The 564,835-nt window shown below is 48.6% G+C and overlaps 15 protein-coding genes, 5 long non-coding RNA genes, 4 other non-coding genes and 1 pseudogene across 68 annotated transcripts in view; 12 read left to right on the top strand and 13 right to left on the bottom strand.

The window, feature by feature from the left end:
- Nucleotides 1-27,730: 27,730 nt before the first annotated feature.
- On the bottom strand, nt 27,731-27,803 carry TRNAG-CCC (transfer RNA glycine (anticodon CCC)). Its single transcript has one exon. It is a non-coding gene; the product is annotated as a tRNA-Gly (tRNA).
- Nucleotides 27,804-35,429: 7,626 nt separating this feature from the next.
- LOC138423250 (uncharacterized) lies at nt 35,430-87,982 on the bottom strand. 2 transcript variants are annotated; one of them, XR_011250195.1, is made up of 3 exons: nt 87,709-87,982; nt 66,110-66,281; nt 35,430-35,512 (listed from the first exon to the last, which is right to left on the bottom strand). It is a non-coding gene; the product is annotated as an uncharacterized lncRNA (long non-coding RNA). The 2 variants fall into 2 exon arrangements; XR_011250194.1 differs by lacking the exon at nt 35,430-35,512 and adding an exon at nt 64,896-65,083.
- LOC138424055 (U6 spliceosomal RNA) lies at nt 47,084-47,190 on the top strand. The gene has a single exon (XR_011250625.1). It is a non-coding gene; the product is annotated as a U6 spliceosomal RNA (small nuclear RNA).
- Nucleotides 87,983-95,068: 7,086 nt separating the features above from the next.
- On the top strand, nt 95,069-168,276 carry ZNF710 (zinc finger protein 710). 7 transcript variants are annotated; one of them, XM_069560314.1, is made up of 5 exons: nt 95,460-95,621; nt 154,780-156,265; nt 159,453-159,644; nt 160,226-160,400; nt 165,428-168,276. In XM_069560314.1, exons 2-5 carry the CDS (start codon nt 154,808-154,810, stop codon nt 165,595-165,597), a joined length of 1,995 nt encoding a protein of 664 aa, XP_069416415.1. In that variant the 5' UTR covers nt 95,460-95,621; nt 154,780-154,807; the 3' UTR covers nt 165,598-168,276. The 7 variants fall into 7 exon arrangements, with proteins under 7 accessions (XP_069416409.1, XP_069416415.1, XP_069416410.1 ...); XM_069560308.1 differs by lacking the exon at nt 165,428-168,276 and having other exon boundaries at nt 95,069-95,621; nt 160,226-160,641; XM_069560309.1 differs by lacking the exons at nt 95,460-95,621; nt 165,428-168,276 and adding an exon at nt 96,430-96,593 and having other exon boundaries at nt 160,226-160,641.
- On the bottom strand, nt 99,873-99,945 carry TRNAG-CCC (transfer RNA glycine (anticodon CCC)). The gene has a single exon. It is a non-coding gene; the product is annotated as a tRNA-Gly (tRNA).
- A 1,720-nt stretch (nt 168,277-169,996) lies between the features above and the next one.
- On the bottom strand, nt 169,997-188,450 carry IDH2 (isocitrate dehydrogenase (NADP(+)) 2). The gene is made up of 11 exons (XM_069560315.1): nt 186,987-188,450; nt 178,752-178,843; nt 176,056-176,221; nt 175,426-175,586; nt 175,191-175,334; nt 174,206-174,342; nt 173,873-174,024; nt 171,440-171,552; nt 171,170-171,267; nt 171,003-171,095; nt 169,997-170,399 (listed from the first exon to the last, which is right to left on the bottom strand). The coding sequence occupies exons 1-11, from the start codon at nt 187,099-187,101 to the stop codon at nt 170,312-170,314; spliced, it is 1,359 nt and encodes a 452-aa protein (XP_069416416.1). The 5' UTR covers nt 187,102-188,450; the 3' UTR covers nt 169,997-170,311.
- Nucleotides 187,329-198,597, top strand: LOC138423905 (uncharacterized). The gene is made up of 4 exons (XR_011250513.1): nt 187,329-187,425; nt 189,073-189,163; nt 194,415-194,491; nt 197,378-198,597. It is a non-coding gene; the product is annotated as an uncharacterized lncRNA (long non-coding RNA).
- Nucleotides 198,598-210,712: 12,115 nt separating this feature from the next.
- On the top strand, nt 210,713-225,608 carry LOC138423904 (uncharacterized). Of its 12 annotated transcripts, none has more exons than XR_011250503.1 (4): nt 210,713-210,763; nt 211,178-211,469; nt 222,504-222,818; nt 223,394-225,608. It is a non-coding gene; the product is annotated as an uncharacterized lncRNA (long non-coding RNA). The 12 variants fall into 12 exon arrangements; XR_011250511.1 differs by having other exon boundaries at nt 222,678-222,818; XR_011250504.1 differs by lacking the exon at nt 210,713-210,763 and adding an exon at nt 220,487-220,564 and having other exon boundaries at nt 210,788-211,511; nt 222,678-222,818.
- Nucleotides 225,609-228,623: 3,015 nt separating this feature from the next.
- LOC138423745 (large ribosomal subunit protein eL30 pseudogene) lies at nt 228,624-229,404 on the bottom strand (annotated as a pseudogene).
- Nucleotides 229,405-250,891: 21,487 nt separating this feature from the next.
- Nucleotides 250,892-257,726, top strand: LOC138423906 (uncharacterized). The gene is made up of 4 exons (XR_011250514.1): nt 250,892-251,149; nt 251,551-251,716; nt 256,743-256,919; nt 257,361-257,726. It is a non-coding gene; the product is annotated as an uncharacterized lncRNA (long non-coding RNA).
- Nucleotides 257,727-261,557: 3,831 nt separating this feature from the next.
- On the top strand, nt 261,558-303,980 carry SEMA4B (semaphorin 4B). Of its 3 annotated transcripts, XM_069560326.1 has the most exons (15): nt 261,558-261,666; nt 276,890-277,150; nt 292,325-292,488; nt 292,691-292,753; nt 294,730-294,828; nt 295,494-295,605; nt 295,828-295,941; nt 296,085-296,236; nt 297,540-297,721; nt 297,830-297,980; nt 299,244-299,454; nt 299,541-299,656; nt 299,875-300,041; nt 301,942-302,021; nt 302,286-303,980. In XM_069560326.1, the coding sequence occupies exons 2-15, from the start codon at nt 277,030-277,032 to the stop codon at nt 303,026-303,028; spliced, it is 2,475 nt and encodes an 824-aa protein (XP_069416427.1). In that variant the 5' UTR covers nt 261,558-261,666; nt 276,890-277,029; the 3' UTR covers nt 303,029-303,980. The 3 variants fall into 3 exon arrangements, with proteins under 3 accessions (XP_069416427.1, XP_069416428.1, XP_069416429.1); XM_069560327.1 differs by lacking the exon at nt 261,558-261,666 and having other exon boundaries at nt 276,572-277,150; XM_069560328.1 differs by lacking the exon at nt 261,558-261,666 and having other exon boundaries at nt 276,775-277,150; nt 301,942-302,011; nt 302,249-303,980.
- A 1,100-nt stretch (nt 303,981-305,080) lies between these two features.
- Nucleotides 305,081-309,200, bottom strand: CIB1 (calcium and integrin binding 1). Its single transcript, XM_069560342.1, has 7 exons — nt 308,180-309,200; nt 308,006-308,040; nt 306,891-306,999; nt 305,989-306,139; nt 305,734-305,852; nt 305,564-305,652; nt 305,081-305,336 (listed from the first exon to the last, which is right to left on the bottom strand). Exons 1-7 carry the CDS (start codon nt 308,228-308,230, stop codon nt 305,315-305,317), a joined length of 576 nt encoding a protein of 191 aa, XP_069416443.1. The 5' UTR covers nt 308,231-309,200; the 3' UTR covers nt 305,081-305,314.
- On the top strand, nt 308,486-321,968 carry GDPGP1 (GDP-D-glucose phosphorylase 1). Of its 3 annotated transcripts, XR_011250518.1 has the most exons (5): nt 308,910-308,940; nt 314,937-314,993; nt 316,478-317,755; nt 320,109-320,358; nt 320,895-321,179. XR_011250518.1 is itself a non-coding variant. In XM_069560340.1 (3 exons), exon 3 carries the CDS (start codon nt 316,487-316,489, stop codon nt 317,642-317,644), a length of 1,158 nt encoding a protein of 385 aa, XP_069416441.1. In that variant the 5' UTR covers nt 308,486-308,940; nt 314,937-314,993; nt 316,478-316,486; the 3' UTR covers nt 317,645-317,808. The 3 variants fall into 3 exon arrangements, 1 of the variants encoding a protein (XP_069416441.1); XR_011250517.1 differs by lacking the exon at nt 320,109-320,358 and having other exon boundaries at nt 320,895-321,968; XM_069560340.1 differs by lacking the exons at nt 320,109-320,358; nt 320,895-321,179 and having other exon boundaries at nt 308,486-308,940; nt 316,478-317,808.
- NGRN (neugrin, neurite outgrowth associated) lies at nt 321,777-327,897 on the top strand. Its single transcript, XM_069560341.1, has 3 exons — nt 321,777-322,115; nt 322,490-322,600; nt 326,865-327,897. The coding sequence occupies exons 1-3, from the start codon at nt 321,952-321,954 to the stop codon at nt 327,451-327,453; spliced, it is 864 nt and encodes a 287-aa protein (XP_069416442.1). The 5' UTR covers nt 321,777-321,951; the 3' UTR covers nt 327,454-327,897.
- Nucleotides 327,898-330,667: 2,770 nt separating this feature from the next.
- VPS33B (VPS33B late endosome and lysosome associated) lies at nt 330,668-357,797 on the top strand. Its single transcript, XM_069560337.1, has 23 exons — nt 330,668-332,601; nt 334,603-334,683; nt 335,047-335,108; nt 336,900-336,949; nt 337,142-337,209; nt 347,494-347,539; nt 348,575-348,669; nt 348,964-349,068; nt 349,455-349,551; nt 349,778-349,855; nt 350,512-350,585; nt 350,876-350,962; nt 351,125-351,215; nt 351,621-351,695; nt 351,927-351,991; nt 352,100-352,154; nt 354,465-354,511; nt 355,110-355,242; nt 355,869-355,942; nt 356,587-356,688; nt 356,841-356,916; nt 357,032-357,148; nt 357,434-357,797. Exons 1-23 carry the CDS (start codon nt 332,506-332,508, stop codon nt 357,511-357,513), a joined length of 1,854 nt encoding a protein of 617 aa, XP_069416438.1. The 5' UTR covers nt 330,668-332,505; the 3' UTR covers nt 357,514-357,797.
- Nucleotides 357,798-361,026: 3,229 nt separating this feature from the next.
- On the top strand, nt 361,027-382,581 carry PRC1 (protein regulator of cytokinesis 1). Of its 7 annotated transcripts, none has more exons than XM_069560329.1 (15): nt 361,027-361,252; nt 366,697-366,829; nt 367,184-367,306; nt 368,852-369,085; nt 369,684-369,854; nt 370,316-370,465; nt 371,347-371,494; nt 372,284-372,420; nt 374,634-374,729; nt 376,324-376,470; nt 376,689-376,799; nt 378,047-378,157; nt 379,221-379,397; nt 379,723-379,764; nt 381,464-382,581. In XM_069560329.1, exons 1-15 carry the CDS (start codon nt 361,242-361,244, stop codon nt 381,533-381,535), a joined length of 1,863 nt encoding a protein of 620 aa, XP_069416430.1. In that variant the 5' UTR covers nt 361,027-361,241; the 3' UTR covers nt 381,536-382,581. The 7 variants fall into 7 exon arrangements, with proteins under 7 accessions (XP_069416430.1, XP_069416435.1, XP_069416431.1 ...); XM_069560334.1 differs by having other exon boundaries at nt 361,051-361,252; nt 379,221-379,320; XM_069560330.1 differs by lacking the exon at nt 379,723-379,764 and having other exon boundaries at nt 361,051-361,252.
- TRNAG-CCC (transfer RNA glycine (anticodon CCC)) lies at nt 370,841-370,913 on the bottom strand. Its single transcript has one exon. It is a non-coding gene; the product is annotated as a tRNA-Gly (tRNA).
- A 6,258-nt stretch (nt 382,582-388,839) lies between the features above and the next one.
- On the bottom strand, nt 388,840-397,182 carry RCCD1 (RCC1 domain containing 1). 2 transcript variants are annotated; one of them, XM_069560339.1, is made up of 8 exons: nt 396,809-397,182; nt 395,220-395,440; nt 394,752-395,136; nt 394,450-394,571; nt 391,904-392,002; nt 391,105-391,238; nt 390,407-390,436; nt 388,840-389,890 (listed from the first exon to the last, which is right to left on the bottom strand). In XM_069560339.1, exons 1-8 carry the CDS (start codon nt 397,135-397,137, stop codon nt 389,819-389,821), a joined length of 1,392 nt encoding a protein of 463 aa, XP_069416440.1. In that variant the 5' UTR covers nt 397,138-397,182; the 3' UTR covers nt 388,840-389,818. The 2 variants fall into 2 exon arrangements, with proteins under 2 accessions (XP_069416440.1, XP_069416439.1); XM_069560338.1 differs by having other exon boundaries at nt 391,068-391,238; nt 396,809-397,175.
- A 1,315-nt stretch (nt 397,183-398,497) lies between these two features.
- Nucleotides 398,498-413,394, bottom strand: UNC45A (unc-45 myosin chaperone A). Of its 2 annotated transcripts, none has more exons than XR_011250516.1 (20): nt 412,991-413,095; nt 412,600-412,761; nt 412,377-412,413; nt 411,943-412,118; nt 409,892-409,984; nt 409,101-409,268; nt 407,792-407,960; nt 407,364-407,534; nt 406,129-406,300; nt 404,865-405,165; nt 403,567-403,661; nt 403,191-403,332; nt 402,679-402,819; nt 402,062-402,189; nt 401,806-401,872; nt 401,280-401,393; nt 399,752-401,079; nt 399,555-399,672; nt 399,295-399,450; nt 398,498-399,122 (listed from the first exon to the last, which is right to left on the bottom strand). XR_011250516.1 is itself a non-coding variant. In XM_069560325.1 (20 exons), exons 1-20 carry the CDS (start codon nt 412,994-412,996, stop codon nt 398,865-398,867), a joined length of 2,790 nt encoding a protein of 929 aa, XP_069416426.1. In that variant the 5' UTR covers nt 412,997-413,394; the 3' UTR covers nt 398,498-398,864. The 2 variants fall into 2 exon arrangements, 1 of the variants encoding a protein (XP_069416426.1); XM_069560325.1 differs by having other exon boundaries at nt 400,964-401,079; nt 412,991-413,394.
- Nucleotides 412,513-418,107, top strand: HDDC3 (HD domain containing 3). Of its 2 annotated transcripts, none has more exons than XM_069560343.1 (5): nt 412,513-412,802; nt 416,271-416,627; nt 416,950-417,005; nt 417,113-417,353; nt 417,651-418,107. In XM_069560343.1, the coding sequence occupies exons 2-5, from the start codon at nt 416,516-416,518 to the stop codon at nt 417,779-417,781; spliced, it is 540 nt and encodes a 179-aa protein (XP_069416444.1). In that variant the 5' UTR covers nt 412,513-412,802; nt 416,271-416,515; the 3' UTR covers nt 417,782-418,107. The 2 variants fall into 2 exon arrangements, with proteins under 2 accessions (XP_069416444.1, XP_069416445.1); XM_069560344.1 differs by having other exon boundaries at nt 412,569-414,344.
- Nucleotides 418,108-423,084: 4,977 nt separating this feature from the next.
- On the bottom strand, nt 423,085-445,182 carry MAN2A2 (mannosidase alpha class 2A member 2). 8 transcript variants are annotated; one of them, XM_069560324.1, is made up of 25 exons: nt 444,603-444,921; nt 444,116-444,318; nt 442,769-442,918; nt 441,967-442,224; nt 441,748-441,892; nt 439,564-439,735; nt 438,614-438,741; nt 438,225-438,398; nt 437,694-437,880; nt 435,463-435,640; nt 434,961-435,163; nt 434,589-434,771; nt 434,302-434,416; nt 434,009-434,076; nt 433,718-433,883; nt 432,997-433,233; nt 432,647-432,769; nt 432,240-432,354; nt 431,882-432,015; nt 431,565-431,706; nt 429,947-430,080; nt 429,563-429,637; nt 427,969-428,163; nt 427,577-427,687; nt 423,085-426,859 (listed from the first exon to the last, which is right to left on the bottom strand). In XM_069560324.1, the coding sequence occupies exons 3-25, from the start codon at nt 442,898-442,900 to the stop codon at nt 426,707-426,709; spliced, it is 3,528 nt and encodes a 1,175-aa protein (XP_069416425.1). In that variant the 5' UTR covers nt 442,901-442,918; nt 444,116-444,318; nt 444,603-444,921; the 3' UTR covers nt 423,085-426,706. The 8 variants fall into 8 exon arrangements, with proteins under 8 accessions (XP_069416425.1, XP_069416422.1, XP_069416420.1 ...); XM_069560321.1 differs by lacking the exons at nt 429,563-429,637; nt 444,603-444,921 and adding an exon at nt 445,120-445,178 and having other exon boundaries at nt 434,961-435,037; nt 442,769-442,922; XM_069560319.1 differs by lacking the exons at nt 429,563-429,637; nt 444,603-444,921 and adding an exon at nt 445,120-445,178 and having other exon boundaries at nt 442,769-442,922.
- A 7,364-nt stretch (nt 445,183-452,546) lies between these two features.
- Nucleotides 452,547-463,873, bottom strand: FES (FES proto-oncogene, tyrosine kinase). Of its 2 annotated transcripts, none has more exons than XM_069560347.1 (19): nt 463,640-463,873; nt 462,921-463,142; nt 462,572-462,745; nt 460,868-460,964; nt 460,555-460,738; nt 458,565-458,702; nt 458,371-458,490; nt 458,107-458,229; nt 457,786-457,972; nt 457,571-457,654; nt 456,899-457,108; nt 456,413-456,535; nt 455,747-455,800; nt 454,932-455,050; nt 454,511-454,605; nt 454,268-454,391; nt 453,883-454,040; nt 453,645-453,767; nt 452,547-452,910 (listed from the first exon to the last, which is right to left on the bottom strand). In XM_069560347.1, exons 2-19 carry the CDS (start codon nt 463,131-463,133, stop codon nt 452,768-452,770), a joined length of 2,469 nt encoding a protein of 822 aa, XP_069416448.1. In that variant the 5' UTR covers nt 463,134-463,142; nt 463,640-463,873; the 3' UTR covers nt 452,547-452,767. The 2 variants fall into 2 exon arrangements, with proteins under 2 accessions (XP_069416448.1, XP_069416447.1); XM_069560346.1 differs by having other exon boundaries at nt 458,565-458,720; nt 463,640-463,863.
- On the top strand, nt 462,978-464,854 carry LOC138423924 (uncharacterized). Its single transcript, XR_011250524.1, has 3 exons — nt 462,978-463,176; nt 464,402-464,511; nt 464,671-464,854. It is a non-coding gene; the product is annotated as an uncharacterized lncRNA (long non-coding RNA).
- On the bottom strand, nt 464,741-477,848 carry FURIN (furin, paired basic amino acid cleaving enzyme). Of its 5 annotated transcripts, none has more exons than XM_069560351.1 (16): nt 477,812-477,848; nt 473,211-473,550; nt 472,765-472,863; nt 472,557-472,652; nt 472,134-472,262; nt 471,971-472,047; nt 471,602-471,690; nt 470,462-470,634; nt 469,716-469,928; nt 468,609-468,709; nt 468,396-468,499; nt 468,190-468,307; nt 467,913-468,092; nt 467,359-467,483; nt 467,136-467,246; nt 464,741-466,881 (listed from the first exon to the last, which is right to left on the bottom strand). In XM_069560351.1, exons 2-16 carry the CDS (start codon nt 473,385-473,387, stop codon nt 466,289-466,291), a joined length of 2,385 nt encoding a protein of 794 aa, XP_069416452.1. In that variant the 5' UTR covers nt 473,388-473,550; nt 477,812-477,848; the 3' UTR covers nt 464,741-466,288. The 5 variants fall into 5 exon arrangements, with proteins under 5 accessions (XP_069416452.1, XP_069416449.1, XP_069416450.1 ...); XM_069560348.1 differs by lacking the exon at nt 477,812-477,848 and adding an exon at nt 477,013-477,340; XM_069560349.1 differs by lacking the exon at nt 477,812-477,848 and adding an exon at nt 476,348-476,656.
- Nucleotides 477,849-524,683: 46,835 nt separating this feature from the next.
- The window catches only part of BLM (BLM RecQ like helicase), a 90,148-nt gene continuing 49,996 nt past the window's right edge, over nt 524,684-564,835 (bottom strand). The window contains exons 13-22 of one of the 2 annotated variants that reach the window (XR_011250520.1): nt 559,356-559,462; nt 557,679-557,839; nt 548,790-548,985; nt 545,244-545,434; nt 540,854-541,001; nt 534,670-534,869; nt 534,018-534,206; nt 531,153-531,275; nt 528,950-529,151; nt 524,684-525,025 (exon numbers count right to left, since the gene is read on the bottom strand). Coding sequence is in view for 1 of the 2 variants with exons in the window: in XM_069560345.1 (XP_069416446.1) it covers nt 524,848-525,025; nt 528,950-529,151; nt 531,153-531,275; nt 534,018-534,210; nt 534,670-534,869; nt 540,854-541,001; nt 545,244-545,434; nt 548,790-548,985; nt 557,679-557,839; nt 559,356-559,462 (1,699 nt within the window). In the remaining variant the exon portion in view is untranslated. Of the gene's footprint in view, nt 525,026-528,949; nt 529,152-531,152; nt 531,276-534,017; nt 534,211-534,669; nt 534,870-540,853; nt 541,002-545,243; nt 545,435-548,789; nt 548,986-557,678; nt 557,840-559,355; nt 559,463-564,835 lie in introns of both variants that reach the window. The other variant, XM_069560345.1, reaches the window with a different exon arrangement.

Consider the following 564,835-nt stretch of genomic DNA (forward strand, 5'->3'; position numbering starts at 1 on the left):
CAACGGATGCAAAACAAAGGGAGCACTCGAGAGAGGAAGGCGTAACGCCAAACAGGATGCCAGAATGAGAACTAAACCTATCCATCACATCAAATCAATACATGCAAATAGGGTAAACCTAGTTCGGAAAGAAAATCTATGCTGAGCCTTTGTAGCAGACATCTCTCAATGCCATATCAGAGCCTCTCAGCCTCCAGTGTCTTTGACCTGTCCTGTCCTAGCCCCTCTGTAGTGATCCAGCTCCACCTGGGCTCCAGCTGACTTCATGCAGAAACAATGCCCCATATGTCATCTCAAGGCCACACTGTGCCACTTGCCCCCAAAGACAGTTGGTCCTAAGGGTGATCCTGAAAGGAAGACTCAGGATAGGACTGTGAGGACTTCCCTGGTTGTCCGTGGCTAAGGCTCCGTGCTGCCAATGAGGGTTGGGTTCCTGGATAGGGAACTAAGATCCCACAAAAGGATAAGATTGTGACACTGGATTTCCTATTGTTCTGACTGCAGTAGGGACAATATTGATCACAGGTAAGTGGGTGGTGGTAATAACCTTTGGCATGAAGTGGTATCAGAATGACTAAGGTTTCCGTCTGGGGTTAATTGGGGGTGAGGTGCAAGTGGAAGGTGAGATTGAGCTGGAGAACAGGACACAGTATTTGATTGTATGTCGGCAATGATAATTATGAGAAATGTAGAATAGGCTGGCTTTTAGTAAGAGCGTAAGAAACCTTGCAAAAAAGAGAAAATGATAGGCTTCAAGTAGCTCACAGCCAACTTAAGATTGTGTAAAAGCCACTAGAGCTTTATGGCAGTTTTTAAGGAGACTCATCTCCTGCAGCTTCAGGGCCAACTGCTAAAAGTCAGGCTCAGTAGCTGATTGTAAAGGTGCCTGTGCTGCCAAAGGAGACTGAATGGGTAGCTTTGACAAATCTGTCAAAATCAGGCTTCGCTTGGAAAAGCATGGGACTCTGGGATGGTGGTGTTGTGGGGATGAGAAAGGAAACCTTGATCCCACAGATTCCCAGGAGCGTTCGTGACCAGCAGAAGCAGCCCCCTGTCACCAGAATCTGGAGACAGTGTGCAGACCTCACTGGAAGCAGATGCCTTGCAAGATGTCATTTGCTTTTCTTACGATCTGCCTCCATCACCACTCACTGTCTCTAGGCCCATAATGAGAATTAGGACTCACCACAACCTGAGCAGGAGTTTACACAGTCCTTCCTCCTAGAGGCTCAGCTGACTCACCCGAGGAGTCACAGGACCTGGTCCACACGCGCCATCTGGAACAAAGAGAAGCCGTGTAGCAGTGGATCCGAGGTGATCGACCAGGGGGAGTAAAACATGCAGCTGGGCTGGAGAGAACGTATGTACTTTTAGCTGCGCCATGCAGCATGCAGGATCTTAGTTCCCAGGAACCAAATCCATGCCCCCTTGCATTGGAAGTGCGGAGTCCTAACCCCTGGACTACCAGGGAAGTCTTGAGAGAATGTATTGCCGTGTGGTATTTGCCTGCGAGATGGCCTTCAATATTATAGTGAAGATGCCTGGAGCTGGTCTCTTTTTTTATATATATAATTTATGTGTTTGTTTTTCACTGTACCAGGACTTGGCTGCTGCGTGGGCTTTCTCTAGTTGTGGCGAGCAGGGGCTCCTCTCTAGTTGCGGTGTGCGGGCCTCTCATTGTGGTGGCCTCTCTTGTTGTGGAGCGTGGGCTCGCTCTTCAGTAGCTGGGCACGTGGGCTCTACAGCACAGGCTTGGTTGCTCCCTGGCATGTGGGATCTTCCCAACCCAGAGACTGAACTCACATCTCCTGCACTGGCAGACGGATTCTTTACCACTTAGCCACCAGGGAAGCCCTGGAGCTGGTCTTAATTGTATGTGAAGATGGCTACAAAACTTGTACATGACGATGCCAGAATCTCCTTGACACAGTATTGACAAGGTGATTACAAAGCTCAGGGGGAGGAGAATGTAAGAAGGAATTTACTATGTAAGACTGAGAACCCACTCTCTGACTAGGCCCAGGAAGGCCCAAGGACACTGAGGAAGAACACGGCCACCAGTCGGTATCTTTCTGAGGCCCCGTGGGGTTGATGGGAGTAGATACGTGGGCACCACCAGGAAACTAGACTCCCAGGTAAAAGTTTTTTCAGAGAGGTGTGGCTGGCCACCACCTTGAAGGCAGTTCTGAGACTAAGGAATCTTTTCTCATGTCTGGGACTTTCCTGGGCAGTTCCACTGCAGGGAGCATGGGTTCAATCCCTGGTCGGGAAACTAAGATCCCACATGCCACATGGTTTGGCTAAAAGAAAAACAAAAATGGAGCCCCCATGTTGCTGTCAAGGTGGGTGGGGGGCAGCCCGAGCAGATCTGGGTGTCCGTGTTAGGGTTGGACCTTCAGCCCCACCTGTCTCTGGGGGCTTTGGCCTCTTGTTCCGGTCCAGCTGTTGCTATAGCAACCAACCACGAGTGCTTCAACTCACTTCATGTGGGTACAGCCCAACAGTGCCTCAGATGCTCCTGCGTCACTTGTCCCCACTCTTATCCTGGGGCGTCCTTGTTGAGGCTGAAGCACGAGGCACCAGGGCCCTCTGGGCACCAGGGCTTGTATAACCTTTAAGTGCAGAGGGGTGAACACTGTGAAGAGAATCTTTGACCAATGGGGGACAGCAGCTGGCAGACAAATTCTTCCTCCTTTCTCTCCCTGTTCAGACTGTGATGAAACATAGTTCAAAGGGCCTCTTGGCCTCTTTCCAGTTGCGACATCTAGTTCCCCAACCAGGGATCGAACAGAGGCCTCCTGCATTGAGAGCTCAGAATCTTAGCCACTGGACCACCAGGGAAGTCCCTCTCATTGGCTTTTAAAAAGGAGAATATGGTTGTACATAAATGCATTTCTTCTTACTTGTGTGCTTGCTTCTGTACATTATATTTTGGGAAGGAGAAATAAGAAACTGGTCATGGTGGCTGTTCAGGGAGGGGACTGCAGTCCAAGGTGGGAAGGAGACTTATGTTTCATAGTGTATCTTTTTATGTTGTTCTATGTTTTTACCATGTACATGAATTACTTTTTCAATTAAAAACTAGGTAATTTTTTAAGCTATGGAAACATCTTAATATTCAATGTCAGTTGTAATCAGGGAATTGCAAATTAAAACTTCACGGAAATAACACTTTTTAGAAAGGATTTAAAAACTCATAAAGCTCAGAGTCAATGAGGATATGAGAAAATGGACTTGTGTAGTGTTTGTTTATTTTATTGGTGGGAATGAGTCTTGGTAAACTTTTCCAAAGGATCATGGAACTTTTTTTGATATTAAACTCCTTAAATTTTTCCCTGTATCTTTGCCTCAGCTATTTAATGTCTATGAATTTCCCCAGAGGAAAGAGTTAAGAACAGGTACAAAGAGAATTCCCTGTCAGTTCAGTGATTAGGACTCAGCACTTTCACTGCAGTGGCCTGGGTTCAATCCCTGGCTGGGGAACTAAAATGCCCCAAGCCAGTTGGTGTGGCCAAAAAGAAAAAAAATAAAAATCCAAAAAAAGAAAAAAGAAGTACAAAGATTAACCATCAGAATATTAAATCTAGCATGTTACTAATAGGGAAATTTTAGGAGCAACTTAAATTCTAACAATAGTGATTTATTTAAATAAACTATGGTATATCCATACAATGGAATTTTATGACTATATTTAAAATACTCTTAAAATATTTAATGACATGCAAACATGTTATCAATTTATCATTAGGTGAAACATTACAAAATGTTACAAAATGATACAAAAGAGAGTATTCCATTTTCTGGTGTTAGCACAAATATATGTATGTATCTACACACACACATATAGAAGGACTGCAAAAATATTCCAATAGTAAGTAGGAAGTGATTTACAGTCTCTTCTTTTTGCTTGAAGTGCATTTTAAAGATGATTTTTATTTTTTGGACCTCAAATGCATGTATTTAGATTTTAGTTCTTAGATAAGAACACACTATCATTGTTTACTCCATGCATGATCATTTTCATTTTATTTACTTTGATTTGTTTATGTGGGCATTTCTATAATGAACCCCCACAAATCCACCATGGAGCTAGAATATTACCAATAACTAGTTGGCTCCTCACCTTTCCCATCCCCATCCTTCCACAACCAAAAGTACACACCATCCTGAATTTCATGCTTACAATTGCTTTGCTTTTTTTCACTAAAAAAAAAATTGTGGTAAAATACATATCATATAAAATTTAATGTCTTAACCTTTTTAAAAATATTTATTTCTTTACTATTTATTTGACTGTGACAAGGTCTTAGTTGCAGCATGTGGGATCTAGTTCCCTGACCAGGAATTGAATCCAGGCCCCAGCAGTGAAAGCATGAAGTCCTAACCACTAACCTAACTACTGGACCTCCAGGCAATTCCCTTTTGCCCATGTTTTATTGGGTAGGTTTTTGTTGTTGTCTGTACTTCCGGTTTCATATACGTACAGTCCTTGCTTTATAAAAATGGTTTTATCATATATATGGCTGCCTACTTGTGGCTTAGCTGGTAAAGAATCCGCCTGCAGTGCAGGAGACCTGGCTTTAATCCATGGGTTGGGAAGATCCCTGGAGAAGGGAAAGGCTACCTACTCCAGTATTCTGGCCTGGAGAATTCCATGGACTGTATAGTCCATGGGGTTGCAGGGTCAGACACGACTGAGCGACTTTCACTTTCAAACAATGTATTGTTTTCTTTGTTTTAAAGTCTTATAAAATGTATATTGCATTCTATATGGTCATCTGATAAGTACTTTTTCCCCCCTCATCATTATGCTGTCCAGCTTCATACCTATTGTCTAACACCTAGAGCTATAGTTCATTTGTTTTCAGAGCTGTATAATATTCCATGGTGTAAATATACCAAAGTCTATTCATTCATTCTTCTACCAAAGGGCATTGCATCAATTCTACACTGCACAATACATGTGTGAACACTTCCTATGTGTCTCTTGGTGCATGTGTATAAAAGTCCTCTCAGCTATCCACCTAGGAGTCACTGGGCCATAGGATTTAAGAATGCTCAAATGTACACAATAATTCCAGATTCTTTCAAAGTAGTTAAATCAATTTATACACTCACCAGCAACATTTATGAGGTCACATTAATCCATATCTTCTTCAACACTGGGTATAGTCAGATTTCTTAATTTTTGTCATGGTTGTTAAAAGTTATCTCATTGTGGTCTTGATTTGCATTTCCCTGATTAATATGGAAATTAATGTTCTTATTGACCATATGTATTTTCTTTTTTGTAAAATGCCTGTTTGTGTCTTTTGCCTGTATTCTGATAAAGTTGTTTATTTTTTTCTTGATAGATCTGAAGACATTCTTTATGCACTCTTGGCAGCAGTTCTTTGTTTGGATACTCATGTTGTAAATATTTTCTCCCTTTTTTCCTCTCATTTTTTACAGTGTCTGTTGATGAATAAGTGCTCTTAATTTAAATGCAACATAAAAATCTTTTCTTTCAGAGTTAGAATTTTTTGGCATCTTGTCTAAGAAATCTTTCCCTACTCTAAAATTAGAAAGATATTCCCTATATTTTTAAACAATGTTTTTAAGTTTTATTTCAGGCATTCAGGTCTATAATAAACTGAGTTGATTTTTTGGTACTGATTTTAGGGAGGGATGCAATTTATTACTTATATAGATAATTCGTTTGTCCAGTTCCATTTATCAGAGTATCAGAGGCAGAATGTGTTGTTATTCCATCACTAAGTCATATCCAGCTCTTTGCAACCCCACAGACTGCAACACATCAGGCTCCTCTGTCCTCCACTATCTCCCAGAGTTTTTCAAATTCATGTCCATTGAGTCAGTGATGCCATCCAACCATCTCATCCTCTGTCATCCCCTTCTCCTCCTGCCCTCAATCTTCCCCAGCATCAGGGTCTTTTCCAGTGAGTTGGCTCTTTGCATCAGGTGGCCAAAATACTGGAGCTTCAGCTTCCCCATCAGTCCTTCCAGTGAATATTCAGGGTTGATTTTCTTTAGAATTGACTGGTTTAATCTCCTTGCCGGCAAAGGGACTACTGGAAAAACCATAGCCTTGACTAGACGGATCTTTGTTGGCAAAGTAATGTATCTGCTTTTTAATATGCTATTTAGGTTGGTCATAACTTTCCTTCCAAGGAGTAAGCGTCTTTTAATTTCATGGCTGCAATCACCATCCACAGTGATTTTTGGAGCCCCAAAAAGTAAAGTCAGCCACTGTTTCCACTGTTTCTCCATCTATTTGCCATGAAGTGATGGGACCGGATGCCATGGTCTTCGTTTTCTGAATGTTGAGCTTTAAGCCAACTTTTTCACTCTCCTCTTTCACTTGCATCAAGAGGCTTTTTTTAGTTCCTCTTCACTTTCTGCCATAAGGGTGGTATCATCTGCGTATCTGAGGTTATTGATATTTCTCCCGGCAATCTTGATTCCAGCTTATGCTTCATCCAGCCCAGCGTTTCTCATGATGTACTCTGCATATAAGTTAAATAAGCAGGGTGACAATATACAGCCTTGACGTACTCCTTTTCCTATTTGGAACCAGTCTGTTGTTCCATGTCCAGTTTTAACTGTTGCTTCCTGACCTGCATACATGTTTCTCAAGAGGTAGGTCAGGTGGTCTGGTATTCCCATCTCTTTCAGAATTTTCCACAATTTATTGTGATCCACACAGTCAAAGGCTGGCTTTGGCATAGTCAATAAAGCAGAAATAGATGTTTTTCTGGAACTCTCTTGCTTTCTCGATGATCCAGCGGATGTTGGCAATTTGATCTCTGATTCCTCTGCCTTTTCTAAAACCAGCTTGAACATCAGGAAGTTCACAGTTCACGTGCTGAAGCCTGGCTTGGAGAATTTAGAGCATTACTTTACTAGCATGTGATACGAGTGCAATTGTGCGGTAGTTTGAGCATTCTTTGGCATTGCCTTTCTTTGGGCTTGGAATGAAAACTGACCTTTTCCAGTCCTGTGGCCACTGCTGAGTTTTCCAAATTTGCTGACATATTGAGTGCAGCACTTTCATAACATCATCTTTTAGAATTTGAAATAGCTCAACTGGAATTCCATCGCCTCCACTAGCTTTGTTCATAGTGATGCTTCCTAAGGCCCACCTGACTTCACAGTGATTAAATGTGAGCTAATTCTTATGAATCTATAATAGCTCCTCCTGATTCAGAACTAAATACATCCCTGAGAGGTTATTTGAAATACCATCTTTGTCATATCAGTTTTCTTTTCATAATGTGGAAACTATGTGTAAATATTTCTTGCCTTTTTTATTCTGGTCCACTGATCTGTGTAGTACCAATACTGTTTTAATTTTTGTAGTTCTATGAAGTATTCCAAAAACAAGTAGGGCAAGTTCCCTTTTGTAATTCTTCTCAGGCTATCTGCTTGGGGATCTGGTCACATTTTGTTTGTGTTTCAATGTTTGTCTTAGATACCCCATGGTGATCAGTTCAGTTCAGTTCAGTCACTCAGTTGTGTCCGACTCTTTGCGACCCCATGAATTGCAGCATGCCAGGCCTCCCTGTTCATCACCATCTCCTGGAGTTCACTCAGACTCACTAGGACATGCCTGACTCTTGTGACTCCATGACTGTAGCCCACCAGGTTCCTCTGTCTATGGGATTTCCCAGGCAAGAACACTGGAGTGGGTTGCCATTTCCTTCTGCAGGTGATCTTCCCGACGCAGGGATAGAACCTAGGTCTCCTGGATTGCAGGCAGATTCTTTATCGACTGAGCCACCAGAGAAGCAGGTACCCCAGGCAGAAGTAAATCATCTCTGAGGGTCAGAATGCCAGAGTCAGGGGTTTTCCTAGACCTGCGGGAATGCATGCCAATCTGACTGGAAAACTGCTCACTAATGTGTTCATAAAGAAATGGGTGGTATTAAGCAACAATGTGTGACAATGATCTTTGAGAAACGTTATATTTCTGCTCTGAGGGATGGTGTTATAGAGATATCCTGTTGACTTTTCCTTGCAAACTGTCCTCCTTGGACTAGATATTGGGAAACAGGGAAGAGTGACCATTTCCCACAGCTACGTCACCCACATCCTGTTCCGGTTGGCGTATGTTGATTTGAGAAGAGCAAGGGGCTTTAGAAATCCATTTGTAACACTGCTCTGTAAGATTTTAAATTTTTATCTTTTTTTTTTTTCAGATCTACACAGTCATTATAGAAAATAACTTCTTTCAAAATAACTATTGTTGGGACTTCCCTGATGGTCCAGTGGCTAATCCTTGTGCCCCCAACGCAGGGGGGCTGGGTTCTATCCCTGAACTAGATCCCACATGCCACAACTAAGACCTCACATGTTGCAACTAAACAGATTTCTCAAATGAATGTTTTTTAAAATAAAATAACCCTTGTTAACATTTTTATGACTTTCCTCAAGTCTGTTTTTTATATATAACTGAGATCTTTCAGTATATACACATTGATTCCATGACATCAACTTATTGTATAATTAAAATAATCCACAAAGATAATTGTCATAGCCATGTAAAATGGTTATGAAATAATTTATTAAACCATTCTCCTATTGCAGTATATTTCAGTTCCAAGCTTTTATTTTTATAAATGTATCAGGGTCTTGACTTAGCTTATATGTGAAGAAAAAATATAGCTCTTTCATTTTCCCGTCTTCCTAAGTCCTATTTCCTGGCTGGTGTCAGTCTCCCAGCCTCTAAGGAAAAAAAAAAAGTTTACTTTACATGCAAGGTCAGGCTTTCTAAGAAAAATGGTCTGTCTTCCACTCCTGTCCAAGATGGTGACTGAGGAGCAGAAGGGGACGGGGTGTGGCTTCTGGGACCCCAGGACAGGGATGGAAGGGAGACTCGGGGGCCTTCGCCGTCATTGGCTCAGGTCCCTTCTGAATGTAGGGGATGTTGCATCACAGTCATTCTCTCCAGCAACTTCACCAGGCACTCTCAAATCAAATCAAGATGGCAAAGTAGAAGGACATGTGCCTATCTCCTCCTGCGAGAGCGCTGAAATCACAACTAGCTGCCGAACAACCATGGACAGGAGGATGCTGGAACCCACAAGGCCCTCTCGGCTAGGTCAGGATCCCATCGTCCCAGGTGTGTGCTGCAGTAGCCCCGGAGCTTTAACGGCCGGGCCCCTTCACCTGCCAAACTACACCTTAATTTGATGTGACTGTGTGTCACATTGATACAGGACGTTCTTTCTCTTTGATGTGGACCATTTTTTATAAGTTTTTATTGAATTTGTTTCCATTTTATGTTTTAGTCTTTTGGCCATGAAGCATGTGGGATCTTAGCTCCCCCACCAGAGATCGAACCCATACTCCCTGAATTGGAAGGGCGAGTCTTAACTATTGGACCACCAGGGAAGTCCCATAGGGCTTTCTTTGAGCGAGCCGCCACCAGGAGCTCCAAGCCAGAAGAGAGGCATAGCCCCTTTCATCATGGGTGTCACTGTGTTATTGACTTACCAAACTTGGGTCTCCTTTCAGCCTGTCTTGCTCTCCTCCTCTCCTCCTTCATCGCTTTCATCTCCTACTTTCCCCAGGGCCTGAGACAGATGACATTCCGCCCTGCTCTCCCTCACCTCCCTTCAGGGTGGGGCAGCAAGACTCCTGGCCTGCCTTCCAGATCCAGAAAGATTATCTTCTCCTCTTTGAGATAGAAGACCCCACAGGCTGAAACCTCTGGGCTTGGCTGTTGAAATGCTCATGTGCCTAGTATCAAAAGAAAAGAATTTAGAAGATCTTCTCTTAAGACAAACACTCATTTTGCAAGGCTAATATCTTGCTGCATAATTTTATTTTGAATGTCAGAAGCTGGATATTAATTTCTTCTCTCTTCAGTCTATCCACGATTTTGCATTTCACTGAAATGAATGACATCAGTTGAAAAATGCACTGTTATTTTAGCTACTCCTAAGGAAGAAAAACAAGCTGCTAATTATGTTATGAACAATGGTTTCTTATCATTTAGAATGTTGGTTTATATTTATCGGAAAAGCTCTTTTTAGACTTATTCAGACATACATTTTTATCATGGATCACTCTTGTGCATAGGTAGAAAGAAAAATATAAGCAAAGTAAATTGGAAAGTATTCCTGTAACTTCTTTACAGAAGAAGCTGATGCAGAGAATGTTTCTTCTGAATCCCTTTCAACTCAGAGTTAGTGATGATTATGTCTTTTTCCACAGTATTGTCTGTGCATCAAAAGTGTTGTTGACACAGGGTCTCAACCCAGAGCTAAGAGATCTGCTACGGCTTCTGGGATTTTCTTACAAACTGATGACACCGATCCTGCAAGTTTTTATGCTGCTCCTCCCCAGTCTTTAAAAAGATTTGTAGTGTCAGTCACTCAGTTTGTGTCCAACTCTTTGCACCCCCATGGACTGTAGCCCACCAGGCTCCTCTGTCCTTTGGATTTCCCAGGCAAGAATACTGGAGTGGATTGCCATTTCTTTCTCCACGGGATCTTCTTGACCCAGGGATCAAAGCACAGTCTCCTGCATTGCAGGCAGATTCTTTACCATTTAAGCCATCCCCCTAAAAAGGCTTGTAGAAGATATCAGTAGGTTTCCAGACCAAGTTTGGGTATGTTCAGACAATGACAATCATATTATGGCTATTGCCTAGCCAACAACTGTTGTCAGACAACACTGATTGTAGAACACACCCAAATTTCAAAGAAAGAAATTAAGTCTTTCCTCCTCCTCCCCTGGCTGCACTGTGAGGCACGTGGGATCTTAGTTCCCACCAGTTATCAAACCCATGCCCCTTGCAGTGGAAGTACAGTCTTAACCACTAACTGCCAGGGAAATCCCGACATGTCAGTCTTAGAAATTATGAATTACAATGAAATTTACTAGTACTGTTTCTCCTTTTCACACCTCCTCTTCCGCCTCTAGGCAGGTGAATGCTTCAAGCCAAATAGAAAGAAAGGCATGTACTTGGAAAGATGATTTGCTACTTTCTCAAGTATTAATTCTATTATGTAAGTACTGATACAAAGGAGATCTTTGAAATAAAACTGACTGCTATTCTGTTGTTTCTTCAGATAAAGTCCTAGAATAGGTTTAGATACTTAAAAATAAGACTGATTATTCTCTTCATGAGGGCTTCTCAGGTGGCTCAGTGGGTAAAGAATCCACCTACAATGTGGGAGACACAGGCTCAGTCCCTGGGTTGGGAAGATCCCCTGGAGGAGAGCATGGCAACCCACTCCAGTTTTCTTGCCTGGAAAATCCCGGGAACAGAGGAGCCTAGTGGTTATGGTCCATGGGGTTGCGAAGAATCGGACATGACTGAAGTGATTGAGCACACTTGCATTCTTTTCGTGAATATACATCACAGTTATTGGATCAGACAAGAGGTAGGCAGACACACACACACGGGCATGTGCTCACGTGTGTGTGTATGCGTACACACATGAACACTATGCAACACTGGAAAACAAGGAGTGTTCTGGACTTGACGAGGAACTGCTTGGAAGACAGAGGAGAATGAGGCTATACTGGAGGAGGAAACCACAACACCAACCACATGAAAGAGCAGATTGCTGTAGAGGCTCTAAGCTGAAATGTTAGGTACGGGAAACAGAAGAAAGCTCGGGGGTGCTTGAAGATGATCTGTTGAAGCATCACAGTAGGAATAGGAGACGAGTTCTCTGCTTTCTTCCCTTGTTTGTGCCAAAGAGAGGACAGCAGAGGCAGCTGCCTGTAGTCAGGAGTAGTAAGATGGACACTTGAGCTAAAAAAATCAGGACAGGGACTTCCCTGGCAGTCCAGTGGTTAAAACTCTGTGCTCCTACTGCAGGGGGCCCGGGTTCAATCCCTGGTCAGGGAACTAGATCCCACATGCCACAACTAAAGATCCTGCATGCCCCAGGTGAGACTCAGTGAAGCCAAAAGAAAACAAAAAACATCTCACGTAAAATGCCCCTAAAAACATAAAAACACACAAATGTTAAAGGTAAAAGGATGGATAATGACGTATCAGGCAAATATAAACTAAAAGAAAGATGGGTGTAATGATATTATTAGATGAAATGGTCCTTAAGATAAAGAATGCTATTAAGGGGGAGACATTCACCATATGATGACACATAATTCTCTAAGAAGTTATAGCAACTTTAAGCTTGTATGCAAGTAATAAAGTATATAAGACAAATGGATAAAGATATAGGGCGGAACTCTTTTTCTTTATTTGGCCATGCTATATAGCTGGTGAGATCTCAGTTCCCTGACCAGGGATTGAACCCTGGCCATAGAAGTGAAAGCACCAAATTCTAACCACTAGCCCACCAGGGAACTCCTGAAATTCATAAATGTATCATCAAAGTGGGAGATTTCAACATATCTCTCTTGAATATTGATGGGTCAAGCAGAAGAATATTTATCAAAGATATAGAAAGCATTAACATGATTAACAAATTTGATATAATAATAAATATGGAGAGTGTCCTGTATCTAACAGTGAGAGAAAGCAATTTCTTTTTTTCAGTCACCCAAAACACTTAACAAAAATTGATATAGAAAACCCCAATACATTTTTCAATGCATTGGTGTTATGTAGATCCGAATCTCTGCATAAAACTTCATTAAGTTAGAAGTTAATTACAAAAAGGTAAGTTTAAAATCCCTACTTACTTGGAAACCTTTAAACATACTACTAAATAGCATGTGTAAAATTAGTCATCTGGGCTTCCCTGCTGGCTCAGTGGTAAATAATATGCCTGCAGTGCAGGAGACCTGGGTCAGGAAGATCCCCTGGAGAAGGGAATGGCTACCCACTCCAGTTTTCTTGTCCGGAGAATTCCATGGAGAGAGGAGCCTGGTGGACTGCAGTCCATGGAGTCACACAGAGTTGGACACGACTGAGAGACTCACACACACACACACACACACACACACACACACACACACACAATTAGTCATCATGGAAATTTAAAATAACCAAAACAGAATGATAGAAAATATTGTACTCAATTGCATGTGGTACAGCAAATCTTTGCTTCAGGTTGTTTAAATATTTATATTGAGGTAGAGGAAAGGTTTAAAACTACTGAGCTAAGTGGTCTCATTAAGAAACTAGAAATAGAACAACAAAATAAAATGAAAAAGATAACAAAAGCAGAAACCAATAAAAGATTTTTTTTAAAAAAAAAAGGATTCAACAGAGTTGATCAAAAAGTGAATATTGGTTCTTTGAAAAAGAATAAAATTAGACTTCCCTGGTGGCTCAGTGGTAAAGAATCCACCTGTCAATGCAGGAGACACAGGTTCTATCCATGGTCTGGAAAGATCCCACATGCCCCAGAATAACTAAGCCCATGTACCACAGCGGTTGAGTCTGTGCTCTCGAGCCCAGTGCAGCAACTAGGGAAGCCTGTGGAGCCTAGAGTCTGTGCTCCACAGTAAGAGAAGCCCATGCACGGCGAGTAGAGAGTAGCACCCGTTCACCAAAAGTAGAGAAAAGCACATGTAGCAACAAACACCAAGTACAGGCAAAATAAATACATAGCAATAAAAGAAGAAGAAGAAAATTGACAGGACTTCCCTGGCACTCCAGGGGTTAAGACTCCGCACTTCCATGCAAGGGGTCCAGGTTCACTCCCTGGCAGGGAACTAAGATCCCAAATGTCGAACCAACCTGACAAAATGAATAAATAAAAGAATTTTTTTAAAAAGAATAAAATTGACAAGCTTCTAGCAATATTGATCACAAGAAAAGATACAGATAAGATGAAAACAAGTACTGTGAATGTAAATAGAGATAATCACAGATAAAGTGTAGGTTAAAAGGGCAAGAGGCTGTGATTAACAACTATTCACCAACAATTTTCAGAACTTGCACAAAATATTCAGATTTTCCAAAACAATATATTTAATCATAACTGACTCAAGAAGAAATGAAAAATTAGAGTAGTCTTATACTCTAGGTAGGAGATAGAGGGACCCCTGGGCTGAACATCTGGTGTTTGTCAAATGGAGTAAAACTGAAGCTCAGTTCTTACCCAGACACTCCAAGGACAAAGCTGGTGGCAGAAGCTGAGCTCTGTTAAAGCAGAGATAAAGTGACCGCTCCTGAGGTCAAGGAAGACTTCCCTGTTTGCACATGTGCAGGAAAACTCCTTGGGGGTCAAAAAGGAATGGGGCAGCACCCCATAAGAGTGGACATGCACCCACAGCCCTCTGCGGTGGGATCTGTCTTAGCAAAAAGATTCACACACATGTTGGGGAGTATCCTAGGACCATTCAGGTGTGAAGAAAGAAAAAAGGTAATTGGCTGAAGGTAAAAAAGACTCTGATGCTGGGAGGGATTGGGGGCAGTAGGAGAAAAGGACGACCAAGGATGACATGGCTGGATGGCATCACGGACTCGATGGACGTGAGTCTAAGTGAACTCCGGGAGATGGTGACGAACAGGGAGGCCTGGCGTGCTGCGATTCACGGGGTCGCAAAGAGTCGGACACGGCTGAGCGACTGAACTGAACTGAACTGAAACAAGACCCTGAAGAACTGTCCTGTATAAATGATTTACATCACCTCTTTACTGTTCTCCTGCTCATTAGAGAGTACACTCTTATCTCCGGGTGTGTTATCTCAGCCCTGCTTCTCTCTTAAACAAACAAACTGGTTCTCTGTGTGCGCTCTGATATGTTGTGCTTTGTCTCTGAAGATAAACTTTGTACCTGTTTTTATACTTCTTGCCTCCTTGAAACATTCTTGTTTCCAGTGGGGGTAAGAGCCAGGGGAACTTTGCTCTTTATCCAGAGATTCTAGTGACAAGGTGTTCTAGTGTTCACCCAGGCTATCCAGGTTCTCAAGCTGGAATCAAGACTGCCAGGAGAAATAACAATAATGTCAGATATGCAGATGACACCACCCTTATGGCAGAAAGTGAAGAACTAAAGAGCCTTTTGATGAAAGTGAAAGAGGAGAGTTAAAAAGTTGGCTTAAAGCTCAACATTCAGAAAATGAAGATCATGGCATCCGGTCCCATCATTTCATGGGAAATAGATGGGGAAACAGTGGAAACAGTAGCTGACAATATTTTTCTGGGCTCCAAAATCACTGCAGATGGTGACTGCAGCCATGAAATTAAAAGACACTTACTCTTTGGAAGGAAACTTATGATCAACTTAGACAGCATATTAAAAAGCAGAGACATCACTTTGACACCAAAGGTCCGTCTAGTCAAGGCTATGGTTTTTCCAGTAGTCATGTATGGATGTGAGAGTTGGACTATAAAGAAAGCTGAGCACCAAAGAATTGATGCTTTTGAACTATGGTGTTGGGAAGACTCTTGAGAGTTCCTTGGACTGCAAGGAGATCCAACCAGTCCATCCTAAAGGAGATCAGTCCTGGGTGTTCATTGGTAGGACTGATGTTGAAGCTGAAACTCCAATACTTTGGCCACCTGATGCGAAGAACTGACTCATTGGAAAAGACCCTGATGCTGGGAAAGATTGAAGGCCAGAGGAGAAGGGAACGACAGAGGATGAGATGGTTGGATGGCATCACCAACTCAATGGACATGGGTTTGGGTGGACACCAGGAGTTGGTGATGGACAAGGAGGCCTGGCGTGCTGCAGTTCATGGGGTCGCAGAGAGACATGACTGAGCCACTGAACTGAACTGATCCAGGTTCAATTCCTGGGCAGGGAACTAAGATCTCTCTCTGGGACCACTCATTGCTATCTTTCTAAGATCATTATTATGTTTTAAAATTAATCAGTGGTTGAAATCTTTCCATTAAGCAAATCCCAGGCACACAGTTTTGGTTTTCTCGTTTTTTTTTAGGCCCAAAGTTTTTAAGGAAAGGTCTATAAAAAAAAAAAAATGAAAGTCTATCAAACTTTCAAAGAACAGATCAACCCAAGTTAATACAAACTCTTTCACACTCACTTTACAGAGCCAACATAATTTTGATGCTAAAGACAAACTGAGATTATGAGAAAGGGCAATAAATATAGATGTAAGAATTCTAAATAAAATATTATCAAACCAAACCCAAAGTGTATAAAAAATATAATACACAATGACCAAGGTGCATTTATCCAAAGAATGAAAGAATGACTAGAAAATCTGCAAATGTAATTTATTAAGTTAAAAGATTCCGAAATCCATGTAAATACTTAATAGATACAGAAAAATTATTTGATAAAATTCAATATTCATACATTATTTTTTAACTCATAGTAAATTAGAAACAGAAAGAAACTTTCTAAATCTGCTTAAGTATGTCTATTTTAAAAAATGAGACTTTCCTGGTGGTCCAGTGGCTAAGAATCTGCACACCCAATGCCAGGTCCCTGGTTCAATTCCTGATCAGGAACTAGATCCAATGTACTGCAACGAAGAGTTCACACACTGCAATTAAAGATCCCACATGCCAAAACTAAGACCCAGCACAGCCAAATAAATATTAAAAATAATGATAACAGAGCAAACGTGATTCTAAGGGGATACTTTAAAAGTATTCCCTTTAAACTCAGAAACAAGATAAGAATGCCCACTATCATTATTTTTAATCAATATTGTATATGAGGTTTTAGTCAATGTAATAGTGTTAGAAAAATAAATTAAAGGCATAATGATTGGAAAAAAGAAATAAAGCTTTTATTATTTGTAAATAATAATATAGAAGCCCCCAAAGAATCTACAGATAAATCATTAGAAACAATGGGAGAGTTTAACAAAATGGAAATATATAAGATTAATACACAAAAGGTTAGTTGCATTTTTATACCCCAGCAGTAAACAGCTAGAAAATGTAATTAAAGAGAAAATAATAAAAGACTTCTAAGATAAAATAATAAATCTTTATTAGAACATACTTTAAAAAACCTAAAATAAGTAGAGAGATATATCACACTTATGGATAGAAAGGCATATTATTCTAAAATGTCAATCTTCCCCAAATTGATCTATAGTTGATGCAGTTTCAATCAATATCTCAATATGGTTTTCCATAGAACTTGTTAAGATTATTCCAAAAAGTACATGGAAAAGTAAAAGTCCAAAGATAGCCAGGACATTTCTAAAGACAGAGTGAATAGTTTTATGTGGTAGGTAAATGGAAAAGGAGCTGAAAAAAGTAATTATCTATGTAGGGAAAAATTGAACCCCTGCTCATATGATATGTAGAACTCAATTACAAAAAATCAAGACTTCAGGGACTTCCCTAGTGATCCAATGGTTTAAGATTCTGAGCTTCCAATGCAGGGGGCATGGGTTGGATTCCTGGCTGGGAAAGCAAGATCCCCCATGCCCTGTGGTGTGGCCAAAAAAAAGGACATAAAAAAAGAAAAAATTAAGAATTTAGATTCCAAAGCAAAATGGGAAAATTTTTAGCAGAGAGCTTAAAGACCTATCCTTTAGAACATGGAGGAGGGAAAATTTTCTCAAACAAGCTATGGAACACATTGACAATTGACAATTTGACTACATTAAGCTTTAGAATTTTTTTTTCAAAGGAAAACTTAAGAAAATAAAAGGCACACATTGACAAAGAATTCAGCTCAAAAATGGATAAAGAACTTTAATTAATTAATATGAAAGGGACACAAAGTCTGATAGAAAAATAGGCAAAAGATGTGGGAACCACATACATCAACAAAATATGAAGAGAGATTTCACAAATGATCCGATAAATGGAAATCAAGACTGCAAGGAGATACTCTTACAAACATTTGATTGGCAAAAGCAAAAAGGTTGATGCAATCAAGCATTAAAAAGGATCTAAACCCATAATATCTCCTAAACGTTGAAGATGGGAATGTAAGTTCAGGCAACAACCTTAGAAAACAATAAGATTACTATGACTCAGCAAGTCCACTCTTAGATATATACCTACGCTGTTAGACACGCACATCCAGAGACATGTAAGAATGTCCATAGCAGCGTTACTGAAAATATAAAAAATGTGGAAGTAGTTATTATAGGGGCTGTAGACTGGAAAAATGGAGAAGGCGATGGCACCCCACTCCAGTACTCTTGCCTGGAAAATCCCATGGAAGGAAAAGCCTGGTAGGCTACAGTCCATGGGGTCGAGAAGAGTCGGACACGACTGAGCGACCTCACTTTCACTTTTCATTTTCATGCATTGGAGAAGGAAATAGCAACCCACTCCAGTGTTCTTGCCTGGAGAATCCCAGGGACAGCGGAGCCTGGTGGGCTGTCGTCTATGGGGTCGCACAGAGTCGGACACGACTGAACTTAGCAGCAGCAGCAGCAGCAGCAGACTAGTAAAAATAAAAAGGGTCAAGTTGGAAAAGTCACACAGATGTTAGAAAATTTTCTGAGCAACAGAAAAAAGATTCACACACTGTCACATCCTGAAAAAGCTTTCAAATTCCAAGGAAATGACAAAACTATAAAACAAACAAAACCGAGACATAAACTAATTGCCCACCAATAGGGAAATGGATGAATTAACTATGGTAAATTCATACACTCAAATATATAGACCAGTCAAAAATCAACGAACTAGGGACTTTCCTGGTGGTCCAGTGTCTAAGATTTGCACTCCCAACATAGATGGCCCAAGTTCAATACCTGGTCAGGGAACTAGATCCCGGGTACCACATCTCAGAACTGACTCAGCCAAATAAACAAACAAACAAACAAACAGAAAATGAGTAAACTATAGTGAAACACACAATATAGATGAATCTTAGAAATAAAATACAAAGATAAAAAGTAAGGCCCCAAAGGTTACATACATCTGTGTCTTTTCTGTAAAGCTGAAAACAACATGAAAAATACATACTTTTTTCATGTACATATAAATGCAATAAAATTATACAAAGGAAATCAAGGGAATGATGAACATTGGATTCAGGGTGCTTCTTTTTCAGAGTAGTGATTTTCATCTCTATTAACCTTTATTTTAATACATTCCACTTTTAATTTTTTAAATTTTATTTTATGTATTTATTTAGGCTGCACCAGGTATTAGTTGTGGCTTGTGGACTCCAGTTCCCTAGTTCAGTTCAGTTCAGTTCAGTCGCTCAGTCGTGTCTGACTCTTTGTGACCCCATGAATCGCAGCACGCCAGGCCTCCCTGTCCATCACCAACTCCTGGAGTTCACTCAGACTCACATCCATCAAGCCTGTGATGCCATCCAGCCATCTCATCCTCTGTCGTCCCCTTCTCCTCCTGCCCCCAATCCCTCCCAGCATCAGAGTCTTTTCCAATGAGTCAACTCTTCGCATGAGGTGGCCAAAGTACTGGAGTTTCAACTTCACCATCATTCCCTCCAAAGAAAGTCCAGGGTTGATCTCCTTCAGAATGGACTGGTTGGATCTCCTTGCAGTCCAAGGGACTCTCAAGAGTCTTCTCCAACACCATAGTTCAAAAGCATCAATTCTGTGGAGCTCAGCTTTCTTCACAGTCCAACTCTCGAATCCATACATGACCACTGGAAAAACCATAGCCTTGACTAGATGGACCTTTGGTGTCAAAGTAATGTCTCTGCTTCTCGATATGCTATCTAGGTTGGTCATAACTTTTCTTCCAATGAGTAAGCATCTTTTAATTTCATGGATGCAGTCACCATCTGCAGTGATTTTGGAGCCCCCAAAAATAAAGTCTGAACCAGGGATCAAACCCAGGCCCTCTGTATTGGGAGTGAAGAGTCTTACCCACTGGACTGCCAGGGAAGTCCCTAAATTATTTTTTTAATTGAAGTATAGTTGATTAATATTGCAGGTGTACAGCAAAGTGATTCAGTTAAAAATATATTATAAATGTATAATATATATATATATGTTCTTTTTCAGATTCTTTTCCATTAAATGTTTCAACAAGATGCTGTATATAGTCCCCTGTGCTATGCAGTAGGACCTTGTTGTGTATCTATTTTACATATATATTCTATATATAGTAGTGTGTATCTGTTAATCTCAAATTCCGAATTTATCCCTCCAGCCCCAGGATATCTTGGTAGATATCTGGAAGGAGCGATATGAGGGGGAGGGGTATATGTTAGATATAAATTATTGTCATGATTCTCACTTTTGTTTAGGTGAGAGGTTAATGATATTTGTGTGCTGTGCTTGGTTGCTCAGTCGTGTCCGACTCTTTGCGAGAGGAGTCTCCACGAGGGAGTCAATGCACAGGGCAGGGTAAGAAGGGTGTCCCCACCGAGGGACGGCCTGGCGTGGGACATCAGAGTCTGAGCAGGGCTGAGAGGGCTGTGGAGCAGAGGTTCAACGTGGCATGAGATAAAGGATGAGACAGAGTTCTTGTGAGCAAGGTGATCCTTCAGGGGCTGACGGAGCCCAAGGGGAGTGGATGCCTGGGGGCATGGGGAGAAGTGGCGGTAGCAATAAGAGGCTAGCTACATCCAAGGGGATTCTGCCGGGGGCCAGCGTGAGGAACTCCGCCCATGGCAAAGGTCATGAGGAAGGAGGCTTGGCATACGCAACGGCGTGATCAAGCCTCAGGAAACCCCCTGTTCCCGAGCATCTACCCCAAAACCAGAGTCTGTTTTATGCTCTCCCCCATAACCATTTTTCTCAGAGAAGGAGTAAACGTGCAGCTCCAAGGCAATAAAAATTCCTGGGCATGACAAGAGTTGTTTCAGCTTACGGACTCCTCTGAATGTTATCTAGCCCACCTGTATAGGTTTGTCTGGCCACATGTGATTGTTTACAGCCTTCCAATCTGAGAGGCACAAGATGTTTTAGACTTACTAAAGGCAAATTCTTTTGGGGAGTTAGAAATTATTAGTATAATGGGTTGGTTAGGAATTATATTGGTGAAGGGTTTTTCATTTGTTGTGTCAATAATTGCTGCTAATTCCCTGCTCTGGGTGGGACAAGGATGTCTCAGGTCAAACCTCTCTGCTGACAGACTAGCTTGTGTGACAGGATTATCCATACTCCTGCCACTACCACATGATTGTTTACTACCTCTCAACCATAAACAGCACAGAGAGTTTTGGAGTATTTTGAAAGTCTTTTTTTTTTTTTTTGAAAGTCTTAATTAGCATAGGGCTTTTTCTTCTTGTTGAGTCAATGATTGCCGCCAGGCCTCCATATCCTTAGGCACCTGGGAGTATATTAATCAATGTATTTGGAATATAGAAAAGGAAATATAGTAGTTTTTAAGGTTAGCAATACTAGACTTTTGAGTTAATAAATTTTCTCTTTTGTAATAGATCACTGTACTTTGTTATAAATCACTGTGTCCTTGCTATGTAAAAATGTAACTTTATCACTATCTTAAGACTAAATAGATCTTAAGGGGAGCATTGGTGAAAGGATTTTCATTTGTTGGTCTGATGTTTGCTGCTAAATCTCCATGTTCCCTGCCCTTATAACGAATATAACTAACATATAGGAGAAATAAGCATTAACCTTTAAGCATATAGGAGAAATAAGTATTAACCTTTAAGATTAATCATGTTAACCTTGGGTTAAATAAATTCCTTTCTTGATTGTAACTCACTACACCCTCACCCTATAGAAATGCAACTTTATTTGGAGGGTGGTGCCTGGTTTAAGAAAAAACACCCTTGGGAAAAATAAGTTTTTTGGTTATCAGAAAGAAAGGATCATAAAATCCCTAAGACCTTTTTATGTAAAGCACCTGATTTTGATAAAGGTCAGGACTGTCGACCCCCACGTGACTCTGTATTCATCCCTATATGTAACAAAAGGTATATAAGCAAACCCAAAAATAAAGAAATCGGATCAGTTTCCGGAAAGACTGACTCCCCCATGTCGCTTCTTTCTTGCTCCCGTTTTTCTGGCTGAATTCCCATCTGGAGCATGGATGCTATTACACGTAATCCAAGTTATTCAGCCTCTTTTTCTACACTATCTCCTACTACATTATCCGTTTCTAATGTCTCTCTATATCTGTAATTAAATATGTATTTTTCCAAAGACGCCGACACCGTCCCCACCTTCGAATTCCCTGGATCCACCGGGGCTGGACCCTGGCAGGATTCACCATGTAATTTATTGTATCAAAGACAGTGGGAATCAAGTTTCTCACTGTCAGAGAAAGGACTTAAAAAATATGGTAAGGGAAAGGGAGAACACTTAAAAAAAGGGGAAGGGTACCTTGCAGGATGGGATTGGAATTGAAGGTACGGTGTGATTTATGGTTTTCAGTATAGATACATAAAGAAATAGACACAGATATGAGAATGTACACAGAGGGACTTCCCCGGTGGTCCAGCGGTTAAGACTTTGCCTTCCAGTGCAGGGTGTGCAGGTTCGATCCCTGGTTGGGGAGCTAAGAGTCCGCATGCCTCATGGCCAAAAGACCAAAACATAAAACAGTAGCAACATTCAATAAAGACTTTAAAAATGTCCACATTAAAAAAAAAAAATCTTGAAAAGAAATACACTAACAGATTCCTTAGCTCTCTCCACCCAGAAAGCCTGGGAGAAGTAACACCCTTAAAGCTATGCACACTCCTAGAGTCCTTTTTTGCAGAGCAGCGAAGGAACAACTATGAGAAGCTGTAAGCTGAACAATTCCCACAGCTCACTCAGTCTCAGAGATGGTTGGGTTCCAGCCAGCCTGGGTGGAGGAGCTGCACTGAACACCCAGCGTGTCCCTTGAAAAGCTACTGACAACCACAAATGACTGAAACTGGTATAAGAAGAAAATAGCAATCTGAATATTCTTGTATCTAGTAAAGACTTTGGGTTTATCATTCAAAAACAAAATCTTTGCAAACACATACACATAGGCAACATTCTTAGAGGCAAATTTATAGCTGTGTAAATATTTATATTATAAAGGAAAAAATGTCTAAAATCAAGCTTCCACCTTAAGGAACTAGAAAAAGAAGAGCAAATTAAACTCAACATAAGTAGAGGGAAAGAAATAAGAGTGGAAATCAATAAAATAGGAGACAGGCAAACTTAGAGAAAATCAATGAGGCCAAAAGCTGGTTCTCTGAGATGATCAATAAAACTGATCAACTTCTAGATAGACTGATCAAGAAAAAAGAAAGGAAGACACAAATTGCCAACGCATTTTGATTTAAGTTTGTTTTATTCTTATGTTAAACATCCACATAAGTCTAAAGTCCAATCTGCAAAACAAGTTATATTCAGACAAGTATAGCTTCTCCCCTTGTCTTCTCCACCCTGTTCCCTTCCTCTTCGATAGGTAGTCAGTTTATTTATACTCTAGCTTATCCAGACCATATTCTGGTGTAAAAAAAATCCATGGCATAAGGAAAATATATAAATATAGTGAATATATTTATAGTATTGTTTTGAGGAATGTTGTGTTTCACAGAGAGGCACATCTCAAGGGGTGGTTTAAGATTCTTGTGAATATAGTCATGTTCAAATATAATCAATACATCTGAACAAAAAACCTTCAGTGTGTTCAAAAATACAGGCAAGTGTGTGTTCAATAGATCAGTGAATATGATTGCATTAGATAAATATCTGTAGACAAGAGACGAGGGCTTTGCCTTGACTCTGCAGAGTGAGAGCCCTATCATTTTGTTGACTGTCAAGTGATAAAGCATTTCACCATGTGAATTAGATTTTTGCGCAAAACTTGTTCAGTTTATTTTCTAAAATCCTGTCTTAGATTCCAAGGTTTCCACTAATTCCAAGTGATGAAGATTCCCTTTATAATCTGGCTAGTAATGTTCATGGCCCTATACCATCTGTGGACAAGTGCATCCCAGCTGGGCGATGGGTCTTTCGAAAGTCTTTTGTTGTCAATGCTTAAATGTGTTGCTCTTTTCGTTTTATAAATTGATGAGCCTTCACTAAAAATCTTGACTCAAGCTATAATTGTTCATTTTCTCCTAAGATAAAATGTAATATCAGCACTGATAATAGAACTGTATTGTTCTCAGCGGCCGTATGGTGAACAGACTTGCCAGGTATGATAGGTACCGGTAATAATTCCTGATTCTGCTATGATTGTATAAACACTTGCATAACTTGATCCAGTTGTTTACAGGTGATAGTGTTCTAGTAACTTATCATTACTCTGAACTTATAGTTTATATCTGGTAGAGGCTTTCTGCTACTTATCCTTTTCTGGCAGATGTATTTATTGCTAACCTGAAGAGAAATCTTATTTAGGAGACAGGTGGAAAACAGGAGATATCAGGTACAAGAGTTTGGATCAGCCTCTCGTTGGTTCAACGCTCGTTACATGTACAAAAATGCCCTTAAGGACATATTAGGGAGAATACCAATTTGTTGGCAGAGTTTTATATGTATAATAAAGGCTGGAATATAGAGAAATACACTTTGAGTTGAGACAAAATTCTCCTTTTGTGTTTTAGGTTGTTGTATAGGCAGATACAACAGATTGGTTCCAAATAGGAAAAGGAGTACGTCAAGGCTATATATTGTCATCCTGCTTATTTAACTTATATGCAGAGTACATCATGAGAAACGCTGGACTGGAAGAAACACAACCTGGAATCAAGATTGCAGGGAGAAATATCAATAACCTCAGATATGCAGATGACACCACCCTTATGGCAGAAAGTGAAGAGGAACTAAAAAGCCTCTCGATGAAAGTGAAAGAGGAGAGTGAAAAAGTTGGCCTAAAGCTCAACAGTCAGAAAACGAAGATCATGGCATCCAGTCCCATCACTCCATGGGAAATAGATGGGGAAACAGTGGAAACAGTGTCAGACTTTATTTTGGGGGGCTCCAAAATCACTGCAGATGGTGACTGCAGCCATGAAATTAAAAGACGCTTACTCCTTGGAAGAAAAGTTATGACCAACCTAGATAGCATATTCAAAAGCAGAGACATTACTTTGCCGACTAAGGTCTGTCTAGTCAAGGCTACGGTTTTTCCTGTGGTCATGTATGGATGTGAGAGTTGGACTGTGAGGAAGGCTGAGTGCCAAAGAATTGATGCTTTTGAAGTGTGGTGTTGGAGAAGACTCTTGAGAGTCCCCTGGACTTCAAGGAGATCCAACCAGTCCATTCTGAAGGAGATCAACCCTGGGATTTCTTTGGAGGGAATGATGGTGAAGCTGAAATTCCAGTACTTTGGCCACCTCATGTGAAGAGTTGACTCATTGGGAAAGACTCTGATGCTGGGAGGGATTGGGGGCAGGAGGAGAAGGGGACGACAGAGGATGAGATGGCTGGATGGCATCACTGACTCGATGGACGTGAGTCTGAATGATCTCCGGGAGTTGGTGATGGACAGGGAGGCCTGGCGTGCTGCGATTCATGGGGTCGCAAAGAGTCGGACACGACTGAGCTACTGAACTGAACTGATAGGCAGATACAGACTCATTTTTAAAATTTAACATATACATATAATTATTTTTGTCCCAAATCTCCAAAGCATGAGTGTCAAAAAATAAAATCAAGTGAGTATTAAAATATAATGTATTTCTGTTTTTGTCTATAATAAATACAGAACTATTACACTTTGAAAATATTACCCAGAAAGTGTAAGTAGAAAATTTCAATCAGTTCAGTTCAGTCGCTCAGTCGTGTCCGACTCTTTGCGCCCCATGAATCGTAGCACACCAGGCCTCCCTGTCCATCACCAACTCCTGGGGTTCACTCAGACTTGCGTCCATCGAGTCCGTGATACCATCCAGCCATCTCATCCTCTGTCGTCCCCTTCTCTTCCTGCCCCCAATCCCTCCCAGCATCAAAGTCTTTTCCAATGAGTCAGCTCTTCGCATCAGGTGGCCCAAGTACTGGAGTTGTAGCTTCACCATCATTCCTTCCAAAGAAATCCCAGGGTTGATTTTCAGAATGGACTGGTTGGATCTCCTTGCAGTTCAAGGGACTCTCAAGAGTCTTCTCCAACACCACAGTTCAAAAGCATCAATTCTTTGGAGCTCAGCCTTCTTCACAGTCTAGCTCTCACATCCATACATGACTACTGGAAAAACCATAGCCTTGACTAGATGGACCTTTGTTGGCAAAGTAATGTCTCTGCTTTTCAATATGCTATCTAGGTTGGTCATAACTTTTCTTCCAAGGAGTAAGTGTCTTTTAATTTCATGGCTGCAGTCACCATCTGCAGTGATTTTGGAGTCCCCCAAAATAAAGTCTGACACTGTTTCCACTGTTTCCCCATCTATTTCCCATGGAGTGATGGGACTGGATGCCATGATCTTCGTTTTCTGACTGTTGAGCTTTAGGCCAACTTTTTCACTCTCCTCTTTCACTTTCATCGAGAGGCTTTTTAGTTCCTCTTCACTTTCTGCCATAAGGGTGGTGTCATCTGCATATCTGAGGTTATTGATATTTCTCCCTGCAATCTTGATTCCAGGTTGTGTTTCTTCCAGACCAGCATTTCTCATGATGTACTCTGCATATAAGTTAAATAAGCAGGGTGACAATATACAGTCTTGACGTACTCCTTTTCCTACTTGGAGCCAGTCTGTTGTTCCATGTCCAGTTCTAACTGTTGCTTCCTGGCCTGCATACAGATTTCTCAAGAGGCAGGTTAGGTGGTCTGGTATTCCCATCTCTCTTGGAATTTGCCACAGTTTACTGTGATCCACAGAAAATTTCAATAGATCTACAAATTTACAATACTATTTGAGTTTCATAAGGACCAATTTATTAAAGGTATGGTTGGCTTATAACACAGCCTAATTTTTATTTTATTTCATTAAAATTTAAAATACAATTTAAGCCCCTGTTTATTTAAAATCTTCATATGTTACAAATTTTATATGTTCTGCTGTAGGAGAACAATGATCTCACCTTTAAATAATTGTGTTTTAAAAAATTCAGTACATAGGATTGAGTTCACCATCTAAACACTACAGGAGTAGAATTCCATGGGATTGTGTACATTCATTTTGTTGTGCAACAGTCCCCACCATCCATCCCCAGAACTCCTTTTATCTTACAAAACTGAAACTCTTTACCCAATAAACAATAGTTCCCAGCTCTTCCTTCCCCCGGCCCCTGGCAACCACCCTTCTACTTCCTGTGTCCATGAATTTGATGACTCTAGGTACCTTATCTAAGTGGAATTGTACAGTATTTGTCTTTTTGAGACTGGCTTATTTCACTAAACATAGTGGCCTCAAGATTCACCCAAGCAGTAGCAGGTGGCAGGATTTCCTTCTTTTCTAAGACCATCATTTCCCATTGTGTTGATACGCCACGTTTTGTTTTCTACTCACCTATTGATTGGAAGGACTGATGTTGAAGCTGAAACTCCAATACTTTGGCCACCTGATGCGAAGAGCTGACTCATTGGAAAAGACATTGATGCTGAGAAAGATTGAAGGCAGGAGGAGAAGGGGTCGACAGAGGATGAGATGGTTGGATGGCATCACTGACTCAATGGACATGAATTTAGGTGGACTCCGGGAGTTGGTGATGGACAGAGAGGCCTGACGTGCTGCAGTCCATGGGGTCACAAAGAGTCAGACACGACTGAGCGACTGCACTGAACTGACTGATGGACGTTGAGTTGCTTCCACCTTTTGGCTATTGTAAATAATGCTGTTATAAATGTGGGTGTACAAATATCTCTTTGACAGTCTGATTTCAATTATTTTGAACTATATACTCAGGAGTGGAATTGATGGATCATATGGAAACTCTGTTTTTAATTTCTTTTTTAAAAAATATTTATTTATGCATTTGATTTGCGCCCGGTCTCAGTTGCAGCCTGTGGGATTTTCCATGCAGTATGTATGCGGGAAGATCTTTAGTTGCAGTGAGCAAACTGCTAGTTGCAGCAGGTGGGACCTAATTCCCTGGCCAGGGATGGAACCTGGGTTCCCTGCATTGGGAGTGCAGAGTCTTAGCCACTGGACCACTAGGGACGTCTCCTGTTTTTAATTTCTTGAGGGACCACCACGTTATTACACCATTTTATATTCCCAACAAGGATTCCAATTTCTCCACATCCTCATCAACATTCATTTTCTGTTTGTTTGTTTTTTTTCATGGTAGCCATCCTAGTGGACATGAGGTGGTATCTCATTGCAGGTTTGTTTTTAATATTTTTTCATTTGACTGCATCATGTTGGATCATTCACTGTGGTGCCCGGATTCTCTAGCGGTGGTGTGCAGTCCTAGCCGTTCCATGAATGTGGGATCCTAATTCCCCTATCAGGGATAGAAACCATTGCATTGCAAGGTGGATTCTTAACCAGTGGACCAGCAAGGAAGTCCTCTCTTATTGTGGTTTTGGTTTCATTTTCCTGATGGTTAGTGACGAACATCTTTTCTGTGGGCCATCTGTATGTCTTCTTTGGGAAAATGTCTATTCAGATCTTCTGCCCATCTTTTTAACTGTTTTTTTTTTTTTTTTCTGATGCTGAGTTGTACGAGTTCTTTATGTATTGGGTATATTAACCCCTCATTGGCTATATAATTTGCAAATATCTTCTTCCATTCAGTAGATTGCCTTTTTGTTTTGTTGATAGTTTCCTTCATTGTGGAAAAGCTTTTTAGCTTTTGGTGTGATCTCATTTGTTTATTTTTGCATTTGTTGCCCTCATCTGAAGAAATATATCTAAAAATATGGCTAACACCAATGTCAAGGAGCAGTCTGCTTATGATTTCTTCTAGGAGTTCTATGGTTTCAAGTCTTACATTTAAGTCTTTAACCCACTTTGATTTTATTTTTGTATATGATGTGAGAAAGTAGTCCAGTTTGATTCCTTTGTATGTAGCAATCCAGTTTTCCCAGCATCATTTGTTGAAGAAGCTTTCTTTTCTCCATTGTATAGTCTTGCCTCTTTAGTCATAAATTAATTTACCATATAAATGTGGATTTGTTTCTAGGCTCTCTATTCTATGATCTAGGTGTCTGTTTTTATGCCTTACTGTTTTGATTACTATAGTTTTGTGAACTTTTCTGTTGTGCTGGGGCTGACTACTGTGGGCATGCTGGTAGGCAGGATTAGCTCCTGGCCTGTTGGCTGCCAGGTCCTGCCTCATACTGCACAGTCTGAAGGGCCCCAGGGCTAGTGCCAGCCAACTTGTGGGCGGATAATGTCCTTGTGCTAATAAGCTTGAGAGAAGACTCCAACATGGCACTTGCCGATACCAGTGCCCTCATGGTAGAACACATTCCCCCAAATTGCTGCCACCAGCGTCTACCTCTCTAAGGGGACTTCTAGTTGCCTCCTGCCTCCTGCCCCTCTGGGGAGCTCTCCAAGATCAGCAAGTGTGTCTGATCCAGGCTTCTTTCAAATTACTGCCTCTGAGTTGAGACTTGGAGCATGTAGATTTTGTATGGGCCCTTTAAGCATGAAATGTCTCTTTTCTACAGCCCTCAGATTTTCCTATATGGAAGCCCTGCTGGCCTTCAAAGCCAATTGTTACTGGGTCTTGTCTTCCCAGTGTAGGGAAGGCTACAGTTAGGGCTTCTACAGTTAGCCCTTCTACAGTTAGGGCTCAGAACTCTCAGTCTCAGGGAAGAACCTCCACAATTATGGTTATTCTTCTGTTTGTGGGTCACCTCCCTAGGGATATGGGTTTTGACTATGCTGCGTTTATGCACTTCTTACCTGTCTCATTGTGGTTCCTCCTTTCTTTATTTGCAGAAAATCTTTTCTGCTAGTATTCATGTTGTCCTTATAAATAATTGTTCTGTAAATAGTTCTAATTTTGGTGTGCCCCTGGGAGGAGATAAGTTCAGGGTCTTCTTGGCAGTGTTGGCCACACCTGCTCAATTTTTTTTTTTTTTAATGCTTTGGGACATCCATTCTGGAGACCATCATCATTCATTCATTTCAGAATTATTTACTGAGTGCCTCTCATGTGACAAAACTGTTCTAGGTTCTGGGGATACAGCATGGAACAGAATAGAGAAGTAGGCTTTACTGAGCTTCCATTCAGGTGGAAGATAGGGAAGACAGGCAGCAAGCACATAATGAATAATTATGTTGGGAGATGAAATCCCATATGAAAAAGAGCAGAGTAAGGGAGATAGATGATGCTGGGAGAGGGGTCTTATATAGAATGATCAAGAAGGGCCTTTCTAAAGAGGAGACTTGAGGGACTTCTCTGGTGGTCCAATAGTTGAGAATCCACCTTCCAGTGCAGGGGACACAGATTCAACCACTGATCAGGGAACTAAGATCTCATAAGCCTGCATGGCACAACTAATTAACCCTAGTGCCACAACTAGAGAAAACCCATGTGCCATAATGAAGCCCCAACACAGCCAAAAGAAATTTCTTTGATTAAAAAAAACAAAAATAAGACAGATGAGATTTGGGCAGGGCCTTAAACTAAGTAGTGGAGTAAGACATTCACTATCTGGTGGAAGAACATTCCTCATGGAAGGAATAGTCAGTAAGAATGTTGAGATATGTGGTCATACATTAAAAGTGAGGCTTTTCAGCATGATCATGAATTTTCAGCAGTCAGTTCATGTACAACTACAGAGATAGAAGAAAGTTGGAAACAACCTGGGTTGGAGTCTTGCCAGAGGAGCTGAGAGTTCAAGGAAGTGGTTATCATGATGTGATACCTAGAGGCTAAACTGTGTAATGAGGGTTGCTGGTGGAAGGAGGCTGGAGACCAGATGGCAGAGGCACATGGAGAAAGTGGTGTCAGTGCATTGCAGGTTCCTGCAGGGATGAGATATTGATGGAGCAAGAAATATAGGAGGAAGTGGTCAGAGAGTATAGTGCTTAAGAATTGAAATGTTGAAAAAAATAAATAAAGAATTGAAATGTTGGGGGTAAAAAATGATAAAGGTGGGACTTCCCTGGTGGTCCAGTGGCTAAGATCCTGAGCTCCCAATGTAGGGTGCCTGAATTCAATCCCTGGTGATGGAACTAGATCCTTCATGCCCCAGTGGGAAGATCCCACATGCCACAAAGAAGATCCAGTCCAGTGAAATAAATAAATATTTTTTTTTAAAAATGACAAGGACTACAGTAAAACCACACTTTGTCCAGAAATGTGCCTTGCATGAGAGTGCCAGGCAAGAGGGCCACCAGGGAAAAAAAGTCCTATCCACACTCCCTTCACCACTCGGGTGCCTGGGCCTTTGTTACCCAGAAGTGATGCCTTTTTCTAATTTATCCCAGTGTGCTCTAGAGTCTAATCAGTAGCCTTTGGTTCAGCAGCATTCCTGGGGAGAGCTAGGATTCATTTAGAGAAAGAAGGTAAAGGCTAAGGGAACACTGAGAGGAAAGGTTCATGATGCCAGGGAGCTTGCTGATGAGAGACTCTGAGTCCCAGAGGTCTGGTGGCAGGTTCAGGGGTAAAAACTATTAGAAGGGAAAAAAAGAAGAAAAACTTTATAAGCTTGGGAAGGGTGGAACTCTTAAACAAGATTTTTTAAATTATAAAGGCAAAAAAAAAAGGGATTTGACCATTTAAAGGTTTGAGTTCCATAGAGTGCTCCAGAAACAAAGATTAATGATAGTCTCAGACTAATGACGGTCTGAGAAAAATCTGTGCAAAGCCAAGAGCAGAGTCATACCTAGAACATTCAAGAACTGTAGATCGGCAAGAAAAAGACAGGAAACTCAATTTTTAAAGTGGGCAAAGGATTTGCTAGATAATGCACTGAAGGGGAAACACACCAGTCTAGTAAACACAGGAAGGGATATTCCGTCTTACCAGTAACGAGAAAAATGCAAATCAAAACAACTGACACCGTTTTACAAAAGGAAGAAGTTAGATGTTATCAAGTTCTGGAGAATATGGGGGAATGAAGAGCCCTCGTGTCTTGCTGGTATGACATAAAGTGGTGCAACTGTCTGGAGAGCAGTCTGACAGTAGTCTGACAGTACTTAGTAAAATTAAGAATGCACACTCCCAATATTTCCCTAGTGGGCCAGTGGTTAAGATGGCTGTGCTTCGGCTGCAGGGGGAGTAGGTTCAATCCCTCGTTGGGGAACTAAGAGCCCACATTTGCATGGCATGGTAAAAAAAAAAAAAGGATGAAAGAAAAAAGGAATACACACTTCTGGGGGAAGGGATAGTTAAGGAGTTTGGGATTGACATGGTACCTTTCAATATGTATGCTGTTTTTAAAATGGATGACCAACAAGGACCTACTGTATAGCACAGGGAACTCTGCTCAATATTATGTAACAACCTAAATGGGGAAAGAATTTGAAACAGAATAGACATATATATGAACAACTGAATCACTTTGCTGTGCACTAGAAACTATCATAACAGTGTTAATCAGCTATACTCCAATCTAGAATAAAAAGTTTTTAAAAATGTGTTTGAACCACTGGGTGAGAAAATGCACACTCCCTATGCTGTGCTGTACTCAGATGCGTCCAGGTCTTTGCGACCCCATGGCCTGTAGCCCACAAAGCTCCTCTGGCCATGGGATTTTCCAGGCAAGAATACTGGAGTGGATTGCCATTTCCTTCTCCACAGGTTCCTCCCTCCCCAGGGATCGAACCTGCATCTCCTACATTGGCAGGCGGATTCTTTACCACTGAGCCACCTGAGAAGAAATATATATATATATATATGCTCTTTTTCAGATTATTTCCTCTTATAGGTTATTATGTCTAATTTAAAACAAAATTTTGGGGGGTGTATAAATCTTTGACTGTGTGGATCACAACAAACAGTGGAAAATTCTTAAAGAGATGGGAATACCAGACCACCTTATCTGCCACCTGAGAAATCTGTATGCAGGTCAAGAAGCAACAGTTAGAACTGGACACAGAACAACAGACTGGTTCCAAATAGGGAAAGGAGTACGTCAAGGTTGTATATTGTCATCCCGCTTATTTAACTTATATGCAGAGTACCTCATGAGAAACACTGGGCTGGATGAAGCACAAGCTGGAATCAAGATTGCTGGGAGAAATATCAATAACCTCAGATATGCAGATGACAGCACTCTTATGTCAGAAAGCGAAGAACTAAAGAGCCTCTTGATGAAAGTGAAAGAGGAGAGTGAAAAAGTTGGCTTAAAGCTCAACATTCAGAAAACTAAGATCATGGCATCCGGTCCCATCACTTCATGGCAAATAGATGGAGAAACAGTGGAAACAGTGTCAGACTTCATTTTCTTGGGCTCCAAAATCACTGCAGATGCTGACTGTCGTCTTGAAATTAAAAGATGCTTGCTCCTTGGAAGAAAAGTTATGACCAACCTAGATAGCATATTTAAAAGCAGAGACATTACTTTGCCAACAAAGGTCTGTCTAGTCAAGGCTATGGTTTTTCCAGTGATCATGTATGGATGTGAGAGTTGGACTGTGAGGAAAGCTGAGCACTGAAGAATTGATGCTTTTGAACTGTGCTGTTGGAGAAGACTCTTGAGAGTCCCTTGGACTGCAAGGAGATCCAACCAGTCCATTCTGAAGGAGATCAGTCCTGGGTGTTCATTGAAAGGACTGATGTTGAAGCTGAAACTAATACTTTGGCCACCTGATGCAAAGAGCTGAGTCATTTGAAAAGAGCCTGACGCTGGGAAAGATTGAGGGCAGGAGGCAAAGGGGAAGACAGAAGATGAGATGGTTGGATGGCATCACCGATTTGATGGACATGAGTTTGAGCAGGCTCCAGGAGTTGGTGATGGACAGGGAAGCTTGGCATGCTGCAGTCCATGGGGTCACAGAGAGTCGGACACGACTGAGCGCCTGAACTGAACTGACAGCTGATTTACAATGTAGTGCCAGTTTCAGGTGTACATGTACATACTTTTAAAGTTACACAATTGATGTCCTATTTTAAATGATGTCCTGGTTTTTACTTTTTTACACTCAACTTGTAAATTTCTGAGATCTTACCATGTTGCTTCATGGAATCTAGGTCTTTTTCCCTGATATCATTCAATCTAAAACCTAGCCCCTGTTCTCCCTCCTTTCTGCTAGTGTTGGATCTAGCTGGCTTCCAGGTCCTTTTTATGACACACAAGGTTGCTGTAAACCTTAGAAACCTTGGCAAGACAGTTTTGGGGCAGGTGAGGCGAGGAAAGGGTATACTCAAGAGAGAGATTGCTGTGTTGGGCTTCCCAGGTGGTACTAGTGGTGAAGAATCAGTATTCTTGCCCCGAAAATCCCATGGACAGAGGAGTCAGGCGGGCTACAGTCCTTGGGGCCATAAAGAGTCGGACATGACTGAGCTACTGAGCCCACACTATTATATATATATATATCCCTACACTTATATATACACACATACACACACACACACACACACACACACACACACACACACACATATATGGGCTTCCCTGGTAGCTCAGCTGGTAAAGAATCTACTTACCAGGAGACCTCAGCTTGATTCCTGGGTAGACCCCCTGGAGAAGGGATAGGTACCCACTCCAGTATTCTTGGGTTCCCTAGTGGCTCAGACAGTAAAGAATCTGTCTGCAATGTGAGACCTGGGTTCAGTCCTTGGGTTGGGAAGATCCTCTGGAGGAGGGCATGGCAACCCACTCTAGTATTCTTGCCTGGAGAATTCCCACGGACAGAGTAGCCTGCCGAGCAAAGAGGTAGACATGATTGAGCAACTAAGCACAGCACAGCACATATATTTATAAAACTGAATCACTGTGCTATACACCTGAAACTAACACAGTATTGTAAATCAACTATACTTCAATAAAAAATAAAAAAAAAAAAACACCTTGAAATAGATCTTAAAATATCTGGGTCAAGAATGTGGCCATGGCCCAGGTTCAATCCCTGGTCAGGAAACTAAAGTCTTTCAAGCCTCATAGTGCAGCCAAAAAAAAGAATTTGAGCAAGGCTGATTCTTCAGCTTTCACATGGCATTGGCAAGGTCACTAGGTGATATTCAGGTGGCAGCTGGGCTAGGCTGGAAGGTCCAAGAAAGTTTCATTCTCATGCCTCGTGCCTTGGGGGGAATAACTGCAAACCAAATTGGGCTCAGTTTGGTTTTTCTGCTTTTCTAGGTAGTCCCCAGTTTCCCTCACATTGTCTTCCCAGGTGGGCAGTCAGATTTTATACAGTCATATTTAATTTGGTGTCTAAGGGCTTCAGTAGAGCGTGTTTTAGAGAACAGGGCAGAAACTGCAAAGCTTCTTCTGACTCATCCTGGGAAACCCCACAGCTTCCCTGTTGCCTCAGTATATTGGTTACAAGGCTCAATAAGAATTTCTGAACCCTGGAGGGATCAGGGAGTATCTTAGTCTGTTCAGACTACTGTAAAAGAGTACTCTCGACTGGTGGTTTCATCACTAAGTCGTGTCTGACTCTGTGACCCCATGGATTGCAGCCTGCCCGGCTTCTCTGTCCATGGGATTTTCCAGGCAAGGTGGGTTGCCATTTCCTTCTCCAACTCTAGACTGGGTGGCTTACAAACAACAGAAATGTATTTCTCACCTTTCTGGAGGCTGGGAAGTCCAAGATCCAGTTGCCAGGAGGTTTAGTGCCTGGTGAGAACCTACTTCCTGGTTCACGGGTAGCTGTCTTCTCATTGTGTCCTCATGGTAGGAGTAGGGGAGCTCTCTGGAGTCTCTTTTGATAAAGGCACTAGTCCCGTTCCTGAGGGTTCAACCCTCATGATCCAATCACGTCCAAATACCATCACTCTGGGAGTTTGATTCCAACATACAAACCTGGGGGGGCACAAACATTCCCTAGTGGCTCAGACTGTAAAGAATCTTCCCCAAATGTGGGAGACCAGGGTTCAGTCCATGGATAGGGAAGATCCTCTGGAGAACGGAAAGGCTACCCACTCCATTATTCTTGCTTGGAGAATTCCATGGACATAGGAGCCTGGCAGGCTACAGTCCATGGGGGGGGTCACAAAGAGTCAGACACAACTCAGCAATTTTCACTCACTAAACAATTAGTCTGTAGTTAGCACTGAAGATCTGATTAGAGTTCATTATAATGCAAGTGATAAGGAAATTTTACTTCTGTTTATAATGGTATAATTTATTAATTGCTATAAGTTATAAATAACGTGAAAAAAGAAAAAAAATCCCTTATATCCAGAAAATAAAACATTAAAGAACTGTTGTTTTTGTTTTAGTCACTCAGCAGTGCCCGACTCTTTGTGACCCCACGGACTGTAGCCCACCAGGCTACTCTGTCCATGGAATTTCCCAGGCAAGAATAGTGAAATGGGTGGCCATTGCCTTCTCCCAGAGATCTTCCTGACCCAGGGATCAAAGCTGCATCTCCTGCACTGACAGCAGATTCTTTACCATTGAACCACCTGGGAAGAACTAGCAAAGTTTTAGACAGATCATAACAATTTTAGTCATCCTCATCAGTTTTTTCAGTCCTGTATAGTTAATTTTTGTTCTGCTTTATCTTGAGTTAACCAGCTTTATGAATCCATCAGTTTCTTTACTAGAGTTCTGGAAATTCTTACCCAGGCCAGTGATAAGATCTCAGAGTTATCAGAAACTTGTACTCCAGAGTACAAGTTTGGTGGCTACGTGGGTGCAGGAGGGCCTAGAGGAGCTATCCATTGTTGAAGGTCCTGAAGGATGCCAGTGAGGAGATACCCTTCCTCCAAGGTAAGGAGCAGCGGCTGCGCTTTGCTGGAGCAGCCATGAAGAGATACTCCATGCCCAAGGTAAGAGAAACCCAAGTAAGATGGTAGGTGCTGCAAGAGGGCATCAGAGGGCAGACACACTGAAACCATATTCACAGAAAACTAGTCAATCTAATCACACTAGGACCACAGCCTTGTCTTAACTCAATGAAACTAAGCCATGCCATGGGGCAACCCAAGACAGGTGGGTCATGGTGGAGAGGTCTGACAGAATGTGGTCCACTGGAGAAGGGAATGGCAAACCACTTCAGTATTCTTGCCTTGAGAACCCCATGAACAGTATGAAAAGGCAAAATGATAGGATACTGAAAGAGGAACTCCCCAGGTCAGTAGGTGCCAAACACGCTACTGGAGATCAATGGAGAAATAACTCCAGAAAGAATGAAGGGACGGAGCCAAAGCAAAAACAATACCCAGTTGTGGATGTGACTGGTGATAGAAGCAAGGTCCAGTGCTGTAAAGAGCAATATTGCATAGGAACCTGGAATGTCAGGTCCATGAATCAAGGCAAATTGGAAGTGGTCAAACAAGAGATGGCAAGAGTCAATGTTGACATTCTAGGAATCAGTGAACTAAAATGGACTGGAATGGGTGAATTTAACTCAGATGATCATTATATCTACTACTGTGGGCAGGAATCCCTCAGAAGAAATGGAGTAGCCATCATGGTCAACAAAAGAGTCTGAAATGCAGTACTTGGATGCAAGCGCAAAAACAACAGAATGATCTCTGTTCGTTTCCAAGGCAAACCATTCAATATCACAGTAATCCAAGCCTATGCCCCAACCACTAATGCTGAAGAAGCTGAAGTTGAACGGTTCTATGAAGACTTACAAGACCTTTTAGAACTAACACCCAAAACAGATGTCCTTTTCATTATAGGGGACTGGAATGCAAAAGTAGGAAGTCAAGAAACACCTGGAGTAACAGGCAAATTTGGCCTCGGAATGCGGAATGAAGCAGGGCAAAGACTAATAGAGTTTTGCCAAGAAAATGCACTGGTCATAGCAAACACCCTCTTCCAACAACACAAGAGAAGACTCTACACATGGACATCACCAGATGGTCAACACCGAAATCAGATTGATTATATTCTTTGCAGCCAAAGATGGAGAAGCTCTATACAGTCAACAAAAACAAGACCAGGAGCTGAGTGTGGCTCAGATCATGAGCTCCTTATTACCAAATTCAGACTCAAATTGAAGAAAGTAGGGAAAACCACTAGACCATTCAGGTATGACCTAAATCAAATCCCTTATGATTATACAGTGGAAGTGAAAAATAGATTTAAGGGCCTAGATCTGATAGACAGAGTGCCTGATGAACTATGGAATGAGGTTCATGACATTGTATAGGAGACAGGGATTAAGACCATACCCATGGAAAAGAAATGCAAAAAAGACAAATGGCTGTCTGGGGAGGCCTTACAAATAGCTGTGAAAAGAAGAGAGGAGAAAAGGAAAGATATAAGCATCTGAATGCAGAGTTCCAAAGAATAGCAAGAAGAGATAAGAAAGCCTTCTTCAGCGATCAATGCAAAGAAATAGAGGAAAACAACAGAACGGGAAAGACTAGAGATCTCTTCAAGAAAATTAGAGATACCAAGGGAACATTTCATGCAAAGATGGGTTCAATAAAGGACAGAAATGGTATGAACCTAACAGTAGCAGAAGATATTAAGAAGAGGTGGCAAGAATACACAGAAGAACTGTACAAAAAAGATCTTCACGACCCGGATAATCACGATGGTGTGATCACTCATCTAGAGCCAGACATCGTGGAATGTGAAGTCAAGTGGACCTTAGAAAGCATCACTATGAACAAAGCTAGTGGAGGTGATAAATTCCTATTGAGCGATTTCAAATCCTGAAAGATGATGCTGTGAAAGTGCTGCACTCAATATGCTAGCAAATTTGGAAAACTCAGCAGTGGCCACAGGACTGGAAAAGGTCAGTTTTCATTCCAAGCCCAAAGAAAGGCAATGCAAAAGAATGCTCAAACTACTGCACAATTGCATTCATCTCACATGCTAAAAGTAATGCTCAAAATTCTCCAAGCCAGGCTTCAGCAATACGTGAACCGTGAACTTCCAGATGTTCAAGCTGGTTTTAGGAAAGGCAGAGGAACCAGAGATCAAATTGCCAACATCCGCTGGATCATGGAAGAAGCAAGAGAGTTTCAGAAAAACATCTATTTCTGCTTTATTGACTATGCCAAAGCCTTTGACTGTGTGGATCACAATAAACTGTGGAAAATTCTGAAAGAGATGGGAATACCAGACCACCTGACCTGCCTCTTGAGAAACCTATATGCAGGTCAAGAAGCAACAGTTAGAACTGGACATGGAACAACAGACTGGTTTCAAATAGGAAATGTAGTCCGTCAAGGCTGTATATTGTCACTCTGCTTGTTTAACTTCTATGCAGAGTACATCATGGGAAATGCCTGGCTGGAAGAAACACAAGCTGGAATCAAGATTGCCAGGAGAAATATCAATAACCTCAGATATGCAGATGACACCACCCTTATGGCAGAAAGTGAAGAGGATCTAAAAAGCCTCTTGATGAAAGTGAAAGAAGAGACTTAAAAAGTTGGCTTAAAGCTCAACATTCAGAAAACAAAAATCATGGCATCCGGTCCCATCACTTCATGGCAAATAGATGGGGAAACAGTGGAAACAGTGTCAGACTTTATTTTGGGGGACTCCAAAATCACTGCAGATGGTGACTGCAGCCATGAAATTAAAAGACACTTACTCCTTGGAAGAAAAGTTATGACCAACCTAGATAGCATATTGAAAAGCAGAGACATTACTTTGCCAACAAAGGTCCATCTAGTCAAGGCTATGGTTTTTCCAGTGCTCATGTATGGATGTGAGAGTTGGACTGTGAAGAAGGCTGAGTGCCAAAGAATTGATGCTTTTGAACTGTGGTGTTGGAGAAGACTCTTGAGAGTCCCTTGGACTGTAAGGAGATCCAACCAGTCCATTCTGAAGGAGATCAGCCCTGGGATTTCTTTGGAAGGAATGATGCTAAAGCTGAAACTCCAGTACTTTGGCCACCTGATGCGAAGAGCTGACTCATTGGAAAAGACTTTGATGCTGGGAGGGATTGGGGGCAGGAGGAGAAGGGGACGACTGAGGATGAGATGGCTGGATGGCATCACTGACTCGATGGGTGTGAGTCTGAGAGAACTCCGGGACTTGGTGATGGACAGGGAGGCCTGGCGTGCTGCAATTCATGGGGTCGCCGATAGTCGGACATGACTGAGCGACTGAACTGAACTGAACTGTACTCCAGAGTATTTGTCAGAGTCTTTTCCATGAATCTCTTTGAGGATTAAGTACTTTTGGATTGTTCAGTTCAGTCACTCAGCCTTGTCCAACTCTTTGTGATCCCATGGACTGCAGCACGCCAGGCTTCCCTGTCCATCACCAACTCCCGGAACGTACCCAAATTCATGTCGTTTGAGTCGGTGATGCCATCCAACAATCTCATCCTCTGTTGTCCCCTTTTCCTCCCGCCTTCAATCTTTCCTAGCATCAGGGGCTTTTCAAATGACTCAGTCTTTGCATCAGGTGGCCAAACTACTGGAGTTTCAGCTTCAACATCAGTCCTTTCAATGAACAGTCAGGACTGATCTCCTTTAGAATGGACTGGTTGGGTCTCCTTGCAGTCCTAGGGACTCTCAAGAGTCTTCTCCAACACCACAGTTCAAACGCATCAATTCTTTGGAGCTCAGCTTTCTTTATAGTCCAACTCTCACATCCATACATGACCACTGGAAAAACCATAGCCTTGACTAGACGGACCTTGGTGTCAAAGTGATGTCTCTGCTTTTAATATGCTATCTAGGTTGGTCATAACTTTTCTACCAAGAAGTAAGTGTCTTTTAATTTCAAGGCTGCAGTCACCATCTGCAGTGATTTTGGAGCCCCCAAAACTGAAGTCTGTCACTGTTTCCACTGTTTCTCCATCTATTTGCCATGAAGTGATGGGACTGGATGCCATGATCTTAGTTTTCTGAATGTTGAGCTTAAACCAACTTTTTCACACTCTTCTTTCACGCTCCTCTTTCACTTTCATCAAGAGGATCTTCAGTTCCTCTTCACTTTCTGCCATAAGGGTGGTGTCATCTGCATATCTGAGGTTAATGAAGTTATTTCTCCTGGCAATCTTGACTCCAGCTTGTGCTTCATCTAGCCTGGCGTTTTTCATGATGTACTCTGCATAGAAGTTAAATAAGCAGGGTGACAATATACAGCCTTGATGTACTCTTTCTCCCGTTTGGAACCAGTCTGTTGTTCCGTGTCCAGTTCTAACTGTTGCTTCCTGATCAGCGTACAGGTTTCTCAAGAAGCAGGTCAGGTGGTCTGGTATTCCCATTTCTTTCAGAATTTTCCACAGATAGTAAGGACATTAACAAATACCTAGGAGTGTTACACAATTGCTGAAACATTTAAATATAGTTGAAAAAAAAATAAATATAGTTGAGAATGTTTATGAGTCTATTTATTTGGCTGTGTTGGGTCTTAGTGACAGGATCTCCATTGCATCATGCAGGATCTTTCATTGATGTACACCGACCCTCTAGTTGTAGCACACAGGCTCAATAGTTGCAGCTCAGGGGCTTATCTGCTCCAAGGTATGTGGGATCTTAATTCCCCGACCAGGGATAGAACCTGAGTCCCCTGAATTTCAAGGTGGTTTCTTAACCATTGGACCAGAGGAGTCCCTGAAAGATTTGTATTAATAACATAAATCCAACAAATATAATCTAAAGAAGGTTAAACATCTTTTTTTTTTAACAATGCTGCCCATGCAATTTAACGTAAAAAATAAATCTAATCAATTTAACATCTCTCTTTCTACCAGGTGAGTAAACAAATCCTTTGAGATTTTCTAGGAGCCTTCTGGGAAATCTCAAAGTTACTCTGAAGTCAAAAAGATTTTATTTAGAATTTTATTTTTTAAAGTTTGTCAAAATGCCAAAAGGTTTGAACACTTGATTAAATAGGATCATAGATCACGAAGTAACAATAGTTACATATTCATTTACCAAAGTGACAATAAAAAATATCAAAGGCAAATGCAGGAAGTAAAATACTTGAGACCAAAGAAAAAAAATACCTTAGCTCTTTTAATATTGAGAAGATTTGGTTTTATAACTAATCAAAGACCTAATGAAGTCAACAAGAAGCACAGGAAATTATATTTTGATAAGCCATCAAATCTGTATTTCCTAGGAAAATTATTCATCATACTTAAAAATACAAAAACAGCACCCTTTTTACAATCTCTCATTAACAGCAGACCAATAATCCAAGAAAATTGCATCCTTGTAACAGAAAGAAAACAAAAATCTACTTTTGCATTTGTACACTATTGATATAAAAGTTCATTTAATCCTTACAATAAAACTAGTCAGTTTAGCTGGCTTGACCCCCATGAGATTCTCCCTCTCCTTCTCCCTCTCTCCCTCCCTCCCTCCTTCTCTCTCTTTAGGCCACCAGCTAGGTATAAACACAGAAAATATATCTCACTAATTTTTATTAGTTGATTCTCATCCTTGCCTTATTTTATTTTTCTTAGTCTGAATTATGTTTCCAGCAAGTGGAACAGTTAAAATTACCTGCTCATGAGGGCTAAAGCTTTTTACCAATATTTCTGGAGAAGAATTGTAAGAATTTTTATTTGCCCTGATATATACTATTATGGAGAATGTGGACTAAATTTAGGGCCAGCAACTCTATAGAAAAAGCAAGTATCAGTTTGTTTCCAAAGAGCCTCTTTTCCCCCTTTTTATTCCTTTTAGTCTCAGATGGCTCTGTTAGCTGAGAGTTATCTCCTTGGATGTTTATATTTCAAAGATTCAGTAAGATGTATATCTCAAGGAGACAGAGAAGATGTAGATTTCCTCTAAAGAGGACTTCAAGGGGCCTATTTGCCTATTATCAGAAATCTAGGGCAATCACTATTAAATTCTCCCTTCCTTTTCTTCTTAATTATAGGACAATTATTTTCCCAATGTCCTGACATTTACAGAATCTGAAACTGTCCTGAAGTAAACAAGAATGATTCTGTGGTTGGTGAAGACACTGAGTCATTAAAAAAAAAATTTATGGACTTTATTCTTGGGGCAGTTTTCGATTCACAGCAAAATTCAGTGGAAAGTACAGAGGTTTTCAACATACCCCCTATACACACACAGGCATAGCTTCCTCCACTATCAACACCCCCACCTGAGTGATGCATCTGTTATAATTAATGGACCTACACATCATTGTCACCCAGCGTCCATGGTTTGCATTCAAATTCACTTTGGTTGTACATTCTATGCGTGGGGACACATGTATAATGACAGGTATCCACCACTACATCAGAATAGTTTCACTGCCCCCCAAAATCCTTTGTGTTCTACGCATTCGTTCCTCCTTCCAAATCCCTGGCAACCACTGATCTTTTTTCCGTCTCCATAGTTTTGCCTTTCCCAGAATGATATATAGTTGGAATCATTCAGTCTACAGCCTTTTCAGATTGGCTTCTTTCATTTAGAAGTACATATTTGTTGGGGAATAAAAGGTACTCCTCAACCCTCTTAGGGTCCCTGGCTGGATTTGAATATTAAACTGACAAAGACAGATTAACAAGAGGACTTCCCTCATGGTCCAGTGATTAAGACTCCAAGCTGCCAATGCAGGGGGCCCAGGTTTGATCCCTGGTAGGGCTTCCCTGATGGCTCAGATGGTAAAAAAATCTACCTGAAATGCAGGAGACCTGGATTTAATCCCTGGGTCAGGAAGATCCCCTGGAGAAGGGAATGACTGCCCACTTCAGTATTCTTGCCTGGAGAATCCCATGGACAGAGGAGCGTGGTGGGCTACACTCCATGGACTCAAAAAGAGTTGGACGCAGATGAGTGACTTATACTTCCACTTTGCTTTTCTAGCCATTATTTCTTTAAATAAGCTTTCTGCCCCTTTCTGTCTCTCTTTCTTTTTCCCTGGAGCTTCCATAGTGCGTGTTATCTCATTTGATGGTATCCTGGTAAGTCCTGAATGTATTCTTCACTTTTTGCATTCTTTAGTTTCCTTTTGTTTTCTCATGATTAACTGATTTTTTTTTTTTTTTTTTTGTGATACTTGTAGACTTACACTGGTGTCTGTGCATTTGAAGGAACAGATACCTCTCCTAGTCTCTACAGATTGGTTTTGGCAGGGCTTTCTTCTGGTTTTCTCCTGCTGGGTCCCTGGACAACAAGACTGCCTCCAGGGTGGTGGTAAAGCCAGGCTGGAGCTGGGTCATGGAATTGTTACTGGGTCTGCAACTGGGTCTGGTTAGAGGGCTTACTGGGCTTCCCCCAGTGGCTCAGAGGTAAAGGAGCCCGCCTGCAATGCAGGAGACACAGCAGGCTTGTGTTCCATCCCTAGGTCAGGAAGATTCCCTGGAGAAGGGCATGTCAACTCACTCCGGTATTCTTGCCTGGAGAATCCCATGCACAGAGTAGCCTGGTGGGCTACAGTCCATGAGGTCACAAAGAGCTGTACACAATGGAAACAACTGAGCATAAATGCATACATAGTGGGCTTATTACCAGCGGCCCAGGCAGGAGTGGTTCCTCGAAGATCCCAAGACTTAAGGGAGTGTCTCTGGGACCAGGGTTGAGGTGGACTGAGGCCAGGTCTCATGGGCACTCCCAGGTCCACAGTCAGGCCCGCAGGTGACAGGGGCATGAATGGGGTGAGCCTGGGAAGGCCCCTGCTAGACCCCTGGACTGGCACAACTACCTCTGGACTGTCACAGCACGGGGCCAGAGCTGGGTCGTGGGGCTACCCACAGTCAAGCCTGCAGTCGACACACCTGTTACCAAGGTGCCAAGTGGCATGGCTCACCCAGGGCCCCGGTGATCAGGACTGCTTCTAGGACTATGGGAGAGCAAAGCAGAAGGGCCTGCTTCCAGGTGTGCAGTTAGCTCTCCAGTCTGTGGGTCATTCCAGCAGCATGACAAGTGTGACACTTTAGTTCCCCTGCTGAGGCCATAACCATAGATAAGCAGGCCTGGAGCCGAGTCCACGGGGGTAGAGGGCTCTTCCGGGCCTGCCGCTGCGGCCATGGTCCATGGCCCGGCCACCGGGATGCAGGGTCTGCCTTCTCAAAGAGGCCCTCCTCAGTCTTGGGCTCACCTAGGGGTTTACAAACTCCTACCTGGATCCCAAAGCTCCCACAAAGGCACTGTTATCTGTGATGGCCACCAAATCGTTGGTTTGGGGCTTTTTTTGTTTTTTCAGCTGTGCTGGGTCTTTGTTGCTGCTCAGGCTTTTCTCTAGTTGCAGTGAGTGGGGGCTGCTCTCTGGTTGCAGTGAGTGGGGGCTGCTCTCTGGTTGCGGTTCACCAGCTTCTCATTGCAGTGGCTTCTCATGTTGCTGAGCACAGGCTCTTGAATGTTTGGGCTTCAGTAGTTGTAGCTCCCGGGCTGTAGAGTACAGGTTGTGTAGTTGTGGCACACGGGCTTAGCTGTCTGGCAGCATGTGGAATCTTCCCATACCAGGGATGGGAAGATGTCTTTGGCATTGGCAGGTGGATTCTTACCACTGAGCCACCAGAGAAGCCCTGAATCACAGTTTTTGTGGGAGGATGAGGGCTGGTAACTTCCTATTCTGCCAGCTTGCTGACATTATCTTCTAGAGGTTTCTATTGAGAGATCCTCAAGCGTAGAGATTGTTTCATCAGCTGTCTCTAGTTTACTAAGTCCATCAAGAGCATTCTTCATTTCTATCGCAGTGTTTTGGATCTCTAGCATTTCTTTTGATTCTTCCTTAGAATTTCCATCTCTCTGCTCATATTATTCATCTGTTCTTGCATGCTATCTACTCTATCCATTAGAGCCCTTAGCCTATTAATCATAGTGGTCTTAAATTTCCAGTCTGATCATTTCAACATCCCTGTCATATCTGAGCCTGGTTCTGAAGTTTGCCCTCTCTCTCTTCCAACTGTGTTTTTTGCTTTTTTTTTTTCTTGTGATTTTTTTCTTGGTAGCTGGGCAAGATATGTTAGTTAAAAATAACTGCTGTAATTAGGCCTTAAGTAATGTGGTTTAAATCCTGGGGGGAGGAGAAGCATTCTATAGTCTTATGATTAAGTCTGAGTGTTTTAGTGAGCCAGCGTGTCTGAACTATCAACTTCATACATAAGTGCTTCTTCATCTCCACACCAGCCTTACCTGGGACGGTATGGCTAGAGTGCACAGGAGTTAGGGATTTCTCTTCTCCCAGGTGGAAGGCTAGAGCCTGCAAGATTTGGGTATTTCCCTTCTCCTAGGTTAATTAGGCATGATAAAGGACTTTCCTGGTGGTCTAGAGGCTAAGATTCTGTGTTCCCAATGCAGGAAGCCCGGGTTCATTCCCTGGTCAGGGAACTAGATATCTCATATTCCACAACTTAGAGTTCACGGCTGCTGAGAGATTCCACATGCCACAACTAAGACCCAGTTCAGCCAAATAAATAAATACAAATAAATAACTATTTTAAAAAGTTGATGACTCACCACATAGTTCATCCAAACAGAGGACAGTCCAGTGAAAATTAAACTCACCTACTTTTGAGGCCAGCTCAGGTGGTAGGCTTATAGGACCTATGTTTATGTTTTATCTTATGATTCTTTTCATTATGACAAATAAGACCAAAGACAAAGACAAAAAAAAAATTAAATCCTCCCTTGGGAGAGAATTGGATTGATATCAAATAATCAAAGCTGCCCAAACCAAAAGAAGTAGTCTACACAAATGTTTTCTCCTATTAATCTACGTTTGGAGAGAAAGAAGACAAAGAAAAATTCTTGCCTTCCTTTCTCAACCAGACACCACAGATAGAAATGCAGAAGGCTGGCATGGTAAGAATTATTACCTTTTTGCCAGCTTTTACTTGTTGTCCCAGGATCTCATTAGTAGTTTCCAGAATGAGTAGGGTGTTGGGAGCCAGATTAGGCATTACTGACAAAATGGAGGCACGGCCCCAGCCCCCTCTCCTCATTCCGCAGGCACGGACCCGGATGAAGGGGTTAGCTCTTGTGATTCTGACTTTTTTCTTCCTTTCTTCGGTTGAGTTGGCTGGAAAGAATGTTAAGGTGCTTATTGTTCTTGAGAGAAGCATGAGAAAGCACAAAGCTTTCTGCAGTTGTGCCCAGAAAATAATCTATAAAGTAACCACTGACATTTGTTCAAGGATTTTTACAAAGAATGTCCTAGGATGAGCATGTAGGCCACAGCTTGAGGCCTTGGGAAGGATTGTTATCTGAGACCTGTTTGTGAGGAAAATGTTTATGGCAAAGGAAATTTTCTGAGTTTAGGGATTAGGAATAATTAAGAATAGTTAGAAACCCTTTTAGGAGATAATGAGCTTAGGATACTAGGGGCAAGCAGGATTTAGAAAGATGAGAAATAAACTGAGGAATGTGGTATACAGCCCAGACATCAGCATGAGTTACAATGTAATCACAAGTAAACACGACTCTGAGAGAATCGCTGAAGCAGGAACGCTGTTTGAAGGGCAACGATGAGACAATAATCTGGGTAAGGGGGAACTGAATATGTCAAACCTCTGACCTAATGCTTTAGAAAAAGTATGTGCTCGCTTCAGCAGCACATATACTAAAATTGGAACGATACAGAGAAGGTTAGCATGGGCCCTGTGCAAGGATGACATGCAAATTCATGAAGCGTTCCACATTTAAAAAAAAAAAAAAAGTATAGAAGAGAACCTGATGCTTGAAATAAACATGTAGTCCCGTACCTCGAGTCCAAGGCTACACCATTTCCCACCACCACCACTCATCCCTTCAGGCTGATTCCCTGGCGGCTGGAGCTGGACTCCAGCAGTAGGGTATCCCAAACTTTCATGGTCATCAAAACTTTAGGGGATGAAAAAAATATTTTTCCTCTTCCCACATTATAGTATGTGAGGTGATGGATAGGTTAATTAGCTTGACTGTGATGATCATTTCACGAAGTAAACATATTAAAACATCAAATCGTACACCTTAAATATATATACTTTGGATAAACTATACCTTAATAAAGCTGAAAAATTTTTAATTAAAAAACCTTAAAATCATAAAGCCACTACAATTCTCAGCTGATGGGAAGGTACACTCATTTGAAAAGCTGTTTCAGTAGGTAGGAAAGCTGTATGTATGTAAGTAACCCTGATGACTAGTTGTTCCACTCCCAGGTAAATAACCAACAGAAAAATGTACACACATACACCAAAAGGTATATGACACAAAAAATGACTGTAGCCCTGTTTGTAATAGTTCAAAACTTGGAGTGGTCCAAATTTGCATAGAAAGTAGAATTTATAAATAAATTGTCATACGGCTGTATAGCGGAATAGTATACATCTGTAGAAATGATTGAACTACTGCCACAACATGGAGGGCTACTACAAAAATAACACTGAGTGAAAGAAGCCAGTCACAAATGAGCTCACAGACCGCACACTTCCATTTCTATAGAGTCCAAAAATTAGCTAAGACTAAACTATATACTGGAGAATTCTCTGGCAGCCCAGTGGTTAGGACTGCAGGCAGCACAGGTTCAATCCCTGGTCAGGGAACTAAGAGCCCACAAACCACGCAGCCAAAAACAAACAAAAACAAAATGAAACTGTATTGTTTGGTGATTAACGTTCACATGGTAAAGTTCTGGGGGAAGAAAAGCCAGGAGGTTAGAAGTTATCTTTGTGAGGAAGGAAGCGGTGATTAAAAGCAAACAAGATGGGCTTCCAGGGTGCTGACATGTGTTTTTTAACTTGAATAGCAGTTACGTGAGTGTTTATTTCATGATAAATCACTGAGCTAAAAACATTCACTTTGCGTACTCTTTGTACAAATGTTATATTTTACAGAAAAAAAAAAATAGTTTTAAAAAGGGACTTCCCTGATGGTCCACTGGCTAAGACTCCAGGCTCCTGGGGGTGGGAGGGAGGCTCAAAGAGGGAGGAGATATATATATATATATATATTCTTCCAGCTAATTCACGTTGTTGTACAGCAGAAACCAAGACAATGTTGTAAAACAATTATCCACTAGGTAAAAAAAAACAAACTCCATACTCCCAATACAGGGGGCCTGGGTTCAACCCCTGGTCACGGAACTAGATTCCTTACACCACAGCTAAAGATCCTGCATGCTGTAATGAAGAGCTGGAATAGCCAAATAAATAAATGAATATATATATATTTAAGTTTAAAAAAGAAGAGTACCTGCTGGCAAAGAAACATTCCTGGAGCATCATAAACTGAAAAAGTTTACAAAACTGTGTATATGACATGGTCTTAAGTTTACTTTATCAATATATACTTATATAAATTAAATGCTTTGGAATGATAAACACCAAATAAAATGGTAGTTCCCTGGATACAGTCACAGGTGTTTTTTTGTGTTTTCGTGTCTGTGTATTTTCTGATCTTTCTGTAATAAGCCTTTATTGCTTTTCTAATAAGAAATAAAGTCATTTTGTAGTATTGGTTGGGGAATAGCAGATCAATAGAACAGAAGAGAAAACTGAAAAAGAGATTCAATAAATATAAGAACTGCATGTGTGATAAATGTGGAATTTCAAATCAATGGGGGAAAGATGGGTAATTCAATACAGTGAATTGGTTCCACTGGCTAACCGTTTGGAATCTAAAGTTGAGCTCTACCTCATACCAGATGCTAAATAAACCCTTACATGATTTAAATGTGAACAAAAACCTTTTAATCATACTAAGTAAAAGCATAATGGTTTGAAAGAAAATATAAGCAAACAGTTCCATAATCTTGGAGTGGAGAAGGCTTTTCTAAGACTAGTATCAAAGTAGGCAAGCACAAAGGAACAGGTTGACAGATTTGACAAGATAAAAACATTAAAGTGTAAGAACTATATTTTTAAACACCGTGAGCTCACAATGATAACAGCTGTAAAATACCTAGGCATAAATTTAACAGGAAATGTGGATGTGGAATGCATAATAACTTCATTGGAAGACACGAAAGACAGCCTGGGAAACGGAGAGCTTGGTGAGGGAGAGGAATTTAGGCGCTGCATCTTTGAAAGGAGACAGAAAGAGGAGAGAACCTAGATGCTCATGAATTACTCCTTCTGATTGCATGATGTGCCGTGGTCTAAAAGAATGTGCTTTCAGGAATTATCAAAAATGACATATAATTTCTAAAAGCAATCATAAAATGAGAATTCATTAGTTTACCACACAAATAAAGAAAGTATATTACTGACATTCACTGGAAGTTCCTTCTAATTCTCTCACTCACCACAATTATTTTCATTTCATGCTTTCCTAATACTTTTATGAATCTTTTATCAAGATAAATACACTTTTTTTCATAACTTATGTTGAATTTTGGATATGGTATCATATTGCATCATGTTTTCTCAGCTTAATATTAATTATCTGAGATTCAGCAACATTAATATGCAAAAGGTAGCTTTTGTTCCCTGCTATAAAATATTCCACTGTTTCTCTCCTCACTTCTTAACTCACCGTCTCTTTTCCATTTTTCATTGCTTTTATAACTAACATACCACATTAAGAATATATTAATTAATGTGTAGCTTTAAAATTTTTGTGTCTTCTACCAAAATATGTTCCAGTAAATCTAGCACTTTTGTTTTGTTGAATGATGTATTTGAGACATCTAGAATTTTGCTTGATATAGAGTTTGAGCTCAATGAGTATATTTTGAATGAATTAAAAAATAGATTCATTAGATAGATAAAAGAATAGTTGATCTTCTTCAGATCCCCTTACGCTTCAGATTCCCTTACTTTCCCTTTCAGATATCTGCCGCCGAGTCCCGAGAGACACTGTGACAAGCATGACCTGGCCTGCCAGTTCCAACTGTCCTCGGCCTCCTGACCCAGAAGGCAAATGAGATGCATGCTCACATGGTTACGGTGTGGCTGCGACAGACAGTATCCACACTAAACTGCTGCTGCTCAGTCTTTGTGACCCCATCGACTGCAGTCTGCCCATGTCGGCTCCTATGTCCTTGGGATTCTCCAGGCAAGAACACTGGAGTGGGTTGCCATTTCCTCCTCCAGGGCATCTTCCCGACTGTGGGATGGAATCCAAGTCTCTTAAGTCTCCTGCATTGGCAGGTGGGTTCTTCACTAGTGCCACCTGGGACGCCCAGGCAATGTTTAGTCGTCGCTGTATAACCAGAGGACACTGTAGCAATATGGTGTCCTGCCAAAGGAAGAAGTGATCCCGTGAACCCAGATGCTAGATCTGGACGATGTAAACAACCAGAAAGTGAAGTGAAAGTGTTAGCCCCTCAGTCGTGTCCGACTCTTTGTGACCCCCAAGGACTGTAGCCTGCCAGGTTCCTCTGTCCATGGGGTTCTCCAGACAAGAATACTAGAAAGTGAAAGTGAAAGTCGCTCAGTCATGTCCGAGACTCTTTTTGACCCTACGGACAATACAGTCCATGGAATTCTCCGGGCCAGAATACTGGAGTGGTTAGCCATTCCCTTCTGCAGGGAATCTTCCCAACCCAGGGATCAAACCCAGGTCTCCTGCATTGCAGGCAGATTCCTTTACCATCTGAGCCACCAGGGAAGTCTCAAATAACCAGAAGCCACTAGGAACTAGTAGGTGAAGTAGAGTAGCATATTAGTTAAGAACACAGGTTTTAGACTGCCTGCTTTCAAATCCAGGTTTGACATCTAGCCCTGTGACCTTCGACAAAGTTAGTTAACCACTCTGTGCCTCTGTTTTCTCCTCTGTAAAATATTATTATCCAAAAATAGTTCCTTGGACAGCAAGGAGATCAAGGCAGTCAATCCTAAAGGAAATCAACCCTGAATATTCATTGGAAGGACTGATGCTGAAGCTGAAGCTCCAATAGTTTGGCCATCTGATGTGAAGAGACGATTCATTGGAAAAGACCCTGATGCTGGGAAAGACTGGGGGCAAGAGAAGACAGCGACAGAGGATGAGATGGTTGGATGGCATCTCTGAGTCAATGGACATGAGTTTGAGCAAACTCAGAGAGACAGTGAAGAACAGGGAAGCCTGGTGTGCTGTAGCACATGGGGTCGCTAACAGCTGGAGATGACTTAGAATGCATGGAGAATAACCAAGTTTAGTATATGTGAAGCATACTTAGAACTCTGTTGGATGTTATTATCATTACAGTGGAATCCAAGAGATCCAGAAAACTTCTGCTCAGGCAGGCACAGCCCCACCCTCGACAGCTGCCTGCACTAGTACCTCTCTTGAGGAGGAACCAGGAGGCAGGGGAAGCCACCTTCTCAAAGCCCAGGTCATGGGGGTGAAACCTAGTCATGCTGGCTGAAAGGCACCTGCCATGTGCTAACTGCAGTACAAAAGAATTGCTTCACAAGACGGAAGCATCAGGACACACATTTTGTGCAGTTTCTCAGACCCAGCCCTCTCTGGTGTCAGGCACGTGCTCAGCTAACAGTGAAATGAATGGTACTTTGATCCTCATTCAGCTGCTGATTCTTGTGTGCAAACTACTTTGGGAACCTTTCAAGTGATTGGCAAGTACAGCCTTCCAGGGTCTCCTGGCTGTGGTCCCTTCAAAACCCCACCTCCACACTGCTCAGGGCTGATGTTGAAAGATGCCCTTCATGTGCCTTTGAGTGGAAAAGCAAAAGGCAGAACAGTATCTCTAGTACAAATATTGCACACAAGGGGCTTCCCTAATGGTCGAGGGGTTAAGCCTCCATGCTTTCACTGCAGTGGGCGCAGGTTCAGTCCTTGGTAAGAGAACTAAGATCCCATATGCCATAGTTGTTGTTTAGTCACTCAGTTGTGTCCAACTCTCTGCCACCCCATGAACTACAGCCCTCCAGGCTCCTCTGTCCATGGGGTTTCCCAGGCAAGAATACTGGAGTGAGTTAACAATTCCTCCGCTAGGGTATCTTCCTGACCCAGGGATGGAACCCTCAGTCTCCTGCTCGGCAGGCAGATTGTTTACCACTGAGCCACCAGGGAAGCCCCCATACGCCATGCAGCTTAGCGGAAAAAAAAAAAAAAGAGAAAAATACCTGAACATGAAAAGGCATTTTCAAAGTCTAGAAGGATGATTGCCTAACAGTTTCTTGGTGGTTGTCTCAGGCTGGTTTCCCAGAGATGGAGGGAGGAAGGTACTGCATTTTTGTTGCAGACGTATTAGTATTGTCTGATATTTTTACATCAAACATATGCCACTTTTACTGTTTAAAAAAATGAAGGCTTTTTTCAACAAACATCAAATAAGGAAAAATATTTACAACACATATCGTAGACACAGGGTTAAAGCAATGTCTATGTGTTTATGAACAGAAGAAGTAGTTGAAAAGAATAAAACAACAGTGGTTATCCCTAGAAAAGAGCTTAATGGGATATTTTAATTTTCTTCTTTATACCCTTTCCTATATTTTCCCAGCATTTAGCAATAAAAATACAAGATGCTTTTCGAGTCAGAAAAATATGATTTTTTAAATTGAAGGGAAATATAACAATAAACACAGATAATTAAAGAGAAGATCTGAAAGGAAACCAGAAGGCATAAAATGTTGAAAGGATGGAAGGTACAATGAGATCATTTAGAAAGGAAAAATAATGGGGGATAATACAAACCAAAACAATAAAGTATATACACTAAAGAATAAAAGAATTAAAATAGATATACACTAAAATAAGACAAAAGAACAGGCTAATATACTAAAAGTCAATATTGAAGGATTTCACTGGTGGTGCAGTGACCAGGACGCTGAGGTCCCAATGCAGGGGGCCCAGGTGTGATCCCTGGTCAGGTGGCACAGTGGTAAAGAATCCTCCTGCCAATGTAGGAGACCCAGGTTCGATCCCTGGGTCAGGAAGATCTCGTGGAGAAGGAAATGGCAACCCACTCCAGTATTCTTGCCTGGAGAATTCATGGACAGAGGAGCCTGGTGGGCTACAGTCCCTGGGGTCACAAAGAGCTGGACATGACTGAGCATGCACACAGGGAACTAGATCCCACGTGCCACAACTGAAGATCCCTCATGCTGCCACTAAGACCTGATGCGGCCAAATAAATAAATAAAAGATGAAAAATATGTAAAAATCAATAGCCAGAAACGTTGAAAAGAGCCACTATAAAGCAGATCAGGGGGGAGTCCTTACAGAGGTCTTGCAGGCCGGAGACCCGGGCTGAAGCCCAGGAGCATCCTTACAATGGCAAAACTTCCCTACTGGGAGATGACACAACCTTTGCCACCTCCATGGCCACCCCGCAGCCAGGCAAGGTTTCCAGACCTCCCAGCTTATCTCAGAGTCACATGGGCGTTTGTCTAGCACTCCCAGGACGGCCAGCTCCACGAGGGCCAGTGTTGAACGCCCACTGGCTTCAGTCCCCGCTAGATCCATCACACCCCTGTCGCTTGCTCCACATCACCCTGAGGGCTTCCAGGCCCTGGACCTTGGCATTCTCGGGTCAGGAGTGCAGGGCAGCCCTCTGTGAAGCATGGGCAAGTCATCTCACCCATCTGAGCCTCAGCTCCCAGCCCACGTAATAAAACATTGTGACACAGGTTAATCACAGTTTTTTTTTTTTTTTAAAGGCAATGTATGTGGGAATCACCTGGGATTTTGTGAAAATGTAAGTTCTGAATCAGTAGGCCTGGAGTGGGGCCTGAGATTCACATTTCTAATAAGTTCCGGACTGATGCTCCCAGTCCAGGAATCTCAGGATGAGTGGCAGCTGCTAGCCAGGTCTTCATGCCCATGAAATCATTAAACTGGGAAGAGACTCCAGAGACCATGATTTCCTGCTTCCTATTAAAGCCAGAAATCCTCCCTGCAGCATTTCTGATGGCAGGACAGTGCCTGGCATGTACTAGGTGCTAAATAGACCTTGCTGCTGCTGCTAAGTCGCTTCAGTTGTGTCCGACTCTTGCGACCCCATAGACGGCAGCCCACCAGGCTCCCCCGTCCCTGGGATTCTCCAGGCAAGAACACTGGAGTGGGTTGCCATTTCCTTCTCCAATGCATGAAAGTGAAAAGTCAAAGTGAAGTCGCTCAGTTGTGTCCGACTCTTCGCGACGCCATGGACTGCAGCCCACCAGGCTCCTCTGTCCATGGGATTTTCCAGGCAAGAGTACTGGAGTGGGGTGCCATTGCCTTCTCCGAAATAGACCTTAGTTGTCCTAAATGGAAATTATTTTCAGGAACAGGAAACTCTTTTGGTGGAGGCAGCTCTCTCATGGGTAGAGAGCTCCCTGTCCAGGCTCCTGAAACTGTCACTCGCTGGCCTTGACATGCCCCACGCTGCTGCACCCACCAGATCTTGTGGCACAGAGTTGAGGCCCAGTCAAATGTTTGCAACCTAAAACATGAACAACAAGCAAACAAAAAGGATGGACTTCAAAATCTAAAAAAGGTACAGTCACGAGTGATAAATGTTTAACTGTCTACAAAATGTAATATTTGTCCAGCAGACTCTTGCAATGCAATCCTTACACAGGGGTTAGACATAAATTATATTTAATTATGGATACAGATGCATTTTAATATGCTTCACGTGACCTGGGATGGGGCCTCCTGAAGTAAGCCTGTCTCTGGTTCTCAAAGATCTTACACTCCTTGTCCCATCTTCCTCAGCCGGCTTCTTCTGCCATCAGAAGTTGGTAATTGTGGCCTCCCCATGTCAGGTTTCTGCTAAGATAAATGAGTCCCACAGATCTCCAGGCTTTACCCCAGGAAACACACCTCAAAACAGTTCAGGATGCTCCCAATTTTTTTTCTGTCAAAAGTAACAGTGGACTTTAGATGTCAACATCTTTTTTGCATAAAGGCTTCTCTCTCTCCCCACACCCTTTTTTTTTTTAAAGGATAATGGGAAGTGCTATGGGGAGGGTTGTGATTTTATTTTATTCCGCTGTTATTTTGGTTGTGCTGGGCCTTCGTTAGGGGCTTGCCTGGTGGCGCTAGTGGTAAAGAATCTGCCTGCCAATGCAGAAGATACAAGAGACTTGGGTTCCATCCCTGGGTCTGGAAGATCCCCTGGAGGAGGAAATAGCAACCCGCTCCAGTATTCCTGCCTGGAAAATCCCATGAACAGAGGAGCCTGGCAGGCTACAGCCCACGGGGTCACAAAGAGTCAGACATGACTGGGCACACACGCACGCACAGGCTCTGGTTGCAATGCTAAGGCTCTTCATACAGGCTCTTGTTACGAAGTATCGGCTTAGTTGCCCTGTAGCAGGTGGCATCACAGTTCTCCAACCAGGGATCGAACCCAGGTCCCTTGCATTGCAAAGTGAATTCTTAACCGCTGGACCACCAGGGAAGTCTCTGTGTAGAGGCTTTTTAATAGGGATTGTTTCACTAGCATACAGACTGAACAACATACTAAGATGCCTCTCTTTCACTTTTTCATCAAACTGGTTACCAAGTTTCTAATGTCTCCTCTTTCATTTCTGTTTTCGGTTTTTTGAGTGTCCTCTCCCTTTTTTTCTTGTGAATCTAGCTAAGGGTTTGTTGATCTTTTCTAAAACCAACTCTTAATTATGTTGATTCTTTTCTATTGTTTTTCTTTTTGTAATTTCTTTTTATTATTTATTTTTATTTTGGCTGCACTGGATCTTCATTGCGGAATGCCGGCTTTCTCCAGTTCCATGGGCTCTGGAACACAGGCTCTAGAGCCCTCAGACTCAGTAGAAATAAAAATGATTATAAGAGAATATTATGAACAGTTGTGTACCAACAATTGGATAACCTAGAAAAAAGACAGATAAATTCCTAGAAATACACACTTGGGTCATGAAGAAATAGGAAATCTGAACAGACATATAACTAGTGTAAGGAGATTGAATTAGTAAACAAAACCTCCCAAGAAAAAAACCCAGGACCAGACGGCTTCACTGGAGAATTCCATCAGATATTTAGAGAACCAGAACCAATCCTCCTCAAACTCTTTGATACTATGCAGCGCCCTGTGGGGCTCCTGGGCACAAGGCCTTTCTCTGTCCCCCATGTCTTTGACTATAGGAAACAACATTCATTCATCCTCCATGACCTTTCCTGAGTTCCAATGGGCAGATTCAAGCAATTGTTAGTTAGGGAAGGGAGGGGATGTGAGACCAGGGAGAAACAGCCAAGAGCAGCCTTGGGGCAAAGTCCTGTTGCCCCATCAATAGATACACACAATATCTTTGAGCTATTCTGCAGATATTGAAATCTTCTCCAGGTGGAAGAAGTAACAATTAATTATAGTAGGCCATAATATGTAGACGCCAGACCAGTTGGACCTGATGGTTGATGACGTGGGCTCCTACTTACCTCGCCACCAATCCATCAGAAGAATGTCCATGAGCTGATCATGCCCTCTTTGAACAATGACTATAAAACCTGTCACTTCCCCAAGCTGGGATACTTGGTTTTGAGGGCCTTAGCCCACTATGATCCCCTTTGCCTGGCAAAGCTATAAAGCTACTCTTTTCTACTTTATCCAAAACTCTTGTCTCCAAGATTTGAATTGGCGCCAGCATACAGAGAAGTTGAGCTTTAGGCATCATCTTTCAACAGGATGTGAAGAGGAAGAAACACTCCCAAACTCATTCTATGAGGCCAGCATTACCCTCATATTAAAGCCGAAGACACTGCAATAAAAGAAAACCATGGATCAATACCCCAGATGAAGGCTGATGCAAAAATCCTCAACAAAATATCAGCAGACCGAATTCAGCAGCACATTAAAAAGATTCTGTACCAGACTTCCCTGATAGTGCAGCGGATAAGAACCTGCCTGCCAAAGCAGGGGACATGGGTTCGATCCCTGATCTGCTCATCTGTGTGCCACAACTACTGGGCCCGTCCGCTAGAGACTGTGCTCTGCAACAAGAGAAGCCACCGTGTTGAGAAGCCCGGGGACTGCTGTGGAGAGTAGCCCCATCTCACCACAACTAGAGAAAGCCCTCTTAAAGCAATGAGGACCCAGAGCAGCCAAAAAAAAAGAGATTATGTACCATGACCACTTAGAACCCGTTCCTGGGATGAAAGGATGATCCAACATACAAAGATCACACATCAACAGAACGAAGGGCAAAAACCACGTGACCATCTCAACTGATGCAGAGAAAGCTTTAGGCAAAATTTAACAAAATTTTATGATAAAAACTTTCAACAAACTAGGACTAGACAGAAATAACCTCAACATAACAAAGGTCATGTATGTCAAGCCCACAGCTAACATCATACTCAATGGTGGAAGACTGAAAACTTCTCCTCTAAGGTCAGGAACAAGACAAGAATGCCCACTCTCACGACTTCTATTTAACACAGCACTGGAAGTTCTAGCCAGAGCAATTATATAAGAAATAAAGAAATTAAATAGGTCCAAATTGGAAAGGAAGAAGTAAAATTATCTCTGTTCAGAGACGACATAATCTTCTATGTAGAAAACCCTAAAGACTCCAAACACCAAAAAAGTGTTGGAATAAACAAATTCAGCAAAGTTGAAAGATACAAAATGAATACATAAAAATCAGTTGCATTTCTACACACTAACAGAACAATGAAAAAAAAAAGACTTGTACAATGAAAACTACAAAACACTGCTGAAAGAAATTAAAGAAGACACAAATAAATGGAAATACATGCCATGTTAACGGACTGAAAGACTTAATATTGTTAAGATGTCATTATTACCCAAAGTGATCGACAAATTCAACACAGTTTCTATCAAAATTCCAATGACTTTTTGCAGAAATTAAGGAAAAAAACTTATCCTAAAATTCGCATGGAACCTCAAAGGAATCTGAACTGAAAAAACAAAAAAAGTCTTGAAAAAGAAGAAGAAAGTTGAAAGTCTCACATGTCTCAATTTCTATACATTTTACAAAGATACGGCAATCAAAATGTTGTGATACTATAGACACAAACCAGTGGAATAGAGAGCCCAGAAATGAACCCCTACAAATATAATCAAATGATAGCTGCCAAGGCCACTCCGTGGGGAAAGAACCGTTCTTTAACAAATGCTGCTGGGAAAATTGGATATCCACGTGCGAAATAATAAAATTGGACCCTTACTTTAGAGCATATGCAAAAATTAATTCAAAACGGATTCAGATCTAAACATAAGGCCCCAAACTTGAAGAAAACACAGAAGAAATGCTCCATGACACTGGATTGTGCAATAAATTCTTGGATGTGACACCCAAAGCACCGGCGTGAGTCCTCAGTGGCGTCTGACTCTTTCCGAGACCCCGTGGACTGTAGCCCACCAGGCTTCTCTGTCCGTGGATTTCCTAGGCAAGAATACTGGAGTGGGTTGCCACTTCCCTAAGAGTTCGAATGCTGCTAACTAAATATCCCACATGCGACAACTAAGCCCCAGTGCAGCCAAATATATAAATAAATTTTTTAAAACCCACAATTATCATCATCACAAACATTTATGCTAAGTATCCATCATGTGCCAGGCATGTGATTCACATGTGTTCTCTCACTTAATCCTCACAACAGCCACTATGAAGTGGGCCCTGCTAGTGCCATTTTGCAAAAGGGAAAGTGGATGGCAGTTTGGGGCAGCCGTCCAGGGGACCAGTCTGCCTGAAGCAAACAGCATACGTAGAGATGAGGCAGACTGGAAGACAGGAGGCAGATAGTGAAAGGCCTTGCCAACGGGCAGGGACATTCACATGATACCATGGAAGGGGGAGCTTTTACATGATATATTCCAGTGGCGCTTTCAGCAGGTGAGGAAGCAGTGCGTGGGGAGGTCCTGGAGGACCGCCTGTGCTCTGCGCCAGGGTGGAAAGCCTGTTCAGTACCAAATGGGTGACAAATTGATGTGCAATTTGGAGGTCAAAGGAAATCAACCCTGATGCGTGTTCTCCATCTCCCGCCTCCCCCGACACTCCAAGGCGTCCTCTCTGAATGACTCATATCCCCTGGGGCCTCAGGTCTCCTGGTACCTGCCCTGCTCTGGCTGAGCAGAACTAGGTGGGGCAGGGCTCCATTCTCCTGCACTTTGGGTGGTTGGCATGAGGACACCTCGGTCCCTGTGAACGCCCTCTGCTGGAGGCTTCTGGGCTGGCAATGGTTGCACGCTTTGGGCGTTGGGCCCAGCAGCTTTCATGTTTTATTAGAAAGATAGGATGTCTTTTCGGAGCCTCGGTGGTATTAATTACAGCCTTTGTATAACAACATGAGGTTTCATAGAGGACAGAGTTCTCTGTCCCAGAGGCACCTGGCCTTCCGGATCACATCTCCCCCCAAAAGGACTGGCTTCTCCAGAATTCTGGACTCCTTCCTCTTTCTGCTCCTCAACAGGAGGCTTCAGCCCTCCAGCCTGTCCTCAGGAGGACCAATCAGGCAGAGGCCTGGGGCTCCTAGTGGGTTATGCTGGAAGCTGCTTCTTAACGATAGAGAATTCTAGAACTCTGATCTAAAAGCTGGACACAGGGAATTGCCTGGCAGTCCAGTGGTTAGAACTCCATGCTTTCACTGCTCAGGTTGCTGTTCAATTGCTAAGTTGTGTCTGACTCTTTGCAACCCTTTGCAGCACACCAGGCTTCTCTGTCACCGCCAAGGGTGTGGGTTCAATTCCTTGTCGGGGAACTGAGATCCCTGCCAGATGCATGGCACAGACAAATAAATAAATAAAAAGAAAAGCTGGACACAGATGGCCATGAGAGGACAGTCAATTCTCCAGGAAAGAGAGAGAGTGAATTCTACTGCTATAGAATTATTCCTTAGCCTCACACTGAAAGAACATCATAGTGGATCCAGGCATTGGACTATGGGGTTTTCACATTTGTTTTAGCCACCAAGTCCTGGAACCCTGCCTGCAGGCCTTCCTGACTCTGAGGCAGCTCTGCAGAGCCCAGGATTCCTAGGGCCACAGCTATTAAGCCCTGACTAATATCCCTTCCAACCATAAAAGTCCACACTTCACCATTCTAAGTCAATCAAATAGTATTAAATGAAGGAAGCCAAGTATATTTGAAAATCCCAGACTCACCTTGAAACAGAAGGGGGGAGGGGATGGCACAACCCTTAAGGAATGATATAGCCCCTGAGGATACAACAGAAACTGGTTAGAAGTGATTAGCCCAAGAGGGCAGAAGATTCGACTTCCAGTAGACCTTGAGCCTCATTGTGATACATTAGCCTATCCAAAACGATAGGCCCATAGGCACTACGGCAGTTCTGCTGCTGCTGCTGCTGCTGCTTAGTCGCTTTAGTCGTGTCTGACCCTGTGCGACCCCATAGACGGCCGCCCACCCGGCTCCCCCGTCCCTAGGATTCTCCAGGCAAGAACACTGGAGTAGGTTGCCATCTCCTTCTCCAATGCATGAAAGTGAAAAGTGAAAGTGAAGTTGCTCAGTCGTGTCCGACTCTTTGCGACCCCATGGACTGCAGCCTAACAGGCTCCTCCATCCATGGGATTTTCCAGGCAAGACTACTGGAGTGGGGTGCCATCGCCTTCTCCGATGGCAGTTCTAACTCTGACCAAAAACCGCCAAAAATTGGGTGGGTGAAACAGTTCCTAGAAACGCCGTCCCTTTTCCAAGATTGTTGGAATAATCCTCCTACTTGTTAGCCTATGAAATTACCCAGTCTATAAAAACGAACCACTCTGTATTTTGGGTCTGCTCTAACTTTCTGAAATGGACCACATTCTGCTTATGGAATGTGCGTCTCTCTGAATAAACCTACTTTCCCACTTAGTTCCCCAGGTAGAGCCCTCCTTGATTACCTACTCATATTCCTCAGAAGCATCCTATATTAATAAATCTACTTCTTACCTATCACTTTGCCTCCTGATGAATTCTTTCTGTGCTGACATACAGTACCTGATTATCAGTAAGTCGAGTGGGTTTAAGTTCCAACCCATGGGTTTAAGTTCCAGCCCATGGGTTTAAGTTCCAGCCCATGAGTTCAAGTCCCAGTCTGAGTTTTAGCTGGGTTCAAACGCCATCTGAGGTGCAATTGAGTTAGAGTCCCAATCTGTCTGTGTGGTTTCAACCCTGGGAGGCTTTGTTTCTGAATTAATGGAGACCAAAAAACTGGTGTGCTGAGGTCCATGGGGTTACAAAGAGTCCCTGGTGGCTCAGACAGTAAAGAATCCACCTGCAATGCAGGAGACCTACGTTTGATCCCTGAGTTGGGAAGATCCCTTGAAGGAGGGCATGGCAACCCACTCCAGTATTCTTGCCTGAAGAATCCTGTGGACAGAGGAGCCTTGTGGGCTACAGTCCATGGGGTTGCAAAGAGTCAGACACGACTGAGTGACTAAGCACAAAAACTGTGTAGTTGGAGAAGACTCTTGAGAGTTCCTTGGGCTGCAAGGAGATCAAACCAGTCAATCCTAAGGGAAATCAACCCTGAATATTCATTGGAAGGACTGATGCTTAAGCTGAAGCTACAACATTTTGGCCACCCGATGTGAAGAGCCAACTCATTGGAAAAGACCCTGATGCTAGGAAAGATTGAGGGTAAGAGGAGAAGGGGGTGACGGAGGATAAGATGGTTGGATGGCATCACTGACTCAATAGACATGAGTTTGAGTAAACTCTGGGAGATAGTGAAGGACAGGGAAGCCTGGCGTGCTGCAGTTCATGGGGTTACAAAGAGTCAGACACAACTGAGCGACTCATCAACAAAAACAAAAACAAGCAGGGGATCATACTAAGTGCTGCAACCATGTTTCTCTTTTAGTCCTCACAATTAGCTCTCTCATCCCCATGAACAGAGGGAAACCGGAAAGTTCGTAAGTGATCTGCCCAAGGTCTCAAGCTGGGGGCCACAATTCAGATTCATGTCTGTCTGACACCTAAGTGGATTAGCCTGACTCCATTCCACCCCTTCAGCCACTGCCCTCTTTAACAGCCCCACCCTAACCACCTCCTCCATCAGGGAGCCCGCATTCTTTGTTGCTGCCCCACCCAGGTCCCCACCGTGTCCATCCTCCAAGGCATGAAACAGATATAGAAAAAGTATGAGTGTTTTTGTACTTGGTCTTTTTGGCTGCTGCCACATGGCATGCGGGATGCTTAATTCCCAGACCCGCGACCCTTGCTGTGGAAGCAGAGACTCTTAACCACTGGATGCCCAAGGAAGTCCCGAAAAGGTGTGTTTTTACAGTGTGTGACATACACTGGGAAATGGCAGAACCTAAACCATAGAATATGAGGGCCACTGGGGGCAGTAAGAGGATTCTGGAGTTTTAAAAGTGTTTCCACATTTCATTCAACGCCCACAGCCATCCTGTGAAAGAGACCAGTGTTCACAGCCCCATCTTATTAATAGGACAAGAGGCTCAGAGAGGCTGTGCCCTTCCAAGGTCACACAGTTAAGGAAGGCACCTCGGCCAGGACTGAAGGGGTCTGAGTACCTGGCTGGAGAGGCACTGGCTAGAACCCAGGTCTCAGGAAACCTGGATCAGCACTCCTGCCATCAGCTCCAGGAACAGCAGTCTGCATAATGGTCTCATGACAACATCTCTCCACCGAGCTCTTCATCCCCAGCACAGGCTGTTCTCTCCTCTTCTTTTTTCTTCTCTTCCTCTTCTCTCATCATAAATCACAGCCCTTGTCTAAGGAATAATTAATGCTGCTTGAATAAAGTAACAGCAGCCTCACTCCTCTCTTCATGTAAATAAGGATCATCGCTTGCATAGCCTGCCCATAGACATAGCTGAGGTATACCCACCGTTACGGAGGTTTGAACAATGCACCAAACAGGTGCTCATGACATCCTCACCACAAGTTTCTGAAGTAGGTTTTCATTTGCCTATTTTACAGATGAAGCAGTGGAGGCTCAGAATGGTCACTCATGACTTGTTCAAGGTCACACAATTGTATGTGACAGAGCCCGACTTGAACCTATGTCTACCCAAAGCTAAAGTCCATGTTCTTCGTCCCATGGTTCCTATTGAGAGGTAACCAAACTGTAGCCAGATTTGGCCTTTCCTATATTTTTAAAATCTTTTTTAAAAATTATTTATTTATTTGGCTGTACTAGGTCTTAGCTGCAGCATGCCAAATCTTAAATCTTCCTTGTGGCATGTGGGATCTAGTTCCCTGACCAGAGATCGAACCTGGGCACCCTGCATTGGCAGCTTGGAGTCTTAGCCATTGGACCACCAGGGAAGTCCTTTTTTCTGTCTTTTGAACTCTTCCAGTTAACAGAATGTTTTAGTGTGCTTAGAGGTTAGACCAAGCTTGGAGATGAAAATAATAAATATTTTTTCCCATATAGTGGGTATTGCCTTCAGGCTCTGTCTTTTATTGTCAGCCAGTTCCCGTCAATACTTTTGAAGTGGATACTGTTTTTGTTGCTGTTGTAGTTTAGTAGCTAAGTGTCCAACTCTTTGTGACTCCATGGACTGCAGACCTCCAGACTCCACTGTCCATGGAATTCTCCAGGCAAGAATACTGGAGTGGATTGCCATTTCTTTCTCCAGGGGATCTTTCTGACCCAGAGATTGAACCCATATATCCTGCTTGGCAGGCAGATTCTTCACCACTGAGCCACCTAGGAAGCCCTCAGTTCAGTTCAGTCGCTGTCGTGTCCTACTCTTTGCGATGAATCGCAGCACGCCAGGCCTCCCTGTCCATCACCAACTCCCGGAGTTCACTCAGACTCACGTCCATCGAGTCGGTGATACCATCCAGCCATCTCATCCTCTGTCGTCCCCTTCTCCTCCTGCCCCCAATCTCTCCCAGCATCAGGGTCTTTTCAAATAAGTCAACTCTTCACATGAGGTGGCCAAAGTATTGGAGTTTCAGCTTTAGCATTACTATTATCCCTATTTTACAGATGAGAACACTGAGGCTCAGGGGCTCAGTAGTTACTTACCACTGGCACACAGCTTGTGTGTCCTAAGATAAGGATTTGGACCCAGACCTGGCTGATGCCTGAGCCCTTGCCTTTAACCACCTCTCCTTACCTTGCCCACCAGATTGACAGTTCTTCCAAACACCGCATGAATTCTGTCTGCCTCTGGAGATGGGCCAGGAAGAGGTAAACCTGTTTAGTTAGCCTATGAGGAGACTCAGAGCGCCCTGAGCTCCTTGTCACCTTATTTGTGCCTGAGGCTGGCTGTCTCTCCCTGCAGGAAAACTGCTCTGGGTTTCAGGACCGCTGCCAGATATCAACCAGAGTGTCTGCTGGAGCCCTAGGAACATATGTGACTTGCCTATTTGGAGGTACGGAGGAGATTGGAGCTCACACTGTTTAAAAATTGTTCCCGTTCTTTCAGCAAGACGTGTATGCAGTGCTGAGCCTCCAAAGACAGGGAGAGGAGTGGGATGTTTGAATCAACAGTGCAGGATCCCAGAGTCTGCCTTGGAGTTCACTAATGCAGAAGCAAACGGGTATTAGAAAGAGGACTCTTGGTTCCCAAGTGACAGAAGACCTACCCAAACTGATTTAACCAAAGTGTATTTATTGATGCATAGAACTAAAACCTCAGTGTAGGTGGAGCTTCAGGTGCCGCTGATCAGAGGATCAAAGGACGATTAATTCCAAGTCCCGTTTCTCAGCTCTGCCCTCCTTCACGTTGGCCTCACTTTCCTGAAACAGCAAGATGGCAGCCATGGCACCCATCCTTAACAGCCTCTCAGAAAAAAGGAAAAGGAAACCCAACAAGTCAAATAACTAGTTGAGTTTCACTGACTCTAGCAGGCCTGACTTGGCTCAACACTGACGCACAGAAATAGGATGTGTTGATTGGCTGGGCCTTCGGGGGTGGAGTCAACACCCACCCAATAGCACGGACTTCGGGATTGTGGGCAGGAGGAGAAGGGGGCGACCGAGGATGCGATGGCTGGATGGCATCACCGACTCGATGCACGTGAGTCTGAGTGAACTCCGGGAGTTGGTGATGGACAGGGGGCCTGGCGTGCTGTGATTCATGGGGTCGCAAAGAGTCGGACACGACTGCGCGACTGAACTGAACTGAACTGAGAGTGCCTTGGGGTCGAGCCCTCGAAGCCATATTGGGATACATTTTAAGAAGCAGGAGAGGTGGGTGTTAGATGTCAGAAAGATCGAGAAAGAGTAAGGTGAAAGTCCACCTGGGGTGACCAAATGCACAAGCAAATACACAATTATATGGTTAGGGAAAAGTGCCTCAGAGCTCCCAGATAGGTTTTTGTGGAAAAGGTCTTTTGTAAGTCAGTTTCACACTCCACAACAGACACATTTTTACTCAGGTGAAGAGAGGAGAGGAGAGATTTGTAATTGTCAAGTTCCCAGGCTAGCCTGAAAATTTTTATTTAATCCATTATATAGAGGAAGTGCTTGGATATTTGCAGTAAAAATTAGAAAGCAAAACTTACAACCGCGGATGACATATAAAAAAGATTTTGGATCTGAAACCTGGACTTGATTTATTAGAAGAGCTGGTGCTTGAGAAAAAGCAAGCTTAATTAATGAGAATCATCTAGCAGATGGAGATTCCAGTGGGGAACTGAAGGGGCTTCTGAGCGTTTCCAAGGGCTCAGGGGGTTGACGGCAGGGCTTTCTGTTAGGCTGAATGTCTCTTCATATATTATGGGTTTTGTTTTTTTTTTCTTGATAGAGGTGTGTCAAGGAGAATGTTCTTACATCTGATTTTTACAGGTGTACAAGGAAGACTGACCTGAGTCTGCAGCTCCACCGCAACTTAGGCCATTTTGGACTCACACATGGAATCCAAGGGAGGAGAGGCGAGCAGGATGGTCCCACTGCAGCTGGGCAGGAAGTGTCCAGGGGTGGAGGCGGGAGGCGGGGAGGGCCTGAGAGGCTGGACAGTGAACGTGAGAGGCCCCGGCCTGCAGAGGAAGTATGTAGAGGAGAAAGCCGCCAGGCTCCCCTTATTTATCACAGACAACCAGATGCCCTGAAACCCATCTCTCTCTAGCACTCAGCATTTCCTATGTCAGACCCTCTAGATGTATGGAGACAGCAACCAAGCCAAGCCTAAGCCCAGTGCTCCCTGTGTCGGTGGGTGAAATCAATTCTCTGACAGGCATGTGAGCCTCTGTTTTCATGAAGCTGGTGGATGGTATATTTGCCTTCTTCTCCTTTTCCCTGTGCTTCTTCCCCCACTGGCAACTGGGCCACAGAATTTCTTGGCCTCAAACATAAATCTGGGGACTTCCCGGTGGTTGTGACTAAGACTCTGCGCTCCCAAAGCTGGGGACCCGGGTTCACCCTGATCAGGGAACTAGATCCCACATGTCATAGCCAAAAAAACCCCATGAACCGCAGCTAAGACCCGGCACAGCCAACTGAGTAATTAATTATTTAAGAAATCAGAAAACATAAATCTGACCCCATTGCTTTATACCCCTCAAAACCTTTCAGGGTTGCCCAGTGCCTACAGCAGTATTTCTCCAAGTATCTTCCTTAGAACCTTCATTCTTTGATCAAATAAGTTTAAGAAATTCTCTATAGCATACCCATGTTAGAGAATCCAAACACAAAATGACAAATTAAGGGGCCCAAGTAGTCTTTCGGTAAAGAGCTGCTTCATTTTTTTACCCTGCCTTTTTCTTTTTAGTTGGAAATGGTTGTTTGTTGTAGTTGTTCTATTTTGTTCTTTCGGTGGTGCCGAACACAGCCTATGGGATCCTAGTTCTCTGACCAGGGATAGAATCTGGGCCCAGTGAAAGCACGGAATCCCAACCAGCGGACCACCAGGGAAGTCCTTATTGATGTATAGTTGATGTACAATGTTATGTGTTACAAGTGTACAGTAGAGTGAGTCCCAGTTCCTAAAGGTTATACTCCATTTATACTTATTATAAAATATTCCCTCTATTCCCTGCACTATACAGTATATCCTTGCAGCTTATTTTATACTCCACAGTTTGTACCTCTTAATCCTCTAACCCTATGTCACTGTCCCCCTTCCCTCTCCCCACTGGGACCACTAGTTTGTTCTCTATATCCCTGAGTCTGCTTTGCTTTTTTTTTTTTTTTAATATTTATTCCTTTGTTGTATTTTTTATTCCACATACAGTAAGTCCCCTATGTATGAACCTTCAAGCTTCTTTGAACTTTCAAAGATTTGAATGTGCCATGTCCGATCACATAAGATAGTTCACATGTCCAATAGTTCACGTACCTGGCCTACATTGTCACCTGCCTGCGTCCTTTAGAAAGTGACTGTGCTTTTGTGCCCTTTACTGAACAGTACTGTATGGCATGTAGTAGTACGGCATCATTATTTCAAGCCCAGGATGTCCAAAAAGAGCGGCAGTGCTACTGATGTAGCTGGTACTCTACTCTCAAGGTTGCTTTCTTGTACTGTAAGGTTACTTACTATACTGTAAGATTAAAAATGCTTTCTTAGACTTCTCTGGTGGTCCAGTGGTGAAGAGTCGGCCTGCCAATGCAGGGGACTCGAGTTCAGTCCCTGGTCTAGGAAGACCCCACAACTCTCGGGGCAACTAAGCCTCTGCACCACAACTACTGACTCTCTGCTCTAGAACCTGTGATCCGCAACAAAGAAGCCACTTCAATGAGAAGCCGGGCCATTGCAACTGGAGAAAGCCTGCCCACCGCAGTGAGCACTGGGTACGGACAAAATTAAACATTTTTTTAAAATAAAAAACAAACAAAAATGTTTTCCTTATCTTTTGAGTTTGTTTTCTATGTTCAGTCACTCAGCTGTGTCCAACTCTTTGAAACTCCATGGACTGCAGCATGCCAGGCTTCCCTGTCCTTCATTATCTCCCTAGAGTTTGCTCAAAATCATGTCTGTTGAGTCGGTGATGCCATCGATCCATCTCATTCTCTGCCAACGCCTTCTCCTCCTGCCCTCAATCTTTCCCAGGATCAGGGTCTTTTCAGATAAGTCAGTTCTTCTCATCACGTGGCCAAAGTATTGCAGTTTCAGCTTTGGCATCAGTCCTTCCAATGAATATTCAGGGTTGATTTCCTTTAGGATGGACTGGTTTGATCTTGCAGTCCAAGGGACTCTTAAGAGTCTTCTCCAACACCACAGTTCAAAAGCATCGATTCTTCGGTGCTCAGCGTTCTTCACAGTCCAACTCTCACATCCATACATGACCACTGGAAAAACCATAGGCTTGACAAGACGAACCTTTGTCGGCAAAGTAATGTCTCTGCTTTTGAATATACTATCTAGGTTGGTCATAACTTTTCTTCCAAGGAGTAAGCGTCTTTTAATTTCATGGCTGCAGTCACCATCTGCAGTGATTCTGGAGCCCCCCAAAATAAAGTCTGACACTGTTTCCCCATCTATTTGCCATGAAGTGATGGGACTGGATGCCATGATCTTAGCTTTCTGAATGTTGACCTTTAAGCCAACTTTTTCACTCTCCTCTTTCACTTTCATCAAGAGGCTCTTTAGTTCTTCTTCACTTTCTGCCATAAGAGTGGTGTCATCTGCATATCTGAGGTTAATGATATTTCTCCCAGCAATCTTGATTCCAGCTTGTGCTTCTTCCAGCCCAGCATTTCTCATGATGTACTCTGCATAGAAGTTAAATAAGCAGGGTGACAATATACAGCCTTGATGTACTCTTGCTCCTATTTGGAACGAGTCTGTTGTTCCATGTCCAGTTCTAACTGTTGCTTCCTGACCTGCATATAGGTTTCTCAAGAGGCAGGTCAGGTGGTCTGGTATTCCCACCTCTTTCAGAATTTTCCACAGTTTGTGATGATCCACACAGTCAAAGGCTTTGGCATAGTCAATAAAGCAGAAATAGATGTTTTTCTGGAACTCTCTTGCTTTTTCCATGATCCAGCAGATGTTGGCAATTTGATCTCTGGTTCCTCTGCCTTTTCTAAAACCAGCTTGAACATCTGGAAGTTCATGGTTCACGTATTGCTGAAGCCTGGCTTGGACAATTTAGAGCATTACTTTACTAGCATGTGAGATGAGTGCAATTGTGCAGTAGTTTGAGCATTCTTTGGCATTGCCTTTCTTTGGGCTTGGAATGAAAACTGACATTTTCCAGTCCTGTGGCCACTGCTGAGTTTTCCAAATTTGCTGGCATATTGAGTGGAGCACTTTCACAGCATTGTCTTTCAGGATTCGAAGTAGCTCAACTGGAATTCCATCACCTCCACTAGCTTTGTCTGTAGTGATGCTTCCTAAGGCCCACTTGACTTCACTTTCCAGGATGTCTGGCTCTAGGTGAGTGATCACACCGTCATGATTATCTGGGTCGTGAAGATCTTTTTTGTATAATTCTGTGTATTCTTGCCACCTCTTCTTAATATTTTCTGCTTCTGTTAGGTCCATACCATTTCTGTCCTTTATCAAGCCTATCTTTGCATGAAATGTTCCCTTGGTATCTCTAATTTTCTTGAAGAGATCTCTAGTCTTTCCCATTCTGTTGTTTTCCTCTATTTCTTTGCATTGATCGCTGAAGAAGGCTTTCTTATCTCTCCTTGCTATTCTTTGGAACTCTGCATTCAGATGCTTATATCTTTCCTTTTCTCCTTTGCTTTTCGCTTCTCTTCTTTTCACAGCTATTTGTAAGGCCTCCTCAGACAGCCATTTTGCTTTTTTGCATTTCTGTTTCTTGGGGATGGTCTTGATCCCTGTCTCCTGTACAATGTCAAGAACCTCCATCCATAGCTCATCAGGCACACTGTCTACCAAATCTAGTCCCTTAAATCTATTTCTCACTTCCACTGTATAATCATAAGGGATTTGATTTAGGTCATACCTGAATGGTCTAGTGGTTTTCCCTACTTTCTTCAATTTAAGTCTGAATTTGGCAATAAGGAGCTCGTGATTTGAGCCACAGTCAGCTCCCGGTCTTGTTTTTGCTGACTGTATAGAGCTTGGCTCAAAGAATATAATCAGTCTCATTTCATTGTTGACCATCTGGTGATGTCCATGTGTAGAGTCTTCTCTTGTGTTGTTGGAAGAGGGTGTTTGCTGTGATCAGTGTGTTCTCTTGGCAAAAACTCTATTATCCTTTGCCCTGCTTCATTCTGTACTCCAAGGCCAAATTTGCCTGTTACTCCAGGTGTTTCTTGACTTCCCACTTTTGCATTCCAGTCCCCTATAATGAAAAGGACATCTTTCTTGGGTATTAGTTTTAGAAGGTCTTGTAGGTCTTCATAGAACCATTCAACTTCAGCATTACTGGTTGGGGCATAGAGTTGGATTACCGTGATATTGAATGGTTTGCCTTGGAAATGAACAGAGATCATTCTGTCATTTTTGAGATTGCATCAAGTACTGCATTTTGGACTCTCTTGTTAACTATGATGGCTACTCCATTTCTTCTGAGGAATTCCTGCCCACAGTAGTAGATATAATGGTCATCTGAGTTAAATTCACCCCTTCCAGTCCATTTTAGTTCGCTGATTCCTAAAATGTCGACATTCACTCTTGCCCTCTCCTGTTTGACCACTTCCAATTTGCCTTGATTCATGGACCTAACATTCCAGGTTCCTATGCAATATTGCTCTTTACAGCATCGGACCTTGTTTCCATCACCATTCACATCCACAACTGAGTGTTGTTTTTGACTCTGTCTCTTCATTCTTTCTGGAGCTATTTCTCCACTGATCTCCAGTAGTAATATTGGGTACTTACTGACCTGGGGAGTTCATCTTTCAGTGTCCTATCTATTTGCCTTTTCATACTGTTCATGGGGCTCTCAAGGCAAGAATACTGAAGTGGTTTGCCATTCCCTTCTCCAGTGGACCACGTTTTGTCAGGACTCTCCACCATGACCTGTCCATCTTGGGTGGCCATACATGGAGTGGCGCATAGTTTCATTGAGTTAGACAAGCCTGTACATTCTTAAGAACTGTACAAAAAAGATCTTCACGACCCAGATAATCATGATGATGTGATCACTAATCTAGAGCCAGACATCTTGGAATGTGAAGTCAAGTGGGCCTTAGGAAGCATTACTACAAACAAAGCTAGCGGAGGAGATGGAATTCCAGTTGAGCTACTTCGAATCCTGAAAGATGATGCTGTGAAAGTGCTCCACTCAATATGCCAGCAAGTTTGGAAAACTCAGCAGTGGCCACAGGACTGGAAAATGTCAGTTTTCATTCCAAGCCCAAAGAAAGGCAATGCAAAAGAATGCTCAAACTACTGCACAATTGCACTCATCTCACATGCTAGTAAAGTAATGCTCTAAATTCTCCAAGCCAGACTTCAGCAATACGTGAACCGTGAACTCCCTGATGTTCAAGCTGGTTTTAGAAAAGGCAGAGGAACCACAGATCAAATTGCCAGCATCCGCTGGATCATGGAAAAAGCAAGAGAGTTCCAGAAAAACATCTATTTCTGCTTTATTGACTATGCCAAAGCCTTTGACTGTGTGGATCATCACAAACTGTGGAAAATTCTGAAAGAGATGGGAATACCAGACCACCTAACCTGCCTCTTGAGAAATCTGTATGCAGGTCAGGAAGCAACAGTTAGAACTGGACATGGAACAACAGACTGGTTCCAAATAGGAAAAGGAGTACATCAAGGCTGTATATTGTCACCCTGCTTATTTAACTTCTATGCAGAGTACATCATGGGAAACGCTGGGCTGGAAGAAACACAAGCTGGAATCAAGATTGCAGGGAGAAATATCAATAACCTCAGATATGCAGATGACACCACCCTTATGGCAGAAAGTGAAGAGGATCTAAAGAGCCTCTTGATGAAAGTGAAAGAGGAGAGTGAAAAAGCTGGCTTGAAGCTCAACATTCAGAAAACAAAGATCATGGCATCTGGTCCCATCACTTCATGGGAAATAGATGGGGAAACAGTGGAAACACTGTCAGACTTTATTTTTGGGGGCTCCAAAATCACTGCAGATGGTGACTGCAGCCATGAAATTAAAAGACGCTTACTCCTTGGAAGAAAAGTTATGACCAACCTAGACAGTATATTCAAAAGCAGAGACATTACTTTGCCAACTAAGGTCTGTCTAGTCAAGGCTATGGTTTTTCCAGTGCTCATGTATGGATGTGAGAGTTGGTCTGTGAAGAAGGCTGACTGCTGAAGAATTGATGCGTTTGAAATGTGGTGTTGGAGAAGACTTTTGAGAGTCCCTTGGACTGCAAGGAGATCCAACCAGTCCATTCTGAAGGAGATCAGCCCTGGGATTTCTTTGGAAGGAATGATGCTGAAGCTGAAACTCCAGTACTTTGGCCACCTCATGCGAAGAGTTGACTCATTGGAAGACTCCGATGCTGGGAGGGATTGGGGGCTAGGAGGAGAAGGGGATGACAGAGGATGAGATGGCTGGATGGCATCACTGACTTGATGGATGTGAGTCTGAGTGAACTCTGGGAGTTGGTGATGGACAGGGAGGCCTGGAGTGCTGTGATTCATGGGGTCGCAAAGAGTCGGACATGACTGAGCGACTGAACTGAACTGAACTGAGACAAGGCTGTGGTCCATGTGATTAGATTGCTTAGTTTTCTGTGACTGTGGTTTTCAGTTTGTGGGCTCTCTGATGGAGAAGGATAAGAGGCTTATGGAAGCTTCCTGATAGGAGAGACTGACTGAGGGGGAAACTGGCTCTGGTTCTGATGGGCAGGGCCATGCTCAGTAAATCTTTAATCCAATTTCCTGCTGATGGGTGGGGCTGTGTTCCCTCCCTGCTGTTTACCTGGGGCCAAACTATAGAGAAGGTAATGAAGATAATGGCAACCTCCTTCAAAAGATCCCATGCATGCACTGCTACACTCACTGCCCCCAGCCCTGCAGCAGGCCTCCACAGACCCAAGCCTCTGCTGGAGACTCCTGGACACGCATGGGCAAGTCTGGGTCAATCTCTTGTGGGGTCACAGCTCCTTTCTCCTGGGTCCTGGTGCGCACAAGGTTCTGTGTGTGCCCTCCAGGAGTCTTTTCCCAGTCCTTTGTAAGGTCTGTGAAAATTGTTATAACCCTATTAAAGTACAGTACTATATAGCTGGTCAACAAAAGAGTTCAAAATGCAGTACTTGGATGCAATCTCAAAAAAGACAGAATGATCTCTGTTCATTTCCAAGGCAAACCATTCAGTATCATGGTAATCCAAGTCTATGCCCCAACCAGTAACACTAAAGAAGCTGAAGTTGAATGGTTCTATGAAGACCTACAAGACCTTTTAGAACTAACACCCAAAAAAGATGTCCTTTTCATTATAGGGGACTGGAATGCAAAAGTAGGAAGCCAAGAAACACCTGGAGTAACAGGCAAATTTGGCCTTGGAGTACAGAATGGAGCAGGGCAAAGGCTAATAGACTTTTGCCAAGAGAACACACTGGTCATAGCAAACACCCTCTTCCAACAACACAAGAGAAGACTCTACACATGGACATCACCAGATGGTCAACAATGAAATGAGACTGATTATATTCTTTGAGCCAAGCTCTATACAGTCAGCAAAAACAAGACCAGGAGCTGACTGTGGCTCAGATCACGAGCTCCTTATTGCCAAATTCAGACTTAAATTGAAGAAAGTAGGGAAAACCACTAGACCATTCAGGTATGACCTAAATCAAATCCCTTATGATTATACAGTGGAAGTGAGAAATAGATTTAAGGGACTAGATTTGGTAGACAGTGTGCCTGATGAGCTATGGATGGAGGTTCTTGACATTGTACAGGAGACAGGGATCAAGACCATCCCCAAGAAACAGAAATGCAAAAAAGCAAAATGGTTGTCTGAGGAGGCCTTACAAATAGCTGTGAAAAGAAGAGAAGCGAAAAGCAAAGGAGGAAAGGAAAGATATAAGCATCTGAATGCAGAGTTCCAAAGAATAGCAAGGAGAGATAAGAAAGCCTTCTTCAGCGATCAATGCAAAGAAATAGAGGAAAACAACAGAATGGGAAAGACTAGAGATCTCTTCAAGAAAATTAGAGATACCAAGGGAACATTTCATGCAAAGATGGGCTCAATAAAGGACAGAAATGGTTTGGACCTAACAGAAGCAGAAGATATTTAGAAGAGGTGGCAAGAATACACAGAAGAACTGTACAAAAAAGATCTTCACGACCTGGATAATCACGATGGTGTGATCACTCACCTAGAGCCAGACATCCTGGAAAGTGAAGTCAAGTGGGCCTTAGGAAGCATCACTACAGACAAAGCTAGTGGAGGTGATGGAATTCCAGTTGAGCTACTTCGAATCCTGAAAGACAATGCTGTGAAAGTGCTCCACTCAATATGCCAGCAAATTTGGAAAACTCAGCAGTGGCCACAGGACTGGAAAATGTCAGTTTTCATTCCAAGCCCAAAGAAAGGCAATGCCAAAGAATGCTCAAACTACTGCACAATTGCACTCATCTCACATGCTAGTAAAGTAATGCTCTAAATTGTCCAAGCCAGGCTTCAGCAATACGTGAACCATGAACTTCCAGATGTTCAAGCTGGTTTTAGAAAAGGCAGAGGAACCAGAGATCAAATTGCCAACATCTGCTGGATCATGGAAAAAGCAAGAGAGTTCCAGAAAAACATCTATTTCTGCTTTATTGACTATGCCAAAGCCTTTGACTGTGTGGATCATCACAAACTGTGGAAAATTCTGAAAGAGGTGGGAATACCAGACCACCTGACCTGCCTCTTGAGAAACCTATATGCAGGTCAGGAAGCAACAGTTAGAACTGGACATGGAACAACAGACTCGTTCCAAATAGGAGAAAGAGTATGTCAAGACTGTATATTGTCACCCTGTTTATTTAACATATACAGAGTACATCATGAGAAATGCTGGGCTGGAAGAAGCACAAGCTGGAATCAAGATTGCCGGGAGAAATATCAATAACCTCAGATATGCAGATGACACCACTCTTATGGCAGAAAGTGAAGAGGAACTAAAAAGCCTCTTGATGAAAGTGAAAGAGGAGAGTGAAAAAGTTGGCTTAAAGGTCAACATTCAGAAAACTAAGATCATGGCATCCGGTCTCATCACTTCATGGCAAATAGATGGGGAAATAGTGGAAACAATGTCAGACTTTATCTTTTGGGGCTCAAAATCACTGCAGATGGTGACTGCAGCCATGAAATTAAAAGACCCTTACTCCTTGGAAGTAAAGTTATGACCAACCTATATAGCATATTCAAAAGCAGAGACATTACTTTGCCGACAAAGGTTCGTCTTGTCAAGCCTATGGTTTTTCCAGTGGTCATGTATGGATGTGAGAGTTGGACTGTGAAGAACGCTGAGCACCGAAGAATCGATGCTTTTGAACTGTGGTGTTGGAGAAGACTCTTGAGAGTCCCTTGGACTGCAAGGAGATCCAACCAGTCCATTTTAAAGATCAGTCGTGGGTGTTCATTGGAAGGACTGATGCCAAAGCTGAAACTCCAGTACTTTGGCCACCTCATGCGAAGAGTTGACTCACTGGAAAAGACCCTGATGCTGGGAGAGATTGGGCGCAGGAGGAGAAGGGGATGACAGAGGATGAGATGGCCGGATGGCATCACCGCCTCGATGGACATGAGTTTGGATGAACTCCAGGTATTGGTGATGGACAAGGAGGCCTGGTGTGCTGTGATTCATGGGGTCGCAAAGAGTCAGACGCAACTGAGAAATTGAACTGAACTGAGCAATATAGCTGACAGTGTTAGTTGGGTACCAAGGCTAACTTTGTTGGTCTTACAGACAAATTGGACTTATGAACATGCTCTCCTCTTGGAACAGAACTTGTTAGTATGCAGGGGACTTACTGTATAAGTGATATCATGTAGTATTTGTTGTAACGTTATTTGACCCTGGGCCTCCCTGATAGCTCAGTTGGTAAAGAATATGCCTGCAATGCAGGAGACCCTGATCCAATTCCTAGGTCGGGAAGATCTGCTGGAGAAGGGATAGGCTATCCACTCCAGTATTCCTGGGCTTTCCTTGTGGCTCAGCTGGTAAAGAATCCACCTGCAATGCAGGAGACCTGGGTTTGATTCCTGGGTTGGGAAGATCCCCTGGAGAAGGGAAAGGCTATACACTCCAGTATTCTGGCCTGGGGAATTCCATGGACTGCAGAGTCTGTGGGGTCACAAGGAGTTGAACACAACTGAGCGACTTTCACTTTCACTTATTTGACACTGAAGCCCTTCTTATCCAATGTCATTTAACAAACGCATTTGGGGGATCACTAATTTACAAGATAAAGCCCAGATACCTCAACACAGCATCCAAGAGCATTCCATTCTGGCCACAACCTCCCTTTCCAGACTCAGCACCCAGAATTTTTCCATGGTTACACCCTAGTTCCCACCACTCTGACCATACACAAATGCTTTGCACTGTCTCTATATTTTGGTTCATGTTACTCCCCTTTTCTTCCCTTTTCATTTTTCTAAATAAAACAACCGTTCTCAGGAGCTCCATGCAGATTATTATTTTATTAAAGGAATGGCCCCCATTTTAGGGGCACTTATCATGTGCCAGACCCTCTCCAGTCAGCTTTCCCCACTCAGGCCCCTGGCTTTGGCACTGGAGCAAGATGCTGACCATGACTTTGTTGCCTTCTATGCTTTGATACCTCTTTCCACTTGGCCCCCGCAGTCCCTTGTACCAATGAGCCCCCTCTCCCTTGTCCTAGACCTCTCCCTGGCTTGGGTCTTTAATCAAATTTCCCCTCATTGCCAACGTCCCTCTTAGAAAAGAGCTTTGCAGCATCTACTTGACAAGGATGATTGAGATCTCTGGGGTTCATTCATTCATTCTATAAGTACTGATTAAACACTGGAGGTTTTAAGATAGACATGGTCCCACCCTCACCGCAAGCCAGGGAAGACAGACAGGAAACACAGTGTAATGATCAATTCAATAACTGCTAATGTGCAAAGTGTTGCCAAGAAGTGGGGGGGAATGGGCCGATGAGAGGGACAGAATGAGACAGGAAGGGGACAGGGCACAACCTTTGAGAGAATGGCATAGCCCAAGGACATGACATAAGCTGATTAGAACCAGCTAAGTCCCAGATGGTGCTCAGTATATGTTCATTGTAACACATCAAAACATTAAATGACACACCCACAGATGCCAGGACCATAAAGGCCAAAAAGCGGGCTGTGGCCCAATGCCTGAAAATCCCCACCCCTTCCCCAAAATAGCTGGAACACTCCTCCCACTCATTGTTGTTCAGTCACTAGGTGCTGTCCAACTCTTTGCAACCCCATGGACTGCAGCAAGCCAGGCTCCTCTGTCCTCCACTATCTCCTGGCATTTGCTCAGATTCATGTCTATCGAGTTGATGATGCTATCTAACCATCTCATCCTCTGCCACCCCGTTCTCCTTTTGCCTTCACTTTCCCAGCATCAGGGTCTTTTCCAATGAGTCGGCTCTTCACATCTGGTGGCCAAAATATTGGAGCTTCAGCTCCTATTCATTAGCCTATGAACTAACCCACCCCTATAAACACTGACAACCCCATACCCAGAGGTCTCTTGCCATTCTTGCCTTCCAAGATGGCCCACACTCTGTCTAGGGAGTGTGTTTTCTCCCTGAATAAACCTTTTTTCACTCTTCTGTAGCTCCTTCTTAAATTCTTTCCTGCAGGAAGCCAAGAACCGATACTTGGCAGCCGTTCCCAGACACTGGGATGTGACCAACCTCTTGGGCCCCATTATCTTTCCTGCAATAATACGTGCACGCTCAGTCATGTCTGACTTTTTGCAACCCCATGGACTGTAGCCCACCAGGCTCCTCTGTCCGTGGCATTTCCCAGGCAAGGATACTGGAGTGGGTTGTCATTTCCTTCTCCAAGAGATCTTCCTGACCCAGGGATTAAACCCACATCTCCTGCACCTCCTGCGTTGGCCAGCAGATTCTTTTACCACTGAGCCACCTAGGAAGCCTAGAAGAAGAAAAGAAACACCGCTGGGCCAGCACACCCCATCCCTTGAAGGCGAGGAGGGTCTGCCTACACGCTCTGGCAGTCGCCACTATAGCCACTGCACATTTAGGAGGAGCAATAGCTGAAGGTACCCTTGCCTGGGAAATTCCATGGGCAGAGGAGCCTGGTGAGCTGCAGTCCATGGTCATAAAGCATCAGACATGACTGAGTGACTGAGCATGCACACCTGCAACAACCTGATCTGGTGTCCAGGGAGGGCCTCCTGGAGGAGACAAAGGCCCACAAGAGACAGGACAGCATGTGAAGGACACAGGTGCGGAATTGAGGAGCATTTAGGGGCTGCAGGGAGTACAGCAGGCGGGGGGACTTTGGAAGAGGACAGTGAGTAACAGGAAATGGGCTGTGAGTCTCCTCAAAGACTCAGCTCAGGGATGGGCCTCAAGAGGCTTGGGTATGAATCCTGATGGGGTCGTTTACTCTCTGTGGGGCCTTGGGTGAATATCTTTTCTTTTGTTTTTAATACTTATTTATTTGGCTGCACTGAGTCTTAGTCACAGCACTCACGATCTTCAATGTTTGTTGGAGGATGCAGGATCTTTAGCTGCAGCATGTGGAATGTAGTTCCCTGACTAGGGATCGAACCCAGGGCCCTGCATTGAAAGCACGGAGTCTTAGCCACTGGACCACCTGGAAGTCCCTTGGGTGAGTTTCTTAACCTCTCTGTTTCCGTTTTCATAGCTGCAAATGGGGCATCTTCTCCAACACCTAGCTGAATTTAATAAGTACTTAATACAAGCCAGGCATTTTTTCCAAGAACTTTACAGGACATAACAAATTTAATCCTTACAATATTCCTAAGAGATAAGGTATTACCACTTAGCAGATAATGAAACTGAGTCACTAAATTAACTTGTTGAAGGTGATCTGGCATGCTGTTAGGTATCTACCTGGCAGGGTTTCCAGGGTTTCAAGAGATAAATAAAGTGTAACATTTAACACAGTGCCTGGCACACAACACAGTCAGCCTTCCATATCTCCAGGTTCAGCATTCCCAGATTCAATCCACCTTGGATATTTGAAAAAAAAAAAAAAAAAAAACCAGAAAGTTCCAAAAAACAAAACTTGAATTTGTCAACCCAGTGACTATTTACGTAGCTTTTACATTATATTGATAACTATTTGCATAGATTCCACATTTTCTTAGATATTACAAGTAATCTACAATTGACTTAAAGTACAGAGGCGAATGTGCTTGTGTTATATGCAACGTGTTAGTCTCTCAGTCGTGTCTAACTCTTTGTGACCCCCATGGACTATGGCCCACCAGGCTCCTCTGTCCGTGGGATTCTCCAGGCAAGAATACTGGAGTGGGATGCCAGTTCCTTCTCCAGCGGATCTTCCCGACCCAGGGATTGAACCTGGGTCTCCTACCTTGCAGGCAAACTCTTTACCGATTGACCCACCAGGGAAGCTGGTTATATGCAAAGACTATGCCATTTTGTATATGAGACTTGAGCATCGTGGACACAAATCCCCACAGACAGTGAGGGAACAATGTGACTGCACAATAATTTTTACTATTTATTTTGATTTATCCTAAGGCCAGTGGGAAGCCATTAAAAGGCTGTAAGCCATCAAGAGGATGTTTTTTTTTTTAAAGAATGGCTCTGAGGAGTCCAGGGTAGATGCAGAGAGAGTAATTAGAAGGCTGTTACAACTAAGAGTTCGCATGCCAGGCTAAGGATCCCACATCCTGCCACTAAAAGATCTTGTGTGCCACAACTAGGACCTGGTGCAGCCAAATAAGTAAGTAAATAAAAATACTAAAAAGAATAAGAAGACTGTTACAGAGGAGGGAAATACTAGCAGCCAAATCAGACTTGTGCGAGTAGGGTAATGAACCCCTGAAAGGTATTTCCACGGTGGAATCCATGCGTCTTGGGCATTGAGGGGCACTGAGGTTTAAAGAGGAGTGCCAGGTTTCTGGGCTTCCCAGGTGGCACTAGTGGTAAAGAACCCGCCTGCTAATGCAGGAGAAATGCAGATTCCATCCCTGGGTTGGGAAGATTCCCTGGAGGAGGAAATGGAAACCCACTCCAGGATTCTTGCCTGGGAAATCCCATGGACAGAAGAGCCTGGTGAGCTACAGTCCATGGGGTGGCAAAGAGTCAGACTCAACTGAAGAGACAGAGCACAAAAGCCAGGTTTCTGGCTGGTCTTGGATGCAGTGCCATTGACAGGAGCCCAGTGCGTGGGACAGGTTAGGCGTGGAGACTTGTCTATTGCGGACAAGTGACACGTAAAGAGCACATGTAAGTAGAGACGGGCAGCAGCCAGGACATGCACAAGTTCAAATCCACGACCTGCGTTGTGCTGTAAGAGGCCAGGCCTGTAGCCAACAATGGACCACCTATCATTTGCTAGCCCTTTACTCTGCCTGACCCGGTTCTGATGCTTCACGGTCTCATTCAACCCTCCGCACACCCTAAGCAGAGCTCTGCTCTGGCCTTTCATTTAGAAAAGTGGGGGACTTCCCTAGTGGTCCAGAAGTTAAGAATCTGCCTTCCAATGCAGGGGACACAAGTTTGATCCCTGGTTGAGGAACTAAGATCCCAGAGGCTGCAGGGCAACTAGGCCCACACACTACAGCTAGAGACACCCACAAGCTGCAACAAAATATCCCACATGCCACAAGGAGGATCCCACGTGCCAAAACTGAAACTTGACAGAGCCAAATAACTCATAAACTAAATCATAATAATAATGAATAAAGAATGCTTTTTAAAAAGTGAAAAATGAGTTCAGGAAGGTTAGGTTACTTTCCCAGTGTCAAGTAGGTAGCAGGCAGAGCTGGGTTTCAACCCAGGTTGTGTTGTTGTTCAGTTGCTAAGTCACGTCTAACTCTTTGCGGCTCCATGGACTTCAGCACATCAGGCTTCCCTGTCCTTCACTATCTCCTGGAATTTGCTCAAACTCCTGTCCATTGAGTTGGTGATGCCATGCAACCATCTCGTCTTCTGTTGCCCCTTCTCCTGCCTTCAATCTTTCCCAAAATCAGGGTCTTTACAAATGAGTCAGCTCTTCACATCAGGGGGCCAAAGTATTGCAGTTTCAGCTTCAATTTCAGTCTTTTCAATGAATATTCAGGGTTGATTTTCTTTAGGATGGACTGGTTTGATCTCTTTGCAGTCCAAGGGACTCTCAAGAGTCTTCTTCAACACCACAGTCCAAAAGCATCAATTCTTCAGCGTTCAGCCTTCTTTATGGTCCAGCTCTCACATCCATACATGACTACTGGAAAAACCATAGCTTTGACTAGATGGACCTGTGTTGGCAAAGTAACGTCTCTGCTTTTTAATACACTGCCTAAGTTTGTCATAGCTTTTCTTCCAAGGAGAAACCCAGGTTATACTGATGTAGCAAAAGAGGTCACCGTGGGCAGGTCCAAAAGCAGCTCCAGTGTGCACGGGCCCACACAGTGTAGACTTGTGGGGCTCAAGAGTGGAACCAGCGCTGAGGATCTAAACAGCAAAAGAGAAGGTCCCAAGGGGTAAAAGTGAGGGTTTCCACTCTACCCCAAGTGCTTCAAAATCCCTTTGTGTTCATCAGTCCTGCTCACCTCTTCCCATGGTTTCTTCTCAGCTTAAGGAAGTCCTAAAGCTAACCTTTCCCCCATGCTCTGGAGCTCAGTCCCCAAGAAGGGCACCTACACGAGGGCACTAGACCAAATATCCCCAGTTTTGTCTGCAGACTAGGCCATGCCACCAGTTCTCTGCTTCCTTTCCCCTGAATCGCACTCTCTTGCAGAAAAGGCAAGGAGGTAAAGTAGGACCAGCCACCCCAGAGGAAAGGGTTAGCATCCAACACCAACAAAATGTCCAGTTGAGAGAATGTAAGTTGGGTCTCCCATTCTCCCCTCTGCTGCAGATTCCCCTAAGCTGCCTGTTTCCCAAAAAAATGAGCAGGTCCTTGGTCCAGAAAAGAAGTTGGAATCCTAATCTTCAGTGCCAGGTTTCACTCTGGATTTATTTAAATGACATGAGTGCAAACATTTTCTTCTAGTTTTGTTTCTGGTATTTTCTGTTCAGTGACCTGACTCATGTAACTTTTAATGATTTATCTATTGGGATTTAACAGTTTAAAAAATCATTTACCTAAAAATATCTTTATGTAATTTTTTAAGGTATTAAACATATTCAACACTGTCTGTTTAGTTTTGTCATCACTTTTTCTTTTAAAACTATACAAGTGATTTATGAGTATGAGGAGGAGAAGGGGGCGATAGAGGATGAGATAGTTGGATGGTAGCACCAACTCAATGGACGTGAGTTAGTGCAAACTCAGGGAGATGCTGAAGGACAGGGAAGCCTGGCGTGCTGCAATCCCTGGGGTGGCTAAGAGTCAGACATGACTTAGCAACTGGACAACAACAAAGTGGGTGTGCTCTTATTGTATGATATTAAAACCCTTACAGTTCAAATAAATCAAATGTGCCGTTCAGTTCAGTCGCTTAGTTGTGTCCAACTCTTTGCGATCCCATGAATCACAGCACACCAGGCCTCCCTGTCTATCACCAGCTCCCGGAGTTCACCCAAACTCATGTCCATCGAGTCGGTGATGCCATCCAGGCATCTCATCCTGGGTCGTCCCGTTCTCCTCCTGCCCCAATCCCTCCCAGCATCAGAGTCTTTTCCAATGTGTCAACTCTTTGAATCAGGTGGCCAAAATATTGGAGTTTCAGCTCAGCATCAGTCCTTCCAATGAACACCCAGGACTGATCTCCTTTAGAATGGATTGGTTGGATCTCCTTGCAGTTCAAGGGACCCTCAAGAGTCTTCTCCAACACCGCAGTTCAAAAGCATCATTTCTTTGGCATTCAGCTTTCTTCACAGTCCAACTCTCACATCCATACATGACCACTGGAAAAACCATAGCCTTGACTAGATGGACCTTTGTTAGCAAAGTAATGTCTCTGCTTTTTAATATGCTATCTAGGTTGGTCATAACTTTTCTTCCAAGGAGTAAGCGTCTTTTAATTTCATGGCTGCAATCAACATCTGCAGTGATTTTGGAGCCCCCAAAATAAAGTCTGTCACGGTTTCCACTGTTTCCCCAGCTATTTGCCATGAAGTGATGGGACCGGATGCCATGATCTTCATTTTCTGAATGTTGAGCTTTAAGCCAACTTTTTCACTCTCCTCTTTCACTTTCATCAAGAGGCTTTTTAGTTCCTCTTCACTTTCTGCCATAAGGGTGGTGTCATCTGCATATCTGAGGTTATTGATATTTCTCAGGGCAATCTTGATTTCAGCTTGTGCTTCTTCCAGCCCAGCGTTTCTCATGATGTACTCTGCATGTAAGTTAAATAAGCAGGGTGACAATATACAGCCTTGACATACTCCTTTCCCTATTTGGAACCAGTCTGTTGTTCCATGTCCAGTTCTAACTGTTGCTTCCTGACCTGCATACAGATTCCTCAAGAGGCAGGTTAGGTGGTCTGGTATTCCCATCTCCTTCAGAATTTTCCACAGTTTATTGTGATCCACACAGTCAAAGGCTTTGGCATAGTCAATAAAGCAGAAATAGATGTTTTTCTGGAACTCTCTTGCTTTTTTGATGATCCAGTGGATGTTGGCAATTTGATCTCTGGTTCCTCTGCCTTTTCTAAAACCAGCTTGAACATCTGGAAGTTCACAGTTCACATATTGCTGAAGCCTGGCTTGGAGAATTTAGAGCATTACTTTACTAGCATGTGAGATGAGTGCAATTGTACGGTAGTTTGAGCATTCTTTGGCATTGCCTTTTTTTGGGACTGGAATGAAAACTGACCTTTTCCAGTCCTGTGGGCACTGCTAGCCCACTCCAAATGTATCAGTTTGTGTACATTCATCCTGACCACCTTCTAGGTATTTACACACCTAATACATTTGCAAAAATACAGTTTTGTTTTGTGTACATTTTTCTTCTTTATGTGAACATCATACTAACGGCAACTTGCCTTCTTTGCTTAACGATACATCTTAGAGGGACTTCCCCGGTGGTCTACTGGTTAAGAATCTGCCTCCCAATGCAGGGGACAGTGTCTGGGTCGATCCCTGACCAGGGAACTAAGATCCCAGATACCTCAGAGCAGCTAACCTACAACTACAAGCAGAGTCCGCGTGCTGCAGGAGGATTCCGCGTGACATAACGAAGATCCTGCATGCTGCAACTGGGCCTGACGCGGATAAATAAATACGTCTTTTTCAAAAACAAACAAGAAACCCCCAATATATCATTTAGAGATAATTTTTGTTTTCTTACCATGTAAAGTTTGACTTATTGATACAACCAAAAATGTTCTCTTTTTCCTTGATTTCTCCCTTTGGTTCTAAGCTTAGGGAGTCATTTCTTCTCCAGGTGTTTGAAACTGTCTATTTTCTTTCCCTCACAACATTTTTACCTTTGGTCTTTATTATTATTGCTATTATTATGTCCAAATAAAATGCATTTGTTGTATTATGTGAGATGAGGATACTATTTTTTTCCCAAATGGCCAGCTAGTTAGCTCAAAATAATTTTCTAAATTACCCTTTCTTTTCCTGCATTGTCTCATTCTAAAAGTCCTATTTTAAACTACTAAGACAACTACAAATTTTTGTCCTCATACCACACAATTTTAAACAGCACAATTTCCTAATATGTTTTGTGGCTAGAAGTTCTATTCCCTCATCCTTACTCTCATTTTACAAAACTTTCGTTGAAATTCTACTTCTTTATTCTGCTAAATGATTTAATGAATTTTATAATCTTTTCCTTTTTTTTGAAAAGTTAAAAATCACATTTGGATTTTCATTAAGCCTGTAAATTAAACTGACCTTTCCATCTTTACCTCATTTAGCCTTTGCACTAGGCATAAAAAATGTCTCTCCCTAGTCATCTTTTCTTTTAACCTTAGGAAAAAAAATTATAGATTTCTTCATAGAGAAAATGCTATATTCTGGATTAGTTTATATATCCCATGCTTCAAACCTTTAGAAGATAAACCCTCTTCCCCAGTAAAATCACTTGAACTCACAACTTTGGGGCATAGCATTCTTGATATCTGCCTTAAATTCCTCCTCAACTTGTTTATTCATTAAACTAGTATTTATTTCAAGTGCCTGATATGCTTCAGGCCCAGGTTTGTGCATAGGGATACAGCAGCAAGTAAAATAGCTTTCTTTTTTTTTTTTCCTTTTGACAGCTCCTCTCGCCTTGTGGGATCTTAGTTCCTCCACCAGGAACTGAACTCCAGCCACTCCAGTGAAAGGGCAGAGTCCTAACCACTAGCCTGCCAGGGAATTCCCAGATAGTTTTCATATAATCATCTCAAAATATAATGCTTATTTTTAAAAAAATCATGATTATCTCAAAATAAAAAGTTTAATTAAAAACACTAAAGTTTTCTCTTCTTAGGAAGCTGGTATTCTAGTGGGAAGAGAAGAAGGGAAACAAGTAAGCAATTAGGCATATGTCATATCAGATGGTGCGAAATGCTGCCGAGAAAAAGTGCAGTTTCGGAAAGCTGGTCAGGGGCAGACGCTCTGTCCGCTGATTTCGAACAGAAGCTGAAGGAGGTGGCTTAAAATTTCTGCTTCTGCTTCTGTCAGAGAAACATCTCTATTTTTTCCCCCAGAAAATTATCTCAGAAGTATTCAAATTTGTCTACAATCTCACATATTCTTTTATATTTTTTAAGTCTATTTTTTGTCATTTCTACAATTTCACCCTAAGTTTTATTTCTGTTTTTTTCCCTTCATTATATTTGTCCATTGTATTATTTAGATCTCGTTTTTTACATAAAGAATCAACTCAAGGATGTACATGTTATGTACTGTTTTTCTATTTTTTAAATTTTTTTTGTTTCTTTTCTGATCTCTTCCTTCCTCATGTTTATTTGGGGTTTTGTTTTCATGTATTTCTAAAGTATTTAATGAGTATTTTGCTTGTTTAAATTTCTCTGGATTTAATATTAAAATCACTTTAAAAACTAAGATTTTTGAGTAAAGATTTGTGTACATATTGTTGGTTTTCCTAGGTGTGACTCTTTATCTTTCTTTCTAAATTAACACAACTCCTAGTATATATAACTGAATCATTGTGTGGTATACCTGGAACACCATATTGTAAATCAACTACACTTCAAAAAAAAAGAGTTAGACACACACACGCCCCCCCAAAGAAAACTGTTCACGCAAAAATAAAAAATAAAAATAAAGGCAGTGAAGCTCACACACACAAACTCCACTTCATTCCTGATTTTCTTCTTTATCCAAAAGCTTATTTGGGAGAATTTTAAATAGTCAATTTCTAACAATAATTTCTAGTGTTAGCATATTGTGAACAAAGGATATGATCCACATGACATTTGTACTTTGAATTCATTGGGCTTTTCTTTGTGATCCACTTTTAAAGTTATTTTCTGGATCCTGGGAAACAGGCTGAGTAACTTACAGCCCAAGCCAAAAGTCAGTATATCTTCAGGAACTGGGAAAAAGAACAAAATGTGAACAGGAAGTAAGCTTCAAAAAGGAAGTGATTTTGATACAGAGGAGACAAAGGACTGACTTTTTTCAGTACCCACTAAAGGCCAGGCACTGTGCTGGGTGCCTTGAATGTATTGTCTCATTCTGAGGCCACGCAGGATTCTTCAGAGCAGGAAATGGTGCCCCGGGGAGGTTAAGTAACTTCCTAAAGTCTGTTCCTTGCTCACCGTCCTGTCCCCCTCGCTGTGCTGAGCAGCTTCCCACTTTCAAGACTCAGTTTAAACATCACCTTTTTTCTCAAAGAGAAAAGTTGGCCCCCCCTCTTCTATTTGTGCAGAAGTCGTCGCTAGTCACATCAGCCACCCTTGGTTACCTGGAAGACCTGTAAGGATAGCCAGCACATTGTGGGTTCTCAATAAATATTTGCTATGAAGTGAAGAATACAGGCAAAAGGACCAAAATAAAGGACCAAAAAAGAGTTCCTGTATGAAGAAAGAACACAGCAAAGCCGTCAGCCAAGCCATTAGCCTAAGGTACCCTTCTCCAACCCCTGCCAAATGGCGATGCCTCGGGGTTTACAAGTAATAATATTGGCATTAATAGCTTGATCTGTTTGCAAAGTGTTTGCTGCCTACACAGCATTATCCTATCTGCACTAGCTTATTTGGTCTCCAAGAATGGGTTGTCCTAAGCCCCATTTTCTAGGTATAATAGTGAAGCATTTAGGAACTGAGTCTGGCCAAGGTCAGGCAGGGAAGCCTGGCATGCTGCAGTTCACGGGGTCGCAGAGTTGGACCTGACTCAGCAACTGAACAACAGGGTCATACAGCTTGCAATTCGCCATAACCAAGAGCTCCTCAGACTCCACTTAATGCCACATTCAAACTTGAACCCAGGTCCCTCCTGATGCTAAAGCAGACCTGCAGACACGCGTGCAGGCTCACGCACAAACATACCTTGCTGCCTTGGTGGAGGAGACGTTCAATTCCCCTCCGGCCTCACTCATCATTGTGGTTTCACAATGGAGTCTTTCTTCTTCAAACAACATGTTTAATTAATGCCTTAAAGGAAATTCATGAGGCTGATCCCTGATGTTACATGCTCATTCATTCATCTGTTCTTATGGACGATAAACACTGACAGAGCATTAAGAGCCCCTGTTAAGAATGCAAAGCCAGGTAATCTGCTAGCCCTGGACACTGGGACCCAGGTTAAGGTGGGGAGGATGACTTAGGGGGACCTTCAGGACAGCTCTGCTCACAGTCCACTCACCCTGCTTCCAGGCCTGCTTCCTCCTCCCCCACCCTCCCAGTTCCCACCCCACACCCTCTTTATCTCCCTTCACAAAAAGCCCCATTCTCTTTTTGCACAATACACTTTCACAATAGATAGTCTATTCAACCCAGAGCCCAAATCATCAGCAACCAAAATGCTTGGTTCCTCTTTCCTCCTAGGTCTTCAAAAGTTTCCAGGGGAGGAGGAATAATTGCATTCTGTAGCATAACTTCCTGTCCCTATTTGCTTGGCTGTTTCTCCTGCAAACTGGAAAGTCCTCGAAGGCCTGGCCCGGGTCTTTTCACTATTGACTATAGAATAAATGAGAAACCCAGGTCTTGCTCTCTAAATTTTTGGCCACACTGTGTGGCATGCAGAATCTTAGTTCCCCAACCACAGATCAAACCCATGGTCCCTGCAACAGAAGTTTTAACCACTAGACTACCAGGGAAGTCCTACAAGTAACTTTTAAACTTGTTTGTATTTCCTTCCAAGTTTTTATATGTATTTTTCAGGATAAATATTCAATATATATGTATATACAAAACTGGGCAAGACTACAATTGCATATGCAATTCTGTATCTCACTACATCAGAAACATTTTTCAGGTCATTAAATATTCTTCAAAAACATGGCTTTTAATAGCAATGCAGTTACATCAAACATGCATGCCGTAACTTCTTTAAACACTTCCTCACTGTTGAATACTTGGGTTATTTCCTTTCTTCCTTCTGTCCTTTTCCTTTTTATTGGCTGTAATTTTTGCCAACATAAATAATATTTTGATAAACATCCTTAACTCACATCTTTGTCCACACTGATGACTCCCCCTCTAATAGATTTCTAGAACTAAAGTTATTAATCAAAAGACATAAACTTTTTCAACTTCTCTTGACTTACAATATCAAATTATTTTCCAGGCTTTGATCCATCAGCCTTCTCATAGCAATACATGTCATCATTGTGGTTTTTATGTATTTATGTGTTTTTAACTGTTTAGTGAAGCTAGCAGTTTCCTGTTTATGGTAGGTGGCCCATGTTTCTTCTAGCTTATTTTTAGTCTTATATTTATGCAAATAAGGCCAGTTAATTTACTGGTCCAAACAATGATGGGAATAAAGCCACACAACTATGCACCCTTGGTCATAAGGGGAATGGGAAGTTTCACACAAAGGTCAGACGCTTACCCCATCTATCTAGCTACAAAGACTTGCTTTCTTTGGGTTTTTCTTACAAACCCTGAGAGCTGTTTAGCCGTGTAGCCGTGTCCGACTCTTTGAGACCTCATGAACTATACAGTCCATGGAATTCTCCAAGCCAGAATACTGCAGTGGGTATAGCCTATCCGTTCTTCATGGGATCTTCCTAACCCAGGAATTGAACCAGGGTCTCCTGCATTGCAGAAGGATTCTTTACCAGCTGAGCTACCAGGGAGGTCCCCCCTGAGTCTCCCTAAATTGCCACTACACTTCTGGGAATTTTGAGCTGCTGCCCAATACAACTTCTGTAGGACTCTGGTCCCTGACTTGGTTCTCAGTGACTCTCCAGCTCTGGTCCTCCTGCCATCTCCTACATCCCACTCTTTCAGGAATTCAAGGTTTGCTTCTGCTCTCTGAAACCCCTTGAAGATCCGTCCTCAGGGTCCTGCATCTTCTATTGACTGGAATCCATCCAGTGGCGAGGTTTGATTCTCAAAACCGAATATTAGACATTGCAAAGTCACTGATATATACATATGTATATACACATATATATTATTCAGCTGCTCAGTTGTGACCAACTCTTTGTGATCCCATGAGCTGTAGCACACCAGGCTTCCCTGTTCTTCACCATTTCCCAGAGCTGGCTCAAACTCACGTCCATTGAGTCAGTGATGTCATCCAACCATCTCATCCTCTCTCATCCCCTTCTCTTCCTGCCTTTCAGTCTTTCCCAGCATCAGGGTCTTTTCAGCGTCAGTCCTTCCAATGAATATTCAAGGTTGATTTCCTTAAGACTGACGGCTTTGATCTCCTTTCGGTCCAAGGGACTGGTCATGGTGGAGAGAGTTCTGACAAAACGTGGTCCACTGGAGAAGAGAATGGCAAACCACTTCAGCATTCTTGCTTGAGAACCCCATGAACAGTATGAAAAGGCAAAAAGATATATAGTATTTATAAAAATATTTCTTTATCTGGCTGTACGGGTCTTAGTGGCAGCATGCAGGATCTTTTAGTTGCGGCATGCAGGATCTTTTAGTCGCGGCATGTGGTATCATCCTCGGTGGACAGGGATGGAATCCAGGCCCCCTTTATTAGGAGCACGAAGCTTTAGCCACTGGACCACCAGGGAAGTCCTTGATATAAATTTTTAATGTTTGTTTGGTTCTGCCAATGAAACAACAAATTTTAATAATCATCTGCTGATCTCCCAGCAGTTACTCTGGTGAATATGTCAATTGGAACACTGAAGAGCTGTGTTTCATCCCTTTATTTGGCTTACTAGATTCCTCAGATTTTCAGAGATTTCAGAGATGGTTATGAACATTCTTGAAGGTCTGTGACATGACTGCATCCTCCCAATAATAAACCTTATACTAACAAATATTCCCTCCCATTCCAGCCATGGGGCTCCTGAAAAGCCCAGGGGAGGCTTCCTTTACTGCTTCTGCATCGGAACAGCTGATTTCTTTCTCTCTCGTGTGAGTGAATCTGAAGGCTTCCTTTCTGGGTTTGAGAGGATCAGGGGACTAAAGGTGATGCTGTCTGTGAGTGTAGGCCCTTGCGAGTACTTTCCTCATGGTCATTCACACAGGCTTCACCGTTTACCAAATGAAGTATCACGCGTCACGCGTCATGCATCACCTGCTTTCATGCCTGCCCACAATCTCAGGAGATGGCCATTACCGAAGCTACTCAGGTGTCAAAGAAGGAAGTGGGTCACTGCCCGGACAGGTTCTTGCAGGGAGGTGATCTGGGAGAGAAAAGGGGGAAGTATCAGGGGCGGATGGGCTTCCCTGGCAGCTCAGACAGTAAAAGAATCCACCTGCAATGCAGGAGACGCTGCTTTGATCCCTGGGTCGGGAAGATCCCCTGGAGAAGGGAATGGCTACCCACTCCAGAGAATCCTGAAGAATCCCATGGACAGAAGAGCCTGATGGGCTACAGTCCATGGGGTCACAGAGTCAGGCATGACTGAGAGACTAACACGCACATACACACACATGAGGAGGGGATATGCGAAAGAAAAGAAGAAAACAGAGATGTTGAAAGGAACTCCCACCTAGAAACTCTGGCTGCAAATTCTGACTCAGTCACTCCATAGCTGTGACCTTGGAAAGGTTTTTTTCTTGGAAAGCTTTTAAACTTTTCTGTGCCTCGGTCTCCTCAGCTATAAAATGATGACCAGAATATGACATTTATCTGGCACACAGGTGACTGCCTGTATAGTATGTTTATCACAGCAGGTCCATAAAAGTGGAAAGTTGGGAATATCCCGCCAGTCCAGTGCTTTATTTTTAAACAAGTAATATAAACACATGCTATGGGACGATGCCATTTGTTAAGAATGACAATGGATGTTTACAGACAGGGGGAGATATCTGTGACATATTATCAAGTAAAAGTGGTTGCTATTGGTAGGAATAACATTATGTCATTTTTGTTAATTTTCCTAAAATAATATGTTTACATGTATAGTCATTCATCTGGTTAACAATATTTACTTTACATAGTTTTATTACTATGCATTTATGTGCAGATGTGTGCCTATAAAATGTCCAAGGTTATATACCAAACTGTAATGTCTCTACAGGAGTTCTTTTTCAGGTTTGCTTAGCTGGTTATCAAATTCTCTCACAATGAACTTGTGTCATAAAGAAACAGTAGAAGTGCAAAAGGTTTACGACGCAGGAACTGGAACCCTGGTGTCTGCCTGGATCCAGGGGGCAGGCTGCTGATGCCAAGTTCATTTGCAGGTTGCCTGGAGAATGAGGAACACAAGCAAAGGACTAAGAGGTTTCAAGAGACTTAATGTGGGCTCTAGAGGAGTCAAAAATCGCTCTCTCCCCCTCCCTTCTCCCCAGTGTGAACTTCTCAGTCCACTTTTCTCCACTGAGCAGACAGCCAGGCACCTACTCCTAGGGGCTCGCTGGGATTTTACAAGGCCCACTCTCCTCTGTTCCTATTTGCTCTTCAGGCAGGCGACATCTCCACCCATCAGGCCAGGCCTTGGTAATCACAAGTTGTCACATTCTGGTCTCATTCCTGAGTTGACACCCTGGCCATCCTGGTTGGCTGTAGGTGATCCCCATTCCCAGCCACCCATGAGGACACAGGGCATCTCTGAAGGAATGCTCTCTCCACAGCCAGTTCATCACATTTCAGGTATGGTGACTCACTCAAGTTTCAACCCTTAACATAAATCTTCAGTTAGTAAGAGCACCTCCCGTCACTCCCTAACACATAATGACAATGAATAAAAGCTATCATGTATTGGAGCTTATGTCCCAGATGCTGAGCTGGGCACAGGCTTTTTTAAGCCTCACAGAAACCCTGTGAGTCAGTTGTTTTTACCCCATTTTACAGATGAGAAAATTTACATTCAGAGAGGTCAATTGACCCAGGAATATGCAGCAAGTCAACCTGGACCCTTAAACATAAAACACTGTTTCTGCGGCCCATAGGTCTTCTTGGTGGTTTAATCGCTCAGTTGTGTTCAACTTTTCAGACCCCATGGACTGAAGCCCACCAGCCTCCTTCGTTCCATGGGATTTCCCAGGCAAGAATACTGGAGTGGATTGCCATTTCCTTCTCCAGGGGATCTTCCCAACCCAGGGATCGAACCCAGACAGTCCCCTGCATTGCAGGAGGATTCTGATTGAGCCACCAGGGAAGCCCATAGGTCTTCTTACCCTCATCTTACAAAGATGGGAACTAAGGCTATTAACCCCCCAAGTTCATGGTGAGCAAGTGGGAGAGGCGAAAGTTTTAAAATCTCCCTGCTATCCTGCCCCTGCCCAACTCGTGCTCCGACACCCGTGTGTCCCTGCTCTGCCACTGTACTCTCCACTGCAGCCAGTATTTGTGGAGGCTCCAAGAATCCAGAAGAATGTGCTCTCTTGCCTTGGCATCTTCAGACAGGCTGTGCCATCACATGCGTTTACCTAGACATCTGGACATAACTTCCTCCAGGAGCCATTCCTGACCATCCTAGTCCAAGCACCCCTTTCCTAGGTGCTTCCTTGGTTCATCCTTATGTGTAACATGCAGCACTGTGGTTGCCTGTCTTCTGGTTTCTTCCCCTGCCAGTCTAAAGCCTAAGTGACGACCACAGGCACGGATGGTTGTTAGGTCCTTAGCACCCAGCATGGAGTGGGCAGACTAGGTATTCAGTCAGCATGGGTTACCCAAATGCTCCACTGTCAGTGCTGTTTGTTTTATTTGGAGGAAATAATTTAGGTGCACTAAGCAGATTTTAAGATGACAGAAATGTGGCTCCCTGGACACCCCATTAAGAAGGCAGAATGGGTGGGGGATGGATGCTCTGGGGTCATCCAGGGCTCAGTTGCCGTGATATTAAAAACCACGCAGTCCTCCTTGCTAAAGCAAGTCCCAGGCTACTGTTTTCTCACTCCCAGTCAGAAACAAATCATGTTCTGAGTGACTGGAGTCATTGCTCACAGCACCGGGAGCTGGTTTAGGGTGGGGTGAGGGGCAGTGGCCTTGGGGCTCCAGTGTCTAAAGGCCCAGGCCTGCCGGCTGGGGGGAGGGGTGCAGAGTGGCAGGTCCTGTGTGTGAGTGGGGGGCGGGGGGGGGGAGACAATGGGGCTCAGCATCTGCTCCTCGCTGGGAGAAGGGACCCTCCAGTGAAAAGCCAGGGAGAGCAGGGAAGTGTGGGAGGAATTGATGAGGAGAAGGGGTGGAGCCAAGGAGACGCAGCCGGGAGGAAGGAAGAGAAGGGGAAGGAAGAGCGGAGGGAGGGGAGAGGATCCAGGCTCTCCTTCCTCCCGGTGACCTGGTCCGGAGCCGCAGCCTTCTCTCGCATTGTTTCCTGCGGAAACGTGGGGGGCCCATGGAGACTCACGCTTCTCCCCAGCCCCTGGCAGCAGCCCCCAGTCCAAGGGCCAGGCATCCAGCAGGTGCTCAACACTTAGTTGGGCAAAAGAGACATGTGGCCCAAGTTTGCTCTGGGAACTTTTCCCCTTCCTTTTCCCCACTTCTCTGGAGAAGAAGGCAGAGCAGGTTCTTAGGAACACGCCCAGGCGCCCCATGAATAATTGACCCTTCGTGGGGTCTCTGCCGCGTTCGGTCCGAGGGCTCAGAGTGGAGAAGCGGCTGGATGTTAGAGGCCGGTCAGGAGCCGGGGGAAGGCAAAGCTGCGCCAAGCCCCGCGGCCCTGCAGGGAGGAGCCGGGGGCCCGACCCCCGCACGGCCAACGGCCACGCCTCGGCGCCCCCCAGCAGCGCGCCGGGGGGCGGAGGCCCAGGTTCTGCGATGGGCGAGCCTGCGGGGGCCGGATCCCAGCGGCTCTTCCGAGCCCCTACCCCACCCCGGCTCAGGCGCTCGCAGTACTCCCCGCTCCCTCGAGTCTGGACGTCCAGGGCTCTGCAAACAGCTGTTCAAAGGCTTTTTACAGTTCAGTGCTCTGCGGGGATGTTTGTTCCAAGCCCATCTGCCTACTTTAAAAATACATAAGTGAAGAACACACCCAACCTTCCACCTCTGGCTGGGGAGGGGCGGACTCGGCGGCCCCCGCCCGCACTTCGGAAGGAACCCGCACCCAGCACCCGCGGCTGCGTCCCCCCAACCCCCACCGACTCCTCTCGGGAGGACGTCCCATGCTTCCCACGGGGGAGGGGGCGTCCCCTGGCCCCCTTTGTGCCAGGCAGGACCGGGCCCCCCATTTCCATGCGAGGTTCTTATGCTCCCCCTCTCCCCGCTTCAGTTAATCTTTGTTCCCCTTTTCTGCTGAGGAGAAAAAAAAAAAGAGAGAAAGAAAAGGAGGAAAAAAGGCGTGACTTGATTCTCAAACGAAACTCCCACAGCAAACAAAACCCTTTTAGAGAAATAAGGAGGAAGAAGGAAGAAAAGAGGGAAGGGGAAAAAAAAGAAAGAGAGAAACCCCTCCAGGCTTTCAATTTGAGTGGGAGAGTTGAACCGAAAGAAAGAGAAAGAAAGGAAGAAAAACCCTCTCTGCGGTAGAAAGAGAAAAGAAAACTTGGGCTGACAAGAGGGGGGTGTTGGGGGGGTGGAAGGAAGTGAGAAAACAAAAGAGAGATAAAAGGGCTGCTTTTCTGTCTTTCTCTTCCTCCGCGAGCTGGGTTAGGAGGAGCTGTTTTGCATCCCTTCACGTCAGCCCTGCCTCATTCCCTTCTTCCAGGGAGGGAGAGAGAGCGAGCGAGCGAGAGAGAGAGAGAGAGAGAGGAGAGGGAGAGAGAGGGGGAGAGAGAGAGAGAAAGAGAGGAGCCGGAGGGAGGGCGGCAGGAGCAGGCGGCGGGCGCGCGTGGAGGCGGGCGGCGGGCGCGCAGCAGCAGCCCGGGCGGTGGGCAGCCAGGAGCCCCCCCGGCCCCGGCCCGCCACGGGCCCCAGCGCAGGAGCCGCGCCCGGACCCAGGGTGAGTGTCCCGCGCGGCCCCCGGCCCCCAGCCCCGCAGCCCCGGGCGGCGCGCCGGCGGGGGCGCGGGGGGCGCGGGGGTGGGTCGCTGCGGCCGCGGCCGACCCGCCCCCCGCCTCTCCCCGGGGACGGCGGCGCGCAGGCCCTCGCCGCGCTGCAAACATGTCGTCTTTTCCTTTCACTTCCACATTCCCTCATGCCGGAGAGCTGAAGGGAGAGAGGGAGAGCCGGGGAAAGAGAGAGAGATGGCGTCTGGAGGGAGGGAGGGAGGGGGGTGTAGAGGGGGAAGGGAATGAGGGAGCGGGCGAGCGAAAGCGGGCGAGAGCGAGGAGAGCGCGCGAATGAGAGAGAGAGAGGAAGAGAGAGAAAGGGAGGGGAGAGAGAGAAGCAAAAATGAAAGGAAAGCGCGGCGGCGGTGGCGGCGGGGCGGGAGGCCCGGCGGCGGCGGCGGCGGCTCGCGGGCCCGCACGTGGGTGTCCCGGCGCCCGGTGCGCTCCCCCCGCCGCCCGCCCGGGACTCAAAGTTTCACCCCCTCGCCGCGCCGCCCCGCCCCGCCGCTGCCCACAAACTTTATTCTCCGGGCGAGTGGGGTGGCTGCGCGTCCCCGCTGTCCGGGGTGGGGGAGGGCCGGGCGCGCCGCCGGGGGGCGCCCCCCCGGGGCCGCCACGCGCCCCCCCACCTCGGGGCCGGGGACCTGTTGAAAGCGCTCGCCGTCCGGCCGGGTCCCCACGGCCCTCCTTGGTCGGTCTCGGTTCCCCTTCCTCGTCGCCCACCCTTCTCCGTCTCCTCGCGGTCATTTTCCTAATTGGACAGAGCTGTGGGGTGTGATCGCTGGCGTCAGATTGGGGGCCCCCCGAGGCTGCCAGGTGGGCGCTGGGGACTTGGGGACCGACGGGACAGCCCCAGCCAGCGTGCAGAGCCCACAGATCCGGCCCTGGTGCCACCGCCCCCCTAACCACGGACTTGCTAACTAGTGCGTATCGGGTTTTTTTTTTTCCAACTTGCCTTTTAAGATGACTTTTATGGTCGCTGCAACTGCTTCCCTTCAGTCTGTGCTGTAGTTTGGGAAGATTTAAGAGGCCAGGGAGGTGCTTGCGTGGGTTTTAACTAACCCGAAACGATCATTAATGTATCTCTTAGTTCTGCGAGGGATCGGGCAAGGCGTACTCGGAGCCCGGATGCGTTTTCACAGGGTCACTACGAGGTGCTGGTCCTTTCCCGGTCTGAGCGGTCCAATGAGGGACCCGCCTGGAAGCCCACCCTAGAGCTGCGGGCCGGTCTCCCTAAGTGCTAAGGGCACCCAGAACGCCTTGATTTCTGTGCAAAATGGAAACTCCCAGCCGGCGTAGACCTGGAGGGGATATAGCCAGTTACGGAGGGCGCCGGGGAAGCTCACAAGATTACCCCACAGGTGTGTGGAGAGGGACTTTGAACTGTGGGGGTCACCCAGCCAACTTCGAAGCTGGTCTTTCAGTGCTGCCTTTGTACACGTGTAAGTAAAACAGTCAAAGTTCATTTCTGCCAAGCAGAGGGCCTGGGGCCTGCATCCCTGGTTTTGCCCGGAGACCAGGGGCCTTCAAGGGACCCGCCGGGCCAGGTGGGGGAGGGGAGGTGAGCCGCTCCTAATTGTCTTTAGACTTTAGAAAAGGCATTCTTAGTATTTGTGATCAAAGCCATGGGCCTGTCTGGTTTTGATTTTTGAGACTATGGTAGTATGGTAGTCCCTTTCTCGTTTAAAGCAAATATTAGTCTTTAGAACTTTCGTGGTGGTTTTGTCAGCTGACCCTCCAGCCACGTCACTGTGTGCCAGGCACCTGCCAGTCTGGGAACAGGACCTCTAATTGGTCACCTGTAGCTCTAGTGGTGCTAGTGTTCTGGTAACCTGCAGGAGTCTGCCTTCTTGCTTGACAGCAGTGGGGGTACAGCTGCTCTCTTTGAGGTAGGGTGAGTTGGCCATGTGGGTCATGGTTTTCTTTTCTCCAGGCTCACCTGGTTGCCTGTATGCCCATGGAGGGAGAGGCAGTGAGTTGAAGTGGGAACAGAGGTTCCCGCTTCTCACAGAAGATTTCTGGGTGAGTCCTTGACCTGTGGTGTGTGGCCATCGGGCCATTTCTTCTGAACTTGAGGCACTTCCATTCCAACCAGGCATTTTCTACCAGGGAGACTTATTTTAGGCTCTCTGTCTGGAGACAAGGAGACGGACAAGGTCTGGCATGGTTTTTGAGTTGGAGGAAGGGAGACTAATGGGCCCACCAGAGATTTTGCATACCTTCTATTTTAGGTTTGCCTTGTGGCCCAGGGATATTTCTACCAGAGTTGTGCTTGGAAATCTCAGGTTTGAAGTTGGAAGGGAGTAAATAAATAAAGGAGGAGTCAGCGCATCTCAGGATGCTGTTTACAGCTCCTCATCTGACTTGCTCAGCCAAGAATCTGAGGGCGGGGGCTCACCTTGTTGAATTAAGGAATCTGCCGAGTCTCGTGTTAATGGTGGTGGATCCTAGCCCTTAGACTGCAAAACTGGAAGAGGACCTTAGAGCTTGTCTGAAAGATAGAGACAAGAGAAAAACTTTATGCTTGAAATCACTCAGTGATTGACAGAGCCAGCACTCAAACACAGGCTTTCAGAGTCCATTTCCAGTGATCTCTCTCTCTCTTTTAATATGTATCTATTAATTGGGCTGCACCCAGTCTTAGTTGTGGCATCTGATGTCTAGTTTCCTGACCAGGGATTGAACCCGGGTCCCCTGCATTGAGAGTGTGGAGTCAGTCACTGGACCACCAGGGAAGTAAGTCCCCCAAGGGCTCTTAGCACAAAGCTGCTGCCTGTATGCCTGCTGGAGCACCTGAGTTACGCTCCATCCAAAAACTGTGGCAGTGAGAACATGAAAACCTGAGATATGCTCAGGACATAAGTAAATGAAGGACCTTATTTTCCGGTTGTGTTCCGCATACTGTTCTGGAGGATTTGATGGCCAGTGTGACTACATGGGGAAACCGCGTGTTTCAGGGTGTTTTAACACTTACTTCTTCAAAGTCTGCCAGTTCAGCGGGGCAGCAGTTTTAGTCATCGGCTTGTGCCTAAGTCCCACTGAGTATTTTTTTTTATCTAGAATGCTTTCTTCCTGCTTTGTACCTGTGTGTGATTTATTTAGATATGGTCCGGGAGAAGAATGGGGATGGAAAGGAAAGGCCAGAGACCCAAACTGGTATCTCTTCCTGGGTTACATCTCTTACTACCTTCCGTTCATGAGGTCTTCCATTGTTAATTGCTAATGATCACCTGTGCCTACAACAGGGCCCGGCACATAGTGGGCCCTCCATAAATTCTTGTTGAATAAATATACTGGGGGTTAGGAAAAAGAGTTCCCTCCCAGAAGGGACCGACAAATGACAGACGGAGGCAGAGACAGGGAGGTAATTGATGGGAGCTGCAGAGTTTTGCTGTGAGTCAGGGCTTAGAACAAGCTCCAGACAGGTAAGGCAGGAGGGGCTGGGAAGAGCTAGTCTCACGAGGGGTGGAGCCACTGGGTGGAGACTTGTGAAACAATAGATGTGGAATTGGACTGGTTATGGGGAGGATAATAATAACCATGGGTCTTGGGCCAGGCTTGTGTAAGCGCTCTATGTGTATCCTCTCCCTTAAGAGTCCTCACAGGTGCCAGTTGTTGCCTTCAGGCTGAGTTGTTCAGTCGTGTCTGACTCTTGGCCATCCTATGGACCGTAGCCCACCAGGCCCCTCTGTCCATGGGATTCTCCAGGCAAGAATACTGGAGTGGATTACCATTTCCTCCTCCAGGGGATCTTCCTGACCCAGGGATTGAACTGCCTGAATTGGCAGGCGCATTCTTTACCACTGCCTGGTTTTTCCCATTTAGCAGATTGGGGAACTGAAGCACAGAGGAGTCAGTAACTCATTCAAGGGCACAAAGCTGGTGGTGTCTGAACTCAAGCAGACTGACTTCAGACTTGGCTGCCCTAGAATGATGATGAGTGCAGGTATTTCTGCCCTTGTCAAGGAGCTGGGCATTCAGAGCTTTGGGATTGCTAGAAAGGATAGCAACGGAAATATTGAAAAAGAAATTGCTGGTCTGCAATGCAGTGAGGCTGGTCAGGGAGATGGCCCTCTGCTTCCTTTGCCAAGGCCCTCAAGGTATCTGAAGACTATAAAAGTTTTTTTTTTTTTTAATTTATTTGGCTGCTTTGGGTCTTAGTTGTGGCATGTGAATGCTTTCTTGCTGCTTGTGGGATCTAGTTCCCTGACCAGGGATCGAACCCTGGCCCTCTGCATTGGGGGTGCAGAGTCTTAGCCACTGAACCACCAGGGAAGTCCCCTGTAAGGGAATATTTATTTGGGGGACCTAACTATTTCCCAGGCATAGTGGCTAGTACCAGATTGGGTCTGTTTTGCGCTTGATAAAAAGATTTAGGAGACTTTCTTTTTTAAGGTTGCTTTTCAAGTTACGTTTTAGTCCACATGTATTTGAAACTGGTGGGAATTTTAAAGCCAGAAGTGTCACCTTTGTCCATGAGGCCTCTAGAAAGTGTTTCCCACCTGCTCAAGCCTTCCCTTCCTACTCCAAGTATGCTGGTCCAGGCTACTCAGCCCACATCTGCTGCCCTTTAAACAAAATTATTTATTTTCGGCTATGCTGGGTCTTCATTGCTGCTCTGGCTTTTCTCTAGTTGCAGCAAGTGGGGACTGCTCTACACTTGCAGTATGCAGGCTTCTTACCGTGGTGTCTTCTGTTGAGGCGCACAGGCGTCAGCAGCTGCAGCACATGGGCTCAGCAGTTGCAGCTCCCGGACTCTGTAGTTACGGCGCACGGGCTTAGTTGGTCCGAGGCTTGTGGGATCTTCCCTGATCAAGGACTGAACCTGAGTCTCCTATGTTGGCAGGCAGATTCTTTGCCACTGAGCCACCAGGAAAGCCCACAACAGCTGCCCTTTTATTGACAGTCTGCCAGTCCCGTCCTCGTGGAGTTTGCAGTCTCCCTGGGAGACAGACATTAAACTAATAATTACACCAATACTCTTTAATTACAATTGTTACAAATGCTTCAAAGGAAAAAGTACAGAGACCACGGGAGCTGATAATCAGGGAGAACGGGGGAAGGGAGGCTTTCCTGAAGAAAAGGAATTTAAACAGCCACACCGAGGATGGGCAAAGAGGCTTTAACCAGGTGGGACAGTCCGTTAGCCTTGAGGTAAGCCTTTGCTGCTCTGTATGTGGTCCAGGCACCAGCAGCAGCAGCATTACCTGAGAGCTTGTTGGAAATGCAGGATCTCAGGCCTGCCCCAGACCTGCTGAATCTGCATCTTAAGATTCCCGTGTGTGGTAGAGTCTAAGAAATGCTGATGGAATCAAAGTACCGAACTGGGAGGTTCCCAGCTTTGCTGCAAGTGAGTTGGGTGACCTCAGGCAAGTCACCCACCTTGAAGTGACTTGAAGGAGTAATAACAAGAGAATTAGATCATCCCATAAGTTCTTTCCCAGGTGGCTCAGTGGTCAAGAATCCGCCTGTCAGTGCAAGAGACACAAGAGAGGCGGTTCGATCCCTGAGTCTGGAAGATCCCCTGGGGGAAGAAACGGCAACCCACTCCGGTATTCTTGCCTGGAGAATCCCATGGACAGAGAAGCCCGGTGTGCTAAACGAAGAGTCGGGCACAACTGAGCACACAGCACATACACACACAGCTTCCTTCTGGCTTCTCAGATCTTTGGCTTTTGCTGGTGGGTGCTGTCTCCAAGCTTCTGGAGGGAGAGGACCTGGGCTTACACAGCAGCCACCTGTGCCATGCTCGTGGTCGGAGGGCCAGCAGTGGATACTAGTCCATGCTCTAGTCTGACTTCAGTGAGCACTAAAGAGGGGCCAGACCATTCTTAGGGGAGAGATGAGAATAATTCACAAAAAGCATGTGGAGTTTCGTGGCACATACAATACTGTCTTTTTATTTTTAATATTTATATATGTATGTATCTATTTGACTGCACTGGGTCTTAGTTGCAGCACAAGGGGGGTCTTCAGTTGTGGCATATGCATGCTTAGTTGCAGCATGTGCAGTCCAGGTCCCCTGACCAGGGACAGAACGCAGGCCCCCTGCACTGGGAGCATGCAGTCTTAACCGCTGGACCACCAGGAAAGTCTTGGGAGACTGTCTTAAGGTGACCCAGGGATGAGTTGACCTGAAGCAAGAGAAAAATGAGCAGGGTCAAAGGGACTTTGAGGAAGAAAGGTGTAACGTTTCTTACCTAAACTGAGGGCAGGAGGGACCTGCTTCGCTGCTGTGCATGTGAACATAATAACTTCAAGAACTGCCATGGTGTTTTGACCCTGAGATCTTCACATCACTGTAGAGAGAACCAGAGGGCTGGAACCAGACCTTCTTGACCTTCACAGCCATGGGGGGGCTTCAGTTACATCTGCAGCTGTACAGAGGGTTACATTCTAGGGGTAGGGGCTATAGCTTTCACCAGCCTCAAAGGGGTTTGTAGCCTCCCAGAACTAGGGACAAAGGGCTTTCTTGACTAATGCCTCCCAGCTCTTTTATTATGCGGCACTGGCTATGTCCCAGGCACTATTCTCATATATGTATTAGCACTTTCCATATATGTATTAGCCCATTTATGTTGAATACTAGGTCACACACCTAGTAAGTTTCAGAACCAGGATTGGCACCCAGGTAGTCAGGCCCCAGAGTCCCTGCAAGCAAAGCCTACCTTAGAAACAGGGCAGGTGAAACCAGGGGCTTGCCGTTTTCAGTAGGAATAGAAATTGAGATTATGGAAGCCTCCACTTTACAAGTAAGCGTCTCCCAATTGTTCATGCATAAAACTGCAAGGATTTTCCCAAGGAAACGTGTTACAAATAGCACAGAGTTGCCAGGCTAGCCAGTGAGAGCCTGTGTCACTATTGGACTCAACTCATGATAGTTTGCAAAAAAACAAACAAACAAAATTAGAAAACAAGACTGCGGCAGTACTTCAAGGAAAATTAGGAATTCTAGAGTCCAGGGCCTTCCCTGGTGGTCCAGTGGTTTAGTCATCGCCTTCCAGTGCAGGCCATGCACTTTTGATCCCTGGTTGGGAAGCTAAGAACCTACATGCCTTGTGGATCCAAAAAAAAAAAAAATCCAGAACATAAAACAGAAGCAACATTGTAACAAACTCAAAACTTTAACTAAAATGGTCTCTATCAAAAAAAAAAAAAAACCTTAAAAAATACAATTAATACTGTGTTTTTAAAAAATTCTAGAATTGGATAGAAGGTGCTTGAACACAGTCAAATAAGGGAGGTGAAATGGTTGCAGGAAATTGGGGTAGATTCTGAAAGGGGGGATCAAAGAATGCTAGAGGTCAAAGTGGGGCTAAATGTATGTTGAATCAGCAGCTTCAAAAGGTGAAATAACTGGCTTTTATTACCTACTAATTAATGTATATAGCTCCCAGACCAGACCCTTCCTGCATCCCTAGGCCCCTAAGTACAGAGGCCTTTTGTCTTCTCTCTTACTCATTTCTGTCCCATTTGAATATTTATTGCTATGTATTATCTTTATAATCTGTATATTTGTAATGGAGTAAAAGGACTATTAGAAGCAGGTTGATCTCTAGAGGGGGTTTTGGTTCTGTTTTCTGCCACCATCATGGTAAAGGAGTTTCAGCTATTAAATCCTATGCTCTATCATGTGTGGGTTTCCCGGATAGCTCAGTGGGTAAAGAATCCACCTGCAGTGCAGGAGTTGTGAGTTTGATCCCTGGTCTGGGAAGATCCCCTGGAGAAGGAAATGGCAACCCACCACAGTATTCTTGCCTGGAGAATCCTGTGGACAGAGGAGCTACAGTCCATAGGGTCACAAAGCTGAGCACGCAAACATCATGTGTATATTTTGGGAGTACCAAGAGAACCGTTGGAAACGTGAGGGTTTTCGGTGTAGTCAGAAGCTGAGAATAGAAGATCACATTGTGGCCCACCTGCGTTCTCTGCCTCCCAGGTTATAACAAATAGGGAATCAAAATCAGGTAAAAATGATCACTGCAGAAAACATGAATGGGGACTTCCCTGGTGGTCCAGTGGTTAAGACTTCGCCTTCCAGTACCAGGGGTGTGTGTTCGATTCTTGGTCGGGGGGCTAAATCCCACATGCCTCGTGGCCAAAAAAAACAAAACATGAAACAGAAGTAATATTGTAATAAATCCAGTATATATTTTTAAATACTAAAATCACCTTAAAAATAATTTTCTAAAACTTAAAGAAAGTAGGAATGCCCACCCTGCAGATTTATGTGGGAGACTATAACTTCTGTGATGACTCTTAGTTCTGTGTGGTTTGTCTTTTGAGTGGTACCTAAACACCATCTTCAACCCCATCTTATACCCACTGGGGCTGCAGTGGGATGCAGTTTTGAAAGGGGAAGATTGTCCAGTACATGTTTGGTGTTAAAAAAAAAATCATACAGACTTTAATAATGGTTGTTTTATGTACCATGTCAGAATGTCCTCATGAGGACAGGCCCAAGCTGGCCTCTCAGTAAGGCTCAGGGAGGCTTCAGAGGCTGGCAGTGCTGGTTGGTTATGCCCACCCTGTGATGGACTGCAGCACACCACACTTCCCATCTTTCAGTGTCTCCCAGAGTGTGCTCAAACTCATGTCCGTTGAGTCTGTGATGCCATCCAACTAGCTCATCCTCTGTTGCTCCCTTCTCCTTTTTGCCTTCAATCTTTCTCAGCATCATGGTCTTTTCCAATGAGTTGGCTCTTTTCATCAGGTGGCCGAAGTATTGGTGCTTCAGCATCAGTCCTTCCAGTGAATATTCCGGGATGATTTCCTTCAGGATTGACTGGTTTGATCTTGCCGTCCAAGGACCTCTCAAGAGTCTTTTCCAGCATCACAGTTGGAAGGCATCAAGTTTCTTGTTTTCCTCATTCTTTCTTCTCCGTTTTATGTTTGTTTTTTTCCTGTTTATTGCTTTGGAACTTATACAGTCTATTTCTGTTCTTTTGATGCATGAAGACTGTATAAGGTTTAAAGTTAGTTGGTATTTGTATCTTTTTTCCAAGCAATTCAAGGCTCTTAGGATGCTTTATATAAAGTCACCATTGCCCCTGCTTACGTTCAGTTGTCTTGCAGTGGTTTAGCCCTGTCTTGTTTCACTGTTTCATACCGAGAATTGGACCTTCTTTTCATTGTTCTATATGGTTGGTTAACTCTTGAGTCCCACATAGTTACCATTTTGTTTACTCATAATTCTTCCCACATCTCAGGCTTTCTTTCTGAAATCAGAACATCTGTGGTGGAAGTGTTTTAATGATTAACTTCCAGCTCCTATTTGATTAGAGTGTTTTACTGGGTATAAAACTTTATCTTGACAATTATTTTATCTTAGTATTTAAAGATGGTATTCTGCAGTCTTTCGGCTTTCCTTATTGATATTGAGAAGCCCAGTTATTGATTTCAGGCAATTTCTTCTCTGGTGGTTGTTTTGTTATTGTGGTGGTGTATGTTCACACACGTGCACATGAGTCTGTGGGGGTTTTTTTTGTTGTTGTTTTTGTTTGTTTGTTTTCAGCTTAATGTGTTTAGGAGTGGATTATATTTTGTTTGGCTAAGAATTCATAAGACTTCCCGAAACCAAAGATTAGTGACTTTTATCAGTTCTAGAAAATTTTTATCCTTTATCTCTTTGACTGTTACCTATAATTCTCTCTATGGTTTCTCTTTTAGAACTCAGATTCGATATATGCTAGATCTGGTTCTGTCCTTTTCATCTCTTAACTTATCTTTAATTTCAACACTTTTATAGTGTTTTCTGGGTAATTTCTTATTTGTCTTCCAGTTCACTAATTCTCTCTTCAGTTATCTCTGATTTTCTGTTCAGCCCTTCTACTGATGTATTTTTAATATCAGTATTCACTCACAGGTTTTAATATACTTTTTGTGTTTTAATCCATTGCAGTTATTTTCTTTGATGTTCATTTTTAAGTTTATAATCTGGATGAGCATCGTGTTTCTTGTTTTATCATTTTTTCAAATATGTGTGACTTTTAAAAATCTCTTACTCTTTACCTGGGTTTTGAAATCCTCATTTCCTTGATCATGTTATACACACCATTCTTTTTTTTGTATCCAGTGATTCTAGTATCTGCAGTATTTGCAGGTATGGTTCTGTTGTTTGATGGTTCTGCTCACTCCCACTCATAAAGGCTTATTTCCTTATGTGTGATTTTCTGTTGTGAGCTTATGTTTGTTAGAATTCCATCTGTGAGAATTCTTTAAGGTGTGGGATGAGAGTACGTTCTTCCTGGGAGAATATGTGTTGCCTTCTGCCAGACACCTTAAAGTCTTACAGATAAGTCATTATTTACATTTCTTAGCTTATAGTTTGGGGACCAGAGCCCAAACCCACATGCAGGCTGGCTAATGACCATGGATTGTCAGAGGAGCCTTTTCATTGAAAATTCTGCCCACCACTAACACTAAGCCAGATGACTTCCTTCTTGACTGTGTACCACCAGACACCCCACTTTGTCCTGTTGTTCCTATATTGCCAAATGCCTTTTCTCCATATTTGGACCAAGGCCTAATTATGTCAGGCATAGTTGAAGACTGCACATCTTCTGAGCCTTCCTCATGCCGTCCCTCGCAAAATTAACCCGTCCTTGTACATTCATTCGTCCTTGTCACCTTACCTGTTAGGCTGTGGGGATGTGTGTTCAGACCCCACGCTGGACTCTGAACTTCTTAAAAGTGCAGAGCTGTGTCATTTATTTCTGGAGCCCTAGTGCCTGGCTCACTGTTGGGCAGAGTAGTTACTTAATAGATATCTATTGATTGAATGGAATTTATGGCAAAATCAATATTTCTGTTCTTCTTGAATAGTAATCAGATCCCAAGCATTAAGCATTAACCTACCCTGTGCTCTTGGACAAGTCCAGTTTACCTCTTTGTTTTTTTGTTTCAGTTTATTTATGTTTTGGCTGTGCAGGGTCTCTGTTGCTATGCATGGAGCAGGAGCTGCTCTCTAGTTGTGGTACTCGAGCTGCTCATTGCAGTGGCTTCTCTTGCTGTGGAGCACAAGCTTTAGAGGACGTGGGCTTCAGCAGTCATGGCACGCAGGCTCTAGAGCGCAGGCTCAGTAATTGAGGCACATGGGCTGAATTGCTCTGTGGCATGTGGGATCTTCCCAGATCCGGGGTTGAACCTGTTTCTCCTGCATTAGGAGGTAGATTCTTTACCACTGAGCCACCAGGGAAGCCCAGTTTACCCAGTGACTGAGCTTTAAAATAAAAGGATGCTTCTGAAATCTCTGCCTACTCTAAGATACTGGCATTCAGCATAACTTGTATCACTGTCAAGCATGATAACATGGATCAGCACTTGGCTCACAAATGGAATGAAGGGATGGGAGGGCCTTGGAGAGAAAGAGTATGATTCTGAGAAAATGGGCATGATATGGAAGAGAAGGAAGAGAAGGGACTCAAAAGTAAGTTAATATGAAAGGTGACATTTTAAAATTTGTGACTTGAGGCAACCTACTGCTGCTGCTGCTGCTAAGTCGCTTCAGTCGTGTCCGACTCTGTGCGACCCCATAGACGACAGCCCACCAGGCTCCCCCGTCCCTGGGATTCTCCAGGCAAGAACACTGGAGTAAGTTGCCATTTCCTTCTCCAATGCATGCAACTGAAAAGTGAAAGTGAAGTCACTCAGTCTTGTCTGACTCTTGACAGCCGCATGGACTGCAGCCTACCAGGCTCCTTCGTCCATGGGATTCTCCAGACAAGAGTACTGGAGTGGGGTGCCATTGCCTTCTCCGTGAGGCAACCTGAGGGCTACGTTAAAAAAAAAAAGAACACTCTATAACAAAATAAATTCAGATGGATTAGAGATGTTAGATATTAAAAACGAACTCAGAGAAAATAGTTTCTAAGTACGACTTAAAACCCAGGAGCCATAGAAGAAAAGCTGATTATACTTGACCCTACACAAGTAAATTTCTACGAGGCAAAAATCATCATAAACAGTCAAAAGAGTGTCCTACTTCTCAAAACTGGGAAAACAGTTTTCATGACGTATATCAGAGATAGAGCTAATTTTCTTAATATCTGAAGAGGAAATCAGTAAGAAAAAGACCATCAATCATATTTGTTTAAAAAACACTTACTTCTTTGTCTGTGCCAGCTCTTAGTTGTGGCGTGTGGGATCTAGTTCCCTGACCAGAAATGAAACCTGGGCCCCTGCATTGGGAGTGTGGGGACTTAGCCACTGGATCACCAGGAAAGTCCCATGAACCCAATTTTTTAAATGGGTTAATGGACCAGTCACAGAAAAGGAAACACAAATGGTTCTTAACCATATGAAGTGTTCTTTCAGCCCACCAGTATTAAGAAAAGTGTTAACTCTGCTATGAAGAAGTGACAGTGGGAACAGATACTCTCCAAATTATTAAAAGAGTATAAGTTTGTACAACCTGTATAGAGAGTGTTTTGACAATATTTATTAAAATTGCACAAGCAACTCCACTTCTGGGGATTCCTTTCACAGGTATGAGTATACATGCGAAATGATGCATTTATCAAGATAGTTCATTGCTTCATTGCTTGTAAAAGCAAAAAAAAAAAAAAAAAAGGCAAGGGGAACAACCTTATTGTCCATCAGTTGAAAACTGTTAAATAAATTATCCTATGTCCATGCACTGAAAATTCAGTTCAGCGGTAAAAAGGAATGTGAAGCTCCCTATATGTGGATGTGGCTGCTGAGCTATTAAGTAAGAAAGTAAGAGACAGAATGACTGCTGTGTGGCATGGTGCAAGGATACTTAGGCGACTGGTAATAGTGGGCTTAAAGCTCAACATTCAGAAAATGAAGATCATGGCATCCGGTCCCATCACTTCATGGCAAATAGATGGGGAAACAGTGGAAACAATGTCAGACTTTATATTTTTGGGCTCAAAATCACTGCAGATGGTGACTGCAGCCATGAAATTAAAAGACGCTTACTCCTTGGAAGGAAAGTTATGACCAACCTAGATAGCATTTTCAAAAGCAGAGACATTACTTTGGCAACAAAGGTCTGTCTTGTCAAGGCTATGGTTTTTCCAGTGGTTGTGTATGGATGTGAGAGTTGGACTGTGAAGAAAGCTGAGCGCCGAAGAATCAGTGCTTTTGAACTGTGGTGTTGGAGAAGACTCTTGAGAGTCCCTTGGACTGTAAGGAGATCCAACCAGTCCATTCTAAAGGAGATCAGCCCTGGGTGTTCTTTGGAAGGAATGATGCTAAAGCTGAAACTCTAGTACTTTGGCCACCTCATGTGAAGAGTTGACTCATTGGAAAAGACCCTGACGCTGGGAAGGACTGGGGGCAGGAGGAGAAGGGGACGACAGAGGATGAGATGGCTGGATGGCATCACCAACTCGATGGACGTGAGTTTGAGTAGACTCCAGGAGTTGGTGATGAACAGGGAGGCCTGGCATACTGCGATTCATGGGGTCTTGAAGAGTCGGACACGACTGAACGACTGAACTGAGCGACTGACCGCAGGTGCGGACTTTTTAGTGTGTTCCTTCTTCTTCTTGAATTTTGCACTTTGTGTATATCCCACCTAACTTATTCATTTGGCCATGCCATGTGGCTTGCAGCAACTTACTTCCCCGACCAGGGATCAAACCTGTGCCCCCTGCGGCGAAAGTGAAGAGTTGTAACCACTGGTGGTGGTGGTGGTTCAGTCTCTAAATCACATCCAACTCTTTCTGACCCCATGGACTGAAGCACATCAGGTTTCCCTGTCCTTCACCATCTCCCAGAGTTTGCTCAAATTCATGTCCCTTGAGGTGGTGATGCCATCCAGTCATATCATTCTGTCACCCCCTTCTGCTACCTTCAATCTTTCACAGCATCAGGGTGTTTTCCAATGAGTCAACTCTTTGCATCACATGGCCAGAGTGTTGGAGCTTCAGCATCAGTCCTTCCAGTGAAAATTCAGGGTTGATTTCCTTGCTTATTGAACCACCAGAGAAAATATATATATATATATATATTTTTTTTTTTTCAAAGAAGGGGTTAGGGTGGGAAGGAGGAAGAGAAGGAGGATCTCACCGTTGCTCTGCTTTTTCACATAGGTTATTTTAGTTATTCAGCTCAACAGCCCCTAAGGAGGCTACCATTTTATAGACCAAGAAACTGAAGCTTGAAAGTCTGCAGTGACTTGCCCAAGTTCACGGAGAGAGCCCTGGAAGCTAGCATTGAGTCCAGCTTTCACTGCAGAATCGTTGGGCTCATATCTGTAGATCAGTACTTTCTTGCTTCCTTCCTTTTTTTTAACCAGCCTCTCATAGGTCAAGGACCAATAGGCTGTGCATCATGGCCTAGACAGCCCTCCTCTCCCCTGACCCCCCCAGGGCAGAGGAGTGAGTATAAAGTTCCATCCTGGGAATTCCCTGGTGGTCCAGTGGTTAAGATTCCATGCTTCCAATGCAAGGAATTCGGGTTTGATCCCTGGTCGAGGAGCTAGGATCACTCATGCAGCACGGACAAGAAAATATTTTAAAAGTAAATTTTATCGATTTTACTCTGCAACAGTGCAAATCAGTCATAATTATATGTATACATCCCCTCCTTCTATGTATCCCCTCCTTCTTCAGGGCTTCCCTGGTGGCTCAGATGGTAAAAAATCTGCCTGCAATGCAGGAGACCCAGGTTCAGTTCCTGGGTGGGGGAGATCCCCAGGAGGAGGGAATGGCACCCCACTCCAGTATTGCCTGGAGAATCCCGTGGACAGAGGAACCTGGGAGGCTACAGTCCCTGGGGTCACAAAGCATCGAGCAAGACTGAGCAACTACCACTTTCACTTTTTCCTCCTCCTTGGGCCTCCCTCCCCCACCCCATCTCACCCCTCTAGGTTGTCACGGAACACCAAGCTGGGCGCCTTGTGTTACGTATAGGCTTCCTACTAGCTGTCTGTTTTACCAACACAACATTGTAATGTAGTTATCCTCCAATTAAAAAATAAAAATGTAATTAAAAGAACAGCCCTAAAAGTTTTTTTTTTTTTTTTTTAAAGTGAGGTTCCACCCTACTTCCTGGCTGGCTGGCTCACAGGTCCTATTGGGCAAAGCTTGGGCAGTAGGTGGTGGAGTCAGACCAGAACCCAGCCCTCCACATCAGACACAATGAGGAGGATGAGGGATGGGCTCTGCAGTCCTACCTTTGAAGTTCCTGGCTTTTATCAGAATGTCTGAAGCTTTACGTTATTTCAAGGAAGCTTTTATTATTGTCTGTGTGAACTGGCCTTGGGTAGGTCCCAGCTGCCAGGTGCCAAGGGAGCGCTTCCTGGTCCCTTCATTTTGTTTTACAGTGGGGAGGTTTTCAGGGCTGATGGTACCTGGAACACGGAACATTCTGGAAGCACAACTTTTCCTATCTTTCTTTACACAGGTGCAATTGGATGGCATCTCTTTAATTAAAAGGAAGGGTAGGTGGTTTTTTGATTTGGGGTTTTGGTTTTTGTCTGGCAGAAAACACCTGTGCTGTTTTCAAAGTAGGGTATTGACTGCTTCCTCTTTGCTGAAGAGAAATTCTCTACGGAGAACAAAGCTAAAGGTATCGGCCGTATATAATACGAGGCTGTCATCTGTAGGCTACAGCTTCACCTGGGGGGAGAATTTGATGTCTTTAAGAGACACAGAATCATCTAGCACCAGCTGTCCTCATGGGCAGCGCCATATTGATTATCCAAGTTGGAATCATCATTTCTGAAGGAGGAGGCAGGGTCCACTGGGGCTGAGGAATGTTTGTGGCGGTCTTTGGAATCCATGGGCTGGAGCTGGCATGTCCAGCCCCTGGTCACTGTGCTACTCGGCATCTTTACAAAGGATGCGTCCTAGTGGTTCATGCTGTCTGTTTTTGTTTGTTAGGCCAGTGGAAGCACCTTGAGCATTACAGAGTGGTACCCACATTAAGTTCGTTCTGGGCTGTTTGCTGAATGCATGCATGGATAGGAGGCACCCCATAAACGTTTCCCCAATGGACAGATTGTGATCTTTGAGATAGATTTTAAAGCTTTCAATCAGAAAGAGGAATGGAGAAATTCAGACAGCTCCCATTGCTCCTCAAGTTTTCCTGATGCTTGAATAATTAAGTCCATGGCGGGTGAGCTTTTCCCTTTCTTGGGCTCTGGCTCATCTTACACAAAGGCCAACTTCTGTAAATGGTGCACGTGGTCCTCTCATGCCTTCCCGACAGTTCCCGATTCTGTTGTCCTCTTGTGTCCTAGCTCATTATCTGGAAAATTTCTGTGTAACATCAGCTAAGTTCTTTATTTTTTTTTTTTAAGGATTTTTATAGTCTGTTTATTTATTTGGCCTCACTGTGTGGTGTGTGAGATCTTAGTTCCCTGACCGGGAATCAAACCCACGTCCCCTGCATTGCAAGGCAGTTTCTTAACCACTGAACCACCAGGGAAGTCTCAGACTGGCCATTTTGTAATTCCCCCGGTTGAATTCGCTGTCAGAGGAGTTGGTCATTGTTCTTTCCTTGATCAAGGACGAAAGGAACACTTGCATTGTTTTTTCACCCATCAGCCGCTCTGCCTGCTCTCATCCCCACCTCCTGTTCTCCCCGTGGCCGTCACTCTAGGGACAGAAAATTGGGGTCCTGACTTAGCTCCCTGCTCTTGGCTTGCCTTCCCTGCTCTCACTTGGGCTTTTTGGTGGATTTGGTTTTTTTTTTTTTGAGAGTCATTTGTGGCTGTCCTGGTCTTCACTACTCCCTGGGTTTTCTCTAGTTGCAGCGACTGGGGGCTACTCTGTAGTTGCAGTACGTGGGCTTCTCGCTGTAGGGGTTTCCCTTGTTGTGGAGCACAGACTTCAGTAGTTTTGGAGCTTGGGCTCAGTAGTTGTGGCACACGGGCTTAGTTGCTCTGTGGCATGTGGGGTCTTCCTGGACCAGGGATCGAACCTGTGACCCCTTCATTTGCAGGTGGATTCTTATCCACCGAGCCACGGAGGATTTTAATTCCTCTTCAGTGGAAAACAGCTCTTAGTCCTTAAAAATATTCTTAGTTGGTTTTAAGTGTCTGTCCAGTTTTGTTTTGTTCCAATCCAGTTCAGGTTCGAATGTCCAAGGAATGCAGTCTCTTGGATCTCTGCCTTTTGTTTTTTAGAAAATAGCTTTTATTGATTTTTTTTTTCTTGTTACAAAGAGATTTACGGTTGTTGCAAGAAATTTAGGAAATAGAAACAAGCAAAAAGAAGAAAATTAAAATGCCTGTAATTATTAATATTTCAGTGTATGATATACTCTTCCATATATTTAAGCAGTCTCCTAAATTTAAACTTTTTTCCTCTTTTTCTCTTGTAAAGAATGCTGTGGTGAACAACCTTGGGTATTTTTTGATTAAATCTTTGGCATACATTTCTAGCAGGAAATTACAGGGCCCAGGACACATTGTAATGGCCCCGGATTTAGATGGTTAAATTGGCCTCCAGAAATGTTATGTAGTATTTTTGGTTCCTTTTAGGTGAATACTAAGTCTTACTCTTTTATTAATAGAACTTGGTTGTGCGTTTTTAAGATACTGCTTTTCAGCTGTTTCACGCACATTGATTAAGAGGGACTGGCCTGGGCACAGCCTGATTGGCCCCGGGCACGGCCTGATTGACCCCGGGCACAGCTGACCTTGAAAGAGAACCCGCGGATCCTTGCCCCTGTGTTCACAGTGGGCCTTGAGCACCGAGACTAGAGCCTTTCCTGTTTTCTCTGAGTGCAGGCCTGTGGCTCCCCAGGGAGTCCTCAAGAAGCCCACCCTCAGGGTGCCCGGGGCAGCGCTGGCTTTGAGGATTCCAGACTTAGGCTGGTCTGTCTTCGGAGATGATGCTTGTGAAACAAACATCCTGTTTTGACTCCGGAGACCCGAAGCCGGTCCTGCCCGGCTGGGTTAGTGTTTGTGGGGCTGGCGTGGAGGATGCTGTATGCAGGCTTCAGGCCCTGCCCTACAGGTCCTGCCCCAGGGGAGTGCCTCTTTCCAGACCTTCAGCCCTTGCAGCCCCATTCCCCAATCATCACCTTGAGGTTGGGTGGGGGAGGTTTGATGGAATTAGAGAGGAAGTAACACGTGCTTGGGCTAAATTGGGCCTTCCTGCTCCAGCTCGGGGCTTGCTCTTCCTCCTTTTCTGTTCCCTTCCTCCTCCACACCAGCACAGTCTTTATGGCAGTTGGCGAGGCCTCTCAGGACCTTCCCTACATCTTAGTTTCTTCCCTCCTCTTGGCTCCTGGTGACATCTCTGCTGCTGCCCACCATCTGGACCTGGCACTGCCAGCTCTTTTCTTGTACCCACCCTGCTCTGGTTTCCAGCCCCCTCGTTGCTCCCCCTTCCAAGCAGGGCTGTCCCAGCTGAAGCTGCTTCTAGCCTGCCCTCCTTTCTCAGGCCTGGTGGGAAGACCCCGGGGGCTCAGGGAGGCCCAAGTCTCCCCACCCCCCAGAGACACAGTGACAAAACAAAACCCAACCCCTTAGAGATGAGGGATGTTTCGGTTTCTGTGAACTTGGTGACTTGTGAGCTGGAGATGGGAGGCACAGGTTGGGAGACAAGGCTGGAGGTTCCCCCGGGGTGGGCTTTGTTTAAAATTTAATATGCTCTTTCTTTTTCTCAATGCGCCAGCACAGCTTCCAGCTCCTTTGTCATTGTAGTCCCGTTATCTCTCTGGTGGATGCGATCTCTTATCTGCCCGGCCCTGCCTCTCATCCCTCAATGGCCCATCCTTCCCACAGTCTCTATCCCCCTCCCCCAGTTGAGACACAGTGTTGCAGGCCTCATTCTGCAACCTTAGATTCCAGTGAAACTCCTCACCTTGCTTCTTAGCTCATTGATTTGGAGAAAACCAGGGTCCACTTTTGGTGATGGTGGACCCAGCAAAGGCATGAGAAGTGGGCAGCTTTGGTGTCCAGTGAGAGATGGTATGTGGCACCCACCCTTAGCAGGATGGGAGAGTTGGGTCCAAGGGTGAGGGTCTTGGCTCTGGGTCCGCCTAAGACGCAGTTGATGGTTTGCTCCCATGTGTGCTGCTACTTCTTTTTATAAAAAATTAATTGTTAATTTAATTTAGAAACTATTTATTTGGCTGCATCAGGTCTTAGTTGCAGCATGCAGGATCTTTCACTGCAGCTCATGGGCTCCACAGGATTTGGGCTCAGTAGTTGCAGCACATGAGCTTGGTCACCCAAGATCTCACCCAATGTGAGATCTTAGTTTCCTGACCAGTCCCCAACCAGGAATTGAACCCGTGTCCCTTGCACTGGAAGGCAGATTCTTAACCACTGGGCAACCAGGGAAGTCCCTGTGTTATAACTTCTGACCTGGCACCTTCTTGGCCTTGGGAAGCCCTGCAGGGGCTTAATCACTGAAACACAGAATTGTTCTTCTCCCCACAGGCAGGGATGAATCTAAAGGGTTGTCTGCCACAGAAGTAAGATCACAGGGCAAGTGCAGGACCTACTCAAGCCATGGGACTCAGGATCCAAGGAGCCACGGCCTTTTGTCCTGGCTTGCCATCTCCCAGCCCTGACAAGCCACAGCCTTCCCCAGCAAGCCTTGATTTCATGGCCTGCGAAGTGGGTTCACGTACCTACTTTTTAATAGGTGTGCTTTATGCTGTATGTTGTTCAGTCACTAACTTGTGTCCCATTCGACCCCATGGACTACCGCATGCCAGGCTCCCCTGTCCTGCACTATCTCCCAGAGTTTGCTCAAACTCATGTCTGTAGAGTCAGTGATGCTATCCAGCCATCTCATCCTCTGCTGCTGCCTCCTCCTCCTAACTTCAATATTTCCTGGCATCAGTGTCTTTTCCAGTGAGTCAGATCTTTGCATCATGTGGCCAAAGTATTGGCACTTCAACTTCAACATCAGTCCTTCCAGTGAATATTCAGGGTTGGTTTCCTTTAGGATTGACTGGTTTGATCTTGTAGTCCAAGGGATTCTCAAGAGTATTCTCCAGCACCACAGTTTGAAAGCATCGATTCTTTTTGGTGCTCAGCCTTCTTTATGGTCTCACATCTGTACATGACTACTGGAAAAACCATAGCTTTGACTATACAGACCTTGTCTGTGCTGTGTGATATGTGGTAATCATTGTTACCTGTGGACTGCAGGCATGTGAAGTCAGGGAGAGTCCTCTTTTCTCTTACAAACCTCCATCATTTTCTTTATTCCTTTGTTCAGTCAGTAAACACCAAACACCTAGTAAACTCTGATATAAAGGGGAAACAAAGTGGTCTTTGTCCCCAGCAGGCCCTCAAACTGGAGGGATATGGGATATGCAGATGTGGTGAAGCTGGGGAGCAGTTCAGGGAAGACTTCCTGGTGGAGGTGGTGTTTAGCTGAGTCTTAGCAGGTGAGGGAAGCAGAGGCATTCCACTGGGGGACTAGAATATACCAAGTCAGAAAGAACAGGGGCATTCAAAGAGTCAGAGGTGGTTTGTTGCGGATGGGAGATAGGGTGTCGAGGTGGGATGGCAGAAGATGGGGCTGGAGAGGCCGATTGGGAATGTGTCCAAAGACTTGAACTTCATTCAGAGACCTGGGGGAGCCACCAGTGGGTTCTGAGCAAAGAAGCCATTAATAGATCACTCTGGTATAAGCCACGGGACTTGGGGTTTACATTGTTATTCCCTGTGGGAAAATCCCCTTTGAAAAAGTTGATTTGAGGGTTGAAAAACCCTTCAGAGGCATAAATATAGTATTTTTGCTTGAATTCCTTTTCATTTAACCTGAAATATCTGCTCTGTATGAGCCATTTACAGATCATTTATAAAATCATGTTTTCTATGCTTGACTGTGTTTCTTAAAACTGACCAGGAAATAATCCCAAGTAAAATTTTTCCACTGAGTTGCATTCTTTTTTTTTTTTAAACATTTTTTACTGGAGTATAGTTGCTTTCTTTTTGGCCATGCTGCATGGCATGTGGAATCTTAGTTCCCGGACCAGGGATAGAACCTGCGCTCCTCGCAGTGGAAGCACAGAATCTTAACCACTGGACCACCAGGGAAGTTCCCACTGAGACATATTATTAATATATGTTTATAGTTACTGAGGGGCTTCCCTGATAGCTCAGTTGGTAGAGAATCTGCCTGCAACACAGGAGACCCCAGTTCAATTCCTGGGTTGGGAAGATCTGTATTTTTGGACTTATACCTTGTGGCTCAGCTGGTAAAGAATCCGCCCGCAATGTGGGAGACCTGGATTCAGTCCCTGGGTTGGGAAGATCCCATGGAGAAGGGAAAGGCTACCCACTCCAGTATTTTGGCCTGGAGACTTCCATGGACTGTATAGTCCACAAGGTCACAGAGAGTCAGACACGACTGAGCGACTTTCACTTTCATAGTTACTGAATGGGATTCCCAGTGGCTCAGTGCTAAAGAATCTGCCTGCATTACAGGAGCTGCAGAAGATGCAGGTTTGATCCCTGGGTCAGAAAGATCCCCTGGAGTAGGGCATAGCAACCCACTCCAGTATTACCTGGAGAGTACCATGGACAGAGGAGCCTGGTGGGCCTCTGGGGTCCATGGGGTCGAACAGAGCTGGACACAGTTAACTAAGTGACTAACACTAACACTTTTCCCCAATCCCAGCAAGGGAAGGATAAGGAGGACCAATGTTTGTTGAGTACCTGCTCTGGGCCAGGCACTTTTAATTCAGTGACTCTGTAAGAAATAGCATTCTTGACCCATTTTAGAGGCAGAAAAACTGAGGTTCATGAAGGCAGCTACTTTCCCAGGGCCTGTAAGAGATGGCAGTGGGATTTGAACCAGGTATGAGTGAATCCCAAATTCACACTCCATTCATCGAACCACTCTGCCACCTAATTTCCAAGACAGTAGAAAAGTAAAGTGGGGGACCTCCCTGGTGGTCCAGTGGTTAAGAATCTGCCTTGCAATGCAAAGGACAGGGGTTCAGTCCCTGGTCAGGGCGCTGAGATCCCACATGCTGTGGGACTACTGAGCCTGCGGGCTCTAGAGCCCATTCTCTGCAACAGGAGAACGCTAATGTGCCACAGCGAGGACCCAGTACAGCCAAAGGAAAACAAAAACAGGAGGTGCAGAGATGAGCCGATGGAGAGCCTCTTGATTTCCAGATAAAAGTCAGAGCTGAAACACTTCCTTGAGGACCATTCTTCCAAAGGGTAGTGGCTGCATTCTGGTTTGGGTGACTCAGTCCACTGTGGAGACACTGCACAGAGCAGGGGGCACGAAGTTGTTACCCGTAAGTGACATCAGTTTGAAACAGAGACATGCTTGAAGGTCACTGCCCAGAACGGTCAGGGTGGTGGGCAGACCTGCCTGGATATAGGAAGCCACTGTGGGTTGGGGGCAAAGCTTTATGGAGAAAGAGACAAGAGACATTCCCAGGAGACAGGCCACCCCTGTGGGGTGCTCGGCACACGCCCGCATCTCCTTCTGTGTTGCTGCACTTCCTCTGGCCCTTGCTCTCTTTGCTTAGCTGTCTTATTACGTTCTCTGTGGGTCAGGATTCTCTTCCCTGACTTTCTAAGAGTGTCCCCAGACTCCCCGGGGCGGGGGGCGGGGGGCTCAGTGGAAGCCAGCTGAGACATCTTATCTTCTAGCACAGGACAGGGCTGAGCAAGGATGAGGACAGAGAAACAGCAGAAAAGACCCCAGTGTAAAATGACTCTCTCTTTGGGGTTTTTATTTTTTTGAGGTGGGGCGGGTATTTTGGCCACATCGAGTAGCATGTGGGAATCTTAGTTCCTGAACCAGGGATTGAACCTGTGCCACCCACAGTGAAAATGTGGATTCTTGACCACTGGACCTCCAGGCAAGTCCAGTGACTCCTTGTTAGGAGTGCCAGGGCTTCGCCAGTCATGTGCTTGTGAAATGCTTCTGAAACCATGGGTCTCCCAGGAACCGCCCGGAACCACCACTCCACTCCCCTAACGCTTGCTGTCACTCACACCTCTTCTCTCTCACCCTCTCTCATCCCTGCCACCTCTCCCTTACCTTCCGTCCCTGTTTCTTCCCCCATCACGGAGCAGGCTTCTCGACCTCTCTGGAGTTTTCGATCCCACTCCATGAGTGGGCAGCTCGTGGGAACTCGGCTATTCTCTCACCAGAGTTGCTGGTGTTGGGCTGCGATGGCATGAGCTGGAGGCACAGCCACCTTGTCCGTTTCCAGGGCCCAGAGCTTCCCTGAATTTACAAGGGCTCTGCAGTTGATTTTGGGTTGAAAATGCAGCTTTTGGAGTGGGCCTTAGAGATCGTGTAGAGGTAGAAGGGAAGTAAAAGCCTGCATTCGTCAGTTGCAGAAGTTGGATTTCATTGTTTTTCCCTTTGAGGGAAAACTCCTCGGTGACAGTAATGGGGGCTCATCCTTAAGCATGAGGAGCATGGAGAGATGAGGAGGGGGCCCTGGGGAGTGAGTCTCCTCCAGCAAGGGGGCCTCCATGGCCTGAGTGACTGTGAGCTCCTCGCAGGGCCACTGTCTTCAGGTGTAGGCACTGTTTGGGGTCCGAATCCAATTATTCCTCAAGTTCTTCTGGTGACTTCTTAACTATCTGGCCAGAGGGAGCTTGCAAAGATAAAGCTTGAAACAAGCATTTTTGTTTCCAAACACTGAAAGGAATCTTATTAAAAGAGTAAATCTTATGCAGAGAATTGTAAAGAAAGTGAAACTTGCCCATACTCTCCATCCATTAGAAATTACCAACATAGAGACTTCCCTGGTGGCCCAGTGGTTGAGACTGCCAGTGCAGGGGCTGCAGGTTCCCACAGGGAACCCAGAGTGGGTGCATGAGATCCCACATGCCTCATGGCCAAAAAAAGCCAAAACATGAAACAGAAACAACGTTGTAACAAATTCAGTAAAGTCTTTTAAAATGGTCCGCATTAAAAAAAAAACTAAACAAACAAAAAAAACTAAAAAAAGAAAAAAATTTCCAGCACTGTTTCATTTCAGTTCAGTTGCTCCAGTTCAGTTGCTCAGTCCTGTCCAACTCTTTGCGACCCCATGAACTGCAGTACGCCAGGCCTCCTTGTCCATCACCAACTCCTGGAGTCTACCAAAACCCATGTCCATTGAGCCTGTGATGCCATCCAACCATCTCATCCTCTGTCGTCCCCTTCTCCTCCTGCCCTCAATCTTTCCCAGCATCAGGGTCTTTTCAAATGAGTCAGCTCTTCGCATCAGGTGGCCAAAGCACTGATTAGTACCTTTATATATTTTTTCAGTCTTTTTCCATCCACATAGGTAAATATTCTTTTAAACTGGTTACAAGCACACTGAACTTTATACCCTCTTTGATTTGACATAACATTATGGCAAGCAGAAACTTTTCAAAAGCACTTGGGCTTTCCTAGCGAGCATATGCTCCGCAAATATTTGTCAGCCACCAGTAACCGAATGTAAGAGCTCACAGTCTACCCAAAACAGAAGTTGTGCCAGTCGGAGAGTCCTTTGATCACCATGCAGTTAAACCTCGACAAAATAGTGTAAATTTATACAGACTAAAACCGAACTGCTTGAAAAACATTTAAAACGCTTTCCTAGATTGCTGTTGGGTCAAGGAAGAAATAAAGAGCACAGTAACAAATATGTAGAAAGCATTGAAAACCGGAGTGCCACATAAGCACACCTATGGGAGACAGCTGGCACTGTTCTCATAGCCTTAAATATTTTTATTATTAAAAAGGGAAAGAGAAAAAAGAGACTTAAGTATTCAGCCTGAGATCTTAGGGGAGGAAAAAAAGAATAAAAAACAGCCCCTAAGGAAAATGGGAGGGGGAAAAAAGTAAAAGGCAGAAATAAGTGAATTAGAAAATAGAAATGCAGTGAAATTAGCAAGTATATTCAAGAGCTGATTCTGTGTTTGAACCAACAGTAAAGTGGCTTAACCTTCGGCAAATCTATTTGAAAAATAAAAGAGAAAAGAAAAGAAAATAACAGTAGAAATGAGAAAGGGGACATTGCAGTAACTAGAAAGGTTTTAAAAAATGAAAATCTGTGCACACTAGGCTTAAATTTGAAAATCTCAATTAAATGAATGCTTTTCTGGAAATGGATGTGTTAATTGAGAACAAATTTGCAATTGTTATCAAAGTGCTGCCCTCTCTACCTAAAGAAGACACCAGTCCCAAGTGTTTTTGCTAGGTAATTGTTTCAAATTTGATAATATTGTTAATGTTAAGCTATTCCACGTCTTAGCAGAAAAGATGGAGAGCTCTCCAATTCATTCCACAAAGCAAAATCAGCCTGATATTAAACATGGCAAAGAGACCATGTTAAAGAATGAAAATGCTAAGAAGAAATAGAATTCAATAATATATTAAAGAAGTCATCCACCAAAACCCAATGGGGCAAGTAGGGGGAAATTGTCAATACTAGAGAAGCTTAATATAGTAACTGCCTCATGCTAATGGTTTAAGGAAATAAAACCAGATTGATTCCAATATATGCAGGGAGATAATTGATTAAAATTGAACAACCATTTCTAACTAATCAATACACCAAAAAAGGAGTAGAAAGGTGTATTTTTAGCTTGGTTAAGGATATCTCTTTCAAACCAATAGCCAAAGTTATAGTTAACTGAGAAAGACTAGAGGCATTCCTGTTAAAACTTGTAACAAAATAAGGGCTTGCCATCACCATCATGGATTAATATGGCTTTTAAAATGCTAATCATCACGATAATACTGAAACAAATACATTGTAAAGAGTAAGCATAGCAGTATGTACAGTTTATACCAAATCTTGGTCTGGAGTTTGATTTCCAAAGTTTAGAAATAAAAAAGGTCATCAACAAAATTCAACAGATTTGACTACATTTTACAAATTTTAACTTCTGTGTCAATTCTGCAAAACACTTGAGAGCTAGAGGGAAAAGATCATCTCCTAAGACACTTAAGGGGTTAATATTTTAATTCCACCAAGAACCTATACATACCGGTTTTAAAAATCAAGATTTAAACTAAAAGGCAAAGTGAACAAACTATATATAATTAGCAAATAAAAACCCAACCCAAAGAAATGCCAGATGGTATGTTCTATGAGGTTGGATCAACTCACTGCATGACAGACACAGTATTGAATTAATATTTGTTGAACAAATAAATGGATATAATGCAAGTTTTTAAAGCATGATACCATTTTTTTTAACCTTTTGAATTAGCAAGAGGTTTTCCCTGAAGGTTTTATTATGAAAAATCTCAAATACATAGAAAAGTTGAAAGAATAGTGCAGGAAATACTCATACACCTAAGACAGGATGTAACAGATGTGGACATTTGGCATATTTGCTTCATCTGTACATGTATGGGAGGGATTGGGGGCAGGAGGAGAAGGGGACGACAGAGGATGAGATGGCTGGATGGCATCACTGACTCGATGGACATGAGTCTGAGTGAACTCCAGGAGTTGGTGTGCTGGGAGGCCTGGCGTGCTGCTATTCGTGGGGTCACAAAGAGTCGGACACGACTGAGCAACTGAACTGAACTGTACATGTATATGTTTTTTTTTTTTAACCCCTGAACCATTTTTTAAGTAAGTTGCAGAGTACTTATCACTTCCCTCCTGGATACCTCAGCTTGCAAATGCTTCATCTCCCAGGATTTGGCGATCTGTATGGAAGGTGGGGGAAGTTGGCACTCTGTGCTCTGAGGGTGTCTGCTGATCACCCCAGTCCTTGAGAAGGCACCAAGGAGTCAGTCAGGACCTTGTGATGTTTAGGAAAAGAGAAGGCACATAATTATTGAGCATTAGGCTCCTTGCGAGTTGTTCTACTGATGGTCTCCTGTTAAATCCTCTTCACAACTGTGTGATGGAAGTATTACGCTCATTTGGGGGGAAATTGAAGTCCAAAGAGGTTAGTTCAGTAACTTGCCCAAGTTCATAGTGTGGCAGTATTTGACCCAGGCCTGTCTGACACCATCACATTACACGCCAGTTGCTGCTTCCCTCTATCTTTCTGCATGAATGCATGAAGGCGTTGAATGGGCAGGGTGGACAAGTTGGAAACACCCTGAGTGTCCTTCACTGTGAGAATGGGCAGGCAAGCGGTGATCTGTGCACTCCTGCACATGTTCTGTGTTTATGAGTACGGATCATTGGTTCTGAACACGCAACATGGAAACTTGCTAGTGTCCAATCCAGGGAAAATAAGCAGGACACCAGGCTTATACACTCCATGATTAAAACCGTGAGAAAACCATATGCTTGAAGAGGACCAGAAAGAAATAACAAGAATGGTTGAGTTAGGATGAGGAGTATTAATTTTTTGTTCACTTCCATAACTCTTTGCAGGGGGTGGTTTTATGAATTTTATAATGGAAAATTTTAATCAAAACCAATTTATTCCCACTTGAAAGTTTTGTAAGCTTATGGCAGGGGAAGACTCTGCTTCATTTATTGCAGTTCCTTTATTTTCCAGTGCCCAGCCCCATGCCTGGCATATTATGGACATAATAAATGTTCTGGATGAGTGCCCACTGTGAAACCTCTCAGAGGGGCTCAGCCTAGGAACATGTTTGCAGGGAACTTCCGCCAGCCAGCTGGTCTCCCCGAGAACAAGTGCAGGCCAGGTGTGTGTCCAGGGTGGGGTATTTGCCGGGTGCTTGGCCCTCCTGGCCCAAATGGAAAGTCTCCACCAAGGTGCAAGGATAATTCTAGCCAATCAGCATCTCCAGGGTATTTAGTGCTAACAAGAACCATCTGGGATAAGTAAATTCCAGCGATGGAAACAGATTTTATGTCATCTCAGACTTTCAAAATTCATCATGACTATCTGAACAGCTACCAGGCCAAGTGCACTTACAAAGACATTCCCTCATTTAATTTTCACAACAACCATGAGAATTGGCGAGTATTATCCCCATTGTATGGATGAAGAAACTGAGGCACAGAGGAAAAGAGGCATGAGCCCCCGGGGCAAGTCTTGGTTTTTCTAAGAACTTGACTTTCGGCAAACGATAAGCCTTCTGGGCTTTGATTTCCTGGTCTGTGGACAACAGCTGACGCTAGTTGACACTGCTCTGTGTTGGGCCCAGCTAAGTGGAGAATATGAGACCACCTTCAATAAACAAGCAAATTGGATTCATTCCACGGGTCTCTCTGTGCCAGGGCTTTGTAGCGCTAGCACTTGCTCCAGTGGAATAAACCCAGTTGGTTTTATTTGGACCCATTTTACTTTACCGAGACCAAATCTTTTTAGCCACTGGTTCTTTGGCAGAAGGGCAGGTTCAGTGGCCACACCATTTGTTATTCCCTGCTGGAGGAAACTGGTTAAAATGCAGTTCCCTGGGGACTTCCCTGGTGGTCCTGTGGCCAAGACTCCACACTCCCAAAGCAGGGCACCTGGGTTTGATCCCCAGTCAGGAAACTAGATTCCACATGCTGCAACTAAGAGATCTCACATGTTGCAATTAAGACTCAGCACAGCCAAATAATTATTAAAAAATAAAATGCAGTTCTCTGTGTCCAGCCCCGAGTCTGCAGGATCTGGGCGGGACTCAAAAGTCTGTATCTTACAATGCCTTCGGGTGGTTCCCAGTTACCAGTCTTGTTAGAGCCAACGTGGGCCAACTATGAACTACTGCAGCAGCCTTTCTCTTCTGAGATTTAACCTACAGAGATGCTTGGGCTGATCTAAACCCAAGCCTGTTTTCATCTGCAGGAATCCAATGGCGCTGTGACCCTGTCTAAGAACTGCAAATTTTGTGCTCTGTTCTGAGCACTTAGGAATTTCTCATTGACAGAACATTCTCTTCACATCTCAGCTTCATGGAGCTCAGTGCGTCACGTGTTGCTGAATGTAAATTCCAAGAACACTTAAGAAACTTTAATGTATTATTTTCTGTTTTTAAGAGAGAGGAGAGGCAGGAGAGATGACTGGAAAATCAACCACCCTTAAACAGTGGTGACTACGAACACATGTTTGAAATATTAAGGGCAGATTTGAGGCTCTATTACCTATGAGTAGAATTTTCGCCTAAGAAAGATATCCCTCTGCATTTAAAATTCTTGAATTTATAAACATTCTCATGCATTCTGAGGCCAGCGCCATGTAAAAGGACTGGCCATGGACTATTGCTGGTCTGCGCAGCGTTACCCAGCTCAGAAATATTGAAAATGAGGCTTAGAAACTTACATAGTTTCATGTTGCCATGATGACATCCAAGTGGATGATTGACAGCTGCATCTTGATCAGAGTGGACTGAGATGGGCATCACTGACTTCATGTGACAGGTGGTGGGACCAGGAGCTGCTTGTTAGTGTTAATTCTTCCAGGGATTCAAATAAAACAGCTCTTCAACTGCAGGAAGTTTGAGAAACACATGCATGTATATGCTCAGTTGCTCAGTTGTGTCCGACTCTTTGCAACCCCGTGGCCTATAGCCTGCCAGGCTCCTCCATCCGTAGTGGTATGTTTAAAAGTGTACTCTTAAGCTGAAGAAGTGGAAAGCAAGAGAGTCAGGGGAGAAGTGGAAGACTGCTCGCCCCCACCCTCCAAATCTCAATGGGTCAGTTCATGCAGAAGGGCGTCCCCTGCCGCACTAGCTGGTTCCTCACTTTTGAGCCCTTCCTCTCATGCCGTCGGAGTCCTTTATTTTTTACTTAATGTTTATTTGACTGCACTGGATCTTAGTTGCGGCTCACAGGATCTTCAGTCTTCATTGCAGCACACAAAGTCTTTAGTTGCAGCATGTCTGATCTAGTTCCCTGACCAGGGATCCAACCCAGGCCCCCTGCGTTGGGAGCTTGAAGTCTTAGCCTCTGAACCACCAGGGAGTCCCCCTAGGATTCCTTAAAGCCCTGGTCTTGGAGTCTGTGGGAGAGATCTGTTGGTCCAGGGTGGAGTAAGATGGTTTAAGAACTGGCCTTTGTCGTCCTGCCAGGCCTAGCCTTGAAAACTCGGGCACCGTTAGCTGTGATCTAGGTCCTCTCACTTTGCTTTGCAACTTGGAGTTTAGAAAACGGGAAATGACAGCCCCTCTTGGAAAGGTTTTCATGCAAGATAGAAATAACATGCAGGAGGGGCTCCTCACACTTGGGAGAGGGTGGGTGCTTTGTGTTGTTCTGTCTAGGTATTTGAAAAAGTGGTTGCATTGTGGGTCTCGAGGAAGTTGCCAGCTGCCCTCCCTGTTTCCGAATTCCTGTGCGTGTGTGTGCGCGCGTGCGCGTGTGTGTGTTTTCTGTGCTCTTGGTGGTGGTGGAGTGGAGTTGTCAGGAAACAGCCATCAGTTTCCTGCTGATTAATTCAGTTCCTGGCGGGTGCTCCCTCGCAGGCCTGGCCGCCTGCTTCCTCCGCTTACTCTGGATGGCCCCTTCTGAGCCGCCTGCCTGCCCTTGGCCCAGACACGATGCTGCCCGCTGAGCCTGGCTTTGTTCTCACCATGGGCGGGGTGCTGGGACCCAGATGTCTCTGGTTTGGCAGATGTGATCCTTGGTGCACCTGGCATCTGTGGGGACTCAGGTGTCTTCCATGTTACCCATCAAGTTGGGCTTGAGAAGTACAATGATCTGATTGCAAGCCCTGGGAAATTATGTTTTTAGGGTCCTCTGCCCCTTCAGAGGAGGAGGCCTGTTGCCAGGGATCTTGGAAAGGACCCCAGGCAAGAGCAGTGGACCCCAAGATTTCCCTGCCGGTGGAAGGGTAGTCTGCAGGGCCTCTGCCTGTTGTCTTCAGAAGGGAGGTGCTGGCAGGGGGAGAGGCCCATATTGTATTGGGATTTGAGGGTCCCTAGCCTGCATCCTGGGGGGGCACTCGTAGGGGAGGGAGCCTGGGTTAGGCTGGGTCTGCCTCAGCCCATCACTTGGAGACCTGGTAACCTCACGGTGATCTCACGAGCACTGTGGGAGCCACATCTCTAGGGGTAGATGCCATCCTGGGTGACATCTCCACTTCACACAGTGAAGGATGTGGATGGTTGAGAATGTGGGCTCTGAAGCCTCATCAGGCACCAGCGGAAGGCGGGTCTCTCGGGACTGGGCGGGTTTCGTTAGGCTGGCTATGCTTTCCACACGCAGGGCTGGAAAGGTCAGTACCACTCGGTGCCTGGAGTATGGCCGGCCCTGACCGCCTCTGGAACAGTGACATGTACAGCACACGCAGGGGCACAGTTCCACACACGTGTCATCTGAGGCTGGCTCTTTGGAGGGGGAGGCAGGGAGCCCTGTGCTTACTCCCACCCTGTGGCTAAGTCTACACGCCGGCCACGTGTTTGGTTAGCAAACAGGGAGCAGCAGTCAGAGCCGGCCCCTGCCTTCCTGATTGTGCCTTTCTAGCAAAACGTCCTCTGGAAAGGACAGCCAGCACCGACCACGCGGTGTGTGTGGGCCCTGGTACAACCTGGAAGTGAGGGCCCCTTTGTCTGAAAATTAGTGTGAATTCCTAAATGGCTGCAGCCAAGCATGATTACCAGGGCCCCAAGGGACAGCATCCCGAGGTCCATGTTGCCCAGTCTTGTGAGCTGTTTTTTCTTTCTCCCTAAATATTCTATGTATGTATTTGGCTGTGATGGGTCTCGGCATGCAGGGTCTTTAGTTATGGTGTGTGAGCTCTAGTTCCCTGACCGGGGATGGAACCCAGGCCCCTGCAGTGGGAGTGCAGAATCTCAGCCATGGGACCGCCCAGGGCTGCAGGGAAGTCCTAACAGCCTTGTAAACCTGTGACTGAGGCCTCAAGGGTGGCAGCAGTGGGCTTCTCTTCATTAGAGGAGGGGCTTTCTGCCCAAACCCAGCTGTGGGTTCTGAGAGGCACTGTCTCCACTCTGCCCCACAGGGCAGCTCCTCTCAAGGGCTGGGGCGGTCCCCACCTCAGCTTCTCCTTTCTGTCCCTCCCTCTGTTTCTCTGTAACCTGAGAAAGCTCTGAGGCCCTCCTCCGCTCCTTCTTTCCTCCCCTCCCCTCCCTTCCATTCTTGCTGCCCTACCCACCTCCCTCCACCTCCATTTCTCTCTTCCTCTTTCCATCCCTTTTATCTGGGGGCAAAACCCTTCCCGTGTTTGCTGTGTAACATTTTCCACCCATTCATTTGGTGCTGTTTGATTTCCACGGCCCTTTGAAGGGCAAAGGAAGGGTGCCCCTTCGGATTTCCGAAGCCTCTCTCCGGAGTGGCCCAGGCGAGCACCTGCCCCCTACCGAGGGACGGGGGATGTCCCGCCAGTGGCCTCTGGTCGGGTCCAGATGGTCTCTGCCCACTGGGAGTCTGGAATGAATTCTCATTGTTAGCATTCGGCACTCACCGCCTCCGCTGCACGTTCAGCTGTCAGCACTGCCGGCCATGGTGGAAAGAAAGCCCGTCCCGTTCTCCCCTGTGACACCGCTGAGCCCTGGGGATGGACCTGACGGTGGCTCCCAAGGCTGCAGCTTCCAGGAGGGCCTGGAGCCCCCAGTGCAGGGGTTGGGGTTGGGCGAGGTGCAGGGGGCCGGAGTGCAAGGGGTTAAATGAATAAGCCTGGTGGGACCCTGTCCCGGCCTCCTCACCCTCTCTGCCCAGTAACCAGAGGATCTTCAAAGCAGCCATTGGCTCATGTGTCCTCTCCTAAAAGCCTCCTCAGGTTTCCCACTGCCTCTGAAAGGCATCCGGCCCGTGTGTGGCCTTCCCTGGCCTTGCCCCTCTGAAAGGCAGGCAGCCCGGGATTCTGAAGAGATACTTGAGGCACAAGTATCTTGAAGAATGCAAGAGGTCTGGGAAGGCGCAGGGAAGGAGAGGGTTGGTTCCCAGGCAGGCTTCTGAAGGTGGGCTTCGGGAGAGGCTGGGGAGGAGAGGCTGCGGGGCTGAACTAGAAGTAAAAATCTGCCTCAGCTCAGAGGACCTGGTGCCTGGGAGATGGACTCTACCCAGCTCACATTTGGACCATTGGAGTGGCTTTTAAAAAATCACCAGTCTCTGGGGGTGAACCATCCTGGGATTTGCGTTTGCTCCCCCGAGGCCACAGGTCCAAGAATCTCTTAGAACACTTTGGGAGGCAGCTACGTTCACCACTGTACCACCAACACTGCTCTTGATGAACACTTTGGGAAGGTGGCCGGACCCAGTAGGCAGACATGCCAGGACAGGAATGCGCTAGGACTTTTCTCCGTGCATGGGAAGGCCTGTCTTGCTCACTCAGCTCTGAGTCCGGGGCCAGGATGAACCGGGAAGCTCTAAGCAGACTGCAGTGGCTCAGATGGTAGAGAATCCGCCCGCATTGCAGGAGACCCAGATTCCACCCCTGGATCGGGAAGATCCCCTGAAGAAGGGGATGGCCACCCACTCCAGTATTCTTTCCTGGAGAATCCCATGGATTGCGGGGCCTGATGGGCTACAGTCCTTGGGTTCACGAAAGAATCGGACATGAGGAGCAAGTAACACAAGCAGGCGTGGGGCCCTAGAGGGGACCTTCTTCAGAAGGAAACAGGCCCCATCACCCCAGCGAGGACCGCCTCTGGGCAGCAGAGCCTGGGGATTCAGACCCAGGCCCCGTCACCAGCGAGGACCGCCTCTGGGCAGCAGACCCTGGGGTTTCAGACCTTTGCCCCCCGACCTGGCTAGGTGAGAGCTGCCTAGAACGTGACAGAATGATCCCTAACAGGTGTGCCGTGGTTCTGACTGACGGCTCCTTTGGCACTCATAATCCCCACAGTTTACATCCTTTTCTCTGACCTTCAGATTTTTTTTTAATGTGGACCTTTTTTTTGTTAAGTCTTTGTTGAATTTGTTACAGTATTGCTTCTGTTTTATGTTTTGGATTTTTTGGCCTGGGGGGTGTGTGGGATCCCTGCTCCCCGACCAGGGATCAAACCCACACCCCCTGCATTGGAAAGCAAAGTCCTAACCACGGGGCGGCCAGGGAAGTCCCTTCTCTGACCTGCAAGTGAGGGATCTGTGCTTGAAGGGGAGGGGGCAGAGCTTCAGCCCCCAAAGAACTGGGGACCTAGGGAGGGATGGTTTCAGGCATAAAGAATTCAAATCTGAATGTTGTGTTTCCAGACCTGTAAAGGAGATAGGTTTGAGGGGGGCAAAGGGCCCCCTCTTCTGCCAGGGGAGGATTCAATGAGGAGACAGAGAAACAGGTAGGACCTGAAGGTTTCCACCCTCCTTGACTGCAGGCCTGGCTTGCCTGCTAACACGCTGGGCTGAGTGCTGGAGCCGCTAAGCTCTGCCTCGGCTCACAGGTAGCTAGGTAGAGCGGGGCTGAGTACCCCTGTGTACAGTCCCAGCATTATTTCCTCCATGAACAGATTGGGATGCACTGCAGTGGCCCATCTCTCTTTAGAAATATTTTTTTATTAATTTGGCTCTGCTGGCTCTTAGTTATGGCATGTGGGATCTAGTTCCCTGACCAGGAATCGAACCTGGGCCCCCTGCGTTGAGAGGTCAGAGTCTTAGCCACGGGACCAACCAGGAAAGTCCCAGTGGCCTATCTCTTCATCACGAGCACATCACTTTCTTCATTGGGCAGGTTGGGTACCAAACCAAGATAGGCCCAACAAATGCAAAGAACAAGTGACAACTCGCCTGCGTGGTCTGTATCCTCACCACTTTTTATTTTGAAAATGTCAAGCCTAACAGGAAAGCTAAGAGGCTGCTTCTGGAGTCACGATCATTACCATTTTGCCACATTTGTTTTATCTCACTCTCTTTCAAATGGTTTTGCTGAATCATTTGAAAGTGAGTTATAGGCAATATGCTGGTTCACCCTTGAAAAGATACTTTATCAGGTGTCTTTAGTAGGGACAAGGGTTTCCTCTACATAAGTACAGTACCATCATACCTAAAAAACTACAATTAGTCAATAATATTTAATAAACAGTCCTATGCAAAATTTCCCAGTTGTCCTCCAAAACTGTCTTTTTAGGTTCTTGATCCAAAAAGGTTCGTGTGTGGCGTTTGGTTGTCATATATCCTTAGCTTCTTTCTATCGGAAACAATCTCCCTCTTTTGTGTGTGTGAATGTGTGATGCTGGCTTTGAAGAGTCCAGGCAGGCCTTGTAGAGTGGATCCTGACTTTATCTGATTGAGAACATTCAAGTAGAAGTTTGCACGATTTTGAAACTTGCCTGAGACTTGCTTCGCTGTGTCTAAAACGTCCTAAGGCAGAAGGTAGTGAAAGTGTTAGTCGTCCGTGTCCAACTCTTTGTGGTCCCATGGACTGTAGCCCACCAGCCTCCTCTGTCCGCGGAATTCTCCAGGCAAGAATACTGGAGTGGGTAACCATTCCCTTCGCCCAGGGGATGTTCCCCACCCAGGGATCAAACTTGGGTCTTCTGCATTGCAGATGGATTCTTTACCGTCTGAGTCACTAGGGAAGCCCAAGGCAGAAGGTAGAGTTGGGGTAACTCCCTTGTCCCCTGTGCCTGTGTGAGTCATGGGGTGTCCTGTCCAGCCACCCACAAAAAGAGGTGGCTTTAGTAACATTACATTTGTAAAATGCCTCAGCTGACTTTCGACTTTCTTTAAAGAAAGAATGGTTCACTTGATTCAGAGCAAGCCTAGCTTGATTGGGCAAGGTGTTATTTAGCAGGTGGGATTCTGAAAGGCTGAGTCTGTACCCAGGAGCATGGCATGGGCAGAAGTGGCCCAGAGCCCAGCCCTGCTGACTCACGGCCGCAGTGGCAGCTGGGAGACTGGGCATAGTTGATGCCTTTGTCATGTCAAGTTACATGGTAATGCCCCTGAACCTCAACCCTGGACCCAGCAGTGCTAGACCCTGAGTGCTAGACAACACCTGTTGTATATACTCAGATACGCTCTCACCTGTCTGGATGACTCTAGGTCATGGATCTGAATCTAGTGACTGGACGGTGCTCTCAGGTATTGTAGTTGCTTGCCCTACCCTCAACAGCCCCAGGCTGCCATTTGGTCATCATTTTTTAATACATATTATTATTTATTACACGGGTCTTCGTTGCGGCACACAGGATCTTTAGTCGAGGCGTGGGCACTCTTAGTTATGGCACGTGGATCTAGTTCCTTGCCCAGGGATGGAACCTGGCGCCCCTGCATTGGGGGCATGGTGTCTTAGCCACTGGACCACCAGGGCTAAAATTTTTATCCTACACCCTCGCTGTCAGCCCACACAGCCTCACCAGAGCACCTCACACTGCCTCGCTCCTCCTGATTTGCAGCTTGCATCTGCTGTGGTCTGGGAAGCCAGAGAAAGAGGCTTTTTAGGACCAGGTCCAGAGGCTGTGAGCGAGGGGCTCCGTCCCCTCGAGGGGTGACTGTGACACCGAAGGCCCCTCTTGGAGGTGCCCACGTCAGGTTTACTGGTATTAATAGATTTCCTGTGCTTTGGGAATAATACCTTATGCTCTCTATTCTTGGGAGAATTTGTGGTTACCAAAGAGGAGACCTCTGGGCAAGTGGGGTATTGCTGTTCCGTGTTTCAAGTTATTTGTTTGTTTGGCTGTACCACGTCTTATTTGGGCCATGCGGGATCCAGTTTCCTAACCAGACATCGAACCTGGGCTCTCTGCATTGGGAGTGTGGTTTTTTAGGCCGTGGACCACCAGGCAAGTGGCCTAGAAAAGACCAGAATATGGCAGGAGTGACTGGTGAGAACAGTGAGCACATGTGTGAGTGCCAGAGCTTGAGGGTGCTCTGGGTGGGGTGCGCATGATACCGAGGGTCAGCAGGGGCTGGAGCGGGGTGAAGGATCCCCCGGGCTCAGGCTGGTTCGCTCTGACCACCCCGCTCCTGGCATGTAGATCACGCTGCCTTGGCCCAACTCGGCTGTGTGAATGTACCCTGGCATTCCTGGGGATCTGGGCCCATGCCTGAGGGCGCTAGGTAGCAGCACCCTGGTCTCTGGGTTTCCTGGTCTCCTGGGGGAAGGGCCCCTAGCTTTGGGGTCTTGTTGTTAAAGCCACATGCCAGTATTGTGCATGTTCTTTCCCTAAGGTTTTTCCCTCCATCTTGTTCCCCCCAGTTGTGTTATCTTGGGCAGGAGCCCACTGAATTCTGTTCTTTCTCAAAGAAATTTCTATCCTCATAAGTGTGTAAGGGCGCCACGCCCTTTCTGTTGCTTGGCCCAGTCCTCCAAGGACCTTAGAGGGATCCCAGGTTGACTTCACAGTGACTCCTTAGCCAAGCCTTGTTTTGCTTGTTTGCTTGCATTTAATTTGTCTTTATCAAAGTAATGCATATGCATTTTTTTTAATGTCAAACAATACTGAAGGGCTAACACAGATAAAGCAGCCACCACCCCCTGCCCACCTTGCTCCCCTCACTCCAGACCGGTTCACTATTCTCAATTCCTTTCGCTTCTCCTTTCTGATATTCACCTCCATACTCTGAAAAAAAGTACATTTATCCCACTACTTCTCAATTTACCAATTTTGGACATTACCTATTGCCTCCATGTAACTGCCTTTCCTGTTAATATCATTCTATCACAATTTGGGGTTAAATTCACAATATAAATACCATTCTCTGCTGAGCTTAGCACTGACCTATTCTTTAAAAAGAATTCATTATTGTCTTCACCTGCTTGGTTTTTCTCTGTCTAGCTCTGATTCTTCTCAGTACACCAAAAGATCAAGAAAACATCTATCAGATTTTTTAAAATTTTTTGGCCCCACTGTACAGCATGCAGGATCTTAGTTCCCTGACCAGGGATCAAACCCTCTTCCCTGGCATTGGCAGCCCAGAGTCTTCACTACTGGACCACCAGGAAAGACCCTCTATCACGTATTTTACCTATTAGTTCATTAACAGGTTCCTTTTCTGTTTTCTGGACACTGGGCTATCTCACCCGTAAACTTCTTTAAAGTTTCTTGAAAGCAAATGAAAATTTAGTTCATTTTAACCTGCTATAGTGACTGTGCCACCTCCTCTGAAAAGGCTTTCTGGACACCCCCCCCCCACCTCGCCAAGGCTGCCCCTCCTCTGGGCGGCCCCCGACCCCTACTGCTCTCGCCCTCACGCAGACCTTAGTGCGCTGAACTCAGTCGCCTGTTTTCTTGCCTGTCACTCCTCCCACCCTGGGATTTCCAAGGGCAGAGTGAGTCTTGTTCACTGTGGTCTCCCTACGAATGCCCAGGGGCTGGTGGGCACATAGGTGCTCAATAAATATTCACTGGACTTCGCGTGTGCTAGGTTGAAATGCCAGTGTGATGATACAGTCCGGGTACTTCAGCGATGTCTTTCACCCTGTGCTCCCTGGCATCTTCCACGTGCCCCTTCTCTCAGCTTCCTTCCTTGGGTTCAGAGGCCCTTCTGGGCCTGTTTGGACTGAACAACAGTCTTTCCCAGGTGAAGCTAGCAAAGGCAGGGTTTTCATTCCTGGGTCTGTGCTGCATCGCAGCCCCCTCTCCCCCCAGATGGGCCTCAAGCATCTCGGGGCCTTGGATTGGTCCTCGTCACTTTGTAGTCCCAGCCCCTGCTGCCCAGCTCCCCACAGACTGATGGCTCCATAGATGAGTGAGGTTGAGGCTCGCTCAATCAATCAATCAATAAACCAATCAGTCTTCCTCCACTCAGCCTCTCTGCTCCCAGGCATTTCTCATTATCCAGCGTCTGGATGATCAGAAGGAAAAAGAAGCCTCTGCATAAAGGTGACCCCATTTCAGGTTACGCCGTGACTCTGAGTATTGAGAGACAGGAAGAGCCAGAGAAGGGAATATGAAGAGGGGGGCCAGGGATGCTCACCCGCCCCACCCTCTCGGGGGGACCTTCGGGGAGATGTTTGGTCACTAGACTGAGGGCTGTGTGCGGTCAGGGACTGTCCTGTGCACTGCGTTCTCCCCGGAGCTCAGCTCGAGTCCCACACACTGTAGACACCCCATCATAGCTGATGTCTGTCTTCAGAAAGGAGGCAAGGACAGAGCCCACATCCAGGCCTGTTTCGAAAGGGGGACTTGGGAGTCTCCTGGGCTCCTGCTTGGCTCTTAGTCCTGGGTCTCGGCCAGCCCAGGGAAGTTGCTGATCTGTGATGTCCACGGGGGCCCCACCCTTGGAAGGACACTGATCTGACAGCTGGCAGCCAGTGAAAAGGGAGAAGCCGCCACCTCTCACCCTCCTGAGCAGGCAGCCACTTCCTTGAGACAGCCCCAGGAGAGGACACCCCATCCCAGGGCCCGTTCAAAGTGTCCCTCCCGCCACTGGTACCCAGCGCCTCCTGAGCAGACTCGGGCCCCAGGCTGGCCTCCAGCCAGAACAGCCGCCTTGCTCAGACCCTCCTCCTTGGTCCTACCTGGGCTCTCAACTCTCAGACCAAAACGGGAGAACCCAGAGGGCCAAGAACTGCAGAGGCCAGGCCTCACTCACAGCGCCATGGCCCAGGGCTCTCCCGGCCTGGGCTCACCCAGGGCTGGGGCAGGGGAGGCTGACCCTGAAATCAAGCTGATGGCTGCTGGCCTGTGCCTCCTACTTCCCTAAGAAGCGCTTCTCTTGTGGGTGTAGTGAGTTTTGGGGGGAAGCATTTAAAGCAACCCTTTGATGCTTCTCCAGGAAAACTGCATGTATTTTTTTGTTACTTTTAGGAATTAACTTGCGGTTCCCAGCCCCTCCCTCTCTCCCGGAAAGGAGAGAAAGAGAAAGAATAAAGGGTCTGCATTGTCCCAGTGACTGGCACCTTCTGTGAATGAGGGGTCACCGCATTGGGGCTGTTCCTTTTCAAGCGCCCCCTTCTCCCCTGCACGCGGCATTCACGCTGGAACGTTCTTTCTTTCAAAGCTTCTGTCTTTCTCTCCCCCTTTGTATCTCTGCTTTCCTTCCCTTCACTTTCCTGCCTTTCATTCTCAGCACTCACCCGCTCCCTCGGGGACCGCCGGCTTCTCCTTCTCTTTTTTCATCCCTTTTCTTCTTCTTCTATTCAGTTCCTTTTCTTTTTTGCCCCCTTCCTTTTTTTTAAATTCTTTTTTCCTTTTTAGTTTTGAATAGTGCTTCTGTTTTCAAGAACCGGGATGAGCAGAGAAGTCGGTTTATTTGAGGAAGGGAGAGTGTGGAGGTTTTAATCACATACCACCACCACCCCCCGCCCCGTGTGCTCTAGATGTGTGAAAAAGAACCACGATGCAGGACACTGGCTCCCTCTGGGGTCTCGCTTTGAGAGGGAAGGGTGTTCTGAGAGGGAAGTGTCTCCGTCAGACAAGAGGGAGCTGTTCATCATAGGTCAGGCGGTTCTCGCTGAGAAACCCTGAATTGGTCACCAGGATGCAGACACAGCCCTGGGGATGGTCTCCCTTTCTGCCTGGCCCCAGAGTGGGCCTTAATGTGTGCGGAGGGAAGGACCTGAGGTGGACGCAGAGCCGCTAGACCTCCCTTCTCTGTGGGAGCCTGGCCCCCCTGGCCGGGGGAGGGCTCGGGGAGGCCGTGGGCACCTCGGCCAGGGCTGAGCGCGAGGAGGAAGGCCAAGCGGTTGCAGACAGCATCACGGGGTTTCTGGTTTGGCCCCGGGTCGTCCTGGCCTCGGGGCCGGCGGGGCGCCTCAGCTGGCCCTGGAGTCCTGCACAGGAGGCTGGAAACCTGGAACGGCAGATAGGAGGTGTCTGGCCACAGTGGACTGCTCCAGGCAGCTGAGCAAGCCTTGGGGCTCAGACAGATGTGACTGATGGAAGGCCTGACAGCTCCAGAGCGCTGCAGGGCCTGATGGAGTGTTGAAGCATGTGAAAGAGGGTTTCTCTCAGGGAACCCCCTGCAGGATAAGAAAGCAGAGGCCAAGGCCAGAGCCCGGCATCTCTAGGGAGGAGGAGACAGAGACTCAAGGGAAGCATGACTGGCTGGAGCCGCCGCTGCTGGTCAGGGCAGGGACCCAGTGCATCCATGGAGGAAGGTGGAAGGACAAGCCAGTCCCACCAGGCACAGCAATGGCCTGAGCAGGGCAGGACAGCGAGCAGGCTCACTGGAGGAGGAACATCAGAGAAGTGGATCTGAACGCCCCCGAAGGATGATTTATCCAGGAAACACGGTGAAGCACCTACTGTGTGCAAGTTCAGTGGGCGACATACCCTCAGGAGGAGGACAGGCTGGGGCTCCGAAGGGCTGGGCTGTGTCCTGCCTCTGTGTCTGGGTGACTGAGATGGGGGAGCTGTGGGTGGGGATGGCAGACCCTGCCTCCGGGGAGAGTAGGTTTGTGCTCCAGTGGAGGGATGGAGTTACCCAGCAAGCAGATAGCATCTCTTGCAGCGGCTCCCAGAGCCGAGATCCTGGGGCCAGGCCACAAAGGGTACCACCGCCCCCCTGGCCCCGCCCACCTCTTAAGACTACTCTCTGCCAAACTCACACCTGCCAGGGCGAGTGGCTGCCCATCGGGTTTTTCCAGTTTGAGCAAGAACATCTCCTTACACCCCATTAAGGCTCCCACAGCACCTGGCCTGGAGATGAAAGGGGAGCCCGGGAAGGCAGCTCGCTCCTGGCAGAGGCAAGAAGGTGATCGGGCTTCAGAGACAGACAGGTTTCCTGGCGCCCCCAGCCACCCCCTTTTCCAGGGTGGCAGAGGGCCCGCTGGTCAGTCCTCCCTTCAACACCTGGCACAAGGAGCTGGCTCTTCTAGGAAGTCGCTTTGTGGCCCCCGGCCAATTCCCGGATGCCAATAATAGTAGCAGACAGGCTGCTGGTTTCACACTGGACATGTTTTCATTTCTGAGGGCTGGTCCTGTCGGCACCCAGCCCCACTTAGTCAGGAGCGAGTCAAGGGGATGGGAGGAAGCAGAGGTGGGATTTGAATTCAGGCCTTCGGATTCCAGAGTCTCAGCTCTAAACCAGCACTTCTCAGCCTGTCTTTATTTATTTATTTATTAACTTTTTTTTTAATCATTTAATTCTTTATTCAACAAATATTTCTGGAGGGTCTACTGCAGCCTAAGCATATGGCAACAGTGAAGAAAAGTGAAAGTGAAGTCGTGTCTGACTCTGCGACCCCATGGATTGCAGCCTAAGAGGCTCCTCTGTCTATGGGATTTTCCAGGCGAGAATACTGGAGTGGGTTGCCATTCCCTTCTCCATCAGCCTGTCTTTAAATTATAGTAAATCTACATGAGAACAAGTTCCGTTCCGAGAGCGTGTTCCTTAAGTCCAGTTTGTTCGTGAATCCGACAGAGTTAGTCTGGGTACCCAACTAACACAATTGGCTATATAGTGACGAGTGGGGAGAGTTAGTCACTCAGTCATGTCCAGCTCTTTGCGATCCCATGGACTGTAGCCCTCCAGGCTCCTCTGTCCCTAGAATTCTCCAGGCTAGAATAGTGGACTGGGTTGCCATTTCCTTCTCCAGGGGATCTTCCCGACCCAAGGTTTGAACCTGTATCTCTTGTGTCTCCTGCATTGGCGGGCGAATTCTTGACCGCTAGTGCCACCTGGTAAGCCCCACACAGAGTATGTGGTATGCTATGCAGGCTGTGGTCGGCATTAAATTAGATAACGCTCTTAGATTTGGCGCAGGCTGGCACTGGAGTTCTCAGGACCGCCAGCCAGTCTGCTAACACCAGGATTATGCCATCAGTTGAACAAGAATAAGAACACTGCCTACACAGGTGCTGCCCATACAGACGGCTGCTCAGTCCGGGCAGGGAGGACCCAGTGGCATCGTGCCCGGAAATGGCTTTGTAAACCATCAAGGGCTCTGCCTGGGCGAGCGGGTGTGCTTATTCGCTGCCCGGCCTGTGTTTCTGGGTCCCAAAAGAACTTGCTTCATCGTGTGCTTTGGCACTCAGATCTGGGGGTGTTCGGAGGAGGCCCCGCGTGTTCCTGAACCAGGGCCCTGAACAGTCCTGGCCACAATGCAGGAGGAAGTGTGGCCCGTGGCTCTGGCCCACACATGTGTGCGTGTGCTTGTGCGTATGCGTGGTCTTCACCCAAGGAGCCTCCGGGACATTCTAGTTTCAAGGAATCGAGGCCAGCCTGGGGGGCCTTAGACACTCCCCTTCACCCTGTGACCTGTTGGGGCTGTTTGCTGAGTGTGGGTCATCCCAGCTGGTAACATGGAGACTAAGAATGTGCCCAGTGGTCCCAGAAAGAGACACTACATTCTGGTGAGAGGAGAGTTGGGTGTTGTCATTCTTTTAGAAGCGTGTTCTCTTTAAAATTATCTGTTTATTTTTTGGGCTGTGCTGTGCAGCTTGAGGGATCTTAGTTTCCCCATCAGGGATCAAACCCAGGCTCCCTGCAGTGGAAGCACAGAGCACTGGCCACTGGACAGCCAGGGAATTCCCAGAAATTTGGTCTTTTGAGCCACCCCGATGAGTTGTGAAATTTTAGAAAAGAGAAAACATCTGGTGTCTGACAAGGGCTTCTCCAGGTGCACCGGGAAAGGACTTCCCACCTCCCCAGGGCTTCATGGTACATCCCAAGAGACCCTCACCCCACCCCTGTCCAGCAACCCAGGGGCTCTTGTGTGGCTCAAAGCTGCAGCTGGAAACTTCCTTGAAGATGCTGGGTTCAGTTCCAGCATCTTTCCCCATGTACCTGATTTGGTTACTTTTTGTCCCTCAAAATAGTAGCTGCTTTTTCCAAATGTTCATGCACTTACCACTCCTTTGTAGGTCTTACTGCAGATATATTTAGTGATATTAAGAAAGTATCGGGCTTCCCCAGTGGCTCAGCGGTAGAGAATCTGCCTGCAATGCACACGATGTGGGTTCAATCCCTGGGAAGATCCCCTGGAGAAGACAATGGCAACCCACTCCAATGTTCTTCCCTGGAGAATCCCATGGACAGAGGAGCCTGGCGGGCTAGAGTGCATAGAGGTCGCAGAGTCGGATACGACTGAATGACTGAACTCAAAAGAAAATATCGAATATTTGGGGGCTGTGAGTGAATCCCATAGTGTGTTTATATATATTGCAAGGGTAAAGCAGAGAATTTCCTTTCATCAGATGATAGCACCTGTGCCAGGTACTTTCACTCACATGCTCTCAGCCGTCTTGTAGGAAAGGCAGCCATCCCTCCCGTTTGCACTTAAGGAAACTGAGGGTCTGAGAGATGAAGCAACTTGCCCCACGGGCTCACAACCGGGAAGTGGCCTGGCTCACTCCAGGCCCTCCTGCCGCCCTCGGTCGTCACCACGGCCCTCTCTGAGGAACCTCAATGCCACAGGCTGTCCCCACAGCAGGTGGTGTGCAGAGGAAACCCTCAAGTCCACCGCAAACACCTCTGGTGAAGGCCAGACGTTTGGTTGGTTTATAATAGTCGCCTCCACTAAACTCATTTGGCCTTTGCGTCACGTACCACATGCATTTGAATTTTAGCACCTGGGGACAGGTGGTCCACAGCTTAGCACTCTGCAGGTGAGGTTTTCTAAAGCAGGGGTCCTCACCCTGCAGGACCTAATGCCTGATGGTCTGAGGTGGAGCTGATGTGATGATAATAATAAAGTACATGGTAAATGTAATGCACTTGAATTGTCCAGAAACCAACCACGACCCTGCCCTACCCCACCCTGCACGAAACCAGTTCCTAGTGCCAAAGATGGGGACTCTTGCTCTGAAGGGCCTCAGTGTCATCCTTTATGATCCAGATCAGAGGAAACTGGCATGCACTCTGGGCTGAGCTGGCCACCCTGGCCACCTTCTCCTCTGATGTCTGTGGACCCGCCTGCCCTCTGGCCAGGCCACCCCAGAGGTTTCTGGTCTCCGCCCTCTGGTCCTCCTCCCACCTCTCCTCCCTCAGGTGAGAGGTTCCCCAGCCCCGACTAGTCCCGGGAGCGTACAGACCCCTCGGGGACTGGCTGCCTCACCCCTGTCCTGGGGCTCCAGCCTCTTTCCCCTGCTTTCTGTCCGCAGTCTGCCCTGAACTTCTCATCTCACGTCTGCGTGTCTCGGGGTTGCCCCCTGGCCCCACCTTTATCCTCCTGGCTGGACTGCAGGCGTCCACCCCTCACGTGGGTTCTGACCCACGACTCACCACGTGACAGTGCGGGTCGTGAGGTGACTAAGGAGAGAGCTGGCACAGCACTGCCGCTGACGATGACTTGCGTGGACAGCCGCGTGCATCTCCTGTCTGTGTGTGTACACTCTTGGGCTGAATGTTTCCCCAGCTGTCCCTCCCCTCCGGAGATACATGGAGGCATTACGTGAATGAGAGAGGCATTCTTTACTCCTCTCCTGGCATAAATCCGGTCTCGACTTGGGTGTGTGGGTGACTGCAAAATCAATGTTGATTGCAGCATCGGTGGACGCTGCCAGGGACGCCACTGGGCTGGAGGCCCGGGATGAGTCACGCTGGCTGCCGTGAGCGAGGGGAGGGCTCTGCAGCCAGGCCACCCTCCTCGGCCGTCCTCGGCCGTCCTCGGCCCTCGGCACGTTCTCTGCCTGCTGCTCTTCTGCCATTTTCCCTTCCCTTCATCTCTCGCTGCAGCAGATGGGGAGGTGGGTGGGGGCTTCCGAGCACGGTTCTCTTCTTCCTAGACTGTCCTGGCCCCTCTCTTGTATACTGCCCCCCGTAGATCATGCTCACTGGACCGATGGGCTCAGCTCTGGGAAGTGGAAACTGGGATCCTGTGTCACAGATGAGGGGCCTGAGGCTCCCCCGAACCAATATATAAGGGGGTGAAGCCGGACCCCAGAGCCAGTGGAGTCTCCATTGACTCCCAAAGTGCCCATTGACTTGGAAGAATCTTCCTGACACCTTTAAAAAAAAAAAAAGCAAAGTTACTTTGTCTCTTTGTGGCATCCCATGCCTTTTGTGCTTTTGTCCTCTTCTGTTTCGTGGTTCTTCGTCTCACCTCTGAAACCAAAGTGTGAGGTCCCTGAAAATGGGGTCTGTGTTTCCCACCAGCCACCATTACCAGCCTGGCCCAGGCCATGGATGAGGAATAGAATGATAATAGCAGCAACAGCTCCTGGCAATCGAGTCCTTACTGTGTGCAACCAGTCTTGTTATCAAACACGGCACAGGCGGGCTGACTGTACTGCCCACTTTATGTAAGGAGCTCAAACATTTGCACGTGTTGGTCTCCACCGGGGGCCTGGAGCCCATCCCCCACGGATACCTGTATTGCCCTTCTTTCCTTTGCCTTAAAGAGCACTTAAGGGACTCCCCTGGTGGTCCAGTGGCTAAGACTTCTGCCCTCCCAGTGCGGGGGCCTGGGTTCTATCCCTGGTCAGGGAACTCGCGCCCATACACAGCAGCTGATCCCACAGGCCACAACTAAGACCTAGCACAGCCAAAATAAAAAATTTTTTAAAGCACTTAAGTTAGACTCAAGAATGAAACCCAAGCTTCACTTACTCCTCTCGCGTGTATCCTAGATGAGGTGAGCTGGGTGAGTTACTCCTCTGTACCTTGGTTGCCTCCCCTGTAACGTGGGTTTGTTTCAGGATGTCACGCTTGGGACTTCTCTGGCCTTCCATTCATTAAGACTCTACACTTCCAATTCAGGGCCAGGGAACTAAGGGCCCACGTGCAGCATGGTGTGGCCAAAGGGAAAAGAAAAAAGGGAGTCATGCTTTCTGCCCGTGATCTCATCAGGCAAAAAAGCCTGGCCTGAAGGAAGGGCTCAGTGTGTGGTGGATCGTTTTCATGTCACTATTCCTTGTCTTACAACAAGGAAACCAAGTCCCAGGGAGAAGGAACTTGCCCAAGGTCACCTAGCTCATCTGTGGCAGAGATGGGGATGCGGGCTGGGCCTGCCAGACCGAGAGCCGGGTTCCTCTCCCCTCTGTGTGCCAGTCACTTAAGTCGTGTCCACTCCCTGTGACGCTATGAACTGTACCCCGCCAGGCTCCTGTGTCCGTGGGATTCTCCAGGGAAGAATACTGGAGTGGGCAGCTATTCCTTTTTCATGGGGATCTTCCTGACCCAGCGATCGAACTCCGGTCTCCTGGATTGCAGGCGGACTCTTTAGCGGCTGAGCCACTGACTGGGGAAGAAGTCTTGAGGGGCTATCCTTCTATGCCTCCCCTCCCCGTCTGCTGCTGCCCATCTCTTCCTCCTTGGCCCTGCTCCTGGTTTTCCTGATGTGCTCAGCCCGCCTTTTAGGGGAGAAACAGAGAGGTCATGTCATTGACACCTCCTTGGGCTTGGCAGACCTGGATCACTGGGCCTTGCTGCGTCCTGAGGCCGGGCCTTGCCAGCTGCTCACACAGGGCAGGCGGGAGCTACTCCGGAAGGGCCTTTGAGCCCCAGAACTTCGTGGCCACCAATACTTCCTCCCTGGCCCACAACACAGCTCAGCTTCAGCAGGCGCTCAAGCTGCCTGTGGACTCCCGAAGGGGTCCAGGGCCCCTTTCTTCTCCATGTGGCTGTGGTTTCCCAGGGGACTTGATAGCATTTTCCACCAGCTCCCGTGTTTTCTCTGTCACTTTGAGACACTGGGGCCCAGCTATGATCGGCTTGCTTTGTTTTAGGTGGTAAATCTGTTTCTCTTGTGTTGAAGGCAGGGACTGGGGTGTCTGGGCCGGGAGTTACATGACCTTTCCCTCCCGGGAGCACAGGAAGAAAAAAAGAAAAAGGGTATGATTGTAACCTGCTCAGATCGCACCTTCACCTCCCACTGGCTTGGTGACTTGGACAAGTAACAGGCTTTCCCAAGCCTCACCTGGCTTATCTGTAATGAATGAAAATAAAGATGCCTATCTCGCTGGGGTGGCTAGGATTGCGCGCCTGGAAGGTAGTATCAGCTCAACTAATGGCAGCTAAAAAGAAGTTGGAGAAAACTGACAACCCTTACTTCTGTCTTCAGCTGTGGAGACAGGACTTCCCTGGCGGTCCAGTGGCTGAGATTCTGTGCTTCCACTGTAGGGGCCACATGTTCGATCCCTGCATGCCACTCGGCATGGTCAAAAAAACTGCAGAGTCGGAGATGTGCGCCAGAGAGTCCCCACCGGTCGGTGCCGCCTTTGCTCAGAAGCCATTTAGGATCAGGAGGAAGAGTGAATTATGAAGAGTGGTTGTGAATCTCACTGTCGTGTTTGGAGTGAGGGTAGCTGGGTACCTCAGTATCGCTGTGGGCCCCAGATTGGGACAGGCCCTGTGTCTCATGCATATGTGCACACGAGGCAAGGTGGGGCCTGGAGGAGGTATGGGACGTCAGGCAGCGTATGTGTGGACTTTTCCTGAACTGCAGTGATTTCCTGCTGGCACAGGGATGCAAAGGGATGCTGGGCCCAGCTTAACCCTGAGTCTGGGTCCAGCCTTGTTCTCTCCTGAAGGGGCCTCTGGTGCCTCCCCTAACCTGACCTCAGAGAAGCAGGGCCAAGCCCCCTAGGGTGCCCCCTCTCCCAGTGAGCCCTCGTCCCCTGGACACCCCCCACCTGTGTTTACTTCCTCCCTGTGGTTGCGTGGGCGCTCAGTCGTACCTGACTCTTTGCGACCGCATGGACTGTAGCCCGCTAGGCTCCTCTGTCCATGGGATTTTCCAGGCAAGGGTACTGGAGTGAGTTGCCATTTCTTTCTCCAGGGTCAGTAGAGGGTCTGCATGGTGGCAAAGCAGGGGGTCCATTCTGGGATCTGTCTGACTCTAGCCCTTGGAAAGAAAGATGGCTGGAGCTGATGAAATAGGGTTTCTTTTTTCTCCTTTCTTCTTCTTCCCTCCTCCCTCCCTTTCTCACTCCCTCCCTCCCCTCTTCCCTCTCTCTCTCTTTCTTTTTAGCAAGAGATAAATAAATGTCGCCCTGAGATGACAAGAGAATATTGAAAGAGATAAAAAGGCAAGTAAAAGGGACTAGAGACCAGAAGCAAAGGACGAAGGGGGATTTGGGCTATATACCGCAATGAGGGGAGAGATGAAAGAGGAAAGAAAGAGATGGGAACGCAGGACCGAGTGGCAGAGCAGAGGATGGGGTTGCCACGGAAACAGAAGGAGGGAGAGGAAGACGGATGGAGAAGGCTGAGGGCTCAGTGCGGGAGGGGTCTGAGACAAGGCTGGGGAGGAGGAAGGGAAGCCAGGAGGGGCTCCCAGGTCCGAATCGGGCCCCAGTGTGAAGAAACCGAGGTTGGCAAGGAAATAAGAGCCAACCCAGAAAGCTCATCCCCACCCAAAGGTAGCAGGGTGGAGAGAGCTGGGCCTGGGCCCCTGGGGCTGCCCTGCCCTGCAGCTGGGATCTGCCCTGCCCTACCCGTCAGGGACTGCCTCTCTTTAAGCCTCAGTTTCCACAGCTGTAAAATGGAAATGGTTCTCCTCCCTACAAGGACTGCTTGGAAGCCTGGAAACTGCACACGCTCATCACAGGACCTGACAAAGGTCAAGCCCAATAAAGGCTCCCGATGTTCCTTCAGCTGTGATTCTTATCTTTGTCCTTGAACTTGTGAGCCCAAGTTTTGTTTGTTTTTCCCTGTTACATTACGCTGGTGATCTTTGGGTCCAGATGAGTGTCCTTGTTTCAAGAACAGACTTGCTTTTTGCTTCTAGAATTGGAGAAAAGACACAGAGCCTCGCAGAAACATGAAGCCTGCCATTCCTTCTCCTGGGAAAAGAGACTAGTCCTGGAGCTCAGGGGAAAGAAGCACAGACCTGGGGGTGTCCACCTGGGGCTCGGCAAGGGGCTCTCTCTTTTTTTTTTTCTTCACACTTGAAATGGATATTCTCGAAAGGCGCAGTGATGTGTGCTCTGCGAGGACTGCACCGTGGGCGCACGGACATGCCCTCTGCCCTCTGTGATCTAACTGGGGCACCAGACACTGAGCAAATAATTACACAATTAGACCTGTCCTTAAAAATTGTGGTAAAGTCCAGGAAAGAAAAGTAGTAAACTTGTAACTCCTTAGAACTTGGGGGACCAGACCTGGCTGGGGAGAAGGGTGGGCAGGGAAGGTTCCTGAGAAAGTGATGCCTGAGTTGAAGGCTGGAGGCTGAGGGACAAGAGAGTATTCAAGACCCCGGGAACAGCATGTGAATCTGTTAAATAAGGAAAGGCCACATGGCTGGAGGGTGATGACAAAGGGGACAAGCAGTGCTATGAAGTTCCCACACAAGCAAGGGCCAGTAGAGCAAGTTCTTACAGCCTTTAGTGGTATGTCTGGACCTGATGCAGCCAGCAGCCTGGTGGGGGGCCTGAGTGTGTGGGGCGGCTGCCGTGTTTGCTGTGGATGGAAATGCACTGGGAATCGAGAGCTCTCAGTTTGGTGCCCATTGTGGGGTGGGAGCCTTGGGGCCTCAGTTTCCACATCTGTCAAATGACAGCATTGGACAGGAGTGTCCCCAAAGGCCCTTCCAACCCTGCTGATGAAGATTCCAAGACCAGCCTCGAAGATGAGAGGTCTTCAGCGAGGCTACTTTCCGGCTGCGGGAGAACCCAGCTTGCTTTCTTTGTGGCAAGCAAGGCATCAGGCCGGAGCAACCCTAGCTCACGGCCTTCTAGGGCCCCAGTGACTTGGGATCAGAGGCACACGTCACCCCTGTACCCGAGGAGGATGCCGTGTGCTTTGTATGCAGCTCTGTAAGCAGCTTTGTTTGTTCCTGGCAGTTAATTAGATGCCCTGTTATTTTGGGCTCATTTCTAGAAGGGCTTCCAGGTGGCTCAGTGGTAAAGAATCTGCCTGCCAGTGCAGGAGACGCAGAAGACAGGAATTGGAGCCCCGGGTCAGGAAAAATCCCTAGAGGAGGGCAAAACAACCAAGAACACGCGAGTATTCTTCCCTGAAAGATCCCATGGACAGAGGAGCCTGGCGGGCTACAGTCCATGGGGTCGCAAAGAGTCACAGGCACGCTCTACAAGAATCAGGAACCCACTCAGTTTTCCTCAGGACAAGAGGGTGACTGAGGGTCCCCAGGCTGGCAGCAGGGACTGGCCCCTTTCAGGAACCAGGACTCCCCAGGAGTGCATGGCCTTGCTTCTCCAGACATGCTCACCCCCTCTTCCTCGGAGGGCTGGCTCCAGCTGGCTTAGTGTCACTGCTCCTGAGTTTTGGCCTTATTCCACCTCACATGCGCGTTTGTATATGAAGAGTTTGCTTGAGAGTGTAAGGCTTGATGCATAGCTGTGCTTCCAAGTGGGGAACCTCCATGGCCTAAGTCCATCTGGGATGTGAAAAGAAGCAGACAGGTGGTCTCAGCTCCTGTATGAACCACCTGTGGTGGGGGGTAGGCATGGGTGTGCTGTGTGGGGGCCCTGGCCTGGGCACGGGACCCCTCAGAGTGAGGAGGAAGGGCCCATCAGGTGCAGGAGTCACAACATCCATGGGAGGGCACTCTTCATTCACCCTCAGGCCCAGGTCATGTGAGTGCTCATCAGCTCTTACTAATTCATTTTGAGAATCAGAGTGTATTGGGAAGATTTGGAGAAATGTGATATCCAGGCCCCAGAAGCAGAGATTCTGGTTTAACTGGCACAGGCACCAGTGCTCTCATCAGGCAGTGCCAATTGGACCCTGTGAAGCCAGGACCTCTGCCCTTGGAAGAGTTTGAATTGAGAGAGGGCCCAAGATTGTGCCTGGAGAATCCCATGAACAGAGGAGCCTGGTGGGCTACAGTCCATGGGGTCTCAAAGCGTCGGACATGACTGAGGGGACTAACGCTTCTGGGGCTTCTCAGGTCACACTAATGGTAAAGAACCTGCCTTCCAGTGCAGGAGATGTAAGAGATACAGTTTTGATCCCTGGGTTGTAAGATCCCCTGGAGAAGGAAATAGCAACCCACTCCAGTATTCTTGCCTGGAGAATCCCATGGACAGAGGAGCCTGGTGTCTTTCTCTCCGGACAGTGCCCTGCAGTCACCCTCTTACAGGGTGGACCTTTGGTGGGGGAGAGGGCCCATCAACAGATACAATTGTGAATCGCGACAACTGTATCAGCATTCTCTAGAGAAACAGAACCAGCAGGATATATACACAGAGAGAGAGAGGTTTATTTTAAGGAATTGGCTCATGCGGTTGTGGAGGCTGGCAAGTCCAAAATCTGCAGGGCAGGCTGGCAGGCTGGAGACCCAGGCAGGATTTCTGTGATATGCAATCCCCTTCTTCTCTGGGGAAACTTTGAGGGTTTTTTTCTGAAAACTTCAACTGATTAGATGAGAGCTGCCCATATTAAGAAGGGTAATCTGCCTTACTTAAAGTCAGCTGATTGTAGATGTTAATCACATCAACCATGACATCACAACATCAGAAGATCCAGATTGCTATTTGACCAAACAGCTGGGCACCCAGCCTAGACACAGGTTAAATTAACCTGATGTTCCCAGGCTGTGGAAGAGGCCTTCGCCCTGCCCCCAGGCAGAGGAGTATCTCCTGGGAGGCCATGCCTGCTTGTGTGCCATGTGGGCTGCGTCGTGTCCGACTCTTTGTGACTCTGTAGACTGTAGCCCACCGGGCTCCTCTTTCCAGGGAATTCTCCAGGCAGGAATACTGGAGCGGGTTGCCATTTTCTTCTCCAGGGGATCTTCCTGACCCAGGGATTGAACTTGAGTTTCTCATGCCTCTTGCATTGGCAAGTGGATTTTTTTTTCCTGTTTCTTTTTTTTAGCCATTGAGCCACCTAGGAAGCCTGATTCCTAAAGAAAGAAGGGGTATTCACCCAGTGGGAGGGAAGGAGCAAGTCCTGCCAGGGGAGTCAGCCCGTGCGAAGGCCCTGAGGTAGGAAACAGCACTGTGCGTGTGTGTGTGTGTGTGTGTGTGTGTGTAAGATGCAGACGTACAGGAAGCTTTAAAAGAGGGTCAGGTAGATTTTGGCTGAAGATGGGCTTCTGGGCTTCACCAGCATCTCACTGTGTAACCTTGGACCAGTCCTTTCCCCTCATCGGGCCCTCCTGTGTTGGGTTGGTGGCCCTGTATTGGTGGCCCAGCCACTCTGACCTCTGGAGCCAGAGCTTAGCAAATCTGTCCAAGGAAAAAGGGGAAGCTGAGGCAGAGAGAGACTCCTGTAAGGAAGAGCCTCGGACACTTCCCCCTGGGCCACCCCACCCCAACCCCAGCCGCCTCGTCAGCTCCAGAGTCCAATGAGACCTTGTGGGCTGGACAGAAGTGAGACTGCGGCAAGGAGCCCTGAGGTTTGCACAAACCTCCAGCCTGTACTTTCGCTTCCTTTTCCTTTCATGGGATGTGAGCAGGGTTTACCCTTAAGAAGGGGACAACAGAGGAAACAAAAAGGGTGGTTTTGCTCTAAGTTGAAGTCCTATGAGTGGCTTTTTTTTTTTTTTTAAACAGTCGTTTTCATACCTGACACTCCCTACCCGCCTCCCTGGGCACAGACACTGGTCCTGTCCCTGCCACTCAGAGTTCAGCCTCAGGATCCAGCGGCTATTCTGTGGGGGCCCTGTACCCACCTGAGCCCAGTGCTTCACCTCCCAAAGTTCCTGGTGCCTCAGGTTTTAGACTGAGCTTGCTCAGAGCAGCTGCCCCTGGTGTGGGAGCTTATGCTTCTTACCATATCCTTGGACTTCCCAAGGTGCGCAGTGGTGAAGAACCCTCCTGCCAATGCAGGAGACCCAGGTTCAGTCTGTGGGTCAGGAAGATCCCCTGGAGAAGGGAATGGCAACCCACTCCAGTATTCCTGCCTGGAGAATTCCATGAACAGAGGAGCCTGGCGGGCTGCAGTCCATGGGTCGCACAGAGTCGGACACCACTTAGGAACTGAACAACAACAGCAACAACTATATCTTTACAACCAAGAATGGCACCCAGCGCCTGGCCGGTGTGTTGAGTCAGTGATTCAGCTGCAGTACCGAAGGGATGAACCTGTCTCCCCAGCAGGAGCCCAGGGCTCTGTGGGGCCTGTGTCAGGGAGCAGACCCTCAAAAGTCATCCTGAGGGTAATAGATCACAGGGTACTGGGTGACGTCCCAAGACTGGGCAAAAGCCCCGGAGCATTCCTGTGTCTTCAGTTGGTTTTTGAGATGTCCTGGTGGCAAGAGTGAGGCAAAGAATAGCCAGATGGTCACAAAGTCTTGTTGGTTCTTCCTTTTCAAATGACTCCTGTGTTGCCAGCCCCAAGCAAGACCAGGCCTCAACTGCTCTGCCCCACTGTCTGGTTCCCAGGGACATTGGTGGCCCTGAGCTCCGTGACCCTCCCCTGGTGCATGAAGGTGGGGGTCTCCATGAGAGGAAAGGAGCTTTTAAAGCAGCGTGGCTGAGAAGTGGGCTCCCGTCTTGGGGAGGGGACCCCAGAAGGCAGGCAGGTAAGCCAAGGATTAACCCGCCCTCAAGGTTCCAAGAAGCTGCTTGTGCCCATTTTACAGATGAGGAAACTGAGGCCCCGAGGGACCGGGTGACTTTGTCCAGGGTCACCGAGCAAGTCACTCATTAATGCATTTGACAAGCTTGTGTCAGTGTTTTACAGGGACCTTAGCACAGCAATAGATGAAGCAGCAGTGAGAGCTCTGGGGGCCCTGCTGGGGCTGGGGAGGCCTCCTGCTGGGCCTCCGGAAATGAGATTGTGTCTTTCCCCAGGGGCTGGCCTGGGAGGGGGTGATGCTAAGCCCTGGGAAATAGGACAGCCCTGGGCTTCTGGTGTCACTGGCACAGTCCCCTCCCCCTCTGCAGGCACCTCCTTCCCCTCCCCTCCCCTGCTTTTGTTTCTTGGCCTCCGCAGCCTCTCCCTCCTTCCCTCTCTCTCTCCCCCTCTCTCTGCTGTGGCCCCCCCTCCCCGCAATTCCCCTTGCAGGTCTTCACACTACAATTAAGCAGTGATTCTATTTCCTCTGTCTCCCTGCCTTTTCCATTCCCTTTCTCTCCACCCCGGGGACCAGGGTGTCCTGGTAGGAGGCTGAGCCGCATCCCCTCCCCTGGTGGCCCTTCATCTCACAGCCCAGGCAGTGCGGAGCCCAGGGCGGTCTGAGTTCCCCTTTCTCCGGGACACTGTAGAGAGCTTTTGTTCTGAGCCCACAGCACAAGGGCTAGGAGAGAGGCCTTGCCCTGAGAAGCCACGTGCCGCAAGAGGGCCCAGGCTGATGACAAGAGGGGCCCTGCAGTGTGGGGACCCCGCCCTGGCGCACGGGTCGGGTGCACCTCCTGCCCTGGGCAGCCCGTGCCAAGATGTTAAAACAGGAGGGCTGTGACCTGTGAGAAGGAGCTGGGGCGGGGGAAGCACAAAAAGATGGCCCAGGAGGAGGAGCGGTGATGGCACCCACGTTGCGAAGCCCCCAGCTTCCCAACCCCGGCCCCATGTGCGATAGGCGGACAGACACGCGTGTAAAATGCAGGAGAATTAGATTCCCTCTCTCTTCTTTCTCTGGGCCTCTGTCTCAACAAACACAGCTCCTCTTACACACACACACACACACACAGACACACACACACACAGCCTGCCTGGCTGCCCCAGTGAACACTCAGCCCCTTTAGCCTGTGTTTACAGAGTGATATGTGTCGGTTAAGCAGGGGCCTGACCGGCAGGTACGTCAATCAAGGCTCCCAGAAAGAAGTGCTTTCTGAGTGGATACCCAAGGAGAGAGGGGCTCTGGCTGCCTGGAAGGGCAGCCCAGTCCAGCTGGAGCCTTGGACCAGCCAGACAGGAGCAGGTCCTGGGTCTGCCTGTGCGTTCCTGCTGGCTCACAGGAGCTTGAGGAGGGAGGGCTCAGAGCCAAGAGGTGACCTCCCAGGTTGCACAGATGGCGGGGCGGAGCTGCAGGTACCGAGCCTGGATGGGCCCAGGTGCTGACCCAGTGCCGCCCTCGCTGCCGGGGCACTGTTTTGTCTTCTAGTTCCCCAACCAGGGATCAAACCCATGCCCCCTTCATTGGAAGCACAGAGTCTTCAGTACTGGACTGCCAGGGAAGTCCCTGCCAGGGCACTCTTGAGCTTGCTACTTACACCTCGAATTCCCAGGCCGCGGAGTGTGGTGCCCGCTACTGCCCATCTCCACAGGGTTGATTTTGGGATTAAAAGGCTTGCCTAGGACTTGCTGAGCGCTCAATCACCACGTTTGTGGTTAGTTGTTGGCAGCTCTGTGTCCCCACACTTGGGCACAAACCCCTTGAGAGCAAGGGCTGTGGGCAGGTCCCCTTCTACACCCAGGCACGGGCTGTAGTCCTCAGCCCCAGAATAAAGCACCAGCCTGTCCCTGTGGGAGGGGGATGCACGGTGGCCGGGGGCAGGTTCAGCTTGCACCTGGGTTCCTGGTGTGAGCCTTGGGAGTGGCCCTTTTGCTCTTAGAAGGTCCTCCTAACAGGGCTGGAATGTTACATGACCACCCTCCCCGTCGGGGGCCGCCCCAGACGTGCTTCCACAGGCAGGTGCTCATCTGCCAGTGAGTGTGTGTGTGCGCAATCATGTCCGACTCTGCGAGCCCATGGACTGTAGCCCTCCAGTCTTCTCTATCCATGGATTTTCCAGGCAAGAATATGGAGTGAGTTGTCATTTCCTCTTCCAAGGGATCTTCCTGACCCAGGGATCGAACCCACGTCTCCTGGTTTGGCAGGCAGGTTCTTTACCACTTGCACCACCTGAGAAGCCCTCATCTGCCAATAGAGGGATGTGTTATGGGTTTCTTTGTTCCCATTCCCTTCAGATGCTAGAAGAGGGGTGCTGCCAGGGACTGGGGCCTGGAGAAAAGCACAGGAGATACGGAATCTAGAGAAATAGCACTGACCCACCTATTTGTAGGGCAGCATAGAGATGCAATAGAGACTTGTAGAAAGGAGAGAGAGGGTGGGATGATTGGAGAGAGCAGCCTGGAAACATATACATCCCCATGGGTAAAACAGGTAGATAGTGGGAATTTGCTATATGATGCAGGGAGCTCAACCCTGGGGCTCTGTGACTACCTAGAGGGGTGGGATGGGGTGGGGAGGTGGGAGGGAGGAGACCTCTGCATACTTAAGGCTGATCTATGTTGTTGTATGGCAGAAACCAACACAACATTGTAAAGCAATTATCCTCCAATTAAAAATAAATTAGATGGGATTTGAGGGGGAGAAAAGCACGGGGAGGGACTGACATCTCTGCCGACATACTCATCTCATGTCCTCAGCACCCCAGGATTCAGACCTCACCTCCCTCTCAGCAGAGATGAGGAGACTGAGGCTCAGGGCATGACAGGATGAGCCTGAGCCAGAAAGGGGCAAAGTCCAGATCTGAATTCGGAATCCAGGCCAAGTCCCAGCACAGGCTCCGCCGCTGAGGGCCAGTCCCTCCCCTCTGCTGGCCCTGCCTTTGGGGAAGTCTGGAAAAAGTGCTGAGCTGCTTGTTTTCTCAAGCCCGCAGCTGACACGAGGGCTGCTGCTGGGCGCTGCTGGGCGCTGCTGGACGCTGGGTCAGATGGGCCGCTGTGCTCCGAGGCAGTGAGGCTCCCCACACGGGGAGGCAGGGGGGTTGCAGTGGGCACAGCAGTCCCCTCTGGACACCACGGGGGACCTTGTTGCCTTTCATCTCCAAGCACAGGGCCCAACCCAGACCAGGGACTTGGCAAATTATTTGTTGCACTGATCAAATGAGTTCTTAGTCTCTAGAGCCTGATGTAGAATCACCCAAACCTTTGATGAATTTGGGACCCCAGAATGGAGAAATCTCTCAGGTCTGTGGTTTTCATCCAAAAAGTCTGCTTCTTTGAGGACTTCCCTGGCGGTCCAGTTAATTTTATTTATTTATTTATTTATTTTGGCCATGCCAGGCAGCATGGGGGGTCTTAGAGTTCCCCGACTAGGGATAAAACCCTGCATTGGGTTCCCCCCTGCATTAGAAATGCGGAGTCTTAACCACTAGACCCCCTAGGGAAGTCCCCCTCCCCCATTCTTTGATGGGGAAACTGAGATGCAGAAGTGACTTTGCTTAGTCACTTGTATGTGACAGAGCTGGGACTTGAGGCCAGGCTGCCTGACTCCCAGCTGAGTGTTCTTTCCAACGCAGGGTGGGAGGGTGAGCTCTCTCCATCAGGGCTAGCCACCCCCTCCCCACAACCCCCAGCCTATTCCAGAGGTTTTCCTTCCATCCTACCCCTTCCACGAGAGCCCTGCTTTAAGCTTAATAGTTTAATCTTTAGTGTCCATTTCAAGGAGGCTAAAATTCCTCTCTGGGGTATTTTATTTTTAGCCGGCTTCAGGAAGGGGAAGCTCCTCTGGCCTGTTGGGGGCAGGGAGACACCGGCCGGGAGCCTGCTTCCTGAGGAAGGGCCGCCGCCATGCACCTGACCCTGGCCCGGGAGGAAGCCTCAGGCAGGAGCCACCCCAGTCCTGTCTTCCCCCTTCTGTATGGAGCGCCTCTGTTGTGCTGTGCTAGACATTGAGCAGGGGAGCAGGGTGCAATCTGATGAGGACCCCAGGCCAGGGAGGAGGCCCTCCCACATCCCTGCCGCCAGGGAGAGCTGGGAAGCACTGGGAACTGGGGGAATTTCAGGGAAGCCTGGGGAGCTGGTGGGAGGAGCCAGGAGCTCAGTGGGCTTGGGGAAAGGGCACCCCTGTGGGATAACCCTGTGCGAAGGCCGGGCTACACAGAGGACACTGATGTGGCGGATCCCTTAGGAAGGCAGGAAGCTGATGCCCCGGCTTTGGACCCAGACAGGTGGGCTCAGTGGCTTTTGTAGAAACACCTGTTCGATCAGAGAACATGGCTGTGAAGCTGGGAGCTAGTTTTAGCATTCACTTCAGTCAGTTTTCTCCAGCTTGTTAGCCATCACAGACTCCTTCTTTCAAATCAGATCTTTCATGAAATTCCAGGGTACATATCAGACACAAGCTATATTTTAATCGGTGTAAACTTAGGTCGTTAAATGTGCAACATTTAGCTAATCAAGAGCAATGACCTGTTGTGCAAGGCACAGTCATTTAGCATCAGGGCTGACAGGTGGTAACTGCTGTCTGAGCTTGGCCTCGGCACCTAATTTATTTTTATGTGTTGCCTTGTTCTTGCCCAATATATTTAAAAACCCCAAACACCACATTCACATGGCTAAGCAAATGGTGACAGTTGTACAGTCAAGGTCAGCGTAAAATTAATTATACCTTGGCCACAAAGCCATTGTGTGGGAACAAGGTATATATTTCATTTGAATAAAGATGGGTTTTTTTAACATCAGTTTTTAAAAGAGCAGAATCTTTAGTGTTTGCCATTTTGGATCCGATTCTTTTGGGAACTCCTGTACCACTGGGGAAACCCAGCCTCCCTATTTCACAGATGGGAAGACTGAGGCCAGCAAGGGGGCAGGGCTTACCCAGAACTCCCACAGGGAGATGGAGGCCGTGGCAAACAAAGATCACATACACAGAGGGTGTCCTGGCTCCCCATAATTACCCTGTGCCCTGTTCCCAAGACAGGAATAGAAAGACATCAGGGACAGACACACCCAGACTTGGGCGAGCCCTTGCTGAGCGTGTGTCTGTCTGTCGTCGGTCTGGCAGCCTTGAGCTGGTGGTGCTCATGCTCCCTTCTCTTCCCGCAGCGATGCCCTCCTAGCCAGCCGCCACGGGATGGAGGGCTTCATGGACTCAGGGACACAGACTGATGCTGTGGTGGTGCTGTCTTTGGCTCAGGCCGCTGTGCTGGGCCTGGTCTCGGAAAATGAGCTCTTTGGAGCCACCATAAGCGCCGAAGCCTTCTACCCGGACCTGGGGCCGGAGCTGTCCGGGGCAGCCATAGGGGAGCCCCGGCCCCCGGGCCCCGACGTCTACCAGCTGGCCTGCAACGGGCGGGCCCTGGAGGAGCCGGCCGAGGAGGAGGTGCTGGAGGTGGAGGCGGCCTTCGAGAAGCACACCCGGCGGAAGACGAGGCCACCTGTGCGCCTGGTGCCCAAGGTCAAGTTTGAGAAGGTGGAGGAGGAGGAGGAGGTCTACGAGGTGTCGGTGCCCGGCGGCGATGACAAGGATGCTGGCCCAGCAGAGGCCCCAGCCGAGGCAGCCAGCGGCGGCTGCGAGGCCCTGGTGCAGAGCAGCGCGGTCAAGATGATCGACCTCAGCGTCTTCAGCCGCAAGCCCCGGACGCTGCGACACCTGCCCCGCACCCCGCGGCCGGAGCTGGACGTAGCCCCCTTCGACCCCCACTTCCCCGACCCGGCCCGGGATGCCTTTGCCGAGCCCAGCATGGCGCTGCCCAGGCCAGAGGCCCTGTCTGTGGAGTGCAGCTTCGAGCCGCCGCACCTGCCCCCGCTGAGCGACCCCGAGCCTCCTACCATGGAGTCCCCGGAGCCCGTGAAGCCGGAGCAGGGCTTCGTGTGGCAGGAGGTGGGCGAGTTCGAAGCGGACACAGCCGGCTCGACGGTGGAGCGCCACAAGAAGGCCCAGCTGGACCGGCTGGACATCAACGTGCAGATTGACGACTCGTACCTGGTGGAGGCCGGCGACCGGCAGAAGCGCTGGCAGTGTCGCATGTGCGAGAAGTCCTACACGTCCAAGTACAACCTGGTGACGCACATCCTGGGCCACAACGGCATCAAGCCGCACTCCTGCCCGCACTGCAGCAAGCTCTTCAAGCAGCCCAGCCACCTGCAGACACACCTGCTGACGCACCAGGGCACCCGGCCACACAAGTGCCAGGTGTGCCAGAAGGCCTTCACGCAGACCAGCCACCTCAAGCGCCACATGCTGCTGCACTCGGAGGTCAAGCCCTACAGCTGCCACTTCTGCGGCCGCGGCTTCGCCTACCCCAGCGAGCTCAAGGCCCACGAGGTGAAGCACGAGAGCGGCCGCTGCCACGTGTGCGTCGAGTGCGGCCTGGACTTCTCCACGCTGACGCAGCTCAAGCGCCACCTGGCCTCCCACCAGGGCCCCACCCTCTACCAGTGCCTGGAGTGCGACAAGTCCTTCCACTACCGCAGCCAGCTGCAGAATCACATGCTCAAGCACCAGAACGTGCGGCCCTTCGTGTGCACCGAGTGCGGCATGGAATTCAGCCAGATCCACCACCTCAAGCAGCATTCGCTCACCCACAAGGTAAGGGCGCCTTGCACCACCCCGCACCCTGGCCAGACCTGGCCCCTGGAACCTCCCCGCCGGCCGCAACCGCCCAGGGCCTCCTGACTCTCTGCTCTCTCCTCCTGCCGAGCTTTCATCCAGGGCTTCCCATAGTGCTGGATGAGACCGCTTAGGTGGTGAATGTTCTTTTCTTTCTTTTCTCAATATTTGTGTGCTCAGTCACTTGAGTCGTGTTCGACTCTGCAACCCCCGTGGACTGTAGCTCTCCAGGCTCCTCTGTCCATGGGATTTTCCAGGTAAGAGTACTGGAGTGGGTTGCAGTTTCTTCCTCCAGGGGATCTTCCTACCCAAGGATTAAACCCCTGTCCCCAGCATCTCCTGTATTGCAGGCAGATTCTTAACCAGCAGACCACCAGGGAATTCCCAAATGGTTCTTTTTTTTTTATCGTTATATTTATTTTGATGTTGTTGTTCAGTTGCTCAGTTGTGTCCAACTCCTTGCACCCCATGTCCTGCAGCATGCCAGGCTTCCCAGTCCTTCACCATCTCCCAGAGTTTGCTCAGATCCATGCCCATGGAGTCAATGATGCCATCCCGTCATCTCATCCTCTGTCACCCCCTTCTCTTGCCATCAATGTTTCCCATCATCGGGGTCTTTTCCAGTGAGTTGTTTTTTGCATCAGGTGGCCAAAGCATTGGAGCTTCAGCTTCAGCTTCAGTCCTTCCAATGAATATTCAGGGTTAATTTCTTTTAGGATTGACTGGTTTGATCTCCTTGCTGTCTAAGGGACTATACATGACCACTGGAAAAATCACAGCTTTGACTAGATGGACCTTTGTCAGCAAAGTGATGTCTCTGCTTTATTTTGATGAGTGTTAGGAAAAGATGTAATTGAAATTAGTTTTTGTTTATTTGGATTTTGGTTTTTGTGTGTGTGGTTTGGGGGATTTTTTCCTTTTTTTTAAGATTTGAACCATTTTTTGTTTTTTGTTTTTTTACAACCAAAGATATGTTTCTGAATGGGGTTTCTCCTCCCTAATCCTGACACCTGCAATTCAGATGCAGGTAAGCAGAGGGGACACATCTGCCACCCTGGGGCCCCCTTAGGTCAACAGCAAACACTTTGGGGCACTTGCTGGGCCGCAAGCCTGGAGCTCTGCAGGGGCTTCAGCCCCAGTGTCTCAGGCGCTCTGAAATCAGTTTTCTAAATAGTAAAACTATTCATTTTAAAACATTTGAACTGAAGTGTTTAAAGAATCCCTGCAGGACCCAAGGAGCATAGTTGGAGAATTGCTGATTTTTCCATCTCACAGCTGGGAGGACCGAGGCCAGAGAGAGGCCAGGATGCCGTGGGGAAGTAGATGAGATGCTCAAGAACACAAAGGGCTCCTCTTGCCTCTCGTAATTACTCGAGTCTATCAAAAGCGTGTGCCTCTCTTTTAAGCAAATACTAAATATATTTCACTATAGAAGGGAGTGAGGGACTTCCCTGGTGGTCTAGTGGTTAAGAATCCACTTTCCAATGCAGGGGACACAGGTTTGATCCCTGGTCAGGGGACTAAGAAGCCACATGCCAAAGGGCAGCTAAGCCCACAGGCCACAGCTACTGAGCCTGTGTGCTCTGGAGCCCACGTGCTACAACATGGACCCGATAAAGCCAAATAAATTTTTTTAAAAAAGCTTTAAAAAGGGAATGAATGTAAGGGAAAATATTTGTTATAGAGAAGTACAGCTGGTTCCAGATACTCTGAAATGAGGCAAAGTGGCCTGTGGAGACAGATGGTAGAGCAACACCGTCTTGTCCGCTGTGTGTCTAGACATCACCTTGACCAGTTCTCCCCTGCCTTCCTCCCTCCCTGCAGGCTGCTAGCCTCCCTGACTTTCAGCCAGCGTCACCTCCTTTGAGGGGCCTTTACGTCCAGACAGGCTGAATGAGGCCTCCCGGGTCCCACCATCCCACTCTGGCACTTGGCCTGCGCTGTGGTTTCCACCCAAGTCCAACTAGCTTCACACTTTGAAGCAGAATGTGCATGGAGCTGGGGCTTCCCAGGTGGCGCTAGTGGTAAAGAACCCACCTACGATGCAGGAGACGTAAGAAACTCCGATTCCATCCCTGGGTCAGGAAGATCCCCTGGGGAAGAGCATGGCAGCCCACTCTGGTATTCTCGCCTGGAAAATCCTATGGACAGAGGAGCCTGGCAGGCTACAGTACAGTACATGGGGTCGCAAAGAGTCAGACATGACTGACCAATACAGCACGCATGTACATAGAGCTACCACTCTCCAACCTGGGGCCTTAGAGAGGCTCCAGGTTGAACTCGTGTCCTTGTCTCTCACAGTGGACATTGCAGTGAGTAGGGGAGAAATATCCTGCCAAGCCGAGAATCCAGCCTGTCCCAGCCCTGGGAACTTTTTTTTAATATATTTTTAAAAATTTGGCTGCACTGGGTCTTAGTTATGGCATGTAAGATCTAGTTCCTGGCCAGGGATCGAACCAGGGTCGCCTGCATTGGGAGCGATGAGTCTTAGCCACTGGACTACCAGGGAAGTCCCTTTGGGAACTTTTTCTGCTGCAGCAGATATGATTGCAGATTTCATTGCAGGTGCTCCTCCATTCAATTGGTGTAGCTACCTAGACTGTAAAGAAGGATTCTGAAGCTGAATCTGGCCTTGGCCATAAAACCAGATGATTGATTATTCATGCCTGCAGGGGGTTTGGGTGGAGAATAGAGCGATAAGTACCCGTGCTGTGTGCTTGCCATCTTTCTCCTCTCTTCGTAGACTTTAAAATCCCCACAAGACCACAAAGTGTTTAAAAAAAATTATAACAATACTGTGAAGAAAAAAATCAAGCTCAAAGGCTGATAAAACTGCAGACATTGCCGTGATCAGCCTCAGTGTATGCAGGGCACACATCATGCGCGAAGTCAGCTCCCCACGGGCAGGGCCCCCTGGTGGCTACACGCGTCGTCTTCACTGTCAGGCCGGCACACACGGGAGACACGGTCTGTCTGCCGAGGGGTAGACACTGGCACCATGGGGTCGCAAAGAGTCAGACGCGACTGAGAGACTAAGAAACAGCAGACGACAGGAAGTCACTTCCCAGAAGCCCTGATGCTCGGGTCCGCACGAACACACTCCCAGAACCCGTGTCCATCGTGCGGTCCTGACCGTGGCTCCCGCCCACCCCCCGCCTCCCCACAGGGCGTGAAGGAGTTCAAGTGCGAGGTGTGCGGCCGGGAGTTCACCCTGCAGGCCAACATGAAGCGGCACATGCTGATCCACACCAGCGTCCGGCCCTACCAGTGCCACATCTGCTTCAAGACCTTCGTGCAGAAGCAGACCCTCAAGACCCACATGATTGTCCACTCGCCCGTGAAGCCGTTCAAATGCAAGGTACCGGACCCTCGGGCCCCGGGGCAGGACTTGCTCACAGGTGGCCCCGGCGTGTGATCACAGGAGGCGGGACCCAGGCTGGGCAAGGGGGGGCCGCTCCCCCCACCCCACCCCCGCTGGCTGAAACTGCTGGGCTCTGGGGGGTTGGGGGGTAGGTGGTGAGGGTTGAGGTCCTACAAGCTACTGAATTGGCTGCTTTTCTTTGGCCGCACTGAGGCTTGTGGGATCTTAGTTCCCCAGCCAGGGATGGAACGCAGGCCCTTGGCAGTGAATGTGTAGAATCCTAAACATTGGACCACCAGGGAATTCCCTGAAGTTGCTTTTTGAGAGTTGAGGGCGGGGGTGAAGGTCGCGGTGCAGCCTCAGGGAAGGAGCCCAGGCCGGAGACTCAGTGCTGCTGGAGCTCCCAGGCCTGGGTCTCAGCCTCGGCTCGGGGAGTGTGTCCTCGGCCTCTGGGGTCACATAGGAAAGGACAAAGGGGATGCGATTCGGGCCCAGCCATGGAGGTGGGAGCGGCTAGGGGCCGGGGGAGGACAGGCCACCAGGCTGACGAGGCCGGGCTGGGGCCGGGTGTGTTCCAGGTGTGCGGGAAGTCCTTCAACCGCATGTACAACCTGCTGGGCCACATGCACCTTCACGCGGGGAGCAAACCCTTCAAGTGCCCCTACTGCTCCAGCAAGTTCAACCTCAAGGGCAACCTGAGCCGGCACATGAAGGTCAAGCACGGCGTCATGGACATCGGCCTGGACAGCCAAGGTGGGTGGGCCACACGCCGAGGACGGAGCAGGAGCGGTCCTGTCATGGCGCACTCGGGAGCCTCCTGTCCAGTGAGGGGAGCGGGGAGGCTGGCCAGGCCTGAGACCTCACTGGGGTGGGCTCAGGTCTGGAGAGGGGGCTCCCCGGAGGGCCATCAGCGTGATAACGATGGGACGTTTATGTATTCTCCAAAGGACTTACGTGGGCTCACATAAATAATAATAAAAAGAATATTTGTTGAGTGCTGTGTGCCAAGCCTTTATTAACTCATGTGACCCTCACTGCGAGGTTGGCTCTCTTATCACCGTTGTACAGATGCAGGCACTGAACGATAGAGAAGTTAAGGACCTCATGCAAGATCATCACTGAGACAGGGCATTTTTAACACATTATTTGACCAGAGATGTGTTAATATGTCTTTTATTGCCCAGACGTTATTGACTGGAGACATATCAATATGTTTTTAGAGAGTGATACAATTAACGTCACCATGCAGTTATTAGAGCTTAAAATTGATCAAGGGTTCATTATACAACTTATGACTGTCATAATTCACATTTTGCTCTGTTAGATTTTTGTTCCAACCTTGTGTATATTATAGATGCAAGTTTATTACCATAAAATTTCAAAAATGACGCATTATGAAATTTTGAGTAAAACAAGAATTTTTCGGTGAATTTTATGCAGTTACTTCCTCTGATTGTCTAAGCAACATAAATACTAGTGTCTCAGAAGATGATAGTTCTTCAGGATATAGTTCTGATTCAAACGATGTATTAGACCAACAGACAAAAAAAAAAACCTTAGTGTTTGATTGGGATACTCAAAGTGAAAATGAAACTCATGGTGCTGGAGAAGACTTTATAGGTGTGTCAGGTGTAACTATTGAATGTGATAATCTGCAAAGTGTTAGTGAAATAACAGAATTAATATTTGACTGGCCAAAATAAAAATCACTGGTCAAAGGCATTCGTTTCTGGAAAAACCCCCCAGTTGATAATGAGTTTAAAAATGGATGGGAAGGAAAGTAACAAAAGGGAAAATGCCAACTGAAAGATAAGGGAGAGCCAGGTAGAAGTCACAATCCCAGGTACAAGTGGGAGGTTCTGTGGGCATGCAGAAGGGAGCCCTAAGCTTCCTAGTGGCCAAGGCAAAAAGGGTAATACAGTCAGTCACACTCTTCCTAGTGCCTGGCGGAAGGAATGCAGCCCACATACTCAGGAGACTTGCTCACCTCTGCAGTTGGCGGAGGTTTCATTGGCTGTTGGTTATAACATCCCCACGTGTTAGTGATGACCTCTCCCCTCAACACTGGTCAGTAGTGGAAGCACCTTATTCTTTCTGGCCTCATGGGGAGGAGACACTTTAGACATTCTACAGGAAGGAGTAGACAGCCACACTTTCAGAAGGTTCCTTGTATAGTCTGGAGCTGTTTGACTTTCTGGAGTTCCTTCCAAGACGCATAGCTAGGAATGTGTGTCGACAATCACTGAGTGGGTTGACTTGCTGTGTGAGGTTACTCAGGAGGAGCCAGTCAGATGCTGGGGCATGATGGAAATAACCCTGCTTTAGCTTTGGAACAGTGAGTGGCCTGGGGTTTTCTGGTAGAAACAAGTGTCCTCAGTTTTCCATTCTCCCCGAGTGAGGATGGAATGCTGTTGGCTGCATATAGATGCTCTGTTACACCTTCTTCCTTAGTATGTGGTTCTAGGACCAGCAGTGTTGGCATCACCTGGGATCTTGCTAGAACTGCAGACTCACCTCCACCCCAGACCTGCTGAATCGGGATCTGCATTTCAGAAAGATCCCTCGGTGATTTGTTTGCACTGGAAAACTTGAGAGGCATTGAATGAAGTGATGGTTTTCAAATTTGAGCCAGGGAGCATGAGAATCACTGGAGGCTTGTTAAAGTGCTGAGTCCCAGCCCCCAGAGCTTCTCATTCTGTAGGTCTGGAGTGGGGTCAGACCATTTGCATTTCCAAGTTCTCAAGTCAAAAGGAAGCTACTGGTCAAGAAACTCACATTGGGAACCTCTGATCTAAGCTCTAGAGAACCGTTCTTAAACTTGGCTACACATTGAAATCACTTAGAGAAGTTTTAAAGTGCTGATGCCTGAGTCTCAACCACAGAGATTCAAATGTAATTGATCTGGCGTGTGGTCCAGGATCCGGATTTTTTTTTTAAGCACCTTAGGTAATTCTATGCGCACTAGAGTCTGAGAGCCGGTGCTCTTGTGCATCTGCTGGGAAGCAAACCCACCAGGAAGGACAGAGCAGGACTGGCCCTTTGAAAGCAGCTGTCCCTACAAACCTCTCTCCCACGGTATGGCTAAGGCATAAGCTCTTTCCATCTGAGGTCAGCAACCAAGGAGGCCTACGGTGGCTTTCTTCCTGATTGTACCAGGTGACAGACAGTACAGCAAGGACTGACATAGGAATGGCTGGGGCCCAAGTCACTCATATATAACCTTGGTCTGAGAAGCTCAGGCTTGATCTTGTGCAGGCGGAAGGCAGCATACATTCTAGATAGAGCTATCCAATAAACTATAGAACTGTAATTTAAGAGGTAGATTAATGTTTTTGCAAAAAAAAAAAAAGGTACAAATTGTTCCCTGGGGCAAACTGGAACTGCCAAATAGAGTTAATAAAAGAAGTTGGGAGGGTAACAAGAGACTCAAAGGTAGAAATTTTTCCTGGGTCTTTATTTTGTTGTTGTTGTTGTTGAGTTGCTAAGTTGTGTCCAACTCTTTGCGACCCCATGGACTGCCACACACCAGGCTTCCCTGTCCTCCACTATCTCCTGGAGTTTGCTCAAATTCATGTCCACTGAGTCGATGATGCTATCTTACCATCTCATCCTCTGTCCCCCTCTTCTCCTGCCCTCAATCTTTCCCAGCATCATAGCTCTTCGAATCAGGTGGCCAAAGTATCAGAACTTCAGCTTCAGCACCAGTCCTTCCAATGAATATTCAGGGTTGATTTCCTTTAGGATTGACTGGTTTCATCTCCTTGCAGTCCAAGGGACTCTCAGGAGTCTTCTCCAGCACAGATATGATAGGAAAGTGTGCCACTAGGATTTGAGGAAGAAAAAGCCTAGGGTCTGTAAGATGTGGTGCAGTTGACCTTGTTTTATAGTCAGAAGACTCAGTGTGTCAAATGCCATGGACACAAGTAACAGACACCCCAATCAGACCAGCTTAAACAATAAGGAAATAAATTAAGAAATGATTTGCAGTCCAGGTTATCTGCAAAGTTGACTGATTCAGCCCCTCAGCAATGACAGGGTGAGACTCTTTCTCTCCACAGCATTGGCTGTGGTCACAAAAAAGCTGCCAGTGGTCTTAGGGCAACATGCTTCTCTGTTCACCTCCATTGGAAGAGCAAGAGCCTGCTGTCCTTTGCTCTATGAAACCAATGAGAACATTCTCAGAACTCACTAGTAGGCCTTTCCTCATGATTCATTGGCCTGAGTTGGGTCCCATTCCTCATCCTGAGCCACTCATTGGCAAGGAGTGAGATTACTGTTCAATCAGTGGTTCTCAATGGGGGACATTTATTTGACCATGTCTAAGAGACATCTGGGGCTTCCCTAGTGGCTCAGACGGTAAAGAATCTACCTGCAATGCAGGAGACTCCAGTTCGATCCCTGGGTCAGGAAGATTGCCTGGAGGAGGAATGGCAGCTTACTCTAGTATTCTTGCCTGGAGAATCCTATGGACAGAGGAGCCTGATGGGCTGCAGTCTCTGGGGTCACAGAGTCAGACACGACTGAGCAAGTAATACACAAGAGACATTTGGGTATCACAGCTGGGGTGATGTTACTGGTATCTAGCTGGCAGAGGCCACGGATGCTGCGAAACATCCTACAATGCACAGGCCAGTCCCCCAATACAAAGAATCATGGCCCAAGGTGTTAATAATGCCAAGGTTGAAAAACCATGCCTTAGACTCATCAAGGCTACCCCTGGGCTGGGTTCTATTTCTTCCCAAACACGTTGCATCTCCTAGGTAGATGGGGCAGAATGCACACTGGGACTCGGCCACAGTCCCTGCCAGCAAGCCTCCCAGTGTCCTCTGGGCCTCCCTCCCCCCCTCCCTCCCTCCAAAACTCATCAGAAGGCAGCCCCACCCAGGCCTCCACCTCTGTGGAGTTTTCTATCTGGCTTTGTTCCAACAGTAAGAGCTTTATAAAAGATTTCAATTTGATAAAATGACAGAAGTCCTCTTAAAAGAGTTTTTATCTCATCATCTTTGTTTACCTACCTTGAGTGTTTGGCCTTGGAAAGCAGGGCCAGAGGATACAGCTGGCACCAGGAGAAACAGCCCTTTAAGATAGTCACAAGTAGATCAAAACAACAGCACTTGCTGGGTGCCCCTGAGCAAGTTGATTAACCTCTCTGAACGTGCTTTTGCTCTCCTAAATGGGGTCGCTGTGAGCATTCAGATGGTACATGTGAAGTGCCTGGCATACAGTAGGTGCCAAATAAGTGCTGTGGCCAACATGGTACAGCACAGGAAACCTTTCATATGGGAAAGGGGATTGAGTCATGTTGCAAAGAATAAATAAGGGCTTAGTGACTTAGGGGGCTTCCCTGGTGGCTCAGATGGCAAAGAATCCACCTGCAAAGCGGAAGATGCGGGTTCAGTCCTTCAGTTGGGAAGATCCCCTGGAGAAGGGAATGGCTACCCACTCCAGTATTCTTGCCTGGAGAATTCCATGGACAGAGAAGCCTGGTGGGCTGGAGTCCATGGGGTGGCAGAGTCAGAGAAAACAGCGACTTTCATTTTCGTGACTCAGGAGGTACAGGAGACCCCCCCAGAGTTCAAATCCAGGCCTGAACTCACTCGGCACACATTTGAGAAGCCACAGCAGTCAGTCAGGTCCCCCCAGAGCAGGGCAGTAGAGGAAACCACTGAGTCTTCTGGAAGCCGTGACTAGGAACCACTCCTTTAGTTCTGCTTCCCGTGTGGGAGTGACCCGCCATTCCCACAGGCAGCAGCCAAGCTTGACTGTGCCCTCTCTTGCAGACCCCATGATGGAGCTGACGGGCACGGACCCCTCTGAGCTCGACAGCCAGCAGGAAATGGAGGACTTCGAGGAGAACGCGTACGCCTACGCCGGTGTGGATGGCAGCGCCGAGGCCAGCGTCCTCACCGAGCAGGCCATGAAAGAGATGGCCTACTACAACGTGCTATAGCACAGGCCGGGCCACCCGGAACAGGGCAAGGAGGGCGTGGGGCGTGCGGGCTGCCTCCCTGCAGCTGAGAAATGAGCTGCTGCCCCACTGTCCTGAGCCCTGCCCTCCCACTTGGTCGTTTGCACCACTAGGGACTTGGAGACCAAATGGAGACTGTACTACTGGCCTCAGCTATGAGCCCAGCACAGGCCCCAGGCATGGTGGGGAAGGAAGGATGACCCGGGAGCCCCAGGTCCCCGTCTCCTTGGCCTGCTGCTGCGGGAGAAATGCAGACGGGGGCCGTTTGGGGACAGGCCACTAGGGCAGAGGTTCTGTCTCTCTGGGCCCAGCAGAGCTGCGGCGGCCAGTGTTGGGGGGCCGTTCTGATGGCTCTTCAAGGGCCCTGTCACTGGAGGAAGAGATCTCTAGAGCCATGTTGTGTTTTCCTCTGGACCATCTCCTGCCTCTAGGGATGGTTGAGCTCTTATGCCGGTTGGTCAGCCCTGCTCCCCACCCTCACCCGCTCCCATCAGCCCATGGACTGGGAAAAGCCCAGGCCCAGAGCCCCCTTCCCCACCCGGTCCAGACAGCCAGGCAGGGCCCTCTGCCTTCTACCTCCTGGTGCCCTCCACACACTCTGCCAGCAGGCATGCATGCGGCCCCTAGGAAAGCAGGGTGCAGCCCCAGCCCTGGCTACCATCCTCTCCAGCCAGCCCCCAGAAAGCCCCCATCTTACAGCCCTGTTTGGAAGTGGGTGTCCCAAAAGTGGATTCCAACAAACTGTTACCCAGGGCAGCACGCCAGGGTCCCCCGACAAAGCCAGGACAAGCAGTGCATGAGGCACTTGCTAACGAAGAAAGGTGGCAGCCCCCCAGGTGAGGGGAACAGGGTGGCGGTCACTGGGGGTCACAGAGGGGCTGTACTCAAGGAGGCCAAGGATGGCCTGTGGGGGGGAGGGGGGACTGGAGTTTTTCTTATTTAAGGTCTAATAAGTATGCATTTTGAGGACGGGGACAGCCAAGAGTCACCGGAGTCCTAGGAAGAGCAACGTATTTTAAAAAGGAAGACCACAGAGAAAAAAGAAACACTTTTTTTTTTTTTTTGAGCAAGGGGGGTATTTTGAAGGTAATTTATTTCTTTTTCTTTCCAAATCTGCGTCACCTATTCTCTTTTCTGATGGACATCACTTTCTTTTTCCAGCGGAAGCTTTCTTGTGTGCTGTGTGTGGTTTGTGGCTCCCCAACCAACCGAGAGCAGCCCAGGGAGAGCAGCCCAGGGACTCGGGGTGGGGATGGAGGGGGTACTTGCTGGCCTGGCCCTGGAGGGTACATGCAGCTGTGGGCAGGAAGCCTCAGGAGGTGAGGGCAAGAGGCAGGAGGGGGCGAAGCCTGGCAGGCCCTCCACCCCTGCCTGGCCCCTCTGGCCAGTGACTCACTCGGCCCCGCTCAGAGCAGTGGCCAGAGCTCCCATCGCCTGCCCACTCTCAGCCCCTCTGTCCCCAGCTCCTGCCTCGGAGCTGAAAAAGACTGCAGCGGCCCCAGGGCGGTGAACTGAGGAATGCCAGGGCCCAGACTCCCACCCATTCGCACCCTGAGGCCTCTGTGATGGGCTGGGAGTGGGGGCAGGCAGGGCCATCCGCAAAGGCACAGGAGGTGAGGCCACGGGCCCCAGCGAGCAGTTGGGAGGTGCCCCCAGAGCTATGTCTTTCCTGAAGGACCAATGGCAACCCACTCCAGCATCCTTGCCTGGAGAATCCCCATACAGAGAGGAGCCCAGCGGGCTACAGTCCATGGGGTGGCAAAGAGTCGGACACAACTGAGTGACTAACACACACACACACACACACACACACACACACACGCACACAAGCCAGGCCTCAGGATGGCTGAGATCAGGATGAGGGGGGAGGGGAGGACACAGAAGCCTCAGGATCAGGCAGCCAGGTGCCCCTTCCTTCTTCACTAGAGTTCATGCTGAGCAGCAAATGAGAGGACTGGGGTCCTCACTCACCCCAAGTGTGGCTCTCTAGACCCCGAGGCCCCCAGCCTCCCAGGTGCCCGCCATGACGACCCTCAGGTGGCAGTGACCCCGTCACTGTAGATGACATTTTCTCCTGCTGAGCAGAAGCGTTGTCCCCTGTAAACTACCTCTTCCCACCACATCTTCTCCCCCCACCCCAGGTACCAAAAACCAAAACCCCGTATCTCCTCCTTCTCCTCTTTCCAGCCACCCAGTGGCCTTGGTCTTGGAAGCCCATAGGACAAGGTCCAGCCCCCAGGCTGGCGCTCTCCTGTCTTCCCCCAGCCCCGCCATCAGCACCAGCCCTCTGAGAGGTTCCATACTTGAACAAACCGCGCCCCCCCGCCCCTGCCCCATGCCTTGGACCTGGGCAAGGCTGAGAGAAGGAAGCTGCAGCACAACTCAATCTGAGCTGGGGCGGGGGGGTGGCGAGGGCGGTGGTCTCAGCAAGGCTCATGTCCTCACCCTGCCCCAACCTGTTCAGAAGAGGCTCTCGAGGCCTCTCACGTGACTTGGAAACTCCTGGATGAACTCCATTCTAACTTATTTTGCCATGTATACGAACCAACTGTTTTAAAAATTCCACTCGTGCAAAGCCCTACTGTGTTTTTATGTTCCTGTTTCAAAGAGAAGTTTACTTAGCAATAATTATAAATAAATGAATATTCTTTAGTGAGGTGACTGCAAGTGCTTCTTTCCATGGTTCTGGGGGAACTGGTCCTCGCCCCTTCCCGGAAAGGAACCCCCTACAAGTACTTCATTCTCTAGGGGGTCCAGAGGAGTACCTGACCGTCCTTCCCACTAGAATGGCCACCTCCAGGCCTCTGAGCCCATGAGAAAGGGGTGCCGGCCAAGACCCCAGAATTCCTACCACTTGTAGAGAAAGCCGCTTTCCCACCAACAGGCCTCCAGGACAGAAGCCAGCTCCTGGTGCCAGACTGGGCTTCAGAGGCTGTGTCTTCTGGGGAGCTGCCAGCCCTTGGCTGTTCGCTGATGGGGAAGAAGGGCTAGAAACCTTAAGCTTCCCCCAGGAACTGGTCCGGGCACAGCCAGAATGCCAGCCTTTCCTCCTCCAGCCCTGGGATTCCAGTGATGACTGGAAAAGAATGGGCTTAAAACACCTCCATGGAGGTGGGCGCCTGGGAGCCCATCTCAAAGCTTCCAGGTATTGGGTTTCAGGAGCCTACAAGAGCCCACCCGAATTTGGGAAATGGACTTCCGGTTGCCAAGTGTTTACTTTTTTCAAGTCAAGACCTGAGACCAGGTATGGGCTTCCCAGGTGGGGTAGTAAAGAATCTGCCTGCCAATGCAGGAGACACGGGTTTGATCCCTGGGTCAGGAGGAGGAAATGGCAACCCACACCCAATATTCTTTCCTGGGAAATCCCATGGACAGAGGAACCTGGCAGGCTACAATCCATAGGGTCACAAAGAGCTGGACACAACTGAGCACAAGGCTGCACTTTAACAGGAAAGGGCCTGGGTACCATCCTGGTCACGGGACTAAGACCCCATAAGCCACATAGGATGGCAAAAAAAATGTCACAACTCTTCCCCAGGACATTTAACACCAAAAGTAGAATATAATCCCTGCATAAAGCACAGCCCTTTAAATTGGACCTGTTTAGCTGTATTGCTTGCTTGCTTGCCAAGTCGCTTCAGTCCAACTCTTTCTGACCCTATGAACTGTAACCTGCCAGGCTCCTCTGTCAGTGAGATTTTCCAGGCAAGAATACTGAAGGTTGCCACGCCCTCCTTCAGGGGATCTTCCTGACCCAGGGATCGAACCACATCTCTCACATCTCCTGCATTGGCAGGTAGGTTCTTTACCACTAGCATGTGTAACAACTCTATAATCTTAGTGTTCTAGTTTTGCCAAAGAATAGTGAAGAGGAGCCAAAGTCTGGGATTCAGTGGTCTGGACCAACCACACAGGAGCCCCATACACACTCCCAGGCTCAAGCTCTAAGCAGCCGTGAGCAAGAAAACTGAGGCGGTTACTTTGTGGGACCTGTTTTGAGCACTGTGAAACAGGCAAATCAAGAGGTCTGCAGACATTTAGAAGGTTAAAACCAACAATAACAAAATATTGTTGGTTAAAACCAACAATAACAACAACAATGAAACAAAAAAATATAACCAGAATCAACTGGGAAGTGATTACTCTCAAAAAGGAGAAGAGGATATAGAAACCAGAACATGCTGGGAAATCCCAGTGAACACCCCCCCAAGACCTGCTGCCCAGTCACCCTCACCCCCTCACCTGGCCCCTTGACCACAGAGGCCTGCGGCAGCCTGGGCATCCCAGTCTGCCCCTGCTGGAATCCACCAGCCCTTTGAAGGTGTCTGCCTCTTCAGCCCTGGCTGCCTCCTTTCCCTCAGGGACAAACACAGCAGACCTGTTTTGTGAAGAACTTTTTAGTAGCTAAATATGGCACCATGTGTCCCGAGGGCAATATAAATTACAGTATGCAAAACATACCACCAGCTGAGGTAAAACACACTGTTCCTGCCTCACGTCACCATGAGGGGAAACACACAGATACTTTTAAAAACTTCTTATAAAAAAAAAAAAGTCCCCTAGAAAGGCCTCCTAACAGGGGCTAAGAGGCTCACCCTCCGCCGCGGGGCGTGTCGGTCGGGGGGGCAGGGGGACCCCTGGCTGCCCACTCGCCTCCGGCCCGGCCAGCTCGGCAGCTGGCAGCAACCCTGGCCCGCTACTGCTGGCCCAGAGCTTTGTCCAGGTTGCTCTTGATGGTGTCCAGGAAGTCCGAGGTGTTCAGGAAGTGTTCGTTCAGCTTCACGCTGTCAAGAGAGCACGTGCATGTGAGGGTGGTTCTGGCAGACACCCACCCCGCCTCCCCCGGCCGCCGCCCAATCCAGGGCAGCATCCAGACAGTAGGCCTCTCGTGCAGTTGTGCAGAGGACTACAGACCAGAGGCTACCTGGAGCCCACTGTCAAGAGGCCACAGCGGGACTTCCCTGGTGGTGCAGTGGTTAAGAATCCTGCAGTGCCTGCAGGGGGTGCAGGTTCGATCCCCGGTCAGGGAGCTAAGATCCTCCATACAGCATGGTGTGGGCAAAAAAGAGGGGGGAGGGGCCACAGCAAACTCAGCAGGAACCCAGCGAGGCCTGGCTTTGCTTTTCCAGATTACAACAGGCAGCTCAGTAAAGCTCTTCTGAGAGAAGCCGGGAGGTGGTTGCGGCAGGGGTTGGAAGGTTCTAAGCAGCTGGCCTAGGGATAGGGACCCATTCACTGGGCCTGGTGTGGGGAGGCTAGCCCCAGCCATCACTCAGGGCCGTGGACCTGTCCTGTCCCCTGGCAGCCAAGCTGACTTAGGAAGAAGCCTCTACAAGGGACCCTGAGCCCCCGGAAGCCCAGACCGGCCTTGACCGCAGACCACTCACTTGCTGAGGCCGTGGATGCAGCCCGCCAGGTCCTTGGTCATAGCTCCACTCTCCACTGTCTCGACACACACCTTCTCCAGGGTCTGGGCGAACCTGCAGGGCACAGGGCAGAGTGAGACCCCAGCTGCATGGAGCCGGGGCCCGGAACCTGCCCAGAACCAGCTCACCTGATGAGGTCCTGGTTCCCGTCCAACTTGCCCCGGTGTTCTAGGCCACGCGTCCAGGCAAAGATGCTGGCGATGGGGTTGGTGCTGGTAGGTCGGCCCTGGGGGAAGAGGTCGCAGGGGGATGAAGAGCCAAGCAGCCAATGAAAAGGCCCCTTGGACACAGCTGCCCCCTCTAGACTGACAGGACCAGGCCCATGCTCCCAGCCCTCAGGGCCAGTGGGCTCGGGCTCCGGGGATAGAAGGGCACGCGGCCACCGCCCTGGCACTCACCTTCTGGTGCTCCCGATAGTGGCGGGTGACTGTGCCATGAGCAGCCTCAGCTTCAATGGTCTTCCCATCCGGGCAGACCAGCACGGACGTCATCAGACCAAGGGAGCCAAAGCCTGGAGAGCAGGAAGACCCCCCTCAGTGCCAGCACCTCTCCTCAGGCGCTAGTGTTGGGTCTCCAGGGCCCAGCATAGGGCAGGTGGCACTCAGAGGTGGTTCTCATCCGCCTGCTGGCATACATCCACACCCCTACCTCCGGATGCTCCAGAATCTATGGCCCCCCAGGGCACCCTGGCAGGTGACCAAGAGGCTCATTCAAGCAGAAAGAATAAAGCCTGCGGGCAGCTATTTCACAGTCATCACTTTATCTGCTCTTTTGAGTATGTGTGTGTTAGTCGCTCAGTTGTGTCTGACTCTTCGAAACCCCACAGACTGTAGCCAGCCAGGCTCCTCTCTCCATGGAATTCTCCAGGCAAGAATACTGGAATGGGTTGTCATGCCCTCCTCCAGGGGATCTTGCCAACCTAGGGATCAAACCTAGGTCTTCCAAATTGCAGGCAGATTCTTTACTGTTTGAGCTACCCAGGAAGCTCTCTGCTCTTTTAGGCCACTTGAAAGTTTTACGATTTGGGACATCCCTGGTGGTCCAGTGGATAAAACTCATTACTCGCAAAGCAGGGGGCATAGGTTCGATCCCCGGTCAGGGACCTAGATCCCACATGATGAAACTAAAGATCCCAAAGGGCGGCAACAAAGATCAAAGATCCTTATGCCACAACAAAGACCTGGCACAGTCAAATAAACAATAAATATTTAAAAATTTAAAAGAGCTTTGTGATCTACTTCCAAATTTTTTCAAATCCAGATGTCAGCATTTACTATGGTCAAAGGCCTCCTGGGCTTCAAAAGCACCCCACAGCACCATAATAAGAACTGTAAATGCCCAAGAAAGAAAAAGTGGGTAACTTCTAGAGGGAAATTATTTGCCTGAGAATTTTTGCTGCTGGGGCAGAGAAAGGGGGATCCCTACTCCATTTTCACCTGGGACCTTCACACTCACTAGTCCTTACACACTTCATGCCTTTCTCTTGTGTGCTAGGGCTTGTCATCCTTCCATCCTAGATAGGAATTGTTCTAGTGAGAGGATCACACTGAACTTTTCAAAATGAAGGCAAAGGTTTTTATGAAGTATGGCGACCCTCTGCCTTTTCACTGCAGCCTTGCATGGGCTTCACTTTTTCCTTATGGGAGCTAGACCTCAGCCCGCTCGCTCACAGAGCCTGGTTTCTCTTCCACTCCCTATGCATACATGTTGCCTCTTCCCACTATCTTTCTTGCTCTCAGTCCCAATAAGATGAATGTATCTGTGCGTGCTCAATTGTATCTGACTGTCTGTGACCCCATGAACTAGAGCCTAGGCTCCTCTGCCATCGGATTCTCAGGCAAGAATACTGAAGTGAGTTGACATTTCCTTCTCCAGAGGATCTTCTTGGACCAGGGATCGAACCATCGTCTCCTGCATCGGCAGGCAGATTCTTTACCACTGAATCACCTGGGAAGCCCCTCGTTCCCATTACAACTGAGTTATTTCTTTCTGTTCCTCCCTAATGGCTTTCTGCTGCAACTCAGCTTGTCTTTTAGGATGCTCTAGGTCTGGGGGGGTTTGCCATCATCCCCCAATATTCTCCTATATCCGAAAGGTTTACTGTGCAAAACAAATTCTTTGCAATTTAAAGAGCATCTGGTTGTACTGGGTTGGCTAAAAACTTGGCCAAAGATGTTACAGAAAAACCTGAACAAACTTTTCAGTCAACCGAATACTTACTCCCGTTTTTCTGCTAGAGCCAAACCTCATCCAAATCTGGAGCCAAGCAGAGTCACCTGGCCCTTCCATGTGCTGTGCTGTGCTAAGTCACTTCAGCTGTGTCTGACTCCTTGTGACCCCATGGACTGTAGCCCACCAGGCTCCTCTGTCCATGGGATTCTCCAGGCAGGAATACTGGAGTGGGCTGCCATGCCCTCCTCCAGGGGATCTTCCCAACCCAGGGATTGAACCCGTGTCTCTTGAGTCTCCTGCATGGACAGGAACATCTCCTGCATGGACAGGCCATTTCACGGATGGGAACAACCTCAGAGCTAACAAGCCTGGTCTTTAGGACCTAAATTGCTGTGTACTACTTCCTCTAGAACGTCAGCCTTAGCAATACCCCAGTCCAAACATAACAGATGGCCCTTCCTCACTCAGACACCAGAGAGGCCCTGGTGCATGTGTCTACAGCAGACCCTGCAATGAGCAGGCAACCCCCAGTCCTGCTGCTCCACTGGAGCAGTTTCCTCCCAAAAGGATGTGCAAACCAGCGCCCCCACTCCCAGCCAACCCTCTCTCCCAGCAAGGGAAAACTGACAGTCCACCCCCCATCCCCGCGGGGAGCGCACCCTGGGCCAGGATGTCCGACTGCACGTCTCCGTCATAGTTCTTGCAGGCCCACACAAAGCCGCCCGAAGACTTGAGGACCTGAGCCACCATGTCATCAATGAGCCGGTGCTCGTACCAGATCTTATGTCTGTCGAACTCGGTCTTGTAGTGCCTGGGAGCAAAGGGGCTTGTGGTGAGGGTAGGGCAGGAGGCTGACAGGCTGGGGAATCCCGCCCTGATCCTCAGGGCCAAGACAGACATACTAGGACAGCCTCCCCGGGGGGGCAAGGCGGAGGGGACCAGGAAGGAGGGTCATGGACTCCCTGGGAAACAGTGAAGGGAGAAGCCATTACTTCTCAAAGATGGCCTGGAAGATGTCCTTGAAGCGCCCGTCGTAGGCTTTCAGGATGGTGTTCTTGGTGCTCATGTAGAGAGGCCACTTCTTCTGGATGGCATACTGGAAGCAGCTGTGTGCAAAACCTGAGATGGACTGCAGGGAGAGAGAGGTCTCTGGAGCGGTCCCCCAGGGCAGGCCCAGCCCTGGGAACAGCATTCCCCTCCCCGCACTCGACCCAGGCAGCCAGGGTTTACCCAGCCCCTCTGGAGTGAGGATTCCATGGAAAGAGGAGCCTGGCGGGCTACAGACACGGAGAGTTAGACACGACTGAGCGACGAACATTTTTTCTCTTCCTGGAGTGAGCATCTGCTGTTGCTGCTGGCCCAGCACCCTGCTCCCAGTTTCTGGGAGAAAGCAGATGCCCAGTTTTACCTGGGAAAGCTATCCCCTTCCCCATTTCTTAAACCGTATGGCTAGGGTGGGGCCATGCCCTCAGCCCACCTGCTTGTCTCTCCTATGTCCTGGGTTTATCCAATCAGAGCCCTTCCTCCCCTGGGCCTTCATGATTGGCTGCGAGATAGCCATGTGACCCAAGCCATCTACTTTTGCTGGAACCAGGAGCCAAAAAGGCTCTTTTCTGCCAGGATAGCCAGGCTGGCAGGGATAAGCCCGGAGCCAGTACTGGCCATTTCTTCACGGCCTAAGAATGAGGCCAACCACAGAGGAAAGGAAACCCAAGAAATGGGGGTAGGGAGAGAAAGAAGCACTTACCCAGTGTGCTGTAAACCAAGAGCTGACAACCAGTATGCCCCAAGATGCACCCGAGAATGAGCACAGGATGTTAGGCATACCATAGGACCCCCTGAACACATTTAAAGATGCATTTGCTCTCAGGCCTCAGACCTTGAGGCCACCGACACGGGAAGAGTCAGAACCACCAACCCGATGGGGCCGGAGTCAGAGACATGGGTGGGGGAGGGAGCCCAGGAGCCGCTGCTCACCTCATCCGTGTTGTACATGCCCATGCCCACGCCACCAGCAGGAAAGTTGTACACCTCCCATTCCTTAGGGCCACTGCCATCCTTCGGGGTGAACACCACCTTGAATGTGCCAGCCCGGTCAACCACAAAGTCTGTGGCCTTGTACTGCAGACACGAAAAGACGGCTCAGGCCCAGGGCTCCAGCTAGGGGCGGGGTGTCCCAGGCCCTCGGAGCCCCACTCCCACAGGGGCCAACCTGGTCGCCGTGGGCATGCCTGCCAATGGTGATGGGCTTGGTCCAGCCAGGGACGAGACGCGGGATGTTCTTGCAGATGATGGGCTCCCGGAAGACAGTTCCCCCGAGGATGTTCCGGATGGTTCCATTGGGGCTCTTCCACATCTTCTTCAGCTTGAACTCTATGAGGACAAAGATGAAGCGGCCCCACTGCAGCCCAAACCTTCAGACCAGGATCTGAACCCTAAGCAAGAATGTAGCTAGAAGGGGGCTCCTCAAAACTGCCCTGGGGAAGCAGCGGAGTCGAGAGTGGCGCTCCTGAATCAGATTTCTTAGCTTCAAGATCCAGCTGTGCCCCCTCAGGCAACTGCCCGTAAAACAAAACTGTTGATAAAACGCCTGGTCTTTGGGTTGCTGCGAGACTTCAATGCACGTTGTGTGTAAAGTGCCCAGAACAGTGGCTGGCACGTGGTAAGCACTCTGTCAGCCGATACACTGCCGCAGCACACTGGGCGGAGCTCAGTCTGATGAACCTGGCAACACCCAGCCTCAGTTCAGATGCTGTGCTTCCAGCCCCACCCGCCAGGCTGAGCCGAAATTCCTGAGACGGCGACCCTCTGACTCCTGGTCCCCACCCCCACCCCCTCGCACCTTCCACACGGGCCTCGTCGGGGGTGATGGTGGCACACTTCACAGCCACGCTGTACTTCTGGGTGGCCAGCGCAGAGTCGATGGTGACCTGATCATTGGTCTGGTCACGGTTCGGGAGCCCCAAGTCGAAATACTTGAGCTGGACGTCCACGTGGGGCAGGATGAGCTAGAAACAGACGGCCGGGGCCAGGCATCAGCCCAGACTGACTGGGATTCAGGGGCATCTAGGTTCACCCCATCTGGGAGGGGAAGAGGAAAGACCTCTGGAGGGCTGGCCAAAGCTGGCAGGAAGCTGGGGCTCTGGAGAGAGGCTGGCAGATCAGGCTGCAGCCCCTTGGAGGGCTCTTTCCCAGCGAGGATCACATAAAACACCACCGATCCCCCACGGTGGCCCATCAACTCAGCCAAACCCCACTCCAAACACATCTAGAGTTCTCCGAACAGTGGGTTCCCTCTCCTCCCCCATTCAGAAGTGGCAATTCTCAACCTTGTTCTTGGGGACAGACACACAAGGTGGGAGTCTTCACATGGACTGTGTGTTCCCCCGGGCAGACCCAGCCCACGGAGACTCTGGAGAAGTCAAGCAGCCACCCTGGAAACCACCTGCAGTGGTGGCTCAAACACATCACTGTCCCCAACAGACACCACGCCACAACTCACAATGACATCCCCGGACCACTAAGGAAATGTTCATGATCCCTGATCATCTTTCACTCCCTCAAGGGACTGCATAGGAATGCAGCGGATCAAGACAACATACTCAACTGTACTTCAATAGAAAATAAATTAAAAACAAAAAAGAAATTCCTGAAGGATAAGTCAACCTGTGCCAGCTCTCTGAAGGGAGATAAATATTCAATCTGCAACACAGATTGAATTCCTCCACTGTGTTTCTTGTATTTCCTGTATCTGTATATATGTGTTGATTAATCTGAAGAATAAAACAAAAGCTTCAGTTCAGTTCAGTCGCTCAGTCGTGTCTGACTCTTTGCGACCCCATGAATCGCAGCACACCAGGCCCTCCTGTCCATCACCAACTCCCGGAGTTCACTCAGACTCACGTCCATCGAGTCAGTGATGTCATCCAGCCATCTCATCCTCTGTCGTCCCCTTCTCCTCCTGCCCCCAATCCCTCCCAGCATCAGAGTCTTTTCCAATGAGTCAACTCTTCGCATGAGGTGGCCAAAGTACTGGAGCTTCAGCTTCAGCATCATTCCTTCCAAGGAAATCCCAGGGTTGATCTCCTTCAGAATGGACTGGCTGGATCTCCTTGCAGTCCAAGGGACTCTCAAGAGTCTTCTCCAACACCACAGTTCAAAAGCATTAATTCTTTGGCACTCAGCCTTCTTCACAGTCCAACTCTCACATCCATACATGACCACAGGAAAAACCATAGCCTTGACAAGACGGACCTTTGTTGGCAAAGTAATGTCTCTGCTTTTCAATATGCTATCTAGGTTGGTCATAACTTTTCTTCCAAGGAGTAAGCGTCTTTTAATTTCACGGCTGCAGTCACCATCTGCAGTGATTTTGGAGCCCCAAAAAATAAAGTCTGCCACTGTTTCCCCATCTATTTGCTATGAAGTGATGGGACCAGATGCCATAATCTTAGTTTTCTGAATGTTGAGCTTTAAGCCAGCTTTTTCACTCTCCACTTTCACTTTCATCAAGAGGCTTTTTAGTTCTTCTTCACTTTCTGCCATAAGGGTGGTGTCATCTGCATATCTGAAGTTATTGATATTTCTCCCGGCAATCTTGATTCCAGCCAAGCGTTTCTCATGATGTACTCTGCATAAAAGTTAAATAAGCAGGGTGACAATATACAGCCTTGACACACTCCTTTTCCTATTTGGAACCAGTCTGTTGTTCCATGTCCAGTTCTAACTTCCTGACCTGCATAGAGATTTCTCAAGAGGCAGGTCAGGTGGTCTGGTATTCCCATCTCTTTCAGAATTTTCCACAGTTTATTGTGATCCACACAGTCAAAGGCTTTGGCATAGTCAATAAAGCAGAGATAGAAAGATGTCCTTTTCATTATAGAGGACTGGAATGCAAAAGTAGGAAGTCAAGAAACACCTGGAGTAACAAAATCTTAATTCAGCCAAAAAAAAAATATGATATGTGATTATGTTTAATCACATTCTTTAAAATGCTTTAAACTTGGTACAAGACAAAGATGGCTGAGGACAGTCCCGTGCCTGACCTAAGTCCACGCACCACAACTGTTGAGCCTGCAACGCAGCTAAAGTCCATAGGCCGAAAGGAAAAACTCTCCCATGATATGATGAAGACCTGACACAGCCAAATAAATAAGTATTTAAAAAAATAATAAGAGCAGGGACTCCCCTGGTGATCCAGTGGTTGAGAACCTGCCTTCCAAATTAGAGGATGTGGGTTCAATCCCCGGTCTGGGAAATAAGATCCCACAGGCTGTGGAACTGAGCCCAAGAGCCACAGCTGAGACCCAATGCAGCCAAATAAATAAATATTTTAAAAATAAATAAAATAGCAAGGCCCATGAGTGGTCTGGACATGACAGGAGGGTGGGCAGAAGGAGACAAACAGGGTTGCTCCTGCCCACCAGGGTGATGGGTGAATCCCGGGGACCTGAAGCAGGGCTCAGGAGACGGGAGCTGGGACTGATCACTGAGCCCAGCCGGCCACGTGCAAGGCCACCCACTTTGGGAGGGAACTACCTTCTCCTTGATGAACTGCCAGATAATACGGGTCATCTCATCGCCGTCCATCTCCACCACTGGCTTCGCCACCTTGATCCTTTTGTCGGCATCTAGAACCAGACACACGCACAGCATATCACAGCCACGAGACGAGGTTGGCGGGAGAGCTCTTCTCCTCCTGGCCAGACCCACCCTTCACCACGCAGGGAGGAGTGTCAGCCAGGTCCCACTGCCCAGCATTCACTCCCCCTCCTGCAGAAGCAGCAAGTGAATTATGTGCAGCTGATGACTCACTCTCCAAAGATGTGCAAACAGATTTTTTTTTTTTTTAATCTAAAAAGGAAGAAAAATGAGACCCAGGGAGCATGGCTTGTGTCAGGGTCAGGATAGATCCCAGGGCCTTGGCTCAAGCATAGCCTCTGGATGCCCCTATGGGCCAGATGGAGAGAAGCAGAAAGCAAACACAGGCTCCAAATATTTCTTCCCCCAGGGAACAAGATGGAACACGGCTGGCACCGCTCCAGCTCTTCCCAAGGTGCAGTGGGTACTTTGGACCTTCACCAAGTCTGGTCTAAAGCAGGAGTGGCCCTGTAGAAACCTGTTGGACCTGTTGGGCTGTTGTAGAGCCAGCTCGCTTAATTTTCAGATGCATCTTCTATGAGTTAATGCGATGAGAGCCAATCAATTTCTTTTAATGTACTTGTTGTTCAGTCTCTCAGTCATGTCCAACACTTTGGGACCTCATAGACTGTTGCCTGCCAGGCTCCTTTGTCCATGCATGGAATTCTCCAGGCAAGAATACTGGAACAGGTTGCCATTTCCTTCTCCAGAGGATCTTCCTGACCCAGGGATCAAACCCATGTCTCTTTCTTGGCAGGTGGAACCTTCACCGCTGAGCTACCAGGGGAAGACCTTTAAATGAACTAAAGCTACCATAATCTGAATCCCTAAGGAGAGGTCCATTTGGGGCCAGTCCTAAAGGTTTTGGCCTCAGCCTGGGCTCCACTCAAGCTCTGAGCTTCAGGCACAGCAGCCTGTGGACAGCACACCTCAGTGGGGGAGTTCAATGTCAAGACCACAGCAGGCAGCCCTCCCAGCTGTGTATGCAAATGTCAAACCCTCAGAGACCACAGGGCCCGCTTATTTACAACCAGGTGTCACGGGTAAATGGCCTTTCCTGAAACACCTCAACACACAGTGCCTATCCTTAAAGAGTGAGTATGGAAAGGAAAACCGACTCAGATAGTAAAAAATCCACCTGTCATGCAAGAGACCGAGGTTCGATCCCTGGGTTGGGAAGATCCCCTGGAGAAGGGAAAGGCAACCCACTCCAGTATCTTTGCATGGAGAATCCCATGGACAGAAGAGCCTGGTGGGCTACAGTCCATGGCATCACAGAGTCAGACACGACTGAGCGACTAACCTTATCACTATCACCACTGATAACAGAGAGAGCAAGAGGCATTATTATCAAAGTCAAGTGTCAGCCTTCCTCAAAGCAACTGCCCAAAGGAGCTGGGAACAGGGATCGGAGGTGTGAGCCACAGCAGCCGAGGCTCATTTTGTTTGTGGGGTGGGTCATTTTGTAGTGGGTCTTTTTTTTTTTTTTTTAATGCTGTTTGGTGACCAAGGCTTAAAAAACAGGCCCTTTCAACAACAACAACAAACCTGATTAATAAAGGGGCAAAGGACTTGAATAGCTATTTCTCAAAAAAACATCAATAAGCTCATAAAAATATGTTCAACATCACTACTCATTAGGAAAATGCAAACCAAAACCACAATGAGATACCACCTCACACCCCTTAAGATAGCTACTATCAAAACAAAAACAAAAGCCATAAAGTAACAAGTGTTGATGAGGATGTAAAGAAATTGGAACCCGTGTACACTGCTAGTGAGAATGTAAAATGGTGGGGCCGCTGTGGGAAGACAGTATGACGCTTCCTCAAAAAATGTTTTAAAATAACTAAAAGCTGGGTCTCAAAAAGTTATCTGTATAAACATGTTCACAACAGAATTATTCACAATAGCCAAGAGGTGAAAGCAACCCAAGTGTCCAGCAACAGATGAATGGAGAAATAAAGTGTGATATGAACGTTCAAGAGGAGAAAAGAACCCTTTGGAAACTAAGCCAGGATGTTTAAGAAAAAACTTTCCGCCAAAAAGGTAAACTATGTTCATGATTCTGAGTTTTTTCCAAAACTGGGCCCCACACCACTTAAACATGGATGTACTTGCTTTCAAACTAAAAAAGGAAGCGCTTCCAAGTTTCAGGGATGGATCTGGCCCTACCTCAATAGCCTTTGCCACTGGTTCTTTCGTTTCAAATTCCACAACAGTAAATTCCCTTTGGATCAGACTTACAATGTGGTGTTCTTATAGAAACAACATCACCACCTTTCCCAAACACTTATTTGTTTTTGAGAAGAAGATCTTTAATTTTAAAAGCTTCTCTGTTGGAATGGATAAAGAAGATGTGGTACGTATATGCAACAGAATATTACTCGGCCATTAAAAAGAATGAAATAATGCCATCTGCAGCAACATGGATGGACCTAAACAGTGTCATACTGGGTGAAGCAAGTCAGACAGAGAAAGAAAAACATCGTATGACATCCCTTATATGTGGAATCTAAATGACACTGTCAATCGGCGGTATCCCAACACAAAATAAAAAGTTAAAAAAAAGTTTTTCTTATTTTATTTCTAATTACATGCATTATTACTTTTGAAAATTACAATGCAGCTAGTAACAGAGACTTACTTAACCCATTAAGTCAAACTGGGGACCTCATAACTGTAACACCTACAACAGTTCTCCATAAGCATATGACAAAGCCTTATATGCCTGCTCCTATGGAAACTTTACGTATTACTCAAAGACTTTTTCAGTCCAGCCATGACTAACATTTTTGGGAAGTAACTTATAATAAACTAGAAACAGTATTAAGTATGTAAGGATGTAATAACTATATCACCTAAGCTTTTCACAATTCCTATACCTGACTCAGAAGAACAATAAATTTTAATCTGAATATTTTTTAAAATGTGCCATAGACAGACAATGAAAGCCTATTCAGCCTTAAAAAGGAAGGAATGCTGACGTGCTAAACAAGGAAAAAAATTGAGGACATTCTGCTAAGTGAAACAAGACAGTCACACAAAACACAAATATTGTCCGATTCTACTTACATGAGGTACCTAGAGTGGTCAGAAATATAGAAACAGAAAGTAGAATGGTGGTTACCAGGGGCTGCGGGGCAGGAAAGGAAGCAGAGCTGTTTAATGGGTACCGAGTTTCAGTTTTGCAACATGAAAAAGCTGTGCAGACTGCTGAACAACAAGGTGGATATATTTTATGCCGCTGAACTGCACACATAAAAATGGTTAAGGTGGAAGTTTTTGTTGTGCAGTTTTACCACCGTAAAAAATAAGAAATTTAAAAATGCTTTAATGCCTAATTTAAACCAGTTTTTAAAAAAAAATAACAACAGAAGATTATACATAAAAATCCAGTCCCTCTTATAAAAAGAGTCACTTCATCCCACTGAGCCCCTGCTCACCCACAGCAAGGATGAAGGACAGGCTGATAGAGGTCAGCCTCTCCCTCCATCCCAGCCCTGCCACGTGCCCTCCAGAGCACCCCAAGGCTTTGGAGTTTGAAAGCTTGCCTATTGTTTAGCCACTGTGGTGGAGACAGCCCCACCATCTGCCCCTCTCTGGGAGACAGGTGGTGACAGGTGACCTGAAATCCAAGCAATAGTCACCATGAAAGCTTCCGACGACCTGCTGCAGAAACACTGTCCTCTTGGGCCGAGTGTGGGATGGAATTACACCAGCCCCAAGAGGCCCGTTAGGCCAAGCCCCAGCCGGGGAACGGAGTAAGGATTTCAAAACCCAGCCCGGGTTTCAGCATCTACTTGCTGCTCGAGTAAAGAGATCTAGCTTCTGGGCTAAAGGGCCCTCCTAAGACGGGCACCCCCTCGCCCCACTCTGTCTATGTAACTGGTTTCACCACATTCCCACCCACGCTCCTGTCAGCAGAGAGACCTAGTAGAATGCGGGAGGAAGCCCCCAATTCCTGAGGGTTCAAGAAGGCTGGGCAGCAATCCCAGAAGAGGCTCTAGCATTTTCTTTGGTGTTATCCTTCACACCTTCCTTTCTCTTGCATCCACGTCCAAACCATCACAAACATTCTACTGGCTCTTCCTACAAAATAAGCCCAGAATCCAACTGCCACCAAGGTCCAAGCAACCCTCCTACCAGGGCCCTGATGCTAGCAACGCTCCTGTTAAAATGTAAATCAAGTTACACTCCTCTCAAAGCCCTGAAAAGCCTCCTCTTTCACTCAGGCCAAAATCCTCCAAAGTGGCCTACAAGCACCCCCCAACCCTGACCTCATCTCCCATATTGCACTCTGAGCCAGCCTGACTTTCTGCTTCTCCAACAAGCAAAGGTGCCCTTCTGCATCATGGCCTTGGCATCGACATTCCCTCTTCCCCTGAAGACTAAACAGCCTGTTTTCATTCCCTTATTTCCTCAGTACAGTGAGTCCCCTACATATGAACCTTCAAGATGCAACCTTTCCAAGATGCGAACATGCATCTGGTTCCAGCAAGGAACCGGAACCCGTGGCACCAGCATCGGGCATGAGTGACAGCGCAGCCTGCCCTCCTCTCCTGTTGCTGACGACCCTTCACTCTACCATCTCCCACCTCCAGCCAGTCACTCTTCGTGCCGCTTCACTCGATGCCAGCACCTGTATGCCGGTGTTGTACTGTACTCCTGTACTTTTCAAGCCACTGTTCTGTACGATTAAAAATGTTTTTATTTTTTTATGGGAGAAGTATTATAAACCTATTACAGTACAGTACTAAATAGCCCATTGTGTTAGCTGGGTATCTAAGCTAACTTTGTTGGACTTACGAACAAATGGGTCTAAGGAAGGTACTCTCCGAACAGAACTAGGTGGTATGTAGGGGACTTACTCTCCTTCATTCACTGGGGTCTTATCCGGCAGCCCTACCCAAACCTTCACCCGCATCTTTCTGCCTTATTTGTTCTCCTTGGCTCTTGTCACCGTGCATCACACTAGCCAACTTCTACCTTGCCTACTGTCCTTCCTCACGTTAGAATTTAAGCTCCATAAGGGCAGAAATATTCGTCCCTTATGTCCAGCTCTGTCCCCAGAGTGTCCCTGGCACAGTGCCTGGCACAGAGTAGAAGCACAATATTTGCTGAAGTCCATGAATGAATGTCAGGCTACGGTCGGTTCAGTCTGGTCAGGGCTGCCCTGTCATAACCTACCCTTTGGATAGAAAGTTACTCCACTCCCTCCCCCATCCCGGGATGCATTACCACACAGAGGCCGGTGAGTTCTCACCACGAAATGGCACCAGACCATCACGAATGTACTTGGGTGGCCAGGTAATGGGCTGGAGTAGCTCACAATTTATCGTGTTAATATTTGCCATCTGTTGGCATTTTAAACATGGGTTTACAGAAGTGTAAACTCCAGAGCAAGTCACAAGGCTGACTTCCAGTAATCAGAGAGCAATTTCCAACACCCCATCCTGGAATCAGTAAAAGAGGCCACAGCTTTCCATAAAGGATCTGGGGGACAGGGCCCAGGCCCTTCCAGAAGTTTTTCTTTAAAACCTGCAGGGCCAAAACATGACCACCCAGAACACCCCGGATGGGGTATGTGCATGCTAAGTCGCTACAGTGTGTCCTACTCTTTGCACCCTTATGGATGTCAGGTTCCTCTGTCCATGGGATTCTCCAGGCAAGAATACTGGAGTGGGTTGCCATGCCCTCCTCCAGGGGATCTTCCCGACTCAGTGACTCAACCTGCGTCTCTTATGTCTCCTGCATTGACAGACGGTTTCTTTACCCCTAGCGCCACATCTGCGGAGAAGGCAATGGCACCCCACTCCAGTACTCTTGCCTGGAAAATCCCATGGATGGAGGAACCTGGTGGGCTGCAGTCCATGGGGTCGCTAAGAGTCGGACACGAATGAAGCGACTTAGCAGCAGCAGCAGCTCCACGTCTGATGGGGTAGCTATGGTCTTATCTGATGCAGCTGAAACAAGGCTCGGTGGAGAACACATAAGAACACTACTGATAGGTCTGCACAACTTGGAACAATCGTTAAATAATTTCCTCTGAAATCTAAAAGGGCAAACAAGTCACCAAGATCTGAAGCAGGTCACGGAGATCTGAAGAGTTGAGGAACAGGGGGTTGAGGAAATTAAGAAGTTCCCAGGCTAGGAGCTAAGGAAGGCCAGTTAAAGATCCGGCTGAGCGGTTGAGAAGCACCCACCCTCACTTCCCCAGGCCAACTTATCAGAACCACCACCAGCAGTCGCAGGAGGCCTGTGAGTCGCAAAACTAGAAAGAGACACGTGTGGGAATTACCCGGCAGCAAAAACACAAGAGTATTTTAGCCAAAGCATATTCTTTTCTTGTCATCAAGGGGAATGCCAAGTATTCTGTCTCCAGCAGCGTTGCCAAGTAACAAGCTAGCAGAGGTCACAACTGTACGGTCGCATGCATGTCCAACTCAAACACCAGGCTTTCTCCTCATTAATAACCAAACCCTTCTTAGGGGCTTCTGAAAGGACCTGCCACTGGCTGCTCTTTTTATGTGTTACCAAAATTCAGGCCCCCCAAAGGGACTCTGTTTTCTTGTTTATGTGGGGTTTTTTTTTAATTTTATTTTTTACCATATGTGCAGAGGAAAAAATAAAAGGGAGAAGTGGAGAATGTATCTAACTCCTGCCATATTTTGCTGAAGGTGGTATCATATGGGAAACTTTGTCTGGGGTCTGGGGACCCATGGAACCTTGAGTTGCAGGGCTGGCTCCTTAAAGACAAATTCCATGAGTATACAAAAACAGAAATGTCCCTTTCTCCTTGAAAGGAGAGGGAGGGTGCTGGGGCCTTTCTAGGTTCTGGTCAGCTGCTCCCACACTAGGTTAAAGATTACCTACTCCAGCAGTAAAACCAAGTTGCCTGGGCCCCACCCCCTTGTCATCACTCCAAGGGGCTGCCTGCAGGCCAGGCAGGAGAGGGGTTTCCATGGCAACAGGCAGTAGCCAGGACCCACATTGTTCCTTGCCTTTTGCAGCCTGCGAAGGAGAGCCAGGGGGCAGACCAATGTCAGAGGGGCAAGCCTGCCTCGGTAATGGAAGCTCAGGCTGCTGCTGCTGCTAAGTCACTTCAGTTGTGTCCGACTCTGTGAGACCCCACAGACGGCAGCCCACCAGGCTCCCCCGTCCCTGGACGCCCTGCTTATTACCCTGCTTATCAAGACTACTTTCGTTCCGGGACTTCCTTGGTGGTCCAGTGGCTAAGACTCCGTGCTCCAAATACAGGAGACCCGAGTTCGATCCCGGATAAGGGAACTAGCTCCTTATCGAGAAGACCTGGCACAGTTTAAAAAAAAAAAAAAAAAAAAGACTACTGCTTCTGTCCGAAGCAGTGGACTAAGGGTACCACAGAAGTTATGACGCACGATTTGGGAAAGTGACATTTTGGCTCGGTTGCCAGGTCTCCTGGTCGGGTGAGCTGGGCAGGGCCCAGGAGTGGCGCGGGAGCCGGCTGGCGAGAAGAGGCTGGTCAAGCCAAGGACAGGCCCCAGGATGGAGCTTCAAGTGCGTCGACAAGGAGAACGGGGGCGTCCAAACAAAGCGAAAATAAAAAGGACGCTCCTCCAGCTGTAGCCTAAAAGGCTCCAAAAATAGCTGACAAGCGCCTGACAGCGAGCAGGGATTACCTAGCGCCCAGGGTGAGAAGGAAGGGGAAGTGGCTGCCTCCTCCCTCCCCTCCTTTGTCTGATCAGGGACCGCGCCGCGACCCTCCCTCTCGCTGGGGAGCGGGCCAGGCGCTCCGGCACCCACTCGGTTGCTTTGTCTCCCTCCAGGAGCGCAGGGCGGGCAGGATACCCTCTGAGCCCGGGATACCCCTAGAACCCCACTGTGGGAAAATCTGGGGGCACAGGGCTGCAAGGGCCGAGATCGCCAGGGCCACCAGTTGCCACCTTTCTTCAGGTCCCCACCCCTGCGACTGGCACGGCCTGGAAGGTGGGGCAGGGGAGCAAGCCCCAGTGCGCCGGCTCTTTGTGTGCCCTACCCCGCCGTCCCTGGCCCGCGGGCGTCCCGGGTCGCGCTTGCTGGTCCCCGCCCGGAAGGCCGCCACGTCGCGGTGCCGGGCGCGCACCCCGCCCGGACCCTCCTCGTGGCACTCACAGTGGCGCCGCGGCTGCTCTTGCAAGTTGGGGGCTGTCAAGGCTGCTGGCGCCCAGGCCGACCCGGAGCCAGAGGCTCTGCAGAGCGAGCGTACGACCCGCAGGTAACCAGCCATCCCGAGCGGGTGGGCGGTCGGACTGGCGGATGAGCGAGCGAAGGAACCCGGGTAGGCGAGATCCGAGCGCCGGCGGCTGCCTGGTGGCGGGCTGCGGAGGCCTGCGAAGCGCGGGCCGCCGGAGCAGGACCGGGGCGGGGCTGTGGGGGCCGCCACCCTATTGGGCCTCACCGAGAGGAGGCGGAGTCCGGCCGGGGGGACTCCTCCCCCTGCCCTGCACCAGCCGAGGCTCCGCCCCCACACCCAGCCCGAGGTTCGCTGGGCACCGGAGGAGGCTCCGCTCCACTGGAGCGAGAGGCGAGTGAGACCGTGATCCGTCTACAGGTAAAGGCCAGACCTTGGAACACGCTGAGACCGACTGGCACCCGGGAGCAGGGGATGGGAGCTGGAGCACTGGGGGAGCCGTTAGCGAGGAATAACTCTCATTCCAGGATGCCCTATTTAAACCAGAGTGTCAATTGCTGACGCATCAGCTTAAGCCCAGAAAGGCAAATTTGAACAAACAGCTGCACCCTTCGCATTGGCTGGGCTGAAATTTCCGGGCGCATTAACCAGTGCGGGTTCCGCGTTTTTGAACTAAGATCATGGCCACCTCGGGTCTTCTCGGATTCGCTCCCAGATCCTCCTACGCCTTAGGTAGACTGACCCGACTCAAGAACTGGAGTCCCACTGCTTCAGCAGGTCAAGCTGCTAGTCCTCGAAGTCATTCAGCGTAGCCAGAGTCTGTACCCTCCCTTCCGAGAGGGGAGCGATAACAGTAACAGGGCTGCCAGAAGACGGGTGAAAAAACATATGTTAAAGCCTTGACACACCCTGTGCAACCACTGATGCTTATCAGGCAGTACTCAGGCAGCCTGGCTGAATAATCTACCAGGCACGTTTATGCCTGCTTTCATACAAAAGACAATACTAGTCGGTTCTGCCATAAACAACCAAAGCCTCAGCTGGGGCTGGGTTTTATTTAGAAACATCTGAGGCCAGCCCCCCACTTTCCCAGTTACACCAGCTCCCTCCAATGCTAGCCACCTCTTTCTGCCCTGTGTTCCCAGCTCTCCCCTTCATTGCCTCAGAGTCAACATTGCCAGATGGAGCTGGGCCAGCAAAGTGACCTTGAATTACTGACTTCAAAGTTTCCTTCTCCCTGTCTCAGCCAGGCAGAGCTACCGCTTTGGCCCAGACATCTAGTAGATTGGGCCCAAAGCGGGGCTGTTTGGGGCCCCCCAAAGTCTAAGGCCTTATTCAGAGGCCTGATCTTGAGCCAGCATGTCCCAGAATAACCCATCATCCCTTTCATTTTGTTCCCAATTGTCTTGCTCAAAACCCAAGTAGAAAAAAGAAAAGAAAAAAAACAAAAACCCACAAGCAGAGACCGTGGAAGCCTCTGGTATTTGGCTTTCATGCCATCCTAGTATTATCAGGTACAAAGGCCTCACTGTTTATACCTATAAACTAGGAGAATGCCCTCCCCCCAGCCTCCTTTTGGCTCAAAAGAGCAGATTCTGTTCTGTACTGCCACTTCTGATATGGTTATAAAGAAATTGCTCTCCGCATATTGTTTCTTTATATTGTGGACCAGGGTATCAGAGGCCTGGCAAGAGGCAGTACTAGAGTCTCAGCATATTCCAGAGTCTGGCCCTTACCTGTAGAGGGATCAGGGTGGGAACACATGGGTCCTTTGCAAGCACAGCAGCAGCCTAGGATAGTCAAGGCAAAATCTTCAGATTAAACTCCTCTCACTGCCCCACCTGCCAGGGCTCCAGCTCCATGGCAGCCTTGTCCATCCAGTATCCATTTGGTGAGGCAGTTGGTGTCAGCTCCATTGGTTCAAAGAGGTTAGTACACTTGCTCAAAAAGACACAGCTGGGAAGTAGCAGAACTCTGGTTCATATGCATGAAAGTGAAGTGTCAGTCATGTCCAATTCTTTGTGACCCTGAGGGTAAAGACTGAGTGATATGCATTTTGTTTGCTAGGCTCCTCTGTCCTTGGAATTCTCCAGGGAAGAATACTGGAGTGGGTAGTCATTCCTTCTCAGGGATCAAACCTGGGTCTCCCGCATTACAGGTAACTTCTTTACTGTCTGAGCCACCAGGGAAGCCAGTTCACATCCATGCTGCTGCTGCTGCTAAGTTGCTTCAGTCGTGTTCGACTCTGTGCGACCCCAGAGACTGCAGCCCCCCAGGCTCCGCCGTCCCCGGGATTCTCCAGGAAAGAACACTGGAGTGGGTTGCCATTTCCTTCTCCAACGCAAGAAAGTGAAAAGTGAAAGTGAAGTCGCTCAATCATGTCTGACTCTTTGCGACCCCATGGACTGTAGCCTACCAGGCTCCTCTGTCCATAGGACTTTCCAGGCAATTGTACTGGAGTGGGGTGCCAGTTCACATCCATATACCTGGCTAATAGTCCATCATTCTTTTAAGGAAGGAGAGGAGGAACCAGAGTCCCTATTTATTGTACTTGTTTGGAATTTTTGGTGGTGATAACTACTAGCCTTGAAACCACCTCAGAGAAAGATGATGTTTCAAGGAAAGGTGCTTAGATCCTCCAGTTTGGGGTCAGCAGAATTGGAAACTCCCACCCTTACACATTTTTAGTCAAACTTCAACTAAGTTGTTGAGTCTAGGTCATGTGCAAATTCCCTGTTCAGTTCAGTTCAGGCACACAGTCATCTCCGGCTCTTTGCAACCCCAGGGACTGCAGCACACCAGGCCTCCCTATCCATCACCAACTCCCGGAGTCTGCTCAAACTCATGTCCATTGAGTCAGTGATACCATCCAACCATCTCATCCTCTGTTGTCCCCTTCTCCTACCTTCAATCTTTCCCAGCATCAGGGTCTTTTCAAAGGAGTCACCTCTTTGCATCAGGTGGCCAAAGTATTAGAGTTTCAGCTTCAACATCAGTCCTTCCAATGAACACTCAGGACTGATCTCCTTTAGGATGGACTGGTTGGATCTCCTTGCAGTCCAAGGGACTCTCAAGAGTCTTTTCCAATACCACAGTTCAAAAGCATCAGTTCTTCAGTGCTCAGCTTTCTTTTTAGTCCAATTCTCACATCCATACATGACTACTGGAAAAACCATAGCCTTGACAAGACGGATCTTTGTTGGCAAAGTAATGTCTCTGCTTTTCAATATGCTATCTAGGTTGGTCATAACTTTCCTTCCAAGGAGTAAATGTCTTTTAATTTCATGGCTGCAGTCACCATCTGCAGTGATTTTGGAGCCTAAAAAAATAAAGTCTGACACTGTTTCCACTGTTTCCCCATCTATTTGCTATGAAATGATGGGACTGGATGCCACGATCTTAGTTTTCTGAATGTTGAGCTTTAAGCCAACTTTTTCACTTTCCTTTTTCACTTTCATCAAGAGGCTCTTTAGTTCTTCTTCACTTTCTGCCATAAGGGTGGTGTCATCTGCATATCTGAGGTTATTGATATTTCTCCCGGCAATCTTGATTCCAGCCAAGCGTTTCTCATGATGTACTCTGCATAAAAGTTAAATAAGCAGGGTGACAATATACAGCCTTTACGTACTCCTTTTCCTATTTGGAACCAGTCTGTTGTTCCATGTTCAGTTCTAACTGTTTCTTCTTGACCTGCATACAGATTTATCAAAAGGCAGGTCAGGTAGTCTGGTATTCCCTTCTCTTTCAGAATTTTCCACAGTTTATTGTGATCCACACAGTCAAAGGCTTTGGCATAGTCAATAAAGCAGACATAGATGTTTTTCTGGAACTCTCTTGCTTTTTCCATGATCCAGCGGATGATGGCAATTTGATCTCTGGTTCCTCTGCCTTTTCTAAAACCAGCTTGAACATCTGGAAGTTTACGGTAAAGCTAGTAAAGCATTACTTTACTATCATGTGAGATGAGTGCAACTGTGCGGTAGTCTGAGCATTCTTTAGCATTGCCTTTCTTAGGGATTGGAATGAAAACTGACCTTTTCCAGTCCTGTGGCCACTGCTAAGTTTTCCAAATTTGCTGGTATATTGAGTGCAGCACTTTCACAGCATCATCTTTTAGGATTTGAAATAGCTCAACTGGAATTCCATCACCCCCAGTAGCTTTGTTCCTAGTGATGCTTTCTAAGGCCCACTTGACTTCACATTCCAGGATGTCTCGCTGTAGGTGAGTGATTACACCACTGTGGTTATCTGGGTCGTGAAGATCTGCATATTCTTGCCACCTCTTAATATTTTCTGCTTTTGTTAGGTCCATAGCATTTCTGTTCTTTATTGAGCTCATCTTTGCATGAAACATTCCCTTTGTGTCTCTAATTTTCTTGAAGAGATCTCTCGTCTTTCCCATTCTATTGTTTTCCTCTGTTTCTTTGCACTGATGGCTGAGGAAGGCTTTCTTATGTCTCCTTGCTATTCTCCACAGTTCCCCATGGAGGCACAAAAATGCATGTCACTCAGTCTTTACCTTTAGGAAGCCACAAATCAAGCACAAACCAAACATAACAGGAAAGTGAAGTATCCCAAGAGGAGTTTAGATGACACACCAGGCATCCGGTGAACAGAAAACCACCTCTGCTAGAGGAGACCCTGGTGAGCTCAGGGCAGAAACACCCATTACGTGTGTGCTCACTGATCTTTAAGACATGAGAGGGGCTTCTCTGGTGGCTCAGTAGTAAAGAACCTTCCTGCCAATGCAGGAGACACCAGTTCTATCCCTGGTCTGGGAGGATCCCACAAGCTGCAGAGCAACTAGCCCCTTGGGCCACAACTACTGAACCTGTGCTCTAGAGCCCAGGAATGGAAACTACTAAGCCCACCTGTAGCAACTACTGAAGCCCACATGCCCTGGAGCCCACGCTCTGCAACAAGAGCAAGTGAAAAAGGAAAGTAAAGTCACTCAGTCATGTCCGACTCTTTGCAACCCCATGGACTGTAGCCTGCCAGGCTCCTCTGTCCATGGGACTTTCCAGGCAATAGTTCTGGAGTGGATTGCCATTTCCTTTTCCAGGGGATCTTCCCAACCCAGGGATTGAACCCGGGTTCTGTAGACAGACACTTCACCGTCTGAGCCACCAGGGAAGTCCTCAACAAGAGAAGCCACTGCAATGAGAAGCTCACGCACAACAACTACAGAGTAGCCTCTGCTCTCCGCAACCAGGGAAAAAGCCCACGCACCAACAAACACCCATCACAGTCGGATAAATAGATAAATTAAGAAGAAACAAAAGACAGGGAGGAAGCTGACCAGGCAGGCAAGGAGAGCGAGGGCCTTGCACTTCCTCCAGGTGGACACTGCAGGGGTTTCGTTTCACCCTATGTTTGTTTCATGTTCTGTTTGTCGGCAGAAGGGTAACATCTGGGAACATCTGGCCCAGCAGTGAGGGGATGTCAGAGAGTAGGAGAGCAAGCCTAGGGAAGGGAGGCCAGGGTTCCTGAACCAGAGACAGGCCTGACACGGGGTCCAGGCAGGACCCTCAAGAAGGAGCAAGAGGGTAGAGGCGGTTTAGAGATGGCATCTGCAGGAATTGCAGCTTGCTGGCCGGGGGTGGAGGCACAGTGACTCAGACTTCCATCGCTGGCACTGGGAGAATGGTGAGGCCATTATTAGAAGTCAGAAAATGGGAAGGGGGAGGGTTGTGGGGGAGGTGTTGATAGCAGAGCTATTTATGGTCATCTCTAAAGTGATTTCCCTGCCAGTAGTCTGTGCTCACTCCCCCTCCCATCTGCCCTCCCTGCCAGCCACTTCCAGCCTTGTCATCCTGAAGCACAGGCCTGAGCAGTCACTCCACTCAAATAGGGAAGTAGCTCTTCACCGCCTGATACAATAAAATCTGAAGAGCTTATAGCGATTCATAACCTTCTCTTACCTCTCCACCCTTCTCTTCTACTATTCTTGCTCCACACAAACCCTAGATTTAGCCATTCCCCTGAGTAGTTCTTGGCTCTGAGCAGTTGCACCGTCCCTTCCTTCCATCAAGTGGGTCCTTTCCACTGCCGCCACCACCACCCCCCCTCAATAGACAGACCCTACTCATCCTTGGCCAAGTACAAGTTCAATTTCTCAAGCCTGCACTGTCCCTTGGGGATAAGGGGGAGGGGCACAACATTCACTTACACTTGAATCATATTGAAAGGTAAACAGACCCCTGCCTCCTAAAAAAAGAACATGAAGGACTACTCTGATTTTAGCTTTGTAAAATAAATCTATGGACAGTAACAGGCGGAGTCCAGAAACAAATTTGGAAGATTTTAAAACACTAATTTCAGGAAATTTTCTCTTGCATTACTTAAATTAATCCTTAAAATTCCTAGTAAAACCAGAGATCCAAAGTTGGAGGAAGGTGAAATGATTGAAAGGCATTAAAAAGAACCAGAGGCTTCATTACTCTATTGGTAACAGAGTCCCGGCACTCCAGTACTGTTGCCTGGAAAATCCCATGGATGGAGGAGCCAGGAAGGCTGAAGTCCATGGGGTCGCTGAGGGTCAGACATGACTGAGTAACTCCACTTCCACTTTTCACTTTCAGGCATTGGAGAAGGAAATGGCAACCCACTCCAGTGTTCCTGCCTGGAGAATCCCAGGGACGGGGGAGCCTGGTGGGCTGCCATCTATGGGGTCGCACAGAGTCGGACACGACTGAAGTGACTTAGCAGCAGCAGCAGCAGCAACAGAGTCCCAGAGCATAAAGTTTTCTCCCTGTTTCTAGAAATCTTTTGTTATGATTCTCTCATTGCCTGTTCAAATCTGAGGCTCAGTTGCTTCACCTGCAAATGGGGATAATAACAGTACCTACTCCCCGCAGTTGTGGGTGGTTTAGTCACTAAGTTGTGTCCGACTTAGCATGCGACCCCATGGACTGTAGCCTTCCCAGCTCCTCTGTCCATGGGATATACCAGGCAAGAATACTGGAGTGGGTTGCCATTTCCTTCTCCAGGGGATCTTCCTGACCCAAGGATTGAACCCGGCTCTTCTGCACTGCAGGCTGTCTCCTGCATTGTAGGCAGATTCTTAAGATTAAATAAATTCATGCAGATAAAACGCTTAGAATGGGAACTTCCCTGCTGGTCCAGAAGCTGAAACTCCTTACTCCCAATGCAGGGGGCCCAGGTTCAGTCCCTGGTGAGGGAACTGGATCCCACATGCTGTAACTAAAAAAAAGAGAGAGAATAAAAAGATCCCACATGCCGCAACTAAAGATCTCGAGTACTGCAACTAAAACCCGGCGCAGCCGAATAAATAAATGAACAAATCAGAAAGGATGAAGTAGATATTTGCTGATATAGAAAAATACATTGTGACATATTAAGTGAAAATAGAAAGTTGCAGATAAATATCCTGTTTTATGGCTTCCCAGATGGTACTGGAGGAAAAGGGGACAACAGAGGATGAGACGGTTGGATGGCATCACTGACTCAATGAACATGAGATTGAGTAAGCTCTGGGAGTTGGTGATGGACAGGGAGGCCTGGCGTGCTGCAGTCCATGGGGTCGCAAAGAGTCAGACAGTACTGAACGACTGAACTGAACTGAGGTGGTACTGGTTCAGTCCCTGGGTTGGGAAGATCCCCTGGAGGAAGGTACAGCAACCCATTCCAGTATTCTTGCCTGGTATATCCCATGGACAGAGGAGCCTGACAGGCTACGACTAAAGTGACTTAGCACGCACACATGCATCCTATCTTAACATACATACATAAATAGGAAAAATTAGAGGCACAGATACCAAGGACAGTCTGGGAGAGGGGTATAGTCAGAGACTCTCGATTTTTACTTTATACAGTTCTGTGGTGGTTGACAATTACATAACAAGAAAATATGAAACCAGAAAAAGAACAATCCAGATATCTGTAGATAGAGCTTCCCTGGTGGTCCAGGGGCCATGCGGGGAGGCGCCCACAGGCTGCAGAGCAGCTAAGCCAGAGTGCCTAGAGCCTGTGCTCCACAATAGAAGCCCCACACTAGAGAAAGTCTGTTCGCAAGACCCAGCACAGCCCAAATAAATAAATAATAAATTATTTAAAAAAGATATCTAGGGATCTAATTAGATTCTTTTTAATTTTGAAACAAATTGTCACAGTAGTTTATGTGCTGTGCAGAGTGCCTCTTATCCCAGAATTATTCACTCTGGCAGCTTTCTTTAAATTGAAGCTTTTCCTCTGTCCTTGGAGGAAAGCAAAGGGTTAAAGGGGCTAGGGGAGGGAAAGAGGAAGTGAGGTAAGGGAAAGAGGGGCGAGGGCAGCTGGGTACAGCTTCGGGGCCCTGCTGGCCCCCCCCCCACACACACACACAGCCACATATGTAGGCACCCACACACACACCCCCACCTCGCCTTCCCCGCGGATCTGGCTCCGACTGGAAGCCGCCAGCTCAGGTGCTGGGCTCTTCCTGGGGACACCCGATGGGGAAAGATCAGAACTCAATGAATGTAAAGTTAGGTGGAGGTTAAGACAAGATGGTGCAACCTAGCAGCAACCAAGGGTTCTCAGGGTATGGTCCGCGGACCCTGAGGAAGGGGGGGACCGTGAGATCTAAATTGTGATCATAATAGTAAGTCAGTTATATTTCTCACTGTGCTAACATTTGCCCAAATGATGCAAAAGCAACAGTGGGATAACTGCTTACAATTTAGCCTGAGTCATGACAGAGGCACCAGACTGTGATGATTTTATTTCTCACCACCATGCACTCTTTTTTCTTTTTTCAAGTCCATTAATAAGATCTCAATAAAGCAGTAAAAATTATTTGGTTAGATCATAACTCTTGGTTATACATCTTTCTAATATTCTATATAATATATATAATAATACAAATGGAAACACATACAAAGCACTTGTGCTGCAGACGCATGTAAGATGGTTGTCTCCTGGAGAAGAACTTAGAAAGGACTGGAATGCTTTATTTAAGTTGTGAGCTGTACCAGCTGCTTTCTTCACAGAACATCTATTTAACTGGAAAGAACAACTGATAGAGAAGCCATTCAGACACAAGTATCTGGTAGATATTTTCTCAAAAATGAATGAAATGAACCAGTCACTTCAAGAAAATAGCTTATAGTATCTGTTACCAGTGATTCTTTTAAACTGGAGCTTTCGAGGGAAAACTAAAATTTTGGAAAACCTGTGGATACCCTGAGCTTGAGAGCTTTCCAATTCTTAATAATGTTTCTAATGAGATTAGTGATATTAACAAATGTGATTTTTTATTTCATGTTGTATAAGGAACTGTGTCAACTTTGGGAAGATCTGCGTAACTCAGTGAGCCAGTATTTTCCAAATGACCAACACATGATGTTAAAAAGTCATGCATGGGTAAAGAGAATGGATTTGAATGTGAGAGGTCTGAATGTAACAGAGGAGAAAAGCACATTTGTGTGGTTTCAGATTCCACATTGCAATTAACCTTTGAGAAAGTATCACTTACACATTTCATTATAGTAAGTGAATACCCTGGGTCAGGTCTTACACAGTCTCAATGACTGGCAAACCAGGATTGGGCAGTGGCCCAAACTGGGATGCCCCCTAAAAGAGGCCACCAGGGCCTCTGCCCAGCTCAGCCCACGCAGGTCACAGAGCGCCTGGTGCTTGTGATGCCTACTATGCTGGGAAGCACCTCCCTGCAGCCCCCCAGGCCCAGATCGTGGTGCAGATCTGGTACATGGACAAGTCCCAAGATGACCTGAGTTATCCCTGTGGCCTGGAGCCCAGTCTGCAGCAGCTGTGCCAGCTTGGAGTCCTTTACTGGAAGTTGACAAATATGAGAATGATCCAGAATTAGAAAAAAAATCATAAAGAGAAACTACCCCTAGATAGACATAATAACCATACACAAAAATAAACTTCCAGATTATGAAGAAAAAGTTAAGATGTTTTGGGACTTCCTTGATGGTCAAGTTTTTAAGACTCTTTGCTCCCAGCCAAGTGGGACTGGGTTCAACCCCTGGTTAGGGAACTAGATCCTGTATGCTACAATTAAGAGCCCACCAGCCACAACTAAGACCCTGCATAGCCAAATAAATTTAAATCAAATTAAAAGTATACTTTTCAATACATTTAAAAATAGTGAAAAGAAAAGATGTTTTTCTGGGAGCATTTGCACTAGGATGTAAAATTTGCTACAGTTTGGATGGCAGTGGATATTACTATGAAAGAGATAAAGAGGACTCATGGATTCAGATGGGGACTACAAGCCTTGAAATTAAAAGATGCTTGCTCCTTGGAAAGAAAGTTATGACAAACCTAGACAGTATATTAAAAAAGCAGAGACATTATTTTGCTGATAAAGGTCTGTATAGTCAAAGCTGTGGTTTTTTTCCACAAGTCATTTACAGATGTGAGAGTTGAACCATAAAGAAGGCTGAGTGCTGAAGACTTGATGCTTTTGAATTGCGGTACTAAAAACTCTTGAGAGTCCCTTGGACTGCCAGGAGGTCAAACCAGTCAATCTTATAGGAAATCAAGCCATCAGTATTCTTTGGCAGGCCTGTCGCTGAAGCTGAAACTCCAATACTTGTACCACTGGATGCGAAGAATCGACTCATTGAAAAAGACCCTCATGCTGGAAAAGATTGAGGACAAAATAAAAAGGAGATGGCAGAAAATGAGATGGTTAGATTGCATCATGGACTCAATGGACATGAATTTGAGCAAACTCCAGGAGATAGTGGAGGACACAGAAGCCCGGTGCGAGGCGATCCATGGGGTTGAAAAGCATCGGACACGACTTAGCGACTGAACAACAATAACATGGATTCAGATTTTTATGAAGAAACGAAAGGTAATAATGCTTCTTGCAGTCATTTATCACTGCTTCACACTGGATGAGAACTGTGTGACAGCTGTGTGGATGTTTGTGGGAGAACCACTGTGGACTGCATACAGCCGGTCAGCTGACCATTTCCATGCTCAAGGACAGTACATGAAACTTTTGGCACAGGCAGCAAGAGGTGCTTCCTGGGTCTTATTACATTCCTTGGAAAGATCCTAAACATGATAACTGAGCAGAAAATCATTGCCTCTTTGCTTTTATGTTATAGATTCAAAGCTAGGTTATCTCCTTTGCAGATTATTTGATCAGAATATATTCTGATCCAGAACTGTGGGGATATGAACAAATCACAGTCATTGGCCCTAACTTAATCAAGATCAATGGTTCAGACACATGTTCAATTTTAACTGTGGTGAAAGTTTTATCTGCTGAGCTATAAATGCTTACATGTGTTATCTGGGCATGATTTTTAGACTTTAAGCCAGGTATCAGCCAATGCCATGCCTGCCTTATAAGAAAGTTGTGGTAGAGAATATATTTGGTCTTTGCCCCTAGTTCCTGGCACAGAGCTCACAAAACCATTGAAATTTCCTAAGAGATAGGAGTTTCCTTCTGTTATTCATAGATAATCCTTTTTGAGCATCTCAGGTCCACTGAGACAGAATCTCCTGTGCTCAGGACCCCTTTGGACCTCACCCTATGTACCTCTTCATCTGGCTGTTTATCTGAGGCCTTTATACATCCTTTATAATAAATTGAGAACTGTGAATCAACATTTCCAGTGTTTTGTGAGTTGTCCTAGGAAATTACGGGGCCCAAGGAAGGGGTCATGTAAATCCCCAGTTTTTAGCGGGTGAGTCAGAAATGCAACTGAAATGTCCCTGGTTGGTGATAAGCACCAGTGTTGTAGATCTGAGCTCTTAATCTGGAGAATCTAATGCTTTCTGCAAGTAGATAATGTCAGAATTAGTTAAACTGTAGGACATTCACTCCTGCTGAATTGCTTAGTGTAGGAAAACAGACTAGAGATGTAATAGTAGGTAACACAACTAACTAGATATAGGACATTTTGTTTTTCCAAAAAAATTATACCTTGGAGTGAGGAGTGGGAGGGCTTCCTAGGTGGCGCTAGTGGCAAAGAACCCATCTGCCAATGCAGGAGACGCACCGGACATGGGTTCAATTCCTGGATCGGGAAGATCCCCTGAAGGAGGGCATGGAAACCCACTCCAGGATTCTTGCCTGGAGAATCCCATGGACAGGATCCTGGCGGGCTATAGTCAATGGGGTCACAAAGAGTGGGATACAACTGAGCACAGCACAGAGAGAGAGAAGTGGGAAGGGGAAGAGCTCTCATACTGGGGGCACACTCTCAGCTGCTTATGCTACTTACCACTTTCTCATTCAAAGTAAATCGTAAAAAAACCCACTCACGCCTGGCCCCCCTTCCTGTGGCAGTGAAACTCCTGCTGGCTTGTCCAACCCTGTGTGCTGCTTCTGCTGTTTCTCATCTCTCTCTCTTTTTTTTCTTGGCCATTCTGTGAGGCATGTGGAATTTTCTGGACCAGGGATTAATCCCGTGCCCCCTGCAGTGGAAGCACAGCGTCTTAACCACCAGACCACGCCTCTTACACTTTTAAAATTCATGTGTGGGCTTCCCTGGTGGCTCGGAGGTTAAAGCGTCTGCCTGCAATGCAGGAGACATGAGTTCAATTCCTGGGTCGGGAGGATCCCCTGGAGAAGGAAATGGCAACCCACTCCAGTATTCTTGCCTGAAGAACCCCATGGACGGAGAGGCCTGGTGGGCTGCAGTCCACGGGGTCGCAAAGAGTTGAACACGACTGAGTGACTTTCACTTTCACAGTATAGCTAGAGCTTAGGGAGTTCCTTGCACACATTAGGTGTTTAATAAATATTTTGAAAAAAAAAAAGAAAATTCATGTGTAACTCCTGTGGGAGATAATAGTTGTAAACAGCTTTAATTAAATGGTACTTATAAACAAAACTTTTATTTTATTCTACTTTGTGTTTTTGGTGTTGTTGATCTTTAAAAATTAAATGGGGTTTGATAATGAGAGCATGGAGGAGGGGAGAAGAATCCTAACATCTGAAAAAGCTATTGAAACACTCCTCTTTTTTTCCGAATGCATATCTGCGTGAGGCTGGATTTTCTTCAAACACCAACCGAAACAAAATACAGCAACAGACTGAATGCTGAATTGGGTGTGAGAATCCAGCTACTAATGCTTCTGAGAAATCAGAGATGAAGAGAGTTGCAAAATGTAAACAAAACAGCTTTCCTCATTAACTCTTTTATTTTGGAAAATGTAGTTATTTTTAAGTGAATATATAAACATGTTTCAAATTTTGTTTTAACTTTTAATTCAGTAAATAGGTTTTCATGTGTGTGTTCAGTCATGTCCAACTCTTTGTGATCCAATGAACTGTAACCCGCCAGGCTCCTCTGTCCTTGCGATTTCCCAGGCAAAATACTGGAGTGGGTTGCCATTTCCTCCTCCAGGGCATCTTCTCAGACCAGAGGTTGAATCCGAGTCTCCTGCATTGGCAGGTGAATTCCTTACCGTTATGCCACCTGGGAAGCCCCAAATAGGGTTTTATATAATCTATGTAAACAAACAACCTTTGGAGTTCTCAACAACTTCTCAGGGTGTAAAGGGATCCTAAGACGAAGAAGTTGGAGAATTATCCTAGAGGAAAGCACTAAGAGCTCAAAAAAAAATGGGGGACACGTTATCGCACACAAGAAATTTAACATTTATACGGTAATGCTGTATAATCTGTAGTCTGTATTAAATTGTCCCAAGACTGTCCCAGTCATTCCTTTAAATTTGGGAAGATGGTCTGGGATCCAGAATCAAGGCTCAGGCATGGCATTTGGCTGTCACGTCTCATTAGATTTTTTTAAAAATATTTATTTGTTTGGCTGCACTGAGTCTTAGTTGTGGCATGTGGGATTTAGTTCCCTGACCAGGGATCAAACCCAGGCCCTCTGCATTGAGAGTTCAGAGTCTTAACCACGGGACCACCAGGGAAGTCCTTCATTAGCTTTCTCTAATCTAAAGCAGTACCTTCTTCTTTTGTGGGAGAATCAGTGGGAGGTGTATAATTTTGAATTTTTTTGAAGATTTCCAGGGCAGCTGTTTTGTAGACTGTCCTTCACAACTGCCTTGTTTCTTTTGTCTGATGGTTTCCTTATCATTAGATTCAAGCTTAAAAATATATATATAACCAAAATTTTATGTAAAGTGTGTCATTCCCATTGCATTGGGAAGGCCCTAATGTTAGTTTGTCCTATTTTTGTTATGCCAGAGTAGGTTTGGGGGCTTTCTTCTTGATAGTGATTTTATATTTTATCGCACAAGGTTTATTGCTTCTTCGGCACTTATTGACCCTTCCTTTGTGGTCCCACGTGTGGCCACATTTGTAACTTGCATGTGTTCTTGCAGACAAAAAAATATAGTTCCCTAAGACTTCCCAGGTGGCACTAGTGGTAAAAATCTGCCTGCCGATGCAGGAGACCCGGGAGACTCAGGTTTGATTGCTGGGTCTGAAAGATCCCCTGGAGGAAGAAATGGCAACCCACTCCGGTATTCTTGCCTGGAAAATCCCATGGACAGAGGCGCCTGGCAGGCTACAGCCCATGGGTTTGCAAACATCGGAGGTGACTGAGCCACTGAACATACACGTGCAGCTGTAAGATAGAGCATTCTGTGCCTGCACGTTGGAACATTCGTGTCACTGTGTTCTTCCAGTCTATATTCTTATAATTTTTTATAAGCTTGATCTCTTAGTTTCTGAGAGATATGTTAAGCTCTCCCAGCATGGTTGTGAACGTGTCCATTTCTCTTTGTAATTCCATCCATTTGTGCTATATATATTTTGAAGCTATGTTGTAAAGTGTAGGTTTATGTGCAATATTTTTCTAGTGAATTTTTCCTTTCATCCTTGACCTATGATCATCCTTATACCTAATATTGCTTTTTTCTTTAAGATTTATCTTATATTGCAACACCAGCTTCATTTTCCTTGGTATTTGCCTGGTATATATATATATTTTTCATGCTTCTTACTTTCATCTTTTCTGTCATTAGGTTTTATATGTAATCACTAGTAGTTGAATTTTGTTTTTGTAACAAATTTAAAAGTCCCTGTCTTTTAACAGACACAATTAAACTATTTACATTTATAGGGATTACTGAAAATTTTAAACTTATGCCTGTCACTTTATTTTGCATTTTCTATTTTCCATGCTTGTCTTTAAGTGCTTCTTCTTTTTTATTTTTGGCTGCGCCATGCAGCATGCAAGATCCTGGTTCTCTAGCCAGGGGTTGAACCCGTTGCCCCCAGCATTGGGAGCGTGGAGTCTTAACCACTGGACTGCAGGAAAGTCCCCCCTTTTTTAGTTTTCTACTATAACAATGCAGACTTCTTTATTCTTTCTCACCCTTTTCACTGGTTTAGAAATTATGCATTGTATTTTTACTTGCTTAGAAATTAAATTCTTGACTTGATTGTAAAAAGTTTATAACTCATTGTCTTTATCCTTCTTAGAAATATGTGAAACTTAGATAATTTCTGTCCAATTTCTCCTCTCCTGTTTTCCACGTTATTATTCCATAGCATTTTAGGCTCCACTGGGTTTTCTGAGCCCCTCCATTTTTTTTCCAAATAGATTTGTCTACGTGTTTGCCTGTTTCTTGGCTCTGCAGTGGTTCTTACATTCCGCTCCTACCTGCTGAGTTCAATTTCCTGATAACTGGATGACATCATTGAACAGGTCTTTCAGCAAAGATCTGTGGGTAATTAACCTTCTTGGTCTCAAATTGTTCAATTTCATCTTCATTTGGTATACTTTTTACTGAAGTATAATATATATCTATACACACATATGGTGGCTCAGATGGTAAAGAATCTGCCTGCAAATGCAGGAGACCTGGGTTCGATCCGTGGGTCAGGAAGATCCCCTGGAGGAGGAAATGGCAACCCACTCTAGTGTTCTTGCCTGGAGAATCCCAGGGACAGAGGAGCCTGGTGGGCTACAGTCCATGGGGTTGCAAAAAGTTGGACACGACTGAGCGACTAACACACATATACAGAAAGTACACAAATTATTAGTGTACAACTTATGAATGTTGACTGAATCACTACCCAGATCAGGAAACATAAATCACCAGGGTCCCCCAAACCCTCCTTAAACCACCTCCTAGGCACTACCTTTCCTAACTTCCCATTTGCTATCCTAACTTCTACTGAAATAGACTGTTTTTGCCTATCTTTGTTTTTCTGTAAATGGAATCATACTGTATGTACTCTGTTGTGTCTTACTTGTTCTCAGTGCTGTTTGTAAAATTCATCCATGTTTTTGCATGTAGCTGTAATTCATTAGTTCTGCTTCTATATAAAATTCTGTTTATGAATCTGCCGCAATGCATCCATTCTACTACAGATGGCATTTGGGCGGTTTCCAGGTAGGGGCTATTATTAATGATGCTTCTATGAATATTCTGGTTCTTGTCTTTTGCTGCACATTTGTATGAAATTCTGTTGGATGATACTTACAAGCATTTGACTTTAACAGACACTGCCAAACAATTTTCTGAGTGTCTAATTTATATTCTTCCCGCAATGTAGAAGAGCTTTGGTTTCTCCACATCTCATGCTAACAGTTGGAGTTCTCATTCTTTTCAGTTTTAGGCATTCTTGGGGGTGTATTGTGGTTCTCATGGAGGTTTTAAATTGCATTTCCCATGTTCTCTGGGGAGCAATTGGTCAGTGTGTTAGACTAGCAAGTTGCATGTCCCTAGAGACTAATGAGATTGAGCTTCTTTTCATATCCTTATTGTCCATTTGAATATTCTCTTTTGTGAAGTGAATGTTTCAAGCTTTTTGCTTATTTTTTTTCCCCATTGGATTGTTTGCCAGTTTGTGGTTTGTAGGAGTTCAATATACATTCTGATATTAGTCCCCTTTTGGGATATATGTATTGCAAAAGTTTTCTCTCCCATTCACTGGCTCACCTCATTCACTTAAAATGTCTTTTGATGCAAAAAAGAAAAAATCTTAATTTTAATTTAGTCCAACTTATTAGCCTTTTATGTTTATGTCTTATTTCCTGTTTGATACATCTTTTCTTAGCCCTGTAATATCTTCTAGAAGCTTTATTGTTTTACCTTTCACATTGATATCTATAATTCCCCTGGAATTGATTTTTGATGCACCCTATTTCAGACACGTTAAATGTGAAAAACAATATGTACCCAAGAATTGATATAGTTCAGATATTTTTAACTTCCATTTTTAACTGAATACTTTAAAAAATGGATTTTATTTATTTGGCTGCACTGGGTCTTAGTTGTGGCATGCAGGTTGCAGCATTTGGGATCTAGTTCCCTGACCAGGGATGAAACTGGGACCCCTTGTGTTGGGAGTTCAGGATCTCAGCCACTGGACCACTAGGTAAGTCCCTTAACTTAATACTTAACAGGCTTTTTTCTTTACCATTAAATATTCTTCTGAGAAGATCCCCCAGAGGAAGGCATGGCAATCCACTCCAGGGATGAAACTGGGACCCCTTGTGTTGGGAGTTTAGGATCTCAGCCACTGGACCACCAGGTAAGTCCCTTAACTTAATATTTAACAGGCTTTTTTCTTTACCATTAAATATTCTTCTGAGAAGATCCCCCAGAGGAAGACATGGCAATCCACTCCAGTATCTTGCCAGGAGAAACCCATGGACAGAGGAGCCTGGTGGGCTATGGTCATAGGGTTGCAAAAAGTCAGACATGACTGAAGCAACCTAGCACAAATATTCTTCTACAAGACTTTTTAAAGTAAATGCCTAATTGTGTTGAAAAAGAGACAACAGACTCCAAATGAATCCCCTTGTGCTAAACTCCATATCAGCAAGTCAAGACTTAATAACTAACCTATAACACGACACTGAAAAAGAAAATTAGTCATTCAGTCGTGTCCGACTCTTTGTGACCCCGTGGACTGTACCCACCAGGCTCCTCTGTCCATGTGATTCTCCAGGCTAGAATATTGGAGTAGGTTGCCATTTCCTTCTCCAAAACTACAGTCCATGGAATTCTCCACACCAGAATACTGGAGTGGGTAGCCATTGCAGGCTGATTCTTTACCAACTGAGCCAGCAGGGAAGCCCAAGAATGCTGGAGTGGGTAGCCTATCCCTTCTCCAGGGGATCTTCCCAACCCAGGAATTAAACCAGGGTCTCCTGCTTTGCAGGCAGATTCTTTACCAGCTGAGCTACCAGGGGAGCCCCTAACACAACACTGCAAATCAACTATACTTCAATAAAATACAAAAACAAAAAGCCCTAACCTCTTGGCATTTTCAGCCTCTCCCAGGAATGTGATCTTTAATCAGCCAATCTGGAATTACCTGGTCAGCACTAGTAAGGGTTACCGGCCTGATAGTACCAGCCGCCCCTTAAAGGAAGGTGACCTTGCCTGAAACAATCCACTCTCAGCTAGAATAACTTCCTTGCCCTGCCTCCTGCCTATAAAGTCTTCCCTTTTGAGCAGTTGCTCAGAGCTCCTTTGCCAGATGGAGTGCTGCTCAATTCATGAATCATTAAATAAGGACAATTAAATCTTTAAATTTACTTAGTTGAGTTTTGCTTTTTAACCCAGTCATCATATGCCTCTTACTGGAGCAGGGACTCTGGAATCCAGGCAGGCCTAGTTAATATCTTGTCTTCATCTCTTACAACAAGCTCTGTAACCTTTTACAGGTTGTGGGAACTTTAAAGACTCTGGTCTTTAGTTTTCATGAGAGGTGTGCAGATCTTGAACTGAGTTGGTTTCATAGCTGGATCTCAGTTCCTAATTAATAATTGATTGTTTAGAGGAGATCAAACCAGTCAATTCTAAAGGAAATCAACCCTGAATATTTATTGGAAGGGCTGATGCTAAAGCTGAAGCTCCAGTACTTTGGCCACCTGATGCAAAGAGCCAACTCATTGGAAAAGACCTTAATGCTGGGAAAGACTGAAGGCAGGAGGAGAAGGGGATGACAGAGGACGAGATGGTTGGATAGCATTACCAACTCAATGGACATGAGTTTGAACAAACTCTAGGAGATGCTGAAGGACAGGGAAGCCTGGTGTGCTGCAAATCCATGGGGTTGAAAAGAGTTGGACACAACTGAGAGGCTGAACAATAACATGCCAACTGAAAGAGTGACTCCAGAACTGTCTTACTTATTCATTAAAGTCTAAAGTTCTGGGATAGGATATATTCTGTTTTATTTAATGTGACTAAGAACAATAAAACAACATCAAGATGAATGCCCTTTGGTAGGGAAAATTAAAGTCAGGGCTGGCGCCTTGAAGGAGTGGCAGTTGAGCCACTTAATCACATTTCTTTATCAGATTATTTTTTATCTGTAGTGGTTAGGAGAGGATTATTTTTTCTGGTTACCTTTTTTTTTTTCTGGTTACCTTGAGAGAGGCTTACTTACTTTCTCTGTGGCTTACTTTATCATTGCAAAATGGTAGAGTAAAATTTAATACCAAGCTCATGGTGATGTTGTAAGGTCAACCTAAAGGAAGATGAGACAAGTGTTAAGTGATCAGTAATGACCACCATTATTCTCATTGGAAGGACTGATGCTGAAGCTGAAGCTCCAGTACTATGGCCACCTGATGTGAAAAGCTGACTCACTGGAAAAGACCTTGATGCTGGGACAGATTGAGGGCAGGAGAAGGGGGTGACAGAAGATGAGATGGCTGGATAGCATCACCAACTCAATGGACATGAGTTTGAGCAAACTTCAGGAGACAGTGAAAGCCAGGGAAGCCTGGCATACTGCAGTCCATCTGCAACTCTTTGCAGTTCCAAAGAGTTGGATATGACTTAGCGACTGAACACAATAACATTCCCATTCTGTGGGATATAGTCCAGTGAGATTACCTGGTGGCTCAGACAGTAAATGATCTGCCAGCAATGGAGGAGGCCCAGGTTCGGTCCCTAGGTCAGGAAGATCCTATAGAGAAGGAAATGGCAACCCGCTCCAGGATTCTTGCCTGGAGAGTCCCATGGGCAAAGTAGCATGGCAGGCTACAATCCATGGGGTCGCAAAGAGTCAGACATGACTGAGCAAGTAACACTACTACACTACCCAAACTAGGAGGTCCTGTTTCTGTGGAGCTGATGGAGACTGCTGGAACTCATCAGAAGTAAAAGTCATTCAGTCATGTCTGACTCTTTGGGACCCCATGGACAAGACAATCCATGGAATTCTCCAGGCCAGAATACTGGAGTGGATAGCTGTTCCCTTCTCCAGGGGATCTTCCCAACCCAGGGATCAAACCCAGGTCTCCCGCTTTGCAGGCAGATTCTTTACCAGCTGAGCCCAGAAGAAGTGGCTAAAGACAAAATTTCAGTAGGAGTTCCCTGGTGGCCTGGTGGTTGGGATAGTGGGCTTTCACTGCCACGGCCCTGGCTCAATCCTTGGTCTGAGAATTGAGATCCCACAAGTCACAGGGCCAAAAAAATTTTTTTTCTAGACATCAGCTTATCTAGGGAGGTGCTGGTAAATGTTTTGTTTTTTTAATTAATTGATTTGGCTGCATTGGGTCTTAGTTGCAGCACATAGCCTCTGCGTTGCGGTGCATGGACTCTGTAGCTGTGATGTGTGGGCTCTGGTGCGCATGAGCTCAGTAGTTGCAACGGATCATAGGCTTAGTTGCTCCAAGGCGTGTGGGATCTTAGTTCCCCCACCAGGGATCAAACCTGTGTCCCCTGTATTGCAAAGCAGATTCTTAACAACTGGACCACCAGGAAAGTCCCCAGTAAATGTTAACAACCAGCTCTATGGAGGTGGTTGTTATGTTGATTTGTAGCATTTCTGTAGTATAGATACTTCCACCATGGCCAATTTCGAACTATTAACATAACATCACTGAACACAGAGTTGTATAGTATTTCCACGTTAGAGTTTTCCATCAGATAGATACAATACATGTAAATATCCTGAAGAGGAGAAATACTAGTAAAATACCATAAAATAGGAATCAATGAGTTTAGAGTCTTTCAGTATGGTTTATTTCATTGTGAGTTTGTATAACTTAATTTTTGATAGTGCCTATGTTTAATAATTTGCTTACAAAATTCCTGAAAATTTAACAGTTGGCTCTCTTGAGCCTGTATAAGTTGGCTGCAGCCATCACGGAATTGGTGGCCTGTGTGTGGTGCTTAGTGACTCAGTTGTGGCTGACTTTTTGCAACGCTGCTGACTGTAACTTGCCAGGCTCCTCTGTCCCTGGGGATTTCTAGGCAAGAATACTGTTAGTGGGTTGCCTTGTCCTCCTCCAGGGGACCTTCCCCACCCAGGAATTGAATCCAGATCTCCTGCATTGCAGGCTGATGGTGGAGCTAGTGTTAAAGAACCCACCTACCAGTGCAGGCAATATAAGAGACTCAGGTTGAAACCCTGGGTGGGGAAGATCCCTTGGAGGAGGGCATGGCAACCTACTCCAGTATTCTTGCCTGGAGAATCCCACGGACAGAGGAACCTAGTGGGCTATGGTCCATAGGACTGCAAAGAGTCAGACACACTGAAGCGACTTAGCACACTTACCACAAATTAGCCTACGAGCCCTCACTTGAAGCCTGTGTCACGGACAAGTAGCATTTGTGTTGAAGACCTGGCGACTGGACAAGTGCCAAGGGCAGGTTCAATGTACTTCTTAAGGATTAGTGCTTGTTCCTCTGGGACAAGTGTCCCTTCCCCCAGGTCACAGCCCAGAGGTGACCTTTCCTTCCCTGACTCTAAACTGTTTATCATTCGCAGCCACTGGCACCTCCCCCTGCTTCAGGACAGACTGTCTTGGGAATGCCTGGGATGTGCACGTAGGGCATTGTAGCCAACCACTTGCTGAACCCACATCAGGGGCTCACAAGGTCAACTAGATGGCCAGAAGGAGAGCAGCAGGCCTGGGAAGGAGCTTCCAGCTCCTGGGCTCTGAGCCCCATGGTGTCTGTGTTGTTGGGTTAGGAATGCCCTTGGCAAAGAGACCCCATCAGTCTACTGCCTTCATATATTTCAAAACCTGAATCCAAGCTATCCATTTCTCAGCTTAACCTCTTGTCTCCCTATTGCTTCTCTACCCCTGCAAATAACAGAGTCATGATGTTGACAAGTACAGACACTGGGTGCTTATTCTAGAATTATCCCGCTTAAGCCTCATAGCAACCCTATGAAGTGCGTACTATTTTTATTCCAGTGCTGTGAGAAATCCAGGATGTAGAGTGGCGTGCTCATCTGCAAACAATCATAAGGGAAAGAGCCAGTGTCCCAGTGTTTTTCCTTTCTCCCTCAACTGTCTTCCTTCACATGGTAGTCTCAGTTCATATGTGCTTTTTTCTTTCTTTTTTTTTTTTTTTGGCTGAGCCATGTGGCATGTGGGATCTTAGTTCCCCAACCAGGGATCAAACCTGTGCCCCTTGCACTGGAAGCATGGAATCTTAACCACTAGACCTCCCATATATGCTTATTTTTCATTCTTCAACATGTTGTGAGTGTGTTTGGTCTCTAATCATGTCTAAGTCTTTGTGACCTCATGGACTGTAGCCCACCAGGCTTCTCTGTCCATGGGATATCCCAGGCAAGATTACTGAAGAAGGTTGTCATTTCCTCCACCAAGGGAGTTTCCTGACCCAGGGATTGAACCCATGTCTCCTGCATTGGGAGATGGATTCTTGACTGCTGCACCACCTGGGAAGCAACTTCAACGTGTTACTTCCTCCTAAATGTTCTCAGCCTAGAGATAGTGGTGGAAGCCTTGGGTCTGAAAAGATTGCTCAGGAAGACAGTGTGCTGTGATGATGGAGGAGATGCGGGGAGGCGGGAGAGTGGATGAGACCCTGCGGGGCACCAATACCTGAGGGCCCCGAAGGAAGAGGAGACCCCTAGAAGGGCTGTCACAGAAAGTGTGAGATTCCCAAAGGATGAACCAAAGTGGGAAGACTACAGAACAGACAAGAAGTGGAGCGCTGAGGTGTCCCCTGGGTTTAGCCTCCCAGAGACCATCTGTGGGACTTCCCAGGGCTCCAGTGGTTAAGGATCTGCCTTCCAGTCCAGGCGACACAGGTCCAATCCCTGGTCATAGAGCTAAGATGCTAAATGCTGCATGGCAACTAGGCTCCAGTGCCGCAGCTACTGAGCCCACGCGCTGCAACTAGAGAAAAGCTTGTGTGCTGCAACAAAGACGCAGCTCAACCAAAATGAAAAGCTGGAGGCCATCTGTGACCTTGGCAGTGGGCACTCCTGTTTCTCTGCTGGGGGGTATGGCAGCTGCTGCAGGGAAAGCAGGTGATTTCCCAGCTATGGGTTGAGGAAAGGCTGCTGCTGCTGCTGCTAAGTCGCATTCAGTCGTGTCCGACTCTGTGCGACCCCATAGACGGCAGCCCACCAGGCTTCCCCGTCCCTGGGATTCTCCAGGCAAGAACACTGGAGTGGGTTGCCATTTCCTTCTCCAATGCATGAAAGTGAAAAGTGAAAGTGAAGTTGCTCAGTCGTGTCCGACTCTTTGCGACCCCATGGACTGCAGCCTACCAGGCTCCTCCGCCCATGGAATTTTCCAGGCAAGAGTACTGGAGTGAGTTGCCATTGCCTTCTCCGTGAGGAAAGGCTAGGAGTTAGCAAAGTGGGTCAGCCAGTGTAGACCTCTCTTTCAGGGAAAAGGAATCAGAAGGGAGAGCCGAGGTGGAAGGAGGGCTCTGGGAATTTGGGTTTTAAGACAGTTAGACGTGACTTAGCCACTGAACAACAACAACAATAATGTGGATTGAACCTGGCCCCTCAGCCGTAGAGTTCAGAGTCCTAACTAATGGACCGCCAGAGAGTTCCCAACCTTTGGTAAATTTAAACGCTCAGCAGAAGGAGCTGGCAGAGGTGAGGCTGAATATGCCAGTGAGAGAGAAGGGTAAAGGCAAGAGGTGGCTGAGGCCCCAGACCCTGAGGGGTCTGAGCCCCCGACAGCAGACGGCAGAGAGTCTCCCCCTTCTTTCCTGGGGAGGAGGTGGCTGCCTGATGGCGTCTATTTCCTCTGACAAGTGGGAGGCAGAAAGTGAGGGGATGAATAGTTGGGAACACGCAGGAGACTGGTGACAACCAGTTGGTCAGTGGGAGTTAACAAGAGATGAGCTGAAGTCAGAAGTAACACGTGTGTGGGGTGGGGTCAGGCACAGTCCTCACAGGAGTTTCTGCCCAACATCACAGACGGGAGTCTGTGCATGCTGTGTGTCTGCAGTCCTTAAGCTCAATGCGTTCATTCTCCATCAACTTTCTTACTGCTTTGGCCACCAGGAGGTGACAGTCTGTCTGGATACTAAGGACAGCTCACCGTGGCTCCCAGTAACGGCTTGAGGGTGTCTCTGGATTTGTTTCCACCATGGAAGGTTACAAGGGGAAGCCAGGTGTCTGCAGCTTGGAAATGGGTTCTCATCAGACATGGAATCAGCCGGCATCTTGTTCTTGGAGTCCCAGCCTCGAGGAATGTGAGAAGTACAAGTTACCTGTTTCAGCCGCCTGTCTGGGGTGATTTGTTACAGCAGCCTGAGCTGACTGGGGCAGCGCGCACAGTAACTCCGTGAAGAAGGTAATCGTCTTGCCCAGAACAGAGCAGGACTTTGAACCGCAGGTTAGTTTTCCACTGTGTCGTGGGATGGACCACAAGGTGTTGTGGTCTCCCCAAGTCTCCCCTCACTTAATTAAATAGAAAATATGTCTTTGGAACCTGCCTCCCTGAATTCAGCATAGATAGAGAAATTTATTGGAAGCATTGGCTCTTTTCCTTTGAACCAGATTTACCTCTTCAGTCATTTAAAAAATTGTATTACTACTTATTTTTATTTATCTGGCTGCACTGGGTCTTAGTTGGGGCATGCAGGATTTTTAGCTGTGGCATGTGGGATCTAGTTCCCTGACCAGGGGTTTAACCCAGACCCCCTGCATTGGGAGCACAGAGTCTTAGCCACCAGACCACCAGGAAAGTCCTTCTTCAATCATTTAGACCTGAACTTCATTAGGAGGTAATTAGGTTTTCTCCCCAATTTAATTGGTGGTGGTTATACAGAAGGCCCAGTGGAAAAGTTGTGTGATCACTTAGCCAGGGCCGCCAAGGGCGAGGCAGCAGGAGGGTTAAAACCTGCACGCTGAATATATGCTCAAGCTGGTGAGAGGAGGAGTCAGTGATAGACCTTAGGATTAGCTTTGCCAAAATATCTTAGAAGAGAAAGAGATTAAAGATTCTACGGAAGTATAGATTTTTCAGTCTCCTCACTAAATAGAGAGTGGTGTGGCTGCTGATTGAGAACGTTTATGTCTGTTTGGGGGAGTCAGGGCAGGGGTGTCCAGAAGGAGACGCACAGAGAGCCGCCTTTGGAGTTTGGACATCCCTCATTCTCCCCCACCTCCACTCCCACTATGCCCCCCACCTCAACCTTGAATCCTGGGTACAGTGAGCAGGGCAGTTACCCAGATTCCTGGGCAAGGTTTCCTCTTGGCATCCAGACCGAAAGAGATCAGGGAGGCCACGAGTGTTGAAATAGCCTGGCAGGAGGAATGCTGATTCTGTCTTCCTGCCAGTGGCAGGCACAGGATGTACCAAATACAGCCTGGTCCTTTGCTCTGGGTACAGATGAGTCTAGATTCTGAGGGGCGTGGAGCTTACACAGTTGGGTTGGCCGAGAAGGGGATCCTTTCTGAGAAAATAATACAAAATTAGGGAGACCCTTGGAAGGGGACTGTGTGAGTGAGGGATGCTGAAGTGTAAGCTTCAGAGAGGGTTATGCGTGGAGAAGAAAGTGAAATAGGATGAGGAGATAGAGCTTACGGAAGGGAGGCTACTCTAGACTGGAGTAGTCAGGGGAGGCTGACGTCCGAGCTACAAACCAAACAACAAGGAGCCGGCCATGAGGCCACCGGTGTGAAGAACATTCTGAGCAGAAGGAACAGTCAGTGCAAAGTCCCTGGGGCTGGATCAGGCTTGGAATGGCAGGACCGTGAGAAGATGAGTGTGCCTGGAGTTTGGTGAGCCAGGGGAGAGGGCTGGGTGGTGAGTTCAGGGGACGGGGCAGGGGCTGATTCCTCTTGGGCCTTCAAGACTTGGTACTGCTACTGCTGCTGCTGCTAAGTCGCTTCAGTCGTGTCCGACTCTGTGCAACCCCATAGACAGCAGCCCACCAGGCTCCCCTGTCCCTGGGATTCTCCAGGCAAGAACACTGGAGTGGGTTGCCATTTCCTTCTCCAATACATGAAAGTGAAAAGTGAAAGTGAAGTTGCTCAGTCGTGTCCGGCTCTTAGGGACCCCATGGACTACAGCCCACCAGGCTCCTCCATCCATGGGATGTTCCAGACTTGGTAAGGACTCTGTTATTCCAGGATCTGCGGGAGGCTATTGAAAACTTTTAAGTGAGACTAAATATAAAATCAACATTATAGGGACTGCCCTGGTGGTCCAGTGGTTAAGACTTCAATGCATGGGGCAAGGGTTCAATCCCTGGTCCAGAAACTACAATCCCCCATGCCCCAAGGTGCAGCCAAAAAATAAATAAATTAAGGAAACTTTATAAACCCAATTCCAGTCCCACGTACTTAGGTATGAAATATATATATATATATTTTTTTTTTTTCAAAGAGCTTCATAGTGGTGTTTCCTGATGGCTCTGACAGTAAAGAATCCACCTGTACTGCAGGAGACCTGAGTTCGATCCCTTGGTTGGAAAGATCACCTGGAGGAGGGTATGACAACCCCACTCCAGTATTCTTGCCTGGAGAATCCCATGGCCAGAGGAGCCTGGCGGGCTACAGTCCATGGGGTCACAAATGGTCAGACATGGCTGAAAGACCATTTTAAAAAATGGCTTGCAGAAAATTCCAGAAAGAGGATGGCCAGTGGGGTTGGGGGTGTGTCGGCAGGACCTGGTCCTTCTAGGTCTGATGGTCAGAGGGGCAGCCCCCAGAACAGGCCCCAGGAACAGAGGAGTGGTTCCTCCTATCTCCTACCATGTCTCTTTCCCTGTTACTGTCGCTCATGCTCACTCCACGGGGCTCTTGGGGAGCAAAAGGGCTGATCTGTGTCTGCCCTGCTGGACGTCACAGTCTGGACAGCTTCTGAAGCCCTGGGTTTGAACCTGCGGAATAGAGACAACCTCAGAGTGCCCTTGTATGTGTGCATGCAAAGTCGCTTCAGTTATGTCTGACTCTGTGCAACCTTATGGACTGTAGTAACCCTCCAGGCTCCTCTGTCCATGGAATTTTCCAGGCAAGAATACTGGAGTGGGTTACCATGCCCTCCTCCATGGGATCTTTCCAACTCAGTGATAGAACCCACATCTCTTATATCTCCTGCTTTGGCAGGCAGATTCTTTACCAGAAGCACCACCTGGGAAGCCCCAAGGTCCCCTCAGCAACCCCTGAGGACTCGAGGAGTGAGCATCCTTGTTTCCAGAATATCTGACAGCCACCACCTTTGGGTAGAAGGGAAGGACGCCCTCTGAACAACTGGCTGCGATCTGGCTGGAACATGTGTTCTGGCCATGACCCCTCAACCTCCAGAAGGCCAGTCTCCATAGGAACCTCTGAAACATGCTGCCTAGGGGAAAAGGAAGCAGGAATTGCGTTGTTGCAGGCGGCTAATGAATAGATCTGCCCTGTGGCGAGGAGGGAGGAAAGGCGGAGTGGGCAGAGAATCTTCAAGTCAGGGAAGGAGGTGGGCAAGGGGAGCGGACCATCAGCGGATGCGGTGTTTCCCCGGGAGCCTTGGCCTCTCCGCCAGGTTCCTCCTTTCCCCCACTGAATCCCCAGGGACTCAGGACCTCCCTGGACAAGGCCGGGACAACATTACTGGACATCCTGGAATCTAAGACAAGAAACCAGTCAACATGGTAGTCTAGCGATTTGGGACTTGGGAATGGGAAGACCCAGGAGCTGGTCTTGGTGAAGATTGAAGAGCTGGTCTTCCAGTGGGGTCTGCTGCTGGAAAGGATTTGGGTTTTAACACTGAGTTTGAGACAGCAAACAAAGGGCTTCCTAAAAAGAAATTTTTTTTTTGTAGTGTGTATTTATTTGGCTGTGCCAGGTCTTAGTGATGACATTCAAGATCTTTAGTTGCAACATGTGGGAGCTATTACTATTTCCATGACCAAGGCTCTAACCCCTGGCACCCTGCATTGGAAGCTCAGAGACTTAGCCACTGGACCACCAGGGAAGTCCCCCAAAGGGCTTGGGGCCAAGTTACAGTGGTTCTTATGGGGCCTGGAGGAAAGTGTTTGTCTACACTTCAAGTAATGAGACAAAGCAGTGGGGGCGGGGGGTGGGGGTGGGGGTCGGTGGGGGGGACAGAGCTGGGTGCTGGGAGGGGAGGGGGAAGTTAAACTGTTAAAAAACAGAGAGAGAAATAAACACCTTGAGAAACTTGAGAAGCTGGTTAACTAGTCATGGAATCCCCTCAGGCCTGCCTAAGAGGGAACAATAGTTGAGGATTTCCGCCCCCTCAAAAAAACAAAACAAAACACCAACCAACCAACCAGCAAACAAAAAAACAATGGAGAGACCCTGGAAACAGCGCTCGTGGCTGGACCCTTTACCGCAGCAAAGATGGCAGTCCACAGTGAGGCCCTGCCCCCAGTCAACAGAAAATCAAGGCAGACAAAGCCTATCTCTAGAGCAGTATAGCAGCAGCCCTTGCGTTAAGCTCTCAGTGGGCGAGACCGACAGGTTGAAAAGGCTCTGAGGCAGGCAACCTGGGTGGACCCCAGGAAGACAGGATTGTAAACAAGTAGAGGAAACCTCGGGCTTCCCAGGTGGCTCAGGGGTGAATAACTTGCCTGCCATTACAGGAGACAGGTTTGATCCCTGGGTTGGGAAGATCCCTTGGAGGAGGGCATGGCAATCCACTCCAGTGTTCTCGTGTGGAGAATCCCATGGACAGAGCAACCTGGTGGGCTACAGTCCGTGGGGGTCACAGTCAGTGACTAAACACACACATGCACACACACGCACACACACACACACACACACAGGTCCAGTTCCCTTTCTTGATTAAGACAAAGCTCTTCCTGGGATGGGGTGGGGCAGTTGGGCAACAAAGGGCCAGAAGGTGGCAGTGTCTACTCAGGGAGGGGTGGTGGGCCCTGACCACAGGCAGAGTCACCCAGGCGTGCAGCCCCTTATGGCCCCTTGCGCTGATCCCAGCTCCCCAGGCCTGGCCGGCAGATGGTCTGCCCACGAGGTAAATTCAGGCAAGGACCAAGTGCCCAGGCTGTGAGCTGTGTGCCAGCTGGGATGGCCCAGGCCCTTGAGATCTAAATAGAATCTCCTGTCACTTCCATCACAGGAAGTAGAACCCCTAGCATCTTCCTCACTGTTTCCCAGGTTCAAGGGTTCAAGATGCCTTGTGTTCCAGGCACCCGATGGCCACAGTCCAGCACCACTGCCCTCCCAGGCCCCTTCCTCCCACTTCTCCATCCTCTCTCTTTCCTCTGCTGTCCACCCATCCTGGACTCAGAGTCAGGGAAGAAGAACAAGAAAATGACAAATGTGGGTGAGGATGTGGAGTAATTGGAACATTTCCCCCCTCTTTGGTGCACTGAGCTTATTGCAGAAAGTGAAGAGGAGCTAAAAAGCCTCGATGAAAGTGAAAGAGGAGAGCGAAAAAGTTGACTTAAAGCTCAACATTCAGAAAACGAAGATCATGGCATCTGGTCCCATCACTTCATGGCAAATAGATGGGGAAACAGTAGAAACAGTGTCAGACTTTATTTTGGGGGGCTCCAAAATCACAGCAGATGGTGACTGCAGCCATGAAATTAAAAGACGCTTACTCCTTGGAAGAAAAGTTATGACCAACCTAGATAGTATATTCAAAAGCAGAGACATTACTTTGCCGACTAAAGTCCGTCTAGTCAAGGCTATGGTTTTTCCTGTGGTCATGTATGGATGTGAGAATTGGACTGTGAAGAAGGCTGAGCGCCGAAGAATTGATGCTTTTGAACTGTGGTGTTGGAAAAGACTCTTGAGAGTCCCTTGAACTGCAAGGAGATCCAACCAGTCCATTCTGAAGGAGATCAACCCTGGGATTTCTTTGGAAGGAATGATGCTGAAGCTGAAACTCCAGTACTTTGGCCACCTCATGAGAAGAGTTGACTCACTGGAAAAGACTCTGATGCTGGGAGGGATTGGGGGCAGGAGGAGAAGGGGACGACCCAGGATGAGATGGCTGGATGGCATCACGGACTCCATGGACGTGAGTCTGAGTGAACTCTGGGAGATGGTGATGGACAGGGAGGCCTGGCGTGCTGCGATTCATGGGGTCGCAAAGAGTCGGACACGACTGAGCGACTGAACTGAACTGAACTTGGTGCACTGTGTGGCTTGAGGGATCTTAGTTGAATCAGAGATTGAATGTGGGCCACAGCAGTGAAAGCGCCGAGTCCTAACCGCTGGACAACCAGGGAATTCCCATAACTTTTGTGTTTTATTGAGGTATTGCTACTGCTACTGCTAAGTCACTTCAGTCGTGTCCAACTCTGTGCGACCCATAGACGGCACCCCATGAGGCTCCCTTGTCCCTGGGATTCTCCAGGCAAGAACACTGGAGCGGGTTGCCATTTCCTACTCCAATGCATGAAAGTGAAAAGTGAAAGTGAAGTCGCTCAGTCGTGTCCGACTCCTAGTGACACCATAGACTGCGGCCCACCAGGCTCCTCCATCCATGGGATTTTCCAGGCAAGAGTGCTGGAGCGGGGTGCCGTTGCCTTCTCCGATTGAGGCATTACTTGCTGTAAAAATATTATATAAGCTTCAGGGGTCCAACATAGTGATTCACAATTTTTTAAAATAAATTTTATTTATTATTTTTGGCAGTGCCGGGTCTTCGTTGCTGTGAGGGGTGTTCTCTAGTTTCAGCGAGTGGGCGCTACTCACTAGTTGCGCTGGGAGACTTCTCGTCGCAGTAGCCCCTCTTATTGCAGAGCACGGCTCCAGAGCATTAGGCTTCCGCGGTTGCGGCACACGGCCTCGGTGTGAGCAGGCTCAGTACTCATGGCACGCCGGCTTAGATTCTCTGTGTCATGTGGGACCTTCCCAGGTTGAACCTGTGTCTTCTGCAGTGGCAGGAGGGTTCTTTACCCCTCAGCCACCAGGGAAGGCCATGATTCACAATTTTTAAAGGTTGTATTCCACTTACAGTTATTTCAAAATTTTGACTGTATTCCATTTCCTACAATATATTCTTGCAGCTCATTTATTTTATACGCAGAAGTTTGTGCTCTTAATTCTCTGCCCCTATCTTTTCCCTCCCCTGTCTCCTCTTCCCATAGTTAACCTACTGATTATTCTCTGTATCTATGAGTCTGTTTCTTTTTGTTATATTCACTAGTTTATTTATTAGATTACACGTATAAATGATATCGTCTGACTTATTTCACCTAGCAGAATACCCTACAGGTGCAACCATGTTGTTGCAACTGGCAGATTCTCTTTCCTTTTTATTATGTTGTTGTTGTTTTATCCTGCCTCTTCTTTATCCATTCATCTGTTGATGGACGCCTGGGTTGCTTCTATATCTCGGCAATTATAAACAATGCTGCCGTGAACGTTATGGTGTGTGTGCTTTTTCAGATTAGTGTTCTAATTTTGGGGGAGGTATACCTAGGAGTGGGACTGCTGGGTCGTTTGGCAGTTCTGGTTTTAGTTTTCTGAGAAACCTCAGTGTTGTTTTCTGCAGTGACTACACTAATTTATATGCCCACCACTGGTGTATGAGGATTCCCTTTTCCCCACATCCTCACCGTTTATTTGTCTTTTTGATGATAACCATTCTGACAGATGTTTGGTGATATCTCATTGTGGCCTTAATGTGCATTTCTCTGATGATTAATGATGTTGGGCATCTTTTCATGTGCCTATTGGCCATCTGTAAGTCTTCTTTGGAAAAATGTCTATTCAGATATTCCACCCATATTTCAATGGGGTTGTTTGGGAGTTTTTTTATGCTGAGGTGTATGAGCTCTTTATGTACATTTGATATTAACTCTTACTGGTTATATCATTTGCAAATGTTTTCTCCCATTTAGTAGGTTGTCTTTTCAGAAATCGGAACTTTTAACACACTGTTGGTGAGAATGTAAAATGATACAGCTGTTGCAAGAAGGGGGACCCCCTCCAGGGCCCGGAAGCGGGCTCTTGTCTAACACTCGGAAATGAGTTGTCCGAAGAGACACATGTGCTGACACAGTAAGAGATTTTATTGGGAAGGGGCGCCCGGGCAGAAAGCAGTGGGGTAAGGAAACCCAGGAGGACTGCTTTGCAACGTGGCTCACAATCTCGGGTTTTATGTTGATGGGATTCGTTTCCAGGTTGTCTTTAGCCAATCATTCTGACTCAGAGTCCTTCCTGGTGGCACACACATCGCTCAGCCAAGATGGATGCCAGCGAGAAGGATTCAGGGAGGTGGTCGGACACGTGGTGTCTCCTTTTGACCTTTCCTGAACTCTTCCGCTTGCTGGTGGCTCATTAGTTCCATGTTCCTTACCAGGACCTCCTGTCGTAAAACAGCTCATGCAAATGGTCACCAGGGTGCCTGGCCAGGGTGGGCGGTTTCAGGCAGTGTGCTTCCCCTAACACAGCCACTGTAGACAATAGCATACCAGTCCTCGAAAATTAAAAGTAGAATTACCATAGGATGCAGCAATTCCACTTCTAGGTGGATACCTAAAAGAACTGAAAGCAGGGTTTCAAAGAGCAATTTGTGTACCCATGTTGATAGCAGCATCAATCATAGCAGCCTAAAGACGGAAGCAGCGCAAGTGCTTACTAATGGGTGAGCGGATGAACAAAATGAGGTTATACTGGGGAAGGACCGGGAAACGTGGCGTGCTGCAGTTTGTGAGGTCGCAAAGAGTCGCACACAACTTAGTGACTGAACAACAACAACAATACAATGGAATGTTATTCAGCCTTGAAAAGGAAGACTATTCTGACACATGCTGCACCATGGATTAACCTTGAGGACAGTATGCTAAGTGAAATAAGCCTAACATAACACAGTATGTTTCCGCTTCTATGAGGCACTGAGAATGGTCACATAGATAGAAAATAGAATGGTGGTTGCCAGAGGCTGGAGGAATGGAAAGTTATTGTTTAATTGGTACAGAATTTTGTTTGGGGAAGATGAATTCTGAAGATGGAATGGGGTGATGGCTCTAAACAAGGAGGATGTACCCCTAGAAATGGTTAAAAACATAAATTTTATGTTACGCGTATTATGCGGGTTGCCATTTCCTCCTCCGGGGGAATCTTCCTGATCCAGGGACTGAACCCACATCTCCTGCATCTACTTGAGGACCCATCAGGGAAGCCGTGTGTATTTCACCTCACTTGTTTTAAAGAAGGTCCTTGTTCCTGCCACTGGGGATTCCTCACCGGACACATACCTCCCAGGCTGAGGCTCCTGCTATTTTGTCCTGGCGCCTTATCATTCTTCTGATCTTCTCCCCTGTCTTCTCTTCTCTTATGGGGGGTCCCTTTCCCCCAAGTTCCTGTTAAGACCCCAGTAAAGCTGTTCAGTTCCTCCAGTGTTTAACCATGTCCCTGGCACCTCCCTTTCCTCAGCCGAAGTGACTGATCCAGATACTCACCGGAAGTATAACAGTTCTCACGCTGCTAAAGGCCATGGCAACGTGGCATCTGGTAGGTACTTGGGCCCCTGAAGAATTGAGTTGTCCAAGTCCACAGTTGAGATGCCATCTTCTCTCCACCAGCTGCCAGGCTGAGGATAGACCTGGGGGCCCCAGGAGTGAATTTGTCAGAGAAAAGGCCTCTCTGGGCATCCTTTTGGCAGCTTGCAAATAGGCCCTGCTGGCAACGTTCCATCTGTCTGAGCATCGAGGATCAAGCCTCAGAAGCGCAGGCCCTGGGCATAAAGCAGAGAATGAGGAGTCCCCAAGCCCAGGCCAGGTGGACTCCGTGTGGGACGAAGTGACTGGGGACCGGAACCACAGGAGTGACAGGAGGTGTTGGAGGACTGGACATCAAGAAAGTCTGCACCTGTGTGTGTGTGTGTGTGTGTGCCTATGTGTGCAGACATCCCTGGAGAGGTCTTGCGGGTGGGAAAGATTAAAGGAAAAATGGGGAAGCTCTCCCCGTGGATGATTACAACAAATCCCCACAGGGAAACAGACAGTGCCTCCCAGGCATAGATCTCCAAAGCAAAGGCAGGAGAGGGCCCCTGAGAAGTCTTCAGAACAAAAACTGCCGCTTGATAAGTGCTTACCAAGTGCCAAGCGCTAAACACTACTGTGCTTAGTCACTAGTCATGTCCCACTCTTTGCAACCCCATGGACCATAGCCCATCAGGCTCCTGTGTCCATGGGGATTCTCCAGGCAAGAATACTGGAGTGGGTTGCCATGCCCTCCTCCAAGGGATCTTTCCAACCCAGGGATTGAACCCAGGTCTCCCACAGTGCAGGCGGATTCTTTACTGTCTGATAGTAGCTTCAACTACTCCTGCTACATGCCAGGTTGGCTGTGTTCTAAGCCAGCTAATAAACTTGCAGTGCCCGCCAATTAGGTGATTTAAAATAGTCTAGTAGCTGCATGTTATTTTATTTATTGTTTAAGAAATACAAACAGGGGACTTCCCTGGTGGTCCAGTGGTTGGGACGCTACATTTCCACTTCAGGGGACTCAAATTCGATCCCTGGTCAGGGAAGTAAGATCCCTAACCCTAACCCCTCAAAAAAAAAAATGGTCTCTGGGAACTTTGCTGGTGGTTCATTGCATTGGTTAAACTCCGAGCTTCCAATGCAAGGGTCACAGGTTCAATTCCTGTTCAGGGAACTAGGATCCCACATGCTGTTTGGCATGACCAAAAAAAATTTTAGGTAGGAAGAAATACAAACAGACATGTATGTTAATACAAGCATGCATGAAGAAGAAAAGTGAAAGTGTTAGTTGCTCAATCGTGTTCAAATCTTTGTGACCCCATGGACTGTAGCCCACGAGGCTCCTCTGTCCATGGGATTCTCTAGGCAAGAATACTGGAGTGAGTAGCCATTCCCTTCTCCAAGTAATAAACATGTATACCTAATGAATATATGGGAGATATCCAGGGGAAAATTAGTAACTGTTCGGTATTATTAAAAGTTTTTTTTTAAGTGAAAGTAACTCTAAAATATATTCTATTTAACCTAAAAGATGTAAAATATTAATTATCTGTGAGATATTTTGCTTTCTCTTTTTCTTATTAAGTCTTCAAAATCCAACGTGAATTTATACTTAGGGCACACCTCAGTCTGTAGGAGCCACATTTTCAAGTGCTCCATGGATGCAGGTAGCTGATGGTTACTCTACTGGACAGAATAGTTTAGATATATTAATATTAATTCTCAATATAAGCACTTTAGCCACATGTTTTGTTATCCTCATTTCACAGAGGGCAGAGGTTCTTTGTCCAAGGCCACCCGGGAGGAAGGTAGCTAAGTCAGGATCTGAGCCACCAAGCTCAGCAAGTGTGGGATGGGGACCTGGTCTCCTATAATAAACATTCTGGGCTGTCACCACTGTGGGTCTCATCTCCCTTAGGATGTAAAGTAAAAGGCTGTCTGCCCTTATTCCCTCTGCTTTACAGAGCAGAACAGAGGATGGTGGTTTAGTCGCTAAATCGTGTCCGACTCTCGCGACCCCCTGGACTGTCGCCCGCCTGGCTCCTCTGTCCAGACAAGAGTGCTGGAGTGGATTGCCGTTTCCTTCTCCAGGGGATCTCCCCAACCCAGGAACTGAACCCGAGTCTCCTGCATTGCAGGTGGATTCTTTACTGACTGTGTCACCAAGGAAGCCCAGAACCGAGCATAAGAGAGGCTAAAGGGTCTTGCCCCGTAGGTGGTCCCAGTGTGATCTGAACCTACGTGGAGTGAACACTCGGGAGACATCATCTCACACTGCAGTGAGTGTCAAGGAAGGAAAGAGTGTGGCTACTTGCATCCCACCCTGAAGGTTAAATCTGCTTTGAAAAGTTCAATGGAGGGACTAGTGGTCCAGTGTTTAATATGCTGCCCTTCCATTGAGGGGGGCACAGGTTCGATTCTTGGACAGGGAACTAAGATCCCATGTGCTGCTTGGCCCCCACTCCCCACCCCAAAATAAAAGTTCAAAGGAAAAATGACCCCATGGCTCAAAGTAGGAGTGAGAAAGCTCTTTAGACCATTTTCTACACCATCATTTTAGATGGCTGCCTGAAAGTCATTCAAACAATGCACCATCATCTATTTCAGCAGCCCCTAGTTGAGAACAATTTTTCACAAATATGAATAGCTCTGTGATGAACATTCTTATACTTTCCCGTTTGCTAACAAGGCAAAAAGATTTTAATCTCCACTACTTTGTTCATTGTCTGGCATTCAGGATGTATAGGAGGGAGTCCAGTGAACTCAGCAAGCCTCACATGTCCCCGTGCAGAGAAGAATCCCTGAATTTGGCCACTTACCTCTATGTTCATAATTTCACTTTCTCATCACACAGGCTCGTTTCACCTGTGTCCAACACTTGATTCCACCTAGCTTCCTGCTCTCTGATGTGCTTCTGCTCAAGAGGAAACATTTCTGGGCTACAAGGTCAGCCCAGGATGCCCTCGCTACAGTGGGCATGCTCAGTTGCTCAGTTGTGTTTAACTCTTTGCAACCCCGTGGACTGTGGCCCACCAGGCTCCTCTGTCCATGGAATTTCCCATGCAAGAATACTGGAATGGGTTGCCAGTTCCTCCTCCAGGAAACATTCCTAACCCAGGGATGGAACCCATGTCTCCTGTGACTTCTGCATTAGCGGAGGGATTCTTTACCACTAGCTCCACCTGTGAAGCCCCTCTCCTAGGGCACGTTATGCAAAACAGATACGTCTTCACGTCCTCCATTCCACCTTCCTCTCCGGAGAATCAGGATAGACCTCCATGGAGCCTTTGCCTCCTGTTTCGTGGAAATGTTTGTTCCGGTTCCTGGCTCCTTCCCAGTTTCCATCTGACTGCCCTTTTACCCTTCAGTCAGGTTTTATCTCTTACTCGGTGGGCACTTTGTTTGCTGACAAGATCGCAACTGAAACAGTGCCATTAATTGCCTTTCTATGTTTTTAACTAGAAAGGAAGTTCAATTAGGGTACATGAATATTGGAAGGGGAAGACACAACCCCTGCCCCATTTATGCCTAGGCATCTTTCTCTTACTTTTGCTCAATTTCTGAAAGGGTCTGGGGCCCACTCAACCCTAAATATTCATTGGAAGAACTGATGCTGAAGCTGAAGCTGCAATACTTTGGCCACCTGATAGAAAGAATCAACTCACTGGAAAAGACCCTGAAGCTGGGAAAGACTGAAGGCAGGAGGAGAAGGGCAGAAGGGCACGACAAGATGAGATGGTTGGATGGCATCACTGACTCGATGGATGTGAATCTCAGCAAACCCTGGGAGATGGTGAAGGACAGGGCAGCCTGGCATGCTGCAGTCCATGGGGTCGCAAAGAGTCGGACATAACTTAGTGACTGAACAACAATAATAACGGGGACCCACCGGAAAATCAGAGCTCTGCCTGGAGAATGTGGTGGGCTTGAGTGATCCCCAGGTTGGACCTTGCACTGTCTGCTCTTTTGAAGACTTTTTCAAAAGATCCACCCTTCTCTTTGTTCCTCCCTTTCTCTTCCCTGCCCCAGGGGCAGGCTTTCTACTCAGCACATTCATCAGGAAGAGACCTGCCTTTAAGTCTCTGAATACTCTCCAGTGACTGTGTAGGTGGACGCCAGTGGCAGCTTGTAGTAAAGATGCCTCAGCTCAGCTCCGCTGGATCCTCTGCTTGCCCCACCGGCTGAGGCTCAGATTTCAGCCAGGAAAGCAAAAAGTTACAGATTACTTCCTAACCCCATGCCTTTCTCATTACCAGCAGTAACCTCCACTGTGAACGTCTGAAATGCCAAGAACTTGTATTGATTGCCTTCTCCCTCCTTTTAATGACAGGGTATATTCATCTGTTAGTGTTACTGTAACAAATACCAGAGACTGGGTGGTTCAACAACAGAAATTTATTTTCTTATGCTTCTGAAGCTTAGAAGTCCAAGATCAAGGTGCTGGCTCCTTCTGAGGCTTCCGTCGGCAGATGGCCATCTTCTTCAGTGCTACCCACTTGTCATAGCAAACACCCTCTTCCAACAACACAAGAGACGACTCTACACATGGACGTCACCAGATGGTCAGTACTGATGAAGGAGGAAACAGACAGAGCTGGACTCCATCTTAGGCCAGGCTGCGAACATTAGGCTACACAGACGGTCACCCTCCCAATGGACTCTGAACTTCGTGCCCGGTGTCTATAGAAATGGCATACCAATGGAAAACCAGACCCCCTGATAAAAGAGCCTCAGGACTTGTACTTGGACTCTCCGTTGCCTAAAAGAATATGCTAATTATCTCTGTAACAGAACAAAGTCGTAAATTCCATTATGTTTATCGGGATATGACCATAGGCCTATTGATAAATATCTACTGTTTCTCTAGTCTTGTGACACACGAATCATGGGTTAACTTTGATTGTATCTCTCTTTTACCTGTCCAGACTAGTTTCAAGGAATTTGGGGAGATGGGTTTGAGCAAGTGCTCTTCAGGTATATAAGGTTTTTCACAAAAACTGGTCGGAGTTCTTGGCTAAGAGGAGACTCTGCCTTGGGCCCACTGGTGTAATAAACTGCACTCCACTATCTGCATCGTCCTTCTGAGTGAGTTTGTTTCCCAGAACGCGTGGCTACAACACTGAAATCAGACTGATTATATTCTTTGCAGCCAAAGACAGAGAAGTTCTATACAGTTATCAGAAACAAGACTGGGAGCTGACTATGGCTCAGCTTATGAACTCCTTATTATAAAATTCAGACTTAAATTAAAGAAAGTAGGGAAAATCACTAGGCTATTCAGGTATGACCGAAGTCAAATCCCTTATGCGTATACAGTGGAAGTGACAAATAGATTCAAGGCATTAGATTTGATAGACAGAGTGCCTGAAGAACTATGGACAGAGGTTCGTAACATTGTACAGGAAGCAGTGATCAAAATCATCCCCAAGAAAAAGAAATGCAAAAGGTAAGATGATTGACTGAGAAGGCCTTACAAATAGCTGAGAAAAGAAGAGAAGCAAAAGGCAAAGGAGTAAAGGAAAGCTATACCCATCCGAATGCAGAGTTCCAAAGAGTAGCAAGTAGAGATAAGAAAGCCTTCCTAAGTGAACAATGCAAAGAAAGAGAAGAAAACAATAGAATGGGAAAGACTAGAGATCTCTTCAAGATACCAAGAATACCAAGGAAACCAAGAATACCAAGGAAACATTTCATGCAAAGATAGGCACAATAAAGGACAGAAACAGTATGGACCTAACGGAAGCAGAAGATATTAAGAAGAGGTGGCAGTAATACACAGAAGAACTATACAAAAAAGATCTTAATGACCCAGGTAACCATGATGGTGTGATCACTCACCTAGAGCCAGACATCCTGGAGTGTGAAGTCAAGTCGGCCTTAAGAAGCATCACTATGAACAAAGCTAGTGGTGGTGATGGAATTCCAGTTGAGCTATTTCAAATCCTAAAAGATGACACTGTGAAAGTGCTGCACTCAATATGCTAGCAAATTTTAAAAACTTAGCAATGGCCACAGGACTGGAAAAGGTCACTTTTCATTCCAATCCCAAAGAAGGGCAATGCCAAAGAATGTTTAAACTACCTCACAGTTGTACTCATTTCACATGCTAGCAAGGTCATGCTCAAAATCCTCCATGCTAGGCTTCAACAGTACGTGAACTAAGAACTTCCAGATGTTTAAGCTGGATTTAGAAACAGTATAGGAACAAGAGATCAAATTGCCAACATCCGTTGGATATAAGAAAAAGCAAGAGAACTCCAGAAAAACATCTACTTCTGCTTCACTGACTACTCTAAAGCCTTTGACTCTGTGGATCACAACAAACTGTGGAAAATTCTTCAAGAGATGGGAATGCCAGACCACCTTACCTGTCTCCTGAGGAACCTGTATGCAGGTCAAGAAACAACAGTTAGAACCGGACATGGAACAATAGACTGGTTCAAAACTGGGAAAGGCGTACGTCAAGGCTGTATATTGTCACCCTGCTTATTTAACTTACAGAGTACATCATGTGAAATGCCAGGTTGGATGAAGCACAAGCTGGAATCAAGATTGCTGGGAGAAATATCAATAACCTAAGATATGCAGATGACACCATTCATATGGCAGAAAGTGAAAAGAAACTAAAGAGCCTCTTGATGAAAGTGAAAGTGAGAGTGAAAAAGCTGTCTTAAAACTCAACGTTGAAAAAACAAAGATCATGACATCCGATCCCATCACTTCATGGCAAATGGATGGGGAAACAATGATTGACTTTATTTTCTCAGGCTTCAAAATCACTGTGGACAGTGATTGCAGCCATGAAAAACGTAAACAGCATATTAAAAAGCAGAGACATTATTTTGCCAACAAAGGTCAGTATAGTCAAATTGGCATTTTCCAGGAGTCATGTATAGATGTGAGAGTTGGACCATAAAGAAGGCTGAGTGCCGAAGAATTGCTGGTTTCAAACTGTGATGTTGGAGAAGACTCTTGAGAGTCCTTTGGACTCTAAGGAGATCCAACCAGTTAATCCTAAAGAAAATCAGTCCTGAATATTCAATGAAAGGACTGATGCTGAAGCTGAAGCTCCAATACATTGGCCACCTGATGCGAAGAACAGACTCACTGGAAAAGACCCTGATGCTGGGAAATATTGAAGGCAGGCAGAGAAAGGGACGACAGAGGATGAAGTGGTTGTATGGTATCACCAACCAAATGGACATGAGTTTGAGCAAGCTCTGGGAGTTGGTGAAGGACAGGGAAGACTGGCAGGCTGCAGTCCATGGGGTGACGAAGAGTTGGACACGACTGAACGACTGAACAACAACATCTTCTCCCTGGGCCTCCTTCTATGAGTATCTGTGACCTAATCCCCGCTTCTTAGAAGGACAGTGGTCACATTGGAGCAGTGCTGCATGCCTGCTAAGTCGCTTCAGTCATGTGTGACTCTTTGCAACCCCATAGGCTGTAGCCCCCAGACTCCTCTGTCCATGGGATTCTCCTGGCAAGAATACTGGAGTGGGTTGCCATGCCCTCCTCCAGGGCATCTTCCCCACCCGGTGGTCGAACCATGTCTCTTATGTCTCCTGCACTGGCAGGCGGGTTCTTTACCAGCAGTGCCGCCTGGGAAGTGTGGAGCAGGGTCCATATTGGGGTAGGACCCACCCTGATGACCTCCTTTTTCACTTAAATACCTGCTTAAAGGCCCTTTCTCCGAATCCAGCCACATACTGAGGTACTGGGTGTTAGCACTTCAGCATATGAATTTGAGGGATGGTTCAGCCTGTAACACGTGTTACATTTCTGTGATTATAAAAGCAATATATGTTCACCATAGGAAATTTCCAGAGGTGAAGAAACTAAGGTAAGAATCTCTGCAAGGGACTTCTCTGGTGGTCCAATTGAAGCCGTTTACCTTAGATTGAGCCTGGAACCCATGTGCTGGGACTCAAACCCAGCCAAAACCCAGACTGGAATTTGAACTGAGCCAAAACCCACAGTCTTCAAACTGAGATCACAGACCTGGTTACAGGCTCAGGCTCTTTTTTTTTTTTTAACAAGCCCTTTCTTGCCAGTTTTATTAAAGAAAAATTGTACGTGATTCACTTTTCACCAGTCTGTTCTGGCATGCTTCTAATGATATCAGAGTCATCTGGATCAATCATAGCCAGAGTGCATACCTCTGTAGTACTTTTCACATCTGTGCCCAATTCAATAATATTGCCATGGTAGTGATGGACACCAGTTTTGGCCAACATGGAATAATACTGTATTTCAGATTTCCTCAAGGCTGAGCAGTTGTTGGTGAGGACGACCGGTTTCACTTTGCCTTGTCTGATCCTTTTCAGAGTCTGCTTGTACACTAACACGCACTTTCCACTTTTCATAACCAGCTGGAGCCTAGAGTTGATTGACTCCAGTGACTTCTTCATCTTCTTGGTGGCCACCACCTCCCTGCCTTAGGTGCTGGATGCCTCCAACCAAGAGCAGCCACCAAGATGGCCAGGGAGTGAGAAAGGCCAGGCTCAGGTTCTTGATGTCTCATAGCAGAAAGAATTCAGTGAGAGCCAAAGTGATAGGTAACAAGTGAATTTATTCAGAGAGAGAAACACTCCACAGAGCATGGGCCATCACAGAGGGTGAATACAGTGGCCTCAAAAGGGGTTGTGGTTAGCTTTTATGGGCTGGATAATTTCATAGGCTAATGAGTGGGAGGATTATTCCAACTATTTTGGGGAAAGGGAGGGGATTTCCAGGGGTTGGACTACTGCCTGCTTTTTGGTCTTTGATGGTCAACTTTGGAACCATCAAGGCACCTCTGAGTGTGTCATTTAGCTTGCTGACTGAGGATCAAGGTCTAGTCAAAGCTGACTTGTCTGCCATCTTGGGCCCATTTGATTCCAATTGGTCTATGTTGTGTCCTTGGGCTATGTCATTCTTTCAAAAATTCTGCCTGGCCCCTTTCCCTCCTATTTTACCATGGCTAACACTCTGTGCTCCCAGTGCAGAGAAAAACTAATTCTGACTTCATGTTGGAAGTGTTTCTTTGACTTGCTTTTCGTGGCTGTTGTTATCATCACACATAATGGCCTACCTCAGAAAACCCAGCCCCTCAGCCTGACTGTTGGACTAAAAATGCCTTTGTTGAGCTCAGTCAGTTAGTCAGTTCAGTCGCTCAGTTGTGTCTGACTCTTTGCAACCCCATGAATCGCAGCATGCCAGGCCTCCCTGTCTATCACCAACTCCCAGAGCTCACCCAAACTCATGTGCATCGAGTCGGTGATGCCATCCAGCCATCTCATCCTTTGTCGTCCCCTTCTCCTCCTGCCCTCAATCCCTGCCAGCATCAGGGTCTTTTCCAATGAGTCAACTCTTCACATGAAGTAGCCAAAGTACTGGAGTTTCAGCCTCAGCATCAGTCCTTCCAATGAACACCCAGGGCTGATCTCCTTTAGGATGGACTGGTTGGATCTCCTTGCAGTCCAAGGGACTCGCAAGAGTCTTTTCCAGCACCACAGTTTAAAAGCAACAATTCTTTGGCGCTCAGCCTTCTTCACAGTCCAACTCTCACATCCATATGTCACGCAAGTGTATGTTCCTTGGTTCTTTGTCTCGTCACAACAAAGAGTTGGAGTGACGGACATGAAAACCCCCTCGGCGTGTCACAGCTCTCAGGTCTTGGATAGACCGTGTTATAGCTCTCAGGTCTCGAATGGACCATGTTATAGCTCTTAGACAAATCAGTGTTACAGCTTAGTGTTACAGCTCTATTTTATTTAGAAGATAGCAGGAAAATCCATCTTCGAGGCATGAGGGCACATCGATCCAAAGACATGAGGAGAAGAGCGCCCCAGTGCGCAGGGGAGAGAGAGAGGAAGCTAGCTTTGGCTCCTCTATTTATATGTTTCTCTCTCTCTGGACCTGTCCTATATAAATTGGGCCAGCCAGGAGTGTTGTTTGTTTTATCTGAGGTCCTCACTCCGGTCCTTGGACCTTCTTTCATTCTATTTTCGTGGGCTTTTCCCTTCCTTGTCTTTTAGCCACCACCATTCTGGACTCCTTTTCCCTATTCTACCTACCTAACACATGCATGACCACAGGAACAACCATAGCCTTGACTAGATGGACCTTTGTTGGCAAAGTAATGTCTCTACTTTTGAGTATGCTATCTAGGTTGGTCATAACTTCCCTTCCAAACAGTAAGCATCTTTTAATTTCATGGCTGCAATCACCATCTGCAGTGATTTTGGAGCCTCCAAAAATAAAGTCTACCACTGTTTCCACTGTTTCCCCATCTATTTCCCATGAAGTGATGGGACTGGATGCCATGATCTTAGTTTTCTGAATGTTGAGCTTTAAACCAACTTTTTCACTTTACACTTTCACTTTCATCAAGAGGCTTTTTAGTTCCTTTTCATTTTCTGCCATAAGGGTGGTGTCATCTGCATATCTGAGATTATTGATATTTCTCCTGGCAATCTTGATTCCAGCTTGTGCTTCTTCCTGCCCAGCGTTTCTCATGATATACTCTGCATATAAGTTAAACAAGCAGGGTGACAATATACTGCTTTGACGTACTCCTTTTCCTATTTGGAACCAGCCTGTTGTTCCAAGTCCAGTTCTAACTGTTGCTTCCAGACCTGCATACAGGTTTCTCAATCTGACCGTGCCCATCTGTGACTGGCTGCATGAAAGAAGAGACTAACACACCCTTCCTCAAAGCTGGGCGTTCCCGGAGATGTTTTGCAAGACTGATGGCCCTTTTTATTTACTTCCCCATTGCCTCTCCATCTTTATTCTGCCTTTTGATTTTAGTTTCTCTCTCTGGTTCTATAAAAGAATCTTCAACTAGATGGTTATTTTGAAACTTTAGTCTGCCATCTTCATCTGTGGGCTTTCCAAATAAAGCCATATTTGTGGTAACCCAAGAACTAAAGAGCAGATAAAACCAAGGAGGGTCTTAGAATGCAGGAACAGAAAAACCAGACCCTTATTGTCCTTCCGTCCCCCATGTTGTAACTATTAACAGATTTCGGGTCCTCCTGAGCAGTATGACCTGTCTCCCCTCTTACCGTATAGGGAAAAGGTGTTTACCTTACTCTTCCCCCACCCAGTATGCGTGCCTCATCCAATCAGCAAATGACCCGCAAGACCCCTATCCCGCTCCTTGTACCCTGGGTATAAAAGTGGACTAAGGACCCCTGTTCAATATCAGTTCTCTCTTGAACTGGTCCACTGTTCTAACAGTGTCTCCCATTCTAATAAACTTTATTTCCCTCTCATTCTGTCTCATGTCTGGAAATTCTTTTGCAACCCGCGCCCAGACCACAACAATATTCCTTGCCTTAACAGCTCTTCATTGACTGAGCTTGACTTTAGGTAAAAGGAGAAGTATGTTTTCCTTACTCCATCTTCCTACTTAGCTGGATTTTCTGAAAGTGAAAGTCTCTCAGTTGTGCCTGACTTTTTGCGACCCCACGGACTCTACAGTCCATGGAATTCTCCAGGCCAGGATACTGGAGTGGGTAGCCTTTCCCTTCTCCAGGGGATCTTCCCAGCCCAGGGATCAAACCCAGGTCTCCTGCATTGCAGGCGGATTCTTTACCAGCTGAGCCACAAGGGAAGCCCAAGAATACTGGAGTGGGTAGCCTATCCCTTCTTCAGGGAATCTTCCTGACCCAGGAATTGAACTGGGGTCTCCTGCATTGCAAGCGGATTCTTTACCAACCGAGCTATCAGGGAGCCCAGCTAGATTTCCTACATTTTCTTAAATGAGCTTATAAGCTTATATTACCTTTTTTTTTTAAGTTACTTTTTAATTAAGTTATTTATTTATTTTTCTGGGCCATGCTGTGCAGCATGTGGGATCTTAGTACCCTGACCAGGGATCAAACCCATGCCGTCTGTACTGGAAGCACAGCACGGTCTTAACCACTGGACCACTGGAGTCTTAACCACTGGACCACTGGAGTCTTAACCACTGGTCCCTGAGCTTATGTTATTTTTTATAATGGAGGAAATAAACAAATGTAATAGAACATTGCCAGGGAGGACAATGAAAAGGAGGTTTTGTTTAGAGCAAAGACATGAAAGGAAGAGCGGGCCTGCGTTAGATGCTGGGAGCAGAATCTTGGAAGGTCGGAACCTGTCAGCAATGGGACCTTTGCTTTTCAGACCTGGAGAAGTGTGCAAGCAACTCAGAGAGGAACTAGCTCTTGGCTATCCCCAAGGTGGGTTGGAGAGTTTGTAAATGAACCTCTAGCTCCTTGAAACAAGGTCTGTTGTGCTGCGTGCTGTGCTTAGTTGCTCAGTCATGTCCAACTCTTTGCGACCCCATAGAATGTAACATTGGAGAAGGAAATGGCAACCCACTTCAGTGTTCTTGCCTGGAGAATCCCAGGGACGGGGGAGCCTGGTGGGCTGCCGTCTATGGGGTCGCGCAGAGTCGGACACGACTGAAGTGACTTAACAGCAGCAGCAGCAGCAGCAGACTGTAGCCCGCCAGGCATCTCGGGATTCGACCGAGGAATCGACCTGGGGTCTCCTGCATTGCAAGCAGATTCTTTACCAGCTGAGCTACCAGGGAAGCCCCCAAGGTCCTTTGGCCTGGACTAATTATATCCCTTCTACTGAGAAATGGGACGCTGAGTCAGTGCCTGTGGTCTTGGAAATATTCCAACAGAAAATGAGCTGGAGAGTGGGAGAGAGTGGAAAAGCCATTCTTGATTTTGAAAGGAAAGAAAATGGGGACTTCAAACATTGAGCCAGAGGGCTGAACAGTAATGAAGGGGTGATTTGGGAAGGCCCGGAAAAGGAAACGATGGTTCCTGGGAGCCAGAATGGGTTCACCATCCCCAGCTCCATAGCACCCTTGGCTTGAAACGCTAAAAGCTGATATCCTGGATTTAGTAGGTCTCCAAACAGACTTCTTATTGTTGTCTGGTAGTGGAGAGAATGAAGTATAATTCAGTTAGGTGGTAGCAGACTGAATTATCAGAACCCCCAAGTTAGTGGGTTGATTGATGTCAGTGTCTATGTTGGTGACTTCCCTGGTGGTCCAGTGGCCTAAGACGCTGTGCTGCCAATGCAGGAGACCCAGGTTCAATCCCTGGTCGGGAAACTAGATCCCACATGCCACAACTAAGATTGCTTGTGCCGCAACGAAGACCTGGTGCAGCCAAATAAATAAATACAAGTATTTTAAAAATAAGACTCAAACTCTCAATGCAAGGGGCACAGGCTCAATCCCTGGTTAGGGAACTAAGATCCCACATGCCACTTGGCACCCCCCATGCCTCCAAAAAAAACTATATCCAAAAGCTCTGTTCTGTTCAACAATTTTAACCAATTGCTAGGGACTGGAGGTATAGCAGAAAATAAGAAAGATACACCCCTGTCCTCAGGGACTTTATAAACTAATATAATCTATTCATTTATCAAGGAAAGTTTTTGTCTTAAAGGAATAGAACTATTTCTTTGACCTCACTGTGAGAAGTGTATGTAGTTCATGTAACTGTGCATTCATGGTTTATAAGACCTACAGGTGGGGCAGGTTGCACACCTCTGCACACAGGTGGAGCCCAGCAGTGCCCTAGAGCAGGACGACAGGGCAGTGGGTCCACGGAGGCGACACCCAAGTTGCTCCCCCAGGCGCAGTCCCGAGCTGAGGCCACTGTCTCACTCACTGCAGGAGACCCCTTGCCTGGCTACCGAGCAGCCATTTCTCACCTCCTTGGTTTCTGAAAATGCCGCAAGCCTCTCACCTCTGGTTTTCACCTCTCTTCCCTGCGTCCATATGCCTCAGGAAATGTTGCCCCCAGCCCATGAGTGATGAGTGACCCCATCAGCCTAAGGGAAATCCTATGCCCCTTGAAGTGGTTGGTTCGGGACCAGTGCGACCAATATCCTGAGGAAAAGTCCAGGGAATGAGGAAGGGTGAACTTCTGGGAAGAGTTTTCTGCTAAGAGAAAGCCACAATGCGCTGCTTAGAGATGTTTTCATCAGAGGTAACAGAACATACCTCCCTCCACCTACATGCCAACAAATGTAGTTTAGGAGTGAAGATACTCAGTGAGCTATATACAAAGTCTGGAGGTAGGTGGTTCCTGGCATTGGTTTGGTGGTTCCAGTAATACTAGGATCAACATTCCTGTGACTGTCTCTGTCTTTGTTAATGGTGTCAAGAAGGCTGCCACTCCAGCCATTCTGTCCGTATTAAGACAGGAAGAAAGGGGCTATGCCCATGACACCTGTGTTTTGTAGTTTACTTTTGGCTGTGCTGGGTCTTCGTTGCTTTCTCTAGTTGTGGAGAGCGGGGGCTACCCTCCAGTTGGCCGAGAACAGGCTTCTCACTGCAGGGGCTTCTCTTGTGGAGCACAGGCTCTAGGCACACGGGGTTCAGTAGTTTTGGCTCAAGGGCTCCAGAGCCTGGGCTCTGTAGTTGTAGCTCATGGGCTTAATCCCTCCATGGCATGCGGGGGTCTTCAAATCCATGTCCCCCTGCATTGGCAGGCGATTCATAAGCACTGGACCAGCAGGGAAGCCCGACACCTGTGCTTTTTCTAACCACATCTTTCCCCAAAAGTCCCTCACATGTTCCCACCTTCATCTCATTGGGCAGAACTGTGTCTCACAGCCACTCCTCACTGCAAAGCAAACTAGGCAAGCCAATTTCTTCTTATCCAAAGGAAAAACAGGATGGGACTTCCCTGGCAGTCCAGTGGTTAGGACTCGGAGCTTCCACTGCAGAGGACCCAGTTTCCAGACCTGGTGAGGGAACTAAGATCCTGCAAACCGCATGGTGCAGCCAAAAAAAACAAATAATGACAACAAAAAAGAAAGAGAAAAGGGAGAAGAGGGTTGGAAAATAGAACTGGGTTAGGTACAAACAGAAAGTGACACTCCTGATTTCTGAGCATCTCAAGGTCGGGAAGCCGCTGCTGCCTTCTTGGCTCCACCCTGAGCAGGAAGCAAGCACTGAAAAAGCCAGAGCAGAGAGATGGAAAAAAACCTGCATCCAAGGTCAACAACCTGAATGGAAAATGAGCAAGGGAGGTGAAGAAGACAAAGGTCACAGAAAAGAAAAAACAAGTAGCCCTTAAGTATATGAAAAAATGCTCAATTTGCCCATCGTAAGAGCAATTAAAATTGAAATGACACTGTTACACCACTTATCCCCTATCAGATTGGCAGAATTCCAAATGTTTGACAATACATTCTGTTGGTAAGGCTGTGAGCAAGCAGGTGTTTCCAGGCATGAAGGGCAGACTGGCACAATCTCCAAAGTCAGGGAAGGAGTAAACAAAGAAGCACATGAATTTCAGTCTTTACATCCTCACTGAGGCTGTATCAGCTTACCTGGAGACCACCCTCCTGTGGGACTTCCTATCAGGTGACACAATAAACGCCCTCACTGATTCAACCGGCTCGAGTAGGGTGTCTGTTACCGAGAACCAAAAATACCCCAAATCATGCCCTGCCCCCCCGCCCACCCCACCCCCACCCCCGCTGAGGCCAGGAGCAAAGTTGGGTCTGTCCAGAAGCCAGATCACAGAATCTGACTGGGTCATCCAGGGACTAGCCAGATCCAGACAGGTATAGGTCCAAATGCTGAGATCATCGCTGACAGCAAAATCTCTCCCAGAGAATGAACTGTGAGCTGTTTCAAAAGCAGTGGGTGGGCAACTGCCTAGGGTAATAGACAGTCCTTCTGGTCATGAACAGGGGCTGCCTCCTGAGTGGTTAAGAAGCCTGGTGGAATTCACATGTAGAGATGATTCTAAAGAGTTGGAACTCGGGGTGGTAAGATGACTGCCTTGGGCTTTCTTCATATTGTTTGCCTATTTACTTAGCTGTGCCGTCTTGGTTGCGGCGTGCAGGGCCTTTTAGTTGCAGCTGGCCAACTCTTCAGTCGTTGCAGGTATGGATCTCGTTCCTTGAGTAGGGGTCGGACCCAGGCCCCTACACTGGGAGCACGGAGTCTTTCTTAGCCACCAGACCACGAGGCTTTCTTGGCCTGATGTCTTCAGCTCTTTGGTTCATCTGACTGTCTTCTTCCTTTTTTGTTTTTTTGCTGCGCTGGCTCTTTGTTGCTGCGAGGGCTGTTCTCTAGCTGTAGGGAGTGAGGGCTACTCTCTAGCTGCAGTGCATAGATTTCTCTTTGCAGAGGCTTCTCTTGTTTCGGATCACAGGCTCTAGGGCACATAAGTTTCAGTAGTTGCTGCTGCTGGGCCCTAGATCAGTAGTCGGGGCACACAGGCTTAGTTGTCCTGTAACAGGTTGGATCTTAGTCCCCCAACCAGTGATCAAACCCATGTCCACTGTGTTGGAAGGAGGATTCTTAACCACTACCGAAGTCCATGTTGGCCTCCTTAACGTCTATCCAAGCCCAGACAGCCTCAGTCTGCGGGCCTGGCATTCTTCCAGACTCCTCTCAGACTGTATTTCCAGCAAGTGCCCTGCCTTCAGCCTCCCACTCACTCTGATTACTGCTCTCAGCGCTCATACGTTTAGTTTATGCCCGGCTGTTAATTTCTGACTGTTTGCAAGTTGTGTCATGTGTGTGTATTTCGTCTAAGGTAGACAGGCCCCTGAGATCAGGAGCTGTCTTCTAGTTTTTCTTTTTTTAAATCTCCATTCTCCTCCCTGACAAACACTACCAGCAATAACAATGAGCATCTAATACACGGTATTACGTATCATAGACAAAAATGCTTGTAAAGATGCTCAGAGGTTTGCCCCCATTGCAAACAAACACTACGTAGGTGAAAAACGGAGTTTTCAAAGCTGAGGAATGTGGGGGAGAGGAGCTCTTTACTATCCATCTGGGCTGACAGGGCTGTTAAGAATCACAGAAGTGGGAGGTATATTCCATAAGAACATGGAACACGAGAAGACTGCATGGAACTGGAAAGCACCTAAAACAGCAATCTTTGGATATCACATCTTCCTGCCTTAGCAGATAAATGTAAAAGAAATTACAGTCAGAAAAATTTACTTTGGCGTTGCAAATTCTAAAATAGTTTTTTCCAAGAGTCTGCTTTATTTTTTTCCCCAAAGTCTTTACCATGAGTTTCCTTGAGATATCCACTTAGGTGATTCGTGTTCTCAGCTTTTCAAAATTGTTATTTCCTTTTTAAAAACTCCCCTGGACTTCCCTGGTGGCCTAGCGGTTAGAACTCTGAGCTTCCAATGCAGGGGATATGGGTTTGATCCCTGGGCAGGGAAGCTCTGAATGCCATGTGACTGGGCCAAAAACCAAAAATAAAAGTTCCCAGGTGGCACTCAGTTCAGTTCAGTTCAGTCGCTCAGCCGTGTCCGACTCTTTGCGACCCCATGAATCGCAGCACGCCAGGCCTCCCTGTCCATCACCATCTCCCGGAGTTCACTCAGACTCACGTCCATCGAGTCCATGATGCCATCCAGCCATCTCATCCTCGGTCGTCCCCTTCTCCTCCTGCCCCCAATCCCTCCCAGCATCAGGGTCTTTTCCAATGAGTCAACTCTTCACATGAGGTATCCAAAGTACTGGAGCTTCAGCTTTAGCATCATTCCTTCCAAAGAAATCCCAGGGTTGATCTCCTTCAGAATGGACTGGTGGGATCTCCTTGCAGTCCAAGGGACTCTCAAGAGTCTTCTCCAACACCACAGTTTAAAAGTATCAATTCTTCAACACTCAGCCTTCTTCACAGTCCAATTCTCACATCCATACATGACCACAGGGAAAACCATAGCCTTGAGTAGACGGACCTTAGTCGGCAAAGTAATGTCTCTGCTTTTGAATATACTGTCTAGGTCGGTCATAACTTTTCTTCCAAGGAGTGAGCGTCTTTTAATTTCATGGCTGCAGTCATCATCTGCCGTGATTTTGGAGCCCCCCAAAATAAAGTCTGACACTGTTTCCCCATCTATTTGCCATGAAGTGATGGGACCAGATGCCATGATCTTCGTTTTCTGAATGTTGAGCTTTAAGCCAACTTTTTCGCTCTCCTCTTTCACTTTCATCAAAAGGCGTTTTAGCTCCTCTTCACTTTGGCACTAGTGGTAAAGAACCCATCTGCTAGTTAGGACCACTTAAGAGACATAAGTTTGGTCCCTGGTTTGGGAAGATTCCTGGAGAAGGAAATGGCAACGTACTCCAGTATCCTTGCCTGGAAAATTCTATCAACAGAGAAACCTGGCGGGCTACAGTCCACGGGGTTGCAACAGTTGGTCACAACTGAGCTCACACACACACACACACACACACACACACACACACCAAATTACCGGTGCAAATTTTCATAGCTGGGAAGACCTGACTGTGTGGATCACAACAAACTGGAAGATTCTTCAAGAGACGGGAATACCAGACCACCTGTCCTGCCTCCTGAGAAATCTGTATGCAGGTTAAGAAGTAACAGTTAGAACTGTACATGAAACAACAGACTGATTCCAAGTCGGGAAAGGAGTACGTCAAGGCTACACATTGTCACTTTGCTTATTTAACTTATATGCAGAGTACATCATGCGAAATGTCAGGCTGGATGAAGCACAAGCTAGAATCAAGATTGCTGGGAGAAATATCAAAACCTCAGATATGCAGATGACACCACCCTTATGGCAGAAAGCGAAGAGAAACTAAAGAGGCTCTTGAAAGTGAAAGAGGAGAGTGAAAAAGCTGACTTAAAACTCAACATTCAGAAAACTAAGATCATGGCATCTGGTCATCACTTCATGGCAAATAGATGGAAAAACAATGGAAACAGTGACAGACTATTTTCTTGAGATCCAAAATCACTGCAGATGGTGACTGCAGCCATGAAATTAAAAGATGCTTGCTCCTTGGAAGAAACCTAGACAGCATATTAAAAAGCAGAGACATTCCTTTGCCGACTTAGGTCCATCTAGTCAAAGCTATGGTTTTTCCAGTAGTCATGTATGGATGTGAGAGTTGGACTATAAAGAAAGCTGAGTGCTGAAGAATGGATGCTTTTGAACTGTGGGTTTGGAGAAGACTCTTGAGAGTCTCTTGGACTGTAAGGAGACCAACCAGTCCATTCTAAAGGAGATCAGTCCTGGGTGTTCATTGGAAGGACTGATGCTGAAGCTGAAACTCCAATACTTTGGCCACCTGATGAAAAGAACTGACTCATTGGAAAAAGACCCTGATGCTGGGAAAGATTGAAGGCAAGAAGAGAAGGGGACAACAGAGGATGAGATGGCTGGATGGCATCACCGACTCGATGGACACGAGTTTAAATAAGCCCCGGGAGATGGTGATGGACAGGGAGGCCTGGCGTGCTGCAGTCCAACACAACTGGGCAACTGAACTGAACTGAACTGGGAAGACCAAGGTGCTGGGTGGCTCCTGGCCACAAGGGGGCATAGTCTCCCTAGTTCTGGGCAAAGGAGAGGCCTCTGATGCCCCCACGGTGCCCAGGCTCAGCCTCTGTAGGCAGCCCAGGTGCAGCGGCTTGATGGACAGCAGACCACTCCTCTCTGGGCAGCTCCCACAGTGGGCACATCTGGGGTGCAGAAGGCCAGGAGCGGTCAGGCTGGGAGGAGGTCCTGTTCAAATTACAGACTGTGCAGGAGTGCTGTGTTGGCAGCTTCGCCCAGGAGCCAGGAGGGCGGTGGTGTCTGGGGCATGACCTTGGGTGGCTGGGGTGCTGGTTAGGGTGTTGGGCAGAGCCTGGCTGGTGACGCTGAGAGTGTGTGGGTGTGGCAACCACAACAGAGATGGGGGCCCCAAGGGCTCTGTGGGATCCACTGTGCTGCCCTGCCAGCTCTGCCCAGCCCAGCCGGAACCGGGATTGTGTGCTGTGGTCCAGGCAGAGACCACGGTTTTCATTGAGGTCCTCTACAGTCTGGCATTACCTTCTCTAAAAGTAGCTCTTCTGCAGTCAAGCTGAATAGCTGCTCTTTCTCCACACGACTTGCACTTTGCTTCACTCACGTACTCATTCTCTTACTCATACCAGGCCATCAACCTGTACTGAGTGTGACCTATAGCCAGGCACCATGGAAATATAAGGCAGCGGGCCCTCACGGACATGTACTTTGTGCCACCGTATCTTTTTTTTTTTTTTTCATTCTTTTAAAAAAATACTTATTTGGTGGCACCAGGTCTTCGTTGCATCATGCGGGATCTTTTAGTTACGGCATGGGGGATCTAGCTCCCTGACCAAGGGTCGAAGCTGGGCCCCCTGCATTGGGAGCTCAGAGTTTTAGCCACTGGACCACCAGGCAAGTCCTATGTCTCCATATTCCATATTTTTATTCACTCTTTTCTCCCCATCACCCTCAGTCTGACCGGGTTTTACCGTCTCTTGGAGACTTCCTCAAACCACACCAGCTCCAGGAAGTCCCTTCTGATTACTCCAAAGGGAGGAAAAGTACCTGGTTTGTCCCATTCACTGTTACCTCCTGAATGCCTAATACCAGCCCTGGTGTAAGGAGGGGCTCAGTAAGTGTTTGTTGATTTTAATGAATCAGGTGATCTTGTCTGTCTCAGATTTCACAGTCTAGATTGCCTAAAACTTTCACTTGGCAAGTCATCAGGTCCTGCCTGTGACATCTCTCCCACTCAACTGCTGTGTTTATTACCACCCGATGCTTTGTGGCTGGGTTAAGCAGGTCTCTTAACTAACAAGGGATGGGAAGGAATTTATTGGCTCATTTAAACACATACTAGGAGATGGGCAGGAAGAGTTGAGCCTACCTTACGAGATGACCTGGCTTCCCTGAGAGCTCAGTTGGTAAAGAGTCCGCCTGCAGTGCAGGAGACCCCAGTTTGATTCCTGGGTCAGGAAGATTCCCTGGAGAAGGGAAAGGCTACCCCACTCCAGTATTCTGGCCTGGAGAACTCCATGGACTGTATAGTCCATGGGGTCACAAAGAGTCAGACATAACTGAGTGACTTTCATTTTCACTTTCTTAGGGGACAACAGCAATCTGGGACTATATCAGGATACCCTGCTATTCACGATGGCTTTTCTCTTTGATATCTTCATCCCTTGCTTTTGCAAACAGGCTTTCTCCATCCAGAAGATGGCTATCAGTGGTCCAAACTTACATCCTTCAAGCTCACCAAATCCAAGAAGAATAGGATTTTCCTCTCCAGCTCCAATTTTGAAATTCTGGTAAAAACTCTGCTAGACTTTTTTTTTATTATTATTATTTTTATTCCTTACCTTTCTCTTGGACCAGTCACTGTAACCAGGGGCGGTGATGTAGTTTGATTGGGAGCCCTTACATGATTGGCTGAGTTGGACTAGAAAAAGGGCAGTTGATCCCCCAAAAGCTGATTGAGAAAAACAGATGTGGCCTTTGGGAAGAGCTGAGGCCACCACCCTGACGGGTATCCACAACAGTGGTGGCAGTGTGTTCTCATGTATCAGTATAGTCCCTGATACTGGGGAAACATCCATGCACACAGTGCCTTTGCTGATGACACAAGCTTGATCAGTGTTGGCTCATTTACAGGGAAAGGAGTGTAATGTCTTGTTTTGTTTGGGCTGAAATCCCCCGTGGATCTTCCCTGCACTTTGCGTGGGCTGTCTGTCCTGTCGCGGCTGCTGTGGGTGGGTCGTCGGTCTCAGAGTGTGAAGCTGGAGAGAATCCTGGAACCCGTGGTATGACTGGAGCTGTCCCTTCTGGTTTTCCTTCTGAGAAAATCTTCCAAGCTGAGTGGTGTGAGTAATATTGGCTTTTTGTCTCAAAAAGGAGAATGGCACTAAGATTGGTTTTTCTATTTGTGTTTCTTTGTTTGTTTTGGTAGAAAGCAGAGATAGCAATTTTGTAAAATGGAGTCTTGCTAGGATGTTCTCAGGAATGGGGCCTTTTGAAAAGATGTTGTTCAGTTGCTAAGTGAGCGACTCTTTGCCACCCCACGAACTGCAGCACGCCAGGCTTTCCTGCCCTTCACCATCTCCCACATTCATGTCCTTTGAGTTGGTGATGCCATCCAGCCATCTCATCCTCTGTCGCCTCCTTTCAACAGATGAGGCACTCCTATCAGAAGAGCATGAGGCTTTCAATAGCCCTATTGGGTAATGTTATTGTACCTATTTTTTTGATGAGGAAACTGAGGTCCAGTGATGGTAGCATGATCTAGGAGAGCTCTAGGAGGTGGGGAGCAAAACCTGTCTGGATGGGGAGCCATGTGCCAGAGGCTTTGTATATCTCATATCATTTAATCTGCACTGCAGTCCTCTGAGACCAGAGCAAGACGACAAGCTTGGAAAATTTTAAATGCCTTGCTGAGGGTCAGTAGGGCTGGGATTCATTAATTTAAAAGTCCATATTGTTTTCTCTTCCTCATACTGCGTGACCTGGCCCTGGTCACTTTATCTCCGTGTGCTTCCATTTCGTAATCTGTAGTACGTGAATAATTAGTAGAGACCTCCTGGGTTTGTTGGGAGGGTTAGATGAATTGCCTCTTACGCGTAGAGGACCTATTGTTATTGTTGTTATTATTATGTCACAAGACCTCCCTCAGGGTCACAAGTCAGGCCACTCCCTTTTGCAGAAAAACCAGATTCCGTGGGAGCCCCTTCCTGGCCCAGGTGCTCCTGAGGCCCGGCTGCAGGTGCCTGGGAAAGTTTGCAACGGGCAGCTAGAGAACAAAGGCTCCAGGTGCCGGGTGACGCTTTGTCTGGCGGCAGGCCTGTTTCCTGCTTGATCAGGTTGCTCTTGGCTGGCCCAGCTCCTGGAGCTGACAGCCCCACCTCACCCCCCTATCCCTGCCAGCTGAAGGCTGAGTGCTGGGCCTGGTGATGCAGGACAGGGCCCAGCTGGACAAGGCCCTTCCTTTCTGGAGCCCAGCCCAGGGATCTCACTGGCTGAAGCAGGAGACTTGGGGCACTGGGCCCATCTTCTGGCTCTCTTCCCATCCTCCATCTATGGGGTGGCCCCATGGGGCAGAGAGAGGCTGGGCCTGGGGGGCAGGATCTGAGACCTGGGGTTGAATGCCAGCCTGAGAAGGAAATAGTGGGTCCCCCTAGGCAAGTGACTTCCTCTCTACCGCTCAGTTTCCGTAGTAGGAACTAGAGACCCCGTGGACTGTTCAGGAGGTTGGGCTGGTTCCTGGATAAAGCCCTTGAAGGCCCTAAACACTTCTTGGGGCCCCCAACATGGCCTATGAGAGACAGAACTTCCAACTGTTTGGAGGCTGATCTTAGTACAACACAGAACGAGATCCTGTGTCATTCCCCTCCAGAAAACACGCTGCAAGCCCTGGCTTGTGGCCGTGCCCGCCCTACCCCACTGCAGCTCCGAGCCATCAGCTTCTCCAGGTTCTGTGAACAGGAGTCTCTCTCTGCTTCAGAACTTCTGCACGGCTGTCCCTTTGCACTGGACACTTTGTGCTCTGGGTCTTCTCGGGGCTGTCCTTGTCGCTTGGATCCTAGTTCTCAGGTGTCGCCTCCTCAGGGAAGCCCTCTTTGGTCACCCTCTAACCTAGCCCCTGTCTGATCCCTCCCTAACAGCCTCATCCTGTTTGATTCACTCGAAACACTCCCCTCTCTCTGAAGCTCTGTGTGTGTGTGTCAGTCGCTCAGTTGTGCCTGACTTCTTTGTGGCCCCATGGACTGTAGCCTGCCAGGCTTTTCTGTCCTTGCTTTTAATTTGTCTCCCTTTGTGTTGTCTGCCTCTCCGCGGGAATATAAGCTCCAAGAGGGAAGGGTCTTGTCTTTATTTCTTTTTGCTGCCTCCCCTGCTCTAGAACAGTCCCTGGTACTCAGGGACTCTCTCTAGATACCCGCTCTATAAAACTCACTTTAAAAAATATATTTATTTATTTGGCTGTCCTGGGTCTTAGTTGCAGCATGCAGGATCTTCAGTTGCAGCAAGTGGGATCTTGTTCCCTGACCAAGGATCAAACTCAGGCCCCCTGCACTGGGAGGGTGGACTCAGCCGCTGGACCACCAGGGAAGTCCTATAACAGACTCACTTAAAATTTATTAGTATTATTACTTATTTGGCTGCTCAAGGGATATTTTAATTGTAGCATATGGGATCTAGTTCCTGGACCAGGGACAGAACCCAGGCCCCCTGCATTGAGAGCACAGCGGCTTAGCCACTGGGCCACCAGGGAGGTCCCAAGACCCACTTTTGAATGAAGGTCTCAGTGTCCCTTATGCCTCTGCGGTCTGGGCAGTGGACCGGAGCTGTAGTGAGGGAGCTCTGCAGGTATGAAGTTGCTTTGGATTTCCAAAACACTTTCATACGCAGTGCCTCATCTAAACCACGTCACAGCTACCTGTAAGACAGGTTGGGCAAGATCAGAAGCCCCGTTTTATAGATGAGAAAATTGAGGTGCCCAGAGGCTTAAGGAACATGCCTAAGGTCATATGCGTCATAGGTGCCAAACCAGGACTAGAGACTTCAGAAACTCTTTTCAGGACTCCAGACCAGATGTGAGAATGTCTTAAAAGAGAAAAATCCACATTCCAAACCTATTTTTCCCTTAGGTTGTCTTACAGATAAGCACATACTCAGAATTACTGTATGAGGGGGTAGTACTCTGATCTCCAACATTCTTTTTCTCATTTTATTTTTAAAAAAATTCTTTATTAATTGAAGTATGCTGCTGCTGCTGCTGCTAAGTCACTTCAGTTGTGTCCGACTCTGTGCGACCCCATAGACTGCAGCCCACCAGGCTCCCCCATCCCTGGGATTTTCCAGGCAAGAACACTGGAGTGGGTTGCCATTTCCTTCTCCAGTGCATGAAAGTGAAAAGTGAAAGTGAAGTCTCTCAGTCGTGTCCGACTCTTCACAACCCCATGGACTGCAGCCTACCAGGCTCCTCCGTCCATGGGATTTTCCAGGCAAGAGTACCGGAATGGGGTGCCATCACCTTCTCCAATTGAAGTATAGCTGATTCTAAGTTCTTCTTGAGCTCTGTGATCTATATGTAACCCTTGAGTCACATCCAGGGAAATTCTAAAGTATGCCCTCTTTCTTGGCTGAGAAACCCCAGTTTCTTCCCTACCATGGAATTATAGCAGTGCCTCTAAATAGTACAGGCTTCCCAGGTGGTGCTAATGGTAAAGAATCCACCTGCTACTGCAGGAGACATGAGAGACTGGGGTTGGGAAGATCCCCTGGAGGAGGGCATGGCAACCCATTCCAGTATTCTTGCCTGGAGAACCCATGGACAGAGGAGCCTGGCGGGCTACAGTCCACGGGGTCTCAGAGTCAGCATGGCTGAAGCAACTTGGCACGCGCGAGGTCTTGATAGGCATGTGACCATTGTTGTCAGTCAGATCATTCTGGGAATGGAATGCGGGTAGAACCTGCGTCAGCCACTCAGACCCTCCACTGGGGAGGCCATTCAAAATTACGAATGTGATGAGTCATTTGACACCTTAATGAAAGAGACCAACACTTCTAGTCCTCTTGGCACTCTCTTTGAGCAGCTCTCATCTTTCTCAAGCTCCTAAGGAGGAATGTCACAGCCCTTCCCCAAAGATCGTGCCGTGCCACCCGGAAGAAAGCTGAGAAGTGAGATGACTTGTTTATGGATAATTGTCAGTGAGCCAGAACTCACACAGAGCTCTGGAGTTTCCAGGCCGTTAACTTATCTTCCTGAACATATGAGTCAGGGCCAGTTCAGCCCAGGTTATACAGGTACGTGCTTCCCTGCCCTGTTCTTCCGGGCTAGCACCCAGCCCTCACGCATACACACAGACAGGTGCCCTTCAGCCTCCTCCTCTGTACATCCTGGGAGGGGTGCAGGCAGCTTGGCTTATTCATCTCTCTTCAGGAAGGTGCCCTCAGCCCTCTAAGGGCTGAGCTCAGGCTGGAAACTAACCGCAAGATCTGAACCAAAAAAAAGAGAAAGTAAATAGTAATCCTTCCTTTCCCATAAATGTTGCAACAGCCTAGCTGTAGCTTGGAGCACGTATTTCGAGAATAACCAGAAACAACCAACATATCTCTCAATAGTTGTCAGCTATAAAACATTATGGTATATTCAGAGAACAGAATACTATGAAGCTGTTAAAATTAATGAAATAGGGACTTCCCTAGTGGCACAGTGGATAAGAGTCCACCTACCAGTGCAGCGGACACAGGTTTGATCCCTGGTTCAGGAGGATCCCACACGCCTGGGAGCAACTAAGCCAGTGTTCCACAGTAAGAGAAGCCACTGCAATGAGAAGCTCGCATCCTGTAACTTGAGTCACTCCCACTTGCCACAGCTAGAGAAAGCCCGAGAACAGCAAGGAAGACCAAGTGCCACAAACAATAAATCAAAAAATAGAAAAAGAACAAAAGAAGTTGCATAGCAGGGTGTGTATTATGGTCCCAATTGTGTGAATGTGTATTATGACTTTTTTTTAACTTTTCATTTTGTGCTGGGGTATAGATGATTAACAATGTTGTGATAGTTTCAGATGAACATCCAAGAGACTCAGCCATCTATACATGTATCCATTCTTCCCCAAACTCCCCTCCCATCCAGCTGCCATATAACGTTGTGAAGAGTTCCCTGTGCTAGACAGTAGGTTCTTGCTGGTATCCATTTATGACTCGTTTTTTTAAAAATTATAAATAGTTATCTTCTTTTTTTTTAATAGTTATCTTCTTAAAGGATAAAAACTACAGAAGAATTTAGACAAAGACATGAAACTCCCCATCACCACTTGCAGCAGTCAGGATAGACTAGGATATGATGTGGTAACAAACACCTCTAAACATCTTTGGCTTAAAACAACCAAGATTTATTTCTTGCCCATGCTTGCATTCCCAATGTGGCTTGCATAGGCTCAGGACTTTGTTGTCTGCACTTTGGTCATCATTAGACTTTCCTGAAGTCACCATCCCCACAAGAGGCTTCAGGGTTCACCACTGCCATGCAAGAACGCATGAGAACCCCACAGGGGTTCTCAAATCCCCCCCAAAGGGACATGCGTCGCTTTCCCCTCACATTTCACTGGCCAGAGCAACTCATGCGGCTGCACCTGACTGCCAGAGAGTACAGTCCTCCTATGTATCCAAAAAAAGGAGGCTAGAAATACTGGTGAGCCCAGGTATCTACTGCACACCACAAACTAGCTGCATCTTTTGAGGCTTTTGTGTTTATATTGATACACATACTAGTTCTACAGTAATTTTAAAGGAAAGCACAGGTTTCGTAGTAAGACAGACCTAGGTTTGAATCCCAAATAGTTTAATCATCTGCTGTGTTCCTTTAGACAAGATCTTGATCTGCCCAAGACTCAGCTTTCCCACCTGTACCTGCTTCCTTGGAGAAGGAAATGGCTTCCCACTCCAGTATTTCCACCTGGAGAAGTTCATGGACAGAGGAGCCTGGCGGAATACAGTCCATGATATTGCAAAGAGTCGGACATGACCGAACACACACGCACCTGCTTTCTGGGCCAACGTAGAGGTGAAATGTAATAGTGGAAATGCGACCTGTAATAAGCAGTAGCTTACACAAGCAGTGCTATCTAACTGGGAAATAAAGAGTGCTTGAGGGTGGTTGTTTAGTGGGCTGGAGGCCAGGTGGACAAGGAAATATGGGGAAAGAAAGCCCCTTTCCATCTGTCAGATGGAAAGTATATGGATCAGTTTCTTGTGTATCCCATGGCCCCAGACATGCTGTGAGCTTGGAGATGGGAGCATCTTATTAGCCAGGCTACTGCCTGCTTAGATGCAGCCAAGGGTCAGGTGCAAAATATCTGCCCTGCATCAACCGGCCCCATTCAGCCCACCTGGGTTCTGTTTCTTCCCATCTAAAGCTGAGTGTGCTGGTGAGGGAGAACGCTTTCTATTTAAAGGAGGACCAGCCTTCATATTAAATATGTTGTTTGAGGAAATAACGATCATCACAGCATTTGTAGAGGACAATTTTGCAGCATGGATCAGACCCTTTGATCCAGCAGTCCTCAGTGAGGAATTTATCCTAAGAAAATGACAGAACAAGTGAGTAAAGATAGATCATAATGGAAAATTGAAAACCTAAATGTCTTGACATAGGGGATGAAACAAACTATAGAATGCTTTGTTTATCCAACTATATCCAGACATGAAAAGATGTCAATTGTCCATTGAAAAATTACATGAGAAAGAGCAATATATATGTAAAACTGTGGATGGATGAATACATAGATCTCCTACGATCTCATTGTTGAAAAGAATATATAGGGAATTCCCTGGTGATTTCCCACTGCTGAGGGCCCAGGTTCAATTCCTATTTCAGGTTCAATCTCACAAACTGCTTAGCTGGGCAAAAAAAAAAAAAGTATATGAATATATACCTTATATATGCTTTGACATTCCGAAAGGATAAATGTCAGAATATTAGCAATTATTTCCTGCAGGGGGTAGGAAAGTGAGAGTTAAAGTCCTTCAGTTATGTCTCTTTGTGACCCCATGGACTATAGCCCACCAGGTTCCTTTGTCCATGGAATTCTCCAGGCAAGAATACTGGAGTGGGTAGCCATTCCCTTCTGCAAGGAATCTTCCAGACCCAGGGATCAAAGCCAGGTCTCCTGCATTGCAGGCGGACTCTAACATCTGAGCCACCAGGAAAGCCAAAATATTAGCAATTATTTCCTCCAGGGAGTAGAAAGAGTAGGAATTTTTTTCTTCACACAAAGAACATGATTAAGTAGTAAAAGGCCAAGTTATTTAACTGTGTCTCCAGCTGCATTTTATGATCAGTCAACCTTTAATGCAAGCTGCTCACCTCTGGAGAGGACTTGGCCCTTGTCTGGGAGTCAGAAAACCTTGGTGTGTGTGCGCTGTGTGTGACCTTGGGCAAGCTACCTGGGATGCGAAGCATCTGTATGAACTTTTTACAAATAGATACAGACACATAGAAAGGCTTGTACCTGAGATCCCATAGCTCATGGCCCCTGAACTGCATTTTGAACCCGGGGTTTTCCCGATTTGGAGTCAGGATATTCTTACATTACATCACAGCCACCCCTCTCTGAATCTCATCTCTAAAATGACAGGGTCAGAATTCAGTCCCTTTCAGCTGAAAAGATTCAATGTCTGCAGGAAGTCACCCCTCCCCCATCATTCCTGGTGTATCACAGGCCCCAGAGTTGGTATGCATGCCCTGTTCGTCAGATGCCAGCCTTCCCCAGGGGAAGGGACTCCAGGCTGGGGGTTGGAGAGAGCTCCTGGCCTGCCTAGGGCCATCTAGAGGGGGCAGGGGGTGGGTGGGTGTGCTCTCTGGCCAGGCGTCTGGCTGGGTGCCTGCAGAACCGGGCGAAAATTACCCACGAGGGCTGGCTGGGAGCCCAAGAACTTGTTGTCTTTCCCTTTAAACAGACACAGGCTGTCTGTTAAGATTCTGGAAACATCTGACCTTTCGAAGAGCATCTCAGGCAGGGCTGGAGGGCGGTCCTTCCCTTTCTGTAAGTGCTTTAACCCTTTCCACACAATCCTGGACAACATTCTAACAACCACAACAAAAAAGGAGATCAGTTTCCAAGGAACATGAAAGGCTCATCGGGTCTCTTTTGGATTGTCTGAGGGGCAGAGAAGAGATTCTGAGCCCAGATGTCTCCTGCATCACTTGCTCAGTTCCTAGTCTCAGGAGCCTGAGCTTAGAGGGAGGAGAGGGGCTGAAAGGAGAACAGAGGGGCCTGGGACTTCAGGGCGGGAGTGGGGACTGCTCCTCTGGCCGACCGAACAGCATATTCCTTCATATTTCCTACGAAGGTTTACATTTGTGTACAAGCAGGGCACCTGCTGGGTATCAGGCAGTGTGTGAGGTGATACAAGGCCAGCACAATGGCAAACAAACCCAGAAAGAAATGTTCTATGCCTTCTGAAAGGTTCATTTTCTGGGAGAGAGAGAGAGAGAGAGAGAGAGAGAGAGAGAGAGAGAGTGTGTGTGTGTGTGTGTGTGTGTGTGTGTGTGTGTGCTCAGTCACTCAATCGTGTCTGACTCTTTGCGACCCCGTGGGCTGTAGCCCGCCAGGCTTCTCTGTCCATGGGATTCCCCAGGCAAAAATCCTGGAGTGGGTTGCCATCTCCTTCTCCAGGAAATCTTCCCAACCCAGGGATCGAACCCACTTCTCTTGCATCTGCTGTTGGCAAGCGGATTCTTTACTATTGTGCCACCTGGGAAGCCCTCTGAGGGAGTGGGCTGTGATAAAATAATCACAAGCTCAAATGTCAAATGACAATAGGGTAAAGGGCTAGGAAGGAGACAAATGGTGCTGAGCGTCTGATGATGGAGATACAATATGGGAAGGTCAGAGGAGGCTTTCCTGAGGAGACTGGGAGCAGGGGTCCAAAGGGCTACCTCTTGATGATTGGGCATAACCCCTGCAGGCAGCACACAGGAGCTTGTTAAAATGCAGGATCTCAGTCCTCATTCCGTCTTCAGAAACTAAATCTGCATTTTAATCACATCTCCCAGGTGACCCCTGGGTCAGGAAGATCCCCTGGAGATGGCTGCTCCCTCCAATATTCTTGCCTGGAGAATCCCATGGACAGAGGAGCCTGGAGGGATACAGTCCATGGGGTTGCAAAATGTTGGACATGACTGAAGCAACTTAACACTGATGCATGTACCCAGATGACCCGGCTATATATGAAAGTTTGAGAAGCATTGCTGAGGGTTGAACTAGGACTTCCCAGTCTCGGTATAGCTTGAAACTGGAGGAGAACCTTCCAGGTAAGAGCTCTGGGATGGGAAGGAGCAGGCAGTAGGAAGGGAGGAATGGGAGTCAAAGGCTATTAGTGTATGTATGTTCAGTGGACCCAGGAACAGCAACAAGAGTTTGAAATGTGAAGGTCTGCTTATATGCACATTTATTTCAATAAATATGTACAATACTACATAATCTGTGTTTGGTTGAATATGGGGTAGAACCATGGATTGTTGTCGTCATTTAATCCCTAAATTGTGTCTAACTCTTCAACCTCATAGACTGTAAATTCCACCAGTCCGTGTAGCTTCTCTGTCCGTGGAATTCTCCAGGCAACTATACTGCAGTGGGTTGCCATTTCCTTCTCCAGAGGATCTTTGTGACCCAGGGATCGATCCTGTGACTCCTGTGTCTTCTGCATTGGCAGGTGGATTCTTTAACCCTGAGCCACCTGGGAGCCAAGGAGGCTTAGAGGGAGTATGCTAAAGAAGAAAGCTGGAAGGAAAAGAGACTGTGCCGGAGAAAGTGATTCCTGAGCTGAGGACCTTGGTAATGGAGCCAATTACTTCCAGTAAATGGGAGAGGTGGCTGAGGTGAGTGAGAGAGGTCACTGGAGGCCTGGGAAACCAGATTTAGGATGTGTCTTTCACGTGGGTGCTGAAGTCATCAAGGACGATGACAGGGCTTTAGCTGGAGATAAAAATGGGGAGCCACGTGCCAAAGTCTCCAGTGACGACAGGGGAGTGGCCGGGAGGTGGGTGGACGACCTCAGGGCATTTACCAGGGGATGGAAGACTGTGGTTCGGGAGAGCTGTGGGGATGTGATCCCGACATGTGTGGATGTGGATTCACGTTCCAAGTGACCCAGGGGAGATGGGGGTGGTGTGTAGGATGGAGGAGAGCCAAGAAGTGCCAGTATTATGGAGGATGCTAACGAGGCAGGGAAAAAACCCAGTGAGGTAAAGGTTTTAAGTATATAGCAGTTGTTCTCATTTTTTTTGTTGTTTTTTTCTCTTTCTTCTTTCTATTTTTAAATTATTTTTCTTACCTCTTTTTCTTATTTTTCGGCAGTTTGCTCTCTCCACCTGTAGCAGTGGTATCATCTCATCACTTGGAAACTTATTAGCTATGTAAACTTTAGGGTCCCACCTGCATCAGAAATCTGTGCTACTTTTTGTTTATTTATGGCTCGGACTTTGTTCCGAGGGCTTTCTCTAGTTGCGGTGAGTGGGGGACACTCTCTGGTTGCGGTGCGCGACCTTCTCAATGCGGTGACTTCTCTTGTGGAGCATGGGCTGTGGTGTGCAGGGACTTCAGTAGTTGAGGCGCTTGGGCTCTAGAGCTTGGGGTCAGTAATTGTGGTGCACAGTTTTAGTTCCCTGTGGCATGTGGGATCTTTCCAGACTAGGGATCAAACCCATGTCCCCTGCATTGGCAGGTGGATTCTTAACCACGGGACCACCGGAGAAATCTGAAATCTGTGCTTTTAAAAAAGAAAATCTACTGAAGTATAGTTGATTTACAATGCTGTGTTATTTTCTGCTATACCGTAAAGTATTCTCTTTTGTATTCTTTTCCACTATGGTTTATCACAGGATATTGTATACTCAATACTGTGCTGCACAGTAGGACCTTGTTTTTTAGCCATCCTATATACAACAGCTCGAATCTGCTAATCCCGAATTCCGAGTTCTTCCTTCCCCCACCCCCTTCCCCTTTGGCAACGGCAAGTCTGTTCTCTATGTCTGTGAATCTGTTCCTGTTTCGTAAATACGTTCATTTGCGTCATATTTTAGGTTCTATATGTTGATATACGTGACATCATACGGCATTTATCTTTCTCTTTCTGACTTACTTTGCTTAGTATGAAGATCTCTAGGTCCGTCCAGGTTGCTTCAAATGGCATTGCTTCATTCTTTTCAGGGCCGAGTAGTGTTCCGTCGTGTGTGTGTCTTTGTGTGTGTGTTGCATGTGTGTATCACAGCTTTTTTATCCACTCATCTGTCCATTGGGCTTCCCTCATAGCTCAGTTGGTAAAGAATCTTCCTGCAATGCTGGAGACCTGGGTTCGATTCCTGGGTCGGGAAGATCCCCTGGAGAGGGAAATGGCAATCTACTCCAGTATTCTTGCCTGGAGAATCCCATGGACAGAGGAGCCTGGTGGGCTACAGTCCATGGGGTCGCAAGAGTCAGACATGACTTAGTGACTAAACCACCAACCAACCAACCACCATCTGTCCATGGGCATTTAGGTTGTTTCCATATCTTGGCTAATGTAAGTAGTGTTTCTATGAACATAGTGGTTCATGTATCTTTTTGAATTATAGTTTTGTCTGGGTATATGCCCCCTGGCATAGGAAATGGCAACCCACTCCAGTATTCTTGCCTGGAAAATTCCACGGACGGAAGAACCTGGCTGGCTGCAGTCCATCAGGTCATAAGGAGTTGGACACAACTAAGCGACTGAACACTGGGTACATGCCCAAGAGTGAGAAGCAATCTGTGCTTTTAACAAGCTTTTTGGTGATTTTTATACATGTTCCAGTTTGAGAGCCACAGGAATATGGTAATGGGAAAAGTGATTCACTTAATGAAAAAAAAAAAAAAAGAATCTCATGAAATCTACCACCACATGAAAAAGTGAATTTTGGGTTAAAGACGCAGAAGACTATGAAGTTAATAATATAAAATATTAAAGAATATCTTTGTGACCTTGGGGTAGAAATTAACTTATTAAGCAAAATTTCAGAAGCATAAACCATGAGGCAAAAAAAAAAAATCGATTGATTTGAATACTGCCCGAGTATGAGTTCATTGACAAGGTTAACAAATGACAAAACTGGGAAAATATATTTGTGATATCTAAAGCCAACAAAGAACTAATATCTAGATTCAGAATATACTAGGAATTTCTGCAAGTCAATAAGAAAATCTTCTTGCAAGTCAAATGGCAGGAAAATGGGCAAAGATAAGAAGGTGCTTAACAGGAGAAATTTAAAAGTTAACAAATACAGGAGGATATGTTAAGATGTATTAGAAATCAGAGAAATATAAATTAAACCAATAGCTGTTAGCAGTTTTAGTTACAATAGCCCCAAACTTCCCAAAGAGGAAACAACCCAAAAGTCCATTAGTAGGTGAACCAAACTGATATTCATACAATAAATACTACTCAATGATTAAAAGAAAAAGAATGGACTATTGATACATCTCTCGAAAGCATTATGCTTAGTGAAAGCAGTCGGACACAAGAGTACATACTGTATGCTTCTATTTGTATGGAGTTCTAGAAGAGGCAGAAAAATTTAGTGATAAAAATCAGATCACTGGTTGTGGGAGATGGGGAGGGTAGACATGACAAAGGGCATAGGGAACGCTTAGGGTTGATGGGACTGATTTGTGTTTACAGGTATATCCACTTGTCAAAATTCAAGGAAATGAGTGTAAAACGTGTCACTATCATTGTGTGTAAATTATGCCTTGGTAAACTTGGAGAGGGGCATAGCAACCCACTCCAGTGTTCTTGCCTGGAGAATCTCATGGGCAGAGGAGCCTGGTGGGCTGCAGCCCATAGGGCCACAAAGAGTCAGAAATACCACTGAAGGCATTTAGCACCCATGCATGCAGGCAAACTTAACTTTCAAAATGAAACGTTGGCTCAGTGGTAAAAAATCCACCTGCCCGTGCAGGAGACACAAGTTCAATCCCTGATCCAGGAGGATTCCACGTGTCTCGGAGCAGCTAAGCCACAACTACTGAAGCCTACATGCCTAGAGTCTATGCTCCAAGACAAGAGAAGCCACCGAAATGAGAGGCCTGAGTACCACAGCAGATAGAAACCCCTGTTCACCACAACTAGACACAGCCCGAGCAAAGCGGAGACCCAATCCAGCCAAAAATAAATAAATAATTTTTGTTTAAAGAAAAGAAATAATAAAGAGATTAAAAAAATACAGCGTTAAAACTTCATATCATTTAGACTGGAAAAGTTAGGCAGCTGGAGAATGCTAGGAGTTGGCAGACGGCAGGGGTCCATGGCTGATGGGCATGTGGGCAGGGTGCCTTGTGACCCACAGCAAGCCACACCCTTAGAAGAATCTGCAAGAGATTCTCACATGGCCCATATGGCAAAGAGGGAGGAAGTCACTGCAGACTTCTTTATGGGGGTGGGAGGTTGTAGGCAGTTCGGGGAGTAGATGGATAAAATGTGGTAGAGCCACACTTTGGAATACCCTGCAGCAGCTAGAAGCAGTAGATGAGATGTGCCCAGGGCTTCCCTGGTGGCTCAGTGGGAAAGCATCCGCCTGCCAATGCAGGAGACACGGGTTCCATCCCTGATCTGGGAGGATCCCACATGTAGTGCAGCAACTGAGGGCAGTACGACTACTGAGCCGGGGAGCTGCAGCTGCCACATGCCCTGGAGGCTGTGCTCTGCAACAAGAGAAGCCGCTGCAGTGAGAAGCCCGTGCGCCTCGGCTAGAGAGCAGCCCCTGCTCCCGCAGCGAGGGAAAAGCCCCCGCAGTAACGAAGGCCCACCCAGCACAGCCCAAAAAATGTTTCTAAAAGATGTGTCCAGAGCAGTATGGATGGGCCTGTGGAATAAACAAACAAAAAATAGAATGAGGTGTATGACAAAACGCTGTTTATGTAAATTAAAAATACAAAACAGTCCAATTAGAAAATGGGCCACAGACGTTTCGCTAAGGAGGAGGTAGGGATGGCAAATAAGCACCTGAAAAGATGTTCATCATCATTAGCCATTAGGCAAGTGCAAATTAAAACCGCAATGAGGCCTTGCTATGCAGTTATTAGGAGGGTCATCATAGAAAACCGGGATAACAACAACTGCTGGCAAGGAGGTGGAGAAACTGGACCTCTTATAAAATGTATAGCCACCCTGGTAAGTAGTGTGGCAGTTTCTTATAAAACTATAGCTGCATTTACCATAAGACTCAGCAGTCCAGGACTTCCCTGGTGGTACAGTGGATTAGAATCTGCCTGCTGATGCAGGGGACATGGGTTCGATCCCTGGTCCAGGAAGATTCCACATGCCGTGGAGCAACTAAGTCCATGTGCCACAACTACGGAGTCCACATGCCTAGAACATGTGCTCTGCAATGAAGAGAAGCCCACACATGCCACAACCACAGAAAGCCCAAGCAAACCAAGGAAGACCTAGTGAAGCCATAAATAAATAAAATGCCTTAAAAAAAAAAGACCCAGCAATCACAAATTTGACCTATATCCCAAAGAAATGAAAACTTACATCCATACAAAAACCTGGACATTAATCAGCTTTATCTGTAATAGCCCCAAACTGGAAACAACCCAAATCTCCTTCAGTGGGTGAACAGGTAAACTCTGGTATATCCATACCGTGGAATACAAAACAGTAATAAAAAGGAAATAACTGCCCATAGATTACAACAGCATGGATGTATCTCAAGGGCAATATGATGAGTGAGAAGCCAGTCTCAAAGCCAGTCTATTTGCACCTACTGTATAGCACAAGGGACTCTACCCAATAATCTGTTAAGATCTATATGTGAAAAGAATCTACAAAGAGTGGACAGGGACTTCTCTGGTGGTCAGTGGTTAAGAATCCATCTTCCAATGCAGGGGACGGGGTTTGATCCCTGGTCCGAGAACTAAGACCCCACATGCCCGGGGCAACTCAGCCCATGTGCCACAACTGCTGAGCACCACAGATGGAGTCCGTTGTCACAAAACGAAATATCCTGCAAGAAGCAATGAAGACCCCAAGCGCTGCAACTAAGACCTGATGCAGCCAAATAAGTAAGTAAGTAAAATATTTTTAAAATAAATAAAAAGAGTGGATATAAGTGTATATATATAAGATTCACTTTGTTCTACAGCAGAAATTAACACAACATTGTAAATCAACTATTCTCCAATTAAAAAGAAAAGAGCTTCCACTTACATAACATTCTCAGAATGACAGAAATATAGGGATGGAGAAGAGATGAGTGGTTGCCAAGTCCAGGGACCTGAGTGGAGAAGTGTGACATAAAAGGACACCACCAGGAGATCCCTGTGGAGATGGGACCTTCTGTATCTTGACTGTGGTGACGGTTACACTAATTTATTCATGGGGTCAAAATAGCATAGAATTCTACACCCACACACACATAACTGCAAGAGAAAACTGAACAATAAGGTCTCTATTTAACAGTATGATCCCAATGTCAATCTCTTGGTCTTGCTATCGTACTACAGTTTTACTATTCTAGGGCTTCCCAGGTGGTTCAGTTATAAAGAATCCTCCTGACGATGCAGGAGAAGCAAAAGACACGGGTTCCATCCCTGGGTCCCCTGCGTCGGGAAGATCCCTTGGAACAGGAAACGGCAACCGCCTCCAGTATTCTTGCCTGGGAAATCCCAACGATAGAGGAGCCTGGAGGGCTACAGTCCATGCGGTCATAAAGAGTCCGACAGGACTGAGGACTGAGCACACACACACAGCTGTAGAATGTTACCGATGGGGGAAGCTGGATAAAGAGCTCACGGGACACGTACTATTTTTTGGTAACTTTCTGTGAGTCTACAATTATTTCAAAATTAAAAAAAATTTTTTTTAAAGTACACGCATACAATTCTATAGTATATCTTGCAAGAATGCCCACAAACAAAAGCATATATTACACACCTTAAAATGGTAGCCTGTGGGGGGAGGGGTGGGAGGAGGCATGGAAAGATAATAGGAAATGAACAGCGACATTAATCAAGCGACCCTGTGCCGACCACAGCGATAAGGCTGAGAACTGTGAGGGCGATTAACTCAAGCCTCTCCGCACCTGAGGTCCCACAGCCAGGAAAGGGGGTGGGTGAAGGGGGATCAATAATGTTAAAGATGAGGCCTTTTTTAAGTGCAGCAAAGATATTTCCCTTTTTTCCATAAAAAGCTGGAGGAAGCTTGGAGGAGGAAGAGAGACAGGAAAAGGGAGTGGGCAGAAGGGGCAGAAAAGGGAGGAGGGAGAAGGAAGAAAAGATGGTGGGGAGCCAAATGAGGTGAGAGTGATGTGGAGGTGGACAGCTTTCTTTCCTGCAGGCGCTGGGCTGGGCTGGACACAGAAAGGTCAGGGTTGCCTCAAGCCCTCTGGAGCTCTGAGGCCCCACGGGGCAGGGGGCCTGGATTCCAGGAGCTCCTCTGAAGAGCCCGGGCGCAGCAGGACACAACGTGCTCCTCCTCGTGCCTGAAACTTGGCAAGGCTGATGTTTTGCATCTCTTCCTGTTCCCTCCCACCCTCAGCAGTATTTGGAAGGCAGACTTAGTAAAGCCACTGGGCTAATTGTTTTAATTCATTAGTCAGTTTTTGGTTGCACTGTGTCTTTGTTGCTCCACGCGAGCCTCCTCTAGTTGCAGTGAACGGGGGCTACTCTTGGTTGCGGGGCATGGGCTTTTCATAGTGCTTGCTTCTCTGGTTGTACAGCACAGGCTCTAGGGTGGGTGGGCTCAGTAGCTGCAGCTTGTGGGGCTTTAGAGCACTGGCTCAGTAGCTGTGGGGCCTGGGCTTAGCTGATCCTCAGCAAGTGCAATCTTCCTGGACCAGGGATCAAACTCGTGTGTCCTGGGTTCTTATTTACTGTACCACGAAGGGAGTCTGATTGGACTATTTTTAAAGCCATTTGCACACATGAAGCCCACCACCTTAGCTATAAACACAGCTACTACTAATTGGAGAGTATGAGCAGGAAAGAAAAATACAAGAAAAAAAAAATGATTGAGAGGACTTCCCTGGTAGTCCAGTAGATAAGAATCTGCCTTCCAGTGCAAGGGACTTGGGTTCGATCCCTGGTCGGGGAACTAGGATCCCACATGCCTCAGAACAACTAAGCCCCCATGCCGGAGTGCTGCAACGAAGACCCAACACAGCCAAAAAGTAAATAAATATTTTTAAAAAGAAAATGATTATGGAACTCTTACTTATGATAATGAACAATTACGAACAATTTCAATGTCCAGTAGTAGAGATTTACTTAAAAATGCGTGCCACATCCCTATGATAGAATGCACTAAAAATGAAGGTATGAGAGAATTTCTAATGTTACAGGAAAACATCCATGATATATTTCTGTCCTAGGGGAGATCGGCTCAGATGGTAAAGAACCCAGCTGCAATGCAGGAGACCCAGGTTCAATCCCTGGGTTGGGACTATCCCCTGGAGGAGGGCATGGCAACACACTCCAGTATTCTTGCCTGGAGAATCCCCATGGACAGAGGAGCCTGGTGGGCTAGAGCCCGTGGAGTCTCCAAGAGTCGGACACAACTGAGCGACTAACACACACACCTAGGGGAAAGTCACAAGAGATTATGCACTGAATAATACCTTTTCTAAACAATGTAAATGTATAATTCTGTATAGAAAAGAGCCAGGAGGATCGTCACCAACATATTAATACCAGTCCACTTAAGATCTGTGCACTTTGCAGTATGTAAATTGTACCTCCAAAAAAGTGGTAGATATTAACAGTGGTGGTCTCTGGGTAGGGTGATTTTTTTCATTGTGTTTTTCTGCGTTTCAAATTTTATGGTAGTAAACGTGTTTGTGGGCTTCCCTGGTGGCTCAGACAGTAAAGAATCTGCCTGCAATGCAGAAGACCTGGGTTCCATCCCTGAGTAGGGAAGATCGCCTGGTGAAGGGAACGGCAACCCACTCCAGTATTCTTGCCTGGAGAATTCCATGGAGAGGAGCCTAGCGGGGCCACAGTCCATGGAGTCAAAAAGAGTCAGACACGACTGAACAACTAATACACACACACCATACACACACAAATGTTTGTTGATGGACAACAGAATAACCATGTGTGGAAGAGTATTCTGTGGGGAGTCTGGTAGTCCCTTACCCCCCTCTATTTTTTTTTTTTTCCTGAACAACAGAACATGTGGGACCTTGCCACCAGGGAGGGAACCCATGTCCCCAGCATTGGACGTGCAGAAGCCTTACCAACTGGACCCCCAGGGAAGTCCCAAGCCCCTCTGTCCAGAGGAGAGGCCACAGAGGGCACCTAAGCCTAGCCTGGCCTAGGAAAAAAGCTGACTCTCAGCCTCTGGTTTCACCAGCTCCTTGACTGGCCAGCTCTGGCCAGCTCAGCTACTTACACGCCCAGAACTGGCTGTTTCTGGAACCACCCTGAGACAGCAAAGCCAGGAGGCAAGGGCTGGAGAGGGACGAGCCAAGGTCACTTGATAAATGCTAGATACTATTTATAACTATCTCTCACCCCTCCCGCAGATCTCCTCCTTTCATTTCACTCCCACAGCCCGGCCCATGGCAGGTTAGGGGATGCGGTGAGCAGAATTTCTGGGTGGAGAAGTGAGTGGTTTCATGCAGGTGGCTCTGTAGCCTGCTCTCCCTTGCTTTTGACTGTAAACAATGCTACCATTATAAAGAGCTGACCATGTGCCAGGTGTGTGCCTACATAATTGCACTTCTCACCGCAACCCTGTGAGGTCTGTTGCTCCTCTGAGGCCTACCTTCCAGATGAAGAACTCAAGGCTCAGAGAGGTTAAGAAATTCCCCCTAGGTTACACAGCCAGTTCAGTGTTCAGTGGTAGTTGTTGCTTAAGTGGCTAAGTCTGTGTCCGACTCTTTGTGACCCCATGGGCTGCAGCTCTCCAGGCTCCTCCGTCTGTGGGATTCTCTAGGCAAGAATACTAGAGTGGGTTGCCATGCCCTCCTCCAGGGGATCTTCCCCAGCCAGGGATCAAACCTGCATCTCTGGCATTGGCAGGTGGGTTCTTTATCACTGAGCCACCAGGGAACCCGGGGTGGTGGTAGATGTCAGTGATTTGGCTTTACTAAGCAGTGGCTCAGACGGTAAAGTGTCTGTCTGCAATGCAGGAGACCCGGGTTCAGTCCCTGGGTTGGGAAGATCCCCTGGAGAAGAAAATGGCAGCCCACTCCAGTACTCTTGCCTGGAGAATCCCAGGGACTGGTAGGTTACCATCCATAGGGTCGCAAAGAGTCGGAGAGGACGGAGCGACTTCACTTTCAAGCCTGTGTAGATAAGGCAACCCAAGCCTGTTTCAATAACAGATCTAAGATAACAACCCCCATCCTCCGAATTCCAGCTTGTCAAATTGCTGCCTGCCGGGCATAAGTGAGGCCAGGCCTAGGCTCGGAAGATGGAGGTGGTGCTGGGCGGCTAGAGGCCCCACGGCCTAAGGGCAGCCAAGCAGTCTCGGGGACGTGTCCCGACTGGGACTAGCAGCGAGACTTATGTCGCCATCAATGCCAGGGGGCGAAGGCGGGAGCCCGCTGGACAGCGAGCAAGCCCCGGGGGGGGCCTCCGGACAATTCCAACAACATGGGCAGGGGCGGGGCTTGGCGGCTGCCCTGCATTTCCGGGGACGCGGCGCCAGACCTAGGGTATTTGCAGGCACATCCCGGGTCCCCGGGAAGTGCGTCGGGCGGGGCCTGGAAGCAGGGACGAGTCTGGGAACACCGAGAAGAAGGGCCGCCCCGCCGAGCAGAGGTGACCCTGTGGTGGGCGGTGGTCGCGCACAGGCCGTGACTCTCAGGTAGGCGAAGGGCACAGGGCGGGCGGGAACTGCGGCCCCGGGAGGAGGAGATCGGAAGTGGGGAGGCCACCCCGGGGGCAGGCGCCGCCCCGGCCCCCGACTTCCCGCCGGGCCCCTCTCCCAAAGTGCGCCACCTGCACGCTTTGATGGGCACCCGCGCCGCCACTGGGGGAGCTTGTTGTCATGGGAACGCGGGAGGCTGGGCCCACGTTCCCATGGCCACCCCGGGCCTCTGAGCCAAAACTGCAACTGAGAGGCAGTGGTCCTCCTGGAGGCAGATCATTCGGAATTTGAGAAAGGCCTGGGCCCCTCCTCATATGGCCCTGGCTATGACCCGTGAATCAGGTTCTCTGTCATAGCTTCTATTCTCTGAGTGACAACGTGGTTGTAGGGGTTAGGAGGGAAAGGACGTTGGGGTCTTGGAAACTGAGGTTGCCCCAGTGGGCTCTCTGGAACCATCTTGGTCTGGCAAAAAGAGTCAGGGGCCTGGGTCACCTGTGTAAGGTCATCGACCTCTGCTCACATTTCCTCACCAGTAATGTATGTTGTTTGGCTTATGAATTGCAAGTTTCTTATAAGAGTCGAATGCCATAGGACTGGGAAGCGCACAATTAAGAATTTTTTTTTTTTTGCCCAGAGATGGTTTAGCCTTTGGTTCAGAAATCTACCCAGTCCCACTCCCTTATTTTCATAGAAGAAACAGAATCCAGAGAAGTTAAATTACTTCCCAAGATGATAATGAGTTGGCAAGGTCAGGATTTGAACCCAGTCTCCTGACTTCCGGGGGGAGCCTGGTGTGCTACAGTCCATGGGGTCTCAAAGAGTCAGACCCAGCTTAGCAACTGAACAACAATAACAGGGAAATCTGGGTTATGTCTCTCTGGGGCTCAGACTTTTGGGGACAGGCAGCCTAAAGATGAGGACATTGGCAGCTGGTGAACTGAAGATGGGGAATGGAGGCTGCATCTTGGGGAAAACAGAGAGTCTCTCTCCCTGGTCCTATACCTTGGAACTCTTGCTTTAATGTATTATCTGACGGGATTACCCTAAAAAAAAACCCCAGGGAACAAGCATTCAGCAGCTTTCCAAAATACTGGCTCTTGTGAAGCCAACAAATCTGTTGAGACTGTGTGAGCAAGAAATCCTTTGGCTGCCCTGAAGCAGGGAAGTGGGACTTCCCACATCAGAGAGGTGCCTTTCCTTTGAAAAGATTAAGAGGAAGGTGGAAAAAAAGATCCAGGAAGGAACACCTGAATGAATCATTTGGAAATGATTTGAGACAGTCAGCTAGAACAGAAAACTCACTTATTCATTTTAGTAAACATTTACTGAAAATGAAAGTCGCTCAGTCGTGTCCAACTCTCTGCAACCCCATGAACTGTCGCCCACCAGACTACTCTGTCCATGGGATTCCCCAGGCAAGAATACTGGAGTTGGTAGTCATTCCAGTAGTAGGTAGACATTACCTTTTCCAGGGAATCTTCCCTACCCAAGGATCGAACATTGCGTTGCAGGCTGATTCTTTACCGTCTGAGCCACCTGGATGCCTGCTATTTCCAAACTCTTCACTGGGGATGGAGATTAAAAACCTGAGTTAGGCAGGTCTAGTCCCTGCACTCAAGGAGCTTGTAGTAGAAGAGAAGAATGAGATGTGTAAATGAGTATTTCACTACAGAAACACGAGTGCCTTAATGGAAATCTGAGCAGAGTGCAGAGGCAGCTCAGAGGAGCCATTCCAGAAATGGCAGTTGAAAATGGCACGATTCTAGCCTTTGAAGCCTGGCAGCACGTCTGGAGCTCTGCCGGGCTGGCCCTTCATCAGAGACAAAGGAGTAGGTGAGTGAAAGTGTCTAAAGAAATGTGGACAAGAATGGGTATTCTCTGGGAAGAAGAATTTAAGGAATCTTGATGAACTGGAAGCTCTGTGAAGGCAGAACCATGTCAGTTTCTTCAACTTTAGCGATGCTTAGATGCAGCAAGTGCACAAGAAATATTGAATGAGTGAAAGAAGAAGGGAAAAAAGGGGTAGGGAGAGAGGGAGGAAAGTACAGTAGCTTATGTTATCAAGAGGGGGATGGTTATAGCTTGAGACAAAACCCTGGTTGAAATTCTGCCGTATGTAGAGCATCTCCACAGAGTTCTGGAGTCCCATCCAGTTTCTGGTCCTAGTACTGACTTGCCACATATGTGACCTTAGCAAGTCCCTGAATCTCTCTCTGCCCCCATTTCTCAACTATAAAGTGGGAATATCATAATTCCTGTTTCACCTTGTTGTGAGATGTAAGTAAATGATTGGATGTAAAAAAGCTCAGCTCAGTGCCTTGGTTATAGAAAGTACTCAATAAATGTTGCTGCTGCTGCTGCTGCTAAGCTAAGTCGTTTCAGTCGTGTCCAACTCTGTGCGACTCCATAGACGGCAGCCCACCAGGCTCCGCCGTCCCTGGGATTCTCCAGGCAAGAACACTGGAATGGGTTGCCACTTCCTTCTCCAGTGCACGAAAGTGAAAAGTGAAAGGGAAGTCGCTCAGTCGTGCCTGACTCTTAGCGACCCCATGGACTGCAGCCCACTAGGCTCCTCTGTCCATGGGATTCTCCAGGCAAGAGTACTGGAGTGGGGTGCCAGTGCCTTCTCCGCAATAAATGTTAGCCTTATAAATATCAGTTTTGCTTTAGGTGGGCGTGCATGCTTAGTCAAGTCTGCCTCTTTGTGACCCCATAATATAGCCCACCAGGCTCCTCTGTTCATGGGATTTTTCAGGCAAGAATACTGGAGTGAATTGCCATTTCCTCCTCCAGGGGATCTTACCAACCCAGGGATCGAACCCAAGTTTCCTGTGTCTTCTGCATTACAGGCAGATTCTTTACTGGCTGAGCCATTGGGGAAGCCCTTAGGTGGGCATAATTTGCCTAATAATTCATGTCAAGTAAGTAAGTAAGTAAAGTAGCTCAGTCGTGTCCAACTCTTTGCGACCCTGTGGACTGTAGCCCACCAGGCTCCTCTGTCCATGGAATTCTCCAGGCAAGAATACTGGAGTGGGTTGCCATTTCCTTCTCCAGGGGATCTTCCTAACCCAGGGATCGAACCCCGGTCTCCTGCATTGCAGGCAGACACTTTATCCTCTGAGCCACCAGGGAAGCCCCAATAACTCTTTTTTTTTTTTTTTACTTTATTTTACTTTACAATACTGTATTGGTTTTGCCATACATTGACATGAATCCACCACGGGTGTACATGCGTTCCCAAACATGAACCCCCCCTCCCACCTCCCTTCCCATAACATCTCTCTGGGTCATCCCCGTGCACCAGCCCCAAGCATGCTGTATCCTGCATCGGACACCAATAACTCTTAATTCTGGTATTTCTTTTTACCTAATAAAGACTAATTCTAAAAGTTCCTGTCTTTAGACGAAAATGCCCCAAACAAATTATCTTCACTTTTTTGGGTTGGGGAGGGGAGGAGGGCAACAATCTCTTTGAAATCAAATAAAAGCTGATTACTGTCATCATTCTTGGGGTTCACATCTCACTGAGGCCGACTCTGTTGGTTAAGGGACTCCCTGCTCTGCTCCACTGCTCACAGGCTGTAAGGAAAGAGTGAAGGCAGTGTTCATAGAGGAGGAGCCTGAGAGGAGCAAGGTGGGTCTGCTCCCTTGCAGAGTGGACTGGGTGGATCAGGCCCTGGGTCCAGGCCCCTTAGAGCCCCTCCTTTTTTTAAAAAATATATTTTCGTCTATTATTTTGGCTGTGGCGGGTCCTACTTGTGACATGTGGGACCTTCAATCTTAGTGTTGGCGTATGTGATCTTTAGCTGTGGCATGTGGGATCTAGTTCCCTGACTTGGGATCAAACCTGGGCCCCCTGCATTGGGAGATCAGTAGCCACTGAACCACCAGGCAAGTCGTCCTCCCCCAACTCCTTTGCTAGAGCTGAGCTGCGCCCACTCAGAGCCTTATGGTGTCCTCCAGCCCAGTGCTCAGTACTGGGGTGCTGTCAGGCATCCCAGAAGTCTCAGGCCTGGAGAGCTGCTGTGTAAGACCCCTGTCTGAGCATGGATCTGGGGTGCTACCCATATACCGGCTTTTTGTGGGCATCTTGTTCTGGTGCCGTGGTCTAGGCTGGCAGGTGGGCACACCGCGGCAGTAATACATTCTTCCTTCCATTCTAGCAGAGCAGTCTTTGGCACCACAGGAAATCAATGGAACCCACCCGTCCATCCCCCACCCAATGGGCTCACCTGTCTAGGTCCACTCTTCAGAGGCAGGGCTGGAACCAACAGCAAGGCTCTCTTGAAGTAAGAGCCGGAGCCACCAGGTGACCTAAGGTGATGGAACTACGGGGGCTTGGAGGGCCCCACCTCTTTGGGATGAGAGAGCCTTGGTCCTCTGGGTAGGAAGGTTCCTTCTTGGGAGTGAGGAAAGGCCTTGGCTAGGTCTTCTCTCCCTCCATGTAGCAATGGCCAGAGGCCTAGGGCTCAGAGTGGGACTTAAAGAGGAAGAACTGGGGACGAATGGGGAGGTAGATTCCTGGTTTCTCGAGATCTCGGGACTGGAAGGGTCTCATAAGCCAGACTGGAAACCAGACTATCCTAGAGGCTTATGCTCCTTGCTTCCCATCCTTACCCAGCCTAGGACATCTGCCTCATACCTCTGAGTGGCTGCAGTGGTTTCAGGGGAAAGAGAGTCACCGGACAGTAATTGTGCCCCTTTGGGGTGACAGGTGCCACGCGTCAGCCAGGCCGATCAACCAGGCTCTCCGGGCCCCCTGAAGGACAGGCCTGGGGGCCCAGGCAGACAGCCTCTCTGGAACCTGCATCGGGAGCACGGGTGTGATGGTAGCAACCTACCGTGTTCTACCGTGTCGAGTCAGGGACAAGCTGAGCCCGGCTGGTTGCACCACAGCCCTGTGGGGCGGGGGGGTCCCCTCCCAGGGAGTGGCCAACTCAGGCCCCGACAGGCCCCGGTGGGGGTGGCGCTGGTGCGGGCAGCGAGCTCTTCACCTCAGCAGGCGCACCCAGGGCCTGGGCTGGGCGAGCCGGTTCCTTCTCCCCGTGAGACTTGCAGCCTCAGCACTGGGTTGGTAGGAGGTGGCCGAACCTGAGCAGAGAGCCCAGAAGAGGGTCCTCTAGCTTGGACATCTTAGGATGGCTGTGGCCATGTTTAGGTAAATGAGGCGAACCCATAATACAACACGTGCGGCTTTGTTCGCTGGGCTTTCACCGCGCACCGGGGCTGCCCATCGCCTTGTGAGCCCTGTCTCCTCAGCTGTCCTGACAGCCCAGGAGTACTGCTAGCATTCCCATCTCACAGACAGGGAAGCTGAGGTTCTGAGAGATCCCGTGGCTTGCTACAGTCCCCAAAATAACAGATGGTGCTGAAATTCTAATTCTTATGGAAGAACTGGTGGGCCTCATCCCTGGAGTCGAACCACTTCACAGAGCAAGAAACATAAGGGACCAGGACTTCCCTGGTGGTCCAGTGGCTAAGACTCTGTGCTCCCAATGCAGGCGGCCTGGGTTCAAACCCTGGTCAGGGAACTAGATCCCACATACTGCAGCTAAGGCCTGGAACAGCCAAGTAAGTAAATTAACATTTTTGAAAAAGAAAGAGACACAAGGGACCAGTGAAGAGGAGCACAGTTTGCAGAAGAGAGATTAGGCCCATTTACATTCATTGCTGGACCCTGGTTAAAGTCACTGGTGAGACTCGAAGGTGGTGCCCGTGCTGGGCCCGTGAGTGCCCTCCACTGCAGAGGGTACTGCCCCAGGGACACTCCCAGCCCCCAGGATCTGGAAGTCATTGGCCGATTTAAAAGCACACGCAGGGTGTGCCAGCTGGTGTCGCTTTCTCATCAAAATGTATTGATGCTGCAGCCCAACCCCTGGGGAGGAGACAGCAGCACTGTGCCCAGCTGAGCAGGGAGGGGAGCTGCAGCTGCAGGTTGACATGAGAGGAGGGCTCAGGGCGACGAGGGGATGGTGGCAAGGGGCCAAGGCCCGGGGAGCTGGGCTACAGCCAGTGCATATCTGTGGGGCCTTGCCAGGCAGCCTGCCAGCCAGAACCCAGAGATGGGAGGAGCTTCAGTGCTGCTCCAGGACGGGGCGGGTGAGACCTTGGGTTCAAGCTCCACTGGGCTTGGCAAGAGGCCCCTCCTCCACGGCCGGGAAACAAAGCAAAGCCACAACTCCCAGAGTAGGACTGTGTGAGAGCCAGGATCCCCTGGGTGGAAATGAGAGCTGGCAGGCCAGGCTGGGGGCAGGCTGGCAGGAGCCATCCGTGCCCCAGGTCAGGGCTGCCTGTGCCTGGGTGGAGGCTGTACCTATAGATGGTTAATGAGTACTGACAGCTCAAGAGGCTGACTGTGGTCTGGATGGACCATTGCACGGCCAGCACTTGCCCTGAGCCCACACTGCCTTAGTCCTTTGTAACTGAGCAGGTTACAGAGGCCTTATATTTTTAGCCACACTTTGCTTTATTTTCTCTCATGTGTGTGCATGCTAGGTCACTTCACTTGTGTCCGACTTTTTGCAACTCCATGGACGGTAGCCTGCCAGGTTCCTCTGTCCATGGGATTCTCCAGGCAAGAGCACTGGAGTGGGTTGCCATGCCCTCCTCCAGGGGATCTTTCTGATCCAGGGATCAAATCCATGTCTCTTGTGCCTCCTGCATTGGCAGGTGGGTTCTTTACCACTAGCACCACCTAGAAAGCCCCATTTTCTCTTGTAGCCTTTCTTATTTCTCTTCACCTTCTCCCCCTGATATGTGCATGCTAAGTCGCTTCAGTCTTGTCCAACTAACTTTTTGCCACCCCACGGACTGTAGCCCGCTAAGCTCCTCTGTCCCTGGGATTCTCCACGCAAAAATACTGGAGTGGGTTGCCATTTCATATTCCAGGGATTTTCCCAACACAGGGATATAACCTGCACCTCTTATGTTTCCTGCTTTGGCAGGTGGGTTCTTTACCTGGAAAAGCTCCCATCCCATACCCACCCCCAACTCTGGCCCATAGCTAGTCTCATTTTCTTCTTTCTGCAGGTGAGGTGTTTTATTATTATTATTATTATACTTTTACCTTTTGGTCTCCTTGCTTACCCCCACCCCCACCCCACAATAATAGGTATAAGGTAGAAATTTACATACAGGAAAATGCATAGATCTTCAGTGTACAGATCAAAAAATTTAAATCTGTTTACACTTGGGAAACCAACATCCTAATTAAGGTACAAATTACTCTTGTCATCCCTAAAGTTTCCTTGGCTGCCTTCAGACATGTGGCCCCATTTTGTCTGGCCTCTTTGCATGTATTCCTGTGCATATTTTGGGCTTTCCCGGTGGCTCAGCTGGAAAAGAATCTGCCTGCAATGTGGGAGGCCTGGGTTCTATCCCTGTGCACATTTTACCTCTCCTTCTTGCATTTTTATCCTTCTTATGTGTGTGCTTGGGCTTCCCTGGTGGCTCAGAGGTTAAAGCTTCTGCCTGCAATGCAGGAGACCCGGGTTCGATCCCTGGGTTGGGAAGATCCCCTGGAGAAGGAAATGGCACCCCACTCCAGTATTCTGGCCTGGAGAATCCCATGGAGGGAGGAGCCTGGTGGGCTACAGTCCATGGGGTCGCAAAGAGTCGGACACGACTGAGCTACTTCACTCACTTTCACTTTCACTGTGTGTACAGGAGAGAGAGACCCTCAGAGAGAGAGAGAGAAGTAAGGAGAGAGAGGATGGATGGGGAATGACTTGTGTGAGCGTGGACAGAGAAAGGAAGCCAGACTTGACTGCATCCTGCTGGCTGGGGGCACAGAGGAACCGTTGGTTTTCGCTTTGTCTCTATCTACACTCTTTCCAAGTGGCCCCCTGAGCTCTTTATAAACACCGGCATTCTGGCTGAGAAAGACTTGCCTACATCCAAGGGTGGCAGAGGGGAACAGGAGACACAGTGTTGGTCTGGGAACTGCCCTTCAGCCCACAGGAAATCAGCTCAAATGAGTTTTGTCTCTGTCAGTCATCCTCCTGGTTTGTTTTTTTTTTTTCACCCTGGGGAGAACAAATTAGCATGCCAGCAGAAGACAGGGGAGCCCACAGGGCCCAAGGCTGCCATGCTGGGGCATGAGTTAGAGGGCTTGTCTCCAGGCCAACAGGTACCGCATTTTGTCCGCCCTGTGGAGGTCCTACTGGCGTGCCATGTGAGGCAGTGGGGGTTTGAGGGGCAAGACCCGTCACTGTCTTCGAGGGGCTTGCACTGAGTTGGCAGAAGACACACTTGAAATGTTTGAGTGGGATATAATTAACTACCAAGCGAGACTACATCAGCCCTGCCTCCTCTCAGAGAGGAGCACCCATGTGTTGCCAAGACACTCAGGCAAACCAGCCTGGTTGCTGCCTGAGGGGAGACCTGATGTGGAGATTCTGGCACTTAACAAATTCTAATCAAACATATACCACTCATCAAGCCCTGTTCTAGGTAATAGCAGTAAGCAGAAGATAGAAGGAAACGCTATAGTTAGTTGTCGTCATTCAGTAGCTAAGTGGTGTCAGAGTTTGACCCCATGGACTGCAGCATACCAGGTTCCTCCGTCCTCCAATATCTCCCAGAGTTTGCTCAGATTCATGTCCATTAAGTCAGTGATACCATGTAACCATCTCATCCTCTGCCACCACTTCTTTTGCCTTCAGTCTTTGCCAGTATCAGGGTCTTTTCCAATGAATCAGTGCTATAGCTATAGCTAGGACCTTGATTTCAGTAAGATTTCTTATAATTTTTTCACATTATTGTTATTATTATTTTTTTGGCCATGCTATGTGGCTTGTTGGATCTTAGTTCCACTGGACTGCCAGGGAAGGCCCTCATATTATTATTATGGATAATATGAAGAAATGTGGGCTGAATGGTGCAGTAAGGAAGACACCGTAGCTAACACATGATTCAGCCTACAAAGGATGTTGATCAGTTTCAGCCTGGGTGGAGGTCTCCAGTAGGCTCTGGTTTTGGAAATGTCTCCCTCAATTTTCCCCTGCAAATTTATAAAACACGATATAAAAACACCCATAACTTTCTATATTAACCAGTTGTTAAAACTCTGCCACAGTAGCACTCACACTCTTTCTAATACACAAATGCACCCTCACAACCCACTTGTTTTGGCTTAAGCATATGAAAGTAAGCTGTAGACATCATGATACGTCGACAGACCTCAGCAGGCATCTCCAAAGAACAATGACATTCTCCTAAGAACACAGTACCATTATTGTACCTAAGAAAATGAACAATAATGCCATAATATCATCTGATACACAGTGTGTGTTAAAATTTCTCAGTTGCTCTGTGGCCCTTTTTTTTCCCTTCAGGATTTCAATCAAGGTTCACATATTGCATTTGATTATCATGTCTTTTTCATTTTCTTCTTCTTTTTTGTTTTCTATCCTAAAACAGTGCTCTTGTCCTTTTTGTCTTTTCATCAGTTTGACCTTTTTGAAGAGTCCAAGCTATTTGTCTTGTAGAAGCTTAATGTTTCCTGTTGCATCCTCATGATTAGATCTGGGTTACGTACTTTTGATACAATTGTTGATGAGTTGTGTACTTTTTATTGAATCATATCAGGAGGTGAATGATATCAGGTAGTCCCACTACCAATGATGTTACTTTTGGCCACTTGATTAATATGGTGGCCACTGGGGGAAAAAAAAGATAATGCTCCCTTAGAGAAACATTTTCCCACTGGTCATTAGTAAGTCATCTGTGGGTTAGACTTTGAGACTTTGTTTCCTTTTTGGGTTTTTTTTTGGCTGTACCACATAGCATGTAGGATTTTAGTTCCCCAACCAAGGATCAAACCCACGGTTCCTACAGTGGAAGCTTTGAATCTCAGCCACTGGACAACCAGGGAAATGTCAGAGATCTTGTTAACATAGTTTCCTAACAATCTTCCACCCAAAGGTTTAGCATCCATTAGTTATCCTTGCTTGAATCTAGATTTTCTAAGTCTATCATTTCCTCCACGTCTATCAGGCAGCAGTTTTCTATAGAGAAAATTGTTCCTTCTAGCCCTTTTCTTTCTCTCTCTGCTTTGCTGAGTTTTACTGTAGACTAATGGATTGTTTCGTTTTTATGCATTAGAATCCATTACTTCATTATGCTTTCTGATGCTCAAATGGTCCCAAGTTTGGTCATCAAGCTGGCCCTATATCCTTTTGACATGACCCCATTAGTCTTTAGTCACTTCCTTGTTTTCTGGCCCAACACAATGTCCCAGGTTCACTTTGTACTTTCCCTTTCATTTCTCCAGGGAGTTCTGTTGCCTTTTATGGAAGAGTGATATTTAGACACCAAGAAGTGGGTGCTAGGTCTGCTCATCTAATATTTTTATCAGTAACTTGAATAATGGTCAAGAATGCTTATCAGATTTATAGATGACTCAAAACTGGGAGGGGAAGCCAAGTGTATGATAGAATCAATATTCACAATGACCTCAACAGGATGAGATCTGGACCAGAACCGATGTAAAGGAGATCAATACAAAGTCTTGTGTGCAGGTTAAAAAAGTTAATTGCATCATTTCTGGTTTCAGGGAATTCCAGACCAAAGTTGATATCAAAAAGGAGCTCCAGTTGTCAGTTGACATGGGCCTGCAGTATTCCGTGACTCTGAGGCTGCATTCATTTATTCATTCACTCAGCCAGTACTGACTGAGAGTTAACCATATGGCAGACACTGTTCTAGAGGCTACAGATAGCTTACTTAACCAGCCAAAGGAGCAAAAATACTTGCCCTCCTCAGTCAAGATTTTTTGAGGGTAAGAAGGCAGGTAGGAGGTTCAGACAATAAAGAAAAACCACAACAAATAAGCAAATCATAGAGTGTATTAGAAGATGATGAGCACTTCGAAAAAACATCTCAGGGAAAGGAGAATATTGGGCGAACTTCAGATTCTTCAAGAAGGTGATCTTTTTTCTTTTTTTTAATTGGAGTATAATTGATTTACACTGTTGTTTTAGTTTCAAGAGCACAGGAAAGTGAATCTTTTATACAAAATCCTGCATCCACTCTTTTTTAGATTTTTTTTTTCCCCATATAGGTCATTACAGAGTATTGAGTAGAATGTCCGGTGCTAAGTCCTTATTAGTTATCTGTTTTGTACCTAGTGGTGTGTATGTGTCAGACCCAATCTTCCAGTTTATCCCTCCCTCCCTCTACCCTACAACCGTAAGTTTATTTTCTACATCTGTAACTCTATTTCAGTTTTGTAGATAAATTCATTTGTAGCCTTTTTATATTTATTTTTAATTGGAGGATAATTGCTTTAAATGTTGTATTGGTTTTTGCTGTACAACAAAGTAAATCACCCTCAAGTATACATATATCCCTTCCCTCTGGAACCTCCATCTCACCCCTCTAAGTTGTCACAGAGCGCTGGGTTGAGCCTCCAGTGTTACACAGCAACTTCCTATTAGCTATCTGTTTTACATATGGTAATGTATAGGTTTCAATTCATTCCACCCTCTCCTTCCCAGCTGTGACCACAAGTCTGTTGTAGAATTTTTTTAGATTCCACATATGAACAACATCATATGATATTTGTCTTTCTGTCTGACTTAACTTCACTCAGTATGATAATCTCTAGGTGCATCCATGTTGCTGCAAATGACATTATTTTGTTCTTTTTTTGTGACGAAGAAGGTGATCTTTGAGGAAAGATTTGAAGGAAACGAGAAACGCAATCACTTTCTGGGTAGAGAACTCCAGGCAGAGGGAGGAGCCAGGGCAAAGGTCTTAACACAAGCGTGTTCGTCCACGTGAATGCCTGGGGTAGAGTGACTGAGGGGTGGGGAGAGCAATGGATGATGCAGTGGGCGTGGGGGCGAGGTAACCTGGAGCCTTGCACACGACTGTAAGAACCACTGGAGGGTTTCGAGCACAGGAGTGCCATGACCTGACTTTGTTTTTGAAAAGCTCATTGGCTGCTGAGTTGAGAACAGTTTGAGAACAGCTCAAGGGTAGTCAAAGTGAAAGTCGCTCAGTCGTGTCCGACCATTTGTGACCACATAGACTAGAGTCCATGGAATTCTCCAGGCCAGAATATTGGAGTGGGTAGCCGTTCCCTTCTCCAGGGGATCTTCCCAACCCAGGGATCGAACCCAGGTCTCCCGGATTGCAGGCAGATTCTTTACCAGCTGAGGTACCAGGAAAGCCCAAGGGTAGTCAAAGCTATGGTTTGGAATCCAGTAGTCATGTACGGATGTGAGAGCTGGACAATAAAAAAGGCTGAGCACTGAAGATTCAATGCTTTCAAATTGTGGTGCTGGAAAAGACTCCTGAGAGTCCCTTGAACTGCAAGGAGATCAAACAAGTCAATCCTAAAGGAAATCAACCCTGAATATTCATTGAAAGGACTGATGCTAAAGTTGAAGCTCCAATACTTTGGCCACCTGATTTGAAGAGCTGACACATTGGAAAAGACCCTGATGCTGGGAAAGATTGAAGGCAGGAAGAGAAGGGGATGACAGAGGATGAGATGGTCGGATGGTATCACCGACTCGATAGACATGAGTTTGAGCAAACTCAGGGAGTTGGTGATGGACAGAGAAGCCTGGCATGCTGTACTCCATGGGGTCGCAAAGAGTCAGACACGGCTGAGCGATTGAACAACAAGTGTAGAAACTTCTCAGGTGGTGCTAGTGGTAAAGAACCTGCCTGAACGCAGGAGATGCCAGAGATGTGGGTTCGATCCCTGGGTTGGGAAGATCCCTGGAGTAAGAAATGGCAACACCCTCCAGTATTCTTGCCTGGAAAACTCCACGGGCAGAGAAGCCTGGTGGGCTACAGTCAGTGGGGTCACAGAGTTGGACACGAGAAGCGGGCAGTAACTGGGACCCCAGGAGGTGGTAAGTGGTCAGATTATAGATTTGCTAGTGGATTGAGTATGAGGAGCAAGAGAAGAGAAAGGAATTAAGGTTTTTAACCTGAGCAATTCAAAGACAGACTTGCCATTAAATGGGATGGAGAAGCTCACACTGATGGAGCATGTTCTGGAACCACATTAAATTTTAGAAACCTATCAGATAAGACAGCCTTGTAGAAATGTCAAGGCCATTTGGAATTTAGGACAAAGGTCCTAGGTACAGGGCTTCTCGGGTGGCACAGTGGTAAAGCATCCACCTGCCAAGGCAGGAGGTTCAGGTCTGATCCCTGGGCTGAGAAGATCCCCTGGAGGAGGAAATGGCAACCCACTCCAGTATTCTTGCTGGGGAAAATCCCATGGACAGAGGAGCCTGATGGGCTATAGTTTATGGGGTCACAAAGAGTCCAACATGACTGACTGAGCACACACCTAGCTATAGACAGAAGCGTGGACGTCACTGACTAAAGATGTTTTGACACCATTGATACGGCAAGGTGTCCCAGGCCTGGGTAATGCTAGAACTATGGGTAGTCGGTGCTGCCCACGTGCCAGGCAGAATTCTGTGTCCCGTGCTGGACAGCCCTTTAAAAAGGGGGCCACCAGTCTAGAAGGTGGAGATACAGAGATCATGGAAGCTTGGCTGTGTGTGAGGAGACCTGGGACCATGTGAGCACTGTGCCCACCCCTTGTCAGTCACCCTGTGGGAGGCCCTGGGAGTAGGGCGAGAGCCAATGGTGCTGGCTCTGAGAAAGCTCATTGTGGGCTGGGGGTGAAGAGGAACTTTCCAGCCACTGCAGCTAATTCCTGGAGAAACTGTCCCTGCTGCCATGGAAATGACTGGCAGAGGTTTTCCAAGTCCTTTTGACTTGGACTACCAGAAGAAATTACATTTTACTGTGATCCTGTGCAAGGGCTTCCCCGGGGGGCGCTATTAGTAAAGAACCTTCCTGCCAGTGCAGGAGGCGTAAGTTTGATCCCTGAGTTGGGAAGATCCCCTGGAGGAGGGCATGGCAACCCACTCCAGTATTCTTGCCTGGAGAATCCCATGGACAGAAGGGCCTGGTGGGCTACAGTCCATGGTGTCGCAGTCAGACAGGACCCAAGCACCACACGAGGCATGCACGAAATCCTGTGCTCACTTGAGAAAAGCTGAACTGGGCGTCCTAAATGTTCCCTATCCTTTCTATGATCTTTGCACTTTGATATCTTCCGTTCAGTTTCTTTGTTTTAATGTTAATAGGGATTCACTATTGGAGAAGGAAATGGCAACCCGCTCCAGTGTTCTTGCCTGGAGAATCCCAGGGACTGTGGAGCTTGATGGGCTGCCGTCTATGGGGTCGCACAGAGTCGGACACGACTGAAGCGCTTAGCAGCAGCAGCAGCAGCAGAGATCCACTGAGGGATCCTGTGCGCAGTTTGAAAACCCTGGTCTCAGCACAACTGAACTCCACCCCTGGGGACGCAGGAGGACCGGGGGTGGGTGCCTCTGGGATTCCAGCCTTAGGGAGTACTATCCGCTGCCAGGCCATGTGCAGTTGTGGAGAAGTCTCACGTCCTTGGCAGTACATTAAATCCTATTATCCCACTTAAGCTAATTTTGCCCGGATTCCCCCCCATCCGAGGTCTGGCTTCGTGCGAACAGAATTCCAAGCGTGGATGACCACGCGGGCATCTAGATTAAGTGTCAAGCTTGGAGTGAACCCTCAGCCAAGACCTAAAGTGGACCAACCCATGCAAAAATTAGGTGCAGAAGCAGCTAGCCCCGGAGTCCGCAGCAGCTCGGCGGAGTTCATTTGGTTACCGATATGTGGGTGCCAGGAGCACTGGAGGGGGGGGGGCGGGAGGCGGCAGGGATAAAGGGAGAAGACACGCGCTCACAGTGGAGAGATCCATACGTATTCCCAAACAAACGCGCTGAGGGTCCCCGAGGAGCCGGAAGGGGCCGGGGCGGCGGTGGGAGGGTCTGAGAGGTAGGGGCGGGGAACCAGGGGTCTGCTTTCCTCCGCGCCCCCGCGCTCCCGCGGCCTCTGCTGCTGCTAATAGCCCGGCTTGGTTCCTGCCTGGCGCGCACCGAACTAGGTGCACCCCCGCTGGCGCCCCTGGAGCCGCCAGCGCCCAGGAAGGAGGAAGGGGAAAGGGGCAGGTCGGGCCAGGAGCTGAGCCGAGAGGGGCTGGACCAGCCGGTCAACTTCCTCCTTCGGCCCCTCCCAGCTGCGCTCGCGGGCGAGCTTCGATCGAGCGGGGCCGGCGGAGGACCGAGGTGCCGGGGAGGGGGCAGGCGGAGGGGCGAGCGTGCGCGCAGCCCACGTGACCCCACTTCCCACCCCGCTCCAGCCCCCCAGGTCCGGAGGCGGGGGCGGCCGATCCACTCCGGGGCTGGCCTTCGGGGCGGCAGCCCGCGAGTGCTGGAGAGCCACCTGAGCCGAGCCCGGAGGACGCCGTCGCTCCCCGCGGTCCGAGTCCCGCGCGCCGCGATGGGCCGGGGGAGCCGAGCGTCCGCCCCGCTGGGCACGCTGCCGCTGCTGCTGCTGCCGCTGCTGCTGCTGCCGCCGTCTCCCTCTCGGGCGCTCACCGCTCGGATCAGCCTGCCTCTCGGTGAGTGCTGGGCGACCCCGCGGAGGACGCGGGCGCGGGTCTGGGGGAGGGGAGGGGGCCGGAGAAGTGGCTCTGGCGGAGGTGGTGGTGACAAAGGAAAGGGGAAGGGAGGGGGTCTGTCGGAGGCTTGGGGTCCATGAGGAGCCCTCCTCCCGGCACGCTGCTGGGAGGGAGGGGGGGAGGAGAGGGGAGCTGTGGAGCCGCAGGTCTCTTTCTTCCGTTCTTTTAATGGGCTGGGAGGGGGTCTTTGGGCCGCTCCTTCGCCCCCCTGGTACGGCGCCCTTTCGGCGGTGACGCTACCCTCATGTCCCCCACCCCCGGTGCTGGCTGCCCGCTGGTCCGCCTGTACATCTGCTTGTCTTTGATGCTGACCAGAGCCAGCCGCGGTGCCGCCCCCGGAGGGCGGCGTGGGGTGGAGGGGCCCTTGATGCCATCCGGTAAACACTGGGGTTCTGGTGTTACAGCAAGTCAGAGCAGGACTCGGGAACCGCGGCGGGTGCCCCATTCTCCCTCCGCCTCTTCACTCTAGCGGGCCGGCTCAGCCTGCACCCCCTGCCCAGACGTGGTGGGATAGCCCCAGGGGCTGGAAGCCACCGAAGGACCCCCTCCCGGGGTCACCCGCGAACACCATCCTCCTTGGCCAGGTCCCCTGTCTGGTGCTCACATCTGCTTCTGTGGCCCCCTCCCTTCCCGCCCTCCACTCTTCGCGATCCTTACTTCCCTTGGTCCTTACTTCCCCTGATCCTTACTTCCCCTTTTGTCTGGTTGCTGTTCCAACTCTTTGAAATCAGAGGCACCTGGATTCCAATCCCATTTCTGCTACTGAGCAAGTGAGTCCTTTCTTCCCGTGCCCCTGTTTGCTCATCCATAAAATGGGCACTGTCATTGGATTTTTTGCAAGGCTATCTTGGAGATTTCATGAGACTAGGCAACATATATAGGTGCCCAACAGATGTTGTTTCTCCAAGCTGTTCAACTTGTTGGTTGTCATACTGAGTGAATTAGAATAAAGGATGTATAGAATAGAGTTTACAAATCAAAACTGTACCAGGCTTCCTTGTTTTTACAGCGTCTCCACTTCTAAAAGCATTTCATTTACTAGGACTTCCCTGGTTGTCCAGTGGGTAAGACTCAGAGTTTCCAGTGCATGGGGTGCGGTTCGATCCCTGGTCAGGGAAGTAAGATCCCACATGCCTTTCAGTGTGGCCAGAAAATTAAAGAAAATAATTTTAAAAAAGCATTCCATTTACAATAAGAAAGAGGAGCCGAATCGGTCCTTAAAGTAAGTCCGGGCCACTGGGGAAACCCTGTCTGAAACATGGCAGGATAGTACTGAGATGATGCCCTGGGTTCAAATCCTGCCTCTGCCACTAGGTAACCATGTGACCTTGAGCAAGCTGCTTAACCTCTTTGGGGCTTCATTTCCTCATCTGTAAAACAGGGATAATGATAACACCCACCTCAGAATTGAGAGGATTAAATCAGCTTGTTTGAAAAGTCCTTAGGACAGGGCTTGGTACATAAAACCCGCTCCGTCAGTGTTAGCTATCATTATTGCCACGTGTCAGCATGGGCTTCGACACATCCTGCCCAGAGCCGGGTTGATTCTGCCCCCGAGTTGGGGGAGCGGCAGTGCTGGGGCGTTAGTTTGACTACAGCCCGTTGAGCGCTCCAGCTGGGTGACTGAGGCTCACAGGTGTATCCGGATCCAGGCCTGCTGCCTCGCTGCTCTCACTCTTGTGGCTACTGCTCCCTTTCCCCTCACACTCTCTCAGCTTTGCGAGATGGTGAGCTGAGGAGGGACGCAAAGGCTCTGATGGGCTACTTCCGGCCCTGGGAAAGCTGCGGCGGCTCAGGGGGGTGTGTCAACTGTAGCAGGTATTGTGTCCACCTCTGAAGCTGGCCGGGGACCACTTATAGGATGGTTGACAGAGAAGGGAAGGAGAGGCAGAGAGGGGAGCTGTGAGGAGGAACTGAGAGGGCCTGCTTCCTGAGAGCGGCTGGAACACTTGGTTGTTAACTACCCACACCGAAGGCCTGGCCCACTCCCACACATCCGGCGCCATGGCCAGGCTGTAGTGCAGGCTTGTGTCACACGCCAGCACCCCTTGCACAGGTCAGTTTGGTGCTGTGGTGTGGAGGTCTGTGTACAAGTCGTGTGGTAAAATCCTAACCCCCTAAGAGAAGACACTCGGGCTCGCCTGTGAGGACTGTGCAGGCGCGCGTGTTTGCTGAGGCATAGAGGTGGCCAGCTGAGGGGCCGAGGGCCTGAGATGCCGTTCGTAGACTCTGCTTTCAAAGCTGTGGAGCCTCGAGAAAGAGATTTTCCACTGTGTGCTTGAAGCTGAGTCTATGCACAGGGGTCCTCTTTTTGTTTTTTTCTTTTAATTAGTTTGTTTAATAGGCTGCATCAGGTCTCAGCTGCAGCATGTGGGGTCTTCAGTCTTTGCTGTGGCATGTAAGGTTCCCTGACCAGGTAGGGAACCCAGACCCCCAGCGTTGGGAGCATGTAGTCTTAGCCCCCGGGCCACCTGGGCAGTCCCACGAAAGCCTGGCATCGTTTAGCAGCACCTGAGTGCGTGAGTGTGAGTATCCACACTTTGCTGAGCTGCACTGCACCCAGAGTGTTCGTCTCCCTGGCTTCGCTCCAGGTCCTGAATCCCCATTGCCCCGCTTCCGTCTACATGCAGGTCCTCCCAGCTGCTGGGAGCCCCAGAGGGGAATGCCCTGGGGACTGAGCGGGTGCACCCTCAGAGTGTGGCCTGAAGCGGTTTCCTGTCTCATCCCTGGGGGCTCGTTAGATATTTCTGGCAGTGAGCCCATGCTGGGCAGGCCTGTGGTGAACTTGGGATGTTGGGCTTGAAGCCCCAGACCCCTCCCTCATGGAGAACACACCCTTCCTCCTACCACCTGCCCTCCTATTCTGAATTCCTACCGAAACTCCCCAAAGGCCCGGGGTGCCTAGGGCGAATGGCCTGTGTCTGTGGTTTAAAGCGGAATCCTTAGAAGTCTGCGCCCTTTGTATGGATCCCTTGTTGCTGTTGATCAACAGCAAATGCCTCCGGCCATCAGAAGGGGGTGCCCCACTTGTGGTCTCACCCAGTGAACAGGAGGTGGGGAAGGAGGACTGGGGGCTCCAGGGTCAGCTCAGGCAGCAGAGGCCTCAAGGGGAAGTCTCTTGTCCGTGTGAAAGGAATGCTTCAAAGAAGAGTGTGACTGTGTGGTCAGGAGAGAGGCTTTGCAGGGGTCAGGAACAGGAGAGATGCGGACTGGAAACAGGGCCCCGGGTGTGCAATGCCGTCCAGCCTGGCCACGTGGGCAGAAACAAAACAACCTGCTCCTCTGCTTGTGAAAATCACATTGGGTCCCCTTATTTGGGCAATTAAAGGAGCTATGAATCCCCACCACCACCCTCCCCAGTCGCCTCAGAAGTGCCTGGCTGGAAAACTCTGGACACAGTGTTTCCAATCTAGGTTGCACAGAAACCCATAAGCCTGCAAACTTCAGTCAACAAAACCCCATTGAGCAGAGAGGACATTGCATTGGCCTGAATCAGCTATTTGTCCCCTGACCCCAAGCGGGCACCCGAGGTCATGGCTGCCCTGAGAAGTCCCATGCAAGCCGCTTTCTTTCTTTCTTTTTGGCCAGGCCACTTGGCTTCTGGGACCCTTACTTCCCTGACCAGGAATCAAACCCAGGCCCTCGGCAGTGAGAGCATAGAGTCCTAACCACTGTACCACCAGGGAATTCCCCAAGGCACTTTCAACGTTTTTTCCTGGCTGGTTCCTGGCCTCCCTCCTTGAAGTGGCCTCAACTTGAAGGTGAACATTTGTCTTCAGCTCTGCCTGGTGGGCTGGCATCTCCGTGGCCCCACAGTTGCAGCTCGGCGCTGAGGGGCCACGGAGACGCCGAGCTGCAAATGTGGGGCTAACAGCCAACTGCACAACCTGCGGCCAGCACCTGCCTCCCGCAGGCCCTATTTCACATTGACAAGATGGGAATAATAATTGCAGCACCCACCTCTCTTGGTTCGGAGGGGATTACGTGAAAAAATGTATGTAAAGTGTTTGGCCTGGTGCCTGGCACGTGCTCCGTCCCCAGTAAAAGGTAGTGGCTTCTGTTCTCTGTGGTGGTAATCTCTGCCCGCCTTCCTGGGTGAGGTTATTTGCATCAGTTTGGTCGATAGAGTCTGAGCACCGGCTGTCTGCAGGCCCTCTGTTTGCTGCTAAGATAATCTGGCCTGGGAATGAAATACTGCAGACCCCCTGCCTTCCCTGGGGGTAGGAGAACAAGCAAGTACATCCTTTCCACACACCTTCCCCCACCACTGCCCTAGGGCTGATCGGAGGCCATCCCTCAGGGTCCTGCTTAACTCAGTCCACTTTTCAAGTGCTCCTGGTTCAACTCTTTCAAAGTCCTCCTCTGCCCTAAAACCTGGTCTGCCTGGGGCTGGACCACACCTGTCCCTCCTCCCTGCCCCTCACTGCTTCCACTCTGCCCTCTGAATAACCCATATTTGTCTGGGTGTTGAAATGCCCATGTGCCAGCCCAGCAAAAAAAAAACAGAAAAACAAAAACTCCGAGGTTGCGTAACTTGGGCCACAGCTGGATACACCTTCATGTTCATCTCCCAACATGGAAGGAGGGGATGGCATGGGGCCTGGAGAAAAAGCTGGACTCAGGGCATGTCTGTCACTCTTTCCTTTGTCCGCTTCTAAGGACATATAAGCCCACTCCCCCATCCCTGGGTGCTTAGGATTGGAAGAGCAGCTTCTGATGTGGTCCTTGAATAAGTAATAGGTTGTATGTTTCCATCTGGTGAAGAAACTACTGAGGTCACTGCTTGGATTGGGCAAAGGAGCCAACTGATGCCCTGATGGCCCAGCGATGGTCGGAAATAGGGTACACTCAGCAGACTCCTAGGGGATTCCCAGGTGGTGCTAGTGGTAAAGAACCTACCTGCCAATGCAGGAGACGTGGATTTGATCCCTGGATCAGAAAGATCCCCTAGAGGAGGGCATGGCAACCCACTCCAGTATTCTTGCCTGGAGAATCCCGTGTACAGAGGAGTCTGGCGGGCTATAGTCCACAGGGTTGCAAAGAGTCAGACATGACTGAGGTGACTTAGCAAGCAAGCCAGGAGCAGATTTGGCCAGGAATGTGGTTCCCTGGAGACTGGGGCAAATGTCTCAGCCAGATGTTTGTGCAACAGGTTAGAGCCAGCTTGGAGATAGATCTTTGTCTGGCCTCCAGGTGTTTTAGAAAAATTTTACTTAGTCAGCAGTATTTAAAACTCAGGAAATTTTCTGTAAAAATCCAGATTTCCAACTCTTCTGAAGACCTGTTGAGACTTGGTCCTTGTTCCACTGAGCAGTGAGGGTCTGGGTGAAGCAGCAGCTACCCCTTCAGAGGGGTGTCTGCCTGTAGGAGGCTGCACCCCAATCTGTCCCCCTTGTCCCCCTTCCTAGTGGGCTTCAAGGTGGCCAGGGGCAAAGATGAGGACTTCCGGGGGGGCATGGGTAAGGCTGATCCTAATTGTTGGTGGCCCCTAATCTGGGAGCTTGTCACTTCCATGGACTGCATTTTTTTTTTTTTTTTTGGTCTTCTCAGCAGCACTGCAAAGGGGCTCCCTCCCAGAAAAGGCAGGTTATCTTGTCTGGCTGATCGGTGATAAAAGTCAGGACTCACACACGTCTTCTGACTCGTTTCTAGTCCGTGGCCTTCCCTGCCTCTCTGCAGTGCTTTTGGTTGTCATGCTTCCCTCTGGACCCTGGGGTCCCAGGACTGAGCTTTTGGGGAGGCCACAGGGAGAGGCTCTGCTCCTCAGACACACTCTCGAGAACGTGAGGCTTCAGGACCTCTGGACTGCCCCTTTTGAATCTGATGTCCATCCCTGGCCCAGAGCACCCCAGACTGGGGCTTGGGACTCTGTGAACCGTTCATTCAATCAACAAATGTTTATTTAACAACTCCTTGGAACTCACCTGGTCAGGTGATACAGATACTGGATACAAATAATAAGATAGCTTTTTATTTTTTTAAGGGCCACTTTGTTTTTACTTATTTGTTTCTTTGGGTGTGCTAGGTCCTTGTTGTGGCATGAGGGCTGTCTCGTTGTGGCACATGGGCTGGGTTACCCTGCGGCCTGTGGAGTCTTTCTGGACCAGGGATCGAACCCAAGTCCCCTGCATTGCAAGGCGGATTCTCAGCCACTGGACCACCAGGGAAGTCCCAGTAAGACAGTTTTGATCCTCAAGGGTCCAAGCCTGGTGAGGGAGACGAGCACTAGAGGCCCATCCTCGACAGACAGTGTGGCCGTGCACGGCCGAAGTGTGAACAGGAAGTGATGGGTGCACAGAGAAGGGCCCTTGCCCAGCCAGGCATTCAGGAAGGCCTCCTGGAGGAGGTGAAACGGGGCTGAGTCTCAGAGGATGAGTAGGAGTTAGTCAAAAGGAAGAGCGTTCCAGGTAGGGGGACTGCCTGGGTGAAGGCTGGGGAGGAGAAATAGGACCCTGAGTTGCAGTTAGCTCTCCTGAAATGGGAGGGGGGCGTGGCGTGAACTGGTGAGTTAGGGGCTGAGGCTCTGGGTCATAGGACAGTGACAGTCCCCAGCAGCAGGGCAAGGGCCAAGGGCCAGCTGGCAGCTGCCCCAGTGGCCCAGGTGAAAGAGGGTGACGGCCGGTGTAAGGCTGAGGTAGCGGGGGTGGTGAAGGGAACAGACCTTGATGGCATTGAGGAGGGCACTTGTCCGGATGGGACCGTGGACCAGGTGTCCATAGTGAGAGAAAGGGGGACAGGAAGCGCACCTCCTGGCTTTCCAGCCTGGTGAGCCGTGCCCCACAGACACACAAGATCCCAAGTCACGGAGTGGTCCGGGAAGGGTTGGAGGCGGGAAGGCGCCCGTGGAGGGTCTCCGCATCATGGGGTCTGGCTTGCACTGGGTGAGAGCCTGGGGAGTCACCAGGGTCCAGGACATTGAAACAGAATGACTGTGTGGCCCAAGCAAAGGCCCAACCCCAGGGAACAAGAAGGCTCAAGAGCGGGAAGGCTGGAGAGGCTGGAGGTGATTCGTAACACTGACTTTGGAGCCGGTGGCCCATGTTCGAATCCCAGCTCCACCAGTCTTCCTAACTGCGTTACTGAGGGCATGTCAGTTCACGTGCACTTTGGTTCTCTCCCCTGCAAAAAGCGGATGGTAATTCCTACCTCATAGCAACCCAGCCAGGATGCCCGGCAGCAGCCCTTTTATTTAGAGTGCTGAGTCAGAGCTTGAAGGATGAGGCCCAGGAGGAGGATGAGGGAGACATGAGGAGACCCCCCCCCTTCCCCGGCCCCCCCAGCCAAGGCTGGCGTGGCAGACGCTCAGGGACCCCCTCCAGGCCCTGCCTCTTGGCACCAGGGTTTGGCAGGGAGTCGATGCCCAGGCCCTGTGAGCGTGGGGCTGGTTAAGGCCTGACTCCGGTCAGGGAGTGAGTGGGAGGTGAGGAGTGGAGACGGCTCTGGGTGGCTCTTCTCAGGAGTTGATCTGAGAAGGCGAGGAGGGAAGCACACAAGCTTCTGGGATGAGAGATGGAGGTTGATGACCCAGCACTTGGTTTCTGAAGAGATGGGGGGCACCGGGGTGAACAGTGGGAAGTTGAGGCTGTTTATGCCTGAAAGCCCCAGCTTCCTGAGAAAAGCGGAGGCCTCTGAGAGGAGGAGAGTGGGGGTACGGGCCTCAGCAGAGAGGGGACAGCCCGCCCCCTAAGCAGAGGGCTGCAGGAGCTGACCTTGGTCCTGGGTGGGATGGGTGGGGGTGAGGCTCCCGAGACAATGGCTGCTCATGACAGGTCCTGTGTTAAGACTCTGCTGGCCAGATGAACACAGGAGAGGGTGTCTGTAAAGGGCTGGGGGGCCGCCTGGGGGTGGCAGGAGCCCTTGGCCGGCTTGGAGCAGCAGCGAGCCGGGAGCCAGGCTTTTCCTGAGTGTGCCCGCCCCTTCCAGGCTGGGCTCCCTCGATTTTCCTTCTGTCTTTCTCCGTGACTTCAGTCCGTAGGAAGCACTTCCGGCACGTAGCCCCCTTCCCCCACCACGAGTGACCCTTCCCTGTCTGGTCTGGGGACTCTGCCCTGGCACCGGGGTGGTGACAGCAGAGTTGGCACGCCGCCTGCAGCCCGTCAGGCCGCCCAGCGCGGTGCTGGGCGGTGTGAAAGGAGGGCACAACGTGGTGCTGAGTCAGCGCTCCCGGCCAGGAGGGCGGTGCTCCGGCTGGCGCAGGTGGGTCCAAGGGTCCCTCCCGTGTGACTCCCTGCAGAAGAGGTGCTCCAGCAGAGCCTCTCGCGGGGGCTCTCTTGTCTAGGGCCCAGACAGACCCCTCTCTGGGGACCTTGGGATTCAAGCTGATGGGCAGCCAGCCGCCCCCAACCCCCTCCCCCCCCACACCCCTGGCCCACTGGGGGCAACTTCCAGACTCTGACTCCACAGGGAAGCTGATGTCTCTGGCTCAGTCCTGCTGGGGCCTGTGGAGGGCGGACTGCTGAGGCCAGGTCAGCATCCGCTGTGGCCCCCCCACCCCCAGCCACAGTGCAGGGAAAGGTGGGGTGGGGCTCTGAGTCACGGGGGCCTGCCGCAGCGCCTGACTGGCAGGGTGGGGACTGCCCCAGGGTGGGGACGGAGCTGAGATCTGTTCCCGGCTCACCCTGGGCAGCTCCAGGCTTCCGGCTGAGTCAGGGCCCAGAGTAGGTACTCCAGTTGAGGCTGGGGGCTGAGCTGTCGCCGCATCACTTCCGGCTGAGAGCGCCAGTCCCCGAGGGTGTGGAAGTGGGGGCCCTGCAGGTAGCTCTGACAAGCCCAAGCTGCACTCCGCCCCCCAGGCCAGCCCCCATCTCGCCATCTTGGAGCCCTGGAGAAGCCACTGGCTTAGGCTGGCCCTAGGCTGGACGGGAAGGTTTCATCTCACCTGGGAGAACCGGCCACAGCTTCAGGCAGCCTGACCTTCTCTGCACTGGACTAACCCGCTGGGCAGAGGACGTGGAGGGCATCTGAGCAGCACAGGACACTTTCTGCCACACACAGGGCAGGGCAGACGCTAAGACTGACCCTGATGTGTGCCCCAGCGCTTGGGGAGCTGAGTGCGTAAACACCCTCCCCCCTTCAGTCACCTCTGCAGATGGCACCCCGGAGCAAACGCGCAAGCATGGACAAGCCCTGCAGTAGGGTGTATACACACACAGACACACCCACACACACAGAGGCAAGCTCAGGCAGGAGCCCCACTCAGAACACTGCTGAGTAGGAACCCGAGCGCAGGCGCGTGCACACACGCACACACGTGCACACACGCACACACACACCACATGGGCCTGTGACCCCAGCCCCTGTATGAGCCCACGCCTTCTGCTTGGCCATGAGACCCTCACTGGCTCAGCGCAGGCAGAGGTTAGAGGCGCCCAAGGTGAGGACCAGGGAAGCCCAACTCTTCCAAACAGCCCTGCTCCTCTGGCAGCTCTCGCCAGGCTGGATTTTCCTGCAGGGCTTTCTGATTTTGTTTTTGATCTGCTGGAGTGTTGATCATGCGCCAGACACCGTGCCAACACTGCGATAACGTGTGCAAAGTTGTTTTGAGCGAAGCTTTCAGTAAATGGGGGTTATTACGTGTATTACTATTTACATGTCTAATCTCATTTCTTGTAACTACCCTGAGAGGCAAGGTGCTATTATCCTCACTTCACAGATAAGGAAAACAGGGCGCCTAGATTTGAAGTGGCTGGTCCTAGTGGCACACAGACAGTAAGTGACAGAGGCAGGAGTTGAACCCAGGTCTCTTGAGTCTGTGCTATTTATTTATTTGGCAGTGCTGGGTTTCAGTTGCAGCATGTAGGAATCTAGTCCCCTGACCAGGGATCGAACCCAGGCCCCCTGCATTGGAAGCACGGAGTCTTAGCCACGGACCACCTGGGAAGTCCTTCTGAGTCTGTGCTTTTAACTTCTGGCTTGCTGACACTCCCAGCGGGCAAGCGAGTCCCACTGACCGGCCCTGGTGAAGATCACAGGGTAAGAGGGATTGTGGATGGGCAGGACTTCAGGACACCGTGGCACTCTGGGTCTGAGAGACGTGGGGTGGAGGCAGCAAGGGGCAGGATCCCCAGAATGGGAATGTGTGTGAGGGGACCCCTCGCCTGCTTCTTCAAGGTGTTTTCTGTCCCGTGGCGGTTACATTGACTCCCAGTGTGACCAAGGAGTCTTGGGGGCTCCTGAGCAGCTGGTGAGTTTGGAGGGCGGGGCTGGACCAGGGCTGGGCAGCTGGCGCCTCGGCTGCCCCTCCCACCTGGCTGTGACCCTTGGCAAGTCTCCCCGCCCCGCATGCCCCCAGGCCTGAGCGAGGCTGAGCTGCCACCTGGACTAAAGCTTATCTCTGACCTTTGGCATTCTTGTGTCTGGACAGATTCCAAGAGCAGCCTCTGCCCAGGCTTAGGGGAACTGCCGCCTTGGTAGAAATGCGCCTCCTCTGTAGGCAGATAAGCCCTCACTGTCAGGAAACTGGAGGGCTGCGAAAGGATGAGGAGGGGCCTTCCCTGGTGGTCTACTGGTTAAGGATCTGCCTGCCAGTGCAGGGGACATGGGTTCGATCCCTGGTCTGTAAAAATTCCACATGGCTCGGGGCAACTGAGCCTGTGCGCACAACTACTGAAGCCCGTGGGCTCTAGGAGCCTGTGCTCTGCAGCAAGAAATCTTGGTCTGTGAGAAGCCTGTGCATCGCAACTAAAGAATAGCCCCTCTCACTGCACCTGGAGAGAGCCTGCATGGCAGCGACGACCCAGTGCAGCCAGAAACTGGCTAATTAAAAATAAACAAGAAATACTAAAATAAAAGGCGAAGGACTGCAGTGGCCATTTGCTCTGGTCTCACTGACCCCTTGTGAGTCCGCTGTGAGTTTTCTTTTCATTATCCCCGTTATGAGAAAACTCCAGTTCAGTGAGATGGCACCTACCCTGCCCTAAACATGGTGCTTCTCAAAGTGTGCTCTGTGAGCCTTCTACTTCAGAATCCCCTGGGAGCTCAAAAACTTGGATGTTCTCAGGCCCCATCATGGGCCAGCATCGTCAAGAATCTTCAGGGAGCTAGAGTTTAGGTCTTCCAGGTAGTTTTGCTGTAGTTTGTAGACCCAAGAGTCCAGGGAGGAGACCTCCTGAGTTGGCCTTCCATCACACTTATGTTTTTTTTTTTTTTTTTGAATTGGAGTATAGTTGATTTACAGTGTTGTTAATTTCTGCTGTACAACAAAGTCAATCAGCTATATGTATACATATACCCTTCCCTCTTGGACCTCCCACCTACCTCCAGTCCCACCCTTCTAAGTCATCACTGAGCACTGAGCTGGGCTCCTTGTGCCTTACAGCAGCTTCCCACTAGCTATCTGTTTTATACACGGTAGTGTATATATGTCAATCCCAATCTCCCATTCATCCCACCACCCTCAGTTCAGTCATTTCAGCTCAGTAGTGTCCAACTCTTTGCCACCTCATGGCACGCCAGACTTCTCGGTCCATCACCAACTCCCGGAGCTTGCTCAAACTCATGTCCATCGAGTCGGTGATGCCATCCAACCATCTCATCCTCCGTCGTCCCCTTCTCTTCTTGCCTTCAATCTTTCCCAGCATCACGGTCTTTTCCAGTGAGTCAGTTCTTCGCATCAGGTGGCCAGAGTATTGGAGCTTCAGCTTCAGCCCTTCCAGTGAATATTCAAGACTGATTTCCTTTAGGATTGACTGGTTGGATCTCCTTGCAGTCCAAGGAACTCTCAAGAGTCGTCTCCAACACCACAGTTCAAAAGCATGAATTCTTCGGCGCTCAGCTTTCTTTATAGTCCAACTCTCACATCCATACATGACTGCTGGAAAAACCATAGCCTTGACAAGATGGACCTTTGTTGGCACAGTAATGTCTCTGCTTTTTAATATGTTGTCTAAGTTGGTCATAGCTTTTCTTCCAAGGAGCAAGCGTCTTTTAATTTCATGGCTGCAGTCACCATCTGCAGTGATTTTGGAATCCAAGAAAATAGTCTGTCACTGTTTCCATTGTTTCCCCATCTATCCCACCACCCTACCCCCTGTCAACACATTTGTTTGCCTCTCTATTCCAGCCCTGCAAATAGGTACATCTGTACCATTTTTTCTAGACTCCGCATGTATGTGTTAGTATGTTATATTTTTTTCTTTTCTTCACTCTGTATGACAGACTCTTGCTGTGGGGCTTTGTGTAAATTGCTTGCTGATCCTGAGTTTCAATTTCCTCATTTGTAACCTGGGGCTAGCAGCAGTTTCTATCTCACAGGACCATCGTGGGTACCCAGTGACTTAATAAGTACAACACGTTGACCCAACACTTTACTGGTGGCATCTGTGGTGGCCAAGCAGAGGGGTCTCTTGGTTGAGGGGAGGGGGAGGGGGATGGTTCTTCCCAGGGCAGAATGCAAAATGACCAGGCTGTTTGTTCCAAAAGGCTGACCAGCTCATCAGCTCAAAGTACAAGCAACATAATTGAGCCTCAATTATGTGTTGGGTTTTATGGCTGGGGAAAGTAGGGGGTTAGTGCTGGAAACTTTCCCTGGGCCTGCCAGCGTATCCTTTGTGTATGTGTGTATGTGCTCTGTGCCAAGCAGCATGTGGAATCTTAGTTCCCTGACCAGGGATCAAACCCACACCCCCTGCATTGGGAACTCGAAGTCTTAACCACTGGACTACCAGAGAAGTCCCCCTTCCAGTGTGTAGAGTGCTAAGAGGAAGTGGTGAGGGGTTGGGAATTTGAGGCAAAAGACTTGGAATCTAGTGTGATTCCAATCTGAACGTAAGAGTTCAGAGAGGCCTTAACTTCTCCAGACCACAGCTGCCCTCTGTGGTTTCTGCAACAGAGTTCAGGCTCTGGACAGTGGGCAGGACTTTGCCCTGTGAGTTGCCAGTGCAGCCCGTGTCCCTGCTCTGGTTCTAGACTAACAGGCCTCCTAGCTGCAGATTCCCTCATAGATTCCCACACTGGTACCTTGTAGTACTGCCTTCCCGCATCAGGAGACCTTGTGAGGAACAACAGCCTGGGGAACTCCATCATTCCTATTCACTAGAGGGATTTCCCATTATATGTGCTGGGGAGTCCTAATGAAGGGCTTCCTTCAGCATGAACAGCCAGGTAAAAAGCCTGGCTCCCCCCAAAAAGGCTGTTATGTGTTCTTCCTCTTGAACAGTGAGGACAAAGTAACCTGATTTTCCTTTTCTCTTTGGCCACTGGGAGGCTCAACATTAAATGCAGAGCCCATGTCTGGTAGCTGCCTGAGGACCTTATGACCTGTTGATGTGAACCCGTCCTTCCTTTCTGGTTTAGATGCTTTCTTCAGATTTTTTTTCCCCCTCCACTCCTGACTTTCAGCATTTATATTTCACTACCTTCTTTTCTTCATGTTTCCTTGCCCTTTGTGGAACCAGGCTGGGGGTATGTAAAAACGTTCACCCTGTAAACACACATGAAGCTGTCTTCACAAGTGCTTTGTTGGCATGGTGCTTTTTTTTTTTTTTTTTTTGCTTCCTCAGCTTCATGAAACTGTTAGCGTGATTGCAGTCCACTGGTCAGTTACAAGATGCTTGAGGTTGGGCACGGTGGCTGCTTTTTGCTTTGTTTTTCTTTTCTGATCAGCTGCTTAGAATTTTTTAAATGATTTCCCTCCAAATCCATTAGTCACTGAGAGCACAGGCGGTACCCTGGTGGATAGATGTGTGTGTCTATCTTCTTCTTCCTTTCCTTCTAATTTATTTCTTTAGCATTGCACAAGTGTAACCTATAGAATCAAAAAAACGATAACAAATGCAAAGGGAAAAAAATTACCTAGAATTCTACCAGGATACCACTTTTCAGTATTTTGTGATTCATCCTTCTTGACTTTTTTTTTCTATGTTTATGTTTTTCCCACAAAAAAATAGAATCTAACTATGCATAGTGTTTTTTCATTTTCATTTAATAGTAGATAACTAGTATCTATCCTTGTTATTACATATTCTACAACAATGAAAGACACTTGAAATTTATATGATATATACATGCACATAGTATTTTTTTTTTCTTTAAAGCATAGAAAGACTTGTCAAAAGCAGTAATTGCCTCAGTCTTCCCCAGCCGCAGGCAATTTTAATCAGTTAGACTTCTTGTTACAGAGTGATTCCCTCCACTGAAATAAAATGTTTACTCCACGATTTCTTGGTTTATTGGATTTACTGACTTGCCCCTAAGAAAAGTAAAGGTTTCCGTCACCCTTCCCTACTTCCTCCAAACATTGTCTGCCTCTATGTTTGGTTACCTTTGCAATTTAAAATGTAAGTAATATGCTTAAGCCTCAAGTGCTTGTTCTACAAACCATAATCTCTTGTGGCCCTTATTCTCAGAGGCCCTTCCTCTCAGAGGAAGATAAGGAGACTGCGTTTTCCTTGATTTCCTTTCACCTCCCAGCATCACAGTGCTTGTCTGATGTACATTCAAGTTTCTGAGGTCAAGGTTATTAGCATTTACGTTCTGTTTAATAACCATAAATCGCCTGTGAGTGACCCGAAGCAGTGCTGAAAACTGAAGGCTGGCTCCCTGTGTTTGCATTCCTCTGTGACTCACGATCACTGCTGCCCGTGGGAGTGGGCTGTGCTTACAAGTCCTTCTCTTTGGATCTAATGCCACTCACAGGAGAATGTTAAAGAGACTTCCGTTTCTTACGTTCTGTTAGATGCTCGAAATCCATCACTTTCTATTTCAGTTCACTTAACATTTTGACCATGCCTTTCTTAGATAACTTGGCTTGTTTGTCCGGAGTTGCTAATACAGCAGCATTTCACCAGCTGCATAGTATTCCAGCATAGAAAGTGTTGAAGTTTATTTTCACCCAGCCCCCTGTGCTTGGATTTGAGGTGATTTCAGTCTTTCATTAACATGAATGGTGCTGTAACTAATGTTCTTTGACGTTCATCACTGTGCGTTTGTTTCATACATAATGTTTGAGAATCCGGGAGTGCTGCTTCTCTTAAATCTGACTGCCGGTCCTCAGCCCCATGCACCCACTGCCTTGCTGATCTACCTTCAACCGCATCAGTCTGTTCTAGAGGTTGGTGTAAGAGCGTTCTCAGGGGAGGAGTGGCCCCCAGGTAATGTCCATCATCCTCTCTCCAGGGTCTGAAAAGCGACCATTCCTCAGATTTGAAGCTGAAAATATCTTCAACTACACATCCCTCCTGCTGAGCAAGGATGGCAGGACTGTGTACGTGGGTGCTCGAGAGGCCCTCTTGGCACTCAACAGCAGCGTCAGCTTCCTGCCAGGCGGGAAGTACCAGGAGGTCAGATGATGCTTAGGGTTAGGCTGGGTAGAGGGTGCTGGTGGGGTGAGGGGTGGAACTTCTGGGCCCCAGGATGATGCAAATGGGGGAGGGCTGAAGAAAGGGAGGCGGAGCCTCTGCTCCCAGGGGGAGGGGCAAAGAAACGGGAGGTGGAGCCTCTGCTCCTAGGTGCACACTGATCTTTCCCTTTCTGGTTCCCCAGCTGCTGTGGCCTGCAGATGCAGAGAGAAAGCAGCAGTGCAGTTTCAAGGGCAAAAACCCAGAGGTGAGCCAGCACCTGGAGGTGACCTGGGCTGAAGGAGGGCTGGAGGTGGTAGGTCTGGGCCCAGGATGGAGGCCGGAGGTAGGAGCAGATGCTGCCAGCTGTAGTGGAAAGGACATGGGCTTCTGAGATGGCCAGACTCGGGTTTGTGTCTCGACCCTGTACTTATTATCTCTGTGATCTCGGACAAATTGATTTGCCTTTCCGAGCCTTAGTAAAATGGGGTAAGGATGGCTGTCTCACTGGACTCACCACAAGGATTCAGTGAGCTAATACATATGATAAGGGCCAAACAGACGTCAGCTTCCAGCAGGAGCAGTGATTGGGTGGGGGTGGGAGTCTGTCCCTTTGAGGATGGTGCTTGATGTGGCAGGCCTGACATATCCCAGCTTGGTTTTGGCCAGACCAATGAGTGGGGACCGGTCAGCCCAGAGTTCTTTGGGAAGACTCCCCACAATTCCCAGAGGCCTCCTGGTCCTGAGTGCAGCAGGGGGCAAAGGTGAAGGTAAAAGACCCCAGTCTTGGGGTCAAGACACAAGTTCAGGGAATTTCATGGGGTCCAGCGGTTAGGACTCCTAATCCCTGGTCTGGTAACTAAAATCCCATAAGCCAAGTGGCATGACCCGGCCCCCCAACACCAAATTTTTTTTTTAAGACACAGGTTCAAGTCCTGACTGCTTTTGATTTCTTTTATTCAACAGAAATGTGTTAAGTACTTACTCTGTGCCTGGGTGCTTTGAGACTCTGGTTATTATCGTTGTTGTTACTGTTGTTGAATCACAAAGTTGTGTCTGACTCTTTGCAACCCTCTGAACTGCTGCACACCAGGCTTCTCTGTCCGTCACTGTCTCCCTGAGTTTCCTCAAATTCATGTCTATTGAGACAGTGATAACATCCAACCATCTCATCCTCTGTCGCCCCCTTCTCCTCTTGCCCTCAGTCTTTCCTAGCATCAGGGTCTTTTCCAGTGAATTGACTCTTCACATCAGGTGACCAAAGTATTGGAGCTTCAGCATCAGTCCTTTCAATGAATATTCAGGGTTGATTTCCTTTAGGATTGACTGGTTTGATCTCCTGATTATTATATCATTGTGAAAAAGAAGAAGTCAGTCTTGCTTTAAGGGTGGTCAGGTTACACTTCCTTTAGAAAGTGACATTGGAGCCAAGATTAGGAGGAGGGGTGAGGGGTTTGACGTGGAGAAAGAACAGGACTGTGGATGTCACTCTGAGTGAGGTATTTGGGGAACCACTGGCAGGCTGAGCAGCGTGGTGGCGTGGTCTAGTGTGGGTTTTCAGAAAGTCGCTCTAACCACCGTGGTGGGGAGCGGGCTCCTGGAGGCAAGGATAGAGGGAGACCAGTGAGGGGCGAAAGGGGATGGTGGCCCAGACCAGGGTTGGACCAACAAAGGGAGCGAGAAGTCTCGGTCAGATCCTGGACGTATCTTGAAGATGGAGCCACCAGGATTTCCTGATGGAAGAACCAGGGTGGAGGTGGTATAAGAGGGGAGTCGCGGATGCTGTGAGGTTTGAGGCCTGAGAAGATGGAGTTGGCGTCTGTGAAAGCGGGGAGACCCCGGAGGAGGGAGTTTTGGGGGAACAGTCAGAAGCTCAGGAGATGCCTGTTAGGATACCCTCTCAGAGGCAAGCTGCGAGTCTGGAGTCCAGGGTTCAGGGCTGTGTGTTTCCTCCTGTTCTGGGCTCAACTTCCTCACCAGGTGGGGATAAGACAGCTCAAAAGGGAGATGTTTTGTGCCTTCACCCCAGACTGAAGTGAAGTTTCCTAGTCACAGAGCTAGCTGAGTCCCGAGGTCCCCTCCTACACACACACGCACACACGTGCACACACGCAGGTCCTCCATCTCCTCTGCTCCAGGAGGCGCTGCCCCTTGGGTCTGGTGGGGGGGCGGGTGGTGGTGGTGGGAGGTCAGAGGCGCCCCCTGGTGGCCTGTCTGTGCCTTACATCCTCCTCCTTCCTCCAGCGGGACTGTCAAAACTATATCAAGATCCTCCTGCCACTCAACAGCAGCCACCTCATCGCCTGTGGCACGGAGGCCTTCAGCCCCGCGTGCACCTACATTGTGAGTGCCCCTCTGCACCCCGGGCCGGCCCCTGGCTGGCCCAGGAAGTAGCCCTCTTTCTGCCTCCAGGCAACTGGTCTGTAGCACTGACCCCTGGTGAAGGGCAGGGCCCTGGTGGGAGGCTTCTGGGAGGCCAAGGGCCCTGAGAGCCCCGGGACCCTGCCCCAGCCCTGATGGGCGGGTCTCCCTGCAGAATGCGGGGAGAGGACGGACCCATAGGATTCCCTGGGCACAAAGACCCTGGCTGACCCCACGATCACACCCTCTCACTTCCTCCAGCTCTCGCTCAGTCCCCGCCAGCCCACCTCATCCACCCTCCTCATCACACGCACCCTCTTGTGTTTCTGCCCTTAGCACAACTTTGCGGAGGGTGGCATTTTCAGGGTGTGGGTCGGAGCAGCCAGGTTCCGAGTCAGATGTTCCTGGGTTTGAACCACATCACTGCCCTTTCCTGGCTCACGTTGCCTTTCTGAGCATCTTCACTGCCCCGTGGGCCAGCCACAGTGAGGGGTCATGGCGAGGCGCTGCGGGGACTGTGCCCCAGGGGCCAGGATGAGGGGGAGGCCCTCGGACTGCTGCCCTCGCTCTGAACACCTCCCTGCTCTTCCACCAAGCTCGCTCACTCCCCGGTGTGGCCCTGACCTCCCCGCTCTGCTCCCCTGCAGGACGTGGAGAACTTCACGCTTGCACAGGACAATCGGGGGAACATCCTCCTGGAAGATGGCAAGGGCCGTTGTCCTTTTGACCCCAATTTCAAGTCCACGGCCCTGGTGGTTGGTGAGTGGGGGGCAGGGCAGGCAGGGTGGCCCGGGTGGTCGGTGCCATGCTGGTGTCCAGGGGTGCAGTGACCCCAGACGGCTTTCTGTTTGGCTCTTCTTAGTTCTTATTCCCTCCTCTGTCCTCCTCAAGCAAGAAAGGCCGCTCTCAGGTCACTGTGGGCCCTGAGCAGGAAGAGGCTGTGCCCAGGGCCCATTCTCATGGGAAATGTTCTCTTGGCAGATGGCGAGCTGTACACGGGAACAGTCAGCAGCTTCCAGGGGAATGACCCGACCATCTCCAGGAGCCAAAGCCCCCGCCCCATCAAGACTGAGACCTCTCTCAACTGGCTGCAAGGTGAAATCCTCCCGCTGCCCCCCCAGTGGGCAGTCCCCAGGCCCCAGGGCGGGGGCCCTGTCTCCCCAGCAGGGCCAGAGAGCAGAGTCTTGCCTGTCTGGGATCACTGGGCTGATGGTGCTCCCCACCTGCCCCCCCCACAGACCCAGCATTTATGGCCTCAGCCTACATTCCCGAGAGCCTGGGCAGCTCGGAAGGGGACGATGACAAGATCTACTTCTTCTTCAGAGAGATTGGCCAGGAGTTGGAATTCTTTGAGAACACCATGGTGTCCCGCATCGCCCGTATCTGCAAGGTGAGGGGGCTGGGCCACCCCAGAGGTGGCCTCCTCCTGTCCTCCAGAAGGAACGGCTTGGCTCCTGGCATCTCTCTTTTTCTCTTGAATTTTTGGCTGAGCTACATCTTCACTGCTTCCCGGGCTCATCTCTAGTTGCGATGAGCGGGAGCTTTTTCTCTAGTTGGGGTGCACGGGCTTCTCATTCCGGGGGCTCCTCTTGTTGCAGAGCCCAGGCTGTACTCACAGCTCAGTAACTGTGGTACACGGGCTTAGTTGCCCTGTGACATGTGGGACCGTCCTGGACCAAGGATCAAATCCATGTCCCCTACTTTGGCTGGCAGATTCATAACCACTGAACCAGCAGAGAAGTCTCCTTTTAAGTTAAAATGTGTTTTTTTCTTATTTAAAAGAAATGTGAAAACATAGCAAAGTACACACAAAAATCACAAGATAAAGAGGCAGCTTGGTATGGTGATTAAGAGTGTTGACGCTGGAGCCCAGCTGCCTGGGTTCAAACCCTGCAGGTCGTGTGATCTTGGGCAATTTCCTTGCTGAGAAATCTGTTTCAGTTCCTGCCTCTGTTCAGCATGTAGGGTGCTTGGAAATGTGCTGAGCAACCACTAGGTGGTGACTGTCGGTGTTACAATCTCCTCCTTCCGCAAGAAGTGACCACTGTTAACAATTTAGAATGTTCCTTGCTAACCTTTATTCTTTTGCTCACGTGTAAAGACTTACATATTTGTATTATGTAAAACCACGTGCAAACAAAGAGATACTATAATGCAACTCTTTAGCCTCCCTTTCTGCTCAGCAGTAAATCGTGACATCTTTTCATGTTTGTAGACAGAGTTCCCTTCGTCCTTTTTTCTGGCTCCTTACAGTTAGGGGAGCACTGTCATTTACCTACCCAGCCTTCTGGCAAGGGGGAGCTGAAGGCTGGCACTTCAAGTCTTTTTTTTTTAATTTATTGTTTATGTGAAATTTAGATCTAGCTGGAGGCATGCTCTCTCTCTCTCTCTCTATGTACGCGCACACACACACACAGACACACACACAGACACGCACGCACGCACGCACATGCCATGGGATGCAATATGTGGGATCTTAGTTCCCTGGTCAGGGATTGAACCAGCGTTCCCTGCACTGGAAGCATAGAGTCTTAACCACTGGACCACCAGGGAAGTCCCCTGTCTTCTTGATTTGAGATGAGCTCAGGCCTGGTGTTGTGTCTGTCGGGCCCTTCCTGGTGTCCATCTCAGTCACCGCTGGGGAGGGAAGCGAGGAGCCGTCCCTGAGCCCAGCCCCTCTCCCCCTCATGCAGGGTGACGAAGGGGGCGGGCGCGTCCTGCAGCAGCGCTGGACGTCCTTCCTGAAGGCACAGCTGCTGTGCCTGCGGCCTGACGACGGCTTCCCGTTCAACATGCTACAGGACATGTTCACGCTGACGCCCCGACCCGAGGACTGGCTGGACACCCTCTTCTATGGGGTCTTCACATCCCAGTGGTGCGCCTCCCAGGACCTAGCTGGGAACGGGCCGGGTGAGGGGTGAGTGTCTGGCCTCACTGTGAACCCCAAGGCTCTTGGGGCTCATTCAGCCAACTTCCTCGGTAGGAACGGGGGGACCACGAAGAGCTCTGCCGTCTGTGTCTTCACCATGAGGGACGTGCAGTCCACCTTCAACGGCTTCTACAAGGAGGTGAACCGCGAGACGCAGCAGTGGTACACAGTGACCCACCCAGTACCCTCGCCCCGGCCGGGTGCGGTGAGTGCTGCTCCCTGCCACAGGGCAGCGTGCTGGGAGGGTGGGTCCACACCCTGTGCTGGGCTGGCTTGCTTTCTCTAAGCCTGTCGTCTCATCTTGACAGTGGGGGCAGAACCCAGGGCTGCTTGTCTTTCCAAGTTCGACGTGACCGTGGATGTCAGGATGGCAGTGGGCTGGGCAGGGCTGTCCCATCAGAGCGCTGCCTGCAGCGTGCCTCTCTCCCACTCCACTGTGAGCTCCTTGTTGAGTGGCCGGCCGTGGGCAAATGGTCCTCTCTTCTTTCCTTCCAGCCTCATGGGCTCTTCATAAAGCAGACCTTGAGACAAGGATGTAGGTGCTGGCAGTTTCTAGGGGAGCTACTCCCCAGAAGCAGCAAAGAGGGGACAGGATTGTGGAGGGAGGGGTGGAGCCAAGAAAGCGGGGGTCACAACGCTGCTGCTGCTGTGGGCGCCTGGAGCTGAGGCCCTGGGGCCCTGGGAGGCTATGTGGAGTACATCTCAGCGTTGTCCCCCTGGGGTGTTTGTTACCAACTGCTGGGCCTCAGTGATTGAAGGTCATTCTGGGATGTGAATTCCCGGAGCTGCTGCAGAGAATGCCCCACGACAGAGAGAATCAGGAACCCTTGTGCTGTCGCTCAGTCGTCTCCGACTCTGTGTGACCCCATGGACTGTAGCCCGCCAGACTCCTCTGTCCATGGGGATTCTCCAGGCAAGAATACTAGAGGGTTGCCATGCCCTCTTCCAGGGGATCTTCCCGACCCAAGGACTTGAACTGGGGTCTCCTGCATTGCAGGCGGATGCTTTAACACCTGAGCTATCAGGGAAGCCCAGGAAGCCTCTGGCAATACGGCAGACTAACTGCAGGCACCCTGTGGCCCCTATGCTAGGACACCTGCTCAGCCTGGGCTTCTTGAGAAAGGAACTCTCTCACTTCCTGCTGAAAGGATGCTACAGGAGCAGAAAGTGCGGTCATGCCCAGGGGACGGGGTGGGGGAAGGATGGGCAGGAAGGAGAGATGGTTGGTGGGCAGAGAGGAGGAAACCCTGGCAGCCAGGGCCCATGGCCCCACATCCTTGGACCTGCAGATAAGCATGTTGGCTCCACAGAACTGGAGAGCCATGCTGTGGCCTGGCTTCTGAGGGTGGGGGAATCCCTGCTGTCCACTGGGGAGGCAGGGCTTGGCAATCCCGGCAGGATCTGTAGAACACCCATCCTGTTGGCCACCCCAATGCCTCCCATCTCAAACCAATGCCTTCTCCTTCAGTGCATCACCAATAGTACCCGGGAGAGGAAGATCAGCTCGTCGCTGCAGCTCCCCGACCGTGTGCTGAACTTCCTCAAGGACCACTTCCTGATGGACGGACAGGTCCGCGGCCGCATGCTGCTGCTGCAGCCCCAGGCCCACTACCAGCGCGTGACTGTCCACCGTGTGCCGGCCCTGAACCGTGCCTACAATGTCCTCTTCCTGGGCACTGGTGCGTGCCCACCGCAGGCGGGCTGGGGGTCGAGGGGGCACGGGCAGCAGGCTCTTCACAGGGCCTGAGCAATGTCCCTATTGCAGGTGATGGCTGGGTGCACAAGGCGGTGAGCGTGGGCATCTCAGTGCACATCATCGAAAAGCTCCAGGTCTTCCCGGCAGGGCAGCCTGTGCGGAACCTGCAACTGGACGCCGACAGGGTAAGTAGAGGAGGGAGTCCAGGCAGTGGGCTTGGGGTGCCCCGCCCTCCTGCCCTAGCCAGGTGGAAAGATCCAGGCTCCTGGCATGCGCTGTTGGAATGTGGGGAGAGGGGCAGGTGCATGAGAAGCGGCTCCCAGGAGGTGGCTTTGTGGGGCACTGGAGCCGGGTATAGCTGTGGGAGCCGGGGCCTGCCTCCCATGCTACGTGTCTCTTGCAGGGATTGCTGTACGCTGCCTCACACTCGAGCGTAGTCAAGGTGCCTGTGGCCAACTGCAGCCTGTACCAGAGCTGCAGGGACTGCCTCCTGGCCCGGGACCCCTATTGCGCTTGGAGCGGCTCGAGGTGTGCGTCCATCAGCCTCTACCAACCGGAGGTGGCGTCCAGGTAAGAGCTCATTCGGGCCCCTTCCCCTTGTCCCTCCTGGCGCACCCACCTCCAAGTGTCTCTGCTTTAGACCCTCTGTGGAATCACCACACAGCCTCATTTGTGCCCGCTGTCTGGGCATCATTTTTTTTAATAACTGTATTTATTTATTTTTGACTATGCTGGGCCTTTGTTGCTCTGCGGGCCTTGTCCTGGTTGTGGCGAGTGGGGGCTGCTCTAACTGGTGCACAGGCTTCTCCTTGCAGTGGCTTCTCTTGCTGGGGAGCTCGGGCTTCAGTAGCTGCAGCTCTCAGGCTCCGGAGCACAGGCTCAGGAGTTTGTGGTGCACAGGTTGCTTCGCAGCAGGTGAGACGTTCCTGGACCAGGGATTGAAGCCGTTATCTCCTGCGTCAGCAGGTGGATTCTTCACCACTGAGCCAGCCACCAGGGAAGCCCTGGGCATAATTATTAATCAGCTCCCTTCCTGACTCTCAAAAGAGTTGTAATTCAGACAGTAAATTATGTTTGCCTTACCCGTCTGTAAAGCAGGGACAGGATTTGGTAGTTAGTATGAAATGTCATGGCTGTGAAAAGATTTGCTGGAGAATGTGAATTGGCACGGGAATGTAGTTAAATAACAGAAAATAAGGGCTCCATAACAGTCCATTAACAGACCCATTAAGGGACTTCCTGGTGGTCCAGTGGTTAGAACTCTGCTCTTCCACTGCAGGGGATGAGGGTTTATTCCCTGATCAGGAGACTAAGATCCCGAAAGTGACGTGGCCAAAAACAAACCAATTAAAAATTGTTTTCAAAATAACTTATTTTGTCTAAGAAAACTTAGACAGTAGAGATAAGCACAAACAAAATAAAAACTACCCAAATTTTACAACCTAGAGAGACTTAGATTTAATATATATCCTCCCAGATTTTTCCACATATGTGTAATATAAACAAAAATACTTTTTTTTTTTAAACTTAAAAAAAAAAAAAAAAGATTGTTTGGCTGCAGTTGGTCTTTGATCTTTGTTGTGACATGTGGGATCTAGCTTCCAGACCAGGGATCAAGCCCAGGCCCCCTGCATTGGAAGCTCAGGGTCTTAACCACTGCACCATGAGGGAAGTCCCAAATACATGCATTTTAAGTAAAAATTGGATCTGTCCTATTTGTAGTGTCTGTATTTCACTCAAGGGTATGCCTGTTTCCAGTTTTATATTTTAAAGCATCACGTGTGTGTGTGTACACATATGTATACCTGAAAGGACACTCAAAAAAAAATGCCACCATTATTATTGAATGGGTAATTGCGTTTTTTTAAATTATATTTTAGTTCCATAAAGTTTTGTTTTGTTTTTAATACTTATGTATGTATTTGGTTATTCCAAGTCTTAGTTGCAGCATGTGGGATCTAATAGCCTGACCAGGGATGGAACCTGGGCTCCCTGCATTGGGAGCTCGGACTCAGCCACTGGACCACCAGGGAAGCCTCTGATTGTGACTTGTGTAATGTTTGGTTGAGTTTGTGCTTGGTTGAGGTCTGTATTTTCCAAACTTAAGTCAGTGCCTGTGTTTTGCTTTAAAAGAGACAGATATATGTTAATACGTACAGATTCGGCTGCTCTTCCAGGTGTTCCCTAGGGGCTCACTGTGCTTTTGTGATTAAGGAAGTATCACAGCAACTTTTAGATGAAGTAAATACTGTGTAGACAGAGGAGATGCCAGCTCTGTCTCCAGAGCCTGTGGGCTGGGGAATTGCGAAGGGAGGCTGCCTGCCTTTCACCCCTGCCTTGGTCCTGGTGGTCCTTCCCCAGGCCCACGTCTGCAGGGCTGTGTGACAGTGCGTACTGCACGGAGGAGGAGGGGGGCAGATGCAGGCTGGTGGGGTTTCCTGGCCCATCCCAGACTCTCTTTGGTCCCTAGGCCGTGGATCCAGGACATCGAGGGGGTCAATGCCAAGAACGTCTGCAGCCCTTCCAAGGCCCGGGCGTCTGTACCAAAAGGTAAGGTGCCCCACCAAAAGGTGGTGGAAAGGCAAGTCTGCCTGGCAGGCTCCTGCAGCCTCTGATGGGCGTAAATGCCTTTCCTCACTTGCTCATCCCTCTGGCACCAGAAGCAGTGTCCTGGCAAGTGAGACCCACAGTTCCCAAAGTCCCCAGGCTGCCATTACAGCAACGAGGCGCACAGCCTGGAGGTGGGTGAGTGAGCCTGGGGCGAATGGAGACACCAGCCCCTCCTTGACTGGGAACTGCTTTTTCTGCCTGCAGGTGAGAAGCCCTGTGAACAGGTTCGTTTCCAGCCCCACACAGTGAACACCTTGGCCTGCCCCCTCCTGTCCAACCTGGCAACCCGGTTCTGGCTGCACAATGGAGCCCCCATCAACACCTCGGCCTCCTTCCGCGTGCTGGCCACTGGGGACCTGCTGCTGGTGGGCAGCCAGCAGGAGCTGGGACTGTTCCAGTGCTGGTCGCTGGAGGGAGGCATCCAGCAGCTGGAGGCCAGCTACTGCCCGAAGGTGGTGGAGGACAAGGTGGCCGGCAGTGCGGACCAAAGCGGCAGTGTGCCCGTCATCATCAATACATCTCGGGTGAGCGCACCGGTGGGCAGCCAGGCCAGCTGGCGCATGGACAAGTCATACTGGACGGAGTTCCTGGTGATGTGTGTGCTCTTCGTGTTTGCCGTGATGGTCCTCATCTTATTCTTCCTCCACCGGCATCGTGGTGGTATGAAGGTCTTCCTGAAGCAGGGGGAGTGTGCCAGCGTTCACCCCAAAACCCGCCCGGTGGTGCTGCCGCCTGAGACCCGGCCGCTCAACGGCGTGGGCCCTCCTGGCACCCCGCTTGACCACCAAGGCTACCAGGCCCTGTTGGACAGCTTCCTGAGGCCCCGAGTCTTCATGGAGTCAGAGAAGAGGCCACTGAGTGTCCAGGACAGCTTCGTAGAGGTGTCCCCGGAGTGCCCCAGGCCCCGGGTCCGCCTGGGCTCTGAGATCCGGGACTCGGTAGTGTGAGAGCAGACTTCCGGAGGCGGCCTCCCTTTGGGGCCCCCGAGCGCTCAGAGCCAGTTGACTGGACCTCTGCTCCTCCTTGTGGAAGAAGCCGCGGTGTCCAGCCCTCAGGAGCGACAGAGCCCGCTGCCAAGTAGCAAGGCCCCCCACCCCCCTCCACCCCAGATGGCCATGTCCCTGTGGGTCCTGGCTGAAGATGGGGGCCTGCCCAAGTGAGCAGATGCTCCTTAAGTGAACTGAGCCCTTTGTTTAAACAGTCGAAAATGTGAAACAGGAAAAGAGAGACAAGATGACGCCACACACGTGGCCAGCCCAGTGCCCAGCTCCCAGCTTCCAGATTGGAAGGATGCATCCAAAGTGGCTGTGTGAGACAGAGCTGGAAATGGCGCACCAACTGGCCTCTTCCGCCTTCCCCGACTGTCACAGCTGCCCCTGCTCACTGCAGAGACGGGGGCCAGCTTGGGCTCCAAGGGGGCCAGCCTTCTCAGCTGGCCAAGTCCTTGCAGCCATCATCCTGTCACCTCAGGGACCAGAGGGCCACACTGGCCCCGCAGCCCTCCCAAGGCCCTGGGCTCAGGCCCACCTCCTCCTGGACTTTTCCGGCCTGTATCAGGCTGCGGCCACATTAGAGTGACAGGGCAGCGCCAGTCCAGAAGAGTCTATGTCGATGAACATCATCCCCCGGAATTCTAGGAAGAGACTGCTGCCTGCCTTCCTCCAGCCTACAAATCTGTGTCCCTTTTTCCCATACCTGCCCTGGCCTTCAAACCCAGCCCCCAGTTCATCCCCACACCTGCAACCTCCACTCTTAAGGGACAGCTAAGCCCATGCATCACTGATAACTGCCCAGCACAGGGACCCTGAGTTTATGTGGGTTTTATATATATATTTTTTTTAAATAAAAATGCACTTTACTTTTTTTTTTTTTAATAAAATCTAAAGAATTGAAATTGAATCCTGGGCCCTTCCTCTGACAGGACTGTTGCTTTTTGAGGTTGGTCCAGTTCTCTGAGTTCTGGGAGGCTCTAGGCCGCCTCTTTCGGGTGCTAGTGGGCTTAACGCCAGCCCAGCCTGGCTGACCACATCTTTCCACGGAGCCAGGTTCATTTTTCTCTTGTTTTCGGCTGTGCTGGGTCTTCGTTGCTGTACAGGCTTTTCTCTAGTTGTGGCAAGTGGGGGCTACTCTAGATGTGGCACGCTGGCTTCTCACTGCAGTGGCTTCCCTCGTTGCAGAGCGTGAGCTCTAGGGCTCACAGTCGTGGGCTTCTGTAGTTGTGGGTTCTAGAGCACGGGCTCAGGAGCTGTGGTGCCTTGGGCTTAGTTGCTCCGCATCATGTGGGATCTTCCAGGATCAGGGATCGAACCCGTGTCTCCTGCATGGGCAGGCAGATTCTACCACTGAGCCACCAGGGAAGCCTGAGCCAGGTTTGGAAAGTGGGTAAGGGAGAGGATTTGTTTACTTCAGTCCCTTTACCCTGTACCCCTGGTTCGGTTCAGGGATGGGGTGCAGGGGAAAAGGTCTTGGCTTTTCTTGTTTTGACTTAAAAAGCATTTTTATTTTTCAAATGATCACACAGTGAAACTGACTTTTTTCTTTTAGTACACAGGTCTGAGTTTTAACACATGTAGAAGTTCATGTACCCACCACCACTGTCAGGATATGAGTTCAACCCCTCATGCTCCTCTTCATACCCCCTCACAAGGGAGGGTGGGACGGGGAGATACAGTCTGACTTCTTGCTGTCTCCTTTGCGTGCATGCTTAGTCGCTCAGTTGTGTCCAAATCTTTGCGATCCCATGGGCTGTAATCTACCAGGCTCCTCTGGCCGTGGGATTCTCCAGGCACGAATACTAGAGTGGGTTGCCATTTCCTACTCCAGGGGATCTTCCTGACCCAAGGATTGAACCTGGGTCTCCTGCATTATAGGCAGATTCTTCACCATATGAGACATCAGCCATCCCCTTTAAGTCCTCCTTATCCCCAGGGTGACTGAGGGCTCATATATATATATAAGTCCACTCCTTCACACCAGTAATTCTAGTGTTGCACAAAGGCTCAAAACTTCTAAACCTTTATTACTGATTAGTAGAAACACAAATAGACCAACAACAGTGAGAAGGGGAAAGGCCCTGACATGGAGGGCCCTCCACAGCCCCGGGCAAGACTGCGCAGTGCCAGCTCCAGGCTGGGCCAGCTTGGCCGGCGCTGACAACACGGGGGGTGACCGTGACCACAGCTCAGCAGTGGACATTCTTCAACAGGGTGCTGCTACACACGCTGTGGCTCCTGTCACAGGACAATCTTGAAGGAACTGAACAAGAGAAGAGCGTGTTGGGGCTTTCTGCTGAAACAGGAGGGTAGGGACTGAACCCTAAGTTTACTCCTCCCCCAAGACCCCTTGAAATGGGCTGTGAGTCCCCTCTAGAAGAAGAGCTACTCTAATATTCAGAGGAAGCAGGAGGCCTTTTCCTACCCCAGGGACCACCTCCAGAAATAACGCCCCAGACCTGGTGCAGCAGGTGAGGATCACAGTCGTACCTGGCAAAATCTGGTGAGCGGGAGATGACATGCTGAAACTCGGAGAGGTTGATGGTCCCATCCCTATCAATGTCGGACTCCTCTAGGATCTGGAAAGGGGAAGCTTCAAGGCCAAACCCCAAGCCTTCCCGCCTGCTCCCCAGCCCAGCCCACCCGCCCCTACTGCTCACGTTGTCGATGAGCTGCTTCATCTCTGAAGCACTGAGCCGTGTGTCTTCGCTCTCTCCCGTGAGGCAGTTCACGAGCTGGCTCAGGTCTTCTCTGTTCAAGGTTCCATCATCATCAAAGTCTAGAAAGCAGACACAGGGAGCCCAAAAGGAGGTGGTCAGGATGAGCGCCCAGCTCGTGACTCCCTGAGCTCTCGGGCATCTCCACAAAGACCATGTCAGAGGGGCTGGTGTTCCACCCAGCCCCCCACTCCTTACCAAAGATGCGGAAGGCATAGTGGGACTTGATGTCTGGAGTGGCTGTGTCACTGAACACACTGAGGAGGTCCAAGAAGTCCTCGAAGCTCAGGCTGTCTCTGCTCGGGGAAGTGGAGAAGACCTTGCAGATTCGCTCCTTGAAGGGGTTGGCCTAAGCAAGAAAGCCTTCTGTGAACACCACACACGAAGCAGCCCAAATCACATAGTCAAACGCCACCAGGAAACTGGAGGGAGCGGTTCAGCCTCTCGGAGAACCATCACCACTCTGGGGCCAGCACAGAAGTCAGGAGGACCCATGACCCCACTGGGGAAGAGACAGGAATGGCTTTCTGGGCATCAGAGCTTAACCTAAAGGCATGCCTGGGAGCAGAGAAGTAAGGAAGAGGAAGGCATTCTAAGCAAAGAGAACAAGATGAGCTGGTTATTTTAAAACACAAATATTGAACCGAGCAATTATTGTGCTATAGGCCAGGCCCTTTGCATAGAAATTTTCACAGCAGCCCTATGGAGAGGCAATCAGCCTCTGGAATAGAGTTCCCAAACTTCAATCAGTTCAGTTTAGTTCAGTCGCTCAGTTGTGTCCGACTCTTTTTGACTGCATGAATCGCAGCATGCCAGGCCTCCCTGTCCATCACCAACTCCCGGAGTTCACTCAGACTCACGTCCATCAAGTCAGTGATGCCATCCAGTAATTCAACTCCTCTTAAAGGACACAACTTTGAACCTCCAAGAGTATGTCTGAGGATCCCAGTGTGTAAAACATCCTTCTATTACTATATAACTCCCCTGGATGATGTTGATAAAGCACCCAGGAACTTAGGGTGAAACAGAAGACGAGAATGGGGAGCAGTGACCATGTGACCTCAGAAGGAGTAGCAGAGGGAGGCTGGGTGGGCTGGCACCTTGAGCTCTGGAAGGCTGAGAATCTGCTCCAGGGACACTCGAGCCTGCAGTGACTCCTCCACACTCCGGTGCTCCTGGGGAAGCAGCTCACAGAACCGTCTGTGGGCTCTGGCAGAGGAAGAGAACCTGTTAGTGTGCTTCCCTACGTGTGTCACATCTCCCCTCCTGGCCCTGAATACCCATCATGAACCAGCTAGGAGCTAAGCCCTCAGGACTTCCAAGGCAAGAGGAGATGCATCACAAGACAGTACAGGGAGTCTGGGAGTCCATCCTTGCGGGTTTACTGTGGGACCCCATGCCCCAGGCACTGTGCTTGGCCTTGATTCCAGACTCCCCCAGGTTTGGAGAGGTTCGGGAAGGGGCCAGAAATTGGACTTAAAGAGCAAGTGAAAAAGAGCTAAATTGAAATCTCATTTCATTTCAGGAATCGCTGCTCCTCAAAGCAGCTATCCTGAACTTTCTCCCCCTTAGGCCCTACCTCATTCCCACTGGCATTATTTTTTGCCAAGAGAAGCCTAGCAACCTTCTTGCTCGGGTGTGCGGCCACATAAAGCTGGCTAGGAAAGGGGTTCCAGCCCCAGTTCAAATCCTCTTACTCAAGAATATCGTCTTAGGCAAGTTTCACTGTGCCCATACCTCCCTCGTGAGGGTTACAAAGGAAACGTAGACAACCCTTCAGCAGAGCATGGAAACTGCTCAGTAAGCGTTAACGGTTACGGTAGTATTCAGATAAAGGAGGAGCCAGAGGGCTCCCCAAGGTTTCTCTGGCTTTGCCAGCAGACAAGGCAGCCCAGAACTACAGCAGTCTCGACCGGACTGGGGCAGGAAGTTCCGTTTTGCAGAAGCCAGGGGAGCGGGGTCAAAGAGCACCCAACTCCGGCTGGAGGCTGCTCCGCGGTGCACCGCTGGGGCCGCCGGTGCGAGATGGGAGGGTGTGCCGGGAAGAGGGCACAGCCGAGGGCCCGGAGCCCTGGCCTCCAGTTCCGGCTTAGCTGCAGGCCCCTGCCCCTCCCGCTGGCGGGACCTCAGTTTGCCCATCAGTAAAACGGAGCCTCCCCCGTTCCCGAAGCCGTTCCGACAGCATCCCGGAGGTGAGGTTCGAAACAGCACTTACAGAAGGATCTCCTGTTTGGTCAGGAACGTCAAGTCCTGGAAGGCAAAACGAGAGGAGGGTCAGCAGGCCGCCTGGGGCCAGAGGCCGCGCCCACCCGCCCGGCCGCGGCACGGGGACCGTCCTCTCCCGAGCGCAGGCCGCGCGCAAACTCCCTGGGGACCGCGTCTCGCGCACCTGGTACTCGGCCAGCAGCTCCTTGGACAGGCGACTGCCCGAACCTCCCATCGCTGCCGCTCTCACACAGCTCCGCCAACTTGTCTCGGGACGCTGGCAACTTTCTCACTTCCGCCCTCGGGCCGCGTCACCACCCGGTGCCCGCGGCAACCGCTCCTGGGGCCACCGCCCCCTGGGCCCGCCCCCTCCTTGAGGCTCCCAGGCGTTCCCAGCCCGGTTCGGCCGGTTGGCTCCCGGCTCCGGGCGGTCCCTGGCGGGCTGGAGGCGGGGCCCGGGGCGGGGCCTGACGCTCCGGGGCGGGGCCCAGGCCTCACGGCCCCGCCTCCAGGGTGGGCGGGCCGGGCCGGGCAGTCTTCACGCGCTGGCGTGCAGGCCGCGCATGCGTTGAGGGCCCCACGACCCCTCAATGGCCCCGGTAGGAGTTTGGGGGAAGTCGCGCGGTGTGTCCTCCTCACCTGCAGTAGGTGTCGGGGGTGGCAGCCGTGGCGGTCTTGGGCGGAGTCCGGGGAGTGTTTGGAGCCGGGATTACCGAGAAACCTCGTGGCTCGCTGAGTGGCCCGTGGCGGTCGGCTGCCATCTCTGCCCAGCGAGGGCTTTTCCACCCGGACGTTGCCATTCGTCACCTGCCGTACTAGTTGCAACCCTCATGCCACGTCTGCAGAAATAACCATAACCTTGCTGCCTGCTGAGGCTGTTTATTGAGAGCCCACCGAGTCCCAAGCGCTGTGCATAATTAGCTTCAATTCTTAAATCTTTGCAAGGTGAGTTACCGTTTTCCAAAGGGGGAAATACAAAGGCTCACTGGAGTTCAGTGACGTGTGTGTCTGTGTCTGTGTCTGTGTGTGTGTCTGTGCGTGTTACCATACCCTCCTCCAGGGGATCTTCCAGCCTAGGTATGGAACCCACCAAGTCTAGAGACTTGTCTAGACTCGAGCTTTTAAAAAGCTGTGGCTCCATTCTAAGGCTCTTTTCAAGGATCCCCACTGCTGTACTCCTCTCCCCAACCTGCATGCTGCCTGTGACCTGCTCCCAGACTGCATACTGGGGGAGTAGAAATTGAAACTGAACTATTTGCTCTTGTCCTCTCTCAACCTCTAAGACAATGCTTGACATATGCATGGTACGTTCTCAGTTTGTATTGGATGCATGCATGAATGAGTATTCCGAAAGCTAGGGGTTACAAGCTACTGAGTAAAGGAGGTAGTGAGATTCATTTTTTATTGTTGTTTTCTACTTTAATACGGTATAACAGACAAAATATAGTTCTTGATTCTTTTAATTCGTTCCACTAGCTGATCTTTGTAAAGTCTAAATACGAGCATGTCACTCTGTTTAAAACCATTAAGGAGTTAAATACCCAAACCAACCCCATGTAATTCGACTTCAACCTCTCTTTCTCTCTCTGCCAGTCTCCTCAGGCTTTCTGGGTTTCAGCCATTATGGGTTCTCCGTTCCTCTTCCATCTTATCCTCAGGGAATCCTTTCCTGATTTCCTAGACTAGATTGAGAATCTGCATTACACTCACAGAGGATCCAGAGCTTTCCCTGACAGCGTCTGTCATGTTTGCCATCTATATTTACACGTGTGATGATTGGATTAATGTCTTTTTCTCCTGCTAGACTGCAGGCTCCATGAGGAGCAGTGGGAATCATGATTTTCAGACACAAGGTGTGGCCGTTGTTGAGTGAATGCTTTTGCTGAGTAACTTTAATTTTCCCAGCACTCAATAATGATAAGGTGATCGTCGGAGAATGACTCATTGTATCAACCTGTGAGTCCCACCACTGCGGAAGTATTACCTTCCAGAAAGTAGAGGCTGCAGAGCAGTGGGAACACGAAAGCCAGTCAAAGCGACTGGAGTGTAGTCTCTTGACAATAGACTCCTGTCCAAGAGAGAGTTGGTCTTCAGTTAATAAAAGGCAACAAACAAGAAGCTGCCTGCAATGCAGGAGACCCAGGTTTGATTTCTGCATCGGATGACCCCCCGGAGAAGGGATAGGCTGCTCACTCCAGTATTCTTGGGGTTCCCTGGTGACTCAGGTGGTAAAGAATCCGCCTGCAATGCAGGAGACGTGGGTTCGAGCCCTGGGTTGGGAAGATCCTTGGAGAAGGGTACAGCTACCCACTCCAGTATTCTGGCCTGGAGAATTCCATGGACTGGATAGTCCATGGGATCGCAAGTCACACTTTCTTTAAACGAACAAGAAGCTGTCATGGTGTCTCCTATGCTAGGCTAAGAAGACAGAACACCAACCAGTGAGTGCACGTCCTTGGACTTCAGGGTGAGACTGCATCTTTTCATGGTGAAGGTCTGGGACTTGACACTGCCCCGGCATAGTGGCCAGCTGTGATGTAGATTGCTCAGTCATCTCACTTTACTTTGAACCCTTCTTCACTGACCAATCTTTTGATTATAATTTTGCTTCCTAGTAAATTTTTGTACAGAGGAAGGCCTATAGCAACGAGCCACCAAGAGCATTTTGTGCTCTTTGCCATGTTTCTCATTATGAATGATTAAATCAGCATTCTGAGTCATCTAGCAGTCTCTGGTGAGCTTGCTTAGCTTATTGTCCTTCCTGTGTTCAGTGAACCCTGGATAACAGTGATAAAACTGAGTGACTGATTAAAAATAGCTCCTGGTGTTTGTTTTCCAAGACATTTCTTTCCCTGCTTGTCATATTATTTCCCTCTTCCTCTTTCCCTTGAGACATTAGATAGTGTAGCCACCAAGGTGTGTCTGAGGTGGTGGTGGTTTAGTTGCTAAGTCAGGTCCAACTCTGTGACCCCATGAACTGTAGCCTGCCAGGCTCCTCTGTCCATGGGATATCCCAGGCAAGAATACTGGAGTGGGTTGCTGTTTCCTTCAGGGGATCTTCTTGACCCAGGAATCGAACCTTGGTTTCCTGCTTGCTTCCCTAAGCCACCAGGGAAGCCCATGTCTGAGGTGGTACTGTTTGCTCTGAGACTTAAACGAGACAGGCGTGTGAAGACACTCTGGGGGAAGGGTATTTTAGACTGAAAGAAAGCACCAAAGCCTTGAGCAGGAACAGGTTTAGGAAGAGTGAGGAGCAGAGTGGGTAGGGGGAAGAGTGGTCTGAGAGGAGGTGAGGGGGAGACACAGCTAAGCCTTGAGAGCCCAGAGCCCATGCTGTAGAAATGGGTTTTGTTCTAGGGGCTCAAGGTCACATCATCCCTAGTGAATGGAAGAGTCAGAATTCAAACATCTTGTCAGCCTCCAAAATCAGATCTCTCACCTTCTGCCAGGATGATACCCACCACACAGGCTTGTTGTGAGGGTCACCTAAGTAAACGTGGAAAGCCCCCAGCCCATGCCTGTGTTCCCTTCCTCCTGGTTTTCCTATGAAGATTCAGTCCTGTCACCTGGTCACTATGATTTGTTATTCTCAGGTATTCCTCTTTATTTCTAGGTATTATTTTTTGCCTCTTAGTTCACTTGAATATCTTCCCTGGTGGCTCAGATGGTAAAGAGTCTGCCTGCAGTGTGGGAGACCCGGGTTCCCTCCAGGGAAGACCCCTGGCCACAGAAATGGAAACCCACTCCAGTTTTCTTGGAGCCTGGAGAATCCCAAGGACTCAGGATCCTGGCCGGCTACAGTGCATGGGGTTCCAAAGAGTCAAACACGACTGAGCAACTTCAGTTCTTTCTATTCTTTCACTTGAATATCAGTACAACCATACCCACTTTCTATTGATTCTGTTGACTGATATGTATTTATTCATATTTTTAGTCTTTTGGTACCATCTTGGCCCTGGGTCCTTGGTCCTAGCCCCTGGGTCTTAATGTTATTCTAAATTTCTGTCTAGCCCAGACTTCAACCTTGACCTCCAGGTGTGACTGTCCAGCGGCGTGCACCACTTCTCTTGAATGCCCAGGCGACAACTCAAGCTCAGTAATGAAAGCTGATCTCTCGATCTCTCCCTTCCGATAGTCACCTGTTCCTGCCCGCACCCCATCTCCACCCTCTCCATCTCTGTAAATGCCACTGCAGGGCTTGGTTCCCGAAGCTGAGTCACTCCCAGGTCTTCCTTTTCCCTCAGTCTTCACAGTCAGCATGTCAGCAGGCCCTGTCGGTTCTCTTTAAAATATGACCCATATCCCCAGCTCCTCCTAACTCTGTTGCCATCTGTGTTGTCTAGTCACCTCACTGCTCACTTGGCCACCAGAGCAGCCTCCGCAGTGGTCTCTGCTTCCCCTCTGCTCCCCTACAATCCATTTTCCACATAACAGAAAAAAGTTTATAAAATATCAGACAGTCCTGGACTTCTGGGTTCAATCCTTGGTCAGTGAAGTTCCACATGCTGTGTGGTGTGGCCAAAAAATAAAATACCAAATGATCCTTCTGTTTAGAACCTACCAGTGATTTCTTACTCCATTTAGAATAGAATCCAAGTTCCTGTCCATGATGCATAAGGCCCCGCAGCTAATCTGGCCTCCACCTTCCCCTCCAGCTTCTCTGGTCGGGGGGGGGTCTTCTCCCCTTTGCTGGCCATACCCCAGTAACATTGACTCCTTTCTGTTCCTAGAACAGGCCAACCAGCTGCCTGCAAGACTCGTGGGCTTGGACTTCTGGTTTCTTTTGCCTAGAGAACACTTAGCTCTTCATTGTAGGCCTCTTCTTATCCTCCTGTCTTAGCTCAGCTGTCACATCTCTCGTAGGAAACTGGGATGCCCTGATCCCACCGCTTAGTCACCCCGTTTTATGACTTGTTTCCCACAGAATGCTGTCACCACAGGTAGTTAATGTTTTTCTTTTGCTTATCATCTAACTTCATCCCAGGATGTAAGTTCCATAAGGATGTGGACTTGGTTCTCCTTATTTGCTGCCATGTCTTCATTGCCTCATACACAGCAGTTACTTCCTAAATACTTTGATTTTTGTGGCTCAGCAGAACATGGACCAGGGTGCACAGAAGAGGTGGCCCTAGATTGTCAACAGTGGGGTTGAAGTGGGTTGATTCTGAATGAATGAATGAGAGACACTTAAGTGGATGTTGTTGAGTTGCTCAGTCGTGTCTGACCCTGTGGACCGCAGCATGCCAGGCTTCCCTGTCCTTCACTATCTCCTGGAGTTTTTTTAAAATGCATGCCCATTGAGTCAGTGATGCCATCCTACTTAGGTTTAATTCAGCAAATTGTTGGATTTCTTAAATCTATTTTGAGAATCGCTTACATTGTTTTGAATTGTGGCAAAATACACATAACATGAAATTTACCATCTTTAAAAATTTGGTTAAAAAAAAATGTAGCATAAACTTTAAAACCTTAACCATTTCCGAGTGTATAGTTCAGTAGTATTAAGTATGTTCACATTATTTGGTAGCCCAGTCTCCAGAACTTTTTTTGTCTTGCAAAACTGAAACTCTGTGCCCATTAAACAGCAAACAGTTTCTCACTTCCCCCTCCCTCCAACCCTTGGGAACCACCATTCTACTTTCTGTCTCTATGAATTTGAGCATTTCTTTTTTAAGTTAATTTACTTATTTGGTTGCACTGTGTCTTAGTTGTGGCATGTGGGATCTAGTTCCCTAACCAGGGATCCAGCCTGGGCATCCTGCATTGGGAGTGCAATGTTGCAGCCACTAGACCACCAGGGAAATCCCAGAATTTGAGCACTTAAGGTACTTTATATAAGTGAAATCATAAATAACTTGTCGTTTGGTGACTGGCTTATTTCAGTTAGCATAAAGTCCTCAAGGTTCATCCGTGTTGTAGCCTGTGTTGGCATTGCCTTCTTTTTAAGGCTGAATAACATTCCATTGCCTGTATAGGCCACCTCTTGTTTATCCATTTATCTATTGATGGATACTTAAGTTGCTTCCACCTCTTGGCTACTTGAATAATACTGTTCTGAACACGGGTGTATAAATACCTCTTTGAGACCCTGCTTTCAGTTCTTTTGGGTATACCCCCAGAAGTGGAACTGCTGTATCACATAGTAATTTTATTTTTATTGTTTTGAGGAGCTGCTCTGCTGTTTTCCATAGCAACTGTATCACTTTACATTCCCACCAATAGTGCCTAAGGGGTCCAATTTCTGTATATCCTTGCCAACACCTACCTGTTATTTTCTGTTTTTGAGAGTAGCCATCCTAAAGAACGTCAAGTGGTATCTTATTGTGACTTTTATTTTATTTCCTTACTTAGTGATGTTGAGCATCTTTTCATATGCTTGTTGGCCATTTGTATATCTTTGGAGAAGTGTCCTAGACTCACTTTTATTTATTTATTTATTTTTTAATTTTTATTTTTACTATATTTTACTTTACAATACTTTATTGGTTTTGCCATACATTGACATGAATCTGCCACGGGTGTACATGAGTTCCCAATCTTGAACCCCCCTCCCACGTCCCACCCTAGACTCACTTTTAATAGAATAATTTAAGACTTTATATTTTACTTATGCTTAGTAAATTATGCATAAATTATGCATAAATTTTTATGCTTAGTAAATTAAGTATAAAATTTAAGCTCATTTTAAAAAAATGTTTATTGTGGTAAAAAATGCAAAAGTTTTAGTATCTGAGCCATCTCTAAGTGTGCAGTTCAGTCTTGTTACCATCTGAAACATCTCTGAGCATACAGTTTAGTCGTATTAAGTATATTCACAGTATTGTGTTGCCAATCTCTGGAATATTTTTACCTTACAAAACTGAAACTCTATACCCATTAAACTCAGCTTGACTTTTAACAAAACATTGTTTTGTATGTTTTTCTGTTTTATTAATGTAAAGTTTCTGGACCAGCAGAGCTGAGGGTGTCCAAGCTTGTTTTGAGGCGACTCAACTGAGGTAAGCTTTCTTCTGAAGTCCCCTGTGGACCAATAGCAGGTCATGTCCCTGACCCCTTGGGTCCCCTGGGCTTCAGGGACCCAGTGGAGATGAAGACTGACACCTATTTCCACCTTAAAGAATTGGCTCTGGGCACTCATGATTGGCCATCCTCACCCAGGTGGTTGTGTGCGTGGCCATTTGGAATTACTGCACAACAGTGGAAAAGCTGTTCCCGTAAAAGGAGTAGTAAGCTTTGAAACCAGGGGCGCTCTCAGGCACTGGAATACTGGTGCAGTTTTCTGGAGGGCAGTTTGCCAATCTGTGTATTGAAAGCCTGAGCCACGAGCCTCTTCTGAACCCATGGTCAACTAAGATTTTATTTTAAATGAAAATAAATGTATCTACAAAGATAGATACACAGGATGTCCATCACAACATTGTATATGATAGTAAGAAGTCAGAAAAACCTAAATGTCTAAGAGTTAAAGATCAGTTAAAAAAAAACAAGTCCAGGACTTCCTGGTAGTCCAGTGGTTAAGACTGGGCTCCCAGTGCAGGGGGCATGGGTTTGATCCCTGGTTGGGGAACTAAGATCCTGCATGCCTCATGGCATGGCCAAAAAAAAAAAATCAAGGTCTATCTACATATGAATATGAGGCTGCGTATATAAACTGTGATTTTTCCCTTGGCATTGGAATAAGTGTTGTAATTTATCTGTATTTCTTCTCTCCATTAAGAAAGTTTATTCATTATGTGTAATTTTTAGAAAGAGAAAGAATTTGATTTATATCTTTAATTCAGCAAAAATGTATGCTAACCTGCAGGTGATAGAATTGTGAGTGATTTCTGTGTTTTCAAAATATTTTACCAAAAGCATATATTACTTTTGTAATCAGAACGAAGAGTAAAGTTTATTTAAAAATTAAAACAGGGAAGTTCCCTGGTGGGCTAGTGGTTAGGATTCTGGGCTTTCACTGCCATGGCCCAGGTTCGGTCCCTGCTTGAGGAACTGATCCTGCAAGCTGAGTGGCACAGCCAAATAAATTAATTAATAAAACAAATAAAAATCTCACATGCCACACCTAAAGATCCCGCATGCCACAACTAAGATGGAAAACCACTTGTGCTGCAACTAGGACCCCACACAGCCAAATAAGTAAGTAAAAATACTTTGTGTGTGTGTTAGTTGCTCAGTTGTGTCTGACTCTTTGCAACCACATGGACTGTAGCCCACCAGGCTCTCCTGTCCATGGAATTCTCAGGCAAGAATACTGGAGTGGGTTGCCATTTCCTTCTCCAAGATATCTTCCTGCCCCAGGGATGGAACCCAGGTCTCCTGCATTGTAGGCAGATTCTTTACCATCTGAGCCACCAGGGAAACCCCCAAAAAAGATTTTAAAAGATAAAAATACATAAGTAAAATGTAGTGAGTTTATTATTAAAAAATAAAATCTTTAGAAATGGGATGGCATCATGTATTTTTCACCTTATGATTGTTTCAGGTCAGCCCCATGGCTATTCCACATGCTTCAAATGAAACTTCCTATTTGCTGCCTCCAAACAAGGAGGACTGGGAAGGGCAGGGCATTCCTGACTTTGTCTATGGGCAGGAGGAACTCGTGATGGAAGGGGTTCAGTGGCCAAGGGGCGCGTTCAGCCTCCTGAACACGCCTCCACTGTCTCACTTTGACTCTGCCCTCTGCTCAGCCTGGAGGCAGCGGATGGAGCTGGGGCTGTTCCGCTACCCACTGGGGGAGCTGCCGACCCAAACCCTCCCTGGGACTGTGGGTTTTGTGGCTCAGCTGAACGTGGAGCGAGGTGTGCAGAGAAGGCGCCCCCAGAACATCAAGAGCGTGAGGCAGGAGTTTGACCCTGAACAGTTTAACTTCAACCAGATCCGGCCAGGAGAGGTCCTTTTTCGTCTGCACCGGAAGCGGGACTGCCCCGGCACTGTCCAGCAAGAGGACATCCTGGTGCTGATCAACGTCAGCCCCTTGGAGTGGGGCCACGTGCTACTGGTGCCCGAACCTGCCCGGGGGCTCCCCCAGCGCCTGCTGCCCGGGGCGTTGCGGGCCGGGGTCGAGGCTGTACTGCTGAGCTCACACCCGGGCTTCCGCGTGGGCTTCAACAGCCTGGGTGGCCTGGCCTCGGTGAACCACCTCCACCTGCATGGCTACTACCTGGCGCACCGGTTGCCCGTGGAGGGGGCCCCCAGTGAACCCCTGGACCCTCAGGGCCGTCTGCATGTGCTCCAGGCCCTCCCAGCTCCTGGCTTCCTCTTTTACACCAGTAGGCCAGGGCCTGACTTGGAAGCCTTGATAAGCAGGGTGTGTCGGGCCACTGACTACCTGACTGACTGTGAGATTGCGCATAACTTGTTTGTCACCCGGGGGGCCCCTCCTGGAAAGACATCATCTTCCTCAGCTCTCTCGGGAGTCCGGGTCATTCTGTGGCCCCGGAAGCCCAGCTTTGGGATAAAGGAAGGTCAGGCATTCAACGTTGCCCTCTGTGAGCTGGCTGGGCACCTCCCGGTCAAAACGGCCCAAGACTTCAGCAGCCTGACAGAGGCGGCCGCTCTGGCCCTCATCAGAGAATGTCTGCTGCCCCCAGCCCAGGCAGAAGATGTGCGGGCTGCGCTGGTGGCCTTGATAGCCCGGGAGGGAGAGTAATCCTCCCAGCAGTATTCTAACTGATCCGGAGAACTGTCCATCGTGGTGCTGTGAGCGCATTCATGAATGCCTTCTCACCGGTTTCAGCATAAGGGGAGGGATAAAGAACCGGTAAGTTGTCTCTTTAAAGAGGGAGATTGTTGGAATAAATGGCATGAATGAGCCCTCTTGGATGTATCTGCCACTTTTCACCTTGCTTCATGGACAAGCCCCAGGGATGTCAAATGTGTTACTAAGAAGGGAGTATGTGCAGGAGTTACATGCTCCTGACTCTGTATGCTGACTTTAAGTGTTAGCAAAGTGATAGTTTATCACTTGTTCTGTTCTTGCCTCTGCTGGTTCTGCCTCTGCCCACCACTGAGTTGTGTTTCTTCATTCTGCTCCTGTATTCATCCCCTCCATCCATACACTGTATTTGTAGGACATATTTTGCCTACCTGGGCACCTCGAATTTCCTCCAGCCCCAGTGCTGAGCTAAGTGTTCTTCACATACATTATTTCATCTGAGAACAAGGTATCCTCACAACTTGAGTTGCACATCCTTTTAATAGCCACATTTAGCAGATGAAGAGATGGAGGCTGACAGAAGTTTAGTAACCCATCCAAGGTCAGGTAGCTCAAAAGTAGTGGAGTCAGGACGGCGACACAGGCAGTCAAGACACCATGAAGCTGAGCTGAGGCTGTGCACCTGTGACCATCATGTTAAAGTCTCCTTGAAATGAGGCAGAATACACATCACAACCCATTTCATAAGAAAGTGTAATCTTGAAATTCCTCTGAACATTTTGGTCATCATCAACGTGCCTGTTTTTGGCAACTGCAGTAAGTTGAGCTCAGTGCCTCTCTCTACAAGCCTTTGCAAATACAGGCTCTAGAAACATCACTTTATTTTGCTTGCTTACTCTGAAGGGAGTGCAGTGACCATTATAGCAAAGTGGACTTTGAGTGCCTAAGGTGGTGAGTCCAAATAACAGGATTTCCCCAGCTTTCCCTTAGGACTGATACTCAGAGGAAAGCCGCCTTCTGGCCCCAAATAAATCTTTACACAAAAATTAAAAAATAGGTTTCTTTTATGGTGGTACTTCTTAGCCATGTATACTTTGTGAATCGTCAAGAAAGGGATTTATGGAAGCCTTTTCTAAGCTTAAATATGGAACACTTAGGAGCTGCTTTGTACCCAGGGCCCTGGGCTTTGAGCACAGTAGGACCGTAAGAAGGGGTGATCCAGCTCAGGGCCTTCACCTCTTTGCTTGCTTTTTGTTTGTTTATATGTTTGTTTCTTGCTTTTTGATGGAGGGTCTCTTGTCCTAAGGGGTGTTGGACTTGAGCTAATGCGAAACCTTGAGTTTTAAATTGAGGGGTAACAAATTTGCATTTTAGCTGTGATGGATGGATGAAGGAGGGAAGACAGGGAATCCAATTAAGATCCTGCTGAATGCTGGCAGTTCAGGCAAGCAATGATGATAGTTCAGGTACTAGAACAAAATATTTGTCTAAATAGTGAGAAAGGTGTGCGTCCTGCAAGGCAAGGGACTCCAAAACATTTTAAGGAGGAGGTAATAGAGTATCATACACTGAAGGAGGATCCAGAAATCTAGGAATCAGGAAATGTCCATGTCTTTTTAAAGGAGAGAAAAATTTTAAGAGTCCTTTAGATGTAGGCACATGGTATAATCTTAAAGTGACAAATTTGGGCTGAGTTTGGTGGAAGTGGCAATCAGAAGTCAGAGTGGGTGCACCTCAGGAAGAGATGGCGATGGTGAAGGAGTAGTCTGATAAGCACCTGAAGGGCACGTGTCCTAATCACGGCTGTCCCTCCCAAGTGCCGAGACCGTCCAAGATGTGGTTACTAAAAACACTGAAGGAAGACAAGCAGATATTCATCCCGAACACTGAGGTGGCCTAATTCCAGGGGCTTGGCCTGCGGGTTCAGGAAAGGATGGGAGTGGGACTTGTGTGAACTGGTGTGAAAAAAGAAGGATAAGTCCTGTCATGCACTGGGTCAGCTGTGGCAAGAATCCACTCTTGAGTGCAGTGTGCTTAATTGCCCTTCTACTGCCAGCTCCAGGAGCAAGGAGGAGGTCCCAGAGGCCCAACACCTGGGAAACAGCAGGAGCCGGCTGAAGGGCTGTCATGAGCCACCAGCTGAGTCTAGCACCAATAGGGCTAATAGGTCTTCAGCTCTATTTTTCAAAGTGAAGTTACCCCTAGTGCTCCCAGCGATCGCCCATCACAAAGAAAGCTCAGGTCACGGCCAGCTCAGCTCAGCTCCTGCACCCCAGAGTGCTGTATGGAGTGATGCTGGATGAGTGGGGCTTGTCAACAAATCTAACATTGCACAGGTCCCCCCCACAGACCCCAAACCTAGTGGAAAACATCCCATTCTGTAGTGGATGGTTCTGTCCTTAAGGAACATCCCCTTAGAACACCACGAAGGTCCTTACCCCCATCCTTCTCCCCTCAGAGTCTAAGAGGATGGAGCTGAATACCTGGAAGACCAGTGAATCAGAAGAGGAATCAGGAGGAGAGTGTAAAAGAGGAAGCTGCCATCCCTTCTAATGCTTTTCAGCAGGCACTCTCAAAGGCTGACTACAATACATTTAGGAACAGAGTTCCTTTATACACTGTAGCTAAGAAAATACCAAAGAAAATTGTAACCCCAGCTGAGCCAGATGTCTTAGAAGTTGGGAGGAGAAAGAGAAGGCAGAAAACAGGTAACTGTCCCCTGGACCCCCTCACTTGCCCAGCTCGAGAATAACCCTCTGCCATTCTACAGTTGGGCAGGGAATCCAAAGTTTTCCCTTCAGCCTGGGAAAGAGGACAGGAAATACAAAAGATCATTAGCCTTTTGGTACAACAAAATCCAGAACCATTTGCACTGGCTTAATTTAGAATTTCAGCACATTTATATCATCCTGGTCTTTCCCAGGTGGTGCTGCTGGTAATGAACCAGGCTGCCAATGCAGGAAACATGGGTTTGATCCCTGATACAGGCACTTCCACTGGAGGAGGACATGGCAACCCATGCCAGTGTTCTTGCCTGGAGAATCCTAGGGAAAGAGGAACCTGGAGGGCTACAGTCCGTAAGGTTGCAAAAGAGTTGGACATGACTGAATCCACTTAGCACGCACGGTCTTTCCTTTAAGTGGCTTCTAGAGAGAATGAATCTGTGGGCTGTCTCTTCATCTGGGTGTCTGGTACCACAGGGTCCTTTTCTCTCTCCCTGATTTCTGCTTTTCCTCCATTCCAGAACCCTGGCCATCAATCTGACCAACTGCAAGTATGAGAGTGAAGCACCTAGCTCATCACTCAAATGACTGGGCATCAGAGGATATTTAGGGTTGCAGTTTTCACTCTGAAGACCATTCTCGCCATTTGCTCGCAGCCCCTGGATCTCGTTCAGTTCAGTTCAGTCACTCAGTGGAGTCCAACCCTTTGTGACTCCGTGGACTGCAACATGCCAGGCCTCCCTGTCTATCACCAACTTCTGGAGCTTACTCAAACTCATGTCCATTGAGTCAGTGATGCCATCCAACTATCTCATCTTCTGTTGTCCCCTTGTCTTCCGCCTTCAATTTTTCCCAGCATCAGGGCCTTTTCCAGTGAGTCAGTCCTTTGAGTCAGGTGGCCAAAGTATTGGAGTTTCAGCTTCAGGATCAGTCCTTCCAATGAATATTCAGGACTGATTTTCTTTAGGGTTAACTGGTTTGATCTCCTTGCAGTCCAAGGGACTCACGAGAGTCTTCTGCAACACCACAGTTCCAAAGCATCAATTCGTTAGGCTGACTTATAACTTGTCATCTCCGTCCTTCAAACCTTAGCCTAGATTTACCGCTAAATCTGGACTCTCCGTGCAGCCCTGGGCTAGACGTCATCCAGGCGACAAGAAGTCCGTTTCCTAGAGGAGTCCAGTTCCCACAGCTCGGGGCTGTCGCCATCAGAGAACCGCTGAGGGGACGCCCTTCCTGTGACTGTGGCGGAGACAAGCCGGCCTGGGCAGCCCTTGGGGTAGAGGGGCGGCTCTTGGCCAATGAGCTCGTCTTTGAAATTAATCGCGTTTGGCAGGAGCGTCCTCTACCTCATTCTTGTTCCGGGAGTTGCAAGGAAAACACCCGCCCTCCCCCCGCCCCGCAGTTATCGGGAGGGCTGGGCCACAGAGCGGTTTAAACCCGAAAGCCACGCCCTCAGCCTGAAGCCGGAAGAACTGCGACCTCCCCCAGCTTTCGCCCCCCGTGTACTTCCGGTTCCATCCCCGGCTTCCGGTCCTGCCACTCCGCGGGTCGTGAAGGGAGGGGATCTTTGTAAACATGGCGTTTTCCCTGAACGTTTTGCTGGGCGGGCGTGTCTGCGTAGCGGTCGCTCGCTGTGGGTTTGCTACCCGGGGGGTGACCACCCCGGGCTCTACCAGCCGAGAACCGGACCCCGATTTCGACTGGGAACCGGAGGAGCGAGAACTGCAGGAGGTGGAGAGGTACCGGCTCCTTCCCGGGCCCTCAGCCCGAAGCAGGCCTCGGTCTGGGCGCCCTTGTCCGCACCCGGTTGGCGCTGGGCGTCCTGCAGCAGCCCTTCTCACCCGTTTTTAGGGGCGCAGGGGCAGGTGTTAGATCCTTTGGGAACACAGGTCCTTTCACCAAGGATGTATTTCATCACCCGACTAAAGAACTCAGCAACAGCTTATGGGCTGTTCTTGGTGTTAGACTTACGGGGCGGTGTTCTGGCTGGCCGACATGGCCAGGTAGTGTTTGCAAAGTGAAGTGCGTTGGACGCTCTGTGACTGACCCCAAGGCTCTTAAACCACCCATCTAGCGTCTAGGCATGGTTTCTGCCATTGGTTCTCTCCCCCAGTGCCCTGAAACGGCAGAAAAAAGCCATCCGGTTCCAGAAAATTCGAAGGCAAATGGAGGCGTCAGGTGCCCCGCCCAGGACCCTGACGTGGGAAGCCATGGAGCAGATCCGGTAAGACTGTTAAAATTTTTGTTTTGAATACATAGTACATTACATATGGCTCAAAATTAAAGCAGTATAACTGCATATGTGTTGAGAAGTGTTAACCCTCTTAGTCTCCTGTATTTTTAATAGTTTTTTTGTGTCTCTAGGTTTCCTTCTGCACATTACAAGCAAGCTCATGTGAATGTAGAATTTTATTTTCACTTTCGTAGTCTCAAACAGAATTTATAAATAACTTTTCTATACTTTACTTTGTTCATTTAATATATTCCGAAGATCTTTCAGCTTCCCAAGAGAGAGCTCCTCATTCTCTTTTGTAGATGCTTAATACATTGTAGTTTATATTACTGGTCTTTTATGGTGGGCATTTGAATTGTTCCCACTCACTTACTGTAACAAATAGTGCTCTAGTGTGTACCCATCAATGTACATATCTGCCAGAAGCATTAGACTCATTCTCAGAAGTAGGGTTGCTGAAGCCAAAGGTAAATGAATTTGCATTTTGATAAATATTGCTAAATAGTCTTCCAAAGGTCATGTTCCATTTTTCTCACCAGAATAATTCTGGAGTTGAGACTTAGAATAAGGGGGATTTTATAGAGATAATCAAGATTTCATGAGCCTACAACAGCTCTCTTCTGTCAGCTTCCTCTCTTTTAACCCTTTCATCTTCTTACCTGTCACCTCCCCTTTGGGGATCATTAAATAATCTTTTTATTTCAGAGAAAAATCAGGCCATTAGGTAAAAAGTTGTTAAAGCTTCTTGGACTCCTTACCTTCCACTCTCAGTCTTGTACTCTAGTCATGTCACTGGGGAAGTGGCAGTACTTCACTTGTCTAGGACCAGTCCTCTGGGTGCTCTAGGTGAAATCCCTCCCTAATTCCTCAGGTACCTTTTTCTGTCAACTTTTCCATGTTGTGCGCTGGGCTCAGTCTACCTAAACAACCAGTGCTGTGGCTGGACCAGCTGTTGTGTCTTAAGATTACAACATGCCCTTCAATGACCTCAGCTTTGGCTGGGGATGGGTGGAAGTTTATTACTTACAGGACCTGATAATTAGACAGCCCTCCTGAGGCCAACACAGCAGGGCCATGGCTAGAGAGAGTTGCAAGGGCCTGGAGTTCCGCTTTTACTGGGTTTGAACTCTGGGGCCTGAGTGGTTTTTTTTTTGGGGGGTAGGGTTTTGAGGGCTCACTCTTAATTGGCGAATTCAGTGGGAATTTAAAGCACAGGAAGAGAAAAAGCAAGTGGCCCAAGTGGTTAATTATTGAACTCAACCATGATCTCTAAAACAAAGGTGCCTCAGTGGGGTGGCTGGAGCTTGGCTTTTTATCTAGTTGTGTGGCTGGCAGTGTGTTTATTGAAGACAGCCATCTTCAAAGTGCATGCCTTGGCAAGCAAAGCTTAAGTCAGTCACTTGGATTACAAAAAAAAAAAGGAAACCCAACTGTCAAGTTTACTCTACACTCCCTCCTCCTCTAGTTCCCTCCTGGCTCCCTGCTGTCGTTTTTGTTTGTTTCATCATGACAATGAAACTGCTCACAAATACACCAGTGACTTCCTCAGTGCTAGGCATAACTGACTCTCAACACTTTAGCTTGTCTAATACTTCTCAGCATTTGACCTTGTCTGCATTCTTAAAATTCTCCCTTGACCCTTACAGGTTATTATTGTTCATTAATATACAGATTATAGTTCAAGGAATCTAACTGATGACTGCACCCTGTTTAACTATCACTGGGTTGAGCTTCAAAATTTTGAGCAATGAAAATGTGCTCATGGTGTTCTGCTGCTTACAATTCTTCATTGCTTCGCTGTTCTGAGATAAACTCCAGAATCCCTAAACGAGACATGGTCTTGACCCAGGGGACCACTCACCTGTCTTCGTAGGACTGGTTTTCTGTTTCCTCTCTGGGCTTCCCTTCTTCCTCCGACACCTTAAGTGTTGTAGATTTTTACAGTTGTGCCCTAGATCTTTTATCTCATATTGCATATTTCCCTGCCTGATGCCAGGTGGCTTCAACCACTCCTGCTATTGGCTTATGACTTCCAGCTCTCTCATGTCCAGGCCACGTTCTTCTGAACTCTGTAGTCAGTTGTTCACTAGACATCGCTGTTTGGCTGTCGCACAAGTTCCTCAAACTCAACATGTACAAAATAGAATTCATCATTGTTCCCTGACAGTTTCACCCTTCTATTTTTGATATATCCCTGAATGTTCCCACCAACTACTTACTTAAAAAATACTGACTCTCAACCTGTTTCTTAACCCAGTATTTAGTTCCTTACCAAGTACACCTATTTGGCCTTCTTAAAGTATTTCTCAAGTCTCTCTCCTCTTCTGCTCTCATTGCCCCTGCCTGAGTTCAGACTTTCCTAAATTCCTGACAGCCTCTTGCCTGATCTTTCCACCTCTGGTCTTGTGCCAGAATTTACTGTTACTGAACCAGGTAACTGAACCACGTTCGTTTACCTGATGCCCAGCAAGCCAGTGCTGAAACCTTGAGGTCTGCAGCACAGAAAGGGTTTATTCACAGGCAGCCAAGCAAGGAGACTTGAGAACAAATCTCAAATCAGCATCCTTGAAGGAGGAGAGGGTTAGAATATTTATGGGATAAAGAAGCAACAAGGGGGACTTCCTGGTGGTCTGGTGGCTAAGACTCCACACTCCCAATGCAGAGGACCCGGCTCCAATTCCTGGTTGGGGAACTAGATTCTGCGTGGCACAACTAAGACCCAGGGCAGTCAAATAAATAGATATTAGAAAAAGAGAAGCAGGGTGATTTGAAGCTTCAGGAAAAGTTATTGATGGTTAGAAAAAGGTGAAGTAATTGGAACTCTGCACAGGGGTATCTGAGTTATGTGGTTCTTCATGGGATGCACGTTCAGAAAATGATGGGCACCATTAGCATGATCTCAGGATGGAGATTTTGGCCCTTGACAATGAAAGGGCATTCATTGGACACTTATACAGGCCCAGTTGAATGGTCAGGGGTCTCCACTGGCTTGAGCTGGGCAAAACTAGCCCCATGGCCTGAACAGCAACTTAAGCAACTGTCACTACACTGACCCCTGCTCAGAAGTGTTGTCTACAGGGGGCAGTTAAAGGAATCGTGTGAGATACTGTCTGGGCTGTGCAGCTGGGAGGGTATGCACTTTGCAGGAACAGTTAGTGCATGCTTGGTCAGTGAAAGCAAGTTACAGGTTATTGTTCATTAATATACAGATTATAGTTCAAGGATACTAATTGATGACTGCACCCTGTTTCACTTTGAGCTTCAAAATGAAAATTTGCTCATGGTGTTCTGCTGCTTACAGTTCTTTCTTTGTTCACTGTTGCTCTGAGGTAAACTCCAGAATCCCTAAGCGAGGCATGGCCTTGCTCCTTCTCCCACTGTTGCACAGTAGAGCTCTTCCCAGCAACGGGGGTGTGCTGCTTTGTATTTCACCTGCTGCCTGCTCTGCCATCAGTTCTTTGACTCCCTGTTCCTCTCCTCCCCTCTCCCAGCTTCTTACAACTGCTCATGTTTTCAGACCAGCGCTAGGGTAGACTTCCTGAAGAATTCTTAGGCTGCCCCACAGGTGTGGTGCTAGCCTGTCCCTGCCTCACCCTCCCTGGTTCTCTGATAGCATCCTCTGCTGAGATCCTTCTCATAGTGTTGCTGGTTTTGCTGGGTTAATACATTTGTCTCCACCACCAGATTGTATGTTTGTTTGTTTTTTTAAATGAATGTCTATTTAGGGATAGGCCCTGGGCTGAATATTTATTATACAATCAATCAGTTTATTAATAGCCAATTTAATAATCAATTTATTATTCAGTCAACGCAGCAGTCTTTGCTTGCTTTGTTTTTTAGCTGCGTAGTGGGGCATGCAGGATCTTACTTCCCTAAGCAGGGATCAAACCTGCCTGCATTGGGTCTTCCAGCTCCCTGCATTGGAAGCACGGAGTCTTCATCACTGTACTGTCAGGCATGTCTGGATTGTATGTTTTTTGAAGGGAAAGACCGTCTTGCATCCCCTGGATCTTCCTGGGGCCTGTCATGCAGTGAGAGGAATCCAGTTGACATTAAATGACTAAAAGTAGTTGGGTGTTGCTGTCGGCACAGAAGAATTGGCTGCAGACATTTAGTGGTGCAAGACAGAGACTGTGTTTGCAGTTTTTCCAAGCCTTCTTCTTTTCATATATTAATCACTAGTGTTACATAGTCTGTTAACTGTTGTGATAGGCGATGTCTTCACAGATGGAAAATCTGCTTCTTTTTTTCACAGGTATTTACACAGGGAATTTGCAGAGTCTTGGTCAGTTCCCAGATTGGCTGAAGGCTTTGATGTCAGCACTGATGTGATCCGAAGGGTTTTAAAAAGCAAGTTTGTACCCACATTGGAACAGAAACTGAAGCAGGATCAAAAAGTCCTTAAGAAAATCGGACTTGCCCGTTCGCTCCCGGAGCTCCCAGGCCCTGGAGATTCCTCCAAACCGCTTTCTGCAGGCCAGTCTGTATCAGGCTCTTTGCTGTTGCCTGGGGATGAAGCCTTATCCAGAGGCCGTGGTCACAGCACAGCTTTGAAAGCGATTGAATTGAACACTCAGAGTACAAATATAACAACGGGACAGACAGAAAGGAATAAAGGAGCCCAGGGCCTGGAGGAGGGGAAGAACTCTGTGCCTGTTGCTGCAGATCACCCTACCAGCACTTGTAGGGGCGCCAGAGGAATTGACAGTGGTGGATTACCCAGTGACAAGAGGCTGGAAGAGCTGAAGGCAGGGGAGGTAGGTGACCAGATCTTCAGCAAGAGAGTCGTGCAGAGGGGACGAGAGTTCTTTGACAGCAATGGGAACTTCCTGTACAGAATCTGAGCCGGAGATGTGCCACATGACACACAGCTGGGCGAGTATAGTTGGTTCTGCCTGGATTTTTATGCGTGGATTTCCACCTTGGAAGTGGGGGGAACGATGAGCCTGGAATGTGGGATGAAAGGTTTGAATCTGACAAAGGGCAGAGGCCTCACAGGGCAGATGTGACCCGCCAGGTAGAGTGCAGCTTCCTGGAGCACAGCCCCTGCTCTGACCCACATGCATCTTCAGGATTCACCCTTCTCCCTTCGGCTGTCTGTCTGTTAAAAAACCTGTATTGCATGTGTTGTTACAAGTTTCTGTGATACTTGCAGTATATTTGTGAGGAGAGTAAGTTTGTCTTCTCACCTCATTTACTTCTTGATTAATGAACACTTAACAGTTCTGGAACTGCTTAGTCAATTGGTTGTCCTCATTATGTGCAAAATAAAGCAAAATGAAGCAGTCTGTTTCGATTGGTGCTCTGTGGGATTGGGAGGGTTTGTTTACCTGGGAAGGGAAGGGAAGAAAAACAGAGCCTCTAAATGATGGGAGAGAAATGTGGCCAGCGGTATCGCCAGCAGAGGGCTCTGTGCTGATCAGCCCTGCTTAGTTACAGACTTTGACAGTTAAAAACTGGCCATTAGGTCTCCCCTAAACACTGTAAGTCTAAAGTCGCTCTTATAGTTGCTGGGGCCCTGAAGATCAGGGTGTGGGGTCTGTCCAAACACAATAAATACAGGGCAGGCACAGGCTTTACAGGCTCTCAACATAATCTCCAGCCACTTCCAAAAGCTTAAATAGAATCTTATTTTACAGTTTTCCTCAGATTTTTACAAGGCTCTTGTGATCTAGACAAGAACAGATGATAGATGACTTTTACAAATTTGGTATCCAGGGTTTTTGGATATACCCACAGCCATGCAGCTGTGAGTGAGGGACAGCACAGAACTGGGACTTGAACCTAGGTCTCACTCTTTAAGTCTTCTTAAATTCCTGGAATCCAGCATTGCCTGGCATGATTTCTGTTAACTCACTGATTCTTTTAGAAATATTTGATGACTATAATCACCAGAAAGTGATTGTCAAAAGACAGAGACATATCCAGGCAACGTAAGAGTCCAGCGGTAGTTCTCAACAATGTCTCACTTTAACAATTTACCAGAAAAAATAGGCCAGTCAGAATTTAAATGTATGCAGAATGTTTTTCTAATAGAGATGTAGATATCCCAACCCTGTCATTCATGTATCTTGTTGCTGTTTCAGATGTCATTAATAGCAATTATAATATCACTGATTGCTGTTAACTGGAGCATTCGCTTGGTATAAGTGGGCAAAGCCCTATCACATGCCAGTCAAAGTTAGGGGAATCCAGGTTCTGGTAATAGAGTAGTGGACACACAAGGCCCTTGTCACTGCTCTGTCACTTTCAAGTAATTTACAAACATAAGTATTTTTATGATTTAAAAAATAATTTGCCATGAGAACCTTTGAGCAGCAAGATGCTATTTGACTGCTTAAACAGGCATTTCTAACACCTGCACATCATTTGACTACGCCCTTTCCCGAGGGGTTATGAAAACAATAGAAGCTTTTATTACTAGCTTAGATATGTTTTCAATTTACCTCATCCCCGAGCATCCTAATGCTCACTAGCTTAAATATTTTGTTCTCCGTTGTAAATGCTAATCTTAGGCTTTTGCGCTTACTAGTTCGTTGTGGGCAGGTTTTCATTTGGCTGGATCCTTACCATTCAGGTCTTAGGTCAAATGTTACTTTCATAGGCCTTCCCTAATCACCCTAGTCTAAAACAACTCCCTTCATGGTCTAGCTATCCGCACACCCTGTTTAATTTTTCCCAGTATTTGAAATGTATTAGTAATGTATTGGAGAAGGTAATGGCACCCCACTCCAGTACTCTTGCCTGGAAGATCCCATGGATGGAGGAACCTGGTAGGCCACAGTCTATGGGGTCGTGAAGAGTTGGACACGACTGAGCAACTTCACTTTCACTTTTCATGCACTGAAGAAGGAAATGGCAACCCACTCCAGTGTTCTTGCCTGGAGAATCCCAGGGACAGGAGCCTGGTGGGCTGCTGTCTGTGGGGTCGCACGGGGTCGGACACGACTGACGTGGCAGCAGAAGCACAGTAATGAGTTACTTGTCGTCACCTTCCTTGCCCCATTAGCAGGTAGACCCATAAGGGCAGGAGACCTGTCTGTCCATTGCTGTAGTTCCAACCAGACGTAGGTTTTTTTTGCAGAGTGGCAAGTGGTATTTTAGTTCCATGACCAGGGACTGAACTCATGTCTGCTTAAGTGGAAGCACGGAGTCCTAACCACTGTACCTCCAGGGACTTCCCCTAATACAGATCTCAATATTGGTTGAGTGAATAAAAAAATGGCTGGGGAACCTTACATGTGTACTCATTTGCTTCAACATCCAACTCTGCGACCCTGGAGACTGTAGCCCACCAGGCTTCATCTGTCCGTGGGGATTCTTCAGGCAAGAATACTGGAGTGGGTTGCCATACCCTCCCCTCCAGGGGATCTTCCTGATCCAGGAATCCAACCCAAGCCTCTTAGGTCTCCAGCATTGGCAGGTGGGTTCTTTACCACTAGCCCCACCTGGGAAACCCAATCTATCAGCCAATTCACAATGGCAGAAAGTCCAGCCTTTTACCTTTGCCTGTCAAGAAGGCCTACACTTCCTACAGGTCAACCCATCCCTGCTCTATACGGTCAGAGTCTCGGATCTTCACCCACTGGCACTGAGGTGTTTGGGGATACTGTCATCCTCTCCTCCCTGGTCCCTCACTGCCCCAGCCCAAGCTGGGAGGCTGGACAGGGGAATGGAGATTCCTTGGGCAGGGGTCAGAGGACTCCATGGTGCCCTATCCCCAGTCCTAGTTCTGGACACAAAGGACTTTCACATCACACTGGATGAGGGGGAGCTGCATTAGGGGGCATAGGTGGGGCATCTGTGGAGGAGGCAACAGAAGACCAGATCCCCAAGCTGGAGTGAAACAGACTGTGGGTGGAATGGGCAACTCAGAGCAACTTTGGGGCCAGATTCAAGAAGCTAGCAAACTTATGATAGAAGGGACTAAAGTCCCTGTGACCTGGAGGGTGTATATGTCACTCATCTGTGAAGGGCAGCTTCCTTTCTGTGCAGCTATTTGATCTAACCAAAAGGGAGGGGGTGAGAGGAAGCTCAGTGAAAAACACTCGATGAGCATAAAAGCTATATATTGTTGTATTTTTTTTTTAAGTTTTCAAATATTTGAAAGCAGAATATTGTAATGCAATGAACCCGTGTACCCATCACCCAGCTTCAGCATTTAACAAAATGGCCAAACTTTCTTTGTTAACATGCATGCCGCAACTAGAGTTCTCAGCCGTGACAAAAAAAAAAAAAAAAGATCCCACATGCCACAGCTAAAGAGCCTGCATGCCTCATCAAAGGTCAGAGACCCCACATGCTGCAACCAAGAGCCAGTGCAACCAAATAAATAAAAATAAATATTAAAAATAGCAAATTTGAGATGTATTATTTCATCTGTAAGTACTTCAGTATGTGTCTCAGAAATAGGAACTCCTTTTTAACAAGACATACGAACCATTTCTATACCTTGAAAGTTTTAGTAATTCCTTATTATCAGCTAATATTCTGGTTGATTTCTTTGAATTAGGATCCACACAAAGTCCACACATTGCAATATTGTATTGTGTCATGTCCCAGAAGTCTTGATTTTAAAGGTATTTCCCCTTCCACTTCTCTTTCTCATTTGACAAGTTATTTGACCCATAAAATTTTGTGCATTTTGGATATGCTTGATTTTATCCTTATGGTGTCTTTTATCACGTTTCCACTACCTTCTGTATTTCCTATGAACCGGCAGTTAGATCTTGAGGCTTGATCAGGTTCAATTTGTACTTCCTATGCATCTCATCAGGAGATGAGTTTGCGATGTCATGATTGGTTAGTGAGTTCAGGTATTGTCAGCCAGACCTGTCCATTATAATGTCTCTCATAAGCTTCTTAAAAACAAACCAAACCTCAAACAAGGTAGATATAAATCTTTATCATCACCCGTGAAATTCCCTAAGCTTCCCCAATTCAATCACTTTTCTGAAATTTTCACTATAGTTTTTCCTGTTCAAGAACCTGTTGTAAATAGTATAGAACCCACTTCTGCGTCTGGCTTCTTTCATTTATTCAGTTATTTTTACTGTATGACTATGTCACAATTTATCCGTTTTCCCAAGAAAAGCATTAATGAGTCAGAACTCTGATACTGAAAGGTCACAGGTGGTGAGACTCAGCTTCCATTGGCTCCTAACGCGTTCTCTCCCTTCACACCCGCCTCCATCTCGGGCGTCTAGCCTCCCGCAGGTCAGAAGCGGGAGAGCTCAGAGCTCGCCGCTAACTTTGTGGAGTAGATGTAATCGACTGCCAAGATGCCCGGTGATCAGTGCCCTCTGGATTCCCAGTTGGTTTCGCCCATTTCACGAAGTTCTGAAAATGGAGCAAGTGCCCAACGCTTCCTTGCGTGAGCTAGGAGAATTGGGTGTACCTTTCAAATTTAGTTTAAGGTAAAATCCTTTTATCACAGGAACACTCGCCTCTGGTCCGGGAAGAAACTGGAACGTTGACGCGTTGCCGCGCGTTTTCAAATGTCCCTTCCAGGACGCCGTCCTTTTCCGGGTACCCTGAGCGGCGCTCGAGAGTACGGGACTTCCGGGAGGTCTAGGAAGCCGCCCGTCTCTTTGGTATCTCTGCAGGTGTAGACCCGAATCCTGCGGACAGGCGGAGTGGACCCGGAGGGGCGGGGCGGGATACGGTGACTGCAGGCCTGAAGCAAGGTCCCTTTGGCTGCAGCTGTCTGGCCGAGAGGTGGCCGGCCATTCATTCCTCCAGTGTGGCTGACGAGCGAGGGCCCCTTGGGGGGCTCTTTCGGGTTCTGTGCCCTTACCTGAAGGAGAGCCATCCTGCGCTTACCCGGGCCGCTGCGGGTCTCCTCGGAGCGGAGGGCGTCCCCCTTCTTCCACCTTGCGGCTCAGGTGACCGCCGCCATGGCTTTTCCCCATCGACCGGACGCCCCAGAGCTGCCTGACTTCTCCATGCTCAAGAGGCTGGCCCGAGACCAGCTCATCTACCTGCTGGAGCAGGTCAGTGCCCGCCACGTCGGGGGCCTTTACTGCATCAGCAGCTTAGCACTCACTGGATGCCTAGTTCTTTCTTACTGAATTTTTTGATCTTGCCTTGGTCCTTGGAGCTTCTGTGGCAGGTCCGAAATGAAGCACAGGTCCTTTTTTTTTTTTTTTTTTAATACGGGCAAGGAAGACACCACTAGTGTCAGGCATCACTGGGGATGGAAATATGGTTAAAACAACTTGGACCTTAGGGATCTTACTTCCTGATCTATTCATAGGCATTACTGGGAGCCTATGAAGCACAAATTAGCACACATAGGGTATCCTGTGGTAAATGAATGACAGCTAGGGTTCATGAAACAGTCATTTCTAGCTGGAGTAATCTAGGAGTTTCGAGGAATGGAGTGTGAAGATAAACATACTTTAATTAGAGATGGGAGAGGGTATTCCAGGCAGATGTACTGGTAGGAGCAAAGTTGAGGAACCTGGAAAGGACAAGGCATGTAATACATGGAAGAGAGGGATGAAATAGACAGTAGGCATTAGGTAGCTACTGAAGGTTTATCCCTGATTCCTGTGAATGTTTCAGCCTTGTTTCCCACCATTCCCTGACAGCCAAGATTTCTCAACCTTGGTAACACTGACATTTTGGGCTGGTTAATTCTTGGTGGTGGGACTGTCCTGTGCATTGTAGGATATTTAGCAGCATCCCTAACCTCTACCAGTAACACCAGATGTCAGTAACATCCCCTGGCCCAAGATGAGACAACCTAAATGTCTCCACACACTTTGCCAGATATCCCCTGAAGGGCAAAATCAGTCCTGGTTGAGGACCACTGCTTACATGCAACTTACCCATCAGGCAAACTGAACTGCTCTTCTGCCCTTGCCATTCAGCCTGTTGGCTTTCCCTGGCCTTGGCTGAATTACCATCTCGATCTGTCACTGCCCACAGCCTACCCGTTTGTCAAAATCATGTTGAGAGGAAGCTTTCAATGACTTCACCCTCTCTTCTGCTCAGTGTGACCTCTCCTTCCTCTGGACAGATGAGAGAGCAGCGTCAGGAATGGTGAAGCAGGAAGTGGGTGGGAGGGTGAGGACTGCCCTGGGTTAAGTTTTCTGCCTTGAACATTGGTTCTGTTTGTAATTAGAAGTAAAATGCCATTTGAAGAGATATTTGGCAGTTGGTTGTGGGGTTGCAGGATACACGGTGCAGTTTTGTTTTGTTTGGCTTTGTTCAGCAGGAGATCAGTTGGTTTTTTGGGAGCTATAGAGGAGGAGGCAGTGGAGCAGAGGAGCAGTGATGTAGAACAGGGCCACAGGCGAGCAGGAGGGTTGAGTGACAAGGATGTGACCTTAGAAGGTGAGGGACTTCCCAGGCAGTCCAGTGGTTAAGACTCCAAGCTTTAGTGCAGGGGGCATGGATTGGATCCCTGAGCAGGGAACTAGGATACCACATGCTGCATGGCCATAAAAAAAGATGAAATATCTTTCCACTGGAACCAATAATGAATAGAAGACAAAAATAGGTGAATATGTAAAGAAATGTCAACTGTGGCTATAGACAGTAAATAAGGTGCTGGGTTAGGTGAGGTCTAGTGCCTTTCCAAGGAACTCAGAGACTTTTTTTTTTTAAATAATTTTCTTTATTGACTTATGGCTGTGCTGGGTCTTCGTTGCTGCTCGTGGGCTTTCTCTAGTTGTGAGCAGGGGCTACTCCTCATTGCAGTGCATGGGCTTCTCACTGCGGTGACATTTTTGTTGCAGATCATGGGCTCTCAGGCATGCAGGCTTTAGTAGTTGTGGCACACGGGCTTAGTTGTTCCACGGCACGTGGGATCTTCCTGGACCAGGGATCAAACCCATGTACCCTGTGTTGGCAGGTGGATTCCTGTCCACTGTGCCACCAAGGAAGTCCCCAGTTCAGAGACTTCTATTAAATGGATGACTGAGTGAACTCTCGACTGAGGGGCTTGTATGACCTGAGAGTGATCCAACATACTGTGTCTCCTTCAGCTTCCTGGAAAGAAAGACTTGTTCATTGAGGCAGATCTTATGAGCCCTTTGGATCGAATCGCCAATGTCTCCATTCTAAAGGTAACTTGCCCCCATTCCCAGCTGGATCAGGCCCCTCTTTGCTCATTAAGCAGTTTTTCTTTTGATGAATGGTACAAATTACTGAGGAGTAATTACTACCCTTCTAGGGTAAATATAGGATAGCAGAGTTGAGTGGATTGGGGGGGATTGATCCTCTTTGTATTGTTTTTGAATTATTTAAATGTTGATTTTTCTACTGATAGTTTGAGGAAGGTTCAGTGGAATGGTTGTTAGGGGGGCATTTTGACTCCTAGAGTTAGTGTAAATAGGAGGAAGCCCTTTCAGAAGACCCCTGTCTTTGTATCAGGCTTCAGGTTCCCAGTCACACTTACGTCTGTTGTTTCATTTGATTCTTGTCTGTAGCAACACGAGGTAGACAAGCTGTACAAAGTGGAGAACAAACCAGCCCTCAGCTCCAGTGAACAGTGAGTGTCCGGGAGCCTCGGTCCCTGCACATTTGCCTTTGATCAGTCCTTGGCTGAGATCTAGCCCCATGACATTTGTGATATCAAAGCATTTCACTTCCCTGCACTTTTACAATTTCTCCCCCAGGTTATGATTTATCCTCCTAATTGGTCTCCTTGTCTGCAGTTTCTCCTTTGTCCTCTTCTCTCTCTAACCCAATCTACTAGCTCTAACCACATTGATTGAAAGAAAGTGAAAAAGTCTCTCAGTCGTGTCTGACTCTTTGCGACCCCATGGACTCTACAGTCTGTGGAATTCTCCAGGCCAGAATACTGGAGTGGGTAGCCTTTCCCTTCTCCAGGGGATCTTCCCAACCCAGGGATTGAACCCAGGTCTCCTGCATTGCAGGTGAATTCTTTACCAGCTGAGCCACAAGGGAAGCCCAAGAATACTGGAGTGGGTCGCCTATCCCTTTTCCAGTGGATCTTCCCGACCCAGGAGTTGAACCAGGGTCTCCTGCATTGCAGGTGGATTCTTTACCAACTGAGCTATCAGGGAAGCACTCCCCCACCACACTGATTAATCTTTCACAAATAATTTCCTTGTGATCTCCTCCAGAACCTTCAGGCCTTCCCTTACTTACCCACTAAAGTCTCCATTGCTCATCATAGATTCTAAAGCTGCCTCCCAGAAGGCCTTGCGCCCTCTGTCCAGCCTGGCCTCTTGCACATACTCTCTCACCTGATGCACTTTTGTGTGTTTCCCCACTCTACACACAAACCTCCATGCTTCTGGCCGCTCCAACCACTCTGCCTGACCTTTTCTCCTCTCCTCACTGTTCTCGTGACAGACACCCAGCCTTCAGAGCCCAGCCCCACCTCCTCCACGAAGCCATCCCAGGGTCGCCACCCCGGGGTGATTGTCTCCTCCCCTGGATTTGCATGGAGCTCAGTGTTTGTCCTGTTCACCTGGCACTCAGTCACATGCTGCCTGTTGCCTGGCGTTTGTTTTTATTTTCAGTATTTCTCAACTTAAGTCATGTACACCCTCCCTTAGAGGAAAAAACCCTCCTAGATACATGGAGAATACATCCATAAATCCCAGTTTGAAAAACATGTCATATACTTCCTTGTATTATTTTTGGTTAATTATTTTGGTTAATTATTTTTGATGGTTAATATACTCCATGCATACGTGCATCTTATTTTGCCCAATAAACTGTAAATTATTTGAGAGCAGAAACTTCTGGGTCCACCATAAGGCCAATAAGTTCCCCCAGCTCATCACAATATACCTGATTTATGTTTTTTAATTTACTCTTAACTGGAGGATAATTGCTTTCCAGTGTTGTTTTGGTTTCTGCCATACAACAGTGTGAATCAGCCACAAGTATACATATGTCCCCTCCCTCTTGAGCCTCCCTCCTGTCCCTCACCCCATCCCACCCCTCTAGGTTGTCACAGATCACTGGACTGAGCTCCCTGTGTTATGCAGCGGCTTCCCACTAGCTATCTCTTTCACATGTGGTAGTGGGTTTATGTTGATGCTCCTCTCAATTTTTCCCACCCTCTCCTTCCCTTGCTATGGCCACAAGTCTGTCATCCACATCTGCATCTCTAGTCCTGCCCTGCAAATGGGTTCTTCTGTACCTATACCTGCTTTACTGAGGGGAGTCTTTGTGGTGAGTCAGCTGAGAACGCTGGCGTGGCTTTGGCCAGCTGAGAACTGTAGCACATGGTGAGAGTTAGCATTACTATCACCAACTTCATGAGTTTTCTTAACTAGGATTTTTCCCCCCTTCTGTCCCATAGGTTGTGCTTCCTGGTCAGACCTCGCATCAAGAATATGCGGTACATTGCCAGTGAGTGTGTCACAGCGTTCGCTGTCACTAAGACCCTGGGGAGGGCGGGAATGTCTGAGGGCCGTGGCCAAAAGAACCCTTTCATAAGGAAAGAATTGTTCGGGTTGGCCATGCCCCGAAGCTCGTCGCTGCCTTGCTTCTAGTCTAACGTAAGGCCCGTGGCTTTCTGGGCTGCATCCCTTCTGTCTGTAGGTCTCGTCAATGCTGACAAAATGGCTGGCCGAACTCGGAAATACAAAGTGATCTTCAGTCCTCAGAAGGTGAGTTTGGACCCATGTGGGAGTGAGGTAAGGTAGAAGAGCATGGGGGACTGGGACGGGGTAAGGGGCCAACCGCTGTGTCTCCCTCTAAGCGAATTCTGTGTGACTGAACAAAATACCTGCCATTGTCTTTTTATTAATGTAGCAGAGAGTCTCCTATCAAATTTCCCCAAATACAGATAGTACAGTGGTGAGAGGTGGCCTCTACATGTGAGTGTGTGTATGCTTGGTTGTGTCTGACTCTCTGTGACCCCATGGACTGTAGCCCTCTAGGCTCCTCTGACCATGGCATTCTCCAGGCAAGCATACTGGAGTTGGCTGCCATGCCTTCCTCCAGGGGATCTTCCCGACCCAGGGATCGAATTTGAATCTCCTATGTCTTTTGCATTTCAGGTGGATCCTTTTACCACTGTGCCACCTAGGAAGCTATCCTGTTTAGGAATATAAATATATGAAGTATAACATTATGACTAGGGCAAGAATATTATTGAGTAGGATAACCAATCAGATTACAAAATACTTTTTAATGTTATTTAAAGGAGCTATAGTAGTTAATTTCTAGTTTGGGGAGTCTTACAGAACCCTTTTTTTCCAGTTATACTTCCAAGGACAGATTTGTTTAAATAGGAAACAGAACAAGTTGGTAACAGTTTCAAATAATGCTGCAAGCCTCCATAATACACAGAAAAACAAAACTGAGATTTTAATGAATTTTTTTATTTCTAACACTCTATCTAATCAAATTCTTTGACCTGATTTTCCATCACAGGACCGTCTTTTTAGTGGCTGTAGGGAGGAGGAGATCTCTCTTTCTTCCTGAGCTCCCTCTGTTAATTTTAAAGATTGGCAGTTTGCCAAGTAGGCAAAGGAATCCCATTAGTTAGAATTAAAAATAGGCCTATAAGATTTCAGTTTTTTTTTTTTTGCAGTGAAATAATTAGGTATTTTTATTTATAAAAGTAAAAATAAGATTTGAGTTTTGTGAATCAATCAGTTTGATCTTTAAAAGGAAAAATATGGGAAATAATATAAAAGATGTCAATTTATATAGCACACAAAAGTAGGCAGAATAATTTTATACAATAAACAGTCATAGGAGATGCTAACAAAGTACTGAATAATATGCCACTTAGTAAAGGAAACTAACCTACACAAAGGTTAAAAATTGACATAAACCACTAACATAAAAATTATGAAAGCTAAACGAAATTGGGAAAATATTTATAAGTATTGCTATACAGAAAACTCACAAACACCCGTAAGAAAACTTTGATTCTAATAAATGAATTAGCAAGAGTATTATTTTAATTACAAAAGGAATGGCTTAGAAACATTTGGAAAAGTCAGCATCATTAATAAAACAATGCTGGTTAATAGATTTAACTATTTTTTGGACCTATTAATAAAGTTGTTTTCCCTCACTTTTTTTTTTACTCTGTCAATTATATATATATATATATTTTTAATATAAATTTATTTATTTTAATTGGAGGCTAATTACGTTACAATATTGTATTGGTTTTGTCATACATTGACATGAATCCACCATGGGTGTACATATGTTTCCCCATCCTGAACCCCCCTCCCACCTCCCTTCCCATCCCATCCCTCTGGGTCATCCCAGTGCACCAGCCCTGAGCATCCTGTATCATGCATCGAACCTGGACTGGTGATTCATTTCACATATGATAATATACATGTTTCAATGCCATTCTCCCAAGTCATCCCACCCTCGCCCTCTCCCACAGAGTCCAGAAGACTGTTCTATACATCTATGTCTCTTTTGCTGTCTCGCATACAGGGTTATCGTTACCATCTTTCTAAATTCCATATGTATGCATTAGTATACTTTATTGGTGTTTTTCTTTCTGAGTTACTTCACTCTGTATAATAGGCTCCAGTTTTATCCACCTCATTTAAACTGATTCAAATGTATTCTTTTTAATGGCTGAGTAATACTCCATTGTGTATATGAATCACAGCTTTCTTATCCATTCAACTGCTGATGGACATCTAGGTTGCTTCCATGTCCTGGCTGTTATAAACAGTGCTGTGATGAACATTGGGGTACATGTGTCTCTTTCAGTTTTGGTTTCCTTGGTGTGTATGCCCAGCAGTGGGATTGCTGGGTCATATGGCAGTTCTGTTTCCAGTTTTTTAAGGAATCTCCACACTGTTCTCCATAGTGGCTGTACTAGTTTGCATTCACACCAACAGTGTAAGAGGATTCCCTTTTCTCTACACCCTCTCCAGCATTTATTGCTTGTAGACTTTTGGATAGCAGCCATTCTGACTGGCGTCAGATGGTACCTCATTGTGGTTTTGGTTTGCATTTCTCTGATAATGAGTGATGTTGAGCATCTTTTCATGTGTTTGTTAGCCATCTGTATGCCTTCTTTTGAGAAATGTCTATTTAGTTCTTTGGCCCATTTTTGATTGGGTTGTTTATTTTTCTGGAATTGAGCTGCAGGAGTTGCTTGTATATTTTTGAGATTAATTCTTTATCTGTTGCTTCATTTGCTATTATTTTCTCCCATTCTGAAGGCTGTCTTTTCCCCTTGCTTATAGTTTCCTTTGTTGTACAGAAGCTTTTAATTTTAATTAGGTCCCATTTGTTTATTTTTGCTTTCATTTCCAATATTCTGGGAGGTGGGTCATAGAGGATCCTGCTGTGATTTATGTCGGAGAGTGTTTTGCCTGTGTTCTCCTCTAGGAGTTTTATAGTTTCTGGTCTTATTTAGATCTTTAATCCATTTTGAGTTTGTTTTTTTGTATGGTGTTAGAAAGTATTCTAGTTTCATTCTTTTACAAGTGGTTGACCAGTTTTCCCAGCACCACTTGTTAAAGAGATTGTCTTTTCTCCATTGTATATTCTTGCCTCCTTTGTCGAAGATAAGGTGTCCATAGGTGCGTGGATTTATCTCTGGGCTTTCTATTTTGTTCCATTGATCTATATGTCTGTCTTTGTGCCAATACCATACTGTCTTGATGACTGTGGCTTTGTAGTAGAGCCTGAAGTCAGGCAGGTTGATTCCTCCAGTTCCATTCTTCTTTCTCAAGATTGCTTTGGCTATTTGAGGTTTTTGTATTTTCATACAAATTGTGAAATTATTTGTTCTAGCTCTGTGAAAAACACCTTTGGTAGCTTGATAGGGATTGCATTGAATCTATAGATTGCTCTGGATAGTATACTCATTTTCACTATATTGATTCTTCCAATCCATGAACACGGTATATTTCTCCATTTATTAGTGTCCTCTTTGATTTCTTTCACCAGTGTTTTATAGTTTTTTATATATAGGTCTTTTGTTTCTTTAGGTAGGTATATTCCTAAGTATTTTATTCTTTTTGTTGCAATGGTGAATGGAATTGTTTCTTTAATTTCTCTTTCTATTTTCTCATTATTAGTGTATAGGAATACAATGGATTTCTGTGTGTTGATTTTATATCCTGCAACTTTGCTATGTTCATTGATTAGCTCTAGTAATTTTCTGGTGGAGTCTTTAGGGTTTTCTATGTAGAGGATCATGCATCTGCAAACAGTGAGAGTTTTACATCTTCTTTTCCAATTTGGATTCCTTTTATTCTTTTTCTGCTCTGATTGCTGTGGCCAAAACTTCTAAAACTATGTTGAATAGTAGTGATGAGAATGGGCACCCTTGTCTTGTTCCTGACTTTAGGGGAAATGCTTTCAATTTTTCACCATTGAGGATAACGTTTGCTGTGGGTTTGTCATATGTAGCTTTTATTATGTTGAGGTATGTTCCTTCTATTCCTGCTTTCTGAAGGGTTTTTATCATAAATGGATGTTGGATTTTGTCAAAGGCTTTCTCTGCATCTATTGAGATAATCATATGGTTTTTATTTTTTAATTTGTTAATGTGGTATATTACATTGATTGATTTGCAGATATTGAAGAATCCTTGCATCCCTGGGATAAAGCCCACTTGGTCATGATGTGATCTTTTTAATGTATTGTTGAATTCTGTTTGCTAGAATTTTGTTAAGGATTTTTGCATCTATGTTCATCAATGATATTGGCCTGTAGTTTTCTTTTTTTGTAGCATCTTTGTCAGGTTTTGGTATTAAGCTGATGGTAGCCTCATAGAATGAGTTTGGAAGTTTACCTTCCTCTGCAATTTTCTGGAAGAGTTTGAATAGGATAGGTGTCAGCTCTTCTATAAATTTTTGGTAGAATCCAGCTGTGAAGCTATCTGGTCCTGGGCTTTTGTTTGCTGGAAGATTTCTGATTACAGTTTCAATTTCCATGCTTGTGATGGGTCTGTTAAGATTTTCTATTTCTTCCTGGTTCAGTTTTGGAAAGTTGTACTTTTCTAAGAATTTGTCCATTTCTTCCAAGTTGTCCATTTTATTGGCATATAATTACTGATAGTAGTCTCTTATGATCCTTTGTATTTCTGTGTTGTCTGTTGTGATCTCTCCATTTTCATTTCTAATTTTATTGATTTGATTTTTCTCCCTTTGTTTCTTGATAAGTCTAGCTAATGGTTTGTCAGTCAATTTTATTTATCTTCTCAAAGAACCAGCTTTTGGCTTGTTGATTTTTGCTATGGTCTGTTTTGTTTCTTTTGCATTTATTTCTGCCCTAATTTTTAAGATTTCTTTCCTTCTACTAGCCCAGGGGTTCTTCATTTCTTCCTTTTCTAGTTGCTTTAGGTGTAGAGTTAGGTTATTTGACTTTTTTCTTGTTTCTTGAGGTATGCCTGTATTACTATGAACCTTCCCCTTAGCACTGCTTTTACAGTGTCCCACAAGTTTTGGGTTGTTGTGTTTTCATTTTCATTTGTTTCTATGCATATTTTGATTTCTTTTTTGATTTCTTCTGTGATTTGTTGGTTATTCAGCAGCATGTTGTTCAGCCTCCATATGCTGGAATTTTTAATAGTTTTTCTCCTGTAATTGACATCTAATCTTACTGCATTGTGGTCAGAAAAGATGCTTGGAATGATTTCAATTTATTTGAATTTACCAAGGCTAGATTTATGGCCCAGGATGTGATCTATCCTGGAGAAGGTTCCATGTGTGCTTGAGAAAAAGGTGAAATTCATTGTTTGGGGGTGAAATGTCCTATAGATATCAATTAGGTCTAACTGGTCTATTGTATCATTTAAAGTTTGTGTTTCCTTGTTAATTTTCTGTTTAGTTGATCTATCCATAGGTGTGAGTGGGGTATTAAAGTCTCCCACTATTATTGTGTTATTGTTAATTTCCCCTTTCATACTTGTTAGCATTTGTCTTACATATTGTGGTGTTCCTATGTTGGGTGCATACATATTTATAATTGTTATATCTTCTTCTTGGATTGATCCTTTGATCATCATGTAGTGTCCTTCTTTGTCTCTTTCCACAGCCTTTGTTTTAAAGTCTATTTTATCTGATATGAGTATTGCTACACCTGCTTTCTTTTGGTCTCTATTTGTGTGGTATATCTTTTTCCAGCCCTTCACTTTCAGTCTGTATGTATCCCTTGTTTTGAGGTGGGTCTCTTGTAGACAACATATATAGGGATCTTGTTTTTGTATCTATTCAGGCAGTCTTTGTCTTTTGGTTGGGGCATTCAGCCCATTTACATTTAATGTAATTATTGATAAGTATGATCCCATTGCCATTTACTTTATTGTTTTGGGTTCAAGTTTATACACCCTTTCTGTGTTTCCTGTCTAGAGAAGATCCTTTAGCATTTGTTGGAGAGCTGGTTTGGTGGTGCTCAATTCTCTCAGCTTTTGCTTATCTGTAAAGCTTTTGATTTTTCCTTCATATTTGAATGAGATCCTCACTGAGTACAGTAATCTGGGCTGTAGGTTATTTTCTTTCATCACTTTAAGTATGTCCTGCCATTCCCTCCTGGCCTGAAGAGTTTCTATTGAAATATCAGCTGTTATTCTTATGGGAATCCCCTTGTGTGTTATTTGTTGTTTTTCCCTTGCTGCTTTTAATATTTGTTCTTTGTGTTTGATCTTTGTTAATTTGAGTAATATGTGTCTTGGGGTGTTTCACCTTGGGTTTATCCTGTTTGGGAATCTCTGGGTTTCTTGGACTTGGGTGATTATTTCCTTCCCCATTTTAGGGAAGTTTTCAACTATTATCTCCTCAAGTATTTTCTCATGGCCTTTCTTTTTGTCTTCTTCTGGGACTCCTACAATTCAAATGTTGGGGCATTTAACATTGTCCCAGAGGTCTCTGAGATTGTCCTCATTTCTTTTAATTCATTTTTCTTTTTTCCTCTCTGTTTCATTTGTTTCTACTATTCTATCTTCTACCTCACTTATCCTGTCTTCTGCCTCCGTTATTCTGTTGCTTCTCTCCAGAGTGTTTTTGATCTCATTTATTACATTATTCATTATATATTGACTCTCTTTTATTTCTTCTAGGTCCTTGTTAAACCTTTCTTGCATCTTCTCTATCCTTGTCTCCAGGCTATTTATCTGTAACTCCATTTTGTTTTCAAGATTTTGGATCATTTTCACTATCATTATTCAGAATTCTTTATCAGGGAGATTCCCTATCTCTTCCTCTTTTGTTTGGTTTAGTGGGCATTTATCCTGTTCCTTTACCTGCTGGATATTTCTCTGCCTTTTATCTTGTTTATATTACTGTGTTTGGGGTGGCCTTTCCATATTCTGGCAGTTTGTGGAGTTCTCTTTATTGTGGAGTTTCCTCACTGTGGGTGGGATTGGACGGGTGGCTTGTCAAGGTTTCCTGGTTAGGGAAGCTTGTGTCGGTGTTCTGGTGGGTGGAGCTGGATTTCTTCTCTCTGGAGTGCAATGAAGTGTCCAATAATGAGTTATGAGATGTCAGTGGGTTTGGTGTGACTTTGGGCAGCCTGTATATTGAAGCTCAGGGCTATGTTCCTGTGTTGCTGGAGAATTTGCGTGGTATGTCTTGCTCTGGGTGTCTTGTTGGCCCTTGGGTAGTGCTTGGTTTCAGTGTAGGTATGGAGGCTTTTGATGAGCTCCTATTGATTAATGTTCCCTAGAGTCAGGAGTTCTCTGGTGTTCTCAGGATTTGGACTTAAGCCTCCTGCCTCTGGTTTTCAGTATTATTTTTACAGTAGCCTCAAGACTGCTCCACCTATACAGCACTAATGATAAAACATCTAGGTTAAAGATGAAAAGTTTCTCCACAGTGAGGGACACCCAGAGAGGTTCACAGAGTTACATGGAGATGAGAAGAGGGAGGAGGGAGATAGAGGTAACCAGGAGGAGAAGAGGGGGAATCAAAAGGAGAGAGAGCAAGCTAGCTAGTAATCACTTCCTTATGTGCACTCCACAGTCTGGACCACTCAGAGATGTTCACGGCATTACACAGAGAAGAGAAGAGGGAGGAAGGAGACAGAGGTGGCCAGGAGGATAAAGGGGGGAATCAAAAGGAGAGATACAGATCCAGCCAGTAATCAGTTCCCTAAGTGTTCTCCACAGCACAGAACACACAAAGAGATTCACAGAGTTGGGTAGAAAAGAGAAGGGGGGTGGGGAGGAGATAGAGGCAACTTGGTGGAGAAAAAGAAGAGTCCAAAGGGGGAGAGAGCAGTCAAGCCAGTAATCTTGCTCCCAAGTAAAAATGAGTACTGAAGATTGGGTTCTTAAAGGTACAAAATTGACAACATGTACCAAAAAGCATAGATTAAAAATCTAGAGGTTGGATTCTCAAAAATACAATATTAAAGCAAAAAACAAAGTCACAAAAGTTATAAAATATATATATATGAAGTTTGCTTTAAAAAATAGGGTCTTTTTTTTGCAAAGTAATAGTAGGTTATAAAAATGAAAATTAAAGGAGTAATAGAGGACTTGAAATTTTTTTTTAATTTAAAGAATGATAATAGTAAAAATATATCTTGGACTTTCTCTGGTGTTGTTGTGGACAGTGTGGGGTCAGTGCATTTTCAGATAGTTCCTTGATCTGGCTTATATTTCTCAAGATCTATAGGCCCCTTCCTATGTAGTTGGTGCTAACTACAGGGTTTTAATCTATTGCCCCTGTCACTTCCAAGGCAGTTCCCTTTGTTTTGGCTTCTCCTCTTTGCTGGTCTCTTCAGCGTCTAATTTCTGCCCTGACACAAGGGGGCGGTGGTGGACACTTTTTTAGGCTCACTTGTTCAGTAGTGCTGTGGGGAAGGAGGAACACGGCAACCAAATAACACTGGCGTGTGCTCGCAGTGTCTCAGCCACACTGCGTTTGCCCCCGCTCACGGCGTGTGTGCTTTCCCTGTCTACACTCCTTAGGCTGTAGGTTGCTCTGCCGGGAACTGAGGCCGGCCCTGGGTTGTATGCACTTCCCCAGGTCTAAGCCGCTCAGGTTCAGGTATTCGGGTAGTCCTCAGAGGTGCAGACTCGGTTGGGCCTGCGTTTTGTGCCCTTCCCAGGAGGTCTGAGCAGCTCAGGTGACCAGGTGCTTGGCGAGCACGGTTGCCCCCCAGGTGGTGGCTGCAACTCACGCCTCCCCCGTACCTGCTGCTTGGTTTTCTGGGTGTACAACCAGCACACCTTCTCAGGTGTGCCATGTGTCTCTTCTGGGGAGCTGATCTCTGGCTGTGACCCTTCCGGCGGATGTCGACTGTCCAGTATCCCAAGAAGTCTTGGTTAGCAATGAAGCCTTCTTGCAGTTTGGTCGAGGATGCCTCTCTGGGGCCGTGATTACCCGATTACCCCCTTCTGGCTCTGGCTGCCCTCGCCTGCCTGTCTCTGGTGGGGGATGGGCCGGTCCACAGCCGGCTAGCTCTGCTCAGTCCTTTGTTCTGTGAGCGGGCCTGGCGGTGTCTTAGGTTAGGGCTTTTTGCGGGATAGCTATACCACAGTCTGGTTTGCTACCTCAAGTTAGGTCCCTCAGATTGCCCTCAGGGCATTCAGGCCCAGTCCTTACTCTAAGCAATGCAGCCTGCGCCTCCCTGCCCAGCCCCCGCTTGCTAGTGGCGGATGCTGGCGTCTGTGCTGCTTCCCCACTGGGGGAGTTACCGTTGGGCACGTAATCTGTGGGTTTTATTTATTTTTCCTCCTAGTTATGTTGCCTTCTGAGGTTCTAAGACTCGCCACGGACTCGCCAGTAAGAGTGTTTTCTGGTGTTTGGAAACTTCTCTCTTTTTTAAGACTCCCTTCCCGGGACAGATCTCCGTCCCTACCTCTTTTGTCTCTCTTTTTATCTTTTATATTTTTTCCTACCTCCTTTCGAAGACAATGGGCTGCTTTTCTGGGTGCCTGATGTCCTCTGCCAGCATTCAGAAGTTGTTTTGTGGAATTTACTCAGCGTTCAAATGTTCTTTTGATGAATTTGTGGGGGAGAAAGTGGTCTCCCCGTCCTATTCCTCTGCCATCTTAGGACCGCCCCCGATTTCAGTTTTTATTTATTTGGCTGGGCAGGGTCTTGGTCGTAGCATGCTGCATCTTTAGTTGATGCATGTGGGATCTAGATACTTGACCAAGGATCGAACCTGGGCCCCCTACATTGGGAGCCTGACACAGATATCACTGTATTTGACCACAGAGATCTAGGGCATCTAGATAAAAAGATGAAGGTGGGTGTGAGGAAGCAGAAGCAGTGGTATCAGATAATTCTTCACAAATCCAGTGATGTCTGTGTTGGGCTCTTCTACCTAACATCTCTGGCATTGGAGACGGCTGCCTATTCTTCCTTGAACCTCTGCCTTTAGAGATGCTATTTAGAGGCGCTAGTTTCTCTGTTCCCGCCTCTGTGTATTCTTTCTTGGTCTTCTCTGGAAGATCTTGGACTGTGCACTCTTAATTTTGGTTCCCTAGGGTCCTGTCCTTAGCTCTCTTCTCTGTGTTCTTTTGAACAAACTACCTACTTTAAATGTAATGTATGTGCCATGAACCCCAAGGCTGTCTGTCCAGACCTCCCCCTGGTGTCTGCGGAGGTCCCATGGACATGTCCTAACCAGAACTCCATCCCTCCCCTCTCCACCCCACTGCTCTTTACCTCCACCTCCTCCTCCTCCTCTGTTTCTATAGCACTGTCACGCCCTTCTTCTGAGCTCTACCTCCCAGACTCACTCTTCCATGACAGCTGAATACCCTTTCCTTCGTAAAGCTTTTCCAGTCATTCAGGGAGAAAAGAGCAATTGACTTAATAAATAGATAAAATGGATGGAAAGGAAACATAGTATTAGGCAAGATGATTCCAGTGGTCCTTTCTAGATCTAAGAGTCTGGGTTCTCAACTGTGGTCCTCATCAGTGACCACAGAGGAATCCAGGGAAATGGAAAGAACAAAGAAGGGGGTTACTAATCAGCTTCCCTCTGTCTTTCAGTTTTATGCGTGCGAGATGGTGCTTGAGGAAGAGGGCGTCTATGGAGGTGAGAGGAGATGAGTGAGTGGAAAGGGGAAAGTAGGTGTGGGAGAAGGCCCTGCGGGTTGCCCCCTGCTGTATCTCCTCCTTTTCGCTCGCTATCTCATTCCTATTGGCATGACAGGAGGAGAGTGTCCTTAGAGTGGGAAGAAGGACCCCAGCTTAAACCACTAGTGGGAGAGTATGGAAGGGATCCTGGGGGGTGTGCTGTCTTCCTTCCCTCCCAAGACCCCCACAAGGAAACCGTGTGCCTTCCCTCCTCTGTGTGCAACACAGACCTGGTCCCCAGTCCTTCCTGCTGGAAATCCTGCTCGGAATAAAGCCCAGCGCCCTCAGTGTGGCCTCCTGCACTTCTCCGGTCTGGCCCCTTCCTGCCCTTTAGACTCATCACGTGTGCTCCTCTCACCTGAGTCACCGCCCTCCAGCCGTGGGGACTTCACACATCTGTTCCTGTTGCCTAGAATATTCCTCACCCTAAGCTTCTTTGCCTACCTGAATCATACTTGAATTCTAAGCCTAAATGTCACTTCTTTAGGGAAGTCTTTCCTATATCCCTGGTTGGGGTTAGATCCTTGAGCTGTTTGTGCTCTTAGGTTGCTGTTTCTTCTTTGGAGCCTGCAACTGGAATCCCGTTTGTCTGCTGCGCACCCTCCCACTTCACTGTGAGCTCCAGAAGTTAGGAGCGTGTCCCCAGTACCTAGCCTAGTGCCTGTACACACGCAGCTTTCAGTCAGTACTGTCAGATGATGCATAGATGAGTGAGTGTTTCATCAGCACTCTTGGTCGGCACTCTAATGGAAACACACCACTTACCACATTGTATTACAGGCTGTTACACACACACGTCCTCTCCTTATCAGCCTGTGAGCCCCTTCCGGGCAGAGACTGTATCTTACTCATCTCTGAGTATCCCGGGCTTAGTACAGTACCTGAGGCAGTGGGGCAGGCCCTCGGGAAGTCTCACACGACTGCGGTGGACCTTCCCTCTTCATGTGGAGCCACGTGCCTTTGGCAGGAAGGCTGACGCTCTCTGTACCCACAGATGTGAGCTGTGATGAATGGGCCTTCTCTCTCTTGCCTCTTGATGTGGATCTGTTGAGCATGGAACTACCAGAGTTTTTTAGGGACTACTTCCTGGTGAGTGCAGGGCACTCGGGTCTTGGCATCAATGAGTGGGGACAAACATGGGGTCCTGTGGGCTATGGATTCAGCCTTCTTACAGCTCATCTCATGTATCATGAGTGATACTGATTTGGAGGTGGAATGCTGCTGACTGATATTCACGAGGCTTCCTTTGGGGCCAATGAAAATGAACCCTCTGAAGCATTGCTGAGACCCTGCCCTTCTGCTCTGGGGCTTCTGGGCCTCGCCCCTTTCCAGATGAATCTGTCAGGTTGATCTATAGCTTTGTGGCCCATGTGGTCCCTGCAGGAAGGAGATCAGCGTTGGATCAACACTCTGGCACAAGCTTTGCACCTCCTCAGCACCCTATATGGACCCTTCCCCAACTGCTATGGAATTGGCAGGTGTGCCAAGGTGAGAAGTTCTGTTGCCCAGATAGCCCGTATTTCACCCGTTTTCTGCCCACTAAGATTATTCAAGGGCATCTGTGATGTGATGTGATATATAGGCTTTTGTTGCTTCAGAAGAGGTCCCCAGAGCAGAGAACTCATGTGGCTAACAGAACAGCAGGACACCCCTGGGTAGCATTCCTAAATATTTGGGGGCAGTGAGACTCCTTCACTGCTGTCAGGAAGGATGGGGAGGGATGGGAACAGATGGAGTAGAAGAGGTAATCATGTTATAATGAGCTCTTCCTTGGGGTCAAGGAGAAGGATTGCATGGAACGGGTTGGGTTCTATAAGTGTGGGGCTGCAGAAGGGACCTGGACTCAAGACTGAGGACGTGTTGGGCCCTAGCAGATGTCGTATGAACTGTGGAAGAGACTGGAAGAGGAGGAGGACGGTGAAACCAAGGGCCGAAGGCCAGAAATTGGACATATCTTTCTCCTGGACAGAGGTGAGCTCTGTCAGCACTCCTCTCTTCCATGGACCCTAGAAAACATGGGAATATCGGGAATATAGCAGACATGGTGGCACAGTTGGAATCCTCCAGCGGGGGCTGTGAATGCCAGCATTGACCACAGGGAGGGGCGGCGTGGGCACTTGGGCCCCATGGACACTGAGCTAACTGGGTGGTAGGCTGAGTCGAGGAAGACCCTCATGGTTGGGGATCTCGATTTCAGACGTGGACTTTGTGACCGCACTTTGCTCCCAGGTGGTTTACGAGGGCCTGGTGGATGACACCTTCCGCATCAAGTGTGGTAAGTGGCATCTCGGCGAGACAGAGGTGTGTTCGACTCCTCGGGCCTCCCCGAGACCCAGACTCAAGAGTGAAATGCTGGCTTCCAAATGGTTTGTTGTGGCTTTGTTGCAAACTCCAACTCCTTTATGACCGCGTGGACTGTAGCCCACCAGGCTTCTCTGTCCATGGGATTTCCCAAACAAGAATTCTGGAGTGGGTTGCCATTTCCTCTTCTAGGGAATCCTCCTGGATCAGGGATTGAACCCGCATTTCCTGCATTGGCAGGTGGATTCTTTACCGCTGAGCCACCACTGTGTGCTCAGTCATGTCCGACTCTTTGCAACCCCATGGGCTGTAGCCTGCCAGGCTCCTCTGTCCATAGAATTTTCCAGGCAAGGATACTGGAGTGGGTAGCCATTTCCTACTCCATGGGCCACCAGGGAAGCCCCCAACTAGTTTGGGGGACCTTTAACTCATTTTTTTTTTGCCCTGCTTTTGGGATCTTAGTTGCCTGACCAGAGATCGAACCCAGGCCCCTGGCAGTGGACCTAACCAGAGCCCTAACCACTGGACTGCCAGGGAAGTCCTGGGGACACCTTTCACGGCAGTTCAGGAAAGGGTGGGGAAGGATGGCTTCCTTGGAGATCATCAGAGCTGTCCCCTCTGCTCTCAAAGGGAGTGTTGACTTTGGCCCGGAAGTCACATCCTCTGACAAGAGCCTGAAGGTGCTGCTCAATGCTGAGGACAAGGTGAGCATGCAGGTGCCCGCAGACGATTTCCCAGGCTGCTGCCACCACGAGGCTGTGGGCCCTGGTGCTGGGAGGGGAGGCTGAGTCCCCAGAGGGAGGGCCACCCCGCCAGCTGAGAGGGCACCCCAGGGCACACAGCAGGGATCTGACGCGTCCTCATCGAAACCAGCTCAGCTTTCTCTGCTAGAACCGCTGAGCGCGCACCCTGTACTGTTGCTACACCGAGGAGGCAGGAAGACGAGAGGTCCGAGTCTGTGCAGTCATCTGTTCCTGTCGCATTCCCCTCACAGGTGTTTAATGAGATCCGGAATGAGCACTTCTCCAATGTCTTCAGCTTCCTGAGCCAGAAGGCCCGGAACCTGCAGGCCCAGTATGATGTGAGGCTCCTACCTGGGGCCTCTGTCTGTTTCCTCGGTGGCTCCCAGGCTGCTGCCTCCCTGATGCTACCGCTGGGCAGGGATTGGGGGGGACCTGCGGGTGTGCAGTGGTCACTTCTGTGTGAGGACAGAAGGCCTGACTTCTCTGGCACATCCCCACAGCGCCGAAGAGGCATGGACATCAAGCAGATGAAGAACTTCGTGTCCCAGGAGCTCAAGGGACTGAAACAGGAGCACCGCCTGCTGAGCCTCCGTACGTTTCAGCTTGAGGCCAGGGTGAGGGGAGGGCTGCAGAGGAGCTCTGCCTCTGGGAGGAGATCCCGTTCATCTATCAAATAGTGCTTTAAAAAAAGAATAATTTTAATAATATCAGTGTTTCCGGTTGCTTAAAAAAATTATTTATTTATTTGGCTGTGCTGGGCCTTATTGCGGCATGTGGGATCTAGTTCCCTGACCAGGGGTCAAACCTGGGCTCCCCTGCGTGGGGAGTGTTAGCCACTGGTCCACCTAGGAAGTCCCAAATAGTGCTCTTATTTGCTCTGAAATGGGAAGAAGTGCTCCTGCACTTTGGCTGAAGAAGTTTTTATTCTCCTGGACAGTAAAGAGACCTCCTTCCAGAAACAGGAATGTGTCAGCTCCCCTTTTGTCCTGTCTGCAGATATCGGGGCCTGCGAATCCATCATGAAGAAGAAAACCAAGCAGGACTTCCAGGAGCTCATCAAGACTGAGCATGGTGACTTGGCTACCTCTCCTGCTTCCGCTTCCTGGACTCCCGGCCCCAGCCCATCCTGAAAAGATGCTCTTTGGCACTTTCCAATGCTGGTTCCTGCTAGAAGTTCTGGGGGCCCCTTAACCCACCCCAAAAAGGATGGAGAAAGAGATGGGGAGACAGATGCCCATTAGCATAGCTGGCAACAAGCTGAGCCATTCCCCCAGTAATAGGCTCTCCTCTGATTCCTTGCAGCGCTGCTGGAGGGGTTCAACATTCGGGAGAGCACCAGCTACATTGAAGAGCACATAGACCGGCAGGTGAGGCAGGGCGGGACAGAGTGGGGAGCGGTGGGGCCCACGCAGAGGAAGAGGAGGGAACGTGTGTTACGAAACTTGAATTCTCCCTGGCTCTTTCTTCCTGTGCAGGTGTCACCCATAGAAAGCCTCCGTCTTATGTGCCTTTTGTCCATCACGGAGAATGGTGAGTCCTAGGGACCAAAGGTTGAAAAGTATACCTTAGGGACAGAAAAAGTCATTTTGAAAGAAAGAGAAATGTCCTAGCAGACAGAATATTCCCCTGTAATCTCATGGATTCTATTCCCTGTAATAAAGCAGGTTTTTGTTTGGGGTGAAACATCCCCAGGTCATTAAGGTGATTTATCATTCCAGCCCTAAGGAGGTCTGCATCTAGTCCCCTTCTCTGCAATAAGGCCTGTCCCATCGTAGGACTGTCAAGGGTAGAGCTGAGCGACATGTCTCTCATTATTCCATCTGGACTCCTACCCTCAACACGATTTCATAATCAAGACACAGTTCAGGAAAAACCAATTTCATAAGCATTTTAGCAGCTCGGATTCTGCAGCTTTTCATGGCAACTTGTTCTGAGTTTTGAAGTCTTCCAGTTTACAAATACTTTTAAAATTTGTTTATTTTTGGCTGCCCTGGGTCTTTGTTGCTTCAGGGTTCTCTTGTGGCATATGGGCTTAGCTGCTCCACAGCATGTGCCCCGGCACTGACAGGTGTATTCCTAACCACTGGACCACCAGGGAAGTCTCGGCAGATATTCTTTAAGGTTGCTTTTTACCCAAAGAAGTCATTTGCTTATTCTAAATCCCCTTTATTGTAGTTGGAAGCCCATTTCCTCTTACATCTGAGAGTTCCCTGTCGCACTTTGGGAACCCATGTGGACACTTCTCCCATTCCTCACTTGCTGTTAAGCAGTTCCTGGGAGGACTGGCCCCTAGCCAGGGAAACACACACAGGAAGGCCCTTCTCCCTGCGCTTGCATTCCCCTCCCCCACCCCACTCCCCATGGATGAAACTGGCATTTGTCAGTGTCCCTTCACCAGGGCTCTTTCTTGGAACCCTCAGATCCAGGCTTTATCTTTCAAAAAGCAGGCTTCAGTTGAGGAGTCAATTTAGAATTGACTACACAGGATACAAAGTTAATACCAAATCCAACTTCTTCCTTCTCATTCAGTTCAGTTCAGTTGCTCAGTCATGTCTGACTCTTTGCGACCCCATGAATCGCAGCATGCCAGTCCTCCCTGTCCATCACCAACTCCTGGAGTTTACCCAAACTCATGTCCATCGAGTCGGTGATGCCATCCAGCCATCTCATCCTCTGTCATCCCCTTCTTCTCCTGCCCCAAATCCCTCCCAGCATCAGAGTCTTTTCCAATGAGTCAGCTCTTCTCATGAGGTGGCCAAAGTATTGGAGTTTCAGCCTCAGCATCAGTCCTTCCAATGAACACGCAGGACTGATCTCCTTTAGGATAGACTGGTTGGATCATCTTGCAGTCCAAGGGACTCTCAAGAGTCTTTTCCAACACCACAGTTCAAAAGCAGCAATTCTTTGGTGCTCAGCTTTCTTCACAGTCCAACTCTCACATCCATACATGACCACTGGAAAAACCATAGCCTTGACTAGATGGACCTTTGTTGGCAAAGTAATGTCTCTGCTTTTTAATATGCTATCGAGGTTGGTCATAACTTTCCTTCCAAGGAGTAAGTGTCTTTTAATTTCACGGCTGCAGTCACCATCTGCAGTGATTTTGGAGCCCAAAAAAATAAAGTCTGACACTTTTTCCACTGTTTTCCCCATCTATTTCTCATGAAGTGATGGGACTGGATACCATGATCTCGTTTTCTGAATGTTGAGCTATAAGCCAACTTTTTCGCTCTCCTCTTTCACTTTCATCAAGAGGCTTTTTAGTTCCTCTTCACTTTCTGCCATAAGGGTAGTATCATCTGCATATCTGAGGTTATTGATATTTCTCCCGGCAATCTAGATTCCAGCTTGTGCTTCTTCCAGCCCAGCGTTTCTCATGATGGACTCTGCATACAAGTTAAATAAGCTGGGTCACAATATACAGCCTTGATGTACTCCTTTTCCTATTTGGAACCAGTCTGTTTTTCCATGTCCAGTTCTAACTGTTGCTTCCTGACCTGCATACAGGTTTCTCAGGAGGCAGGTCAGGTGGTCTGGTATTGCCATCTCTTTCAGAATTTTCCACAGTTTATTGTGATCCACACAGTTAAAGGCTTTGGCATAGTCAATAAAGCAGAAATAGATGTTTTTCTGGAACTCTCTTGCTTTTTCGATGATCCAGTGGATGTTGGCAATTTGATCTCTGGTTCCTCTGCCTTTTCTAAAACCAGTTTGAACATCTTCTCATTAGGGTGTGTTTTTTTTTTTCTGCGGGGAGGAGGGTTTGTTGATTGGTGGGTTTGGCTGTACATGTTAGGACACCCCAACTGGCTCCCGAACCTTTATCTTTCTTACCCTCAGGTTTGATCCCCAAGGATTACCGATCCCTGAAAACCCAGTACCTGCAGGTAAGGCCAGGAGAATGTGTTTTTGAGGGAATTTGGTGGACATTTTTGAAACAGTTGAAGAAGAAATAGCCCCTTTCCGGTCCTGGTCACCCTTCTGTTCCCATGCGGCCTCCCTCTCAGCACAGACACCCTTCCCGCTGCCCTCATTTCATTCTGCTCCCCGCTTTATGTGGCTAGCGTGGGAGGGAATCTGAACAGTTCAGCTGTCGGAAGCAGTGGTGAGGTCTTGCTGTTGGACTCTCCCTCCCTTCAGCTCCTTGTGAGGCATCTATACAGGTTTCCTTCCAGGTCCTTCTCAAGTCCTGCCTCCTCTGTGACGCCTTCCCCACCTCCTCCCATCCATAATTTTCTGTGTTCTTTACTTGCTTCATGCTGCTTTTATTGTCTGTTTGGCGTTTGGTTATTTCTGACGTGACTTCCCCAGCACAGCACTATAAAGCAGTGATCCCCAATTAAAAAAAAAATTCTTCCTCACAAACAAGTGTGGGCTTTTCAGGACACAGACCGCATAATCCTCCTCTTCCCCACCTCCGTATCACCTCACAGGGCTAGGCCCTTGGTGGATGCTTGGTAGAGAGCTGAATTGCATTTTGTTCAGAGCTATGGCCCCGAGCACCTGCTGACCTTCTCCAACCTGCGGCGAGCTGGGCTCCTCACAGAGCAGGCCCCAGGAGACACCCTCACAGCCGTGGAGAGTAAAGTGAGCAAGCTGGTGACGGACAAGGCCGCAGGTGAGCAGGGAGCACAGGTAGCCCCTTCTGCCCTCCCTGGCCCTCGGTGCCTCTTCTCTCAACAGGTGGAGCGTGCTGTCCAAGGGGAGGATGAGCTGGGGGAGGAGAAGGCGATTCCTTACTGTCGCTGCCCTTACCGCCACTCCTCCTGCTCTCTCGTTAGAACAGCTTCCAGTTAGTGAATGCTGATGTGCTAAGCCTTTTAGATACACTTTCTCATGTAATCCTCCCAAACCCTCTCCATGGTAAGTTGTATTATCTCCATTTTACACATGTGGAAACCAAGACAGAGGGAGGTTAAGTGACTTGTTCAGGGCCCCTCAGTCAGTCAGGTTTGACTCCAAAGGCCACACACTTAACCAGTAAACTGTAGCTCACCCTGTAGATTGCATTTAGTAGAGGTGCCCTATAGAGGGAGGAAGACTGTGGGTGGGGAGAGAAAGGTAGTGAATGTCTTGATCGGTTTCAAGGAACTGTAGGTAATCTGCTTTGAAGAGGGTCTTCAGGTGTGATAGGTCCTGCTCTTTGAGGAGAGGCGGTCCTGTCACTTCCTGAATGGTATCACCCACAGCAGCATCGTTAATCCTTAAACCTTAGATAAAACCCAGCACAGATTTCTTTCCCAGGAAAGATTACTGATGCCTTCAGTTCCCTGGCCAAGAGAAGCAATTTCCGGGCCATCAGCAAGAAGCTGAATTTGGTATGTGGATCAGGAGTGGATAGGGGAGGCAGTGGGTTCAGTCCTTTGTGGAATACTTTGAGCCCACAAAACCCTTTCTGTTACTTTGTTTTTATAAAGATCCTTTTGTTTGGGAACTTCCCTGGTGGTTCAGTGGTTCAGATTCCGAGCTTCTAAAGCAGAGGTGTGGGTTCAGTCCCTGGTCAGAGAGCTAAGTTCCCACATGCTACCAAAATGCAGCCAAAAACTGAAAATTAAAGGAAAAATATTCTTTTGTTTGGTAGCATTATAGCATGAGTTTAATTTAATAATGAGACAAGACACAAAGGTTCATTCATTTGGTAAACATGTAACACATACCTACGAGTATCAGAGAATGTGCCAAGTGCTGCTTCAGTGACAGGCGTGTCTTATGTCACTGCTGGAGGGTCATAAAGGGGCACTCTTGCCAGGGCACATGGGCCCTCATTCAGCAGAACTGGCAGGTACTGAACAGCTTCCGTCTTTGATTATGGAGTTTTTCCCCAGCCCACCAAGGCTATTGCTGCTTTCCCCTTTAGTTGAAGTAAGAACTGCTCTTAGGGGTACACCACTTTTCTCTGACTCTGTAAAGGACTGGAAGGCCGAGTTGCCGCTTGCCTCCTGTGTTCTCCTTTACCCTCCAGATCCCACGCGTGGATGGCGAGTATGACCTGAAAGTGCCGCGTGACATGGCGTACGTGTTCAGCGGTGCGTACGTGCCCCTCAGCTGCCGAATCATTGAGCAGGTGAGAACGTGGCCCCCTCCCATTCACATTTCCTGCTCACTGCTTTCTCTTAGTCCCTGGCCTGGCCCAGCTTGTAACTACCCGAGCAACTAGCAAGAAACGTGACAGTCTGGCGGCTGCTGGACTTGAAACTAGCGCTTGTGCCTTCCCAGGTGCTGGAGCGGCGGGGCTGGCAGGGCCTGGACGAAGTGGTGCGGCTGCTCAACTGCAGTGAGCTGGCCTTCACAGGTGCATGGCCTTCCTTGCCCAGTGGGGGCGGGTGAAACAAGGGGAGGGCGCGATGCACCACCCAGGACGCGCCTGCGTGGCCAGTGAAGAGCCGAGTCTGGTCCGGTCTTTGCAGACATGACCAAGGACGACAAGGCCTCCAGCGAGTCCCTGCGCCTCATCTTGGTGGTGTTCTTGGGTGGCTGCACGTTCTCTGAGATCTCAGCCCTCCGGTTCCTGGGCAGAGAGAAAGGTGAGAACAGGCCTCAGTGGGGGGCCAAGGGCAGACCTCAGGAAGCCTTCTTTACAGGCCTCTGGGTACCACCTGCTACCATCTTGCTGGGGGCCGAACAGCAGGGAGCCCGGTTCCACCCAGCGTGGCAAGTTGCTGGGCCCAGAGCATGGTGCTGGTGCACCTGGGACTACAGACTGGTGCTCCGACCCAGCCTGGGCTGTGGAACTGGAGGGACCCCACATGGCTGGTGTCGGGGGCTCAAATCTGCCCTCGATCACATTTGGTGGTGCTTTTACTCCTTAGGGTACAGGTTCATTTTTCTGACGACAGCGGTTACCAACAGTGCCCGCCTCATGGAGGCCATGAGCGAGGTGAAAGCCTGAAGTTTTCCCTGCCAGTGTTGATGTCTTTCCTGGACGTGTTCCTCAGTGGGATGCAGGAGTCTGACTCGGAGCTGCTAAGAAAATGTCTACCAACTACCCTCCTAAGAGCTGGGGAGCAGGGGACTTTCTTGGGATCTAGAGAACCTATCTGAGGAGAGAGTTCACCTCCTGCCCCCAGGATGTTTCTTTTTTGTTCATGAAGTACAGCCCCTGCTAATAAGATAAGGAGGATCTTTTTCTAAATCCTCTTTGAGTATCACTGTAAATAAAGCCTCTACTCTCAACGTATTATGTTTAGTTCTGGACAGGCACTTTCACAGTTTATTGGGGGGAGGTAGAGGGGGCTTTATATAGCAGCTTTGTGTGCTCCGCAGCTAGGACTGGGTAGTTGCTCTGGGCCTGTTCTGTTTCTTCCTTGAAACTTGCCCTGTAATTCATTTTCCTCAATCATAAAACAGGGATTAGATGATCAGTAAGCACCCTTCCAATTCTAAAATTCTGTGATTCATTGTATTTTAGGAAAAATGAGTTTGCTATTGTTTCAACATAAGGAGGCACTTGAATTTTAAGCCTTCTGTCTCTTATTGCAGAAGGAAAGATGTGTCCCCTGTTAGAGCAGTTTTAGGCACTGTGCTCCTCTAAAGGCCACTAGTGCCCCTGTAAGTGCTAATTCTCAGGGCCTCTCTTTCCCTTCACCCTTTAAAAATGGTGAACTCTAACCACCATCTATTAGTGGTTGTCTTCTAACTTGATCTCACTGTTAATCCCCTTTCCCTTCTTGTAAGGCTTCCATGACAGTTTTGTCCTCCTGCGTCTCCTAGGCTGTATTTCCATCTCCTTTTTTTCCTCTGTCTGTGGATCCTCCTTTGTTGCCATCTCCTTCTCTGTCTTTTGTTGTTATCCGCTTGCCGATCCCAAGCTTTTGTCTCACCACTGAACTTCACGCTGTTATTTCCAACATGACCATTCCACGGACAGTTGAAATTCAGCACGTCTAAGATAAACTCTCAAACTGAACTTCGTGTCTCCACGTGGGGCCCCTACACCTGCCTCTCTTCCTCTGTTTCCCTAATTGACATTCTCATCATCTGCCCTAGTTTTGTTCATGCAAGAAATTATATCCTTGACCTTAGATTTTTTTTTTTTTCTTTTTATCCACCACATTCAGCTGGTCCCCCTACCCATTATTTCTAAATGCTTCTAGTTCATTTCTCTTCACCATCCTCATGGCAGATGCACTTGTTTTGGCCCGGGCTTTTTGCAAAACTGTCCCTTCCATTTGCTTCACCTCCAGTCTGTTCCCCAATCCACAGTGCTGCCACTTCTTAAAAGAAAGATCCAGGGATTTCCCTGGCGGTCCAGTGGTTAAGAGTCTGCCATGCAATGCAGGGGATACAGGTCCGATCCTTGGTCAGGGAACCAAGATCCTACAATACCTCAGAGCAACTAAATGCGCATAACTAGAGTTATGCCAAATGAAAGATCCTGTGTCTGTCAACTGAAACCCAATGCAGCCAAATAAATATTTTTTAAAAAAAAGAAGACCCAAACCTGTATTGTTAGGTCATCAAAAGTATTCTTTCCACAGGAAAATGACAATGCTGTGTTGAAATTCCAAGGAAAATGCATACCTCAAGTATCTAGCTAGAAGCTTGACAGTGTTACACCAAACTAGTGTGCAAGATCAAAGACAATGCTGACAGGACTATTAGTTTGTAAAAAGAATTACACAGTTAGAAAAACATTCTATGGCCAAAGGAATAAACGGTGGCAGTGCACTGCACTTAAATTCTAGAACAGTACAGTTCACTAGGACTATAATATGATCCTTTTGTATACATACATTTCAAAGTGTTTTACATGCTGAATATGTGCCCTGAATTATCTTCCAACGGTTCTATGACTTTGTTAGCTTCAGAACTACAGTGTAAAGCACATGATAGCAAAATTGTCTTATCTCTGGAAACTTACAACTCTGGCCACCTGTCTGAAGATCACAGTTTTTGATGCTTTCTGGAAAACTCTCAACTTGATCAACAAAGAGAGCAAGAAATTTTAAAAAGTGGTGCCTGTAAGCCACATAGTGGTGCAAATGTTTGGCACACTTAACAAGTTAAAGGACGTTGAAAACAACAATGAAGTTCTTCTGAAAGTGAGAAAAAAACAGTCATGAAGGTTAAGCAAACCAGCATCCTTTACTTTTCTTTCATGGAAAAGGCAAATGAGAATTCACCGACACTACTGTTGGCCAATAAACATGGGGAAAATGTGCAATTTCTGTTATTATCAGGCAAGCAACTATTCTTATCAAGCAAAGAAATGCCACAAGGACAGCAGTACTCCATGCTGCTGAGGGTAAGGAAGGTATTCTTCCAGCGAGGATGCCTTGGTGGTGAGGGCAAATTAATAAATACAACCTGTCTGGAGAGGGAGCATAAAGTAATTACACTAACCCTAAGAAAGAATGCAAGATGCCGAGATTGAGGTATGAAAACATTTGTACAAATGACACCTAAATATTCATCAACTGTAAAAGAGTTGAATTATGAATCTACAGGACCATATATTACACAACCATGAAAAAGTGATACATAAGCATTAAGTGCCTCCCTGGTGGCTCAGATGGTGAGCCTGCAATGGCGGGAGAACTGGGTTCGATCCCTGACCTGGGAAGATCCCCTGGAGGAGGACATGGCAACCCACTACAGTATTCTTGCCTGGAGAATCCCTACAGACAGAGGAGCCACAGGTCCATGTGGTAGCAAAGAGTCCGACACACTCAAGTGAGCACAGCACACAGCTGCAAGCAACTTTGTCGAGTTTTGAGTCTTTAATTTTTCACAGGACAATTATATAAACCCATGCAGTTGTTGTTGTTGTTTTTAACCCATGTAGTTTTAAAGAAAACCACGATCCAGGTAATCTCATTTCTTTACCAATCGTTACCTGGGAAGTCACAAACCTTGTGGAGATACTTCCTTCTATAGAACGGTGGTGTTTACCTAGCAGGATGGCTGGGCTTCCCAGGTGGTTCAGTGGTAAGGGATCCGCCTGCCAATGCTGGAGAGGCAGGTTGGATCCCATGGACAGAGAAGCCTGGCAGGCCACAGTCCATTGGGGTCGCAGAGTCGTACACTACTTAGCGACTAAACAACAAAAGTAGGATGGTTGGGAAGATTAAATGAGATCACCAGAAAAGCACCGGCCGGTGAGCAAGGTCCAACGTCCCTCCCTGTCCCCTTTAGGTCCTGCTTTCTTCTATCTGGGGAAACGGCCACCAAAGCTCTGTTTCCAGGACTGCTGCCTGAAAGAGCGAGGGAAACATATTAAGGAGCCAGGCTTTTCTGTGACTCCCGCTTCTGTCACCCCGCCGGCCGAGGGCGGCAAGGCGTTTTAAACGCACCAAGCCAGGGAGACCGGGAGACTCAGCGGTCTCTAGGCTGAGACGCGCACTTTGAAAACCGCGCCCAGCGCGCGGGCCCCCGCCCCAAACCGCGGCGCGCTGGTGGGCGGGGAGAGGGCGGGGCTTCTAGAGGAGCGACGGGACGGGGCACCAATCGTGGGGCTTTTACCGCCTCCTGTTAGGTTTGAAATTCTGCGGAGACCTAACGGCTCGCGCAGCTGCGAGCTGGGGGGACGCCGCTGGTGCCTGCCGGGGGTTGCTGCGATCCGCCCGCGTGGAGAAGAAGGTCGGGGGCCTCGACGCCCGCCCGCTTGGAGCGTCCGTCATGAGGAGAAGGTGCATGTTTGTGGGGGGCGTCGAGGGGGCGCGGGAGGGAGCGACTCCCCTTCTGGGTGTGGGGCGGTGCGGGGTCCGAGGGGCCGCCCTCCACCCGGGGTCGGGGCGTCCTGTCAGCCGCGCCCGAGTGAGGCCGGGAGCGGCCGGGCTCCGCTGGGAAGCTGTGAGCCGGCGCGAGGGCTGCGGGCCGCTGGCGGCGGGGAGGCCAGACCTGACTCGCCCTTTCCCCGGCGGCCTCCGGCCCCCGCAGGTCCAGCCGCCCTTAGCGGTGCTGATCCAGGTGCCCGGGATCAGCGGCGGGGTGGGGAGGCCGGTCCGGCCAGCGGCGCCGCGGGTGCGGGGCGGTCGGAGCTGGAGTCCGGGAGCCCCACCCTCTCCACACACCTAGCGTCTCAGGTGCTGCTTTTTGGCACCGCCGGCTTGTTTTATGTATGTCCTGAGTTTTTGTGGTCAGGGTTTCAATAAAGCGGTCAAGTTTTAAATTTAGCGTTGCATTTCAGTGTCTCAGGGTTGCAGTGTTAATACTTTACTCGAATTGGAAACATAGCTTGGTTTTCTTGCAAGTTCAGAAACTCCCAATTAAGGAATACTTGTCCGGTTGTTTTAGCAACTTTTCAGGCATTGCGGGAGAAGTGGGGGGTGGGGGGGAAAGGGTGTCCGAATTGAAATTGCGACCGGACTCATCACTCCGCCTTGTAACTTGGGGAAATGATGTTGAATGTCAGTTTGCTAAGTCGCTTCAGTAGAGTCCGACTCTGTGCGACCGCATAGACGGCAGCCCACTAGGCTCCCCCGTCCCTGGGATTCTCCAGGCAAGAACACTGGAGTGGGTTGCCATTTCCTTCTCCAATGCATGAAAGTGAAAAGTGAAAGTGAAGTCGCTCAGTCGTGTCCGACTCTTCGCGACCCCCAGGACTGCAGCCTGCCAGGCTCCTCAGTCCATGGGATTTTCCAGGCAAGAGTACTGGAGTGGGGCGCCATTGCCTTCTCATCACTAAAATGAAAACAATGCCAGTGCTAGGATTTTTGTGTTAAAAGTGATACAGATGTTAACCTTATTTTCTGAAAGTAGTGAATGAAGCATTGTGATAATTCATTATTAAATAATTTGTAGTTATTGGTCAAACTGGTTAATGTATGGCTTTGGAAGGTTCTTCCTTCCATGGTTAATGATTCTGACAGTTCTTTTCAAATGCTTGTCCTTGGGAGAATGGGAATGGAGTACAAATCACTGGTACCACTGGAAAACATGTTGGGTGTCAGGTTGTGGATGACAAATAACTTTTTAAAAGAGAGCACAGTTAAGCTGCTGTGTGTTTCAGCTAATGACACATTCTGCTGCTGCTACTGCCAAGTCGCTTCAGTGGGTTGCCATGGCCTCTGAATGACACATTCTGAAGACTGGTAAAATTTTAAATGACATTTTACAGAAGACTCTTACTCCCAAGTCCATTAGCAGTTTTTGGATTGTTCAGGCATATACTGCTTTCAAGAAAGTGAATGATGGGGAAGGAAAAGTTATCAATTAACTTTGGTTCCAGCCTGACAGATCTAACAATTGGAATTATTAAGCTAACAAAACCAGACTTTCAGGTAATCTGTTTTCAAGTATCCATATTTAAAGAAGACTATGAGAAATATGCCTGAAAAATATGGTTATCAGAATGGTCACTGAATTAACTATTGGCTTGATTTCTGAAGCAGGCTGTACAGAGGAGCTTAACAAGCTTTTTTAGAGGGCTATTTAAAAAAAAATAGGATGGTAGATCAGTGGAATGCTGCCAGAAGGTAGGAAATCATTTAAAGGGCCATTTAGTATATCTTCTGGGCTAGTGACTTAAGAGTCTCCAGACTGGAAAAATCGGCCCCTTTCAACTTCTGTATTCTTGAATGGTATTCTGATAGGCACCCTCAGTTTTTCAAATGATGTAGTATAAGAAAAAAATCTCAAATTTGCACCTTTTCAGGAATTACCTGAAACCAATTAGCAAGGCAGTACATAATTGTACCATGGTAATTTTGGTTTTTACATATTTTATGCTTTTAGTTTACTTTTAAAGTTTGATTGAAATACAATTGATTTACAATGTTGTGTTAATTTCTGCTGTATAGCAAAGTGATTCAGTTATACATATATTCTTTTCCATTATGGTTTATTCCCAGGGTATTGAATATAGTTTTGGGTGCTATACTGTTTGAATCTGCTATTCCCAATCTTCCAATCCTTCCTTCCCCCTTGGCAACTGCAAATACGTTCTCTGTTATCTTTGAGTCTGTCGTGTGTCGTATTTTAGATTCTTGATAGCATGTGGTATTTGTCTATCTTTCTGATTTACTTCACTTATGATAATCTCTAGGTCCATTTGTGTTGCTGCAAATGGCATTATTTTCTTTTTTATGGTGGACTAATATTCCATTGTGTGTGTATATATATACACCACACCTTCTTTATCCATTCATCTGTTGATGGACATTTAGATTGTTTCCCGCTATTGTAAATAGCAGTGCTGTGAACACTAGGGGTGCATGTATCTTCAAGTTATAGTTTGGTCTGGGTATGTGCCCAGGAGTAGAACTGCTGGATCATATGGCAACTCCATTTTTTTTTTTTTTGAGGAACCTCCAAACTGTTTTCCATAGAGGCAGCACCAACTTACACTCCCTCCAGTAGTGTAGGAGGGTTCTCTTCCCACCTTCTCCAGCATTTGTTGTTTGTAGACTTTTAATGATGGCTGTTCTGACCAGTTATGAGGTGGTACCTCATTATGGTTTTGATTTGCATTTCTCTACTAATTAGTGATGCTGAGAATCTTTTCATGGTATTGGCCATCTGTATGTCTTCTTTGGGTAAATGTCTATTAAGGGCTTCTGTGCATTTTTTGATTGGGTTGTTTCTCTTTTTTTTATTGCTGTATGAGCTGTTTGTGTATTTTGGAGATTAAGCCCTTGTCTGTCACATCATTTGCAAATATTTTCTCCCCATTCTGTAGGTTTTCATTTTTTTTATTAATTTTTGGCTGTGCTGGGTCTTTGTGGCTGTTTCTCTAGTTGCGTTGTACACGGTGCCTGGACTTCGCATTGCAGTGTCTTCTCTTGTTGCAGAGCACAGGCTCTAGAGCATGGGCTCAGTGGTGGTGCGCACCCGGCTTAGTTGCCCCAGGCATGTGGAATCTTCCCAGAGCAGGAATCGAACCCATGTCCCCTGCGTTGGCAGGCAGATTAACCACTGGACCACCAAGGAAGTCCCAGTAAATTCTTTTAAACACTCTTCATTATGTGTGTATTGATATTGCCATCTGGTATAGGCAACTAGTATCTGTGCAAAAGTTTTTCTGCAACTAGGACAGGAAACCTTTACATTGGAATTTCTTGGCTAGAAAAATGTCTTAGAAATAAGTATATTAAAACTATGGAGAAACTGATGTTCATGGCGATGTGGGCTGGTGATTCAGAACCCCTGAATATGCTGTAACAGAGAGGGGGCCAGTGAGAGCCTCTAGCCTCATTTCTTGCACAGAACAACTTCAGTGACTTGTTCCAGGCCTCCTGGCTGACTGGTAGCAAAGCACATCCAGAGCTTAACTTTAACAGATACTGCCAACAGTCTCAAGATGGTGTACTAATTCACTCCAACCAGTAGTGTGTATAAGTTCTGGCTTTTCTATATACTCATCAACACTGATCAGGGGTTAATATCCAAAATATACAAAGAATGTATACAACTCAACATTAAGAAAACAAACACCCTTACTGAAAATGGGTAGAGGATCTGAATAGACATTTTTCCAAGGAAGACATACAGATGATCAACGGGCACATGAAAAGATGCTTAACATCACTAATCAAAAGGGAAATGCAGATCAGAACCACAATGAGATAAATCACCTCACAACTGTCAGAATGGCTTTTATTAAATATAACAGATAACATGAATTGGCGAGGATACTGGGAAAAGGGAACCCTTGTGCACTGTTGGTGGGGATGTAAATTGGAGTAGCCAGTATGGAAAATAGTTGGTGATCCCTCAAAAAATTAAATATAGAACTGTCAGAGCCTTCCCTGGCCATCCAGTGGTTAAGAATCTGCCTTGCAATTCAGGGGATATGGGTTTGATTTCTGGTCAGGGAACTGAGATCCCATATGCCACAACGAAAAGATCCTGCAGGCAACAATGAAGATCCCACAGCAACAAAGACTCAGTGCAGCCAAATTAAAAAAACGTTACAGGTATGAAATGGATAGTATGCAGAATGTAGCCAAGAACTAGGTAATATCTTGTATGGTGACCTATTATAGCTAGACTTATTCTGGTGATCAGTTTGAAATGTATAGAAATATGTTCACTAATATTCACTGTGTTCTCTAGCAGGAATTAACATAGTGTTATAGGTCAATTATATTTCAGAAACAAGCAAATTCAGAGAAAAAGAGATTAGTTTTAGCTTACCAGAGTCTGGGGGTAGGGGGAAGGAAGAATTGGATGAGGGCAGTCAGAAGGTTATAAGTCAGGGTTTTAAAAAATTTGTATTTAATCAATGTATTTTTGGGTTTGTTGGGTCTTTGCTGCTACGTGGGCTTCCTCTAGTTGCTGTGAGCGGGGCCACTCTCTGGTCGCAGCGCGCAGGCTTCTCACTGCAGTGGCTTCTCTGTTGCAAAGCGTGGGCTCTAGGGTGCGTGGCTCAGGTGTTGTGGTGCACAGACTCAGTTGCCCATGGCCTGTGGCAGGGACCAAACCTGTGTCCCCTGTATTGGCAATCAGAGTTTTAACCAATGAATCACCACAGAAGTCCAGATAAATCAGTATTAAGTAATAGGGATGTAATGTACAACATGATCAATATAATTGGCACCACTGTATGTTATTTATGAAAGTTGTTAAAGAGTAATACTGAGTTCCAGTCATAAGAAAAATAATTTTAAAATTTAATATTTTACCTATATGAAATGATGTTTACTAAACTTATTGTGATAACACTTCATGATGTATGTAAATCAAGTCATTGTGCTGTATACCTTAAACTTATACAGTGCTATATATTAATTATAGCTTAATAAAACTGGAAGGGAAAAAGATGAATAACAAATTTGCAATAAACTTCCAGCTGTTTTATAGGAGCTGACATTTTTGTCTGTTTTTCCGTAATATACTGCCATAGATAGAATCATTGATTGAAGTCCAGATTCTGAGTATTATTCAAAAGATTGAATTTACACAGTGTAAGATTGACTTTCTACAATGTAACATGATACTGGATTTTGCTTTGCCAGGGTTGTGGTGTTTGTGGGGGGAAGGATAGGGGAGTAGTTAAAGATGAACTAAGTTGAATGCTTGTTTCCAATTTTTTAGCCTTGAGCCCACTGAGAAACTAGTTTTAGTTTCTGTAAATACAGTTTTTAGACTGGAGGCAGTGGCTCATGTAGCTGGCTTCTCTTTTGCTTTTTAGTGAGGTGCTGGCAGAGGAGTCCATAGTATGTCTCCAGAAAGCCCTGAATCACCTTCGGGAAATATGGGAATTGATTGGCATTCCAGAGGACCAGCGGTTACAAAGAACTGAGGTGGTAAAGAAGCACATCAAGGTGAGTTTAGCAGCACTGGCCTCTTTGCAGTGGGACAGGGGTAAGGATGTTGGTGTCTCATCTAAAATAGCATATAGAAGTGACGCTAGGATGTCACAGGCTCCTCCCAGTTTTGTTTGCATGTTTGTTTTGGCCAAACCATGGGGATCCTAGTTCCCAGACCAAGGATTGAGCCTGGGTCCTCTGCACCAGGAGTGTGGAGTCTTAACCACTGGACCGCCAGGGAAGTCCTGTTTTTTTTTTAAGTCCTTTCTTAAAAGTTTGAAACTGTGAGGTTTTTGGTGTTATTTGTTGTTGTTTGACGCTAATGGGGGAGAACCCAGGACTTTTACAGGACTATTTTCTCTCTCATAGGACCTCCTGGATATGATGATTGCTGAAGAGGAAAGCCTGAAGGAAAGACTCATCAAAAGCATAGCCGTCTGTCAGAAAGAGCTGAACACTCTGTGCAGCGAGTTAAATGTCGAGCCTTTTCATGTATGTGGCAGGGTGTCAGGGGATCTTGTTTGGGTCTGAGATTGAGGGAAGAACTTTGATTTGGAGCTCCAGGTGGAAAGTTTCCTTGTAGGGCTGATACTGGACATGAGAAATGGGTGGAACATGTTGCCTAGTTACTTGGTTCCAGCAAAGCTATTTTTTCACTTATATAAATAAGTTTCCCTGTTGAGAGGTGAAACACCTAAGTGTTGCAATGTTTTAATCAAAAACAAATTTCCTATTCCTATCAATTTGTAGGACATAAAAAATTTTTTAACTCTGAGCTTAAAAGAGGAATAGATGATATGATTCCATTCTTTCTGTGAAAGAAAATGAAAAGAGCTACTTAAGAAACAAAAGTGATGAGTGATATAAGGGAAAGTTACCCCCAAACCTGCCTTTGTGGATTTTTTCATACTTGAAAGCTGCACACCACTGAACCAGCCAGAGTGGCCACATGAGAAGAAATGTTTCCATAGTAGGAATATCAGGAGAGTGAGGTCAAACCCAAGGATGCTCATCTGTGTTTCTTGCTGCGAGTTTGCTGTCCCGTGCTCCAGCACGAGTCAGACATGAACGCAGACACCAGTAAGCATGACATGAACGACAGAGAGACCCCGAAACATAGCCCTGGTTAGAACCAGTAAAAACAGTGTTGGGATCATAAAAATGAAGACAGTGAGGGTTGGGAAGGTAACTAGAACAGAGGTGGGTGCAGGGGCAGCACACAGGGGGCTGATGTGGCACCAGTAAGGTCTTAGGCCCCTCTCCCTGTTACAGAAAGAACTGCCTGGGGATCTAGATGGAGGCAGCCTGGGAGGAGGACACTGTTTAAAGAGTTAAGGATAATTAGTATCTTGTAGCTATGAGCAATCAGGCAGACTCGGACATCAACACAAATGGCATAAATATCATTGATTTTGAACAGAGATTCCTTTTTTAAAATTTTTTAATTGAAGGATAATTGCCTTACAGAATTTTGTTGTTTTTTGAGATTCCTTCTTTAGTCTTTTTTTAAAAAACTTTTGATATGAAATTGGATGAGAAGTTAGGTATTCAGTAGTACATCTCCCTTAAATTATATGACAGTTCCTAGTTAAATGTTGAATAAAATTTATAGGACATATAACTGCCACTTTTTTCTTCTGCTTATCAGGAGTAGAGCAAGGAGTACAAAATGGATTTTTATTGGTTAAGTGATAACCTTCAATTATTGGGATGGTTAAGTGATGTTCTTAGGATTATTGGGATAAACATTTAGTTAGCAGCTAAATAACCATAGCTAACTCAAAGCAAGTTTTTCAACCATTTTTACCTCTGATAAAATTGCCCTGGCACCTTTCCTTACTGGGGAACCTTGTTATGGGGCCCTCTCTGTGCCATATTCTGTTAGGTTAGGTTATATTCTATTAGGTTAACAAATAAGTTAACTTATTTGTAAGTTTAACTAAAAGTCTGTCATCCTAGTCTTTTTTTTCCATCGTCTTTCTCCTCCTTTGAAGAAATCCACTTGGCACCTTAACAGTGGTACATTGTCTCCTACAGGAAGAAGGAGAGACAACCATCTTGCAACTAGAAAAGGATTTGCGCACTCAGGTGGAACTGAGGAGAAAACAGAAAAAGGAAAGAAAACAAGAACTGAAAATCCTTCAAGAACAAGATCAAGAACTGTGTGAAATTCTTTGCATGCCCCATTATGAAATTGACAGCACCTCAGTTCCCAGTTTAGAAGAGCTGAACCAGTTTAGACAACACGTGGCAACTCTGAGGGAAACAAAGGTATGCTAACATTGGTGTTTTTGTTCAGTTTGCCAAGTAGCGTGTAACTCTTTGTGACCCCATGGACTGCAGCACACCAGGCTTCCCTGTCCTGCACTATCTCCTGCAGTTTGTTCAAATTCATGTTCACTGAGTCAGTGATGCTGTCTAACCATCTCATCCTCTGTCACCCCCTTCTCCTCCTGCCTTCAATTTTTCCCAGCATCAGGGTCTTTTCCAATGAATCGGCTCTTTGCATCAAGTGGCCAAAATATTGGGAGCTTCAGTTTCAGCATCAGTCCTTCCAATGAATATTCAGGACTGATTTCCTTTAGAATTGACTAGTTTGATCTCCTTGCAGTCCCAAGAGTCTTCTCCAGCACCACAGTGTAAAAGCATCAATTCTTCGGTACTCGTCCTTCTTTATAGTCCAACTCTCATACCTGTACATGACTACTGGACAGACCATAGCTTTGACTATATGGACCTTTGTCAACAAAGTGATGTCTTTGTTTTTTAATATTCTGTCTAGGTTTGTCATAGCTTTATGTCAACATTCATATGTCCTAAAAGTCATTTGACTTTCCTCCAGGTATCTTATAATCACCTTCTTTCATAGGCATCTAGGCGTGAGGAGTTTGTTAACATAAAGAGACAGATCATACTGTGTATGGAGGAATTAGAGCACACGCCAGACACAAGCTTTGAAAGAGATGTGGTGTGTGAAGATGAAGAAGCCTTCTGTTTATCTCTGGAAAATATTGCAACACTACAGAAGTTGCTCCGGCAGGTAACGTCACTCAGATTATGGCCTGGGATCTCCACAGTATCCAGCAATTTGGGAAAAAAAAACTTGCGGTTTTTTTCTTTTAAGATAAAGATAGTATTGTGTGAAATACAACCTTGAATTTTTGTTTTAAACAAAAACCTTAATTTATATGTAGTTCTAAGAATATGAAATACAGGATTTGGGTGGAAAACTAAGTTATTTGAATTAGTTTAGTGTTTAACTGAAAAAAAAAATTTTTTTTTTAGTTAAAATTTAAATCCTTATTTTGGAGATCTGACACCCTACTACCATAATAGCAGCCTGATAGTTTGTTTTCAGAATTCATGAAAACACAGCTCTTCACAGTCTTGTGAAAGTGCTTCTTCTCCTTGGGGGTAAAGATGTATCTTTGTAGGAAGCCAGAGGGCCAGCTTTCTCTCTGCTGCTCTCATTGCTGTAACCCCTGGCTTTCCTTGCTACAGCTGGAAGTGCGAAAATCACAAAATGAAGCAGTGTGTGAGGGGCTGCGTGCTCAGATACGAGAGCTCTGGGATAGGTTGCAAATACCTGCAGAAGAAAGAGAAGCTGTGGCCACGGTTATGACTGGGTCGAAGGCCAAGGTCCGGAAAGCGGTAAGGAACCCTAAGGGCACTGGGTCAGCTTTTTGGTGTCAAGTGTGATATCTCTGGGGCTTCCCTAGTGGCTCAGTGCTAAAGATTCCACCTGCCAGTGCAGGAGATGTGGGTTCAGTCCCTGGGTCAGGAAGATCCCCTGGAATAGGAAGTGGCAACCCAGTCTGGTATTCTTGCCTGGGAAATCCCATGGACAGAGGGGCCTGGCGGGCTACATAGTCCATGGGGTCCCAAAAAGTGACAGGCAGCTGAGCATGAGCACACACTGGTGTCTTCACCAGCTTCTGCCTTGCATGAACCTATTTTTTTCTTTCTTTCTTGTTTTAATATTTATTTATTTGGCTGCATCAGGTCTTAGTTGCATGCGGAATCTAGTTCCCTGACCAGGGATTGAACCTGGGCCCCCTGCATTGGGAGTACAGAGTCTTAGCCACTAGACCACCAAGGAAATCCTGAGTGAGCCTGTTTTTAAGACAAGCATCAGAAAAGGGTGGCAGTAGCCTGATCATCTGTTATTTTGTGTGTATGTTTCTTACATTTCTGGCTCCTAGGATATCATTGTTATAGAGTGTTGACTTGCCACTGTGGTTTTGTGTTGTAATTTTATTAAAACGGGCTTTCCTTGTGGCTTAGCTGGTAAATAATCTGCCTACAATGTGGGAGACCTGGGTTCTGTCCCTGGGTTGGGAAGATCCCCTGGAAAAGGGAAAGGCTACCCACTCCAGTATTCTGGCCTGGAGAATTCCATGGACTATAGTCCATGGGGTCACAAAGAGCTGGACACAACTGAGCAACTTTCACTTCACTTTATTAAAAAGGGGGAAAATATTTTGCAAATTTACATAAATATGAAGCACTTTTAACAGGTCTTTTTGTTTCAGCTGCAATTAGAAGTGGATCGGTTGGAAGAACTTAAAATGCAAAACATGAAGAAAGTGATTGAGGCAATCCGAGTGGAGGTGGCTCAGTACTGGGACAAGTGTTTTTACAGCCAGGAGCAGAGGCAGGCTTTTGCTGCTTACTACTCTGGTTCGTACAGAAGTGTCACTCTTCATGCGGCTGCTCACTTGTGTTTTACAAGTGCAGACATTCACTGGGAAGTGTTTCCTCTGGAACAGAGGCATAAATTTCCAAGCCATTCAGCATAAATTGCCGTTCCTGTTCAAATAAGCATTTGCAAATACTGTTGGGAAATGAGAGATCTCTGAAGCAGTATAACTCTGTGGCCTGTGGGTGTGAAGCTCAGGTTTATCAGGTGCTTACTCTGTGCTGCCAGGTGCAATGCCAGACTCTTAACAGGGTTATCTCACTTAATACTCAGGTTAAGGGATGAGGAAGGACACTGAGGCACATAAATGTTGCACAACTTAACCCAGAGACACTCAGCAGGTCAATGGCAGAGCCCACTTTTGAGCCCAGGAGTATGCCCCCAAGGGCCCAGTGGAATTCTGATCTGAACTGAATATAAAGATGCTGCTGTCTTTACTGAATTCCACATTTCTGGACATTTTCTGTGACTCAGCCCTCTATTGGGCAGCATGAAAAGAAAGAATATGAAAGAAACCTAAGACAAGGCAAAAGATGACAGAAGTTTTGAGAATCTTAGTCACATTATTCTACGCCTTAGTCAGTCTCCAGTCCTACCAGGCTGATGGTGACAAACCTGGCTCTTATTATCTACAGCACACAATTACTCGTGTATCACTTTTACTGTAAGGGAGAAAAATCTGCTTCCATTTTAGGGGGATGAGGGATTAGTAAATTGGGATACTAAACACTGGAGGGATTTCTTAAAACTACTGGGCCTGTATCTTGCAGAGGACTACACAGAAAATCTGCTCCAGCTCCATGATGCTGAGATTGTGCGGTTAAGAAACTACTATGAGGTTCACAAAGAACTCTTTGAAGGTGTCCAGAAGTGGGAAGAGAGCTGGAGGCTTTTCTTAGAGTTTGAGGTACTACTCTAGTTTTTCTGTTTTCCTTAGAGTACAGTGTGGTGTTAAGAAAACATCCTCTGCGTGGAGTCAGAGCCTGTTTCCTTTGCTGTTTACCATGTTTTATCATTACATCTATAAATTACTGCTAACCCATCTGTATTTGTCAAGCTTAGAAACATGTAAGAGAAAAACCCCAAATTAATTCCTTCAATAAGGCTGAAGTTTCTTGCATAAAGGAAGTCTAGAGGTAGGCAGTGTAAGGCAGGTATGGCCATTCCATAGTCAGTGGGGTCCCAGGCTTCTCCAGTTCATAGCTCCTCCACCACTAAGCGGTGAGTCTAAGCTCAGGTCCACGGTGGTTCTGGAGCTCCCACCACAGCGTTTCACACAGCATGTGAAGGCGGGAGCACAAAAGGCACTGCCCCGCCTGCCCCCCCCCACCGAGATCCTTTCCCAGGCTCTCTTCATAGCACCTCCACTTAAATGCCACACCAGCTATGGGTGAGGCTGGGAGAACTGCTGCCGTAGATAAATCCAGGGTCTGTTTCTAAGGAAGGAGAGAAGAGTGGATGTAGGGGCAGGTAACTAACATTCTGTACTGTTCAAACTTTTGCTATAAATCTTAGAAAATTGCCTGTTTATTGGGGCACATTTGTGTATTCTGTATTCCTTTTGTTCTGATAGACTTAGCACGAATAGGTTCCCTTAGAGCATTTTAGAGTTCAGAGCTGGGATCAGGTTGAGGCAAGTGAGGCACCTCGGGCATAAAATTCATGAGATTTATTCTTAGGTCCATACCAGTCCTGTTAGAGCTGGAACAGCCCTTTAGCAAATCTGGAGTTTAACTCCAAGTTTACAGGCAGGAAACTAGGACTCAGAAGTAGAGAAAACTGTGTGAGATCTCACAGCTGTTTAAAAGCAAGTGTTCGAGGCCTCCATGCCTCCTTACTTCTGGTAGAAAGCAAGGAGGAGGAGAGTGAAAGTCAGTAAAGAGCTCAACCATAGAAAAGAATGATATTTTGCCACTGGCAACAACTTGGATGGATCTATAGGGTATTATGCTTAGTGAAATAACTCAGAGAAAAGACAACTACTGTAAGACACCACTCATATGTGGAATCTAGAAAATAAACTAATACATATAACAAAAAAACGGACTCACAGACATAGAAACAAACTAATGGTTACCAGTGGGGAGGGGGAAACTGGGAGTATACCGGCTAGGGGATTAAGAAGTACAACTACTATGTATGAAATAGCTAAGCTACTGGGATACACTGTACAGCATGGAACACTGTAGAGCATAGCCAATATTTCATACTAACTATAAATGGAGTATGACCTTTAAAAATTGTGAATCACTGTGTTGTGCACCTGAAACCTATATAATATTGTAAATCAACTATAATTTTAAAATATATATATATAAAGCTAATAAAGAACCAAATATGCAACCCTTGTTTACATGCCAATGTTTAAGGAAAAATAAAAAACTAATTACCATTCCTTTTAGATATGCTTATAGAAAGTTACTAATTGAACAGCCTGGAAAGGAAACAGGATTTATCAGTTTGGCTCCCAAACTGTCAAGACTATTTCTAAACATTTTTTATTATCTGCCCCATTTTTTAGTGTATTCACCTAATTTGTATTTATAAATTATAAACTTACATTACTATTCTGATATAATGTAGAATGTAACTAAAAACAGAAAAGTTAAAAAGAATAAGAAGCCTAACATTTTATATTTTTTGTCCATTTTGTGAGGGTTAATTTAATAAAAATCACACGATCTGTAAACCCTTTCACTGAGCACATTTAAGCTGTGTTGTTTTAATACAGTGGGAGTGGGCAAGTTGGGGAGTCACCAGCAAGCCCTCTGAGTGTAGACCTCCTGCTTGTCCCCCTGCACCCATTTCCCTTTGGTGGCCTCTGAACCAAGGAAAGGAGCCAGTGACATTGTGCAGTAAATATGAAAGCCTGTCTTACTTTTTAGATGGAAAAGGAAACAGTAGTTTTTCTGCACCCCAGTGTATGACCTTGCATCTCCCTGGGAGTAGTCATACCCCACTCCCTGCCTTAGAAAGTCACCGTGTCTCACTACTCAGAGTGGGTGGAGATGAAAACTCTGAAGTCTCCTTACAAATATGCATCCATTTATGAGAGCATGGATTCTAGCAGAAGTGACTGACTGACAGGCATTTACTCTAATTAAAATGTGTTTTTCACAGAGAAAAGCTTCAGATCCAAGTCGATTTACAAATCGTGGAGGAAATCTTCTAAAAGAGGAAAAGCAGAGAGCCAAGCTCCAAAAAACACTCCCTAAGGTAATACTGTTGCTGAGAGTGTTTGTGCGTGGCTACAAAATATCTCACTTTTTGTATATCCCTTGCTTTGAATCATTTTGCTCCCAAACTGTATTCTCTTCCAAAGGTTAGGCAAGGATAGTAAGTACTTGCTGGGTCTGCCTAGTATCAAGTATTCCTTGATAACTGAATATCAAGTTTTATTATGTTTTTAGGACTGCCACAACAGAGTAGCAGAGACTGGGTGGCTTAAACAGCAGAAATTCATTTTCTCAGTCCTGGAGGCTAGAAGTCTGAGATCAAGGTGTCAGCAGGGCTGGTTTCTTCCGAGGCTTCTTTCCTGCCTCTACACAGTTATCTTCTCCCTGTATCTCCACACCGTCCTCCTACTGTATGTGTGTGTGTTTAAATTTTCTTACAAAGCTGCAGTCATGTTGGATTAGGACTCGCCCTTATGACCTCATTTTTTTTTTTTTTTAGTTTTTTATTTTTTAAATTTTAAAATCTTTAATTCTTACATGCGTTCCCAAACATGAACCCACCTCCCTCCCCACAACATCTCTCTGGGTTATCCCCATGCACCAGCCCCAAGCATGCTGCACCCTGCATCAGACATAGACTAGCGATTCAATTCTTACATGATAGTATACATGTTAGAATGCCATTCTCCCAAATTATCCCACCCTCTCCCTCTCCCTCTGAGTCCAAAATCCGTTATACACATCTGTGTCTTTTTTCCTGTCTTGCATACAGGGTGGTCATTGCCATTTTCCTAAATTCCATATATATGTGTTAGTATACTGTATTGGTGTTTTTCTTTCTGGCTTACTTCACTCTGTATAATTGGCTCCAGTTTCATCCATCTCATCAGAACTGATTCAAATGAATTCTTTTTAACGGCTGAGTAATACTCCATTGTGTATATGTACCACAGCTTTCTTATGACCTCATTTTAACTTAATTACATCTGTGTTCAAATAAAGTCACATTCTGAGGTACTGGGGATTAGGACATCAGCATATGAATTTGGCAGGGGGCACAATTGATCCCGTAACACGTGACCTTTTGAGAAAGTGCTTTGGACTTCATTAGTATTCTCTATTTTAATAATAATAGTTAACATTTATTGAATTAAGTGCCAGATACTGTCTTAGAGTGCTTTCCATTTATTAATTCACTTAATCTTCACAACATCCTTAAGAGGTTGGTATTATTATTTCCGTTTTTACAGATGAGCAAACTGAGGGACTAAGCACTTAAGCACCTTGCCCACCTCTTCAGAGCCCGTAAGGGGTGGATCCCAGGCTGCAGCCCAGCCAGTGCTGCTCTGTGAACACTGCCTGCTTATTGTTGCAGCTTCCCCCGGTGCTGCCTCCAGCTTCCGGCACCAGAGCTTTAGTGGTCAGGCTCGGGGTTCTCACTTTTTCCCGCCTTCAAGTATATTATGGATGAACCATGCCAGACTGATTTCTGGCCACTCCAGCCTGGTCCAGCTACCTGAAGTCAGGCTAATGATACTCTGAGTGGGTAGGAGGCATTCTTTGGGAGAATCATTTCTTTTAGGTTTCACATCAAAGATTTGATGTAATTAACATGTCCTTGTTTCTGGTCTCAGTTGGAAGAGGAGTTGAAAGCAAGGATTGAAATGTGGGAACGGGAGCATTCAAAGGCATTTGTGGTGAATGGGCAGAAATTCATGGAGTACGTAACAGAACAGTGGGAGATGCACCGATTGGAGAAAGAGAGAGCCAAGCAGGAACGAGTAAGTAAACCCAGGTTGGGAAGTGGGGCAGGGCAATAAGGGAGCGGCCTATAGTCTCTGCCAGGGCTCTCGGTTGGCTAGAGAAGTCGCAGCTCCCGGCAGCTCTTTTTAGCTCTGGGTGTAGACGCCTGCATTGCATTTCTGGCCCTTCCTCTGCCCCCATCCCAGAGCTGTTCTCCTTCTGGGATTTATCACTCTTGCCCCTGACTTTCACATAGCAACTAAAGAACAAGAAGCAGACAGAGACAGAGATGCTCTACGGCAGTACTCCGCGAACACCCAACAAGCGCCGAGGACTGACACCCAGCACTCCAGGCAAAGTGCGCAAGGTAACGCGGAGCTGCCGGAACTGCTGGGCTTTGGTGTGTGTCAGATGTTGAGTCCTGGATTAAACTCGGGGTGCCAGCAGCTGCCAACATTCTGTAATGATGAAAACCTTCAGAGGTTCATTCTGTGATTCCGACAAGTGACCATGGCGCTGTGTGAAAGAAGACTTTCATGCCTGGCAAATAGAGTAGCTAATGCTCCTTAATCTCCAGACCAGGAAGCCAGGAGTCCGTCCTTTCCTTCCTTCCCTCCTTTTTTTTTAAACCTTTTCTTTGATAAATGGAGTGCTATTTTCCTCTTCGCTCAACTCATACTTTGTAACATATAAAATGTTTTTTAAAAATCACCTATAGTGTATAACTCCAGAAGCACCAATGAGAATATTTGGTGTTTTTCCTGCTTTTATAAAAAGCTTTTAAAAATAGTGTATTTTCATAAAATAGAGATCACATATATAATTTTGATTTCTGCTTTTTCAGAGAATTAAACTTTCTTTAAATATGCTCATTATTAGCTGATATATTCTATTTTTTTTTTACATTCTGTCATTTATTAAACTAGTTCCCTATTGTTTGATATTAGGTACTTAATTTTTTATTAGAAAAATAATGTGATGAAATTTTTAGAACATGTTATAAATTTTTACCCATCACACCCAAAGTTTCCTTTTGCCCTTTTATATACTCTTTGCTTTCTTTACCCATCCCCCCCCAGCTCCTGGCAACTACAGCTTTGTTCGCTCTGTTACTATTGATTAGTTTGCATTTTCTAACATTTTATAGAAATAGAATCATACAGTGTGTATACTTCTGTGTCTGATTTTTTTCATATTGTTATGTCAGTAGGTTACTCTTTTTACTGTTGAACAGTATTCTACTGGATGTATATACCATGATTTGCTTATCTAGTTGCCTGTGTTGATGGATATTTAGCTTATTTCTAGTTTTCTGGCTACTACAAATAAAGCTGCTGTAAATATTTATGTGTAAGTCTTTGTATGGATATATGCTTTCATTTCTCTTGGGTAAATACCCAAGAGTGACATGGCTGGGTCTTAGGATAGTTGCCTGTTTAACTTTTCGAAACAAAATGGTTGTCCCATTTTACAATTCCACCTGCTGGATGGAACACTGAACACTTTTCTAGACTGCTTCCCTGCTCACGGAGGACTGCTCACTCCTCTGTAATATAAGGATGGGTTACTCAGCACCACCTTGTCTCACGTCAGTAATCCTGTCTCTTGTTCTAGCTGAACACTACCACCATGTCCAATGCTACGGCCAACAGCAGCATTCGGCCTGTCTTTTCGGGGACAGTCTACCGCTCTCCTGTGTCTCGACTTCCACCTTCTGGCAGCAAGGTCAGTATGCTCTGTGTACAAGCACATCTGCAACACCGGCCCGGCCTTTGCACTCCAGGGTCTGTTGGGAGGCAGAGATACTGAATACTGTCCTCTGGACTAAGAAGGAGCTTTGAGACCGAAAAACAAAGCAGGTAGCTTCATCAAGTGCAATTATGAAGTTTACTGTGGGTAATTTACATACAGGCAGGATCCAGCGGACAGTGACCCAGAGGCATTTGCACCTGCACTCAAGCACCGAAAGGGGTAGAGAGGGACTTAAAGGGGCCAAAGCTTAAAATGTAGAAACATCTAGGAGCAGCGCGTCAATACTGATAGGCACTGTGCAGTTTTCCTTCTCCCAGGGTCTCGAGACCACCACACCTGCCTCAGCAAAAGGCATTCTGCAGTTTTCGTATCAGGTGAAGGTCAGACTTGATAGGGACTTTGTCTGGCTTGGGCACATTCCTATGTGTAGACTGAAGGTCAGTCATGCAGGACGGGGAGAGGGTGGGACTGCAGGCCTAAGGTGGAGCTGACAAAAAGGAGTCAGTGTGGTTCAGCCACACAAGGGCCCGCCCACCTGTTCCAGTTTCTAAGGTCCTTGCATCCGGTTATCATCGAGATGCTGAGAGTTAACAGATGGAAGCTAACTAGTCGCTCAAAGACTAAATGAGAGAAGAGGAGAGAATGGTCATCCTGAGCCCTGACTAGTGTTGTGGAAGCACTGGGATGGCTGGGAAACCGAAGTCTCCATAGGCTCAGTTGAAAGCCAGGTCTTCGGTGCTCCTGTGTGAGGTCTCTGCATGTGGGTTCCAGCCCAGTGACACTGGATGACTAGGTGCAGACAGGAACTCTCACCCCAGGAGAGGGGTGAGGAGTGTGTGCTAAAATGTGTTCAGTCTTTCAAGTATTCTACAGACTGTGCTCAAGATAAGGGTTCTGCAGATCATTAAGAATTTATATTTGTTAAACCAGAAGAATAGGATTACAGACACATGAATAAAGACGGTGTCAGCCTTTGATAATGTGTGTATGTGTAGTCATTATAAGGGTGATACATTGAAGGATCTTTTCTCTACAGCCAGTCATCACTTCCACCTGTTCGGGGAAAAAAACACCCCGTGCCGTCAAGCATGGAGCCAACAAGGAGAACCTGGAGCTCAATGGCAGCATCCTCAGCGGTGGGTACCCTGACTCGGCCCCCCCACGGCGCAACTTCAGCATTAATTCTGTTGCCAGCACCTATTCTGAGTTTGCGGTAATTCACCTTTTCTAATATCTACCAGTCCCTGGGGAGCACACAGTTGGGGCAGAGAGGGTATCTCCCCAGGGGCACCCAGGCTATTAGTTCGGATGGATCTTTGGAGGCTGAGAATCCCTTTCCTGACATGACCATGGCATGAGGTGGGGGTGGTTTAAGGGTGGTATACAGGAAGAAAGATGGCAGCAGCAACCAGACATTTAACCTGGATCCTTCTGCTTAAGAAATACCATTCCCTGGCTGCAGGAGGTAACCTTTTTAATCACTGCCCTGGTGCTCTCTTGGTGGAGTCTTGGTAATTGTCTTAATTCTTTGTTCTTAGAAGGATCCGTCCCTCTCTGACAGCTCCACTGTTGGGCTTCAGGTCTGTATGGCAACCCCTGCATGTCCCATGTCCCTTTTCCAAGCTGATCTGTCATCTGCTGGCTTCATTCCCATGTGGGCACAGGGCTGCACTAACCAATAATTTCAGCTGTACTATCTATCATAAGACTTCTTTTTTTTAACAAAGGAAGCAGGAATCCCTAATACAGATTTCAAAAATAGTAAATATCTGGCTTAAGTTCCCAATAGACTAACTAAACAGACTAACCTGCCGATTAACTTGTTCAGACTTGGATTCTCAGCCCCATCTAAAGTTAGGCAAAGTTTTTTTATCCTGTTATTTCACAACAGAGAATTTCCACCCTCCCCAGTTGTGACATTAAGGGCCTCCAGTGTGCTAGAAAGGAGAGGCCCTATCACGTGGGGAGGGGAGCCCCAGCTGTGTGCTGCCTATCAGGTTTTTGGCCTGTGTGCTGATTATTTCCTGGAGTATATGTCTTACTAACCCCTCGGAGCTGCACTGCCAACTTTCTGTCTGCTCTGGGCTAGCCCATGCTCATTTCTTTGCCTTTGCCTATTTCTACCACATTGAGCTGCTAAAGCACATAGGAGGCACTGGAAGAAAGTAGTTTTTTCCCCACAATGCTCTTCAGCTCCTAGTAACCTACTTCACATTTACCAACACTTAACTGCAGTGCCCTCTCCTTAGTGATCCCTGAGTATCTAACTATTGAGAGGCAAGGCCATCCTTCACCATTGTGGGGGATACTGAGTGACAGCCTAGGGCATCAATTGTCTTGCTGCAATAATGAAGAATGTGACAGCTGCCCAAGGCTACAGCTCATTTTGAGCTCTGAAGCTCGCTTTATATTCTTTTACTTTTGTCAAGTTACTTTTTTTTTAAAGAGTTGTTTTATTATTATTTTGGCTATGCTGTGTGGCATGTAGGACCTTAGTTCCCCAACCAGGGACTGAACCTCAAGGTGTCTTAAGCACTGATCTACCAGAGAAGTCCCTATCAAGTACTTGACTGTTGTGGTTCTACCTACAGAAGTGAGTACTTGTCACTGTGGTTAGCTGACTGCGGGCCACAAAGTCCAGCTTTCTCTTTCCTGTTTGCTCAGCCAGCCCCGCTTCATCCACTCGGTGCTTACACGTATCTGTATCTGTCTTTGGCTCAGTCAGGAAGGCTCCCCTGGTTTGGGCTGTTGTGGCTGTGGGCTCCACCAGGCAGCACTGAAGCCAGTAGACTAACCTCCACTAACACCTGTCCTTTCTCACTGGCTTTGTCTCACATGCCTTGTCTTCTGCTTCGGTACCATGTGCTCCAGCACGAGATGAAATCACCAGCAGGTTAACAGGCCCTCAGCCCCAGGGATTGGTAGATATACACTCTGGCCCAATGTTTCATAAAGGGCTCAAAAGACCAAAGTTTGTTGCCTATCTAGCTTGACAACTCAGAGTACTTGGTGAAGTCTAAGGGATTTCTCTTCTGTGAGGTTTTAACAAAATGGACTGGCTGAGGAAAGCGATCAAGGCGCATATACTCACCTGCTTAATCTGTGACTAAGCATTCCCTTCCCTTGGATTCCTAACAGCCTGTGCTGGGCTTGGGCCCACTGTCTTAGAGGAACGCCCTCAGAGGGCTGTGTGCTGACATTCACTCGTGCTTATTTAGCAGGGCAGGGCATGCATGAGAGGGGGCAGTCCTGCCATTGATGTTGTTTATTTTTCAACAGCGCGAACTTTCAAAGGCTTCCAAATCTGATGCTGCTTCCCGAATCCTCAATTCAACCAACATCCAGTCCTGAGAAGCCCTGATCAGTCACCCCTCTGAAGTTTTCTGTGCCTAATTATACTGGGTGGCTTTAATGTTTCTTCAGTTTAGATGCTTGAAAGCCTGGACACGTTCCATTACCATGAGTCTCACTTAGAGAAGTGAATGAGTTACAGACGAAAGTATCATAAGCTTAGTGCGTCCTCAGACATTTGGTTTTGACTCAAGAAATACATTAAAACTTAGTTCATAGCAATAAGTGTAAATTTTAGCATATGGAACTTAATTTCTTTTCCTGCCCCATAACTGTACTTGCTGAAGTATGATCAAGGGCTTGTTATATTTCACCTTTGAGTAGGAAAATGACTGTGTCCATCCTTGGGGTATGGGACATGAAGCAGTTTTTTGTCTGTACACTTATAATTAGCAATTAACATCTTTTTTGTTTAGGGATGTCCAATTAATGCTACAGCTTCAATAGCTTTGTTCTCACCTAAAGGCCTGTCCCTACCACACAGGACAGCCTTCCTCCTGATGAAGATGTCTGTGTGTCAGAAGTTGGGATGGCCTGACTCACTGCCAAAGAGGTGACAGGGAGGCTGGGAGCGCCTTTGTTCAGTCGTGTAGTTTTGTCATGTGGGGCAATGCTGTGGGTCGGGGGTGGTGTATGAACACACGTGCTTGTCTGAACTTCTGGGCCCAGTTCCCCCATCCCTGCGCCCCTGTGCCTGAGTCCCTCCACCCTCTGCACTTGGTAGACAAGTAGGGAGGCTGCTTGGTGGGTTGGGCCGTTCCTGTTCCTGTCGTGGAGACCTGGAACTTTGCACATGTCAGTACTGGGGAGTTGTTCCTGCCATAGCGTCCACGATGAGGCTCCTCCTCTACCTACCCTATTGATCACTACTGCGCTCCCCAAAACACTATTTATTTTCCCTCTGCCTGCACCCCTACTACTGTCAGCACAGTAAAATGGTTCTTGGAAGCTTACAGGTGTGGATTTGGTCTGTTAGTCATGCGTATACATGTACTGATTTTAAAATATATTCTTAAATTAAAATGTATACTTATATTTCAGAAACATATTATAGTGGTGTTTTCATTGTTTCCTAATCAATTTGTGGTTGGTTTTTGTCTGAAAAATGACTAAAAGAACATGCAAGAAATTTTTAGTCAGGATCATGATTTTTATTTTGAGTGTTTCTAAATTAAGAACATCTCTTGTCCTGAGAAAAAGTTTCCTGAGAGAAATAAAAAGCCTAACTCCCAAGTTTTCATTGCTAGTCTCTGTGTACAGCTGTGTTTTCTTTTGGGTAAATACCTAGGAGTGAAATGGCTGGATCTTACATATGGTAGGTGTATGTTTAACTTTTTAAGAAACTGCCAGTCTGATTTCCCAAGTGGTTGGCTTATTTCACATTCTCAAGATGTATTAAGGTTCCAGTTTCTTCACATCTTCTGCGACACTTGGTATGGTCAGTCTTTATGATTTTAGCCATTTTAGTAGCTGTGAAATGGTATCTCAATGTGGTTGTAATGTACATTTTCCTAATGATGGTGTTTAACTTTTTTTTAAAATTCTGTTTAACATCTTTTTTAACATGCTTCTCTGTGATCATTCTTATCTTCTCTGGTGAAGTACCTGTTGAGTTCATTCTTTTTCATACAGTGCCCAGTTGTCTAGCACCATTAGCTGAAAAGCTAAACTTTCTCCCGTAAGTTTCTGTTCCACTGATCTGTCTGTCCTAATGACAGTACTATACGACCCTGTCTTAATTACGAGGATTTATATGAATTCTTAATATCAGGTAATGTTAACTTTCCAACTATGTGTTTTTAAACATCATTTTGTCTGTTACAGGTCCTTTGCGTTTTTGTATGAGTTTTAGGGGAAAAAGCTTGTCAATTTCTACAGAAAAATCTGGTAGAATTTTTATTGGCATTGCATTGAACCCGTAGACTAACTTGGGGAGAACTAACAACCCACAAACAAGGCATCTCTCTCCATTTATTTCTGTTTTAATTTCTCTCAGCAGTATTTTATAGGTCATGTGTACAAATATTTCACATCTTTGTCAGATTTATCCCTAAGTATTTCATATCTGGAGGCTATTGTAAATGGTATCTTTTAATTAGAATTTCTGGTTGCTATTTGGCTACATATATAGTTGATTTTTGTATATTGCTCTTGTATCCTACAACTTGCTAAAAACTCACTTACTAAAAGAAAAATGAGGGAAAAAATATATATTCATTGTGTTGGAGCAAGTCTTTAATGCTTAGCCAGGCCATTGTGACCTAGAGAATTCCATGGACTGTACAGTCCATGGGGTCACAGAGTCGGACACAACTAAGGGACTTTCACTTTCAGGCCATATACAACTGTGCCTTAGCCTTCGGTTCTTGCTGTGTGGAGCCTGAATCCTAGGCAGAAATGAAAACTTAAGTGTTTTCTCAGGCATTTTTGAGCAAATATCCAACCCTGAGCATGTGTTATGCTTTAACGCCCCAAATGATCATTTCAGTTGATGTAGAAAGATTCCACAACCTTTCATGATAAAAACTCAATAAAATAGAAAAGGAGACTACTTCCACACAATAAAAGCCATATATGACAAGCCCACAGTGAACATAATACCCAGTTACTTTTGCTTTAAGATCAGAACAAGGCAAGGGATGTCTACTTTCAACATTTTTAATCAACATAGTCAGAGCCATTAGGCTATAAAAGAAAAGGCATTCAAACTGGAAAGAAAGAAGTAAAAATTATGTTTGCAGGTGAGTGATCTTATATGTAAAAAATCTTAAAGACTACCAAAAAGCTGTTAGAATTAATAAATGACTTCAGCAAAGTAGCAGGATACAAAGTCAATACAAAAATCAGTTGTATTTCTATACACAGTGAACCATCTGAAAAGGAAATTACAAAAATGATTTAATTTATAATGGCATCAAAAAGACTAAAATACCTGGCAATTAACCAAGGAGGTTAATTGCAGAGTTCCAAAGAATAGCAAGGAGAGAGAAAAAATCCTCCTCAGTGATCAGTGCAAAGAAACAGAGGAAAACAATAGAATGGGAAAGAGTAGAGATCTCTTCAAGAAAATTATAGAGATACCAAGGGAACATTTCATGCAAAGATGGGCTCAATGAAAGACATAAATGGTATGGACCTAACAGAAGCAGAAGATATTAAGAAGAGGTGGCAAGAATACACAGAAGAACTGTACAAAAAAGATCTTCATGACCCAGATAATCACGATGGTGTGCTCACTCTCCTAGAGCCAGACATCCTAGAATGCGAAGTCAAGTGGGCCTTGGGAAGCATCACTACAAACAAATCTAGTGGAGGTGATCAGAATTCGAGTTGAGCTGTTTCAAATCCTAAGAGATGATGTTGTGCAGGTGCTGCACTCAGTATGCCAGCAAATCTGGAAAACTCAGCAGTGGCCAGGACTGGAAAAGGTCCGTTTTCATTCCAGCACCAGAGAATGCTCAAACTACCGCACAACTGCACTCGTGTCACATGCTAGCAAAGTAATGCTCAACATTCTCCAAGTCAGGCTTCAATAGTACAGTAACTGTGAACTTCCAGATGTTCAAGCTGGATTTAGAAAAGGCAGAGGAACCAGAGATCAAATTGCCAACATCTGTTGGATCATTGAAAAAGCAGGAGAGTTCCAGAGAAACACTATTTCTGCTTTATTGACTATGCCAAAGCCTTTGACTGTGTGGATCACAACAAACTGTGGGAAAATATTCAAGAGATGAGAATACCAGACCATCTTACCTGCCTCTTGAGAAATCTATATGCAGGTCAAGAAGCAACAGTTAGAAATGGACATGGAACAACAGACTAGTTCCAGATCAGGAAAGGAGTGCATCAAAGCTGTATATTGTCACCCTGCTTATTTAATTATATGCAGAGTACATCATGGGAAACGCTAGATTAGATGAAGCACAAGTTGGAATCAAGACTGCGGGGAGAAATATCAATAACCTCAGATATGCAGATGACACCACCCTTTCGGCAGAAAGCAAAGAACTAAAGAGCCTCTTGATCAAAGTGAAAGAGGAAGGTGAAAAAGTTGGCTTAAAACTCAACATTCAGAAAACTAAGATCATGGCATCTGTCCCACCACTTCATGGCAAATAGATGGGGAAACAGTGACAGACTTTATTTTGGGGGGCTCCAAAATCACTACAGACGGCGACTGCAACCATGAAATTAAAAGACACTTGCTCTTTGGAAAAAAAGCTATGGCCAATCTAGACAACATACTAAAAAGCAGAGACATTACCTTGCCAACAAAGGTCCATCTAGTCGAAGCTATGGTTTTTCCAGTAGTCAATATGGATGTGAGAGTTGGACTATAAAGATAGATGAGTGCGGAAGAATTGATACTTTTGAACTGTGGTGTTGGAGAAGACTCTTTAGAGTTCCTTGGACTGCAAGGAGATCCATCCAGTTCATCCTAAAGGAAAGCAGTCCTGAATATTCACTGGAAGGACTGATGCTGAAACTCCAATACTTTGGCCACCTAATGCAATGAACTGACTCATTTGAAAAGACCCTCATGCTGGGAAAGACTGAAGGTGAAAGGAGAAGGGGATGACAGAGGATGAGGTGGTTGGATGGCATCACCGACTTGATGGACCTGAGTTTGAGCTGGCTCCGGGAGTTGGTGATGGACAGGGAGAACTGGTGTGCTGCAGTCCATAGGGTTGCAAAAAATCGGACACGACTGAGCAACTGAACTGAACTGAATTGACCAAGGAGGTGAAAGACATGTATGATGAAAACTGTTAGGTTAGCCAAAAAGCACATTTGAGTTTTTCCATAAGATGATACCAAAAAAAAAGAAAAAAAAACTTTTTGGCCAACCCAGTGCAAAACACTGCTGAAAGAAGTTATAGACATAAATAAATGTAAACACATCCCATGATCATGGATTCAGTACAGTTCAGTCGCTCAGTCGTGTCCAACTCTTTGTGACTCCATGAATCACAGCACGCCAGGCCTCCCTGTCCATCACCAACTCCCGGAGTTCATCCAAACTCACGTGCATCGAGTCGGTGATGCCATCCAGCCATCTCATCCTCTGTCGTCCCCTTCTCCTCCTGCCCCCAATCCCTCCCAGCATCAGGGTCTTTTCCAATGAGTCAACTCTTCTCATGAGGTGGCCAAACTACTGGAGTTTCAGCTTCAGCATCAGTAAAACTTAATATTGTTAAAATATCAGTAGCACCCAAAGCAATCTATAGATTCTAGCAATCCCTAAAATCTCAAGAACCTTTATGCAGAAATAGAAAAGCCCTATAACTCATGGGATCTCAAGGAATCCCAAACAGGCAAAACAACTTTGAAAAAGAACAAAACTATAGGACTCACACATCCTAGATTTAAAACCTACTGTAAAGTTATAGTAATCAAGCCAGTGTTGACATAAGAGATAAGACATATAGATCAAAGGAATAGAATAGAAAGCCTAGAAATAAACCCTTGAATATATAAGCAGATGACTTTTGACAAGGGTGCCAAGGCCATTCTTGGGGAATGGACAGTCTTTTCAATAAATGGTGCTGGGAAAACTGGATATCCACATACAAAAGGAGGAAGTTTGACCCTTACCTGTCACTGTATACAAAAATTTAACTCAAGATGGATCAAGGACCTAAATGTAAGACCTAAAAAATTAAATTCTTAGAAAAACAGGACAAAAGCTTCAAGAGACACTGAATTTGGCAATAATTTCTTAGACATGACACCAAAGGCATAGGCAACAAAAGAAAGTATAGACAAATTGGACTTCATGAAAATTTAAAGCAATGCAGAGGACACAGGTTTGATCCCTGGTCTGGGAACTAAGATCCCACATGTCAGCAGCTAAGCCCATATGTCAAGACAACTGGAGCCCATGCACCGAACTACTCAGCCCAACAACCAATGCAACCAAAACCAAATAGTTACGCAAAAGAGACACTATCAACAGAGCGAAAAAGCAACCAACAGAATGGGAGAAAATATTTCCAAATCAGTCTGATGAGGGATTAATACCTAGAATATATAGAGAACTCCTAAAACAACACACATACAAAACCTGACTCAAAATGGGCAAAGGACTTGAATAGACATTTCTCCAAAAAAGATATGTAAATGGCCAATAAGCGCATGAAAAGACACTTAACATCACTAATCTTTGGGGAAATAGCAAATCAAAATTACAATGAGATAACCACTTTTTACCCATTAGGATGGCTTGGACTTCCTTGGTGGTCCAATAGTTGAGAATTCACCTACCAACACAGGGGACACAGTTTGACCCCTGGTCTGGGAAGGTTCCACATGCTGTGGAGCAACAGCCCGGCGCCACAACTGCAAGCCCAGCCTCTACAAGAGAAGCCACGGCAGCAAGGAGCCCACACACCGCAACCAGAGTGGCCCCCGCTCACCACAACTAGAGCAAAGCCACATACAGCAATGAAGACCCAGCGCAGCCAGAAATACATGAAACATTTTTTCAAAAAAAGCAAAAACGTGTTGGGTAAGGATATGGAGAAACTGGAACCCTTGTGCACTATTTATTGGTGGGACTGTAAAATGTTAAAGGCACTGTGGAAAACAGTAATGCAGGCTCCTCAAAAAAGTAAGAATGGAATTACCATATGACTCAGTGATTCCAGGCAGTCTTAAAGAGGTATTTGTAAATCCATGTTTAGAGTAGCATTATTCGCAACAGTTAAAATGTGAAAGCCACCCAAGTGTCCATCAACCAATGACTGGATCAACTGAACGTGTCTATACATACAATGGAACATTAATAAGGCCTAGAAAGGAAGGAAATTGTGCAGCATGCTACAACGTGGATGACCCCTGAGAGCATTATGCTAACTGATAATAAGCCAGTCACAAAAAGACAAATACTGTTATGATTCCACTTACATTAGGTAGAGCAGTCAAGATCACAAAGAGACACAAAAGGTGTAACGATAGTTGTCAGGGGTTGGGGAGAACGAGGAGTTAGTTATTTAATAGCTATAGAGTTTCAGACTTAAAAGATGAGGAGAGATGGGACTGGATGGTGTTGATGGCTGCACAGCAGTGTGAGTGTATTCAGTACCACTGAACTGTACACTTAAAAATGGTTAAGATAATACATTTTTTTTATGTGTGTTTTAACTCAGTAAGAAAAAAGAAATTAGTATCAACAAGAGAATATATAAACGAGGTATAATTCATGTAATGGAGTGAAAGTGAATGAGCTGTAGGGTACCACAGGTGAATCTTACAGTGCTGATGAAAAAAGACACAAAAGAACATACCCAGGATGACCATTCACCTAAAGTTCAAAAGCAGACAAATTTTACTGTATAAAGAGGCATACATGGAATGGTAAGATTCAAAGTGAAAACAGTTCAAATGAATAACAAAAGATGACCTCTAGCGGTTCCGAGTCTTAGCACTACCTCAAAAATCACCTGGGATGGGGCAGCTTGGTAAGAATACTGGGGCATGTTGCCATCCCTTCTCAAGGGAATCTTCCTGACCCAGGGAGGGATTCAACCCAGGTCTCCTGCATTGCAGGCAGATTCTTTACTGTCTTAGCCACTAGGGAAGCCCTTTAAAAATCTACCCACGTCTATGTTCTACACCCTCAAGTTCACGATTTCATCATGTCTATGATGCCGGCCCTGGCTCAGCTGGTAAAGAATCTGCCTGCAATGCAGGAGACCTGGGTTCAATCCCTGGGTTGGGACGATCCCCTGGAGAAGGGAAAGGCTACCCACTCCAGTATTCCGGCCTAGAGAGTTCCATGGACTGTATAGTCCATGGGGTCCAAAGAGTCCGACATGACTGAGCGACTTTCACTTTCTCTTCAAGATGCGTCTCTAGGCATCCAGTTACAAATCTCCTGGTGTTTCTCTCTTTCTCTGGGAGTGTGGGGCACACAAACCCTGCAGCCTGTGGAATCTTAGTTCCCCGACCAGGGATTGAATCTGCTCCCTCAGCAGTGAAAACGCAGAGTCCTATCCACTGGACCACCAGGGAGTTCCCTCCAGGTGTTTCTAATGAGGGGAAAAAGTTGAAGATGCTGCCTGCTCTAAGGTGGAGCAAGAGGGCTGTGACTGGGAGAGGCCTCTGGGTGCTGGCAGTGGTTTTCCTTGCCCTGTGGGGAGTTTCACAGGTGTTGGCTGTATAATTTTCCACTCTACTGTTCTTTTATGCCCTTATCCATAGGTCAGCTCTTCTCTTTCTCCACAGCATACACATAGGTGTTCCAGGGCCCACAGCTCACAGTTCTTACTTGGAGTTGCTTATTTACAAAGTACTCCACACGGCAGGGCCGGTCCAAAGTAGTTGTGTCCTTGTGGCCGAGCTGTCCATATTTACCTAAAGTGAAATGAGCCCCTTTGCCATCCTCTGCTGGGCTCTGTGGCTTCTCCCCTCCAGGAAGGAAAATCAGCCCATTGACCGAAGCGCTGGGCTTAGGCCACCACTCTGCTGCTGTCTGCTCCGTGAGTTCAGACCAGCAGCATAGAGCCAGGCAAATCCTCCAGGCTCCCCACTCCTAAAGCTCAGATGCCCAGAGATTTTCATTCTACCTTTTTCTCTTCCCAGGGCCAGACCACAAGAGGTCACAGAGATGCTGGCGAGATATTCCCTTGGGATACATACTTTTTCAGGAAGGTAGATGGGAAATACTGATACTTCCTGTTTCTCTGAGCTCTGCCCCTCTGAGTGTGCCTAGATCTGTTCCAGAGAAGGGAACAGATGGCTTTTCAGTCCAGTGGTCGTGCTGAGACCCCTGTTCTCCGCTTCTCTTCACAGCTGTTGTCACTTGCCCGCTACCCGCAGGTCTTTTCCTCCCCTTAGTTTAAGCATCACAAAAGCAAACCCTTTACTTACCCCAGCCCCAGGTGTAGAGCTCCCCCGTTCCTGCAACCGAAAGGACAGTAAAGGGGCTGTTGCCATGCTCTGACAGGGCATGAGTCCAGCTCAGCCTGCCACAACCCACAGCCAGCGCACTGTGGCCGTTGTGCGATTTGTTTGGCAGAGCAACACATATTCTCTCTCCTTTTTTAACAATCGTTACATGTCAGGAAGATCCCCTGGAGAAGGGCATGGCAACCCACTCCTCTGTCCAGAAAATCCCATGGGCAGAGGAGCCTGGCAGGCTACAGAGCGTCAAAGAGAGTCGCAAAGAGTCGGACACAGCTGAAGCGACTTAGCACACAGCATGCACACAGGCTAGTCACGTTCGGGGTGGTAAAGGATCCGGACTGAACAAGTTCACCTTCCTATACGCCCAACGGCTATGACTCACAGCCAAATCTGGAGTCTCAGGAGCAGGGTTGAGCAGACCCTCATCCGATGCAAGGCTGGCAAACACTAGCCTCCCCCCAGAACCTTCGGGGCCTGACAGGCTGGGTAGCCTCTGTGAAAGACCCCAGGGAGTGAGGCTGCTAGTCTTTTAAGGGACCACACCCTTTCCTGCAGCCGCCAGCTAGACAGTGTGCAGAGGGGGCTTCCTGCGCGATCCTGAACCAGCCTATCTGGCCCCACTCACTTGTCAGCACTGCCGTGTGCCGGGATCCGCAGCTGACCTTGACTGCCTCTGAGCCCGGGCTGAGATCCAGTAAAGCTGGGAACGGCTGGACCGCTATGAAGGGGGCAGGGGCTCCATCCTCACCCGCAGAGACTCTCTTCACTTCGGAACCATCTTCATCCAGTCCTGAGGCTTCAGAGAAGCAGTAAGAGTTATGATGATAATGATGGTGAACACTCACTGAGACCTGATCTACACCTCGATCATAAAAATAATAAACCTCATTTATACACACAATAGCTGAAGCCCCTACTCTAGCTCCAAAGCTGTCGCTTGCAACCCCGAATTCCCTGAGAAGTGCTGGAGCTGACAGGCTTGTGGGGTGTGCCGCAAGGACACTGGCATCAGCCTTGCCGTGCTCCCTCTCATAAGGGGTTCAGAGTCCTTCAGTGTGTCCTGGGGTCCCAAGGATATCGCATACCCCTTCTGAGCCCTGTAGCTCTCAAGCCAGCCTATGGCCAGGAGGCAGGAATGACAGAAATGTGTGGAAATCAACAACTGACTCTCACCAACAGACTTGTGGTTGCCAAGGAGGAGGGGGTAGGGGAGGGATGGATTGGGAGTTTGGAGTTAGCAGATACAAGCTATTATATATAGAATGGAAAATACAATAAGGTCCTAATCTGTAGCACAGGGAACTATACTCAATATCCTGTGATAAACTGTAATGGAAAAATATAAAAAAGAATGTATGTGTAGGTATAACTGAATCACGTGGCCATACAGCACAAGGTAACGCAACAGTGCAAATCAATTGCACTTCAATAAAATAAATTTTTAACAAAATCGACCCTCACCTTCTCCTGCAGTTGTCTTTCCATCTTCTGCCAGGCTCTTAGTGGGTAGGGCCAGCTGCCCTGATTCATTCCAGCCCCAGATATAAATATCTCCTGTCTCTGAGGCAGAGAGAATAGGGTCCCATTAAACAGACTCAGATCACCCCTGGATCTATCCACACTCCCTGTACGAGTGTGGCTCCTGACAGACAACGCTTGCCTGCCCCACCCAAGTCAGCCTTCCAGATTAAGTACCTCCCTCAGGGCCCAGCAGCTTCCTTGTCTCAGCAGGACCTTTCTTTCCTCCTTAAGTGCATTCGGTCACCCTATTCTTTTTTTTTTTTTGGTCACCCTATTCTTAAAGGACACCTCTTATTAGGCTTTCCTCTCCAGGGTCACTTTTCCCCTTTGTTGTTAATTCCCAGCTCCCACCTCCAACATGCAATTTGGAAATGAGTCCCTGGAAGTTCCCTAGTATCTTTCTTTCACATTCACTGAGCCCAGGCTCCTTTCTTCAGCCCTACCCATCACTGGTCCTGAAGACCTTTTTTAAAAAATGTGTTTGTTTTTTAAATTGACACAGCATTGATTTAATTGACACAGCATGAAACTTTTGTGTAAGTTTCATGTATACAACATTGTGTGTATTTTGACATTGCGTGTAAGTTTCATGTACACATTTTGCGTGTATGTACTACAGTTCGCTTATCACCAAAAGGTCAGTTTCCATCTGTCGCCATACAGTTGACCCATTACACCCTCTCCCATCCCCGAAGGCCTCTAGAAGCTCTCAACATTGCTTGCCTCCTCCCACAACACTATATAGTTTGTTGGCTAGAGCAAGAGCCTTAATGCTAAAAATTCACTAACAGTAGTAGCTGGTTTTATCAAGTGTTTAATCCGTGCCAGTGTTTTAAGCACCATATATCCACTCTACTCCAGAGAAACTTGAGCGGTGAGGTGTCCTGCCCAAGATCACGAGCGGCAGACTGATGCTGATGTGAACCTGGGAGGTCTGGTTTGAAGCAGCAGTGCTCCAACCACATGACACTGAGGCCTCAAACTCTTTTTGGACCTTAGTGTGAGACTTTCCATTGCACTCTCTTTCTGGTCCTCTCGTCTCCTTCCTCCTGCCCAGCAGTTCTCAAGCCTGGCTGCCAACCCAGGCCCATTAGAATAGGGAGGGGAGAGTGCAGGCCTAAGTTATTTTTAAAGATCCCAAGTGAAACCATGCCCCACGGAGTTAACAGAAGGTGATAACTAAGGAGAAATTCTTGAACTTTCCTTGGAGAACAGATGAGGAACACACTATTAAAACTCCTTTGCTTACTGTAAAGTGCCTTCATTAAGTTCACTTTGGTTATTTTTCTTTCTATTTTTCCCTTAATTGCATACAGTTTCATATAACCCAGCTGTTTCACAGGAACTTGGAGTCAGCAAAAGCCAGCTGGAGACTAGATGGGACCACTGACCCCAAAACTGGGTCTGTGCACGTGGCCAGTGAGTGGCGCTCTGATATCAGAAGGCTCGAAAACTCCACCCTCAGATCATGCTAATTGCCTCTTTTGTTCCCCGCCCCCCCCCCCCCACCCGGCCACCTGCGTGGCTTGTGGGATCTTAGTTCCCTGACCAGGGATTGAACCCAGCAGTGAAAGCTCCGTGTCCTAACCACTGGACTGCCAGGGAAGTCCCAAAGCGCCTCCACTTTGAAATCTACAGAACCATGTTGACTCAGGTATGCCTGCTCATAACACTGATTACCTCACCTTCTTCCCTACCTCCAATCACCTTTCTCCATGCCTAAGACCACCTGGCTTATGCCATAAATAACCCAAACCCTTCAAGGTGGCAGATTGGGGGCTTATTCTCCTATCTCCTCACTTGGCTGCCTTGTGAATAAACTCACTCTTGGCTATCAACCTTGGTGTCTCAGTGTTCGGCTGGCTGCACAACCCGACCTGGTCAGTAACAATATTAAGTAGTGGCCAGAGCCCCTGATGCAGATCCTTGCAAAAATCATCTACCACCAGCCCCACCCGACAGCCTAGCTATCAGCTGCACCTGGATCTCCTGCCAGAGGGGTGAACACAATCTCAAGGGACACTCATTCCCATCCTGGATGACCAGCCATGGCACCACCAGAGCTCACAATGACCACCATCCTCCTCCAGGTGGGCCTCCCAGTGTCCACCCTGTGCCACGCATTACAGCCACCTGGGCAGCTGCTACCTTTCTTCTCTGTCCTCCTTGACTGCCCCTCACCCCTCCAATCTCCCTTGGGGACCAAAATGATAGCCCTGGATGGAGGCAGATGGATGGGAGGGGTAGTGAGACCAGAAGACGGGAAACAACTGCCAACAGTCCCGATTGTGAGGGTGGTGATGAAGGGGCGGCGGGGCAGGCGCTGAATCTGAGGCATTTGGGAGTCAGGAATGACTGGGCTGATGGATGCAGGATTAGCTTGGAAGGAGGCCTGGCTAGGCCACCCATCAGATGGGGAGAGGAGGAGGAAGGTTTGGCGCCTGCAAGATCCTGAGCTGGTTTTGGAAAAGCCCTAGGTCACTCACCACTCAGGCACACAGAATGCCAGCCACCTGCGGCGACTTCAGCCATGCGTAGGCCCTGCAGCGCCTCCAACAGCCTGGGCTCTGGCTCTGGCTCCAGGGTCCCGTGGCCCAGCTGTCCATGCCTGAGGAAAGGAGGTCCCAATCAGCTACAGTCACACCAAGAGGTCTCCTCCGTCCTTTCCCAATCACTCCCTCCAGCCACCTGTATGCTGACCTCCCACTCCGAGGTCACATTTACCGACCCGTAAACCGCGGCATCCCAGCAAAAGCCCAGCGGGCCCACCTGGCCAAGTCCCACTCACCTGCCCGCGCCCCAGGAGAACACCTGGCCCGCGGCGTCCAGCAACAACGCGTGCTCGGCGCCCAGCTCCAGCCGACGCGCCCGCAGCGTGGGGGCCAGAGGCCGGTAGAAGGGCGGCCGCGGGCTCACGTAGGCGCGAGCGCAGGGCAGCAGCGGCAGCAGCCCCGCCTGGGTCTCATCACGGTTGGGTCCGTGTTCTGCCTCCTGCACGGCCTGAGACCAGAGGGGCTCCCCGCGCAGCGCCGAACCGGGCGCCCAGGCCTGCAGTTCCGCCCCGGCTCCCGGCCCCGCGCGCAGCAGTACCAGGAGCTCCTCCGACGCCCACGCGTCCGTGTATCCGTCCGCCGCGCCGCCCGCCGCGCCAGACAGCTGCACCCGGCCTCCACCTGCCGGGGGCGGAGAGCGGGCTGGGGACGGAGGGGGCGGCGCGTGCGCCGGGGGCCGGGGCGGGGACGGAGGGGGCGCTCACGGGTCACGAAGGCTGTGTAGCTCCAGCTCGCGCTCACGCGGCAGACGTCGACGCTGCCGCCCGGCGTCCTCACCGGCTCGGGGCTGTGTACCTGGCGCCCGAGCCCCGAGCCCAGCGCTTGCCCGAAGCCGCAGAAACCGAAGCCGAACCAGGTCCCGCGACGCTCCTCGTCCATGCCCCGCAGCGTCTTTGGCTGGCTGCGACCTGGCTGGAGCGGCCGGCTAGACAGAGGGTTCAGGCAAGAACCCGGAGAGATTGTTCCAGACGAGCCCTTGCGAGACACTGCAGCTGCCTTACGGGTTAAAAGGGGGAAAAGCCACCACAGAGGCACACGACGTGCATTCCATCGGCGTTCGCTGAGCGGGCGTCCTTACCAGACTTAGAACGATTCGGAGCTGTGTTAAATGGGGCCCTTTCCCTGTCCCTCCCTTTTGACTCAAGCATATTCACTGTCCCACAAAGTGGGCACCAGGTAGTTAAATAGCATCTCCTTTAGGCATCGGACTAGGAAACTGAGTCCTTCCCACTCCAAATTCCCAATGTCAGACACATTATCCCATGTAATCCTGCAAACTAGAATTGTCTCCGTTTGACAGTGGAGACTCAGAGAAACTGACCCTTACACAAGCAGGTAACAGCACCGAGAGGGGCAGAAGGCTGAACTCAAGATACATCATTTCCCACCAGTGAAAGGCAAAGGCAACGCCCTGTAAGGGGCAGGACCGGTTCCAGGGCTCACGTTTGCCTCTGCAGCTAGCAACACCTCTGTCCTTAGCCAACTGACTTGAGCTCTTCTCAGTCCAGTTCAGTTTCTTCAGTTGTACAAAGCTGGGCAGCAGGGGCGGGTGATGTTTGTACCTACCTTGTGGAATTGCTATGAACAGATACAAATAAAGGTTTCAAGTGCTGGCACATAGCGAGGTAAGCACACAGTGTCAGCTTGTTAAATCCAGTATTTAAGAGTTGATAAATTTTTTTAAATGGTCACTGGGTTTTTAGGGACCTATGTAAACACAGTTTCAACTGGACCTTGTCTACTCATTTATTTATCTCACACGCATTTTATCGATCCTTTTTGTCGTTGTTCAGTCGCTAAGTCATGTCAGACTCTGCGACCCTATGGACCCCATGGACTGCATTGATCCTTATTCTAAGGCAATGAGGAGCACCGCTGTCTGCTTTCAAGGCCCTCACGCATAAATGGGCAAACAGAGGCAGAGTCCGGTGACACGGTGTTGCCCCTTTCTGCGTTTAACTCTTTGAAGCCACATCCTGCCTGGGCTCCTACCCCTTTTGGGCCAGTCCCAGCCCAAGAAGGCCTCTGACCTTAATCCTGACCCTGTGTCCTCCACCCCCTCAGGCAGCTCGATCCGATGGGCCGTCTAGAGGGAGTAAAGGCCGAGAGGCAGGGCAGCCACCAGGAACCGGTCGACAGCCGGACCAGGACTCGGCTGGCAGCCAGGAAGGAAAGGTTTGAAGTGCCGCGCCCTGAGCCAAGCGCCCATTGGCTTCGGAAGCCTCCCCGGGGCCAATCGCCGGAGAGCGGCGTGACCTCCTCGAGCAGGGCGGGCGGCAATGGACGTGCTCACCTGGGTTCGAGCAATTCCGGCCGCGGCCTGTTCAGCCCTAACTCGGTCGAACCGGTCCCGAGGCCTCCGCTAGGCCGAGGCGGCCCTGGGCAGGGAGTGGGCCAAATCCCCGGCGGGCGTGGCTCGAAACGGAGGTTGGACCAGATGGTCCCGCCCCCCGCAAGCTCGCACGGGGCCGCGGAGCCCGAATTACAAGCATCTGGGGGACAGTCACAAAGAACTAAGGGGTCGGCTATGAGCGACCCCAGGGACGAGTGCTGCCAGTCCTTCTTTTTAGTCTGGGACGGCGACAGCTCGCTCCTAACTCGCGTGGGTCTGCTGCCCAACATGCCGCAGTCGTACTAGGCGGGCGGCGGGCAGCTTTTACCAGCCATTGGCTCTGGAGTCTGTCACTTACCTCCGTGAGCCAATGAGAGTCAAGCTGGGCTTGGCCCGCAGAGCGGAAGCAGGCGCTCTGGGACCATCGGTCCAGCCAGGTGGGGGTGCATGCGGCGGCCAGCTCCAACCCGGCTCAGCTACTGGGGTTCTCTTCAGCGTTTTCCCAACCCTAGATCCCGAGTTCTCCCTGACTGGGGGCCGTTGAGAACTCTCACTACAAAGGCAGAAGTACTGAAAGGCCTATTAGCCCAGATATGCAGATGACACCACCGTAAAGCAGAAAGCGAAGAATAACTAAAGAGCCTCTTGATGAAAGCGAAAGAGAGTGAAAAAGTTGGTTTAAAACTCAACATTCAGAAAACTAACATCCCAGCATCCAGTCCCATCACTTCATGGCAAACAGATGGGGAAGCAATGGAAAACAGTGACAAGACTATTTCCGGGGGCTCCAAAATCATGGCAGACGGTGACTGCAGCCATGAAAATAAAACTCTTGCTCCTTGGAAGAAAAGCTGTGACCAACCTAGGCAGCGTATTATAAAGCAGAGACGTTACTTTGCCAACAAAGGTCCATCTAGTCCAAGCTACGGTTTTTCCAGTAGTCATGTATGGATGTGAGCATTAAACTATAAAAAAAACCTGACCACCGAAGAACCGATGCTTTTGAACTGTGGTGTTGGAGAAGACTCTTGAGACCTGGACTTCAAGGAGATCCAACAAGTCCATCCAAAAGGAAATCAGTCCTGAATATTCATTGGAAGGACTGATGCTGAAGCTGAAACTCTGATACTCTGGCCACCTGATGCAAAAAACTGACTCACTGGGAAAGATTGGAGGAGAAGGGCAACAGATGGACATGAGTTTGAGTAAACTCCGGGAGTTGGTGATGGACAGGGAGGCCTGGTGTGCTGCAGTCCATGGGATCACAAAGAGTTGGACAAGACTGAGCGACTGAACTGAATGCATTTATATCCATGTAACTAAATACTGATTTGCTCCCCAATGTTTACCCTTTGGCCTTCTAACAGGGATGAGCAACTCAGTGGACCTGGGGTGGGAATCCATTTGATCCCTTCCCTAAAGGTGGCTGTGTTGCTGTAAAGCTACCCACACTACTCAATCATGCCCAGCACCTGCTCCATACTCTGGCCCACTGCCAGCCATCCCTGCCCGCTGACAGAGCACCTACTTGAGTACCACATACTTTCATTTTTTTGCCCACACTGGCACATGGGACCTTAGTTCTCTGACCAGGGATCGAACCTGCAGCCCCTGCGTTGGAAACACAAAGTCTTAACCACTGGACAACAATGAAACCCCTCCACAAGCTTTTATTAGAGGATCAGAAGTGGTCCTGCTAGCAGGTTCGGGTGATGCTCATAGCTGGTGAGGCTGCTTGCTGTGTCCTTCCCAAAGCCAGGAACCCACAGGCTGAATTAGGACATGCTGTCCTCATTCCCAGCTGTCTTAGTACAGGAGAAAGTGCCCTGCTGCGTGTGGCCGGAGGCCAGAGGCTGTGCTGGGAGTGCAGGGCTGTGAATATGCTCCCTGACTCAGAACAGAGGACATCAAAGGGCAGCTGTGGAGCAGAGGCCAGGTGTTTGCATCCCAGCCCCCACCAGCCGGTCTGTCCTTGCTCCTTATGCTGCGATGGGTAGCGTGTGCGAGAGGCAGGCCCTCACTTTCCGTCCTGGCTGGGTTTGATAAGCCCATATTCCACTGCTTTCCCCAGACAAGCTGTGGCTGCCCTGGTGACTGGGCTCTCCTTGTCCTTGGCCAGCACCGACAGGATCTCCAGCACCTCACTCTCCATCAGGGTGCTGGCGATCTCCCTCGAGGCCTCCACCATGTTCAGCACCACCACAGCACCCCGGTGCTGCAACTCCTGGCTGGGGCTCAGAAGCAGAGCCTGCAGGATCTCCAGCCAGTGTGTGGTCTGCCGGAAACAGGGCAGTGTGACCACGGAGCAGCAGGGAACCCCGGCGCAGCAGGGAACCCGGCAGCGAACACCACCTGCACACCCTGGGGCTGCCTCCCACCAACCAACCGCCAGCAGGCTGGGGGATCCTGGCCCACCTCCCCCAGCTCCACCAAGAAGAGGCACTGACCACTTGGGGGATGCGGCTGCAGAGCGAGGGCCGCATGGAGGTGAGCATAGCCAGGCCCCCGGCAGCCGCCCGCCGCAGCAGCTCGTCTTCCTCGCCGCTGTACAGCACCAGCAGCTTCAGCCGGTCGTTGCCCGTGGCTTCAAAGAGGTCCTGCACCTGCGGCCAGAAGCGGGGAGGGACCAAGTCAGAGGGGGCAGAGCCCAGCTGGGCCGGGTACTCCTGCATGCCTGCCTGGCGTGACCGCCTGGACCAGCCCTCACCTCTTTGCTCATGGCCAAGTTACACATGCACTCCGTGGCCGCCCGGCGGAGCATTTCGTGCTCCTCAAACATGTAGCCCTCGATCATGGGCACGGCCTTCTCCTTCAGGATCTTCTGCCTGCGGGGCCGGGGCGGAAGCATCAGCATCACCAGAGTGTTAGCATCTGTCACTCCCCGCCCCATTTCCCCATACCTACAACAAGCCTTGGGCCAAGGATTTCCCTGGGCAACATGCAGAGACCGCCCTGCGCAGGTTTGAAGCCACCAGGCAGTGGTTTCCAGCCTTCTAACCCGGCCAAGGAGACAGCATGCGGGACCTTGGAAAACACTCTCAACTAGGAGTTAGGAGACCTGGGGGTGATGATGGCGATGCTAACATCTAACGTCTGAGCACTCACCCTGACCCAGCACTTGGACGATCTTACTTAATCCTCACCACAGGGATTTCCCTGGCAGTTCAGTGGCCAAGACTCCATGCTCCCAATGCAGGAGGTCCAGGCTCCATCCCTGGTCAGGGAACTGGATCTCACATGCCACAACTTAAGATCCTGCATGCTGCAACTACGACCTGGTGCAGCCAAATAATGAATGTATTTTAAAAAACCCTCACCAAAGCCCTATGGTAAAGGTGCTCGTGTGATTATCACTCCTATTTTGCAGAAGAGGAGACCAAGACTGAGACATCTCACCGTCAGTGGCGTAGCTGATACGTACTGCTTGGACACACTGCTAGGAGTCAGGCATCTAGGTAGTCAACGCTTTTACCTGTATTTTCTCATTTAATCCTCACTGCTACTCCATGCGATAGGTATACAACCATTCCATTTCACAGAGGGGGAAACTAAGGCACAGAGAGGTTAAGTTACCTGAGAGGTTACACACTAATAACCAGTGAAGCCAGGATTTGAAAGCAGGTGGTCTGACTCCAGGGCCTGCACTCTTACGGCCTAGGTCCTTGCCCTCTCACAGAACACTGTACAAGTCATGCCTCTCGGCCTGTCTGGCAAATAAGTAGCTGAGGAGTGCTCTCCAAACTGTAAAGTGCTGGACTTCCCTGGTGGTCCAGTGGATAAGAATCTGCCTGCCATGCCAGGGACATGGGTTCGATCCCTGGTCCGCAAAGATCCCACATGCCGAGAAGCAACCATAAGCCCATGTGCCACAACTACTGAAGCCTGTGCTCTGCCACGAAAGCAGCTAACACAAAGAGAAGCCCGGGCATAGCATGAGGAGTGGCCCCCGCTGACTGCAACTACAGAAAGCCAGTGTGCAGCGACTCAGGCCCAGCACACCCAAAACAAAATAAGTAAATGAATAACAATAACAACCAAAACAACTGTACAGTGCTTTCCTGGGAACGGTCTAAACCACGGTGCCCTGCCCAGGTCCCACAGCCCCGCGGACCTTACCGGAGCCTCTCGCTGATCCCCGCCAGGTTCGTTAGAGCCATGAGCGCCTCAAAGTTCTGCAGGCCGGAGCAGTTGAGGTGCAACAGGGAGACGAGGGGCCGGACCACCTCGTAGATCTACGATACACACCCATGCATCAGGGCTACCTGCCCTGGCTCTCCCGACCCCACCGGCCCTGCAGATGGGAGTCCAGCCCCCGAGAGGTCTCCCTCCCCACCCCAGGGCCCCACAGAGGAGCCACAGCCCGAGTCAAAGGCCAGGAGGGCCCACCGAGGGAGTGGAGGACAGGCTGGGGCTGGGGCAGGAAGACACGCACCCGCTCGCCGGGAAAGGTCATCTCTGGGTTGGAGGTGATGGTGAGCTTGGCGAGAGCCTGGGCTGCCTTCGTCTGCCCCACGTCGGTGCCTTCCAGGGCCAGCGGGAGCAGAGCCTGTGGGATGGGCCCATCAGCATCCAGGGTGCCACCAGGACCATGAGGCCCAAGGCCCTGACTGTGCCACCCTCGCCACTCCTGTCTCTCTTCTCGGGCTTGACCACATGCCCACTCACACCCTCTCACTTCCTAGGCCTCCCAGCAAGCTACCCAGATGCTTCTGGAAACACTTATTAAGGGCGAGACGTGGACTGTGCCAGGTATGGGGCCGTGAAGGTCAATGACACAGGAGCCCTCAGACCCTTGTAGGCACAAAGTCCAGGGCCCTTCAGCATCACTCACGCATCAGGAAGACATTCCTGCTGGCAGCTACTGACACTTCTCTGCCCCCATCCAACACTCACCTCTGCTATGGCAGCCAATGAGTCATGTTTAATGGCCTATCCTGAAGGAGTCTGAGCCAGCTTACCTTGCCCCCTCCCTGAGCAACCACAGTGCCGCGGTCCTCGACCTCTTCCACCAAAGCCAGGAAGACCCTGCGGGGAGAGTGCCGGGCTGGGCGGGCGGGCCGGGCTCTGGCGGGCAGACCTTCCACTCCCGGGTGCAGCAAAGGCAGGCTGCCAGGTGGGTGGCCCCTCTTGCTCCAGGAGCCCACCACACCAGCAACGGCTCACTCTGTAGTTTCATCAGCAGCGGGGAGGCTGACGGGCAGGGGCCAGGCTCACCTGGAGAGCAGCTCCCTGCAGGAACTGGTCAGCACAGGGCTCTCGGTCTTCACCATGCAAGTCATGGCCGACACCACGCCGGCCGCCAGCAGCTTCTTCACCCGAGCTTGCACGAAACTCGGCTTGTCCTGGGGAAGGAGGCAGCTGAGTAGAGGGACCTCAGCCAATCAGGCAGGGCAAAGGGGAACGCTTCTCACGACACATGTTGATGGGCATGGCAACAAAGGGAAAGAGGACTTCCCGGGCGGTCTGGTGGTTGAGAAGCCACCTGCCGGTGCAGGGCACACAGGTTCAATCCCTGGTCTGGGAAGATCCCACGTGCTGCAGGAAACTAAGCCCGCGCGCCACAACTACTGAGCCCGAGCTCTGGAGCCAGTGCTCTGCAACGAGAGAAGCCACCGCAGCGAGAAGCCCGCACACGGCAACTCGAGAGTAGCCCCTGCTCGCCGCAGCTAGAGAAAAGCCCGGGCAGCGACAAAGACCTGGTGCTGCCAAAAGTAAATACATAAATTAAGTTAAAAAAAGACTAAAAGAGAAGGAAACCTGCTTAAACAGAAGGCGCATCTGCTGAGGATGCGTCGGGTCAACAGGCCCCCACGACGCTGGGGTCCCCTCACCTTGGGGTGCTGCTCGGGCACGTGCTGCTTGGCATACTTTGCCAGCTCCACCATCTTGGGGTCCGGCTCCTCGTAGTCATAGCTGTTGGTGCAATTCACCAGCGCCGAGGCCACTGCGAAGAGCACCGACCTCTCCTCGGACTGCCGGGGGGTGCAGAGGGGCCATCAGCAGCCAGCCCGGGGGCAGAGCAGGACTGAGGTCAGCGCTGCCCAGGCTCCCAGTTCTACCCTTGGCTGGGCCCCCTGGGAACCAGGATGAATCTGGGCACCTCCCAGGCCCCAGGGTGGCCCCTGCCTTTGAGAGCTCATGCACTTGACCTCCCTGACTCCTCCTAAGAGAGCATCCTTTCTGACACCACTGGTGCAGGTCAGAACACCCAGGCCACGCAGGGCAGTCACTCGGGCTACCAGCCCTGTGTCACAAATGCTGCTGGCCGCAACCTGCCAAGAAAGCCCTTCGGGCTCTAATCCTAGTCAGCGTCCCTGGACCACTGCAGGAACCCAGGGGCTACCTTGCTGAGCTGGAACAGAGCCTTCAGAGCAGCTGCATCCTCCACAAACTCCTCCTTCACGTCAGCATCAAAGGTGAGGTAGGCCAGGCCCTCCACTGCCCAGCGCCGCGTGCCCACGTTCATCTGGTCATTGCACAGCCACCTGGGGGCGTGCAGGGCACTGATGACTACCAGAATGGGCAGGGGGTGGCGGGGGGTGGTCGGAGGGGTGCCCCAGGAACCAGGGGGTTAAAGCCAGCGGCTTGGGCATCCCCACCACATACGGAAGCAGTTCATGTGGAGGGTCTGCCTGGGGAGGACAGGGCAGTGAGGATTCCCCTCTTCTCTTGAGGTCTGGCCAGCAGGCAGAGAGCCACGGCCATGCTAAACCACTCACTTTCGACACTGCTTGGCCAGCTTGAGAGTGGAGCCTTCGGCAAACTGCTTCATGCTAAAGTCGGTCCCTCCGGCTGAGCCAAGCTTACAGAGCCCCTGCAAGAGAGGGTGAGAACCAGCTGTTGGCCAAGGGACGGAGGCATGGCAGGGCTCCCCGCCAGCTCTCTGCCAGGCTCCCTGGGGGCCAGGCACACCCCCACCAGGCTACCAGCTGGGCTGTGCTAAGTTGCTTCAGTCGTGTCCGACCCTTTGCGACGCTATGGATTGCAGCCTGCCAGGCTCCTCCATCCATGGGATTCTCCAAGCAAGAATACTGGAGTGGGTTGCCACGCTCTCCTCCAGGGGATCTTCCCAACCCAGGGACTGAACCCACGTATCTTATGTCTCCTGCACTGGCAGGCGGATTCTTTACCACTAGTGCCACCTGGGAAGCCCACAAAACCAGCTGCTAGGGTGGCCGTGTGATAGCATCTGGGAGAGACTGACATGCTGACCACATGCTGGCCTGGCCTCCACCCCACTGCCCGACGTGCACCAGACTTGCTCTGTCCCTTCCCACCTCACGCCAAGGGAGCCCTTGACGGGCAGACCTAAGATACGTGTGGGGAGAAGACAGGCGCCTCAGCCAAGGCCAGGACCCCCATGGGAGGGAGAAACCCAGGACAAGGTGCCCCGAAGAGGAGGATCGGCTTCCTCCAGGGGCAGGGCTGCAACAGGCGCACAGGGGTCAGGTGTTCCCTAGACCACCGGCTCTGGGGCCTGCCTGGCAGCCCAGCCTGTTCACACAGCCCCCAGGCCTGCCTGGCCTAGTGTGTCCTCCAACTCCTCCCAGAGCCACTCCCACCGCCCACAGTGGGCAGCCCAGGCTGCCCTGCATTCTTAGAAGTCCTCTCTGTCCAAGCCTCTCCTCCTCCTCCTCCTCCCCAGGAGGAGCCAGGGCCCTGCTCCGGCCTTGACAAGGCCCTGAAAGTGAAAGTCGCTCAGTCATGTCCAACTCTTTGCGACTCCATGGACTATAGCCTGCCAGGCTCCTCTGTCCATGGGATTCTCCAAGCAAGAATACTGGAGTGGGTTGCCATTGCCTTCTCCATGGGACCTTCTCAACCCAGGGATAGAACCCAGATCTCCCACATTGCAGGCAGATTTTTTACTGTCTTGAGCGATCAGGGAGGCCCTTCAACAAGGCCCTGCACATCCCCCATTTTTACCAAGCGTGTGCTGAGGCTGCACTCTGAGACGGGCCAGCCAGGGCCCCCTGTCTGGCTGCCTGCTGGCTCAGCCCAAGCCTGCCCATCTCACCACCAGTGCCCGGATGCGGATGCTGTCCTTCTCGCTGCGCTTGTACAGGTCTTTCAGCAGCGAGACGCCGTTGGCTGTGATGAACGAGGCCCGCTTGGCCTTGCCGGCTGCATGGATCAGGGCCTCCACGGCCACCAGCTGCTCCTCCTCCTGCTCCGAGGCGCACAGGGCGATCACGCTCTCCATGACGCCGTTCAGCTCCAGGGCCCGGTTGCCAGCATCACATGGGCCCTGCAGGAGGCAGGACACTGTCTGGATGGCCCGCAGCTTCCCGGCCAGCCCGTGGCCCTCAAACCAGCTCCTGCGGGGTACAGGGTGGCAGCTATCACATCAGTCAGCACAGAGAGACTGCCCTTCCCTACGCCTCCTCCACTGGCCAGGCATCTACAGGATGTGGGCAACAACAGCAAGAAAAGCTGCCAGCGGGAAGACCAGGACACCAACCCTCTGGACAGCAGCCACCGGGGTTCTTCATCTGGGCTCTCATTCGAGCCCCACCCCCAGCCCCGATGACCTGCCATCTAACGCAGGTCGCTGTCACTCACGCCACCCTGTCTGCACCCTGTGGTCACTGAGGTCCGAACTTGGGCCACTCACTCCGTGACTTGTCGTCCATCAGTCTGCTCCTAGCTGTGAGCCCTTAAGGGTGAGGACTGTGAAGCAGCACTGGTGTGTCAAGATGGACACACAGCACGTGCTCGGTGCACACTACGTGCTGGAGGACACCAGCTGCACTAAGACAGCTTGAGCTTGTGCGTATTCAGTCGTGTCCAACTCTTTGTGACCCCATGGACTGTATCCCGCCAGGCTCCGCTGTGCATGGGATTCTCCAGACAAGAATACTGGAGTGGGCTGCCATTCCCTATTCCAGGAGATCTGCCCGACCCAGGAATTGAAGCCGTGTCTCTTTCATCTCTTGCACTGGCAGGCAGATTCTTTAGCTATGAGCCAGCTGCAAACTGACATAACAAAGAATATCCTTGGGGACCTCCCTGGCAGTCCAGTAATTAAGACTGTGCTTCCACAGCAGGGGGAATGGGTTTGAGCCCTGGTTGGGGAACAGATCTGATATGCTAAGCAGTGTATAAATAAGAAGGAATGTCCCTGCAGAGAGACTCTGAAACAACAAGTGGCCCTTGGGACCATTCTGACTCTCACAAGTCCTCCCCAAGGCCGTTTCTCTGATGGGAAACCTTTCACTGTTGTCTCTCCTCAAAGAGTCAGCACTCTCGAAGGAGCCCTGGCTACAGGAGGGCTCCCTTACTTGATGTAGTTTTCACAGAGTCGGTGGAAATTCTCCCTCTCGGCATCACACTTCAGGTCATCGAAGAGCTTGCTGAGCAGAATGGAGGCGCTCATGCGGCTGTTTGCTGTCACTGTGAGCTCCCCAGGAGGGTCTTGCACAGAGCCCCCCACCTCCAGGATCTTCTTCAGACCTGAAAAGACACCCTATTCAGACAGCAGAACACGAGCTCCAACCCCGATGGGCAAAGGGAAGAGGTGTCCGCTCGCACGAGCTCACAAAGTACAGGCAGGCTCACAGAATTGGGCTGGCGGACCCGCTGTCTACCGGGGGGCAGGTCTGGGGTCAGCAAAGGACCTCAGAACTTAAGGCCTGTGGGCTGGCCCTGCCTGTGGAGCCGGATGCTCTGGAGCATAGAGGTTCCTGACAGCTGAAAAACTGCAGGGAAAATAACCTCCTGCCTCATAGGATCATTGGGATAACAAGAAAAGATGAGTTCCCAACAGGCGTGCTCACGCTGGGACTCTGCCAACCTTTCCTTGTATTTTTTTTCAGGGAAAGGAGAAGTGTGAACTTCTATATTAAATGGTAAGATTTTACTTTTACAGAAGTAACACACACTCAATGAAAAGAACTTGACACAGAAAGCTGACCCAGCCTCCATTAACCTGCTCCCGGGCCTGCCCGACATGTGGGCGAGTGCACAGGCACGCAGCTGAAGCGCCCAATGCTGCCGAAGGGCACAGCACGGGGCACGTGCGCTTCAGCGCAGACACACATGCTGGGTGCAGTCGCTCCCAGGGTCGCGCAGGCCCAGCCATCCGCGCAGCATGCCACACACAGGCTTGGTCTGCTTATTTACCACCTCTAGGTGTACAGCCAATAACTGTTAGTCGCTCAGTCATGTCCAACTCTTAGGGACCCAACAACTGTAGCCCACCAGGCTCCTCCGTGCATGGGATTCTCCAGGCAAGAATACTGGAGTGGGTTGCTATTCCCTTCTCCAGGGGATCTTCCCAACCCAGAGATCGAACCATGTCTCCTGCATTGGCAGGAGGATTCTTCACCATCTGAGCCACCAGGGAAGCCCTATTTACCATATTTCTATTTCTTTACTTATTTAAATGCTGTGCCACATGGAATCTTCGTTCCCCAAACACAGATTAAACCCAGGCCCTCGGCAGTGAAAGCACAGAGTCCTAACCATGGGACTGCCAGGGAAGTACCTTTCTCTTTTTTCAAACTCTGTCACCTACCTTGGTCGATAACCCAGAGGGTAAGGCTGTTGTTGGGGTCCTTGGGAGACTTCCGGGGCACCATTTTAATCAGGAGGGTCAGGGCATTGTCTCGACCTTGGCCCGAGACCCCCACCTCCGTCAGGAGCTCCAGGAGGTTGCTGATGAGGACCTTCAGCTCCCGGGCGGGATCTGGCAACAGGAAGACATTCACTAGCTCTACAGTGGCCCAGCCCCATCTGACCCTGAACTTCCCTGGTAGGGCGAGGGGACCTGCAGCTGGGCGCTAGTTTCTAGCCTACCCCAGAGGTGCCCCAGATCCTCAGAACCTAGAGCAAGATACCGTCAACAAGCCTTTCTCCTGAACAAATTGCAGGTGCAGCCAGCTTGGCTGCTCCCCAGAAAGACATCAACACCCAAAGGACACAGACTGGCTTCCAGTGACTCACCCACAATGATGGCGCCTTCTTTGCCACGGAAGCCCTTCTTGACACCTTCCTTGAGGGCATCGAACATAACCTGCAGCAGGTGGCAGGCAGCCAGGGACACAGCCTGGTTTTCCACGCCCAGCATGGAGACCACCCGCCGGGTTCCCAGCACGCTCAGGGTGGCCACTGTCTGGTGGGGGGAGAGAGGTGGACAGAGCTTCCAGTTGGCAAAGGGCAGCTTCAGTGATCCCTAACTGGGGGTCGCAGAGGGTGCCCAGAGGGGAGAAAACATGAGTGGAAAGAGCAGCTCCCTGGGAAGGCAAAGTGGGCCTGCCCAAGGGCGAGACCTGGGTGATACCCGGATTCTCTTGTTGGAAGGGCTTCCTAAAGAAAACACTCCAGGGACTTCCCTGGCAGTCCAGTGGTTAAGACTCTGAGTTTCCACTGCAAGGGGTATTGGTTCAATCCCTGGTCGGGAAACTAAGATCCCAAAGGGATCCCAGGAAGGCTGCAGGAGGTGGGCAGAATTCACGTGCTTTTACCAGTTTTAGTTCTGGGAGACCCAGAAACAGAGCCCGATCTTGGCCTGACTAGTTTTCACAGAATGTTTCACATTTCCACCCCTGATCTAGGAACTGTGGGCTCCTCTAAAATCTACTGAGGGTCAAGTCCTTGTTCCCCGAGTCCAGCTTATGCAGGCGAGAGCCAGAGCAGGGACTTGGTGACATCGGCCTGGGAGAGGGCTGTGCTGGCTGAACCGTGTGTGCGGAACACCCACAGTCTCCACGGAGAACCATCTCAGGGCCTGCCCTGCACATTCGGTCACTGACTCAATGGTGAAGATGCCGTAGGTCACGTGACCCACCACGTCACACACTGTGAGGACCCCTGTCCAAGCAAAATGCCAGCCTGGTGGCGAGGGAAGGACAGGTGCCCCGTTCTTTGCAAGCAGCATGATTTTACCACATGGACAAGGAGGGCATCAGTGACCAGGCACCTCTGAGAAGAGCCGAGGGCAACACTTGTGAGGCTTCTGACACATGTGCTCAGGGTGTCCCCGGGCTGCTTACACTCTTTCTTGGCCTCACTTTGTCCCAAATCATGCTGGTATTTTTGTCATTTTAATGTTGCCTCTCTTGTTATGTATCTTCTTATACCTTGCCTTGTAAGTTGAGAGCTATGGGACTTCCCTGGGGGTCCAGTGGTTAAGACTATGTGGTTCCAATGCAGGGGCACAGCTTCAATTCTTGGTCAGGGAACTAAGAGCCCACGTGAGTGGATGGACAGACAGACTGACAGAGATAGTAGCGAGACCCTCCGCCACACCCACCCGTGACTGGTGTTCAGAGCAAATGCCGACTAGGGTGCGCAGGGCTGCCAGCATCAGGTCGGGCTCTCCCGTGTCCAGCAGGCGCTGCAAGAGCTGAACCCCGTTGCTCCGGAAGATCTTCTCAGCCCCAGCATCCTCCCGGGCCAGCACCACCAGGTTCTGAGACGCCTGCATCAAAGGAAGAGCATCGAGATACGAACACGGCATGGAGAGAGAAGACCACCTGAGCCTCACTGCTCCCCCTGAGCACAGGGGCCTTGGCCATGAACTTCAACACTCTGAGCATCAGCTTCCCCCTCTGCAGGCAGAGGGAAGAGCTCGCTCTGGGAGTTGATGGTTAGCATAAACGGAGTCTTACTGCTACTGCTGCTAAGTCACTTCAGCCGTGTCCAACTCTGTGTGACCCCATAGACGGCAGCCCACCAGGCTCCCCTGTCCCTAGGATTCTCCAGGCAAGAATACTGGAGTGGGTTGCCATCTCCTTCTCCAATGCATGAAAGTGAAATCCCTGGCAAAGCCTGAAGGGCAGAGTCTATGACTCAGACGCCTCTGTGCACCTGGCTCCTGGCACGAGACCTGAGCACCAGGAGGTGCTCCAGGAACACTGGCTCCCTCTCCGTGGCCCACACTGAGGCCCCAGGCCCTCTGAGCCCCCACTCACGCTCTGTGAGCCCAGCGGCACCACCTAAGGGGCGATGTGCCAGCAGGGGCTCCTGGGCCAACATCATACACACACAGGGAGGGCTGGGCAGCACTAGGGGAGTTCCGCCCCCACTTGCCCAGGTCTCTACCTTTTGCTTTTTCTCGGTGCCTTTTTCTTGTGGGTCCAATAGTATCTGAAACATCTGCTCCACTTTGGCATCCGTTGAGGACATGTATCTCACCTACGACAAACCAGCAAAGCATGGGAGGAATCGCCTCTTGGCCCAGACAACACACTTCCTCTTTGTTCTCTCCAGCTCCTCCCCAGGCCTGGCTCCTGACTCCAGAGGGCACAGCACGGATGTCTGGGCCCAGGTCTCGCACCCAGCTACCTTGGGCAGGAAGAGACTCGCCTGGCAGCTTCTCCCAAACTTCCCTAGGCTATTTTCTCCTCTGAGCTGTTTCCTCCTTGGGCAGCAGGGAGTGGTGCCGATGCTGAAGGCCGTGCCATTCAGAAGGGTGGCGTCCTGTTAGCCACAAGAAAACCCACTCCCAGGGGGCCATGTATTGTATGGCGGTCTAGGTGCACGGCCCATGGCACTGAATGGGCATTTATACCTCCTGCAAGGGAGCCAGCAGGTCATGATGGAGTTGCTGGTACTCTGTTTAGGTCAAGGATTCTCTTTTTGATGGAGTTTTAAAATAATCTGATGACCAACCTCATGCTAGGCCTTTCCCTTCCCTGGGGTTCTGGGCGTGGACAGCGCACACGCCTAACACATGTGTGCCCGCTGCCCCTCCTGCATCCATGGTTGACAACACTGATGCATCCCCTTCCAGGCCCAGGCGACCTGCCTCCTAATCCTTCTCAACACAGAGCTCGAGGCAGCCCCTGCAGATCAAACAGAGCTGACGCTGAGAGGAAAATAATTTGCTTTCCCAGGTCTCAATTTTTTGATAAGGTGTCTGCCATCATATTACTAGCTTCCACTGGGTCAGCATATTAACACCCAACTGTCAGGCTAATTCCAACTTGAAAGTAGTTAATGATGCTCTTCAGGTTCTCTCCTCAATTTTTAAATATGTGAATCATAAAAACATCGTCTCTTTATTTTAAAACATGAACAGATGAAGCAAAATCTCTTTTGAAAAGCCCCTGCAAGCCCATTCCTTTCCCTAGCAGTCACACTGTTATCATTGTGATGTCTCTCTTTTAAAAGATTTTCCTTTGTAACGACATACCCAAGTGTATCCATGGAAAAAAACATGGTATTATTTTGGGTGCCTATATGGGGGATTGTTTTAACATAGATGATATCACACTGTCAACTTTCCAAATCCTTACATGACGATCTTCCTATTCTCAACAACTACAGGTAGGTATCTGTAACAAGGATGTAACTCAGTCTGTTTAGCCATTCCCCTATTGCTGGGCATTTTGGCAAGTTTCAATTTCTCATTAGTACAAACAAGGCTGAAACAAACATACACACACCTGCTTGCATACATGGACAAGGCTTCTCTAGAGAAGATAGCAAAAAGTAAACATACTGAATCACAGTATATGCTCAAATTTAAGAGATGTGCTAAAGAACTCCCAAAGGAGCTGTACCAATTTACACCCCCCAGAAGCAGTCATGAAAAAGCCCACGATCCCCCCAACCTCACCCTATAACTGTCTGTCTCCCTCGTTCTAGCAATGTGTACAAACTTTAAATGTCTGCCACATGGGGCTTCCCCGGTGGCGAGTAGTTAAGAATCTGCCTCCCAATGCAGGGGACATGGATTCAATCCCTAGTCAGGGAACTAGGATCTCACATGCAGAGTGGCAATTAAGCCCACGTACCACAACTACTGAGCCCGTCCACTCTGGAGCCCACACACCACTAGAGAGAAGCCCATACAATGCATCAAAGATCCTGCGCGTGGCAACTCAGACCCAAAGCAGCCAAAAATAAACATACATTTCTTTTTAATGTTAAAAAACGTTTGCCAAACAGACCACTGAAAAGAACTGCACCTTGCTGTTCTTTCAATGTGCTTTTTCGTGACCACTGACAAGGTTGCGCATCCTTCTATAAGGTCATTTGCCATCAGTATCCCCTCTTCAGAGATCTGTGATTATACCTTTGCTCCAGATCCACTTCCCAGTGCCCCTCTACCACTGGTCAATGCCTTGCTCTCCCAGTTACTCACGTACCTTCTCCTGAATCTGGCCCGCGATGTTCCTCAGGGCCTCCTGGAAAACTTTGTTCTTGGGCTCCAGGCTCACACATCGCTGCAGATCGAGGACGGCCTGGTCAAGGCGGCCCAGTTTCTCTAGGGCTTGGCTCCTCCGGTAAAGTGCTTTGACGTCCCCGCCGTCCTTTTCGATGGCTGAGCACAAACAGGAGCTCTGTCAGCACCCAAGAGGCCACCATCTCCAGGCAAGAGCAGTAGGGAAAGATCTCGAGGGCTAGAGGAAGGTGGGGGTACGGATGTGGGGCTCAGTATTTCAGCCTCAGAAAAGGGGATGCCCAGGGAAGTGGGGGAGAAGAAGGCTGAGGTGTTTTAGGGGTGAAAGGAGAAGGAAAAAGTGAGGGCAGCCCACCCCAGAAGCCCCACGGCTCCACCCAAGGGCCCTCATTCCCCTACCTTTGGTTGCCTCCGTTTCTGCTTTCTCGTAATCTTCCTGAAACAGAAAGAACAGGGCTTGAGTTGCTGGTCATCTCCTTTTTCGGGCAAAACTGGGCAACAGGATTGTTCTCGAGTCACCTAAAGGCCCAAAGGCCATGTGACAAGTGTAGGGGCCCGAGCACCGGCGGGGTGGGCAAAAGAGGCCCGGGCAGGCGAGGGGAAGGGCAGCCGGCTCCCTCACCAGCTTGAGGTGGCAGGCGGCCCGGTTCCGATGCAGAATGGCCTGGTCCTGGGGCGTTGCGCTCAGGCCCAGGGCTTGCGTGTAGGCCGTCAAGGCACCTTCGTAGTCCCCACATTTGAACAGCTCGTTGCCATCCTTCCGCAGCTGCTCCACTGAGCTGGCCTGTGGAGGGAACGCGTGGAAATGTCGCAAGTGAGCTCAGGGTGAGTCGAGGAGCTACTGGGGGAGGACGCTGAGGGTCGTGGGCGAGTCCCATGGAGGGCCAAACTGAGAGGGAGGAGGCAGCCTGGGAATCGTCCGAGCAGGTGAGAAGTGGAGATAGCCCAGGGTAAATGGGTACGCAGCCCGGGGCCGGCCGACTGGGGCTTGGGGGGGTCCCTGGACCACTCACAGTCATCGCGCCACAGACGTCCCCGGCGCGCGCAGGCGCAGTCTCTGGAGTAGGGCGAGTCGAGGCTCGGGAATCCGCCGCCGGCTGCCCCGCCCCAGTCTTGCGTCAGAGGCGGGGGCGGGGAACGGGCGGGGCCAAGGAGAGAGCGCGCCAGGCGCGGGGCGGTGCTCGGCCCGGGTCCGCAGGCGCAAAGAAGCCCCGGACGCGCTTAGTCTGTTCCCGCCGAGACCTGCAGGGGGCGCGCGGTGGAGGACCTAGAGGGACGCCGGTCGCTGCTGGGGCTCAGGTCTCGGCATTGGCCCCGGCCCCGGCCCCGAACGCGGCAGAAATGCACAAGGTCTGCAGTCATCAGGGCCACGAGCAGCAGGCTGTAAAGGCTCAGCGCTAGGAGCGGGCCCGGACCCCTGTGAGAAATGGGAGGGTATCAGGATGCAGGCCCCAGCCGTTCTCGCCCGTTCATGTGCGTTACAGAGCCCCCGAGTCTGGAGAAAGCGACCCAGAAAAGTGCAGAATGTGTAAATACAAACTCAGGGAGCTCACAGGTACCCTGAAGTCATCCACGGACAGATTCAGGGCTGAAAACCCCGACGATAATACATGTTTGATCAAACCCCGTCTGCAAGGAGATCCAACCAGTCAATCCTGAAGGAAATCTGTCCTGAATATTCGCTGGACGGACTGATGCTGAAACTCCCCAATTCCTCGGCCACCTGATGTGAAGAACTGACTCACTGGGAAAGACCCTCATGCTGGGAAAGATTGAAGGCAGGAGAAGAAGGGGACAACAGAGGATGAGATGGTTGGATGGCATCGAGGGACACGCCTGGCGTGCTGCAGTCCATGGGGTCGCAAAGAGTCGGACACGACTGAGCAACTGAACTGAACTGATAATACATGTACTCCAGATTGCTCCAGATACTCCTTTCAGTATTGACACCCATCCAACCCCACCTACCATACACCTACAGTGACTCCCTATTACCGGTTCTCACAGCCCCCTGAACTTTTCCTTCACAGATTGTTTTGTAATCATGTAATTAGGTGATTTTATGTTTGAGATCTGTCTGTAAACTACAAGCCTTCCACCCCAGAAATTAGGAACAGAGTCCAAGATACTGCAACACCCTGTCAGCGTTCCAGGACTCTGGGGTTGGAGTTCTCACCTGAAGATGGGAGGAGGCCGAAGGGCAGACAGATTGACCTGGTTCAAGGCCTCAAATTCAGCCTGAGTGCAGCAGAAGCCCCCTGCAGCCTGCAGGTGGCAGCAGTAGGCTTCCTCCGGAGTGTCAGAGAGCCGAGGACAGAAGAAACCCGGGTAGCGATGGCCGTCAGCATCCCAGGTGGTCTGGCACAGGTGGGGGTGGTGGGCCAAAGCTGAAGGGAGGGGCGAGGGGGGCCGGAGACAGGCAGGAGTGATCTACCCACATCCCACTCATCCCTTTTGGAGAGTAAAAGGGGCCCACTATTATCGGAAAGGCAGGCTTTCTCTCTCCTTACCAGCTCCCCAGAGTAGTTTATGCCTGCTAAAAGAAGTACCGGAGGGGGTGATGGGCAGAGGAGAGGGCTGTACCTGCGAGGGAGGCCGGCTGAGCACGCATCATCCAGCTGAAGACCAGCAGTAGCCCCACTGACAAGCCTGTCAGCAGAGGGCCTGCCCTCTGGAAGCCCATGAGAGGTCACCTCCACTTCCACCTCAGCCCTGGTCCTAGAAACCCCAACAGCTCTATGTTTAAGCCACAGATGCAGACAGTAAGGAAATAAAAAATCAAAGCACCATTAACACAAACCTGAAGCTTCTCTGTCACAGACCTCTGCTGCTGCTGCTAAGTCACTTCAGTCGTGTCCGACTCTGTGCGACCCCACAGACGACAGACCTCTAACGAGAGATGAAAGTGACTGAGTTTCTATCTTCTGTTGAAAAACATGGGGATTGTGGCTCCACGCTGCCTAAGGTTCTCTGAGCTGAAGGGGAAATGGCTCAGAAGGCTGGAGGGCCGAATGAGGAATGAGCCAAGTCGAGCCACTAGCCTGAAGAACAGACACGCATTTAGAACCAGATATGTTTCTCTCCACCCACTCTTAACTTTCAGGCTGCCACGGAAGCCATGGGAATTCAGCTTGTTCCATTTCAGGCCCCAGAGACCTTGTTTCCAGCGTTTGGGGCTTCCCTCTCTAACTTCTGCATCGTGGCAACCACCAAGACCAGCTGAAAAGCAAGAGCAAGTGCTCTCGTTAACTTGTCCCCTGAGTCCTCATCGGCCCCAGCTACCAGCCAAAGTACAAAAGCTGCTAATCAACTGGAGTAAACTTAGCAATCAGCCAACTCCACTTCACAGGGACAGCTCTTCCAGGGTCTCCCGGTCTCAGCAAACCTTATACTTCATAGGTACTGTCTGCTGAGAGAGGGGATTTCTCCAAAAGACCAGAGGTCACCAGCCCACAGTGTTGTGTTGCTGTAGTGTCTATGGAGGCCTGACAACAAGGTCATGCTCTCAGAACAACGGTGACAACGCTCATAAGCCCAGGGGCCCCACAGCAGTGCCTGGGGACTGAAGCAGGAGCCCTCATGGCACGAGAAAGACATGCAGGTTTTGTTCCTGGCACCTGAGAGCAAAGAAAACAGTTCCTGAGGAAACAGCACCACGGCCTGGGAGTCTCTCTGAAACCATCACGGAGGGCTCCCACTGTAAGCTCCAATTTCCAGGTCAGACCCCAGAGGCGGAGAAGGCAATGGCACCCCACTCCAGTACTCTTGCCTGGAAAATCCCATGGACGGAGGAGCCTGGTAGGCTGCAGTCCATGGGGTCGCTAAGACTCGGACATGACTGAGGGACTTCACTTTCACTTTTCACTTTCATGCATTGGAGAAGGAAATGGCAACCCACTCCAGTGTTCTTGCCTGGAGCATCCCAGGGAAGGGGGAGCCTGGTGGGCTGCTGTCTATGGGGTCGCACAGAGTCAGACACGACTGAAGCGACTTAGCAGCAGCAGCAGCAGACCCAAGGGATCTTCTGGGCCCTAGTGTGAGGCTCCTTTGCCCATAGCAACCAGGCCATTCTTGCAGGGAGAACTATTTTTAGAGCACTTTGAGAATGTTCAGAGCATTGGCAGCTTGAAAATTGTCTTTTCATGACGGGAGAGGGTCCTCCCCAGAGAAGTTCTCTCTGGCCCAGAGGCTACATGATTTGCTCTCCCTCCAAGTTACCACAGTCCTCTGCGCCTTCCTGCTCTGGACACAGTGAGGCCACTGTCTTCTTTTCTGTTTTCCTCCTTCTCCCAGGCTGCGGGCTCCCAGAGAGCCAGGCCATATTCTTCATGCACCCTCGGCAAAGCACACTGAACTAGCAGCTGCGAAGCTGTGGGCAGCAGCTTCCTACACCCAAGGTCCACCCATCAGACCCGGAAGAACGCTTCCGCACCAGACTCCACCACCTCCCGGACCTCCGCGGCGCCAGGGGGCGCTGTGGACGCTGGGTCCACGCTCCCCGGGCGCCTAGGACCTAAGGTACCCGCCCCACCTGCGCGATGGGCTCCGAGGTGGCCCAGCTGCTGGAGGCTGCTGACTTCGCGGCCCGCAAGCACCAACGGCAGCGGCGGAAGGACCCCGAAGGGACCCCCTACATCAACCACCCTATCGGTGGGCGCTCCGCCGGGGGAGCCACGGCTGTAGCCTCCAGGGGTTGGGGACCGGGAAGGGAACGCGGAGGGCGTGCAGCTCCTCGGGCACCTAGTCGGTATCTAGCTTTGTGCCAGGCACAGTTCGTGTTTAAGACTCACAGCGACCTGGGGCGGTCGGCATGGCTGTTCTCTGTGTACAGTGGACATCCAAAAAAAAAAAAAAAAAGAGTAAAGGACTTGCCCAAGGTCACCCCGCTAGTGAGGGGCAGCCACCTCTGGCTCTGCGAACCCACATCACGTGGCCCTGAACTCCCTCCTGACTTCCTGCTTTGCCCCGTCAGGTGTGGCTCGGATCCTGACCCACGAGGCGGGGATCACTGACATTGTGGTATTACAGGTAACTTTCCTCCTCTGCTAGGAGGCTGGGTTGGGGATCAGGGGCCCCAATCAGCTTCGGGCACCCCTTGGCAGGTGTCCCAGGACTGAGTGGGAGCCTGTCCGCAGGCAGCCCTGCTCCATGACACAGTGGAGGACACAGACACCACCCTGGATGAGGTGGAGCTGCACTTTGGGGACCAAGTGCGGCGCCTGGTGGAGGAGGTGACAGATGACAAGACTCTGCCCAAGCTGGAGAGAAAGCGGCTGCAGGTGGAGCAGGCACCCCAGAGCAGCCCCGGAGCTAAACTGGTGAAGCTGGCAGATAAGCTGTACAATCTGAGGGACCTGAATCGCTGCACCCCAGAGGGTACGCTATCCCCCACCTGCTCTGAGGGGAAAAGGAGGGGTAGCCATCTTCTGAAGGCACAGGTTGGTCAGTTCCCCTGGAATAAAAGCCCAAGTGTTCTTGTTGATTCCTTAGACTAATCTTACTAGACCCCTCTGCTCTTTCATACAGTAGAAATACAGAAGCTGGGCCAAGGGGAAGTTTTCAGTACAAATCCATCAGAACTCATGGCCCTGCGCCAAGCCCCTCAGGAACTGGGCAAAATCCAGGGCACTCCTGGACATCAACACGAGCGGTTTTCTGTCCACTCTTATGCAGGATGGTCTGAACACCGAGTCCAGGAATACTTCGAGTGGGCGGCACAGGTGGTGAAGGGGCTCCAGGGAACAAACCGACAGCTGGAAGAGGCTCTAAGGCAGCTGTTTAAGGAGCGGGGGCTGACACTCTGAGTGGTGCTTGGAGCCATTGTTGCCCAGGCCAGAGAAGACGCATACTTCAGCCTTTCCATGCCTCCCAAGCTCCCTCCCTGGTTCACTCAGCACAGATATTAGAGACCAAATTCACGTGTCTTTTCTGAGTCTGAAGATCTGCCAACTAAGCTGAGCCCCAGATTGTGGGATGATGTGCCCCATCCATTCCTAATGCATTCACTGCCCCGCTTCAGGCCTTGGGTTTGCTTGTTTTGCACGGTGGGATCTCTGGCCCCTCAGGGACTTAGGCTTATCTATAAACGCTGGTCTGAAAGTCATTATGCAAAATAAAACATTTGGATAAAGCTTCGAGTTGCTGCTGCTCCTCCTCCAGCCTCCCCAGTGGGGAACCGATGTGTGTGTGTCAGGAGGAGATATCTGCCCTTCAGTAGGGCAGGGTTCCAACTGTGTGCCCTCTGGGACAGGTCCCTCAGGTTGAGGGCCTGAACCCCTTGGAGCTTGGTTTCCTTATCAGTGGGATAGGTTGTGTAATTATCAGGGTTGAGCTAGGTGACATGCCTGACACATAGATGCTCAGAAATTGGTAGGCTTCCTCACTGAGGAAGTCAGGTGGGAAAGAAGTTAACATATGTATTGGAAAGAAGTGCCACCCTGCTTACTGGCAGATCTTGCTGAGCTCAGCAGAGTCCTCAGCAGCAACATGATAGGGCCTGTGAGGGGGGAGGGTCCCTCATACCCCAGGTTGCCACGGAAACCTGCTGCGGTGGGCATCCCACCCTGTCTCACCACCATCCCATCTCTGATTCCTTTTGTTGCTAAGCCACAAGAACTTCTGGGTGCCCCAGGAAGAGGCCTGGGAACTGACCAACCCTTGGAACCCATCAGGGTCTGGGAGAAGGGGCAGAGCTTTTTGAGGCATCCACCTGAAGGATCAAGTGAAGTGGTGTTGCTCGCTGCTGAGCAGCTGAGGGTTGTTATTAGCCCATTCTAAACGGGTACACTTGCTGGGGTGAGGAGGGCTGCTTGGTCAAAGGCCACTTTGTGGTCACAAGGTGATTGATGTTTTCTTTTCACATGTGTTTCCTAATCTGTTCTTTATAATAACGGAATGAGATAGGCAGGGTAGGAATTATTCTCATTTTACAAAGATGAAATACGAAGCTCAGAAAGGTGAGAAGACCTGTCAATGATTAAACAGAGGAGTAGTGTCAAAATCAAGACCAGAATCCCTCTTTTTGCCACTGTGGGCCTTTTTTAACCAAACGAGATTGACCACAATTGAGGTTAACTCCAACCATGCTAGGACTTCCCTGGTGGCTCAGTGGTAAAGAGTCTGCCTGTCAAGGCAGGGTACAAGGGTTCAATCCATGGTCCAGGAAGACTCCACAAGGTGTGGAGCAACTAAGCCCATGTGGTGCAACTACTATCCCCACGCCCTAGGGCCTGCACACTGAACTACTGAGCTCACATGTTGCAACTACTGAAGTCTGCGCACGCCTAGAGCCTGTGCTCCATAAGTGAAGCCAAAACAATGAGAAGCCTGCACACTACAACAAGCAGTAGCCCCTGCTTGCCACAACTAGAGAAAGCCTTTGAGCAGCAACAAACACCCAATGCAAGCAAAAATAGTCTATATAAACCAAAGTACGACCACCAACATCAGGAAATTAATGTTAATACATCACTACCTTAAATCTCTGATGATAGAGGGCTTCATGATTTACTTGTATGCTTACTTTGGCTTTTGCTGGGCTGGGAATATGTCTGGGGACCTTCCACGCAGTCTAGTGGTTAAGACTCTGTGCTCCCACTGCCAAGGGCCCGGGTTGAATGCCTGGTTGGAGAACTAAAAATCCCATAATCCTTGTAGCATAGCCAAAACAAAAAACAATTTTACTTCTGGCCTGGAACTAGGTCAACCGAGATTCCTGGCCCCTCCGAGGATCTGTCCTTAAGTGGACTCCATTTCTCTGGATCTGCATGGCCTCATCTTCTGTTCACGGCTGTAGTTGTTCTCTCCATTCTTAGTCAAAGGAGATCGCCTTTTGAGTATGACTATGCTTTTACATTTTTAATATTTAGCATTCTGAGGCACTAGTTGAGGGGGCAGCAGGACAAGTGTCTATTCAGTTTGAATGCACATCCTCAGGCGTTCTGACAAAGGAAATCTGTCTTTCCTCCATCAGTGAGCTTCTCAGGCCTCCATGCTGAATGCTGTGTCTTCCATCTTCAACCCTGCCGTGTTCTAAATGCCAAGGAAGCCTCATTTCCAACCCTACATAGGCTTCCTGTGCCTCGTTGTTGTTCAGTCGCTTAGTCTCAGATGCCTTTGCAACCTCATGGACTGCAGCATGCCAGTCTTCCCTGTCCTTCACCATCTCCCGGAGCTTGCCCAAACTCATGTCCATTGAGCTGGTGATGCCATCCAACCATCTCATTTTCTGTCATCCCCTTCTCCTCCTCCTTTCAATATTTCCCAGCATCAGCATCAGGGTCTTTTTCAGTGAGTCAGCTCTTTGCATCAGGTGGCCAAAGTATTGGAGCTTCAGCTTCAACATCAGTCCTTCCAGTGAATATTCAGGATTGATTTCCTTTAGGATTGACTGGTTTAATCTCCCTGCAGTCCAAGGGACTCTCAAGAGTCTTCTCTAATACCATGGTTGAAAAGCATCAATTCTTTGGCACTCAGCCTTCTTTATGATCCAACTCTCACATCCACACATGACTACTGGAAAAACCATAGCTTTAACTATATGAACCTTGGTTGGCCAAGTAATGTCTCTGCTTTTTAATATGCTGTCTAGGTTTGTCATGGAGAAGGCAATGGCAACCCACTCCAGTATTCTTGCCTAGAGAATCCCTTGGACAGAGGAGCCTGGTGGGCTGCTGTCCATGGGGTCACACAGAGTTGGACACGACTGAAGCAACTCAGCATGCCTGCATGCACTGGAGAAGGAAACGGCAACCCATTCCAGTATTCTTGTCTGGAGAATCCCAGGGACAGAGGAGTCTGGTGGGCTGCTGTCTCTGGGGTCACACAGAGTCGGACACGACTCAAGCGACTTACCAGCAGCAGCAGCTAGATTTGTCATAGCTTTTCTTCCAAAGAGCAAGCGTCTTTTAATTTCATGACTGCAGTCACTGTCCACAGTGATTTTGGAGCCCAGGAAAATAAAGTCTGTCACTGTTTCCTGTACCTACTCTAATTTCAGAGGTCTTTCAGTTCAAGTTTGTTCTCAACTAGCAAGGTCTAAATCAGGAGCCAAAAATGGATGGACACTGCAGAATCACTTGGTCCTGGCAACTGTTATGATCAGCTTCCCTCTGACCCTAAGTAAAATTGAGGCTTGATGTGAAGGATCTAGTCTGTCCTCTATCATGTTTTGTTTTGTTTTTTCTTTTCCTGTGAGAATTGCTCCTTGAAGTGTTTGTTCTTTGTACACATTTTTTGTTAGGGAAAAGCAAAATTTTAGTTCAAAAATCTCTCTTTGGGATGGGAAGCCTCATTCCTACCACTCACACAATGATTTCCTTTGAGTGCATGGGCATCATTAGTTAAACATGGTGACAGACAGTGTGGTACGCAGGTCAACTTCAGGGTAAGGATGTCACTCTCTCCACACAGGTTATACTCATCCCCTGGGCAAGCCGAATCAGAGTGCAGTATAGCCTGCCCACCCTGTGCAGGGGGACCCAGTAGGTTGGCTGTTCTCTTCATGGTTCCAGCTGGCCACATTAGTCCTCCTTTCTTCCTGGAAACAGAATGGCTCTTCAAGGGTAGAGAGTTACAGAGAGGAATAGAATCCTATCCATTGCCAGTGGTTGAAGTTGTTTCTCTCGTGTCCTGGCTCTGTGTTTTGTTTTTTTAAAATGTGTTTTATTTCACTGAAAATGGATTCGTGTAATAGCCTGGCATCGATACTGTATACTGGAAAGAACACTGAATTGGCTCTGCCACTGGCATAGGGGAGTTCATGTAACCTCTGTGGGTCTCAGCTTATTTGTAAAATGAGAGGGTTGGACTAAATGGGCTCTACATGCCTTTCTGGGACATCATACATGTTTGTAATTGAAGAGAAATCCCATATTCCTTAACAGAGGATCCTGCATTGAAAGCAGGCATTCACTCATGGGCAAATGGTATCTGCCCCCGGGGCTCTCTTTCCTCCCAATTTCTCCCTTACGCCTAAGGTCCCTGGTAAATTTTTTAAAAAATAAAACACTGAGAAATATTGATTAGAAGTTAAACATTAGGTTATCAAATTATATTGACACAATGATCTCTAAGTTCTTTCCAATTCCAGAGTATGATTTATAGGTTAATGTACTTACATTCTTAATTCCAGGCACTGATCTTTTTTTTTCCTGTCATGCTACATGGCACATAGGATCTTAGCTCCCTGATCAGGGATCAAACCTGGACCCCTTGCAGTGGAAGCCCAAGTTTTAACCACTGGACCACCAGGAAAGTCCAGGTATTAATCTAACCTAGGAAAGAGACCAACTCTTAATCCCATGGTTTCTAACAAGGCTATTGTATTCTGAACATCATATTTTATAAACTGGATTACTTACATACATATTTTAAGTATTTATGAACTGGAAATATGCATTCTACTACAAAGGGCATAAGAGGCATCATTTTTTTCTACCACATACCATAAAGGGAAATCTGTCAGAACCAACATGGTAGTTATGAGTCCATACAGTGGTAATACTTAAAATAAATGGGATCAAAGTATTTAAATTTTAGCATCCTTTAAGAAATGGAAGCTGAAAAGTATATTTAAAAAATTTCAATCAAGCACAAGTAATCCACCTTCCTGAATTGCAAACACTTCCTTAAATATACATTAGGGATCTGGTTCTGGTTTTGATGTAACCCTCAGAATTGTGAGGCCTCAGGGCCAGAGCTCCATGGGAAAGGGTTACTGCTAGCCTGAAAACAGCAGGCCCTTTTCCAAGTTACAAGCGCAGCAGACTCACCTGGGAGCTTGTTTTAAGTGTGGACTCTTTGGTCCCTCCCCCCAGATTGGTTCAACAGGCTGTGCCAAGGAGTCTGTTTCTCCTCCCGCGCGCTGAGGGAGGGTTTTGTTTCTCGTTCTTGTCACAAGTCAGTCTCGGGGACCTGTGGCTCTGCTGCACAGACGCCCCTTCAGTGTGCCGGCCAGCACAGGCCGGGCAGCTGGACTTTCAATGAGTAATTCTGGTGATGGTGGACCACACCTTGAGCAATGCTGCCTTATGGGGTTCTAAGAGGCCAGTATGTAGGAATGAACACTTCAGTCCCTGGCAGATGAATAACCTCTTTGCACATCTAATACGTCCAAAGAGAACAGCCTTTATTTTACTAATTTCCTAGGGGGTTCGCCCTTAAAACTGGATTACAAGTTATACTAGTAAATAACACCAGCTATAATGTAATTGCTTAGCATCCTTAATGAACATGATTGTAGCTCATATTTACTGAGCACTTCCCTGGTGGTTCAGATGGTAAAGTGTCTGCCTACAATGAGGGAAATCCGGGTTCAATCCCTGGGTTGGGAAGATCTGGAGAAGGAAATGGCAACCCACTCCAGTATTCTTGCCTGGAAAACCCCATGGATGGAGGAGCCTGGTGGGCTACAGTCCATGGGGTCGCAGAGTTGGACACGACTGAGCGACTTCACTGTATTAAATGTACCAGGCACTGTGCTCAGCACTTCATTCTTTGTGTGACCCATAGAATGTGTCACAGTCTCTGATAATCTTCATTCTTTCACTGTGACACAGACAGGATGCCACATGGCCTGGCCTGGCAGCAATGACCCTGGGCGACCCAGAAAAACTCAGCTGGTCACTGCTTAGTAGGCCCCATGACTTGCTCTAAGGAGCTCAAAGCAAGTTATTCTCCTGAAGTGATCGTACACACCAAGTTTTGAAGTGCTGCAAATATTTTCTCCCAGTCATTTGTGTTTTAACTTGGTGGTTTCCATCATAAACAAACTTTACACATATTTTTGGTGGTAAAATCTGTTTATCTTTTCCCTTATTATAGCTTTCAAGTTTTCTGTTCAGAAAAGACCTTTCCACACTGGAATATAAAAATATCCTATATTTTCCTCAGTAATTCTGGAGTTCAATTTTTTGTTTTTTTCCCTCTGGTGCTACTTTTTGTGGAAACTGTGAGGTAGAGAGCTCCTGTTTTAATAGGCAGTTATCGTGGTCTTCATTAAATAGTCCATCTTTGTCCCACTTAGAACACTCCCCTGTCCTGCACTGAGCCCCTCACGCCTGGGTCTGACGCGGCTCCCCCTCCGGCTCCGGCAGTCTGATCCTGCCCCAGGGCCCCCGGGAATCTAGTGTCTTTCACCCAGCACCACTGCCCCACCCACCCGCTGCGCACTCAGAGTTTTTAGTAGTCTCACACGTTTACTCTTCCAAACGAGCGCTGTTGCTGTTCAGTCGCTAAGTCATATCCGACTCTTTTCGACCCCATGGACTGCAGCATGCCAGGCTTCCCTGTCCTTCACCATCTCCCAGAGCTTGCTCAAACTCACGTCCATTGAGTCAGTGATACCATTCAACCGTCTCAACCTCTGTCATCCCCTTCTGCCTTCAATCTTTCCTAGCGTTAGGGTCTTTTCCAATGAATCAGCTCTTTGAAATCAGGTGGTCAAAGTACTGGAGATTCAGCATCAGTCCTTCCAAAGAATATTCAGGGTTTGATTTCCTTTAGGATTGACTGGTTTGATCTCCCTGCTATCCAAGGAACTCTCAAGAATTTCCTCCAACATCACAGTTCAAAAGCATCAATTCTTCAGCGCTTCGCCTTCTTTATGGTCCAACTCTCACAATTCGTAAATGACTGCTGGAAAAACCATAGCTTTGACTATACGGACCTCTGTCAGCAAAGTAATGTCACTGCTTTTTAATATGCTGACTAGGTTTGTCATAGCTTTTCTTCCAAGAAGCAAGCATCTTTTAATTTCATGGCTGTAGTCACCATCCACAGTGATTTTGAAGCCCAAGAAAATAGTCTATCACTATTTCCACTGTTTCCCCATCTGTTTCCCATGAAGCAATGGGGCTGGATGCCATGATCTTAGTTTTTTGAATGCTGAGTTTTAAGCCACCTTTTTCACTCTCCTCTTTCACCTTTATCAAGAGGCTCTTTAGTTCTTCTTCCCTTTCTCCCATAAGGGTGGTGTCATCTGCATATCTGAGGTTACTGACCTTTCTCCCGGAAATCTTGATTCCAGCTTGTGCTCCATCCAGCCCAGCATTTTGCACGATGTATTCTGTATATAATAAGCAGGGTGACAATATATACCCATTTTTGAACCAGTCCATTGTTCCATGTCTGGTTCTAACTGTTGTTTCTTGAACTTCATACAGGTTTCTTAGGAGGCAGGTAAGGTGGTCTGGTATTCCCATCTCTTTAAGAATTTTCCAGTTTGTTGTGATCCACGCAGTCAAAGGTTTTAGCGTAGTCAATGAAGCAGATGTTTTTCTGGAATTTTCTTGCTTTTCCTATGATCCAACATGTTGAAAATTTTGGAACCTGTCAAATTCCAGAAAGTATCTAATCTCACTGGAATGCATCGACTTTACGGGATGATTTGCAGAAAACCAGAATCTTTACAGAAATGCAACATGCATTGTTTGAGTCGACATACAGAATGCTCTATTAAGGTCTTGAGTTGATCCTCTTGGATTGTATTGGATGGCTATTTTGGAACTTTTGCTCACTGCTCCTATCTGCCACACTGCAGGGGTTAGTAGTGCCAGAACACGGCTAAGTAACTGTATAGCCTTGGTGAACCTCTGACTTTACTGGGAATGTCTGTGGTGGCTGGATCTTTAGAATGCCACTGACTGTGGGTTTCAGATGGAGACACCCTTTATCTAGGTTAGGATGTTTCCTCCTAACCTTTAACTTACTAAGAGTTTAATAAGGGATGGATTTTAAATTTTACCAAATATTGTTTAATAAGGGATAGATTTTAAATTCTACCAAATGTTGTTTCAGCATCTGTAGAGACTATAATAAATTTTTCTCTAATAGTCGAAGCTGCAATGAAGGCTGATGAGCAGACACAGTGCCTCCTAATTTAGTTTATGTCTCCCTAGTTCCCCGCAAAGACTTCTGCAGAAGGATGTGCAAGGAGAAGCTTCAGGCCTGCAAGGATGATGTCGAAAGCCTTCTCAAGTTGAAAGCTTCACTTTCTTTCCAGGGAAAGGAAATGTGACGGATCAAACGCCTCTGTGATAGGAAGTGGCTCCTGGGGAGAGTGGTGGACAGCGTGCAGGAACCAAAGAGGAGTCAAGCAGGGCGGCCCCTCCCTCACCCCACAAGTCAACACGCAGACCGAGTGCCCAGTCTGAGATGGGGGTTTTGGTACCTGAAGTGTCCTATGGCCTGCGGCCATGACAATCATGAGTCCTTCCTGCCACACGGCAGCCACGGCTACCCCTCGGTCCCCAGCCCCTCCTCCTGGTGTTGCTCCGCTCCTGCTTGTCACATCAGGACATGTGTCCTTAAACAACGACGGGACTCCCCTAGAGCCAGCTGTCGCCCACTGTGAGCTTGACGCCGGGCTCTGGCCCACTCAAGCCTCCCCTGCTTCTCCTCCATCCCATTTGGGGGAGAGGGTGGGTGCCTGAGCCGGTGCCCCACGAAGTGGACACATACCCCCAAAGCAGAGGCCGGCATTGCCCTCTCTGAGCAAGGGCCTTCCCCGCTGCATCTCAGCGCGCTGCCCTACCTGTCCACCCAACACGGGGCCTGTGGGCTGCCCCTGCACAGAAGCAACGATAAAGGGGAAACGAGGGCAGAGCCCAGTCTGTCGTGGTTCTGAGAGGTAGATCGGGACAGGATACCGGGTGTGGCTTGCCCAACCCGATCTCACGTGAAGAGACCAGTCTCCATGGATGAATCTTCCCTTCAGGCCACAAGGAGACCTAGCCCAAGCGGAGGCGGAAGGTGGCGATCTCCATGGGCTCCACATAGACGTCAGTGCTATTGGAGGGCGAGGCCAGAGGGTACAGCAGGGTCAAGGAGGTTGGCTGCAGGAAAACCACGTCCAGGCCATGGAAGAGGCTGCCCAGGGCCACCTGTGTGGAGGGAGAAGGCGCAGGGCAGTGCTGGGTGCTGACCCGCCTCGTGCTGCTGCTCTTCCTCTGCGTGACCTGTGTGACCCTCACTTCAGCACAGGCCTCTCCACACAGAGCAAGCGCCTACACACACACTCAAGTCTGCAGAACCTCAGGGTGGGAACTGCTGCACTGAGCTGTGCGGTCTCTGACGACAAGGACTATATTTTTTCTTTTTCTTTCCACACCGTGCGAGGCTTTGCAGGATCTTAGTTTCCCAACCAGGGGTTGAATCTGGCCCACAGGAGGGAAAGTGCTGAGACCTAACCACTGGACTGCCAGGGGAGTCCCAGCAGGGACCACGTCTTGATTTACCTCTGATTCACTGGCACCAGCACACAGACGCATCGATCAGTGCTAGTCTTTGCTGGCTTAAACAATGACTAGAGTATGATGGCTTTTTGTTTTTAACTCATGGTGTTTCTGTTTGTTTAACGCAGGTTCATACACGTGGAACCAAAGTTCTCTACCCGGACACCTCACCTGGAACCAGCCCCTGCCAGGCCTCAGAGGCCTTGAAAACACGTCACCAGCTTCTCCCCCTTCTCTCCATGAAGTCCCAGAGTAACCCTGCCCACCTCCCCACTGGCTGCCTGCCTCACCGAGCTCTCTGCCCACTGTTCCTGGTGCTCTGTTTCCCTGCCCTCTGCTCCCTTCCCACACCAGGGCCCTGCTCACCTTGCCTTGGCTGGTGGTGCAGTTGAAGCCCAAGTTCTTGGCCTCAAGGCCACAGTCAAAACCCTTGCGGTGTAAGAGGAGCGCAGCTTCTGCCGAGGGCAAGCCGTCCTCCTGGTGACAGACACACGGGCAGTGCGCGTGTGTGTGCGCGTGTGCAGACACACGGGCAGTGCGTGTGTGTGTGCACGTGTGCAGACACACGGGGCAGTGCGTGTGTGTGTGCGTGCGTGTGTGGGGGTGGGGGCACGCGTGTGGGGGTGGGGTGGGGAAGGGCCTCTGCAGGGCTCACAGGTGGGGCAGCACCTCTGCCAGGAAGGCAGGGTTGGATGGAAAGGAGTCTGGAGGAGAGGCAAGGTCCACTCAGGAGATCCAACGCTGGACCAGACACTCACCTCGGCCTGGAGCGTCCGCAGGTTGAGCAGGTGGAAGTCACAGGGCAGTGAGGAGGCCAGAGGGTGAAAAGAGCGCAGAGCGGGGCCGGGGGCCTGCCTCCTGGCCACAGGCAGGGCGAGCACAGGGGTGTTCAGGTACATGGAGGTCAGGTGGCTGAGGAGGGACGGGAAGCTTGCAGAGGAGCCCTCGCGGACCTGCAGGATGGGCCGAGGTCTGGCTGAGGACGCAGCACCAGGGGAGCAGGAGGATGAAGCACAGCCTGTCGGCTCCTTTGCAGAGAGTGTCCCTGACGTGTCTGGGTACATGGGGTACCTGACTCCAGAACCCTTCAAGTGCAGTCACTTCTGGCCTCACACAGCTTAGGACAGGTGACCTCACCAGGCCACCGCACCTCTAACTCTGGGGGCTTTTTGCTTCCTCATGCTCCCATCAGCAATGTCTCCTACCATGGAGATTCTCAGAGTAGGGAGAAGGGAAGACAGACGCTTCACCACGGAGGCTGGGTCTCTGATGGAGAAAGCCTCTGGGGCAACCCCAGTTTCAAGCTTGACCCACCCTGATGCTTGAACCCAGCGGTCCCCACTCCTTGGTCAGCTAACGGGGATGTCATATTCACAGGCCTGAGCTCAGCTTTCTAAATCATGCTGGTAGCGTCTCCTTCCTGTTATCCAAATCTCACCCTCCCCTCAGACAGGACCTCCACTCCCCCTCGGCAGGGCCCTCAATCCACCTCCAGTCCCTCCCTCCCAGGGCTCAGTTCAAGCCACCAACACTACTTCCTGCGTAAACAGCCTCGAAGCGGCCACCCTGAAAACCCACCCAGGTCCCCACTGCGGGAGTGATATGCCTCGAGCAGAGTCCTCGAGCATTCCTTCAGCTCAGGTGCCTACTGGCCTCCAGGAGAAAGTCCAAAGTCTTTGCCAGGCACTCCAGGCCAGTTTTGTCTGCCCCAAACCACCCTCCATGGCAGCTCACACTGGCCACTAGAACTTTTTGCAGTCGTGGAAATACGCTACATCTGCACTAGCACAGCAGGTACCCCTTGGAACATGACTAGTCTGAATGAAGAACTGAACCTGTCATTATATTTAGTTTTGAATACATTCAAATGGCCACACAAGGCTAGTGGCTGTCACACTGGACAGGTGGCTCTGATCCAACTGAATGAATTCATGGCTCTTACCCTTCACATTCTTTCTTGCCTCCCACCCTGTGCCTTGGTTCAAACGTGTAGGGCAGACCTCTGCTCAGAGACACTCATGGATGACACCTCCTCCAGGAAGCTGTCCTGGATTCCACTACGTTCTCTCATTCCTCAGGACCCAAGGACATACCCATTTCCTACTTTTAATTTGCACACATACAGCTCATCCCCCACCCCTACTCACGAGTCAATTCCTAGAGCGCAGAGTCAGTATCATATGCATTTGCTGCCCTCTCAGTCCTCACAGCACAGCGAGAGCCCAGCAGCTATTTGACGAGTGAGTGACCAAGCCCCAGACGAGGGATCGGGCAGCAGGCTCTGCCACCAGGGACTCCAACTCTAGCTACACATCACTAAGGCTAGTTTGACACCCCATCACTGGCCCTTACCTCTCGGTTCCTGTTCCTGCTGCTGTGAAAGATCAAGCCCCTAAACATGGCTGCCAGTTTGGAGAAAAAGCCAGGCTGGTGGGGGCAAAGAAAGCCGTGAGATGATTGGGGCAGCAACAGAGAGGGGAAGAGGACACAGGGAAGGGTGGGGAGGTGAGAGATGAGCACGAGGAGGCACAGACGACAGGGAGCTGTGGAGAGGGAGGTGCCAGGCTGCGTGAGATGGAGCAGCAGAGCGTCAGACTCACTTCCCGCCGACCCGGGATCAGGCCCTACTCTGGCTACACCTGCGCGCCTCGAGGAGGCTCCCAGGCCGGGGCTGGAACCCAGGGCTACCTGCGGGCCTAGCCTGACCTGGCTCCCGGGGGGAGGCCCAGAACTCACCTCCCTGCCCAGGGTTCGCCGTTCCAACAGGAGGCGGAAGTGGTTGCAGGTTCTCTTGTTGTCCTTGAGCCCTTGGCCAAGGCCCCGGTTGTCGTCCTGCATCAGTCTCCGGTCCAAGATCACCTCTAGCTGGCCTGGGGGAGTTCACTGTGAGCCCCCGGCCTGCTTCCCTCGACCCCAAGCAGATGCCAACCTCTGGAAGCAGCCCACCCAAGGCCCGAGGGGAAAGCCTGGCTGCAAGGCGAGTCACTCAGGGAGCAAAGCAGCCAAGAAACTGGGAGCTAGAAGGGGCCGAGGGAAGGGTGTGACCCCGGCAGCTCACTGCCCGTGTGTGTTCCATGGCTCAGTAGGAGGGCCAGTCTGGGTGCCTAGGCAGGGACCCGTCTCTGGGCTGCCTATATGCAACAAAGCAAGCAGCAACCGTAAAACCCTGTGAACTGCCACAGGAAGCTGCTGCAGAGACCCTGACCCGGGCCAGGTTTTGTCAAGTTGGGCAGAGTCTGTTGTGACTGGAACACATGCTTCCCACTGTGGTTCTAGGCAGGACAGACCCCAACTCCGCCCACCGTCAAAAGGAGGAAGCGAGAGGACAGTCTAACAGCAGGTGATCGATCACCTCTCCTTTCCTTTAAAAATATGCCTGGGGGAGGGGCTCAAAGCGTACACATGTGGGAATGAGGATTTTTTCCCAGCACCTTTTTTTTCAAGACTCTCTTCAGGGTAGCCCACACAGAGAGCTCGACCCGCCCTCCCGTATCCCCTTCCCAGACCCCAAGTTCTGTACCTCCTTGGTTTTTACCCTGAGCAACCACAGAAACACACCCCCAATCCTAAAGCAGATCCTTTGCAGGTAAAGCCGCCACCGTGAGCACCCTGTTTTCTGAAAGGGCAGGGGGCTGAGGCGGGACACTCGGCTGAGTGGGGAGTCTTACAGCCGGGGTGACCATGGGCAAAGGGGCAGCAGAGGCATGGGCCTTCCAGCAGGGGCCAGGTCCCCACTGTGCTCGCTGCGGGCCCCGCGGAGCCTGGATCGGGCACCCTTGGCTCAGCCCTGCCAAATGTTCCAGCCCAAAGGCGGCCAGCCTGACGGCCTCGGAAGGCCCCAGATGCCGACTGTTCGCTTCACCCCAGGACACAGGAGCCACCTGCGCTGCCCGGGCGGCTGGCTTAGGCCGGTCCTCTCAGGCCCTCCTTCTGATTCTCGAGACCGCCCTTCTCTCTTTTTGGTCATTGTCTCTTAATGACGGCTAGCAGAAAGACAGGACACATTCTTCTCTTTTGCTCAATAATTCATCCTAACCCTGAAGACACTGTTCCACCTGTCCCTACCCTGGCCCCCCAGGAGAGGGCGCACACCCACCTCAGCGGACGATCCCCCTCACTGCCCGCTGCTTCTGGAAGGGATCCAACAGGCCGCCCCCTCCCATCACCCCCACAGCTGCCGGCACCAGGAGAGGGGGCGACAGCAGGGAGCTGCCTTCCTGTCATCCTCCACTGGGCTTGTGGCTGACAGGGAGAGGCCCACGAGAGGACAGGTCTTGGGGGCATGGATGGGCTTCTCAAGCTTGCCCTCTACACCTCTCCTACCACACACACAAAGCGCCTGCTCCCTACTCACCATTGTGGAGGCTGGAGACACCCAGGGCCTGGGCTGTGTGCAGCGTGAGGCGGTTCTGAGCGTCCTGGAGGTAGGCCATGACGGGCATGGGGTAGAAGTTGGCCTGCAGGGGCAGCTTCTTCAGATACCGTCGGGGCTGCACCTGTGGGCGAGACCAGCCGATCAGGGGCATCCCAACCCCCTTTGGGCCCCCATCACGCTCCGATTCCTCCTTCTCTATCAGAGCAGATCACCCGCCAGGGCCTGAGATGCACGCAGTAAACACTGTCAAGCTCTGTGCTCCGTGGGGTCTCTGGGCGCCGGGCCTGAGGCGTCACCTGAAAGCCGTTGAGGTCTGTGAAGAAGATGCCCTGGCTATCGATGTCAGTGCGAATGCGCAGGGCCAGCTCCTTGTTGACGTAGTCCCGGATGTCCACCAAGGACGACACATCCAGGGACAGCCCCTCCACCCCTGGGTGCAGGATAAAGACAGAGGCTGAGTGGAGCAAGCCACAGCCAGGGAGGGCGCCCCAGGTGAGTCCCAGCGCTTCCGGCCAAGCTCTACTCCAAGAAAGCTCAACAACATGCTTTCTGGGGACAGATGTGCGAACAGACAGACAGCGGGCAGGAGCAAGAGTGTGTCACAGCCCACGGAGCCACGCCTCCCTGCCCACGCTCCCCGTCTGCAGGGCTCACCCGGCAGGTTATACAGCCGGACCACCTGGTGAACATGCTCGTAGCAGGCAACCACCTCTGAGAAGAAAGGGCCTTCTGTGACGCGCAGCACGGGTGGGTCCCTGGGGACGTAGGGCTGGGAAAAGAGCAGAGGGCAGCTGAATCCCCGGCACGTGAGCAAAACAGGGAGGAGCCGGCCAGGGTCAAGCAGTGGGACTTGTTGCCAGCAGGCTCTGGGCTGAGACCCAGGCCGAACCAGGCCCAGGCCCCGGGTGGTGCTCCTCGGACCCCCACCCCCCACGGGGGCAGCGGGTGAGGCGCCTGTGCAGGCAGGAGACGCCTGGAGGAAGGCCCGTGCCCCTCCTCATGCCCACCGCTCATGAAGCCTCCCAGGGCCCCCTGGGGTCTGTGGGGTGTCCTCAGGGTACCTTGGCCTCGCCGTCAGGCAGGAAGAGGTAGGCTCCACTCTTGTCTTTGGACAAGCGGGTGCCATAGACGAGGAACTCCATGTCCACCCGCTGTTCCTGCTCCTCATCCACCCTTCGGACGCTCTGCCAAGAAACACAGCCCTGACCCCTGGCCCCACACCAGCGCATCAGGCCTGCCCCCTGGGAGGGCACGGACGAACCTCCCCAAGGAGCCCAGCGCTGCTTCCCTGTGATGCTGGCTCGGGGCTGGCAAGGTCCCCTCCCAGGTCCACCGCCAGCCAGGTGGCAGCGCTCACAGGCTGGAGGCAGCTTGTGTGACCCGCTCCAGCGCCCAGCCCCTGGCCCTTTACCTTGAGGAGCCCGGTAAGGCCTGAGAACCAGACCTGCATGTAGCGGTTGCTGAGGGCGAAGTCACTGGTGCCAGAGTCAATGACACGGAGAGGGAACGCCTCGTTCCTGCTGACGGACAGCGGCCGCCCATGTAGGTAGACGCGCACAGAGGAGGGCAGCGTGCGGGGCCCATCCAGGCCCTGCTGCAGCTGCAGCACACCAAGACCCAGCGCTGGCAGGCGGACAGGCACAGACACCTGCGGGCACGAGAGGGCTGATGGACTCGGACACGGGCCTGGGGTTCTGGCCTAAGAGCCCAAGCAAATCCTGCACCCCCTGGGGGGGCCTTTGTCACCTCTGAAAGGGCAGGTGAGGCGACTTGCCCCTCATCAAGACTTTCATGAGTCTCCAATGATACCCAGAAAACCATGAAATGGTAACCACACGTAAGATTTCAAGATAAATCTGCTGAAAGAATGAATAACGGAACAACGTAACTGCCGTCCTTCCTACTATCACACTACAGCAAGTCACCTTCCTCTCAAGGACAGACTCAAACCCCAGGAGTGACCAAACTCCAGGCGACTCCTCTCCTCAAGACGCCAGTCCCCAACACGGGGAGTAAGGCTGCGAGCAGGAGGCTGGGAAGCCAGTGTCAAGAGACAGCCTGAGGCCCCGGGGAGGGGCCAAGGATCAGCAGAGAGGGCCGTGGCGGGGCCCCACGTGCCAAGCCCCCCTCACCTGATAGACGTCAGGGACCATGTCGGTGGCAGAGCTCCAGTGCGCGCTGACCTGCACGGCCAGGGGCTGACCCTCCTCCGAAAGCACGCGCACCCGGGGTGAGCTCACCAGCAGGGACACCACGCTGAGCCGCTCCTGCTCCAGTGGGTTGAACAGCACCACATACCTGTGAGCAGAAGGCAGGCTCGCCCAGGAGGCCCCTGCTCTGGAGGAACAGGAGCAGGAACATGGCCAGGCCAGGAGTCCCTCAGAGTGCGGCGGCAGCTGGGAGCAGTGGAGAGCCAGGCTCACCTGGGTGAGGATTCCAGCTGGATCACTGTGCGCTCTGGAAGGGCGTCGTGATTTAAGCGGGTGTCATCCTGGAATTAAGTCAGGGGGAGGGGAGAACCATCGTATGGCTCAGCCTGACTCAGAGACTTGCCTCCCCAGACCCCAACCTGTCCTGATGGGGACCAGCAGCCGTGCTGGGCAGGGATCTTTCACCCCAGGAAGGGAGGGAAAAGAGCAAGGCCCTTGCACCACAGTTCTCGGCCTAGGCCCGCACACCAGAGGTCCCCTCGGGCAGATGCAGGAGTGGGGCTCACCATCTGCAGGAAGGGCACCTCTGGGTCAAAGTGGTAGGCCTTCTTGTCCCCCAGCACCAGGTAGTGAGCTGCGTTCATGATGACCTGTTTCAGGCTGACAAGGGAGCGCAGAAGCCTGGGAGGGTGGGCAGGAGAGGGACCAGGGGAGAGGTGACCACTGAGAGACTGTCCACCGACTGGCAGAGCGAGCCCCCAGCAGGCCAGCCCACCGACCACCCGGTGCATTCTCATACTGGGGATGGTGGGCAGCGGCATAGGGTGGATGGGGAAGAGGAGGGGACTCCCACCTGACCCCATAGTCCACCACAACGGCCTCCTTGGCGGTGCCCGCGATTGCGTCATGGTGCTGGAAGAGCCCCAGTGTGCGCCGAGCGTCCGTCAGAAGGGCGAAGTTTGAGAGTGGGAACTGGCTGGCCAGTCCAGCGCGGCGGGCGTGAGCCACGGCCAGGCTGTACAGAATCTCTGCACCCCTGCCCAGACAGACAAGTCGGCCTCCTGCCACACAGCTCCCCTGGGCCCACCCTCGCTCTGCAAGCCCCACGCCTCCTCCTTCCTCCCCTTCTCTGTGTCGTGGTCTCCATGCCCTTCGCGTCCCTGCTCAGCCAATCCAGCACCCCCTTGAACCCTTCTCCCTCCAGCCTGGAAGCGGGCCGTCTCACCGCAGGTGTGCTTCCAGGACGCGGTCCAGGTTCTTGTAGAAAGGCCGTGAAGTGTAATAGCCTGTCCAGTAGTGGTCCTCCCGGTCCGCGTAGGAGAAGAAATCCCCACTCAGCACAGGGAAACCTGGAGGCCGGGCTCCCGGCTCCACCCCTGTCCTCTTGTATAGAGCGTCAAAATAGTCGGAGAGGGTGCCAAACTGGGCCTGTGGGGACCCCAAAACCCCCTTCCATCAGCTCCAGAGTCTTCTGGGAATTCTGGCTCCCCGCCACAGCTGGGGGTGAGGGGGAGCAATCTGGTCTATGCAGAGGGTAGTCCCTGTGTGGCCTGGACCTCACAGAAGCTGGGGAGCCTGGGAAAGAATTGTGACAAAAAAGGAAAAACACACCCAAGAATTGTGAATGTACCCCTGCTCTGGAGTGGTCATGGGGAGCAGGAGACCGCACAGAAGGGCTGGGCTGCAGCCCCGACGAGGCCCTTCCCCAGCTCAGTGTCCCTTCACACCTGCACATGGAGGTCAGGCTTGCTGTTGAGGAAGTCGAAGAGCCGCTGGTAGTTGAAGAACTGGGCGTCCCACTCCTGGGGCTTGTCGTAGCGGAAGTCATCGCCCAGCGGCACCAGGAGCACGTTGCTCCGGAAGAGCCGGGACTTCTTCCTGTACTGGTCCAGGAGCAGGCCTGCCCTGTGGGTGGGGAGGGGAACCGGCTCACACGGAGCCTCACGTCACCTGATCCTGAGGGGAGCCAGCCCGAGGGGCCCCCTCATACACCCCTGTCACAGGCTCATTCGGCTCGTGGGTGGGAAACCCAGCCCCAGGGAGCCCGGGGTTCTCTGGGCGACTAGAGCTCTTCCCGAGGCACGGCTTCAGTTCCCTGGCCCCAGTTCTGCCCTGGATGCTCCAGAGAACAAGTCAGCCCTCCATGCCCATGTCGGTCCCTCAGACAACCAAGATGTGGGAGCGCTGCCCCGGGCTTCCTCGTCAGGCTCTGCAATCCCCACTCTTCCATCCCCGCTCTTCCGTCTCTCTGGCTCCTGCAGGGCAGCTGGGAACCCTCTCACTGGCACGTCTCTGAGTAGCCCATCGGCCAGGAACCCAGAGTGCAGGGCCCAGCACTGACCACGCTCGTCCAGGGGAGGCAGGCCACACTCCTGGGATGGCCAGAGTGGCCGTGTGTTCACACAGGCGTGTTTGGCAGCCCCCAGGCTCACCCCACCGTGCTGACGTTAGGGATCACGTTTTCTGTGCATGTGGCCAGCAAGACCTTTTCTCGTCCTGAACTTTCCTATCCTGTTTACGGACGCTAAGGGTAGAACCTTACAGTTATATCTAATGTTAATAAAAACCGTATCTGGTTGGACTCAGCCCAAATTCCAACCTCTTGAGATCTTCTGGGACCCTGACTCTGACACTCCAGCTTCACTCTGTCTCCAGTGATGCGGCACAGCCCCGGAGTGAAGAGGCCAGACCCGGGGGCCGGACGGCACCAACACCAGCTGGGCAGGCACTAGCTGTGCAGCCTTGGGCAACTTACCGAACCTCTCTGGGCCTCAGTTTCCATCCAATGAGGAGACTGCCTATCATCAGTGCCCACTATCACAGTATTGTGAGATTTAATATGAACTAGTATTTGTTAAATACTTAGAACAGTGCCTGGCACATAGCAGTAACTATATATAAACATGTTATTTTCTTTTTCATCCCAATCACTAATATAATCAATAGAAAAACAGCCCTGTTGCATTAACACCGCTCTCTTTTTAGACAAGTCTGATGAGGGGCATGTCACGTGTGTCACAGTTCAACCAGCCACTAATGGACTTGGTCCAGTTTGTTCTTTGCCATCTTGTTCTCAAGAAAGGACTCCTCAAATACCACCTTCCCCTAATTTATCAGCCCTGTAAGCCTTTTAAAGGAGAAAATGAGGCTATTTCCCATGACTTGCTCTGTAAACCTTGCCTACCCTTAGATCACAGCTGCTGCTCCAAGAAAAAGTGTGCCTTAAAAGCTTAAGGTTTTTACTTGGAAGCAGCATTTAGATTTTTGGATTCTAGAAACAAAAGACTACTTTCTTTTGCTTTTGGTCACATGTTTCACCTCTTGGATGTCATGGAAACTAGAGTATTCCAACACAAAAACCAGTTCAACTGGTTACATTCTTAAGGCCAGTCCAATTCTGGCTGCATCAATGTTTAGCTCTCTCTTAACCCACCTTTTCCTGGGGGAGCCATTTCAGCAACATCTTTAGGGGCCCCCAAGGATTTTCTCAAAGGGAATGGGTCTGTTTTCTGTGGGGCAGGACAGAATGTGCATCTGAATGAGACTCCAGGTGCACAGAGCCTGAGGATCCTGGCCGACTTCAAGCCAAGGCAGGAGGCCTGAGCTTAATGAAGGCACAGCAGGCTGAAGGTTGGAAAGCGCTGCACTAATCTGAGAATCATTTGCCTCTGAGGCAGTCCACTGGCTCCAACATTAGTTTCTGAGGACCCTGGAAAACATGCTCATTTGGGAAAATAAAACCCTCCTGGAAAAGGTGGTTCCTTACAGCCACTCTGGTTTTCCAGGAAAACGCACTAAAAGAATTGTCACTGCAAGGGCTGTGGGCCTGAACTCACCAACAGACTCTGCCCCCATTTTATGACCGTGGAACCCGAAGCCCGCCTTGCAGCACAGCCCAGACGTGTCTGCACAGGGAGAATGGCACCACCACACCCAGTCCAGGGCTGGGAGCAAGCACCTCTCAGCCACATTGGCCTCCGTGATAGCCCGGGGCGGCACCTTCCAAGGGCAGCTGATACGCCCGCCAGGCAAGCGCTTGAAATCGAACTGGCAGCAGATCTTGGGATCCGGGCCACACGTATGGGGGACATCGTAGCTGTAGAAAGGCATCATGTGGCAGAAGATGTCTGTGCTGGCATCCGAGTCTACGGAAGACACGCCAAAGAGTCAGGTCCTGGAGCTGGGCTCAGGGAAGCCGGCGGGGGACGTAACTACTCCAGCTAAAGGCGGGAACTACCATCAAGGCTGCGAGGACATGCTGGCCAGGGTCAGGATCAAGGAGGGCAGGGAGCCCATGGCTCCTCCAGGGGACAGACAGGCTCTGCAGCGGCCAGGGATATCAATACTATCCCCTACTTAACCTGAAGGCGAGCGCTTCTGATGGTCTACACCAGTGCTCTGAAGGACTGGTGGGTCTTATTTCTGAAACCCCTGCCCTTCCCCCCAGGAGAACTACCACTGCGACCCCTTCCACCCTACCTGGCCTTACCCCAGGTCTGCCTCCACATGAACTCCAGGCTGTGGCTGGCAGCAAAGTGCTTCTTGATGGCGTAGTGTACCCTCTGAATGAGCATGCTGGTCAGGTTGGCACGGCGCAGCAGGTAAGGCATGGTGGGGCTGTATCCAAAGGGGTCCACCGCCCAGCCCGAGCGCGGAGTTGCACCTGGGCAGGGGCACAGAAGTCAGAGGCCTGAATGCCCCCAGGGCTTGGCCACTGGGTCCTCGGCCCCACAGCCCCTCCTGCCATCTCCCTGCAACCATGCTGGTGCAATCAGCCTTGAAAGGAAGCATCCTCTGCCCACCCTGGGCCTTACAGCCCCACTGCTGTCCTCTGGCCCAGTGACAGGGGCAGACTCCGGCTCCTGAGCCTGGACTCACCCAGGTTCTTCTCCAGCCACTGGTGGCCCTCAATGAGCTGGTCAATCAATGCAAAATAGTGGGAGTTGGCCTCGTCCGGCATCACCCAGCCTCCTGTTGCAATCTCCAGCTGCCCGTTTCCCACCAGCCTGGAGATAAGAGCGCACACTCAGCATGGGGTAGAGACCCTCTGCCCAGTCCTGCCAACCAAGGAGGCGACCTGTGTGCACTGGCCTTACTGAGCCAGTTTACCTGAACCCAGGACCAACCACAAGAATAGACATGCGCCCTCCTTTCCCTCCAGCCAACCTCCAGCTGTTCTGGCTCTGTTCATCCCTGGACTCAGTCTGCATTTCCAGGGCCAGACCCTCCATTTTCTCTCCCCTACTGTGATTTTTCCTAATACTCAGTTCAGTCGCTCAGTCATGTCCAACTCTTTGTGACCTCATGAATCGCAGCACGCCAGGCCTCCCTGTCCATCACCAACTCCTGGAGTTCACTCAAACTCACGTCCATCAAGTCGGTGATGCCATCCAGCCATCTCATCCTCTGTCATCCCCTTCTCCTCCTGCCCTCAATCCCTCCCAGCATCAGAGTCTTTTCCAATGAGTCAACTCTTCGCATGAGGTGGCCAAAGTACTGGAGTTTCAGCTTTAGCATCATTCCTTTCAAAGGAAGGAACCCAGGACTGATCTCCTTCAGAATGGACTGGTTGGATCTCCTTGCAGTCCAAGAGACTCTCGAGTCTTCTCCAACATCACAGTTCAAAAGCATCAATTCTTCGGCGCTCAGCGTTCTTCCTAATACTAGTGACCCTCAAATCCATTCCTGCCTCCTCGTCCCTGGTCCCTCCACACCTCATCTCTGCCATGTCTCCTCTTGCCTCTCCCTGGCACCCATAGCTCCAGGAAAGGACTTCACACCCATCCTAGGACCCAGAGGGCCCTCCTGCCTCCCCAGTGGGCACTGGCCTTCGGACTGCTGCTCTCTTTTGGGCACTGATGTTGTCCCACCACTTGGCAAAGAAGGAGACTTCTGCCCAGATGAAGCGCCGCCGGGGGTCCTCCTGCAGCTTGGACACCATGTTGTTGAGGATGTGCTGGGTCTGTTCTGTGTAGTACTTGTCAAAGGTCTTGAGCCAGCCTGGAGGAGCCAAAAAAGGGTCCCTTGAGGACGCTACCATCTTCTCCAACTGTCCCTCCCTTACCTTTGCCACCAGAAGGCCCACCCAAGCCAAAGCAACCTTGAGAAGGAAAAATGGGACTGGAGCAATCAGGTTCCCTGACTTCAGACTATACTACAAAGCTACTGTAATCAAAACAGTATGGTATGAGCACAAAACCAGAAATCAATAGAGTAAGATAGAAAGCCCACAGATAAACCCACACACCTATGGTCACCTAACCTATGACAAAAGGGGTAAGAATATACAGTGGCGACTAAACAGTCTCTTCAGTAAGTGGTGCTTGGAAAAGTGGACAGCTACATGTAAAAGAATGAACTCAGAACATTACCTAACACCGTACACAAAATAAACTCAAAATGGATTAAAGACCTAAACCTAAGACAAGATACTATATACAGCTCTCAGAGGAAAATGTAGGCAGAACACTCTCTGACATAAATCACATCTTTTTTTGATCCACCTCTTAAGAGTAATGAAAATAAAAACCAAAAATAAGCAAATGGGGCCTAATTAAACTTAAAGGCTTTTGCACAGTAAAGGAAACTATACGCAAAACAAAAAGACAACAGAAGAAAATATTTGCAAATAAATCAACCAACAAAGGATTAATCTCCAAAATAAACAACTCATGCAGCTCAATACCAAAAAAATAAACAACCCAATAAAAAACAGGGCAGAAAACCTAAACAGACATTTCTCCAAAGATATACAGACAGCCAAAAAGCACGTGAAAAAAACACTGAACACTGTTAACTAGTAAAGAAATGCAAATAAAAACTACAATGAGGTTATCACCTCACACCAGTCAGAATTCCCATCATCAAAAAGTCTAGCTAGACAGGGTATGGAGAAAAGGGAGCCCTCCTACACTGTTGCTGGGAATATAAACTCATACAACCATTATGGAGAACAGTATGGAGGCTCCTTAAAAAAAACTAGATATAGAATCACTGTATGACTCAGCAGTCCCACTCCTGAGCATATACTTGGAGAAAACCAGAACTCGAAAAGATACACACCCCCATGTTCACTGCAGCACTGTTAATATTAACCAAGACATGGAAACAACCTAAATGTCCCTCAGCAGAGGAATGCATAAAGAGGACGTGGTGTATACAAACAATGGGATATTACTCAGCCATAAAAAGGAATGAAAGGAATACCATTTGCAGCAACTTGGATGGACCTAGAGACTGTCATACTGAGTGAAGTTAAGTCAGACTGAGAAAAACAAATATCATATGATACTGCTTATATATGGAATCTAAAAAAAAAATGGTACAAATGAATTTCTTTAGAAAACAGAAAACAGACCCACAGGCATATAAAACAAACTTATGGTTACCAGGAGAAAGAGGGGAGAGGAATAAACTGGGAGACTGGGATTGACATGAACACACTACTGTATATATAAAATAGGCAGCTAACTGTAGGACCTACTGTATAGCATAGGGAACTCAATACTCTGAAATGACCTATAAAAGAAAATCTATGAAAGAGTATACATATGTATAAATGATTCACTTTGCGGTACTCCTGAAACTAAAAGAACATTGTAAATCCACTATATTCCAACTTAAAAAAGTAAAATAAACAGGGCTTCTCTGGTGTCTCAGTGGTAAAGAGCCTGCCTGCCAGTGCAGGAGAGACGGGTTCGCTCTCTGGTCCAGGGTGATCCCACATGCCTCGGGACAACTAAGCCCACGTGCCACAGCTACTGAGCCTATGCTCTAGAGCCTGGGAGCCGCAACTGCTGAGCCCAGATGCTCTAGGGCCCCCTGTGCTCTGCAACAAGAGAAGCCCCCACAACGAGAAGCCCTCACATCACAATTGGACAGCAGCCCACACTCACCACACCTAGAGAAAAGCCCGCCTAGCAACAAAGACCCAGCGCGGCCACACAAATCAATTTAAAAAAAGACCGAATGCTCTCTCCTTGGGTCCCGGGGCGTGCTGGGCACTCACTCACCGGGGTCATTGTGAGAGTGGGGGACCACAAACACCTGCAGGTCTTCGGTGTCCCAGTCGTGCGGGCTGTAGGAAATGTCGAAGCCTTGCTTCCACACGCCGCCATCCACGTTGTCAAACGGTAACTCCTCTGATACAGTCAGCATCTGCCAGGCAGGAGGAGAGCAGCTCAGTGCCCCGGCCACGGCCACTGGGGGTCCCTGCCGGCTCTGACTCTTACCTGCAGCTCTGGCTTCTCGCCGCGGCCCCCCAAAGCAAACTGGCAGTCTTGAGGGGAGATGGAGAAGAAGCTGGGCCGGGGCTCTGGCGGCACCACCCAGGAGCCGTTGGCCACATAGTAGGGCAGCAGGGCGGGTGGGCCCTCCACGTTGGCTGTCAGCTCCAGCACAGAGTCTTTGATGTGGCTGATGATCTCATGGTTCTCCTCCAACAGCTGTTCCAGCTGTTCAATGCGGTTCTGTAGCACAGATATCTGACTCTGCCCCCCAAAAAAGCAGAAAGCAGTCACCTCCAGCTCCCTATGTCACAAGGAGGATCACTGCATGCGGCTCACCGCCTGAGGCCTGACTATGATCCTTCCTTCCCAAATCAAAGGCAGGACCAGAAGCCTACAGGGCCAGAAGGTAACAGGTGTGGTCTGATTCACTACTGAGGACTGCAGCCCACTTGGGCTGGGAGTATCCTCACTCTCTAGCTTATGGATGGCAAGGATTTCACCTCCCATGCCTATTCTCGACAATCGTGTTGCCTACCTGGAGCACCGTTTGCTGACAAGGATTGCACCAGGGCTTAGTGGGAGGGAAGGCTGCAATCCACAAGCAATGTCTGCCAAGAATTCAGGCGGACAGAGCAGCAGTACCCAGGGCCATTCTTTCCTCTCTCCTTCCTCTTTTGCCGTCACTGCCTACAGCTTTCTAGAAGATCTGCCTGTTGACCTGGGCTGCCATGACTCTCCAGCTGGAGCAATAACCTGATCCTGGATAATTTATACAGGCAGACGTTAGCAGCCAGGACTGACTCACCCGGGGGAAGTTCCCACCGTTCTGGTGTCGAGCAGGATCATGCTGTACTCGGTCCAACATGAGGTAGAGCGAGAAGACAGCCACGCAGAAGATAGCAGCCCCACACACTGTCACCTGCTTTTTCAGCTTCATACTGGCCTCCACACACACCTGGCTGGAGGGACATCAGATGTAGCTCCGGCAAGCAAAAATCCCTTGGTGGTCTTTCCACCAAACGTCCCAGTGAGTTCCTGCTCCTGAGGGACACCAATTTGCCTGACTCCAAAGGAACAAAAGCTTCTAGTGCTCTATGACAACCTGGCAGGGTGGGATGGGGAGGCAGCTGGAAGGGAGGTTCAAGAGGGAGGTGACGTATGTATACTTATGGCTAACTCCTGTTGTTTCACTGACTCAACGGGCATGAGTTTGAGCAAACTCCCGGAAATAGTGAAGGACAGGGAAGCCTGCCGTGCTGCAGTCCACAGGGTCGCAAAGAGTCGGACACAACTTAAAAGACTAAACAACAATTCCTGTTATGGCAGAAATCAACAAGACTCTAAAGCAATTATCCTTCAATTAAAAACAATTTTAAATATGGGAGATATACATTTAAGAAAAGACAAGACAGCTCCTAAGCACGGAATCCTAACACTGGCTATGGACCCAACCTGGGTTGTATTCTCCTGGCTGAGACACAGAAAGCACTAGTAAGACTAAGCACATCTGAGGGCAGTCCTGCCTGGTCATGGTAGCAGCTCTGCCCCTAGGGTGGATGTGACACTCTCTCCCACGTGGATGCCATTAAGAAACAACCGGATCACAAAACTTTCCAGCTGTGACTCCTGAGCTAGCCATACAACTTCTTGGTATAACCAGCCGCCCACAGAGCTTGCCTACAAGAAAGACACAGCCAGTGAAAGGACGCAGGTGTCCAGGCTCCCTGGCCATGAGTCTCTAATTTCAGAGGAATAAACTGGTATCTATTTTGATTTAAAGGATACAGCCAAAGCTCCAAGAGACTAACAAGAAAGCCTTTCTCCCTGCCTGCTTGGATCAGACTGGTACTCACCACAAACACTTCCTGGCACAGCTCCTCTTATTCAGGAATACAGAATGAATTAAAAAAAAAAAAAAAAAAAAGCAGCAGCCACGGCTTATGTTTCCAAAAGAGTCCTCTCCCTGTTCTAACTCCCACAGTGGGCAACTTTCAGCCTCTGCTTACAGAGCATTTAAGGGACCCCCTCGGAAGCCCGCGGTGATGGTGTCGAAGATCCCCTGGGTGGGGAGAAGCTAGGCACAGCTGCGAGGCTGTGGGGGGCATCTTAAGAGCATCAGCGCCCTCCACCACCGCCCGTGGCCCGCACTTGCCTGCGGGGCTGAGAGAGCTCTAGCCGCCGGGCGAGCGGGGGCGGGAGCGGCAGCTCCAGAGCCTTCTTCCAACCTTGGGGCTGAGACGCTCTGCCGCCTCGGCAGCGTTGTGCCCTACTTAGCACGATCTGATTCCGCTCAGGAGCCTCCGGGCAATATTTTTAGCTCTGGTAGGCTGGGTCCAGGGCACAGGAGGTGGAGAGCTGGGGAGAGAAAGTGGGATCACCGAGGATGGCCGGCACCTGCCGCAGGGTCTTCGGCCACTGGCCGGCTAGCCCGCCTGCCGCCCGCAGCCCTCTCCCGGCCCTCCCAGCCCGCGGCGCTCCGGGGCTCGGCCGGGCGCAGGACCGCAAGGGCCACTGTCCGGTGAGGGGGCCAGAGCCACCTCCGACCCCGAAGCACCACCACCGTACGCGCTCCTGACGCCCAGGCCGACCCCGGCCGGGGCCGCCGCCGGAGCCCCGTCCGCGCCCGCCCAGCGCGTTACCGTCCGCGGCGGGCCTCCGCGCCGCCCTGGGCCCCGCCGGCCGCGCTGCGCGCCCTCACACCCCCGGGGCCAGCGGCCCGCGCAGCGACGCGGCGAAGGCGGGCGTCTGCCCTCCGGTCGTTCCCAGAGGGGCCCGACTGCCGGGGCGCCGGGCTTCCCCTCTCACGGCCGCCGGGCCGAGCGGCGTGCAGGGTGAGGACAGCCTCGCCGCGCCCCCGCGCCGCCCCGGCCCCGCCGCCGCCGCCGCCCGTGGTGCGCCCCGCCGAGCCCGGCCAGTCGGGCCACGCGCGGCCCTCGCTCGGCTCCCGCCGGCCGGCCCGGGCGCTTCCGGTGCGGTCTGCGCCGTGACCCCTGGCGCCAGCAGAGGGTCCGCAGTGCGCAGCCGCAGCCCGGACCCCGGCCTCGGCGCGCCGTGGAGCCGCGAGGACGGACGCGTGACTTGATGTTTTCTGACTCTTCCTACATGTCAGCACCTGAACTACCAATAGCAGAAACAGCCCTCCTCTATTTCACCAACCGAAGGGTGGAGAGCGTTTTCCGGCCCCCTCTCAGCTCTGGTGTAGGTATCCTTCACTTGATGCAATTACGCTCCTCGGGCAAAGGAGTGCTGCCTCCTGGTGGTACGTGCGTTAATCACAATTCCCTCTCAGAGTTTGCAGTTAAGGAAGACCCATACATTTCTCGCTTGTTCTTTTACTGGACATCTGGGTTTATCATTTTGCAGCATACTAAACTACACTAGTGAACATCTCTATGAATCCCACATTTGTCTTCTTTTAAAATTATTACCTTGGGATGTGCGTGGTGGTCCAAGGGTTAAAAATCTTCCCTGCAGTGCAGAGGACTCAGGTTCGATCGCTGGTTGGGAAAATAAGATCCCACATGCCACAGGGCAACTACTGAGCCCACGAACCACAACTAAGACCTGGTGCAGCCAAAACTAAATAAATATTTTTAAAATTTAAAATTATTACCTAGGACAAATTTGCAGCTGTGAGGTTACCTGCTCAAAAGATTAGGACTGATAAGACTGATGATATTTGGCATTCTATTGCTCCCCAAAAGAGTTGTGCCAGATTCCACCATCAATTACAAACTTGGAAATTGCTTAAGCAGCTTTTTTGTTGATTAGCCAGATTTTCAAACCCACTTCATTGTTTTAACTCCCATTTTCATTTATTACCATCAGAAACATTTCTCTAGGTTTATTTGCTAACTAACATGCCTGTTACTAAGGTGTTAGAGGTAATCTGGATCCATTATCCTCTGTGTTTCTGTGCTTTGTCCTTGTGGTCTGGGAAATTTATCTTTCAACCTGTCTATTGAATTTTTCATTTTGGTAATCATAAGCTTATTTTCAAGAGCTCTTATTGGTTCTCTGGTAAGTCTTTTTTTTTTTTAACTGAGATACAACAAAGTATGTGGCACAAGTCTTAAGTATACTGTTTGATGAGTTTAAAACTCAAGTATAAATGAATATACAGGTTTAATCATCACTCAGATCAAAACAAAGAACTTTCTCTTCATTCCCAAAGGTTCCCCTCTATCAAGAGGTCAAGGACTTCCCTGGAGGTCCAGTGGTTAAAAAGCTGCCTGCCAATGCAGATGACATGGATTCGGTCCCTGGTTCTGGAGGATTCTGCAGAGCACATGCTGTGGAGCAACTAAGCCTGTGTGCCACAACTACTGAACCCATGAGCCGAAACTAATGAAGCCCAAAGGACCTAGAGCCTGTGTTTGGCAACGAGAGAGTAGGCCCTGCTTGCCGCAGCTAGAGAAATCCCAAGGGCAGCAACCAAGACCCAGAGCAGCCAAAAAAAAAAATATTTTTTAAAAGGTCAAACATTCCCTAAGTGCAGCATGGTAGCTAACAGGGCCACAAATCATTGTGCACAAATCTGTGCATACACCTAGCAAGATGTGTCTACCATGCTTCCATGAGATCCAGCTAGTAAGGAGATGATGAGCCCCAATGGATCAAGACTGCTATTACTCACACAGACAGCAAAAGCAAGGCCAGCCTGGTGCCAGCTTTCCCCAGCCACAGGATGACACTGAACCAGAGGAACCAGATGACAGGGAGCTTGATGGTAGATCTCTCTGCAGCTGAGAAGCCAACTATTAATAACTCAGCTGCAATCAGACAATTTTATGACCTGCCATTACACTCTAAGTTGGGGGAGAAGGGTGGGGCAAGGTGGAAAGGCCTACACTTCACTGAAACTAGGCAAAGGGATGAGAAATGGCTTTATGGAATCTCCCAAAAGAAGGTGGCTCTTTACCAGGCTGCTTATCTCCCCTTGTTCCAGGAGGAATCATAATGTGTTCTGACAAGACTCAAATTGGACAGTGGTCAAGCCTTACCTCCCATGGCAAAGTCATCAGGGCAGTGTATCAGAGCCATTTCTAAACAGCCTTCCACCAAGTAAGGAGTAATGTATCCAGCAAATAATTCTTTTTAGGAGCATCAGTCACCCCAAGAGGCAGTCCAATTCATTGCACTGGTGGGAGCTTGCACCAATAGGAGCTTGCTGCCTATTTATCTTAGGCAACATAAGTTGAGAGGGACCACAGCTATGCGTCCCAGTAGGATGATCAGACCCACTTGCAGGTTAGACCACAGCCAGTCTCCTTATCTGTAGCCAAACCACTGTATCCCAGATGTTACTGGGGATCAACCTTAGACCCTCCCTGTTTATGAGTCAAGAGATAGAGTTAGGACTTCCCTGGTGGTTCAGTGGGTAAGGGTCTGCCTGCCAGTGCAGGGGGCATTCATTGCTTCCCTGGTCTGGGAAGATTCCACATGCCGCAGGGCAACTAAGCCTGTGCACCACAGCTACAGAAGCCTGCACATCGAAGAGCCCGTGCTCTGCAGCAAGGGACGCCACCACATTTCCCTGCCTTGGGTAGGTATTGGGCTCTCCTGTCTAGGGCAGTTTGAACTAGTTAGTTTTTCTAATTAGGAAGTCATCGATAGAATAACACCAAGGTGCTTCTCATGGGATTCCAGCCTACTCCATGTCTTTGTCTATCCACTGGTGGCAAATCACAGGGGAATTCAGGTAGACCTGTGACAGCACTGAAAAGGTGTATTGAAACCCAAGCCAAGAAAGACAAGCTGATTTTCATTATTTGGGTATAATGGAATGTTTAAAAAGATATTAGCAAGGTCTGTCCTCTCAGAGCCCAATAACGAGAGAGAGTTTTCGGAGGTCCTGGTGGTCCAGGGGTTGAGAATCTGCCTTGCAATACATGGCTCGTGGGTTAGGGTTCCCATGTGCTGTGGAGCGACTAAGACCCCTTATGCTGCAGCCAAATGAATAACTACATATTCAAAAACAAAACAAAAAAAAAAAAAAAGAGAGTTTGTCTTTATGGAAAGACTATCACTTTCCTCTTTTGGGACCCCTTGTATAATAGCCAAACCTACGCAGCCTTATGGCAGGTTTCTCTCCTTACTTTGGCCTGTAATGTGTTACCTTGACCTTTGCCGAGGTTTCCATTCTAGGAAAATGATTGCACGGTAGCTGAAGAGTTTCCCAGAGACATCCCCAAGAGCATGAGAAGATTTGGTTTCAGCCTTGGGCTGCCAGGGTTGAGCAAACGTTCAGTCTGAATTTGGGGTGGCAATTTCATCATCTACATTTTACCACAGTTTTTTAAAATTAATGGATAGGAAAATCAGCCATACAAAAAGAGTTTCTGTGGAACAACCAATTAATGTACTTAGGAGTATACAACTTCACTCCCTGAAAGATTTGAGACAGCTTTCAAAAATTTGTGTAGTACTAAAAGATTAGGGCTTTCCTGATGAACGAGCAGGTAGAGAATCGGCCTGCAGTGCTGGAGACACAGGAGACTAAGGTTCAATCCCTGAGTCCAGAAGATCCCCTGGAGGAGGGCATGGCAACCTACTCCAATATTCTTGCCTGAAAAGAATGGACACATGGACAGAGCAGCCTGGTGAGCTACAGTCCGAAGGGTTGCAGAGAGTTGGACACGACTGAACAACTAAGAACACACATTTCATCATCTGGGTATGCATGTCTCCATACTGAATCCAGACTGAGGTCACAGCAGACTAAAAGGAAGTGACTACTTGGCCACGTTGGCACTCAGTGTGGGGCCGAAAAGGTCACATCCCCTTTTTTGGAGCAAAGACGGGGCTCCGTGGGCTATCAGGTCAAGTGTGGGCTAGAACTCTGGCGGAAGGATCCAGACAGCTCATTACTCACACCGACAGCAAAAGCACGGCCAGCGTGGTGTCCAGTTCTCACCCCCTAGTGCTATAGGCTGACACTGAACTGGAGGGACAGATGACAGGAGGCATGGTGGTAGGCCACTCTGCAGCTGTGGAGCCAACTCTAAACTACGGCCAAGCAGTTGTGGGGCCTCGGGCCTTACTCTGCGAAGGGAGGGGGCCAGATAGAAAACCTGCACTCAACTGAAACTAGAAAGATGGATGAAAAATGGTCTCCCACAATATAGGAAGGCTCCCCACTAGGCTGCTCTGTCCTCTCGCTCCAGGAATCATAGTGGTATGTTCTGTCAAGACTGCAGTCACCATGCACAAACCTTGCCCACGTGGTCAATGTAGAGACATGCAAGGTTGTAAGGGCACCAAGGCAGTGCTGTGTCCCTACACGCTGGCCACTTCTGTTGGTACCCCTCAGACAACCACAGTTTTCACTTCTCCATAGCTTAGTTTTGCCTGTGCTTGAACTTCCTGAAATGGAATCACAAGCACTGCTTCACGTAGAGTTTCTTTACTCAACCTGTCTTTGAGATCCGTCAGTGTTTGGTGCCTGTACTTATAGTTTGTTCTTGTTTATTGCTATATAGACATTTGGGTGATCCCCAGTTTACTCTGGTTCTAGCTCCTCTCTCTCCTTCTGGAACTTCAGTCACCTTTGAGTCCCACATGTGTCTTAGGCTCTGTTCTTTCTATTTCTTCTTCTCTCTTTTTTAGTTTAAAAGTGAAACTATTAATTGCTCAGTCATGTTGGACTCTTTGCAACCCCATGGACTGTAGCACTCCAGGCTCCTCTGTCCATGGGATTTTCCAGGTACGAATACTGGTGGTGGTGGTTTAGTTGCTCAGTCTTGTCTGACTCTTAGCAGCCCCCTGGACTCTAGCCCACCAGGCTCCTCTGTCCAAGGGATTCTCCAGGCAAGAATATTGGAGTGGGTTGCCATTCCCTTCTCCAGGGAATCTTTTCGGCCCAGGGATCAAACCCACGTCTCCTGCATTTCAGGCAGATTCTTCACCATCTGAGCCACCAGGGAAGCCCTTTTCTCATTTAGACGCTATAAACCTGACTTTACGTTCACTGTCTTTTGTCTAGGGAACGAATCCTGGGACTGTGTGTTTAGTCTGTATGTGATTTCATCCTTTGGTTCTATGAATTTTTAGAATCTGTAGTTTCAGAGATGACATTTTTCAGTTCTACCTGCTCCTTTGATTCTTTTAAAATGGATTCTAACCCTGTTGAAATTCTCTGTATTTGCATCTATTTTGTCCACTTTTTTCTCTGTTTAACATATTAAGCATAGTTATTTTGAAATCCTTACCTGCCGAATCCAATATCTGGATCATTTGTGGGTCTGCTTCTATTGTTTTTCTCTTGTATATTGGCCCCATTTTTCTTCCTTTTTGCATGTTTTATACTGTGTATCCCATGTTGTATTTTGGGTATAAAAGAGGGTAAAATATTATGTTATTCCTTTCCCCAACTTCTCCCCGAGGGTTCCCGAAGGAGCTAGTTACCTTGATGTGATCAAGCATTGAGCTGAGTTGGGGCAGTTACAGTTCTGATAAACCTCAGATCTGGGAAAGCCTGGCCAGTCTCTGTCTCTCCAAATCTTTCAAATTCTGCTCTAAAGAGATTTTAAAGTTAGCTCTTTAGCCTCCCACAGTTTGAAAACCTGGCCAGTATCTTGAGGGAGAGATCAGTTCGTTTGTTTCAGGGCCCCTCCCTCTAAACCTCTGCGTTTCCAGCCCAGCCCCTGGCTGGTTGCCCACACTGCTCCAGAATGTTCTATGGGGGAAACTGCTTTTGCATTTGGGGTTCCTCTAGGTGCCAATCCAGTACTTTGGACACCTCATGCGAAGAGTTGACTTATTGGAAAAGACTCTGATGCTGGGAGGGATTGGGGGCAGGAGGGTAGAGTGGACGACATCGAGTTAGAGTGTGACTAAGTGGAAATTCAAACTGTGTCTCCATTAGAAGTGAAAGGTGGAGCTGAAGAACTTCTGCTTCAGGGTAGGATGTGGTCGGTCCCCCAGACGACAGAGGATGAGATGGCTGGATGGCACCATCGACTGAATGGATGTGAGTTTGAGTGAACTCCGGGAGTTGGTGATGGACAGGAAGGCCTGGTGTGCTGCGATTCATGGGGTCACGAAGAGTCAGACACGACTGAGCAACTGAGCTGAACTGAACCGAACTAGGTGCCAATCCATAGCACAGTCCCTGTAAGCACCACTTTTTCCCCTGCTCCCCAACAGCACCTCTTAATTCTGATCATCAGAGATGTCCCAAATCAGCAAATGTCTCAGGGAAGAGAATAGCTGTGCATCATCAGTTCACCTTGGAGGGGCTTTCTCCTCCTTGAAATGTTAATTCATATAAAGTCTTCGATTTCTTAACACTACTTGCCATTGTCTTTAAAGACTATTGTCTTCGTCTGTCGTTTCCTCTTCATTGCTGCAATGGGAGTAGGGGCTGGGGGACCGACCTACCACATCCTACCCTGAAGCAGAAGTTCTTCAGTTCCACTTTTCACTTCTAATGGTGACACAGTTTGAATTTTCACTTAGTCACACTCTAACTCGATTTCCTCTTGTTTAAACATGTATTAGGCCTTTGACTTTTCAACCCTTTGAAAGTAGATATCAACGGCTTCTTGAACTTTCTTGAAAGACGGTCATTTTTACTTCAAAATTCTTACTGCTTTGTCCTTTGGAGCTAAAAGTCTTCATAGTTTCTGTTTCTTGGTTTGTTTATACTTCTTTTTTTTTTTTTTTTTGGCTGCACCACACAACGTGCAGGATCTTAGTTCCTCAACCAGGGATTGAACCCACTTCAGTAGAAGCACAGAGTCTTAACTGCTGGACCACCAGGAAAGTCCTTCTTTGTCTTTTTGACCTTCACCATTGCTGCTAGCAAAGTTTCAAATAACCTTTTAGGTTTTGGGGGACTTAAGGGAGGAAGTGAGGGCCCCTCATTGCTCGGTAAACTTGTCTTGAGAGATGCAAAGCATTTTCTTTCTCTCTGGCCACTCCATCCACTCTGGGTGGAGCACCACCTTTCCCTGACACTCTCCTCTTCCCTTCTGTATCTCCTGTGACTGTGGGACACAGACTCAGGGTCTGTAAACATTTATAAACTAATGACTTCCCTGGTGGCTCAGATGGTAAAGAATCCACCTGCAATGTGGGAGACCTGGGTTCAATCCCTGGGTTGGGAAGACCCCCTGGAGAAGGGAAAGGCTACCCACTCCAGTATTCTGGCCCAGAGAATTCCATGGACTATATAGTCCATGGGTTGGCAAAGAGTCGGACATGACTGAGCAACTTTCACTGTCACTTTCAAACCTCAGCTGCCAGCCTTTACTTCCCTCTGAGCTTCCAGACTTACATGTCACACTTAGATCCCCACAGGCCCCTCAAATGCTTCTCCTAACTTGCCGTCCTTCCCACGGCTCTGATCCTCTGCCTGGGCTCCTAATTCAGAAATAACACCTCCATCTGGTCTGAAGCCTGCACATCCTCTTGGTCTCTCTCCCTCCTCCCCAAGTCTCACATCCAACAGCTACCAACCACACTGCGTCAGTTCCGCCCTGGTCACGCTGCCCATCCTCCTCCTTCCCCACGGCCATGGTACAGGCCCTCTGGTCCTCCTAAGACCTGCCCTCCAGAGGACTGCACATGCTGAGAGCACCTGATGAGCACAAATGGGTTTATTATTTCTGCCTGGAAGAGGAAGCCCTGGAAGGAGCAGGGATGCAGAGCAGGCCGGGAGCTGCAGCCTTGCCCGCAGCATAGAATCCAGAGGCTGGAGTCCAGGACGTTGAAGAGCTGTCCAGCGGGGTGAGCTGGAGCCCCGCTGAGGAGGTATGATCTTGCCCGCAGGGGCCGCTGGTTTGAGCAGTGGGGCCCAGCCTCACCGGTGCCGCTTTCGGATGCTCTGTAACTCCTGGTAGATGACGCTGAAGGTTGGCCGCTGCCCTGGCTCATAGGCCCAGCACTGCTCCATGAGTCTGAACACAGCGTCGGGGCACAGCTCAGGGCAGGGCAGGCGGCCCCCTGTGAGGACAAGCACAGCATACCAGGCATAAGGAGGGGGTCTGAGGGCCCCTGGCAGCCCCTGGGGACATGCCAGGAGCAATGGGAACTGCTTAAGCTGCAAAGTTCTCCTTTTTTTTTTCTTGCAGCGTTTTTATGGAGCCCCCTGTTCTTTCCCAGAAACACAGAGATTCTCATCTCAAGTTACTGTATGCTAGCTGTGTGATTCTTGTGAAATCTCAACTTCCTTCTGTAAACGAGACCTTTTAATTCTGACCTCACCTGTTATGAAGAGTAAATGAGGGGCTTCCCTGGTGGCTCAGTGGTAAAGAATCCACCTGCCAATGCAGGAGACACGGGTTCAATCCCTGGTCTGGGAAGATCCCACGTGCTGCAGAGCAACTAAGCCCGTGTGCCACGACTGCTGAGCCTGTGCTCTGGAGCCTGGGAACTGCAGCTGCTGAAGCCTGCGTGCCTAGAGCCCGTGCTCCACCACAAGAGAGGAGAAGAGCCCACACAGCTGCTAGGACCCGGAGCAGCCGGAAATAATTAAATACATACAAACGTTCAAAAAAGGGTAGATGAAATAAGGGTATAGCCTGGCACATAACAGGGGTTCCCTGGATGGTACCTCAAGAACTGTCCTTACTGTGCCCCAGTGGGGAGGACAGACAGGAGACCTGGAAGAGTACAGCTGGAGTGCCAGGAAGAGGGCCTGGCCCTGGGACCGCTGTCGGGCCACCGGGTTCCCTTACCATTTTCCACGAATTCCCGGGTCTGCTGATTGCTGAGGTTGGGGTAGGGGGAAGCCCCCAGGCTGAATGTCTCCCAGAGCAAGATGCCAAAGCTCCACACATCGCTCTCAGAGGAGTAGCGGCCTGCGAGGAGGTGAGGCAGCGTGAGTGGGCCGTGCCCACCAGCCAGAGAGGGACAGGCGGCGGCACCCGTGCCCGGCCTTGGGCCTTGCGGCCAGCGTGGATCAGGCCCAGGTACCGTAGTTAAGGGCCTCCGGTGCGGTCCACTTCACGGGGACTTGTCTGAGACCCCCTGAGGCCGCGTAGATTCCGTCGGCTTCCTCCCGGGACATCCCGAAGTCGCTGATCTTCAGGACATTCTTCTCTGTCACCAGGCAGTTCCGAGCAGCCAGGTCCCTGGGTGAAGCAGGACACGGGGCTCATGTGGCCAACGTCCGCGCGGCACCTGCCAGCTGCCTGGCCAGGGCACGCTCGACACAGCCATGGGCCAGAGCTGCGCCTGCGACGATGCCTTGTCCCTTTGAAGCACAGCCCACCTCTGGAGCTGGTGGCTGCTGTTGAAGGGGCAGGGGTGGGGAAGGGGTGTTGGGACGGCCTGCCATGCCCACCCCTCGCTCCCTCACCGGTGAATGCAGCACTTGCTCTCCAGGTACTCCATGCCCGCGGCCGCGTCCCCTACCATCTGCAGCAGTGTCTTCACCCGCAGGCGGGCTCCCTCCGTCCGAAGGAAGGTCAGGAAGTCGCCCCCTGGGAGTGGGCGGTGTTGGTGGGGAAAGCTCGGTGAGCCTTTGGGTGAGGGGTTTGAGATGGAAGAGACCTAGCCCAGCTGAGTGCCCCACCCCCAGAGATCAGCTCCCTCGGCTCACCCTGCACAAGCTCCATGACGATGTAGATGGGCTGTTTTTGGGTGCAGACGCCAATGAGACGCACGATGTTGGGGTGGCTGTACTGCTTCAGGATCCTGCGGGGTTGGGGGTGCTGCTTAGGCTCCCGCCTCCGGCAGGGGTGGGAGGGGTCTTACACATTCACCTCCCCAGCCCCAGGAGCCCCAGGGAAGGCCAGGTGGCCCGAGGGAGAACAGGAGACAGGCAGCAGAGGAGAAGAGCAGCTGACCAGGACGTGTGATTTCGGCTGGGTCCCTGAGCCTGGACCCCGCCAAGCTACGGGGGCGCCAGGAGGCTTAAACAACACGGTAGAAGGCAAGCCCTGTGGAGGTCAAACGTCCTGCCATGTGCCAGGGAACCTGTTGTACAGGGGCCCCACAGGGATGGGTGTTCTATCACCCACCTTGCTTCCTGCAGAAACTTGGCCTTGAGGTCAGGAGGCAGCGTCTCGCGACAAGATTTCACCGCCACCAGGGTGTTGTCTGCTCGCAGGCGTCCGCTGAACACTTCGCCAAAGTTCCCCTGAAACAGCCTGGGGTTCCTACCTGTCTTCCCTGGACTGTGGGCCTCTCCTGCACCAGGAGTGCAGCCCACTCTGTCCCTACCGGCCCTTGACTCAGCGCCCCACCCCGCCGCTGTGCTTAGTCCTGCTCATTCTGGCTTTTGGTTCAGGGGGCCAAGCAGACATGGGGGACAGGCGGAGAAAGTCACCCCTGATTGACTGCAGTCACTGAGAAGTGACATGGAGGGTTCAAAAATCACTTTTGCTTGGGTTGGAAAAGCATTCTGAGTTTTAGGACAGTGACTTCTTTGCTGAGAAAGCATTGTATGTATTTATATTTGTTTATCTACTTATTTTCGGCCATGTCATGCAGCAGGCAGGATCTTAGTTCCCCGATAGGAGTCAGACTTGTGCCCCCTGCATGGGGAGCATGGAGTCTTCCCCACTGGCCCGCCAGGCCAGTCACATGAATAGAGCGTGTCTCGCCTCTTTGAGGTGGGGGCTGGTGGGGGTGATGTGCGTGCGTGTGAGGGGCATAGGGTGTGGAGCTGGCAGCAGAAGTGTCTCTGGGGAGTTGTCAGGGCAGGCACTCTGCTCAGTTTCTGGAAGGATGGTGTATGGCAGCGGATGGACGGTGGACAGGGGTCCAAGCTAGGAATCAGATTCAGGGGCGGGAAGGCAGGCGGCCAGAAGCTGGCAGAGCACACTTGACTCACCCGCCCAATCTGCTCGCCCAGGACCAGGTCCTCATGGCTTAGCGCCCACTTGTCCTGAGGAAGAGAGGAGGTTGGAGGGGTCAGAGGTCAGCAGTGGGTGCACGTGCTGGGCCCTACTAAGGATTGAACAGCCCCCACCAACGCTGGGCATCTTGGTTTGTTGGTCTGTAAAATGGGGACTGGACCCAGGGTCACACCTAGATGACTCGGGGACCAGGCAGGGGCACTAAGTATGTGAGCACCAGCCTGGTGTACAAGGCCCAGGAAAAGGGAGTGATCTTGATGTTCCAAGCCTAGTGGGAAGCTGGCTGGGCTCCCTGTATGGATTAATATGTATCCTCTATGTGTGTGCTAAAGTCACTTACAGTTGTGTCTGATTCTTTACGACTCTATGGACCGCAGCCCCACCGAGCTCCTCTGTGCATGGGATTTTCCAGGCAAGAATACTGGGTGGGTTGCCATTTTCTTCACTAGGGGAATCTTCCCAACCCGGGGATTGAACCCGCATTGCTCACGTTTCCTAAACTGGCAGGTGGGTCCTTCCCACCTAGTGCCACCTGGGAAGCCCATATACGTATATGTATTGCTGGGGACCTGAAAAGCCCTTGGTGTTAGGATCCTCTGTGGGCCTAAGCCCGCATCCCCCAGCCCCTGCCCCAGGCTCACCTTGGGCACAGCCCTGTTCAGGACGATGCCGCTCTTCTTGGTGAGGGGCTGCTGGGAGCGCAGCAGGTGGTCGACGAGCAGGGGGATGCTGGGAAAACCATCTCCTTCCAGTCGGTACAGGTTCTGCAGGGGTGGGGGGACCTGGGGTCAATGGCCTCCATTGCTGGGTGTGTGGGTTCACTGAGCCGTGGGAGAGGAGAGGAAGGAAGAGCAGTGGGGAGAAAGGGCCTGCCTGGGGCTAGAGGCAGAGACCTGAGGGCGCACAACAAGCCTGCTCCCCATCTTATGGGGGGATGCAGGCTGAAGGCTTTAACCTCTGTTGGTTTTTGCAGGGGTTGGGTGGTCTCTGCGGCCCCTTTCAGCTCTGCCGGGGAGACATCTAAGACATAGCAGCTCCTTTCTACTGCCTCAAGGTCATTCCCTGCTGAAGGGAAGGGGAGGGGAGGGGAGGAGGGGGAAGGGCAGGGCAGGCTGGGGTCCACTCACGTCGGCGGACTGGATGATGAAGTGCCGGGGCTGGCCATCCCACAGCACTGACAGCACGTACTCCTGCTTGCCCTGGCTCTCCCGGACGAGGAAGTCCCCGGAATGTGTCAGGAGTTCAGCCACCTCGGTCCGCGGGATGGCCCCATGGTACCACACCTGCTCATGCAGGGGTTTCTGCACCTCTGGAACGAGCTGCAGCGGCGGGGGGAGCTGGAAAGGCACGGGGGAGGAGCAAGGAGGGGTCTCTAGGCCAGCCAGTTGGGTGGGTGGGGGGAGGCATCTCTGTCTGTCTGCCTCTCACAGGCCTCCCATCCCCACAAACCACTGGAGTGCCACATAGCACCACCTACAACCCTCGGAACCAGCAATAAACTTGCCCAGGCTGGCCGATCTCAAACCAAGCTTTGCTTTGTCCACCAGTCTGCAGCCCGCCAACCACTCCTGGAGCGGGGAGAGCCCTGGGGTGACCGTGCCACACACCATGGGTGATGGAGAGGAAGGGGTCGGCAGGGGTGACAGGATCTGGAGTCCCAAGGAAGAGCGTAAAAGTGGCCTGGGAGGAGCCTTCAGTAACTAAACCCCGGGACTAAACCCAGTGGCCTAGGGAGACATCCCTGAGAGCCCTGGCCTGGCCCACCCCTTAGGGAAGGGCGGAGCTGTGGATCCACTCACCGAGAACTTGGGACGGAAGATTCCCGAGATGTGGCTCTTGAGGATCTCCAAGGTGGGCGTCCTTCCCCCTTCTCGCTCCTGCTCCTGAGGCCAGGGACAGACGTCAGCGGGTGGCCAGGCTTGGGGAGGGAGGGGGAGGGTGAAAATGAGGCGCGCATCCCCCAGGGGTGGGCGGGCAGGGCAGGTGGCATGGGGGCAGCCGGTGGGCGGCTCACCGAGGACGAGGTGGAGTGGCGGTCGTCCTGCAGGAGCAAGACGGGCGGGGGCTCGCCGGGGCCCAGCCGCTCCATCTTGGCCTGCAGCAGCTCCTGCTGGGCCTGCAGCTTGGCCTGCCCGCACAGCGCGACCTGCAGCCCCTGCAGCGCCTCCTGAAGTGCCTGCTTCTTGCCCAGCAGCTGCACCCTGCAGGCAGGGACGGGCAGTGATGGAGGGGAGTGAGGGTGGCTCAGCCTGCAGCTGAAGGCTAGGGATGAGCCAGGCAGGCTGGATGGAGGGCAGGGAGGACCAGGAAGTGGCTGTCAGTGGGCCCCACTCACCTCTCCCGGGCGTGGGTGGTCTGCTCCTCATTCCAGAGCTCTCGCTGCAGCTGAGTGACTGCCTCCTGCCGACTGAGCACCATCTGGGTGGCCGCGGCCAGGTCATCTGTCACTGAGGTCAGCCTGCGCCCGGAGGAAGGGCAGTGTGAGAGTCACGCCCCTCGGCTGCCTCCCTGCCAAGCCGAGTAAGCCCGCAGGCTGGCCGCAGCGCTGCATGGGCAGTGTCTGCCGCCCCCCTCGGTCCCCAGCCTAGCCCCCACACACGTGTGCTGCACACTCTCCACTGTCAGTTCATTCAGCTGCAGCTCCCCAGACTCCAGCAGCTCAGTCTCCTCCAGCAGTGACTCGTCAAAGGTGACACAGGGTGGGATATCAGGGGCGGACCTGCGGCAACAGTGCACGTCAGTGCCCGACAGGCCAGCCGCCCAGGCGCCCGGCCCCCACGAGGAGGGGCTTACCCGTACTGCTGCAGGAAGCCTTGGTACTCAGCCTCTGGCTGGATGCGGGCCACCGCTGCAGCCATCTCCCGGTGAATGGTCACCACCTCGTCTTGCACCAGGCTGCTAATCTCCAGGTACTCCTGCAGGGTCTCCTTCCTGCCCCCAGGCCAGACCCTGGGTCAGAGAGGCCTCAGGCTGGACAAGGCTAGAAGCTTGGGGCCCATGGCACTGGATTTGGGCCCGCCGTGGGGTTAGACTTGCCCCTCACCCATCATTGACCATCTCCCAGAAGTCATAACAAGGCCCCAGTGATCGCATATGAGTGGAATGTGTGGTGTGAGGAAGTGCTCAGGAAATGTGAGCTACAGATGTGTCTGCTCTGGGCAGTCAGCCCCACAGTGTGGCTCTGGGGGCTCTGATAACCCCGGAAGCCATCACTGTGCTGACTCCATATTGATACCTCCAGTCCCAACACCTCCCAGAGCTCCAGTTGTCTCATGTAACCATCCATCTATTCAACACTTCCCGTTGGACATCTCTTGACACCCAGACTCCACCAGCTGAGAAATGAACTCCTCTGGCTGTCCTCTGAACCTGCTTCTCCCCGTGCCTTCTCCACGTGGCCTCTGCCTCGCAGGGGCTCCGGGCCAAGCCCCTGGAGCCATCCTTGACTATTCTATCCACACCCCGCTTCCAGTCCATGAGGAAATTCCACTGGTTCCACTTTCAAAGTGCTTCTGAGGCCTGACCACTTCTCCCCTCCACTGCTGCCGCCTGGGTCTAGGGGCCGTGGTCTGTGGTCCAGATCACTGCAGCGGCTCCTGTCTGGTCTAACCCTGTCTTGCCCGCTTAAGTCTGTTCTTAACTTGGCAGCCAGACTGACCTTAGCAAGACGGCTCAGATCCGGCCACTCTTCTGGTCCACTCGGAGCCAAAGTCTTCACAATGGGCTGCCGGACCCTCTATTATCCTCCTTGAGCCTGCAGTTCCCTCTTTCTAGTGTGACCCTTCTCCAAACATCTGCCTGGCCCACCCTTGCACTTTTGGGGCTTTCCCAGACCATTCCCCTTAGAACGATAAGCTCCTGGACTTCCCTGGTGGTCCAGGGCAGGTCTGCCGATGCAGGGGACACAGGTGGATCCCTGCTCTGGGATGATCCCACATGCCTCAGGGCGACTACTCCCATATGCTACAATGACTAAAGCTCACACTCGAGAGCCCGTGTTCCACAAGAGAAAAGCCCTCCCAGCATAACTAGAGAGTAGCCCCTGATCGCTGCAACTAGAGAAAGCCCTTTGCACAACAATGGAAACCCAGTGCAGCCAAAAATGAGTAAGTAAAAATTAAAAGATAAATACATACAAAGAACTGTCTTATAAAAACAAAAACAAAAACAATAACCTCCTACCCTACCCCCTGCATCCCCATTTTCTTTTCTTATTTTTCTCCATAGCATCTATCTCCTCTAACAGGCTTTCTAGTTTACTTGCTGATTTCCTTTTCTTTTCCCACAAATGAATAATCCTAGAGGACAGAATTTTGGTCTCTATTCTCTGCTGGATCACCCAGGAGAGCCTAGAATGGTGTTCAATACATATAATGAAAGTGAAAGTGTTAATCACTCAGAAGAATTGTGTCCGACTCTTCTGCGACCCCATGGACAGAGGAGCCTGTCCATGGAATTCTCCAGGCATGAATACTGGAGTGGGTTGCCATTCCCTTCTCCAGGGGAATCTTCCTGACCCAGGGATCAAACCCTGGTCTCCTGCATTGCAGGCAGATTCTTTACCATCTGAGCCACCAGGGAAGAGCCCATACACATAATAGAACCCTGCAATAAGGGCCCCAGAATAATATAATTTGGATGTCAATTGACTGGCCCAGGGCTCATCTGCACGTCATCACAGGACTGTCAGTTTCCCAGGGCGGGGTTTTCTGGACCCTGCCTCTGGGTGTTAGGGCTGTGGCGGGCTAGGTGGGAGCGGGGGTGGGCGGGGCTGTGGGCTCACAGGATGCAGGCCATCTCCTGGTGCAGGTCTTGCAGGGACTGAAGCAGGCTGGGCAGCATGAGCCGGTGGTGGTGCTGGTGATGCAACTGCGCCGCCCGCACACCCAGCACATAGCGGTTGTGGTGAGCAAAGAGCTTCCACAGGCTGCGCACATACTTGTCCTTGGCCTTGTCACGGTCCTTGTCTGCCAGATCGGGGGAAAGAGGTGAGGGTTACCCAGAGCAGAGGCCTAGGCAGCACCCGCCACCCCCGTGATACCTGTGGACAGGCCTGGGCTGAATCCCCACGCTTTTCAGGGAGGGAAGCCTCGGACCTTTGGCGGCCTCTTGGTACTTGCGCCGGGCCTGGGCGCTGTCCCGTGCCAGGGCTCGGTACTGGCTCTTCAGCTTCTCAATGTCCTGGCTGTGACACTGGAGAGAGAGGAGGGACCAGTGTAATTCAGCAGGTTCCTGGAGGATTGCTGCCTAAGGTGCAGCCCTGGACGGGGCCTGTGGTCCAGGTGGGCAAGTGCTCCAAGCCCATATTTCAGGAAGGACCTGGAGACCCCTGGCACTTAGCCGTTGTTGCTGAGGTTAAGGTCAGAGGAGCTGGGCTAAGGACAGGGAGGCTCTGGGGGTGGCACAGAGCTGGACTGGGCAGGCGACAACTGTCCCTCCTTGACCTAGAGTGGTATCAGGTGGCAGGCGTATGTGTGGGCTGTGCAGAGCTCCACGCTTAGAAGGACCTGTGCTTGGCTGAACACTGTTGATGCCATCTTGAAATTCTTAATAATTTGTTGACAAGGAGCCCTGTGTTTTCCTGTTGTACTGGTTTCCCAATTATGTTCCTGGTGGCAGGAGCAACAGATGGTCAAGACTGGATGAAGACCCCAGTTCCCTGCTGATGCGCCGGGATACTCAGAACAAACTCCAGCCCTCTCCTCTGAACCTCAGCTTCCTCATCTGCCACAGAGTGAAGTGCACAGACTAGCTCAGCCTTTTCCTCCAGGGCCAGAGCAGAAACGTTTTAGGCTTATAGGCCGTGCAGTCTCTGTTAAAATTGCTCGGCTCTGCCATTTTAGCTCTTCAGTGTTGTTGTTTAGTCACTAACTCACATCTGACTCTTTTGTGACCCCCATGGGCTGTAACCTGCCAGGCTCCTTCTGTCCATGGGATTCTCCAGGCAAGAATACTGGAGGGGGTCAGCCATTCCCTTCTCCAGGGGATCTTCCTGACCCAGAGATCCCGTCCGCGTCTCCTGCATTGGCAGGCGGATTCTCTACCACTGAACCACCAGGGAAGCCCTAGCTCTTCAGTAGCCATAGTGTGACAAACATATGGGCAAGTCTGTCTTCTGCTTACACTGCCTACAAAAAGCAGGCTGACACCTGAATTAGGTGCTCTCCTGGAGAGAGGGATGACTGGGTGAAGACTGGCCACCAGGGGCCGCTGTGGGGCCGCTGCAAGCTGGGGTTTGTGCTGGGAGAAGGGGTGTGGTGCAGACGGCTGCCCAGCACGTTGAAGAAGGCTAAAGCCTCCACGTAAATAGCTCCTATCAAACAGCCTCTAGACCGAGGAGCTGGGCAGGATTCAGCCCCAGTCCTTAACCTCCAAGTCAGGGGACCATGCTGCTGCCTCGTGGAGTCTCTGAGACCCTGGGAGGAGTGAGCCTTGGGCCAAGCGCCATCCCTCTCTCTGTCTCTCTCAAGGGCCAGCTGGTGCAGTGCAGGAGATGGGCAGCACTCCTTGGTCCTGAGCTCCTCCCAGGCAATGGCTGGATCACTCATCCTTGTGCTTCCCAGTGCTCCTCAGCCCTGGCACACAGTAGGGTGACAGAAAAAAGAACAGAGGAGCCCCCCCCCCCCCCCCGCCAAAGGCCAGTCCTAGCTGCGGAGGGAAGGAGGGAAGGAAGGGGGAGCTGGCTCTGGGGGCAGGCCTGTGGTCAGACACTTCCACTTCTTCAGGAAATCCAGGGGTTCCTTGCAAAACCAGCCCTCTGAGGCTCAGAACGTAGGCAGGGAGGGCAGAAGCCCACACACCTTGGTGAACTCCTGCTGTAGCTGCTGCCACTGCTCATTGTAGGTTCTGCGCATTTGCTGGCGCTCCCGGATCAGCAGACTCAGCTTGCTCAGGGGCCCTGAGTTCAGGTCCTCCGCGTGCTGCCTCAGCACCCGGCTCAGGCCCTCCGTCTGGCTGGTGAGCTCTGTCCAGGACTGCAGTGGGGAGGGGCAGGCAATGGGGAACTTAGCTTCTGAGGTGGACCTGCCAAATCTCCAGCCTTCCCCAGCGGGGGACTCCGGAAAATGGAAGGGGCAGGCGGGCCTACCCAGGCACCTACGGGAATTTGCTGGTGGAGGGCGGGAAGAGGCGGGGAGTCTAGAATCCCACCTGACTGATGGGGCTGTGGGGGCCGATGCCCCGGCTCTGGCCCCCGCTGTCCTGCAGCGACATGTGGTGAAGCAGCCCGGCATATTCCCTGTCACTCTTGACCCGCTGGGCCATCCACTTCCTCATGCCCTCCAGTAGCCGGAGCTCGGCCTCCTGCATCTGCTGCACGGCCCCGTGGCCCTGGGGGCTGCACAGCTCTGAAGAGAAGCCCATAGTGTCGTTCTGGGGACGGAGAGAGGAGAGGCCACCACTGACAGTGAGTAGCTGGAGATGGACGGAGGGGCGGGACAGGGAGGCAAGAGGCTGAAGAGCCACAGACAGGCAGAAGGTGGACGCCTGCCCCCCTGGAACGCAACAATGGGTACGAAACACCGCCTGGCCTGGGAAAGCCGTCGGTGCTTCCCGTGTCCCAGGTGGAGGCCTGATGCCGGCGGTCTCCTCCCCAGGCCTGGAACAGAAACCTCCCACAGTCTCCTTCCCTGGATCTTTCCACCCAGCTCCCGCTGCAGGTGCAAGATGTGCATTGGGCCCTCGGCAGGGCCAAGGCTGCCCCTGCAGGCACCCCAGGCGGCCACCCGCCACCCCCACCCCCAGCCCCTACCCTCCCACAGCTCCTGCTCCACCCTGTCCCGTGTCCCTCTCTCTGATCGCCTGCCAGGCCCCTGCCCAACCGCCTCCCAGGTAGGCCGCTGCCTCCTGGGCCTCAGTATAGGCATTACCGATGCGGGCAGCTGCTCCTGGGCCTCCGAGGACCGACTTACACTCAGGCCCCACACCGCCCCGGCCAGTTCCTGATTCCGCGCTTCCTCCTCCTGTGGTTTCAGTTGGCCCAGGCCCCGGGGCGGGCCGGCCGAGGGGAAGGGGCGGGCGGGAGCCCCGACGCCTGCCCGCCCCCCCTGCCCAGCGCCGGCCGCTGCCTCAGCTGCCGGCCACACGGGCCTGCGGAAACGGAAGGGAGGAGGGGGCTGGGAAAGAATGGCCCAGAAGAGAGCAGTTTGCGCCCGGCGCTCCCCAGGGCCCAGACAGCGCCCCGGGGAACAGCCGAGGGTGCTTGGGGAGCACTCGCACAGGGCAGGGCTGTGGCTCTGCAGTGGCCGGGAGGGCCCGGGGGCCCAGAACCTAAGGAAGGGCAGGCGGACAATTTGAGCAGCAGGCCAGGGACGCCCCAAAGAGGCAGGGGGAAGGCTAGTCCAGGCCTTTCCCACCCCACAGGACTCCCCAAGGAGGGCTCAGGCGCCAGCCTCTATTTGAATTAAATTTCCTAGTAAATATCCCGAGGAGAGGCCTACTTCTCAGGCATGGATCTTGGTGGAACTGGCCTGGCTCCTCTCCCCACCACAGGCAGGGGTTTCTAGTCCCAAGGGAGACCTGGGGCAGGAGAGGGGCCTGGGCCAGTGTGTGTGTCAGGGGTGGGGTGGGGGGTATGGCACTTCCAGTGTGGGACTCAGGTTCTCCCCAACAAAGCCTATCTTGTCAGTCAGGCCCCACCAGAGGCCTCAGCCCTACAGCTTCAGCCAAGGGACACCCTGAGCAACTGGACCCCTGGCCATCACTCTCCACCCAGCTGCAGCTGAGGCCTGTGGCGGAGGAAGTAAGTGCTCAGCTGCTTCCACTCTGGGGCCTCATCTGTCCCACCCCTGGGGCTTGTTGCCAGCTACTGTCCCTTCCACACCCTCCTAAACCCCTCGGGAGATTGCCTTTGGGCAGCTAGAGCAGGCAGGACATCATGTGGGCACATAACTCTCTCCAGCCTTCATCCCCGCCCCATCCTGGATGCAGCCGCACAGTCCTAGGAAGAATATCACACACTGGAGACCAGGTTTGGTTTGCATAGTCTGCACGTTTAATCACTTTAAAACTTCTAACATTATCTCGTGTCCATTAAATAGAACCAACAATGCTGGGCCTGTTTAAATTACAAGGAAAAAAAAAAATCACTGTGCACCAACCCAGTATCTTACAAAACCAGCTGGGCTGGCCACGGGAGTGGGGGGTGGTCTGGGAAGAGGAGGGGGCACCTCTGGGCAGGTGGCTGGGTGCCAGGAGGGGCTGAGGGAGAGAAAGAAAGAAAAGGGAACTCCCAAATGGGAGGGGACTGATTGTCCTAATGGGAGGGGTGCAAAAGGCACGTCAGAAGAGGGAGACATGGGGGGCAGGACAGGTCAGTGCTTTCTCCACCAGGGCACAGTGTTGGAGGGGGCTCGGTGCCACTGCCTGCCCACCCCTGGCACTTGGAGAACCAGTGACCCATGAGCCCTTGGCACGACGAGCCCCATCTCAAATGGACGACAGCCTGCCCCTTCCACCTTCCCTAGGGCCCACTTGGCCTGGCATGCCTCATCAGTATCTGGGGCTCAGCTGCAGCCCACCCCCCACACCTCAGGCCCAGGACAGCCGAGGGCAACAGCAGGGTGGACAGTGGGTGTGGGAGGGTGGATGGTCCAGCTGCTGCTACCACCGTTAAAAATACAAAAAAAAAAAAAAAATCAGCATCTAAAGTGAAATAATCACAAAGTGAAAATATATCCTCAAACAGCCCCTGAGATCCCCACAGGGGAAAGCAGCATCGGGTGGGAGGCGGGAGAGGCCGGCTGGGCCACCGTCCCTCCCCACCACCCACCCAGGGGCTCCAGGGCTGTGAGTGCCAACAGCCCAGAAAGCCCCGGGCTCAGAAAACAGGGACTTGGGCCCTGGCGGGAGGGGAGAGTGCTGGAGAGGGGAGGGTGGTCAGCACACCAGCCTGGGGCCGGGCCAGCCTCGCTAGGCAGGCAGCCCGGCCGCTGTAGTGGAGGTGGGCAAAGAGCCGAATGCACGTGGGCACACATGTGCATGCCTGGAAGTGCCTGCCCTGCCTTGGTCCCTTCCTTCGCTCACTGCTTTCACCTGAGGCTCACCAGACATGCAGAACAGGGTCTAGACACAGAAGCCCTTAGAGAGGAGGCCACCTCCTTCCGATACCCCCTACGCCAGTCTCCTGCTGCCTGGATGGGGCCCATTATTGCTTTAGAGGGACGGGGAGAGGCAGGGGCCGCAGCTCCGGTCAGGAATCCCGGAGGGCCGCCCCTCTTCACCGAGCGCTCTGGCTGGGGCCTGGACCTTGGAAAGCTGCCCAAAGGTTTCATTCCTTTCTCCATATGGAGGGCTGCTGCAGGTGGGGACAGGCTCTCCCCCAATCCCCCCACCCCCAGCTGGCCCTGGGGTCCCACCTCAGGCCGCCAGGGGGCCCAAGGGTAGGGTGGGAAGCCATTTCTGCCCCTCTTGCCTCCCGGCTGGGGTCCAAACCCAGTCCCAAGATAAAAAAATACTTTGGTGAATTAAAAAGTGCCCAAGGAGGGGATGGGCTCAAAGGGGCGGGCAGTAGGCGCTCATCAAAGGGCGCTCTGGTCTTTGATAAAGGCGGTCCTCTCGCCCCGGCCCTCGTCCTCCTCCGAGTCGGACGGGCACTCCTCCTGCCAGGCTTCAGGGGGTAGCCCCTTGTAGGAGATGAGGCCACGGTCCATGGTGTACACTTTCACCCCTCGGAAGCTGAAGCCCGAGCGCAGCTGCAGGACCAGGAAGACGGTGACGAAGACCAGCACAATGAAGGCGCAGCTGAGGCCGGCCACCACCTCGGGCAGGTGCGAGGGCAGCAGGTCCGCCCGCAGCCGCGGCTCCGACGCCACCTCCACGGGCGGCGGCGGTGGCGGCTGCTGCTGGTGCGACTCGCGGCTGCTCTGGCTCTGGCGCGAGCACGTCTGCTCCACGAGGTCCAGGGAGGCGTGGCTGGGGCAGCTGAGGCAGTCTGTGGGGGCGGGGCCCTGGCACGTGGCGCACGAGGTGTGGCAGGGCGTGCAGACGCTGGCCCGGATGATCTCCACGTCGTTCTCTGTGCTGTAGTGTGTGTCCAGGACTTGGGGAGCGAAGCCTGGGGGACAGTGCTGGACGCAGTTCTTCTGGTGCAGTGAGAAGCCTTCCTCGCACACTGCCCAGCCGGGAAGGGAGGGAAGGTGGGCGTCAGCCAGGCCGCCAAGGCTGCTGGGCCCTGAGCCCCAGGACAGGGGCAGCCAGGGCAGCTGCAGCCCTGGACACAGTCACTGCTGTCCCCAGGAGCTCCCAGCCCCAGAACCCAACCTAGGGCGCCAGGATGTCCCTCCACACCCCCTCTCCTCCTTTAGGAAAGGCACCCTCTATCCCCCCAAGTCTCAGGTCCCAACACCCTACAGCACCCACACTCACCCACACAGGCCTGGCTGGAAGTGAGGGTCTTACAGCCGATGCTCTCGGGGGGTGTGGGCAAACCCTCAGGGGCCGTGCCATAAAGCACGAGGGTGAACTTGGTCAGCGTCCCTATTGAGGGGCACGGCAGAAGTCAGGAGGCGCCGGGAGCATGCCTGCCCACCACCCCCAGACCCTGCCAGTTCTTCTCCTGGAACCCCAGCCCTCAGGCATCCCCCAGTACCATAGTTTTTGGCTTCACTGGTGTTTTCAATCTCTAAGACCCACTCGCCAGAGGGATCCTCGTCCCAGGAATGGGTCGTCATGAAGGCCCAGTCGTTAAACCCATCTGCAGAGTAGTCGTGTGGCCTGGGGAGGAAGGTGCACGTGGCTGCCTGAAGCCTCTGGGGGACCCTAGCCAGGGGGTGCCAAGCCCACAGCACACAGACCACACACCCTCCCCTGGTGCCACACCAACCCCGCTGGGCTGGAAATGCCTGCTGGTTGTTTCCCAGGAGGCCACATGTTCTCATCTGGAACATTCTGGAAACATGCAAGGGAAAACTACATGCAGACTACACATGGGAGGGCACACAGATGTGGCATGTCATGGGTAGACTCAGGGATTCCCGCAATATGGGACGATCCTACAGGACATAAACCATCCCTCCCAAAAACGTCAGCATTCACCCCATGGAGAAGTAAGTACTCGTGGACCATCGGGGCTGTGTGAGTCAATGAGTGAATGCGCGTGGACGCAAGGGACAGGACAGGCTGGGCGGCAGAGACGGCAAGTACCTGGCAGCCAGCAGGGTGGAGCGGGTGCCCATGGGGCTGACCAGGTGGATGGCAAGGTCACCGCGGCGGTTGTAGGACAGGGTGAGCCGCGCCTGAGCGTGCTCCAGCCGCGTGATGTGGCTGGGCTGCCCCAGGCAGGCGGTCACAGTCTTCCGCACCTCCAGCCGCTTCCCAATGTCCCTGCAAGGAGCACGTGATGGGCTGTCAGAGGGGGGCCGCACCGCAGCAACCCTTGGGTCCACCCTGCCCCTCCTCCCAGCCAGGGTCCAGCCCTCACTTGGGCTCAGTGAGGATGTCGATGACGCATTTCCGCTGAGGGGCCACTGTCGTCCAATTCTGGGCCAGAGCCACCATGGCGCCGGCGTCCAACAGCCCATAGCCGTACGAATGGCTCACTGTGGGGCAAGAGGGACGGGGTCAGCTGGGGGGCACAGAGCAGCCCCCCAGGACCCTCAATCCAGCCCAGGAGCACGGTGCCCTCACCTTTGCGGCCCACACCGTTGGTGGCCCAGTCGTTGGCGTTGAGGTGGGCTGGCTTTGAGGTCCGGACCACCAAGTGCTGCATGTCCCGCCAGGTGAGGTTCTTACTGCAAAGGAGGGACCGAAAGGCTCAGTCTCTTCGGAGAGACTCGGACTAGAGTCCGAGGGCTGCCCTGCTGGTGGGGACAGGCTCGCCCCTCGGTCCCCACCACTTACTTGGCCTCCAGGGTGAGAGCAATGATGCCTGCTGCCAGGGGGGCAGACGCAGAGGTGCCCGTGTGAGACTCTGTACACTTCTGCCGCAGGTCAGTGGTCACCTACAGAAGGATGATGACGTTGGCATGTGACGTGGGGAGGATACCAGAGGGGCCGCCTGGCTGCCCTCCCTCTGGCCACAGGCCCTGAGCACCATAAATGGCATGGGGAGCGAGGGTCAAGATGCCTCGTTCCCATTTGCTGCCTTGCTAACTCACTGCCAACAGGCCAATGCCTGGTTCTTCCTGGGCCTCAGTTTCCCAAAGAATAAGAGGGCTGAACTAAAGATTGGAGATCACTGAGAGCAATGCAGGGCTTCCCTGGTGGCTGAGTGGCAGAATCCCTCTGCCAAAACAGGAGACATGGGTTCAATCTCTGGGTCGAGAAGATCCCACATGCCGTGGAGCAACCAAGCCCGTGCGCCACAAGTACTGAGCCCACATGCCAAAACTACGGAAGCCCAAGCACCCTAAAGCCCACGTGCCACAGAGAAGCCACCAAAACGAGAAGCCCTCCCACTGCAACTAGAAAGTAGTCCCCGCTCGTCAAAACAAGAGAAAAGCCAGAGCAGCAACAAAGACCTAGAACAGCCAGAGTACAGAAAGGAAAGCACAAGTCACTCAGTCGTGTCCAACTCTTTGCAACCCCATGGGCTGTATCTGCCAGGCTCCTCTGTCCATAGCATTCTCCAGGCCAGAGTGCTGGAGTGGGTTGCCATTCCCTTCTCCAGGGGATCTTCTCGACCCAGGGGTCAAACTCATGTCTCCTGCACTGCAGGCAGATTCTTTACTGTCTGAGCCACCAGGGAAGCCCAAATAGATTGTTAAAGCAAACAAAAAAAGAGAGCGATGCATGTTTTTAGGGAGAGTCTTATCAGAGTCTTCACCAATGGCTCCGTGACCCTCAAGAGTCTTAGAGAGGTCCCCTAACTCCCATCCCATGATGCCTTCGCCACCACCACCCAGCCACGTGCGGGTAGAAGGCAGATAGGGTCAGAAAGGTGGCCCCGGGCAGAGCCAGAAAGCGAGCAGCCCCATTTCCCCAGCCCCCTGCTGGGAAGAGACTCACGATCTGCTTCTCGTTCTGGTTGCCACTGCTGTAGGTGGTGGCCAGTGTGGACGAGCAGGCCTCACTGTACCAGGGCACGTTGCCGAACTGTGTGGCGCTGCTGATGGACAGCGTGTAGATGCTGTTGGTGTAGCCGTCGCAATTGCAGCTGTCATGTTCCCGGCCCCCGTTCCCCGAGGCCCAGACAAAGATGGAGCCCAGACCCCCACGGCCCTGTGGACAAAGCGGGTTGGGGTCACACGAGAACAAGACTTGCGGGGGTGGGGGGGGGGGCCTGGTGGGAAGCTGCTGCTTGAGACTAGGAAGGCTGGAGCATCCTTCTCCAGCGACTCTTTATCCAGCCCCTTCCCCCAAGGAGACCCCTGGTAGATCTCTCTCATCTCTTTTTACACAAAAAGAGACCCAGTCCACTAACAAAATCTTCAGAGTGGTGACTCCGGAGAGCGATGCTGCGTGCTATGCTTAGTCACTCCGTTGTGTGTGACTCCATGGGCTGTCTCCTCTGTCCATGGGGATTCTCCAGGCAAGAATACTGGAGTGGGAGTTATGGGCAATTAGCATTCACTTTTCTCTTCCTGTCCTTTCTGTCCTTAACGTTTTAATAAACGTGCTTTGTATGAATTAAACACAAGAATAAATAAATAGAAACAGAAAAACACAAAGACAAAGCATGGCAAAGACAGTGCCTACTTTGCCCCCTGAGGCTGGGCCTGGTTTCCGGGGCTGGGACAGGACCCCCACCTCACCTGGCTGACCCCCCGGAAGAAGGCCTCCTCAGCCAGGTGGGCTGGCCCATCCACGGTCTTGCCGTCGTCCTCGGGGCCCCAGCTGGCACTGTAGATGTGGATGTGGTTGGGGTTCAGGCCCAGCGAGCGTGCCTCCACGGCGTCTGTCACTTCGCCGTCCAGCATGCGCACCCCTGGCCACGGAGGGGGGCAGGGAGAGAGAGGCTGCGTAGGTCCAGCTGTCAGGGGCTCCCTGACAGGAGCATACCCAGCCCTGCACCCAAAAGGGGAGGGCAGAGGCTGGTGGTAGGAAACCCTGAGCCCCTGGCTTCTTGGGTGGCCTCTGCCTTTTGAAAACAAGACCCAGGGGAAAGGGGAGATCTCTCCAGCCCTCAATCACACATTTTAGACTAGGACAAGTCTCTGGGGTCTCAAAGGAGCATGGAGCTCAAGGCCCTTCAGAGTGGAAGATGAGGTTTTAGGGCAGCTCCTGCTAAGAGACGATCCCCCCAGGACTTCCCTGGTGGTCCAGTGGTTCAGAACTCGCCTTGCAATGCAGGGGACATGGGTTCGATCCCCGGTCAGGGAACTAAGATCCCACATGCCACAGCACACTAAGCCGGTGTGCCACACCTACTGGGCCAGCGCACCACAACTAGAGTCTGTGTGCTGCAGGGAAACATGCTGTATGCCACAACTAAGACCTGATGCAGTCAAATAGATATTAAGAACAAACACACACTCCTCCCGCCCTGCAGCACAGGGCCGCCAGCAGAAGGCGATGCACTCAGCTCTTTGAGCTGCAACTCTTTGCGGCCTTGTGGCCCTCCCAGGCTCCTCTGTCCATGGGATTCTCCAGGCGAGAATACTGGAGTGGCTTGCCATGCCCTCCTCTGTCCAGGGTTGGGGGGGAGTGGTCTCCCCCACCCAGGGATCGAACCCGAGTCTCCTACATCTTCTGCATTAGCAGGCAGATTCTTTACCCGCTGAGCCATCTGGGAAGCCCCTCTGAGTTGCTAAGAACCCTCTATAGAAGAGCCATGTGGTCAGAAGGATGCACGGCAGGAAAGTGAGGGACACTGGTTGGATGGGAAGTGAATACAGAAGAATCCCACCAGAAAGGGTGGTCCTGAAGACAGGGTGGCCAAGGCCCACACCCACCTCCAATGCGGGCATTGTAGGCCACGCCTACACCACAGACACCATTGTTGGCCACCGCAGCCACCTCTCCTGCACACCGTGTGCCATGCCTGCCGGGGTCAAGAGCACAGCGTCAGCAGTGGACAGAGCAAGGTGGGGCAGCCTGAAGAGCAGGAGGGGCCGCACGCCCCTCCACCTTAGCCTGCTGTCCCACGTCTATGCACAGACACACACCCCTCACACACACACACACATACACTCTAACCAGACCCTCCCTCAGCGCCCCAGCTAGACCAGGACTGTGGAAAAGACTTGAGCCTCTCGGACGGGGCTCGTCTGCTTCCTTGGTGGAAATGAGAAGGGAGACAGAGGCCAGGGACCAGTTCTTACCTGTTGTCATTCATCTGCGTGTACCGGGGCTGGGGGTCAGGGTCCTGATCATTGACATCGAAGCTGGCCCCAGGATCCTGGAAGGGAGGCGGCCATCATAGGGTCAGCCTGGACACTCCAGCAGAGCAGGACCATCCCTGGACTCCCCTCCCCGGCTCCTCACATAATTGCCTGCCAAGTCGGGGTGGTTCTTCTCGATGCCGTCATCCAGGATAGAGACTACAATGCCGCGCCCCGTGTAGCCCTGGGCCCAGGCCTCCTTCACATTCAGGTCCCGCTGGGTGACACCAGACTGCAGAGACACCCATCCCCATTACCCAGTGCTTAGAAGATGAGGTTGGTTGCTAGGTAAGGTTCCTTTGCTGCTCCACAAGCCCCTTCTTCACCCGCCCCTGCTCCTGAGATGCCACCACTGGGCTCCATGGAATTATCAAGAACTCTGGGAGGGCACTCCCCAAGGCTTAGCAGGATGGGCAAGAAAAAGACAGAAGAAGACTGACCGGAGGCCTCAGAGTCAGCCTTGCCTGCTCATGGGACCCCTGAGTGGATAGATGGACGGATGGAGGCAGCCAGGGAGGCCACGTACCAGGTACCACTGCTGGGGAAACTTGGGGTCCGTGGGCTCCTGGTATATGTCCCGTTTGGCCCGTCGCTTTGCCACCTGCTGCTCCAGCCACTTAACCTGTGAGGTCGTGAGGGGAAGACGGTGTGGGAGGAGGGCAAGGGAAGGAGAGCGGGCCTCTGGAGAACGGAAGGGGAAGGCTGGCAGTGGGAGGGGCTGGGGCTGCACTCACTTGAGGTTCCCGCTGCAGCCGGTTGTGCCGCGGGAGGTGAGGCGACAGGGACCGCTTTGTCACCGCCCGATGCCAGAAGTGGTAATAGTCACCGAAGATCTGTAACAAAGCAGGGAGACTGAGCTGGGCTTTCCATCTGTCAGTCCCCGGGGAGGCGAAGGGCGGGGATGGATAACCAGTTGCAAGGGGAGGCTCAGGATGACAGGCTGGGTGGTGGGCATCTGCTTCCTGCCCAGGACCCAGCAAGAAGGTACAGGGGGCTGAGGGGGCCTCACCCACCACCACCTCCCGGGACGCACCAGTCCACTGAGCAACCTAAGCTAGAAGCCCAAGGGCAGGATGAGCCTCGGCTCTCTTCCACGGCAGGTGCCAGAACGCCTGCCCCCACAGGCCCCACTCCCAGGTGATGTCCTGCGCAGAGGCCAACCAGAGGGAGCAACACCTACCTGGCCCAGGTTGAGGAAGCCATGCTTGCGCGCCACACGGTCAGCGACGGCTGGGCCTCCAGGAATGTGCACGGCCCAGGTGTTGGTGAAGACCTTCTCTCCGCGGGCATCGGCCACCAGCAGAATCAAGGCTCCCGCTATTGCTACCACCCAGAACAACCAGGGCCTCAGCTCCATGGGGGGAACAGGTGGCTGGGACCCCGGAGCCCCTGTCTCCTTGGCCTGGTCACAGGGCCTGGGCTCCGGCGTACCTGCTCACTGCCTGTGGCCCGGGGCTGACTGGTGGGGGCATGGGGCCGAGACGGGCAGGGCTGTGCAGGAAGGAGGCAGGCTGCCGGCTCTGAGGGGAACAAGGGTGGGAAAGGTGGAGAGTCAGTCCCTTCCCCGGACGCGCATTAAACCTGCCTTCCACCCCTCAGTTCACTCCAGGCCTGAAAGGGCCTCTGGGGGGTGAGGGGTGAAAACCTGGCCCCCCAAGGCCAGCCAGATAGATGGAGCGATGGACCCCTTCCACACGCAGGAATACGGAAGTGGGAAGAAGAGGATCAAGGCTCAAGTCGCTCCAAACCAGAAGCAACAACTGAATAAATGCTTCCCAGAATCTAAGTCCAAAAGGTGGGGTATAAAGCAGCAGGTACCCACAATCCTGCTTTTGTTTTGAAAGAAACTATTTATACACATACACGTATATTTATATAAAACCACAGGACATAATCTGGAAGGACACATGCCGACAATGGTTTTCTCAAGACGGTGATAATTACGAGTAACAGTTATTTTCTTCTTCATGTCGCTGTATATTTTCCAAATGACTCAGGTATATTTTGTAAAAGGATAAAATGTTGACTTTTAAAGTTTTTTAATGGGCGGCATCTACACAGCTCACTAGGGCTTCAGACCCAGCCGTGGGGAGTTACCTGCAAAGACCCATAGCCTCTGGCAAGAAAGAGGGGGCCCACCTAAGATGGGGTATGGGCTCCGGGGGCTGAGCAGGGAAGGGAAAGGGGGATCACAGTGGCTTCACCCCCCCTCTATGGCCCAGGCCATCAGGAAAGTCAGGGGACCCAGGCTCTCTTTTTACAGTTTCCTGGGAGACGACAGGGCCACCCAGCCCTGGCCTGGAGGCCTCCAGCAGCCCCCTTTGGTGGCTCCACGCCCACCAGCCTTGCATCATCTGAGCCCAGGCAGCCAGGGCAAACACTGGCTGCTGAGCCAGGAGCACTAAGGTGAGGCTGAATCAATAGTCCGCGTGTTGTTTTTCCTCCTTCAGCAAACAGAGAGAGGGACCTCTCTGCCTGGGGCCACATAACTGTCCCCACATAGGGCCCCTGGCTAGCCAGAAGCCTAGACCCTGCGGTGGAGAGAAGCTGGGGAAGGTCCTGGAGGTGTCCCACCTCAATGCCAAGCTTGTTGAGAGTGCCCACACGGCCCCGGATGCCCCCACCCCTCCTGGGGCCCGGCCCCACAGGACGTCACTCTGCTGGATGGCAAAGCGAAGCTCCCTGGCCCATCCAGGCCCTGGGGAGGTGGACCAGAAGGCTCAGCACTGGGAAAACTCACTTTGCCCGGGGCTGCCCTCAGCACCCCCAGCCTCCCTGCCCGCTCCTCCTGCACTCCCACCCTGCAGGCTGGAGAGCTTCAACTCATAATTCCTGGAGTATTTTCAGTTTATACCAAAATAACCTGACAGCTGATGGCAGGAGGCATCCACGAGGCAGCTCTTCCTCAACCCTGATGGGCAGAGTCCATAGGGTTCCCGGACGGGCCGGGAAGCCACTGCCCCATGATGCCTTGGGCGACCAAGTTCCAGAGAGCCGGTCTGAGCAAAGGCTGGGCAGCCCTTGGGGAGGGGGAGGGTTGGGGGTGGGGGGCGTTGAAGGGGCCCTGTGCCCTCACTTAACAGAGGATGTAGAGCCTTAGGGGCAGGGCCTTATAGAAACAAGTTCTCATCTCCCCTTCCTGACACAAGAGCTGCCTCTTGGGTTCAGATGTCAAGCAAGGCCACCTCCTGACCCCAGTGCTATGAGCCACATTGGACCCCCCCCATATACACATCAAGACCGGATTCATCTGGGTCTAGCCCAAGTTCTGGCATATTGCGGGTGGAGCCACAGCTGCTTGTTGATAAAGGTGATTATTTAATTACCTTGCAGGACCCGAAAAGGAAGCGGGCTTCAGGCACAACCAAATAATCCTCCAAGAAAGGACTGGCCTCCGTCTGCTCAGCATCCCCAGACACGCTGAGCCATGGATATGGCTTCCACAGAGCTTGAAGCCCCAAACAGCCCTGCCTCAGCATCCCGGAAGCAGGGAGGATGGCCCCCACCTCAAAGAACAGGCGCTAAGAACAATAAATGAATGGGCTTCTTTTCCCCACCCCCATCCTAGACTCTGACTCACCCTCTGAGTCCCTGCTCAGCTCAAACTGGTAGGCTTGCCATATTTCCAGCCTCCTGTGAAACCCTCTATGGGGCTCCACTCCAGACTTGGCCACAGAGAGACCTGTGGGTGCTCTTCCTGGCTGTGTTCTCTTCTCCCGCCCCAGGAAGCTCCCAACGCAGCCAGCCTCTCCAAGGCATCCGAACTGAACCTCACCCAGGTCCAGCTGCTGTTTCCCAGGCATCAGGGGGTCTGGCGTGGTCAGGGCTGCCTGGGAAAACTGGTTCTTTCTTTCCAGCAGAGACATCAAACCAGCTCCTGTAGCAGGCACTGATGGCTCCGCTGAAATTCTGAATCCCAGCCTTTGCTCAACTACTCATTTGCTATGTGATCTTAGGTCACTTCCTCTCTGTCTGGGCCTCAGTTTTCCTAGGTGGTAAAAACTGCTAGACCAGAGGTTTTCAAACTTTTTTTGAAAGCCACAGAATCCTCTTTAAAAAAAAAAAAAATCAAATATTATGTGGAAGCCCAATATAGGACATCGTAAAACTTGGGCGGCTCTAGAACAGGAGTCAAGCTTGGCTCCTCTCCTCGGCTGTCTCCACACCTGGCCAGCGGCTGCCCAGCCCTCACTAGGCCACATCACCTGGGTTTCCCTCCCATTTCCCGAGGCAAAAAGAATTTCGACACCCTCCTGTGGAGGAGGGTCTGTATCCCAGGGGTAAGGGGTGAGCGGACGGCGGGAAGGAGGCACTGACCTGACAACCGACTGCTGTTAAGACCTGTCTGGCATGCAGGCCACCCCACGGGGGCAGCAGGGGCTTCGGCCAGGCCTTCGCGGGAGCCAGCCTCCCCGCGCCCGCAGACCCCGCACCTGAGTGTCTCTCCGCCCAGGTGTGCGGGCGGGGACGAGGCCCCGGCGGTGAATAATCCCCTCCGCCCCGAGCAGCCGCTCCGCCCCTCCCCCGGCGGGAGCGCAGGCCCTCCCCAGCCACGGAGTGGGCGAGCCGGCGGCGGCTGCCCCCAAGGACGGCGGGGAGGCGGGAGCGCCCGGCGCCTCTGGAATCCTCTCCCCATCCCGCCCCCGGCGGCGGCCCCCGCGGGCGCTTCCTGGGGTCAGAGGGCTCGCCCCCGCCCCAGGCGGAAGAGCAGCGGCACCCGCGGGGGCCCAGCGCGCTCAGGTGGGCTGCGGGATGCCCTTCCTGCTCCCCGCGGCTCCACCCTCCGCGCCGGCCCGCGGGCCAGTTCCGAAAGCCGGGTGGGCATCGGGGCCCGGGCTGCCTCCGCGCCAGCGACCCCGACCCTTCTCCGGCCTGGGCGCTCGGGCCGCGGAGCCCGCTCCTCCGGCAGAGCGGCCCAGTCTCGTCGGGCCCGGCTCCCGGCGCGCTGCCTCCCCCCGGGGCCCGGCGCCCTCGCTGCTTACCCTAGGGAGCCCGGGCGGGGAAACTTTTCCAGGCTAGCGCCGGGGCGGCTCAGGCGCCCCTCGGCCGAGCGGAGAGCCCGGCTCCGGGGGGCCTGGGCTCGGCGCGGTCCCCGCGCCCGGCAGCAGCGTCACCGCGCAGAGGCGGGGAGGCGCGGCGGCGCGGCCTCGGCCGGGCCGGCGACCAGGGCAGGGCTCGGCCTCGGCTCCGGCTCCGGCGCGGGCGGGGGCAGCGGCCGGGCCGCGGCGGCGCGGCTTGTTTACTCGGGCCGCTGTCAGCGGCTGCGGCGGCCCGGGCTCCTCCTCCTCCGCCGCCGCGCCCCTCCCCCTCGCGGCGCCACCTCCGCGCTCCCGGCCGCCGCCGCCGCCCCGCCGGCCCGGCCCGCCGCGCCGCCCATGTCGCCCGGGCCCGGGCCCGGGCCCGCGTTCCAAGCAGGAGCGCCGGGGCCCCGAGGCCTTCCGGGGCGTCTGCCGCCTCCGGCTCCAGCTCGGGGCAGAGGTAGGAAGTGGGGCCGGCGATCCCAGAGCCCTCGCAGCCGCTCGGCGGGTCCCCCAGACCCCACTGCCAGCGCCCCCGCCCCCCGGGCTCGGCTGTTAGCCCCGCGAGCTCCCCGGGCCGGCGGCCGGGGAGACTTGAACTCGGCATCCCGGGCAAGGGTTGGGAAGGACTCGAGGAGTCACTCTGAGCCCAGTCTCGGCCGGATTCTGGGGGAGTTGGGCTTCCTCCCCACCCCCAGCCACTTCCCCACTCCTAAGCCACGAGTTTGGGCACGACCGGGTTAAGTGCCCTGGGATGACGCACCTGGAGTACCCCCCTTGAGGTCGGTCTTCACCGCGTCTGGGCAAACTTCCTCGTGGCCTACAGTTAGAAGACTCACTACTTTATTTGCATTTATATAGACAGGTGGATGAGCAGAACAGCTAGCCCATCCCCTTTTAATTTTTTTAAACTTTTTTTTTCCAACTCCAACTGCCTGCCAGGAACCAGGTCAATCACTTTATATTATCTCCTTCTTATGTACATTATTTAATCTTCTTAATCCTTTCAGGCTGACGTTATCAATCCCATTTTACAGATAAGAAAACTGAGGCACACAAGGTTTAGATAATTTGCTGAAGATCCCACAACTAACAGGCCTCAGATCCCAGAAGAGATCTGGAGCTTTGGCAGAGCCTGAATCTGAGCTCCTTGCAATATACCAACCAGCTCCTCTCTCTCCCTGGGTCCCTGCCCTAGAAAACGTCTGTGCCACTTGGCTGAGACCATCACTGCTTGAGCTGAGAAAGAAAAGAGGGGAAGTGTAGCCCAGAGCTCCACAGGCTGGTTTATTTTAAGGTCACAGAGCAGTCCCTGCCCATCCCTTCCTGCCCCCTTTGCGATAACCTGGCAGAACAGTGTTATCCTGTGATCTCTTCAGTACAGGTTTGGGGATGATGAGGAAAACGGATCAGAATGTTCTGAGCTCTTTCCCATGTGTTAACTTGCTCCATGCTTACCATGGATTCTGCAAGGTGGATGTAGTTTTCCTTTAGGCAGCTTTCATGTATCACTATCTGCGCTTTACACAGGAGGAAACTGAGGCCCAGAGAAGTTAGTAGCATTTGTAAAGTAACTCACTAGGTGACAGTCAACCCCTAAACCTGAGTTCAAGTCGAAACGGCACTATTTTAAACTGTGCCAACCTTAGACAATGATTTGAGCAAACTCTGGGAGATAGTAGGGAGACAGAATAGGAAATGGCAACCTACTCCAGTATTCTTGCCTGGGAAACTCCATGGACAAAGGAGCCTGGTGGGCTATAGTCCACGGGTCGCAAACAGTCAGATGCGACTGAGCACGTAACACGTTTACTTAACCGGAGATAATGTAGTTCAGAGGAGCCTGGCATGCTGCGGTCCATGGGACTGAAAAGAGTTGGACTTGGCTTAGCAACTGAACAGCAGTGACAAGACCTTAATTCTCGGAGCCTCAATTTACCCCTCTGTAAAATGGAGATAATATTGAACCAGTGAGATAACATACGATTTGGGTACCTACATGAACAGCACAAAACCTAGAAACTCGGGGAAGAATGTGGGGCCCTGAAATTTGAGCGGGGAGGTGAGTCGGGTTGGCCCTCTTTCTGAATGGGAACTGCTCTCCCCACCATGATCCCCAGGGAGCAGACTCCTTGGGGCCACCCTGGGGTAGCCCCAGCTACACTTGGGAAAACAATGCTTCTGCAGTCAGACCTAGGCAGGAAGTGAGTCACGGTTCTTCCTAAGTCTGTGAGCAAGAGAACCCTGTTGAGGGGAAACAGGGACTGGGCTGGCCCCGCCTAGCCTCTGAGTCCCTCTGTGCCCTTCCCACTTGTCCCCTGGCCTACAAGAAAAGTCAGCCCGGAAAGAAAGCAGGGCTGTCTGCCTCTCGGTGCCCCACCCGTCCTGGAGGCTGGCCCAGGGAAGCTGCAGTGGGGCTGGGGAGGAGGAAGGGGCCCTGACGCCCCAGTTTCTCCCACCAGCCTGTGCCTCCAGTGCTCCCTTTGGGATAAGGAGGATTCTTTAAACTGTTGTTCAGAGGGGCATCTCTGAGGGGAGGAGAAGACTGAGAGCCTGTCCCAGGGCATCCCCACCTTAGTCTCGCTCCTATTTCAGGGTTGTATTTTACAGTAACTTGGTTGTTAAAAAAGAATGTGCAGGGACTTCCCTGTGCTTCCACTGCAGGGGACTCAGGTTCGATCCCTGGTCAGGGAACTTAAGATGTCCTGCAAGCTACTCAGCCAGGCCAAAAAAAAAAAAAGAATGGAAGCCACTCCCCGTGAGAAAAACCCTCTGGAGAGAATCCCGCCTTGCACAGCTGGTGACTGCTAGTTAGCTTCTTCCTTTATCTCCTGGAGCAAGTCCTAAAGGCAGGTTTTGTTCTCTTTATCACTCCCAAGAATTTATCTGAGGCTTAAGGCCTGAAGGAGCTAAACTGCCTGCCCAGTTCCCCTGACTTGGGGCCTCAGTAAGCTCGCGGGCCTCTGGACAAGAGTTATCAGTTTTACACAGCAGTTATTAGGACAGAGACACCAAGTGACAGAAGCCTGGCAGTGGGGGTTGATGGGGACAACCTGTGGGGTTGAGCAGGGCCTAGTGGGCAAGGCCTGAGGGAGGAACGGGCTGTGAGCAGTTCCCACCTTCCTAGCAGGGGTCAGGAAGAAGGGTCCAACCAGGCCTTTCTTTATCCCTGGATTTGAGGCTAACCAGCCAGGTGGCTTGACTTCCCAGGTGGCTCAGTGGGTAAAGAATCTGCCTGCAATGCAGGAGACACAGGAGATGTGGGTTCGATCCCTTGACCAGGAACATCCCCTGGAGAAGGGTATGGCAACCCACTCCAGTATTCTTGCCTGGAGAATCCCATGGACAGAGGAGCCTGGAAAGCTATAGCCCACACAGTCACAAAGAGTTGGACATGACTGAGTACATATATACAGCCAGGTGGCTCAGACAGTAAAGAATCTGCCTGCAATGCAAAAGACCAGAGTTTGATCCCTGGGTCAGAAGGATCCCCTGGAGAAGGGAATGGTTACCCACTACAGTATTCTTGCCTAGAGAATCCCATGGACAGAGAAGCCTGGTGGGCTACAGTCTTTGGGGGGTCACAAAGAGTCAGACACAACTAAGCAATCTGGGGAGACCGCCAAGAGCAACTGGTGTCCTATGATAAAATCCACCCATTCACCCTTACCTCAGGCACTCCCGTTGTCTGCTTGGAATGCTCTGGGGTGTCCCTTCCTCTCAAAATCTCTTCCTCTCTCTCTCAGACACTTCAAACAGCCTTCAGGATCCAACAAAGCATCCAGGATCTTAGTTCCCCAACCAGGGATGGAACCCTTACCCCTGCAGTGGAAGCTCAGAGTCTTAACCACTGGATGGACAGGGAAGTCCACCACCTCCATCGATACCCACTACATCCACACATGCATGGAAGAGCAGACAACAGCATTTAATTGGGGTTTTCCCTAAAAGAGCGGGATTTGAAAGCTTTCTGTTGTTTTCTTTTTGCTTACCTGCACGCTCAGAAATTTCTGCAATAGCTTTTAGAATAAGATAATTAAAATATTTAAGTCATGCAAAACTGAATAAAGCATGCCCATACTTCACCAACTAGCTCCAGAACACCTGGGGTCCATCCTGAGTGCTGCTGAGACAACAGTCAGGCTCCTCCTGTCCCGTCACAGGGCAGGGTCCTTCCAGTTCTAGCTAAACGGCTTTGGGAAAACCTCCTTTATACGACAGGCAAACTGGGTGTCTGTGTGGGTGGGGGGAGGAGCGAGGAGTGATGTGGTGGTGATGTATCTGGTCACGCTGGGACAGGATCGCAGCTCGACCGGCCCTTCTCCTATTCCTAATAATTAGGCTAGGTCCACACTTACCTTTTACCTGCAGGTTCTGCCGCATCCCCAAGTCACTGCTTAGCTTAAGGGTTCCCTTCTGCCGGCTCTGTGTCTCTGCTTTGCCCTCACTGCCCAGCCGGGGCTGCCCACAATTGGGCAACAAATAGGTGCTTTGGGTGCAGTCTGAATGCTAAGCCCTGGGACCTCAAGCTGAGCCCCTTAGGACTTGTCCTTAGGAAGCCAGAGACTACCCCTGCGCGAGATAGAAGGATACTGCACCAGGAGCTTCCTGAAGCTTTGCCATCCCTCTGGCCTTGCACATCCAAAAAGCTCTGCTCTTCCTTCTCTCTCTTGATACCACAATGTAAAAACAGTTAACATGACTTCTTGTTGAATTTTCCTATCAGTTCTATTATCGGGACAGGATTTGACATCTTGAGCCAGATTATTCTTGTTTGGGAAACTGTCCTGTGCATGTTTAGCAACATCCCTGGTCTCTGAACACTAGGGGCTAGTAGCACCCCCACCCCCATTATTGTCAGGGGAAGCACACCAACTGAGATGCCCACCCTGGCCAGGCACCATAGTAACCATTTGCCTGAGTTATTTTATAACAGGAGGGCCTACTAAGGAACACAGAACTAATAAGCCACCACCAACAAGAAGAGTTCGGGAAAGGGCCAGAGGAGATGCCGCACGTCCTTCCATCTCCCAGAATCCTCCTTGCTGGCGTCCACCTTGGCTGAGCAAAGCATGTGCGACCAGGAAGGACCCTGAGTCAGTGACTGGCCGGAGACAACCCGGAAACTAATCCCATCACCATAAAACCTGAGACTGTGAGCCACGCGACAGAGCAGTTCCCCTGGCTTCCGTCACTGCTCCTGCTCTCCACCTGGCCACCTCTTCCCAATATAGCCTCTTGCTTTGTCAGCTCCTGTGTCTCCTTGGACAATTCATTTCCAAGTGTTAGACAGGAACCCTCTCTCAGGCCCTGGAATGGGCCCCCCTTCCTGCAACATTATGACAATCAAAAATGTCTCCTGTGTGTATAGTCGCTCAGTCATGTCCGACTCTTTGTGACCCCATGGACTTAACTGTCCCCTATGGAGCCCGCCAGCCTCCTCTATCCATGGAATTCTCCAGGCAAGAATACTGGAGAGGGTTGCCATTTCCTTCTCCATAAAATGTCTTGAGACATTGTCAAATGTCTCCTTAGGGGGGTACAAAACTGCTCCTGGCTGAGAACCACCGGTTCAGAGTGAGGAGTGGGAGTGACTCGGGAGAGTGTCGGTGAGCCAGGGTTCCGGGCGGCATGGGCTGTGTACCAGGAACTGCAACGAGACAGCTGGCAGCAAGAGAGAAAACTCCCAAACCCCAAACCACCTGGCAAGGAAGGGCAACAATGGGGCCATTTAGTGTGCAGGGCAAACAATCTTATGTATCTCCCCAACATCTGAGGACACGGCTCTCAAGAACGTTAATGATAATGCTGAATTGAGGAGAGGAACCATCACGTCGATCACACTGTTTACTGAGGTGGGGAAGCGGGTGAGACAGCTCTGCATTAAATATGTATTTGGAAAGTAGACAAACGTGGTGGTTGAGGGAAGAGGGGCGGGGCGGAGGAGACTTCGGGGAGTGACAGATGTGTTCATTACCCGGATTGTGGTGATGATTCCAGGGTATTCACAAATGTCAAAGTGGATCAAGTCATCAGAATAAAAAAAGAAAAACAAAAATAACAAACAAAAATAACAAACAAAAATGGATCAAGTCACATGTCTTAAATATATGCAGTTTATCATGTGTCAATTATGTCAGTAAAGTTGTTTTAAAAATGTATTTCAGGACTTCCCTGGTGGCTCAGTGGATAAGAATCCGCCTGTCAATCCAGGGGACATGAGTTCAATTCCTGGTCTGGGAAAATTCCGCTTGCCACAGAGCAGCTAAGCCAGGTTGCACCACAACTGCTGAGCCCACGTGCTGCAGCTCCTGACGCCTGAGCACTCGAGAGCCCGTGCTCCCCAACAAGAGAAGCCACCGCAATGAGAAGCCTGAGCACTGCAGCTAGACAGCAGCCGCTGCTCGCCACAACTAGAGAAAAGTCCATGCACAGCAAGGAGTACCCAATAAAAAATAAATAAAATGTATTTCATTGTTTAACATTTCAGTGCTTGAAAAGCATTATTTTGGAAATGTACTACCATGAAGTAGCCATTTCTTGACTGTGCCAGATGAATGGTGGGGTGGGAGAGTCACTGTAGTCCTTAAAAAGGAAACGGAAAACAAGGAGAAAATGATCATGGACCTCCAGGCATATCTCAGAAGGAGGGAAAAATGATGGCAAGAACATTCAGCTCCAGAGTCTTTACATGAAGCCAGCGAGAGCCTGTCCGCTGTCTTAGAGGAAACACTGGAGAGTTTTTCTGTTGGATGATGCTATCAGACCAACGTGTCTGGAACGGTATTATCAGGGGCTTGGGGAAAAGAAATAACAACTCTAGTGCTGGCTGCCAGGAAAGGAACAGATGAATCTGGAAATTACAGGCTCCTCCACTGCCTTTAATCCCTAAAACAAACATTGCTGGGGGAAAAGCCAGTTAATACCTGGAGGAGGGCCGGTGTTATCCCTCAGTGGGGCTGCTGCAGCTGGGGAGCAGAGAGCCTTTACAGGAGCTGGCTGCGTGGGAAAGATGCCAGCAGCCGCTGTGCCCAGGGGGTGTCCTCTGCAGGGAGGGGTGCCAAGGTGCCCAGGAGGAAGAGCTGGGGATGGCCAACAGTGAGGGGCATCTCGCAACAGTTCAAGTCCCTTTCTTTTTTTAAAAACCAAAATGTATTTATTGATTTGGCTGCATCGGGTCTTAGTTGCAGCACGTGAGATCTTCCTTGCAGCGAGGGGAATCTTTTTAGTTGCAGCATGTGGGATCTAGTTCCCTGACCAAGGATTGAACCATGGGCCCCTTGCCCTGGGAGCACGGAATTTTAGCCACTGGACCACCAGGGAAGTCCTGAGCTTCTCTTATAAACTAGTTTAGTTAGCCTGCTATCTGCCGCCCTCACAACTGGAGCACTGGAGGAGATCCTGCACCCAGCAGGTGCTCAATCAGTGTCCAAGGAAGGAAGGAATGAAATGCCCAGAGCACAATCAACCCTGCACAAACGGAGATTTTTATGGTCACACATAACATCCCCGTTGCAAAGGTCTGTCCTTGCTCCCCCTCCTCACTCTAGGCTTCTGAGAACTTCAGTGGAGGTCTCCATCAGCTAAAATGCACTTGAGAGACTTCCCTGTGGCCCAGTGGCTAAGACTCTGAAATCCCAATGCAGCGGGCCCAGGGTTCGATCCCTGGTCGGGGAAGTAGATCCCACACACTGCAACTGAAAATTTTGAGTGCTGCAATGAAGGCTGAAGATCTAGCATGCCACAACTAAGACCCAGCACAGCTCAGTAAATAAGAAGTTCAGATGATGGTAAGTACTCTGAAACGAAATAACAGAGGTGGTGTAGTAGTACCTGGAGGATGGGAAGGAACTATCCCTGGGGCAGTCTTCTCTGAGGGAAGGCTTCTCTGAGAAGGTGATATTTCAGCAGACGCTCAAATAAGAGATAAAGGTGTGACGATCTGGCAAGAGGGCATCCCAGGCAGTGAGTGGAGGAAAATAGTGCACAGGCCTGCTGAGTAAGCTTGTGCACTTGGGGAGCAGACACTTCTCTGGAGCACTGGGGGAGAGGGTGACAGAAGGAAGAGATGGGATGAGAGCGGTCAGCAAGGCTAGACCACGCTGCGTGTAGCAGGCTGGGTGGGACACTGAACTGAACAGTGGGCAGTCTGAGGGAAATTTTATTAATTTACCTTTTTCAAAGACCCTCTGACTACTGTAGGAGAGGAGAGACATCAGGGCAGGTGGGTAACAATGGGAGCCCAGGGACTTCCCTGGTGGTCCAGTGGCTATGACTGTGCTGCCAAGGCAGGGGGCCCAGGTTCGATCCCTGGTCAAGGAGTTAGATCCCACTTGCCGCAACTAAAGATCCTGCATGCTGAAATGAAGATCAAAGATACCAAGTGCCAAAACTAAGATCTGGGGTGCTGCCGAATAAACAAATATATATATAAAGAGTGGGAGCCCCATGACAGTCCTGTGCAGGAGGCACCATTCGTGACCCTCCCATGTTACAGGTATGTGAGGGGTCTGGGGATGTCAGGAGACTCTCATAACCCAGTAATCCAGTTTGCGGGCTCCTGAGCCAGCAGCAGGTCTAGGAAGGATGGATAGGAGCCATAACACGTGTCTGCCCTGGGAAGGCGGAGCCACCTCAGGCCAAGAGCTAGCCCCGGGTGGCCAGGCCTGGAACCCCACTGCCCAACCCCTTTGGTGGTTCAGGTGCTTCTCCCCGAATCACATCCCTGTCAGCATCTTTAGCTGCAGCCTTGGCAACAAGGGATGCCCGAGTTCCCAGCTAGGACTCCCAGAGCGCCCACCACTCACTCCCCAGCAGGCACCCTGCCAAGTGCTTTCCTCTCACTGCCTCCTGTATTTGTCTTGGCCACCCTGGCCCGGGCACGGGTGTTAGTCCCATTTTATTTATTTCTTTTTAAATTGAAATGGCCTATCTTTAAGCCACATCCTCTTATTCATTCATTTATTTTTGGCTGCACTGGGTCTTCGTTGCTGTGCACAGGCTTTCTCTAGTTGCGGCGAGTGGGGGCTATTTTCTAGTTGCGGTGCTTGGGCTTCTCATTGCAGTGGCTTTTCTTGTTGCAGACCACAGGCTGTGGAGTTTGGACTCAGTAGTTTTGGCACACAGGCTTAGTTGCCCCATGGCACATGGAATCTTCCCTGACCAGAGATCGAACGCATGTCCCTGCACTGACAGGTGGACTCCCAACCACTGGACCACCAAGGAAGCCCTGTTATTCCCATTTTACAGATGAGGAAACTGAGGCCCAGAGAGCCTGCTTGGAGTCACAGTTAGGAAGAAGAGGAGCCAGGATTTGAACCTGGGGAGCACACACACTTCAGCCTCTCAGCTTTCTGCTTCTAGAAGAGGGAGACGCTGATTCCCCAGGCACCGTCACATGGGTGGCTCAGCTGTGGTTCACCTTTGACTTTTTCTTGGAGGAGGCTTGTATACCTGTACTCTCCCAGCCGTGATTTTTTAAATTAATTTGTTTTACATTAATCCATTCTCAACTTTTTTTGTTTAAATGGAGGGCCGGGTCTTCATTGCTGCTTGCAGGCTCTCTCTAGTTAAGGTGAGCAGGGGCTACTCTCTAGCTGCGGTGCTCGGCCTTCTCCTTGCGGCAGCTTCTCTTACTGTGGAGCACAGACTCTAGGTTCTCGAACTAGTAGCTGTGGGACACAGGCTTTAGCCGCCCGGGGCGTGTGAGGCTTTCCCGGATCAGGAATTAAACCCATGCCCCCTGCATTGGTAGGTGGATACGCTGCACCGTGAGAGAATTCCTCCCCTACCCCTTCTTGTCCTGTCCCCACCCCCTGTCATAATGATATTTCTATAACATGTGCGCTGCAGAACCAGGGCTGTTCTTCCCTCAACCTGGGTGTTAACACCAGCCCAGCCGTGGGCTCAAATGCAGCCCTAACACTGGCTTGAGTGCCACCCCCCAGTCCCTGGGCAAATTACTTAACCTCTCAAGGACTCCATTCCTTCATTTGTAAACTGGGGTGAAAACTGCCCAGCCCATCACGTGTTAAGTGTAAAGTCCTCACTCAAAGCAGCATCTGGTCCGAAGCAGTGTCTGCTGTGAGTAAATTCCATCCTCCTCTCTGAGGCAGGCACACTCTTCCAGTGGGCTGGCCCTGGAGGCTTCTAACTGTTCCACATTGGCCCAAACCCAGGCATTTGTGTGTGAAATCTCTGCCCTTCCTGTGGTCCCTCTTTGGTGGCGTTGGCTTATTTTTTTCCTCGGAGGAGAGCGGCAGGCCTCCTTGCCTTGCTGTGGTGTGCAAAGCAGACTTTGGTGTGGCCTGGTCCCTGGGTGGCCCATGAGATGCCTTGTAACCATTCTGCAAGATGCTGGCTCCTTTGACCTCTTGCCTTTGAGACTGAAGATCAGCAGACGGTCCTCTGAGGCAGTGCTTCTGGCAGCTGCCACCCCACACCCCCACGCCCACTTGGGGGCTGGAGCCTGTAGAACCCATTTCAGACACATGAGTCGGCAGTGCGCTCTAAGGGGAGGCTGGCTGTCTGGCCGCGTCGGGGGCCAGTAGCTAGACTGTCCTACCACCTGCCGCATCGCTGTGTTGCTACGTTCTCTCCTCACAGAGTCCTGGGCAGGGCTGGTCTTCCTGACCTTCTTGTTTTTAGGGAGAAGAAATATTTTCCAGAGAGCATTCTTAGAAGGTCGTTACCCTGGGAAGCAATAAGGCTCTTTATCATGGACAAGGGTCTCTAATCTGAGTCTTGTACATTCCCTTTATGGGAAAGACACCTGAGCAACCTCCCCAGTGCTCATGGAGATACATTATTTTTGTTTTATTAGTTATCTCCTTCTTATAGTTCTCATGCAACCATCAGGCCAACACCATTCAAAGTGAAAACTATGTGGAAAAATACACACAAAGCAATCTTGCTTCTACCTCTGTGCCTTCTGTTCAGCCCCCTTCCACACTTGGGCGCCGATTTTTATTAGATCTGATTTATCCCCCCAATATTTCTTTCTGCCAAAAAAAAGGAACATAAATTATATGCACATACGCATTTATCTCTCTCTATTCTTTTAATATTTTTTGATGGGGACCATTTTTAAAGTCTTTATTGAATTTGTTACAGTATTGCTTGTTTTATGCTTTGGTTTTTAGGCCAAGAGGCATGTGGGATCTTAACTCCCTGACCAGGGATTGAACCCAAATCCCCTGTGTTGGAAGGTGAAGTGTTAACCACCGGACCACCAGAGAAGTCCCCTCTCTATTCTTGTACTTTCTTTTTTTCTTAATCAAAAGGGAGCATATTACAATTTTTTTTTAACTTAGCAGTACATTCTAGAGAAGTTTACATAATAAAAATAAGCAAAGGATTAAAATATACACACTACTATATATAAAATCCCTGGGTCGGAAAGATCCCCTGGAGGAGGAAATGGCAACCCACTCCCGTATTCTTCCCTGGAAAATTCCATAGACTGAGGAGCCTGGCAGGCTACAGTCCATGGGGTTGCAAAGAGCTGGACAAGACTGAGTGACTGAGCACACACACACACACACACGTATATGAAGTAGATAACCAACAAGGACCTAATGAATAGCACAGGGAAATATGCTTATAATTGAATAATCTATAATGGAAAAGAATTTTTAAAAGAACATATATATATATACATATATATATATATATATGTAACTGAATCACTTTGCTGTATACCTGAAACTAATACAACATCGTAAATTAACTATGTTTCAATTAAAAAGTTTTTAAAAGGCAAAGAATGCAAAAGTAAATAAACCAAACTACAAACCTAATCCAATTCAAAGTGACAACATGAGGTTGATGGGAAGGGTGATGCTGCTTGGCTGAAATCAAATTGCCACTTGCAGTGATTTGGGACTGGCCAATAAGAGTAGGTCTCCTTTCGAGTTTGGCATACCTGAGGATGCTCCGTGTGCTGGGAGTGACTCAGTTCTCCCAGTACTTCTCTCTATTTGAATTACTGCAATACTTCTGTTTGCATAGTGGGCTGTTACTTCATTCGACCTACACTTGGCTTCAATGCATCATTTACCCATTAAATCCGCCTCTGTTCTTTTCTTGTTAGCCAGCAGCAATCCCAAACGACTGCTTGATGCCAACGCCATCATAAACACAAATGCAAACTCAGGCAGTGAAATCCTGTGTCAACAGTAGATTGTAAGGTGGTCATGCTGGCAGTAATGATGATGAAAATAATCATAATGACTAACACTTACTGAGTACTTGCTCTGAGCTGCCACCCTGCTCAGTGCTTTACATGCTGAGTCTTATGTAATCTTCCAAACAACCCTATAACATAAGCACTACCCATTTTACAGATGAGAACATTTAGTCTAAGAGGGATTAAATAATTTGCTCAAGGTCACATGTACGGGAAATGGGACAGTCAGAATTCGAACCTGTGTCAGGCTGGCCCCAGTAATCACCACAAGGGCTGGGAGCTGGGGCAGGAACCTTACTAACCTCTTTGCCATCAGATGCTGGCCATAACTGCTCACCCGGCTAGGTGCTCCTGGGCCGGGCCAGGTAGGACATGTAGGGTCTGGGGCAGAAGGTGGAAGGGGAGAGTGTGGGTGGCAATCCCTGTGGGAGCCTAGACTCTCTGGGATCCTTTCCCTGACTCCTGGGTGAGAGTGTGCTGAGCCTGCTACTTTCCTCTCAGTATCAAAGTAAATAAACACACACACACGCCAAAAACACCATTTAGAAGATAATGCTCTGTGTCCATGACCGGTGACTGTGACAATGACACTTTGTCAGGTTCTGGCAAAGGACTGAGCGTTCCGAATGTTCTTCTACAGTCCTTGGCTGGCTGCGCTGGCCTGGGGTTGGGCCAGGCTCAGGGCGAAAGAGCAGACTCTGAAGCCATCCCTCCCCAGGGCCTCCTCAGGGCCTTCCACTTCCCCTCGACTCCTCCCTGTCTCACTTTCTCTCCCAGTCCCTGTCCCACCCATTCCCCCTCTCCTATCCATCCTCATTTCCTGCCCTGGGCCTGTCCTTGTTCCCTGTTGCAGCATCAGCCTGTATCCCCCAAGTCCCGGAGAAACAGGGCCGGTCAGGCAGGCCTGGAGCAGAGACCTCAGCTCAACCTTAGTCCACAGGTGACAGAGCATGCCTGAGCTTCACCGGCTTCCTGGGCAACAGAAGTGGTGTACCAGTTCAGTGACGGAGATGGTGGCCCAGTGGAGTCCCATTGGTCGCTGGCTGCCACCCTTTTGAATGGCAGCCCAGGGAAGGGGTTTGGCCCTCAAGAATCAGGACATCCCCCCTGGGACATACCAGGCTGCTGGGGCTGACTCACCGCAAGGCTTACATAACAAATGCCTGAGCCCTGAAAACCTGGGCACTCCTATTGCCTGCCCGAGACCCTCTCCTGGTGAAGGTCCTGGGAGGCATACACAGGCCCCAGGTGCAGGGGCGGGCACCATTCCATGCCCACCTTGTATCCAGGCCTGAGACCCCAAACACCGTTACCCTTCACCCTGTATTAGGGCCCCAGGAAGCCCAGTCCTGATTGGCTTCTCACCCTGCCTGGTAGTTTGGTTTCTGTTTTCCTAGATCAAAATGACTGTAGAAACTAAACCTGCCGCTATGGCTCCAGGTGACACTCCAGGCATTGTTGGAGCTCCTGAAATGCTGGTCCGCTCACATAGATCCCAGTGTGGTCTTTGATGGGCTCACCATGATTGGGTATTGGTAGCCTTCTTTTCACCTGGGTTTGTGCTTCTACTAGAGATTTTTTTTTTCTTTTTGGTTGCATGGAATGTGGGATCTTAGTTCCTTGACTGGGGATCAAACCCATGTACCCTGCAGTGGAAGCCCCAAGACTTAACCACTGGACCACCAAGGAATTCCCCTGTACTTCTACTAGAATCTAACCCTTTCCTGTTAAAAATTTTGGTTTCTTGCACTTCAAAAATAGTACACACATAGCACCATCCGTCTCTTCCATTCTGACCTCATCTCATCTACTCCAGTCCTCTTCTGGCTCACTCAGCTCCAGCACAGGGCCTCCCTGCTATGCCTCTTCTGTCCATGGGATTTCTCAGGCAACAATACTGGGGCTGGTTGCCATTTCCTCCTCCAGGGGATCTTCCCGACCCCTAGAATATGCATCTCTTAAGTCTGTGGCACTGGGAGGTGGGTTCTTTACCATTAACATCACTTGGGAAGCCTATGGACAGAGGAGGCTGGTGGGCTACCGTCCACAGAGTTGCAGAGAGTCAGACATGACTGAAGTGACTAACACTTTCACTCACTTTTTCACTTTCTTGCCATCTCAGCCACATAAACTAGGTCTGGATTTGCCTGGCAGCAGAGGATGGGTCATCAGGGGGTGTAAGTTTTGGTAATGGGGGCATTTAGAAGCAGGGTCACTGCCAGGAAAGTAGGAAGCCTACAAACGCTGTTCTCTGTGACAGGAATCCTCAGAATTGGAGAGCTCAAGACAGCAGTGACTTCACAGATAAACCCCAGTGCAGGCATTGGAGCTGGTTATCTGGGACAGGAAGTGGCTATGGAAGCGCTGAACCAACTCAAAATCCCCTTGCAACGGCTGCATAATTTCTCCAAGGACTCAGTCTTCACAGAAATGAGGTTATCGGGGCACCTCACCTGTGGGGAACGTTTGGGGAACTCCTTGCGGGTTCACTTGGGACAGACACTTGGAGGATCACGCTATGGCAAACACCCATCACTTCTTTGTCCTGGCCTATAGCAGACATTGCTAATCCATCCCCACGCGGCTGTGGACTCCTTGTTTCCACAGTGCTCCAGGCAGTCACTGGTAATCTATCAGAATTCACCCAGGAGGCGAGATGTAATATCTGTTGCTGATAGAAGAGCCATTCTTGAGTGTGGGGCAAAAGAAACGTGTCTGCAAACATCACAGGGTTAGGATTCCTCAGATAAGAGAACAAGGCTCTGAAGGAATGAGACCTTGCTGAGGTCACGTGGGGCACTCATGGCGGAAGGGTCTGGAGCTCTGGTCTTCCCACTCCTGGCCAAGAAGCCTTGGTCTGTAACTGGACAGTTGGTCCGGGAATCAGAGCACATATGTGTGTCCCTGTGCCCACATGTCCACCAGAAGCAGACCATTGTATTAACAGCCCCTCTTGCTGATAAGCGCAGGGGGTGAAATCCCAGGGTGGTTGGGTTGATCTGATGAACTTTGAGCATTCTGGGCTCCACGGGTCAATTGGGCAGCAGTGTGCAGATGGCCAGGAGGCTCAGTGCCTAGAACACAGCTGCGGGCCAGACAGGTTCATCTGAGCCTTAGTCTGTGGCCAGTGTCCAAGGCAATCTCAGCAGGACTCTCTGACACAGGTGTCTGAGGGACAAGACTTGCTTTAGGCCAGTTCCCACTCTGGGCAGCTTACCTCTGTCCTCTTGGCCTCTGAGGCCTGATGCATCCATAAGGAAGCTGACCTGTGGCTTAATCTGGCTGAGCCTAAGTTTCTTCATCCATTAACTGGGGATAATGATACCTCCCCTGCTGAAATGTCACAAGAATGGGATGAACCAATTCTATGAAATGCTCAGCATGAGGACCTGCACACACATGGCAACTCAGGGAGGCAGCTGGAATCACCCGAGGACTTCTCCAGCTCTAAAGAGCCCAGCCCGTGACCCACCCACACCTTCCTGCAGAAAGCTGGCTGTCCCGTCTTTTGCTGGCTCTGTAGTCACCAGAACTTAAATGCCTTGGCCAACCTGGAAGTCTGAGAAGATTGATTTCTCCTCGATTGGAGAAAGGGCAAGAGGGATGAAGAACAGGCCAGAAGTTCCCAAACAGCAGTCCCTGGTGCCCGTGTCCTATAGCCTCTTTTGTGTGCTGGCTGGGGGAGCTACAAACAGAGACCCCTCCTAACGGAGGGAATTCCCTTTCAGTCAGCAAATCTCTGGCTTGGAAATAGGTTCTGGCAAGAAGTGCCCACCTCTGACTTCCTAGGGGCCATTGCTGGGGACCAGTGCTCTCTGTGCCCACCCACATCACATGGGTTGATGCCAGAGAAGGGGACACTGGTGGCACTGGGTGGGAGGAGAAAGAGCTGGCATTGACTGATCTTTAGCGGGCCTGTGTTTTTCTTGGCCCTGCTGCGCCAGATCTTAGTTCCCCGACCAGGGATGGAGCCCAGGGTCCCTGCATTTGGAGCAGAAGGCCTTACCTACTGGACTGCTAGTCACTGATCTAGTGTTTTAAAATAAAAGTAGTCTAGTTTTAAATTTTAAAAAGGAGCTAATTATAAAATAGTATGCAAAATGAAGCTTACACTCACACGGAAAAAAAACTGGAAGGAAATATACCACCAGGCTGAGAATTGTTGTCTTAGGTAACCAATGGACTGGAGGCAGGATTTTTTACTTTCTTCTCTGTGCCTATCAAACTTTTCCACAGCAAGCACGATTTGGATTTACTTTTATCATCATCAGAATAGTGACAACGAAGTCCACTGTCTTTAAACAAAGGTACACAAAGCCTAAGGGTTAGGGCTCCAGCTGTGCATACTGGACTGACTTCCTGACCCGCGCCTGGGATGGGGTGGTGACCCCCAAGTCCAGTCCCCTGGAATGGTGAGATCTGGCCCTCGGGGTGTGGGGGCAGGGCGGGAGACAGAGGGAACACAACCTCCTCCTCAGACCTCTCCATCCCCCCCCAACCCCCACCCCCATCCGGTCCTGAAAGCAGCATGTGTCCTGCCAATCCTGGCCCGCTGGCAGCGGGGCTGTGGCTTCAGCCCACACCCACCAGGGGCCTGCTGACTCCCTGCCTGCCGGGAACTGGGCCAGCGGACGGACGTGGTGACAGGCAGCAGTGACGTTTCCCCCCACTTCCTTTTACTTGCCCTACTGTGTCTGCTGCTGAGTCAGGGTCTCTTTGGGGACGGATGGTGGGATGTGGCCTGACACAGAAGGATGTGGTGGGAGGCTCTGGGTGGGCCCCCGAAGGCCAGGCGGGCTTCAAAGAGAAGCCAGGAGCTCCGAGGGAAATCAGAGAGCTTGAGCCAAGAAGCTCTGTGTCTCCACATGTGTGTGCCTCCTGGTCCTGTGGTGGGTGCTTTGCAGCCTCTTGGCCCCTGCATCTCTGGTCTCACAGGGCTTCATCTGCAGCCTCTCAGCTCTCAGGGGACCCCAACATTTGCACCTTGACCTGAGCACTTACCTGTGTGCCTCATGGCAGCCTACAAGGTAGAAGTGAATGGTGGCCAGTGCCCTGAGCTGGGTGACCCACCTGCATTCCCCAGTTGCCCTTCTTCCCTGCCTTTGCAATAGAGACCAGAGGAGCTTCTGAGTTTTTCAAAGGGGAATATTTTGGGTACAGGGTGGGGAACAATTCTTCATGTAAAATGCTCCATGAAATGCAGATGTGCAATCACGGTGGGCACTTGAAATGTCCTCCCACATCTCCAAACGTCCCTTCAAGCTGAGAACGAACCACTGAGCTGATGCTCCATCCATCATCCTCACTCAGGTAGGGGCTCATGTGGCTCCATTCTGGACAATGAGATAAAGGGCAGGTCTTCAGGGCAAACGGATTTTTAAAAATTGAGGTATAGTTGATTTACGGGGCTTCTCAGCTGATGGTGATGCTAGTGATAAAGAATCCGCCTGCCAATGCAGGAGATACAAGACTCTCAGGTTTGATCCCTGGGTCAGGAAGATCCCCTGGAGGAGGAAATGGCAACCCTCTCCAGTATTCTTGCCTGGAGAATTCCACGGGGAGAGGAGCCCGGTAGGTTACAGTCCATGGGGTTGCAAAGAGTTGGACATGAGTGAGCACACCCCACATTCCACAGAGCTGATTTACAATATTGTGTTAGTTTCAGATGTACAGCAAAGAGATTCAATTGTATATACGTATTTTTTTTCAGATTCTTTCTTTTTGGCCTTACTGTGCTGCGTGTGGGATCTTAGTTCCTTGACTAGGGATGGAACCTGTGCCCCATGCTTTGGAGTCTTAATCACTGGCGTGCATTCATGCCCAGCTGCTCAGTTGCATGCAACTCTTTGTGACCCCATGGACAGTAGCCCACCAGGCTCTTCTTTCCATGGGATTCTCCAGGCAAGAATACTGGAGGGGGTTGCCATTTCCTCCTCCAGGGGATCTCCCTGACCCAGGAATCGAACCCAGGTCTCCAGTGTCTCCCGCTTTGGCAGGCAGATTCTTTACCACTGTGCCACCCGGGAAGCCCCTTAACCACCGGACCACCAGGAAATCCCTCAAAGTCTTTTCTATCGTAGGTTATTACAAGATAGTGAATATAGTTCCCTGTGCTGTACAGTATATCCTTGCTGTTTATTCATTTTATATATAGTGGTGTGTATCTGGTAATCTGACAGTCCTAATTTATCCCCTCTCCCCCCTGAGACTTGGTAAGGGAAAGAAACCTTCTGTCTGAGCTCCCCAAATGACAACCACCACCACACATCCGGGTTTTCCCAGATCAGAGAAACGAAGGCTCCATTTTGCCAAAAGCACTGAACATTAGGGTCCTCAGTCATTTACTGTCAAACGCATTTCCAGCTGCTGCAAACGGAGAAGCAGAAGCACAGAGAGGTTGGGTCACTCACCCAGGTTCTCTCCCTGGTGAGGAGTGGAGGCAGGATTTATATCCACACATTCTGGGTCCAGCAGCCCCACCTTATCCACCGAGAGGGCTGACTCTGAGCCCTGCAAACACTCCACTCAATTTCACAGACAGGTGCCTGAATGTTTTTCTTTCCCTGAGGAGAGAATCCATTCCATTCATCAGATTCTCAAAGGGTCCATGATATGAATAAGAGGCCTCTTCCTTGTGTTTGCTTATTTTGCAGGTTATAAAGGTAAACTCCATAAAGGGGAATGGCTTGCCATGTTGGCAACCAAGCTGAGATGGTAACTGCATTTCATGACTTTAAAAAAAAAGGCACAAATGAGAGGTGTGAGTTAAGTTTTATTTGGGGCAAAATGAGGACTGCAGCCCAGGAGACAGCACCTCAGAGAGCTCTGAGAAACTACCCCGAAGAGGCAAGAAGGAAAGGTCAATATATGTGTGATTTTGGTGAAGGGAGATTATATACAATCAGGCACATATTTTCCCACTAGGTTTCTGCTAGTCTTCAGAAGCCTTCACTAGTCACGAGGAACAGTCATCACCATGAAGGATTTCAGTGATCTTCTAGATATGAGCAGATACAAGAACTGGACTCATAAAATTGACTCCTGAAAACATCTATCTGAAGACCTGTTCGGCTAGTCCCCCACCCCCACCCCCCGCTGAGCACAGAGCGCCTCATTTCTGCTCTCCATCCTGAACTCCTTTCAGGGGGTGTTGAAGGCCAGCAGCTGCAGCAGCACGTGGTTTAATCCTTGCAGAAGTAGAAAGTGCCCATGGCAAGTGCCAACTTGTAGTTGACAGCTTCACCTGCAATTCTGTGCCTTTTCTGTTGCCCCGCCGCCACCCTACTCCCAGCCTTTATGGCCCCACCACACAGAGGCCGGGACCCGTGCAGTAGCCTCCACCTTGGCCTCCCTGCCTCTTGTTCTCCACTCTGCTCATGGCCTAAGGGGCTCCCATTCAAGATCTGCTGTGACTCTCAGCTCTATATGCTAATAATTTCCTCTACCTACTATCAAAAATGGCCGCAGAAATATTTCTGGTCCCACATGGTCTTCTAAAACCTTGCTGCTTCCTCCCAGGAGGTGGAGTCCATTTCTCCTCTCCTTGAGCTATAGACCTTTGTAGATACTTTGATGAGGAAAATAGCAGAAGCGATGCAATGTGGCCTCCAAGGCGAGGTCATGAAAAGTGGTAAATCTTCTGCCTCTCTCTCTCCCTCTCTCTCTCTTTTTATTTCAGTATTTATTCATTCATTTATTTGTTTGGCTGTGCCAGGTCTTAGCGGCAGCACTCAAGATCCTTGATCTTCATTGTGGCATGTAGGATCTTTTTTAGTTGTGGCATAGGAACCCTGGTGGCTCAGTGGTGCAGAATCTGCCTGCCAATGCAGGAGATGGGGTTCGATCCCTGAGTCAGGAAGATCCCCTGGAGAAGGAAACGGCTACCCACTCCAGTATTCTTGCCTGGAGAATTCCATGGATAGAGGAGCCTGGAGGGCTACAGTCCTTGGGGTTGCATAGAGTAGAACATAACTGAAGTGACTTAGCATGCACATCCTTGTAGAATGAGTGAGACGAATTCGTGTGCAAATTCTCCCCAGTGGGCGAGGCTCAGCCTGTGTCTCATTTCTCCAGGGTCAGCTACCTCTCCTCCCAAAGGCTTTGGTTTTGGTCCCACTTCTGATGTCTCACCTTGCACACGTCCTGTTTGCTGTGTCTAACTGATCATTCACTTCTATTTTGCTTCTTTTATTTTAATTGCCAGGCCAGGGAATTCCCAGCAATCCAGAGATTAGGAGTCTGCACTCTCACGATGGAGGGCCTGGTTTCAGTCTTCGGTCCAGGAACTAAGATCCCACAAACTGCATGGTGTGGCAAAATGAATTAATAAATACATAAAAGTAAAAATAAAAATTATTGCCCAGGGCCATTCCTACTGCTTGACTGTCTCCTCCTTTGATGATGTTCCCAGTCTCCCTCCGGGGACGCTCAGATGAGAGCTTACTGTAGAGTCTGTACTCTGGGGAGGAACGGCTAGGTCATGGATATGCTTGCCCTCAATCTGGCGAGATGCCACATCATGCAAGTGTCAAGTGGCCTTATCTGTTCCCCCACCAGCCATGGGGTCTGCTTTGGGTAGCACCAGCTTTTTTTTTTTTTAATTTTTGCTCATTTGAAGGCAATATCTCACTGTTGTTTTAATCTACATTTCTTTGATACTGGCAAGGTAGCACCTTTTTTCTTATATGATTATTGTGCTTCTCTGGCGTCTCAGATGGTAAAGAATCTGCCTGCAATGCAGGTAGACCTGGGTTCCATCCCTGGGTCAGGAAGATTCTCTGGAGGAGAGAATGGCATCCACTTCAGTATTCTTGCCTGGAGAATTCCATGGACGGAGGAGCCTGGCTGACTACAGTCTGTGGGGTTGCAAAGAGTCAGACACAACTGAGTGACTAATACTTATTGGCCATACAGGTTTCTTTTCCTAGGAGGTATTTGTTGACAACTTATGCTGAATTTTTTGTTGGGTTGGTTGTCTTCTTGATTTGCAGAAGTCCTTTATATATTCTGGAAACAAATCTCCTGCTGGTCGTGTATATTGCAAATATCTCCTCCCAGATTGTGGCATATCTTTTAATCTTGTTTATGATATTTTTTGTTGAACTGAAGATTTGAGCGTTAATGTCATCAGACTCATTATATTTTCCTTCACAGCTGATGCTTTTTTGCACCTAAGATGTTCTTCCCTGTCAAGAAGCACAAGGAGGCTTTTTCTGAGTTGCTAGTTGCACCCTATTTCTTGGCGTGGGTGTGGGGTACAAAGCCAGGTTCACTTTGTGAAATTTTATGGAGCGGCACAATCATAATGTGCGCTTTCAAAATGCATATTGTAATTAACAAAAGGTTTGTTTAAAAAAGAAATCTTTCCTTATCCTTGGGTCATAAAAATATTCTTCTAGATTTTCTCCTAAATGTGTTAAACATTTTGTTTTTCACATGTAAGCCTGGAATCCACCTGGAGTTGTGTGTGTGCGGTGTTAGCTGGGGATCTAATTTTACTTTTTCCATATGGATCACCACTTGTCCCAACACCATTTATAAAAGAGTCTGTCTTTTCCCCTCTGGCTGGTGATGCCTCCTTGTCATATAGCAAGTTCTCATTTATGCACAATCCTGCCTCTGGGCCCTTCCTCTGTTCATTTCATCTCTTTATAGCCTGATGCCAAAGCTCGTGTCCTTAATTTCCTTTAAAAGGTTAAATATTCAGTAGGACCCCTCAGAGGGTTTGAGGACAGGAAATGGTGGAGTCAGAATGATGCTGTGTCGAGGTCACTTGGAGGAGTGGAGAATGGATTTTAGGCCAAGGCCAAGGGGTCAGGAGTCCAGTTGGTGGCTGCGGCAGTATCCAAGCCAGAGGAGAGCAGCAAGGCTAAGGAATGGACTGATATTGGATCTGTAACAGACATAAAGAGGATGGGATTTGCAGACAGGTAAGAAGAATTGGGGATCCAAGACGACTCCTTGTTTTTTGGACACAGTGGCTGTTGATGTCATTGGCTGAGATGGGAAGGTCTAGGGTGCAGCTGAGAGGTGGGTCTTTAGAAAGTGCTTGATAATTGGCTGAATGAATGAATGAGCGGGGGCGGGGAGGAGGTGTGAGCTGGCAGGGCTGCCCCACCTGCTACAGTCTTCCCATCGGATTCCTTGGGGAGGATGAAGCACCACCCTCTTTGTTTTTCACATGCTTTGGCTACCAAGACCCTGAGGCTGGGAAAAGATTGAGGGCAGGAGAAGAAGGGGACGACAGCGGATGAGATGGTTGGATGGCATCATGGCCTCAATGGACTTGAGTCTGAGCAAATTTCAGGAGACAGTGAAGGACAGGGAAGCCTGGCGTGCTGTAGCCCATGGTATTGCAAAGAGCTGGACACGACTGAGTGACTGAACAAGTTTTTCAGCACGTGCGTCATTTCTCCCAAGCAGGACTCTCTTTGCTGGGGCAAGGAGCGGGGGAAGGGTCATCTTCCTCCCCACCCCCATCCTGGCTCAGCGCAGGGCCCTTGGATTCTTGGTTCCAGGATACTGGCTTCCAGACTCATTGGAGAACAGAGGCACCCGAAGGACTGAGCTGTGTCTGAGGCTGTAGGACCAACTTTGTTACTCACCTCCCTCCTTAGTTAAGGAAGTGGCCTGGATGAGTCTCCATGTAATTTTTAGGGGCGTGGGGGTGGGGAGTTTGTGTTATTATTTGCCAGGATGGAGAAGAAGCTTACAGCCTGGGAGGCCCTTGTGTGGGTGGGGTCTCAGACCAGGGCCTTTTTTTTCCCTTGCTCTATTTACAGCCTGCTATTGATTCATCAACGCCGGCTGTTGTGAAAATACCTTTAGTCCATAAAACATGGAAAATTGCATCTGAGCACTCATGCTGAGTCATTTCTCTGAGCATGTATTCAGCCAGGACAGTGTTCTTGAGGCCAGGCCCAGGGCGGGGCCTCTGTGTGGGTTTGTGTTTATTTATTAAAAAAAATTTTTTTTATTTATTTCTTAAAAAATTATTTATTTATTTGGCTGGGCTAGGTCTTAGTTGCAGCTCGCGGGATCTTTTACATTTTGGCATGTGGATCTAGTTCCCAGACCAGGGATCGAACCCAGGCCCCCTGCTTTGGGCACACAGAGTCTTAGCCTGTGGACCATCAGGAAAGTCCCTCGGTCTATGTTTAGCCTGTAGGCAGCCCCCGGTGGCCCCGTCAGCCAGCTAAAGCTGCAACACACAGGCTTCAATCATTCATTGAATCAAAAATGATTTTAAGCCCTTTGTGTGTGTTGAGAGTGAAGCTGTGTCACCAAGATGGGGAAGAGCATGGAGGGACCCCCTGGGGGTTCTCAAGTCTCCAAATAACTTCAGGGGTATGTCAAGGGATGGGGTGCGGGCAAGATGAGGAAGAGAAAGTGAAGGGAGCATCTCAGTTGGGGGTGGAGAGGAAGCCTAGGCTTAGCCTGAGTCCTACGGAGCCTTTGGCCTGAGCACTGTCCACTCCACCACAACCCTGGCCAAGGGCGACCTAGACACTGGGGTCCGGCATGACTCTTGGCTGGTAGGGAAGGAGGGAAGAAGGCAGGAGAGAAGAAACCAGTCTTTCTTAAGCAACTATTTCATGCCAAGTCCTTGCCTAAGCTTGTTCTTAAGGTCTTGTGCCTGGTCCAGGAGCACTGGTGACTTGGGGCTACAAGGCCCTGGGCCAGGGATTTCACCCCTCAAGTCTTTTATCCTCATCTGCCTCATCTGTTTCATCTGGCCTCAGGCTTGTTGTGAGGCTCGAATGAGGCGATGCAAAGGCATACTCAATAAATGGCCCTTCGTGGTTTTATAAATAATAATGACACAGTTCACATGGATTGAGTACACCCTGTCCAGGCTCTATGCTAAGTGTTTTCCTTGCAGTAAATCATTTAACCCGCCCCCCTGCTGCAACTTTGAGGCGAGTTCAGTCCCATTGTACAGATGAAAACGGCAAAGTGTAGAGGCATTAACTTGTCCAAGGCCACAAGAACACTAATGGTGGAGCCAGAATTCTGACCCAGGTGATAATGATTTATATCTCGTTCAGTACATGAAACCAGTTGAATTAAACTGGTGTTTCTCACTGTGAATTCTCCAGAACCCTCACCTCTGCCCCATCTAAAAAATTTGCTTCACTATCTGATAAGCATGAAAAATGCTGGAACACTGCATTCTCTGGCACTCTGATATATCAGAGGCTCTCAGACATGTTGTGACGAAAAAGGAAAAAGCAAAGAACCTGTTTATGTGTAACCCAGCATTTTGAAGCTTGTTCGCTTTTGGAGTCTTACTTCTGAGTCATCTTACTTCTGAGATGCCCTTAGTTAGATCAAGATGGAGACTTACACATGTTCCTGAGGCACTGCTGACTTTTGCCTGCTGCATCAGGAGTCTTTCACTTTCTTAAAGGGGTGGGGGGCATCCTGTGGACCACCTGGTTTTTGTTGTTGTTTAGTTGCTCAGTTGTATCTGACTCCTTAGTGACCCTCATGGACTGCGGCCTGCCAGGTTCCTCTGTCCATGGGATTTCCCAGGCAGGAATACTGGAGTGGGTTGCCATTCCAGGGGATCTTCCTGACTCAGGGATCAAACCCGGGTCTCCCACATTGGCAGGTGGATTCTTTACCACTGAGCCACCAGGGAAGCCCACCCTGATTTTAGGACGCTGTCTTTTTGCTTTGTTCTCTCATTCATTTTACTTATTCATTCTACAAATGCATCTTGAGTTCTCATAGGCACAATGAGAAGTGGAGAAGATGCAGCTTCTCTTTTGAGAATCTCATGGTCTGACGGGAGAGAGAGTGTGATCAGAAGTTGCAGGTACGGGGCTTCCCTGGCGGCTCAGTAGTAAAGAGTCCTCCTGCCAATGCAAGAGACACAGGTCCCATCCCTGGTCCAGGAAGATCCCACATGCCTTGGAGCAACTACGCCTGTGGGCCACGACTAGTGAGCCTGTGCTCAGGGCCCGGGAACCACAGCTACCGAGCCCACGTGCCTAGAGCCCATACTCTGCGACCCCATAAGACCCCAAGCTGCAGTGAAAAGTAGCCCCCGCTCTAGACAGCTGGAGAAAAAGCCCTCGCAGCAATGAAGATCCAGCAGAGCCAAAAATAAATACATAAATAAAATTAGATATTTTTTAAAAAAGGAGTTGCAGGGGGGCTAGGGAAGCAGAGTGGATAATACCCACCCTGTCTGAAGCCAGGGAGGGCGTTCTGGGGGAGGCGTGGCCTCAGCAGATCAGGTGAAGGGCTTTGGGCGCTCAGGAAGGTGGGCAAATCACTGTACTATCTGTGGAGAAGCCCTGCATTACCTCAACTCTGCAAGACCGCCCCCTCACCCCCACCCCAGGATTATCGGATTCCATTTTATGAAGGCTATTTTACAGCTCTGCAAATCCTGGGTAACTGATGGCGACGTAAACCAATTTCGGTCTATACTGTGGATTCAGAACCCGCCTGCAGGGCATCGACTGGCTGCCCCTCCCCAGTTCTGCCTCCGTGTCTACATTCATTTCAGTAGTCCCAGTCAACAAGTGTGTCTGTTCTTCACCTCTTTTGAACTGGTTATATCTCTTAATTTTCCTATGGATTTAGGAGTGCAATAAACTCTTTAACGCATGTTCATTTTTATATGTGTGACAGTCATGATTTGACCTCTTTTCAAAGGATAGTAGCTAGAGGCTTCCCAGGCACAGACCCAGAGGCTTGGTCTCAGCACTAGGCATTGAGTAGCAGGTGGCCCGACCCAGATCTTCACCCGAGCAAACCATTGAAAGCAACTGAACTGGGCTGTTTTTTCAGCCTCCACTCAGGAAGAGTGGAGGCAGTTTGTTGCCATTCAGTTGCTAAATCATATCTCTTTGCTACCCCCATGGACTGCAGCACACCTGGCTTCCCTGTCCTTCACTCTCTCCCAGAGCTTGCTCAAACTCGTGTCCATTGAGTCAGTGATGCCATCCAACCATCTCATTCTCTGGCGTCCCTTTCTCCTCTTGCCTTCAATCTTTCCCAGCATCAGGGTCTTTTCCAATGAACAATCCCTCTGCATCAGACGGTCAAAGTATTGGAGCTTCAGCGTCAGTCCTTCCAATGAATATTCAGGACTGATTTTCTCTAGGATTGACTGGTTTGATCTCCTTGCAGTTCAGTGGACTCTCAAGAGTCTTTTCCAGCACAACAATTTAAAAGCATCAGTTCTTTGGCGCTCAACCTTCTTCATGGTTCAACACCGCCCCCGCCACCACCACCCTGGGTCTCTTGCGTTGAAGGCAGATTCTTTACCATCTGAGCCACCAAGGAAGCCCTGGGGGCAGCTAGAGTAAAACAAACCTTTGTTGTTGTTTGGTCAGTAAGTCGTGTCTGACTCTTTTGTGGCCCCATGGACTGTGGCCCGCCAGGCTCCTCTGTCCATGGAATTCTCCAGGCAAGAACACTAGAATGGTTTGCCATTTCCTTCTCTGGCAAATCTTCCCAACCCAGGGGTTGAATCCAGGTCTCCTGGATTGCGGTGGATTCTTTACCCCTGAGCCACCAGGGAAGCTCAGAACAAAAAACATGCTAATGATCAATTGACAGGCATCGATGTGCATGGAAACTGAATATTGCTTGGCTCCGTGTCACCTCCCGATTGGCGAGCCTGCAGAGGAGCTGAATATGACTCTTCTCTGGTGAGATCCATAGCATCTCTGACACTGCCATTCCTCAACGACAGTCAGGGAGCACACAACAGGCACAGCTAATTTGTTTAATGAGCTTGCCCTGAGCACAGACGCAGGCAAAACTCACCAAGAACAGAGGTGAGTGGGGACACCTGAAGCCTGTGTCTGAAACGAGGCTTGTTAGAATCGCCAGTCCTAGGCACCCTTAACATAATTAGCTAAAAAAACAGTTCCTGAAATGCGCCAAAGAAGGTGAGAGAAACTGGACTCTATCTAGGAACGTCTTGTAATATATGCACCATTTGAAGGAAGCTGGCCTGGGCTCTTCCAGCCTCGCCCCACAGGCCTCGGGCTCCAGGAAAGGATTTCTTCATTTCTCTTCCTCCTCCCTCCTCTTCATCTAGTAGCTCTGGCCAGAGAGCTGATGGAGTCCTGTTTCCTGTCCTCCCTGGGGCGGGCCCTGCTTGGGGGCCCTCGGCCAGACACGACTTTGCCCCACTCCCTGTCAGTGTGGGACTGGGAGGGTTTCCAGTGGGCCAGAGCACTGGGCATGTATGATGTACCCAGGCTCTGTGCCGGTGCCCATGACCTAGACCCATTCACTGTGCAGAAGGGTCAGGGCTGTGGGCACAGGGGCGCCCCCATCAAATATTCCTGCAACACCCAGGGACGCCGTGTAGGCGTCTGAGGAGCCAGAATTGGCAAAGGGCAAGGAAACGGCCACATAGTCTCAGCACCTGCCCAGACTGGCTTCTGAGCTCTCTGGGGCGGCTCCAGGAACGCAGGAGCTGGGGCGATGGCTGGGCCTGCTTCCCTGGGGCCGGGTGGCACTGCGCTTTCCTTGAACCCCTCAGGACTCCTGTAGGGGTGGGGTCCTGAAGGTCCCCTTCCTCCTTGGCAGGCAACCCATCAGGAAAGTGGCCCTGATCCCCAAGCTTGGCTTCCTCATCTGATTTGCATAACAGTCTGCCCAGACCAGCTCTGTCCATTGAGCACCCAGGGCCGGAGCCCGGCACTGCCCTTTGGCCAAAAACCCCAACCAGCCAAACAAACAAAACTCTGGTGTAAGGACAGGCTATCGATGGTTCCTGGGCAGTCTTTCTGGGGAGCTGCCTGCTGGGGACTGGCTGGCTCTGGAGTAAGCTTGGGTCAGTCCCAAGCAAGGGGCCCTCCTGGAAACTGCATCCTCCTGGCGAGAGGCCCACCCTCCCATCTGTGGGGCTGGAGGGAGCCCTGGGAGAATCTGTCACACACACACACACACACACACACACACACACACACAGAGGCATGGCGAGGGATGTCATCACAGCACTGCCTGTCTTAGCAAGACTAGAAATAACCTCCTCCATGTCCAACAGTTGGGGAGGGGATCAGGGATTCTGGGCTTCCCTGGCGACTCAGTGGTAAAGAATCCCCGGGCCAATGCCGGAGATGTAGGTTCGACTTCTGGGTCTGGAAGATCCCCTGGAGAAGGAAATGGCAACCCACTCCACTATTTTGCATGAAAATTCCATAGACAGTGGAGCCTGGTGGGCTACATGCAGTCCATGGGGTCGCAAAGAGTGGAACATGATGGAACACACAGGCACCCATTTCCATGGAGTACTGCAAGCCCAGAAAAGGAATGAGGGTCTCCGCAGTGTGCGCACAAGGAGGGAGGGTAGCTTCTCCGTACCCATCCCCTCAGTGCACTCAGTGGCTCAGTCGCGTCCAGCTCTTTGTGACCCCGTTGACTGTAGCCTGCTAGGCTCCTCCGTCCGTGAGATTCTCCAGGCAAGAAGACTGGAGTGTGTTGCCATCTCCTCCTCCAGGGGGTCTTCCTGACCCAGGGATAGAACCTGCATCTCTTGCATCTCCTGCACTGGCAGGTGGGTTCTTTACCACTGAGCCACCTGGGGAGCCCCCCATTTCCTCAGAGGCTGCCATCAGCCCCGGAGCCGGGCTCTCATTTCCCTCAGAGGCCCCCGTCCCCCTGCAACCTCACTCAGCGCTCCCTGTGTCTCACAACCCTGCCTCAGCCCAGCACTGAGACTGGGGCAGAAGAGTGAGGAAGAAGAGCTGGGTAGGCCTGCCAGTCTCAGCTGGGTGACCTAGAGCAACCCAGCGCCTGCTCTTTGCCTCAGTCTCCCTGCCTGTAGAATGGGGACAATCTCCCCACCTTGCAGGTGAGATAAGCACCTGGTGCACAGAGTAGGAGTCCAGCAGGGGTGAATGTGACTTAAGTTTTGCTCACTGGGAACTATGGGGGTGCAGACCAGAGGCTGGGGGGGGTCGGGAAGGTTGGGGAGCCGTTGGCGGGGGCGGGGCAGGGGCTCAGATGGCAGCCTTGCCTGTCACATGCTCTGCGTGCGTGTCAGGGGTGCTGAGCCCAGCTCCTTGGGCCGCCTCCACAGCAGACAAGGGGAAGAGGTCACGCCACCGTTTCCTGACGGAGCGGGGAGGAGGCGCATCAGGTGACACAGGGTGACAGCCCCAGCCCTCCCGCTCGCCCCCCACCTGCTCCAAGAGTCACCCGGCACCACTGGAGCGGGGAGACCTCAATTCACCCATAGGGGCTGGGGGCTTGTCCCAGAGCCACGTTTGCTCGGCGAGCTTGCTACATGAATAGAGATGACAGTTTTAGGGAACTTCTGAGGGAGCTGGTGGACGCTGTGTAGGGTGATCATTTCCGGGACTCTGAGCAGGGCTGAGCTAGAAAAGATGGGGGGTCTGAGAATGAAGCTCCCACTGGGCCTGCAGGCGCGGGGGCCCAGCCCTGCCCGTGATCTTCCATGAGCCTGACAGTGTCCAACCCCTGGACCTGCAGGCTGGCAGTGGGCTTTGGAGGGATTCTCTGTCCCCTCTGGAAAGTTAGACTTTTTTCCCCAATTAAACCTTTCCGACTTGATGATTTAGTTCCCCCTTTCACTTTCCCCTCCTCCTTTAAGTGCATATCTCATTGCTATTCTTGCAACAGACCTTAAAATAAAGCAATATGAATTATATTCTTTATTCCCTTCAAGGGCCCCATGAGGAAGACTTGACAATATCCTTGTTTTTCAGATGAGGAAACAGTCAGTGAGGACAAGGAACCTCGCTGAGGTTGCCCTGATGGTAAGAGGCCAGGGCCCAGTCTAACCCACACGCTTTCCTGCCTTCCGGACAGCAGGCCCGGCTGGCACTGGGCTGTCCCAGAGGGTACTCAGCCCACCGCCAGAGGGCAGAAGCCTGACCTGAGGGGTTGGGAGGTATATCAGGGAGGCTTCCAGAGGAAGGGGTCTGGGGATCTAGGGGCAAGGAAAGGAGGCAGGAAGAGGGTTCTGGTGGAGGAAAAAAGTGTGTGCAAAGGCAGGCTGGTGTGGGGAGGGTGGGCTTAGGTTGGGGTGGCTAGAGTGAGGGGACAAATGGAGAAGGGCAGGGTCAGGGCTCCGCTCAAGAGGCGGGAGTGGGGGACTTCCTTGGAGGCCCAGTGATGAAGAACCGACCTTCCGGGCTTCCCTGGCGGCTCAGTGGTAAAGAATCTGCCTGCCAGTGAAGAGGACACAGGTTCGATCCCTGGTCCTGGATGATCCCACATGCCTCACAGCAACTAAGCCCCCGCACTCCAGCTACTGAGCCTGTGCTCTAGAGCCCAGGAGCCGCAACTACTGAAGCCGCCCTGGAGCCTGAGCGCCACGAGAGAAACCTCTGCAGGGAGAACGCCATGCACCGCAGCTAGCAAGTAACCCCCGCTCCCTGCAGCAAGAGAAGAGCCTGTGCAGCAACGAAGACCCAGCACAGCCAAAAATAAAGAAATAAAGTTAAGAAAATAAAGAAACCCCCTTCCAATACAGGGACATGGATTCGATTCCTGGTCGGGCAGCTAAGATCCTGCCTGCCTCAAAGTGTGGCCAAAAATTAAAAAAAAAAAAGAGGTGGGAGTGGGAGGTGAGGGCAGTGGAGTCAGATGGGGCTCAGGCATCCCCAGGGCTGAGGGAGGAGAACCCTGGCCGGGCACGTCCCAGACACTTGGCAAGACTGGGCTGGGCCCCCAGCTGCCTGGTTCCAGTGCCTGCTAGAGTGGGCGTCTGTCTCATAGGCTTAGGATCCCAGGACAGGGATGGGAACCTCTGGCTGAGGGGCTCAGGAGACAAGCTCAGAGTTTCCTTCAGCTGAGGGGGTCTGAAGACCTCGGGACCACCTCCCCTCTTCAGCTCTTCCCAGGAGTCAGGTTCCCCAGGCTGGGATCTGCAGAGACTCTGGGTCCTCATGCTGACTTTCTAAAAACCGTATTTGCACTAAAGTGTTAATGACTCATATTGCTCACAAGATAGTGGTTCTCAACTCTGACTGTTCAAAAAAGTCATCTGAGGTGTGTGCGAAGGTAATGACTGTCGTTTTTATAAGAATGATACACGCTCCTTCTCAGACAAAACAAGCAAGTTAGAAAAGTACAAAGAAGGAAGCCACGAATCCCCTGGCTAGAATGTCAACTTCCTGAGCCCAGGAGCTTTATCTCTTCTGTTCTGTACTGTGTTCCCAGATCCTAGAACTTTCTGGCATGGAGCAGAGGCTTAATACAGCCAATTATCCACTGCTAACATTTGGTGAATGCCAACTATACACAGAGAGACAGGGAGAAAGGTCAATCGGTGGTTGTCATTTAGTGGCTAAGTAGAGTCCGACTCTTTGTGACCCCATAAACTGTAGCCCACCAGGGTTCTCTGTCCATGGGATTCTCCAGACAAGAATATTGGAGTGGGTTGCCATTTACTCCTCCAGAGATCGAACCCTACGTCTCCTGCCTTGCAGGCAGATTCTTCACCACTGAGCCACCTGGGAAGCCGAAATAATTTTAAAACGTGGGATTGTATCACACCTGCTCTATTTTAAACAAAAAGTATTTAATTTTTATTGAGTTTAATGGAAAGAAAATGAAAAACTTGCTAAATCTTAAATAAACTTTTATTTTCCACAGAGATATTCGTTCATAATGAATTTATGAAACATTAAGAAAAAAGTCATGAAACCCATTAAGAGATTGGAGTCTTGGGGAAAAAGAATAAACCCTCCACTTTGGGCAGGCTCAATATGTCTTGGGATCACTTCCTCCTTTCCCGCTCCCCACAGCTCCTGGTTCTGATGTTAATATTTTCACTTTGTCAAGGTTTATAACACTTATACTCTGTTCTGCATCTATAATTCTCCTAGTATTTTGGCTTAGTTCTGTACTTAAATAGATTTCATTCTTTCTTTTGAGCACATCGTGTCCCTGAATTTTGCGTTTGGAGTCATCTCCCGGTTGAATCAGTAAAACCTGTGAAAGACTTTGAATTTGGACCAGCAAAAACAACCAAAGACTGGTGGGCGTCCTGCATCTAGAAATGCAAATTGGTTTTGTCCAGTGGAAGGCCATTGACTGCTGTCTGTGGCCATTGAACCGTACATGTGGATTCATTTCAGTATTTATCTGCCTATATATGTGTGTGTGTTGTTCCAATTTTCCTTTGAACTAGTTGGGAAATATTACTTGTTCCTTCATTACTTAAGGAGTTTAATAAAAATTTTGACATGTGTTCCTTTTATATTGTCTGAGAGTCATGATTTTACCTTTTTTTTAAAAAAAATTCATTTATTTGGTCGTTTTGGGTCTTAGTTGTGGGGCACTGACTCTAGCTGTGGTGTGGGGGCCCAGCTGGCATGGGGGATCTTAGTTCCCCGACCAGGGATCGAACCGGTGTGCCCTGCATTGTGAGGCAGATTCTTAACCACTGGACAACAAGGGAAATCCTTGATTTTACCTTTGGAAAAAATGGACACTTTTTTTGGGTGGGGGTATCGCTCTGCATGGCTGGTAGGATCTCAGTTCTCCAGCCAGGGATTGAACCCCGGGCCATGGCAGGGGAAGCACTGAGTCCTAACCAGTGGACTGCCAGGGAATTCCCCAAAATGAACACTTCTGATGGTTAGCTGGATTCATGACTGTGTTTTCTTGTTTTTTTTTTTTTTTCCTTCAAGAAAAGGCTCAAGGATACTATTTCCATGGTGTCTATGAGTCCAAACAACCCCAGCGGGTGTAACATTCTTGGTTTCCCCTTTCCATACCACTGTGAACACTCAGCTCTCTTGTCTTCTGGTCTTGAACGTTGCTGTGGAAGAATCTGAGGTTGTCAACCAAAAAAAAAAAAAAAAAATACAAGAAGGCTACAAATAAGAAAAGAGTTTATTTCGGGTCTTAAGAAGCTTAAGTCAGAAGAGATAGACTTGGGTAAAACTGAGTGTTCAGGAAAGAGGAAGAGTTGGAGGCTTGTAAAGCAAAAGCCACAAGGCTGGACTCTGACCCAAGGAAGGGAATTTTTTGTACTTATAGGATGGGCTGTCGCAAGTTATTTCAGGGTGAGGGCCCAAGTATCTGGAGCTTCTGGAACACGGGCAGATGCGTCGCGTAGATTCCATCTGGGTCGTGTGTGGGTGCCTGGTTGCTCAGCGGTGTCTGCCTCTTTTCAGCCCCATGCACTGTAGCCCAGGGCTTCCCACATGGTACTAGTAGCAAAGAACTCCCCTGCCAACGCAGAAGACATGAAAGATACGAGTTCGATCCCTGAGTGGGGAAGATCCCCTGGAGGAGGGCACGGCAACCCACTCAAGTATTCTTGGCTGGAGAATCCCCATGGACAGAGGAGCTTGGCCAGCTGCAGTCCATGGGGTCGCAGAGCTGGACGAGACTGAAGAGACTTAGCACGCGTGCACAGACTGTTGCCCGCCAGGCTCCTCTGTCCATGGGATTTCCCAGGCAAGAATACTGGCGTGGGTTGCCATTCCCTTCTCCAGGAGATCTTCCCAACCCAGGGATCAAACTCTGTCTCCTGCATTGGCAGGCAGATTCTTTACCACTGCGCCGGTTAACAACGCTGTGATGGTTTTAGGTGAAGAGCGAAGAGACTCAGCCACACATGTACATGTATCCATTCTCCCCCAAACTCCCCTCCCATCCAGGCTGCCGCACAACATTGAGCAGAATTCCCTGTAGTTCAATAGTAGGTCCTTGTTAGTTATCCATTTAAAATACAGTGGTGTGTACCTGTCCATCCCAAACTCACTAATTATCGCTTCCTCCCCTCTCCCCCAGCATCCCCCACCATAATGACATGCCTTAAAGGTGGAATTCAAAAAGAAGTGATACAAATGAGCTTCATCACAAAACAGAAAGAGACTCACAGACTTGGAGAACGAACTTCTGTGCTCTTTTCCCACTCTGCTCATCTTATTGACGTTTCTCTCTCCTGAAGCTATTAGTTTCAAGGAAGCTGCCTTTGATCCTCGGCCCCATCGCCTTCCAGCCGTGCCCTCATGTGATTTCCTTCCCTTTCCTGGTGGTTGGCAGGGTGGCCTTGCAAGTTCTTTTCATCTTGCTCAGTTAATTCGAGCATCTCCTGCAAATGGTCCACTTCTCGCCTGGGAACCAGGCTGCCTTCCCCTGGAAGGATGGTTTCGAGGGCTGTGTTGTTCTCAGTTTTAGGGGGAGCCCCAAGTGTGCAGGGGTTGGGGAAGAGGCCCCCTTGCTCAAGGCACGGGTCTTCTGTTACCTGCCCTTCACATACCCTGCACCCCAGACCCCCTCTGCCCAGCCAGGCCTGTGTCCTACTCCCGCGTCCCAGGTAGCCTGGGATCCATGAGATCGGGGGCCCCTGGAGTCCTCTGCTGGAGATTGTTTTCTTAGCGTGTTGATTCATCTCTCATAATCTGTCATTCTCATTCACATTGTCAGGTATTGGGGTAGGGAGAGTCTGTGTTCTCCTCTCACTCTGCTATCTAAAGCCTGAACTCCTCTCCTAGGCAGTCTCTTTGAAAGCAATTTTTAAAACAATATTTTTATTTTATTCTTTACCATCTGAGCCACCAGGGAAACTTCAGATGGAAAATAATCCACCTGCAATGCATGAGACCTGGGTTTGATCCCTGGGTCGGGAAGATCCCCTGGAGGAGGGAATGGCAACTGACTCCAGTACTCTTGCCTGGGCAACCCCAAGGACAGAGGAGCCTGGCAGGCTACAGTCCATGGGGTCGCAAAGAGTTGGACACAACTGAGTGACTAACACTGTTATTTTATTTATTTTTCTGGCTGCCTCAGGTCTTAATTGCATCATGCAGGATCTAGTTCCCTGACCAGGGATGGGTCCCCTGTGTTGGGTGTGAGGAGTCTTAGCCACCGGACCACCAGGGAGGTCCCTCGGTGGCCTCTTAATACAAATCTCCAGGCCCTGCTCACCCAGAGGCCCAGAGCCTCAGATTCTGTGTGTCCGGGTGGGACCTCTCCCTCTCCACTCCAAAAGAAATGGGTGGCCAGGCCAAGGTGGAGGACTGCTGAGTCATCTACCAGGGTCATTTGCATTTCTTTCAAGTTAAAATAATGTGGTTCTGATTATGTAAAATCACATATCTATAAATATATCACAGTTTTGGAATGTCCTAACAGATGGGCATATTGGATCATTCATTCTAATGATGAGCCCACTGAGGCCCAGAGAGGGGAAGTGACTTGCCCAAGGTCACCCAGCATGTCAGCAACAGGTTTGAAGGACTGAACAGACAGGTTTGAAGACACAGAAGTGCCAATCCCAGATGTGGGGCCTTGGGATCAGGGTAGCCCACCTCCGAGGGCAGGAAGGTCTCTGCCTGTAGCAAGAGCAGCTCCCTTCCCATCTCAGGGCCTTGGAGAGAGGATATGGGTGTGGCCCTTCCCTGGGGGCATTGCTGGGGAGGGCAGCCAGGCCAGGAGGCACACTGCCAGTCCAGGTAGAGTGACCCCACTTCCCCTCCTTCCTGCCTCACCCCATCACCCACTGCCCCAAAGCCATGCTCTCCGCATGAGCCCCAGATCTGGCCAGGACCATGGGCCGGGCGGCAGGTTGAGCCGTCCTGGTGAGAAAGCAGCCTCAGAACAGGTGGGGAACCTGGGATGAGGGCTGGAGAGGGGTCGGTCAGGCCTTTCTGGGAGGGACGCCTGCTTGCCCAGGGAAGGGGCTGCCGGCGCAGTTGAGCCATGACCAGGCAACACAGCTTGACCATCCATCAAGAGGATGGGCCAGGGACTTGCCTGGCAGTCCAGTGGTTAAGCCTCTGTGCTTCTACTGGAGGGGGCGCATGTTCAATTCCTGGTCAGGGAAGGTTCCTGCCTGCTGAGTGTCTTGGCCGAAAAAAAAAAAAAAAAAAAAGGATGGGCCAGGACCCTCAGGCATTTAGGTCAGCCTCGCCGGGTGTCCTGGGTGTTATCAGCCACCGGCCTTTTTCCTCCCAGGCTTGCTATAGGGCCAGGGAGCCCATGCACATTGTGGCATGCACATGGTCAAGGCTGGCTGCAGCAGCAGCTGAGTGTGCATTCCGAGCTGGCACCTCCTCCCCGGGCGCCCTGTGTCTGACGGAGTCACGGTGGTCCTGCCTTGGGGTCACTTCCCTGTACTACCCAGAGCGCAGCGAGCGCAGTGCAAGTCCCGGCCGCCCTCCTGACTCACACACTCCCTGGGACATTCGCATTCCCTGGGACTCTGGCCAGCCCAATGACATCGGGCAGCCTGGGGAGAATCTGGACCCAACCCTGCCTGGTTTGATGGCTCCACCGCCTGCTTCAGGGACAAGCAGGACTCTCTCCTAGGTGGCGAGGAGGGTAGATTCCTGTAAAGGTGCTCTCCTGAGCTCAGAACAGATCCATTCCACAGGGAAACAAGAAATGCTTCACTGGAGTATTTTTGTGAGGAGTTGAAAAGGAATCTCACCATTCACCATAATGAAGCTGCAACTGAGTTTCTCTCTGGGAGGTCTCTGCTCTTTCCTTGCTCAGCACGCCCCCCACCCTGTCCTCTCCCACCCCCGCCTGACCTGGAGTCCCCTCTACTGTTCAGCCTCAGCTCTCTGTTTGCACAGCTCTTACCACAACTTGGGGTGCTGACAGTGGCCCCCAAGGGTGCCCCGGGGAGTGTGTGAATCAGGAGGGCGGCCGGGACTTGAACGGGGCTCGCCGCGCTAAGGCAAGTACAGGAAGTGCCCCAAGGCAGGACCACCGTGACTCCATCAGACACAGTGCGCCCGGGGAGGAGGTGCCAACTCAGAATGCACACTCAGCTGCTGCTGCAGCCAGCCTTGACCACATCACCGTGTGCATGGGCTCCCTGGCTCCACAGCAAGCCCAGGAGGAGACAGGCCAGGTGTCTATCAGCGTCCCCCAGGTCCCATTTTTCAGATGAGGGAGTGAGGCTCAGGGAAGCTGAGGGCTCATGTGGCTGAGACACCCCAGAGACTGTGCACACCCCACTCTGTAACTCCTTGGGCGGTTATAGTCTGACTGCACCACGGACTCCAAGCACCTCTCCATGCCCGACCCTCCCAGCTGTCCTAGCCACCCTGCCTAGCTTGCCATCCGCTGGGTTTGTGACAGGGCAGCTCCACTCCCTCTTCTCCAAGGCTTGTCTCCTCCTTGACATCGCAGGCAGCTGGTCATTATGCCCAGCTGTCATCAGATATTCTTGCCTGGGGTTTCACACTTCCTAATTTGCTCTCATTTTTAATTTTTTGGCTGTGCCACAGCATGCTGTGTGCCAGTGGCAAGCGACTGAGCCCCTGAGCCTCAGTGTTCTCATCTGTAAAATAGGAGTATCCTATATAAAAGCAGCATCCTTGGGCTTCATAGGTGGCTCAGTGGTAAAGACTCTGCCTGCCAAGTAGGAGACACAGGTTCACCACTGGGTCAGAAAGATCCCCTGGAGGAGGAAATGGCAACCCACTCCAGTATTCTTGCATGGAGAATTCCATGGATAGTGGAGCCTGGCGGGCTGCGGTCCATGGGGTCACAAAGAGTTGGACATGACTTAGCGACGAAACTATGACAGCACGTTGGATCTTAGTTCTCTGACCAGGGATCAAACCCACGCCCCCTGCATTGGAAGTGCCGAGCCTTAAGCACCAAACCGCCAGGGAAGTCCCGCTCTCATCATTTTATAGTGGGAGTCCTCTCCTCACTTTGAAGAAGGCTTGGTTCTCAGGGAAGGAGATGCAGAGCTGAGCTGCTCCCATATTCCTCCTGGCTCTTGGTTTCAGGGACTCCCTGTGTGTTCCTTGGAGGGGCTATACTGTCCAGGGAGTCTGCTGAGGACTTTATCAGCCTCTGAGGCAGGGTCTCTGGACCTTCCAGGTGTGCTGGCCTCTCTGACCATCTGATGAAGGTCCTGACCCCTCTCCCAGAAATCTGCACAGATATACAGAAATAGTACATACACTTTAGGGGTTTATACACCCTCTGCTATCCATCCCTGGATCTTCCAAGGGCTCCTAGAGTCTGCATGGAGACCTCTTATGTTAGGAGGTGCTGTCCGCCAATCTCCAGAACCCAGAATCTGGCTGCTTATGATGGTTAAGAGGACTGGATGCATCCACACCTGAAGGAGGCTTCTTTTACTGAGAGAGCAATTTCAAAAAAAGAACAGGTTGAGGGGGGCTTCCCTGGTGGTCCAATGGGGAAGAATCCACCTGCCAGTGCAGGGGACATGGGTTGCATCTCTGGTCCAGGAAGATCCCTCATGGCTCAGAGTAACAAAGCCAGTGCACCCCAACTACTGAGCCTGAGCCCTACAGCCCTGGTTCCACAACAAGAGATGCCACTTCAATGAGAAGCCTGAACTCTGCAACTAGAGAGTGCCCTTGAGCAGCAACAAAGACCCAGCACAGCCAAGAAAAAAAAGAAGAATCAGGTTGAGAATGGCTGAGCCCACTGAGTGAGAGCCAAGTCCAGTGCATTCCCCAGCCAACTTCTGCACAGACATATGCAACAGAGAACCCAAGCGTAGGGTGGGTCCCGGCCACAGCAACAACAGTCCATGTCCAGTGAGTGCCAGGCATGGCACTACCTGCTCACCATGCATTATCTCGTTAAACACGCAGAAGAGTAAATCTCACAGGGGGTATGCTCTTACGATCACTCTGAGGCACAAAGAAGTTAAGGAACTTACTCAAGGTCACACAGTAAATTGTTTCGGTTGGCCTCTGACCTCAAGCACGCTGACTCCAGAACCATCTGACAGTCCTTGTGCCTTCATGAAAGTGAAAGTGTTAGACCTTCAGTCGTGTCCGACTCTTTGGGATCCCCATGGGCTGTAGCCCGTCAGGCTCCTCCGTCCATGGGATTTCCCAGGTACGAATACTGGAGTGGGTTGCCATTCCCTTCTCCAGGGGATCTTCCTGACCCAGGGGTTGAACCCAGGTCTCCCAGATTGCAGGCAGATTCTTTACCATCTGAGCCACATTTCATAGCGAATGGAGAAACACAGCCAGTGGGGTGGGGGCCAGGGGGCGGGGGGATTGGCCCTATCCTCTCCTGAGACATGCCTTTGGATGTTGTGGGGTCAAGGCAAGGAGAGCAGGCTCTAAGTGGATGCTGAAATGGTAGTGTTCTGGAAACCCTCTGTAGCACATTGGTGCCCCCAGCCCTGTATCATGAAATGGTATTTGCCTGGCTTGGCAGGGAGACAGAACTCCACTTCCCCCGGCAAATTTGGGTGGTGATGTGACCCCATTTGACCTCACAGGCTGGCAAAGCCTGCGGAGCATCAGCCTACACTCCTTTTTCCTGCTTTTAAGTTTCCCTTTACCTCCAGCGCTCTCTGCAAAGTGCCTGTGGGAAACCATGTTCCTTTCACTGCTTCCTTGGTGAAGGCAGACTTGGGTGCTGGAGGAGCTTTTTCATGAAGCCAGACCACTTCCTGCAAATGGCTTTCCCACCCAGGCATTCCGGCCCACCCGACAGGCTCAGCTGACATTGCAGGGGAAATCAAGGCTGAAAGTGTTGCCCTGGACTTCCCTGGTGGTACTGTGGATAAGAGTCCGCTTGCCAATGTAGGAGACACAGGTTTGATCCCTGGTCTGGGGAGATGCCACATGCCGCAGAGCAACTAAGCCTACATGCTGCAACTACTGAGCTTGCGCACCTGGAGTCTGTGCTTGGAAACAAGAGAAGCCCGTGCACCACAAGCGGAGAGCAGCCCCCGCTCACTGCAACCAGAGAAAGCTCAGGGGCAGCGGTGAAGACCCAGCACAGCCTCCATAAATAAATAAGAAAGAGGTTGCCTTGCCTACAGCCCAAAGCTACATTCCCAGCAGCCGAAGTTTGTATTCACCCTGAGGGCTGACTCCCGGGGCTCTTCCCTCAGCCCGAGGCCAGCGGTTCTCAAAATCTGGGCCCCGGGGAGACTGATGGCCTCAGCATCACCAGGGAACATGTTAGAAATGCAGACCCTTTGGCCTCAGCCCAGATCTTCTGAATCAGAAACTGTGTTTACCCCGCCCTCCAGGGATGCTGAAGCTTTTTGAGAAACGCTGCCCTGGGCTTCTGCCTTCTCTGCTGGGATGAAGCTCTGCACAAGTATCGATGATTGAAGGTTGAATTCCAAGCTCTCCCTGCATCGTGGTCCTCCCCAAAGCCTTCCCCACAAGACAGTGAAAACTCCACATGCAGAGGCTAGCACGGGGAGCTAGAAGCAGACACGAGTGGTTGTACTAACCTTAGCAAGCGGTGAATGGTGCACCTCCGAATCAGTAAACAGGGAAATCGGCTAGTTTTCTGAGAACAAACAAGACACTGAGAGCCAAAAACAGCAACGCACGCATACAAAAGGAAATGTAAGTGACTAACTACTGAGGCCAAGAAAGTTGAGAAAAGTTGAAAGTGTTAGTTGTTCAGTCGTGTCTGACTCTTCGCGACTCCATGGACCATAGCCCGCCAGGCTCCTCTGTCCATGGAATTCTCCAGGAAAGGGTAGTGGAGGGGGTTACCATGCCCTCCTCCAGGCCAGGGGATCTTCCCAACCCAGGGATCAAGCCCAGGTCTCCCGCACTACAGGCGGATTCTCTACTGTCTGAGCCTCCGGGGAGCCACTGAGGCCAACTGGAAGGCAGCTTTCACTTGGTGAAGCCAACAGAAGTGGTGAGGGGGGAGTGTCCCCGCAGGCCTGGCAGTGCCAAGTGGGCAGCGAGATTCCAAGATCCAGCAGGCCCCAGGCCCCGGTCCCCATCCTCCTATGTTACCCTCCGTGGGGAGGGCAGCCTGGGCAGGCGCCTTCCTATTGGCTCCTTCGCCCACTCATCCATGAATATTATCTGGCGCCTGCTGTGTGCCGGGTCTTCTTAGCTGGAACCCTGGTCTGGGGCAAATCACAGACCTCAGCTAAGGACTATGGGGGGAGTGGCAGGACTTGTAGGGTGGGGGTCCTTGCAAGCCATCTGGGGCCCCCTTCTCTTTGCCCCTGGGCAGCACCCTCTCCTTGAGCCAGAGTCCTACTGTGCTCCTGGTTGTCACCTAGTCAGGAGATCCAGCCCAGGGCGCTTGTCTCCCTGAAGCGAGGAGGGTGGCCGGGTGGGGAACTGTTGCTTTCTATTCAAGAATGGGCAGGGTGTCCCCATTGGCGATGGCCAGACCCTGGGCTCCCCAGCCTGGAGGCCACGGGGCACTCCAGCCTCAGCACCCTGTGCAAGTTAAAGTTCACTGACATCTGTTGGCTTTGCTTGGTCCTGGCTGGTGCCGGCCCTGGGCAGGGGGGTGCTCGTTCCTGGCCCCACGGCCCGTTCCTAGTCTACCGGAGGTTCCGACCCCAGCACCCCCAGCCCTCCTGAGCAAAACTGAACCCCAGACTGACTGAACCCCAAAGTGTCCCTTGCTTTCTTCTGATTATAAAAATGATACAGGGCTTCCCTGGCGGTGCTCAGTGGCAAAGAATCCGTCATGCCGAGGTGGGAGACACAGATTCAGTCTCTGGTCCCAGAAGATCCCACACGCTGTGGAACAACCAAACCCATGCGCCACAACTTCTGAGCCTGTGCTCTGGAGCCCGGGAGCTGAGCCCACGTGCAGCAGCTAGTAAAGCCCGCGCGCCTACAGCCTGTGCTGTGCAACGAGAGAAGCCACCAGCATGAGAAGCCTGCGCTCCGCAAGTAGAGAGCAGCCCCTGCTCGCCACAACTAGAGAAAAGCCTGTGCAGCAACTAAGACCCAGCCCAGCCATAAACAAATAAATAAGGATGTCTTCAAATTAAACAAAAAAAAAAACAGCCCAGCCATAAACAAATAAATAAGGATGTCTTCAAATTAAACAAACAAACCAAAAAAACCCAGCCCAGCCATAAATAAGGACGTCTCAAAACTAAACAACAACAAAAAAAAGATACAGAGCTTTTTTGTAAAAAGTCAGACAATTCCGAGAAGTAAAAACCATCTCAGTCCCACCAACTGTTAATATTTTGGTGAGCAACCCTTTATCTAAACACATACACACACAGATAAAGTGACAAAATCTTTACTAGCCATGTTATTCTATAGCCTGCTTTAAAAAAAAAAAAAAATCAAACAAAATGAGCTGTCGTTTAAGATGTCAACGCCAAGCGGGCTATGCCTTATGACATGGCCCTTCCTGCAGACCATGAGGGACCCGGGGTCCCGGGCTGGGCAATCGGGGGCAGGGACTCACAGCAAAGCAATGGGACCCTGTTTGCCTCCTCAGACACGTGCTATGAATGATTTTCTAGGTCAATCAGCAGAGTGTTCATTACATGCTCTTAAGTATAAAAAATAAGTTAGCACAGAGCTGGCTTTGTTGATGGGGTGCTGGTGCGGCCTTTGAGGATTACTTGCCAAGCTCGGAGGAAGCCACGTGGGCTGCACGGACCACCATCACGTGCACACCATGCACACCCCATACATCGCAGGATATGGTGGACCCGGGGCTCCCAAACTGACCCCTTGGGCAACAAAGCCTCTTCCTGCCTGGGAAGGGCAGGGTCTGTTAGTGTCCCTGTTGTGGGAGCGCCATCTCCCTGGGATGTCTTCAAAGCACGTCAACAGCCCCCGTCCCCAGCCCATGTCCCCTCCTTGCCGGTGGGATCTGGCTTCTCCTGCCACCTGTTACCCTGAGAACTGCTGCTTCTCTTCCTGGACAAGCATAAGCCTCCTGCCTCTCTGCTGGCGTCTGGCCTCACCCGCCTCAATCCTTTTCTGACCCTATGATTACAGTCATTTTTCAAACACAAATTGGATCATGTCTCTCTAGCTTCAGAGCCTTCCCCGGGGACAGGCCCCCACTCCTCAGCCAGGCCCATTGCGGCTGGCCCATCCGCCTCCCTCCCTTGATTGGCTCGTCCTTCACCCCAGGGGGTCCCCTCTCCGGCCAGGCTCCATCGCAGCTCCTGCCTTTGCCTCTGCGGCTCCCTGGGGTCTCCTCCTGTTCTGAATTCCTACTCATTCTCCAAGGCTCGAGCTTCAGGCTGGACTAGGTCTCCCTTGGGAGTCCCGTGGCACCCCGTTTACCCAGTGCTGCTGCTCCTCTCCTTCCCCAGGGGTGAGTGAGCACAGCTTCCCTCTCTGATTGTGAAATCGCCGAAAACCATGGCCATGCCTGGGTCTCTGGTTTCAGACCAGCAAACATTTGTGGGGCCTCTGACCAGAGGATACTATCACCACCTTGGGCGGCAGGGAGGCTGTTAACGATTCCCATGCAGATGAGACGCTGAGGCTCAGGAAGGCCATCGGGCTTGCAAAGGTCACTCAGCGCGTGTGAAACGAGCGGGGCCGCGGGGCTGGGAGCTGGGACCAGCGGTGACGAGTGGATGGTGGTCCCCCACCGCCACCCCACCACCCCGGCCGCGGTCCCCCATGGCAGAGCGCGAGCAGCTGCAGGTGGCGGCCCTTGGGGCTGGGAAGGGCGGCCTGCTCTCGGCTGTAACTGTCAAACCACGGCCGCCACAGACGTTCACACTTCCGCCTTGAGGTTGATGGGGTTCCCTGTCCCTCGGGTCACAAGATGCCTGGGGCCCTGGCTGGGGAAGGGTGCTGGGTGTGAGCGGGACTCCAGCCACAGGGCTCGTTCTCAGACATGCCTCCTTCGAGGCTAGGGTTCTAGACCTCTCCTCCCGAGAGCAGTGAAGACCACCAGGTCCCGACGCCCACCGCCTGCCCAGAGGTGTGTGGCTCATTCCTGCCCCTCAGAGGGGACCCGCATGCTCTGCTCCCACCCAGAGCTGGGCCGGGGACCCCGATCTCTGTGGGGGCTTGAGGCTCCTGCCAGCGGCCCAGTCCCTGGCCGTGTGTGGGGGACCCAGGGGGACAGACGGAGGCCCGCTGTGGGGGCTTCCATATCCGGAGTAGGCTGAGGGGCCACCCTAGTCACTGACGGTCACCACAGCCTCTGTGGGATGGGGCACCCAGCAGCTGAGCTGTGATGACACCAAAACCCCATCACCCACACCTCTGAGCAGCAAGGACGAGCCTCAGACCCTCCTCCCTGCTTGGGAAACGCCTCCCTGCCGGAGGGTCTGCAGACTCAATATCCGGCTTCTGCCCAGCCTCTCGTCCTGCCCTCTGTCCTCTGCCCAGAACAGAGGCCCGTGGCCCACTCCAGCCTCCGTGGGATTTTGTTCCCTCCTTCCTTTCTCTCTTGCCGACAGGGAACAGAGGCCTGGCTGAGGAAAGCTGTGCTGGGGGTGGAGAGGACAGGAGAGTAAGTGCTTTTGGAAAAGCAGGAGCTTTCTAAAGGCCAAGGGTGCTGGTCTGAGCTGCTCTGGTGATGCCTGGCACAGCTGTAGAAGCCGAGCCCTTGATGCCTAGCCAGTCAGGGCTGGGTCCATGGCCCGGGGAACCTAGCAGGGGCTGGTCGAGGCTGGGGTCCCCGAGCATGTCCCACCAGCCTGCTTCTCCAAGTCCTGTCTGTGCAGCCATGCGGGGGATGTGACTGCTCTCCTGAGGGAAAAGTGATACCTCTTGGGGTCTCCGCTGAAGGCCCAGGGGCAATGGCCCCCTGCTCAGAGGCCTCCACCAGGGTGGGAGCCCCAGAGTTCACTGAGATTCACCCCACCACCAACCCAGACTGCTGCTCAGAGGAGAGCCGGGTTGGGGACCCAGCAAGCTTGTCAGCACAGGGTGGGCCCTGGGGGCTCCGAGCAGCTCCAGGCTGTAGGAAAGAGAGGCAGTGTCTTGAGCAGAGCGAGGGGGCCTGGACCACAGCCTCTGCTTCCTCTTCTGGAGAAAACCCACAGTTCAGCTGTGCTGGCTGATAAGCTCTGCTGCTTCTGTGCCTCGAGCCTGCCCCAAGGTTCTGAAGTCTTGAGCCCTAGGGTGGTCCTTGGGGGGTTGGGAGGGAAAATGGGCTTGGAGAGGAGGCTGGATTGTCCAGGGAAAGAGCACAGACCTGGATTCCTTATAATTTAGCATCAAAACTAGAGCACTTTCAAGAATTGAAAGGGAGTTGTCTTAATTATTACACCAGGGCAGCAGATACCAACTGGGACTCCTAAGGCAAACCGAGACGTATGTTACCCTACTTACTAGCATTTCTGAGCTGTGTGCATTTGGGCAATTACATAACCTCTCTGAATTCCAATTTCTGCATAAAGGCTGATCCTGTGTGCTTGCCTCCCAGGCTGGTGGAGGGAATGTTGTTGTTTAGTTGGTAAGTCCTGTCCAACTCTTTGTGACCCCATGAACTGCAGCACACCAGGCTTCCCTGTCCTTCATCATCTCCTGGAGTTTGCTCAAACTCATGTCCATTGGGTTGGTGATGCCATCCAACCATCTCGTCCTCTGCTGTCCCCTTTTCCTCTTGCCCTCACTCTTTCTCAGCATCAGGCTGTTTTCACATCAGGTGGTCACAGTATCGGAGCTGAGGGATCAAGGAGGCCATTAAGTTATGTGAAAATGCCTGAGCAGCCCTCAGCATAAACTGGGCTCTCCATGTTCGTTCTCTTTCAGTGAGGAAGGGGGCTCACTGAAGGGAAGGAAGGGAAGCAGGGACCTGTCACTTTCTGGAGGGGGTCCTCATGGGGAGGCGCTGGGAAAGGCATGTATGCAGCTGGACAGATTCCAGTCTTTGCTGTGCCTTACCGCAGGGTGACGCTGCGGCCCCAGCACTGCCCCATCCTCAGGCCAACCTGTCCCTGGGGACGGGGGGGGGGGGCCAGTGAAGGGTCCTAGGCTGCAACTCCCTTGTGGACTTGTCCCCTCCCCTCCCCTCAGGTGGTGGTCTTTGGTACTCATGGAGGACCCCTCCCAATACCTGGCCTGAAGCGGCTTTGCTTTCTGCCAGAGGTCCCAGTTTTGGTTCAGAGAAAGCCTGTGTACTTCTGTTCTCTGAGGGTGCCCTGTATGAACACAGCTGTGCTGTCTGGGAGGTCCAGGAAGAATTTAAGGAGGCTGCCTGCATTTCCTGCGGCTGTTCCTGGGGACTGAGAAATTGACCAGAACCTGTGCCAACCCAGCATTTTGAACGAGGTGGCAAGGTGGGTGTGGGACCTGCCTCTGCCCCTTGACCCCGGGCAACCCTGTCTCCAGGCCCCAGGTTCCTGCAAGTTCTTCCTCTGAGCTCGGTGACAGGCATGGGTGGTGCTGCCCTGCTCAAAGCCTCTGCATTTCACCCCAGGGCCCCCAGGCAGCACCTTCACCTGCCCCCTCCCCTCCACTGCCCTGGGAGCCCCTGAAGGCAGAGTGGGCACTTCGGAGAGGACAATTAGCTCAGAGTCCGGACAGAGGTGCCCAGCAGAGGACTGAATGAGTGAGGTCAGAGCTGGGAAGCAGCCCAGCGTGTGGCGCACTCTGCATGGAGGCTGCCCCCTCATCCCCTCTGTCCCCAAAGCCAGAGCTGCTGCAGGTGGAAGGGGCCACCTACTGCTAGATGCCCACGGGCACGGCCAGCTCTCCAGGGAGGCCTCAGGCCAGCAACAGGAACCCTGCAGTCCAGACCACTGGCTACTTTGTTCTCCACTTCCTCCTCTCACCCCAAGGAGGCTCTTCCGGCCACCTGAGTCGGGACTTGCCGGAAAAGTGCTTTCTGAAAAGGTCAGCTCTGGAAGGCATCTGGAGCTAACAGCGCATGGCCCCCTCAGCAGACTTCTGCCTCCCAGTCTCCTCCATTAAATGAAGGCCCAAGGCCTCAGTGGTAGGGGGTAGGCATGCAGCTCCGAGGGCGACCCCTCGGGGTGGGTGCAGGGTTGGCCTCAGCATCGTCTCCAGGCCAAGGCCACAGACTCCCAGCCAACTCCTTCTTTAACAAGTTTGGCCCAGGGCAAGGGCTCCCCAGCTCTATCCTCCTGACAGAGGTCAAGAAGTGGGGTACCCAACAGGTGTCACCAAGATTACATGATAGCTGAGAAAAGAAGTCTCCAAAACTGAGGGGCTGGAACTGTAAGAGGGGCCAAAATCCCACTGTAAGACTTTCTGGCTGATCAGCCAGTTCAGGGAGGGTCTTGACAAGTAAGGCTTCTTTGATGCTAAAGGAAGACACCAGTATTAATACATGTTTTCACAGAGAACTTCTGACCCTTCTCTTGCAGACCCCAGATTTATCATCTAGGGCTGACAATTTCATAGGCAAATGAACGGCAACTTGTTGTTCTAACTGGTATTTTAAACAGAGGTGATTGAGCATTTTTCACATATTTGTGGGCTGTTTGCATTTCCTCTTCTGAGAACAGCTTATTCACATCCTTTGCTCATTTTTCTACTAGCTCGTCTCTTTTTAAATGATTTATAGGTACTCTTTATATATTATGGATCTGACCCTGTGTGGTGCGTTTTCTCCCCTTTTCCTCTGTCATCTGCGTTTTAATGTTGTTTATGTTGTCTTCCACAGTCTCACGCTGTGCCGTTTGAATCTTTCCCTCTGGCTTCTGTGTTTCATGTCGTGCTTGAGATTTCTCTCACTGAGATGATTCAGCTGCTGGTTCAGACATTCTGAGAAACAACGGCCACAGCATTTTCAGTGGCAGCAAATTGTGCATGTGTTTCAAAAGAAAATCAGAAAATGTTTATTGAAAAAAACCAGAACTGTCACCCTGAGCATTTATTTAAACATTAATAGATACGGGTAAAAATTTACGAATGGTATAACGAAACTAACAGCTTTATATTCACAGATGGTCAGATGCTGACAAACAAGAAATGAGATCTATGTACATCGAAATTTGGTTGTTATGAAAATGCATATGAAGGCTTCAGAAACGGTCTATTTATAGGCTTTGGTGGAGCCATAATCCCCAATTTCCTACTGACTCCTGATGCTGCTTGAGAACCAGGCAAAGTGGAACTGGGTCCGATTACGTTGGAGGGTTTAGTTTTAGAAGGTATCCTTCGGCAAGTGTTGGACCCTCTAAAATGTGACAAAGAAAAGAAAATTAAAATGTCACATAAAACGAAGAGTCAACAGTCATTTTTCTCCTAACCTGCATTATTGTGGTTTAGCTGCTCAGCCATGTTCCAGCTCTCTGTGACCCTATGGACTGTAGCCCTCCAGGCTCCTCTGTCCATGGGATTCTCCAGGGAAGAACACTGGAGTGAGATGCCATTTCCTTCTCCAGGGGATCCTCCTGACCCAGGGATCAAACACGTTCCTCCTGCTTGTCAGGCAGGTTCTTCACCACTGGGCCCCCAAGGAAGCCCTTTAACCTGCATGCACTTTATAACCCATGCTTTCCCTTGGTATGACATGTGTCTCCATTTCTGGCCTATGATGGCCCTGGGGTGAGGTAAGTTTCCTTTGTAATTCAAGGAATAAAGGACTGCTGCCCTTTACACAAACTTGTCCTAGACGTGTGTTCCTAAAATGTCAAGGCCTCTCTGACTTGAGCCCAACCCCAGCTGCCTTCTCTTTCCTCTCGTCTTTCCACCCGTCCCTCCAGACATCTGAGCTGAGACTCTCATTCCCCACCTACTCCAACCATACAAAAAAGTGACAGCACCTCGTCTTAAGGCCCCAGTGCCTGGACAACAGGCGTGGTAGAACGACTGCACTCCCACAGCCCGGAGGAAGGGAGCTTTGTGGGCGGGTGGAGGTGGCGTGGAGCAGAGGGAGCCTTCTCCTGGCCAGGCCAGGCCCGCCAGTCTTGGGCAAGCTGCAGATGTGGTTCCTGGGCGGGAGCAGTTTGGGGCTGCCATGTCTTCATCGGACCCTGTTGCCAGCGGCTCGCTCGCTTGTCTACACTCCAAGGTTTGCCCGCTCTCACCTTCCACTCGCTACCTTTAAAACAGGTTGAGGAGCCCCTGCCACAGTCTACTACAGAGGCCTTCCAGACCTCACTTCCCCCACTGATCTGAAGATAACAGCTTTTCTCTCCCCACCGAATAAACTGTTAGAAAAAAAATATCACAGGGCCAGTGTGTTTACAAGGGTAACAGCAGGCAGCATTTGCCATAGAAGCCTGTCCCTAAACCAGTATTTCCCGTCACCTTGCAGCCAGGGTGAATCCCTGCCCCGTGTTGATTTCCGGTCATCAGGGCACTCAGGTGGCCTTAGAGGGCCCGGTGTCAGGGCCATCAGTCTGCTGATGATATTTTGGTGGGGCTGAGTGAAAAGTGGTTTTTCAACATTTTAAAACTCTTGCTCGAGGGCAGTTTTACTGCAGAACTGGTAAAGATCTGCTAAAACTAGCAGAGAAGCAGCCTTAAATCTCCCTATGCTGATTTCCTGCTGAGAAATTAAGCCCCGAGAGAAAACCTGCTGTTGATATTGATTTACAGAATGAATCTGCCAACAGCAGCCTCCATTTTCACCAGAGCCATCCATTTCACTGCCACTCAGGGCCCAGAACACAACCAGTGCATTGTGTGTTGTTCGGAAGATGTGAAACTCCGCGGGCAGGGTGGGGAGGTGAGGGCGCTGGCAGGGAGCCACGCTGATCCCGTGGCCGCTCGGGGCCCCAGCCAGGTGAGCGGCCCGGACATGTGGGGAGCCACCACCTTGCAGAGTGGGTCAGTGGAAATGCGGAGAACTGGGCACGGAGACAGCGAGGCTGCTACAGGGTAAAGCACTATTACACAACTGCTGCTTTTCACCAGCAGGGACGAGCAGAGAATCCTGCCGTAAACACACAGGCTAATTAAAAACCAGCATCAAAACTGTGCTGGCTTTGGGACAAGTGTGAGTTTCTCTGTGCTGCTGTGTTCAGTCACTAAGGTGTATTTGCGACACCCCACAGATTGCAGCCCACCAGGCTTCTCTGTCCATGGGATTCTCCAGGCAAGAATGCTGAAGTGAGATCCCTTCTCCAAGGGATCTTCCCGACCCAGGGATCCAACCTGTGTTTCTTGCACTGGAGGCAGGTTCTTTACTACTGAGCCACTAGGGAAGGCCCTTACTAGCTTAGGTTCCAGGCCACAGGGCAAAGTGCTTCCCTCTGAAAAACAACAGTTGCGACAACACTAAGGGAGACAATGGTCTGCTTTGTTCTAAAGGGCAGCAAGAGGAGGTCATGATGGAATCTCCGAGGACCATGTGCAGCAGTGAAAGTGCTCTGGGCAGGCCTGGGCGAGCCAGTGTCCGGCCCCACCTGTGAGAAGGGAACAGGCCAGGGGTGCACAAGCCTTCCCCAGGGGAAGCTTCAGGAAGCCCCAGTGTCCCCAGCATAAGTCCCAGGGAGTGGGACAGAGGCCTTGTGAGGTCTTCTACTCTGTGTGAGCGCCTGTGCAAATGAGTGTTTCCCAAAATGGGGAAATAAGTGAAGAAATTAAGAAAACGTCCCCACGGAAGGGCATTGGTGGGTCACCTGCACATCAAAACCCACAGAAATTACTTAGCCATAAAAATGAATGAAATCCTGCTAGTTACGACAATACGTGTGGACCTCAAGGGCGTGAGGCTAAACGAAATAAATCAAATACTCTATGAGCTCTCTCATAGATGGAACCTAAATATATACGAATATTTAAACCAAGTTCATAGGTGCAGAGGACAGACTGGTGTGGTGGTTGCAAGAGGCATGGATGGGGTGGGGTGTAGGATAAATGGGTGAAGTTTAAAGTTTAAATATAATTAAAATAGATAAATAAAACCCACAAAGTTAAACTAATATTTACTAATGTCTTTAATTTCTGTCCCCCGACAGAAGGATTAGCACATACAACATGCTTGTTTGCAGACTTAAGGAGAAAACGACAGCTTGTTAACACTGCCTTCTTTTCTCTTCTCCACTCAATTTTTGGTCTTTATTAACCCGGAAGGAAAAGAGGTAGAAAAACTACACGAGGAAAACATGATAGCCTGCACAAGCTTACTGAGTTCCCTCTTCCTAGGTTTCTGTTAATACCAATGGGAGGGTCGCCATCCCACCAGACCTGACCTAGAAGGTGAGGGCAGAGGACGTTCTTGAAGATGGGAAAGAGCAGGGAAATGATGAATAAATACAAACGCTGTTCAGATCATCACCCTGGACCTGACGGCAATGCTTTGTTCTGCCTTGGTGAGCAGACAGCACCCCAACGCTGGGGCATCCCAGCCCGGGGGCCAGGCAGACGTGGGAACAGAGAGATGGCAGGGCTGGACTGACCTCTGGGGGGTTCCAGTCATCGCCTCTTCTCTGCTACCCTGCTAAGCTCGGGAGGCTGGCCTCCCGGCTGTTACCGAATGACAGGGGTTGTGCGGGGCCTCCAGGTGGATGCCCTGCAGATGCTGCAGCAATAAAAGCGGTGTAGCAAGTACTGGCGGGATCATAAGAGTCATGAGGAAACAAAACCCTTTTGTTTATTCAGCTAGTGTATGACTTACGGGCTTCCCTGGTGGCTCAGTGGTAAAGAATCTGCCTGCCAAGCAGGTGATGCAGGTTGATCCCTGGGTCGGAAAAATCCCCTGGAGAAGGAAATGGCAACCTACCTCCAGTATTCTTGCCGGGAGAATTTCATGGACAGAGGAGCCTGGCGGGCTTACAGTCCATGGTGTTGCACACAGTCGGACACAACTTAGCAACTAAACAACAACAATATGGTTTACAGTATTTTAGGTGGAAAAGTCTCTTCAGTGCAAGTGTAAAAAAAAAAAATTTCCCCCTTTGAAGGTAAGGTCAAAATTGGAGCAGCTTTTTTACAAACTAGAAAACTTCAGTGATAGTCAACCTAGGAGCAGATATAAAAATCTGAAACAAAAAAAATTTTTGTTTTGGATCAGAGCTTAATCCTGATACACGAGTTGGACCAGGCAACATTGAACAATGGCTTATTTTAATGAACACTTCAAAGCAAAGCAGGGCAGCCCCGCTCGCTTCTCCCCTCCACCCAACACTGCAGACAAGGTGGCAGAACTTACCCTTTCGTCCTGGAACCACTGAAACCAGTTCTTCTCCTCTTGGCTCTTTGGGAGGCTGACATCCTTTTCCTCTTTCTTTCGTTTCTGGTTTTGTTTGCAAAGTAGCGAGAAGATACGGATGCTTCCTCATCGGACTCCTCAGGAGTGTTTTTTCCGGTGCCTCTGCTGCTGGAGGGGCTTCTCCGTGGGGAGGTGTCCTCAGCTACAAACGGACAACGCAGACATTTACTGGTGCTGCCGTGCTGATGAGTCTACGTGCAGATGCACAGCACAGGGCGCAGTTCAGCTGAGGCCCCGGTGTTCTCCCGGAGCATCCCGCCACTTGGGTTCAACCATCCCACAAGAACTGCGCTCCTCTTTTATTTCACAAAGCCCATAGTCATCAATGGCAATTCAGTTTTAAAGAATGGGGGGTCGGAATTCATTAAGAAAATGTGTGATGCTCTCTAACTTAACTAGAGACGTCAGGTTTATTAGCTCACTCTCTGCAGCCCAAGTCCCTGCTATTGTTTGTGCCATTAATCCTGTTAAGCTCTCTGAAAAGCAGAAAGTGCGAACTAAAAGACAATTTATTAGTTTACATATGCTGAAAAAGACAAGCCCAATGTAAGGAAAACATGACTATGTTCGCACCTCATCTTTAGAGTGATAGTTACTTAGTAGTGGGTGTCAGAAAATTCTATACTGTATTTTACTTTCCTTTGCATAATAGCTGTTAATAGTTCACGTACTGTGCAGGAAATGGGCCTGTACAAAGCACACATTTGCAAAGAAGATGGTAATTTCCATAGGTATTTGCAATCCAAGGCACTCCCAAAGCCTGAAATCTTCCCACCAACAGTGACTGGGTCTTCGTTTCTGAAGGTACTTCCGGGCTGGCCTGGTTTACCCTCAGGGTACCCTGCCTCACCGTGTGGTAGGAAGGGTGAAGAGCGCAGTCATTCCAGCGTGGGACTTCAGCAAAATGAAAAACCTTGCCCATTTCCACCTCCAAAATGGGTGTGGGGAAGACCCTGGCGGTCCAGTGGTTACGACTCTGCCCTTTCACTGCCCGTGGGTCTGGGTTCAGTCCCTGCTTAGGGAACTAAAAGCCCATAAGCTGCATGGCATGGTCAAAAATAAAACAGGTGTATAAGGACTGAGTGACTCAAAACGGGCAAAGCTCTTGGCTCAGCATCTCTCCCTCAGTAAGTGGGAGTGGTCATCACCGGCGATTTCTGCAGAGCGGCCCTGTCTGACATGGGTAAAATACCCTTCCAAACAACGTGCTGCACTAACCAAGCGTTAACTTCCCACCAAGAGTTCAATGTGTCTGAAGTAAGGCTTTTATGGAATAATGACCATACTGAAGAATTAACGAGAACCTGACTCTTCTGCATTGTGCCAAGGGATAAAAATGACTGTGGAGAGACAGAATGCGACTTGCTCATTTCTCACCCCACCTCCATTTCCCTCAGCCCTGGGAAGGACTGGAGTCACAGAACAGTTCACTTGGCTCGGACGCATCACAATACCCTGGAGCCAGGCACCCTGCACCTATCGCCCACAACAATCTTTGTTCTCGATCTCCCCTGCATCCACACTTTCCATCGCTTGAGGTGAGAAGTACACGTGATGAGCTTTGTAATCAGAGGCGCTGCACGACAGGCCTCACGCAACCTCTGGGGACGTCCATTGAGGACGCACTCGCTCGGGCAGCGCCTTTCAACGCTAGTGACAGGAGAGGCTCTAGCGTTCCAGCTACATGTTCATTTTCCAAAACATTTCAACTTAATCTTTAGACATGCTTGTCGGATAACACGTTCCTTCCTCAGATAAGGAAAGCGAAACAAGAAAAGGTTATCCGTGGCCCGCCAAGGATCACAGAGGGGGATGCTGACCAATCTGCAACCGGCACCCAGGGGCTCCAGGGTCCTCAGGCGCTCGCTTTAGCAGAATCAACAAATGCTGGGCCCACAGGCCGCCCACTGGGTCCTCTTAGCAGGTCTGCTCACTGGCACCCCCAGGGGACCTAAGCACCAGTGTTCTCTATGAAGTGCCTGGCACCCCACCGGGGTCTGCTCCGAACACTTGGATGTCAGTGTGACGAGGTGTAGGAAGCACTGACACAACCCAGAAACCACACAGTTCTAATCCAGTGAGAGGCACTGCTCAACATTAAAAGAGGCTTTTGGAAAAACACATATTTGGCTGTATACTGAACCTGGCAATGTCCACTCAGAGTATTTCTGTAATATTGGAATCACTTCAGCACCATATTTTTCCAGTTTGTCTTCGGTAACACCATCAATTTGAAGCAAAACCTCAGGATCAGAAGATAAAGATTCTGTACATGGGCATAAAATTAGAAATTTAAATTACCACCCAGAGAAAACCCACTGGATTTAAGCTCATTCACCCATTCAGCGCCTGTGTGTTAAGTGCCAACTGACTGCAGAGCGCTGGGTACATGGGCCAATTTTCTACAAAGGCAGCTAGTGCCAACGGAGGCAGCAGACAGGCCCAGAGGGCAGGAGCCCACCGTTGCATTCCAGCAGCAAAGGTGCATGGTCAGGGCAGAGAATAGGAGGGGGTCGAGGACATTGGGGCGAGCAGAGTCAGGGGGTATCCGGTCTTTGCTCTCACCCACGGTTCGCATTACAAAGACGAGTCTAGTTGCAGTTATGGGGATCCTTTGTTTGCAGAGAAGGCCCACATTTGTGCTTCCTTCCACCTCTGACTTCTCCCCTGCATTCCTGACTTGCATCTTCTGCTCAGTAAAGCCTCAAATGAATTCTCACTGCCCCCTCAACCCAAACCTGTCCTTCCTCCAGCCTTTTCTGCACGTGGGCGAGGCAAGTAAGCTGTTGAGAGTCCTCTGAGCCCAGAAGGCACAGGAGTCTTACAGCTAGACAAGTCTGTCGTCGTAAATACCACTCTGGCTGCTGTATGTAAAATGGACTGTAAGGTAAGGAGGAGAAACAGGAGCCTCGCGGAAGCTGCTCGCGGAGGATGCTAGGAACTAGATGGAGGGAAGCAGCAGATTCGGACATGGTTTGGAGGCTAGGTCTGTAGGATTTAGTGATGCACTGGCTACGGGGAGCAAGTGAGTAATCCCCACATATTTGAGTTGAACAAAGGGTGGATTTCAAATCCGTGATTCTCGCATCGTTTCTACATTTACAAGAAAAAGAACAGACCTGTGGGACAGACCGGGGGTTAGCAGAAGATAAAGTTAGGGACACAAGGAGAAATGCCAATCCCTGGAGGTTTCCTGGTGGTCCAGTGGTTAAGACCCTGTGTTTCCACTGCAGGAGGTGAGTGTTTGATCCCTGGTCATGAAACTAAGGTCCTATATGCCTCGGGGTGTGGCAAAAAAAAAAAAAAAGAAATGCAAATCCCTGATAGAGCTTGTACTTTATCTGAAGAACTGCTGGAGCTTTAAAGAGTACTTAGAAGATTAAAATGAGTATCATGTTTATATCTGGAGTTAAGGAGTCCAGTTAAGAAACTTCACTGAGAACCTAGGAATGAAATACAACATTTTATTGATTCTAAGATACACACTTTTTTTTTTTTTTTTTGCATTTTGGCATTCCTGAGGTCAAGCTGCATCTTACCAGTGCAGATGGCCAGATGGCAGCTGTCCAGCAGCTGTCACCGCCTATGCACGTGAGAACATAGTCACAGCATCAGTCACCACCACCACTGCAGTGCTGGTTCCTCACATGTTGAGTTTAACTGCATGTGAAATGTCTTCAAAAAGACTAGACTGGGATGAGCACTAAGAAAATGATGTGGGGATTTCCCTGGTGACCCAGGGGTTAAGAATCCACCTTTCCAGGCAGGGGACATGGGTTCGATCCCTGGTCAGGGAACTAAGATCCCATATGCTGCGGGGTTGAGTCACAACAAAGACCCAGTGCAGCCAAAAAGAAAAAACATAATAATAATTAAAAAAAGAAAATGACTGTGCATGCAAAAACGCTCAGACATGGAGTAATGGGGAATAAATGTGGCATTAACAAAGCAAATGATTTGTTCTGGAGGAGATGACAATTTCATAGTTTCTTGTAGGCAACAACCAAGTGCTTTACATGACTTGTGTTGCTAAGAGACGTGTGCAAGGCCGTGGACAACTTTCTGGTATCATTAAGAAAACACCACCATCACATTGGAAGGGGTGATGGGGATTTTGATAAAACTGGGGGGATATAGTGGAACGTGCTGCAAAGGCTGTATCACTAACGTCCCTGATGACATGAGGGAAAAACAATGACATGAACAGCTGAGTCAAAAAAAAAAAAAGATTCAGAAGAGTCAGGCTTTACTAAAAGTACTCTGTCATTAATTGGCAGAATTTTTTTTTTCTCAATAGTCCGTAAAATAACAACGTGGCATCTTAGAGTTGATGAGATACTATAATGACCTATGGTGGCCAGAGTGGGAATGGGAGAGGGAAGGCGGTGATTATGGGCTTTTATAAAGGATAAGCATGGAAGGAAATGTACACTCATCATCAGTCAACTACTGGCCAACTTATTTTCCAGGGACTTTACTATGAGAACTTTGGGTGGAGCTATCTGAAGCCATGGGGATAATTCAGGTCAGTAAGTATTTATCACAAAATACTTAAGACACAGCCATGTGCTAGGTCTGGATTTGGAGAAGCATTAAACAAAATCTCTTTTCATAAGGAACTTATGTTTTAGGAATGTGAAGCTAAGGTCTTTACGAAAACAAAACAAAACCGTGTGCATAATTCGTTAAACATAAGGCAGGCAAGTAATGCACATAAAGTCAGTAAGAGACACCTGGTATTAGCAATTACAATTATCCATATCTTAACATGCAGCATTAAACCAAAGTATAAGTTTAAATTATATTAACACCATATGTCTGAAGAACAAAGTACTGTGTTTATCTTCAAGAATATATTTTATTTCAAGAAGGAGTTTAAATTGTTTGAGCTTTCAATTCAGAGATGAAAAAGACTGATATATACTTATGCTCTTGATGAGTTCTTTATCAAGATTAACTTTTGGCCCATTCATTTATGCTGTACAGCAGGAGACACAGACATACCAACCTGCGAGCTTCTTGAGAGTGACGGTATTAAAAATATTAAAGTAGTGGACGCCAAAAACTTTCCCCAGAGATTTGCAGACTTCTGTAAGTTCTCCAAGACATTTCTTAACCACCTCTTCCCTCTGAGACACCTTTGCCACTAACGCCTTTTGTTTTTTCACACTGCTGGAATTTTCCGTTTCCATAAAGTCTACCTTTGTGAGAGAAAAACAGAGCGCAGCAGTGGGTGTGTGAATACTTGTAGCCAAACAGAGGCTTTATTTAATGCTTAATTACATTTCTTGGGGGGAGGGTGGGTATTTCTATGTCAAGTAGATAGTAAGTCTCTTGGGAACAGGGGCTGTCCATTCTCCATCTTCATATTTCCAGTGAGAGCATAGAAAAGCTTTGTAATAAATGTTTATTTAATGAATATATGATAATCTAATGATCTGATAGCCCATATGATTCATTTTGACAGGTATGACATTACTTGGGCTCAAGTTTAAGATCTCTTTCTAAACTAAGAAGAACAAAATATGTTCATATAGGGCAGTACATATAAGTTCAATGTCCATCAGCTCATCAGCTTAGGAAAAGACACTTTAACTCGCAGTAAAATATTTCCATCTACTCTTTGGGAGATAATAAAATCAACATTAAAAAAATCATACCTTTAAATGCCCATTTAGTACAGTTTGTGCTTTACTTCCAAGCATCACATAGGCAATTGGTTGATCATTGGCATTGATATATAAGTCTTCATCCAAAATCCTGTCAAGTATCAGTTTTTTAAAAAGTCTTTCGGCGTTGTGTCTTGAATAAGTAGATCCTTTTCCAAATATTCCTGACTGAATTTTTGCACTCTTACTCCCTGGCAAGAAGGTACAAGAAGTTAGACTAGTAAATATAGGTATATCATAACTGAGGGCTTCCCTGGTGGCTCAGATGGAAAAGAATCTGCCTGCAAGGCAGGAGACCTGAGTTCGATCCCTGGCTTGGGAAGATCTCCTACGGAAGGCAACGGCAACCTACTCCAGTATTCTTGCCTGGAGAATTCCATGGACAGAGGAGCCTGGCGGGCTACAGTCCATGGGGTCCCTAAGAGACAGACATGATTGAGCGACTTTCCCTTTCACCATAACTGTAACAAAAGGCGCTAAAAAAAGTCATTTATGGGGACTTCCCTGGTGGTCCAGTGGTTAAGAAGCTGCCTTCCAGTGCAGGGGACATGGGTTCAATCACTGCTTGGGGAACTAAGATTCCACATGGCATGGGGCAACGAAGCCCATGAGCCACAGTGAGACTGCATGCCACAGCTAAGACCCAGTGCTGCCAAATATATTTATACATGTTTAAAAGTCATTTATGGACAGGTCTGGATAAAGGGATAGACAGCTCTTCTTCAGGAAAACCTATGGCACCAACAGACACTCATTTCCATAAAGTAAGAATATTTGAGTAGAATTCTAAAATAATTTCATGTACTTCTCTTTATATAACAGGCATTGACCAAACACAGCAACAAAATTAAATTGGTCATTTTAGGATGTTGCATATACAGCTTATAAAATTATATGACAGCAAACAAATCAAAGACAAAGTTTATGTCAACTTTAACTTTAGCTTCACATCACTGTCGCTGTATTAGGATAACTATGCATTGTTGATCTAGTTCCAAAAAAATTTTTTGACAATCAACTTTATAAATATTATCTCTGATCCTGTGATGAAAGTGCTACTCCTTTACAATCAAAGCATTTAAGTCTACACATTCTGTCATCCTCACAGATGAAACCTAGATAAACTCCAAAACAAGAGCATAGCATTCCATGAGGCCATGTACTTCCCTCCTCCCCCAGGGGGCTGACTGAGAGCTCCACACCAGGCTGGATACTTGGTTTCACATCGCAGCTGCTGTAATGACAAGTGTCTTTTTTAAAATCATAAGCACAGTTATTTTTTCTTTAATAACAATCCATTTATGAAGGTTGGAGAAGGAAATGGCAACCCACTCCAGTATTCTTGCCTGGAAAATGCTATGGACAGAGGAGCCTGATGGGTTATATAGTTCCATGGGATCACAGGAGTCAGACAAGACTTAGCAACTAAACCACCACCACTTAAGAAAGTGACATTGATTATAATCAGAATTAACAGCTATATTTTGTAAGGCTTTAGCTCTATTGTAACAGCTCCAAATAATTATGTTACTGTAAATTTCAGATGGCTTCTGGTCACAGATGCTGAATGATGCAAGTTTTACTTCTTCAAGTGATCTGGACACAAAGGACTACTGCTCTGGTAAAGGACGGGGTGACGTGCACCCAGTGCTAGTGCTGAGGGTAACTAAGAAAGCTGGATGAAACATAAACAGTTTTCTTAAAAACATACAAGAGCTGATGAGAAACTGAAGCATGTGTCAGAAAAATGTCTAACTTAGCAATCTTTCTAGGACCCTATATGGAAGCTACAAACAGAGATGCAGGTGAAGGTGTACTTAAAAGGCTATTTATCACACCATTATGTACACTAGAAAAATACTGAGGTGGCCAAAAAACTCACTTGGGGTTTTCTGTAAGATGTTACGGAAAACCCCTAACAGACTTTTCACCAACCCAATATGTCCTAAAATAAAACTATTTAAACATATTTCACCAATATGATAAAATATAAACTAAAAACTACTTCAGGAGAGTAAAATAATTTAAAAATGCTTATATGATTAAATAAAAATGATAGGAACTATACATTCAATATGATAAATATGTGATTGTGAGCAAACACATTGAAATATTAGTAGTTTGTTTTCTGGAGTTTGTATTTTTCAGTTTTCTACATGTCATAATGTAGAATGATTATGTATCATTCTTATAATAAACTGCTTAACCTACAACCCTTTGTGCTCCCAAACTAGAAGGCAAGAATCCAGAAAGGGGGTCCAGCATTAAAAGTTGCTCTGTCCTGAGAACTGTGTGGATCCAGAAGAAACAGCTTAGAAACTGAGCAAACCATCTCCCTTCTCCAGTGGAGGCTACTCACTGTTTAATTGCTTTATAGATTTTAAAGTAATACATGTACATAGGAAAAAATACAGGACAGGAGGGTTTGTAATTAAAAGCAACATTCCTCTATTCTACCCTTCCCCTTCCTAGTCTCACTCTTTCCCAAGTCAATCGCTTTTTTAAAAATTTAATTTTTTTTTGGCTGTGCCATGCAGCATGTAGGATCTTAGTTTCCCGGTCCCTGGTCGAACCCCGGCCCCTGCAATGGAAGCGTGGAGTCTTAACCACTGAACTCCCAGGGAAATCCCAAGGCAATCACTTTTAAATGGCTTGTTTTCAGCTCTTCTGGTGGTTGCCACTCATGGAACCCACACTTCTGCTGTCATTCCAAGCCATCCATATACTCCCCTTTTATTTTTATCTGTTTACTGGTTTTGCTGGGTCTTCACTGCTGTGTGAAGGTGTCTCTAGTTGCGGCGAGCGGGAGCTACTCTTTGTTGCAGTGTATGGCCTTCTCATTGTGGTGACTTCTCTTGTGGAGCACAGGCTCTAGGGCTGAACCCACGCCCTAACAGGCCCGAACAGGCTCTAGCGCACATGGGATCAATAGTTGCAGCTTGAGGGCTCTAGAGCACAGGTTTAGTTGTGGCGCTTGAGCTTCGTTGCTCCACAGCATGTGGAATCTTCTTGGGTCAGGGATCAAATTCAAGTCCCCTGCACTGCCATGGCAGGCGGATTGTTACCCACTGTGCCACCAGGGAAAGCCCTATTTTTGCTTACTGCACTTTCATTCTTACATCACCAGGATTAACAACTATATCCTGTCCTGTTCTCTAACCACGTTGAAGTCTATAAGTTGACTGCCACTTATCAGCAGTGTTTAGATTAGGACACGCTTCCTTTCCCACTTAGAACTCCTGACTCTTGTGCAACTAAGGAGGATGTTCACTGTATCCAGACAGATTATTTTGTACATTTTATCAATTACGCAAAACGGTACGGCCACTTCCTTCATTTCTAGTTGACCTCCGCTCTCTTGTAATCTTTTCCCCGGGTTTCTAAGTGCCTTTCTCCATTTGTTGTTGAGAAGTAACATTTGTGGCCTTTTCCGTCATCAAAAACAAAAACAAATTCATTTCTTGTTCTTTCTCTATATTGCTTGGGACTTATTTTTCCGACTTTCTGTTAACAATTTGTACAGATTGCTTCAGGACGAGCCCTTGGAGAAGGGCACAGCAACCCACTCCAGTATCCTTGCCTGGAGAATCCCATGGACAAAGGAGCCTGGCGGGCTACAGTTCACAGGGTCGCCAAGAGTTGGACACAACTGATGACTGAGCACGCCTGTAAAGACTGCTTACTGACTCTGGGATTTCTTCTCCCTGGACCCATGGGTCTGTTCCTGTTTATGGTATAGATCACATCATCTTCTTTGCCTGCAAGTCTCCAGGGTTGCTGGTATTAATATGATGTCCTTTTGGTTTTGGTTGTTTCTTTCTTTCCAAAGCTTTTGGGAGTATCTCTGAAGGGGTTCAGAATATGCCACAATGGCATCAAAACTATTCTGAGCAGAAGGTATCTGAGTTCCTGAAATCTATCTGCCAAAAAGCAGACACTCCCCAAAGAACTCAATTGTCTTAAATCCTACCACCCGCCCCAGCCCTGGAGCAACCAGAGAAGACTGACTCTCATCATCGGAGGTGAGAACTTTCCATGCAACACCCAGACACTGTTACAAAAATGATCACGTCCCCCCACCCCCCCCATCTTTCTCCTAAGGGCCTGTTTATGTCCCCCCGCCCCCACTACTCCCCAAATCATTTGTTTCCTCCTAACCCTTCCTGCCTCTCCTTTCCCTATTAAAATGGTAGCTAAGCCTCAGATTCTAATGGCTCCTTTGAGTCACATTTTCCATGAACTCCCATTACATATCTGATTAAATCTGTCCTTTCTCTTGCTAATCTGCCTGCCCTAACTGTAAGAGAATGGAGAAAAGGCTTCTCCTCCCTAACATCTCTTTACTCTTGGTATTCTTTTTTTAAATTATTTTTATTTTTTTACTCTTGGTATTCTTAAATCTCATCTTATAAAGCATTTATTTTGCATTAAGCAGGCTTCTTTTTTTCCTTAATTTAGATGTTGGCACACCACACAGCTTGCGGGACCTCAGTTCCCTGACCAGGGATTGAACCCAGGCCATGGAAGTGACACTGCCAAATCCTAACCACTAGGGAACTCCCCCAGTGGGCAATTAAGGCTTTTTTCCTTTTCTGAGAAATTTCCTTTACCGTTGGTTTATTTCCTATTTCAAAATTCTGTCAGATTTCACATTTCCTAAGAATTGATCTGTATTTTCTCTCTCACATTTTCCATATATTTTTGCTGAGGTCTTCAGAAAATTTTCTTGATGTCGTCTTCCAGCCTTTCTACTAAATTTACTTTGTCAATCATTTATAATTTTTAACAGCTCTTTCTCCATCTTTGTTTCTTTTCCATACAAATGAAAGTTGTTCAGTCATGTCCAACTGTGACCCCATGGACTGCAGCCTACCAGGTTCCTCTATCCATGGAATTCTCCAGGCAAGAATACTGGGGTGGGTTGCCATGCTCTCCTCCACGGGATCTTCCCAACCCAGGGATCGAACCCAGGTCTCCTGCGCTACAGGTGGATTCTTTACCATCCAAGACATCATAACATTCTATTATTATTTATCTTTGTGAAGACACTAATGAAGAGTTCCCCTTCCTGTCTCCCCAGGAGTACTGCCTATTTTCTAAATTATCTCTATCCCCAGGATCAAATATGTTACTTCTTTGGCCTTTCTCTTTTTTCTTTGCAGCATGTAAGCTCTCAGTTAGGGCATGTGGGCTCTAGCTCTCTGACCAGGGATCGAACCCGGATTCCCTGCACTGGGAGCACAAAATCTTAGCCTCTGGACCACCAGGCAGGCCTCTGGCCTTTTCTTGACTGTCTATTTATATTTACTCTTCAGGGACCAGATCAGACTTTTAAAGTGGATTTCTTATTACTTTGTATTGACATCTATTTCCCCCCAAATTCCTCCCTTGAAATGGGATGTCCAGTCATCAGGTTTGTTTTAGGGTAAATGTGCTGGGTAGCCCCAGCTTGGCTGTCTTTCTGCTCCTCAGGCAGTCTGTCTATCTCTGTTCTAGAATTGGTTGCAGGGGGTATTCCATGCAGTTCTCCTGTGAGCAGACTTCCTCCCAACTGTCCCCTCCTATCTGGAGCTCCCCTGCTTTCACGTCTACCCCTAGGCCTCTAAGCCTCCAGGTCTGGGGCCTGGTGATAATGGCATTCCACCTGGTTGACAGTCCCTTGGCCGTTGCTTTCTCCTACATTTATTTGCTCTGTGATTTATCGAATTTCATTCCATTTATCAATACGCTTCCATCCATTTTGTAAAAGATTTTTAACACTTCTAATCTGATGATGGTCTCCTTGTGGTTCTCTATGCTGTTATGGATTGAATCCTCCTTCTATTTCCTCGCTACTATTTTAAAAGGGCCTCAAGGAAGAAAAAAGAAGACAGATACTTAATGCTCAAGCTGCCGTCCCAAACTAGAAGCTCCACTCACTCAGATGAAACTGCATGAGCTTTCTTATTTTTTTTTCATTTGTGAAAACTCATTTTAGTGACTTATATAAACTCTATAAAAATAACTGTTATAATCCATAAAATGGCTTTGCTTTCATTACTCTAAAAGGCTTTTATTCTAAAGCCCTTAAATTCATTAAGAAAATGACAATAGAGGTGTTTCTATGTAGCTGTAATGACTTCTTTAATGTTCAATTTTAATTGATGTAATTCAAACGATAAAACAGCTGACTTACCCAAGAAAATGTCGACCAGCATGTTCATAGTAAACCTCCCAGAAGGACCTATATGCTTTGTATTTCTTGTTCCCTGAGATGAACTGTGTTCTTGAACAAATCTCACAATATTTTTCACATCATCAGTCACATCTTTTGTCTTAAAGTCCTATGAATAAAAAGAGATTACCTTTTTACATTTATTTATTACCTTTTATTGTTCTCTTTATAATTAAGATAATACCTAGATTGCTAGGGTTTAATACTAACTGAAATAGTCCCACAACATGCCATTTCCATACTAAAACCAAGACCCAAAACTAAGGTGCGAGTGTCCTTCTTTTCTGTGTTTTCACACTAACCTTGCATCTAGAACGACTAGCAGTCTACGGTGCCTATTTCATTAGTCCACAGACAGTTATCGGAAAGCGCTCTGCGGGTAGAAACAGCCTTTTTCCTCCAAATCCTTCATACTCTCTGCCACTTACTGTATGGTGACCTCTAGAATGAAACCACTGTCTAACCATGCAAATGTATGAGTTCTGATGTCCTTTGGGTCTCTGGTGCCAGTCAATCCTTTTTGTTATTTCCAGTCAGTTTCCTTTCTCATAGCCCTCAGTCGTCTCCAAACTCTGCCAACCACTTTTTCCCTTTGCTCTTTGCACTTTATTTATTTTTATCTTCTTTTTTGGCTCGGCCGGGTCTTCACTGTGGGTTTTCCCTAGCAGCGCTTGGTGAGAGGGGGGCTCCTCTTCACTGCAGCGTGCTGGCCTCTCACTGCGGCGGCTGCTCTTGCCGCAGAGCGTGGGCTTCGGTGGTTGCAGCACAAGGGTTCAGTGGCTGTGGAGCCCGGGCGTGGCTGATCTGCAGCATGTGGGGTCTTCTTGGACCGGGACTGGACTCGAGGCTCCTGCACTGGCAGGTGGACTCGCCCACTGGACCACCAGGAAAGCCTCCCTGCCTTCCTCTTGAAGCCCCCATTTCTATGTGATGTCTTGCTCTCGTCACATCACAGCAATGCCGAGCACCTGCAGTTCTCAGGAGCAGCATCGTGCTTCTGTATAAGCAGTCCCTCTACCTGCTAATCCTTGCTCAACCCCCCCAGTCCTGGAGACAGGCGGGTTCTTCACCCTATACTAACAGCTGGTAGTGATTCTGAGGCTCTATCTGGCATTGTCACGGGAGAGTGCCCCCATCACTCTCTCCAACCTGACTCCTGCCTTAATTCTTGGTGACTTAGTACACAGAAATGATTCTCCCACGTGTTGGCCTTGGGCAACCTGATCTCCTGTGCTCCAGTGATCCCATTCTCCACAAATGTCGGCCACTCACTCTGACGGTCACACCCACTACCTTAGTCTTACTAAGACCAGCAACACTCGGTTCTCTGACCATCACCTCTTATCTTTCAAACTCTGGCCAGCTACTATGCTGACTCCAACAATCCACCGGGACTGCCCAGCCATCGATCCACACCCTGAGATGTTCTCTAAGTACTAAGATATTCAGTTGATATCCCAGAGCCAATCTCTCTCTTCTTTTTAAAAATTGTAACACCATCTTTCACACAACACCTTCAACTCCCTTGCCCTTATGGCTCCTAGTCTGACAAACACATTACATCCCACTCTCCACCATTTCATGCCTGTAGCTACACCTGGCTGGAGAAACACACGGACAACTGTGCTGTTTTCACTTTTGACTTCATGGCTTCACCAACTCGATGGGCATGAGCCTGAGCAAGCTCCAGGAGTTGGTGATGGACGGGGAAGCCAGGCGTGCTGCAGTCCATGGGGTCGCAGAGTCGGACACGGCTGCTGAACTGAACTGACTTTCACTTTCAACACAGGGCCACAGACCTCAAGTGCACCCTTTGGTGATCATGACACGTGTGTGGTCTATCCTTCCTCCATTCTCTTAGAATGGGAGTCAGCAAACTATGGCCCATGTGCTACACACCTGCTTTTGTAAATCAAATTTTATCGAAATACGACCACGGGAAATCACTGTATTTATTGTGCTTTATGTCCCCTTTCGGGCTAAAACGGCAGAGCTCAGTAGCTGGGACAGAGACTGCCCACGAGGCCTGGAATGTCTGCTCTCTGGCCCTGTAAGGTAAGTCTGTGGCCCCTGTCTGATTTCACACTCTTGCTTCCTGCACACTCCTTGTTTCCTACTTTGCTGAGGAAACGGAATCGGTGGGAAGAAAGCTTTCGCAAACTCCCTCCTCTACATCTGTCGTTACAGATGAACTATCCAGGCTCCTGGCTGAACCCACCTTGGTGCCCTCGACGTGCTCCCAGCCCTCCTCGCCAACCCAGGGACCCTGCTGCGGCACATCTTCCTTCCGCACACATCAGTTTCCATCCTCTGTAGGTGCGTTCCTTTCAGCACACAACTACAGCATTTCTCCTGTCTTTTCTTGACTCTAGCTCCCCTGGCAGCTATTGTTTCTCTGTTCATCCCTGAAACAAAACTTGAAAGAATTTTCCATAAGCACACTGCGTCCAGCTCTGCCCCTCTCCACTGAAACTGGTCATGTCAGGTCCCGTACTTCTGTGGGGCTGCGTTCATGGGGACGTCTTGGTCCTTATGATACGGGGCTTGGCAGCAGTGCGTGACCAGGTAGCACTCCCTTTTCCCGGAAGCTCTTCCACACTTAGTTGCCTTGCTCTTCTTCCTGCCTCACTTGTTCTCTTTCTGGTCTCCTTTCCTAATTCTTCCTCTTCTCCTCAGGCTCTTGAAGTACCAGGGCTTTAATTTTCTTCTCTTCCATGTAAACAGAAACCACTGAAGATTACATCTGCTTTCATGACTTTCAATTCAATCCCCAGGCCAACCACTCCTAGTTATGGTATCACCAGCCTCCTTTCAGAATTCCTGAATCCAAGATAAAGAGTCTAACTCACTGTGCCCCAGGCCGAACTCCTGATCTTCCCTGCCAATAGGTCTCCTCTGCTGAGGGTTGCTCCACCTGGCCAGTCTCTCCGCCCTCCAGATAATGCTATGGCTGGCTGTTACCTTTCCCCTGACTAATTCTTAGCCCCGGGCAGGCTTGTGAGTTCCCTTGCTATCTCTCAAACATACAGGCACATCCCCACCCCAGGGCCTTTCGTCTTGGCTCCTGCCAAGAATACCCATATTTGAGAGCTGCTCAGCTAAACTCCCCTCTCATCCTTGTAATAGGACTTCCTAGGGCCACTGCCGCCTGAATCCCATTTATCATTCCTGACTCCTTATACTGCTGTACTTTTCACCAAGGCTCTTCCCTCTTCAAAAGACCCTGATACCGGGAAAGAAGGAGGGCAGGGGAAGAGGGTGACAGAGGATGAGATGGTTGGATGGCACCATCAACTCAGTGGACATGAGTTTGAGCAAACTTCAGGAGATGGTGAAGGACAGGGTAACTTGGCTGCAGTTCATGGGGTCTCAGTCGGACATGACTGAGTGACTGAACAGCAACAATTTCCCTCTTCACGTGTACTTATAACGTATATTGTCTTTATTCAGCCTTCCTCTGCTTGAAAGTGAGCTCCACAAGAGTTAGGGATCTTCATATGTTGTTTGGTGATATATCCCAAACTCCTAGAACAGTGTCTATTACAGAGCAGGCACTCAACAAATATTTGTTGAATGAGTGAACAGATTAGCAACATCTACAGAGTGGGGCGTGGTGGGTGGAGATGGCCGGGAATCCAGAGAGACAGAGTAAACTGCCCTCTGCTCGGCTAGTGCTGCCTATCTGTAACTGGACTTATAACACAGTACCACAACGATACGAATACAAACATGTCTGTCTCTCCTGTCTATGAATCCCTAGCACCTTGCACAGACATTTCAAGTAATACATAAAACAAGAAAATGCTCCATAAACTGTGAAGTAGAGAAGACAAGGACTGAATTTAACCACCTCCCAAGATTGTTTTTATGAGATGATAGCAAACTCATCTAGAAGCTATTGCTATTATTCTTTATAGTTTTTTAAAACCAATTTACAGAGTAATCTAATTGATCTGAATTCAAACACATAACTATACTAGTTATAACCCTTTTGAGAATGGGATGCTTAAATGTAATTACAATTGAATGGAAATTATTCTAGCTGCCTATATTGGATCTTTTTGGAAATTTATAGATTAATGACATTTCTAAAATATTCTATAATCACTGAAACAGGTACAGTATATATTTTTTAAACAGGCTTTGAATTCTAAGGGTATGTCACAGAATTATTATCAAAATGTTTCTATTTCCAAATAACATGAGGAGGAATCAACTGTTTCCTTGTTAAACTCCTTAGGGCCGACTTTACTGCAGTCTAACCTGTACTAACTTTTCTAAATTAAGAGAAGAAAAAAAAAAATCTTGGCAATTTCCTTATTACAAAGAATTTAAAACCTGCTTATTTTACCTTTGTTTTACAGCAGTTATCACATGAAACATCTGGGTATTTCTTACAAAAATGAGGATTAAATTCATTTTCGCCAAAGTAAGCCAAAAGCTGTATTCTCCTACATTCTGTTATATTTTCACAGTAATGAACCATGCTATATAAATTATTGAAGTGGGTCTCTCGTGTATGACGGTTTCCATCTTTTTCCACTAAAAGAGATGAAGAACATAGTAAAACATACTTATTAAAGTAGAAAAACTGAATATATCACGGAAGTATTTAAAATAGATTCCTATAATTCTAAATATTTACATTATAATTAACTGAATGTTTATGTTCATCTCCAAGATTTATCTCAAGAGAAGACTCCTGAAAGTTCCTTGGACAACAAGATCAAACCAGTCAATCCTAAAGGAAATCAACCCTGAATATTCATTGGAAGGACTGATGCTGAAGCTGAAGCTCCAATACTTTGGCCACCTGATGCGAAAAGCCAACTCATTAGAAAAGACCCTGATGCAGGGAAACACTGAAAGCAGGAGGAGAAGGGGGTGACAGAGGACGAGATGGTTGGATGGCATCACCGACTCACTGGACATGAATTTGAGCAAACTCTGGGAGATGGTGAAGGACAGGGAACCCTGGCATGCTGCAGTCCAGGAGGCTGCAAAGAGTCAAACACAACTGAGGGACCAAACAACAACAACCAAGAATTTAGTTTTACAGGAATAAACACAGGTTGTCAGGAGTAGCTGAAAACATTTTGCATCTCTTCATTATTCCCAGTGGTAACTATCTGAACTATATTTACTACATTTATCAAGACAAGCATGAACTAAACCTAGCATCCAGAGTGAGCAGGGTCTGGGGCTGTGGCAGTGGGCTGTGCATCTTCTGGAGTATTTGAGATCAAAGTGGTGAAGCCACTGGTTCTGAAACTGTGTGCGAAGGACCTCCTGGGCCAGGGTGGGTGCTGCAACGAGTGCACACGGCTGCTGGTCGATATTTTAAACTCAAGGGAAACACAGCAACAACTAACATCTGTTGAACTCCACATACACAACGAGTTTGGGCTAGTTCACAATGAGCTTGTTGTTTAGTCACTAAGTTGTGTCCAACTCTTGCGACCCTACAGACTGTAGTCCGTCAGGCTCCTCTGTCCATGGATTTCCCAGACAAGAATACTGGAGTGGGTTGCCATTTCCTTCTCCAGAGGATCTTTCCGATCCAGAGATTGAACCTGCCTCTCCTACACTGGTATGTGGGTTCTTTACCACTAAGCCACCAGGGAAGCTCTCATGATGTGCTACTTTCCTTCTGATGATCTTGTTGTTGTTTTTTATTTAATTTTTTGTTTTCCTGGCAGTGCTAGGGAGCATGTGGCATCTTAGTTCCCTGACCAGGGATCAAACTCTAACCGCCTGCACTGGAAGCATAGAGTCTTAACTACTGGACCACCAAGAAGTCCCTCTAAATGACATTGTGAAGTTAAAACTTTGGCAGTTGCTAATGAACACAATCCAGTCCAGTTCAGTTCAGTCGCTCAGTTGTGTACGACTCTACGACCCCATGAACCGCAGTACGCCAGGCCTCCCTGTCCATCACCAACTTCTGGAGTTCACCCAAACCCATGTCCATTGAGTCGGTGATGCCATCCAACCATCTCATTCTCTGTCGTCCCCTTCTCCTCCTGCCCTAAATCTTTCCCAGCATCAGGGTCTTTTCAAATGAGTCTTTACCTCCAAAAAAATCAACCTGAAACCGGAAATGAGGGTGGTAGTGTCTATTCTGATCCCAAGGTTTGAGAACAACATCTTCATAATTTTCATTCATAAGCAACTGTGGTTTGTTAAAAAGGAAATAAAAAATTTTTTTTCTGCTTTATGAGTATTATTTTTTTCAGATGACTTCTAAGTATTTAGGGTTTAAATACTTAATAAATTATTTGGACCTAACTTAATATAGGTTCTTTTCAAAAACACACTAAGTTTAAAAGTTTCACTTTTTTGGACACACTAAGTTTAAAAGTTTCACTTTTTCACTGAGAATGATCTTGGTATAGTGCAAGGGAGGTGACTCTTGGATTCAGATGAACCTGGATTCCACCAGGGCTCTGCCACTTATCTGGCTCTGTATTTCGAGGAAATTCTTCTGTAAAATAAGAGTAAGAGTAGTGTCTCTTAGGGATCTTGTGAACATTAAGTGATGTACGTAAAGCATTCAAGACAGTGGCATACAGTAAGTAAGTGCTAAGAAAACATTATTATCACCATGACTACTCTCTCTGCTACCGCTGCTGCCGCTGTTGCGAGCAAATTACAAAACCTTCCTGAAGTTCACTTTTCTCTTGGGACTAACTCTATCTGTAAAGCCAGTGGTTGGGAATTCCCTGGCAGTCCCATGGTTAGGACCCTGCCCTTGCTACCGGTTATGAGCAAAACAGGCCAACATTATCTGGCGCAGAACTTGGTAAGCATCATTTCACACACTCAGCATCTTTGCCAGAGTTCCTTCAAAAGTGGTCTCAAAACAGGCAAGTTTACTTACCTAATAAAAGGGGACTGGTTCAATAAACAAGGAATGATTCTATAGAATTCTATATAGTCAAGCTATGTGTACTAGTTGAAATCATAGTTACATCCGGGTGTTGACTAGAAAAAAATCTGGTCAACAACGCACATTTATATAATAACTATAAATAGAGTGGGCTTCCCTGGTGGCTCAGATGGTAAGGCATTTGCCTGCAATACGGGAGACCAGGGTTTGATTCCTGAGGCGGGAAGATCCCCTGGAGAAGGAAACGGCAACCCACTCCAGTACCCTTGCCTGGAAAATCCCACAGATGGAGGAGCCTGGTAGGCTACAGTCCATGGGGTCACAAAGAGTTGGACATGACTGAGCAACTTCACTTTCTTTCACTATAAATAGAGTATAACCTTTAAATCCCTGTGTTGTGCACCTGAATGACTCAACAATACTTCGGGGCGATGGTGGGGGGTGTGGGGAACACACATAATATAATAGCATTTACACTGTGAAATACCTGCATTTGGGAAAGTAAGTATCAAATATAATATATTGCCTAAAATGTAAAGCAATTTTAAAATAATTTTTTAAAAATCATTAAAAATAAAAAGATACTGTTTAACTCCAATGTGGAAGTCAAGAGATGGGATATGAGAGGGCTCTATCTATAGGGGGTTTATTTCCTAACCTGGATGGGGGTACATGATAGCTCATTAGTTTTTCCATTTTACTTTTCTGCATGTCTGAAATGTATGTTATATACAAGGATCCAGGCAGAAAATGGGCCTGGAAGAATACAAAGGAAATTAGTAACTGGAGTTATTTCTTAGGATTGGACTGCATTCAAGACCTGGTTTGGAAATTTTCCAGTATGTTGAACAACATCTTTATCATAAAGATGACCTAAATGAAACTTCCATATCTACGTAAGCATCTCTAATTTAAGGAACACTGGACCAAAAGCACCATGATGCAGGGGTGGACGACAGTCATGGGACTGAGTGGGACAGCACAGGTCCCCCAGGGAGCTCAGCTTACTCAGGATAAGCCTCTTCAGCCGGGTCACATCATGGTAGGCGTAGAAGAGTATGCAGTGAGAGATCTCCCCGTCTCTTCCCGCTCGGCCAGACTCTTGGTAGTAACCCTCCACAGACTTCGGGAGGGAGGCGTGGATCACAAAGCGCACGTCCGGTTTGTCAATGCCCATTCCAAAGGCAATTGTCGCACAGATAACCTGACGTAAAAGCAAAAGCCAGTGAGGCTCTTAATGCATCTGAATGAACATTTTAATAATAGATGCTTTGAAAAGCTTCATCCTCTATTTTACTTAGTTTTTTAAAAAGTAATTTTGTTATTTATTTTCGGCTGCCCTGGGTCTTCATGGCTATGCTTGGGCTTTTTCTAGTTGCCGCTCTTGGGATCTAGAATGCGGGCTCAGTAGTTACGGCACATGGGCTCAGCAGGTGCGCACGGGCTTAGTTGCCCATATAATCTTCCCAGATCAGGGATCAAACCCGTGTCCCTCGCACTGGACCACCGAGAAGTCTTCCTCTCTTTTACTTTGAAATGTACTCTATACAAGATTCTAATAACTTGGTTTCATTATTGAGCATGACTAATTAGGAAAAGGTCAGTTTTCATTCCAGTCCCAAAGAAAGGCAATGCCAAAGAATGCTCAAACTACTGCACAGTTGCACTCATCTCACACGCTAGTAAAGTAATGCTCAAAACTCTCCAAGCCAGGCTTCAGCAATACGTGAACCGTGAAATTCCAGATATTCAAGCTGGTTTTAGAAAAGGCAGAGGAACCAGAGATCAAATTGCCAACATCCACTGGATCATGGAAAAAGCAAGAGAGTTCCAGAAAAACATCTATTTCTGCTTGATTGACTATGCTAAAGCCTTTGTGCGTGGATCACAATAAACTGTGGAAAATTCTGAAAGAGATGGGAATACCAGACCACCTGACCTGCTTCTTGAGAAACCTATATGCAGATCAGGAAGCAACAACTAGAACTGGACATGGAACAACAGACTGGTTCCAAATAGGAAAAGGAGTACGTCACGGCTGTATATTGTCACCCTGCTTATTTAACTTCTATGCAGAGTACATCATGAGAAACGCTGGCTGGAAGAAGCACAAGCTGGAATCCAGATTGCTGGGGAAATACCAATAACCTCAGATATGCAGATGACACCACCCTTATGGAAGAAGGTGAAGAGGAACTAAAAAGCCTCTTGATGAAAGTGAAAGAGGAGAGTGAAAAAATTGGCTTAAAGCTCAACATTCAGAAAATTAAGATCACGGCATCTGGTCCCATCACTTCATGGGAAATAGATGGGGAAACAGTGGAAACAGTGGGTGACTTTATTTTTTGGGCTCCAAAATCACTGCAGATGGTGACTGCAGTCTTGAAATTAAAAGACAGTTACTCCTTGGAAGGAAAGTTATGACCAACCTAGATAGCAAATTAAAAAGCAGAGACATTACTTTGCCAATAAAGGTCTGTCTAGTCAAGGCTATGGTTTTTCCAGTGGTCATGTATGGATGTGAGAGTTGGACTGTGAAGAAAGCTGAGCGCTGAAGAATTGATGCTTTTGAACTGTGGTGTTGGAGAAGACTCTTGAGAGTCCCTTGGACTGCAGGGAGATCCAACCAGTCCATTCTAAAGGAGATCAGTCCTGGGTGTTCTTTGGAAGAACTGATGCTAAAGCTGAAACTCCAATACTTTGGCCACCTCATGTGAAGAGTTGACTCACTGGAAAAGACTCTGATGCTGGGAGGGACTGGGGGCAGCAGAAGGGGACAACAGAGGATGAGATGGCTGGATGACATCACCGACTCGATGAACATGAGTTTTGAGTAAATCCGGGAGTTGGTGATGGACAGGGAGGCCTGGCGTGCTGTGATTCATGGTGTCGTAAAGAGTTGGACACGACTAAGCGACAAACTGAACTGAATTAGAGCTTTTCATGTTGTTAATTTGCAACCCTGTTCAGACCCAAGAAGGCAGGGAGGAGCTTGGTGTGGCGGGCCCCTGCTTGCGTGACTAAGCGTCATCACCACAGGAGCCAGGGTCTTGCCTCTCCACTATTTGCGCTCTCATTTTTTGATGTGGATGTGCAAGAGCGGTGCTCACACGGCCATGATATCCATAATGCCCTGGTAACCATGCTGCTCTGAAGCTCTGGGAGTTCCCAGGGCTGGGCTGTTGGGGCCACTGCTGCTAGCTTTTCCAATGGCTCAGGAACAGCAGTGTTCTCACCTGCTCCAGGGCTTACTAACCGTTTTTCCAGCTGATCCCATACTGGTTCTTTTTACTCATCAGCTGGCTTCAGGGTCAAAATTTGTGAATTTTTAAATTGGAACTCAGATGGGTAAAAAGTCTGAGAGTTATTTATACTAAAAAAGAAAAAAAGACTAGAGACTGTGGATCTTGGCCTATGCAAGTTACTCAGTGGAAGCAAAGTGGCACTTAAATTTCAGGAGCCTGATAAATCAGTTTTTAGTAAAAAATCATCTTCAAGCCTATCTGTTTCAGTGGCAAATTTAGGACCTATAACCCAGCTGAAGACACTGGATCTCCAGGCAAAATTACATTACACAAATAAAGCTGCAAGCCTTTTTAGGACCTAAAAAGATGAATTGCTACTTCAAGAAGAGTATTTCAAAAAACAGCTGAATGATGTGGCAGCCAGACTGAGGCTAGAGACATGATTTCAGTCACCATGAGTACCAGACCCGGGAACAGCACAGCCCGGAGCACGCGGAGGGCCGACAGAGCGCTCACCCACACCGGGAGCACCGACGGCTGTTCTTCAGGTTATCCACCCACTGAAATTTACGGCACTGTGATCAAAGGTGAGTCTCCCTGGAAAGGGAAGGTCTACCGCAGCCTCGAGAGGTGGGAGAGCAGGTGGAGAGGCTGTGGAGCGAGCTGTGCCAGCCCACAGGTCTCCAGGAAGTCTGGGTGCACCTCCCAGGGTCTGCTCAGCACAGCCCTTCCAGGGAGCGCGCAGGCTCCCGAGGTGACAATGACACCCCCTCTTCCTGAGCCTCTCTACTTCTCGTAACTGGGAACACTGGCTTTGTTGAACTGATAATTCCTTCTTTATATCTGTGTGGCTTTCAAAATTTCAGGGAACCATCATTTCTTTGTGAAGAAAAACAACCAAGTTTTATTCTGTCTCACAAATCTATTAAGATCAAGGCTGCCCAGTTGGTTATTACACCTTGACTATGAGGATTAGCTGCTCTGAGGCAGAAACAATCAGATTGAAAAAACTGAATTAATTGATCAAAGTGTTTAAATATACAAATATGTATATTGTAGAATATAAAGGGGCTTCCCAGGTAGTGTAGTGGTAAAGAATCTGCCTGCAATGGTGGAGACTCAGGTTCGATTCCTAGGTTGGGAAGATCCCCTGGAGTAGGAAATGACAAGCCAATCCAGTATTCTTGGCTGGAGAATTCCACGGACAAAGGAGCCTGGCGGGCCACAGTCCATGGAGTCACAAAAAGTCGGACATGACTGAGCAATTGAGCACGTACATATATATAAAGAATTAAAGAAATCAAACAAATTGACTTATTTCTTTTTTCTTATCAGTTTTCTATCCGATTTTTTTATGGTTGAGATTACACAGTTTTGAATTATATTTTTTCCAGCATTCATCTATTGTTAACATTCCAACATTTTCATACCATTAAAAAATTCTTCATAAACCATTTTTAATGGCTGGAATGTACTGCAATATAAGCAATCACGGTCTCAGAACATTTATTATTAAAAATAACACTAAAGTAAATTCCACACCTGTTTCAGATTTGAGTACAGTCCATCATATTGTTTTCCAGAAAGGGTCTCAGGATTACTATAGGAAATTGCCTCTCACAACACTGTTCCCGTCAGTTAATAAAAGTTTGCTAATACAGAAAGTAAAAATTTCTGTTTTAAATGTTAATTCAATTATTAGTAAAGTTGCACTTAAAATAAACTTGTATTTAGCCCTTTCCGATTTGTATTTCTTTCTTTCCGATAGTCTCCCGACAGCCTCGGGTAACTAACTATTTGAGACTCATGCTTCTCTTATCACATTTTTACAAGGTCTTCATTATGTTTTATTTTTGAAGATATAGTTCCCTGTTTGCTGTTGCCTTTCAGTTTTGTTTATAGATACAGAACTGTTTAGTCGTTTAGGTTTTCAATCATTTAGAGCAGTTACTTCCTGTAGGGTTTCTTTTTAAGCTTAGATTCTCTTCCACATTTAAAAATATCAGTACTTGTATTTGCCTGTAATTTTTTTTTTTTTGGTCACGTGGTATGTGGAATCTTTGTTCTTGGACCAGGGATTGAACCCATACTCCCTGCTTTGGAAGCGTGAAGTCTCAACATGGACAGCAAGGGAAGTCCCTACCTGTAATTAATTTTGATATGAGGACTCAGGATAATTCTCCCCATCAGGTAGCCAGTGCCACAAGCTGAATAAATTTCCCTTCCCGATTGTGCTGGGTGCCCGGTCGTGTCTGACTCTTTGCGACCCCATGGACTTATAGCCCGCCAGGCCTCTGTCCATGGAATTCTCCAGGAGTGGAGAATTCTGGAGTGGGCTGCCATTTCCTTCTCCAGGGGCTTCCCAGTTAATTTTAGATTTTAATTAATTTACTTCCTTTCGACTGTCCTGGGTCTGTGCTGCTGTGCGGGCTTTTCTTTAGCTGTGGAGAGGAGAGCTACTCTCTAGCTGCGGTGCTCAGTCTTCTCACTGCGGTGACGTCTCTCGTTGCAGAGCACGGACTCTAGGGCATGCAGGCTGCAGCACTGCAGCACTGCAGCACATGAGCTCAGTAGCTGTGATACGTTGGCTTAGTTGCTCCACGGCATGTGCGATCTCCCCAGACCACCCATGTCTTCTGCATTGGCAGGCGGATTCTTTACCACTGAGCCAACAGGGAAGCTCCCCAATTAATTATAAATGCCTTCCTTATCATATACTGTTTTTACATGTTTCTAGTCTATTTTTGGATTTCTGTTTCATTGATCTATAATGTATTGCAAAGGCACTGTTCATGCGTTATAATTTTCTTGCCAAATTCTTTTGGTTATTTTCACTTGAATGTTCATCCAGGCAAATTTTCAAAAAAGTTCATCAAAGGAAAAAAAACAGTGCAATTTTCATTAGTTAAATATTAATTTGGAAAGAATGCCATCTATAGTTATGTCAGTGAAGACAAGCCAGTATTTTCTGAACTTCTAAATATCTGAAAAAGCCATTCTATTGTTTTCAACATAAATAATAAGCTGAGCACAAAACCCCTCAGTTCCAGCCTTCTAGGGATAGTCTGTTTCTGTTTTTTTAATTTAGTGACACTGCCTCAGGCAAATCTGTTTCTTATTCTTTGTAGAGTAACCTATTTCTTATTCTTAACAAATACAATTTTTTCAGTTCAGTTCAGTTGCTCCGTTGTGTCCGACTTTGCGACCCCAGCATTCCAGGCCTCCCTGTCCATCACCAACTCCCGGAGTCTACTCAAACTCACGTCCATCGAGTCGGTGATGCCATTCAACAATCTCATCCTCTGCTGTCCCCTTTTCCTCCTGCCTTCAATCTTTCCCAGCATCAGGTCTTTTCAAATGAGTCAGCTCTTCCCATGAGGTGGCCAAAGTATTGGAGTCTCAGCTTCAGCATCAGTCCTTCCAATGAACACCCAGGACTGATCATCTTTAGGATGGACTGGTTGGATCTCCTTGCAGTCCAAGGGACTCTCAAGAGTCTTCTCCAACACCACAGTTCAAAAGCATCAGTTCTGCGGTGCTCAGCCTTCTTCACAGTCCAACTCTCACATCCATACATGACCACTGGAAAAACCACAGCCTTGACTAGACAGACCTTTGTTGGCAAAGTAATGTCTCTGCTTTTGAATATGCTGTCTAGGTTGGTCATAACTTTCCTCCAAGAAGTAAGCGTCTTTTAATTTCATGGCTGCAATCACCATCTGCAGTGATTTTGGAGGCCCCCAAAATAAAGTCATCCACTGTTTCCCCATCTATTTCCCATGAAGTGATGGGACCGGATGCCATGATTCTGGTTTTCTGAATGTTGAGCTTTAAGCCAACATTCTTCACTCTCCTCTTTCACTTTCATCAAGAGGCTTTTTAGTTCCTCTTCACTTTCTGCCATAAGGGTGGTGTCATCTGCATATCTGAGGTTATTGATATTTCTCCCAACAATCTTGCTTCCAGCCTGTGCTTCTTCCAGCCCAGCATTTCTCATGATGTACTCTGCACAGAAGTTAAATAAGCAGGGGGACAATATACAGCCTTGACGTACTCCTTTTCCTATTTGGAACCAGTCTGTTGTTCCATGTCCAGTTCTAATGGTTGCTTCCTGATCTGCACATGGGTTTCTCAAGAGGCAGGTCAGGTGGTCTGGTATTCCCATCTCTTTCAGAATTTTCCAGTTTATTGTGATCCACACAGTCAAAGGCTTTGGCATAGTCAATAAAGCAGAAATAGATGTTTTTCTGGAACTCTCTTGCTTTTTCCGTGATCCAGCGGATGTTGGCAATTTGATCTCTGGTTCCTCTGCCTTTTCTAAAACCAGCTTGAACATCTGGAAGTTCACGGTTCACGTATTGCTGAAGCCTGGCTTGGAGAATTTTGAGCATTACTTTACTAGCATGTGAGATGAGTGTAATTGTGTGGTAGTTTGAGCATTCTTTGGCATTGCCTTTCTTTGGGATTGGAATGAAAACTGAACTTTTCCAGTCCTGTGGCCACTGCTGAGTTTTCCAAATTTGCTGACATATTGAGTGCAGCACTTTCATAGCATCATCTTTAGGATTTGAAATAGCTCAACTGGAATTCCATCACCTCCACTAGCTTTGTTCGTAGTGATGCTTCCTAAGGCCCACAATTTCTTACAATTTTGTAAATCAAACAAATATTCTGAATTATCTAAGTTTTCCCCCAGTGATTCTGAAATGACCCTTAATTTCTTATATATTTATTATGTATTTATTTATAACACATTTGACTATTTTATCGATCTCAACTCTCCCAATTTCATTCTTGGGTACACTTATTATTTTTAGGCTTAACATTACTCCCTGTTGCCAAACACTTTTCTGTTTGGCAAAAAAAAAACCCCACTTTTTTTTGTTTTTTTTATTCCTTCAATTTTCATGTTTCTTTTTCCCTTTACATTCTCAAGTTATTCACTACATCATTGATTCAAATGTCTGCACTGAACTGAACCATGTGTGTCTTGATATATAATCCTATTTGTTTTGGTTTTTTTTTCTTGCATTTTCTTGTTTGCATACATGGAATTTTTATTTTTCCCTTCATGTCAGCCTTTTCATATCATCTTCTTATGGCAAACTGTTTCTAGTTCATACAAGTCTTCTTAAATTTTTCTAAGGATATTAAGTTGATATCCTCCAAGACTTCCTTTTATTTTCCCTCAGAAAATAATTTCAAAAGTTACTTTCTTTCTGAATCTTCAGGGTAATGATTTCTTTTTTTTATGAGCTGAAAATTTCATGGGCTCCAAAAAAAACAGTTTAGTCATTCTCAGATTCATCCTTGTATGAGGGATCTACCCAAGTGACAGTATGGGATGCCTAGAGTGTTTTCTGCTTCTTCCCTGATCCACTGGGGCAACAAATCTGTCATACGGGAAGGAGATGCTCGGCATCACTAGTTATTAGGGGACGCAAGTAAAATCACGATGAGATACCACTTTACATCCACCAGGATGGATACAGCTTAAAAAAAGGACAATAATTAGTGTTGGTGAGGTAGAGGCATTGGAACCTCATACATTGCTGGAACGTCTAACTTTATAATTGCTTTGGAAAACAGGCAGTTCCTTAAACAGTGAGTTTGCATATGACTAAACAATTCTACTTCTAGGTATTTATTTATAAATTAATTGATTATTTACTTTTGGCTGTGCTAGGCCTTTGTTGCAGTGCTCGGGTTTTCTCTAGTTGTGGTGAGCAGGGGCTACCCTTCGTGGTGGGGCTTGGGCTCCTCATTGTGGTTGTGGGGCACAGGTTTAGGCTCAAGGGCGTCAGCAGTTGCAGTTTGAGGGGTCTGGAGCACAGGCTCGGTAGTTGTGGTGCGTGGGCTTAGTTGCGCCGAGGAATGTGTAATCTTCCCAGACCAGGGATGGAACCTGTGTCCCCTGCACTGGCAGGTGGATTCTTATCCACTGTATACCACCAGGGAAGTCCCTCCACTCCTAGGTATTTATCCAACAGAACTGAACATATGTTTACATAAAAACTTGCACAGAAGCATTATTCGTGAGAGTTAAACAGTGGATATAAACCAGATGTCTTCCAACTGATGAACAGATAAGTAATATGGTACCTCATACAATGGAATATTATCCAGACACAAAAAGGAGTCAAGTACTGATACATACTACAATGTGGATAAATCTCGAAAACAGGGTAAGAGAAATCTGTCACAGAAGAATGCATTCTGTATGATTCCATTTGTATGAAATGTCCAGGATAGGAAACTCTCTATGGAGACAGATTAATAGTAGTTAATAGATTAGTGAACTGGGGGTTGGGGGGTGTGGGGAGTGATGGCTAGTGGATATGCGGTTCCTTTCTGGGATGATGGAATGTTCTGGAATTAGACAGTGGTAATGGTTGCACAACCTTGTGAATATATTAAAAACCACTGACTTGTAAACTTTGGGAGGGAGAATTTTATGGTATGTGAATTACATCCCAATTAAAAAAAATTTTTTTTTAATTTAAGAAAGAAAAAGGAACTTTAGATGTCTCAAAGATCTCCTTTTAAATCCGCCTTATTTTGATGTTTACTACCTTTAAGGTAAAAACAATTTTCCATCCAAGGTGGCTTATATACTGTAAAATATTGTTTCCTTTATGTTAATAGATGTTACCTGACAGCCATCCTGATTAATCCACTTGTGCTGTACTTCATCTCTGGCGGAGTCACTGAGGCCAGCGTGATAAGCCAGGGCAGCAAGGCCATCGTTCTGTAATGTTTCAGCCATTGTGTCACATTCTCTCCTGGAGAGGCAGTAAATTATCCCTGAGTCATCTGCCAAGAAACCAAAACAGTCTTGTGAAATGAAGGCATGTAACATAAACAGCGACCTAACTTACATGATGTTCTTAGAATTGTCTGAACTGTAAACAGACCTTCAGTTTTCTGACAGCAGAGGAGAATCACATAGGTAGAATAAATCAAGCAAGGAACAACATGTGCCGGAAATGACAAGATTTGACTTGCAATCCTGTTCCTCCAAATGGACCTGGAGGCACCCTGGCTCTGTTTCTCACTGGCTATACAACAGGAAGGCACTCCTACACAGACTTTGTAGAAAGCATCTGGTAATATGTATCAAGAGCCTTAGAAATTCTCCTTCCTTTTGACTCAGTTTCCTTCTGGGAAACAAATCGAAGAAATAAAGTGACCCAAGGACTTATTTAAGAAGTTCTGTTTATAATTTTTGGCCACATTGTGGAGCATGCAGGATCTTAGTTCCCCAAACAGGGATTGAACCCTGGCCCCCTGCAGGTGGAAGTGCAGAGTCTTAACCACTGGACCACCAGGGAAGGCCCTATAGTTTTTAAGATTAAAAAAAAATTTTAAGGGCCAACATAGGACATAATTAAGAAAGAAAATTACAAGCAATCATTCAGTGTTTTCTAAGTTTTTAAAAAGACAGGAGAAAATGTTTAAGATTTAAAAGAGGTAAATGGTAGGAAACACTGTATATACAGTAGGCTAGTGGAAAGAAAAATACACACAGAAATTACTGGAAGGAAATAAGCCAAAATGGTAACAGTAACTTAACTTGTCCTATGGTAAGGTCTGTCTTTTGAGTCTTTCTTCCCTTCCTTTCTAAATTCTCTTCACTGTATTATATTTACTGCCGTTTGTATGTACGTTATTTTTAAAAATCGGAAAATAAAAGGCAGTAAAGAAAAAGACATCTCTCTGTGGAAGAGCCAAAGGTACAGATACACACAAAGGCTATTTATATTACCTCCCTGGGTGGCGGGGGGTGGCAGTAGGGGTATGGAAAAGGAAATTACTGACTTTTTCCTTGATCTATCTCTGTATTGTCTGATTTACTGAAACAAATTCGTATACTAATTTAAAAAAATAAAATAGAGATGTTTAACAACAACAACAAAAGGTGCTCCATGGAAAAGTACCTACGAGGTTACATGGAAAACTACCATGAATTCTGGTCTCATTTTAGTTAACAGGACTCAAAGGCAGACACACTGGGGAGAAGCACTAGAACAGAGTTGCATAGTTCACACACTGATGGCAGCCAGAAGAAAGCCCGAGACCACGAATGACACAGGTGTGTAGGAGGGTATTTAACAGGCTTTTTATCAGGGGTTCTTGCTAGCAAACCAAATGAGGTTTTCTAATTTTCAGAACCGAAAGAGTTGCAATATTCTGCACTATGAACAGCAAGTTAGTGCTACCATGATGAGAAAAGAAATGCTTAATGCACGATTTTATATATTCAACCGTGGTACTAAAAAGACATTTACTTATCACTTCTAGACATAATTCATCATAAGGCTGTACTCACGTGGGTGATACTTTCTGATCCATTCTAAGCAATCAAATGCCACTTTTTTAGGTTTTTTGGGTAACACGTAGTATTTTAGATTGTGTCTGTTGAAGCTCATGCTAAACCTAAAAGAAGTCAGAAACATCAAATTCACTATTATGAGAAAAAATAGGTTTAGCCACCTTCAAAAACTGAACGCTGATAGGGCTTCCCTGGTGGCTCAGTGGTAAAGAATGTACCTGCAAATGCAGGAGACATGGGTCTGATCCCTGGTCCAGAAGATCTCACATGCTTCGGAGCAACCAAGCCCGTGCACCACAGCTATTGAGCCTACGCTCCAGAGTCTGGAAGCTGCAACTGCTGAAGCTCAGGTGCCCTAGGGCCAGCCCATGCTCCACAACGAGAAGCCATTGCAATGAAAAGCCCATACACCACAACTAGAGAGTTGCCCCCACTCCCTGAAACTAGAGAAAAGTTCTCGCAGCAACAAAGACCCAGCACAGCCAAAATAAGTAAATGAACAAAATTATAAAACAAAAAATTTAAGCACTGGTTTTCTACAATGCAAACCTAATCATCAAGTTGTCTTAAAGTGAATGTAACTACTGGCAACTTACATAATGAAACACAGCTGGAAGCTAGGTTGAAGATTAAGAATGGTGATAAGGAGGGTATGTCTACGGGACTCAATGACAATCAGAAGGATGGCCAAAGAAAAAAATATGCAGAAAAGACAGGAGCCCAGGTTCCAAAAACAAGGTAGATTAAAAGCAGAGATGTTAAAATATTATTTAAAAGATGAAGAAATTCATAGAGAAACTATACATAACTTTAGGCTACCAACATCCCCAAATTCTAACTGTGCACAGAAGAGTGGGGGCTTCCCAGGTGGTGGTAGTGGCAAAGAACCTGCCAGCCAATGAAGGGGATGCCAAGGGACGTGGGTTCGACCCCTGGGTCAGGAAGATCTCCTGGAGGAGGGCGTGGCAACCCACTTCAGTATTCCTGCCTGGAGAATCCCATGGACAGAAGAGCCTGGTAGGCTACAGTCCATGGGGTGGCAAAGAGTCAGACACAACTGAAGCGACTAGGCACGCACGCACACCAAGAGAGGAGAGCTGGCTGCAAGGCCCCAGGAAGTGAAGTCTGCAGACCCTGATCACTGCCCTTTGCTCTGTGCTCAGAGGGGCCGTGACTGACTCTGAGACGGATGTGCTCTTCGTCCTCCGGCCTTTCGCTCTTGGTCCCCCACGTCCCCTATCTCCTTTGTGAGCTCTACCTCTCCATTATCTCCTTGCTTGTGCTCTGGTCTCTTCTGTGAACTCTTCCCTTTTATCTCTGTGTCGGTACCTGGACCTTCCAATACTGCAAACAACAAAAGCTTCCCTTGACCCTCCGTACGTTCCACTGCAGCTGGCGTCCCACTTTGTTCTCTCCCTCCAAAGGCAGGTTTCTCAGAATTCTCTTGTGCCCCCAACCAGCTGGCTTTTGGCATTACTATTCTACCAAAATTGCTTTATCAGAGCTTTGAGAAACTGGAGAAGGATGATGGAATTGTTTATCTCCCCTTGGCCCTGGAGAGACCCTGAATCTGCGCCAGGTTTCAACATGGCCCCAGGAAGGAGAGAGAACATGAACTAAGCAGTTAAGGTTAGAGAATGAAGACATCTCAGTGCCTGGGTGGATGAAAGGGAACGAAGATCATGAACTGCAATAACCTGTGCTAAGGGGGTGGTCTATACACAGGGGGTAGGGATCAGAGGAAGGAAAGACGGGGACTAAAACCGCTGCCTTTCTGTCTTTGTATTTAAGTTCAAGCTAGATGGGTCCAGGTTTGGTTGCCATTGATGTCAAGATAAACACTTAATTTTAGGACTAAAGAATGCTTCACATGTGAGGCAGCCATGTTCCTGAGGGGACCGCTATGCAGATAAGATGGCCACAAGCAGGCGGCGGAAATCAACTTCGTCTGGTACCTGCCCTGGTCTTCTGTCAGACCTCATTATCTTACCTTTTCTTGTCACTGTCTGCTGTTTGCTAGCCTTAACAAAACCTCTATCAGCTCTCACACCTGTGGGGGTTCTCCCCACTTACAGGAGAATCAGCTCCCAAAACGCTTGGCTCTTTTCTTCTTCCCCTGTATTATCCTCTTCAGGGACTGCACTCTCACTGCTTTAAACAGCATCCAAATATCAAGCCTGTGAGTTCCAACTTCACTCCCATCTTAGACCTCTTTCCAGAGTTCTAAACCACTGCTCAACTTCTTCCAAATCAGTGGTCTAAATCTGGGGTATGTATACCCCTAGGGGTTCACAAAGACTTTCTAAAGGTACATGAGCAAAGATAATCTTACAGGAATCAATTTCCAGATCCTGTTTTCACATGTATGATTTTTTCCTTAGAAGATGGATCTGAGGGACTTCCCTGGTGGTCCAGTGGTTAAGAATTTGCCTTCCAATGCAGGGGACATGGGTTCAATCCCTGGTGGGAGAACTAAGATCCCACATGCTGTGGGGCAACTAAGCCCTTGAGCTGCAAGTACTGAGCCCTAGCACACCACAACAAAAGATCCTGCACGATACAACTAAGACCTGACACAGCCAAATATATAAACAAATATTAAAGACAAAGAAGAAAAGATGGATCTGAGAATGCTGGTAGTCAGGACTTTCTGCTCATCGTTGTTTAGTTGCTAAGTTGTGTCTGACTCTTTTTTTGCAAATCCATGGACTGTAGCCCACCAGGCTCCTCTGTCCATGGGATTCTCCAGGCAAGAATACTGGAGTGGGTTACCATTTCCTTGTCCAGGGGATCTTCCCGACCCAGGGATAGAACCCAAATCTCCTGCAAGGCAGGCAGAGTCTTTACCGCTGAGCGACTAGGGAAGCCCTTTCTGCTCAGACACTCCTGTCCCATTTTTTCCCCTTTACTATTGTCTCTCACTTTTGAAAAACAAACTTTACTTTTCAGCCATTCTAAACTTTGCCATGCACATTGGCCCAGACGTAAAAACCTCCCAACGAAACGACTGAAATGCAGTATGGGTGTAGAAGCAACTTTCACTAATCTAAGTACCAGAGGCCCCGGGTAGGGCTTCCTGTCTCTCAGTGCTTTACACATTTCTGTTAAGAGTAAAGAACAACATCAGGAAAGAAGTATTCTGGCCTCCATTGGGATGATCTGATTTCAGACACACTGACAGGAAAGTGGGGGGAAAGACGCTGCCGCTCACTTTATGAAACTGGCTTCTTTCGTTCCTACTGTCAGGAAACGCATCACGCACAGCGTCTTGTGAGACGACCGCTGAACAATACTGTGGATCCATCCCTCTTAAGACCTCACGTATATGTATGAAACACCCAGAGATCTTTCAGTGCTTGCGACGGCAGAAGAATGTGTGGCAGACTGCGGCAAGACGGTAGATGAGAGACTTGATGCACCCACAGACTGTTCTGATTGTTCTCAATTAATTATTTATAATCACTGCCACAGCAAAGGAAACTGCAGTCTTGATAAAATTTAGGCATAAAAAGAATTGCCCAGGAATACAAATGATGTAGATAATTTAAAAACTTGATATGATTTGGGCTTAAGCTGGGAATGCTACATGAGTCTCCCTACCGACAGGAATGCTGAAATGATTACACCTAAGAATGGCCTTACTGATTTCCCCTGCATTTTACACATTACATTTAATTTCAGAACGGTGTTTTATGCATTAAACAAAAAAGTTTGAGGTCAAAAAAGGGGAGACAAATGCACATACTGGTGGAATCAGAATCCACTATCTCACTTATGGGAATGAAAAATGGTGCAGCCACTTTGGTGAAAGCTCTCAAAAGGTTAAAAATAGTTATAATATGACCCAACAATTCCACTCCTGGGGATATAGCCAAGAGAAATGAAAACACAGGTACACACAAAAACATGTATGGGAAGGTTACTATGCCTATGTTCAAATCCATGTTGCTCAAGGGTCCACTGTATTCACACAATTTGTTATAATGAAAAAGTTAAATCTCTTAAAGAGTTCATTACATATAACAAATCCTACTTGGCTTGTTGGAAATGGGATGTTTGGAATTAACAGATATTCTAATTAGAGTTCACATCAACTGATAACTGGATAAATAAATGTGAAATGCCTATTCAACAAAGATTATTATGCCATAAAAAGGAATGAAGGAATTTCAGGTGGTTTACTGACTAAAGCTCTGTGCTCCCAACGCAGGGGGCCTGGGTTCGATCCCTGGTTGGGGAACTAGATCCTGTACACTGCAACTAAGAGCCGGCGCAGTTAATAATTTTTTTTTAAAGGAATGAAATTCTGATATATGTTACAACACAGATGAACCCTGAAAGCATGTTCAGTGGAAGAAGCAGGGCAGAAACAGGAAGGAGAGAATGGGTGGTGACACTAGGTTTCTTTTTGGGGTGATAAAAATGTTCTAAACTTAGATTTGGGGGAGGGGTACACAACCTGTGAAAGTACAAACAAACCAGTCAATTCTAACCTTTAAATGGGTGAATTCGGTGGTGTGTCAAATGTATCTCAATATTTTTTTTTTTAAAAGCTTTGGATCCCAAAATATCTTCACCGAGGGAATACCGGTATAGACACTGAAATGGTAAATACTATTAGGTCCAGGGTGTCAAGCTCTAGCCATCCTAAGTGATGTTAGGAAATGGGGTCAGTTTGTGCTCGGCTCTCGCTGCTTTTGGAACTGAGGCACCGTCATGGGCATATGTACTAAGTAGTTTATCTGACTTGAAAAACAAAGTCAGATTTTTTTTTTTTAATGTAAGAAAATAAGTCTAGTTTGGCCAACTGTTTTTGCAATGAAAACTGGCTTTGCCAATTAGGTTTCATGGTAGTCATGTCTCATTTTTTGAAAGAGCTAACTGGCAGCCATAAAGTTCTGACAAAACTATTATTTAAAAGCATATCACAGAATAAAAACATATGTCAAAAGTATACTAGAAAAGATGTACTGAAGCTAATAGTATTTTGATTTCCCCAACTCCTGGATAAAGGAATCATTCGAATGAAAAGAGTAACAACGATATCTAAGAGCCATTAGAAAAGTTGGGTAAAGCATATTTTTAAAGGTTCATTTCCCAGAAAAAGTAAAGTGAATAAATAATGATCTGACTTATTTTGCCAGTCAGATGGTTCCAAATTCTTCCCTTTTCACAAAATTTGGAGGACTTAATTGAGATATCAGCTGAGAGATCATTACAAATAATTTTTGATGACAGATCATTATATAATTCTGGCATATATATCAGGAGGAATTCAAATAACTGAGCATTAATGCTAGAATAAAATGCTTTGCATTCCTATCTAAATGCTTATATGAGTAACATTTCTCAATGCTATAAAATATACCTCTAAAAGTAAGAAATATGAACTGACTTGATTGATCCACAGACAAATGTACTGAGGAAAAAGTCGTAGCTCATTAAGTTACACATTCCCCATCAAAATTTATCCATAA

The sequence above is a fragment of the Ovis canadensis genome, chromosome 18 (genome assembly GCF_042477335.2).
Source record: "Ovis canadensis isolate MfBH-ARS-UI-01 breed Bighorn chromosome 18, ARS-UI_OviCan_v2, whole genome shotgun sequence".
Classification (NCBI taxonomy): Eukaryota; Metazoa; Chordata; class Mammalia; order Artiodactyla; family Bovidae; genus Ovis; species Ovis canadensis.

Bases quoted from the DNA above. Each gene is read 5' to 3' on its own strand.
- ZNF710 (XM_069560308.1), top strand. From the start codon at position 154,808: ATGGAGGGCTTCATGGACTCAGGGACACAGACTGATGCTGTGGTGGTG. The intron at 156,266-159,452 runs GTAAGGGCGCCT...GCCTCCCCACAG, and splicing joins AGCATTCGCTCACCCACAAG to GGCGTGAAGGAGTTCAAGTG. The intron at 159,645-160,225 runs GTACCGGACCCT...GGTGTGTTCCAG, and splicing joins TGAAGCCGTTCAAATGCAAG to GTGTGCGGGAAGTCCTTCAA.
- IDH2 (XM_069560315.1), bottom strand. From the start codon at position 187,101: ATGGCTGGTTACCTGCGGGTCGTACGCTCGCTCTGCAGAGCCTCTGGC. The intron at 174,025-174,205 runs GTAATGGCTTCT...CTTTGCTCCCAG, and splicing joins TTCCAGGCCATCTTTGAGAA to GCACTACAAGACCGAGTTCG. The intron at 171,553-173,872 runs GTGCGCTCCCCG...CCTGCTCTCCAG, and splicing joins GTCGGACATCCTGGCCCAGG to GCTTTGGCTCCCTTGGTCTG.
- SEMA4B (XM_069560328.1), top strand. From the start codon at position 277,030: ATGGGCCGGGGGAGCCGAGCGTCCGCCCCGCTGGGCACGCTGCCGCTG. The intron at 292,489-292,690 runs GTCAGATGATGC...CTGGTTCCCCAG, and splicing joins CAGGCGGGAAGTACCAGGAG to CTGCTGTGGCCTGCAGATGC. The intron at 297,981-299,243 runs GTGAGTGCTGCT...CTTCTCCTTCAG, and splicing joins CCTCGCCCCGGCCGGGTGCG to TGCATCACCAATAGTACCCG.
- CIB1 (XM_069560342.1), bottom strand. From the start codon at position 308,230: ATGGGAGGTTCGGGCAGTCGCCTGTCCAAGGAGCTGCTGGCCGAGTAC. The intron at 306,140-306,890 runs GTGCCAGCCCAC...TTTCTTGCTTAG, and splicing joins TCAGCCTTCCAGAGCTCAAG to GCCAACCCCTTCAAGGAGCG. The intron at 305,853-305,988 runs GTAAGGAGTGGG...TCTGCTTTCTAG, and splicing joins CTATGCCTTCCGCATCTTTG to ACTTTGATGATGATGGAACC.
- GDPGP1 (XM_069560340.1), top strand. From the start codon at position 316,487: ATGGCTATTCCACATGCTTCAAATGAAACTTCCTATTTGCTGCCTCCA.
- NGRN (XM_069560341.1), top strand. From the start codon at position 321,952: ATGGCGTTTTCCCTGAACGTTTTGCTGGGCGGGCGTGTCTGCGTAGCG. The intron at 322,116-322,489 runs GTACCGGCTCCT...TCTCTCCCCCAG, and splicing joins GAACTGCAGGAGGTGGAGAG to TGCCCTGAAACGGCAGAAAA. The intron at 322,601-326,864 runs GTAAGACTGTTA...TTTTTTTCACAG, and splicing joins GAAGCCATGGAGCAGATCCG to GTATTTACACAGGGAATTTG.
- VPS33B (XM_069560337.1), top strand. From the start codon at position 332,506: ATGGCTTTTCCCCATCGACCGGACGCCCCAGAGCTGCCTGACTTCTCC. The intron at 337,210-347,493 runs GTGAGTTTGGAC...TCTGTCTTTCAG, and splicing joins TGATCTTCAGTCCTCAGAAG to TTTTATGCGTGCGAGATGGT. The intron at 356,917-357,031 runs GTGCATGGCCTT...CGGTCTTTGCAG, and splicing joins CAGTGAGCTGGCCTTCACAG to ACATGACCAAGGACGACAAG.
- PRC1 (XM_069560329.1), top strand. The intron at 366,830-367,183 runs GTGAGTTTAGCA...TCTCTCTCATAG, and splicing joins TGGTAAAGAAGCACATCAAG to GACCTCCTGGATATGATGAT. The intron at 371,495-372,283 runs GTTCGTACAGAA...TGTATCTTGCAG, and splicing joins TTTTGCTGCTTACTACTCTG to AGGACTACACAGAAAATCTG.
- RCCD1 (XM_069560338.1), bottom strand. From the start codon at position 397,137: ATGTTGGGCAGCAGACCCACGCGAGTTAGGAGCGAGCTGTCGCCGTCC. The intron at 395,137-395,219 runs GTGAGCGCCCCC...CGCCCCCGGCAG, and splicing joins CTACACAGCCTTCGTGACCC to GTGGAGGCCGGGTGCAGCTG. The intron at 394,572-394,751 runs GTGAGTGGGACT...TCCTTTCCTCAG, and splicing joins TTCTCCTGGGGCGCGGGCAG to GCATGGACAGCTGGGCCACG.
- UNC45A (XM_069560325.1), bottom strand. The intron at 403,333-403,566 runs GTGAGTGGTTTA...GCACGCCCCCAG, and splicing joins CTGGCCAAGCAGTGTCGAAA to GTGGCTGTGCAATGACCAGA. The intron at 402,820-403,190 runs GTAGCCCCTGGG...ACCCCCCGGCAG, and splicing joins CTCTGTTCCAGCTCAGCAAG to TCCGAGGAGAGGTCGGTGCT.
- HDDC3 (XM_069560343.1), top strand. From the start codon at position 416,516: ATGGGCTCCGAGGTGGCCCAGCTGCTGGAGGCTGCTGACTTCGCGGCC. The intron at 417,006-417,112 runs GTAACTTTCCTC...GCCTGTCCGCAG, and splicing joins CTGACATTGTGGTATTACAG to GCAGCCCTGCTCCATGACAC. The intron at 417,354-417,650 runs GTACGCTATCCC...ACTCTTATGCAG, and splicing joins GAATCGCTGCACCCCAGAGG to GATGGTCTGAACACCGAGTC.
- MAN2A2 (XM_069560324.1), bottom strand. From the start codon at position 442,900: ATGAAGCTGAAAAAGCAGGTGACAGTGTGTGGGGCTGCTATCTTCTGC. The intron at 434,077-434,301 runs GTGAGCCCCACT...ACTTAATTCCAG, and splicing joins AGGTGCCCTTCCTGCAGATG to GATGACACCCGCTTAAATCA. The intron at 430,081-431,564 runs GTGAGTAGGGAG...GAACTCCCCCAG, and splicing joins TGTCTCCAGCCTCCACAATG to GCCAGCTAGAGGTGATCTTG.
- FES (XM_069560346.1), bottom strand. From the start codon at position 463,133: ATGGGCTTCTCTTCAGAGCTGTGCAGCCCCCAGGGCCACGGGGCCGTG. The intron at 458,491-458,564 runs GTAAGCCCCTCC...CTGTTGCCGCAG, and splicing joins GGCTTCCTGCAGCAGTACGG to GTCCGCCCCTGATATCCCAC. The intron at 452,911-453,644 runs GTAAGGGAACCC...TTGTCCTCACAG, and splicing joins CCGGGAATTCGTGGAAAATG to GGGGCCGCCTGCCCTGCCCT.
- FURIN (XM_069560351.1), bottom strand. From the start codon at position 473,387: ATGGAGCTGAGGCCCTGGTTGTTCTGGGTGGTAGCAATAGCGGGAGCC. The intron at 468,093-468,189 runs GTGAGGGCTGGA...TGCTCCTTGCAG, and splicing joins GACATCCTCACTGAGCCCAA to GGACATTGGGAAGCGGCTGG. The intron at 467,484-467,912 runs GTACTTGCCGTC...CTTCCTCCCCAG, and splicing joins TCCACCCTGCTGGCTGCCAG to GCCACACGACTACTCTGCAG.